The sequence below is a fragment of the Hemiscyllium ocellatum genome, chromosome 4 (assembly GCF_020745735.1).
Source record: "Hemiscyllium ocellatum isolate sHemOce1 chromosome 4, sHemOce1.pat.X.cur, whole genome shotgun sequence".
Classification (NCBI taxonomy): Eukaryota; Metazoa; Chordata; class Chondrichthyes; order Orectolobiformes; family Hemiscylliidae; genus Hemiscyllium; species Hemiscyllium ocellatum.
Genome location: NC_083404.1, coordinates 18,600,466 through 19,020,932, shown reverse-complemented (window position 1 = coordinate 19,020,932; position 420,467 = coordinate 18,600,466). Strand labels below are relative to the sequence as shown.

At 40.3% G+C, this 420,467-nt stretch overlaps 2 protein-coding genes and 1 long non-coding RNA gene across 4 annotated transcripts; 2 read left to right on the top strand and 1 right to left on the bottom strand.

Annotated features, from left to right (window-relative positions):
• The first annotated feature begins 77,387 nt into the window (after positions 1-77,387).
• LOC132815316 (lethal(3)malignant brain tumor-like protein 4) lies at positions 77,388-328,390 on the top strand. The gene is made up of 20 exons (XM_060824166.1): positions 77,388-77,401; positions 89,744-89,894; positions 99,854-99,986; positions 102,391-102,505; positions 105,873-105,967; positions 124,219-124,323; positions 126,666-126,801; positions 127,517-127,608; positions 141,358-141,509; positions 146,644-146,720; positions 163,131-163,216; positions 172,434-172,544; positions 185,061-185,175; positions 190,679-190,781; positions 216,437-216,607; positions 220,464-220,661; positions 233,495-233,568; positions 298,490-298,659; positions 321,665-321,727; positions 328,256-328,390. The coding sequence occupies exons 2-20, from the start codon at positions 89,785-89,787 to the stop codon at positions 328,388-328,390; spliced, it is 2,241 nt and encodes a 746-aa protein (XP_060680149.1). The 5' UTR covers positions 77,388-77,401; positions 89,744-89,784.
• A 7,010-nt stretch (positions 328,391-335,400) lies between these two features.
• On the bottom strand, positions 335,401-355,030 carry LOC132815315 (uncharacterized). The gene is made up of 3 exons (XR_009644638.1): positions 354,818-355,030; positions 347,213-347,322; positions 335,401-336,288 (listed from the first exon to the last, which is right to left on the bottom strand). It is a non-coding gene; the product is annotated as an uncharacterized LOC132815315 (long non-coding RNA).
• LOC132815314 (transmembrane protein 200A-like) lies at positions 354,604-401,505 on the top strand. Of its 2 annotated transcripts, XM_060824164.1 has the most exons (3): positions 354,604-355,000; positions 366,685-366,801; positions 399,519-401,505. In XM_060824164.1, the coding sequence occupies exon 3, from the start codon at positions 399,543-399,545 to the stop codon at positions 401,109-401,111; it is 1,569 nt and encodes a 522-aa protein (XP_060680147.1). In that variant the 5' UTR covers positions 354,604-355,000; positions 366,685-366,801; positions 399,519-399,542; the 3' UTR covers positions 401,112-401,505. The 2 variants fall into 2 exon arrangements, with proteins under 2 accessions (XP_060680147.1, XP_060680148.1); XM_060824165.1 differs by lacking the exon at positions 366,685-366,801.
• Positions 401,506-420,467: the final 18,962 nt, after the last annotated feature.

The following is a 420,467-nucleotide window of genomic DNA, read 5'->3' as shown; positions in this document are numbered from 1 at the left end:
TTCTTTTGCCCTTTTTTTGTACTTTCTTTGCTGTAAAATTCAATGTTGTGTTTGTTCCTTTGATTGCCCTTTTGGATAATTTCAGTGTATTTAAGGGTTGAGCACATGAAGACTCTTGTGTCTCTTTCAACTTCAGCTTTATCTCATTTCAACACCATTCAGAAAGTATAAATCTTGTCCATTTCTTCTTTTCACATATAATGTCTGTCAGTGTTGAATTCAATTTCCTCTTGGTGAAACATATTTTGTTGAAATAATTCTATAACTTCTAAGCTCTTTCCTTCAATTCCATGTATCTCTCGATTATCTGCAAACTTGACTTATTTCCATTGATTTCCAGAACATAAGGCTTTACGAATTTAGATTTATATCAGTGCTAGATCTAAAGACTTTAACAGCCCTCTGCTCCATTATTTTCTACATTTTATCTCATTTCTTTGACCAAGGTATGTGTTGAATCATCCCCACCTTTAAACTTAATCAGTAATCAAATGCCTTTTGCAAGTTTAAGCAAACAGTATCGTCAGGTTTATCACAATCAGGTTGGTTTGTCATTTCCTCAAATCAGACTTGTCACTTCAGATTATTCTCATCTAAAGCCTATTAAACTAGTCTTGATATTTTTTATTTCACATGGGATTGAAGTAAATTGAATAGGTCTGTAATTGCTGTGCCTACTTATCTATTCTTTCTTGGGTCATTTCACATGCTAATGATGATGATGATGCGAGTCTTCTCATGAATCTTTCTCAGCTGCAAATGTGTTGCTGGTCAAAGCACAGCAGGTTAGGCAGCATCTCAGGAATAGAGAATTCGACGTTTCGAGCATAAGCCCTTCATCTGATGAAGGGCTTATGCTCGAAACGTCGAATTCTCTATTCCTGAGATGCTGCCTAACCTGCTGTGCTTTGACCAGCAACACATTTGCAGCTGTGATCTCCAGCATCTGCAGACCTCATTTTTTACATGAATCTTTCTCATCAGTTTAGAATAAATATGACCTAATGCTGAGGATTTATTTGCTTTAAGCCTTCCACATCACACAACAGACAAAATGTGTTTCATTAGGGGCATTAGGGACACTTTAGGTCTTGCCTTGTGAATATTTAGAGAAAACAATCACTAAGTGTATCTAAAATTATTTTCAAGATACTTGCATCTTTTAATTTTCTCACTTTGCAGAAATAACAAATAAATTTGAAGGAAAATGGTAGACATTATCTCCATTGATTTTTAATAAAGTGTTTGACAAAGAAGAGGCTGATTAACGAATTTGAGGATCATTAAATAGGATAGTCACTGTTCAATTGAATTTTTAAAAATTGGCTCAAGGACAAAAAACATTGTGTGATAGTAAATAACTATATTTCAGACTGGAATAAGATGGCAATGGTGTTTCCCAAGGATGAGTTCTTGGACTACCTTTTTTTTCCATATATAAGTAACTTGGTTCTTGGAACACAGACTAGAACTTCAAAAGAATTGCTGATGATGCCAAACCTGAAGGAGTGGCAAATAATGAGGATGCTACATTTGAAACATCAAGAACAGACAGGCAATTGTTTTATGATCCCCATAAAGACCAATAACCTTTAAAAGAAAGTTGAACTTCCTGTTGGCAGCTGCAAGGAAGTCACAACAAAATGTTTTGTCTTGAAATGTTTACTGTTACAAAAGGTTATTGATTAAACATTATCATGATGTATTAAATATCACAAATGCATTACATTGTCCTTCATGCAAACATTCAATGAATCCAAACTGATTTTTAGCTCCCAAGGCTTAACCCTCTCCTTTTCTGTTCTCAACCTGGAAGTTTGACAATATTACTGAAGTTTCTCTCTTGAGCACAAGCTAGGCAAATCTTGCAGTCTTGTTTTAACTCCATATGAACTGAGCCTTTTCAATCTGAATGTGAGCGTTCACCTACATTCTGACTCCAGAATGACAGAAACCTTTAATCTCAAGCTACTCCTTCTTTCTCCCTGACACTGGCAAAGCCAGGAGAAAGTGAGGACTGCAGATGCTGGAGATCAGAGTCGAGAGTGGGGTGCTGGAATAGCACAGCAGGTCAGGCAGCATCTGAGGTGCAGGAGAATTGACGTTTCGGGCAAGAGCCCTTCATCTGGAAGGAAACTGGCAAAGTCTATTTAATCAGTGTGTTTTGAGGAAAAGCTGTAACTCTGATTGTTACAATGATTTCCTCTACACCCTTCTCATGCCAATGTAAATCATATCGGTCAGGTTTCAGGTGGAAGTACCCAATTCTATCCTAGCCTGGAACAAAATAGACTGTTCAAAGTATATGATTTTACAAGCTGACATTTTAACTGTTCTCACAATGTGACTACCAGCATCAAAGTAGACTAAATTGCCTTCACTAACTTCAAACAACATTTCACAAAAGTCAAAGAATCGATAAGTAATTGCTGAACTTCAATTCTACATCCAAACTGAGACCCCTATTTCCTCTCATCAATGTTCTGTTTCAATCATTTGCATCATTAACACCTTACTGACATTGTCAACCATGTGTTTATTATCTCCAGATTTGATTTCTATTTTAAAAAACTATTAAGAACGGCGGATCCTGAAATCAGAAACAGAATAGAAATTGCTGGAAAGGTCTGGCAGTATCTGTGGAGAGAAATCCGAGTTAGCATTTTGGGTCCAGTGACCTTTTTCAGAACTGATGGTAGTGAGGAAAATGTCAGCTTTTATGCAGAAGATGGGGTAGGGAGAGAGGGTAGGAAGTAAACAATAGGTGGAGATAGAATCCAAAGAGAGAGAAAAACAGTTAGTCAGACAAAGGAGAGGATAACGGTCAGACTAGGAGAATGAATAGCTGCCAATGGGTGTGTCAGTGGTTAATTATGGGTTGTGTCAATAGCAAACCATGTGATAACAAGGCCTGGTATGAGGGGATTAGGAAATATCACAAGCCCTAAAATTGTTGAACTTGATAGTGGAAACAAGCCCTTTGCCCAACAAGTTCACATTGACCCTCTGAAGAGTAACCCACCCAGACCCACTCCCCCTACCCTATACTTACTTCTGACTAATGCACCTAACCTACGCATCCCTGAACACTATGGGCAATTTAGCACAGCCAGTTCACTTAAGTGGCACATTTTTTGGATTGTGGGAGGAAACCCACGCACACATGGGGAGAATGCGTACGCTCCACACAGAGTTACCTGAGGCTGGACTCGAACCTGGGTCCCTGGCACTGTGAGGTAGCAGTGCTAATCATTGAGCCACCATACTCACTGAATCTATGAATCCCCACTCTCTCATCATTGTTTTCCTCTCCTCTTCCCCCTTTGCTACCCTTCTCCCCTGTTTTCCATTTTGCCTCTGCTTCACCCATCCCCCCATCCCCCACAAATTTTGTCACATCGCACTGGCTTCAGCCTTGGTCATTCACAGCTCCTCATCTCCCTATAATCTCTCTATGCACTGTCATTATCACCTCTTTATTGCTACCTTTGTTTCTGGAGCCATGACTCACCTTCTCTCAGCCGAGTATAAATATCTCCCTATTACTTCTTTTTTTTTAAGCTTTGACAAAGGGTCAGTTCGACTCAAAACGTCAGCTCTTTTCTCTACTTACAGATGCTGCCAGACCTGCTGAGATTTTCCAGCATTTTCTTTTTTGGTTTCAAATTCCAGCATCCGCAGTAATTTGCTTTTATCCAGAGTAGAGGGCACACATTGGCTCAGAACAAGATAATGAATTGAAGGTAAGACCATATAGTAATTTGTAAATCATTTGAGATTTGGAATTTCAAGTATTGATGGTTGAAACCAAAAAATATGGATGATAATACTGCTGATGTAAAAACAGAATAAATTAGACAGGAAATGACAACTGACTATTCTGGCCCCCAACCACAACTCCTTCTCTAATATATGAATCCCAATGTTTGTTTTTATAAAATACTAAAAAGAAATTATGTTTAGGAAGTGGATTTTATCAATTAGAATATTTTTTGGTAAATAATAAGTTCTTCAAAATAAAACATAAAAGTTTCATTTTATTTCTTCCCTGCATAAGTCCTAAAGTATCCGAATGTTAACTTGGCATGGTAGATGTAAGGGTGGTAGTTAAGGTGCATATGTTAACATGAAGTAATACTAAGTTGGTGTGGTGGTGGTTTAAAAGACCATGTATGTTGGATAGTGCCGTGATAGACATGGATTTTAAAATGTCAAAGAGATTGGGTACAGAGACACAGGTTATCATGGGGGACGTTAGCTGTGGGAGGGTGGGTGGGTGCACGAAGTGGAAGGAATAGGCATGGATGAGGCATGGAGAGTATGTGTGGTGAGGGGTGAGGATTAAAGAGCTAATTTGTATTTCAATGCAGTTAAAACATGGTGGCAGTAAGCTGAAGCATTAAGACAGGTCTTTGCTGGTGCCAATTGTCCACCTTAGGTTACTCAGACTACTGACTTGCATTAGTTTAAAGTCTGAATCAGTTTTTGGAATGGATCTTCTTTGTTTTGGATGTGACCGAGTATTTGAAAAAAAGATTTTTGTTGTGTTGGTCATACTTGGGCCAAATAATAAGTTCTGTAAAATGGCTGTCTTGCCAAAACTTGCTGTTTTGTTTTATAGTCGAGAGTGTGGTGCTGGAAAAGCATAGTCGGTCAGGCAGCATTCGAGGAGCAGAAGAATCGATGTTTTGGGCATAAGCCCTTCATCAGGAATTGTCTTGTTTTATATACCAGTTGCTCTCTGAACATTGATAATGTAGCAGTGGAAGGCAAGCAATGGAGACAGAAAAAGACTGAGGAAAGTGATCTCTCCACTTACTGTCCCACTGGATTGTGCATTTTGAAAAAAAATATTTGTAATAATAGTGGGCGGCACGGTGGCACAGTGGTTAGCACTGCTGCCTCACAGCACCTGAGACCCGGGTTCAATTCCAGACTCAGGCGACTGACTGTGTGGAGTTTGCACGTTCTCCCCGTGTCTGAGTGGGTTTCCTCCGGGTGCTCCGGTTTCCTCCCACAGTCCAAAGATGTGCGGGTCAGGTGAATTGGCCATGCTAAATTGCCCGTAGTGTTAGATAAGAGGTAAATGTAGGGGAAGGGTGGGTTGCACTTCGGCGGGTCGGTGTGGACTTGTTGGGCTGAAGGGCCTGTTTCCACACTGTAAGTAATCTAATCTAATCTAATCTAATCCCTGTATTAATGAGTTCCTATTACATAAATAAGACACCCACACAACGTTAGGATGCTGATGAGGTGTGTATTGCCCTCTCCCACAAGCCTGTTCCATTGATGTGTGACATTAGTTCTGCAGGTCATTCCTAAAAAGGCTTGAGTTTTAAAAAATAATCTTCTGAATATTTTCCAGCTTGCTGCCAAGCCTTCTACATACCCTATGCAGACCATTCTCCCTCCACCCACATACTGGGATACCACTCCTCCCCACCTGCCTCTCAGAAGAATTCTCCATCCACAATGAGAAAATGAATGCCTTTGATTTGCATCAGAAAAAATCTGAATATTTACCACTTCTTATCCACATTTGTAAATTCCCTATGAGTGGTGGAACTAAAATTTATAACAACTGGAAATATGGAAATGATGCACAGCCTCTAAAATGGCTTAAACCTCATCCAGTGGATACCAGGCTAACATTGCCTGATATCTGCCCAATGTTACAAATCATTCCATTGTCACAGTGTAATAAAATTGTATACAACTTAGTTGTGAAATATTGATGTTAGTCAATTTTATATAGCACTCAAACAGTGAATTTGCACACTACTTACATTTCAACCGATATGAAAGACAAAGCATGGTAATGGAATGCAGGTCTACACTCAGACCCGAGATCCATTGAGTGGTCTGCTGGATCAGATTCTGTATGAAATTCGTCAACTTTATGTTGGAGGGAGCCGTGCGTGTAAGGGACAGAGATATGACAATATTTATCACCTGAGTGCATTCTTCCATGATCCACATATCACCTCTGACACCTTTGCCAGATGTTCTCATATTTTTCACTACACCTATAGTTTCATTGTAGATAACCCCGTCATCATCCTGGAATTCAACATGGGCTAATCATTCCACAACCTGTAGTCAATGATCTCAGCTGTCACAACCTTGGTCAGTTGCTTGTGTGCCTCCATGATGTGCTCACCAGTTTGGGGACTTGAGTTTGACATCAAACACATGCCCACTGACCTGAGAGTCCTTGCACTGGTGGAAAGTGTGAAAGAATGAAGTGACATCACACTTTCAGAGGATCTCTCTTTCACCTCCTTGGCATTGTTCTGTTTCCAATCTGCTCATTCTCATGTTCACCTTTGATTGGTCCATAAGCTCCTGGTCTCCCCATGTCTATGATCCTCAATGTGACCCTGACCTGCATGAGACAACATATAATTTGAAGGATCCCTACTGTGAAGCTCTGTGTGTCCAATGAACATATTGGCACTCTGCCTTGTATGCACCAGAAGCACATCTTTTTTCCCTCCATTTGCTCATTCATTCACTTGTGTTGACACTATGGCTTCATCATTCAGAATGAAGTAACCACCTCTGTTCTCTGCCACTTCCACAACACCTCCCCTACATGAAGCTCAGGATGTGGATGCGTGCTATCTTCAATCCTTGTATTGCTTCTTTCTTTTACTAGATGTGACTTCTTCCCTTGCAAGCCACCAAAAAAGAAGTTAGTTTCCCCACATGAAAAACACAAACTGATGAGGACCCAAAAGTCAAGATTGGGATATATAAATATGGCTGCCCTCAACTGATGTTGTCTCGGTCAGAAATGACAATTGGGTGCCTCGCATTGAGATGCAGTCCTGTTTCAGGTGGTGTAAGCTAACACCCAATCATGGTGCTGGATCCAGGTTCATCGGGTAATACTATGGCTGCTGACTTCCTTGAAAAACTCAACTTAGGCTTCTTGCTTTGTCAAGCAGGTCAGTCTTATCCTCCCATTGAGGAGAACAGCACTTCTAGCCTTGTCCTAGAGCCCAGAGGAGAGTCTGCATGAAGGTATTACTGAACCATGGGGCTACCTGAAGTATTCCATATCCCTTTTGACTGCAGGCTTCAGTCAGGTCTCAGATTAGATTAAAAGTGCACAGGCTATAACTCCTGAGGGTACAATTCCTGAAATGAATATATAAAGTGCTGGAGAGATACAATAGGTCTGGCAGCATGTGTGAATAGAGAAATAAAGTTACTATTTCCAGTCTGTTATGACTCTTTTTAAAAAACAATGTTCTGGATCTTTGGTTATGAATAACTAGAACAATTATTTGTACAAAACTTGTTGGGAAAAACTTATTTGATTGAGATTAAAGAGCTCAATTATCTTTCAGAATGAAGGTTCATCATTGAGGGGACAAATAACAATTTCCACTACTAGTCCTTTACTCCGACACCATGTGAACAAACATAGCCCTTGTACATATTAAGAAAATTTGATGGAGAAATGTAATTTTTTCCAGCGTCTGTGAGGTCAGAGTTTTCAGTTACAGCATTCACTTCTCTTCATAAGAATTTCTGTCAGTTTATTTCTTATGCTTTCAGGACAGAAATAATTAGTAAAACATCCCATGATCTGGTGCAACTTTACCTTTTTGCTGTCCAACTGGACATGATTTGTTCAGGTAAGAGGTTTCATAATTCAAAGGGGACAGTTATCATTATTCACAAAATTTGTGATGACAGAGGAAGGGAATAATTTCAATAATTCCTTCATCTCATAGACTGGCCCCAGCATTCTAATTGTCAATTCCACTTTTATCCACAAATTTATCTCAGTTCTTACGGTTCAGGTTTTTTTTCTAAAACTAACTCTGTTATTCACATGTTTAAAGACAGCACCAGCACATCCAAAATATTACCATTGTTCATTTTTGTCCTTACATCATTGCAATCAAGAGGCAATCATTGATTCGATCTTGAAATATTTTGTGATTGTTGAACGTAGAGGGGGCAGAGGCCTCCCCAGCCAACTACAAGCTCTATAATAAGTTTTATTGATTCAGTGTCTTAAAAGCTTAAATAGGCTAAAGCCAAATTTACTTTCCTGAAGTGGAATTTGGGGGATGTTTTGATGGTTGTTTACAGTACAGCTAAACAATGTGACATGAACAAACGATCCAAAACTTAAGTTCCAGACTTCCTTGAATTTTTACATCTGTTTTTGTTCTACGTTCGCTCAAACATATGTCTATTCATCCATCAAGTGCTATTATTATCATGCAGCTGCTGCCAGACCTGCTGAGATTTTCCAGCAGTTTCTCTTTTGGTTTCAGATTCCAGCATCTGCAGTAATTTGCTTTTATCTATTATTATCATCTTCTGTGTAGTCTCACAAATAAAGGCATTATTACCTTTTAATACAAAGGAGACTTCCAGGAGAATGGCAGAAACATTTCAAGGATGTTCTCAAAGCATCCCTGAAGAGATCAAGGGTACCAGCTGACTTTTGAAAATAGAGAAGCTGCATCTGTGAAGGTGCCAAACATTCTGAGAGGATACAAAAACAGATATCGCTAGAGCAACTCAGCACACCTTGCAGCATTTGTGCAGAGAAAACAGAATTGGGAACTGAGACTGTTTTGTGGAGAGAAGTAGGTTGAGAGGGGACTTAATCAAGACTTATAAGATAATCAGACAATTAGATCTGGGGGACAGCAAGAGCATTTTTCCTCGAATAACAAAGGCTAATACTAGGGGACATAGCTTTACATTGAGGGGTGATAGATTTAGGACAGATACTAGGGATAGTTTCTTCACTCAGAGAGTAGTATGGGGTGTGGAACGGTCTGCAACAGTAGACTTGCCAACATTAAGGGCATTTAAATGCGTACTGGACATACATATAGATAATAATGGAATGGTGTAGGTTAGATGGGCATCAGATTATTTTCACTGGTCGCCGCAACATCGAGGGCTGAAGGACCTGTACTGTGCTGTAACGTTCTAAAGTGTAGGATCCAGTGACCCTTTTTCCGAACTTGTCGTGGCTAGGAAAAGATGGTATACATGCTGAAGACAAAGGGTGAAGGTGTTGAGGCATAAACAACAGGTAGAAATGGAGCCCAAAGGGATATAAAGCCAATTAAGCAGACAAAGAGGTGGATAATGGTAAGCTAGGAAGAAAGAGAAATTGCTAACGGTGACCATTAGAAGATGAAAATGGCTGGCTGTGCTGAAAGCAGCCCGTGCAATGACAGAGCCAGGGGTGTGGGGGTAGATAAGGGACATGAAAGGAGATGTTCAGATTCAAATATTATTGAACTTGATATTGACTCCTGAAGGCTGTAGGGTGGCCAATTGGAAAATGAGATGCTGTTCTTCCAGTTTGCACTGAGCTTCACTAGAGTGTTGGGCAGCATGATGGCACAGCAGTTAGCACTGCTGCCTCACAGTGCCAGAGACCCAAGTTCAATTCCCGTCTCAGGCAACTATCTGTGTGGAGTTTGCACATTCTTCCCCAAGTCTGCATGGGTTTTCTCTGGTTTCCTCCCACAGTCCAAAAACTGTGTAGGTTAGGTGAATTGGCCATGCAAAATTGCCCGTAGTGTTAGGTGATGGGGTAAATGTAGGGGAATGGGTCTGGGTGGGTTGCTCTTCGGAGGGTCGGTGTGGACTTGTTGGGCCGAAGGGCCTTTTTTCACACTGTAAGTAATCTAATCTAAAAGTGTTGCAGTGGACTTGAGACAGAAATGTTGACTAAGGTGGTGTGTTGAAATGGCCGACAACAGGGAAATTCAGGGTCATTCTACAAAGTGTCCAGTCTGCGTTTCACTTTCCCAGTGCAGAGGAGACCACATTGTGAGCAGTGAATACTGTAGATTAGATTGAGTGAAGTGCAGGTAAATGGCTGCCTCACCTGGAAGATGTGGTGGGAACCTTGAGCACTGAGAGACTTTGTTGGGAAAGGCAGAGATGAATTAGAGGTTTCAGAGGGTACGAACAAACATCCAAATGACCGTTTTACCCAACTGTTCAAACAGCCCACATGTGATAGAGTTTGCAAATCACACACTGAATGTATCAGTCATAACTGAATTAATCAAATTGGATTGGAAGCAAGTCATTTTTCATCCCAAGAAACTGTGGAAGAAGATCTGTTTATAGCAATTACTGAAATAATTTTTTAAAAATTATTTTCACATTTTAATTAATTTATAGATTGGTTTTGATACTTTTGGCCTTTGCTCATTAACTTGGCTTCTCAATTCAAAAGTCATTAAATTAAAACTTCAAACAATTAACGGAAGTAATTCTATTTAGTTGCTCTGGGGCATTACACTCGGGATTGTTGGATGTCTGCCTCATCACATCATCTCACTTTTTTTAAATGGCCAACATAAAAAATTTGATCTTGAAAGTGAAAATGGAATTCACAGATTTCAGCCTGTAACTTTGTGAATGGATAGATGATGAGTGAGTTAAGATGAGCTACTTCTTCATGGGCAGATGGAAACAAATGAGCAGCTTGTCTGTTTGCCTCTCTCCAGACAAGACCAGATGTTCACGTTCAGATGGTGTACGATGACTTGAAAACGAGAGAACAAGATTCCAAAACAGTCACTAAGATTTAACCAGTAAAATCCTGGTTACATCAAAGTGTCATTTGTATTCCTGCTGATGCTCTGATTCAGTTGCAACAACAAGTTTGCAATCTGTCCTTTATCTAAACCCGTACAAATCAACCACAAAATGCTTAATTTATCTGATCCAACCAGTGTTAATTTTTGAGTGAATATTTTTATTGAGAAGAAGATTTTGAATTTTTTACAAAAAATATAAAATTACTACAAAAGAATAGAACAATCTTGCAATATAACAACAATAACAGTAAATAAACTACTACTGTACTCCACAAACAATTTAGGAGAAAAAAACTCTACACCGACTACAAATCAATAAATAACTAAATCAAAGCAAAAAGAAACTAAATTAAACCAGGTAACAATCCAAGAAATACAAGAGGTGGTGAGGCAGTTCCAGAGCGGTAAAGCGTCCAGCCCAGATGGAGTTTGGAGTGAGTTTTATAAGGATTTTATAGACATGCTGGCCCGTCCAATGTTGGATAAGTACAATTACTCATACAATCAGGATTGCCTCCCATCCTCTCTGAGAGAAGCAAATATTTCTCTTATTCTCAAGAGAGGGAATACCCCAGAGGATTGCACTTCATATATGCCCATATCGTTATTAAACTTGGACTTTAAAACTTTGTCGAAAATGTTGGCGTTGAGGCTGGAGAATGTCTTGCCCTCCATCGTAAAGGAGGACTAGACAGGTTTTATTAGGGGTTGCAGGTCCTTGAATAATATTAGGAGAATGCTAAATATGGTCCAGATGTGCCAGTAAGGGTAAATGCTGGGCTTGGTATTCTCCCTGGATGCAGAGAAAGCATTTGACCAAGGAGAGTGGCCATATCTCTTCTTTGTCCTGGAATGGTTTGTCTTGGAGGGGTCTTTACCAGGTGGATGACAGTGTTATATAGTGACCCTAAAGCAATGGTTCCCACTCATGGTATAAGGTCTGACAATTTTAGTACTGACAGAGGCAGCCGACAAGGGTGCCCCCTCTCATCGCTGCTATTTACATTGGTGATTGAGCCATTGGCGGAGGATATCCGGAGGGACCCCAATATTATTGCCCCGGGAAGGGGTGGGGTCAGGCATAAGAACCCAGAAAGATTAACGTAAATATTCTGTCGACAGCCTCAAATTTTGAGGTCATTGACCTGCTTAACTAAGGCCCATACTTGCCATTCCAGGGCCTGGACCTGGATTCCACCGCAGTTTCGGAAGACATGGCCCGCTGCTCCACCTCCACAAAGCGCCGCCCGAGATGCTGGCTCTCCAGGTCATGCTTCTGCAGCATGGCCGAGATCGGTTCCAACCTGACCCGGGTCTCCTCCATTGCTGAATTGATCTCCTCTCGGAGTTTTACGAACTCTGAGACCAGGCTCTGCTCAACAGGTAAGTCCTCGGGAGCATTCGTGGAGACCGATGCCTCAGCCACATGGTGTGCCCTGTACTGCAGGGGAATGCTCTGCTTGTTGCAATCATCATGGTCCTTTGCCCTTAGTCATTTTTTTTTCCTTATGAAAAGAAAACTCCTGAAACTAATAAATAGCAGTTCTAGGGGTCTAGAATCAGCGAATTGCACCACAATGGGTCGAAAGGGAGGGTGAATGCATCACTTTGTCTGGGTTCTTGGGCAGACCTACTGGATCACTGCCATCTTGCATCTCCTTAGTGTTAAATTTTTGATGAACTTACATGGAACCTTTGTGGAGTTTAAACTTTATTTTTCGCAACATTTGTCTCCATAGACATCTCACAGCCAGAGGATTTCTTCCCCATTCTTTTTCACATTAAAGGGAATGGAATGGCTCAGAAAAAAAAGTGTTCACAGACACAATGGGTAATGGCTGTTTGTTCCTTAGTACTTGCTGCTTCCATTGAATTTTATCTTTAGAACAAAGGAAACCCCTTGAAGCAGGAAATGGTTAGACTCACTGGAGGGTGCACTGCTGAATCAAAGAAGTCAAGAATACAACACGTTACATCAGCAGCCACTCTATTTTTATTAACTGGATATGAATGATGCAGACAAGATTGAATAATTGTGCATCATTAGCTGTGAAGACGTTGGTCAGTCTTTTTACTTCAACTGTAACAGTTCTTGTGGTGATTCTCCTTCCAAAATGGTTTTCCAGAATTTTGACGAGCAACAACATGACATTGACCTGTATTCAAATAAAATAACATGTGAGTTGGTGAAGAATTAGGAGATGACGATGTGCCTCTGCATGTTCTCAGTGAGAGCTGCTTGATGGGTGAAAGTATACATCTGGGTTGAATTTCTACAGTTGTACTTCATCCACACTGAGCTGATGGTGAAGACTGAAGAGTATGACCAAATATTTTGGGTGCAATTTTCCATTCCCTCGATGTCATAGAGTCATAGAGATGTACAGCACGGAAACAGACCCTTCGGTCCAACTCGTCCATGCCGACCAGATATCCCAACACAATCTAGTCCCACCTGCCATCACCCGGCCCATATCCCTCCAAATCCTTCCTATTCATATACCCATCCAGATGCCTTTTTAATTTTGCAATGATACCAGTCCCCACCACTTCCTCTGGCAGCTCATTCCAGACACGTACCACCATCTAAGTAAAAGAATTACCCCTCATGTCTCTTTTCTATCTTGCCCCTCTCACCCTAAACCTATGCCCTCTAGGTCTGGACTCCCCCACACCAGGGAAAAGACTTTGTCTATTTATCCTATCCACACATCTCTATAAGGTCACCCCATAGCCTCTGACGCTCGAGGGAAAACAGTTCTAGCCTATTCAACCTCTCCCCATAGCTCAAACCCTCCAACCTTGGCAACATCCTTGTAAATCTTTTCTGAACCCTTTCAAGTTTCATATCTTCTTTCCAACAGGAATGAGACCAGAATTGAACGCAATATTCCAACAGTGGCCTCAGCAATGACCTGTACAGCCGCAACATGACCTCCCAACTCCTGTACTCAATACTCTGACCAATAAAGGAAAGTATACCAAAAGCCTTCTTCACTATCCTATCTACCTGCGACTCCACTTTCAAGAAGTTATGAATCTGCACTCCAAGGTTTCTTTGTTCAGCAACACTCTCTAGGACCTTAAGACCTGCATAAGTCCTGCTAGGTTTGCAAGAGAGTGTCTACTCTTCTTTATCTTTATGATCATTTATTTCATAATTACATTATTTATTGTATCATTGCTATACTATAATAATAGTGCATTTATAATATTATTATATTATTTTATAAATATATTCTGCTATTGAGCAGCAACTTTAACACATTATTAGCTAACTTCCCCTCATTCCTGTGCAGATCACAATTTGTCTCCTTTCCTAACAAACTAGATGGCCTCGATTCCCAAAATGCTGCTCCTGAAACAACTCACAAACAAGTTCACCTCTCACGTCTTCATATTGGAGCTCAGGGGCCTTTATGACTTGCATATCTTTGCCTAGTCACTTTGCATTCACGCATGCATCTTATGCACAAGATATTTCGCATGGATGTTCACTTATTTTCTTAGTAGTCACTCACTTTGTCTTTACTTGGAGGTTTCCAGCTTCTGTGGTCTACATTGCTTGCTAGTTCAGAGGGAGTGGCAGGCGGTTTGTTGTGGTTGGGAATATTGAATAGTCAAAGGTGGTGGCTGTGTTCTTGATAGCATCATAGTATGTCAGTCCAACAGCTCACAAGGCAAACACACTGCATGTTCTTCAACCACACAGCCATCTCTGAAAATCAAAGAGGGCCAGTCCTTGATGTGCCTACAGGGGACTATCATTACTCATAGGATGACTCCACTCTCAGTCAAGAGGATCAGCCAATTCCAGCCCAAAAGATTGACCACTAGCAGAGTCCAGAAATCCATGATCTTTCATTCCAGGAATTGGGCCACAGTCAGTCCTGCAGGTCAAGTCAAATAGTCCAGGGTTGAGAGTACATCAATCAGGGTGATAACCTTTAAACCCTCAGAGTGATGCAGAACAGAGGTACATCATTGACCATGTTTCCAACAAGACCATAATCGAATAGATCACACATCTCCCCAAGGTGAAGTTTCAATGACTGGACCACTCCAGTGGAGCATCACACTGTCACCTAAACAGGATGGGTCATCTTTCTGGCATGTTGTGCCCTTCACAACTGGAAGCAATGAAAGAGGGACATCCTGAATGTCAGGAAATTGGCAGATGAACAGAAATCTTCGAAAGATGAAGATGAGGATCAGGATCTGGATATTAAATGAGAAAGAACATCCAAGAGAGCATGATGGAGCAATGTATGGTTGAGCATGAGAAATCAGACGAACCTAACTGAAGATCTTCTTCACAGGTGAAAGATTTGAATTAAAACTTCCTTTCATTGCGTGATTTCCTGTTGGTTATAAGGCAAGGAGTTCATTGACAGTCACATATGTGAGGCACTTGGTTGTTTCTGCTCTCCTTAAAATCTTCTGTCATTGAATAAATGTGTTCTTATCCATATGGTTGTATGCATAGTACCAATAGTTGATCGCAACTTAAAGTATCGAGACTTGAATTTCTACTTGCCTTCAGGGAGAAAGCAGCAGTCAGTAACATTGGGCAGTAACATTGTATGGCACTGAGGTTAGATAGGTTTTAAAGCTTCAGTCATTGTATAGTGTTGTGAAGTGCAGCCTCTCATGACAGGCAACGGGCTGAGACAATCACAACTTCCTCCTTTACACCTTTCCATTATTAATTAGTTATCAACATTTCAGAGTTTGTGATGAGTGACTCCCAAACGATCTGGACATGCTCAAGCATTCTGAGCCCTCAACCTGAGAGGGCTAGCACTGTGTGTAGCTTCCCTCAGCGGGTCACTGGGGCTGCGAAGGAGAATGAAATGGAAATTCCCATTATGTATCTCCCAGCCTCGAATGGCAGTGCGTTCCCTTGAAAAGCTTGAAAGGAAGAATACAACTTGCTTGCAGAGACGTGTGGAATCATTACTGATCCCATACACTCACTGACAAGTTGGGTGTAAGTCATTGAGCCAGAGAGTCCTACAGCATTGAGACAGGCCTTTGGCCCAAACTGGTCTATGCCGACTAAAAATGTCCATCCACATTAACCCCATTTCGCTACACTTGTCCCATATCCTTCTAATCTTTTCCTACCCATGTATTTGTCCAAATGCCTTTTAAATGTTATTAATATACACCCCTCAACCACTTCTGCGGCAGCACATTCCACATGCGTACCACCCTCTGTGTAAAAACTGTTTCCCCTCAGGTTCCCTTTTATTCTTTCCCCTCTAATGTTAAACTGATACCCTCTCATCCTTGATTTCCCAATCCTGGGAAAAGACTGGGTGTATTCACCCTATCCATGCCGCTCAGGATCTTATACACCTCGATAAGATCCCCCCTCAGTCACCTACGCTCGAAAGAAAAAAGTCCTAGCTTGTCCAACCTCTCCCTATGCCTCAGACATTAAGACTAGGCAACATCCTTGTAAATTCCTTTTCCACTCTTTCCAGTTTAATAATATCCTTCTTATAACAAGGTGACCAAAACTAAACACAATACTCTCAATGCAGCCTCACCAATGTCCAGTATAACCTCAACATAACTTCCCAACGTCTATACTCAGTGCCTTGACTGATGAAGGCCAGTGTGCCAAAATCCTTCTTCACTGCCCTACCTGTGACTCCACTTTCAGAGAATTGTGAACCTGAACACCAAGATCCCTCTTTTCCACTACACTCCTTCAGGCCTTGCCGTTCACCATGGAACTCCTACCTTGATTTAACTTTCCAAAATGCAAAACCTCACACTTATCGATAGTAAACTTTGTTTGTTATTTCTCAGCCCACTTTTGGTAGGATGTTACTCTTGTCCGCTTACACATTAGCAGCACAGGGGTGGAATGAGTGGAGAGTGTCAAGCTCCTGGGAGTAGTCATTCATAACAAGCTTTCTTGGACTCTTCATGTGGACGCACTGGTTACAAAGGCCCAACAGCGTCTCTTCCTCAGGTAGCTGAGGAAATTTGGCATGATGAAGAAAACTCTTGCCAACTTTTATAGGTGTGCCATCAAGAGCATTCTGTCTGAATGTATAACTACCTGGTATGGCAACTGTACCAGTCAAGATCAGAGACAGTTACAAAGAGTGGTGAACTTGGCCCGGACAATCACAAAGACCAATCTCCCATCTATAGAATCCATCTATCAGGACCGCTGTCAAGGAAAGGCCGCCAGCATTCTCAAAGATCCATCCCACCCCTGGCAATGTTTTTCGACAACTTCTACCATCGGGGAGAAGGTACAGAAGCCTGAACATACACACCAGCCAGTTTTGAAACAATTTCTATCCTATTGTTGTTAGAATACTGAATGGACTCACAAGCTCTTAACATTCGCCTGTACCTGTATTTTTGCTTTTGCTGCTGTTTACTTATTATTTACTTATCTATGTTACTTATGTGATCTGTCTGTATTGCTTGCAAGACAAAGCTTTTCACTGTGCCTCGGTACACGTGACAATAAATTCAATTCAATTCCTTAGCTGATCAAGGACCTGCTACAATGTCTGATAACCTTTCTCACTGTCCACAATACTGCCCATTTTAGTGTCATCAGCAAACTTACTAATCAGCAACGACCCCTGAGAAATTCCACTAGTCACGTGTCTCCAGTCTGACAAGCATCCTTTCATATTACCCTCTGCTTCTAACCATCAAGCCAATTTTGTATCCAATTTGCAATATCCCCCTGGAGTCCATGCAATCTCACCTTCCAGATCAGCGCAGCACATTTTCAGCTCTGATCTCCAGCATCTGCAGTCCTCACATTCTCCACCTTCCAGATCAGCCTACTATGTGGAACCTTATCTAAGGCTTTACTGAAATCTATATAAACTACATCTACTGTCCTGCCCTAGTCAACCTTCCTGGTATCTTCAGCAAATGATTCTAACAAATTTGTGAGGCATGATCTCCCACTCACAAAGCCAGTACTAATCAAACCCTGTTTTCCAAATGTATGCGTATCTTATCTCTCAGAATCCTCTCAAGTAACTTAACCAACACAGATGTTAAGCTTACTGGCCTATAGTTCCTGGGCTTTTCTTTGCAGCCCTTCTTGAATAATGGCATAACATTCGTTACCCTCCAGTCTTCCAGGACCTCACCCGTGGCTAATGATGATGCAAAAATATCAGCCAGCGTCCCCTCAAGGTTCTTCGATATATAGCTTCTTGCAGGGTTCTTAGACATATCTGGTCAGGACCAGGAGATTTATCTATCTTCACACATTCTAATACATCCCTCAACACCTCTTCCACTGTGATATGGACTGTCCCTAAGATATCACCACTAACTTTCCCAAGTTCCCAAGTCTTCTTGTCTTCTTCTATGGTAAACACAGAGGAGAAATATTCATTGAGAACATCACCCATCTCCTGCAGTTCTGCACATACATGTCCTCTTTGGTTCTTGAGGGTGATTTGTGAAAATCAAGCCCTATCACATTCCCTGAATGTTTCTTTTAGCCTTAGTGTTGCCACATTAAAGAGTAAGGCCTAGGCTACAGTCATCAATGCCACGGTTCAAAATCTATGATATTAGCTGTTAAGGAGTTGGACTTGTGAGAGAAGAGCAATGCTGGCCATTAGAACTTCTTTCTTCCTTGGGATATCTGAAAGACTACTCAGCTCTCAAACGGGTATGATTTAGGTTGGTTTGTCAGCATCAGTGTCAATAGAGTAACTATTTTCAAAGTGCAAGTCTTCAGTTCTTCTGCTAGGCTGGAGGTTCTGTCCTGTAGATGGCCCATTCGCTTGGAAAACCTGGCTGGTTTTCCCTTGGGGCAAGAGGGCCCAGGCACACTGAGGGTGTCCTGCCCAGGTGAAGATGCATAATCCTTTGCCTGGATTTCTGCAAGCTTTAGGATGTCAGACAATAGGGAGTTGAGGAGGTGGACAGAATGTACAACACTAGAGCTTCCTTAGAAGAAGTTTTTAGGTGTCTTGCATTTGGTTGCTCTCCTCCTTAGGAGTCTGCTGGCATACGTGAGAGGAAGGAGCATCTGGAGTGAGGTCGATGTCCCTGTTCCCCTGCTGTTAATGCTGACAAACAATGGCGAGAGCAATGGAATACAGGTACATCCGCATATCGGCAGACACTACATTCCCAGGACTTGGAGGGCAGCCTGTCCTTTGAGGCAGCCAAATGCATGCATACCAGAGACTGCGCAGTACTGATAATGTTGGTGGACTCCTCCATCTTTCAATCCAGCTTATCAAGTGCTCTGGCAAACCTGCCTGTTTGACAAAGTCATTAATGGCTGAAATCATGGGATTGTCTGGTGTTGAGCAGGTGCCTGGCAGTCTGCTGAGTGCATTGCTTCCTGAACCAGCCTAACCTGGATGTAGTCCATCTTTTACTGTGAGCTGGCCTGCCTTGCTTCATTGTAACATGAGTTACAAACAAGCTGAACACTGGCATCCTCAGTAAACAGCCCCATGCTTCATCTGATGATGGGGTGAAGGGTGTTGATGAAATAGCTGAAAGACGTTGAGACCAAAAAATTTACCTTGAAGTTCTCCTGCAATAATGCAATAATGACCTGAGACTGTCAGACACCACCGAAATCATGAGCCGCTGTCTGTGCAATGAAAGCAATTCCGGTAACAGAAGATTTTCCTTATTCTTGACAGAATCTTGACTTAATATACGGGTTGGATAGTTGCTGGTCAGTTTATGTTTATTTTTGGAAATATTGAGCTTCCAGGCTTTTTCTTTGTAACTTATTATGTCACTTCTGGGATCAATATTAATCGAGATTTTCCACAGACTTCCGGGTGCCTTTGATTTTTGAATATTGCATTAATATAAGGGATGCTAAACTGGCCTTTCATCTGTCTCTCAGGTCTGGTGTGCACAATGGATCAAGGCTGCAGCAAGGATTAGAGTCCAATTCTTCATTTGGAATTTGTAATGAGCTGTAGTAAACATGTACTTAGGGAACACATTTTATTCTTGATTATCCTCTGCTATTTGGGAGAAAGCTGACAGTGAGGTTGCCATCACATCCCTATCAGGGATGTGGATATGTGCAAACTGGCTGCTGCGCTTCCTATGTTACAACCATATTACTATATATTACAAAAGTACTTGACTGCCAGTAAAGTTCTTTAGCATCCCTGAGGTCACAAATGTTGCTTATTTAAATTCAAGGTTTTAAAACATTTTTGCTATGTTACAATATCCCCAGTTCTGATGGAGCAGAGTATAATCAGGGTTAGTAATGGAGGACACTGAGGTGTTGGTTTATATACATTCCTCTGTGAGTACCAGATTGTTGCTTGGCTGATCCTTGGGTACCAGTCACCAGAAGTCAACAGGGATGACTTAATAGGGGTTACTTAACTAACTAAACAGAGTTTGGTCCAGCATAATGTTGCTGAAAAACCTGTTTGATTTTTCTTAGTTGAGAGTGTGGTGCTGGAAATGCCCAGCAGGTCAGGCAGCATTTGAGAAGCAGGAGAATTAACATTCCATCAGAAGCCCTTCATCAGAAATTAGGCTTGTGGGCTGAGAGAAAAATGGGAGGGGGGAGTGGGGTTGTGGGGGAGGTAGCTGAGAGTGCGATAGGTCGATGAAGATGGGGGAGAAGGTGATAGGTCGGAGAGGAGGGTGGAGCGGAAAGATGGGAAAAGTGATGGACAGATCAGGAAGACAGTGCCGAGTTGGAGGCTTGGGATTAGGATAATGTGTGGAGAGGGGAAATAAGGAAACTGGTGAAATTCACATTGATCCCGTGTTATTGCAGGGTCCCGTGGTAAGGGTTTGGGGATGGAGGAGGTCCAGGACCTGCATTTTTTTCTTATTTTTTCTTTGCATTGTACTTCATTGTCTTTGTTTACAACTGATTAATGCACTGGGCCATTTTAGAAAAATCTCACTTCTGGATATGGTTTGGTGATCCCAGCCAGGTCCCCTAGACTGGTGCCATGAAAATATAACCAAGATTTGAAGTGTCCACCCATGTTCTGCTATTCTGGATGATAATATTTATGTTAATGTGACCAGCCTTAGATGTGACACCCCATTCTACTGCAGTACTGAAGTAAGAAAAGCATCAAGTCACATCCAACAATTACAATCATTGCATGCTTTATTTTTATGCTGATTGGGAGCTGCTGGTATTCTCTGCATTGACTTGACCTCGATAAAGTAATTTTTCCATTGTTATTATGATCTGAGGACTCAGAGATATAGGTTGGCACATCAGAGAATGCCACCCATTGCTCAACCAAGTTTTTCCATGCATTTCCAATGATGGCATAACAAACATCTGGATTACATCAAGATGATATTCAAATTTGTTAATGATATCATTGTGCCTGCTATCTCATTTTCCTGGAAATAATGTCCCCACAATTGTCTGGAAAGCAGAGTCCCTTTCCACCCCAGTCTTAGCGGAAAAATCATTTTGCAGACATGATTTAGGGTAGTATACATTTTCCACTGCCAGCTTTCTCATGTAGTAATGTCACTCAGACAGTTGACAGCAGAAAAGAAGCTCTATTCTGCTCACACTCAGACTCCTTTATGCCACAATACTGTTTTTGAGATGTTGAAGGGAAAAGAGGTTTAAGATGCATCCAAATCACAAAGGCAGAGAATATTTTATGTTTCACAGCATGTGTTGTGCAATTTCCTCTGACTGGCATCTATTGTAGATCCTCCCATTCCTCATCCAGAAATTTCAGTTCGGCACTGATATTCATTTTGACTCAGATCAATTTTTAGTTCTGAGCTTAGTTTCCTTCCCACTTCCAACTCACGACCAAGATAATTTATTCCAGCTTTAAAAAATTGCTTGATTCTGGACCCAATCCTCCTGAGCCCAAATACTCTGAATTGATATACTTCAGGCTTATTTTCCCCAATACATTCCTTGTTGCTCTCCACAAACTATGATTAACCCATAATGTTGCCTGATTTCCCTCACAACATTCCACATTTCCCATTCCACTAAAGGATGAACTCATAGACGTTTATAAAATCATGAGGGACATGGCTAGGATCAGTGACCAAGATTTTTTTCCCTGAGGTGGGATAGATTTATGGTGAGAGGGGATAGATTTAAAAAAGACCCAAGGGCTAGCTTTTTCACGCAGAGAATGGTGCGTGTATGGAACAAGCTACCAGGGGAAGTGGTGGAGGCGGGTACAATTACAACATTTAAAAGACATCTGGATGGGTTTAAGAAGAGGAAGGGTTTAAAGGGATATGGGCCAAATACTGGCAAATGGGACTTCATCAGATTGGATGTCTGGTCAGCTCAGATAAGTTGGACCAAAGGGTCTGTTTCCATGCTGTATGACTCTATGACTATTTTATCATCTCAATGAATTTCAAAATGGAAACTCCATTCCCTTTTTGACATTTTTATATTTTTCATTAAAATTCCTAAACACTGTTAGATGTGATGTTGAGTATCTTGAAGAGCATTAAGGTAGATAAGTCTCCAGGACTCGATGAAATCTACACAAGTTACTGAGAGAGGCAACAAAGGAGATTGCTTGGGCCTTGACCAAGATCTTTGTATCCTCTCTAGCCACTGGAGAGGTCCTCTGGGGACTGGCGAGTAGGTCATGTTGCTCCTCTGTTCAAGAAGGGAAATAGGGATAATCTAGGAAACTATAGATTGGTGTTTGGGGAGTCAATCAATAGAATTCTATGGATAGGATTTTTGTGCATTTGGAAAAGCATGGCTTTGTGCAAGGCAGGTCATATCTTACTAACTCAATTGAATTTTTTGAGGAGGTGACAAAGGTGATCGATGAAGGTAGAGCAGTGGATGTTGTCCACATGGATTTTAGTAAGGCTTTCAACAAGGTACTTCATTGTTGGCACATCCAGGAGATTGAGATGCATGGGATCCACTGTGACTTGGCCGTGCTTATTCAGAATTGGCTTTCCCATGGAAGAAAGAGGTTAGTGGTGGAAGGTTGTTTTCAGGCTGGAGGTCCCTGACTTGTGGTGTTCTACAGGGATCTGTACTTGGACCTTTATGTTTCTGATATATAAAAATGACTTGGATGAAAATGTGTATGGGTGTGTTAGTAAACTTGCAGACGATACAAAGACTGGTGGAGTTTTGCATAGTGTAGAAAGTTGTTAAAGGATACAGCGGGATATAGATAGGTTGCAGATATGGGCAGCTGAAAATGTGTTGCTGGTTAAAGCACAGCAGGTCAGGCAGCATCCAAGGAATAGGAAATTCGACGCTTTGGGCATAAGCCCTTCATCAGGAACAACATCATGGGCAGAAAAATGGCAAATGGAGTTTAATCCATAAAAGTGTTAGGTACTGCACTTTGGGAGATCAAATGTTCAAAAAATGTATACAATTAATGGCAGGACCCTGCACAACATTGATGTACAGAGGGAGCTTGGGGTTCAAATCCATAGCTCCCTGAAAGTGGCCACGCAGGTAGATAGGGCGGTGAGGAAGGTATATGGCGTGCTTCAGTAAATTCAGTAGAACAGTCAGGATATCATGTTGCAGCTTTATAAGACGTTGGTCAGGCCACACTTAGAGTACTACATTCAATTCTGGTCACCACAGTACCAGAAGGATGTGAAGGCTTTGGACAGGATGCAGAAGAGGTTTACCAGGATGCTGCCTGGATTAGAGGCTATGATCCATAAGGAGAAGCTCGAAAAATTCTGGTTGTTTTCTCTGGAGTGGCGGAGTCTCAGAGGCGACTTGATCGAAGTTTACAAAATTATGAGATACATAGATAAGGATTAACGGTCAGAACCTTTTTCCCAAAGTTGAAATGTCTAAAACTAGGGTTCATGTATTTAAGGCGAGAGGGGGAAAGTTCATACAAGATGTGAGGGGCAGGTTTTTAACACAGAGACTGGCAGGACAATGGACACACTGCCATGGATGGTGGTGGAGGCAGATACGATAGGGTGTTTAAGAGACTTTTATATAAGCACATGAATATGGAAGGAATAGAGGGATATAGACCAAGGGCAGACAGAAGGGAGATTTGGCATTATGTTCGGTACAACATCATGGACCAAAGGGCCCATTCTGTGCTTTACAGTTCTACGTTATATATTCTATGTAGAAACAATTCTCTTATTCCTTTCTTCTTCTCTCTGAACTTCTATCTTACACCTGTCTTAATTTTGTTCAAGTTACTTAACTACTTTTTTAAGATTAACGCATTTTTAGGGCTGAATGACATTGAGGATGCTGTTTCAAACCAATTTACATAAAGTGAAAAAATCCTTCCTATGCATTCTTGTCATCCCATGCAATAAAATGGTTTCATAAAATTTACAATGTAACAATAATTGAAGGAACTGTTTGAATCAATTTGAGAAACAGAACATTGCGTCATGTGCGTTCAGTTGAGTATACTATTGAAATACAGTTCATCAAAGACAAATTTATCAGCTATATGGAATGTTTGATTTTAATACAATGTTAGAAGTATGAATGCTTTCTCAATAAACCTAATAATAAAGGATATTGCATTGTAAATAGGAACACAAAGATCAACAATTAAGGAAAAGAACCATAATATGCTGACACCAAAGAATGAGGAGTGACCCCAAGGGAGAACATGTTTGAATGACATAGTTTCTCTTATAAACAAAAGACTGTTGTGGTTGATTCGGACAACAAACTTATCTTGACCAGATGAGAACAAACATGAGTAAAGAATCAAATCTGTACTAGAGCCGTGAAGATGAAATAGTGCAAGCCATTGAAAGTTAACGTCATAAACAAACTAATACCTTGTGCCAGATGATTCTGAAGTGATAAATCCCCTCTTAGGTCAAGAGGGAGGACTGACATTTTCATAAATTTTGAACGTGACTGTTTTCTACAAAATTACTTTGATAACAAATCACTTCTGAGATGAGAAGGTACAATTTTGACTAATCAACAGGTAATCTGACACATAATGTTTTAAGACAGTGGCAACTTCACATAACACTGGCCCATTTGAAGCAGATACAGAACAGATTCTCCAAGCCGTTACACATTGGATGTCACCGACAACTTTGATAAAACTGATTAAATCAACCTTGACAGTACATAATTAAAAATTATATAAAAGTTAAAAAAAACGAGCAAATTCCTGCAGATGCTGGAATCTGTACTGAATGAGCTGCACTGATGAGGAGTCATCTAAACTTGAAAAGTTAGCTAGCTCTCTCTCCACGATTCTGCCTGACTGACTGTAATTTCCAGAATTTTATGATGTTGTAAATGAAAATAAGCCTTATAAGGTACTGATATTGTAAATTATCTTCTTTCCTAGATATTGAAATCCTGAAATCACTATATATAAATACAGGGGTATGAGAAAGACCTGCCTTCATTGCTTTTCTTGTTATCTGATTTATTTTATTAGTTGTAAGAAATTTGCAAATAGTGAGGACTGCAGATGCTGGAGAAGTCAGAGTCAATAAAGTGTGGCGTTGGAAAAAGCACAGCAGGTCTGGCAGCATCTGAGGAGCAAGAGATTCAACATTTTGGGTAGAATGCTTCATCAGTCCCAATGAAGGGTAATACCTGAAACGTCGACTCTCTTGCTCCTCAGATGCTGCCAGAGCTGTTGTGCTTTTTCCAGCATCACACTGTATTGACATCGCATTATCCAATACATGCGCTCATAAAAATGCATTCGGTTAGATGAGGAATATAGTTAACATTTTAATGTAAAAGCAAAAGATTGGAAACACAAATTTGAGAAAAAAATTGAAATTTATAGTTTTTAAAATATTTGGATAATTTTCTAAGATGTAACATTAAAATAATTACAAATTAACCTGACTTTATAAAAGAAGGTCAAGACAGAAATCTATTCATTAAAAAAAAAGCAGAAGTATATAATCTGGGTAGAAAAGATATGGTTGAACTTTAAAAATATATTTTATAAAGCTAGTTAGACGGTTTATGGCTTGAACTAAAACCCTGAACTTAAAGGAAGGATTTGAAGGTTGGATAAAAATTAGCTGGAGGTCAAAATGCACAAGATTGATGAACAACCAGCAAGATAAAGCGTCAAAATTGAGTCCCTGCTATTCAAATTACAGTTTAAAATGTTTGTGTTGAGTAAATTGTTTAAGTTTACAAATTAATCAATTTGTTGTAAGAAAAGGCATGGAAAGGGAAGATAATTTACAACTTGTGTTAAGTGTTAAGAAATTCAGAGCAGTACATGTTGATCTTAAAAAATATAAAATATTCGACAATGAAGAACATATCATCAATAAGGTGACTCAGTCCAGGTTCTAACAATTGGGAAGATAAAGAAAGTGATCACAAGAGGAAAGGTCTGGCATACAAAGGTTGACCATCAAATATATTCCTTCAATGAATCATGCACAACGTGGCTGGTCATGGATTGTGTCCAACTCAATAAATATTCCCAGCGAAGTTCTCAAATAATGTAATCTTATATACAGTAAAATTCTTAGAAAATGCCATCCTGCCTGAGGGGAATCAAGCAGAACTCCAGAGCATATAAGTTTACTAACTCCACTGGCCAACTTAGATGTATCACTTCTGCTGTGCCAGAGGCAAATGAACCACATGTTTCACACAGCATCTAATCATCTTTGGCATTCTTTATATATATGTATGCTGTATCTTAGCCAAATACTTACACAATTCTATTTTTATATACTTGATTAACGCTATTTTTTGGAATGCGTGACATATTCATTCTAAAAAATTTTATTTTTAGGCTTCCTGGTTTGCTCTTCTATTATTTAATCAAAGGATAAACTTAATCCTGTACCCTTCCTCATTGCAATTCAGAATTTAAAAACCTACACCAAGTCATCTTTTGATCTTCTCAGAAAAGAGGAAAGGTCATTACAAGATACAGTTATCCCATACAAAGAAAAGAGTTAAATAGGCATGTAAAGAAATAATAAGCTAAAAACAGAATAACAGAATCTTGGCACACGAGTTATCCAACAGAAAAAAAGCTCTGATTAGCCTTATCTGAAGAAGCAAAATTCTATATTTGGAATTCTTTGACTTTTGAATAAACTGCTACTTAGATTCATAGTAATGCATCAGTTAAATGTTTTGAAAGGAACTAAAGAGATTTCTGATTCACTGGAGAAGTGGATCATAGATACATGTCTGGAAAATTAATAACAAATGACTGGTCATTTTTGATTTCAAAGACGACACAAAGCCAGGGTATACTGTGCAGTTTGCTACATTGTTGTTTCTTAACGTTCTTTCATTTTATTATAAAACTCACATTCAGATTATTCTCAATCCCAAACATGAGTCAGAATGATAATAAAAACCTAATTCCATTATGTCTGCTTCTCTAATGTTCCTTTGCCAAATATTTTCATGTTGCACATTTGATTCCTTTTCCTCTTCTCCTGTTGGTCTTTTTCCCACATGGGAGGAATAATTTCATGTTAAATCCTCACATCTTTATTTTTTTTAGATTAGATTAGATTACTTACAGTGTGGAAACAGGCCCTTCGGCCCAACAAGTCTACACCGACCCGCCGAAGCGCAACCCACCCATACCCCTACATTTACCTCTCACCTAACACTACGGGCAATTTAGCATGGCCAATTCACCTGACCTGCAAATCTTTGGACTGTGGGAGGAAACTGGAGCACCCGGAGGAAACCCACGCAGACACGGGGAGAACGTGCAAACTCCACACAGTCAGTCGCCTGAGGCGGGAACTGAACCCGGGTCTCTGGCGCTGTGAGGCAGCAGTGCTAACCACTGTGCCACCGTGCCACCGTGTCTTCTGCTCATTTCCATACAGATTTTTTTTTTATTTTAAGGGCAGTTGGACATCACTTGCTAGTGGAGCAATGATTGCTCATGTGAAGGTGGTGGTGATCTGTCTTCTTGCTGTGTTCCTTGGGGTGTAGGCACATCCATAGTGTTGCCAAGAAGGGAGTTCCAGCATCGTGACAAAGCAACAATGCAGAATGGTTGTGTAGCTCCAAGTCAGAATAGTATATGGCTTGGAGGGAAATTTGCGGGTGATAGTGTTCCCAAGCATCTCTGCTGTTATATCTGTAGGTAGTTGAGGTCCTGGATTTAGAAATTGCTGTTGACGGAGACATGGTAAATGTCTGTAGTGCTTCATGTAGCTGGTACACTCTGCTGCCATTGTGCACTGGAGATAAAGGAAGTGAATGTTGAAAGTGATTAATGTGATGCCAATCAAATGGGCTAGTTTGTCCTGATCAGCATTGAGTTTCTTCAGAGTTGTTGGTGTTGCACTCATCCAACTAAGTGGGGAATAATCCCTCATAATCCTGACTTATGCTTTGTCGGGATATGAGTTGCTTTTCAAGGAACTCCCAGTGTCTGACCTGCTCTTGTAGCCCAGAATTGATGTGGCTAATCCAGTTCAGTTTTTCATCAATGGTAAAACTGAGATGTTGATCGTGAGGCAATGTCTTTCAATAATATTAAGAGGGTATGGTTGGATTTTCTCTTGCTGAAGGTGGTCATTTCCTGGCAACTGAATGTCATTAATGTTACTTGCTGCTTACCAATCCAACCTGAATGTCATCCAAGTCTTGCTGATGCCCAAGGACTTACAAGTGGTGCTGAACGTCATGCTATCATCACTGAACATCCCCACTTCTAATGTTTAATGGAGGGTAGGTCATTGAAGAAGCAGATGAAGAGTGAGGACATCTGCAATAATGTTTTGGGACACCAGTGATTGACTTTGAATGACCACAACCATGTTCAAAAAAAAACTATAGAGCCGCAGATGCGGAAACAAAAACAGGAATTGCTGGAAAAGCTCAGCAGATCTGGCAGCATCTGTGGAGAGAAAGCAGACTCAATGCTTTGAGTCCAGTGACCATTTTTAAGGATCTGACTCATATCCTGCTTCTGTCTCACAGCTGAAAAGTATCTGAAGAAGGGATACTGAACCCCAAATGTTCACTCTGCTTTCTCTCCAAGGATGCTGACACAAACACTTCCCTTTGGGCTAGGCGTAAATCCAATCAATGGAACACTTTCCCTGCTGCTTACCAATTCTGCTTAGGCTCCTTGATGCGATATCCAATCCAACCTTGTCAAGGGCATTCACATCATCTTCTACTTATAACTGTTCACCTCCCTTGCTTCTCCCCCTCTTGTACTGAGGGCCAGTGCTGATAACCTTGATGAATGCCTGGTAATTTCCAGCACCCAACCCCCTCTTTCTCAGCACAAGGTGAGTTCTCAGCTTTAGCGTTTTCCTGGAGATCCCACTCTTTCTGTCGCCCAGAGCCAGGTGGAGTTGTAGATTCGCTACATCCAGCAGTGGGTGCTGTCCGCGATTGAATTATCGCCCAGTCCGCCTCCTTCTCTCAGCTGAGGAAGGGCCGAGAGTCGCAGGTCCTAGTGATGACACTGAGTCTCACATTTCAGTTCTCTCCGTTTAGAAATGGGGAAGTTTTTTTAAAAAAAAACTGGACAGTGCCCTCTCAGCGCGGCTGGGCGCCCACCTGACAGAATAGAACAGACTTTGTTTCACACTTTTCTGATAGTTTCTGCACTATCAACATAGTCTTCATGACGTGCAATGCGGAATTGCTGTTGACTGGTTTACCAATGAAACAATTTCAACAGTTCATCTATTTTTTTTGCTGGGGGTGGGGAAATTCAGAAAACAAAATCTGTCAGATCCAGAAATGCAACATGCACCGTTTTCCTTCAGTCAAGACTGCCTCTCCACCCCTCCCTCTCTGTCCATGGCTTAGCTTGAAAGAAAACAAACCATTCCTGCAATAACATCTCACATTGAATTTCCAATGCACTTCCACATAAGCAAGAAAAAGTCAGCCGTTCGGCAGAACAGCTGCGCGTTTGCATGCTGATTCATTCGACAATGTTACTTTGCAAGTATTTGCCCGCTGAAGTTGCAGTATTTTGCAATCTTGCGGCAGTTTCCCCCGCTAATGTTTTCTCTCATCTATAATAATGCACTCAGTGCTGTAAATATTCTGCGCTCCGCCATTTTGATAAATATCCCTGTTCTGCAAAGGTTTTCTTTGGGAAAAAAAAACAAATCCTTCCTTGTTTGTCCAGGGTATATATTTTTTTTGTCTTTGGAGAAAGTCAATGAAGAGAAATTGCGAAGTCTTTGTTTTTGTCCAGCAGCAAGAGGATAGCAGTGCCTGGTTTGGGTTCGCTGTGGGAGAGGGAGGAGGAGGAGGTGAAGGGTTCGCTGCTGTGTTCAGTTGAGTTTCCACTTGTTTCCAGGTATTTGATGAATTTCCTAGTTCTGTCGCCCAGTTAAAGCCGCTTTCATTTGACACATTGTCTTTCTAAAGTGGCGTTGGATATTTCTTTTTGGTCGCTGCGTGTAGTTTCCTTCTGGAACAGGCGTTTCATTTCAGTGACAATTTTACACGCCTGCCTGAAAGATGTTGCTGCATTTCGGTCACACATATCCTGAGTGTGACATTTGTTGGAAAATGTTAAGGCTTTTTTTGTGTGTGTGCTTTTTCTTTTCCCGCAGTTGACTGAAACACGGAAGTAACACGTTGTAGAGGAACGGAAGCACTTGCACATATGTAGATTAAAGTTGAATTTATTTAGTTTTGTCTCCACCCTGAAAACCCTTTTTAAAAGCATTTTCAACTCAAGACAACGTTCAATTTGGTTAAGTCATGATATTGTGAAAACTGATCAGGTGGAGAAAATGCATGTGGAATGGAAATCGGCGGTGCTTTGAGTTTAACAACAGGGGGAACTATTACAATTGAGTCACAATTTAGCAGATTGTATCTATCATAACTGTGCATAGTAATTGTTAATCGAGGAGATCTGAATAGATGGCACAAAGCGCAGCGTCAGAATTGTAGTGAAAGCTTCACCCTGGTCGTCGCACAACACAGCGTAAAACCATTCGGAGGCATGTACGTGAGTGTTTTTAAACGAGCCAACTGGACTCTGAAACACCTGACTGTCAGTCACCACGAAGTGAACAACTTCTTATCATCAAATAATAACTTAAAGTCGTTAAACATGTCGGGCCAGAAAATCTCAAGGCGATGTGAGCGTGTGTTTAAGGGGAAAAATAGTTGGAAGTGTTGAAGCACAGTGATGAAACATTGATAAAACATTAATTAGTGAACACTGATTTAACTTGTGACATTGACGGTGTGGTACTTAATACACAAGATATCCATTTTGAAAGGAAATTTCCAAGTGCAGTAAAATTCAGTCAGGCAAGCACAACTTTACAGTTTGTAATGATTAGTTGTCATTTCCTTTTTCTCTTTCATTGGTCACTTTTTTCTGTTATTACGAATTTAACTTTCAGATTAAGCTAATATTTAATAATATGGACCGAGGACACAGGTCAGCAAACGTATTTGTCAGATATCATTTTGTCTTAACGTTTTGTTTGCTCGCTGTGTTATGAAAGGCTGAGGGATACTTCAACCGTCACTACTCACTGAACTGTGCAATCAACTTCATTTTTTTTAAAGTAAGCTGAACAATATCTGTTTAACATACAACTAAATGAACAGAAGGAAATACTTTAACGTGATTTCTGTAACAGCAAACCATCGTTGAAGAGGGAGCAGGATGAATGCTAGTGATGTGCTGGAGGGGCCTGTCAGGAGGAGGGTGACAGATGGAGGTCTTCTGATAGGATCCAGTACCATCCCTGCACAAGTAATGGCAGAAGTTAGCCAGCCCCTCAACCTGACAGGTGAGAGGAGTTTTTTTTCTTTTGTGTTGTTCAACCTCAAGAGTTTTTTTTTTAAACAATGCCTTGCATAGTAAGATCCTGAAAAAGTACTTTTTATTATGCATGGCTAAACAGATTGTGAAATATTACACATTTTTAATAACAAAAGATCTTCCTTTCAATGATAAGTTTATACTTCCTCTGTAAACTTTTTAAAAATATATAGTTGTGAATTAAAAAGCTGACTGAATATCACAAATGATTGTAATGAATTGAAAATGTAATTCCCTTTCATTAAGCCAATAACTTTTCACTTTAGTGCTGCTGTTTCTGAATGGAATGCATAAAAAAATCCTTCAAGCACAATGTAAGTTTGCACTTCCAGAAGGCGAGTGCTTTGCAGTTCGAATAGGCCTGGCATCAATGAAATCTAGCTTCAAAGGCCATCAATTATTTAATTGGATAATGAACAATGGATCTATTGATTGGAAATGATATAAGCCAAAGAAAATGAAGTATTTTTATAGAGGATAAATAGCTCATTTACTGTTTTAACAAGAATGTGTCAGACAATGTGGGCAAACTTTTACCAAATAGAATTAGCTACTTTAAAGTATATCAAGGTTAAAAAAAATGGTGTAGACTGAGTAAAGTTCCAACCTGAATGAACTGAAATGTTGAAGAATATGTCATAGCCTCTTTAATGTATTAAGGATCTTGATGTTCATAAATGTCTACTTTTAATCTATATTTTCCAGCTAAAAATAATTTTTCGCAGCAGCGTAAAAAATTTGGTGTATTAGAATGGCATAACCAGGAGCTTATCAACAAAAGTAAGCAGGAGGCTATTGTAGTTTGATTGAGAGTTTAAGTCCCATTTCAGAGCCGTGAGTACAAAATCAAGGCACATAAACAATGTAATGCAGCTAAGATGTTCAGGAAGCTCGGGCAGATGTTTTAAAAGAAAACAAGGGTACTATTTTGGAGAAAAGTTGGGAGATTTGTTCCCAGTATCCTGGCCAACATTTACCTCCCAATCAACATCTCTAAAAAACAGATTGTCTGGTCATTATCACATTGTTATTAGCAAGAAGTTGCTGCATGCAAATTGCTCGGCATATTTCCTCCACTATAACAGTAACTGCACTTCAAAAGTATTTAATTGATGCGGAGAATTTCAGGGATTACGAAAGGACTACCTAAGTGCATTTTTTCTTCATTTCACCATTTTAAATGCATTTTTGTTTTTTTTTCATTTTGCAACTCAGCGCACATTTTAATATTGTAATAAGAAAACATTGTGGCATTATCCACTGAATTGTTGCACACAGTGGTGTAAAGAGTAGTACTGATATCTCTGAACCTTTCTGTCTACTGCTGACACTTCTCATTCACAGTGTCACTTGATTTGTCATTCATCTTCCAAGATTGAGGCAAATATACACAAAGTACCCATGTTCAAACAAAACTACAGTCATCATAAGGAAAAAAGTGAGGACTGCAGGTGCAGGAGATTAGAGTCAATGATGTGGTGCTGATGAAGGGCTTATGCTCGAATCGTCGAACCTCCTGCTTCTCGGATGCTGCCTGACCGCCAGTGCTTTTCCAGCAACACACTCTTGACTACAATCATGATAAGCAGAGTAACATTGGTACTTTATGACCATTGTAAACTTCAGTTGACTGCATGTTGTAAACTTCTAATTAACTGTTATTTGAGACGTCGAACACTACCAGTTTTGATGAGGTTCATGTTTGCATCTAAGTGTCTTTTATTTTTGCATTAAATGTCAGAAGGCACTGCTGGCAGAATCAGTGCCTATCAAAAGACATGGTTCAGACACTGGGTTGAAATGCTTTTCAACACTGTAATTTCATAGCTGCTTAACTATATAGGTATTTTTACCAGATTGTGAGGGAATGACGATGTTACTGAAGAACACAGTTGTAAAGATTGATTTCAAAGCAACTGCACAATAAAAACTAAGAAATGAGAGACATTAGCAGGTATGCAGATTACTATTTCTGTGTGATAATTTAGTTGTACATATTTTACTTTTTGAAGCTTTGAAGTTATTTCAAAAGTCTAGTTCACACTTTAAGGATGAGAAGATTATTGTTGGTCTACATTGCATTGCTCTGAATTAAACTCCATCTTCCACTTCTCTGCCCATTGGCCCATCTGGTCAAGATCCTGTAGTAATCTGACGTAACCCTCTTCACTGTCCACGATACCTCCAGTTTTGGTGTCATCTGCAAACTTAGTAACTGTACCTCTTATGCTCATATCCAAATCATTTATATAAATGAGAAAAAGTAGAGGACTCAGCACTGATCCTTGTGGCAGTCCTCTGGTTACGGCCTCCAGTTTGAAAAACAACTCTCCACCACCACTTTCTGTCTTCTACCTTTGAGCCAGTTCTGTATCCAACTGGCTAGTTCTCCCTGTAATCTATGAGATCGAACCTTGCTAACCAGTCTCCCATGGGGAACCTTGTCGAACGTTTTACTGAAGTCTAGATAGATCACATGCTCTAACATGCTCAATTGCAGAATTTCAAATAGAGCCCTAGAAGGCGATATTTGGGTAGATGATCAAAAGATTGGTTACAGAGATAAGCTTTAATGAGCATTTTAAAGAAGAGTGATTCATGGAGGGAATTCCAGAGCCTTGAGACATGGCAACTGAAAGAGGTGTGAAACATTGTGCTCCAGAGACCAGAATTAAAGGAGTACAGATGTGTGTGTGATGGAACTAGAGATAGACTGAGAGGGAGGGACATGTTCATTGATATATTTGAGAACATGGACAAGCGTTTCAAAATGGGATCTGTACATGACTGGGATCTGACAGGATTGATGGGTGACCAAGGCCACAAGAGGGCCCTTTGCCTGAGGGACTTCCTTTTGCTGTTTTTTATTTCACCTATTTTTTTAATCAATCTGTTCATAGACATTATTACACACCTCTGGAGTAGGTGGGACCTGAACAGAGAAGAATTTTAGACCATCTCAAGGTTACAGGTGTTAGAATTTGGGAAACCAGAAAAGAGTGCTTTGTCCACCTCAGTCCAACACAGGCATCTCCAAATTTGTATTTTTGAGTTTTCTTCTCATCCCTGTCCTCTGACTCCCTATCCAGAGACTGTGCTCTTGCATGCTAGAGTTCCTGACCAGGGAACCCTTCAGAACCTTGGATTTTTCAATGGAATCACTCTGATTTCTTTAAAATCCAGAGTATAATGGCCAATTTATAAGTCTCGCAGTTAGGAGAACCCTCTTCTCTCAGGAACGAATCTAGTGAGACGTTGCTGCGCTGTCAAAGACAAGTATATCATTCCTTTTATGTGGAAACGAGAACTTCCACGAACACTCCAATGTGATCTCACCAAATCCCTTTATAATTGAGGCACGTATGACCTTGTTGTAGTCCACTGTCTTTGCAACAGAGGCCGACGTGCTTTTTTTTGCATCCCTCATTGCATGTATTATTTTAAAATACCTTTAGCAAATCTATGGCATCTCCATCTAATGGCTGGCCTGAATGACCCTATTCGTTACTTTCTCAACAAACTCAAAATTTTTACATCTGCATTTCTCTTGGAACAACCTACTCCAATTAGGAAGTCCCCTTCCCATCTCCCAACCTTGCCCTAAACATCTGTTCAAAGCACCTGACATGTCACTGCTGCCTCCTGGTCTTCATTGTACATCATTCTAACAACATTCCACTCCATATATGGACTTGTTTCCAATTGTGGCTTTTACTAAATTTTCACACAGATTAATTTATGGATCAGAAATGGTTCAATAATGTGATCTGAACTCAAAGCACCACTTCAAGCTCCAGAACCACAACTTCCACATCACTGCACCCTTACTTTGTTGATGATATGTTTATTATATTGTTAAGATACCATAAATGTAGGACATTATTTTAAGGGCATAAGTATCTAGGGCAAAGGACCCTCTTGTACGCTGTGGTAGTGTCATTACCTATGAAACAGAGGCGTGAGTTCAGGTCCCACCTACTCCAGAGGTGTGTAATAATGTCTATGAACAGATTGATTTAAAAAATAGGTGAAATAAAAAACAGCAAAAGGAAGTCCCTCAGGCAAAGGGCCCTCTTGTGGCACAATGGTGTCCCTGCCCATGGACAGGGAGGCCCGGGTTCAAGACCCACCTGCCCCTGGGTGTAATAACATCTCTTAACAGGTTGATTAGAAAAATAGGTTACTTTTTTCTATAAGTACCTAGGGTACTTTTAGATGACTGTCATATTCAAAAAGATTTGTAATCGGCCTGTTTGTGTATGTTGTGACATACCTCCAGAACCGTGGGACTTGAACCTTGAGGCAGGGACACCAGCACCTTGCCACAAGAACCCTTGTCACTTTTTAATGTGATTATGTTTTGGATTCAAAATAGTATAAAGAAATGCTACACTTTTCTGGTGCATTGTTAATATCTCTACCTCTGAGTCAGAAAGCTCCACATACCCCCAGACAAATACCATAACATGGACATGGGGGAGTAAGTTTGGAAGTAGAAATATTTAACTGCATTCTGTAAATAAACCTTCATCAAGAAATATATTACTGTCATAGAGATGTACAGCATGGAAACAGACCCTTCGGTCCAACCCGTCCATGCCAACCAGATATCCCAACCCAATCTAGTCCCACCTGCCAGCACCCAGCCCATATCCCTCCAAACCCTTCCTATTCATATACCCATCCAAATGCCTCTTAAATGTTGCAATTGTACCAGCCTCCACCACATCCTCTGGCAGCTCATTCCATACATGTACCATCCTCTGCGTGAAAAAGTTGCCCCTTAGGTGTCTCTTATATCTTTCTCCTCTCACCCTAAACCTATGCCCTGTTGTTTTGGACTCCCCAACCCCAGGGAAAAGACTTTGCCTGTTTACCCTCTCCATGCCCCTCATAATTTTGTGAACCTCTCTAAGGTCATCCCTCAGCCTCCAAAGCTCCAGGGAAAACATCCCCAGCCTGTTCAGCCTCTCCCTGTAGCTCAGATCCTCCAACCCTGTCAACATCCTTGTAAATCTTGTTTGAACCCTTTCAAGTTTCACAACATCTTTCCGATAGGAAGGAGACCAGAATTACATGCGATATTCCAACAGTGGCCTAACCAATGTCCTGTACAGCTGCAACATGACTTCCCAACTCTTGTACTCAATACTCTGACCAATAAAGGAAAGCATACCAAACGCTTTCTTCATTATCCTATCTATCTGCGACTCCAATTTCAAGGAGCTATGAACCTGTACTCCAAGGTCCCTTTGTTCAGCAACACTCCCTAGGACCTTACCATTAAATGTATAAGTCATGCTAAGATTTGCTTTCCCAAAATGCAGCACCTTGCATTTATCTGAATTAAACTCCATCTGCCATTTCTCAGCCCATTGGTCCATCCCGTTGTAATCTGAGGTAACCCTCTTTGCTGTCCACTGCACCTCCAATTTTGGTGTCATCTGCAAACCCTTTCACTCCGTCAACCAATTTGGGATCAACTTATCGTGGCAGCAAAGAATGGTTGCCAAATTGTGAGACTAAGGTTTTTTTTTCAAATGGAAGACTGTAATCGGATTTAGTTCTGTCAAACAACTGACTGAAGGCAGGTATAAAGCATCAAGGTATGCTCTCCCACTGCTGTTCTTTGAAACTGAACTTTAGACAAATGGAAAAAGAGAGTGAATGCATGAACGTGGGACACCGCTTTACCCAAGAGAGGAGAAGCAACGTTATTGTCACTTCCTGTCAAAAACCAAATAGCAGTGAAGTACATTGTGCCTGTCAGGTGGACACTGATGAAAATCTAGGTGCTCTATTAATGAGTCGTAGGTAAAATTTAAAATAAAGATTAATTACTAATTCTCATAAGTTCCATTTTTTTTAAAGGACTGTTTTTCCAGAGCCTATTGGATTCCACAATATATTCTATGTAAACAATTGCAGCAATTCAATTTGGGAATTTCTTGTTCAATGCTTGCTCTCAAGTTGTTGGATAGTGCGAATAAGTAGCATGTGGATAGTCTTCTGGTTTTATCTGATCTTAGATTTTCAGACAGAGGCATGTTTCTGGGTCAAATGTCTTTACTTTTTAAAACATTGCTGAGAAAGCAGCCGTTTCCAGTTGCCTTCCTGGCAAAAATAGGACGTTGAGTGGTTGACGGAAGATGGAGGACTCTATGATTATGGCCTTTCAAAATTGGACAGATACATGACGTGTGTCAATGCAACAGATAAATCACAGACGGGAGAAATAAGGATGGAGTGATCTTTTTGTAGATCTGGAGGACAACAGGTTTGGATTAATAATCGAAGAATGAACCCCAGAAATGCCTGCGAACAGTGAATTGATATTTCAGATATGATTCAAAATAGTATTATGAAGTAAATTGACCAAAGCAAAATGCAGGGTTTTTTGAAGTGATGCCTGACATGGACAGTTTGGAAGTTGAGGATAATGTTGAGGGCTTTGTGCTGGAGCTGAAAATGTGTTGCTGGAAAAGCACAACAGGTCAGGCAGCATCCAAAGAGCAGGAGAATTGACATTTCGGGCATGAGCCCTGCTTCAGGACTGAGGAGAGTGTCCCCAGCAGGCTAAGATAAAAGGTAGGGAGGAGGGACTTGGGGGAAGGGCGTTGGAGATGCGATAGGTGGAAGGAGGTCAAGGTGAGGGTGATAGGCCGGAGTGGGGGTGGGGGCGGAGAGGTCAGGAAGAAGATTGCAGGTTAGGAAGGCGGTGCTGAGTTCGAGGGTTGGGACTGAGACAAGGTGGGGGGAGGGGAAATGAGGAAACTGGAGAAATCTAGGTTCATCCCTTGTGGTTGGAGGGTTCCTAGGCGGGAGATGAGACGCTCTTCCTCTAGCTGTCGTGTTGTTATGGTCTGGCGATGGATGAGTCCAAGGACCTGCATGTCCTTGGCGGAGTGGGAGGGGGAGTTGAAGTGTTGAGCCACGGGGTGGTTGGGTTGGTTGGTCCGGATGTCCCAGAGGTGTTCCCTGAAACGTTCCGCAAGTAGGCGGCCTGTCTGCCCAATATAGAGGAGGCCACATCGGGTGCAGCGGATGCAGTAAATGATGTGTGTGGAGGTGCAGGTGAATTTGTGGCGGATATGGAAGGATCCCTTAGGGCCTTGGAGGGGAGTAAGGGGGGTGGTGTGGGCGCAAGTTTTGCATTTCTTGAGGTTGCAGGGGAAGGTGCCGGGAGTGGAGGTTGGGTTGGTAGGGGGTGTGGACTTGTGCTGGACACAAGTAGCTTTGTTCCAGTAGTGAATGTACCTTTCTTGGATTCATTTAATTGCACCATGTTGGACATGGCACATTGACAATAAGTGAATGGATTCAATCAACAGGATTAATTGAAAGTTAGGGAATAAGAAGCCCAACTTGCTCCTGGTTTAGGAATGACAATTCGTTGAGGTTACAACAAAAAGATGGGTGATCCCATATGGAATAATTAGAGTGAACCACTTAATCAATGCAGAAGTGTTACCAACAGTTTTCTCATTAAGTCCACAAGTAAAAACAGTAAAAAAAAGACATGGTCTTTGCACCTGGAGGAGTGCAGCTCTAACAACATTTCTGAAGCTTGACACCATCCCAGGACAAAGCAATCTGTTTGATTGGCACCCAACCAACATCTTCAACATTCACTCCATTCATCACCGCATTGCGGCCACACTGTGTACCATCCACAAGAGCCATTGCACCAACTTACAAAAGTTTCTTTGACAGACTGCCACAAGGATCGGTTCTTGGTCCACTACTTTTCATCTTTTATATAAATGATTTGGATGTGAGCATAAGAGGTATATTTAGTAAGTTTGCAGATGACACCAAAATTGGAGGTGTAGTGGACAGTGAAGAAGGTTACCTCGGATTACAATGGGATCTTGATCAGATGGGCTAATGGGCTGAAAAGTGGCAGATGGAGTTTAATTTAGATAAATGCGAGGTGCTGCATTTTGGGAAAGCAAATCTTAGCAGAACTTAAACGCTTAATGGTAAGGTCCTCGGGAGTGTTGCTGAACAAGGAGATCTTGGAATGCAGGTTCATAGCTCCTTGAAAATGGAGTTTCAGGTAGATGGGATAGTGAAGAAGGTGTTTGATATGCTTTCCTTTATTAGTCAGTGTATTGAGTACAGGAGTTCGGAGGTCGTGTTGCGGCTGTACAGGACATTGGTTAGGCCACTGTTGGAATGTTGCATGCAATTCAGGTCTCATTCCTATTGGAAAGATGTTGTGAAACTTGAAAGGGTTCAGAAAAGATTCACAAAGATGTTGCCAGGTTTGGAGGGTTTGAGCTATGGGGAGAGGTTGAATAGGCTAGGACTGTTTTCCCTAGAGCGTCGGAGGCTGAGGGGTGACCTTGTAGAGGTTTACAAAATTATGAGGGCATGGATAGCATAAGTAGACAAAGTCTTTTCCCTGGGGTCGGGGAGTCCAGAACTAGAGGTTTAGGGTGAGAGGGGAAAGATATAAAAGAGACCCAAGGGGCAGCCTTTTCACACAGAGAGTGGTACGTGTATGGAATGAGCTGCTAGAGGAAGTGGTGAAGGCTGGTACAATTGCAACATTTAAAAGGCACCTGGATGGTATATGAATAGGAAGGGTTTGGAGGGAATTGGGCCAGATGCTGGCAGGTGGGACTAGATTGGGTTGGGATATCTGGCCTGCATAGACGAGTTTGACCGAAGGGTTACTTTTCCGTGCTGTACATCTCTATGACTCTATGAATTGTAGCTTCCAAATGTGTGACAACTACCAGGTGGAAGGACAAGGGCGAGTGAATCCACTACCTCCAAATTTCCTTAAGCCACCTGCCATTGTGGAACTATATATTCCTTCTTTCAATAACATTCAGTCAAATTTTGGAACTCCTTCCCTAATAGTAGTATGGGTGTATTTTCGCCTTAAGGACTGTTGTGGTTTTCCCTGGGGTGGGGGAGTCCAGAACTAGAGGGCATACATTTAGGGTTTAGGGTGAGAGGGGAAAGATATAAAAGAGACCCAAGGGGCAACCTTTTCACACAGAGGGTGGTACATGTATGGAATGAGCTGCCAGAGGAAGTTGTGGTTTAAGACATTGGTTCATGGATTTGGGGAAGGAAGAAGTGGTGCAATTATGCTATGATCTGCAATTGAACAGGTTGGACTTGGAATTTTCAAAAACAAGAGATGATCTTATGGAGACATGTGAGACTTGGATGACTTTGCGGGTGGGTGCTGAAGGGATATTCCCCCCCTTGTCAGTCAGACGAAAATGATGAAGCAAGAGTTAAAATTACTTGCTCTTCCATTTCAGAGAGCGATGAGACTTTTTTTTATTTCCAAAAGATTGAGGGCCATTTGAACTCTATTCTCCAGAGAATGCTTCGTCATTGAATATTTTAATGGCTGCAATAGATTGATTTCCATTGTCAAAAGCCTACGTTGTTGGTTTAGGAGTCCATGTGGAACTGATCTCAAAAAATCATAGGGTTCAGCAGGTAATAAGGAAATCAAATGGAGTGCTGACCGCTTGTTGGAGTTGACAATGTGAAGCTTATTTTCCCTAGTGGGAGAGTTGAGGACCAGATAATCTCACTGTTAGGCATTGACCATTTTAAGAAGTGAGAAATTTCTCCCCTCAGTGGAGTGAATCTGTGAAATTCTTTACTCCAGAGGGCCATGGGGCTAGATCATTAAGCATATTTGAGACTGAGATAGACAAAGTTTTAATCAAGGATCATTGGGTCAAAGCTGGTTGGTGGAGTTGTGGATTAGCAGATAAGTCACAAACTGCTTGAAAGTTTGAGTAGACTTGATGGGCTGAATGGCCTATTTCAGTTCCTGTTTTATGATCTTACAATGTCATAGTCATATCAGCCACAAGCTTATTGAATGGCTTGAAGGAACCAAATTGCCTATGCCTCCAAAGTTGTATGTTTTAGTACCTCACCATCTGAATCCCAAAAACCTGATCACCACCTACAAGGTACAAGTCATGGAGTCATTGAGATGTACAGCACAGAAACACCCTTCGGTCCAACTCATCCATACCAAGTCAGGTATGCGATGGAATGCTTTCTACCTACCTGGTGAATGCTGGTCCACCAACATTTAAGAAGATCAATACCATCCAGACTCACTGAGCCCACTTGATTGACCTCCCATCCCCTTCACCATGTTCAACACTATCTTCCTCCATCACTGATGCAAGCGGACACCAGTGTCTACTAATGACAAGATGCACTGCAACAATTCACCAAGACTCCAATGACAGCACCTTCCAAACTCTTGACTTTTAGCAAATTGAAGGACAAGGGCATTAGATGGATGGGAATGCCATCACCTGCAAGTTCTTCTCTAAGCCGCAGAACAAACCAAACTTAGCACAACGTTATATTTTCCTCTTGTCTCTTGGTTAAGTCCTACAACGCTCTCCCAACAGGTTACCCGACACCACATGGACTGTAGCAGTGTAAAATGGTGTCTAGCTTCATCGTTTGACTGGCTTGAGATTGATTTAATGAACCAATAGGCTGACCGAGTTAAAATCGAGTCCATTATCATTGTATTTGTTGGAGGGATGTGGGGCCGGGTGCTGGCAGGTGGAACTAGATTGGGTTGGGGTATCTGGTTAGCATGGACGGGTTGGACCGAAGGGTCTGTTTCCATGCTGTACATCTCTATGACTCTATTTGTACTGAAAATACATTGGCAAACAGGTTCAAGTCTTCTGCTGGAGTCTGTGAAATGTAGCTATAGAAGTGGCATATGCATGTTATGGATGATAGATATTTTGATAGTGGCATCTCACTTCAGCTGTTTGAGAACAGCTGAGCCAAATCCATGTTTTTCAAGGGGTTGAACTTGCTTTTTCAGGTAAGCTTTTTTGGTTTTTAATTGAAAATGGAAACTTGGAGCTCAGTCAACTTTTCAGTTTGCCATCAAACTGAAAGTTGGGAGCAATGATTTGAATGCTTAGAGATTTGGCCAGGATTTCATTTGGCTTAGTTTTGACACTAAGCTGTTAACTCATGATTAACACAAGTACATCTGTGTTTTATGTATTTTATTAAATACAGATTTGATTGAAAATTAGTTGGACTGAAATTTCTATGCATGTACTTGTCTTAGGAATTAAGTAATAACGAGTATAATAATCTATGAGCGCATTGTGTAACAATATTATTCCTGTCAGAAATATCTTGGGCTGTACTTTGTTGCTGATTTGCTGACAAGAAATTAGATTGGCATCTCATTGCAATGATTTGCATATGTTCTTAAGGCCATGCATCATTTTCCTTTTTGTATTAAAAGAGTAAGTTGTGAGTAAGGTGTATGATTTCTATTAATATCATTTATTTTAGAGTTTAGATTCTGAACTGGTAACATATGGATTTTAGTCTGTGTGTATGAGGGGGGTTAGTCATTAATTTCGGTCTTTATTGGAACCATGATTTGTGTCTCTCAGAGAGTTGGTGACTGTATGGGCAATTCTGGAGTGCTAATGTGTGTTTGCTTATATTGAGAGATGTTTATGGTCATAGACAGCAACCACTGAAAGATATTTGTTTGCTTTTGGTTTAGAATAATCACAATTTTTTTGTTTCAGGGAAAAAACTCAGAGATTGGAAAGTTTGGGGAAGTTTGCAGAAGACTGGAGTGAGATGTAAGACCAGTTTCTCCTGGAGAATGGAGTTTGTTCAGAAATGTTAGGAAATTGGTTACCTCAGAGAGTAAGGTTTTCATTTGAACATTCCAGACCAGAGGTGTTTGGTTAAGAAACCTGAAAGGTTGATTTGAAGCTAAGGAAGGTTAAGTTCATTTGTGTGAATAATCAAGGAAAAGGCTAACAAGGTCTTGATTGGAAACTGAAATAGTTAAGTCAAACCTACAGATGTGATCGAAAAGGGAACTTTCGTGTCTGGCATTTGAGTATTGTAAAGTGATACTGTTGAGATTAGATGTAATTCAGTTTGCTACATGTTTTGAAACTTTGAAACATTTATCTGTAAAGAGTTTGGTTTGTTTTATTTCATCTTTGTTCCTTTTATGTAATAAACTTTGCCTTATTGTCCATTGTTTGCTTACATTTCAGTGAAAGACCACCATATTAAGTAAATAAGAACAAAATAATATCTATCATGCCAGATTTCAATTTCAGAATGGCCGTTTCCAGTAAAAACATCAGTAGGGATAAAGCAATAATATGATTTTAGTCATTACAAAAGATTACTTCCAATCATAGAAAAACAATGTGCAAATTTACTGCTATCTGGCAAGTCAGTCTAGCACATGGAAGTGACATAAAAAAGAAATTGAGATGAAAAGATTTTTTCATCCTGTTATCCATCATTACAATTAATCATTGAAACAGGGAGCTTACTTCAAAGGCATGCTTTATTGAGTTGGCAATGAATTTGTGTTTTACTTGCAATATATTTTAGGTTTTTTTTTAACCTCCACAACAGTGTTTGTATTAAGGAAGGCAGGTAAATGGTTTCTTTTACACAAATGGTTTTGAGTAGATTAACACAAATAAACCAGCTTACCTTGCATTTAGTATTTCCCCTCTCTGTAATAAGAAAAGACTTCTGGATCTCCTGAGTGTTTTGAGCCAGTGAAGTTCTTTTCCACAGTCGTCACTGTTGTGATGCAGGGGACAGTTGTTTTTCACTTTCCTCATCTCTCTATAATCTACTAATGCTGGATTTAGATATGCAAAAAGCTTCCACAAGCAGTTCTCTAAACTGACTTCCATATGCATAATTGTCAAAACCACACTTTTTTAGGTTGTATGAATAGAGGCTGCAAAGAAACAGTTACGTTGAAACTGCAAGCTGGTAATGACTGGAACCTACTCCAGTGACTGTGGAAAGCTCATGCAATTAGGTGGTTCAAATAATTCTGCTTGCCTAAAATGTAGGTGCATTAAATAGTAAAGTGCTAATTTGTTTAGCATTTATCTTGCTGTCAGTGGCAACACTGTCATTTCTAGTGTGGATTGAAAGCACCTGCTTGGCTGAAACACATTACTTTTGGCAGAAGATGCACTCCTATTGATATTCGTAAACTTGGAAAGGAGCTGCAGAAAGGCTGAATATCAAAGTACTGTAATTTCTTTTGTGAGGAATGGAGATGCGACCTTGTGTCCTTCTATTTAGAAGCAACAAAATAGAATTCTACATAATTGTTGGGACTCTTTTTCCATTGGCTACCATTGTTGCTAATTAGAGACATTGCAAGAAAATTCCTTGCCCATTTACATTGGTAAGATGGAATGCGTAAATTTGTTTTTTTTTTGTAGACCCCTACATTCTTATTCTTGCTTACTTAGAAATTGAATCATTTCATGTTTATGATAACTAAAGTGGGTTTTCTACAGGGAAACTGAATAAGTGCACAATGGAGTATAAACAGCCCTTTGGAGGGTGAGATAGTGAAGGCTGGGACAAGTGCTGAGCATAAACACAGCAGATGTTTGTCAGGATGAATGGCCTTTTTCAGTGTAATAAAATTCCATGTATTTTATGTAGAAAGGTCAGAATAACTTGATTTTTTTTTTGTTTGCAGACCTTTCTCAGAATATGGGGGTGAAATAGAAACATCGTCACTGAACTGCTGGTCTCTTTGAATTAGCTGATAAACATTGGCTGTGATTGGAAAGCATTTCAACCCAGTAATTACATGTTTATATTTCTGAATCAGTGATTGATAGGAGGTTGTACTTTTCCCACTGGTGGCAGTAACATCACTTAATTTTATTGTTCTAAAGCCAAAGTTTATGGTATGAAATCAATTTCAAGGAATACAATGAAGATCTTAATTTTTTAATACTGAATCCTCTTCTGATCAATATATGCATCAGTCTGGATTCTAAAGTGGTTATGATGCTTGTGAGTGGCACAGTGGTTAGCGCTGCTGCCTCACAGAGTGAGAGACCCGGGTTCAATTCCCGCCTCAGGCGACTCTCTGTGTGGAGTTTGCACATTCTCCCCATGTCTGCGTGGGTTTCCTCTGGGTGCTCCAGTTTTTTCCCACAATCCAAAAATGCGCAGCTTAGGTGAATTGGCCATGCTAAATTGCCCGTAATGTTAGGTGAATGGGTAAATGTAGGGGAATGGTCTGGGTGGGTTGCGCTTCGGCGGGTCGTTGTGGACTTGTTGGGCTGAAGGGCCTGATTCCACATTGGATGTTAAGTAATCTAATCTAATCTAAAACTGCCAGCAAAACATTGTCATTGTTCCACTGAAATTGACACAACTTAAGAGTCAAAACATGGGTAGAATACTGTGGAAATCGAAAAGCTGCTGTTCATTACTAGATGCTTCTTCAGTGGATCCACTCTTCACTACTTTAATGATGCAACCCAGTAAAATTGCTGTGAATTCATGAGAACTTGCAATGTTTACTTTTGTAACATTGGAAAAACCCTGGTTTTAAACACGATACCAATTTCATAACTACTGCTAAAACCCATCATTGCATTTGATCATACTTTTGTAAAAAACTAAATTTTTCTGCATTAAAAATCAATCCACTTTTGTTTACTCCTGGTAATTTATGGGCTAATAACATCTGATTAAGGACAGTATTTTGTGATACATTCTTGATACGAATTGACCTCTTTCATTTCTGCAGCTACAAGCTTCCTAATTAATCCCTGCTATTGCAGGATATTGTTAACACATCTTTTTAATTGCAAAATGCAACTGCATATTAACTTGTCTTTGATTAAACTTATCTTTGCCTGTGAAGTCAACTGGAGGTTTACGGAAGTGTTATTTATTGGCATACTTCATTAGTTTCTGTGATTCCCACCTCTGGCATGTTCGAAGGATTTTAGCATACATGAACATCTTAATTTGTGGTTGGTAGCAGCAGTGTGTATGATCTGCAAGATGCACTACAGAAATTCACCAAAAATTAGATTGAATTGAATTGAATTTATTGTCACGCGTACCGAGGCACAGTGAAAAGCTTTGTCTTGTGAGCAATACAGACAGATCACATAGTTAAGTAGCATAATAGTAAATAATAGGTAAACAGCGGCAAAAACAAAATCACAGGTACAGGCGAATGTTAAGGGTTTGTGAGTCCATTCAGTAATCTAACGACGGTATGGTAGAAACTGTTACGAAACCGGCTGGTGCGTGTGTTCAGGCTTCTGTACCTGGCTTTTGTACTTCCTTTGGCAGCACTTTCAAAACCCGGGAGAATTTCCATCTGGAAGGACAAGGACAGCAGATACGTGCGAATGCCACCACCTGAAAGTTCCCTTCTAAGCCACTAACAGAACCAACATGGAAATATTTCACCGTTTCTTCACTGTTGCTAGGTTCAAATCCTCAAATCCTCTCCCTAAGGGCATTGTGGGTAAGCCTGCAGAATGTGGACTGCAGAAGATCAAGATGGCAGCTCACCACCATCTCAAGGGCAACTCTGGATGGGCACTAAATGCCAGCAAATGCCATGTTCCATCAGTGGATTTTTAGAAAATCATGGCACATATATCTCAAAAGCAAATGTATTGAGGACTGTGAATAATTTGACTTGAATTGAAGATGTCAGATATGCAACAATCTAGGTCAGCTGATTTTTTTGGCTACTTTCCTTCATACCTCGGCTTGCTTAATTATTTGAGTGTTTATTGAGTTCCCTGATAAGGTTAAACTAAAAACAATATGCAGAATGTCTCATTTTGTTTATTCTTTGTTTATTTTGAACTTGGAGAAAGTGAGGACTGCAGATGCTGGAGATCAGAGTTGAGTGTGGTGCTGGAAAAGCACAGCAGGTCAGGCAAAGGGTTCCTGATGAAGTGCTTATGTCCGAAATGTCGATTCTCCTGCTTCTTGGATGCTGCCTGCCCTGTGCTTTTCTAACACCTTACTCTCGACTTTACTTTAAACTTGGTGTATATTTTCATCTCGAATTTTATTTGGTTCCAGTTAACGGAATGCTTTAAGTTACAGGAATGGTCATTGTATCATTTTTTACATACTCATATAGTCCTTTTATGGTATTGTTTCTATGTCAAAATAATTAAAATATTGAACATTTTATTTAAACAAATTGAACAGAATGAAAATAGCTTTGAGTAGTTTATAATGATTCCTCTCTTTTATTTCTCCATGGCCTTTTAAGTAAGTAATTCAGAAGGAGGGACGATGATGTCTGAAGAAAAAGGCTGGCAGGCTGTACCAATCAAAATTGAAAGAATGGATGAAGAAGCTGAATCAAGCAGTGCAGCTGATGTGCAGGACTTCGATATATATAGTGCCATGGAATGGAAAAATGGAGTGGGTATCTTGCCTGGCAGTGACCTAAAGGTATGTGTCTTTAACTTTGGCTTCTAAATTTTCTAATCTTTCATCTCCCCTTCAGATTCCTGGACAGAATAATTCTTGTGACAATAAGCTTTCACCTTGAAAATAAAAACCAAATATACAATGATTATTCGGCAAACAGATTGTATATGTAGCAAGTTAAAGTAATTAAAGAACCCACATTTTTGCATTTATTGTCAAGATTATCTAGTTAAAGTACCATGGTATTTAGTCAGGAAAGAGGCTTGTTCGGGTTTTATTACTGTTGAACATCTGTTGCATTTTCTGGAAGTTGTGGACATGGTGGCAGTAGCTACTGCTGCTGCTTGGAGATCTGTTCTTCTGAGATGTCACACTTGTCTATCGCATGCCATCATCATCATTTATCTAGCATAGCTTGTCTGCAATTGCTCTGAAACATCCTTCATCCAACTGTGCCATGGCTGCCTACTTACTTTCTATTTTAATCTCAAGAATCTGTAGTTTTTCAGCTCTGAACAAACAGCAAAGATACATTTTCCTTTTTGGATGTTACTTTTTAGAGTTCTTGCTCTTGAAATTTCATTTATCTTATTGTCTGCATGTGAATTTTTAAGCTGCTATCTTTGCATCCGAATTTTAAGTGACCCCATTTTCTTCCATAGATCTTCACTTGTTGTTCAGGTGGTGCCAGATTGTGGTGACAGAACACTTTTCACTACATTTCAATTGATATATCTGACAATAAATCCATTCATTCATTCATTTATTCATTCATTCATTCAGGTTTCAGAGGCATACAGGAAATGGAATGAATTTTGCACCTCATGTATTTTTTGCCTTGTTACCAGTTCAAGGTTACTTTTTAACACATCCTTCAACTTCACAAAATTACATAATTGTATCTTTAATCATCTTTTGACTCGAGTATTGCATCTATAATCTTCTGCTAATATTTGTGCTAAATTGACAAACTCATCTATTATTCCAGTGTAATCCCATTTGAATTTTCATTCTTTCTTCGAATGTATTCTATCATTGTTTTATCTAATTGATGCTCATTCTCAATCCATATTCAAAATGTTCAGGTTGTGTTTAATTCATGATAATTTGCCAGGGTTTAATGATTCAGCGAGGAATGCGCAGCTTTAAGCAGCTTGCAAGTTCACGTTCTTGCCTCCAACTCTATGTCCTGAAAGTGCACCTAATTATTTGAATATTTGCACTGTGTACGGATTAAACTAATTTGGTGACATAGACAGCCTTGTTATATGCGTCTCTTCGCTTGAAACAGCAACAACAGAGTAATCGCAGTCATCCATTCATTGAGCCTTCGCATTTTGCAATTCCTGACAAATAAACTTATTTATTATTTAAATTATTTATTAATTGTGCTCAAAAAGCTAGATGCTGACAACTCTGGGTCCGTAACCGAAGTTGATTCGGATCTACACATTTGCGTCAATATGGTTTAATCCTAAAGCTTGGCTTTTTGGCAATTAACTGTTCCTGTAAGTCAGAGCTAATTGTCATTCCATTCGACTATCATTGGGAAAATAATGTTAGTAGTTTTACCAAATTTTGGCTCTAAACCAATTGGAACTAACTTGGAGTCAAGGTGTTGAGGGAAGTATTTTGAAGGAAGCAAAGACGGAATAGCCAGAGACAGTATCCTGGGTGGGCCAAAGTGTAAATGTTGGTTTGAGTTTTAAAAAAAAAACAGGAGAGTATATTCTGTAGGTGACGAACAAATGAAATAAATACTTTGGAACAAATTTACAGGGAAATTGCAGAGAGGTGTGAGAAGCCTAGAGCAACTATAATTGGGGCAGCACGGTGGCACAGTGCTGCCTCACAGCACCAGAGATCCAGGTTCAATTCCCACCTTGGCAACTGTCTGTTGGGGTGTGCAGGTTAGGTGAACTGGCCATGTTAAATTGCCCGTAGTGTAAGGTGAACGGGTACATGTAGGGGTATGGGCGGGTTGCTCTTCAGAGGGCCTGTTTCCACACTGTAGGGAATCTAATCTAATCTAAAACATAATGGCTGATTTCAGATATCCTGGGGTGATAAGAGTATGGAGGGCAAAGAGAAATGTAGAACACAGAAGAGTACAGCACACATCTCGGCCCTTCAGCCCATCTGTGCCAACCATGATGCTTTCTAAACTAATCCCACCTGCCTGCATGTACTCCACATCCATTTATTCCCTGCCTATTCACATGTCTTTCTAAATGCCTCTAAAACAGTTATCATATCTGCTTCTACAGCCTTTGTTGGTTGCACCAATGCACTTACCACCTTCTACATAAAAAAACTCACCCTGCATCTCTTTCAAACTTTCCTCCCCTCTCCTTAACCTATTCCCCCAGTATCTGACATTTTCATTCTGGGGAAAAGACTCCAACTATCCATTGCAATCATAATTGTATATGCTTCTGTCAGAGCACCCCTCAGCCTCCGATGTACCAGTGAAAACAGTCCAACTTTGTCCAACCTCTCCTCCAAGCTAATATGCTCCAATCCAGTCCACATCCTCTTTCTGCACTCTTTCCAAGGCCTCCACATCCTTCCTATAGTGCTGTGACCAGATTTGCACACAGTGTTTCAAATGTGGTGTAATCAAAGTGCGGGGCTTATTTAAAAATAGGTTAAAAATTGCAATGTGATTTTTTTTTGCCTGCAGGTGTTTTTCTTTGTTGTTACTTGTTTTTTTTCTGAAGATAGGAAAATTCGTGTTTGCACAGATACAGAGGATTGACTGTATATTACAATTTTATTTACTCTCCACTGAGTCAAAGTTCTGGAGCTCCCTCCTGAAACAGTATTGTGGGTGTTCCCACACAAAAGACAGCAGCAGTTTGAGAAGGTGAAGGGAAACTCACAATGGGGAGTAAATGCTGGCATAACCTGTGATGCCCACGTTCCTTGAATGGATTTCTAAAAATTAGCTTTTTCTGTACTGTAATTTATAGAATAAAAGTGTTGTTCAGTTCATAGTGGTTGCACTTCTTGGATGATGCATTCAAGCTTCATTGCAGGATTTGAACTTGTAACTTAGTCTTCACTTCAGTGCTTTTCTGAGGAACTGCTGGTGCATCAATGATGCTGTCCTTCGAAATAGGTGCAGGCTGTATTTTTCAGCAAATGTTGAATGTCCAGTGGCAATTTCCATTGAAGAGAAAGGGCTTTTCTCAGGTTATTTGGCCAGCATTTTACCCCTCAACACCAATACCATACTAGAGCAACGTCAACCGGCTATTCATTGTTTTCTGGAAGTTCTTCCACGTAAATTAGCTGCTATAACATTATTTCTGAGTAAGTTGAAAAACTTGGACTATTTGTCAGAAATGCGACATAGTAGTCTTTAATATAAATCTGTCTTTTTTTCCTTAAGAGGCTAGCTCCTACCAGTGCCATAATTACTTCATGTTAGACTGCTCTTTTAAACTGAATTTCTGCTGTTTTGAGCAATGAACAATAAATGCTAAATATTTGCACCTTCTTTGTCTTCTTCCTCCAACTTATTTTCTGACTTAACCCTGTAGCTTCAGCAACCTTGGGTATATTACTTAGGTGCCATGTTTTAAAACCCTTGACCTAGATTGTAAGTGTCGGCCCAAGTTGCAACCTCTTAGTTGTAAAACAACTTTTCTAAAATGGAAGACCGCAGCAATTGCTGGGGAATGAATAACTTCACCACCTCCAGGCAAGTAGATATGGCCAGTAATTGAACCTTACCAGTAACAAATACTCTTCTTCTAACCAAGCTGTGCTGATGTTTCTGATATGTTGCATGATATTTTGAAATGCCTCTTGTTTCTGTTCACTTCTGAGGGTTGAGGAGATGATGATGACTACTAGTAGAAATGATTGAATTCACTGTGCACTCAGGATTTCTGGCTCAGTGATATTGTTAAACTAAAAGTGTATTCAAGGGGTCTCAACAATATACTTAGTGGACTGAGAAGCAGTGTGCAAATTATTTCACTGAGCTGGATAATACCACAAACTTTAGAAAAATGGTTCAGTTATCATATAAATTATTTGCTGCCATTGGTGACTGGTTTTTAATGATAGCTTTCTTTTTTGGTTCCTGAACAAGTGACGAGAAGCTGCATTCTCTGGCAGAATTGGGCATTTTTAAATATCTTGCTCCTGAGCCTCTCCTTACAATTTTCTTTTTTCTGGAAGGTTGTGATTCATACAAGGGTACCGTTAAAAAAGAGCCAGCAGCCATACAGTAATTTTCTATTGTTTCCAAGTACAAAGAATCTCAGGTTATTTGCCCCTCTGGTCAAGATAGATGCTTATGTTCAACACTGTCACTCTAAGGCGGGACAGTGGCTCAGTGGTTAACATTGCTGTCTCACAGCACCAGGAACCCGGGTTCGATTCTACCCTCAGCTGACTTGTGTAGAATTTACACATTCCCACCCCACACCTCTATTTCTGTGTGGGTTTCCTCCAGGTGTTATGGTTCCTTTCCACCATCCAGAGATGTGCAGGTTAGGTGAATTGATCATGCTAAATTGCCCATACTGTCCAGAGATGTGCAGGGTAGGTGGATTAGCCATAGAAAATGCAGGGTTACAGGGATAGGAGTGAGTGGGGTGGTGGAGCAGGGTGAGTCTGGATCAGATGCAGTTTGGAGGGTCGGTGTGAACTCGATGGGCTGAATGGTCTGCTTCAACCCCTTAGGGATTCTGTGATAATTACCTCCTCCAATTCAACTCCTCAATCCCTTTATTCCCTCTTCCTCGATGTACATTTCATGCTTTCCTTTACAGAGGAGATCAGATACTGGAGATCAGAGCTGAAAATGTGTTGCTGGAAAAGCGCAGCAGGTCAGGCAGCATCCAAGGAACAGGAGATTTGACATTTCGGGCATCAGCCCTTCTTCAGGAATCATTCCTGAAGAAAGGCTTATGCCCGAAACGTCGAATCTCCTGTTCCTTGGATGCTGCCTGACCTGCTGCGCTTTTCCAGCAACACATTTTCAGCTGCTTTCCTTTACATAAACATTATTGCTCCCTGTGAATTTTATAATGATCACTCCTCTCTGTATGATACTGTAATGTGTGGGATGGGAAGTCAATTCTGATGTGGATCAAGGAAGTGATTGGAATTGCAAATTTGCAAGAACATTTTACTTGTTCTGTACAAACAAGATTTTGGATTTATTGAGGTCAAACATAATGCCTGAACAGCTGAGATTACCCAACAGTGAACAAATCCGGGGAACCAGATATGAGGCTGGCAGCACTATGCCACTGGAAAGGGCAGCTGTCTAGGGTGCTGTACTTTTGGTCACGCAGAAGTCAAAATCGACAATCCCTGTTTTTTTTTCTCATGCCTTCCTTGTCTCTGTCTCAGGATAGTGATTAACCAGTCTAACCCCATATCAAGACTTGAAGATGGTCACAGGCCGTTTAGTGACATCTCAGAGCTGGGTTAGGGGCAGCAGGGGAGAGCATAGAGACCTCCGAGAGTTGATGATGGAGTGGGGAGGACAGCGAGCGTGGGGACCTGTTGACGAGAGAGTGCAATTGCTGTGTCTTGGTTAAATCATTACTACCTCGGAGTTGGAGAGTCCAAAAATTCCAGCACGCTTCGGTTTCCAACTCTCGATCTTGGAAGGGAATTGAATGTTTTTTGGAAAGGAATTTTTCCTCATTTTAATTTTGAGTCGAATATATCCAAAATATCACTACTTCTTTTCTCTTTAGGTATTAGTGATTTTGTTTAATCCCATAATTTTCTGCCTAACGCAGCATGAAATTTGCTTCTTTGTTCAGTTTGTGTACTTTCTGTATCACCACCTTGAACTTCCCTGAGATTCGTTTGTGATGTGACCAAACTGAATAAATTCAAATGTACTGAAATGAATTATACCTGCAAAAGAACATAAAACAAACATTTTTGACCCAGAGGAAGATTACTAAAACATAAGATATAGGAGCAAAGTTAAGCCGTTCAGCCTATTGAATCCACTCCGCCATGTTTCTCAACCCGTTCGCTGCCTTCACCCCTTAACCCTTGATCCTTTATCAATTAAGAACCTATCTATCATAAAACCATATGATATGGAAGCAGAAATGGGCTCCTCAGCCTGTGGAGTCTGCGATGCCAACAAGTCTGTGTCATGTTTCAAGATCAATCTCACCTACCTTTTCCTATTGAATTCTGCGTACAACTCTGTCCAAAAGCACATTGATTTGTTTTGAGCCTATTTATGTGACTTCTTTTAATAATTTATTCTACAAGTCATTTCAAATTTAGGGTAAGAGAACTTCTCACTTACTGACAGTTCTCTAATGTGCAACTTTCAGCTTTGTATTCCTGATATTTGAACTTATAACCAGAGAGAATAATCTGCCTAGCCTAGTTTTGTCAATTTCCTTCAGCATCTTTAAACTTTGCTTTCACTTGGTTTGAACTGTCCAGGTTTCTGAAATTACTGCCCTCTAATATTTAACCATTGTTTATACTTCAAAATTCCTAAAACAAAAGCATCATATTTGTAGCTCATCCACACCCTTTCAAGGGTCTGAAAACTCTTCTTCAAAAATCACTTCTCCACCATAAAAAATTATCAACACATGGAATGGACTGAGGGTTCAGTAGGTGTGAAAATTCAAAGTTTGTGAGAAGATTTGTAGCTCGGGTGCTCGTTGTTGTGGTTCTGTTCGCCGAGCTGGGAACTTGTGTTGCAGACGTTTTGTCCCCTGTCTAGGTTACATGTTCAGTGCTTGGGAGCCTCCTGTGAAGCGCTTCTGTGATCGTTCCTCCGGCATTTGTAGTGGTTTGAATCTGCTGCTTCCGCTTGTCAGTTTCAGCTGACCGTTGCAGTGGCCGGTATATTGGGTCCAGGTCAATGTGCTTATTGATTGAATCTGTGGATGAGTGCCATGCCTCTAGGAATTCCCTGGCTGTTCTCTGTTTGGCTTGTACTGTAATAGTAGTGTTGTCCCAGTCGAATACATGTTGCTTGTCATCTGCATGTGTGACATCACCCTTTATGCTGCATTAACACTTTGGTTTTGTGTTTTGTCGTACGCTGTTACAGTTTAATGTTAAATCCACCATAAATGGATTATCTGAATGCTATGGTCATTAGGTTGCTGTGGTTTTTCAATGCCATAGTCTTCATCCCTCTTCCCTTCATCTCTCTTTCCTTCAATGACCTAACTGACTAGTGTAAAACCAGTGTCTAGCATTCCATCTTCTCACAACTCTCTGTTTAGAATCATTTCTGCTCTTCTTTTTACCTTGCGTTTCTTTCATGTAGTCTTAATTTGTCTCCTTTTGTTCTAGAGTTCTTGTCTGATGAAAACAGTTTGTCCTCTCAACCTATCATGATTTAAAAAAAACAAATCACTCCTTAATCTCGCAATAGTTTATTGTTTGTATTTCCCAATATCAGTAGCATCTTTAGTGAACCTTAACCAACTGATATTTCTGAAATATTCTTCCCACAGTGTGATTGCAGGGTTCTAGCTGTGCTTTTAATTCAGGTTTTATGTACAAATCAGTTTGAATCTTCATTGAGAAATTGGTTTGTGCTAGTCTACTGACATAAATTGGGTGAAGGAATTGGGACTGGAATGAGTAGACTGTGAACCTCTGGCCTCGTGTACGTCAGTATGATGATTTCTAAGGAACACGCTGATGCAGATTACTTGAATTTTAGGCCACTGCTTGAAATCCAAGACAATCCACGTGGGAGAGGGAGGAGGGGAATGATTAGGAAATGGAATAGAGGAGGGTAATCTAACGAGGACAGGTGTCACAGTAAGAATGACGAGGACAGGTGTCACAGTCATCATGACAAGGGCTGAGGATGGAGGCATTGGGGATGATGGGTAAGCAGCTGACCCTTTCAGTGTAGTGCTGGGTAGAGCTCATGTTGCATCTCCTGACTCCACATTCAGGTAACTATTTCGAAAAAAGAACGTCGCTTCTTAGAAGCTGTGCTTGCTCAAGGGCAGCCAGTTTTCAGCTAGCGTGCAGTTTTTCATGTCAAACATGTTCAATACGGAGGGGCAGCAAGCAAACATCATAGTCCTGATTTGGATATGCAAAGAATTTAAAACTTGTTTTGGGTATAGTTCAGAACACTCTTTTTGATGTCCTGAGATGTGCTTCCAGCGTGATATTGGGTACCAATGCACCAAAGGCAGCCACCGCTTCCACACACTCTTTGGACTTGACTTTTATGTTCCGTACCATTTGCTCTTCTTTCTTTCAGTTTTTAAAAAAATAGTCCTATCCTCTCAAGGCATTGATTTTAGCGTGAGTGTAAATGAACAACTCCCCGTACTAGCTTTCCTAGTTTTCAGATTACTGTAATCTTGTTTCTGTTAAATTGAAACCCACTTAAAATGAATTCTATTTGCTTTAAAACATGCTCTTTCTGTTTCTTGTTTGCATACCATTTGTGCTATGCTTAGGCATATTGCATTGCTTCTGCCTTGTTATCTTAGCCCTTTCAAATATGGTTTGTTCTTTATTGGCATCATTTAAAAACTTGAAGATTTTCTTAGATGCCTGTAATGTTCCCATAGATGGTGATCCTGTGATTTTATTCATTCTTGTGATCTGTTTTCCTCAGATCCTTGAGTCAAAAGCAAATTAATTAGAAATGAACAGTGGAAAGGCTTTGTAAAGACTTGTATGAGGTATACCATGATAAATTACTTGCTGCAATGTTGCCATCAAATTGATTGAACCTTGCAAAGCATTCAATACTGTAAATGTTATTTTATACAATCATATAAAGTTGTGATTGCACTGAATACATTATTCATTTGCTTTATTGCAGGCTATTTCTGGATTTAGTAAGCTGCAGTGAGTGGTAATTTCCCGTTGTACTGATTCAGTTGGCCTGCTTTTGTTAAAATCGTAAAATGTTGCCAGTGTACTGTGTCAAACAGAAAGGATTGCAAGTTGATGCATTGAATAGTCATTGAATTTGCTAATTGAAGAATGGGATGATTTTCCGATGGAAAAAAACAGCAAGTTGAAGCTGTGAAAATACATAACCAGGTTGTTATTTTCATTTTGAAACTGTATTAACTATTTGCTATGGAACTCGAACTGTGATCTCTGACTTGATTGTCTTCTTAAATGGCTGTAGAAATATTGTCCATATCAGTCAGGTAGCAACCAAAATTTAAACTTAATTTGAAATTTGGAAATGATTTTAAGTGGCAAATTTCCACTGAATAGTTTCCTTTGTAAGAGAGAGAGCCATCCCTCAGTGAGCTATAAAAAGCCTCAGCATGAAATATCTCCTGGTGCTTTCCACCACAGCGATAAAGACTGAAGCGGTCTTGTACTGTCTTAAGTCTTCGATACATATGAGAAAATAAATAAGGACAAAAAAATTGACCCTGCAGACTCTGTTGTCATAAACAGAATGAGACAACAAGAAAGAAATTGTATTTATAGAGCATTGTTCCTGGCCAGTGAAGTATTTTGAAGTGTACTATCACTATAATTTTGGAAATTCAGCAACACAAGCATGTACACAAATCAGGAGGACACCATTCAAGTCTTGTGCTTGCTGTACTATCTGATTGTAACCTCAAACCCACAGTCCCACATTTCCACCTATCCCCAATGACCTTTAAACCAGTTACTTAACCCAAGAGTCTATCGACTGCTGGTGGTTAAGATTATATGACTTATATACATTTTTAGTTTTTTTTTATAATATGTTTGGATTTTTAGTTTTCTCTGAATTTGATAATTGTAATTTTTTTCTGTTGTCGCTGTGATTTCTTTCAAGCCATTTTTGAGACCTCAGACTTTAAATTAGCGGTTTTTGTGTACGTTGGTTGAAGATTACAACTGAATAGGACAAAGTAGCTCCACTTCAGAAAGTTGGGAAAGGATTGTTTTAAGTTTGAGGGAAGCATCCACAGCTTAAAGAAGGCTTTTCTTTGCTTTTTGAGCAGTGCTGCGAGGTCCTTCAGTGAAGATGCTTGCAGACAGGCTACTGCTAAGCGGAAAGAATAGTCGTTTTTTTTAATGCTCTCATGTGACATGGGGATTGCTGGCTGGTCAGCATTTATTGCCATTCACCAGTTGCTTGTGCCAAGCTGCCCTTGAGAAGGTGTTGGTGGTGACCTGGCTTCTTAAACTGCTGCGTTCTATGTGTTGTACATTGACCCACAATGCACTTGGGGAAGGAATGCCAGAATTTTAACTCCGCAACAGCGAAGGAATGGTGATATATTTCCAAGTCAGGACGGTTTGGAGAGGAACTTGCAAGTGGTGGTATTCCCACGTATCTACTGCCCTTGTCCTTCTTGATGGAAGTGGTTATGGGTTTTGAAGGTGCTGGCTGAGGACATTTGCTGAATTTCTGCAGTGCAGAAACAAGCCCTTCGGCCCAACAAATCCACACCGACCCTCCGAAGAGCAACCATCCCAGAACAATTCCCCTACACTTACCCCTTCACCTAACACTACGGGCAATTTAGCATGGCCAATTTGCCTAACCTGCATATCTTTGGACTGTGGGAGGAAACTGGAGCACCCTGAGAAAACCCACGCAGGCATGGGGAGAATGTGCAAACTCCACACAGACAGTTGCTGAGGCAGGAATTGAACCTGGGTCTCTGGCGCTGTGAGGCAGCCATGCTAACCACTTGTGCCGCCCTATCTTTTAGGTAGTGCACTGCTACTACTGAGCGTCATAGATGGAGGGAGTGGGTGCTTGTGGATGGCATGCCAATCAGGCTGGAGTTTTGTCCTGGATGGTGTCATCTTCATAAGTTTGCCCATTGTTCAGTTTAAAAACACCTCCCCTTTCCTGGTTATGCAGTTGATGGGAACACTGGCCCCAGCATCATCCATGGGATGGTCTCCACTGGGTTACAGATGTCACTTTCCCCTCTTTCAGTGTACCATGAACTGGAGTCTACTTCTTCCACTTCAGTCTTGAGCAACATACTTACCTCTCTAATCTGATTTGATCTGTGTCACTTTGCATGTGACTCAGGTGATAATGCAAAAGTTGTGATCTTTGAAGTACCATTTCTCAGTTTGGTATCTAGCTCCTTGTACTGACTTTACAAGACCTCTTTTATTCCTCTCAGTGTCATTGGTGCCTTCCTGGAACACGATGACAGGATCCTCCCTTCCCATTCTAAATTGCTCTCCAGCCTTCAGCAGATATTCCAAACTCTGCAGATCAATACCAACATCTGACATCAAACTCTTAGCTGCTGAGAATGGTGTCAATCCCCCTTGCTATGGTGTTACTTAATGCCATTATATTCTTTCTCAATCTGCCCTCTTGAGTGGCTTCCTGTACCTTGGTCAATTGAGAAAAAGCCAAATCTCACAAAAAGCATTGAGATAATGGCCAGATAGGCTATTTGGTAATGTTGGTTGAGTGTGGCTGAGGCATCAGACAAACACCAGAGCTGTTAGTTTGAATTTGTCTTTATAAATCCGTTGCATAGTCTAGATTCTTGGATACTCAAGAATTTTGTTCTTAAAAAGAAAAAAGTATTTATGTAGTATATGTACAGAGTACATAGTTTGGTTAAGCTTTCAACATGGTCTTCAAGGTGTGATGCCACCTTTCGAAGCCTCCCTGGGATTCAGGATGATACGCACTGGATTTAAAGTGCTGTATACATAAGCTATCCATAATCTCCTTAAACAGCTGAACAGTAAAGTTTGACCCTTGGTCAGACTGAATCTCTTTGGGTAACCCATACCATGTGAAGAAAGCTACTAATTCCTCTCCCACCCTTTTTGCCTTGACACTCTGTAATGGAATTGCTTCCAGAAATATGGTAGACACATCCGTTATGGTTATTAAGTACTGGTTCCCACTTTTAGTTCTCGGGAGGGAACCTATTCTATTAATTGTAACCTGCATGAAAGGTTCTTCAAATGTGGGATTTAGCAACAAAGGTGCTGGTTTTATTACTGCCTGTGGCTTACCTACCATTTGGCATGTATGACACATATGGTAAAAGTTAACCACATCCTTACGCAATTCAGGCCAATAAAAATGTTTTTGTACCTTTAGCCTGAGTCTTTCATACTCCTAGGTGGCCTCCTGCAGGTAGTTCATGTGCTACCCATAACACCACCTGTCCATATGCTACCGGCAACCCAACTTAATCCACTTTAGCCCATTTCTCCTCTGGACTATCCTGCCATGGTCTCCATTTCCATGTTAGGATTCTATCTTTCAGATAATACCCTCCAGAATATGCTCTGCCTCCTTTTCAGAGTATGCATCCACATATCTTTTATCGCCTTGTCTTGCTCTTGCAAATCCCTTAGCCTTTCAGCATTGAAAAAATCTGTCTGACCCTCTACCTGCTCGGGTTTTTCCTGCACCGTTACGCCAAGCAGAGTATCCACAAACTGAACCTCAACTCCTTCATGTCTTTCTCTAGTTTTTGCTTCATGCTGTGTCTTATGATAGTGGGCTCTGGTTACTACACAGTCTGGTAAAATAGCAGGATATTTCTGTCCTAATTCCTCCGTTTCTTGGTCTGTCTTGAGCTTCTCCACACCAAGGGATGTTACTCCCCCCTTGGACCCTGCCAAATCATTCCCAAGAACAACCTGGATTCCTGGAACTGACGCTCTGTCAATCACTCCCACTGTATCTTCCCCAGTCTTAAGTTGGAACTTCAACCTGATCTTAGATAGGGGAATGCTAAATTTCTGTCCATCTATCCCACAAATTACTACACTCTCGGGTAACAGATCAGAAAGAGTGCAAATTACTATCAGTGACTGGTAGTATCCTGTACCTCTCAAAATGATTACTTCTTGTCCTTTTCCCCTTGTTCGTTCTGAATGCATTTTACCCACAGAGGCAAATTCTTTATAGAGATCAGGTACTATCTCCATACCCTGTCCCTGCCAAGGCTGTGCACTCTCCTGCAGCTCCTCAGCTCTTCTTGGGATTTCCTTCACTACTTTCACTAATGCCGTTGGCTTAGCTTCTTTAACCACATCTCTTCCCACAGCGCCTTTATTTAACGACCAGCACTCTGGTGTCCCACCTCCTGGCAGTGAAAACACCTTTTCCCAGTGCCCTTCTGAAACACCGGCACTGTAATTGTCACTCCATTACAGTGTAAACACCTGAGGCCTTTCACCTCCTGTCCACTCTCTTGGGCTTCTTTAACCTGTGGTAAACTCTTACCAGTGTGCTCGACTCTTGGTTTAGTAGTGTAGGATCTCCCCTTCTCTCAACTTCTATCCCTCACAGGATGAAATTCTGGCTAGAAGCTTGTCTTATGCACCAACATGTACTCATCTGCTAATTCTGCTGCCTTCTCACTGTCTGAACTTTATGTTCCTCTGTGTCAATTCTTACCATCTCTGGAAGTGAGTTTTTAAATTCCTCCAGCAGAATAATCTCTCGTAGAACCTCAAAGGTCTGATCTATCTTTAGAGCACACACCCATCTATCAAATTGACTATGTTTAATTCTTTCGACTCAACATAAGTTTCACCTGATTCCTTCTTTATGTTTCTGACCCGCTGCCTATATGCTTCTGGTACCAATTCAAAAGTACTTAAAATAGCCTGTTTCACCTCTTCATAATCTCTTGACCCCTCATCTGATGGCGTGATAAATACCTCACTTGCTCTGCCTACCAGTTTAGTCTGAACTAGTAATACCCTCGGACCACTGCATTTGCCTAGTCAATTTTTCAACTGAAACAAAGAAGGCTTCAACATCTTTCTCGTCAAAATGTGGTAGAGTTTTGACGTATTTGTATATATTACTATCTTCTCTTTTAATCTTCATCCTGTACTCTTGACTTCGCTGACTAAGTCACAACTTCTCAAGTTAAAATACTCTTGTTTTTCTCAGCTAAGAACTTTCTCTCTCTTTCTTCTTTTTCTCTCTCTCTCTCTCTCTCTCTCTCTCTCACACACTTTGCTCAGCCAAGAACCTTCTCTCTCCTTGTCCTCTCTCTTTCTCTTTCTCTGTTTATCTTCTAACTCCATTTTTCTCAATTGTAAATTCAGTTTTTTAACCTCTACTGCACTTGTCTGTTTCTCTGACACACCTAAATGTTAGCATTATTTCCTTATAATATCAGCTCTACTCTTGTCCTTGGATAAACCCAAGTCTAATTTCTTTGCTAATTCTAAAAGTATGGCCCTTGTTTCATTCCAAACTTTCTTGGCAAATTTGAGAATCATTTTCAAATCCCAGAACCTCTTTAGTAATTTTAAGAGCCATTTCTGTTACATTTTTAATTTAATCAACCACAAGTCATCAACATTAAAGAAATAGTCTCACCTATGTTTTATTTAAATATCTAGGACACTAACCTGCAAGTGTTTAAATCTACTGGGCGTTTTTGTACCCTAAATCTATTCAAATCTGTCCAAAAGCTGTTCAAATCCACAAATCCGAGCCCCCATACTGTTGAAATCCTGGCGACAAACTCTTCAACTGTTACGACATGGAGTAAACCCCTCTGCTAATTTAAACCAGCAACATGGAAAAGATTCACCCTGTGCTTTAATCTGTTAAAATTCGAGAGCCAAAGAACTATCCCAGAGGTAAATATTTGAAGTAAAAATTAACAATTTTATTCTCCAAGACCAACAGAGAATATTGAAGCTAATAGCGATTTACACCTCCTTTCTCTTAAACCTATCTTTTACCTCATCCTCTTCAATACTACTCCAATGAAAAAAACCTAATTAGGCTTTACAGAAAAAAGTTTCAAAACCAGTCAGCTTTGCTGAGTTATTTCTGTAGATTTTCGTCTGTAGAATCTCTCCAGGTTGGTTTTGATGTTATGCGGCACAGACTCCACACAGACAGGTCCCTCTCAGAGAGCTCCTGACCAGCAGCCTACATCTGTCGGTCTATTGGCAGTTCTCTTTGCCACTCTGGCTAACTGTAGAGTAAAAAGTGAGGTCTGCAGATGCTGGAGATCAGAGCTGAAAATGTGTTGCTGTTTAAAGCGCAGCAGGTCAGGCAGCATCCAAGGAACAGGAGATTCAACGTTTTAGGCAAAAGCCCTTCATCAGGAAAGCCCTTCATCACTCCGGCTAACTGTTTGAAATGTCTAATATTTATACCCCAAAACATCAGATTGTTTCATTGGCTTTAACATTATCAAAATACTAAATTCAAACTTGGTTAGAGTTTGTTATCTTGGGGCATAATTTAAACTGATTGGCCAAATTTGAATTTGTTTTTGTCTCATGGCAACCCAGTAACTACTAGATATTTTGACCAAGTATTACATTGTTACCTTTTCCTGGACTCTCTATGCTTCTCTAAGTCCTTGCTAGCTTTTCAACTGTCTTAAAGGTACAGTACCTGTACACTTTTATAACAGGTTCCTGTGTTTCGTGATTTAAAGAGTTTACAATTGTGTTGGACAATTATAAGAAAGAATTTTTGATTATGTATGTCTGCAATCTGTTCAATAGTAAATTAGAGCATGTAAATTTTGTAACTCTCTTGGAAATCTTTTTGCAATGTGTTGCAAGTATCCCCCCCCTCCAAAAACGTGTGTGTGTGTGTGTATATATCAAGCTCTTACATTCTGTCTCTGGTTCCATCCTTCTGTATCTGTTGTTCTCACTCTCCAGTTGCTTTCTCTCTTGTGCCATCCTGCCGTTTTTTTCTTCCTTCAATTAGAGTCACCCACTTAAGGTTCCAATTTATCAGAGTTTTGTCCTGTTTCAAGCCCTTTATCATTGGATTCTTCCCCTGATGTGTATCTCTTCATCTGTCACTTGCATTGCAACCCATATATTGTCAAGAGCTGCATGTGGCATTTCCCTGTGTGATAGCAGAATGTGACATTTCTATATTGAACTGAAAGAATCACACAGAGAAGCTGTAGCCTGAGAAAGATTTAGTAATGTCATCGTTTCATCAATGTTTGCATCTCTGTTCACTGCTGCCCTAATTTATCAATATTTGAATGAAATATAGCATCATAAAGACCTGGCTTCAGTTTTGCCTTAAATAGTACAGCAAGTAAACCATTTTCTTTTAGGTGTCGCTAATACCTAATTATTATCATGGATTTATACAGCAAGTGAAACTAAATTGTGGTTTTGCATTTAATGAAAATAATATATTTAATTTGCTAATCCAATAGATATATTAGGCTGTCTTTATAAACTGACTGAAATTCCTCAGGTACCAAGAGTGCATTACTTGCAGTGCTATCAATCAGTGTCATTTGAAGAATCGATTTTCTTTTACCATTCCTGATCCTAATCAATTAGTTGATGAGGTTGTGTTGCACATTGTTCTTTTATATGCAACTCTTTTTTCATTTTAGATTTATTTTCCTTTATCCATTTCTTTTCCTTGCAATGGACATACCATGATATGGGGTCAGGGAAAAACAGCATCCTGGCATTTGAGAGTTGGGATTGTCCTTTGACCGAAGTCACCATCTGGGTAGTGCTCACACGTGATTGTGCACAAGCCATTGAACAGTGGCTGCCTTGTTCATTTTGAACAAAGAATGACCAAGGTGAATCTCCTGAAATATGTGGGGACATGATGGTTAGGGATAAAGTGGTTTTGAAATAAGCTCTAATTCCTCCGTGTGAGCTTGACTTCTTGACAGATATTTTTCCTCCCTCGTTTCTCTCAGCAGAACTGGGGGATTAGACTTCCATTCTTGGTGACTCATAAGTAAGCTGGAAGGTTCAAATCTGATCGTCCCGATGAGATTTTGCACCAAAGTCTTATCTGAGGTAGCTCTACCTTATCACTGCTTAGAATTACTGGCTTTGTTTATGCTTGTAACATGCTCAGGACTTTGCATAATTTGGATTCATATTCTGATGTTAGTTTGTTTTCTTGTATTAGGGAGATAGGATTTCTGTTTCTTCTTTAGGTATGAAGAAACATCCAAAGAAGATCATTTTTGGGTGCCAGTAGAGGATAAGGATAGTTTTATCTTAAATAATAGAAAAAAAAATACATTTGTAAATTGAGGGAATAATAACAGATCAAAAATCACATTATCACTGAGGTTTATGCTGCTACAGTTAGTAGAAATGTTATACACTTGTGTGAAACATGATAAAGCAGAATTTATTTCTTAAATTTACACTTCATGGGTCATCAAAACTTATCATTCATTTCATAATGCGAGGTCCTATTTTATGTGTTTAAATAGATATGACAAGTTTCACGTAGTCACTGAAAAGGTTTTCTGTGAACAATTGTGAATCGATTCTGATTAGTTTTGTTGCAAAAAAATACTAAGTGCAGCATGTTTTTATCTAGTCTGGGTACAGCTGCAGATTTACTGTTGAGTTATAATGGCATGAGGCCATTAAGAATTGACTGAATCTTTCTGGTGTGTGAGTACATGTTTGTTTATATATTTTCATGTTTTCTCATCTTTGTAATGATCTTATTCTATACTATCTTGGAATTTATGGAGCTTGGTTTCTGAAAGTACTCATTAACCATTTCACATGCAATAATTCTGTTTTAAGGTAATTTACCTTGACTTGTCTCCCCTACTGAATACTTTCTGTTAGAAGTAACTCAATGAATTTTATGAAATAGTAACGGAGTAGATGATTTGGCATCTCAAGCCTACTCCCCCATTCAGCAATATCATGACAAATCCAATCACTTCACATTCCCACCTATCCTTGATAATCTTATACCCCTTTACCGACCAAGAATCTCTCTACCCTTGCCTTGAAATGATTCACTCTCATTTCCTCAAAACTTGGTGGTAACAGAGTTCCAAAGAACTTCCACCCTCTGAGAGAAAAACAAGATTCTTCACTTTTCTGGTTTAAATGGGCAACCCTTTATTTTGAAACTCTGATCCCTAGTTTTAGATTATCCCAAAACAGGCAATATCCATTCCTCATTGATGCCATCAAGACCCCGAGGATCTTGTTGCACCTTTCTTTTCTAAAATCCAATGGATACATCCCAGTCACTTGCACCTTTCCTCAAAGAAAATTCACCTTTCTCGATAATGGTTTTTTTGTAAACCTCTGAACTACCTTGAACACAGTTACATCCCTTCTTAAGTCAGGAGCTCAAAATGTATGCAGTCCTCCAGATACGACCTCCCCAATGCTGTGTATAACTGAAGCATAGCCTCCCTACTTCTCTATCCAATTCCCTTCAGAATAAGCAATAACATTCCATTTGCCCTCCTAATTACTTTGTGTACCCACATGGTAACCTTCTGTTTTTTTTTGTGCAATAGGGCACCCAAACCCTTGGAGCTTTTTAATCTCTCAACATTTCGACAATAAGCTCATCTTCAATATACCTATTGATACACTGGAATATTATTTTCAAAATAAAAACATAGCTATGTTACCATCCAATATCACTGGCAACATCATGACAAATCTGGAACCTTTTTGTTGGCTCTAGCAAATTTGTAGGGTTAGGATGGAGGTTCTTATGTAAATGTCATCGAGGGGTACACTTGGGTAACTCCTTATCCTATGCTATGGAAGGAGATTTGACATTGTGCCAGTCAGGGGGATTCAATCAGTTTACTATCCACAGTGGCTTGTAAAAGTACCACATTTTTAAAGACGTTGTGCAATGTCTTTGGGAATCAAGCCACGAGTGAGCTCCCAGGTGAGATCCATGAAAGGACCACTGGGGACATGATACTCCCTCCCAGGTTTCTGTGATAGTGGTTCTGGCTGGCACAGAGCCTCTGATGGGAGCAATGTGAGTAAACCTGCAAATTAGTTTGAGATTCACATCCGCTGGATCAGAACTTCAAGTTGGATTTCCTAGAAACCTTGTTTTGTGAGGGTTGCTGCTTCTCTCTCTTGACCTTTTACATTATTCTTTTCTTGGTCTATAACCACATTATTAACCTTCCTATCATCACAATTCTGTAATTTCCCCTCTATAATTTCCTTGCTCTTTGGTTATTTTTCCCTTCAGTTGACAGTAGAAAGTTAATACCTCCAGGGTTTAGGTTGCACTGATAGTTTGTTCCAGGTTGTTGACTGGCTTCACAATGTATCAGTGAAACAGCATGAGTATATCCAATAATAAAGAACAACACCAAGCCCATGGTATAGGAGCCAGCAGAATGATTTGGTAGAAGCTGACTGGCTACCCTGGAAGCAGTTTGTATCGACAATGCTCCAGGAATTCTTCCTAATGCAGTACAGTGAAAGTTTATTTCCTTTCATCTCATGGAATGTGAATGGTATTGGCGAGATCAGCATTTATTGTCCACTCCCCCATTGCACAGTGGGGAGTTGAGTCAGCCACTTTGTTGTGGTCAGGAGAGACGTGGACAAAACTGATAAGACCAGCTGATTTCCTTTCCTAAAAGACGTTAGGAAACTAGATGTGGTTTTACAGCATTCCACAGTAGTAGACATTAGGCTAACTTTTCATTCCAAATTTATTTTAATTTAATTCAAATTTCCCCATGTGCCATGCCATGATTTTTCTTTGTTGTTTATTCATTTGTGGGATATCGGTGTTGCTGGCTGACCAGCATTTATTGCCCGTCCCTAGTTACCCTTGATAAGATGGTGGTGACACTATGCCCCCAGAGCATTAGCCTGGGGTCCTGGGTTACAAGGTATAAAGAGTACTTTATTATTGCAAAAATATGCTTTGTTCATCATAAACCCTTCTGTACACACACACAGTTACTGAAGCATTTTTGTACAGACTTTGCAATGTGAATATCAAGCAAACATTGGAATTCCGCATTCTCTGTAGTTCCAAAAGCCCAAGGCATTTCTTAAGTTATACAGGACTAAATTGACATATATTTGAGGCACCAAGAGGTTCCGATAACGGAACGGCGCCCTATTGTGCTTTGGCAGAAAGACCTTAGTCTTTCCCCACTGCGCCTTGGTGGCAGCTGCCTCAAGCTTTAGTGTGTCCCTCAGCATGTCATCCTGGATCTTGGAATGTGCCAGTCTGCAACACTCTGTTCAGGTCAGCTCTTGGCACTGGCAGACCAAGGTGTGTCTTTCACAGAATTAATGGTCTTCCAGGCACATACAATGTTTGTCTCGGTGTGTGTACCAGGGACCAGACCACAGAGAACAGACCAGCATCCAAGAGCTGCTCAGGGCGAACCTCAACAAAAAACACGGCATCTCTTCCCCCATCCAAACCTTGTTTGCAAAGGTACGTTCCAGATGGGGATGTGATGTGGTGGTGAGCCCTGTCCATAGTTCGGAATCAGGTGTGCACTGGTTTAGGTGGTACCAAGCATTGCCAGCATGGGAGCTGAACATTGCTGTCGATGCACACAATAATGGGCACTTTAACTCTGAAATGACTGAAAGCAAACTTATGCTGGATAGATAATGCTAGTGAGGACCAGACTGAATGTAGAAAGGCCACAGGGACAGTGAAAAAGGAAATGCAAAGAGATAATATGAAAGAAAAACATGCAGCTAACATAAAAGGGGATCCAAAAGTTTTCTATAAATCTGTAATTGTAAATAGATAATAAATGTAGAGGTTGGGGCTAATTTGGGATGGAAAATAGAATTTACAGATGAAGGCAGAGGTCATGATTAAGGGGCCTTTACCAAAGAAGAAGTTGCTGTCAGGATCATAATTGAATGAAGAGTCACTGGTTGAGTTAAACTATTGGAAAGGTTGGCTGAAATTCAAGGGGATGTTCACAAGGAATGGATGCATGCAATGAAGAATATGAACTGATATAAGGTAGACGTTGTTCCAACCTCCTCAGACCTATGAGTGAGGCCAGAGGGCCAGACCATTGCAGTGTTGCACCCTTTTTGAAGAACAAGCCTAGGAACTATGGGCCAGTCAGTTTAGTTATTTTCATCAACTTGTTTGGACATGCAAATGCACATTTCAAGGGCAGAAGGGTCTTGAATTCAGACCCCCCTAGCCTAGAGGCAGAGACACAACCATTGGTGTATATGAAGGACTTCAACATGGGTTGACAGGACATGATTTCAAAACTTGCAGGTGACACAAAATTTGGGAATATAGGTAGCCCCCTCTATCTGAAAGTAGAGCGTTTGCAGGAAACCTTTCACTAGCCAAAAATGGTGTAAAGCGAAGGTGTGTGATTTATATGTGAAAACGTATCGTCGTTTTTCAGAAAAGTGAAAATCCCCTTTGGATTCGCAAAAACAGGTACTAATGTAGGTCTTTTGTAAAAGCGAAACTGCGTAAAGCAAAGATTCGAAAATCAGGGGATACCTGTGTCATGATCTGTGGGAAGGACAGTGATAGTTTTCGCAAGGACATAGCGGTTATAATAGGCGGGTGTGTGGCAGCTGAAACTAAATGGGAGGGGCATGCGATGTGGCACGTTTTTTGATCTGCAGAATGAGAAACAATATAACATAAAGTGTGCAATTTCAGAGGGGATGCAGGGACAGGAAGCTCGAGATATGCACACAAGTTGAGGGTGACAAGGCAGATGGAGAGAGCAGTTTTAAAAAATTATGTAGCATTGTGTGTTTAAATAAGACATGACATGCAAAAACAAGAAAGTTCTGTTCTCACCTTCCAGATTGTGTCCAACACTCTGTACAATTTATGAAGGATTTGAAGAGCTTACAGAGTTCAAAGGTGAGGGGAATTCAAAATCAGGTGGGGTGTAGACAGCAGGGAATTGTTATTCTTGGTCGAAGGGTTGAGACTTTGCTACAAAATTCAGGTGATTAGCTAAGAACCAAAGACACCAAAGGGAGAATTTGTAAGGCCATGTGGCTCGTGTGAAGTCTGAAACGAGCTGAGTTCCTCTAGCCGCCTTGTGTGCTATAATTGTTCTGATTCAAAATACCAGCTCAGTGAGGCATTTTGTTGGAGACTGCTGAGTGGTGCTTAACAGTGTCAGGAACTGCATTTGAGTGGGTAATCTGTATCCGAGAGGAACCACCTGCTTATTCGTTTCCAGCCCAAAACAAATGAAAATTGTGGATACTTGGTGAAAAATGGGCATTGACCTGCCGAACTCTCAGAATACCTGCATAAATTCCTTTGTTAATGAGTTTCATTGTATGGTGCACATACACTCAACTGGCCACAAGAGTTCATTTGTGGGTGCCCTCATTCTACATTCCTTAGTGAAAAATGTTTTAAATGTTCCTGCGTCTGTTGTTTCATTGTGTGAAATTTAAGGCAGTGACAGTCTCGGCTGTGCAGTTGTGAAATGTAAACTGAGTCGATCCTGAATAATTCTCCATCGGGTGCTTTTATGATTATATGACAAAGAATATTTTAGTTTTGCTTTTTTTCACAATAATGTTCTTACGCAGGTGATTCTGCTATAATTGCGTTCCTCAGCAACCTCGTGCTATAGAAAATCGCGCTATGTAAAATCGCGATGGAAAATTACGCTGAAGAAGATTGCAATGGAGAATCGCTATATCTGTTCAGTAAAGTTGCGTTATCCAAACAGCATCCATTATTCTTCAATCACGTTATGGCCAATTCAACTTAACGAAGCGCACATTATACCAGAACTACCTGTACTGACCTTGACAACAGAAATCATGGAAACTTCATTGTTGATGCAGTGTAATTCTGTTTTGTGGAACTTGTCTGCATGATTGAGTTAATTTTGCTGATTGCTGTAGACAAGCTAATTGAAGTAGTATTGCTTATTTCCTACACTGACATCATGATGAGTCAAACCAGAAAACATGAAACTCTAGTTCAATCGTTTCTGTCAGCTATTCCTGTTTGCAGAATAAAAATCCATTAGAAGTCTGCTAGTGATTGGTTATTCCAGAGTTGCCAGTCTGGAATTTTGACCTATCTCGTGCAAGCTTGTTTTGTGACCATGCCAACCAGTTGGAATGGAGTTGATCCCTGCTACAGTAAGAAATCAGGCAGGCAGCCATCGCTTGATTTCAAGATCTCTGTGAAACTCTGCGTCACTTAATTTATGAGCAAGTTAAAAATGTTATCGATTGGGAACCGTAATACTCAAGTGGAAAACCGTGGCGTTAAGCAAAAAATGAGACGTTGCTAAGGAATGGAAGATTGCACAATCAAGTTTGTTCACCATTATTAAACATAACGTTGCAATGGTTTGAGAAGCAGGCATTAAAAGACAATGAGAACATGGAAAAAGGTCTGCTATTAAAATCCAAGGCAACTTCAGCTGAGAATATTTCTATCGTGTGTTCAATCCTGTAGAAAATGTGAATTACCTTGGTAAAGAGGCTGCGCCATGAGGAGTTCACCCTCAGCACTGAATGGCTATCTGAGTTGACACAAGGCACAAGCATCATCTTCAATGCAGTAAACAGTGAGGGTGCAGAAGTTGTGATAGCAATGACAGATGATTGGTTGCAAGATGGTCTCATCCACCTCTGGAACAAGACTGTGCAAAGGAACTCTTTTTAACACAACTGTTTTACTGGCTCAAGTGATGCTGCTGCTTTGTGAATGTCAAGAGGTTACTAATGACCTCCAGCAATTTTTGAAACATGGATCAGGACTGTTGTTAAAATATATCAACGGTAGAAAAGGAAGGTTTACAGTCTTTGTGGACAACTTCCTGCGCACCCTGACATCACTGGCTTCAAGAGGGTCAAGCTGGCCAGCCTTCCTCCAAACAGCATGCCAATGGTTCTGGCGGTAATCAGGAGCCAAAGAGCCAATTGCCATCAACAGCTGATACCTCGGGTTATTGAGGCCGTTAGTCAGAACCAGTACAGCCCAACTGTTCGAGAGGCGTGGTCATAACGAAGAAGACATGGAAGATGGTGGTGGAAGCCACAATCGCTGACGGCCCCTACTGGGTTCAAACTGGCTACATACGCACAAGGTGTTTAGAATGAGGGGGAGCAGAGTGAGGTTAGCTAGTCCAATAACGAGCTTCTTTTCTGCGGGAAGCTGTGTGGGAGTACTAGCAAAAGCAGCCATGAAAACCCTCACCTAAGGTGGGCAACAAACCCTGGGTGAGACTACATCTGGTGTGTGCAAACAGATATACATGCTAGTGAAGTAATGCAGAGCAGTAAAGGTTCACCAGACTAATTCCTGGGATGATAGGATTGCCATGTGAGGAGTGTTAGGGTCAACTGCACCTTTTGTTTATTGGTGTTTCAAAGGATGTAAGGGAATCCCATTGACCCCTATGAAATTCTGACAGGACTGGAGAGATTGGATGCTGGGATGATGATCCCTTAGCTGGATGGGCATCCGGAGTTCACAATATGGTTTACGATATGCGTTTTGGTCTGAGGTAAGGTACAGTTTCCTCATTCAGAGTTGAAGTCACTTAATAAATTTAAGAAAGAACTAAATTTTTCAAAGCTAAAGGTGCATCGCAGCATAAAAACACAGAGGATATTTCACAACGTTATGACATGATGGACTTGTTTTTTTGCAAAAGTATACTTTATTCATAAAAAATATTTATGTACATACACAGTGACTGAAGCAGTTCTGTGCAGTCTTTGCACATGTAGAATGAACAAATATTGGAACTTGGTACTCCTTGAGGTTTGAAAAAAAAAAGAAACCAATGCTTTTCTTGTTTGTGCAGGACAATATTTACATGTATTGAGGCACCTCCAGAGCCTGATAACTGAACAAACTTCCATTGTAAAAATGGGCCTGTTATTTTTATTTAAAGAATATACTTTATCCATAAAAAAAGTCTTTTTATCTGTACATAATAACAGTTGTATGTACAATAGCATTTGAAGAAAACAAGAAAACATTGGAATTTGACTCTATCCAACAAACAAACCAAAGGCATCTTTTCCTTGTACATGACTATACTCACGTGCATTTGAGGCATCGGGAGGATTCATAGAACATTACAGCGCAGTACAGGCCATTTGGCCTTCGATGTTGCACCGACCTGTGAAACAAATCTGAATCCCATCTAACCTACACTATTCCATTCTCCTCCATATGCTATCCAACGATCATTTAAATGCCCTTAGAGTTGGTGAGTCTACTACTGTTGCAGGTGGTGTGTTTCATGCTCCTCCTACGCTCTGAGTAAAGAAACTACCTCTGACATTTATCCTATGTAGTTAAGTGAATGGACCCTGCAGTTTTACTATGTTCTCCCATTTCTGTGAATGTCCATGGTTGTTTTCTGTCATTCCTTCTTTGTTTGTTGGATATCAGGGTAAGGTGCATTTTGTTGTTGCACCTGTGCCACTCTGTGGAATGAAGTAGCTCGTCATTGTATCTTCTGTTCTGTCCTGATGAACTACAGCCTTAATGTAATTTTTATAGCAAGCACAATTAATGTGATGAGGGTTTAAATGCAAATTTTCATTTTAATTGGTGGTTTGATATTAGTTCAGAAACTGAAACATTATTAGTATTATGCTTCTGCATTAGCTAATGATAAATTAGTTTCCCGTCCTGATGAATTTTAGAAAGGTGGATGAGATCAGTTACTGTTCATTGTGAAAAGGGAAGACTCACCAATCCTGTACTCCCACTGGAAGCTGTACTTAAATAAAATGCACATTAGAAATTCAGTAGTGTGATGTTATAGCTCTGTCAGTCTGTCTGCTCTTGGTTAGTTCTACTTGGGAATGCAGGATTCACCACAAAATTACTGCACATGATTGCTTCTGTACTTTAATTCTGAACGTTGAGGAATCATACTCCTGTAAGTTATGGAGACTTAATAGTGTAAATGAGTTTTGGAGTCTTGGCGGGTTCGTTGGCTTTTGTATGTGTTCTTATGACAAATTTATCCACAAAATAACTGTCGATCTTTACAGCTTGATATCAACTTTTGCCCATCATATATATCTGTTCAAGTTTGCAAGGGGTTGTGCTTATGTTAGGGGATTACTCTGTACAATCTGGTCACTGGGTCCTTGCATATTCAAATGTTTTCAGCAAGCTTTTCAGTTGGTCTTTTGTTCTCAACAGCAGTAATTGCTAAATAAAAGTTTATTCTATGTAAATAAATATATTACCAAAAAATCAATTGAAATGTAATTTGTGTTATTTAATACCTGGTTAATGTTTTTATATGAAAACCACAGCATTTTTCCAGAAACCTGGATTTCAGCTTGATATTTTCACTCAGGTCTGTGTGAACTGATGTGAAAAGAACCTTTTCTAGTTTAAGCAGATGTATTGTGGTTAATGTTGTCCAATTTATCAATCCAGATCGTTCAGCTCATTGCTTTAATTTGAATATTTTGTTTTGTTTCTGGCATTGTCCACTCTAGTTTTTTTCTAAAAATCGTTTTAAAAGAATGAAGACATTGAGGTAGTTTTTGGACGAAAACTTTTCATCGTACAAATAGGTATTGATGGGCCTTGCGTGAGAACAAGGAGATAGCAACAGTGTTCTCATTGCACACACACCTTTCGATTTTGTTTTCAATAATTTGGTGAAAATGTTTTAAACTGAGGAAGGCATTGAACAGACTTGGGTTAGAGAAAATGGAAGAAACAGAAATGGGAGAGTGGGTTTGCAATTTGTGGGCGGGTACATCATTTTCTTTCAGGAAAAGATCCCTCATTTGCCAAACAATGGCAGATACATCAAACCAGGGGCATGTTTACACTGACTGCAAGGCACAGGATCTCTCCATTTCAGCCAAAGCTCAAGGGCAACCATAAGGTGCTTCCTGTGGTTGTGTTTGTAATGGAGATTACAATTTGAGCCACTTGTTGGTGAGGTACAACTAATTTAACCAGGAAATATCATTGCTGAATCGGAACTGAGAATGGATGCCTCCTAGTATCTCCCTTTAGCCAATGTTCTTGTTTGGTTTCATGAGAACATCTGAGTCACTGCAAAGCAAAGCCAGGTGTATCTATTGTCTTAAGCTTGATATCATCTGTGCCATTGAACTCGCATTGTAATTGAAGAAATTAGGAAAGTGTATGGAGTTTATGGCTAGCACATCTTCATTTAATGTGTGGTTTGTAAAAACATTAACTAGTGAACTTAAAAGTCAACTATATATCTCATTTCTCTTTTGTTTAATGTTGGAAAATATCAATACTTAATTGCTGTCACTTGAGACTTGGATTCTAATATTTCTGAGGAGAGAGAGAAAGCTATAAATAACAAAATATTTCTTAATTATGATCAATTTTTGTTTTGAAAAGGATTGTATTTCAAAACAACAAAACCCTTTTGAGGTAAACACATAGGAAAGGAGGATATTTGAGGGTGATGGGACCCCTGGCTTTGGATTCACTGAATTTAGCAATTAAGGAATGGATATTGTGCAGGGGAATGGTTGGAGAATTAACGATGAGGAGAACAGCAGCAAACTAAGGAGAAAGTGGGCATCCCAGTATGTTGTTGAAAGTTTAAGAGGAATTATGGAATGACAGGAAAGAGATGGATGCAAGAAAGGCAAAGGGATACAAGGCAGAAGTGGAAATGTCGAAATAATGAGTAATAGGGAAGTAAACTTGAATTGGAGGCAACTGTGGACTATATTTTCAGTGCAAACCTCACTCCAAATGATTTGAACAGAGATTTTCCCATACCTCCCACCCAAAGGAGAGAACAGGAGCAGCAACAGGAAGACAATAGAATCAGAGATAGTGGTATCTTTCATTTCAATGTACAATGGGTGATTTACGAGACATGTTTTCCCGAGAGTGTCAGAGGCTTATAGAGGTTTATAAAATCATAGGGGCATGGGTATGATAAATAGACAAGGTATTTTCCCTGGAGTGGGAGAGTCCAGAACTACAAGGCATAGGTTTAGGGTGAGAGGGGAAAGATATAAAAGAGACCTAAGGAGCAGCCTCTTCACGCTGAGGGTGGTACGTGTCTGGAATGAGCTGCCAGAGGAAGAGCTAGTACATTTGCAAAATTTAAAAGACATCTGGATGGGTATATGAACAGGAAGGGATTGGAGGGATATGGGCAGGGTGCAGGCAGGTGGGACTAGATTGGGTTGGGCTATCTGGTCGGTATGGACGGGTTGGACTGAAGCGTCTGTTTCTGTGCTGTACATTTCTGACTCTGACTCTATGTATCAAATCCAATTTCTGAGTGATTACTTCAAATTTCTTCAATTCAATCAAAACAAATTGGTTGCTTCTGTTTGTGGGACCATGCTATGCACAGATCGACTGCTCAGGTTCCCATTATACACAGTGATTGCACTTGGAAAGTATTCCCATTGACTGTAAAGGTGAAGCCAGCACTGTTTTATCAGATGGTATGGCTGCTCACTCTCATTTGAGAGAGACGATTGCTTTACCATGTCTCGGGCGAGGGGAGTGGTTGAGAAGGAGGAATCTTCATGGTAACTACAGCTGATGTGGGAACTAAACCCACACTGTTGGTATCACTCTGCAATAAGTAGAGCCACCCCACCCTCAGTCAACTCAGTGAGCCACCCCACCCTCACCCTATCAACTGTAGATTGCTACAAAAATGTTGGTTTGTTTCTTTCGGTTGGTCTGCAGACTTCCATATGCATGCCTTTGCCACATATCCCTCACAACACTTGGATAATAAATACCTCTCAACTCCAAATTTAAAATGAATTATCTTTGCATTAATTGTTGCTAGTGGAAAAGAGTTCCAAACCATCTTCCTGTTTCAAGAATTCTCAGCCATTGGCTGCTCGTTTTTCTTCATCTTTCACCCTTTTATATCTTACAAAACACAGGATTTATTTGGTACCAATTATTCCTTTGGGACATGCACGCAAAACTTTGAGAATAGTATAGTCATTGAGAGCATTGAGAGCACAGCACTTGCAGGCAGTGGTGAACTAACAGTATTTCTCATTGACCTTGAAGAAAGAAGCTCCCAAAGAGATGAGGTGTGTGTGGTAGTTTTCTTCTGCACTGTTGTTAATATCAGCCCAAGTGGATCTTTAGGCAAAATTGATGTAGTCTCACAGCATAAATAGCCAATCACATGAAAGAATTCTCTTAGACCAGAAACCCAGAGGTAATATGTATTGATTGTCGTTCACAGCTCAATGTTTATTTGAAGCCAGTTGCCCTGATTTTTATTGGGGTTTCTCTGAATGGAACGTGTATCATTGCTACCTAATCATGTTTTCGCCAAAGCAGATGTTCTTGACTAGGTTATCCCTCATGCTTTGAGTTTCTTGATCATTCTAGTTAACACTTAAGTATGATAAGTTATACTTTTGGAGAGATGAGATGAAAATTGCAAGTTGAGGTCATCTGCGCTTCTTTCACATACAGGATATTATGACAGACATTTGAAGTAAATCACTACCTGTCTTAGTTCATCATCAGTATGGGATTGTGGATCGGACTTGCGTAACAGAGTAACATTAAAATCAGAATAAAACATTCTTGGTGTAAGTTGTAATTTATTTCCAAGGTTTTCAACAGTTATGTTACCTTTTTGAGAATGAGCATTAGTTTTGTGATCTACTCTTGGATAAAGAGATTCTTAAATGTAACCTAAGTATGGTAAATATGTGTTGCTGCCGACACAAGTCACAATGTACATTTCTTGTTTTGGAACGTTTTCTCCTGTTTGTTGTGAAATCAAATGCTGTCCATTCAGTGTTTGAACATTAATTTAAGTGAACTAATGCCAACACTTTCCCATCCCAAAGATTGTTTTGTTGCATTACTGTTCTTGTTTGTTAGATTGCCATCTGAGAAGTGTTGTTCTGATATAATAATACTATTAAATCTTTAATTTTCTTATTAGTTCCGAATGAATGAGTTTGGAGCCCTGGAAATTATTACGACTGAAGAACAGGATGGAGCTTCCAGTGCACGGATTGCTGAAGAGCCGACAAGTATAAGGAATAGTGCTTACAGTGAAGCATCTAATGTTCAAGGTAAGGAAACAACAAACACTGAATAATGGAGGGAAGCCCTTTTGATGTTTAAATATACAGGATATTATGACAGACATTTGAAGTAAATCACTACCTGTCTTAGTTCATCATCAGTATGGGATTGTGGATCGGACTTGCGTAACAGAGTAACATTAAAATCAGAATAAAACGTTTTTGGTGTAAGTTGTAATTTATTTCCAAGGTTTTCAATGGTTATGTTACCTTTTTTGAGAATGAGCATTCTTCTTTGAGGTTTACAAGTGTGTAGATCCCTTTTCTAACCATAATGGCTGTACTGCAATTTCCCAGAACAGGCGTTTGGTGTTATTTGGAGACTCTGGAATAAATCCTTACATGGCAGACAGGTGTAAGAGTGGTCACTGCCTATTATTTAATTTCATTATATGCTGTGAATAACATAGAATGAAAGAAAAAGAGAGTTGCCAAACTCAGTTGTGTTACTTGGAGGTATTTGAAGAGAGATATTTTGACTTAGCCAAAGAGATTTTCCAGCGGTTTTATTTTGTTTTATACTTAGAGAAGTTGTGCTAGGTGTCTTTTTGAATGCCAGGTGGGAATGAGAAAACATGGGCATAAAGCATCTTATGCAAGTAATTCTTGTTAAGGGAGGTGTAACATATGTTGTTAGATTCATAATTAGCCCCAGTGCAGTTTGATAAATTAGGTGTGCAGCAATTATTTTCAAGTTTTTATTGCTGGCTCACATGAAGGAAAAGTGAGTGGATATTGTTTACCTTCCCAATTTTTGTCAGGTCAGTTTTCTAGCCCTGGTCTGGAGTTCTGGGTGAGCGCATCACTGATCTTCCCTCCCTCAGTATATTTGTGCAGACAGTACAAAGCTGGGTGGCAATGTGTGCTGCGACGAGGATGCGAAGAGACTGCAGGGTGATGTGGACAGGCTGGTTGAGTGGGCACATAGTTGGCAAATGCAATTTAATGTGGATAAATGTGAGGTTATCTGCTTTGGTGGCTAAAAGACAGGAAGGCAGATTATTATCTGAATGATGTCAGTTTAGGAGAAGATGAAGTGCAACGAGACCTGGGAGACATGCAGGGAGCAGTCACTGAAGGTTGGTATGCAGGTGCAGAAAGCAGTGAGGAAAGCTCAGGGTTTGATGGCCTTCATAGTGAGAGGATTAGAGTATCGGAGTTATGCTGGGCCTTGGTGAGGCCACATGTTGAGTATCGTTTACAGTTTTGGTCTCCTCCTCTGAGGAAGGACATTCTTGCTATTGAGGCGGTCCAGTGAAGGTTCACCAGACTGTTTCCTGGGATGGCAGGACTGACATTTGAGGAAAGATAGGATCAGCTGGGCTTAGAAGAAGGAGGGGGCATGTCCTTAAATCTTCGTCATTGTGACTCTATTGATCCTCCAGCACCCCCCAACCACAGCATAGTGTATCAGTGCACTGACTACCTCATGTTTCATGCTTGTGGTTTAGGTTTAAAATGCTAATTTTACTCCCAGTTGCCTCACTTTCAAACTGGCTGTGGAATTCAATTGTATCCTGATCATCTAGGGGTACCATACCTCCAAGGAAAAAAAATAATCCGATGATATTACATAACATTGAGTCGAATATGGCCTCCATTCTAGCTGGTTTCAGAATATCAGATCAAAACCATTCCATGAGCTTCTCAGCCAGACTACTAGTGCCAAACTGATTTTTTTTCAGTTTCTTTCTAGGTCAACATGTGTCATGATTATCGCTGTCCCTTTATCATTAGGAAGCAGTATCCCTTGTGTGCTTTGTCCCACATTGTTTTTACTGTATGGGTGCCTGACCACCCCCACCCCACCCCCATCTTTCCCCTGCTGTTCCTCATCTCTATCCAAACCAACTCTACATTTTGATCTCTTGAACAGAAGTTATTTCTAGCTATTGCACAGATGCCATTCAATTGAGAGGATCAATCAAAAGTTTTGAATTCCTGGTTAGATATGTGGTCCAGTCCAGGAACCAATATGTTTCTCAAGTTTTACAGAATTGATTACATTTTTCAAAACAAGTACAAACAATGAGTTATTCGTACTTCAGTCGGTCCACTTCATGATGCCAGTTTATGACACTCATTTATTGGGCGCAGGTGTTTTGTTCCCTTCTGTTGTCTGAACATGTCGTTCTGTCTTCAGACATCCTCTATTGTATACTGAGTCACAAAGAATCATCACTAATTGACTCACTCACCACTGCCTGCTGCATGATCAAAGGCATCCCGAACTCTAATTGGCTTATTATTGCAGAAACAATTAATGTTCAATATTGGATTGATCAGGTAGTATCTGTCCAATTTCAAATTGATTGTTTTAAAAGTGATGGTCATCTCACTGAAATCCTTTCCGATTGTCGGGTTTGGAGGGAATTGGGCCTGCTGTTGGAAAGTGGGACTAGATTAGGTTGGGAGATCTGGTCGGCATGGACAAGTTGGAATGAAGGGTCTGTTTCCATGTTGTACTTCTCTATGACTCTATGATCTGCTCTTTGATGTGTCAATCATTAGTAAGATCATGCCTTTTGTTATAGTTTCTTTCTCTTAGCTTACTGACTACATAGGCATTTTCCATGATGTAATGGCAACAGAAAGTCCATGGATAGAAGTTTGGTGTTACCTTCTAGTGATTTAATATCATCCCAGTTGACACTTGTGAATGTTCTCCAGAATCTATCAATGTCCTTTAACTGAAAGAACCAACAACTGTTGATGCCCAAAGCAAGTTAAATCTCAAATTAACCAACAAAACTAATATACACATGTCTGTTATGTACTTTGAAGTTACAAAATGAGACCAATTAAAACTTTCAGAACTGTATTCTGATTAAAAGCTGCTTTGCCTTCAAAACTGTTTTCATACTTATAGCTCAGAGTTACATAAGCTTGAGCCATAAAAGCCATCAACCCATGACCTTCCTTTTGACCATGTGGCATTTTTCATAATCTAAATTTTTTTGACATTACTGACAATTAAACAAAATCTAATTTAATTGCTCACATGCTTAATCAGGTCAAAGTTATTAATTATTGAAAAATAACTCAATGCTTCACTTCTAGCTCTGAGTAAAAAGATTTTGGGACCACATCTTATTTGCCATATAATCTGATATTTCACTGCTGTCTCTTGGATAAAGCATTAACCTAATGTCCCATCTTGTTTTAAATCTGTATTCGATTCTGAGAAAGGATCACTGGGCCTGAAACGTTAACTCTGATTTCTCTCCACGGATGCTGCCAGACCTGCTGAGCTCAGTAATATCAGTTTTTGTTTCTGATTTCCAGCAACTGCAGTGCTTTCAGTTTTTATTTAGGTTGTAATCTCTATGGGTACAGAGAAGCAAGGTTTCGGAGGGAATCCTGAGGGACAGGATGTACATGTATTTGGAAAGGCAAGGACTGATTCGGGATAATCAACATGGCTTTGTGTGTGGGAAATCATGTCTCACAAACTTGATTGAGTTTTTTGAAAAAGTAACAAAGAAGATTGATGAGGGCAGAGCAGTAGATGTGATCTATATGGACTACAGTAAGGCGTTCGACAAGGTTCCCCATGGGAGACTGCTTAGCAAGGTTAGGTCTCACGGAATACAGGGAGAAATAGCCATTTGGATACAGAACTGGCTCAAAGGTAGAAGACAGAGGGTGGTGGTGGAGGGTTGTTTTTCAGACTGGAGGCTTGTGACCAGTGGAGTGCCACAAGGATCGGTGCTGGGCCCTCTACGTTTTGTCATTTACATAAATGATTGGATGCAAGCATAAGAGGGACAGTTAGTAAGTTTGCAGATGACACCAAAATTGGAGATGTAGTGGACAGCGAAGAGGGTTACCTCAGATTACAACAGGATCTGGACCAGATGGGCCAATGGGCTGAGGAGTGGCAGATGGAGTTTAATTCAGATAAATGCAAGGTGCTGCATTTTGGGAAAGCAAATCTTAGCAGAACTTATACACTTAATGTTAAGGTACTAGGGAGTGTTGCTGAACGAAGACACCTTGGAGTGCAGGTTCGTAACTCCTTGAAAGTGGAGTCGCAGGTAGATAGGATAGTGAAGAAGGCGTTTGGTATGCTTTCCTTTATTTGGTCAGAATATTGAGTACAGGAGTTGGGAGGTCATGTTGCGGCTGTACAGGACATTGGTTAGGCCACTGTTGGAATATTGCGTGCAATTCTGGTCTCCTTCCTATCGGAAAGCTGTTGTGAAACTTGAAAGGGTTCAGAAAATATTTACAAGGATGTTGCCAGGGCTGGAGGATCTGAGCTACAGGGAGAGGCTGAACAGTCTAGGGATGTTTTCCCTGGAGCGTCGGAGGCTGAGGGGTGACCTTATAGAGGTTTACCAAATTATGAGGGGCATAGATAGGATAAAAAGACAAAGTCTTTTCCCTGGGGTGGGGGAGTCCAGAACTAGAGGGTATAGGTTTAGGGTGAGAGGGGAAGATATAAAAGAGATCTAAGAGGCAACTTTTTCACAAAGAGGGTGGTACGTGTATGGAATGAGCTGCCAGAGGATGTGGTGGAGGCTGGTACAATTGCAACATTTAAGAGGCATTTGGATGGGTATATGAATAGGAAGGGTTTGGAGGGATATGGGCCGGGTGCTGGCAGGTGGGACTAGATTGGGTTGGGATATCTGGTCAGCATAGACGGGTTGGACCGAAGGGTCTGTTTCCATGCTGTACATCTCTATGACTCTAAGAGCAGATGAGCTCTCTACTGCTCCGACTGACATCTATCCCATAGACGGTGATTTAATAATAGTGAGACCTTATGCATAATTGCCTCCCATTTTTCCCAGTTAGCACAGCGTCAACTCTTAAATGAATTATTAGTTGTAAAATGGGATATCCTAAGATTTTAAAAATTACAAGACTTTTTTGTATATTCACAGTCATTAAAAATATTGGCGCAGGAGTCGGTCGTTTCAACCCCTCTATCTTGCTTTGCTACTCAGTAAGATCATGGCTGATCTTTGACATCAATTCACTTCCTTGCCTAATACCTTCACTTGGTTCCCCAAAAGTCTTATCTATCAATACATAGGAACCCATAGCTCTGTAAGATAAGAATTAGAAGGTGAGACCATAAGGGTCCATGTTTGCTGGAAGAGAATGCATTTGTTTGTTTTTTTAACAAACTAGAGCAAACTTTGTTCAAGCAGGGTAAATATGATTGATAGAATAGAAAACATGGGAAATTTACAATGAAATACAATGCAGTTTTAAATGATGTCTTCAAACATAAATAAAACATATAGAGATTTTCATTAGAAGAATTAGAATTCCTACGGTGTGGAACAGGCCCTTCGGCCCAACAAGTCAACACTGACCCTCCAAAGAGTAACCCACCCAGACCCATTCCCCTATCCTATATTTACCCCTGACTAATGCACCTAACCTGCACATCCCTAAGGGCAATTTAGCATGGCACACCTTTGGATTGTAGGAGGAAACCTGAGCACCCGGAGGAAACCCACACAGACACTGGGAGAATGTGCAAACTCCACACACAGTCACTTGAGGATGGAATCCAACCCGTGTTCCTGGTGCTGTGAGGCAGCAGTGCTAACCACCAAGCCGCCCCCCAATTAGTGATCAAAGCGTGTCAAATTTTTAAAAAGTAGGAAGCGTTTATCCCTCAGTTGTGTAAATTTTTATAAATTTCTTTGAAACGTACACAGTTGTTCAATACATAGCAATGCAAAACCATATTTGGGAAGTGAAAAATGATAAATCAGTAACAAAAGCATTTGGACACAAAAAATAGTAGGAAAATGGATTCACAGTTGAGATTTAGAGGCTAAAATAATGTGCTGACTGAGTAAGAAAAGGATACTGAAAGAGGTAACAGTGTATTCTGCAGTGGGTAAGGTAAGGCATCAGGAGAGATTGCTTTGGGAGTTACCCTGATTGTCGAAGGAGTTTGCAGTCTGGAAAAACAGTGCTGCTTCTTGAGGTTTCAGAAGCAGTTCTTATAATATTGCAGTAAGCAAAATGAAGAATCCCAGTGAAAATGCACAGGCCGTTGCTCTTGCAAGATTGAATGGGAGAGAAAGAAAGTGCAGACTTTGAGCCGAGGAAATTAAGAAGTAGCTAATAATAGAGCAGCCTCTAGGCTGAGAAAGCTTTCAGAAAAAGTTATCTGCTCTTAAGTTGTGAATAATGAAAGAGTTTTAAACTGAAAATTCAACAAATTAGTTTCGTTGATTGTACTTGTATTTCTATATAGTTAACATGAGAACATGCATTTTTGAAGTTCTTCATTGGTGGTGAATCCATGCTGTCTTTGCAATGTAGATAGTCATTCTTGGTATGCATTTGTCAAATGATTGATTGCTTTTCTAGTTGGAAAGTATTTTCTAATTTGACAATGGTAGTACATTCCGGATTGATTGGATGAGCTGGATGAACTGCTCAGAGTTTCTTGGTGATTCTGCAATATGGCATTCGTGTGCACCTTACAGGGTGTGAAATATCCAAAGAATCTGGAAGGCATGCAGTTTACTCTTATCTGTCAATTAATTTTTGAGTGAAAAATTGTGGTTTGTATGCTCCCAGTTTCCTAGTTGCGTTCTGCTGATGATAGTAACAAACAAAAATTACTGGAGAAACATGGCAGGTCTGACAGCATCTGTGGAGCGAAGACAGAGCCAAAGTTTCAAGCCCACTGACCATCCTACAGAACTCATTGCCCCTGCTGAGGATGTGTGATTGCAGAATCTCTGGACTAATCTCCACTTTAAGTAAAGTATATGTATGAATGCGCTTTTAGTATATCAAGCATTCTACTCTCAAAACAAGCATGCCTAATATTTGGTTGCTGGTGGTGTCTTTTGATTGCAATTCTGTACTGATTGTACAGAAGGCTGAATTGAGATTATCCCTCAAACCATAAATTTGTATGTGCTTATCTCAGTTAATGGAGCTTTTGAAAGATTTATTTGTGATGTCATAAAGTACTCAGCTATTACTTTGTGTACACAATAATCCTGAAACTGAAATGCTGTACACCTCTCATAAATTGACTGTTTCAATTCAGTTTTATCATGAAGATGCTGTGATTTGAATGTGGCTGTTTCCAAACCATTAAAATGAGATGCGATCATGTATTAGCAGTTTTATTCATTCATCTTAGAACATAGAACAATACAGCGCAGAACAGGCCCTTTGACCCTCGCTATTGCGCCCATCTATGAACTATTCTCAACTCGTCCCCCTACACTATCCCAAAATCATCTATGTGTTTTTCTAAGGATTGTTTAAATCTCCCTAATGTGGCTGAGTTGACTACATTAGCAGGTAGGGCATTCCATGCCCTTACCATACTCTGCATAAAGAACCTGCCTCTGACATCTGTCTTAAATTAAGACAGATTAATTGAGTAAACTGATTGAGTAAACCTGATTGATGAGGAATTATATAATGATCTACAGAATTCATCAAAAAGCGAAGTTGCTTATTTACATTTAGTAAGATGCTTACGCAGTCCTTTACAGACTCAAACATGCTTCAACACTTTGGTGTTTGAGTTGAAGCAGTATGTTAGAACTGCTGCTATTGAATATTTGTACACGTTTTCAAATGGAGCATCATCCAGAATTTCAATGAGATGGAGTCAACAGTCAAAATAAATATGAGAAATCTAATAGTTGCTGAGGATAGAATACCTGTCTTCTTCTTGACCTGAAGAGACTAATTCATCTTTAGTGAAACGACCAAGTGCCGTGTTTTTTTTCTCTGTTCAAATAGCAATCGTCATGTGAGATGGCAGGTTAAAGAATCCTTCTGACTGCCTTTCTATGGCCAATGGAAGCTTGGTGTGGGCAGGGCCTCACTTCACATATGATCAGGTGATGGTGGGGAAGAAGAACAATGTACACTGGCATCTCAAGATCACAACAGTAGGCTACTGGCTATTGTAGAGAGGGCTGGAGAAGGGATTGAGGGGTTGGCTAGGGTTTCATATGGCTGCAGTCACAAAAATCTGTTACCTTTGGACTTCACTTGGCTGAACAAGCTCATAATGCGTGCAATGTTGAGTCCTAAAATAGCATTACACTTTCTGTATCAGAGGAATTTCTTAATGATTTTTAGATTACTATAAACTGTTCTGATTGCTTGCTAAGGGGAGAGGTAGGATGTAGTTTTTGTTAAACACAATCCTGGTCCCCTCTTCAGCCATTAACTGCCAACATTGGTCACTGCACAAGCTGTTTTCCCACATTCTGACCCAATAATGAAGTCTTTGCTGCTGCTTTGACAGAGTCTAACCCACATAGATCATGGATCAAGTTTTAATACATAATTATATGCTCCTTAAATCCAAACTATGTGCGCTTATGGTCATCAGTACAACTCGCAAGATTTAATAACCTGAATCTCTTTGTTTGCTGTTAGCCTAGAGAATGCTGTCAGTGTTATAAATGATCGTGGCTTCCATTATTCAAACGTGATTTCTATGTAATGACAATATCCATTGTATGAGCAACTGGATGAATGCAAAAACAGTAGTTTGTATTTAATTCAGGTGTACATTTAAAGTTGCATTTTAGTGCCTTTTGTGAAGCTAAGGAGGGGAAGGAGAGGGCAACTCGATTTCTCTAAGGATATTATATTAGGGTGTTGTCATTACAGGTTTAGTAAATAATAATAAAAATACTATGGTTGAAATTATGATAAGTTTTGCTTATACTTTGGAAATGAAATGCACACCAACTTAGCTGTGAGAAAGTCTGCACCAAATCTGCAGACATGGGTCTGAATTGAGCTTCCTATGATTAACATGGGTGCACAGCTATGCAGAATTGGGAACGTGTGGGACAGGGAACAAATAGGCCAGACACAGGTATTTCATCCAAAATGTGGGAATGATGCCAATCTGAAAGAAATTGCACAATACAACAAGCTGATGTCTCTTAGCAAATGCATGTTATGTTTGGTGCCTCAGATATGTTAATTAGGGTATTGATGCCTGTTGGAGACTGAAATAACTCCAAGGAGCCAGGTATCTAGTTGCCAAGTCACCATTTATTTACATGTGCACAATACATAGACTCTACCTAGCTACCTGAGAGCCTAGTCCTGAGAGTGAGGAGACTCTCTGAGACTCCTGTTTAAATCTGTCAGTCCAGTGCTCCCTGATGAGGCCAGGTTAACAACCTCAATCAGGGATCTTATACTCAAGATCCGCCTGACTCTCGCTCCAATCACTACAAAGACCCTTTTTCCACAATTAGTCACCAAAGGTTTGGGTAGGCGCGAGATTTGTCCCCTATGCTTGAAAACTACAGGTAGGTTTATTCTTCCAGGAAGTGAGGCTAGGTGGATCTGGAGTGTACTGTCCCAGTGATTGCCATGCCCTCTGCCCTGGAACTTAGCTGAGGGACGTTTCCATTCCAAAATTTAATCTTAAAGCAGTTATCAGCGCTTCCTAAATCATTTTGGTGAGGGCCAAGCTCCAGTTTTAAGCTGGCCTTTGGCCTATGTTCTGAGGGGTATAATGTCCAGACTTAGATTATTTACAGGGCATTACCTGGACCACTTCCATTCCTGACCCTGAGATCCCTGTGATTCTGACCTCGGCCTCTTGTTTGCTTTGAGTTTAATGAAGCCCAATGCTCAATTTCTGGAGACCGTAGATTCTCGTTGTTCGTGGGCAGTGCAGTTACCCTGTGTGATGGGGAAAAAGGAATGTGTATTAAAAGCTTCAACTTCTACTTGAGCTCAGTGTTGGAATCAAGCACTTTTGAACCAGTTACACTGTGGCCAGGAAAAACAAGACAACACTCTTGGTCCCAATTCCATTGCTTATCCCCAGACCCTGACTAATTACCCACAGTCTGTCATGTTACCAGAGTGAATTATTCAGTATTCTTAAATATATCAGGCTTAATGTCAAAAATATGGGATACTTTGGGTGTGAATCTCCATGTTAATCAGTCTAGGATCTTGCAGTTAAACAGAGGAGTCTTGTTTCAATTAAGTCTCAACTGGATTCAGCCTTTAAGGCCTATGGAAAAAGATAATGCTTTAAATGTATTTCTTCTTGAGGATTTCATGCAGCAAAAAACAATTTCGGGCTTGGGTCCAGAATTTGAACTGGTTTAGACAGATTTGTATAGATTTGGAAATACGAAACGTCCCGGCAGATTTTAACATGTGTGGCACAGTGGTTAGCACTGCTGCCTCACAGCACCAGAGACCCAGGTTCAGTTCCCGCCTCAGGCGACTGTGTGGAGTTTGCACATTCTCCCCGTGTCTGCGTGGGTTTCCTCCGGGTGCTCTGGTTTCCTCCCACAGTCCAAACAAAATGTGCAGGTTAGGTGAATTGGCCATGCTAAATTGCCCGTAGTGTTAGGTGAAGGGGTTAATGTAGGTGAGTGGGTGGCGGGTCGGTGTGGACTTGTTGGGCCGAAGGGCCTGTTTGCACACTGTAACTAATCTAATCTAATCTAATCTAAATTACAAGTCTTGTCCATGATGTCAGGCACAGGTGATTGTCAAAGGAGGGAAGATAAACTAGAAGTAGGATTTTCTGGAGAATGATTGACCATAGTTCAGCTGTTGCAAAATTCTTAATATATTTTGATGACACGTACAGGTTGTTCTGCTATACCGTGCGTTTCTTCAACACTAATTCGCTATAATGCGATTGACGAATAGGGGATGCTGTTTCTAAAGCACGAACTTTTAAAATGTGTGTTGACTATAGCACGATTGCATCACCAACACTTTGTGTTATTTGTATTGCATGATTCTTTTTTAGTGCAGGGTTGCACAGGGATGTGACTATCATGATATAGAAGAAATCACTGAGGCTATAGTGACTTGTATGACTTTAATTCTGCAGTACAGAGGACCTTTGGGCTTCTATGTCATTAAAGATGGCAACTGGTAGTGGTTCAACCTGAGGGTTACCATGCCTGAGGGACGAGTTTGAGAAGGTTTGACCTTCATGGAGATCTGAGTCATGAGTGTGGTATTGGAAAAGCACAGCAGGTGGAGGAGCAGGAGAATCAATGTTTCAGGAATGATGAAGGGCTTACACGTGAAACGTCGATTCTCCTGCTCTTCGGATGTGACCTGACCTGCTGTGCTTTTCCAGCACTACAGTCTCCAGCATCTGCAGTCCTCCCTTTCTCCTCCTTCATGGAGATCTGCAGAATAGTGAAGAGAGAAAGGCACCGTAAGAAGCTTCCTCGTTTGTTTCTGTTGTGGGCAGTAAAGGATCGTCATAAACAGCATTCAAGAGCAATTTTGATTAAGGCCACCTGTCTACTATAAATAAAGACATATTTACAACCGAAAAGAATAGAAAATTAAATTTGTAGCAAATAAGAAGTATAACAGTATTTGATTGAGTATTCCAATGATAAATGTTTAAAGTAGTCCTTCACTTATTGTTGGAGAATTGAAAACTTTTCTAAACTTAACCTTTTTATAAATTTAAAGTTAGCATAACAACACAACATCAAAAGAAAACAACATCATAACCCCTACAAAAAATTTGGATTGAGTCTAGTTGATCCCGAGATGTGTTTAAAAACTTGCGAGGAAGGAAGAGCAGTTTTGAGGCACTGGGAAAGAACTGACATCAATCTGAAGAAAGAAGGAAACAACTTATTTATACGGTGTGTTTTACAATTTCAAGACATCCCAAAATACTTCACAAACAACAAAATATTTCTGAAGCGTTGCCATTGTTACACTGTAGAGAATTGCCATTGTTACACTGTGACCAATTTGGGAACATCAATGAAATAACTGATTTGATATTCTGTTTCAGTGATGTTAGTTTTCTGATGTTGGCCAAGATGCTATTTTTCCAATGTGTAACGGAAATTATCACAATGATTTATGGAATGATGGATAGACCGTTTCACTGTTCAAGATTGTATTTGGAAATGAAGGAGAAAAGTTTTACTTTCGCTTTTGAAGACTGTAAGAGAACTAAAGGAAATGTTTTCAGGAGGGCAGTACCTGAAGTAGCATTAGAGAAGAGTGGCTGAAAATGTGTTGCTGGTTAAAGCACAGCAGGTTAGGCAGCATCCAAGGAACAGGAAATTTGACGTTTCGGGCCAGAGCCCTTCATCAGGAATAGAGAAGAGTGGGCCAGTGTCAAAATATTGGACAGTGCATCCTGAATATATATACATGGCTGTAGGAGATTCAAAGGTATGGTGGGACAGGTCGATGAGGACTAAGATTTTAAAGCTAATTCACAGGAGCATTAGGAATTTAAGTTGATTGATGAGGGTAAATGAAGTAGGCTATTACATAATCGCCACTGAATTAAATTGGCCATTGTTTCCTTACTGTATGTCACAACAGAAGGCATTACTGAAGGTGGTGGTGCAAATGACGTGACACACATGGAAGGCATCTGCTGCTGTGAAAACTGTGGAAGGTATCGGATAATGGAGGAGTTCAATCAACAAGATTGTTTTTGCGGCACAAACTGTCAGCAACAATACACAGATCAGTAAGTAGGAACGAAACTTAAAGAGCTTTTTGTTTCAATTGTGGTTTCTGTGACTTGGGAACAGAATTTTAAACACCTAAACGGTCACCACATGTATGATGGTAGTTTCAAGCCAAGTTGAAGGGTAAGTATTGAATTTTGTCCGTAGAGTACAATTCTGAGAAGAAATAGACAGACTCTGAAACAGTGGTCTGACCATGTTTTTGAATATTGAGGTAAGTGTTGTGAATTTGTGTTTCTGGTGCAGAATATAGTGTGAGAAAAGTATATGTCAAAACTTCAAAGGTAGGAATTTGTGCATTTTGTATAGTTTTCAAAGGTATAAAATTTAAACCTGATTTGTTATGCTATACACATTCAATGCCTTTCTCACGAGGGGCTGTGAGACGGAGGTGGTGGGTAGGATGGGGGATCCTCAGGGCTTTTCCACCCATCTGTCATGACTTTGGCAGAGAAGCCACCTAAACCCCGCAAAAGTCGCTCAAATATGTGAAGCGTTGACTGCCAGGTCTCTGTGGGAGTTGTAAATAAATGCTGGAAATGCTCAGCAAATCTGGCAGCATCTGTAGAGAGTGAGAGGGAGAGAGAGATGAAGTGAACCTTGCAAATCTACAGAATTCTGTGGGAGTTTGTTAGATAAGGTGGCCCTCTGTTTATTTCAGTGGGACTATGAGGAGACTGTTCTGTTGCAGTCACCAAAACTGCAGGGCTGATTTGTCCTGTCCACTCAGTGTCACACCCATCTTTAAATTCGGGGGGCGGGGGGGTAGGGGGGAAATGTCGAGATCGAGGGTGCTTAAGAGGCCAAATGAACCTGATAGCTAGTGGGATTATAGTTGCTATGGTATACATGAATTTTGATAAATTTTAAATGACCGGTACTAGACAGAATTTAGGAATGTGGATCGGAAAATATCAGAGTAGAAAGAAATCAAGGATTATCTTGCAAGGAAACACATTGCAGGTGGAGTTCCGCTGCTGAGCCACTTATGTTCTTGTTTTACAGTTGATAATGTAGCTCTTGGTGATCTATTGTTTAAATTTACTCAAGATTAGAGTGGTGCTGGAAATAGACAGCAGGTCAGGTAGCATCCAAGGAACAGGAAAATCAACATTTCGGGCAAGAGTCCTTCAGGAATTCCTGATAGATTTTCCTGTTCCTCAGATACTGCCTGACCTGTGCGTTCTATTCTAATCCTGACTCTAATCTCCAGCATCTGCAGTCCTCACATTCGCCTGTTTAAATTTATTGTCAAATCCTACTGTTGTTGTTGATATTGGCAAACAATAAATATTACCATCTGGGATGGACCTTTTCATTCCTAAAAGCCCACTTCCTTCGTTACAAATATAGATTTCTTCATATCTGCTCAGAACTAATGTTCGACTAACTGTTTAATAGGAGAGAGTGAGGCAGCATCCGAGGAGCAGGAGAATCGATGTTTCGGGCACAAGCCCTTCATCAGGAATGAGGCTTGTGGACCAGGGGGCTGAGAGATAAATGGGGCTGGGGGGAAGGTAGCTGAGAATGCTATAGGTAGATAAAGATGGGAGAGAAGATGAGAGGTAGCAGAGGAGGGTGGAGCAGATAGATGGGAAGGACGATAGACAGGTTAGGAGGACAATACTGAGTTGCAAGGTTGGGAATGGGATAAGGTGGGATAAAACTCTTTAATATTTCATTAGTTCATCTTTTTCTTAGGAAAGAATGCGATTTTGACTCCCCTTTACTGCCATTTTGCTAGACTCAGTTGTGAAATGGTGCTGTCACTTGTGAGTATAAAGATTTTGACCTTCAAATCCTCATCTAGACTAATAAAAACCCAAAAGAACTGTGGATGCTGTACATCAGAGGCAAAAATAGAAATTTCTGGAAAAGCTCAGCAGGTCTGACAACATTTGTGGAGAGAAATTGGAGTTAACGTTTTAAGTCAAATACCTTTCCTCAGAACTGGTGGTAGGTTCCTATGAGTTCTGAGGAAGGGTCACTCGACCTGAAATATTAACTCCAATTTCTCTTCACAGATGCTGCTAGACCTGCTGAGCATTTCCAGAAATTTCTATTTTTGCATTCTCTAAACTTGGGGGGCATGAGCAGATAATCTTATTGACATTCTGTTGTACTATTCAATGTGCAATATTTCAGACGTGATATCCAACCCAACCCTGTGTTAGCTTAAAGACTCCAAATATTTCTCTCAATTATTAATCTCTTCTTGAATACTTCACATGAACATACATTTCAACTTATTAAGAACCTGCCTATCTCTACTTCGAGGATGAGTTTTCTTGAAGGCTCATTTTTTTTTGCATTCTGGCTGTGAATTGTGACGTTTTAACCTGAAGAGAGTTTGAGATAAGGAACTTGCGAGTGGAGATGGGTGGTTTGTAGATTTGCTGAAGGTTGTAGAAATAAAGAGGGACAAAGGTATGATCAGATTTCAATTTCAAGATGAAAACTTCTAAATCGAGGTGCTGGGTGACTAATTAAGATAAACTTTCAAGTTTTATAGACAGTAAGAGTAACCTTGAAATCTGTCACTCTTCTCCATTGTTTTTAATATCCACATATGTTTGCACTGACTTATTGTACAATAGTCCTACCTTCATCAGGTACCTTCAAATTTCGATTTCCATTCCCAAGGATTTCTGGAGTATTCAGGTTGGGAGCTGAGCTTGTATCTGCTGAGTGCCCAGACCCAGCCGCCCAATAGAGTGTGGATTACTCCTTTTCCTTGAAAAATGAGGACTGGGTGTCAGGGCAGGGCATTCACTAATTCCTGTTGCAGAGCATTACACCCTGTTTTGATCAGAGTAATTACTACCAGGTCAAGATATTGCAGGTTAGATCTTAGAGTCAGGGAATAAAGCAGGACAGAAACAGACCCTTCGGTCCAACTCATCCATGCTGACCAAGTTTCAGAAACTAAACTCGTCCCATTTGCCTATGTTTGCCCCGTATCCCTCTAAACCTTTCCTATTTGTGTACCTATCCTACACCCACCACTTCCTCTGGCAGTTCATTCCACATACAAACCACCAACCGTGTGAAAAAGGTATCCCTCAGGTCCCTTTAAGATCCTTCTGCTCTCACCTTAAAAATACACCCTCTAGTTTTAAACTTCCCTACCCTGGCAAAAAGACCTTTACTATTGACCTTATCAATGCCTGTCATGATTTTATAAACCGCTATAAGGTCACCCCTCAACCTCTTACACTCCAGTGAATGAAGACCCAGCCTATCCAATGCTCTTTCTAACTCAAAGTTCTTCCAGTCCTGGCAATGTCCTGGTAAATATTTTCTGAACCCTCTCCAATTTAATAATCTCATTCCTATAGTAGGGCAACCAGAACTGTACACACTACTCCAGAAGTGGCCTCATCAACATCTTGTGCAACCACAACATGATGTCCCAACTTGTGTACTCAAAGGTCTGAGCAATGAAGGCAACTGTGCTAAACACCTTCTTAACCACACTGTCGATCTGTAATGCAACTCTTCAAGAAGTATGTAATTTTAAACTGTTCCCAATCTTCAGGTCTATTCATTTTTCTTGCCAATTTGTTTAGCCTCTTCTTTGAATCTAATACTTTCTCCAGCTTCCCTGGTAAGCCATGGTTTGGCCACTGTTCTCTTTACATAACACATAGAATAGTACAGGCCCTTTGGCCCTCAATGTTGTGCTGACTTTTTATCTTACTCTAAGATCTAACTAACCTATACACCTTTTATTTTAATACCATCCATGTGCCTGTCCAAGAGTCACTTAAATGTCCCTAATGTATCTGACTCTACCACCACCACTGGCAGTGCATTCCATGCAACCACCACTCTCTGTGTAAAGAATCGACTTCTGGCACCTCCCCTAAATCTTCTTCCAATCATCTTCAAATTATGTCCCCTCGTGATAGCGATTTCTGCCATGGGAAAAAGTCTCTGACTATTCACTCTATCTGTGCCTCTCACCATCATGTACACCTCTATCTACTTCTCGCTTTTCTTTATTCCAATGAGAAAAGCCCTAGTTCCCTTAACCTTTCTTTATCAGACATGTCCTCCAGTCCAGGCAACATCCTGGTAAATCTCCTCTGCATCCTCTCTAAAGCTTCCACATCCTTCCTGTAATGAGGGGACCAGAACTGAACATAATATTCCAACTGTGGTCTAGCCAGGGCTTTATACAGCTGCAGCATAACCTCGCTGCTCTTAAACTCAGTCCCTCTGCTAATGAAAGCCAACATGCCACATGTCGTCTTAACAACCCTATCAACCTGGGTGGTAACTTTGAGGGATCTATGGACATGGACCCCAAGATCTCTCTGTTCCTCCACACTGCCAAGAATCCTGCCTTTAACCCTGTATTCTATTTTCAAATTCCTCCTTCCAACATGAATCACTTCACACTTTTCCAGGTTGACCTCCATCTGCCACTTCTCAGCCCAGTTCTGCATCCTGTCGATGTCCCGTTGCAACCTACAACATCCCATCCCACTATCCACAACTCAACCAACCTTTGTGTCATTGGCAAATCTACTAACTGACCCTTCTACTTGCTCATCCAAGTCATTTATAAAAATCACAAAGAGCAGAGGTCCCAGAACAGATCCCTGTGGAACACCACTGGTCACCGAGCTCCAGGCTGAATACTTCCATCAGCTACCACCCTCTGTCTTCTATGCATCAGCCAATTCTATATCCAGACAGGCAGACTTCCCAGTATCCCATGCCTCCTTACTTTCTGTCTGAGCCTACCATGGGGAAACTTATCAAACGCCTTGCTAAATCCATATACACCACATCCACTGCTCTACCTTCGTTAATGGGTTTTGCCAAATGGTCAAAGAATTCAAAAAGGCTTGGAAGGCATGACCTACTCCTCACAAAGCCATTTGACTACCTCCTGAAGAAGGGCTTATGCCCGAAATGTTGAATCTCCTGTTCCTTGGATGCTGCCTGACCTGCTGCGCTTTTCCAGCAACACATTTTCAGCTTTTGTCTCTAATCCAACTATGGTTTTCCAAGTAATCGTAATTCCTGTCTATCAGGATCCTCTCCAATAATTTGCCCACCACAGATGTGAGATTGACTGACTGGTCCGTTATTCCTATTTCCTTTCTTGAACAGAGAATAGCATTTGCCATTCTCCAATCACCTGGCACTAATCCAGTGGACAGTGAGGATGCAAAGATCATTGCCAAAAGTGCAGCAATCTTTTCCCTCGCTTCCCGTAGTAATCTTGGGTATGTCCCATCTGGCCCATGGGACTTATGTATCCTTATGTCTTTCAAAATTTTCAGCACATACTGCTCCTTAACATCAACCTGTTTGAGCATGTCAGCCTGTTTCATGTTGTCCTCACGAATGTCAAAGTCCCTCTCAGTAGTGAATGCTGAAGCAATATATTCATTAAGGACCTCTCCTACCTCCTGTAACTCCAGGCACAAGTTCCCTCCACTATCTCTAATTGGCCCTACCCTCACTCTGGCCATCCTGTTGTTCCTCACAAAAATCCAAAATGGTCTCCCTTCTCGTCGGACCTGTGTTGAGTCAGGAATCCTTCCTGGACAAAAACTGTTCTATCCAAACTATTTGAACTAAGGAGGTTCTGATCAGTATTAGGGAAGTTAAAGTCGTCCATGCCATCAACCCTGTTACTTCTGCACCTTTCCAAAATCACCTCCCAATGTGCTCCTCTGTGTCTCTGTTGCTAATGGGGGTTCTGTAGAAAACTCCCAATAAAGTGACTGCTCCTTTCCTGTTTCTGACGTCCAGCCATACTGACTCAGTAGACAAATCCTCCTTGGCGGCCTCCTTTTCTTCAGCTGTGATACTATCCCTGATTAGCAATGTCACTCCCCCACATCTTTTACTTGCACAATAAAAGCATAAACAATTTTTGTGGTTCACTCATTCACTCTTTGAATGTTTGCCATTGCCTATTCATTGTCTTTCCTATCAGCCACATTTCCTAGTCCATCATAGCTAACTCATGCTTTATGCGATCGCAGTTTACCAGCACCCAGGTCTCAGAATCAACCACATCTATCATATAATGATCATTCATCTCCAAGGGATCACTCACAATGACAATACCATTTATTCCTTTCTGATTGCGCAGAACTCAGTCTAAGATGGCCCGTTATCCAGTTAGTTTCTCAATGTGTTGGTCCAAATAACCATCTGGCATAGTCTAAGAATTCTTCTTCTATGGTAGTTATGATTTGGAGATGCTGGTGTTGGACCTGGGTGTACAAAATTAAAAACCACATGACACCAGGTTATAGTCTAACAGATTTAATTGGAAGCACTGGCTTTCGGAGCGCTGCTCCTTCATCAGGTGGTTATGGAGTACACCCAATTGTAAGACACAGAATTTCTAGCAAAAGTTTACAGTGTGATGTAACTGATATTATACATTGAAAAATACCTTGATTGTTTGTTAAGTCTCTCATCTGTTAGAATGACCATGTTAGTTTCCCTTCTTTCATACGTATATCATAAAACTTTTTTTAAAAAGTTATCTTCTCAGGTTAACTTTAACAATTGGAGTCAGCCAGCTAATATGTTGAAGATGTAGGCCCCCTATGTGCTGTTGTCTGTAACATAATGTTGAGATGGATTCTAATAAAAAAAAATTGAGTTAACGCAATCTTACATGGATTCATGCAATTTTTGAGCAAAGTACAATGCAACTCGGCAAGTACAAATTCACCTCACAAATGTATATGTGTATGTGTGTTTGTGTGTATGTCTGGGGTGGGGGAGTTGTGAGTGACTGTGAGAGAGAGTGTATATATGTGTGTGTGTGTGTGTGTGAGTGTAAAGGTGTCTACGTCTGTGAGCGGGTGCATGTGAGAGTGTGTGTGTGTGTGTGTGTGTATGTGTATGTGTGTGTGTGTGTGTGTGTGTGTGTGTGTGTTTGTATATACACACGCGCACAAGTTGGAATGTGTGTGTATAGTGCAATGGTGGTCACCTGTAGTGTGACATGAACTCATGGAGATAGACACGAACTGCAGCTGACAGGGTACCCTTCGTTGTCCAGTACTTCCCAGGAGCCGGAAAACTACGTCATGTTCTTTGCGGCCTGCAACACGTTATCAATGAGGATGAGCATCTCGCCAAGACCTTCCCCACACCTCCACTGATCGCCTTTAAACAACCATCAAACCTCAAACAGATCATTGTTCGTAGCAAACTGCCCTGCTTTCAGGACAACTCCATGTAGCCCTGTCACGGTAGGTGCTGCAAGACATGTCAGAGTGTAGACATAGATATCACCATTATGCGTGCGGACACCTCCCACCATGTACGGGGGGGGGGTACTCACGTGACTCAGCCAGCGTTGTCTATCTCATACGCTGTAGGGGAGGATGCCCTGAGGCATGGTACATTGGTGAAACCAAGCAGAGGCTACAGCAATGGATGAATGGGCACCGCACAACAATCAACAGACAGGAGTGTTCCCTCCCAGTTGGAGAGAACTTCAGTGGTCCAGGACATTCGACCCCAGACCTTCGGGTGACCATCCTCCAAGGCGGACTTCGGGACAGGCAGCAGTGAAAAGTGGCTGAGCAGAGGCTGATAGCTAAGTTCGGTACCCATAGGGATTGCCTCAACTGGGACCTTGGGTTCATGTCACACTACAGATGATCACCATTGCACTACACACACAGGCGCGCACACGCACACAGGTACTCCTATACACACATAGGTACTCCTATACACACATGTACACGCAGACACACCTATACATAGACACGCAATCAGACAACCTATACATAGATACGTGCACACTCGCACATCCACTCTCTCACAGACTTAGACCCCTTTACACACACACATACAATCTCTCTCACAGATACACACAGCTCCCTACCAAGAGACACACGGACACGCCTACAGACACACACACTCCCATATGCACCCTCTCACAGACCCCTTTGCACTCACATATGCACACATACACACACTCACTCACAACCACCCCCCCTCACCTCAGACGGACACACACACACAAAAAAACCACATGCACACATACGTTTGTGAGGTGAATTCATACTTGCAGAGTTACATTGTACTTCACTCAAAAATTGCATGAATCCATGTAAGACTCTATTAACTCATTTTTTTTAGATTAGAATCCGTCTCAACATTATGTTACAAACAACAGCACACAGGGGCCTACACCTTCAACACATTAGCTGGCTGACACCAATTGTTAAAGTTAACCTGAGAATGTAACTTTTTTAAAAAAAGTTTTGCGATTTACATATGAAAGAAGTGAAAATAACATGGTCATTCTAACAGATGAGACTTAACAAACAATCAAGGTATTTTTCAATGTATAATATCATTTACATCACACTGTAAACTTTTGCTAGAAATTCTGTGTCTTACAATTGGGTGTACTCCATAACCACCTGATGAAGGAGCAGCGCTCCGAAAGCTAGTGCTTCCAATTAAACTTGTTGGACTATAACCTGGTGTCGTGTGATTTTTAATCTTCTTTGGTATTGTGACTAATTTGATTCACTCAATTTATATGCTGATTAAAGACACCCATAATTACAAATGTTCATTCACCACATCCCTCTCTGATTTCCAGTTTAATGCCATTCCAACATCACTCCAATTTGAGTGGTCAGCATACAACCGCACTAATATTTTTTTAGTCCCTTAGAATTTCTCAATTCTAGATACTATATTGTTTGCGCTAACACTTTTTTCCTTAATATTATGTTTATATCCTCTTTAACCAGTAATGTAACTCCACCACTTTTTTCTTTTTGTCTGTCCTTCCCAAGTACTGAATACCCTGCAGGCTTAGTTCACATCCCCAGTCACCCTGCACTCACATTTCTGTTAGGCCAACAGTATTATACCATTTACATCCATTTGTGTGATTAATTCATCCACTTTATTTCGAATGCTCCATGTATTCAGGTACAAAGCCTTAAGGCTTGTCTTTTTAATGTTCTTTGCCCTATTCCCACTTTTTTTACTGTGGCCTTGTTCAATTCTGGTCTTTAATTCACATTTGCTACACAAATACCAGACAATGGCTATCTCTAACAAGAGAGTATTTTACCATTGCTGAATCCCTTACTCTTAGCATCCTGAGCTTTCCACACTGCAGAAACTGAACTTCACCAGTGCTATAAATACATTGGCTACAACAGCAGGTCAGAAGCTGGGAGTTCTATAATGAGTAACTCATCTTCTGTCTCCTCAGTACCTGTCCATCTCTGCAAAGCACAAGTCAGGAGTGTGGAATATTCACCCTAGACCTGGATGGGTACGATAGGGTCCAACAATAGTTGAGATGCTTAGTGCCAATGCGCCACCTTTAACATTAATTCCCTTAACCACTGCCGCTCAGTGGTCATGTGTGTATATCATCTACAAGATGTAGTGAAGTAATTCACCAACACCCTTCCAATAGTAACTTGCAAAATCAGGTCAAAGGTAGCAAATTCATAAGCCACCCACCATCATGACTTGGAGCTACATGATTGTTCCTTCAGTGTCTCTGGGTGAAAATCCGGAACTTACTTCCGAACTGCACTGTAGATGTCCATACACTCCAATGACTGCAGCAGTTCAAGAAGGCAGCTTGTTATTTTGATTTTGCACTCTTAATAACACACCAAGCATTATACAAACTTGTGAATGTGACATTTTGAAGGCAAAAAAGACAAATTTGGAAATATTACATCTCAAATTTTAATGCAGCATTTGACAGCTTTGGAACAGAGAGCAGTCTGCCTAATATTTCTGTAGCTTGTTAACTTATGCTTTCCATGGCGTCCTTACTAAAAGAAAGGTTAGCATAAAAATGGTGAAACTGATCAAAGATGACAATATTAAATAATTGTAATCTTAGTGATATACTTCTATGTGATTTTTTTAGAAATTGCGTATGTAAGTCATATTTCAATACGATATTCTCCAACAGACAGCCCATTGTGGATCTTGTACCCATCAAGCAAAATGCTGGAACATTATTGAAATGCATCAAAAAGCGAAACAGGAAAGTGAGTGTGAATGTAAAGGAAGATTCTGATGAAGATTTTGAAGATGGCCACATGGTTTGTGATAACTGTAGATATTTATTTTATTATGCGGTGGCACTTTTTAAGAAAGCAAAATTTCATCAAGCCTCAAGTTTTTACTTTGCATCCCAAGTTTTTGTGATAAATTTGATGTTGGCAGGATGTGGTAATTGATTTACACCTGCATAAAATTTGTCTTATAAATTGGGTCCTACCCCAGCCCAGTAGTCACAGAACCCTTTTGATTCAAGCCCCTTCATGTGAAAGTTAGTGGTGCCAGAAACACTTTATCTCATGCATCCTAGTAGTGGATCTGTGCCTACTGCAGAAGTAGGCACATTCCCAATAATTTTCAGGTTTCCAAAGATAGCAGGGCAGTGGGTGTAGAGGTCTGATGTAATAATTTTTCCCACTCCAATTGCTTCGCTGCACCTGGCAACTGAGTAATGAGGTGAAACGGAACATAAGATCCTGCTTAGCCAGATGGTGCAGAGTATACTTCTTGACTGGAACTAATATCACCTTTTCCATCTGTGATTGATAGCTGCAGTGAAAGCATCATTCACAGGTCAAGTGCACAAACTCAGTAGAGTTATTATGAAGCAATATTCAAGTCAAATAAGAAGAAAAACCTACATTGCGCATACGTTTCTGTATCCTCTCACTACAGAGAACCATTTTCTCCAAGTTTCCTGACCACAGTTATTTCGAATCCTTAGGCATTTTTTCAATTTGTTTTCCAACAACTAGAGTGTGCAATTAATTGGAATGTTCTCAGGAGAACTAGGAACTGATTAGTGATTTGGTTTGAAAATATATTCCTGTTGGTGAAGAGTGCATCTTTCGTTGGCTCAAGGTATTAATTGCAGCATTCCTTTGAAACAAAAGTAAATGTTTCCACTGTTGTTGCATCTGGAAAACAATTAGTGTTGTTTTGTTTTTATTACTCCTTTAGTAGTTCCATTGTGACACACTTCAGTATAGATTTGAGGGTTTTCTAAACCATCACAGCTTGCTTGTGTGCTTCATAATCTCAGATTATAAAAAGTTCCTGTTTTGTAGAGGCAGAGGGAGGTGAGTGGGGTGGGGGGGTGGAGGTGGCAGTGGAGAGGCCTAGCTACATGAAAAGTCTCAATACCACCCTGACTGAGACTTCTCTGATGTAGTTCATATTGAAGTTCTCATGCACTGCTGACATGTCCACCCCTGCATTTGCAGTGTATTCTACAATCTGAGTCAGTATCTATCAAATTTGGATGACTCATTGAGAGTATCATTTAGATCGTTTGTTGGTATTTTGTTTCTGGATGCTAGACCTCTGAGGTGCTGATAATATGGTTCCTTGGCCAAAGGCAGACTTTTTTTTCTCTCTCCTGTGAATAGCTATACCTGATTGCTCATCAGTAATCTCTTCACTAACCTCAGAAATTACAGCAATACCAATTTAGGCTCAGCCTCATATAAGATGTAAGCAATGGTGCAGCATCTTCACAATGTCGGGAAAGGGAGCGAGAGAGCCTTGTATCAAAAGTTGTATTAAAACATAACAAGAAATTAATGCATAAGAGGAACAAAGATGCTCTTTTTTTGACATCCAAAGTTTTTGACTGTTGCTCTACATATGTAAAGCAAAAGTTTGTATTTGGTTATTGTATGAAATTTTGTGATGCTGAAGAGATAGATAATTTCAGTGTATACACTTGAAGAATGGAATGTGTTATGCATTATAAGTAAAACCAAGGACTGCCAAAGAAGGAATACTTGAGTAAACAAAAACAGATTTACACGGGCGATAAAACTGTATAGTGCAAACAGGACTTTGAAAAACTCAGGTTGAATGTCAGACAAATGTGACAATAGTCTGGGTGCTTGTAATGGATGCTTTCAGGTGAAACGTAATATTTACTGATGCAAATGGTTGCTGTGAACTATAATGAGAATTATGCAGATAAAATGTCTGAGAGCTTTGTTGGAGAATTGACAGGCTTCAGATTGACCACATTTTCCCCATTTATTTGAGTTATATTATTTTGAAAGGCTTTGTGCTTAATGTTACAATGTCTACACATAATTTATGTCATATAGCATTAGCATTAGGTAGTAAAATGTAATCTTAGCATATTAAAATGATTGGTGGAACTGTAATATTAAAATCTAATCCTCTGGTGGGTCATTCTAATTTGGAAAAAACTACATTATTATGTGGTATCAAAAATACATTACTCTGAGCAAATTGCTGTTGCATCTGGTGTACCCAGGGTGTTGTTAACATTTGATTGACTGGAGAAGGGGTTATGTTTTGCAGTTATAGAAACTGAAGGTATGCCACATGTCATGTTATCAAACAAAGTGTAAAATTGAACTTTTCAAAATGCAGCCTGATGCTTTCTTTTGAGCTACTTCTCATGAGTGGAACATTTTTAACTTGATTGTGCTGCAGGAGGAAGTGCAAGATGATGGAAAAATGAAGATAAAAATGTCTGCAGTGCTGACTAACCACAGTAACTTCAAAAACAGTCGACTTTTTGACCCAGATTCCAAGTTCACAAAACAGGGTACTCAACATCTTTATTTGAAACATGCTTTATTATTGTTTTCCTGCCCAAGTATATAATATACACTTCAGTCAGATTTGCATGTGACATCTGCGATAAGCTTTGTAGAGACTTAAATAATCCTTATAAATTAGGAGAATTTCTATTGACTTGAGAACCACAAGATGCAATTTCAAGTTTTTCTTTAGAATTTTACCCAATTTCTCCACAGTTTCTTATTCTTATTTCTTTCCTAAAGCTCATCCACATGGGTGCATGAATTATATATAGGCCTTTGTATCCAGATAGAAATTCTAATTATCTATTCCCTCAACTCGCAATTGCATGATACATTCATAGTTTAAAGTGTAATCAATTGTAAAGTCTGATATTGTTCACAACTTTTTAAAGCGCTTGAAAACTAACTGTATATCCATAGTCATTGCAAATGTATTCCCTATTGTCTGCAGGTAAGAACATGTGCACCTTGTTCTCATTAATGCAAACTATTACCCTGCCCCAAGCCAGTCTTTAGTCTTTATCAACCAAACCACCTAAGCTTGGGTCAAGTTCAGTCTCACAATAGGTCAAATAACCAAGTTCATTTCTCAATTTTACCACAAATTAATGAGATAGTCCCAAAACATTACAAACGTAACATCTTCATAATACCTCTGGGGCATATGTATGAAAGTTACATTCAGAGATAGGAACACTGGTAGGTGGTCCTAATGGTTTTTTTTTGCTGTATAAAATATTAGATGGAAGCAATGTTCTGCAGCCCTCAGGCTTTGTGATCAGAATTTCAATTTTTTTGTATGGAACGGCTTTGCAATATTTGGGATCAATCCACTTTTGCTTATTTAATCTGGTTGCATTTGTAGAAACCATTTGAAATCAAAGAAATAAATTGGATGAAAACTTAGTTGAGTTCTGCAAAAGGTGGGAGGTTTGGCCAAATTACAACCTAAGTGATAAAGGTGAAAATTTACATCATGTCTTGCAATGGATAGAATAACATTGCAATGGATTGGTTTACTCTAAGCACAATAAAAGCATCAAGACATGAAGCCTTAAATTACACTGCCACAATGTGAAAGGAATGTTTGAGTCTTTACTAATTTGCTTCAAACAATCCAGTATAGGTTCAGAAGGTGTCAGATGAAATTCACCATAGTTAATTGTAATGTTTTGAAATGAGTCAGTCAAGGACAGAGTGTAAAGTACATGTTAAATAGTAATATGCATGAAATAAAAGCAAAAAGAAATGAGGATTTGATAGATGGATCATTAATATTAAATATTATTAGCTGGTAATCCAGAAAGCAAACCAGGAATGTAGATGTTGCCAGTCAGGATATTGCCCAATCAACAATTGAGTGTCAACCACATTTCTCCGGGCTTGGAGTCACATGTAGATCAGAACCAAATAAGAATGGCAGATTTCCTCCCCTTAAAGGACATAAGTGAATCTAATGGGTTTTCCTAACAATGGACAATAATTTCATAATCATCATTAAACTCTTAACACAGATTTTTATTAAATTTAAATTCCATTATCTGCCATAGTGGGATTTGAACTTGGATACACAGGACATTAATCGAAAAGTGTGTGCTGGGAAAGCACAGCCGGTAAGGCAGCATCTGAGGGGCAGGAGAGTCAACATTTTGAGCATAAGCCCTTCATCAGAGCTCATGCTCGAAATGTTGACTCTCCTGCTCCTCGGATGCTGCCTGACTCGCTGTGCTTTTCCAGCACCACACTTTTCGATTCTGATCTCCAGCCTCTGCCGTCCTCACTTCCTGCCAGGACATTACCCAGGTCTCTGGATTAATATTGTAGTGTTAATACCATGAGGCTGTCGCCTGTCCTTGTGTAACTGGGGTGTGAAAGAAGACAGTGTTGACGTTTATCTGACTTTGTTGAGATTCCATGGAGTATCAGTTTGATTCTGTCATCTGTGTCACAGTAACAAAATGTTGGGAGGGACTCCTGTGAAATGTTACGAGGCTAATTTTTAAAATTACATAGATTATGAAGAAAACTTATTGAGCTGATATAAAAACATAACGTCACTATTGTCTCACTGGACACAGGTCTGCTGTCTCATTAGAGAGAGAGACAACTGGTGGTGGTTTAACCGGAAGGTCACTATGCCTCAGGCGAAGGGGAAGATTGAGAATGGCAGTCCTTCGTTGTAACCTCAGCCATTGTGGAAATTGAGCCCCACAGTGTTGGTGTCACTCTGCACTGCACACCATTGTCCAGTCAACTGAGCTAACCAACACCGTTATTGAAAAGGAGTAAAGGAAATAAGTTGACAGAGATTTTTAAGTTATTCACTTGAATTTATGGCCAGCAAATGGATTAAGGACACTGATTCAATTTAAGGTTATCAAAGCAGGATAATACAGCATTTGTTTACTGGTTACTGATGAAGTTGGTTGAATGGAGAAGCTTGACACCTTTTACGAAAGTTAAATTTCTGTTGGCCAAGTAGGATACAGGAATGTTAGTTCTAAACCAGGGGTAGAAGCTGATGAGCGTGTGTGGCAGGGTAGCAGAGTCATCCAGGTGCCTTTTTTGCTTAAGCATATGGTCATTATATTTCCAAATGAGATGCTGATCTTTCATTAATTCATGACAACAAACCTGTGAAATTCTTGTTAAAAGCAAAATACTTCTTTTTAGCTATTTTTCAATTTTGTGTCCTTTTGGCTTAGTTGGATTTCTGGTGCCTGGAAAGATTTATCCATGATTCTAGCTTTATATTAGGCCCCAGTATTGATTATTACCAAGCTCCATGCAGTCTCCTGTGGGGCAGGTCTTTGTAGATGGGGTGAGAATAAATAATGGCAGATGGTCTTTGTCCTTCAAGCTAATGTTATAATATTACTTTTCTTAACACCCCCTTCCCAACCCAGAAGTTGGCCTGGATGTTAGTTCCACAGATTTTAACAATCAGTATGCCCTCACAATCCATAACAGCACTGAAAGGCATGACCTTGCTATCCCTTGGGTTTAGTGTTGCGATGCTATAAATGACAGAAATAAAGTTGCATGGCAAATTTCATTTCTATACATATCATTATAATATGCCAGCCAGTATTGACCAAACACCACCTATTTTGGTGAGAAAAGTGATACACTGAATGGATTCTTGGCATGTTCCTATGTCTTTGGGAAAACTCACGAGATGAAGGCCTCAAAACGTTGGCAGTTTGTTGAAGACCATCTAGAAAATATCAAGGGCCATTGTTGATTCAGGCAGGTACCAAATGAAATGTGTACATGCATCGATGAAACCTGATTCTTGTAGTGTCATGCAATATTTATTTAAATACCCTAATCCTCAATATTTACTTAGTATATTTTTTTTCATGTCAGCTGTGCCACTTCCTGGAAAGAAAAAGGCTTGGTCCTGGGTACAATATCTTGAAGAAGAAAAGGCATTAGCAGCACTTCCTAAACTGTTTAAAGAGGTACAGATATCTTGATTTCAGAATAATTAATTAACCCTTAATTTTTAAGCTGTTCACATCTGCCTGTTTATTGAAATTACATGTGTAAGCAGATCAAAAATATTATCAATTGATATCAAAAGGTTTGTGACTTTTGAGTTGTGGTTCTGAAATATAGCACGTCGTAAACGTGTTATGCATCTGCTGACCAAAACAATGTCCTATGATCCATTGAGCAACTGTCAGTCGAGTGAGTTTTGAGGCCCTGTTGAATTTATGTCTGTTTTGCAAAGCCCTTGACTTTCCAATGGAATATTTGAAGACCAAAAATTTTAGTTTCGTTTTTACATGTAATTGCAATGAGAAAATCTTTCATAGCAAATTTTAAGTCTTTTGGTGAGGTTCTACCCACGGCACAAGTATTGACATCTGGGAGTTCCAGACCTGATCAGCTCTGAAGCACCTCTCTGTATTTGTTAGTTTTGCAATCTTTGTTTACAGATTCATTTCCACTGGAATGATTTTCTTTTATTATTTGTGTCTGATGTTGGCATTTTGAGACTTAAGACATACTTTGTTTTTCATAAGCTCAGGATATCACAAAGCAGTTTGTGTTTAATGAAGAGTGAGTTCTGCTCTAATGTAAGAAGTTCAGTTTTGTATATAGCAAGGTCCGTACAGAACAATGTGATCCTGTCTTGCTTGTGTGATACGCAATGGCGTGGATGCTATTATGAATTCCTTCAGAGTCTTACTTGTATTGTGCCTTTATTGAACTAGATATAAGATAGATGCCTGAAATGAATGCCTCCTATTAAAGATCACATGACTACAGCAAGCTCGGCAACATTCATTTCATTTAATTTGATTTATTAGTAGAATAAAGAAAATTTACAGCCCAGGAACAGGCCCTTTGGCCCTCTGTGCCTGAGCCAATCCAAATCCACTGTCTAAACCTGTTGGTCAATTCTTAAACCTCTGTATCCCTCTGCTCCCCACCTACTCCTGCATCTGTCCAGACACACCTTAAATGAATTTACTGTGCCTGCCTCTGCTGGCAAAGCATTCCAGGCAGCTACGACCCTCTGTATAAAGTACTTGCCACATGTATCCCCCTTAAGCTTTTCACTTCTCACCTTGAAAGCGTGACCTCTTGTTATTGAATCCTTCACCTGGGAAAAAGCTTATCTCTATCCACTCTGTCTGTACTCTTCATGATTTTGTAAATCTCAATCAGGTTCCCCCCCCCATCTCCTTTTTTCTAATGAAAGCAATCCTAACCTACTTAACCTCTCTTCATAGCTAGCACCTTCCATACCAGGCAACATCCTCGTAAACCTTCTAAGCGCCCTGTCCAAAGCTTCCACGTCGTTTTGATAGTGTGGCGACCAGAACTGTACACATATTCCAAATGCGGCCGAGCCAATATCCTGTACAATTCTAGCATAACCTGCCAGCTCCTATACTCAATACCCCGTCTGATGAAGGCAAGCATACTATATGCCTTCTTGACCACTCTATCCACCTGAACTCCAGATCTCTCTGCTCGTCAACGTTTCCCAAGGTTCTTCTGTTTACTGTATAATTCGTTCTAGAATTAGACTTCCCAAAATGCATCACCTCACATTTGCCTGGATTGAACTCCATCTGCCACTTCTCCGCCCAACTCTCCAGTCTATCTATATTCTCCTGAATTCTTTGATAGTCCCCAATGCTTTCTGCTACTTCACCAATCTTCGTGTCATCTGCAAACTTGCTGATCATACCAACAATGCCCTCTTCCAGACCACTTACGTATATCACAAACAACAGTGGCCCCAACACTGATCCCTGTGGAACACCACTGTGTACCTTTCTCCATTTCAAGAAACTCTCTTCAACTACTACTCTCCGTTTCCTGTTGCTCAACCAGTTCTTTATCCACCTAGCCAGAACACCCTGCACACCATGTGACTTCACTTTCTCCATTAGTTTACCATGGAGAACCTTATCAAATGCCTTACTGAAGTCCATGTATATGACCCCTACAGCCCTTCCTTCATCTGTCAACTTGGTCACTTCCTCAAAGAACTTTGTTAAGTTGATATGGCACGATTTTCCCCGCACAAAACCATGTTGCCTATCACTGATAAGCCCATTCTTTTCCAACCATAAATAGATTTTATCCCTTAGTACCTTCTCCAGCAACTTTCCCTCCAACAATGTCAGGCTCACTGGTCTGTAGTTACCTGGAATATCCTTACTACCCTTCTTGTACAGGGGGATAACATGAGCAACCCTCCAGTCCTCCGGCACCTCACCTGTGTTTAAGGATGCTACAAAGATATCTGCCAGAGCCCCAGCTATTTCCTCTCTCGCCTCCCTCAGTAACTTAAGATAGATTGCAGCTGGTCTGGGGATTTGTCCAACTCCATAACCAATAGCCTACCCAACACATTAAGGATTCTCCTTAATTCTGCTCATTAAAGCTATTTCATGACCCCTTTTAGCCCGCTTGATTCCTAGTTTATGACTTGTCTTACTCTCCTGATATTCCTCCAGGGCCCGTTATTGTCACATGTACCTAGGTACAGCGAAAAGTTTTGTTTAGTGTGCCGTACAGGCAGATCATGCCATACAAAGTGCATTTGGGTAATAGAACAGAACGAATGTGATGGCTGAAGAGAAGGTGCATGAAGAATAAGATCAACATTAAATTTAAAAGTTGAATATCCATTCAGAAGTCTGATAACAGTGGGGAAGAAGCTGGTCTTGAACCTGATCGCACAAATATACAAACTTTTATATCTTCTGCCCAATGCAACAGGATGGAAGAGAGTATAATTGGTAGGCAAACAGGGGGCTGGAAGAACACAGGAAGCCAGTCAGTATCAGGAGATGGAGAAGTCAACCTTTTTAGGTATTAACCCTTCTTCAGGACTAGATGCGTCAGTAGGAGGAGCTACAGATAAGGAGGTGAGGAGAGTAGCAGAATAGCGAGACAGTGATAGGTGAGCACAGGTATTGGGTGTGGCCTGGTTGGTCGATGGGATAGATGAATCCATTTGATAGCTCAAAGGAAGGGTCAGTAATTTAAATGGGAGGGAGGAGGCGGGGCTGGAAAGGGAGCCAGGGCTAGGTGGGAAGATTATTTGAAAATGAAGAACTCAGTATTTCCAGGCTGCCCAGGCAGAAGACAAGGTTTATAGACTTATTCTTTCCAGCTACCAACCGGATTCATTCCTCCCATCGATCAACTAGGTTGTACCCACTACCTGTGTCTACCTATCACTACCTCACTATTCTGCTACACCCCACCCCCTTTATCTGTAGCTCCCCTTTCCCCCACATCCAGTTCTGAAGAAGGATTAATAGCCAAAACGTTGACTTCACTTCCTAATGCTGCTTGGCTTGCTGTGTTCTTCCAGGCTCCTGTTTGTGTACTTTGGATTCCAGCATCTGCAGTTTTTTTTTGTCTCTAACCAAGAATATAAGTGGGGTGGAAAGGGTCTTTGATTATGTTGGTTGCTGTCTTGAGGCAGCGGAAAGTATAGATGAAGTTCATGGATCGAAGGCTGGTTTGCTCTGGGCCATGTTCACGACCCTGTAGTTTAGATTAGACTTAGTGTGGAAACAGGCCCTTCGGCCCAACAAGTCCACACCGACCCGCCGAAGCGCAACCCACCCATACCCCTACATTTACCCCTTACCTAACACTACGGACAATTTAGCTTGGCCAATTCACCTGACCCGCACATCTTTGGACTGTGGGAGGAAACCGGAGCACCCGGAGGAAACCCACGCAGACACGGGGAGAACGTGCAAACTCCACACAGTCAGTCGCCTGAGTCGGGAATTGAACCCGGGTCTACAGGCGCTGTGAGGCAGCAGTGCTAACCACTGTGCCACCGTGCCGCCCATGTGGTCTTTGGCAGAGCAATTGCTAAACCACGCTGAAATGCATCTGGATTAAATGCTTTCTATGGTGCATCTATAAAAATTGATAAGTACCTTGTGAAATTGCCAAATTTCCTTAGCCTCCTGAGGAAGTAGAGATGTTGCTGTGCATTTGAGTACAATGTTGCATTTCTATCCCAAATATCCCCCTTTCCATACTCAAAATATATGCACTTCCTTGCATCTAGGTTAGCGACGATTTTACTTTTGGAAGTTGCAGCAGGATTCCTTGCATGGTTGACCCGGGACAGTGAGATCTCTTCGGAGTTTTGTTTAGATCCTTTGTATCAATGCAAAGGAGGATATTTCACTGCTAGCATGATGCAATTCTATTCTGTAGGAGTTGTTATTTTCTTGATTGTTCCCATCCTTTCCACCTGTCCCAAACAGACATCGAGGTGAACACTGTTGTTTTCAATTTGTTTATTTTATCCCTGTGTCGGACGGGTGTTGACCACAAGACCAGCACTTATTGCTCATTGGTTGATTGGCCTTATGAACCATCATCTTGATGTGTGTTACTGTCCATGTGGTGTACATTACATTCACACTGCTGTTTGGTTAAAAAAAAGGACCAGGATTTTGACTTGATGACTGTGAAGGACTAGTGATGCAGCTTTATGACAGAACAATTCATGTTCAGAGGACAACTTGCAGATAATGTGATCCCATGTATGTGCTGCACTTGCCCTTCTATGTTTGAGAGATTGGGGGTTTGAAACGTGCAATTGAAGCCTTAAAGAAGTTACAACTGTTTTGTCCTGTAAACGGTGTTTCCAGCAATCACTGTGTGTTGGTGGTGGAGTGAGTGAATTTCTAAGTTGGTGGATGGGATGCTGACCTTGTCCTGAAATGTGTTCAACTTCTTGATTGTTGTGCAACCTGTATTTATTCATGAAAATGGAGAGTGTTCCATCACTCTGAAGACTTCAGTCAAATCATCGAAGAGAGTATTAAAGTGCAGGGTTATTGGGAAAAGGCAGAGGTTGGCACAATACCATAATGCTGATTTGGAGACTGATCCAGAGACAAAGGGCCACCTGAGCTCCTTTGAAGATGAATTGACTTGTGTATTTTTCTCTGTCCTTGTAACCACAGTATATGTGACACCCATTTTGGTTTCTGGCCCTGGTGACCATTCAGTATGTTGATTGTGGATGATTCATTGATGCGAGTGCTTTTGAATGTCATGGGAAGATGTTCATTGTCTGGCACTTGCACAGTCCAGATGCTGCTTGCTACTTAGCAACCCAAGCTCATATGTTGTCCCAGGTCAGGCTCCATGTGAGCATATTCTTTTTCAGGGGCTAAGGAGAGTCTTTCTGAGAGAGTTTCTGTGAGAAAACTGACAGGGCTTTGGTTTAAAGACTCACCCAAAATACAATCTCGGTTACAGCGCCATACTGTCCGAGTGCTGCAAGAAATGACTGGCTTCCATTCAGTGCTCATGTCTCTGGGCTGTGACGGGAATCCACAACTTCAGCAAGTGTGCCATTGGTGTCTATCAAGTTCCTGTTGCATCCTGTAATGAGGGTGATAATTATTCAGGGAATGCCTTGCATCTTTGAAATGAGGAAGGCACACTTCTGAAGGACTAATAATTTCAAATGCCTTTTGCTCCAAACAATTTGGCCATCGCTCTGATTACCTTGGAGTCTGCATTAGGAGACCTCCGTGCATGTACCCAGGATGTGCCAAAAGGATCCTGTTCCTGCTTTTCCAAGGCATACTGCCATTGAGCGCCATCTGTAACCATCTGAGTTCATGTTCACTGGGCGAGAGATTAAATTCGTAGGAACACAGATGCCCAGGGTGAACTGCAGGAGATAGAGATGTGCAGAAGCAGACTTAAATTTAAAATCATGGATAAGACATTTTAAAAAGGAAGCATTGTTTATCTGAGAATCAGTGTGTCAACAAGCATAAATGTGAATGTAATTTAGTATGGATCAGGACACAGATAGCCAAGATTGTGTCAAATAACTCACTGCCTGATTCCCCAAAGCCTGTCTACCATCAGCAGAGCACCGATAGGAGTGTGATGGAATGCTGTCCTCTTGCCTGGATGAGTGCAGCTCCAACAACACTAAAAAAGCTTGGTTTGGAGATGCTGGTGTTGGACTGGGGTGTACAAAGTTTAAAAATCGCACAATACCAGGTTATAGTCCCAACAGGTTTATTCAGAAGCACTAGCTTTTGGAGTGCTGCTCCTTCATCAGGTGGTTGTGGAATTGGCATCACCTAGGACAAAGCAATTCACAAGCATCCACTCCCTCAACCACCAGCGCTCAGTAGCAGCATTGTGTACTATCTACAAGATACACAGCAGAAATTCACCTAAGATACTCAGACAGCACCTTCCAAACCCCACAACCACTTCCATCTAGAAGGACAATGGCAGCAGCTACACGAGAACAGCATCCACCATCAAGTTCCCATCCAAGGCACTCACCATCCTGACTTGGAAATATATCATTGTTGCTTCAATGTCGCTGGGTCAAATTCATGGAATTCTGTCCTGAATGGCACTGTGGGTCAACTCACAGCAGGTGGACTGCAACGGTGCAAAATGGCTGATCACCGCCACCTTCTCAAGGGCAACTAGGGATGAGCAATAAATGCTGGCTCAGCCAGTGACATTCACATCTCACAAGTGAGTAACTTCCAAAAAAAAGAGTTACGTCTTAGGTGGAGGATTTCAAATGTTAATGTTTCCACAAGCTGAGCATGATTTGAATAGTAATAATAAATTTAAGGACTTCGGAGAGGAACAGAAGGTTGAGATGGTCCGTAGTTTGCAATGTTGGAGGGGCTGAGTGTTTTTTTTTAACTTGATGGAGAACTGTTAGTGATGATAAATAATATGGGGGCCAGGATGTTTGGCTGTCTAGAATCACAGAATCCTTACAGGTGTGGGAGCAGGCCATTTGGCCCATTGAGTCCACACTGACCCTCTGAAAAGCATAGCATCCAGACCCAGCCCCCCCTAACCATAACCCTACATTTCTGATGAACTAATCCACCAAAGGTGCATACCCCAGGGCACGATGGGCAATTTAGCATGACAATTCCACTCCTCGTCTTGGATGGAGGTAAGGTTAAGGGATCACGAGGTGGATGAACTCACAGAGGAGATGGGGAGATTTGCGCGATAAATGAGAGACCGATGTGAGTTGAAGCCCATGGTTTGGGCTGAATGCAGGAGATGTGGTTGGGTTGTTTATTCAGTCGGAGCTGTACATTATTGCCAGTGACCAATTTTACTACCAGTTGTGACCAAAGAAAATATCGCTGTTTTTTTGAGGATATCATTATATTTTAAACACTAATGTAGCTCAGTCTTTTTCTTTTGCTTCAGTTGCTTTGAAAAGACAGGCTCTCTTAATAACACCACATAATCATTGTTTTATTTTAGCATAACATAAAAAGGATGATGATCATTTGTCATTTCACATTATTGTGACCTAAAACTCACAACTGAAACCCTTTCTGCTGTTTTGCATTCCCAGATGATTTTACAGTTAATCATTCTCTCAGTTTCCATAGCAACCAGCAGTCATGTACCAAATAAAGTCTGGGTGAGCATTGCTACATTCATTGAAATTCAAGCACAGGGAGGTAACGAGATTGTTTCTGTATCAGTAGCACTATCTGTGTTTGCCTCTTCAGTTTTCATGTAAATAAATATGATTTCCATGTATGCACAAGGTGCTGAAAATCAAAAAGCAATGTTATTTCCATATATACACACATCAGAGAAGAGCAGCGAAAATAACATTTGCCAATTCAAATGCAATAATACAGCATTTAGTCTTTTCGATAAGTAGCCAGGTGGTGCACAATTCACAATTTATTTTTAAGGCAGAATATTTCTTTTATGTTTTTAGCCTATGCAAAGTAGAAAAATCTCACAGTGGGATTGCAATCTTTCAAAGTTCTTGATTAAATATGGCAATGCTAATTTAACTGGAAGACAAATCCTGAGAAATTGTCCATTTAGAGTCATAGAGATGAAACAGACACTTCGGTTCAACCCATCCATGCCGACTGGATACCCTAAATAAACCTAGTCCCATTTGCCAACCATTGGCCCATATCCCTCCAAACCCTTCCTATTCATATACCCATCCAGATGCCTTTTAAATGTTCCAATTGTACTAGCCTCCTCCACTTCCTCTGGCAGCTCATTCCATACCACCCTCTGCGTGAAAAAGCTGCCCCTTAGGTCTCTTTTAGATCTTTCCCCTCTCACCCTAAACCTATGCCCTCTAATTCTGGACTCCCCCACTCCAGCGAAAAGACCTTGTCTATTTACCGTTTCCATGCCCTTTGTGAGTGCCACAAGGATCGATGCTGGGTCCACTACTTTTCATCATTTATATAAATGATTTGGATGTGAGCATAAGAAGATAGTTAGCAAATTTGCTGATGACACCAAAATTGGAGGTGTAGTGGACAGCGAAGAAGGTTACCTCAGATTACAATGGGATCTTAACCAGATGGGCCAATGGGCTGAGAAGTGGCAGATGGAGTTTAATTCAGTTAATTGCGGGTACTGCATTTTGGGAAAGCAAATCTTAGCAGGACTTATACACATAATGGTAAGGTCCTAAGGAGTGTTGCTGAACAAAGAGACCTTGGAGTGCAGGTTCATAGCTCCTTGAAAGTGGAGTCACAGATAGATAGGATAGTGAAGGCAGCGTTTGGTATGCTTTTCTTTATTGGTCAGAGTAGTAAGTACAGGAGTTGGGAGGTCATGTTGTGGCTATAAAGGTCATTGGTTAGGCCACTGTTGGAATATTGCACGCAATATTCTAACGGTTGTGAAACTTGAAAGTGTTCAGAAAAGATTTATAAGGATGTTGCTAGGGTTGGAGGATTTGAGCTATAGGGAGGGGTTGAATAGGCAAGGGCTGTTTTCTTTGGAGCGTCGGAGGCTGAGGGGTGACCTTATAGAGGTCTATAAAATCATGAGGGGTATGCATTGAATAAATAGGCAAAGTCTTTTCCCTGGGGTGGGGGAGTCCAGAACTAGAAGGCATAGGTTTAGGGTGAGGGGGAGAGATATAAAAGAGACCTAAGGGACAATGTTTTCACTCAGAGGGTGGTACGTGTATAGAATGAGCTGCCAGAGAAAGTGGTGGAGGCTAAAACAATTAAAACATTTAAAAGAAATCTGGATGGATATATGAATAGGAAAGGTTTGGAAGGATATGGGCTGGTGCTGGCAGGTGGGACTAGACTGGATTGGGATATCTAGTCGGTATGGAGGAGTTGGACCAAAGGGTTGGTTTCCATGCTGATCATCTCTATGACTCTATGATTTTATAAACCTATATAAGATCACCCCAACCTTGCTGCACTTTAGACTGTTTGTGCACTTTACGTGAAGTAATCTCTGATGTGCAATTAGCTGTGATGGGTTATCTACCCTCTGGCCAATCAATACAGAGAGTTCCTGAAAGAGAAATTGAATAGAAAGCATTTATGTCTGTCGCTGGCTCAAAATAGCAGCAATTGGCTTTTTGATGTTTAGTTTTTTAGCTGAGAATTAATAGGTGGCTGAATATGACCCAAAATGAAGGGACTTTTTAAAAACTAAAATGACATTTTTTAAAAATCTTTGGAAATAATTAAGTTGATAGTATAGAGTATAATGTGCAAAACAATTGACTGATAGCATTCAAACAGGATTATAGCGCTGCAGTAGTCTGACTTTAAATGCTTTGTTGCTCATTTTATTATAGGGAGATAAAGTGTGATTGATCCAAGGTTCTGTACAAAGTTGACCTGATTTCTTCATCGTGCACACTTGGTTGATGGGACTTGTAGGTGCAGCCATTTTCAAATTGTCTCATTTAAAGCTGTGACTGCTATGAGGCCACCACCTATTGAGCATTCCACACTATATTTCCTGAACAGGGAGCCACTTCTGTGCTTCAGGAATGTGTTTCAGGAATGTTACTCCTCCTCAGTCAGACATCATGAGTGCCATGACCTGCTATGTCTCCTCACTGTGTGTCACTGACCCTGCGTTGGAAATGTTTAGTCCACAACAGGGCATTTTACAATAAAGTTGCCACAAGCTTTTTGGTTTTGCAGCAGTACTAGTAATCTGGTTCTCAAAACAGTGTGCATCCAATCGCTGACAAACTACATGCCTGGTGCTCATGATCGGCAGGACACAGAGGAGCACAGTCAGGAGGGAGTTGTGCTGGAGGTCCTCCAATGTTGATTCCAAACATCATGATGTCTCATGGCGTCATGTCAAATGGGCAAGTGGACCTCCTGCTGATTATTACTCCCCATCCTCCCTCAACTGAGAGCTCTGTACTACTCCATGTTGATCAACCCTTGGAAGAAACACTGAGGTTGGCAAGAATGTATTCTGGGTGGGGCACATCAGTGTCCATCACCAAGACTGGCAGCACTGCAGGTAGGGCCAGTTGGATCTGAAACGGCATAGCTGCTAGACTGGGTCCGTGGCTGGTAGTGAAAGCACCAAGTGAAAGGGAAAACAAACTTGATATCGTCCTTACCAGTCTGCCTGCTGTAGATACATCTGCCCATGCTAGTGTTGATATGGGTTACCACCGCACATTAAAACCAAGTTCTGTCTTCACACTGATAATAGCATACACTATGTAGCTTGGCTCTATTACCAGGTTAGATGGAACAGACCTAGCAGCTCAAAAATGGGCATTCATCTGGCACTGTGGACCATCAGAAACAGACTCCAAAACAATTGTAACCTCATGGTCTGGCATCTGCCCCACACGACTGTTAGCATCAAGCCAGAGGATCAACCTGATTCAATGGAGAGTGCAGTGGAGCGCGGCAGGAGCAGCACCAGGCGGACCTAAAAATGAGGTATCAACCTGGAGAAACTACCGAACAGGACTACTTGCATGCCAAACGGCATAAGCAGCAAGTGATGCACAGAGCTATGCGTTCCTCATAGCCAAAGGATTAAAGCTCTGCAGTCCTGCCACCTTAAGTTCTGAATGGTGGTGGACAATCAAACAACTGTAGTGGTTCTTCGCACAAACTTTGAATCAAACAACTCACTGGAGAAGGAGCCTTCACAAATATCTGCACCCTCAATGGTGGGAGAGTTCAACACAAGCATTCGCAGCAATCCTCAGCCAGAGGTGCTGTGTGGATGACCCACTTTGGCCTTCTCCAGTGGTCCTCAGTGTTACATATACCAGTCTTTAACCAATTCAATTTGATTCTCTTCTCATGATATTAAAAAATGGTTGGAGACACTGAATACTGCAAAGGCTGTGTCCCCAATAACACTTCAGCAGTTGTACTGATGAGTTGTGCTCCAGAAATTACCACACCCCGACCCAAACCGATAGAAGCTTCAACTCTGGTATCCACCCACCAATGTGGGAAACTGCCGAGCTATGTTCTTTATACAAAAAGCAGGTCAAATCCAATCCAAACATTTACTGCCCTATGAGTCTATTCTCGATCATCAGTAAACTGATGGAAGGTGTCATCAGCAGTCCTAGCAAGCAGCACCTGCTCAGCAATGATCTCCTCAATAACACCCAATTTAGATTCCACAAGGGCCACTCAGTTCTGCTCCTCAACATTGAATTCTAGAGGTGAGGTGAGAGTGATGGCCATTCGCATCAAGTGCGCATTCCACCACATGTGCTATCAAAGAGCACTGGTAAAACTAAAATCAATGGGAATTGGGGGCAAACACTCTGCTGGTTGAAGTCATACCTGGCACATAAGAAGATGATTGTGGTTGTTGGAGTCAGACATCACAGCTGCAGGACATGTCTATCGGGGTTCCTCAGGATAGTGACTTAGGCCAACCATCTTCAGCTGCGTCAATGACCTTCCTTGTGTCATAACGTCAGAAATGGGGATGTTTGCTAATGATTGCATAGTGTTCATCACCATTCACAACTCCTCAGATACTGAAGCAGTCCATGTTCGACAATATCCAGGCTTGGGCTGGCAAGGAGCAAATAACACTTGCACCACTCAGTTGCCAAGCTATGACCATCTCCAATAAGTGACAATTTAGCCACTGCCCCTTAACATTCAATGGTGGTGTAATTACTGAATCAGTGATCTCACTATCAGCAATGCTAACAATTGTGTTACTATTGACCAGAAACTGAATTGGACTCGCCACGTAAAAACACAATGGCTACAAGGGCAGGGCAGAGGCTAGGAGCACTGTGGTAAGTAACTTGCCTTCTGAATCCCCAACGTCCGCTAACAACAAGGCTCACATCAGGAATACTCCCTAGAGTAGTGATAAACGGCTCCATTTTGGAATGGCAGGCAGTGACCAGTGGGGTACCGCAGGGATCAGTACTGGGACTGTAGCTTTTTACAATATATGTTAATGATATAGAAGAAGTAATAACATTAGCAAATTTGCTGATGATACTAAGCTGGGTGGCAGGGTGAAATGTGATGAGGATGTTAGGAGATTACACGGTGACCTGGGCAAGTTAGGTGAGTGGTCAGATGCATGGCAGATGCAGTTTAATGTGGATAAATGTATGGTTATCCACTTTGGTGGCAAGAACAGGAAGGCAGATTACTACCTAAATGGAGGAGAAAGTGAGGACTGCAGATGCTGGAGATCAGAGCTGAAAATGTGTTTCTGGAAAAGCGCAGCAGGTCAGGCAGCATCCAAGGAACAGGAGAATCAACGCTTCGGGCATAAGCCCTTCTTCAGGAATTCCTGAAGAAGGTCTTATGCCCGAAACGTCGATTCTCCTGTTCCTTGGATTCTGCCTGACCTGCTGCGCTTTTCCAGCAACACGTTTTCACTACCTAAATGGAATCATTTTAGGTAAAGGGACAGTACAGGGAGATCTGGGTGTTCTTGTACACCAGTCAATGAAGGTAAGCATGCAGGTACAGCAGGTAGTGAAAAAGGCCAACGGCATGCTGGCCTTCATAACAAGAGGGATTGAGTATAGAAGCAAAGAGGTGCTTCTGCAGCTGTACAGGGCCCTGGTGAGACCACACCTGGTGTACTGTGTGCAGTTCTGGTCTCCAAATTTGAGGAAAGACATTCTGGCTATTGAGGGAGTGCAGCGTAGGTTCATGAGGTTAATTCCTGGAATGGTGGGATTACCTTACACTGAAAGACTGGAGTGACTGGGCTTTTGTATACCCTTGAGTTTAGAAGACTGAGCAGGGATCTGATTGAGACATATAAGATTATGAAAGGATTGGACACTCTGGCAGCAGGAAACATGTTTCCGCTGATGGGTGAGTCCCAAACTAGAGGACACAGCTTAAAAATACGGGGTAGACCATTTAGGACAGAGATGAAGAGAAACTTCTTCACCCAGAGAGTGGTGGCTGTGTGGAGTGCTCTGCCCCAGAGGGCAGTGGAGGCCTAGTCTCTGGGTTCATTTAAGAAAGAGTTGGATTGAGCTCTCAAGGATAGTGGAATCAAGGGTTATGGAGATAAGGCAGGAACAGGATACTGATTAAGGATGATCAGCCATGATCATATTGAAAGGTGGTGCAGGCTTGAAGGGCAGAATGGCCTTCTCCTGCACCTATTGTCTATTGTCTAATTGCCTGGATGGGTGCAGCTCCAGCTCCAACTCCAGTCAAGAAGCTTGACACTATCCAGGACAAAGCAGCTGCTGAATTGGCAGCACATTCACAAACATTCAGTCACTCCACCACTGACGCTCAGTAGCAACAATGTGTACCATATACAAGATGCATTGGGGTGGCACTATGGCTCAGTGGTTAGCACTGCCCTCTCACAGCACCAAGGACCCAAGTTCAATTCCACCTCTGTCTGTATGGAGTTTGCACATTCTCTCCATGTCTGCATGGGTTTCCTCCAGATGCTCAGGTTTCCTCCCACGGTCTAAAGATGTACAGGTTAGGTCAATTGGCCATGCAACATTGCCAATAAGGATGTCTAGGTTAGGTGTATTTAGTCAGGGGCAAATGTAGGAGGGTTGGTGTGGACTTGTTGGGCCAAAGGGCCTGTTTCCACACTGTAGGGATTTGAATTTTTAAAAAAAGTCATCAAAGAATCTTGGACAGCACCTTTCAAGCCGATGACAACCACCATCTAGATAAACAAGGGCACTGGGTACATGGGAACGCTATCAGCTGCATGTTCCTCTCCAACACTTGGAAATATATATATGTTCCTTTAATACAACTGGGTGAGACTCCTGGAATTCCCTCCCTACAATGGCTCAGTCTACAGCACATTGACTGCAACTGTTTCCAAAGGCAGCTCACCACCACCTTTTCAAGGGCAACTGGGAACAGACATTAAATGGTGGTGCAGCCAATGACACCCATGTCCCCAAGTGAATAAAAAAAGGGTCTGACTTTGAATTGTCGGAGTTGCCAGTATGCAGGACATTTGGCTCATTAGAAGAGTTTTTTTTTAAACTTTTACCCAAAAGGATCTGAAATCAGTGGACCAACCAGCTTGCACGATTGAAGCTTCCACTGAGAGGCCCAAACTGTTTGAGATTTATATCTCTCTGAAGATTATATTGTTGTCACTGGTGCTATTATTTGTCTCTGATCAGTTATTTGCTCTTTTGAATTTCCTGGCTCTGAATCAAAGCAAGTCATTTTCCAGAAGTGTACTGATACAGAATGTACTGGGGTTATATTCCCAGCTCTCCTACAGAATTTATTTTAACCCAGACTGTCTCGGGATTTTTCCAGTTGCTAAATATGTACTATCTTATTTTTCTTGAGTATTTCTCTGCACTGCCTATCCCTCTGGTATTTAAGTCACAGTTTGATGTCTTGTAATATGCACCCAGAATTGTAGCATTACTTTTCTTAATGTAATTCAGTCTACATGGAGTTTATGTTTTTTCAGTTCCCTGGAACATTTTTATGTCCAGTGACAGAATCATGGACTAACAATGTCACTGCATCTGTTTTTTGCTTCAATTTCTACTGAACATGTTCAAACCGGGAACGTAAAACTCCTTAGACCGTATCTGCAGTAGTTATGTATCATGTCACTCAATAGCTATTAACGCTTCTAACGCAGCTATTTTGTTAAGATTAATTTGTACATTTGATTGTGACTCCAGTTTCTGTTACTTGGTCTCAACTTGAAGACACTGACCCCACTACTGTCACTGGCAAGACTTCTAATTGTTCTTATAAAGGTCTCAGGCTGCTTCCTTGACTATAACTGAGTTGCTTCCTTTGCCATTTCAGAGGCCAGTTAAGAGTCAACCATGTTGCTATGGGTCTGGAGTCACAAATTAGCCAGAGTCAGCAAGGGATTGCAGATTTTCTTCCCTAAAGAACGTTAGTGAATCAAATACCATTTAAAATATTCAGTTGTGTGTGTGGGCATCGCTGGCTGGGCCAGCGTTTATTGCCTTTTCCTAATTGCCTCTTGAACTTTTCTTTACTCAGAATAAATTGCCTTTTCTTTACTCAGCGAGCCGTGAGTTCATGGAATGCCCTGCCAGTAACAGTGGTGGACTCTCCCTCTTTATGGGCATTTAAACGGGCATAGGATAGGCATATGGAGCAAAGTGGGCTAGTGTAGGTTAGGTGGGCTTGGATCGGTGCAGCATCGAGGGCCGAAGGGCCTGTACTGCGCTGTATTTTTCTATGTTCTATGTTCTATGAACAGTTGGGCTACATGAGGCCGTTTGAGAGGAGGGTGCCACATTGTTGTGGGTCAGACCGGGTATGTCACGTTTTGTTCCTGAAATTTCATTAGTGAACTGAGTGGATTCTTGCAGCTGTAATTCCAAATTTTCATTGATTCAAATTTCACCATCTGCCAAGGTGGGATTTGTATGCATTGTCCTTAGAATATTCCATTACCTCAATCTCTGTGTCACAAATCCAGTGACCACACCATCGCACCATTGTTTTGCCAGTCTGGAATCTAATGGTTTTAATCACTGATGCTAATTTTTTTGAAATTCCAGATGTATTTCAGTAATTGCATTTAAATTTTTAAATCACTATGTTGGGATTTAAATTGATATCTTTTGGGTCATCAGTCCAGCTACTGGGATAGCTAATTCAGTCGAATCGTCACTGTTTTATGTTATCACCAAAAATATTGCACTGACAAATTGCTTGTGGTTAATGATTTGTTCGTATTTTCAAAGTGCAAACAGCATGAAACCTTCCAGAAAGTCACTCCACACTGCCACCTACTTAGCAGTGTCTGAAATCACACCATACTGGCCAGAAAGTTCCCTCAGGATAGAAAATTGTAATTTGCTTCAGCAGTTTCAGTATTAAGTGTTGGCATAGAAACATTGTGCAGAAAGTTCTGATAACAGGAAGTTGGACAGGAAGAATGCGTATACATAATATTTTCTAATGAACACACAAATCAAAGGGTTTTTTTGGCATAGTCATGTTTTTCAGATAGTAACTAGATCCTATGCAGCATTATACAAGAGGGAGAATTAAATCTGGTGAACATTTTAATTGACTTGAACATGAATGCCATATGTTTGCATTTTTAAATTGATGTGTTGTGTTCCACTTTTCTATTAGTTCAGACATGTATCATGGGGAATATGCAATTTCTTTCCACATTTCAGCTTAAGAAATTATCATGAAAGCCCACCAAATAAAATTCAACATACATCAAATGTGAACAGGAAAACTTTGAAATGCTCTTCGGCTCCCTCTTTCAAATGAAAATGAAGGTATATTTTCTGTTCTGCAACTGCCCTCAAGTGCTATGAATGCACAACGGAGAATCTTGCTTTCTGCACTATCTGTCACTCTGCATTCCTGACTCCTGTTTCACCCATTTGAGATAATATGATGTGACTTCAGTTACTTCTTCATTACGCCTTTTAAGTCTGAACAACTGTTAATGTGATGTTGTGAACTGTAATAACCTGTTTTAGTATAATATTTCAAATGAGAATGCGACAACTGCTAAGTGATTTAAAAAAATGAAAAACAACTGAAAATTTGTTCGAAGTTATGGAATAATTTGGCAGTCGTGGCTGGTTTGGACAGGGCAGCTGGTGGAAGGTACAACCAGATGGGGAGGTAATGATAAGGTTCAGGATGTCTGCATCTGAAAGCCAGCTTTAAGCCAAAGCCATATTGTCAACTCAGTGATTCAGAGAGACACGAACTGCAAATGCCATATCCAATTGTATAGGAACATAGCAACAAAAGAAGACGATTCCATCCATCGAGCATGCCCTAATATTCAGTGATCAATACTTCAACACCTTTCACTTACTCTATCCCTATAAGCCTGTATGCCACAGTTAATCAGCAATCCATCACTGTCCTGCTTAAACGTGTTTAAAGACTGAGCCTTCACAGCCTACTGTGGTAGAGAGTGCCTAAGGTTCGCAGCTGTCTGAGTAAATGCATTTCTCCTCATCTCAGACTCAAGTGGAAGCCCCCCCCCCCACCTTAATTCTTCAATTGTGTCCCTTAGCTTTCAACTCTCCAAAGAGAGTAACCATCTTATCTGCAAAATGCCATGACTTCCTCTATAAATATGTTATAGTTATCAATGAGATTCTTCAAAACTCTAGCAGGCCCCATTTTCCCAACCTCCCTTCATAGAACTGTGCTGTCAAATCTTCATTTGACTCCCTCTGTGACAATAGTGTTTTTGCTGAGCTAAGGGGCACAAAAACTGCACATAGTTCTCCAGGTGCTGCCTAACCAATTTTCCATTAAATTGAAGCAAGTCATCACTATTGCTGTCCTCAAATCCTCTTGCATTAAAGGCTGAGATTCCGTGACCTTTCCTCATTGCTTGGTGCACTTGCTTTCAATGACTAATCCACAAGGATACCTAGATCGGTTTGCACATTCACACTGTCCAACTTCATGCTATTTCAGGAAAACTCTGCACTCTGTTTTTCCCCCAAAGTGGTTAACCTCACATGGCGAGCAGTTACTCCACAGCTAAAGATAAAGTAATCAGTGAACTGCTGGAATTGGTGACTGAAATGTGACACATTTCTTGGGAAGGCCATCGAACAGGAGGTTTGGGCATTTTAGCATTGCAGATAATGAGCATGAAACAAAGGGTGCTGAGATGGTGCCTTTGGATAGTACCGGGAGAAGCACAGAGAGGCACCAAAGCAGGAATTTAATCCTTCAATCTCAGCGGAAATGTAGGGAGGCAGAAGAAGTGTGATGGTTTTGTAGTTATTGATGCAAAATATCTGACATTGAAAAGTCAGTGCTAGAGTTGGATAAAATTGTTTATATTGGCAGCAGAAACGGGCAGTTGGAGTTTTGTCGAAACTTTGTTCTGGTTCGGAGACAGTTATGGAGAGCGATCACTTATATTCCATTTTTTGTTTTTCTCTTTACAGTTTCAGTTAGTTCCTCAGATTAAAAATGGATTTAAAGTAGGCATGAGGTTGGAAGGGATTGACCCACGGCACCCCTCCATGTTCTGTGTGTTGTCAGTGGCAGAGGTAAGAAATATATGGGAAATGTGTTTGCATTGATTTTTAATTAGGTATTTATTTCCTGTAATAAAACCAAAAAATGTTTGGACACATTCAGGTCATATCGTTGAAGGTCTGTGAAGGTCCATGGTCCTGAAATTTCCAACTTTTTTTTTCTGTCTGGATTTTTCTGTTTTTACTTCAGATTTCCAGAGTTTGTGTTGATTTTTTGTGTGTTTAGGCATGGCATTGGCACTTCATATTCAATCCCCTTACTCAAGAAAGCATTAGAAGCATTCAGAGAAGCTACACAGAACTGATTTCGACAGTGTAGAGGTTACCTTAGGATGACATGTTAGACAGGCTCAGCCTGTACTTACTGGAGTTGACAAGAACAAGAGGTGATCCAAGCAGAAAGGATGCTGTGATGAATTGACGGGGTCAAAACTGAAAGGATCTATCCCTTTATCGGAGAGACTGGAGCGAGAGGACACAGTTTTAAAAATAAGGTGCTCTCATTTAAAACAGAGATGAGGATTTTTGTTTATTTCTGAGGGTCTTGGGTTATGAAATTCTCTTCCACAGAGAGCTGTTGAGTATTTTTAAATCTGGATGAGGAAGATTCTTTATTGACCAGAGTGTTCAAGTGTATCTGGGGTAGACAGAAAAGTGTAGTTGAAGTCACAATCAGATGAGTTATCAAAATGAATGGTAATGTAGGCCCTAGGGAGTCAAATGATCTCCTACTCTTAATTCATATGCTTGTATCTGTCCAGCATAATTTGCAGTGAGACCATGAGACTGCGTTGTTTAACAGGGTGTCAAGGATGTTTGCTAGGTTGATTCCGGAATTGACAGAGTTGGCTTATGAGTAGAGATTGTGATTAGGATTACATTCATTGAAATTTAGAAACATGAGGAAGCACCTTACAGAAACAAATAAAATTGTGAAGGAACTAAATAATATCGAAGCAACGGAAGTTTTTTCCACTGGCGGGTGAAACTAGTACTAGCCTCAAAATAAGGAGGCAGGCAGGAGGCTGGAAGAACACAGCAAGCCAAGGAGCATCAGAAGGTGGAGAAGTCGACACCCTTCTTCAGGGATGAGGGTGGGTGTAGGGGGAGCTACAAATAAAGGGGGTGGCGGGACAGGGTAGTGAGTGGGGATAGGTGAAGACAGATAGTGGGTATGACCTGGTTGTTGCAGAAGGGAGAGGAGGTGTCTGAGATGGACCAAGGGAATTTGAGGGCAGGCTGGGAGTTGTGGGCGAAGTTGATGAGCTGCTCCAGTTCAGCCTGGTGCAGGATGCTGCACTGATGCAGTCATCGATGTAACAGCGGAAGATTTGGGGTACAATGCCTGTGTAGGCACTGAAGATGGACTGTTCGATGTAGCCGACAAAGAAGCAGGCGTAGCTGGGGTCCATCTGGGTGCCCATGGCCACCTCCTGTATTTAGAATTAAGGAGGAACAAATTCAGGACTGAGTTAAGGAGGAACTTCTTAACCTGAAGGGTTGTTTATCTGCAAAAAGATCAGCCATGATCTTAACGAATGGCAGAGCAGTCTCGATGGGCTCAATGGCCTACTCCTGCTCCTATTCCCATGTTCTTAAGCTTGCTATTTGCACATAAAAGCAAAAGACAGGAAAAAAAGGCCAACTGATGTAGAACGCGATAAACTCCAGTCACTATCTGTAGGGAGATCTGTGCATCGGTAGGGTTAATGAACAAAAGAATCTGTATGCTACTAATTTGCATTTGCATACAAGGCTTTGAGTAATCATTTAGTAGAGTATTTAAAGGAAAATCAGATGACAAAAACTCTGCATTGTACTCCTCCGAATGTTCTCTCCTTCAAGCTCCATGCCATCTTCCCAGCCCATTATTTAACTCACAGCAAAATAAGTGGAATATCTGCCCTAGTTATTAGCCAATTTTATTTTAATGTTAGAGTATTTAAAATATATTTATGATAATATTTTAAATAACACTGCAATAATATGTAAGCCACTGCAAGCTCTTAACTGAGTAATTCACAGTTATAAACACTGTGATTCCTTCTGCTTAAAATAAATGTATAACATAATATTTGCTAAAGTCAGAAGTCACTCCAAACCAGTTTATAGTCCAACAGGTTTATTTAAAAAAAAATAAACATCACCTGATGAAGGACCAGTGTTTAAAAAACTTGTGATTTTAAATAAACCTGTTGGATTATAACCTGATGTCGTCTGACCTCTGTCCATCCCAGTCCAACACCGGCATTTCCACATTGTGGGTAATATGTGCGAAACATTGGTGCCTCTTAACAAAATGGTGCTGTAGTATTGTTGAAAATAACTTGAGTTTGATGATTTCCTCCTGTCAGGTATGTGGTGTCCGGCTGAGGCTCCATTTTGATGGATATTCGGAGTGTTTTGATTTCTGGACGAACATTGATTCACCTGATATCCATCCTGTAGGATGGTGTGAGAAGACCAATCGCAAATTGCATCTTCCTAAAGGTCTGAAAATTAAGCATTAATATTTATTAGAAAATCCATACGAGTGCACAATGTAGAATGTGCATCTATCACATTTGAAAACGAAACTAACTTTGTCTTAATGACAGCTGCCTTGTAGCAATTGCTTGTGTGCCAGAAATCATCATGTTTATTGAAGTTATAAAGACAAATTCAGCTCACAGTGGAATATGTGGAATATCTGCTCTAGTTATTATTTCAATTTTATTTTAATGTTTACAATATTTAAAATAAATTTATGATAGGTAATATTTAAAATATTACTTATCATAATGTATCGCGTTATCCTATGCAAGAATAAAATTAGTTTGGTCAGATCCTAAACTGGCTGAATGGTATTCTATTTAAATTTGTAACTTCTGTAGAGAAAATTTGCGCTATACAGTGTGTTCTGATATAATGCGGTAGCTTCCTTCCCGTGCGATCCTGCGTTATAAGAAAATCAAGTAATAGCCGCACCATTTAAACCAATGAGACCAGAATCGCAGTATAGCCAATACAGGTAAGGAAAGTTCATGTTCTACAAATAATGGTCTAAATTCTGCAAGCACGTTATAGCCAATTTGCATTGAAGAAACGCACGTTGTGGCAGAACTGAGTGTTTTGTTTTGTGATGATTTGAAGTAAACGTATGATGTAATCAAGTTGCTCTGTTTCAACTTTGCCATGAGAGTTAGTTTTCTGACTTCCTTTCTAGGCTATAAGGAAGAGGAGTTTAACTGGTCAAGCTACCTGAAGGCATGTAAGGGCCAACCAGCCCCAAGGAATCTCTTCAAAGTTCAGAATACAGTAAGTATCTTTTATGTAAAAGCACAATTATGTATTCTTTATTCTTTGTTTACTTTTCATTTCATAACATCGATTTTTTAAAAATGTTTACATCTAAATAAATTGAGATTTTAGTAATAGAATGTAGAGCTTAACACATGTAAGAATTCCAAGCAGAGAGCTTACAGGACTTGGATTTCAATTTGTCAGTTTATCCCAGGTGACATAGCACTGATCCTGATAAAGTCTCTGAACTAATCTCATTTTAAATTCTTTCAGTGAACATTGGTTGCCGCTTCTGACTGTGCTGGGGAACTGGTGACTGCAGTTGGATGTCTGAGCCAGTTTCAAAAGGGACTTGTTGAAAGAAAAAGTTTCTATCCATTTGCAGGAATGCATCTGCAGCAGTGGGTGAATATGGCATTGGCTCCATTGCATTGAGTGCTCTGAGATCGAAATATTTGAAAACAGTGTGCCTCTCCTCACAAATGTCAACAATCGTTGTTTTCCAGTTTTCTTAGCTACCAGCCTGAAATATGCCATGTATTTAATTCCATCTTTACTGAAATGCACTCAGTTATATTTGAACAGAAATGTCGTTAGAATATGGATTTGGGAAGTTGGAATCCAGAATAGTACAATGATTATATTCCTCAGGCACTGAAATGATTGGGCAAACATTAAACTATTCAGGTAAAACAGAGCAATATAGGGTGTAGGTTTGCTCGCTGAGCTGTAGGTTTGATATCCAGACATTTCATTACCTGGCTAGGTAACATCATCAGTGGCGACCTCCAAGTGAAGCGAAGCTGTTGTCTCCTGCTTTCTATTTATACGTTTGTCCTGGATGCAGTTCCTGGGGCTTGTGGTGATGTCATTTCCTGTTTGTTTTCTGAGGGGTTGATAGATGGCATCTAGATCTGTGTGTTTGTTTATGGCGTTGTGGTTGGAGTGCCAGGCCTCTAGGAATTCTTTGGCATGTCTTTGCTTAGCCTGTCCCAGGATAGATGTGTTGTCCCAGTCAAAATGGTGTTTTTTTTCATCCGTATGTGGGGCTACGAGGGAGAGAGGGTCGTGTCTTTTTGTGGCTAGCTGGTGTTCGTGTATCCTGGTGGCTGACTTTCTTCCTATTTGTCCTACGTAGTGTTTGTGGCAGTCCTTGCATGGAATTTTGTAGATGACGTTGGTTTTGTCCATGGGTTGTACTGGGTTTGTTAGTTTTTGTTTGAGAGTGTTGGTGGGTTTGTGTGCTACTAGGATTCCGAGGGGTCTTAGTAGTCTGGCTGTCATTTCTGAAACTTCTTTGACGTTTGGTAAGGTGGTTAGGTTTCTGGCTGTGTTTGGTCTGCTTGTCGTGGTTTGTTCATCATTTTGCAAATATCTACCACCAAGCTGTAATAAACATCTGTCATATCTTTCAACACCAAGTTATCCATGCCTGGTTTCATGTGTATTAGTTATAACATAAGCATTGCTGCACCTGCTAAAGATATCATGCTGTAGGTGATGTCCAGTTAGTAACTGGGCTGCCTATCGAGACAAAAACCCAAACTCTTGGTGGTAGATATTTGCAAAAGGAATTGAAGATTAACTGAATATCAGCACTGGACTGCAAAGAATTTGTACATTAGCAGCATCAGTTTACAGACAGCTGCAAAGCTCTGTAGATAGAGCATTGATGAGATAGAAGACAGTTAATTTCATGTTGCCTCTAATTTCCTTCAACCTAAATGGACTTTCTAAGATTGCCTAAACTGAAAGGTGAAATAAACAATTCTACTCCACTTCTGAACTGAGACAAAGTATGTTGCAGAGAGGTGAAAAGTGACAACACATCATTCTTGGCAGTGAAACAGAGTAACACGCTCTCAGCTACAGAGTTTGTTTTTGAAGGCACTGCTTTTAATTCACGCTTAAACTAAGTCAAGCACACACAGCTTAAAAGTACCATTCAACATCTTTAATACTAAACCATGGATATTAGACACCACCTTGTAGATTGGGCACACAATGAGATCTTTATGCAATTCCAACTATTCAAGCATCATTTGCAATTCTATTTTACAGATCAAATAATAGATTTAGGAGCAGCGCTCTGAAAGCTAGTGCTTCCAATTAAACCTATTGAACTATAACCTGGTGTGTTGTGTGATTTCTAACTTTGTACACCCCAGTCCAACACCGACATCTCCAAGTCACAAATAATAGATGATCCTGAGAAAACACAAAAATCTAACGTGCCTTAAGCAAGGAGGGGCTTCGCAGAATTAATACATTCATTCAGTCTTTGCACAGGCGATCAGAAAGTTCCAGAAAAGATTTGGGAAATGTTTCCAAGACCTGCTCAGGGCAAGGATTGCCTTCAGGATTAGCACTGTCCAGCTTGTGCCATACAGATAACAACTCAAAGGGTCTTTTGACTACTTTATCAGAAGAATCCTCAGCAGAAAGGTGTAAGACTTCCAAAGAGAAGTCTTAAGAGAGAGACGGTCATTTTGCCAGTCAGCACCTCTGCACAATTTTAAAGCGTTTAGAAAGCATCTTCTTGGCAAGAACGACAGGCCGTTTTATTGATGTATTGTTTGAAGCTGGGCTCAAGTATGAGATCATTGAGGCAGGTCAACACAACTGCATGCTTTAGTTACAGCTAATATTATTGCTCTAGTCAGCAAAGTGCATCCAATCAACAAAATCTCGAAAAGATGGGGTTTGTTGCACCTCCTCAAAAAGCTGTCCACCTTTTTCTCATATCGGCAAAGCATGGTAGCACAAGAGACGTGTACAGGAAATCTAGCTCCAGAGTGCAAGACAGGCACCAGAAGAAAACACTAATTCATTTTGGCCATCCAGGGGTGCAGGTGGTATATCACAAGTGATTTTCAAGGCAAACAAGTCCAGATAACAGAGGTATAACGCTATGTACAGTGTTACACCAAGACCACATGGGTATTGAACCAGAAGACAGCTTGGATATGCATTAGTAAGTAAAAAATGAGGTCTGCAGATGCTGGAGATCACAGCTGCAAATGTGTTGCTGGTCAAAGCACAGCAGGCCAGGCAGCATCTCAGGAATAGAGAATTCTTAAGGGCTTATGCTCGAAACGTCGAATTCTCTATTCCTGAGATGCTGCCTGGCCTGCTGTGCTTTGACCAGCAACACATTTGCAGTTGGATATGCAGTAGTCAGGGGTGAATCAGGATGATTGCTGACATGTGAGGAATGCTCAATATAACAATCTCAAGATCGGAGGTAGCTTCCACATCTACATGAAATTCCAAACCACAACAAGAGCAGCAAGGCAAGCATTCAGGAAGCACGCAAACACACATTGATGAAGTTCAGAGCCAACTGAGCAAAATGTGAAGTTCAAAGGATGGCCAGACTTTCCATACTATTGATGTCTCACAGCATGTCAAAGATAATCAGAAGCTTTTACAACCGTTGGCAACTTATGTCCTGAATTGACATGCATTAAAAGCAATGGGAGGGCAACCCGTTTGCACAGATCTCTGTTTTGCTTCACTTCATGAAATTCAAACCACCGCCACCACCCCATGGGGAACAGATCACATATGACACAGTTGAATCAACCAACAATCTCAATGGATATGACTTTGAAGTGAGATTTAAGCCTGGGTGATTGAATTTGACACACTGAGTAGATCACCCAACCCACAAGACCAAGATACGCCTCCTGATTTGCACGGGGCTGGCCTAGAGTTTGAATTTGAACATGTTCCTGTGCTACACTTTGGTCAGAGCTAGTGTGAACAGTTCCAAATCAGCAAGAAAAACTAATTCATTTTGGCCATCCAGGGGTGCAGGTGGTATATCACAAGTGATTTTCAAGGCAAACAAGTCCAGATAACAGAGGTATAACGCTATGTACAGTGTTACACCAAGACCACATGGGTATTGAACCAGAAGACAGCTTGGATATGCATTAGTAAGTAAAAAATGAGGTCTGCAGATGCTGGAGATCACAGCTGCAAATGTGTTGCTGGTCAAAGCACAGCAGGCCAGGCAGCATCTCAGGAATAGAGAATTCTTAAGGGCTTATGCTCGAAACGTCGAATTCTCTATTCCTGAGATGCTGCCTGGCCTGCTGTGCTTTGACCAGCAACACATTTGCAGTTGGATATGCAGTAGTCAGGGGTGAATCAGGATGATTGCTGACATGTGAGGAATGCTCAATATAACAATCTCAAGATCGGAGGTAGCTTCCACATCTACATGAAATTCCAACCAGCTCCTTGGACAAAATTAGCAGTATCTCTCTTCACAGTGCAAGGGGAAAATTTCATTCTGACAAATGCAAGCATCATTGACAGCATGAGCACTGTTTTTGAGTTTATCCAGTATACCAGAGCAATTATTATCTGACAATGGACTGTAATAGATTGACAGACAATTTCAAGGTTTATATTAAGCAGAGAGTAAACCACAGCATACCATCATCTCAACTATCCATGCTCAAGCTACCTCGCAAAACGTATGATCCAGAAAATCAAAGCTGTGATAATGAAGTGTTAAGCAACAAAGCAAGACTTTCACATTTCACTACTTCATTTTTGTGCTACACCAGTGGAAAACGAATTATCAGTCCCATTACAATCTGCTTGTAAGGATGTTTGAGGCACAGAATGCTGTGCGTCTTTCTTTCCCCTCTGTCTTTGGAGAACAATGATTGAGCAGATAAAGAATGAACGAAGCTGTGTACTGGGCAGAGAATGCAAGTCAGAAATCTAAATCCAAATGGTTTGATATCAGAAAGGTTTCTATAATTTGCAGCCAGCCCAGATCATACGAAGTAAGTCCTGACCATGGTGCAACATTGCAAAAGAGGATAAGTAGAATGTTGCCAGGGTTGGAGAATTTGAGCTATAGGGAGAGGCTGAATAGGCTTGGGCTGTTTTCCCTGGCATTGCAGGCTAAGGGGTGAATTTAGAGGTTTATAAAATCATGAGGGGCATGGATCAGATAAATAGATAAAGTCTTTTCTCTGGGGTGAGGGAGTCCAGAAGTAGTGGGCATAGGTTTAGGGTGAGAGGGGAAAGATATAAAAGAGACCAAAGGGACAACCTTTTCAAGCAGAGGGTGATGTGTGTATGGAATGAGGTGCCGGGGAAGTGGTGGAAACTGGTACAATTGCAGCATTTAAAAGGCATCTGGATGGGTATATGAATAGGAAGGTTTAGAGGGATATGGGCCAAGGGCTGGCAAATAGGATTAGGTTAGGTTAGGACATCTGGTTGGCATGGACAAGTTGGACCGAATGGTCTGTTTCCATGCTGTACTTCTCTATGACTCGAAGCCTACTTAGACAACTGTACTGAATGTCAGCCATCCACAGAGAGTAAGGAAGAATACACTGGTGATGGTGGTTGTGTAGTGTGGTGTAATGATAAAATGTAGCAGTAAGATAACCAAACTGTCAAGTAATGAGTGATTTATTGTCACATATATTGTTTAAATGCAGTGAAAAATGTTTTATCACCACAATCTGGCACCATTTTGAGTTGCAATAAAGATAAAAAGAAATTACTTAAATAAGAGCTCATCTTCTGTTCAAATCGGTGTCTCAAGCATGGTTGCCAAGCTTCTGTAAGGTCTCTGCAAGGTAGGCCTCAAGGAGTCCCATTCCGGGAATGGCAATGATGAAGCCGATGCCCCAAGAAACTCTCGCTCTGCTATTGCCACCTGGCTGCCACCGGACTCTGGGCAGAATGCTGCCAGGAGTCCATGCTTCAGACAACCCTGCAGCCAAGAGCCCAGACCCCATGCCTATTGCTGTGAGGAGTTCTTACTCTGGGCACCCCCGCAGCCAAGAGCCCAGGCTCCAGGTCTATTGCTGCAAGGAGTCCTAACTGTGGGCATCCATGCAGCCAAGAGCCCAGGCTCCATGCCTACTGCTGCCAGGAGTCCACACTTCAAACTCTGCCACCACTAGGAGTCCAGGCTCTGCCCTGTGGCCACTAGGAGTCCTCACTCTGGGCACCACTGCCGCCAAGGCTCTGGACCAGGTCACCAGCAGTTCCTCACCCAGTTCCATATTCCAAAATTCCAAGTATTCAAGTCTGAGTAAGTGTGACAGAGAAAAATGTGTACCTGTCAAGACTGGAATGTGATTCCCAGATCAGGATGAGTTGTCAAACCTCCAATGTAATAGTAAATTCTGAATTATTGATCTTGTAAACTCTGTTTTATCTGCTTGTATAATTATCAAATTGACACCGTGTGCTTGTGTCCATTCATGTATATCTGTTTGGGATATTTTTATGCTAGGAAATGGGAATCCATGGTGGAGAGCATGGTATTCAGAAGGATACCTGAGAAATTTGACTCTCACAATGGACTGAACCAAATTTATACAATCATAGATTCATAGAGATGTGTGGAAACTGACCCTTCGATCCAACTCGTCCATGCCAACTAGATATCCTAAGTTAATTCAGTACTATTTGTCAGGCCCAGGCCTATATCCCTCTAAACCCTTCCTATTCATATATTCATCCAGATGCCTTGTAAAGGTTGTAATTGTACCAGCTTCCACCACTTCCTCTGGCAGCTCATTCCATACAGGTACCACCCTCTGCTTGAAAACGTTGCCCCTTAGGTTTCTTTTAAATCTTTCTCCTCTCACCCTAAACTTATGCCCTCTAGTTCTGCACTTTCCCCACCACCCCAGGGAAAAAATCTTATCTCTTTACTCTATCCATGCTGATGATGGTCAAAGCAGGTTTTTTTTGTATATTTGATAATAAAACCCTGAGGACACTCCAAGGTGAAATGAAGAGCCAACTGAGTTTGTCACCTGCTTCATGGATAAGTTTTCTCTGTACATCTCTAACTATGAGTATTTATTTACATTGCATGAGAATTTTCTGCTTGGATTACCTTGTATCTATCCTTGTCTGCTCCAGGTGATAAGAACTTTTTGCAATTTCAAATGTGTATTTCCCTGCAGGAGATTTTTCACACAGTCAGTGATTAGGATGCTCTGTCTGAGACTTTGGTGGAGGCAGGTTCAATTACAGCATTCGGTAAGGCATGAGACTGTCAGTTAAAAGGATGAATGTGCAGTATTACAGGGAGAAGGCAGGAGAACTCCGTGTCAGTGCAGATTTGATGTACTGAGTGAGCCTCCTTCTGTAGCATAAACAATTCTGCAAGTGCTTGAGGATAAGTGAGCTTAATGCAATAAGCTTGGATATCCCTAACATCAGTATGGTTTTCATGTCACCATCTGTTCTGTGTCATTCCTTCCACTGTGCTGAAGGAAGAAAATGTATTGTTTAATTATTCAGAACTGATAGATGATTGCAACAGGGGGAATACAGCCACAAGATAGCTGCAAATGATGGAGGATCCATCGCTGCAAACACAAAGTTAAACTCTTTTTTTTACCATGAGGATTTTTGCTTCAATCAAACTATTCGCAAGTTATTCCATGTGTTGACTACTCTGTGTGCGGAGAGTTCTGTGCTTTTGGTTCCAGTTGTTTTTGTTTAAACTTGAGCACATTGCCCCATTGCAACAAAGGAACTGAAACAGACCATTTTAACTTTGTGATCCACTTCTGCTTTTTAAGGATATCGTAGCTGGCCTGTGACCTAATTTCTTCTATCTCCTATCCCTTAATACCATTGATTGACAAAAGCCTGATTAAAATTAATGATCAATCGCATGTTAATTGCTATTAATGAAAGAGAGTTCCAGATTTTTGCTACCATTTTCTACTTACGTTCCTTAAAGAGCTGGCCCTAATTTTTAGGCCATGTCCTAAGTTCTTTTTCTTTGCTCTAACCATTACCACTTTGCAGAAACCTGCAGAACAGAGGGATTCAGGGGTTCTCATCCATGAATCACAAATACTAGCATCCAAGTTCCATGAGCAATTGGGAAGGCAAATGGAATTCAGGTAATTCTTCTATAACGTGATGGTTGCACTCTTGTGCAACCTTGCATTATAGAAAAATTGCCCTTCAGAAACAGCGCTTACAATGTTGTAATCACGTTACAGCCATCACACGTTTCTGCTATAATGCAGTAGCCTCATTCTTATGCAATCCTGTGTTATCAGAAAGTCACATGATAGCAGCACGAATTAAACTAACTAACTATTGGCTTTTATTTCGAAGGGAATTGAATCTAATAGTCAGGTCACAGTGAAAATATTATGGACAATTTCAGACTCCTTAGAGATGTAATAATGGTATTGGAGCTAGACAAGAGCAGGTTTATTAAACTGATGTCAGGATGGAGGGATTGTCTTATAAGGAGAGGTTTAGTAGATTGGGTCTGTACCCATTGAGATTGTGAGGCAACCATTGTGAAACATACAAAATTCTCAGGAAACTTGACAGGGTAGATGTAAAAGGTAGTTTCTCCTTGTGGAAGAGTCTAGGACTTGGAGTGGCATTAGCTCAGAATAAGAGGTGGTCCATTTAAGACCTAGGAATTTCAACTCTAAGCTGCCTGCCTATGTGACTGCACAGGGCCAATCTTGACGATTAACATCACCATATAACATTTGGAGAGTATTTTGCTGCTCCACCCATCAATGTTTTATGAAGCTATGATATTACACATGACTGGATTTCCATTGGTGCTTGACACTGTTCGATGCACATGGTCAGGCCAGATGAGCACATCTAATTGGTTGTTAACTCAGTCAATGATAGGATAGGAAGAGAGAGCAAGTTTTACCAGTGACACACCGTAAAACCGTGAAACAGGAGCAGAAGTAAGCCAATCATCCTCCTTGACTAAATAGCTTCCCTTACTGCAAAAAAAAACCTATGTTTGGAAATTTATGATTTCTGCAGAAGATCAGGCTTGAACCCAGGACCTCCTGTTCCAGCACCACAAGAACCTGTTAAACATTGTGAATCAAATGTATTCTGACTCCGTTCTGCAGCAGATGGGACTTGAACCATAGTCTCCCGGCTCACATGCACAGAAAGCAGGGTTGTAGATATCTTCTGATCAGAAATGTGTGTACACACCTCTGGAGCAGTTAGGATTTGAATTCAGGTCTCCTGGCTCAGAGATAGAGACACTACCACACCCATACGCAATCCCCCAGGACTATGACACTTGTATCTGCTCCAATAAGCGTCAGCTGCTTTACATTATCTCTGGAACATATCCTGGTTCACTTTTAATGGGATTATTATTTAGAACATTGTCAGGCAGAACCTGTCACATCCAGCCAATTACAGCACATGCCGTTATCCCTAATTAATTATCGGTACAGGTCATTTCGCTATAATGTGTATTTCATTAACACAAATTAGCTATAATGTGATTGACAAATTGGGTTCTCTATTTCTAATGCACGGACTTTTAAAGTATGTATTGGTTATAATGAAATTCCAGCCCGTTAGTTTAAATGGTGCTGCTATTATGCGATTTTCTTATAACATGGTATTGCATAAGGATGGAACTACTGCATTAAAGCAGAACCAAGTGTTAATCATTTCCTGATGACAGAAACTGGGCGAATTGTTCAAATATTCTTGGTTCCCCCTGTAATCTTCCTGAAATAGCATGCGATTTCCAACTTGAAGCAGCAGCTCCTGTATGGAGAGATTTCGGGAAGGTTATTGGAGAGAGAAGCATTTTGAATGAGAAGGGAAAGTTTTAAAGGAACCTAAGGGACAACGTCTTCACAAAGAAGTTGGTGCATGTATGGAATGAGTTGCCAGAGGAAGTGGTGGAGGCTGGTACAATGAAAACATTGCAACATTTAACAGATACCTGGATAGATACATGAATATGATGGGTTAAAGGGATATGGGCCAAATGCTGGCTAATGGGGCTAGATTAATTTAGGATATCTGATCGGCATGGACAAATTAGACCAAAGAGTCTGTTTGCATGCTGTACATCTCTACAAGTCTGTGACTGTCAATCTGCTAGGCAGTTCTGAAGAAAAGCCATACTAGACTCAAAAGTGTTCACTCTGTTGCTGTCCCCACAGATGTTGGACCCACTGAGTTTCTCCAGCATTCTCTGTATTTGTTTCTGATTTCCAGCATTTTACTTTCATTTGGATCATCCTTGTTTTGCATCTGCGATGTCCCCACCTATTTCTCTTGGATCTCTGCCATTATTTTCTTAATTTGTGTTTTTTGCTTGTCCTTGCCACTGATTCAGCGTTATGTTCCTTGGGTCATCAGGAGTGGTATCCTCCTCCTCTTCTGTAAATAATCTAAGCTAAAGTCGAAATAGTCTTACTGACCGTAGGGCTGTTCTCTCATTGGAAAGAGATGACTGGGGGGTGGTTCAACCAGAAGGTCACCATACCATAGTCAAAGGGAGAGACTGAGAAGGAAAATGCTTCATTGTAACCATGGCCGGTGCAAGAATTGAATCCAGTGTTGGTGTCCCCACACTGCAAACCAGCCATCCAGCCAACTAAGTAAAACCAACCCCACTTATTTAATACATCACCGACTTCATCATTTTATTTACAAAGCCATAAATATCTGTTTCCAAGCTACCCACAATACTTCTGAAGAAGGGTTACACCCGTAACGTTGACTTCTTCATCTCCTGGTGCTGCCTGGCCTGCTGTGTTCTTCCAGCCTCCTGCATGTCTACTTTGGATTCCAGCATCTGCAGTTTTATTTGTCTCTGCCTACACTGCTTTTGACAACCCTCTTCAAATCACTTGATGAACAAATGCTGTTTGTGGTGCGTTGCATTTGAATTTTTTTTTAAATTTATAAGTTATTGTCAATTTTTTGACAAGCAGAGCTTTTGTCCCTCAAAGTTATGCTGTACCATACTGGATTACTTTGGACATCCTTTACAGGTTTTTTACAAAGCTTCTTCCAGACCTGTGCTGTCTGACTTTTTTCTCACCTTCAGTCGATTACTGTTTAACAAGAAACAAGTCCAAGTTTCTGTACTTTTTCCTCACAACCAAGTGTTGTGAAACTGAAAATCAGTCTCCTGGCTTTTGAGTAGTCTTCCTTGTGTCTTTGTAATTAAGACTAGGTCCCATGCTCAAATTGTGATCTGACTCAAGGGCTATGCAGTTTGAATAGGACCTTTCTGTGAGCCAGCTTTATTATTACTTAATATAAACCTCTCAACTATGGTTGATTTGTTCAGCGAAGGCTTTGCAGCAATTGCATGATGGTTAAATTAATTTAAGATGAGAAAGAACTGGATTGTCATGAGCTGATTTAAAAATAAGTCATTGGATACCAAAGTCAATCTTTGTTATTTGTGCATTGTTGATTGAGAGAATGAATCCAGTGAATTTTGACAATCCAATAGAAATAAAGAAACTTAATGTTTTGAAGTTGTTAAATGGTAAATCTGTCTTTCTACACAGCAATACAATGTACTGAAATTATTTCCTGTTTTTCCTGCCTTTTGTCTTGGTTGTAAGCTTTAGCATAATGGCACACAGTTTGTGTCTTTGAAAAGTGCATTTGAAGCAATTTTTGTCAGTATTTGGATCAAAAGGTTGTGAAGCTGAAAATCTGTGATCTTGTTCTGCTGCCATAATAATGGAGCAGCGGGATTTGCATGTCTCAGAAGTTTCTATGTGTGGATTTTTTAAAATGAAGGTGGATGCCAATCTGCATGCCTAAGATACTTGGTAAATTGGAAATTAAGTGCAGTTATGCAAATAGAAATGTGCTGAATAGGTGCCATCAGAAATGGGTATTAGCTAAAATATCACGGTCAGCAATAAGTGACTACACTTCTGATCTCAAGGAAATTTGTCCCTAGAGATCGAACAATCTCCTTGCCATCAAGTATGATTTTCATGGGGTAGGGTTTAATGATCCATATCGCTTCCCAGCTCATGGCCAGGGATACTGGAATTGAGGTGGAACAACAGAGAGGTAGGTTAGTCTCAAGCCCAAATCAGCTGTAGCTGCCATTTAGATGTGATGAGCATGGAAGTGGCCCAACCAGTCCTTACTGAACATAATCCCCAGCTAAGCTTGTCCCACCTACCTGCTCCTGACTCCTATCTCTCCAAATCTTTCCTATTCATGGGCTTAACTAAACATTGTAACTGTGCCCACATCCATCAGTCCCTTGGCAATTCATTCCATACATGAACCAACTTCTGTGTAAAGAATTTGCTCCTTGTGTCTTTGCTAAATCTCTCTCCTCTCCCCTTAAAAATATGCCCCTAGTCTTGAAATCCACCATCCTGACATTAACCGTATCTTTACCCCTCATGATATTATAAACCTCTGAATGTAGGTTTGCTCGCTGAGCTGGAAGGTTAGTTTTCATAAACCTCTATAATGTCACCTCTCAACCTCCTACGCACTAGTGAAAAAGATCCCAGCCATTCTTTATAACTCAAACCTTCCAAAAGCAGGCAACATCCTGGTAAATCTCCTCTGAACCCTCTCTAGTTTTCAATAATCTTCATCTTCCAAATAATTGTGGCAAATGCAGAGCTGGGATCTGGGATAAAGAAGTGTAAGGTTGATTATTCAAGTATTCAAGTTTTACAGGTGTTCAGGATTTCTTGTCCAAACTTTCACTTCTTTTTTCAACTAAATCAAACTGTTTCAAGATGGATGCCTTTATCCTGTCCAACTGTAGTTCTCAAAGTTCAGGGAGCTATGCAGGGTGGCTTAGTAGTTATCACTGCTGCCTCACTGTGCTAGAGACCTAGGTTCGATTTCAGCCTCAGATAACTGTCTGTGCAGAGTTTGCACATTCTCCCTGCGTCTGTGTGGGTTTCCCCTGGGTGTACCTGTTTCCTCGTACAATCAAAAGATGTGCAGGTTAGGTGGAGTGGGCATGCTAAATTGCCCTGTAATGTCCATGGATATGTAGAGTAGATGGATTAGCCATGGTAAATGTGATAGTAGTATGGGGAGTTGGGTCTGGGTGTGATACTCTTCATGCTGACTCAATGGGCTGAATGGCCTCCTTCTGGTCTGTATGAATAGCTGCCCACCCCATGGAAATTTCTACGAGTCTAAAAAGGTTCTAAATGAGCTCACTAATGATCTGAACCAATTAAGAGGCACTGTGCTTTGTCCCTGTCCTTGGGGACAGTTGTTAATGAGGAGTAGAACAGGCAGATTGACATGCTGCTCCTGCCATCATCTCATTTGCCACCCTCTCTGTGTTTCAGTTCAGTCCCTGACTTTTCGTCAGTCTCAGACGGTGATTGTTAATAGTTCCATCACAATATCCCCCTTGCTAAGTACTTACATCTAAAGGCAGTGGTTATTATTTGTTGCCCAGCATATTTTTCGCAAGATATGTCATCACTTTCATGTACAGTCAGCTCTGCTATAACGTGGTAGTTTCATTCTCGTACAATCCCAGTAATAAGAAAATCGCATAACAGTAGCACCATTTAAACTAATGGGGCCGGAATCGTGTTATGTCCGATACAAGCTGCAAAAAACTGTGCTGTATAAAGTGTCGAGGAGAAAGTGAGGACTGCAGATGCTGGAGATCAGAGCTGAAAATGTGTTGCTAGAAAAGCGCAGCAGGTCAGGCAGCATCCAAAGAGCAGGAGAATCGCCGTTTCAGGCATGAAGGAGGGCTCAAGCCCAAAATGTCGATTCTCCTGCTCTTTGGATGCTGCCTGACCTGCTGCGCTTTTCCAGCAACACATTTTCAGCTCTGTATAAAGTGTCCCCAATTCATCAATCATGTTATAGCGAATTCACATGAGCAATACATGCATCATAGCAGAATGACCTGTAGCTAATGTTGTCATGTTTATTTATTTTCTAAAATATTCATTATTTATCTTTCAGGCTGTTACTCCTTCAGGATTTCGAGTAGGTATGAAGCTGGAAGCAGTGGACAGAAAGAATCCCTCCCTGATCTGTGTTGCATCAGTCACAGATATTGTAGACAATCGCTTTTTGGTTCATTTTGATAACTGGGATGATACGTATGATTACTGGTGAGGGCTTGTTTATCATCATTCTCAGTGCTGGTTTACTGCGTAGGTCTTCTGATACAACTGTCGAGAAATATCAAAAATGTAATATATATCCTAGAATTTGAGTGAGGTGGATTTTCTTCTGCTGAAAGAGTCAACTCTAAGCCATGGAGTTAGTCAACTAAAACTAACAGAGGCATGCTGTGTGTGTGTGTGTGTGTGTGTGTCAGTTCAGTGTACATGGTTATTGGGGTGGAAATACCCCAGAAAATATGGTGGCGCCAACATGTGACAAAAGCAGGTGTAGGAAGAATGGGAGTTGTCTTGAGGGGCAATGGCGGAGGGAGTGTCATGATGCAGTATTAGGCTCTCAAACCCACTACTGCTTATAAAGGCAGTGACAAAAGCTGTGTGGTAAGGATGGCAGAAAGACCAAAGAAATGAGAGCACGTCTACACAAAGCTACCATTGTATGTCCTGACCAGTCTCAAAGTAGGTGTGCATGCATGCATGTATGGAGGCAGACCTGAATAGAAATATGGAATTAACAGGTGACTTTATTATTTGGGGGTGACGGTGGGTTGAAAAGGCAGGGTCCTCTGTGGCGAACAGTAAGAAGTCCCAAAGAGGGGGAGTTGCCTACACAGTGCCATGATAAGGGATAATTCATGCTAGCTAAGAAAGAACTGAGAAAGGAAATGGGGGTAAATTCCATCATCACAGTCCATGTTCAAACAAACAACATATATAAGGCCAGGAAGGGGATCCTGCTGTAATAATATCAAGAGTTGAATTCTCAATTAAAAACCAAAGCTGACCATAATCTTTGAGTTATTGCCCAGGAAAGAAAAGAACCTTTCCATGGAATGCAAGCTGAATACTATTTTGGGGCAGGAATGATCTGTACCAATGGAATAAGTTCCATTTGAAATGGACAGGGACCCAGGCCAGGCTTGAAGTGTACATAGGCAGGTGTCAAAGACTTTACACCAGTAAGTTGAGGAATGGGGTTAGGATTAACCCTCAAATATCAGCAAGGGGGCCTTTGTGTGGAGTCACAGGAAATGGGGGAGATACTAAACAAGTATTTCACATCAGTGTTTACTGTGGAGAAGGACATGGAAGATATAGAATGTAGGGAAATAGATGGTGACATCTTGAAAAATATTCATATTTCAGAGGAGGTGGTGCTGGATGTTGTGAAATGCATAAAAGTGATGAATCCTGAGGTCCTGATCAGGTGGACCCTAGAACTCTGTGGGGAGCTCGGGAAGTGATTTTTGGGTCTCTTGCTAAGATATTTGGATTATCAATAGTCACAGGTGAGGCGCTCGAAGACTGGAGGTTGGCTAACGTGGTGCCACTATTTTAGAAAAGTGGTAAGAAAAGCCAGGGAACTATAGACCGGGGTGAGCTTGACGTCAGTGGTGGGCAAGTTGTTGGATGGATTCCTGAGGGACAGGATTTACATGTAGAGAGGAGTCTTGATTATCCAAAGGACATGGGTGAGGAGTATTTCATTCAGTTGATCAAATTCCGGATAATCAAATGCAGGATAACATAGTTTAGCCATGCATTGGGACGTTGCGATCTTGCCAGATAAACTGATATTCGGATAATCAAGGTTCATCTAGATTTGGAAAGGCAAGAACTGATTAGGGATAGTCAGCATGACTTTGCTTAGGAAATCATGTCTCATGAACTTGATTGAGTTGTTTGAAGAAGTAACAAAGAAAATTGATGAGGACAGAGCGATAGACATGACCTAAATGGACATCAATAAGGCATTCAACAAGGTTCCTCATGGGATGCTGGTTAGCAAGGTTACATCTTATGAAATACAGGGAGAACTAGCCATTTGGATACAGAACTGGCTCCAAGGTAAAAGACAGAGGGTGGTGGTGGAGGGTTGCTTTTGAGACTGGAGGCCTGTGACCAGTGGAGTGCGACAAGGATCGGTGCTGCGTCCACTGCTTTTCATCTTTTATATAGATGATTTAGATGTGAATATAGGAGGTATAGTTGGTTGTTTGCAGATGACACCAAAATTGGAGGTGTAGTGGACAGCGAAGAAGGTTACTTTTAGAGACATACAAGATAATCAGAGGGTTAGATAGGGTGTAAAAAGTGAGGTCTGCAGATGCTGGAGATCAGAGCTGAAAATGTGTTGCTGGTTAAAGCACAGCAGCATCCAAGGAACAGGAAATTCGACGTTTCGGGCCAGAGCCCTTCATCAGGAATGGCTCTCTGGCCCGAAACGTCGAATTTCCTGTTCCTTGGATGCTGCCTGACCTGCTGTGCTTTAACCATCAACACATTTTCAGCTCAGGTTAGATAGGGTGGACAGGGAGAGCCTTTTTCCAAGTATGGGGACGGCAAACATGAGGGGACACAACTTTAAAGTGAGGTGAGGTAGGTATAAGACAGATGTCAAAGGTAGTTTCTTTACTCCGAGAGTAGTAAGGGTATGGAATGTTTTGCCTGCAACGGTAGGAGATTCGCCAAGTTTAAGTGCGTTTAAGTCGTCATTGGACAGTCATATGGACGTACATGGAATAGTGCAGGTGGCATGGGCTTCAGATTAATATGACGGCAGCGCAATATCGAGGGCCGAAGGCTGTAATGTTCTATGTTCCGAGTACAACAGAATCTTGACCAGATGGGCCAATGGACTGAGGAGTGGCAGATGAGTTTAATTTAGATAAATGTGAGCTGCTGTATTTTGGGAAAGCAAGTCAGAGCAGGACTTATACATGTAATGGTAAGGTCCTGGGGAGTGTTGCTGAACAAAGAGACTTTGGAGTGCAGGTTCTTGAAAGTGGAGTCAGAGGTAGATAGGATAGTGAAGCAAGTGTTTGGTATGCTTTCCTTTATTGATCAGGGTATTGAGTACAGGAGTTGGGAGGTCATGTTGGGGCAGGACATTGGTTGGGCCACTGTTGGATATTGCGTGCAGTTCTGGTCTCCTTCCTATTGGAAAGATGTTGTGAAACTTGAAAGGGTTCAGAAAAGATTCACAAGGATGTTGCCAGGGTTGGAGGATTTGAGCTATCGGGAGAGCCTGAATAGGGTGTTTTCCCTGGATCGTCGGAGGTTGCAGGGTGATCTTATACAAATTTACAAAATTATGAGGGGCATGGATAGGGTAAATAGGCAAAATCTTTTCTCTGGGGTCAGGGAATCCAGAACTAGAGGGCATAGGTTTAGAGTGAGAGGGGAAAGATTTAAAAGAAATCTAAGGGGCAACATTTTCATGCAGAGCATGTTACGTGTATGGAATGAGCTGCCAGAGGAAGTGGTGGAGGCTGGTACAATTACAGCATTTAAAAGGCATCTGGATGAGTATATGAATAGGAAGGGTTTAGAGGGTTATGGGCCAGGTGGTGGCAGGTGGGTCTAGATTGAGTTGGGATATCTGGTCGGAATGGATGAGTTGGACATACATCTCTATGACTCTATGATTGGGACAAGAGAGATTTTCAACCTAAATGTAAAGCAAACAAGTGAAGGAGGGCAAAAGAAAGAATAAATTCCAGGAAGACTTTGTTGGCAAGGGAATGAATAGAGAGATCGGATGTGAGGTTAAAAAGATGCTTAAGTGCAAAGTGGGTCAAAGCCTTGTTAAGATGTGGTTACAGCAATGCCCAAAATAAATATGGAGGAAATCGTGCAGGAGGACAAACCAGCAGGGGTAGGACAATACTGAGTTATGGCTGTTGAAAAATCAGGATGAAGGACTAAACAAGGACTATGTGGGGTATAGCATAGTTGTACTTATTCAAGACAGCATAATGGTAGTTGAGAAAAGGGATACCGCTATTAGCAAGACTAAAATAGAATCCAAATAGATAAAGAAGCATGAATCACATTCATAGATGTCATCTGTGGGGCACTGAATTGTGGAAGGGATTTGGAGGAGAAAGAGCAGAAATTTAAGGAATCGAGTGAAAAAACAAAAAAAAACGTCATGGAGGATTTTAACTGCCTGAATGTGATTTGGATAGAAGCAGTGGATAAAGTGAATAAGGGAGCGGAGTTCCTACAATGTGTTCATGGGTGCTTTCCAACAAAAGATATGAAAAACCCAACAAGGCAAGATCTGTTATTAGATACATTAATGTAGAATGAACCAGATCAGATAACAGAATAATGCAATACTAGGTATCATTTAGGCAACAATGACCATTCCGATGATGATAAGGAAGGATATCGTTTTGTTGAAAACCAAATCGGGGAAAACTGATTTTGAGGGGTTAGTGACAGAACTTGAAAAAGAAATGTCAAAATAATATTAGAAAATGACAATGCAGAACACCAATGGGTAGTATTTCAAAATTCAAAGAATAAAATATATTTCCCTGAAGGGAAAGTACAAACGTACATAAGTAACAGTTAATCAATGAATAAAGATAAGGGAATAGCTGAGTTTTCAGAGCGAGACCCTCTTTAAGAACATGGGCAGCAGAGTGTGCAGGTTAAGTTCAGAGAAGATCAACTTGACTGATTCCTGGGATGAAAGGGTTGCCTTCTGGGGAAAGGGCCTATACCTATTGGAATTCAGAAGAGTCAGAAGTGATTTTCTCAAAGCATGTAATGTTCTGAGGGATCATGACAGGGTAGATGGTCAGAGATGTTTTTCCACGTGGGGGAGTCCAGAACCGGAGGCAGGGGAATGCCGTTTCAAAATGGAGTTCTTTATTAAGATAGAGATCAGGAGAAATTGCTTCTTGAGGGTTGTAGTGTTTGGAAACTTATCCCCCAGTATGTGATGGCAGTTGAGTTAATGAATCAAATCAAGACTGATTTCCAGATTTTAGATTGATAAAGGAGCTGAGGGTAATTGCTGCAAGGCAAGAAATTTCGGCCATGCCTCATTAGCCATGCTGTTAACTTTCAGCCTATTTCCACAAGTTTAAGTAATATCCAAGCCAATCAAGTCATATGCATAAAAATGCAGTTTTTCAACAATGACAGCTTTACTGTCATTTGTACACATGTATCACTTTGACCTTCCAGAATTTTGTGTTTACTTTGGAACAGATCTGATTGAGCTACACACCAAATTCTGATGATCTCTGCTGTTTATGTTGGCTTGCTGTATTTAAAAATCATTTAATGTTTTTATTCAATAATGTGGTAATTTGTTGTTTGGCAGGTGTGATGCGAGTAGCCCATACATCCATCCAGTGGGCTGGTGTCAGGAACAAGGCAAGACCCTCACACCTCCCCAAGGTGGGTGAGTTAATATGCTTCAGTACAGTTCTCTGAAATCAGGGTAATAATAGACTATAAGAAATGTATAAGCATGTCGGTTGTTCAAACCTTCAAATGTTGTTATCAATGAGGTAATTCCTATAATAGCTACACGCGTAGTTATCCACTAAGGATGACTGCGATGTCTGCAATTGTTTGGAAATTTCCTCTTCATTGAGAAAAGAATGTTCTGTACCACGAATGCTCACAAAAGCAACAGAACAAATCAAAATCTCAGTTGCTACTTGGGTGTGAAATGATACCCATTTTCCAGACTTTGATAATATTTGATGCAATTCTTGCATCAAAATGAAAATTAAGCAGTTTTCTCATTGATGTCTGTATACCTGCCCCCTCATCATAGCCGAAAGAAGTGGAAAGTGAGCTGCTCTCTATGGTTTCCCCATCGCTGACTCTAATTTTGTAAAACCCCACAGTTGTACCAGCAGACAATTCATACGGAGCAACAATTATAATAGTAACTTGGTGCAATCAGTTCAACTTCTGTTCACATATAAATAAGGAGCGATATAAATACTCTCTCAAAGAATGTTACAAAATGCAGAAAGGCAGTCTCACTCAATTGTCCAACCAGCAATGCACAGGCATTGTTTCTTCTTCACCATTTTCTTGTTGTGTGGAATAACATTTCAATATTATGATTTAAAGGGAAATCTGTAAATTGAGACAAGAACTTTAAGCTATCAATTAGTAACTGAAAGACTTATATCACAAATTATACAATCAAAGATTTTTTGTATGAAAACTATTACTTTATCAGCATTATGCAAAGCAAGCGCTCAACCTTCCATGTTTCATAAACACTGGAATTTTAAACTCAAAACCTTCAACGAATCATTTCACATATGACTTTTATTTCCATTAAGGAGCTCCCCTATACCATACACAATCTTGAAGTTTCTTCACTTCTGGAAACAGTTCAAGTGGTGTCACCAGCTTTTAAAAATTCGCTTTGACCCTCCTCAGTGTTTCTGTTGCTGTCTGTGATATGAAGTTTCCTTGCCTTGTTCCACCAGCATCCAGCAAGAGAACACTTCTGAAGTATCTCCTGATTGTAGACAGCTCAGCTCAAGAGTGGGCTTCAATGGTCTATTCCTGAGATGCTGCCTAACCTGCTGTGCTTTGACCAGCAACACATTTGCAGCTGTGATCTCCAGCATCTGCAGACCTCATTTTTTATTCAATGGCTTCTTACTCAGTGGCTCCAACACTGAGAAGCTCCCTTGGACAGTTTTTCTTTTCTCCTGTACAGATCGTGGCAGACACATTCACTGCTTTGTTCAAAGCTGCTGCCCAGTTGATCCAAACCCAACTGTTTGTCTCTGTGAGAAATCACACAAATAACTCAAATGAATAAATACTATCCCTGCAACCTATCTCCATGGCAATGTGACACATTTAAGGTGTGCCAAATAGAGATTTAAACTAGCAATCTTCAATTCTGTAATCTGGCTTTTTTTCCCCCAGGAAATGTCAGGATAATTTAAATCCATTATGAAAAAGATAACAGTTAACATGCTTTTTCCATTAGGAAAATCAGAAAAAGGTCAACCATTTAAAGTTTTCTTCCTTTCAACTCTGACTTTATCATGTAAATGTAGGCCATTGTTTGAATGGTAATTACGTTAGCTCTGTTTATTAGCCCCTCAAAACACATATGTCCATTAACGTAACACTTAAAAATGTCAATTCCCAAGCATTTTACTTAAGGTTGCTTTAATTTTGTAAAAGAAAATTAAATGTTTTTGTCTTATTTAAGTTTCATATGTGTATCTCTCGGCACGGTGGCTCAGTGGTTAACACTGAAGCCTTACATCGCCAGGGACCTGGGTTTGATTCCAGCCTTGGATGACTGTCTGTGTGGAGTTTGCACATTTTCCCCATGTCTCTCTGGGTTTCCTCCCACAGTTCAAAGATGTGCAGTTCAGGTGGATTGGCCATGCTAAATTGCACATAAAGTTAGGTGCATTAGTTAGAGGGAAATGGGTCTGGGTGGGTAATTCTTTGGAGGGTCGGTGTAGACCTGTTGAGCCGAAGGGCCTGTTTCCACACTATAAGGAGTCTAATTTAATCTCAACTTTCTTTTCCTCTATTTATTTTGCTTTCTGTCCACATTTCAGCTTTCTAACTTATACTTCTTGCGTTAGACTGTGGTTCTCAGTAAAGAGCCTTAAAACTGATCAGTTAAGGGGACATACCACTACCAATCTTGTTCATACACGGGTTTTCGATTCTCACAGCCAAATATAATATCATTTTTGACTTTAAGAGTCATATCGGTACAATTGATCAGCCCCTGCGGAAGGGCAGAAACTAGACTGGTAACATTGAGAACTGCAGTTCTGGGAAGGATAGACATGGTTTGGGAGGCGACAACATCTTGAAAGACTTTAGGGTGGAAAAGGAGTTGGAAATGGGTCACTGGCTTACAAAGATTTTAGAGCAAGGTTTTCAAGGATTTATGTGGCTTCTTTAGATCTGGTAAAGGATGGTGAACTCACGTCCTTACAAGTCATACCCTTGCAAATCTGCATCCTTTGGAGTGAAGAGAATACAAATGAGGCCCAGTTCAGAGTGAATGACCAGCGTGCCAAAGGCAGATTTAAGGTGAAGAAAGCAACATCTGAGGAGAGTGGACCATTAAAAATATTGTCTAACATGAAAAGAGAGTTGGTAAAAGCTTTGGATTTAAAAAGGTACAGATCAGGCCCTTATCAGAAAAAAAAAGGCCAGGGTGAGAGTGTATTAGTTTGACTGGGATCAAAGACATCAGAGGTAGAGTTGACAGTGCCATTGAGTAAATCTGTAGTGGAAAATGGATACCAAAGGCCTGTTGGTTGGGATTTTGCAATTTAGCAGGAATGGGCTTGAGGGAGTAAGGTTTTCTTCTTGTGGACAACTTGAGCATGGAGAGAGCATGAGGGAAAATAGAGTGAAAACAGAGAAAAATAAGAGTGCAGGGCTCTGGTATGAGAACATCAGAGGAAATTTGGTCCAATGAGTTAGTGGAAGAGAGGGAAGTGGCAGCTGATCAGCTGGTCTCAGTCTTAGTGACAATGTAGTAAATAATGTTGGAGGTGAGGGTGAAGATGATAGGTTTCGGGAGATGGTCTGCTTTAGAAAAAAGAAGCAGTAGGTCATGTTTGCACTCCAAGCCGATCCTTGAATAGAGAGCTGTTTTTAACAGACTGTCGGAGAGTGGGAACTGGCCATGACTCATGCAGTTGATGGCTATGGTTGGCTAACTCGAGTCTACCATATCTTTAAGTATCTGCACCCTTTGGATTTAAAAGGGCATAGATCAAGCCCTTAACAGAATAATGACTGGGTGCAAGTGTATTACCTTTACTGGGATTGAGGGCATCAGAGGTAGAGTTGAGAGTCCCATTGAGTAAATCAGTAGTGGAACAGCAGCAGAAATGTTGTGGAAAATGGAGACCAGTCAGTTGTGATTTTACAATAATATAACTGCTAAGTTCATGGCCCAAACAAGAAATTATGTTTGGTTAAATTTGGCATTGTAATAAAAATGTTAAATTATAATTTCATGTAGCAATGTTCTCCAGTCATGCCAAATGCAATGTCTTAATTTTATGATTTTGTGCTGGAAAATGTCCTGGAATATGCTTAGCTGCTAAAACATATTACCTTCCAAGCTATTTAAGTGAATACTTCTGAATTCATTCTTTAAATTGATTTTTATTTATTCTATTTGTGTATGTATGAGTGGCTATCAATATTTCATCATCAATTTGGAAATGCATGAAAATGTGCACTTAAAATATGCTAACACTGAATCATGGAAAATAAAGCATCTGTGAAAGATGGGCACTGTTAGCAATGGAATGGTCAGGCTGATACAGTAATATGTATTTCTGAGATTGCAACAGTATAAAAGGGTTGTTTGGGGTGTACCTGATTTCATATGGTTTAATCAAAATGTAACCAATTTTAATGCACTTTGTGAAAACTTAACACAGTTTCATGTACAAATGGCTGTCAGTGCATTTTGATGTTTGACCATAAATGCCACCTCTAGTGTTGCTTCAGTTTTGACAGCTTTGGCATAAATTTAATTTTGAAATTTTCCGATCCCACACTGTATTTGAAACTTAAAGTTCTCAGTGCTTTTACTTTGTAATGGAAGAAGAAGATTCTTATCCTTACTATTCTTTACCTGATACCCAATAGGCACCTGAAATATTAACTTAGTTTCTCTCTCCATATTTGTTGCCTGAGTTGCTGAGTACTCAGGCAGCTCTTTTTTAATGGTAACATACCATATAAATTTGATATTTGATCAAGATTTATTAGCCTTACACAAGATGTCGTGTTAACATTTTAACCAGATGTAAATGATTTGTTTCAAAAGTTATTTGTTTGAGATCTTGTTTAAAAAGTGAATTAAAAGTCTGATCAATCTTGTTTTAACCATAAATAACATTTAAGCAATGAAAAACTTTAAAGCAAATTTTAAAAAAACAGATATTCATCAATTCCATTTACCTGAATCAATTTTAACATTTAAAATTTGTTGAGAGTAATTGTCAAATGCTAAGAAATATTAACCCTAATTTTCTTATCTGTGGATAGATCAGGGTTAGAGGACAAATGGTTCACATTTTTGCTTCTTTGGTCCCTGCCATTTTAAATCCGCAAATTGATGATTGAAGTTGAAAGACCTCAGGAGTAATATCGATTAACCGAACCCAAGATCTGGAATGTGTCACTGATGTTTACGTTTACCTAATTTAAAATGGCCTCAAACTGCAAGCAATCAGAGTGTATCTCTGGAACATTTAATGATAATGCAAGGAGAAGCTTTTGGTGCTTGTTTTTCCTTTGTATGCATGCATAATAGTAATGGCACAAATTAAATATTTATTGTATTATTGCTGTGTTATATTTGTAAGGATAATTCAAATAGAGTTGAACTAGTTCCTTGTGAAAGGCATGCTTGCTTTTATACGCAATTAGCTATAGACCGTGTTTAGACTCAAGTTAAACTTAGAAAACAGTATACCTGACCACGCTTAATTGCAAACAAAGGAGAACCATTTCCCTGTCCATGACACATTTTGTTTTCAAGTAAACTTATTGTTTACTTCAGGTATAGGAATGGGCTTCATCTGAAATGAAAAGTGTGTAGAATGCCTTGATTTTCAAACGTAGATTGTCAGTCAGTGTTGTCAGTGCCTGAACCTCATTCAAAACTTCTTGTGATATATTGCTGCAGACAGAAATGACCAAAAATAAACATTTGTCACATAGCTGTAATGTTTAAAATATCAAAATATCAGAAATGTAAATATTTCACAATAGCATCAAGCTGTATGCTTGAATCTTTGGGAAAGTTATTTCTTGAATGCCATAGAGTCATGTACATGAAGTAATCATGTTGCCCAGAGCTCGAGTCTGTGAGCTGAAGGCAGATTCTGCAGTCAGGGGACCTGTAATTATTTTTATTCGTTCATGGGATGCGGGTGTCACTGGCTGGGCCAGCGTTTATTGCCCATCTCTAATTGCCCAGAGGGCAGTTAAGAGTTAACACATTACTGTGAATGTGGAGACACACACAGGCCATCCAGGTGGGGATGACAGTTCCCTTCCCTAAAGGACATTAGTGAACCTGATGTTTTCCGACAATCAACAATAGATTCATGGTTATCATTAGACTCTTAAGGCTAGACTTTTCTTGAATTCAAATGATGCCATCTGCAATGGCAGGATTTGAACCCAGGTACCCAGAATATTACTTGGGTCTCTTGATTCACAAGTCAGCAATAATAACAAGTGATTATCACCTCCCCTATATTAGATTAGACTTACAGTGTGGAAACAGGCCCTTCGGCCCAACAAGTCCACACCGACCCGCCGAAGCGAAACCCACCCATACCCCTACATTACCCCTTACCTAACACTACGGGCAATTTAGCATGGCCAATTCACCTGACCCGCACATCTTTGGACTGTGGGAGGAAACCGGAGCACCCGGAGGAAACCCACGCAGACACGGGGAGAACGTGCAAACTCCACACAGTCAGTCGCCTGAGTCGGGAAATGAAATATCTTTGTACAATATACACGAGTAATTTAGTTAACCAAACTAATATAATGCTTTTCTTTGGTTTTCTCTGTCAGTTTTGCTATTCTTTTTGATTATTTTAAAAAATCCGATTTTAGTAAAACTGAGAGTTTTGTGGAGAAAATGGGAGAACACAAAGGTTTTAAAAATGTACTGATGTGCACTCCTATTGGGATTTATGTCTGTACAAATTAGAAATTTTCCATTAATTACTTCAATATTATTTTGTATCTATGCATATGAAATTTCAGTTATGAATTATTGTAGGTTTTCATTTAAAATTTTAAATAAAAGCAATTGTTCCCCTACTTCAACATATGAAGCTGGGTGGCAGAGAGAGAATAGTTGACAAAGAGAGAAGCAGTGTTCAGACTGATGCTAATTTGGGTTCTTAATTCATTTCCAGAATATAAAAAGTTAATTAACTGAAACTTGAAAAGTTCTCAAACAGGCATTAGCCAATATGTAAATTTAATTGATATGTAAAACGAAAATTCTCTTCAGCAGTGGCTATAAGATACAGGCACATACCTCAGAACTCATTAGAAAAAGTTGAAATCCCTGTGCACAAATATATGTTTGTGAAATAACTCCACAGAAGCCAGTATCCAGTCACCAAGTCACCGCTTATTTACATGTGGAAAGTCCTTGACTCTGACACCACTTCATCAGAGTCAGCACCCTGGGTGTCGGAATCTCGAACATTCCTCTTATTATCTGTCAGCCAGGGCTCCCTGATTGGACCAAGTTAACAGCCCCTATCAGGGGAACTCATATTCTTTGAAGTCCACCAAGTTGATCTTGTTATAATCACAACATTTTGAAGTGTCCAAGAACCAGGGACCTTTCCTCTCTTGTTGAATCCATAGCTTTCAGGTCAGACCACATTTGGAGCATTGTGCACAGTTTTGGGCACCATACCTCAGGAAGGATGTACTGGCCCTGCTGCGTATTCAGAGGAGATTCACGAGAATGGTCCCAGGAATGAAAAGCTTAACATATGAGGAACATTTGAAGACTCTGTGTCAATGCTCTTAGAAGGATGAAGGTGGATATAATTCAAACTTAGAGAATACTGAATGGCCTGGACAGAATGGATGTTGGGAAGATGTTTCCATTGGTAGGAGAAACTAGGGCCCGAGGACACAGCCTGAGAGTAAAGGGAAGACTGTTTAGAACAGAGATAAGGAGAAACTTCTTCAGCCAGAGAGTGGTGAATCTGTGGAATTCACTGTCACAGAAGGCTGTGGAGACCACATCATTGAGTATATTGAAGACTGAGATAGATAGCCAGAAAAGATCTAAAGAGAAGGCTGAGAAGAGCCAGGAGGGAACATGAGAAGTTGTTGGCAGACAGGATTGAGGAAAACACTAAGGCCTCTATAGGTCTATCAGGACAAAAAGAATGACTAGAGTAAGATTAGGGCCAATCAAAGATAGTAGTGGAAAGTTGTGTGTGGAACCTGAGGACATAGGGAAAACACTTAATTAATACTTTTCATCAGTACTCACAGTGGAAAAGGGCAATGTTAGTGAGAAGATGGAAATACAGGCCACTAGATTAGTTGGGATTGCGGTTGACAAAGAGTTTTTAGCAATTTTGGAAGATCTGAAAGTAGATAAGACCCTTGGGGTGGAAGGGATTTATCCTTGGAAGCCAGGGAGGAGATAGCAGAGCCTTTGGCTTTGATCTTTATGTTGTCATTGTGGACAGGAGTAGCGCCAGAAGACTGGAGGACAGCAAATGTTGTTCCCTTGTTTAAGAAGGGGAATCGGTAATTATGCACCAGTGAGCCTTACTTCGGTTTTGGGTAAGGTGTTGGAAAAGGTTCTACGAGATAGGATTTATAATCATCTGGAAAGGAATAATTTGATTAGGGATAGTCAACACAGTTTATGAAGGGTATGTCGTGTCTCACTAACCTTATTGAGTTCTTCGAGAAGGTGACAAAACAGGTGGATGAAGGTAAAGCGGTTGATATGGACTTCAGTAAGCTGTTTGATAAGGTTCCACGTGGTAGGTTCTTACACAAAATATGGAGTTTTGGGATTTAAGGTGATTAGCAATTTGGATCAGAAATTGGCTAGCTGAAAGAAGACAGTGGGCGGGTGGTTGATGGGAAATTCATCCTAGAGCTCAGTTACCAGTGGTATGCCGCAAGGATCTGTTTTGAGGCCACTGCTGTTGTCACTTCTATAAATGAACCCCATTCACCAATCCACCACAACGGGAAATAACAAGTTGCTACGTCTAGTTGTTTTATTTGATGTGCCAGCTTGCTGTGTACCTTCAGCATGAAAAATACTAAGGGATTTTCTTTTTTAAGGTAAATTGGTGATGGATAATGGATAAAATAACAAGCAGGCACTAAATAGTTTTTTCAGAGTTTTAACAGTCAAATTCTGATAGCAGTCAGAGAATACCATGCAACGTACCATTAGGCAGGGGTGTAGTGGTAACACTACAGAGCTGGTAATTTGGAAACTAATGTTCTGGGGTCATAATTTCGAATCCCAGGGTACCAGATGGCGAGATTTGAATTTGTTCAAGAAAAACATGAATTAAAAATTCACAATGTGGTTTCATCTACATTGGGGAAATGAAATGCAGACTGGGTGACCACTCTGCCGAGCACCTGCATTGTGTGTGCCAAAATGACCCTGAGTTCCCATTTGCATGTCACGCCAAAAGGCCATCGTGCTTCCACACCGACATTGCTGTTCCTGGCCTGATTCCATCCTTCCATGTTTTTCACCCATCCCACACTCTGTCTTCTGTTGTTAGGGGTTGTTCTTAGCACAGTCACATATTCTCACCTAATCCTTGTCCTACTATCACATTATATAGTTTGCATTTGGTACAGCTCACTCATTTTCTTCTATCCTGACCTCTTTTTATCACTTATTTGGCTTTTCCTCTGTCCTGGCCTGCTATCCATAATCTCTGTGTTTACCTAACCCTTTCATATCTTGCTCTCTCTGGACTCCATTTCCACCAATCCTCTTACCTCTCCCCTTCCTCCCAGCCCCTAAATTCAAATTCAGCATAAATGTCACTTTTTCCTCACTGCTAACAGCTCTGGTGAAGAGTTACCAAACTCGAAACATTAACTCTGCTTTCTCCCCATGGAAGTTGCCAGACCTGTTGAGTTTCTCCAGCAATTCCTGTACTTGTTTTAGCCTAATGGCAACTGTGTAACTACTCTAAGTTGTTGTAAAACCCATCTGGTCCACTAATGTCCTTTAGGGAAAGAAACCTACTGTCCTACATGTGACTCCATATCAACAGCAATGTATTAGATTCTCAACTGCATTCAGGACAGTATGAGATGGGAAATAAATTTTGGCCTGGTCTGTGATGGCCACAGACCCTGGAATAATTTTTAAAAATGTAGTTAGTGAACCTAATATCAAGACTTGCATGAAGAACTGTTTAGAGCATCTCAGTTCTAAGCAATACATCCTTCAGTTTAATAGCACTGCAACAGTTGCTTTGCTATAAATTAAAAAAAAATTCAATTCAAAATTCAAATTATGGTTCTTTGGGCCGAATTTTATTTTTTTTTGGGCTAAGTCCAAGTTGCGTCACATTTTTGGAGGGATTCTGTTTCTAGGTCCAGTGAGTGGTGTTGCCATAGCTTGCCATACTCACCTCTTGAACTACCTGGCCTTTCCGTTACCCTGTCATGTCCCATTTTGAAACCATACATTATTCCCAGAATAGCTTATTCCAATAGTGGTTATTCTAGAATTGACCAGGACCCTTGCACCCATGCCATCTTTAAAAGCCTATTGTGTACCTGGACAGATGGGTGGGAAAGCAAGTGGTGAGGATGACACAATGGGACTGCAGAGGGTTATGAATAGGTTAAGTGAGTAGTCAAAATGTTGACAAATGGAATACAACATGGGGAAATATGAGTTTTTGCACTTTGGCTGGAAGAATAGAGGAGTTGTTATTTAAATGGTGAAAGACTGCAGAAAGCTATGGAACAGAGGCAGTACCTATCCTTGAATCACAAAAAAAACTCCACTTCCAAGCTCAGCAATAATTGGGAAGGCAAATGAAATGTTGGCTGTTATTTCAAATGAAATGGAGGATGAAAGCAGTGAGTTCAAAATAAAAATGTACCAGGAACTAGCCAGACTAGAGCTGGAACAATTCTGTGCTCTATATCTAAGGAAAGATAAGCTGGCATCGGAGACAGTCCAGAGAAGGTTCACTCGGCTGATACCAAGTAGGAAGGGTCTGTCTTATGAGCAGAGGTTGAGTAGGTTGGTCCTGTACTCATTGGAAGATAGAAGAGTAACAGGTGACCTTAGTGAAGCATAAATGATTATGAGAGGACTGGATATGGTGAGGTTGTTTTTCATGGATCTGGAGTCACATGCAGAGAGGTTTTTTTTAGTTTAGATTAGATTAGACTTACAGTGTGGAAACAGGCCCTTCGGCCCAACAAGTCCACACCGACCCGCCGAAGCGCAACCCACCCATACCCCTACATTTACCCCTTACCTAACACTACGGGCAATTTAGCTTGGCCAATTCACCTGACCCGCACATCTTTGGACTGTGGGAGGAAACCGGAGCACCCGGAGGAAACCCACGCAGACACGAGGAGAACGTGCAAACTCCACACAGTCAGTCGCCTGAGTCGGGAATTGAACTCGGGTCTACAGGCGCTGTGAGGCAGCAATGCTAACCACTGTGCCACCGTGCCGCAGGGGTTGTTTTCCCCTGTGGGAGAGTCTGGGACCAGATGGCATAATCACAGAATGAGGGATCACACATTGAGGACATCAATGAGGAATAATGTATTCTCTGAGAGTTGCAATTCTTTGCCACAGAGAAGTGTTGGAGTTACACCATTAAGTATATTCAAGGCTGAAATAGGCAGGTTTTTGATTGATAATGGAATTGAGGATTATTGTGGGAAGAGACAGGAAGGTAGAGTTCAGAGTTATCAGATCAGTCATGATCTCTTTGAAAGGCAGAGCTGGATGAGCTGACTGGCCTCCTTCTGCTCTTGTGTCTTATGGTCAGTCTGGAGTTGACCTGCATGGTCCCTGACTTTTGCGCCAGAAAAGGGGAAAACATTTCCCTGCTTTGCAGCAGGGACCTGGAGGTCCTACTGAATGCCGTTACCTCCAAAGTTTAAGGAAAGATCTGGGCACAGGATGAAAAAGGCACTTCGTTCATGTAAAAATTTGGAGACAGCAAAGAAAACACAGAATTAAATGAAAGTTCTGAAATCAATAAGTATGAGACGCACCACATCAGGAAGAGAATCAGAATTCGCAGTTGTGGGGCCATCTTATCTGTAATTTAAAAATTACTGCAAAATAGATGCTTTGTGTTCCCCGTGTTCTACATGGCACAGAGGTTATGGATTCTAAAAAATAAAATTCTGCATTTTTCTGTATGTAGTAACCATGGATTTCAATAATTCATTGCTTTTTAAGTAAACTCAGGCAGATCAGCAGAAGGTGCTCTTGCAGCTTTTAAAAGCTATCTTTTATATAAATCCTTTGACTGCATCATTGATACATTACAGAGATAATCGGAAGTGACTCTTCTACAACCTTGCTCTACATCTGTGTGATATTACTCTTGTGGTTCTGTCTACTGTTTTGAATCTGAAGGGAGCTATTTTTTTGATAGAAACCTGTTAATATGAAGTTCAGAAAAATGCATTTGATGTATTGTATCCTGTAGAATATTCAGTTAGAATTTCCACTGCAGTTGCTGTGGTCCAAACTTTAGAATGTCAGTTGCTTCAAAAATATATTGCTTTAAATATATTATGCAAATTTTATGTCCAAAATGACGGACCTAAGTTTAATTGGCACTGTGTGTATTTTCCAGGTACAAATTTGGTAGATAATCATCCAATTCTGCTCCTCTTGACTCCACCACTGTGTCAAAGGACTGAATTGAACTTTACTGAGCCTCTGCCCTTCAGATTTGATCCATGCAACACAAACCCCACACTCCCTCCTCTGTCTCAAGAGTGCCTTGAAGGCAAAGCATGTTGTATAGGGGATGAAATTTGGAGCTGAAATTTTTAGGCCACCCAAAGAGTCAACGGGATAAACGATCTCATTGCTGCTGTTTAGTGCTGAGTATGCTGTTACTTTACTCAAGGCAAGTGTTCCAGCCCATCTCGGGAGAAAGTCCAACCTTCAAGAGCTGATGGCCAATCCAATTGCTCGACAGCTCTTTGGCATGGCAGCACTAAGTCCAAGTGGTGGTTGCTGCTGGGACTGCAGATAGTCACAAAGGAAAAGGAGCTGATGGACACAGGGGACTACCAAAATAGACCCCTCGCTTTGCTCAACCCCAGTTCAGTAAAAGCTGTTGGGTTGTCCCACTGGTATCAGCCTCAATTTGCTGTGGTAAATTATTGGTGGATCAGGATCAGGCCCTTAATTTGCTATAGGTTTCCAGTTAGCAGTCTAAGTAGACCAAAGACAGACTGGTTGTGTGATACCTCCCCCACCTCCCATCTTAAAATATTTTGACCTTGAAAGTAGTGGTTCTGAGAATTACAGCATTTTGAGCTCAAACCTCTTGTTGCTAGAAACATCCCTGCTCAAACCAGATTTGCTCCTGAGTTAACTTAAGCCTGCAGAAAAATGGGTATCTTATCAATATGACCTATAAAACTTGAAGCTTAATTGACATGAAATAAAACCAAGAAAATGTGTCATAAATCACTGGTCGGAGATTATACACTGTTAAGGAAATTAAATAGAATTGTTAAAATGTTCTTTTTAGTTGTGCAATGAAGGTACAACTTTTAAATATGTGAATTATTTATTATTCCTGAACTTATATATGGCAAAGCCATAAGATTAAGTAGAGAAGGGATAAAATATTGCAAATTCCAAAATGATGGAACCAGAATGAGGTGAAATAATTTCATTAAAATGACAACATCTGTGGAGTGACTGACTTTGATGATTGATAATAAAGAGAACATGCAATCAATCTCTAGATATTAGAAAGTGAATTTGATGAAATATGTAATTTAAGTTGATGAGTCTATTTTAATACGTATTCAGAGAATGTTCTGTTCATATCATTGTAAGCAAATATATTAATTGCTTTTGCTTTGAGGACATTGCAGTATTTAATATTTGCCATTTCAAAGAGAGCTTGGTAATGTACCATAAAACTGTTAGATTCAGAAAGTAGATTAATTGGAAATTTCTGCATGTATATTTCTGCGGAGAACGGAAAATATACTACTTCAAGATGATAAGGGAAAATAACCATTTGAGACCCCCAATTAGTTACTGTAAATTTGTGGTCACGAGTGATCTAAATAGGCATGAATGAGTAATCAAGGAATTGAGAGTTCAACCTCCACCATTTCACGACATTTTGAACTCAGTTTTTTAAAACTTAAAAATGAGATGCTGTCTGGTCATGTGGGCATGAAGTCTTCTGAAGAAGGAAGATTGCTATAGTTGTCCGGTTTGATTTATATGTGAGTTTAATCCCATTTTACAATGTTTATTGATTTATTGACTCATTTATTGTCACATTTATTCAATGCAAACTATGATTGCCATGAATTGGCACCATTCTCATTAACTTAAAATTAAAAATAAAGAAAGAAAACTTAGGGAGAATCTAACTTTTCCTTCTCCTCTGCTACTGTCCCACTCTGGGTTTCACCAGCCCACACCATGCTGCTGCCAGATATGTCAAGTTGTTTTAGTCAGCTCTAACCAAATTTCTCCTAATACTGGTTTTAATTATTTAATGAAAAATCATGAATGCAATTCATCAGTAAATACGAAGAATATTGTATTTCATATTCATGTTTAAAATGGTGAAATAAAATCTAATTGTGGGTTTTCATATTTTATTAAGTCCATTGCCATTTGTAGTAGCTTCATAAGTAGACTTTTACCTCAATTCACTAAACTGACTGAACTCTTGCAAGACTTGCTTGTAACTTCTTCAAATATTGCATTATACACACTATAATACATTTGATCAGTTTTATGGAATGGGGCGGCACGGTGGCACAGTGGTTAGCACTGCTGCCTCACAGCGCCAGAGACCCAAGTTCAATTCCTGCCTCTGGCAACTGTCTGTGCGGAGTTTGCACATTCTCCCCGTGTCTGCGTGGGTTTCCTCCGGGTGCTCTGGTTTCCTCCCACAGTCCAAAGATGTGCAGGTTAGGTGAATTGGCTATGCTAAATTGCCCGTAGTATTAGGTAAAGGGGTAAAAATAGGGGAATGGGTCTGGGTGGGTTGCTCTTCGGCGGGTCGGTGTGGACTTGTTGGGCCAAAGGGCCTGTTTCCACACTGTAAGTAATCTAATCTAATCTAAGCACCTTCTCTGTGTTGTGCATGTTTATCTTAATATAACACTAATGTTTCAGCACAACTTCTTGGGCTGAACTCTGATATGAGCCTTGGCTCAGGGGTAACACTTTCACTTCAAAGCCTCACAACAGAGACCTGGGCACACAATCCAGGCTGAAACGTCAGTGTAATATTGAGTGAGGCTGTATTGTCAAACATGATGTCTTTCAGATGCACTGTTAAAATAAAGCTCTGTCTGCCCCTCCCATGGACACAAAAAAAATCCACAGTACTAATCCAAGGAGAGCAGGAAATACACCTTTACTGCTGGCCAACAATTATTCCTAAAATCAGGAAGAATAGCTTGGAAAAGAAAGAGGCGTAAAGTTGCCTTGTGAGGAGAGGAGGTGCCCTTTTGCTCCCTCTGACCCACAAAGTGAATTTGAGTTTGGTTCACATGTGCATCCCAGTTAAAATGGCATTGCAGTGCTAATGATTTTATCCTTTCACAACGTGGAATCAGAAGCAAAATGCAAGAAATGTGAGCAGGTCAGGCAATGTCCATTTAGCTGGTTATATGTCCAACTTTAGAGAGGCACGATCATGTTCGGTGCACCAATTGTGTCCAATTCTCAACATGCACACATTCATAAGAGTGAAATTTAGAATCTAGTGATATCCTCTCAACCTTGTACACTCAAGCAGCTTGTGTAGTGGTCCACACCTGTTACCTCACTTCAGAATAGTTTGTGATTCCTTCCAAATTAGAATATTTTGTCAAATGGAGGTAATTGGGATCAGCAGAAACCTATATCTAGGTAGCCCACTTTCTTTAAAATGTGTTGCTGGAAAAGTGCAGCAGGTCAGGCAGGATCAAAGGAACAGGAAAATTGACGTTTTGGGCATAAGCCCTTTTTCAGATTCCTGAAGAAGGGCTTATGCCCAAAACATCGATTCTCCTGTTCTTTTGATGCTGTCTGACCTGCTGTGCTTTTCCAGCAACACATTTTTAAGCTCTGATCTCCAGCATCTGCAGTCCCCACTTTCTCCTAGCCCACTTTCTTTCTTCAGTGTTGTTAATTTTATTTATAAATGACCAATTTGTATATTGTTTCCATCAGCTGAACAGCTTCTGGTATATTTGGTGTCAGCAACTGCACAGAAGTGAAGGACTTTGGCAATAAATTTGTACCTTTTTTGTGTTAAAGGAATAATGCAGAATTATCTTTCCTTAATTAAAAAAAACAACATACAGGAGCATGTTTTTCTGAAAAATTAGTCATTAGTTTAGTCAGAACTGTAAAGATAAAAGGAATGTGGCAGATGTTGTAAATGTACATTTTCAAAGGGGTTATGAAAATATGTGTTAAGAGAAGTGAAGCTCAATGCATATAATAGATATAGAAACCCTAGAGCAATCTGGTATTTATCACAGCCTTGTTTGTGGGATATTGGTGCATGGAAATTGATTAAAATCAGTGATAACATTTAGAAATAATTAATTGAGTGTGTTAATCTGGCATCTTCAAAAACCATTTCAAAATGCATATCCTCTTTGATGTCTTTGGTTACTTTTCTATAGTTTCCATTGCTCTCATATGAAGCATCATACAATGGTTTGTTATGTGAAGTGCGCTCTCAACGAGAGGAACATGGCTTAGAAAATATGTTTTGCTTTACTTGACCTACTTTAAATAATAAGCTAAATTTCATTGCAGAAATGTAATGGTTTTATGCACAGAAATATAGCTTTTCTCTTTCTCTCTCTCAAGCTGATATGCTAAACACTTGGATGATGTAAACTCGTGAATTTATCAATTTAACATGTTGTATAATGTTTGAAATGCAAGACTGAGTTTGACCGTTTAGTAATCTGTGTAGAGACAGTTACATTTTCTACGTGTTTTGACCTTGAATATGTTATTCCAGATCAGTATAATTGGCAAACCTTTTATTCCAGGATATTCTGATGCAGAAAATTTTTCCTGGAAGAAATATTTGGAGGAGATGGGTGCTACCTCTGCTCCAGCTCGTGCTTTCAAAGTGGTACGTCGTTGTTCTTGCAATTATCCACTCCTGATAATGTAAGGCCGCATTAAATAACAAGTTGTATTGTTTTTATGAACTAATGCAAATGATTTCAAATCATTGCAAATAATCTAAAACATAAGTTATAAACATGTTCTGATTATTCAAGTTTGACATTTGCCCCATTATGACAATTCTTTTTGATGTTTATAAAGTCATCCATTGTAATAGTTGCTTTGTGATTCATTGCATAATTGAAGTATATATCACTGGCAATAATTATGCTACCTGAAGTAACACAGACCAAGGCTATGATCTATCAGGATGTTTTGTTCACTGTAATTTAAAATGTTCCCAATTTACTAGTCATAGGCAGACAATTCTGAAGTGCTTTGTAACTAAGAGCTAAATACGTATTAGCACACCTCTCCATTTTTGTAAATAGTACAAATATTCCTGTGATTGTTTCTGCATTTAACAATGGGTAATTTTGCAGCAATGAATACGGGTGTTCCAGAAGTAATTCTAGAGAGAGTTCAGGTAATATACCTCAAAATGCATAATGCTTCAAGTTGTGGCTCTCTTAGAGACTACAAGAGAATTATAGAAGCACAGACTGTTTTCTTTGACAGATGAATGAAGACAATGTGTTCTTTCTCCAAATCATCATACTCAGTCTTAATTGTTCAGAAAAGTTTTGACTCTGCTTGCAGATCACCTTTATGTATTTCTGACTCTGTGTGGCAATGTTCTTCATATCAGTTGTTCCCCTCATCAGTCCAACCTGTGTTTCTTGTTGTAGTAACTTCAATCATAGAAGAGCAACAGTGTTTGCCAGCTCTTTTGAAGAGCAAACCAGTTAATCCAATCTTCCCTCTTTCATTATATCTGTGTCTTATTTTTGATCCTTTAAGTATTTCTCCAATACCCTTTTTGAAGTTTACAACCAAATCTGTTTACAGCATCTTTTAAGCCAGCACATTTGAGATCTTATGTAATTGTAAAAGTAGATTCCATCATTTGGCCCATGTTTCTTTTGGATTAGTGGTGCTGGAAGAGCACAGCAGTTCAGACAGCATCTAAAGTGCAGCGAAATCGATGTTTCGGGCAAAAGCCCTCCATCAGGAATAAAGGCAGTGAGCCTGAAGCGTGGAGAGATAAGCTAGAGGAGGGTGGGGGTGGGGAGAAAGTAGCATAGAATATAATGGGTGAGTGGGGGAGGGGATGAAGGTGATAGGTCAGGGAGGAGAGGGTGGAGTGGATAGGAAGAAAAGGAGCTAGGCAGGTAGGACACAAGTCATGGGGACAGTGCTGAGCTGGAAGTTTAGAACTAGGATGAGGTGGGGGAAGGGGAAATGAGGAAACTGTTGAAGTCCACATTGATGCCCTAGGGTTGAAGTGTTCAGAGGCGGAAGATGAGGCGTTCTTCCTCCAGGCGTCTGGTGGTGAGAGAGCGGCGGTGAAGGAGGCCCAGGACCTCCATGTCCTCAGCAGAGTGGGAGGGGGAGTTGAAATGTTGGGCCACAGGGCGGTGCGGTTGATTGGTGCGGGTGTCCCGGAGATGTTCCCTAAAGCGCTCTGCTAGGAGGCGCCCTACATAGGACAGTTGAAACCCACTTCCTCCAGACCAAAGGGGTAGCCATGGGCACACGTATGGGCCTTAGCTATGCCTGTCTCTTTGCTGGCTACGTAGAACAGTTGATGGGCGCCTCCTAGCAGAGCGCTTTAGGGAACATCTGCGGGACACCCGCGCCAATCAACCACACCACCCCGTGGGCCAACACTTCAACACCCCCTCCCACTCTGCCGAGGACATGGAGGTCCTGGGCTTCCTTCGTCGCCCTCCCTCACCACCAGATGCCTGGAGGAAGAACACCTCATCTTCCACCTCAGAACACTTCAACCCCAGGGCATCTGTGGGCATCAACAGTTTCCTCATTTCCCCTTCCCCCACTCACCCTAGTTCCAAACTTTCAGCTCAGCACTGTCCCCATGATTTGTCCAGACTTGTCCTAACTGCCTATCTTCTTTTCCACCTATCCATTCCACCCTCTCCTCCCTGACCTATCACCTTCATCCCCTCCCCCACTCACCCATTGTACTCTATGCTACTTTCTCCCCACCCCCACCTTCCTCTAACTTATCTCTCCACTCTTCATGCTCAGTGCCTTTATTCCTGATGAAGGGCTTTTGCCTGAAACATCGATTTCGCTGCACTTTGGATGCTGCCTGAACTTCTGTGCTCTTCCAACGCCACTGATCCAAAATCTGGTTTCCAGCATCTGCAGTCATTGTTTTTACCTCCATGTTTCTTTTGCCAATCATCTTAAAACTCATCTTTTCAGACAAGATCAATCCCAGTGTCTCCCATCTAGTCATACAAACTGTAATCCCCCATTCACAAAGTAAATCTTTACTTGACCCTATCCACGATTTTCTGAAAGTGTGGTACATAGAATTGCACACAGTACTCTCGTTGGTTATGAAAGAGTGTTTTCTGCTTGTTTAGCATAAGTAGTCACCTTTTTGTGCTTTATATCTCCGTGAATATAACATCACCAACTTACGTTGTCTTAAACTTGCACTGTAGTTCAGCCTGTTGCTAGTTTATTTTTCCTGACTCATTGATTTTAGCTATTTTATGCTGCATGTACCCTTGCATGTCCTTTAACTTCACCTTTTATAATTTTCATAATAATCATCATATGTATGGAACTAATTCTTTCCTTCTCTTATGTAGAGTCTCTCCTTTATTGCCATTTATTACTCAATCCTCTGTTCATTTACACATTTATTTTAATCATTACTGTTATTGCTTTCTGCCTATTACTTCCAGATTAGCTAGTCCCTTTTTTAATATCAAATTTTACTGAGTTTACTGAAGCTGAAATTAGGAAAAAGAGTTTGTCCAACACCTTGGTTACACCACTCAGATTAGAGGGAGAATATTGGACCTTCTTTCACTAGGAGTAAATATTGTAGCCAACAGACCATATGAGCACCAAAGTAAGTTTGCACACAATGTTTTAAATGGAAAGTTTCCCTTCAATTCAGACCGAGCAAATGGCATCTTTACGTGATGTTGTTCTGTGTTTGCTATTTTCCTGTGGACGTTGAATGATGGAAATCTCGTGAAACTCCTGGAATCATGGTTGAGGCCAATTTTTTTTTTTCTTTTTGTGGCTGAACCAAGTAATTGCGCAAAATGTATGCTCCTGCTATCTTTTAAAGGAGTGCAAATTATCCCATTTTAAACCTAAGGAAACCTAAGCGTCTTATTTCCAGATTTCCAGTGGAAATCCTTGAGAAACAGTGTTAGTGTTGTTTTTCCCTGATTCCTACTACAGAAATGTAGTTGGAAGTCTTTGGTATAAGATGATGGAGTAACTAATAAAACCTGGTATTTAGAACATAGAACATAGAACATTACAGCGCAGTACAGGCCCTTCGGCCCTCGATGTTCCGCCGACCTGTCATACCAATCTGAAGCCCATCTAACCTACACTATTCCATGTATGTCCATATGTTTGTCCAATGACGACTTAAATGCACTTAAAGTCAGCGAATCTACTACCGTTGCAGGCAAAGCATTCCATTCTCTGAGTAAAGAAACTACCTCTGACTATATCTATCACCCCTCAATTTAAAGCTATGCCCCCTCATGCTCGCTGTCTACATTCTTGGAAAAAGGCTCTCCCTGTCCCCCCATCTTATGTCTCTATTAAGTCACCTCTCAAACCTTCTTCCAACGAAAACAGCCTCAAGTCCCTCAGCCTTTTCTCATAAGACCTTCCCTCCATACCAGGCAACATCCTAGTAAATCCCTTCTGCACCCTTTCCAAAGCTTCCACATCCTTCTTATAATGTGGTGACCAGAATTGTACACAATACTCCAAGTGCGGCCACACCAGAGTTTTGTACAGCTGTAGCATAACGTCATGGTTCCGGAACTCGATCCCTCTATTAATAAAAGTAAAACATTGTTTGCCTTCTTAACAACCCTGTCAACCTGGGTGGCAACTTTCAAGGATCTGTGTACCTGGACACCAAAGTCTCTCTGCTCATTGACACTACCAAGAATCTTACCATTAGCCCAGTACTTTGCATTCCGGTTACTCCGACCAAAGTGAATCACCTCATACTTGTCCGCATTAAACTCCATTTTCCACCTCTCAGCCCAGTTCTGCAGCTTATCTATGTCTCTCTCTAACCTACAACATCCTTCGTCACTATCCACAACTTCACTGACTTTAGAGTCGTCTGCGAATTTACTAACTCACCCTTCTACGCCCTCATCCAGGTCATTTATAACCAGTGGACCCAACACTGACCCTTGCGGTACACCACTCGTAACTGGATTCCAGGATGAACATTTCTCATCAACCACCACCCTCTGTCTTCTTTCAGCAAGCCAATTACTGATCCAAACTGCTATACCTCCCACAATCCCATTCCTCTGCATTTTGTACAATAGCCTACTGTGGGGAACCTTATCAAACGCTTTGCTGAAATCCATATTCACCAAATCAACCGGTTTACCCTCATCTACCTGTTTGGTCACCTTTTCAAAGAACTCGGTGAGATTTGTGAGGCATGATCTACCCTTCACAAAACCGTGCTGACTATCCCTAATCAAACTATTATTTTCTAGATGATTATAAATCCTATCTCTTATAATCTTTTCCAACACTTTATCAACAACTGAAGTAAGGCTCACTGGTCTATAATTACCAGGGTTGTCTCTACTCCCCTTCTTGAACAGGGGAAACACATTTGTTATCCTCCCGTCTTCTGGCACTATTCCTGTAGACAATGACAATTTAAAGATCAATGCCAAAGCCTCGGCAATCTCCTCCCTGGCTTCCCAGAGGATCCTAGGATAAATCCCATCCGGCCCAGGGGACTTATCTATTTTCCAACTCTGCAGGATTTCTAGTACCTCTTCCTTGTGCACCTCAATCACAACTAGTCTAGTAGCCTGTATCTCAGTATTCTCCTCAACAACATTGTCATTTTCCAGAGTGAATACTGTAATACTTTAAAATTGCTTCAAACTCGGTGACTTTGAAATTCTCATTGAATTCTGTAAAAACCTGTCTTGTTCATTCATGTCCCTGAAAGAAAGAAATGTACCAATCTTACCTGTTGTGGCCTGGATGTGACTCCAAGCCCACAACAGTATTGCTGAGTCTTAACCACACTCTGAAATGGTCAAGTAAGCCACTCAGTGATACTAAAGCCCCTGAGTGTTTGGTAGGGTTCCACCCGATATGTAATAGGCTGCGTAGGCCGGCTAATCAGTGCCCAGCAGATCTATAAAATAGGACAAGATATTGCAGATTGCTGAGTTTGGGTGCGTGGCTGGTTCAAGATTTTCTCAACTGTATTTTGTCTTTGCCTCCGATATGCATTTTCTTTCGCAGGCCGCTGCACTGGTTTTATTTGGTGAGACCAGGTGCAGTGATCCTGGATGAGTTTCCTCCAGGTCTCTGGATCAATGTCAAGAATCCGAAAGCAAAGATTTCCAGTGTCTTTAATGTTTTTCATAGAAGATGAGAAGTAGAAGACCCTAACCCATTCAACCCTTCGAGCCTGCTCCTCCATTCGATGTGATCATGGCTGATCATCCAACTTTGTACTCTGTTCCGGCTTTCTCCCTATTCCCTTTGATCCCTTTAACCCAGAGAACTAAAACTAATTCTTCTTGAAAACATGGAATGCTTTGGCCTCTTTGGCAGAGAATTCCACAGGCTCACCACTCTCTGAGTGAAGAAATTTCACCTTTACTCAGTTTCCTTTGTCATCAGTCAGAGCAGACCTGAGATTCAACCCTCCACAGGGAATGAACTTTGGTGAGTGAATGTCAGATGTTGTAATTCCATGACAAACCCAACTCGCTGACTGTCTCAGTACTGGGTATATGTTCAGCAAGCCAGGTCAGGTGAGCACCTCAGTGTATGGTAATTTTCCTGCCATCTCATCTTCAGAACTTTCTGAAGTATGTGTAAGTGAAAGTAATTTGGCTTCTTAGAATGACTTTGGTACACAGTCCAAGTCGTACGTACATAGAATGGAGTGGGCAGGATTATTTCTATGCAGACAAGATAGATGAAGTTATCTACCGTTGATAAGTCCTGGTCATGAATTAAGACATTGCACTTCAGATTGGATTTCCCTGGAACAGGCTGATTATGATGCCTCAGTTTTGTGCCAATTGACACATTGGGGAATGAAGTTGGTACTGCAGATACTGGAGATTAAAGTCAAGATTAGAGTGGTGCTGAAAAGCATAGCAGGTCAAGCAGCACCCAAGGAACAGGAAAATCGATGTTTCAGGCAAAAGCCATTCCTAATAAAAGTCGATTTTCCTGCTCCTCAGATGCTGCCTGACCTTCTGTGCTTTTCGAGAACCACTCTAACCTTTTACATTGGGGAATGAGCCCATCTAACATTGCATATTCAGTTCTGAACGACACCTAGTGAACAATTATCAGCAAACAGAGACTGTAAAGTATGGCCGTGGAGACTTCAATTTTTGTCAGGAGTCATCTGCAAATGAACAGCTGCCCAACCATTCAGTTTCTGATTTTGATGCCAAGATTGCAATTGGAAGACACTGGAGAGCGTTATCACTCACACACTGCCCTGTTTAATTCCATTAATGTCAGGAAATAGGTCAGAAAACTTGTCATCATCCAGGATACGTGAATATGTCATAGTGATGAATTTCCATTACAGTTCCAAAGCTCTTAACAGTTGATTCTATCAAAGGCCTTGATCCGATCAAAAACACAATAGAGAAATCGATGTTCTTTCCTTCGCATTTTTCTGGATGCTGTCTGATTGCATATTTTTCATTGTTCATTTCCGAAACAACACTCTGACAGCAGACCCGAGTTGAAATGTTGCACTAAGCAGTTTTGGGAGAATTTGTAATGAACCAGTAGACCCTCAGCACTTTACAGACTCTTGTGTGGTTTGCAAATGACTGGAGTTGCCCTGTTTTCTGATTCAGCCAAATTTCTATGAACATGAAGCAGACTTGTGGATGTTTCAGTAAGCATCATGCTTAGTGATGACCTGTCATTGAGGTAATTCAATGAATGATCATCCTTCTGGGATCATCATCTTGTTTTTGCAGGATCAACCTCGGTGCTTGTTAGAGCTGGGACCAAGGGACATCAGAGCAGTAGAGTGTGCTGGATCCTGAACGGTCACTCAATCAAACTTGATGTAGTGTTTTTTTTTCTGTACGCTAGTGTCTCTTAAGTTCCTCTGAGTGAAATTCCTTCTTAACTGCTTGTTTGAGTCTTGAGATATGAATTTCTGGTGGGCTGTCATGCCCTGAGGGATTCCCGGGGGAGAGGCGTTATTGTTTAACTTTGAGATGCTAAGGTAGTCAGCACAACTCATGGCTTTTGTTACAGGTATATCCCCCCTGATGACATAGTCTATTTGATGCAAGCCCATCGAACAAAGGCACATGTTGTCATCAGGGAAGTGTAAAACCATGTTTATCAATTTAGAGCTCATTCTCAGGACACTTATCCAGCAAGAGCAGGACATTGCAATTATGTTACATGATTAGCTTGTCTGACGTTAACACAGCAGCAAGGAGAAAATGAGGACTGCAGATGCTGGAGATCAGAGTCAAAGAGTGTGATGCTGGAAAAGAACAGCTGGTCAGGCAGCATCCGAGGAACAGGACAATCGATGTTTCAGGCATAAGCCTGATTCCTGATGGAGGGTTTATGCCCAAAACATCGATTCTCCTGCTCCTCAGATACTGCCTGACCTGCTGCGCTTTTCCAGCACCACACTCTCGACTCTGATCTCCAGCATCTGCAGACCTCACATTCTCCTGGTGCTATAGAGGCATTACTGCCTCAGACATGTCTGCCCAGACTGACCATTATTGATCTCACCAAAGTTGTCTCCTGGCTCTTTTAACATCAAGCATCAGGCTAATGAGACATAGTGAGGGTGTCTGCTTCAGATGCTGTCCTGCATCTTTGCAGCACTGTACTTAGAGTACCAGAACCCCACAATGACAGTCATCATTCCTTCAATCTCTGTATACCTTCTTTTCAAACCATGAAATCGTGAGGTCAAAGTCACGATCCTTTTTTTGATCCCCCAGCTTGACGCTGATATTCAGTTATATAGATTACTTACAGTGTGGAAACAGGCCCTTCGGCCCAACAAGTCCACACCAACCTGCCAAAGCGCAATACCCCTACATCTACCCCTTATCTAACACAACGGGCACTTTTTAGGATAGCCAGTTCACCTGACCTGCACACCTTTGGACTGTGTTTGGTTTTGTGGACCAGTTTGCCAACACTGTTGCGCTAAGTCAACAGGAGACTGCTGATGGAAGAAATCCTGGAATTAGGCATCCCTACCCTTGTCCATACCAATCTACTGTGAGTGAGCGAAGGCTCTGGCTATAGCTGTGCCTCTGGAATTCTCGAGATGAGATCCCAGATACTCAAATACAAAATACCATGGATGCTGGAACTTTGAAATAAAAATAAGAAATGCTCAAAATTCTCAGTTTGTCTGGGGCCTGTGAAGAGAAGAGCAGAGGTAATGTTTCAGCTCATTGATCTGTCATCTCAACTGATCATTTGATTTGAGTCATTCACTCTGCTTTCCTCTCACCTGCTGTTTCCTGCTGGGTGTTCCAGTTCTCTGCCTCGCTGTTCAGCTTCCCACCGAATTACCTGCTGTGAAAATATTATTATATCATAATGTATATGTTGAGTATCATGTTTGTGAAGATATATTATCAGCCACAATTGTATATATTATCTTTTTGTTAGATCAATATTATTTTGGATGCAGATAAAATCAAATTTCTGGTTAATTTCCCATTTCAGGTTTCCAGTTTATTCCCAAAGTGTCAAAAATCAGTGGTTTTCCTAATCAGCACTTGGATTTTGTTTATTGCCTCTGATTTGTATATATTTCTATCTGGCCTTAAATCCCTGGTAAAATCTCGTTTGTGTAAATTTTAGATTTATTTATTCTATATTGTGGTTTGAAAAAGTTGTTATAAAGTTGATGTTTTTCATGCCATCAGTTCGTGTCTTTATTCATATCACAGTCGAAAATACTTCGTATTGGTCAATGATTGTTTACCCCACATATCTGCATGGAATCTTGGTCATCAAGTTTTAACAATAGGTGTTTAGCAGTAAATTACCATCACTCTTGAATTTCCATCCCACAGAGGCCCCCGCATGGTTTCCAGTTAAATATGAAGCTTGAAGCTGTTGACAGACGAAACCCAATGTTGATTCGAGTTGCCACAGTTGTAGATGTCGATGATCAAAGGATAAAGGTATTCATTTCTGGAGATTCTCATTGCTGTTTTTAGCTATTCAAAATGTCTTGCTGAGGTTTCTAATTCCTTTGACACAACCAAGCTAGATGTGGAGGTGCTGGTGTTGGACTGGAGTGGACCAAGTCAGAAGTCACACATCATCAGGTTATAGTCCAAAAGGTTTATTGGAAATCACAAGCTTTCTGAGCGCTGCTCCTTGGTCAGGTGACTACTGGACTATAACCTGGTGTCATGTAACAGCATACCTACACAGGTTTTCTGGCTTCACCCAATCTCTGGATCGTATTATCACAACTAAGTTTAATTTAAATCTTGCTGATTACTGATTAGCGATTACTGTTAACTTTGCTAGCTTGCTAATTATCCTTCAAACTAGATGGGAATGTCTTCTCCTAAATTCAGATTGTCCATATTGTACTCGAGTATAGCTGGTCAATCAAAAATTCCTGATTTCATATTGCATTTTTCACAAACATCTCAAAGCTTTTTTTAACAACAAATGATGTACTTTAGAAATGTAGTCACTATGGCAGTGCAGGAAATACAGCAAAGTAAGAAATGATGTACTTTAGAAATGTAGTCACTATGGCAGTGCAGGAAATACAGCAAAGTAAGTTTCCATAAACAGCCATGTGTTAATGACCACATTATTTGTTTTTACGATGTTGGTGGAGGCATAAGGGTTGGCAGTGACGCTGGGGTTAACTCACTCACTCTTCAAAATGTTAGTGATGTGCATACCCCATGATCAAATCATTGCAAAGGCACCACCGTGAGTCTGTCCAAATAATCTGGGCAAAGCTCTCAGAATTTCATTGTCTCACATCGCTAACTGCCTGTGTGCTGTAGTTCACAAGATTCAGTAATTTGTTTCTTTATGATGTAATGAACATTATGTTTTCCATGCATGCAGTTTACCAAAATATCATTTAATGACTGACAGAGCAACCATGTATTCACAGGATATGGCTGACTAGAAGCATTCTTACTTACCATCAGGAGTGTTAAAGCCCCAACAAATATTTCACTAAAATATGTTGCTGTTTGAGCCATTGCACTATTAGCAATTAAATTTTCAACATTTTAAAAACGACGGACTTCTTAAACAGAAAACTGAATGAATTTTAGATATATTTGTGTCAGCTTGCTGTTCCCGTGCCTGTCTTTCGCGCTGGGTTGTATGTTCTGCTACATAACCCTTGCATTCTACATCTAACCATGTTTGCCTCTCCTCCATCATTTGATACATTTAAAGCTGAGATACATTTCTCAGGGAACATGGCGATCAGGTAAAAAAGTGGATCAAAGACCAATGATCAGCCTTGATTATACTGAGTGGTGGAACAGGCTCGATGGAATGTATGCTTTACTTCTAATTTGTATGTTTTTTTGTGTCATTATGTACACATGGACTTGTTCTGTCTTGTTTCTGCATCAAGCCTTCAGTTTGGAGTGTCATTGACTAGTTCAAGGCTCAGGTCATTTGCCTCTTGATGGCAATTCCTCCACCAAAGATTCCACTGTATTCAAAATCATGGTCACTTTCTGGAGGTGGTCAGATTCATACAGTCTCCCATCACTTGGTGCTGACAATTCATGAGCACTACTGTCTTCTGTTATTACAATAGCAGGTTCATTGTGTGGCCTGGTGTATTGTGAATCATAAATGTTGGAATTGTAGAGCTGTAGTCAATATACTCTGGACCTAAGGTTCCCTTGTTAAACCAAAGAGAGGTGTATGTAACAAATAAGAGAGATGTAGCAAGTAATTCATTTTGATAGGCTGTCATGATTAGGAGCACATTGTGGATGGCTGTGAGGCCATTCATTGAAAGGCAGAACCTGCCATAAATACTGAACCTGAAGCTGCCATGTATGATTGTAGCTTACTGTTTTCTATGTAGGAGGCTGTTGCCAAGCTACTATTGTGACATCAACCGTAGGAGATGTCGTCATTCTCCCTTTAAGAATCGCAGAATAGTTAAGGTGTAAAAGAAGCCCATCATGTCTGCACCAACTCTCTCAGCATCTTGATTTGGGCTGAGGAGTGGCAGATGGAGTTTAATTTGGAATAATGCAAGGTATTTCACTTTTGTCATGACGTGCACAGTCAATGGTAGGATCCTGAGTAGTGTTGTCAAACAGAGAGGTTCAGATACATAATTCTTTGAACATTGCGTCACTGATAGACAAGATGGTTAAGAAGACGTTTGGCATGCTTGCCCTCATTACTCATACCCTTGAGTATTGGGAGTTGGGGCGTCAGGTTGAGGTTGTACAGGATGTTGGTGAGGCCACAATTGGAGTACTGTGTACAGTACTAGTTGCCCTGTGTTAGCAAAGATATTGTTAAATTGGAGGGGTACAGAAAAGAATTGCCAGAATGGTGCCAGGACTAGACGGTTCTGAGTTGTAAGGAGATGCTGAATACACTGGGACTTCATTCACTGGAGTGTAGGAGCTTGAGGGGTGACATTATATTGGTTGATAAAATCATGAGGGCCATACAGAAAGTGAATAACAAAAGTCTTTTCCCTGTGGTGGGTGAGTTCAAAACTAGAGGGCATATTTTTCTGGTGAGAGGGAAAAGATTTAAAAGGGACCCACAGGGCAACATTTTCAGACGGAGGATGGTTTGTATCTTCCATGAAGTCTCAGAGGAATAGGTGGGTGCAGGTACTGTTACAAGACATTTGGACAGGTTCATGAATAGGAAAGGTTTAGAGGAATATAGGTCCATTGCAGTCAAGTGGGTCTACTTTAGTTTGGGAAACTTGGTCACTGTAGTCGACTTGGAGTGAAGTGACTGCTTCCTTGCTGTATAAGTCTGTAACTCCATGACTGTATGATATATGTGCAAAAGCTCTTGCTTTATCCCGATAACCCTGCACTTCATTCTGATTTAAATAATAATTCAGTGTTCTCTCAAATATTTCAGTTCACACATCTAGGCAGTTCATTCCAAATCCAGACAATTTGCTCCATGAAAAATAAATTCACCAGTTAGAACACACAAGTACTTAATAGATAGAGACTTCATTGCACACTTGCATGCATCCTTGGTATGTAGCCTTGGGCTACCCTCCAGCTACTTCACTATAGGGAAAATATTGGGTGTGCAACCTGTTTTCAATCCTGTGGATGTGCCTGGCCTATCAAAGTTACCAATCTTCAATTAAAAGACATACATACAGCAGACCTAGTTATATGGAATGAAAAGCGCAGCTTTTGTAGGAATGTTTATGTAGCCTTTTGTTTCTACATTGAGAGGCCAATTTGGCATAACCTCAATGTGTAAAGTATTGCAAATTAATTAATACATTTAATGATAGCTATAAACATGAGCAAAGAATGACATCAATATGTATTAAAGAATTATGTCTGCACTTAATGTCAGTTGTTACAACACACACCATTAATAGATGTTTGGTTCAGCTATGATTTGGAGCTCTGAGTTGAATTAGAACATGAACCACAGTTAATCAATTAAATCAAGATACAATTCTGTTCACTTTACACACAAAATTGTTGCCATCATGTGTTGGCATGTGCATTGCTGTACTCATTTCCCCTTCCCCCACCTCACCCTAGTTCCAAACTTTCAGCTCAGCACTGTCCCCATGACTTGTCCAACCCGCCTATTTCCTTTTCCACCTATCCACTCCACCCCTCCTCCCTGACCTATCACCTTCATCCCCTCCCCCACTCACCTATTGTACTCTATGCTACTTTCTCCCCACCCCCACCCTCCTCTAGTTTATCTCTACACGCTTCATTCTCAGTGCCTTTATTACTGATGAAGGGCTTTTGCCCAAAACTTCGATTTTGCTGCTCCTTGGATGCTCCCTGAACTGCTGTGCTCTTCCAGCACCACTAATCCAGAACCAAGATGAAATGCTGTGGTTAGCCTGGTTAAAACTAAATATAATGTTTCACTTTATTTACCTTTTGTTACGTATTGATTGCAAGAGTTTATTGGCAAGAAAAGATTATCCTTGAATGCTTAACCATTCAATTTTCCTCTTCTTTGCATATGGTAAATACTCTTGCATTAGATACCTCATGAGGTATTTACTAATCAAAATCAAATAAAACAAAGGAACTTAGAATTCCTTCCACTTTTTCTAAGAATGTGGTAGGAGGACCTTGTTCTAATCTCCATCCGTATTGTTCTAAACTGTTTTCAGGGGTTTGGACCACATTGTCAAATTGTATCAATCTCATTGTGAAGAATATGTACAAACCTCTGCAAGTCTGACCTTGCCCATTGCTGAGTTTTAAGAGCAAATTGCAATTCAATTGCATAAAAAAGGAAGAGAAAGCTAAAGTAAATGTTGTTCCCTTAAAGGCAGAATCATGAAAAATGATGGGAATGAGGAAATACCAGAAACTTTGAATGGCATTCTGTCTGTTTTCACAGTAGAAGATGTGATGAGTTTAATATGGCATGGTTGGCAGAGACATGGTGGGCTGAAGGGTGTTGAGCTGTTCTTTGGTCTATGTTTTAATTTCGAATTATAAATCTGAATTGGAGGTTAACCAAAGGACTAAATCTGCTCCTCGGATGCTGCCTGAACTGCTGTGCTCTTCCAGCACCACGAATCCAGAATCTGGTTTCCAGCATCTGCAGTCATTGTTTTTACCTAATAAGAGTAGGCAGCTTAACGTAATTTGTATCAAAGAAAAGCATTCTGAGAGAAACTTAAACGATGATGATCCAACAAATTCCCTGGACTTGATGGCCAGCATTCTAGGATCCTGCAAGAGAAAGCTGCAGTACGAGTGAAAGGTTTGTCATGCTGAGAAGTTACACTTTGCCATTGGATATAATTTTGCTGCTGCAGATGCCATAATGTCTGCTGGATGTCCATTGCTGAGCTAGTAAATTTGTTCCATTCTATTCCACCTAAAAAGGTATTGTTGCCTCTCACCACAAGAATCCAAAGTGGGAAGACTTAATGTCCATAAGGCCTAAGCCATGGTCATTCCTACCAGTACTGTCATGGACAGATCCATCTATAAAGAATACTAAGGGGGACATCAGTTAGCTTTTTTCCTCAAGTTGACTTTTTCAACATCTTGTGTGAGAACCTACTTTAGCAGCTTTGTCCTCTGTCAAAACAGTTTCATCACTTATCCACTCTTGATGATAGAATCTGAACTCCCTGATCCAGAGAACATTTGTTGTCCTTGCTACCCTCAATGCTACTTCCAAATGGCACTTAGCATGGATGAATATTGATTCAACAGCTGAGAGTGACAACAATTAACAGGGTGTTTCCTTGCCCATGATTAATCCAATGCCATGAGACACCATTATGTTCAGAATCGATGTTGAGGATTACCAAGACCACTCCATCATGACTATTGGTGTTTTGCTTCCACTTTTGAGGCAATCCTGCCATTGGACATGACATGCCTGGAGATGGTGATGGAGCATTTGTGACATGGGCTGAGAGGTATGATTCTGTGTATATGACCATTACTTTTTTGACTTGCCTGTAGTATAGCTCTTCAAATTTTCGTATTTATACTCAGGAATGTGATGGAATACACTCCCACTTGCCTAGATATAGAACATAGAACATTACAGCGCAGTACAGGCCCTTCGGCCCTCGATGTTGCGCCGCCCTGTCATACTAATCTGAAGTCCATCCCACCTACACTATTCCCTGTACATCCATTTGCCTGTCCAATGACGACTTAAATGCACTTAAACTTGGTGAATCTACTACCGATGCAGGCAAAGCATTCCATACCCTTACTACTCTCTGAGTAAAGAAACTACCTCTGGCATCTGTCTTATACCTATCTCCCCTCACTTTAAAGTTGTGTCCCCTCATGTTTGCTGTCCTCATACTTGGAAATAGGCTCTCCCTGTCCACCCTATCTAACCCTCTGATTATCTTGTATGTCTTGATGAGTGCAGCCCCAACAATACTCAAGCTTGACACCATCCAGGACAAAGCAGCCCGCTCCATTGGCACTGCCTCCACAAGCATCCACTCCCTCTGCCACCGATGTTCAGTAGCAGTAGTGTGTACTCTCTACAAGGTGCACTGCAGAAAGTCACCAAAGATCCTCAGACAGCACCTTCCATACCATGGTCACTTCCATCCGAAAGGACAGGAGCAGCAGATATATGGGGTTATCACTAACCTAGAAATTTCTCTCGAAGCTTCTCACCACCCTGACTTGGAACTTATCACCATTCCATCATGGTCACTAGGTCAATATTGTGGAATTCCCTCCCTCATGACATTGTGAGTTAACCCAGAGCAGGTGGACAGCAGCGGTTCAAGGAGGCAGCTCACCACCAACATCTCAAGGACAACTAGGGACGGGCAATAAATGCTGGCCACTGATGCCCATGTCTCAAAAATGAATAAATAAGAAATAAATTAGAAATCTGGGACACATGCACCCAATCATGTTTGAGGTCCACTGCTTGGTTCTAGTTCTAATCCGGTTTGTGAGCTGTTGACAGTAGTGGATGTGTGTGGAGATAGTGCTGCCCCTTGCTGTCTGGAGTTTTGACAAAATCAATCAACGTGGGCATTGACAAAACCGATAGGTCCTGGAAGGTGTGAGTAAGCAAACAATAATATTATGATTCCAGGTTAGCAGCAGCCATGCTATGACACCAGATGAAGCACTCCTGACATGCTAGCCTGAAGTTGAGAGCTCTTTTCAAAAAAATTGTAGGCTTTCTTTTGTTGGTGACCTTTTGGGGTCTGTATAAATGTATGTTCTCTGCCATGTTTGGAAGCTTGACCATATAGCAGGCCTGAGAACACTGCTTTGTTAGCTGAAGACACCCAATGCGTGTTTCTCATGGACACCAGGAAATTTGACAGCTTCCATTTACACCTTCGGCATGTTTCCAGGGTTCGGAATGTGGAATACCCCTGGAACACCACTGCCCGAAAGGCACCCTCTGGACACTAAATGGCATTCAGAAATCAGACACAGACCAGATTTTCCCCATTGTTTAGAAATCTCAGGATATTTTTCTGACGTTTCTTTTGTCTGAGCATCGCACTGATTAACTAAGCCTCAGTTTCTTGATGCTATGGTTGCCACTTGCCAAGAATTCTGTTGATTTGTTTTAATGAGTTTATACGTGACAGTTGAGTAGGATCTTGGAATGTCATATATTTAAACAAAACTTATGAAAATCCGCCAAGGAATACAAACGGACTTTGTTTTTACAATTAATTACATTTGCAAATTTTCACCTTCCAAAGATGGTGAATTATGTGTTGCTTTGAGAATCTGCTGACACCTGATCATGAGTAGATTTTTTTTTCTCAGTTGTTTTAACAAGTTCCATCATGTTGTACCTTGTGTAGATAATAGTTCGCCTGAAATAGCAACCTTAAAAATAAAGCCATGAAAATTGATTGCATCCTAATATAACGGCCTGGATTTAGGAGTCATTGGTAAAGGAATGCTGCCCATCATTCATTGGGCTTACAAGTGTATCCAGGTCAGTAGAGGATCAACTTGTGATCTCTCTCAGAGATCATTTTTCCGACTACTCAAAGGATTGAAGTACCCTCATTTAAGACAGACAGGATTGGATTTTACATGCCCAAAACAGGGCCAAGCTGATGAAGGATGACAAAAAATAAATAAACTGAGCGGTGCAGACAGAAGTTCAACTTCCTATTTCCCCCAGCAGCCATTTTGCAGGATGTAAGAACGAGGGCCAGCAAGGAAACAGCCCTACTCCTGTCCCAAGCTAAATCCTGTGGGACTTTTACCAAGAAGTCGGACAGCAAAGTCCCAGTTTTTGCATTTACTTATGCATGCATGGAAACTGGTAGTTCCAGTCCGGTTTAGTTCTCAATAACCGTGAGCACTGGCAGCTCCCACTTAACTCTTGATGCAAAATCTGAGTAAATACCGACTTTTTGCGGATTGATCCCTTAATAGCTTCTAATTTGTGAGATTAGTGGAGCACTTTTTTGGGTGGACACTTTAATGATGTGATAGCTCACTGGCCCACTTTCATTCTTAATCTGGCTAAGGCCATATTCAGAAGGAATGGCCAACCTGCTAATTCAACTGATGCCATACAAATGCACATTCTATAATGCGTACGAGATACTTATTCTCATTTTGGAATAGAATTGAATGAAGCCTGCTCTGTGTCCTGTCTATCTACATTTACCTTTCAGTTTGTAAGGGAATGAAAAACAAGTTACTGATTGTCAGGAGGAGAAGGGCCTCCCAATTGGCGTACGGACTTCTCTCCCTCGTCTGGATTTCCCCTTGCACTTTCCTCCAGCCAGGTGGATCATGAACAAATTGCTAAAGTGCTGTCTGAATTTCAGTTACTGGCACAATGTCTGTCAGCATATGTCCCAAAGACTGGCAGATCAAATCAGCCTTTGGCTGTCTGTAACAAGTAAGGTACTAATCCTACTCAACCAGCCCACACTTGGAAACCTCAAAGCACCATCCGACATGCAACGTGATGTGCTGAATTAGGCTGACAACCAGTGTTCCCTGTAAGGTTAGCAGTCTTGCAACCGTGGGGCTGTAGGTAGCCAAGTGACATACTGATGTGGTCCCCAGCATTGACTTTGGGTTCCCAAAGCTGCGACTGTGCACAGACAGTGCAAAGTTCATGCAGTAAGAGGAAAAACTAGTGGCATTGTAACTAATAACCAATTTAGATTGTCAGTGAAGCATTATGCACACTGGAAATTACATTTGTTTTTCTGTTTTCACATATGCACATACTGCACCTGTTTCAACTCAACAAGCTAGGTGATGTCAATTCTCTGGTTAATTTCTAAAGGCAATAGATTACTCAGAGTTAGCTGAGTTAACTGGGGCATTCTCTAGCAACATCCCCATCAATCAATGTCCACTTGCGAACCGACTAGCACTGTCCTCTCTCACAATATACATGTTGTTTTCCCTTTTCATTGGTATTTTTGTCTTAATGAGTGTACAACAGAAAGCTTCAACAAAGCATTTCATCAATACATCAAAAGTTCTGTTCCACTAAACTACTCAAGGTAATCTTCTGAATTTGGGGTGTTAACGATGAACAAATGAAACTTTGTTGGATAACAAAAATATGTTGAAAGATTTGCTTGCAGACAGGTAATGGCTATTATTTGAACAAAGGTTACATGATCATAATAAATCTATTCCTCAAATATGCAAACAATCAATAGAAAAGCGAAATCAACTGTGGCTAACCAAAGAAGTTAATGATTGCAAGCCAAAGGAAATAGTTGATAAGGATACTGGAAAAAATAGTAAGCTGGAGAATTGGGAGCAATTTAGAATTCAGCAGGGGTGACCATGAAACTGATATAGGAATGAAATCTAGCAAGAACCAAACACAAACTGAAACCTTTAGGTATTTGAAAAGGAAAAGATTAGCTCAGACAAACATGCACCCATTGCATGTGGAAATAGTAGAACTTGTAGTGGAAAACAAGGAAATGGCAGAGAAACTGAACAATGACTTTGTGCCTGCCATCACAGAAGAAGATATAGCCAATCTCCCAGAAGTACCGGACAGCCACAGGACTGAAGAATGAAAAGTAATTAGCATCAAAAAACGAGTTAGTACTTGAAAAATCAACTGAATCGAAGGTTGATAAATCCCCTGGAGCAGATGAGTTTCATCTCACAGTATTGAAGAAGCTGGCTAGGGAGATAATGGATGTATTGTTGGTTATATTCCAAGATTTTATAATTATGGCAAGGTTCCTAAAGACTAGAAAATAGCAAATACAATACCACTATTTAATAAAAGAGGAAGGGGGGAGAATGGAAAACTACAGACTTGTTAATTTGATTTCCACATAGGAAGATGTTTGAATCCCTTAAAGTCTGAGATAACTAGGCACCTAGGAACAAAATATAAAACTGGACCATCAGCATGGATTTAGACAAGGGAGATTATGTTTAACAAATAAATGTTTGAAGGTGCTGCTCGTCTTATAGATAAAGGAAAATCAGTGAATCTTGTGTGTTGGGATTTTAGAAGAATTTTGATAAGATTCAATGCCGGAAGCTCATAAACAAAATTAGAGTACATAGGATTGAAGGTAATGTACAGGTTTGGGTTAAGAATCAATTAACAAGAAAGCAGTGTTGGAATAAAAGGGTCATTCTCAGGCAACAGGCTGCTACTAGGGGGTAGGACAAGGATTGGTGATAGGTCTACAGCTGCTCACAACACATTCAATGACTTGGCTATTGGCAGCAGTTGTACTTGCAATTTTTTTGACGATACAAAACTCAGTGGGAATGTACATTGTGAGAAAGATGCAAGGAGGCTGCAAGAGGATTTAAACAGGTGAAACAAATAGGCTAGAACATGCCAAATGGAATGTAATGTGAATGAATTATCTCTTTTGGTAGAAAAGGCAAAAGTTGGAATATTTCTTAAATGATGACAGGTAGACGATGTTACTAGTCAGAGATATTTAAGTGTCATTGTTTGGGAGTCACTATATATACACTAGAAATGTATATATACAGAGAAAAGATGTCATGCTGAGTTGTATGGAGACTTGTTGAGAGCACAACTGAAATGTTGGTGTCCTTTCCTAAGGAAGGATGTGCTTGCCAAAGGAGGAATGCAGTGGAGGTTCACTAGGCTAATTTCTGGGGTGATGGGATTATATTATGAGGAAAAAATTGACCCATTTTTGTGTGTCTGCCATATCCAAAATTTCAAAGAATAATGTCATTGAAATGTGCAAAATTCTTAGAGCACGTGACAAGCTGAATGTGGATGGAATGTTTCCCCTGTCTGGTCAGTCAAGAACCAGTGAACATAAACCTAGAATAAGGGGTATGGTGCTTGAGACCAACATGAGAGGAAACTTTTTTTCACAATGTGTGTGTATTGAAGCTTTAGAATTCTCTTCCCAACACGGCTGTGGAAGCTCAGTCAATCAGAACATTCAACAGAGAAATTAACAGATTTCTGAATATAAGTGAAATTGGGATACAGAGATGATGCAGGAAAGATGCATAGAGGAGAGGACGAACCATGATTTAATTGAATGGTGGAGCAGGTCTACAGGCTGAAAATGGGTTGGCATCTGGAAGATGTTTCAACTGCTATTTTTTTACTTGTTATAAGTTCGTGCCTTGCTCAGCCAAGTGCTGGAGAGCCATCCATGGCACATGATAATTGCTTCAGGTCAACAGTGGTCTTGACATTATCGGAATTCTTAGGAGTGCGTGACTCTCATTGGATGAATGTTGTGCATGGGTTGGGAATTGGGTTCATGAGTCATTTCAGAGAGTAGCATGATTGCCCAGTGGCCACTTCTTATGTTGATTTAGCCACTGAAATAAAACCACAGAGAGTTCCTGTGGAACAAATGCATTACTACTGCTAATAATCTGTGTGTACATTGAAGAAATCAAATCTGCTTTGAATGAGATGTATGGCAGTGTTCATTGCTTCGTTGTGTATTGCTGCACCATGGCGAACCCTACATTCCTTGCAGACTTTTGAGTGTGCTTTAAATTTTGAGTGACTCTGAAACTGGGACAATTAATGTGTAAATCTGTCTTGAGCACAGAACTGAGAATCTGGAAGGAAGGACTTAGGAGATGGAAAGAAGGAGCGCTTCATCAAAACCTAATGCTATTGAACTGTTTCCCTAGCTTTTTCCCCTCCACCCATTACACCCATACTTTTTTGTCAGTGTGTATATATCCAGGGAAGTTTTAAAGGAGGTTAGAGATTTAAATAGTAGAGCATGTTGTTATTTCATAGTTAATTGCCTGTGGTTGGAATTCACTTGTAATAAATAGTTGTTCTTGGTGAGTACAGAAACTTACAGAGCATTATTTGTTAATCTGAGTCAATCAAACAATTAACTTGAAGGCTTTGATTAAATCTTTAACTTTTGACGTGACCCTGGAATATGTTGAGCTCAAGTATGAGCACATTTTTCCAAGTGGATCATGCCACGACTGTGAAATAGCCAATATTCTCGACAATGGAAAGTGATAGACAGCAGTGAAGGCTGTGTGCCAGACTCCAAATGGGTGAATGTGGGGTCCCATGGCCAGGATAGTGACATTGAACTAGTTTCACGAAAAAGTTAAGGAACTTTATTTTCCTGATTATTGAACGTTGCTGCTCAGGGATTGAGATGGACAGTGCCAGAGGAAGGGTGCTGTTGGGACAGACAGATGTCCTGCATGCCCCACAATGACGGACAAATATCAGAGGTACACTCTCTTTTTTGCATTGCTCACCTGTCCTATAGTAATTGGATCTGATGGACGTACACGACTGGTGGAGGAGAGGGGAATGGTAGTACCAATGGAATTTAGCCCCAGTAAGTAGAATTGCCACTGTTTTCCATTGTTGATTTGTAAATGTCTTAGCAGATGGTTGTCTGCTTAATGTTATTAAGATTTTAACACACTTCTATGTCTCTCAAAATCCCATTTTTCTCAAAAATGCAGTAGAAGTTAAAGATTGAACGTATTTTTCTTGTTTTCTTCCAGGTCCATTTTGATGGGTGGAGCCATAATTATGATCTTTGGTTTGATGCAGATCACCATGATATTCACCCTGCTGGGTGGTGTGCCAAGACAGGTCACCCATTGCAACCACCACTTTGTAAGAGCTTAAAAAAAATACTTTAAATTACATTTCCCTTCATATTTAGAGGTAAAACTATGTTTTGAACAATGCAAAAGAAACAAATCTTTTTGTAAAATAATTCTTAATGTTTTATTGAAGATGATAGAGTACCAGGTTATTAAACCTCACATATCAGTTATGGGAACTGACTACCCATGACTGTCTAGCTTGGCTTCCCAGCTGTGGAAGTGTAGAAAGGTTACTAGAAATGGGTGTGATACGTTGATTTCAATTGCATTTTATTCAAATACTTCACCTGCATGCTATCCTCTTCAAAATATTACAGACCTCTTGGGTTTGAGGTGACTGCCTTCAAAAGATCTGGTGTCCTGGATATCCTGATTCTGTAAAGATGAAGAATTTTGCAGGAACTTTTGCTTTTACTTGCAGCTGGTCTGAGGAGGAAGCATCCTTGGGTGCACGCATACCAAATTCTCTATTTTTTCTAGTTACACGTTTCTGGTTCCTCGTGATCAGTGCAGATGCAGACCCGACCCAAACAGGGTTATCATTAAACACACGAGAGACAGTCTGCCAAGTTTCCTCTAGTCTCTTGGTGATTCCATTTGTACACATTGCCATCGAGTTAAGTTTGTCAGATTTCAGATGTTCCTTTTGTGACATGGAGTCTATTATTCAATGCCTTCACATGGAATTTACTTACTTGCTTCAATTTGTGTTGAAAATCTGTAGATGTTCAGTTATCTCTTTCTTTAAGACTGTCCTGCAATGAATAGAATTTGAGCTCCTGAGTGCAGTCACGATCTCAGCATTTAGCCCTATATTTTAAGTAAGTACATTGAAAATTTCCATTAATGTTTAATATTCTGCAAGCACTGTTTTCTTCATGGCGAGACTCCTCTTGGATCATGAAATGTATGTATTCTTATAAATGTGCAATTTTCTGCCACTTTTTGGGTTCCATGACATGTGTAGCTCCTCTGAAGAAGACTCACCCGAATCACATCATTCAAAATGGTTCATCTTAGTATTCATTTTCAGTGTTTGTTCTCTCTGACTTAAAAACAGAATCCGGCCTCTTTACCCTTTGAGGAGCACCATTCAGATGTGGTTGTGGTTTCGCTCTATTTTCCTGTCTGTATACCATAACCCTTCTCTGTCAAACATTTATCTAACTCAGGCTTGAATACATTTAAGAACCCAGACTCCGTTATATTCAGCAGAAGTGAATTCCATACTTTGGCAACACTGACAGGGAAAAAAAATCAATTTTGTCTTGAAAGGGAGACCTCTTAGTTTTCAGCTATGTCCCCTAGTTTTAGCTCCCCCTGCAACCCTGCCCACAGGAAATTGTTTTCAGGTGTGCCCACAATCCAATTCCTTTGCGATCTTACATTCTTCAATAAAATTACCCCTCATTCTTCTTGCAACAGTGGGAGGCCTAACCTGTTTAACCTTTACTCTCAAGGTAAGTCCTTCATGCTGGAGATGAGTCATGTAAAACTTCTCTGGACTGCTTTTGAAGCAATTTTTATTTCAAATCAAGCGACCGAAACAGGTCTTGTTCCATCAATACCTTGCACAGCTGCAGTAAAATCGCCCTTTCTTTTATATTCCATTTCGTTTGCAATAAACTACAAAGTTCCGTGTACCTTCCTAATGTTTCTTGTGTCTACATGCCAACCTTTTAATGATGAATATTGTATGATACCCAGTTCCCTCTCAACCACCAAGCCATGGAAGAACTCTATATTTAAATAGTGCACTGCTAGCAGGAAGAACAGAAAAGATGGTTAGGTTTGCACTTATCCATGTGATACAATAATGGAGTGTAAATGATGGAGGACCCAGCACTGATCCCTGTGGCACCCCACTAGTTGCAGCTTGCCAACCTGAAAAAGACAGATTTATTCTGTTAGCTAATGTCTTTTTTTTTATCTATAATATTACATGTGTTCTTGTCTTTTACATTCAAACACCTTTTACACACACACACACACACACACACACACACACACACACACACACACACACACACACACGTATATACATATTTGGTTCCCGTCAACTAGGAGACAGTGACGTCTGCAGATGCTGGAGATCACAATTGAGTGTGTGTGTTGCTGGAAAAGCACAGCAGATCAGGCAGCATCCAAGGACCAGGAAAATTGATATTTTGCTCCGGACCACAACATCGATTTTCCTGGTTCTCGGATGCTGCCTGACCTGCTGTGCTTTTCCAGCAACACACACACACTCATGTATATTTGGTTCCCCCCTGCCTACTCTGAATGTGACAGCAGTTTAAAAAAAATCCAGTAGACTGGTTAAACATGATTTCCTCATCACAAAGCCATCTTAGCTTTGTTTGATTACGTCTTGATTTTTGATTTCCTGAATAATGGATTCTAGAGCCTTCCGCAATGACCGATATTAGGCCAAGTGACCAATCGTGACCTGGTTTTTGCCTTCATCAGTTTTTGAATAAAAGTTGTTCGGTTGCTATTTTCCATTCAGCTGGGACTCTTCCAGAATTCAAGGATATTTGGAAGATTGAAGTGAATGCATTTTCTATTTGTGCCACCACGTTTTTTTCTAAACCCTTTCTTGGAAACTTGGTCTTAGCACTTGATAATCTTTAGGTCCAGGAATTTTCTTCTGGCAATTGTCATTGTTTTACTGCGATTGCATCCATAATGGTCACTAATCTCATTTCGTCTGATGATCTCCTTCAACAGTCACCAAAGCTCATAGCCTCCTGACCCTGCAGAGTCCATGTTTCTACCTCCTTCCCAAAATCCACAAACAGGAATACCCAACAGAACTCATCCCTTCCTACCTTCACTTGATTTTTTTCATCTCTTGTCCACTCCCTTCCCACTTTCATTCATTTTTTTTAGATTAGATTTAGTTTTATGGATGGCACGGTGGCACAGTGGTTAGCACTGCTGCCTCACAGCGCCAGGGACCTGGGTTCAATTCCCACCTCAGGCGACTGACTGTGTGGAGTTTGCACGTTCTCCCCGTGTCTGCGTGGGTTTCCTCCGGGTGCTCCGGTTTCCTCCCACAGTCCAAAGATGTGCGGGTCAGGTGAATTGGCCATGCTAAATTGCCCATAGTGTTAGGTAAGGGGTATATGTAGGGGTAGGGGTATGGGTGGGTTGCGCTTCGGCGGGTCGGTGTGGACTTGTTGGGCCGAAGGGCCTGTTTCCACACTAAGTAATCTAAAAATCTAGATTCCCTACAGTGTGGAAAAAGGCCCTTCGGCCCAACCAGTCCACACTGATCCTCCGAACAGGAACCCACCACACCCATTTCCCTCTGACAAATGCACCTAACACTATGAGCAATTTAACATGGCCAATTCACCTGACCTGCACATCTTTGGACTGTGGGAGGAAACCGGAGCATCCGGAGGAAATCCACGCAGACACAGGGAGAATGTGCAAACTCCTTACAGACAGTCGCCCGAGGCTGGTATCAAACCTGGGACCCTGGTGCTGTGAGGCAGCATTGCTAACCACCGAGTCACCATGCCATCCATAAAACAGTACCTGAATCCGGATTTGAACCTGGGACTCTCACATTGAAAGTCAGATGGTTAACTACCCAGGCTATTCTTCTGACCCTTGACATCAGTTCCAGAATTTCCAGTTTGCAGGCTCCAGTTGCCTCCTACTCACCATGGACGTGGTCTCACCAGGATCTCCACTATCTCCTGGAATAAACGCCGGAACCGTCCCCACCCACCACCAACCTCCTCTGCCTGGCTGAGCTGATCCTCACTCCAAACAACTTTTAGCTTCTCCCACTTTCTTCAGGTCAAAGGGGTGACCATGGGTGCCTGCATGGTGCGCAGTTATTCTCATCTCTTTGTCGGATATGTGGATTATTCCATGTTCCATTCCTATTCCAGCCCCCATCCACAAGTCTTTCTCTGTTATATCGATGATCTCACCATAAACCCACTGACTCCCCCATTCCAACTGTTTCTGTCTGTCTTCACCTCTTGTTTCCTCATCCCACCTCCCCAACCTCCCCCCCCCCCCCCTCCAAATTCCCCTTTAGCATGCATATCAACCTTTTCTGAATTACTATCAGTTCTGAAGAAGGGTCACTGGACCTGAAATGTTAACTCTGCTTTCTCTCCACAGTTACAGCCAGACCCGCTGAGTTTCTCCAGTGATTTCTGTTTTTGCTTCTGCACCTGCCGTTCTTTGGGTTTGTTTCTCCCTGTCACTTCTTGGTTTTGAGTTATGTGCCCCGAGAGTACCTGTTTAAAGCCACAACCCTTTATTTGTTTTCCTTTATCAATTCTTCAGCTTTGCTCTGTTAGGGACTAGCATTAGCCTTAGTTACCTTTATAGATTATATTCCCTACAGTATGGAAACAGGCCCTTTGGCCCAACAAGTCCACAACGACCCTCCAAAGAGTAACTCAGCTCGCCCCATTCCCCTACTCTATATTTATCCCTGACTAATGCACCTAACATTATGGGCAATTTAGCATGGCTAATTCACCAAACCCACACATCTTGGAATTGTTTTTGGATTTTATTTTTCCTTGTCAAAGACTTTTAAAAACCCTTACAACCTGTTTTATGTTACTCGATAGTTTTTTTTCTCATACGCTGCTTTCTGCCTTTTTATTATGTTTTTAACTTTTTGCCGGTTCTGAAAGGTGTCCATTCCTCTGACCAATCACCAGTCTTTGTGGGTTTGTTCAATATTTTTAATCATTATCTACCTCGTTTGTCCATGGATGATGCATCCTTCTGAAAGAGTCTTTCATTCTACTGGAATAATTGTTTTGCTGAGAGTTAGTCAAGATCTCCTCAAAAGTCTATCAATGCAGCTCTACTGAGCTACCATTTAACCTGGTTTCTCAATTCATTTTAGCCAGCTCTGATTTCACACCCACACAGCTACCTATATTTCGGTTTAAAAGAATAGCAATGAACCTTCTTTTCTGTCTTTCAACTGAACATTTGCATAGTTGGATCAGGGTTTCCCAGGATGCAGTCACAATAGTTAAATGTTTGTTGTGGATAGCTCAATGTGTGTTGATTCAACTAACCGTCTCTGTCTATCATGACATCCAAAATGGAAAATAAACAAAAATGCAACAAAGTTCCCATTAAAAGCAACAATATAATATTCCAGGTAATAACCCCAAATTTCTGATATTGTCAATTAATAATCTTTTATTATACCATTAGAGGCCTTGTTGTGATTGCTATCTTGCACCTGAGATATGTCATTATACTTCACTTTTACTTTGCAAACGTTCAAAGTGAATCGAACAAAATTCTAAGTTCACAGTTGATCCCCAACAGCAAGTTAAAATTACTTTTCTTTTAAAGAATTACAAAATATCAAGTTGAAGTTACAGTTCAATCTAGACAGATTCAACTCATCCAAAACTTAGTCTTTTGATTTCCTCTGTTACCTAAATTTCCAGATGATTACTATTACACAATTTAGCATTAGCATTTTTTTTGTCTTTTTTGCTTTGCAGCTTCACAAGACCTTGTCGCAGTTCCAACTCCTGGAGGATGTCCAACACCTGGATGCAAAGGTGTTGGGCACATCAAAGGTGCCCGGTATACAGGTCATCATAGGTGAGTGGGAAATGCCTTCACCTGTTTCAGACGCAGGATTGTATTTTCAATGCTCCAGCATGTTTTCAGAATTGAGTGCAGAGCAGCAATGTGCTGTCTTTTACATCTAATGCATGTTTGCGGACGCTGTGTAGCTGTTTGCAGTCTGCATTCGAACAAGACCCTGTGCCAGATGAACTGGAGTAAAACCCAGTGTGCAAATGTAAGCAGTCTGAATTAGGCCAATGAGCTACAATTGGAAAATTGTTCACAAGGCGGAAGTGCCTCTCTCCTGTGTGATCCCACCCCCCACTACAGTGTGCATGTGGTAACTGAACACTACCCTAGTTCTCTTTTATCCAGCATTACTTAGCTGGGAGCAGTGGACGGAGGGGCAGTGGTTTCCTGTTCTAGCCCAAATGGAAGTGGACCTCTAGAAGCTTGGGGCAGTCCATTGTCTCCAGTTGTAGAAGCAATTAAACTGGAGATTGTGCGTAGGACAAAGAGAAGCCGAAAAGCTCTCGGGCTGAGGTTATAGAAAGGCATGGCAGGCAGAGGGAGGGGCCTGAAGAGCGGATGTGGCGGGAGTTAATTTCCGAGGCTGGTCTTGCCCAGCTCTCAGTCATGTGATGCTGTGAGGTACAGTCCCATCAGCCTGACAAATGCATATTGATAACCCAAAGCTCGTGGGCAAACTGAGTCAATCACAAAGAATCCCTATGATATGGAAGCTGGCCATTTGGCCCATCGAGTTCACACCAATCCTCCAAAGAGCATCCCACCCAGACCCAGCCCGTCCCCATAACCCTGCATTTCCCATGTCTAACCCATCTAACCTACACATCCTAAAAAAACAAAATGAACAAAGAAAATTTACAGCCCAGGAACTGGCCCTTCAGCCCTCCAAGCCTGTGACGATCCAAATCTACTATGTAAACCTATCGCCCAATTCTTAAGCATCTGTATCCCTCTGCTCCCCACCTACTGCTGCATCTGTCCAGATGCACCTTAAATGAATCTACCATGCCTGTCTCTACTACCTCTGCTGGCAACGCGTTCCAGGCACCTACCACCCTCTGTGTAAAGTACTTTCCACGTGTATTCCCCCTTAAACTTTTCACCTTTCACCTTGAACGTGTGACCTCTCGTTATTGAATCCCTCACCCTGGGAAAAAGCTTGTCTCTATCCACCCTGTCTATACCCTTCATGATTTTGTAGACCACAGTCAGGACACTATGGCCAATCTCCAACAGCCAATCCACCTAACCTACATATTTTTGCGCCGTGGGAGGAAACCGGAGCACCTGGAGGAAACTCACACTGACGTGGAGACAATGTGCAAACTCCGCACAGGGTGGAATCAAACTTGGGTCCCTGGTGCTGTGCGGCAGCAGTACTAACCACTGAGCCACTGTGCTGCCCTAAGACTAAGAAGTAACAAAGCTTTGATATGACAGGCATGTTTAACGAAAAGCTTGCAACTTTAAAGTTTGAAATACTGTTGTAATGTAACAACTGCAGTAACTAATCTGTGCAAGACCAACTCCCACAAACAACAATATGACATTAACTCAGTAATCTGCTTTTAATTGATTGATGGGCAAATATTAGCCAGGACGCCAGGAATTAATCCCCTGTCCTCCTTACAATAGGATTATGGGATCCAACACACCTGCACAGGCCAGAGGTCTTACTTTAACACCTTATGTGATAGACAGCACTTCTGACAGTGAAGCTCTCTTTTAGATTAGATTACTTTTTTTTAGATTACTTAGTGTGGAAACAGGCCCTTCGGCCCAACAAGTCCACACCGACCCGCCGAAGCGCAACCCACCCATACCCCTACATTTACCCCTTGCCTAACACTACGGGCAATTTAGCATGGCCAATTCACCTGACCTGCACATTTTTGGACTGTGGGAGGAAACCGGAGCACCCGGAGGAAACCCATGCAGACACGGGGAGAACGTGCAAACTCCACACAGTCAGTCGCCTGAGTCGGGAATTGAACCCGGGTCTCAAGCGCTGTGAGGCAGCAGTGCTAACCACTGTGCCACCGTGCCGCCCAGTGGAGTAATATTGGAGTAGAGTGTTAGACCTGTTTGCTTTTGCTCAAGACCTGTAGAAGGATTCGAACACGGAGTCTTGTGTCTTGGGCAAGAACTGAACAAACACTGACGTGGTAGGCAATGAGTTAGAAAATTTGCTTATTTGTAATAAGATTCATATCTTGGTTTGCCCTGTCACATTATCAAGGCCACTGCTCATGTTGACAAATGAAGTCAAATTTTGTCTTGAAAGACTAATACTCTTGACAGAACTGCTGTTACAAGAAATTAGTGAGAGTCTTATGGGACGTGTGCCTTTCACAAAGACATTTAATAATGACGAGTGAATGAATGACTGGTGCCATGATGGCATTAGCGTAAGATTGAGTGTATGTGGGCGAGTTAAGACTAGGAGAAATAGAAAGGGTATTAAAATGTTGGCTATAACTCACCAATTCTGCTCTTAACTCATGCATTAGGTTGCCTCCATGCAATCACCTTTTGAGAGTCATAGATTTCCTAGCTGTTTAATTTGAGCCATATTTCAACAGGCTTGCGATTTAACAAGCCATTCACAAGGTTCCTGGACTTGCTGAAATTTACCACTGAAATGAAGGAAGGACACAATGGCAGCTGGAGCAGTCTGGTTCCATCTCCTGAAAGTACTGCTCTAAATACACAGTACATAAAAACTTTTTTCTTATTTGCTAGTCGGGCATAATTTGTTCATAGGAGAAAGTGAGGACTGCAGATGCTGGAGATCAGAGCTGAATTTGTTCATAGCAATTTTGCTGTTGAACATTTACTTTCTAGACTTGGCTATCATCTGCATTGCATGGGTGGTACTTTAGCTGCCATAGGTTGGACCTTGGATGATTGCACCATGACCAGCAGCATGCTGCTGAGCTGTTTGTCACTGGATAGCTTGTTGTTCTGAGAGCTGTAGCTAGGGAGCAGCAAGAGGTTGCAAGTCTGGTAGTAGCTTCTCCAAAATGCAGAGGCTGCATTCCACTGACATATGGTGTGCTTTGAAGGCTCATGTCAGTAGGTCGCAGTTAAACCCCACCTAGTGGAAGAAGACGTGTTGACCACTGCATCAGGTGGCCATGTTTTACCATTTGCGACAGAAGTGACAGCATTCTTAACATTTTTGCCTTCAGATTTTTCCAGGACTGTGCCAGAGAAATTTCAGGATCTTGTAATCAATTCACAAATGCATAAAACACGTCAGTGAAGTATTCGTGATTATATAAACTGCACCAAGATGATGGCATTCAGGATGAGAGTGTGTTTGGATTTGCATTTCCAATGGGCTCCCTGCAATATGTACAGTTCACATGTCCCCAGATCACCAGGGGAGCAATTGTTGACCAGTTGGTGCACAACTAAGAAAAGGTTCATCATGAGCTGTGACGTCCTTGTCCTGTGGCACTTAACGCTGCCTCAAATCTTTGGACCTGGTTGCATACTGAGGAGGAATTGTTAAATGGCCAGTGATGTCCTTTTCAAATGGAGCTGATGATGCTTCTCAAAAACCTGACCAGTAAAACCCATTAGTGCTGCGACAAAATTAAACAGTGCTGGAGAGACTGAGCAGGTCTGACGGCATCTGTTGGGAGTGGGGGGGTAGGGGTGTGAGAGTGACAGAATTAGTATTTCAAGTCCAGTATGATTGTTCTTCAGAAATCTTAGCTCTCAGAATAACTTGTGTTCCTGCGAGTTAATTTTTTTCATGTAACATGCAGAGAACACCAAAATCTCTCCATTGCAGCATTTTGTGCTTTCTCTATTTGTCTATCTCCATTTAAGCAATGTTTTGCTTTTTTCTTCTTCCCACTAAAGTGAATAGTGTCAAATCTTCCCATATTGTACTCCATCTGCCAAATTTTTGCCCGCTCATGCCACTTATCTGCATTCCATTACAGACTCTTTGCTCCAGATTTTCAGTCAGAGTCATTGGCAAACAGACACAGGGCAGATCGTGAGGTAGCCATGGAGCAAGGTGGCCAGAGGTACTGCCTCTGTTCCTGCCTTTGGCCATTTTTATGAAGGTGATGGAGCACAGGCCCCCACCACCTGCCCCTTCCTCTGAAGGAAGTTTTGAACAGTGTTGTGGTCTTACTGAGAGCCTGTCTTAGGTAAGTTGATCTAATTTTCGGAGGGGGCTTGATTTTAGAGTCTGCTGGGCTGGACATCAGCTGTGTGAACCAGGAAAGAAGATGGTATTGGTTTAATACATGAATAAAATGGTTTTGCTTCTTCTTTGAATACTTTAACACAGATACTTTATATCCATGCTCAATAAGTCAAGTTACGACAGTGCTTTGATTGCAAGATGTAAACAATACGTTTCCCAGATTTTACTTTTGCCAACTGTCAAGTGAAAGATCAATATTTTAAATGTGGAAAAAATTCATCAGATAAGCTACAGCAGTTTGTCTGACGGATATGAAGGGCGATTATACTTCACGCTCTTGAAAGTGTGACCGAGTTGAATACTTGACTGTAAACATTTCATCTTTTATCAATGCCTTTATATATTCCATCTAGAAGTTTCTTGAGACAGCAATTCTTATGACTGTTTACTCAAGGTTTTATGGCTACTTGACTGCAATCCAACAGCCTGTTCTTTATCAGAGCTTCCCATTGTTTATGCAGATGCTTTGAAGATCCATTTTGTATTCTTGGAGTTTATGGACTATTTGGTGGCTTCCAGTTATAGAGTCATAGTCATAGATTTATATAACACAGAAACAGACTCTTTGGTTCAACTCGTCCATGCTGACCATAATCCCAAACTAAACTAGTCCTACCTGCCCACGCCTGGCCCATGTTCCTCCAAACTTTTCCCATTCATGTACTTATCCGAATGTCTTTTAAACATTGTAAATGTACCTATATCCACCACTTCCTCAAAGTTGGTTCCACATGCAAACCACCCTCTGTGTAAAAAAAAATTGCCTCATACATACGTCTTTTTTCAATGTCTCTCCTGTCACCTTAAAAATATGCGCTCAGTCTTGAAAACCGACTTCCTAAGGAAAAGATACCTACCATTAACTCTATCTATGCTCCCCATGGTTTTATAAACTTGCATCAGGTCACCTCTCAACCTCCTATGCTCCAGTGCAGTTTGAATTCTGCTCATAAAATAAACAATGAATAAGGGGATAGGGTGAGGGTGGTTTAAAATGGACCTGTAAATAGCAGATTGAGAAGCTCTGGATTGCTTTGGAAGCACAGGCTCAGGAAGTTTGGGAAAGGCAGCCAGCCTTGCCACCAACCCATTCCGGACTCTGCCTGCCTCCACTCCAATTAAACCAGGATCCTAACAACATCCTGCATACCGGCAACCTCAAGACCGAGACAAAATTGCAAATGCTGGATTAATCCCACCTCCCGATTTCTGCCTCAGAGGTTAAAGCTCTGGCCGCTTGTGATCGCCACACAAGTTGCTTTCCCATTTTGTGTTATCGGCAAATTTGGCTACAATACCATCAGAATCTCCATCCATGTTATTACCAGATATTGCAAATAGTTGAGACCCTTTTGCTGAATCCTGTAGCACTTTTCTTGTTACTGTTTGCCAGAAATTAATTTATTTATCTCGATCCTCGTTTTACTATGCATTAGGCCTTATCCATGCTTATTTGTCACCCAAAATACCATAAGTTATTATCTTGTGCAATAAACGTTTGGAAATTCTAATGTAAGACTGATTTCCCTTTCTCCACCCTGTTTATTGCAACTTCAAAGCCCCCGACTAAACAGGTTTTCCTTTTTCATAAAGCCATATTAATCCTTTCTAATGATTCTGGTTTTCTATATGTCCTGCCAATACTTCCTTGATAATAGATTCTAGTATTTTGCCAATGCTGGGAGTTTAATTCACTGGCCTATAAGTTCCCACTTTCTGTTCTCCCATCTGTCTTGAATGGAATTATACTTGCAATTTCCCAATCCACTGGGACCTTTACAGAATCAAAAGAATTTTGGAAGATTATAGCAAATGCATCCACAATACTTATAGATGAATAGATTATATAAACCTAGGGCAAAAGTGAGGACTACAGATGCTGGAGATTAGAGTCGAGAGCATGGTGCTGGAAAAGCACAGCAGGTCAGGCAACAGCCAAGGAGCAGGTGAATCGATGCTTTGGGCAAAAGCTCTTCATCAGGGATCCAAGGGACCGAGTACCCAAAGCCTTGTAATTTTTTTTAAAAATTAAGCTATATTTGTAATCAAGCTGTTCAGAGATGTTATTGCACACTTCTGGAGCAGGTAGCACTTGACAGGCCTCTCTGTCCAGAGGTAAGGACACTACCCCTGTGCCACGAGAGGACCCACGCAAAACCCTTTAAAACATGATTGGAAACCGCTTTCCAGTTGCACAAACAAGTGTTAACCATTATCCGTTCCTTTCTGCCAATGTGCCAGTTTTGGATCCAGCTGGCCAATTTCCTTTTCAACATGAGATATTTATTTTTCTAATCGGTCTTCCATGTCGAGGCATGTTAGAAGTTTGCTGAACACTTTGTGAACTACACTGACCCATCTCTCCATTGGCCCTTGTTACCACCTCAGAAAAAGAATCAAATCAAGTTAGTCAGACACAGAAACAAAAGGAAAGAACTGCAGATATTGGAAATCTGAAACGCAAAGAGAAAACGTTGGCAAACCTCAGCAGGTCTGATGGGGCATGTAGAGAGAGAAGCAGAGTTAATGTTTCAAATCCCATGACCCCCCTCAAAGGTGAGGGAACCTGTGGGATTCTTCACCACAGAAGGCTTTGGAAGCATAGCGATTGAGATGAAGAGAAATTTCCTCACTCAAAAGGTAGTGAGCCTATGGAATTTTATAATGGCCAGAGCTGTAAAATACCACTGATTTCCGATACTGCCTCCTCTGGGTTGTGAATTGCAAGATCTGCGGAGATCCATTTTTGGTCCTGTCCCTCCACTTCATGCTTGCCTTTCTGTAAAGGTGATAAGAACTGCTCAAATTGATTGTAATGACGTGTTCATCTGATGGATGTAATGCATCTGGTGAGGATAATAATAATAATTTATTAAAGAAGGAATGATAAACAGAGTGAGTGACACTGGTTGATGGATTGGGAATGCGAGGAAGTTCATTGAAAGATAAGGCTGAGTGCATATGTAGTGAATGTAGCTGTGAGAATGATGAAGACCATAATACATAGGAATGGAAATTGGCCATTCATCCCTTCTAGTCTGCTCTACTATTCAATGAGATCATGACTGATTTGATCATCCTCCACTCCACTTTCTGTTTTTCTTTCTCTCCCATAACCTTTGATTCCATATTACTAAATACCTGTCTGGCTCAGTCTGAATGTTCTTAATAGCTTAGTCTCAAGAGCCTTCTGTGTAAAGAGTGACTACCCAGAAGATTGAGTCAAAGGACTCTGTTTCTTACTGTTTGCTACTGGAGATTCTCCAAATAAATTTATTGGGTTTCATACAGCGAATTGACAACAACATGAGATGAGAGATTCGGTAGAATTGACTAAGGAAATGTTTTAATTCAGAAGCACAGATTTTAATATGGTGTATGGTGTACATGTTTTTTCAAAGTTTGGAAACAGCATGTAAAGTGGAACAACACTAAAAGATTTCACAGGTGAAAATGAAAGAATGAACAAATATGTTAAAATGCGAATGTGACAAGCAGGAGGCAAATTATTGGTATTATTGCCTTTACAGGATTTTGAAAGCAAATTTTAGTGGTCCATACAAGGTAGTTAGGAGGGTTATTAAAGTGACTTAATTAATAAATACTACTGATCACAGGAAGAGGCATTGGTACACCACATGAAGATGATGAAACAATATAATTGTATGAAAGAGGATAAGGAAGAACAAGTGTACCAGGAGCTTAGAGTATCACAGGTTGTCAGAATTAGAAGGAGAAGCAGACAGTTCTCAAAGCAAACCTACTACAATTCGAGTAGCCAATATGGAAATATTGGGATAATTAGACACTGTCTCGTATTTGGAGGGAGGATAATAGGAGGCTCCATTAAGACTATGCAAGAAGTACAAGGAAATCTGTTGAGATATGCCTGGATGTATTAAGTTAGCTCTGCATGACTTGGACACATGAGTCAATGCAAATAAAAGTGGTAGTGAAATCTGAAGGACAGGATTAATTAATACATGAAAGTGCAGGCACTGGTCAGGGATGGTCTGCATGGATCTGTTGAAGGGGAATCTTGTCTGACTAACTGAGGTTTTTGAAAAGGTGACTAAATATATCGATAATGTGCAATGCAGTTGTTGTGGTTTACGTGGACTTCAGTAAGGCCTTTCACAAGGTCCCACATAAAGGCTGGTCTAAAAGCGAACAGTCCATGGGATCCAAGGCAAGTTAGCAAATTGGATCCGAAGTGGATTTACAAATGGAAGGCAAAGGGTGATGGTGGAGGAATGCTTTTCTGTTTGGAAGCCTGTGACCAGTGGTGTACCACAGGGATTGGTGCTGGGACCCCTGCTGTTAGTTATGTACATTAAATACTTGGATGTGAATGTAGAAGGTATAATTAGTAATTTTGTAGATGACACAAAATTGGTGGTGTTGACAGTGAGAGGATGGTCTCAGGCTACACTCTGATATTGATCAGCTGGTTAACTTGACAGAGCAGTGGTAGATAGAATTTAATCCTGATAAGTGTAAAGTGATGTATTTTGAGAGGTGGAACAAGGAACGATGAATGGTAGGTCCCTTGGGAATATCGAGGAATTGAAGAGACCTTGGTGTGCAAGTCCATAGATCCCTGAGGGTGTCAACACAGGTAAACAGAGTGGTGAAGAAGGTATATGGAATGCTTGCTTCATTCGTCATGGTGTAAAATATAGGAACAAAGAAATCTTTTCACAACTTTGTAAAACATAGGTTAAGCCACAGATTGAGTACTAAGCGCAGTTCTGGTTGCCACACTATGGGAAGGAAGTGGAGATGGTGCAGAGGGAATTCACCAGAATAACGCCTAGGATAAAAAGTGTCAGTCATGAGGAGAGACAGGCTAGGCTGGGTTTGTTTTCTTGCAGTAGATGAGGCTGATGGGAGATCTGATTGAGGTATACAGAGTTATGAGGCAGAGTCAAACGGTCAGGGCAGGCAGGGACAAGGTAGGACTAATAAATTAAACTGCATTTATTTCAATGCATGGTGCCTAACAGGGAAAGCCGATGAACTCAGGGCATGGTTACGAACATGGGACTGGGATATCATAGCAATTACTGAAATGTGGCTCAGGAATGGGCAGCTTAATGTTCAGGATACAAATGCTACAGGAAGGATAGAAAGGGAGGCAAGAGAGGAGGAGGAGTGGCATTTTTGATAAGGGATAGCATTACAGCTGTACTTAGGGAGGATATTCCCAGAAATACATTCAGGCTAGTTATTTGGGTGGAACTAAGAAATAAGAAAGGGATGATCACCTTATTGGGATTGTATTATAGACCCCCTAATAGGCAGAGAGAAATTAAGAAACAAACTTGTAAGGAGATCTCAGCTATCTGTAAGAATAATAGGGTGGTTATGGTAGGGGATTTTAACTTTCCAAACATCGACTGGGACTGCCATAGTGTTAAAGGTTTAGATGGAGAGGAATTTAAGTGCATACAAGACAATTTTCTGATTCAGTATATGAATGTACCTACTAGAGAATGTGCAAAACTTGACCTACTCTTGGGAAATAAGGCAGGGCAGGTGACTGAGGTGTCAGTGGGGGAGCACTTTGGGGCCACTGACCATAATTCTATTAGATTTAAAATCATAATGGAAAAGGATAGACCAGATCTAAAAGTTGAAATTCTAAATTGGAGAAAGGCCAATTTTGATTGTATTAGGCAAGAACATTTGAAAGCTAATTGGGGGCAGATGTTCGCAGGTAAAGGGACGGCTGGAAAATGGGAAGCGTTCAGAAATGAGATAATGAGAATCCAGTAAAAGTATAGTCCTGTCAGGGTGAAAGGGAAGGCTGGTAGGCATAGGGAATGCTGGATGACTAAAGAAATTGAGGATTTGGTTATGAAAAAGAAGGAAGCATATGTCAGGTATAGACAGGATAAATCGAGTGAATCCTTAGAAGAGTATAAAGGAAGTAGGAGTATACTTAAGAGGGAAATCAGGAGGGCAAAAAAGGACATGAGATATCTTTGGCAAATAGAATCAAGGAGAATACAAAGGGTTTTTACAAATACATTAAGGACAAAAGGGTAACTAGGGAGAGAATAGGGCCCCTCAAGGATCAGCAAGGCGGCCTTTGTGTGGAGCCGCAGAAAATGGGGAAGGTACTAAATGAGTATTTTGCATCAGTATTTACTGTAGAAAAGATATGGAAGATATAGACTGTAGGGAAATAGATGGTGACATCTTGCAAAATGTCCATATTACAGAGGAGGAAGTGCTGGATGTCTTGAAATGGGTAAAGGTGGATAAATCCCCAGGACCTGATCAGGTGTACCTGAGAACTCTGTGGGAAGCTAGAGAAGTAATTGCTGGGTCTCTTGCTGAGATATTTGTACTATCGATAGTCACAGGTGCCAGAAGACTGGAGGTTGGCTAACGTGGTGCCGCTATTTAAGAAGGGTGGTAAGGACAAGCCAGGGAACTATAGACCAGTGAGCCTGACCTCGGTGGTAGGCAAGTTGTTGGAGGAAATCCTGAGGGACAGGGTGTACATGTATTTGGAAAGACAAAGACTGATCAGGGATAGTCAACATGGCTTTGTGCGTGGAAATCATATCTCACAAACTTGATTGAGTTTTTTGAAGAAGTAACAAAGAGGATTGATGAGGGCAGAGCGGTAGATGTGATCTATATGGACTTCAGTAAGGTGTTTGACAAGGTTTCCCATGGGAGACTGATTAACAAGGTTGGATCTCATGGAATAAAGGAATAACTAGCCATTTGGATACAGAACTGGCTCAAAGGTAGAAGACAGAGGGTAGTGGTGGAGGGTTGTTTTTCAGACTGGAGGCTTGTGACCAGTGGAGTGCCACAAGGATCGGTGCTAGGTCCTCTACTTTTTGTCATTTCCATAAATGATTTGGATGCTAGCATAAGAGGTACAGTTAGTGAGTTTGCAGATGACACCAAAATTGGAGGTGTAGTGGACAGCGAAGAGGGTTACCTCAGATTACAACAGGATCTGGACCAGATGGGCCAATGGGCTGAGAAGTGGCAGATGGAGTTTAATTCAGATAAATGCGAGATGCTGCATTTTGGGAAAGCAAATCTTAGCAGGACTTATACATTAAATGGTAAGGTCCTAGGGAGTGTTGCTGAACAAAGAGACCTTGGAGTGCAGGTTCATAGCTCCTGAAAGTAAAGTCGCAGGTAGATAGGGTAGTGAAGGAGGTGTTTGGTATGCTTTCCTTTATTGTTCAGAGTACTAAGTACAGGAGTTGGAAGGTCATGTTACAGCTGTACAGGACATTGGTTAGGCCACTGTTGGAATATTGCATGCAATTCTGGTCTCCTTCCTATTGTTGTGAAACTTGAAAGGGTTCAGAACAGATTTACAAGGATGAAGATTTGAGCTACAGGGAGAGGCTGAACAGGCTGGGGCTGTTTTCCCTGGAGCATCGGAGGCTGAGGGGGTGACCTTAGAGATTTACAAAATTATGAAGGGCATGGATAGGGTAAGTAGGCAAAGTTTTTTCCCTGGGGTCGGGGAGTCCAGAACTAGAGGGCATCGGTTTAGGGTAAGACGGGGAAGATATAAAAGAGATCTAAGGCACAACGTTTTCACGCACAGAGTAGTATGGGTATGGAATGAGCTGCCAGAGGAAGTGGTGGAGGCTGGTACAATTGCAACATTTAAGAAGCATTTGGATGGCTATATGAATAGGAAGGGTTTGAAGGGATATGGGCTGGGTGCTGGCAGATGGGACTAGATTGGGTTGGGATATCTGGTCGGCATGGACGGGTTGGACCGAAGGGTCAGTTTCCATGCTGTACATCTCTATGGCTCTATGTCCACATTAACTGAATTGGGCAAACTAAATTGCCCATATGTTCATGTAGGTTAGGCGCATTAATCAGGGGTAAATATAGAGTATAGGGTAAGGGAATGGGTCCGGGTGGGTTACTCTTCGGAGGGTCAGTGTGGACTTGTTGGGCCAAATGGCCTGTTTCCACACTGTAGGGATTCTATGATTCTATGATATTGTAAATGTTTGTGACCCCAGCATTGATCCCTGTGCATACCACTAGTTAGAGGTTGCCATCCTGATAATGCGTCCATTATCCCAGCTCTGTCTTCTATCAGTTAGTCATTCCTCTGTCCAGGCTAATATAATACCTCCAACTCAAGGGGCTCTTTAATTATTAAGTAGCCTACCATGTGGTACCTTTTCAAAAACCGTCTGAAAAACCAAATATGTTCCATTCACTGCTTCCCCTTTAACTGTCCTGCTTGTTCCAGCCTGAAAGAATTCTAATAAATCTGTCAGGCACGATTTCTTAATGTCTTGGAGTCTTAATGTCTTGGACAAGAGGTTGTATAGTGATGTATATTCTAAGGTTGAGGTAAATACTCATGTCTGCTGACCTGTTTAGGGCATTAGCAAGCATGCTGCATTGAAACTGAGAGTAATAATTTGTTGGAGTACTTTCAGCCACACCTCCTTTCTCTTAACAGCAGGGGTTTTCCTCCCATTATTGGGTGTAGAGAATTACCCTCTATCATCATACTACCATAGTTGTACACAAAGGAAGGTGTTATTGGATGCGTTGTGATGTTGGAATTCCTGATTCAAGGAAAGCCCTTCATATACTGCTTCAGACATCAGGCTCCTACCTTGGGTTAGTGCTTCACACACTTGAGTTAAGATGTAGTCAAGTAGTACTGTGTCCCACCTGCTGCCGTAGAGCAGACAAGACTTAGAAGTAAAATGTTAGTGAGGACGCTGTGTTTAAAAAACAACAGTCACATTAAAGTTATTTACAAGTTTCACATGCAATGTCAAACCCCTGCACTCCTAACTTATGGCCATGAAGCATGAATTAATTTCTTATCTGCAGCTTATTAATCACTTAATTGTGTTTCATTGTGCATAGATCTGCAATATAATGAGTTTTTAGTGAAGATTTCATTTAGTTCTATTATTAAATCCTGATGTCAACAAGTCAACAAATTAAAAGTAACAGCTTTGACTCATTCATTAGCATGCTTTTTAAATATTCATGAGAATTTTTGCCTGATGAAACGTCTAGATAATTCCAAGCAATTTTCTTTGACATGCTGCACTTGTCAGCCAAATTATGCCTCATAGAATATTGATTTTCTATCAGTGCTTATACGGTTTGCTACTATTACCTTAGTTGTGTTAATCTTTGGTAAGATAAGCTATTGGGAGAACATTAGGAATTCTCTTTCATATCTGTGCTAATGCAAATATGTTTTCTAGAATAAGTTAATATCTTGCTGTTGGCATGCAACAAGGGATACTAAAGCTACACAGGAGCATACTTTTCCCCTTACACAGTAGCTGTTAATTTGTATTCACATGAAGTAAGCACAGTTCATTTGTAGACTTACTACTGGTTTAACACTCAAATAGGAAACGATTTAAGAATTCAATGTTTCAGTTGCTACTTGGATCATGAAATCACCCAACTTTGGATTGATTTCGCTACTGGCGTTTACCTGTTCAAGCTGTGCAAGAATGTGCCACACTAAGATTCCATTAGTGGCCGAAGGTGAGGACGGGGAGGTCATATTGAATCACAGCAATATTGAGAATTCTTTTGATTTTATTGAAGAACCTAATTGTTTTGGAGCTGGAGGATGCTCTGCAGGAATTTTAAATGATTGCTTTGCAGCCTTTGATCAGTGTGTTTTTTTAACTTTCTTGGAATCTGCGAAGTTTAAAATGATTTGCATCTTGGTTTGAGCACCATTCCAGTGAACAATGCAACTTGGCACTTTGGAGACTCTGGTAATCCCAGAAGCCCAAATCGAATATCCTGGAAATAGGCTTTGGCTTCCTCCCCATTAACAATTCCAGTAGATCTGTCCCATTTCCCTTTGGGAGCAATTAGCCAAATTATTTTGTAGAGTTTGATTCCGATTTATTGCAGCAATCTCCTTTTAGGGCAGTCTGCAATCAATCTTCTTTGCCAAATATCATCACTCAAGGGTATTTGTGAAATGTTTCACCTTCATTAATTACAAAGGAACAAGACTGGTAATATTTCTACTCGAAATCCAACCTGGGATTTCCATTTACAATGATATTCAACATCAGACCTTCTGGTTGAGGTTCGAATTATTCACCATGAGAACCATAGAACTATGAACCACAAGGTATTTTAACACAGATGTTAACAGTGTATTGAAAGAATTGAAGGTTTGAAATGTCCTTTTAAAAGCGGGGTGAATATATCAGGCAAGAATAAAATGTATAAGGTCGAGTGTTGTGATCTATTTCATAATTCATGTTTTTAGAACATAATTTGTAGTTATTAGGCATTAGAGTTTCGACTTGATAAAGAGGAAACAAAAGCACTTTACTGTAGATGCTTCAAATCTGAAGTAAAAACTAAGAATGTTGGAAATTCTCAGCAGAACAGGAGAAACACTACATTAACATTTTAGGTCAAGATGACCTGTTATTGGGCCATTATTGTCCGTTCTTCAATTTGCAGCTGCTTACGAGATTCCTACTGCAGGTCATAGCGTTCCCCAGTGCCAGTGTGATAAAGTGTATGCACACTACCCACGGAGAATTGTCCACTGGATAATTTTGCAATTTACATGGAACAGTAAAAAAAAAGTTTGTAACCAGGTGGAAAATTTAAACCTTATAAATTCTCAACCTTGCTTCAATAAACAATTTATTTTCAAGTTGCAAATCATCTTTTATTCTTTGACACAGTTCATGTATGTTTTCCCATGGTATGATTGAATTCCTATTATTTTTCAAAAATTTATACTTTTAAAACTGGCATCACTCAGGTATAGTGAGGAAGTGAATTAGCCAGAAAATGGCGTGTTTACTGAAACCTGTACATGATGCTGATTTTTGGTGGTTGTCTTAGTACGTGAGTCAACTAATGCGTCACAATCTGTAGTCAAGAGTATTTCCTTGCGCCTCTGTATCAAATTGATCGGTAAATTACCTTGTTGCATTACAATTTTATTTTGCTATGCAGCAAAATGTTTATCTTTGTCCCGTTTGGCAGAGCAGATTGTCCATTACAGGGCCCACTTCATTTTGATTCTGTTAATTTTGATGTATCTTTGGATGTTACTGACATCCCTGCCAAGTTGTAATAGAGAGCTTGGCTGGTGCTCATTAGTTAATCAATAATAGGTGGATTAAAGACCATGAAAATAGAACTAAAGTCATACAACCCAAATTTTAAATAAACAAACAACAGAAGTTGTTGGAGAAATTCAGTCTGGCAGCATTGAGAGAGAGAAAACAGAAGACTTTGTTTCGACTGGGACAACACATCTATCCTGGGACAGGGTAAGTGAAGACATGCCAGAGAATATCTAGAGGCCTGGCACTCCAACCACAATGCCATAAACAAACACATAGATCCAGATACCATCTATCAACCCCTCAGAAAACGAACAGGAAATGACATCACCACAAACCCCAGGAACCCCATCCAGGACAAACATATAAATAGAAAGCAGGAGACAACAGCTTTGCTTCAATTGGAGGTCGCCACTGATGATGTTACCTAGCCAGGTAATGAAACATCTGGATATCAAACCTATCGCCCAGCAAGCACACCTACACCCTAAACCTCAACCTGAATAACAAACCTTCACAAATCTTGCAAGAAGACTTTCTTTCCATGGATCTTGTTTTGATTAATTTCAGATCTTCAGCACCTGCAGTTCTTTGTTATATATCATACATATCAATCTGTTCTGCTCACACAGAGGATCCTGCAGTGTGACACATCCTTCAGTTTAATGAGTAAATTGTATTCCAAGAATGAACCTTTCACAACTTAAAGCACCTGTCTCTTGCCTCCAGCATTGCCAAGTCTTACCCTTTCAACTATCTGTCTGCTTACACGTGGACATGAGTTAAATTTGGCTCAAGTAGTTTGGCAAAATAAAAGCAAATCAGAGCCTACTTTTGGACATACTGATGGTTTTGCTTTTCCATTAACTTTAATGTTGAACAATGCTGAGACTGTTTAACGTTTTAGTCAGGCTGCATCTAGAGTGCTGTCTTCACTTTTCATCATCAAAGGCACAAGCGAAACATTGAAGTAAAGTAAAGACACATGGTTTATTCCTAATATCAAAGAACAGAATTAGGGGGAAATCTTCATTAGATGAAGCTTTATGCAAGTCTATGATATTTAAAAACCAAAGTGAATTTGCTGTTCTGCCAGTATGACAACTCCAGTTTGCAAACTGATAGAAAGTAATGCTCCTTTCCAAATGGCCTTCGAATAAAACTGAAATTATTACTGAAGCAGTTAGATGCTATGTTGGAACTGTAGGTTTCTGTCGGAACGTGAGCTCAATCAACCGATCGGCTCCCTGCATTTGTCAGTATTGTGAGCAAAAGTAAATTGATACACTGTAGTGTGAATCAGGATCATTTCTTTGTGACCCACTGAAAGAAAAGTCAAAATCGGGAGAGTTTAAAAATATTCAAATGGAACAGATTTCCTTTGTGACTGAGACACAGGAAAGAATTAGTATCATCTTCAGGGAATGTGCAAATTTAGGAAACAGAACAGATGGCCTGTAAGAGACATTCATCATTTTCAAGTGAGGTAATGATATCACTAATTAGTTAGAATTATTGCAACTCAGCTGTATCGTCACATAATTATAAAAATTATCTACCATGACAGTTTATTGTGACTTCTAAAAACATGTGGTCTTCCTCCGATCTGATGATGGTCACCTGTTTGGTAATGTAGTCTGTGAAGGAAACTGGCAAATGTTTGGTGGATGGGAGTTGATTAGAATATTTTCTGTAGGCTCCATGGTAGCTCAATGAATTCTCCTGACTTGCCGAGGTGAAGGCAACTCCAACAACGCCCAACAACTTGACACCATCCAGGACAATGCAACCATTGATTGGCACTCCAACTGTTCACTTTCTTCACTACCAGTGAACATTGGCAGTAGAATTTAACATCTACAGGATATACTGCTGCAGCTCATCAAGGTGTCTTTTACTGCAACCACTCCAAATCCACCTAGAAATACAAAAGCGGCAGAAACACAGGTGTAACACCACATGCACATTCCTCTCCAAGTCTCACACTTTTCTGGCATGGAATTATGTTTCTGTTAATTTACTGTTGTTTAGGTAGAAAGCTGGAATCCCCTCGTTACAAAACGCTGTCAGTCTATCTGTACCAGATCAGTTGTAACTGTTCAAGAAGGTGGCTTATCGCTAATTTTTCCAGGGGTTATTAGTGATTGGAACTAAATGCTGGCTTTGCCAGTGATGTTCACGTTCCATGAACGAATTAAAACATAATTTGGGAATAATGTAATTTGTGTTCCTGTGTTACGAAAGAGAGAAACAAGCAAAATGGTTCCTCCAATTTACTAACTGGCGTCCTGACTGAAATGTCATCTGCATTTTCAGCTCAGGATGAAACCTGAACTTAGCCTTTAATTATGGTCAACTTCTAAAATGAGGTGTTACATGTAAATTAATTGTTTGAGAAGTGTAAGAGGAGGCGGCAACTTTTTGAAATTTGGTAACAAATTTCAACAGATTGGGAAAGTGTTGCCCATTTCTGATCATGCATGGGAAATGAGAGCATTGCTGAGGGGACCCCCATTTGTTGATCATCCCAAATTGTGTTTGCTCGATCATTTCAGAGCTAACGGTATTACTATGGGTCTGGAGTCACATGTAGACCAGACCATGTAGCGAACACAGATTTCCTTCCTTGATGGGCATTCATCTATTTTTAAAACAAGTAGTTTTCTGTCATCATTACTGAGATTATTTCTGATTTATGAATTGAATGCAATGGTGTAATTTGAAGTATCTCCCCACAGCGCACCAGCCTGGGTCTCTGATTACCAGTCCAGTCTATGCCATTGCCTCTGCCACTTTTAATATCGCTAATGTGATTTCCAAAGTGATATCTCTGCTTCATGTGATAGATTATGTAAATGTCAACACCTATTAGCCCAAGGACTAATTTTTTGGAAACCATGGACCTCCAGAAAGTGAAGGTACTTTTCACAAGCTTCTTATTAAACAGATTATAAGTGATTTCCACCTCACTCTGCCAACATATCCAATTTTGAATGCGTTTTCCCAAAATTCCAAGAAGATAAAGGTATTCTGTTTGTGCTGTCAAATATAATAAGATTGAAACTTGATCTTTAAATATTTGACAGTATTGTCTCCTGTTGGTTATAGGCATCATGATAATGTCATAAAGTTCTCATTGGCAATTCTTTTTCCCCATTTTCAGAAAACTGTACAATTTTCATGCAGATTCTAAGACTTGCATCTGTGAATAAATGATAGTGGATTGCAATTAAGTCATCACTGATATAATTTCTCAGCCTATTCATGATTGTAACATAAGTAAGTATTATAAATTATATCCCATCAGTAGTATGGTGTGTAACCCTCCAACAAAGTTGGATCACAACGAAGGTTTTTCTTTTCTGGGATATGGTACTTTGTTGCTTACTGGAATGTCTAGCTAATTGGTATTTTTAGTAGTTGCGTTATCACGTTTCTGAAAACTCATGGTGCTCTTTATTATAATATAACATTGACAGCTTTTTCTCTGAAATTCAGTTTATGTCATCTCACAATAATATAATTTTACAGCAACAGTGGAAATTAGTTGTTACCCATTCTGGGTGTGTCAGGTTGGAATCATTGATTAGATGCTCCAATCTTCCTGGACAGAAGATAATAATCAGGTGGGAAGGGGCTGAAGACTACTTCATGAGGATCAAGGGCCCAATGCTCTCATCTCCGTGCTCTTTTGAGACTATTCTCCTGTTCAATTTAATTTTGATATTTCAAATACCAGAGTATGTACACATCAGATGTTAAAATCACAGAATAATGTCTTTGAAGAGCTCATCTTACCTGTTATAATATTAATATGCACTCAAACCATGCCGTATGATTCTTGCACAATGAGAACATTTTATATTATTCACTGTAATGCATATAGTACTTATAATTTCACCAGAATTATTACATACAGTGGTTTACTCAAAACTTTTCAAATTCCTTTGATCTCAGAAGCTCATACATACTATGAATAAATGATCATGGAAGAAAAGATGTAAAAGTGATGCTAATTAACATAGAGCCAAAAAGTGATAGTCAGTCTCAACCACTCCCAACCTGTTACCATGGTGATATGATCCACTTAAGTCTTCAATAATTTTATTAATACAAACATAATGATCAGAACAGCATCTCTCGATTGTCAACACATTTGACCTTCACATATTCCTCCAGGTCTTCATCCTTGCATTAAGCTTCACAAAGCATCCCTGTTCAGCCAAGCCAAATGCTGTTTTAACCCATTGTGTGCTGATCCTACAAACATTGAGCTTCGCGAGTAGTTCAAAACTGTATTCCACAAAATCCATATCTCAACTACTGTCTCCTTTAGAATATTCCTTCAAACTTATTTGCGGTGTGACTGGACATAATGTCAGCATTTTGCTCAATGTCAACCTGAAAAAACGCCTTTTGCAGAATACCTTGCAATGTTTGACTATGTTAGAAATTAGCTTTGGCAATGCAAACCATTTTAAGGTAGAACACAATGAATTTGAATGTTTCTGGATTGTTACCATTGAAAGAAAGGTAGAATCATGTAAAAAAAAAAGCTCAGCAATGGGGCTGTAGATTAAATACTGGTTTTCCCTTAACTGTGTATCTTTAACTCTGCTGCAACTGTTGCTATCCTTTCAATCCAATATGAAATGGATTTCATGTTACAGTTTAATCTTCTGAAGGTTTGAATGAGCCTTTGAAATATAGATTGTGATCATTTCTTTGAGCTATACCATTGTCAATTTATGTTGTGCATGATAGGTTAGATCTTTCAGCTTTAGTGATAATGATTAAAGTAGGCCATGGCAGATTTTTCCTCATACAATTAAATCTTTGATGCACAAAGTTGAAAAGACATTGATCATATTTTAACATTTACTTAACTGTTTCACAGCGAAATTTTGTTACATTTAAATTGAAGAACTGTTCATATGAAGTCATATTATTGTATTGTCTGAATGACTTAAAATTAAATAGATTGTTGTTTTGAAGACAAAAAAAAGTCAGCTGTTTCTGAATGTAGCTGCTGCAAACTGATCTCTTAAATGGTTGGTTATGTTGCTTTATAGCAAATGTGATGACATGGATCTAAATGCAGTTTCTGGAGTTTTATGATATACAAAACTCCTGACATCTGCAGAAGGTAATTTGAAATAACTAATGCTGGTAGGAAAATTCCTTTGAGTTATCCTGATCTGCAACTAACCAGCAAAAATCATCTTCCGTAAAACAATAATCTTAATGACAAAGTACAGATAAGAAAAGCTAGGTACATGCACCTGTTACAATTTCAAAACAATAAGATTGATTCTTTTTGTTATACTTGGGATATTTTTATTTTGAATAAATTTGAAAAGTATCTGAAAAGCAAAGACACTGGCTTGCATACATGATGCATGCTGGAAATACTATAATGTTGATGGCAGTGGTGTGCATGATCGTCATTAAGTGGGTCTCGGAGCTAGCTGCATTCATGTCTTTTGTGACATGTCTCGGCTTCCATTATTAGACCGTGCTTCAACATGAAATTTTGGCCTGCCTTACTTCTATGGCTAAGTCTAGTTCTTGGCCACTGTCTAGAACAGTCTTCATGGCAGATTGTACATTCCCATTATGCCTTCAGATCTTCCAAACTTCCCTCTCCTCACACTGTCTATGATGGATCAGTGTGTCTCTTTGACAAACTTACTTCAGAGTGCAGTTTATTTCCATAAGTACTTTAAAAATTCAAACTAGCTGACACCAGCTTGATCTGAGGTTAAATGAATGTGAATCTCTCAATGTAGCTTTGCAAGATCTTTTCCTGATTTGTTTTTTGTGTTTGATCTTGGGCATTTAGTATCACAGACATGAACAAATTGTTCGGTGCTTTCTACTTGTTTCTTTTTTCATGTAAACTGAATCTGACTAAATACAGTGACATACCATGAGCATTTTCTCTGACTGTCTGGTTATTGAAAGTACAAAAGGGATGATCTTCAACCTTCGCACTTCAAGTTGGAAACATTTCCAAACAGAAGTACATTATCAGAAATTTGGCTCTGCTTCACAAGAATTCCTCACGAGAGAAAATAAATAGTTGGAAAGTCATGCAGAGTACTTGCCTGAATTTCCAATGTGCGCAGATACAGGTAATGATGTACGAACAAGGTGGACAAAAACAGAGATTGCTGGGATGAAACTCCGTGGGTTTAGCAGCGCCTGTGGAGAGAAAGCAGTGGTAGCATTTCAAGTCTCATGACATTTCTTCAAAATGTCTCGAACTTTTAAGCTAAACTCCTTATGATGGTGGATGAGAGCAGTGCAATAATGAAGGAGGCTCTCTGAGCCACAGTTCAGGAAATAGATTCTGGGTGGAGCGAGAAAAAAGCAGCAAGGGACAACTGTTATTGTTGAGTATGGGTTATAAACTGCCAACCAGATGTAATAAAGTAGGACGTGGCATTAATCAAGAAATTAGATGAGTATGTACCAAGACTGCAGTAATTATGGATGACTTCAATGTGTATATAGACTGAAATAATAACCACCCATGTTTTGGAGAGAAATTTTCCTGGAGATTTATTTTGAGGAATCTATTGATGTACAGGCTATTTTATTTAGATCTATTATGAAGCAGTGACAAAGGGCTCATTAAGCCATAAAATAATGTTTAGAGCAAAAGTACCATAAAATGATAAACTTTTCCATTAAGATTGTAAAAGATGGAGTTCATTCTGAATCTAGTGTTGTACCTTCATAATTGTCATTGTTTAGGTTTATGAGTAAGAGGCTTGCTGTTGTGGAATGAGAAAGTATGTTGTGGTTTGACAGTGAATAGTCAATGGCTGGGATTTAAAGAATTAATGCTTGGTTTTCAAAAGAACTTGCATTCCTTCAAGGCAAAACTACTGAACAGGGAAAATGTGAGAGCTGTGACTAACAAGGGCAGTTAAAGATAGTGTTAGATCAAAGGAAGAGGCATATAAAGTTTACAAAAACATTGTAAGCCCAAGGGTTGGGAGATTTTTAGCAAAAGATGACAAAGAAATTGACTTAAAAAAAGTGAGAATAGAAAATAAATGTGAACTAAAAAGAAACAAAATGGGTTGTAAATTTTTCTACAGATATGAAAAAAGAAAAGGTTAGCAAATAAAATCTGGATCCATTGCAGGCAGGACCAAGAGAATTCATGATGGAAATTAGAGAATTTGCAGAGGAGCTAAGTATTTTATGTCTGTGTTTATGGAGGAAAGGTATCTCCGAAATCATTGAGATAAGTCTCTGGAGAGAGTGAAGAACTGATAGAAATCAGTATTTATTCAAAGTATGAACTAATTTGGGACTAAGAGTTGACAAATTCTTAGGACCTGGTGATCTTCATCCGAGTGTGTTGAAAGGGATAGGTACAGAGATCATTGATGTATTGGTTACCATCATCAAAGTTCTGTTAGTTCTGTAACAGTGTCTGCAAATACAAAGGTAATGCAAATGTAACCCCATTGTTTAAGAAAACATGGAGAAATAATTCTAGTTATGAATGGCATCAGGGATATGGAGATGGCGTAAGTATGGCTTTCAGGTAGATTGTCGGCCTTGATTTTGAACGGTGGAGCAGTCATGAAAAGCTTTTCCTATGTTTCTTTAACAGTGGTTATTCACCTCATCAACTATACCCTGGTGTCAGTATTACATGTTAGCAAGATGGAAAACTTGACTGCCTCCTTGCTTAAAATAAAACTGATCACAATAGAGATACATAAACTATACTCTGCAGATAATATTGTTGCCCACTCTACATCACATTTTCCAGCAATGCATTTTCAGTCTGACCTTCAGTGTTGCTAAACTCAAATTAATCTGCTCAGCCAAATGTTTCACCTTCCATACAAGATCAAGGAGAGACACTGAAACAAGCTCTACGCTTCCTATACCTTAGTAGCCACCTCTCACAAAATGCCATCATTGATAAATAGATCTAACATGCATCACCTATATCAGTTCAGCCTTTGCAAACAATGGGAGTAAGTGTTTGTCACCAAAGTCTCCTCAAGTCAATAAAAATCCTAATGTTTTGCTTGCTGTCAGACCTTGACTGTGTATTAACAACACATAACGAATGTGAGAAGCGTTCTGTCAGTGATACGCCCATAGCATTCCCTGGATTCTATGCAAGAAGTGTGAGTAAATGCTTGTGTCCTTTTTTAAAACCAATTTGGAGGCATTTCGGCATAACTTCTGAAAAATCAACTTTGGTGGATGGACTGCTGAGTGTGTTCAGGTGGCTGAAAAGTATTTCCCCCCACCTTCCCTTGTTTTTGTTTTCAAATTTAAAACCTACGTTTGTTTTGTTTTTCTTAAGTTTTGGATTTTGGACCAAAAGGGAAAAAGGATGAATCTTTAAACCGAGTAAGTTCTGGAAGATGTTGCAGGTTTAAAACAAGTCACTGAAATTTGTGGGTTATGTTTACATTGTTGTCCTGTTTAGCAGTGGTGGAGAATTACTGGACGACTCTTCACATTTTGGGCAATTACTGCGCAGTTGCTGTCCAGTTACTGCCCGTCAGTTGGTTTTTCAGTCTGGAGGGTTGTGTGGATCAGGAGTGCTTAGCATGGCAACAATTCTTTGATTGACTCCTGGGCAGGTGGACTGCCAGTGTGTGAAGAAAGAAAAGGCATCAGGAGTCTTTCTCCTTGCTGAGAAACAAAGAATTGGGAGATTACTAGCTTTCTTACACACCACCTACCTATAAGCTGCTGCCTCTAGACAGTGACTGATAGACTGAACAATTCATGTACCAATCACTCTGTATTCAGCGGAGAATTGAGGGCAATTATAACAAAGAAGATCAGAAGGATTTGGAAGAATCAAAAGGACACGTCATTGAATCCTGTGGACAAGTGCTTTTGAGCTGGATTCCCTTGATTTTTTTTGTACACCCATAACAACTGTCCTTTTTGGTTTGTCTCTGTCTCTCTGCATGTATGTGTATTGGTTGAAGGAAGAGAGAGCTTTAAGTGTATAATTCCTAGCCTCTGACCTGCTCTTGTAGTCACTGTATTTATGTAGCAAATCTGGCTGAGTATCTGGTCAATGGTAACCCCACAAATGTTGATAGTGGGTGGTATGGTAATGGGACAGAAGTTGGATAAAGTTGAGGGCTGGAGTATTGGCAGTATACCAAAGGATGTGGATGGTGAAGGAGACAATATATTATCCGACATATTTTTGAGACTGATTTAAAAATAAAATCTCAAAGCCTTATAATATCAGGATTGAGAGGTAGCTCCAGGTGGAATTTTGAGGCCACTGTGAAGTTGACTCGAGGAAAGAAATTTGAGAAGATGGTGACCATCCAGGTTTTAAAAGCTTTCAAAAAAGATTTAAGTACCAAAACAAATTTTCAGAATTTATCATTTGTTTGGTCATTCTGTTGCCAAGAGTAATGAGAGGAAATAATAATGAGAAAATGAATGCTGAGAATTGTCAACAAAAATGCTCAGATAAGATTGATGAGTACACAGATAATCTATTAGTTCATTGAAAAACCTTTTATCTTTTGGTTTGGACTTAGATAATTGAAAGCAATAAGTTTCAGATCAGTCTTGGCCTGATTAGACCCGATTCAATTGATGATTTGGTTTGATTGATAAACTGTTTCTCCTGTTATGGATTTTGTTGTAATAGTCTGTTCATGTGCATCATGCCATAGGAATTGTTTTTCACTTTTGAAAGAGGTGAAAGGTTAAGGTATCTGATGTCTTTTAAAACTTCAAATTCCAGGTGAAGAACAGAATACACAATCTTACTCCTGACTGAGTTACACATTATTATTTTTAAAGATTCACACTTTCAGCATGAGAACTTCTGTGAATATTCTCTATCTGAATGCAAATTATTATCCAGTTGATCTCTGAGTCAGGAGAGCACTTTGTGGTTCAGTGGTAGTGTCCCTACCTTTGAGCCAGGAGACCCAGGTTCAAGTCCCATCTACTCCAGTGGAGTGTACTGACTCACTCACAGGCTGATTGGGAAAAATATCAGAGTCTTTGTGCATTCTGTTCAATTCATCCTACATTTTCTGTCACCTCAAAATAAAATATACAATTATCAGACAGTTCTTTGACACAGTGGTAGTGTCCCTACCCCTGAGCCAGGGGTGTCCACGTTCAAGTCTCATCTGCTCCAGAATTGTGTCATAACACCTCTGATCAGGTAGATTAGGAAAGATATGCAATTATCAGTGAAGGTGCTTCCTCAGTGATGTTAGGCAGGGAGACTATTAACCATTTTAAATTTTTTAAAAAGTAACACAATATTTTCTGTTCTCTCATGAAATTAGTGCTTTTGGCTGCCCCTATTCAGAACTCAACCTGAAGAAAGAGTCGATTCAAGACAGACTTGGAGGAGAGAAACAGATGACCCTGGTGCCAATACCTCTTGTTTCAAGAACTAAACGTATGGATAGTAATCATTCAAGTGGCAAGCCAGAGGAGTGTGTAAATGAAGCAAGGTAAATGATCTTTTCAGGTTATTCCAAACAAATTGGACAGTGTTCTGGACATACATATTTTCATGTAACTTTCTGTAAAAAGATCCAGTATTTCCTTTGGAGTTACATGTTGCAAAAACAACATGAGTCAGATGTTTGTTTTGTGTCATTGTAAAGGCAGTAATAATTAACTGTTGTGTCTTTATGTTCCATCTTCTGACGGATGTATTTGTGTGTTATTTTTGCAGTAAGGATAATACATGATAAATCACCTGTCACTTCATTGCTGTAGTTAAGGCTTTTGAAAGCTGCTTACATAGATTAACAGAAGCGTGTGCAGTTGTGTAATCCTGACATCTGAGGTTCTTAGCAAGACTCAAACTTGCTTATTTTAGAAAAAAAAAGGTCATTCACAGGATGTAAGTGTTACTGACAAAGGCAACATTTATTCCTGGCTGTACTTATCCTTCAGAAGATGGTGGTTATCGTCCTGTGTGTGACGAAGATGTTTCCTCAGTGATGTTAGGTAGGGAGCTCTAAGATGTTGACCTTTTGCTAGTGATGACATAACTCATTGTGATGTGTGACATTGGAAGAGAACTTCAAAGTGGAGATATTCCCATTTATCTACTACCAATGTTCTTCTACGTGATACAACCTTCCAATTTTCATGATCTGTGAACTTGCCAATCAATTCTCCTACATTCAAGTCTAAGTCATTTTTATGTGTATATATATTTATACATATATCACAACCAATATGGCCCCTGACACTAATCCCTGTGAAACCCCATTGGACATAGACATCTAGTCACAAAAGCATCTCTTGACCATTGTCCTCTGCTCCCTGACACTCAGCCAATTCTGGATCCAATGAGACAAATTTCTTTGGATTCCATGGTCCCTTAAGTTCACTATGTTGTCATGAAAAGCTTTGCTAAAATCCAAGATGACTATGTCAAATGCATTGGCATTGTCTACACACCTGGTTATCTCTTCAATAACTTCAATCAAATTGGTCAGAAATGGTGTTCTTTTAACACAGCTATGCATGCTGACTATTGATTAATCCCTTTTCCAATTGCAGATTAATTGTAACCCTCAGCATTGCTTCCAGTTGTCTCCTAACAATGAGCTTCGATTGACCAAACCTGTAGTTCCATTGATCATCTCCTCCTGCTTTCTAGAATAATGGTACAGGCAATCCCTGGTTACAAATAGGTTTCCATTCTTGAGTCCATTCACAAGTCAGTTTATACATAAACCGGTTCATTGTGCAGCACAAGCTTAAATAGCCATTCGTACATGTGAGGAAATGGCATTTGAACCTTGAAAATTAATGTTAATGTACTGCTACGTTCATAAGTCAAATATTTGGGATTGCCTGTATCACTTTGGCTGTTTTGCAACTCCTTGTTTGACCAGAGAGGAATTGAAAGTTATTTCCAGCACCACTGCTATTTCCTTCCTTGCTTCGTTCAACAGCCTGGGATACATTTTATCTGGCCCTGGAGATTCATCTACTTTATTGCCTGTCAGACCAATCAGACCTTTCTCTCCGTCTATGCTAACTTCAGACATATCAAGGTGCTTCAGTCTGATTTCTGTGTGCACAGCATTCATCTCACTCACGAACACTGACACAAAGTATTCATTTAGGACCTGACCCATGTCTTCTGGTTCCATGCCCAAATGATCACTGTGGTCCTTAATGGACGCTACTGTTTCTCTTGTAATTATTTCACCTTTAAGATACTTATAAAATAATTGAGCATTTTCCTTTCTTTTATTCACCATTATTCTTTCATGCCCCACATTTTGGTCTCTGAAATTCCTTGAGTAAAAAATGAGGTCTGCAGATGCTGGAGATCACAGCTGAAAATGTGTTGCTGGTCAAAGCACAGCAGGTCAGGCAGCATCTCCTGATGAACAGCTCTGAAATTCCTTTCCAATTTTCCCCTAGCATGTTTTGTACTCTAGGGCTTCTGCTGTTTTCAGCCTTCAATGTTTGTCATAAGTCTCCTTTTTTCTCTTTATTCAATCCTGTATATCCCACGATATCTAGGGTTCACTGGGTTTATTGGTCCCACCCTCTATCTTTATTGGAACATGTTTGTTCTATGCTTTCTTGAGTACATTCCATTGTTCTGACACAGATCTACTTCAAAGTGCCTGCGGTCAGAGCACTTTAGCCAAATAGTATCTGATGTATTAAAATCAGCCACCCACTCCATTTAGAACTTTGATCTACCAAGACCCATCCTTGTTATTTTCCATAACAATCTTGAATCGCTGTCTGCAAAATCCTCCCCCAGTGATATTTCAAACACTTGCCTGACTTCATTACCTAAAATTAAGTCCATCTCCAACATCCCCTTTTTGAACAGCCTTCCATCTGGCATTCCAGTGTGCATCTTAAGAATTCTACGCTCTCTAAACCTTTCAGACTGTGACTGGCTGAGTTAATGTTGGGGAAGATGAAACATCCGTTATCTCTCCCACTATCAATACCTGATTAACGAGACTGATGGAATACACTCTGCTTTTGTTGATGGACTACAATGCTACATGAATGTCCATTTTTCATCTGTCGAATCTGCTGAATTTTATCTCATTTAGCTGAAAGGTAATGCTGTACAACATGATTGAAGGTGCCTCGCCTAGGAGACAGATGATGAATGCTGCATGTTTGTAGATTGCACTGTCAGAAGTGATTGGGACTGATTTTTATGAAGATAAGTTGTATTATGTAAATAACTTGTACTCACTGCACATTGCTCGTGAAGGGAGGTTTTGTTTGGAGTTTTGGTCATGAGTTTGATTCATTGAAGATTAAATGTATTGATTTTGAGTAAACCGATTACTGACGGTGTGTTCTGGTTTAAGCCCACGTGTTCATTTAGACCGGTGCCTTTTGAAAACTTGACACAAAAAGTATCAACACAGGAAATCACATGTTTTGGACAGGAAGTGTATGCAAACAAAATGATTTTTTTTTGCTTTATGGAGTCTGATACTCTTTAACCAAGAAAACATAAAAGCAAAGGGGATTTTATATGGTGATATGATATATTTGAAGATCTCTGTACAGACTTAAAAATCACACAACACCAGGTTATAGTCCAACAGGTTTATGTGGAAGCACTAGCTTTTGGAGCACTGCTCCTTCAGAAGGAAGGAAGCTAGTGCTTCCACATAAACCTGTTGGACTATAACCTGGTGTTGTGAGATTTTTAACTTTGTACAGCTGTTCCAACACTGAATCATGCCTGTGCAGACTGGTTGTTCCATGATCTATTAGTTTAGGTGAAATCACCAACCAGGCTCCAATATAATTTCCTACAAATATCACTGCTCTACCTGTTTTATTGTTTTAAACTAAAGAACATTAGTGAGTTTTGAGAAGATTTGTAGCTCAGGTTGAGGTTCTGGATGTAGTTTACTCACTGAGCTGGAAACGAACCTTCCAGCTCAGTGAGCAAACCTACATCCAAAACTAAAGGGCATGTTCAGTGATCTTACATTCCCAGTGAAAATATGGGTGTTGTTTTGATCTAAAACAGCAAAGTGACATTTACTGACTCGTTGTCCCTTCATGAAAGGCTGCACACTGAACTTCACCCTTCTGAGCAAGATATTCTAATATTTTAGGATAAAACTATTCTGTGCCAAAGAGACAGTAGGTTCAGTAGCAACTTATGAGATTAAATTGGGTAAATACTTGAGGGAGGAGGTAAAATTGCAGGGCTGTTGAGAAAGAATGGGATAGTCTGACCAATTTGTTGGCATTTTCAAGGAGCTTACTTCCTGTCCTGTAAGACACTTCCTCCATTCTGTTGGAAATCTCTTTTAATTCTTCTTGTATCCAATGTTCCAGAAAATGTCCCACTCCTGGTTGTGATGGATCAGGTCACATAACTGGCAAGTACACAGCACACCATCGAGTCTCAGGGTGCCCGCTTGCTGATCAAAAACAGATCAAGATCAAAATTGAACCACAGGATGAAGAAGGGCCATCCGAAAATAAGCCAGTATTTTCATTTGTTCAGCGGAAAAGGACAAAACATCAAGGCCGGTGAGCAAATGGATGAACAATTTATTAGATAGCAAGGTCTTGTTAACAGGAATCAGATAGTATACTTAATGCATGTTGTACTTGTGTGGTTTTTGATTGCCTGTTTGGAACAGAAATCAAGCAGCAGTACTCCTTTTGGATCACCAGAATTTTGTTGTATTCCATAGACTTACTAGACCATAGAGGCTGCTCTCTTATTGGAGAGAAGTGACTGGTGATGATTTGACCTGAGGCCCACCAGACCTCAGGCAAGGAAAGAGGTTGCTAAGGAGAGTGCTTCATGGTAACCTCAAACCGGTGATGGGAATTGAACACACAGTGTTGGCGTAACACCACTCTGTAAACCTACAGTCTAGCCAACTGAGCTAAACTGATTATCACCAGAATAATGTCTGTGTTTATCAAAGAGAACCCACCATCAAAGATAGCCACAGGTAGGATTTGCAGTACAATATTTGATGAATATTGAGGAACACATGAATAAATGGCTCCAGAAATTTTCCTGAGCTGTCTTTTCAAATTACTGTTCTGCATATTCTATCAGTAACTTTAAAATAATTCTTCATAGGCTTTGAATATAATTAAAATATTAATGTTAAACGACATTTTAATTCCACTTACATCAAGGCTTCTCAGAATAATTACAGCCACTCTGATGTACGTGAGGAAAATATGATATTGATGTGTTAAAATCAGTTGTTCATTGACGTGAACTCAAGAAAAAACATGTTTTTTAAGAAATTAATTTACTTAGAAGCATAAGCAAATATAGTTTCTGGAAGCTAAAGCAATTATGTTAATGGTGCAACGTTATTTTTGATTTGGAAACTAGTTTATTTAAACTCCACACAGAGTTAGCGATGGGTGTCTTGAGTGGCTACATTTCAGATATTCTGGGAAAGTGCACTTACTTTATCTTGTCAGCAGCATTGTTGCTCTTGGTGTTTGACATCAGAAAATGTTTCCAATCCCTGTTTGTAGCCATCCAAACTTTTTTCTTCTTCTGATGGAAGGCATTTTCTTTGAATAGTTGTCAGATTTCTTCAGTTTTGTTCAGAAATTAATCTGCACATTTCGCAAGTCTTCCTTTAAATAATGCCACAGTGGTCCAAGTGTCATTTGAACTGACCGTAGTTGACTAGACCTAAGTCATTAGCCCAAATGACTAATTCCTTCTTCCAAGCCTCAGTATTATATTTCATTTGTGCAATTCTGTTAGAAATTCACAAGCTACTTAAGGGTTAACATAATGGTGTGATGAGTAATGGCAAAAACTTCGATTTGCAACAGTGACTTTAGCACAAAAAAAATCCCAAGGCCATTCACAGGTACATGATTACCCAGGTGAAACCAAATTGGATATGGGCTGTAAAGACAATATCAGGACAGATGACCAAAAGCTTAGTCCTTGAGGTAGGTTTTAAGGTTTTAAAGGAAGAGAGATGAATAGAGTGTAGGACAGATTGAAGGAGAAAATTCCAGAGCTTATGGTCTAAGCACCTGAATCCACAGCCACCAAACAAGCAGCGATTTAAATTACAGATAATCGGGGGCTAAAATAGAGCCCAATATCTTGCAGCATTGTGGGACTGGAGAATGTTACAAAGACTAGAAGGAACAAAACCATAGATGGATTTTAAAATCAGAGTGGTTATTTTTAAAATCAAGGCATTGTTTAAACCAGGTTTTAAGTTTAGCTCAATGATGTCAGCGAGAAAACAGGCAGCAGAATTTCAAAAAGCTTACATTTCTAGAAAGTGAACGACAAAAGATTGATCAGGGGAGTGTTGGAACAGTCAACTTTAACGATGAACAATCCATTGACAAGCTTTGCAGCAGCAGGTGAGTAGCGACAGTGATTATGCTAATGTGTGATCAGGACATTGTCTCATTCAGATGCAGCACCAGCCAAGGTTGTACATCGTCTGTTTCACTGTCAGACAGTTGCCTGGTGCGGGAATGGTGTTAGTAGCTGAATATATGATGGGACTAAAAGTAATGGCTTTAGTCCTCTAATTATTTATTTGGAGGCAATTATTATTCATCCTGTCCTGGACCTTGGATAAATGCTCTGACATTTTGGAGTGAGTGCAACGATTGAAACAAGTGGGGACAATGTAAAGCTGTGTGTTGACAGCTTACCGGTGCAGACCAACACGTTTTCAGATATTAAAAAAAACAAAGTCTGAAATTGCTGGAAAAACTCAGCATCTGTGCAGAGAAAGCAGAGTTAGCACTCCTGAAATAGCAACTCTGCTTTCTCTGAACAGATGCTGCCAGACCCGCTGAGATTTCCCACCAATTTCTGATTTTGTTTCTGATCTCCTACATCTGCAGTTTGTTGGTTTTCCAGATGTTGATGCTGAGTGCCAGCCTACAGGTGAGAAGGGGGCTCGCATTAGATTTTGAGAACACCAGAGGTGTAGGTGCGTGCACAAAGAACAGCTGTTTTTGTTGTGGCTGTCTAACTATAATTAGATGAGAGTTGCACTAGGCAGGGGCCATCCCCATTCAGTTGGATGACAGTGTTGGAGAGGAATGATGAGATCAACTTTAGCAAAAGCTCGGGCAATCGAGAAAGAAAATAATATTTACTTTCATTTAGGTTACATTGAATGTCATTTGTGATTTTGGTAAGAGCAGTTTAGGCATCGTGGCAAGGAAATGATCGGATGTTTGATGCAAACATGGAGTTAGGGGGATACAAACATGGATTTGGGAAGTGATGGAATCAATGACTTGCAAAGGCAGAGAGAAGTTGGAGTGGGGAGTTTGCATGGATTAATGGTCTATTTTGGAGGAATAAGTCATAATAATAGGATTCAAGATGGTGGGACAGTACTTGAGCAGGAACTGTTTACAATATCAGCAGATATCAGGACCCAGGATAGGAAATTGGTCACCAACAGTTCAGTGGGAACAGGTTCAAGGGTAAAAGTGGTTGGATCTCATGCACAAGATATGAGTTTGTCTGGGCTTATTTTTCAGGGAGAGGATTCAAACAGGCTACAATAATGGAGAACGCTGAGGAGCCAGTGACCAGTACTTGTCCAAAAAGGACACGGTCCATCCCCTGTTATATTGTCCTGCATTTCTGACCATTTTTCTCCAAGTATGGGTCCACTAAGTTGTAATTTCTGCCCTTTTTATCTTGCAAAGGTATTGCCAGGTCTTTGCGGTTGTGCTTCATGACTAATTTTTAATCCATGGTCCTCTGCTGTTGAAAATCTTTGAGATTGTTGCACTAAATCATCAACAACAACCCAATTGCAGAGTCCCAATTCCACTGACAGCACAGGGACTGCTAGATCAAATGCAGCCTTCCATGTCACTCAGCTATCCCATGACAGTAGTAAATAACTCAAGGTAAATAGTTGGCAGAAGGCAGCTTTCAAACAGCCTTCACCATCTTCTCTGGGAGGGAAGAAGAGAAAAAGTGATGCTGAGGCAGATGTGGAGTGAAATGCCTTCCCTCAGCAGAACAGCATCCATCCAGACCTCAACTCCTACTTCTGTTCATCTGGTTCTTTCTAATCCTGTGTTAGAAATATTTGAATTGCTGCTGGCATCCTCATTGAATCAAGACTAAAATTCTCAATGCAACATTCAAAGAGATATGCATTACATTGCTTTTTTTTCTTGTGACATGACTATTGATAGAAGGAAGGTGAGAAGGCCCTGAGCTTAGAGTTCCACTGCCACTGTCTTTAATTACGACTCAGCAAGTCTATCTGGTTGGTTACATCTGCTTTGCTAATAGGCAGATGAAGCATCCACTGTTTGGTTAGGGAAAATACCAAAAGACCACTTTTCAGAACTTTGGCAAATGCCAAAATTATGATATTGCAAATAGACCTTATTATTCTCAACACTTTTAAGGAGATAGATAATTGCACCTGCTCCACAATAACTCTCAACACTGGAGCCCCCCAAGGATCTGTCATCAGCCCCCTAGTACTCCATGTCCACCCAGGACTGTGTTGTCATATTCTAAATGAACGCAATCTACAAGTTCGCTGATGACACCACCATAGCAGGGTGGATATCTAGCAATGACAAGTGCAGAAGGAAGATAGAAGCCTTGGTGTCATGTTGCAATAAGAACAACTTCCCTCTCAGCATAGGCAAAACTAAACAACTAATCATTGACTTCAGAAAGAAAGGTGGAGAGTATGGCATCATCTACATCAATAGAGCGGAGGTTGAGAGGGTGGAGAGCATCAAGTTCCTCGGAGTGATGATAACCGACAACCTGTCTGCACTTCCCCTGTAGATGTGACGGTCAAAATGGCACAACACCTCTTCTTCCTCAGGCAGCTCAGAAAATTTGCCATATCCACAAGGACCCTCACCAACTTCTCCAGATGCACCATTGAAAGCATACTGTCCAAGTGCATAATGGCCTAGTCTGGCAACTGCTCTGCTGAGGACAAGTAAGAAACTACAGAAGGTGTGCACAGCCCAAATCAACCTGGAAGCCAACCTTCGATCCATGGACTCCATGTACGTGGCTTGCTGCCGCAGAAAGACTGCCAACATTATCAAAGACCCAGAACACACCAGTAATGATCTCCTACAACCTCTTCCATCAGGCAGGAGATACAGGAGCTTGAACACATGCACCAGCAGGTTCAGGAGTAGCTTCTTCCTGGCTGTTATTAGACTGATGAATGGATGGGATGTAGGTTTGGTTATTGAGCTAGAAGGTTAGTTTTCAAACGTTTCATCACCATACTAGGTAACATCTTCAGTGAGCGTCCAAATGAAGCACTGGTGCTATAGCCCGCTTTCCATTTATGATGAACGGACTGGTTAGCCTCAAGTAATGCTGATCTTGCTAACATTGATCTCGCCTAGTGCACACCCTGTGCAATATAACCTGCATGCCTCTGTCGAAGCCTCTTTGATTTGCATATCTTTGCTTATTATTATCTGCCTGTACTGATCGTAAACAAAGCTCTTCACTGTATCTCAGTACACATGACAATAAATCAATTAACCAACCCACAGTTTGCCATATCAATCATCATTTCAAATCAGTAGTGACATTGTAAACTATCAGTTGAATTTCAAGATTTTTTTATTGTTGTCTTCTGCAGTTCCCAAATTTATAGCAGACTTTTACAATTCCTTTGCATTATTGGTGAAGCTTGATGGTAATCATTTGCACAAAGTTGAAGAATGTGGTGCTGGAAAAACGCAGACTGTCAGGCAGTATCGAAGGAGCAGGATAGTCAACGTTTCAAGCATAAGCTCTTCATCAGCTTATGCTTGAAGTGTCGATTCTCCTGCTCCTCAGATGCTGCCTGACCTGCTGTGCTTTTCCAGTACCACACTCTTGATCTCCAGCATCTGTAGTGCTTACTTTCTCCATCATTTGCACAAACGCCACCTCAAATTATTGAAACCACTAAAAGTATTTTTTTCAATCTGTGCAATAAGCTCAATGCATTCATAAGCAAACTCTTATCCCTCATAAGAGAATGTTTCCACCTTTTGAAGAAGTATCTTGCCTCCCGCTTTTCCTTTTTCAAACACCATCAGTGAAGCAAATGATCATGTGGTCTTGCTGTAGCAGTAGAAATTGTCCCTCAATCAAAACAGCTCAGTGGAGTTGGGAGAATTACATCTTCATAATCCACTTTTTGTGACAAAAAATGACACTAAAGTGTATCGCTACTATGCTGTAAAATTCATTTAATTTTCTTCTGAGAAAAAATGTTTCCTTCAAAATTCTTTTGACTTAAAATTCAAATGCTTCTGAAAATGCAATATAATCTCCACTTCAGGATAATAAGCATAAGATAAACTTGTGTAGGCACTTGATCACGGCACATTGGTATAAGAGTTAAGTGACCTACTTTCTGTGGTACCGACCTAAATAAAATTTGATCATTGTTACACTCCAGCACTGGTTATCATTAACATTAATCTAAGGTTCTACTGCTGGAGAAGCCACTGTGAATACCACAAGAAATTGCCATAGACAAAAAAAAGTCATTTGACATTTAAACCTGATTCTGACTTAATATCTTGTGATCAATGTTATGTGCATATATTTGTTTTGTTCTGTAGTTCCAGTGTGTGTCTTTATTGAAATATATGATTTTGAGATATAATATCATGATAGATCCTCAATAATTAGAACTTGTTTGAAGGTCCAACTTTAATAGTGTCATGCAGTTTTTGCAGATTTGACAAATCATTGTATTTGACTACCTCCTGGCATTCATCGCCTTGACTTAAAGAAGGATTACCTGTACAATGTGGCATGGGAATTTGGGTATATTTGAAAACTATACCACATCATGGGATTTCGTTTTCAGGGAGGAATGGAGGCAGGGTGAAGAAACAGACATTTTGGGAAGAATGTGTTTTGGTGTTCAGTTTAGGAACCAAATAAAGATGATGCTGCCAATAAGGCCTGCATTACCACTAGGGGGGGCCTGCATGTGCATAATTGGGAGTGTCACTGTCAAGCAGCTGCTACCTGTCCAAACACTATGTGGGACCTCAGCAGTTTTACACAGTTGCTCAGCTGAAAACCTTTAACTAACCCTTTAATAATTGGAGTATAGGCTGAAATGGGATATTCAACCCTAGAATGTTTATATTGGGCAAAAGTTTTGGCTGTAAATGTTAAGATATGAACACCTGAAAGGTCTCCTTTCCATGTTCCTAGCGCCTGCTGGGGCTCTGCACCCTAAGGGTTGCTGCCACAGGACTACCTTCCTCCTGTCCAGCATGCTACACCTACATTCATCAGCCTGACCTTGTTGAGATCCCAGACTTAGCTGAAGATGCATGGCATCTGTGGCTAGTCTTTCCATCCTGTCAGCCCTTGCCTAGCGTGTAATGCAGTCCAATCCTGTGACTCTCGGACACACACGTCTTGGCTCCTCTGCCCGACACTGAATATATTGCTTCTGTTGCTATTTTGAATATGATGTTATCGACTCTAGCTGTGCGAGCATAGCCAGAAATAGTTGCAAAACCCAAGAGTGATTGAGAATAATAATACAGATTTGAAGGTCTCAACTGGCTGGAGTGAATATAGAACTTGGGCCACAAATATGGGGAGGGAGTGACTGCATTTCATAAACCACTCCACCGAGCTCTTGTGCTAATCCCAGCTCCGGATAATCTGAGCCAGTCAGATCCTAGTCTGAAAATGGCTTGATAGATCTTTTTGTTTTAGTTTTAATACGGTTGTCTTTCACCAAAGCACAAAGGCGCAATGCTGCATGATTGGTTTTCACATTAAAAAAGAAGTTCATTGCACAAAAGGAATGAAGCTAAAATAGAACAAACCAAATTCTTCGAATATAATACAAATTTAAAGATTTTGAAACACACGATAAAACACTTTCCCATGAATTCTAATTACACTCCTTTATGATACTCGTACCAGAGAGAGAATGCCCTTCTTTTCTACATCTGTACGGCTTAATTTCCCAGTGCTTTCAATTCCGCATATTGAGATTCTGATAGTCTTTTCATGTTAATTAAGCATAGATTTTAACAGCTTGAAATAACTCTTTCAGGACTGGAACCAAACATTTCTGGTCTGGCTCTTTTCTAACTAAACAGCTTATCCGGAGGTAACCTATTTCTTAGCAATTCTAACTCATCTCTGTTTGTCGGGAGCAACTGTTTTAATATCCATATAAATTACATATTTATATTTGCATACCCAAGTTGCTGTAAAACTATCTAACGGCTAATTTTTCTTCAAGCTTTGGGTGTTTCCCTAACCAAGCGAGAAAGAAATCAATCTCTTACCACCTAAATGGAAAGCATCTCACCATGACTACAGAAATACTTAGGAGTTAATCATTAAACCTCTTCAGACACAGACCAAATCCCACATGACATGCTGCTACCTCAAGTCCAAACTCTAAAGTAAAAGATAACAAAATATATATAAAGCATCCATCTTGCATCGCTGTAGCCATCTGTCCACTTGCTACAGTGACACCTCAGAGGCAACCCTATCACAATTAAATTCCTTTTTTACAGTCACACATCCTACTTCGCAAAGCCACAATGAAATGGAGCATGAACAGGGAACAGGTACAGCACTGGGCTTAAAGGCAGGAGCTCCCCAACATCTAGTGGAATTAGGTGGCACATTAGAACTTAGATTTCCTACAGTGTGGAAACATGCCATTTGGCCCAACAAGTCCATGCTGACCCTCCGAAGAGCAACCCACTCAAACCCATTTCCCCCTACCCTATTACTCTACACTTACCCCTGACAAATGCATCTGACCTACAAATTTCTGAACGCCATGGTCAGTTTAACATGACCAATTCACCTAACCTGCACATCTTTGAACTGTGGGAGGAAACTGGAAACCCACGTAGCCATGTGCAAACACCACACCGACAGTTGCTCAAGGCTGGGACCAACCCCGGGTCCTTGGTGCTGTGAGGCAGCAGTGCTAACCACTGAGCCACCATGTCACCGTAACGTTTGGAGATCAGAGAAGAAAATTATCTTTAATCAGTGCTAGAAGTTACACCCGAACACAAAATGTTCCACTTCTCAGTTAAAAACATTAGGGTGTGGTGTGCTTTAAGCACTTCTAACGCAATTTTACAATTTTTAGCCACTAAGAACCTGGCAGTTGGTTGCCCTCCAATCAGCGATGGTGTTGGGGCAGGAGTGCTCCTGAATCAGGTGGACCAATGGGAGGGGGGAGCTCCTCCAGCACCTCGTGATCACCTAGGAAACTGAAGGAGTTTATTTTTACATTTTGTGAAAGCCACTCTGCCTAGTCATGGTCCTGCTGGCACAAATCATCCAGGGAATGGTCAGCAACGGCATCTGCACCCGGCTAGGCATATCTCACATAAAGACTCAGTCCTCCAACCCCCTTGTGTCCCTGACCCCTGACCCCAAGATGTTAGCCTGCACATGATACCAGTAAATGTTGGCCTGCCACACATCCCCTTAATAGCTATTTATTTATAATAATAATTAGCTTTGATCCACATCAAAGCTGAACTAATTTGAAATGGTTCAGGAACTTGGCAAGGAGGTCAGTGGTGACAGGGAGGTCAGTGGTGACATGTTGTGAACCTTGACCATTTTAACAATTACACCCACTAAATCTTTGCTGTTATCATACCTACCAATGTTTGACTTATGTTTTCCTCTGCGAACCCTCTCCAAAATACAACACATCATGAGGTAGATGAAGGAAGATTTCTGCACTGAGGCCTACTGCTCCCTCACAAACCAAGTTTTCCCCTTCTTTACCTATTAGGAATGTTGCTTTCCCTTTCTGCACTTGTCCAGTCCAAACAACTAGTAGGAGAGGGTCAGAGTCCTCAAAGCATTGCCCTTCCTATAAGTGATAAAGACTTTAGCCTACCAGCCCCATCATTGGGAGGATGACAGTCAGTCCAAGCTGCAGGAGAAACCTCGATGTTGCCTGTGGACGATGAAGATCCTGTGGTAGCCTTACCTCTGCAAATCCTGATGATGTATATTTGCACTGAGATAAGTTCCACAAAACAGGCAAACAAGCTTGGGTGTTTGCACTATCAGGTGCTACCAAGAGCTGCAGCATTCTAGCACAACTAGGATTTTGTAGCCAAGTATTACAAGCTGACAGTGAAAACCCAGCGGGATTCCTGAGATGTACAGTTCACTAACTCCAAAATGATAAAACCCGGTTATGGTTCTGTGACATCAGAGAGAGAGAGAGAGAGACATACTTCCCCAAGGCAAATAATTCTGATTAATTTGCCACTTCAACACTCCGCTCTGTTCCCTGGACAACATCTCTGTCTCTGGTTTGCTGCAGTGCTCCAGCTAAGCTCAGTGCAAGCTGGAAAAGCAGCACCTCAAATTCGCGTGGGAATTCTACAGCCTTCTGGACTCAATATCGAGTTCAACAGTTTTGGGTCTTCATCACCTTCTCCCACACATTTACCCTAACCCTCACACACCAGGCCTTGCCATCACAGGAGCTGCTATGACACACCACCTTTGTCATGTACTCATAGTCCCCTTTAGCAGCTCCTCCTTCTCTCAACCTGATTTTTACCCAATGCTGCTTCCAACTGTTTTGTCTCTGCTTAGGGTCTATCATTTATTTCTCCTTCCTCCCTCCACCCCATCTTTCGCACAAGTACCAACCCTTTTCCTCGCAACAATCAGTTCTGAAAAAGGGTTACTGGACCAGAAACGTTAACTCTGCTTTCTCTGCACAGATACCGCCAGACCTGCTGGGTTTTTCCAGCACGTTTTGCTGTTGATGAATTTGTATGTGATTCAGAGCTTGGAAGGAGGGCATAGTATCCAATACCTTAAAAAAAATTACCTTTAATTCTCTCGAGTATGTGGAAAACACGATAAACCCTGTATATTAATGCACATTTAAAATGGGCTTTTAAGTAAATTATTAAAGGGAAGGGATTGATTTCTGAATCATGAATCCTAATTCCATACACGCACTGTCTCAACCATAAATCTAATTAAATCGTATCTAATTGGTTATTATTTATTTGTGTGAATTGCCTTTAATCTCTAATCTAGCTGCAGAATGCTGCAGGCTTCAGCATGTAGAGTGAACTGATCTGACTAATCTATGACAATGCATTTTTTCATCATTTTTGTGCTAGTTTGGGCACCAAACAAAATAAAACATTTTCTGATTTATTATGCAGCTACAAGGTTAATTACTTATGGTACTTTTATAAGGTTTGTTTGTCACATAAGGTTTTCATTTTGAACAAATTCAAAGACTCCAAACTCTCTCATGGTCTCAGACCATTAATTCATAGGATGTTACAGTGCTGAAGCAGGGTTTTGATCTTTCAAAACTTCCAAATGTTGATCTCCGCAAGTGTCATCAATGTCACTTTCATTTTCCTGCACATTCCTTCTTAGTATCCGCAGAACATTAGCCTCAGGCTCTGAAATACTAGTCCAGCGATATCTCCTCACCCCTGCTAATATGTTGGTAAAATGATGCTGTCCCTCAGCCGTCAGCTGTGTTTTTTTCTCATCCTTCTTATGAAAAAGCATGCCCGGAACTGCACACAATACTTCACCTATGGCCTAACAAAAACCTTCTCCAAATGCAACGTCTTCAGAGATGAATCTGACAGAGACCAATTTACAGTTTACCAACTGAAAAATCAATAGTGTGCTGATTTGCTGCTATTCATTGTCACTGAAAGAAAGAAAAGTAAATAAATGCTTTTATCTTGAAGAAACAAACTCCACTGCTTCACATAAAACACTTTGCAGTTCTATTATGCATGTGAACAGAGCAACCATTTTGCACACATAAAGACAGATCAGAGAAATATCTCCACAGTGTATCTACACTCCCATTTACTACGGCTTTGTTCAAGAAGCATGACTGACTTTTCCCCTAACAAACAAAAACAGAAATTGCTGGAAAAATTCAACAGGTCTGGCAGCACCTGTGAAAAACATCACAGCACCTTTTTAGGGTGGTCCACCGAACTCAACCATTAATTCTCTTTTCTCTCCACACATGCTGCCAGACCTGCTGAGTTTCTCCAGCAAATTTTGTTTGTTTCAGATCTGTCCATCTATAGTTCTTCATTTTAGTCACAGAGATGTACAGCAAAGAATTGGTCCAACTCATCCATGCCAACCAGATATCCTAACCTCATCTAGTCCCATTTGCCAGAATTTGGCCCATATCCCTCTAAATACTACCTATTCATATACCCATCCAGATCCCTTTTAAATGCTGTAATTGTACCAGCCTTCACCACTTCCTCTGGCAGCTCATTCCATACGTACACCACCCCCTTCGTGAAAAAGTTGCCCCTTAGGTCCCTTTTAAATCTTTTGCCTCTCACCTTGAACCAACACCCTGAGGTTGAGGACTCCTCTACCTTGGAGAAAAGATCTTGGCTATTCACCCTATCCATGCTTCTCATGATTTTACAAACTTCTGTCAGGTCACTCCTCAGCATCTGACGCTCCAGGGAAAATAGCCCCAACCTGTTCAGCATCTCTCTCAAGCTCAAACCCTCCAACCCTGGCAACAGCTTTGAAAATCTTTTTCTGGACTTTTTCAAGTTTAACATCTTTCCTGTAACAGGGGAGATCAGAATTGAATGCAGTATTCCAAAAGTGGCCTCGCCAGTGTCTTGGGCAAAAGTGAGGACTGCAGATGCTGGAGTTTAGAGTCAAGAGTGTGGTGATGGAAAATTACAGCAGGACAGGCAGCATCTGAGGAGCAGGAGAGTCGACTTTTTGAGCAAAAGCCCTGCATCAGGAATCATTCCGGATGAAGGGCTATTGCCCGAAACATCGACTCTCCTGCACCTCCGATGCGACCTTCCCTGCCGTGCTTTTCCAGCACCACACTCTTAACTAATGTCCTGTTTGGCCGCAACATGACATCCCAATTCCTATACTCAATGCACTGACCAATAAAGGCAGGTGTACCAAATGCTGCCTTCACTACCCTGTCTACCTGGGCTCTACTTTTGAGGAACTATGAATCTGCATTCCAAGGTTCCTTCATTCGGCAACACTCCCCAGGACTGTACCATTAAATGTTGAAACCCTGCCCTGATTTACCTGTTTTAATTATTTATTCTGTCTCATAAGTAGAGCTGCACCTTTGAAAATACCTTGGTACAGCACTGAAATGTGCACCTAGATAATGTGCTATTGTCTTCAACTTGTGAGCTTTTGCACCGAGAGTCAGGCTATCACCTGGACCTTAGTGAATGATACCTGTGGTCATTGTAGTATTCAATCATAAGCTTAAGGCTGTAGTGATTGAGTTTCATTATACAGACTGAACTTTACTCTGCTTTCCTGCTAGACTCACTCGACCGGCAAAATACATGAAAATGAAAGAGGAAACAGATGATGTTGACCTGCATAGTCTCCTCAAAGGTAATAAGTTTTTTTGGAACTAATTTGCTTGCAAGCTGTTAGATGTGTATGTAACATTTTAGTCATGGTGTAGTGGGTAGTACACTCTCTCCTCAGCTAAATGGTTGTGGATTCAAATCTTACCCAGGATTGAGCACAAAGGTAAGAGCTCCAATTTAGTCATGACAGATGATGTTTGAAGGGGTTTTGTTTTGACTAAATGTCAAACTGAGACCCTGACTTGGTTCTCAAATATAACTGTCTTGAAGAAAAGCCAGTATTTACTCCTCGGTTAACATCACATAAATCAGATTATTTTGTCATTATCCCAGTGTTATTTGTAAGAGCTTGCTGTCTGTAGATTGACTTCCTACAGTAGTGATTATAGGCAAAAACCACATCATTAGCTGTGCTTTCCAATATCCAGTGGTTGTCAAAATTGTCATTATATGTGCAAATGGACCCGGCAATTCAAACTAACAACTGGTAGTGATCTGAAAAACATATTAAACGAGTGAAACAAAGCAACAAGATGATAATGATACAGGTCCCATTCTTATAGCCTTCAGTTTCTTTCCTCATCAAATATTTGTGAGCAGTTTTTTTTTAAAGACATACCTACTCTGTATTTACTGCCTGGCTGGAGAATGCATATCCCAAATGTCTTCCTAGTTCCACTTTTATCAGCAGCCCAGATTACTTTTACATATCTCTGTTGTCCTGATTTTGTGCTGTTATGAACAAGCTTATCTTTTGAAAGCCTTTATCGTGAAAGTTCACTCTGGTTTGGATTTCTTACACCTTATTCCAAGACTTCTACTCTTAAAAGAAGCTGACAGGAGGTGTGCTAGAGTGATGTGCTTGATCGAATCGCTGAATGTCTCTGATGGAATAAGTCAGAAAATTGAGGTTGTACAGGATAAAGTACATTTCTGAAGATCAGCTGTGGTGAGGCACCTTGTACATCTCAATCATACGTTGAAATTGACATAATTTTCTTGTGTGTGGGACACGTCTCACTATATTTTGAAAATTAACCCTTTCCTTTGTTTTATTGGTTGAAAAATCTGTTTTAAAGCTAGTTATTGGACAATATTAGTGATTTAAAAACAAAACTAACTATCTTCACTTGGTTTTCTTTTAGTCAAAAAAGATGTTACAGTAGTTTGTCTAGGTGCTAAACCCTGTCATTTCTTGGCAGATTGTGTCACAAACACAGGACAACACCTCAGCAGAAGTTTTGACCCATATTCAGTCAGCAAGGACTCACCCACATGCTCCAACCTTTTAAGTGAATAAGATATTGCTGTAAACCAAAGGCAGGCTGTGCCAGTCACAACGATTTGAAGAGATGAGAATCGTGAAAGAAACAGCTCAATATAATGTAGTGTTTAGAATGAGGTTTGCCAGCTGGATCACATTGAGTCTGTTAACTGGGGCTATTAACCTGGGCCCACCCAGGAGCCTTGGCTGACTCGCGTAAACAGGAGACTCCTGATTCTTCTCACTCTGTGGACTGGCTCTGAGCTAGCTGGTCAGACTCCATGGACTGTGCACCTGTAAATAAAGGGTGACAGTGACAGGATACTGGCCTTTGTGAAGTTATTTCACTTGTGTTGTGGGGGGAGATAATAGAGCATGCGAGGGACAAGAGTAATGTTGGGATGGTGGTATGGTTATTGTCAGCAGCACCCTGGGGGTGGGGGGGGGGGGGGGGGGGGGGGGTGGGTAATGCAGTACTCTGTTTGGCATGACAACTTGATATGTCTAGAGCTCTCAGTGGGTTATGTGGGGAGATGCACAGTTAAATAAACAAATCGGGTGTGAATGTGGGCAAGACAAAAGTTATTTGGGAAGACTATCAAGAAGGGACTATGAAGATTTGGGGTATCCTGGACTGAAAGGCTAACTTTGTGTCTCATTGTGTGAATCAGTTATTTTTTCCTTCCATCGTGATGCAGTTAGCAAGTGCATAGTGGCTGCGACCACATTCGGAGTGGGTAGCGTGAGTGCTTCATTCTGTGAAGGAGGCCATTCCACTTCCATGCGATGTGAGGCCTTTCAAAGGAAAATAGTATTGAGCAGATGATCTCACAGTTCAAGGGAAAGGCACCTGCCAACACTTAATATTTTATGTGAACTTCAGGTGAATTTAGCAGTTTTTCACTATTAGTGTATGAGTGTTAAATTTTTCAGTTAAGGTTTAAAACGTATTTCTAACTGTTCAGTAATGTCATACTGCTTTCAAGATTTTAAATTCTGCTTTTTTAATCCTGTTTCTCTGTACTGTTTCCTGGATTTCCCACCTTTTTAATGAACCAAATGGTGATTGCTTTTGTAGTCAAGGTGGCATTTTCCCACTTCTCCATGTGGAAAATAAGATGTCTTCCCATATTTCATGTTCTAAACCCCAAAGGACTACTTTGAGCACAGTTTTTAAATTAAGTTCCTGGTCACATCACTGTGAATGTGAGCACAACTAAAGCCTTTCTTATAGAACTTTGTCGGGTGCCGTCAGGAAGCCTGATTACAACACATTCTACGGCATGCTGCTTTTGGTTTAGGATGTTGCTTCCTCAAAAAAGTAAAGATGTGCTGTCAGATTCAGCTTCCCTTTTTATGTCCACAAGTTGCTTTTTGTTTAGATTATTTTTATTTAGTGTATTGATTTTCAAGTTTACACCTGATACTTCCTTGACTTTGTAAAATAATTGATGCATGAGTCTCATTACGAGGTCTCATTTTTGAATATGAGCACTGTATTGGCCTGCTTCGAATCCCCGGGCACTTACCCAGTTTCAGTGACACCCACATTGCATTATAAATATTATTTCTAATGAACTTTAGCATTCTGGAATGATACAACTTATTCAAGGAGACACTTGATTTAAATTTCCAATGTTATCACATGGGTAATAATTTGATACAAGAGCTTTGCTACCTGTCATAGAACCCGACAATTTTCTTTTTAATATTGCACTGGGCTGAATTTCCTCAGTGCTGAACAGTGTGGAAAATGGCAAGTCATTTAGGGAAATGGAGCTAGATTGGAAAGATGAACTTCTTGACGTCTAAAAAAATGTCGAGGTGAGAATCCCACAAGTCAGCAATGAGAAGCCTGTTTGCATGCTTTTATAAATCATTAGTACCATGATAAAAGGTGGTACATATAAATTTTTTGAGAATTTGAAATTCAAACTAGTGGCATATGGGTGTGGTTTATTTTGTGAAGGGTTTACCAATTAACCAAAGTGTTGGTCTTTGCAGAACAATGATTTAAACCAGTGTGTGTTAACCCTGTAGGCTTCCTGGAGGGTGAATAGAAATATGTTTGTACCATGATGTTGACTATAAATCTGTTGGTGTTCAAAAGGCAAGCAGCTCTCATTTGTTCCATTAGGGAAACATAGCATTTTTATCTTTGTTTTTCATGTTCAGTAAAAGTTTTCATTTGAAGGCTTTCCAGCGTGTAATTCTATCACAGTGAACAATGACAAGATGTCATGCCAGTCAGGGCATTAGAGAAAGAGAGGCGCTCCCTTTATTGATTTTGTAGCTATGTGATTGCAGTTATCTAAGACAGGCAGTCAACTACTCGTAGCAATTTTCAGATCGTTTATTGAATTTGTTAGGTAGCAGTAGTTTAGGTATGATGCATTAGTTAATTAGGCAAAGAAATTATATGACCACGACAGATGAGAACTCTTCATCAATCCCATTACTTTCCAGGAGGATGGAGGATCAAAGTGGTTGTTTTAAAGTGGTGTTTAAGTCTGGTGTCTTCCCTCGGACTGATGTAAGAGAACTCCTGGTCTACTTGCAAGAAGATGGTGGCTGTTTCCCTGGATACTCTCAGTTGTAACTGTCTCTGACCAACTATCCCCATTGACGTACCTCATTTTGGGAGCTGACCATTCACAATGTATCAAACAACTGTTTGAACCCTCTCAGACAATGACCATGGCCAGCTGCTCGTGATGCCAAGGCGACCATTGTCTCATTCCCATTTGATGATTAGTTTTTACTCTTTAAAAGAACAAAATCTTTTTCCAAAACATCACATTGGTAATAAGATAGTATAGTAAATCTTTGACATGAGTAATGTTCATAATTTTTGGCTGTTTTCATAGACAACTCTTTATATTTGGAAAAATCTAGATACTGTTGTAACATTCAGACTACATAAAAGATATTAAATATGAAACACTGAAAGAGTTCCAGTTTTAAAGAATACCCCAATTCCAGTACCATGGACAGGGTTCTGGGATGGGAAAACACTTTGGACAGGTAACCTGTCTCAGTTAATCCTTGTAGCTACAGTGACAATGACTTGCGGTAAAACAGCTTATGATATATAGAGGCAATATATTTTTGAATCTGATATTCAGTTTTCAGCAAAGTGTCACTCACACCACATACATGTTGTCAGAAGCTTTTCATTTTCATTTCCCTCCCACTGTCTGTATTGTAAACGTCTATTCATGGCTAACAGCACCTTTGATCTGGTGCACGTCTGGGCTTTAAAGATAGCACTGGGTCCCAGTAGTGTACTGCTTGAGAGTCCAAAATAGTACGAGCACGGTATGTGGATACTGAGTTGAGCAGTATAAAATTATATGAGAAATCTTGTTAGAGGGCTCTGAGAAGAATGTTTCATACAACTCTCTGATATTGAAAATTAGCTGATTTCTGGCAATCCTCAGTTGAGTGAATGTAAAATTGATGCCACCTGGTCACCATCCATGTTATCTGTATGAAACTTGTCCAGTTGCTTCTTATCCATTTTAAGATGGTTAACTCAATAATATTAGTGTAAAATATTTTTTAAAAATGTCAAAAGAGTTTAATTTTCCCTGAGTTAGTCCTCATTGAAAGGTGAATAACAATCTGGACAGAATAAAGAAATGCAAGTTCATAGACAAATATTTCCATTCAGTGTTCCTTTGAAATAGTTCTGAAATCGAACATCAACATGTTATTTACTATCAAGATACTCTGAGACTGCGGATGTTTATATGCTACGTTAACCCTCCCTACTGTAATTACATATTAGTTTTGCTTGTTTGTATTAAAATCATATGTGAATGGAGACTGATGTTGCTAATAAATTACTACCTTTCTCCAAAATAATTTTAAAAGCACATTGGTGATCTTATGCAGTGTATTATAATCCCTTGGGAATTGCAATAGTTGACTAATATTTCTTGCAAAATGAGCTGTTGTTCTCAACTGTACCTCAGGGAACAGTAGTAAGCAAAGACAATAACCTTGAAATTGCTATTGGAGATATTACCTGATGAATACTTAGCCTTTTCTTATTAATCTCAACTAGGTTAATGTCCCTGCTCCAGTAACAGTCAAAACAATGTTTTATAAACAAGTTGAACATTCATCTGCTAACATTGCCAAGAGTTATTTCATTACAGAAGTCAGAAGAAAATTTAATGTAGGTGATTACCCGAAATGATTCTTTCGCAATGGTTGCCAGCAGTGTGTGGTAACACAAATACTCAAGCAGCATGTTTTGAACTAACTGCTGAGCTGGGGGGACATTCAGAAAGGAAAATGTGACAGAGAATCAAATGCAATACAATAAAGAGGAAAAAGTCAATATGAAACATAGCAAATAGCAACCTTACCAATGTGTACAGTTAATGGCAGGATCCTGAATAACATTGATGTGTAGAGGGAGTTTGGGGTTCAAGTCCATAGTTCCTTGAAAATGGCCACGTAGGTAGTTATGGTGATAAAGAAGGCATGCGGCATGCTTCTCTTTATTGGTCAGGAAATTGAGTGCAAGAGTCAGGATATCATTTGCAGCTTTATAAGACTCTTATTTGGCCACACTTAGAGTATTGTTTTCAATTCTGATTGCTACATTATAGAAAGGATGCAGAAGAGGTTTACCAGGATTCTGCCTGGATTGGAGGGTATGAGCTATAAGGAGAGACTACAAAAACTCAGGCTGTTTTATCTGGAGTGGCAGAGGCTAAAGGGAGACTCGTGAGAAGTCTATAAAATTATAAGATGCACAGTTAGGGTTGACGGTTAGAATCTTTTTCCCAGTCTTGAAATGCCTAATACAAGGGAGCATGCATTTAAGGTGAGGGAGAAAGTTCAAAAGATATGTGAGGGGCAAGTTTTTTGCACATAGTCGCAGGAGTCTGGAATGCACTGCCAGGGGTAATGGTGGAGATAGATACGATAGGGACATTTAAGGGACTTGTGATAAGTACATGAATATGGAAAAGGATATGGACCAAGGGCAGGCAGAAGGGATTAGTTTAATTTTGTGTCGTGTTCGGTACAACATCATGGGCTGAAGGGCCTGACCCTGTGCTGTACTATCCTATCTTTTATATTCCGTGTGGTTTTCTCAATAGTTTACCTCTGTCATCCCGATCCTCCCCAGTTCCACAACCTTACGTGATCTCTACACTTCTCTAATTCTGTCTATTCTTTGCATATCCCCAGTTTAATCTCTCTATCATTGGCAACAGCATTCATTTTCTCCAGCACTAAGTTCTGAAATGGCCTGTTTGAAATTCTCTGCCTCGTTCTTATCTCTCTTCCTGCATGACTCAACTTTAAGGCTAAATCGCTTTTGATCAACTTCGTAAAGTCTCTATATTTGATTCAGTGCCTCCTTTTGCTTTGTGATATTCCTGTGAAGTATCTTGAGCTGTTTTACTGAAAATACTATGTAAATACAATTCGCTATATTGCTGGAGACTATTAATCACCGTAGGAATTTTTCACAAAAGAGATTGTTTAAAATTCACTCATGGAATGTGGGCATCGCTGGCTGGGTCAGTATTCATTGCCTGTCCTGAGGTGCCCTCAAGAAAGCATTTGTGAACTGCCTTCTTAACCCATTTGCTGTAGGTATACCCACAATGCCATTAGGAATTTGGCACAGTGACAAAAATATTACAACTTTACAGCTAACCAGATATTACTGTTTTACAAATGCATGATCGCATCATAATTATCTGACCATCGCAGTTATGAGGATAGATTGAAGGGTTTGGGGCGTTTCCTGGGCAGAAAATGGCTGACGGGCTTTTGGAAAGAAGGTTCGAAAGCTGTGATCAGACTGGATAGAGTAGACAGAAGGAAGCTGTTTCCATTGATGAAAGAAACCACAGAGGGCATAAATTTAAAAGTGATGAGCAAAAGTGAAGCAAGAGTAACACAACGTTTTCACTCTGCGAGTCGTTAGGATATGGAAACCACTTCCTGGAAATGTAGTGGAGACAGGTTAAATTGAGACGTTCAAGAGAGCTTTGGAAGATCATTGGGATAGAAATGGTGTTCAGGAAAATGGGAAAAAGGCAGGAGATTGGCACCAGAGAATAGAAACAGTGTTAGCATGATGGGCCAAATGGCATACTCCTGTCCCTATTGCTTATTGTCTTAGAGTCTTATCATGCTATTCATTCAGAGGAAACTGCAACAGTACACAATGACTGGGCAAGTTGCTTTTGGATGGATTGGATTACGTTTACTTGCTAATGTGACTCTTGTTGGACAGGCACTTTCACGCTGTATTATAGTGCTGTAGTGAGACCCAATCTCAGTGCAAGGGTTCATAATGTCTCTGGTTATTAAGGAACGATTACACCCCTGCCCATTCGGTGATTCTTAACCAGTTATCTCTCCTAATGTTGAACAGTCAGAACAGAATTCTTTTGTTCTTTGATAGCTTATACTAAATTATTGTTACATTAGACCACAATCTTAAATATTTCATTCTTGATGGCAACATCCTCTGGTTTATAAAGAGGTTAAACATAACTCATTGTCCACCCATGGAAATTTTGGAGGTGACAATTTTGTTGCATTCCCACAAGAACTTTTTTTCCACCAAGCTATTACTAGATATAACAAACTGTTTACCTAAGGTCTAGAATGGGACATTACATTAACATGGGATGTTTAGTTAAAGCCTATTATGGAGCTCAACATTTGTAGAATAAAAATTTAAAATGTCTTTAAATACAAGCAAAAATTTTGTTTTGTTAGATGGTTACACTGAATAATAAATGCAAGAAAGCAGGCTGATTAATTCACTTAATGATTAGGCTTAATAATTTCAACATAATGAACTCAAATCCGTTAGTTCAAATTAAAGCACTAATTATAAATATAGATCTGCCACTACATATTTAGCTTAAAGATCCTAAACTGATCACACTACCACTGCTGTTGCTATGGTAATGGTTCCCATGCTGAAAAAGGAGCCCGACTTGTGTAGTACTTGTTATTTATATTCATTAATTGCTGTGTTTTGCGTTGTCAGTCATCAAGAAAGCCCATCATTACAGACTAATATTTTTTAGAAAGGAATGTAAAATTCATCAAACAGTTGCAGTTGAGTTTTAGTCAGATTTGAAGTGAAAGATGATGTCATTCTTATCAAACATTGACTGCTGAAAGTTATTTCTCATCATTAAATAACAGTTTTCTTTTAAAAATTGAAAAGAATGGAAAATCTACAGGACCATAGATATTGATAAAATGCTCGGATAACAAATACATGGTCATTTTTTTCCAGACAGACTGAGATCCCATAACTTCCAGGATAGCCAAAAGCATATAAGTCTTGAACCTGCTGGAAATATGTTGTTTCTAACATTGGGAGCTTAAAAAATCAAAACTGAAGAAACATTAAATGGACCCAACCACTTATCCTTAAAATGCAATACACACATCCAAAAAAAGGTTCTGACTGTTTATTTTAACTTTCCAAAGTTTACACATAACATGTAATAATATACATGTAGAGAACAGAAAGGATTTCAATAAATATTTTATGATCTTATTAAATCAAATATTTCTATCATATGGATATGGTGCTCATCAAAACTATCTAGACATACCCTTTCAAGTAAACTGTCGAGTCACACTTCAGCAACAAAGTACAGTGTAATCTACTTGGTAACAAAAAAGAAAGTTGAGGGAGATTTTTTTTAATTTCAAAAATATACTTTATTCGTAAAATAATCATAAAATAATTTGATGGACTGTACATTAGGTAATGCCATACATATGTCAACATTTACATACACAGCTCAGAATTATTGTTATATACAGGTCTGTGCATTTCTCGCTCATATGCCCATATATTGAGCTGAGGCGTCAGCAGAGCCCAAATGACTGCATGGACCCCCTGTTCTTCTTTAGACAGGCAGATGTTAAACGATGGTCTTTCCCCACCACGCCTTGGCGGCAGCTGCCCCAAGCTTCAGCGTGTCCCTCAACACGTAGTCCTGTACCTTGGAATGTGCCAGTCTGCAACACTCAGTCGGGGTCAACTCCTTCAGCTGGAAGATCAACAGGTTTCGGACCACCCAGAGAGCGTCCTTCACCGAGTTGATGATCCTCAAGGCGCAGTTGATGTTCGCCTCGGTGTGCATCCCGGGGAACAGGCCGTAGAGCACGGAGTCTCGCTTCACAACGCTGCACGGGACGAACCTCGACAAATACCACTGCATTCCTCTCCAGACTTCCTCTGCATAGGTACATTCCAGAAGGAGGTGTGTGACAGTCTCGTCCCCCCCGCAGCCGCTTCGAGGGCAGCGTGCGGTGCGGCAGAGAGTCCGGGCGTGCATAAATGAACTCACAGGTAGAGCCCTTCTCACCACCAGCCAAGCCATGTCTTGGTGCTTGTTGGAAAGTTCTGGCGATGAGGCATTTTGCCAAATGGCTTTGACAGTCTGCTCAGGGAACCACTCAACAGGATCCGCCCTCTCCTTTTCCCGAAGGGTCTCAAGGACACTACGTGCTGACCACTTCCTGATGGACTTGTGGTCAAAGGTATTTTTCTTCAAAGGTTTCTCCACAAAGGACAGGTGGTACGGAACGGTCCAACTACTCGGAGCGTTCCGCGGCAGCGAGGCCAGGCCCATCCTTCGCAACACCGGGTCAGGTAGAACCTCAGTTGGTGTTTGCATACCGGGGATCCATGCACAGCTTGATGCAGCCACACACAAAGGTGGCCATCTGGGTGAGGGTGGCATTGGGAGTGTTTTTTTCCCCCATTGCACCGGTCTTTGTACATGGTGTCTCTTCGGACCTGGTCCATCTTTGATCTCCACATGAAGTGGAAGAAAGTTGAGGGAGATGGTAAGCTTTAATGTACCATAGCTTTTATAGCACAAGTTGGCATTTGCATGTGCCTTTGCAGCAGGGCTCAAGGATCTGCCAGTAACTTCATGTTTACTTCAAGTAAATAAATGGTCGGTGCGGTAGAGCCTGAAGATACAATTGGTTCTGCGCACACAGCCTGGCTCTGGTACCCACTAATCTCTTTGACAGATTTTCTTCATCTTGTGATACTTCAACCATAAATTGACATATTTCAAATGCAAATGAGCAACAGAAGAATAATTTCAGCTACAGCAGGTATCGCAAAACAGCAAGGCACTCTGCATATCCTTTCAGAAAGATGACCAGTGCCACCAAAGTTTTTTTTCTTTGGGTGAGAGAATATCTGGTGGACCAATCAAATGGTGCCTGATTCCCTTTTTGTTCCATCCTTTGCTGCTGCTGCTTCTTTATGACGGTAGGTGCTACTGTCCTCATTGTCATGCCTACTCCTGATTAGCCCAAACAAGTGGGCGGCACGGTGGCACAGCGGTTAGCACTGCTGCTTCACAGCGCCAGGGACCTGGGTTCAATTCCCGACTCAGGCGACTGACTGTGTGGAGTTTGCACGTTCTCCCGTGTCTGCATGGGTTTCCTCCGGGTGCTCCGGTTTCCTCCCACAGTCCAAAGATGTGCTGGTCAGGTGAATTGGCCATGCTAAATTGCCTGTAGTGTTAGGTAAGTGGTAAATATAGGGGGTCTGGGTGGGTTGCGCTTCGGCGGGTCGGTGTGGACTTGTTGGGCCGAAGGGCCTGTTTCCACATTGGAAGTAATCTAATCTAAAAAAGTGGTCAACAATCCAAAATCTTCTGGTCGGCTGACTCTGGGAGTTGTAGTCAGAACCAAGTTTAGTTGTTGATGGGCATAAATCAAAAATAACACTTGAAATTTTTTGATCACAACGTGTAAACCAGCGTGTAAATTAGTTGATTTTAACCCAGTACTGATAAAGCATGCAGGGAGTGAAACTCAAAGCAGCATCCTGTCCCCAGTTTAAAGTTTTGAGAGGCGTGTGAGGCCCATGCTGCCTCTTGAATACATTCACTGTTTTGGCATCAACCACTTCCTATGGTAAAGAATTCATAACATTCTATGACTAAACTGGGCTCACTCAGAGGCTAGTGGTTTGCAGAAGGCTTGCTCTCAGGAACAACACATTTGCATGTTTGAATCTGGTTTGGCAGCAAGTTACCAGCCAGAACTAAGAAATATAAAACTTCCACATGCAAAATGGCAAACAAATAGGCCATCAAATACTTGACAATTGATAATCAGTCTCAGTCGCAGTCACTAAATCTAAGGTATTACACATTGCAAAAAAATGTCAAGTATGCTTACATAATGAAGGTAAATTGTCAAATAAAATGGAACTGGCAAAAGATTTGAGCTATGATACTCCAATCTATAACAAACACTGTAAAATTACTGTGAGATTACTGAAGCAAAATTTAAAAAATTATGTTATTTGGAACCACATAATATAAATTTAATAAATTCCGCTAACAGTTTCTGAAGGAGTTGAAGTGAAAATTCACACAAAATCAATGTCCACTTGTAGTCTCTGTTTGTAAGATGCATTGGAAAGAGCACAGAAAACATCAACTTGATTGCCTACATCATATACCAATAAAGCAAAAACCTGCAAGGTTAGTGTTTGCTGAGTGGGATTAAAAAATGGAAGAAATAGGGATAAGAGAAGTATAAGATCGTGAGGAAAACCAGGGAAAAAGAATATAATTATTCTCCAATATACTTTTCAACAGTTTCAGTCAATTATTTTTAAATGCATTTAGCTTTTTTCCCCCTTCAGCATCTTTGAAACAACTTCAAGTGGATCAATGTGCAATGCCAGCAGCTTTTGTGAAATAATTCTTTGTAGTACTGAAATGAATCCAAATGTTTAAATCTGTATTGTACTGCTCAAGTTTGTTTGGTTTGCAGCCAAGTTCTTAAAATACTACTGCCTAGGCAGTCCCTTAGAGTCAAGGATGACTTGTTTGCACTTTGGTTTTGTGGTTTTTGAAATGCTGATAAGGCCAGTGCAGTATATGGATTCTGCCACAAGTGAAGCAGGTGATGTAGATGGGCTGTTTGGACGTTTGTGTGCTTTCTGTGATGTCTTGACTTTGCCTCTGCATGTTCTAATTAAGTCTCTCAAAGTGGTCACTGTCTCCTGGAATGATTCTTATCCATGAGCCAGGATTTTCCATGAGTCAACAGGTATGTTTGATCTCTTCAGAGATGCAATGAAGATATCCCTCAGGTGTATCCCTGACTATGAAGGTATCCCTCAGTAAACAAGCAGAAAATGGCAAAATTATGAACAAATTGCTTTTCATCACATTAATACTTTGGGAAATAGGCCATTTAAATTTGCCAGCTAAGAGACTGAACATACATTTGTTATGGTGCATATGTAAATCATAAGAATAACTAGCAGCAGAATGATAATGATTATAGAATCAAAGAACACGGAAACAGAGCCTTCGGTCCAACCAATCCTTGCTGACCATAACCCCAAACTGGTCCCACCTGCCTATGTTTGGCCCATATCCCTCCAAAAATTTGTTATTCGTATACTTATCTAAATGTCTTTTAAAAGTTGTAACTGTACCAGCATCCATCATTTCTTCTGGAAGTTCATTCCACAAACGAGCTACTCTGTGCAAAAAATTGCCCATCATGTTTTTTTTAAATCTTTCTCTTCTCACCTTAACAAAATGCCCTCTCATCTTGAAATCCTCACCCTAAGGAAAAGACACCTGCCATTCACTTTATCTGTACCCCTCATTATTTTATAAACTTCTACAATATCACCTCTCAATCTCCTATGCTCTAGCGAAGAAAGACCCAGACTAGTTCTTTGGAGAAATGGCAAAAAAATAGGCCTTCTAAGAAATGTCATCTCTGAAGTGACTGCATTAATCATGGTATTAGATATTTTTCTACTTTTGGTCAGTTATGAAGATGGAGAGGATGGAATGAAGGACACATCAGAATGGTTTTTAGGCCTAGCAAATACGGAAAAACATGGGAATTTGCAAATGTTTAAGATCGTTTCACTGAGTCAATATTTTCCCAAATATCTGAATAGATAGTCTTTTTCTTAAATCATTCATGGCGTGTGGGCATCACTTTCTAGGTCAGCATTTATTGCTTATCCCCAGTTTCCCCAGAGAAGATGGTAGTGAGCTGCTTTCTGGAACTGCTTCAGTCTTTGGGTCTAGGGGCATCCACGTTGCTGGAAAGAAGAGAATTCTGGGATTATTATTAAGCAACAGTGAAGGACCGATAATATAGTTCTGAGTCTATAGAATGTGGCTTGATAGGGAACTTGCAAGTGGTAGTGTTCCGATGAATCTGTAGTCCTTTTCCTTAGTGCTGGTAGAGGTTGCAGGATTGGAAAGTTCTATCAGAGGAGCTTTAGCAAATTATTGCAGTGCATTTGGGGGCAGCACGGTGGCTCAGTGGTTAGCACTGCTGTCTCATAGCACCAGGGACCCAGGTTCAATTCTCACCATTCTCTCCATGTCTGCGTGGGTTTCCTCCGGGTAGTCCGGTTCCTCCCACAGTTCAAAAATGTGCAGGTCAGGTGAATTGGCCATGCTAAATTGCCCACAATGTTAGGTGCATTAGTCAGGGGTAAATATAGAGTAGAGGAATGGGTCTGGGTGGGTTACTCTTCAGAGGGTCAGTGTGGACTTGTTGGGCCGAAGGGCCTGTTTCCATACTATTGGGAATCTAATCCAATCTAATCATCTTGAGATGGTACACCACTGTCTGCTGGTGATAGACTGAGTAAATATTGAATGCAAATAGATGAGGTGCCATTCAAATGGGGTGCTTTGTCCTGGATGGCATGAGGTCAGAAGTCAGACAACATCAGGTTATAGTCCAACAGGTTTATTCGAAATCATAGATTTTCAAAGTGTTACCCCTTCATCACCTGAAAGCTTGTGATTTCAAATAAACCTAATGGACTATAACCTGATGTCGTTTGAATTCTGATCTTGTCCACCTCAGTCTAACACTAGCACCTCCACATCCTGAATGGCATGAAGCTGCTTGAATGGTATTGGAGCTGCACATATTCAGGCAAATGAGGAGTATTCCATCATACCCATAACTTGTGTCCTACAGATAGACAGATGAATTACTCTCTGCATTCTAAGCTTTTTTTTTATAAATTAGGATGAGAAAGTGGAAGGTTGGGTTAGTAAGTTTGCCAATGACACTAAGGTTGATGGAGTGATGGATAGTGTGGAGGGCTGTTATCATTTGCAACAGGACATTAACAGAATGCAGAACTGGACTGATAAGTGGCAGCTGGAGTTCAACCTGGAAAAGTATGACGTGATTCATTTTGGTAGGTCGAATTTGAATGCAGAATATAGGGTTAAAAGCAGGATTCTTGGCAGTGTGGAGGAACAGACAGATCTTGGGGTCCACGTCCATAGATCCCTCTAAGTTGCCACCCAAGTTAATAGAGTTGATAAGAAGGCATATGATGTGTTTGCTTTCATTAGCAGGGGGATTGAGTTTAAGAGCCGCGAGGTTATGCTGTAATTCTATAGAGTTTAGATGACACTTGGAATGTTGTGTTCAGTTCTGGTCACCTCATTATAGAAAGGATGTGAAAGCTTTAGAGAGGGTGCAGAGGAAATTTACCAGGATGCTGCCTGGACTGGAGTGCATGCCTTATGAAGAAAGGTTGAGGGAGCAAGGGCTTTTCTCTTTGGAGTAAAGAAGGGTGAGAGGCGACTTGATAGAGGTGTACAAGATGGTGAAAAGCATGGATGGAGTGAATAGTTAGAGGGTTTTTCCCAAGGGCAGAAGTGTCTATCACGAGGGGGCATAATTTTAAGGTGATTGGAGGAAGGATTAGGGAAGATGTCAAAGGTCGGTTCTTCACACAGAGTGGTGGGTGTGGAATGCATTGCCAGCAGTGCTAATAGAGTCAGATACATTAGGGACGTTTAAGCGACTCTTGGATAGGCACAGGGATGATAGTAAAATGAAGGGTATGTGGCTAGCTTGATCGTAGAGTACGATAAAAGGTTGGCACAACATCAAGGGCCAAACGGCCTGTACAGTGCTGTACTGTTCTATGTTCTAAGTTCTGACCAGCTCTTGCAATCATGGTGTTTATATGACTAGTTCAGTTCCTTTTCTTGCCAATGGTATCCCCAGGATGTTATTAGGTGGGGATTCAGTGATTGTAATTCAATTCAATTCCAAGAGTGATGGTTAGATTCTCTCTTCATGGAGATTGTCATTGCCTGGTACTTGAATGTGTGGGTATTACTTGCCACTTATCGGCTCAAGATTGGATGTCTTGCTGCTATGGACATTGAGTAAGTCCTCCTCCTTTTCAGATAGGCAGACAGTGGTTAGACATTGATTCACAGCAATACTGTTGGCAATGAAAGATATAGCACACAATGATTCATGGAGATCATGTATGATAGAAGAATCATTAGCAAAATTATGACCAAATATAGTCAAATAAAATTTTAAATAGCATTTTAATGACACTTGTGTTGTATTAAATAAATGTCGTTTAAATAAATTTCTCATTTGCTTCCAAGTACATGGTAACACTGACATAGTTGTAATTATGAATAAATGGTGTACATCCATGTTGTTATATTTAAATGGAGCTTCTGATAAGGCTGTGTGCTTCAAACTTTCAATAGCCATAAATTTAATAGTCATGTGGGTGAAGATCTATTATTTCTCCACATACTTTTCCCATTAGTTTAACTCAGTTATAAGATATTTCTTAGAGTAATTTGCAGCTAGGGAGATCTTGATATAAATTATTTAAACAACTTCAGGAATGACTCCAGAATTCTGTAGCAATGAGGCACAAGTCTTGCTACTTAATCATTTATGCCACAAAAACTTGCATTAAATTGTGGGGAAGTCCAATAATTGGTGTGACAAGGCTAATTCTGAACAAAGGGACTAGGAATAGAACTTCCTTCAAGCCTGCCCCACTAATCAATCTAATCATTCTGTTCTGTTTACTTCTGTCTTTAAAATGTTCAAAGTCTCTGCTACCACTCTTTTTTTAAGAAGAGGGTTCCAAACACTTATAAACTTCTGTGAGCAAAATATCCTCATCAGTTTTAAATGGGCAACACCTTATTTTTAAACAATGACCCTTAATTATTGATTCTTCCACAAGGGAAATGTACTTTTCACATGCACCCCATTAAGATCACTCCATAGTTTCTGTGTATCAATCAAGTCACCTCTTAATCTTCTGAACTTAATTGGATACAAGCCTAACCTGTCCACCCTCATAACCTCGTAACCCATCTATTCTGGGTATCAGTCTAATAACCTTCCTTTGAGCTGCTTTCAATGCTGTTACATGTTTCCATTAATAAGGGACCAATACTATTCACTACTCTAACTGTGATCTCAACAATACCTGTATACTTGATGCATAATCACACTATGTTTATAATGAGCTCCCTCCACAATAACATGCTATTTTTCTTCATAATTATTGGTGTATCTGCATAGCAAATCTCTGTGATTCACATACTAGTACAGATCCATCTGCAACTCAGACATATGCATCTTTTTCACTATTCATATAATTTTTTTCATAATCTCTCATTTTCCATATTATACTCCATTACGCCAAAGGGTCACCCACTCAATTATACCTCTTTACAACTGCTTTATGTGCTCTTCACTACTTACTTTCCTATCTACCTTTGTCCCACTCATAAATTTAACAACTATGCCTTTGATTCCTTTATCCAAATCATTTACGTAAGTTGTAAAATATTGAGAACCCTGCATTTATTCTAATGTTGTGCCATATGTTACATCTTGCCAACAAGAAAATGAACCACTTATGCTGACCCTATTTCCTGTTAGCTTTCCAATTTTCTATCCATGCTAATATGTTACTCACTCTCTCCTAATTCCTTGGGATTTTATTTTCTATAAAAAGTTTTGAAATAGTTTTTCCAACTGGAACATCCACCTGTTTCTCTTCACCCATAGCACACGCTTGTTCCTCAAAAAACTCCTATAAATTGATTAAACATGATTTCCCTTTCACAAAATCAGCTCCCCCGGTTGCCTAAACATTTCTATGTGCTCTGCCATAACAACTTTGATAATAGCTTCAAATATCTTCCTTATGACAAATGTTAGGCTAAATGGTCAGTAGTTTCCTACTTTCAGTCTCACTCCCCTGTTTTGAATATATTTGACACATTTGCTACTTTCCACATGAGTGAGACTTGAAGTCCATCAAGACCTAGCATCTTGTCTGCCCACAAGTCTAACACTTTACTTTGTATCACTTCTTTGGGGTGATTGCTGATTTATCCTCTCTTCCAATTCCTGATTTAGTTATTTTGGGGTTGTTACTTGTATTGTCTGCATTGAAAATTGACCCAATTCTTATTAATTTGCTGTTTCCTTTTCTTTTGTAATTATTAATTCCCTAGACTCACTTGCTAGAGGATAAAAAAAATGCTCACTTTGTTATTGCTAACCTTTTTTGAATACCTGTAGAAACTCTTGCTCCCTGTCATTATATTTCTAGCTACCTTTCTCACTGCACAAACTATTCACTTCTTATTCATTGGCTCATCATTCTTTTTGTATTCTGTACAATCTTCTGACTTCCCACCTATCTTAGTACAATTACATGCTCTTCCTTCATTTTTCATACTGTCTTCAACTTGCTTTAGAGTAAAAAATGAGGTCTGCAGATGCTGGAGATCACAGCTGCAAATGTGTTGCTGGTCAAAGCACAGCAGGCCAGGCAGCATCTCAGGAATAGAGAATTCAACTTGCTTTAGTCAACCACAACTGGTAGGTCCTTTTCTTGGAATTCTTTCTCCTTGTCGGAATGCCTCTATTCTGTGTATTCTGAACTATTCCCTTCAATGTCTGCTATTACAGCTCTCCTTTAACCTAATTTGCGAGTTACCTTCAATTAGCTCTGCTTTCATGTCCTTTTAAATGCCCTTGTTTAAGTTTAAAATGTTTAAGTTTGTACCTCAAACTCAATGTAGAATTCCAATATATTATGATTGCTGGTACCAAGAGATGCCTTTCATATGAAGGCGTTAACTAGTCCTAACTTATTGTGCAGTACCAGGTCTAGGATAGGTTGCTGACTGGTCAGCTCCAGAATGTGCTGGAGCATTGTATCATGAATAAGAGACTATCGCGAAACATCTATGGGCTCCTTTTCTAAGCTAGCAACCATTTTCTCCAATATATATGTACATAAAAATCCTGTGTGATTATCACTATCTGACACGCTCATGTTTTCTTTCCTTGACATGCCATCCCACCACATTAAGGGGTGTGTACACAGCTCTCAAAGTGACTTTTTGCATTATTATTTCCAATTTCTACCCAAACTGCTTTGCATCATTATTTCCTGAACATGGATCATCACTCTTTATTTTGCTAATACCATGAATGAAAAATAGAGCCACATCAGTACCTTTTCCTAATTTTATTTTCTTTTCAGCAGAGACAGAAAACATTTGTTGGTTCCCAATAGTATTTTTATTCAATAGTATTTTATTTGAGTCATAGATTTCAAAGACTTTGAGCATTTCACTTTCTGACTTTTTATTTCATTTTTATGAATTAGCTTATGCATGAAATGAAAGATGACTTATTTTGTTACTCATTGTTACTGAGAAACATTATTCATGAATTCATAAGGACGCCTTTGTATCCTGTAATATTAACAGTGGCATTTTAGATACGTAGTACTTTTTTCAGCATTTCTACTCTTTCAGATCCAATTGCATTACAAAGAATGCAATTGTTAAGGAACATAAGGTTGAGGCAGTCAAATTTTGTATTGTGGTCTCAACTGATTTAATTATAGTCATAGATTCTGCCTCAAGAGGTCAGGGCAGATACAGCTGAAGAAATAAAAATTGATGCTGCAGACTTATTACAGGCAAGTCGTTTCATGAGATATTTGGAATTCATGAGTTTGCCCTCACTGGTTTCATGCTGATGGTAGTATGGATTTCGACTTTACAGGAATTGAAAGCATAGAATATTTGGGGATTTGCTATGTTACTTTAAACTCTCATCTCGAAGCCTGACACGTGTATTTCTCTAGTTTGCCCTATCTATTTATTCTCTTTTCAAATGCATTATAATGGAAATTGTTATTTTCATAACTTTTTTTGTTTGTGAAGGGTGCATGCTTTGTCTGATGTTTAATGGCTTACATTTAAACACAAGCCAAGGAAGGTATTTTAGCTCTATTAGGAAAAGAAATGTTTTGACCCAAGGTAAATATTGACATTTCAAAACAAAGCTTGCCTGCATTTATTTCAAGTTTATGCATTTTCTTCTGAATATTTATCAAATATTTTTATGAAAAGATTAAAATGACCAAAATTAAATTAAATGATCCAAATGATATTGCAGACAAGCTATTTATAAGGTCTCTTACTCAAAGAACGCCTACTCATTTCCTTAAAATTTTAAAAATACAATTACTGATCTCAAGGAACAAAATACAGATCACTCAGAGCAGTAGGTTCAGGGTTCACCACATTATAGTTGTTTGTGATTTTTGGTTAAAAATAGGGCACAAATGAAGTTGTATTCCTGAGGGGTTACCTTAATTATTTACTGGGTTTGTGCAACATTTACTCAGCCAGGAGTCGGAACATGTATGTAAAAGGTGTCTAAACAGTGAAGATTTCAAAAACAGAATATTTTCAAATGCAACAAGATTTGGCCAATATCCAGTCTTGGGCTTACAAGTGACAAGTAACATTCATACTACACAAATGCCAGGCAATGACTCTTGCCAATAAGAGGCAACCTAACCACAGTCCCTTGACATTCAAAGTTGATACCATCACTGAATCCATTGCTTTAAACATCCTGGGAATTACCATTGACTACATACTGAACTGGACTTGCCATATAAATTCAGTAACTGTAAAAACAGGTCAGAGACTAGGAATACTGTGTGTGATTCATCTCCTGACTCCTCAAAGCCTGTTCACCACCTACAAGACACAAGGCAGGAGTGTGATGGAATAACCCCCCTTGCCTGGATGGATGCAGCTCCAACAACACTCTAGAAGCTTGACACCTTCTGGGACAAAACAACCCGCTTGATTGGCACCGTGTCTGCAAGCATTCACTGCCTGCACCACTGATGCTCAGCAGTGCGTACTTTTTACAAGATGCACTTTGGAAATTTACCAAAGAACCTCAGACAGCACTTTCGAAATCCCATGAGCACTTTCATTTAGAAGGACTTGGAAAGCCATCCTGATATGGAAACCTATCACTGTTCCTTAACTGTCACTGGGTCAAAATCCTCAAATTCCCTCTCTGAGGGCACACCTAAAGCTTGTAACTTGCAGGATTCAAGAATGCAACTTATCACCACCTTCTCAAGGAGCAGTTAAAGACTGGCAACAGATGTTGGCCAGCCAGCAATGTCCACACCCCACAGGTGGTTTCATGCTAATGATGGTTTGGAATTCGACTTTACAGGAATTGAAAGCATAGGATAGTTGGAGATTTGCTATGTTAATTTAAATTCTCATCTTGAAAAGTTAAAGTTTGTGCTCTGGAGGCAAATTGAAGTGAACCATGTTTCTGATCCAATTTGCATAACCGCAAATGAAAAATGTGTCATAAGCCAAAATAATTGGGCAGTGTTTTAGTTTTAAAAATGTTCTAAAATTCATTTTTGTTTTTCTTACATTCAAATATTTCCTTCCTATATTTAAGAATGGTAATTAAAGCAGTTTTATTAAGGCACTGAAAGTGAGTTTATCACAAGAAATAATATTATTTTAATCTTGATTTAACCCTAATTTAACCCTAATTTTAAATAACCGAAGAGAAGATACTTTAATCAACAATCCCAGAACTATTTGCTGAGCTCATTAGTATATGCTAATCAGTTTAATTGCAAACATAATATTTTACATATTAAATGTTGTTTAGAAGTACCTATTAGTGCCGTTGCACCTAAACATCCTCAACTTCTTGGAAAGGCCATAAATGAGCATAACTGTTAGAAAATCACCAAACTTGCCATAGAGCTGTGAGTTGAAGGGCTTGTTTCTAGGCTGTATGCCTCTCTATGACCTTTAATTCAGCCTCGTGGCCTGACCATTTTGTGGATAGGCCCAGCATAATACTTTTCAGCTTAGTGTAAAAGATCTTCACCAGGCACAATTTCGAAATCTTTTGCCCTGGTTTAGCTGAATTCAGACAATTTAAAACTTACCTGAAACTCGCTCTCATGACATTTTGATATAACCAATACAAGATTTAACTGCAATCTTTTCAAGTCCATTTGTGGTAATATGTTTGGATTAATGGACCAGTATTTACCAAGTCAGCATGTGGTAAACAAGTCTTCAGATATTCCTGAAACTTGCTTGCGTTCAGCGCAATAATTATTGTTTCAACACAGCTTCGAGATGCATCGTAAGTGTATGATTTGGGAAATGGGAATCACCCAATTGGAAGTGATAACAATGTTATTACAGCAGATCTGCACTCCACATGTTCTTCAAGCAATGAAGCTTTTGTAAGTTGCTAGGCCTAATTAACAAGGATTCATCAGTCCTTTTTGTCATCTTGGGCATGTCAAATAGTCATGGAATTTTAATCTTTCTTCTTTGTATCCCTTTAGTATCTTTGTTTACTAAATATCTAGCAATCTCAGATTAAAATTAATAATTGGTCTAACATCAATTCCCATTTGTGGAAGAGCTCTAAACTTCAACCACCCTTTCTGTGTTAAAATGTTCTTTAATTTTACTCCAGAGAGACCTGACTCTAACTATTAGATAATGCCACTTAGCCCTGGGCTCACCAACCAAGAGAAACAGCTTTTCTGCCTAATCAATCTATAGCCCTTAATATCTTGAAAGCTGTGTTTAAATCACTCCCTAACCGACTAAATTCTAAGGAATGTAAATCTAGTTTGTATAATAAAAACAGAACACTGGAGAAACTCAGCAGGTCTGGCAGCATCTATGGAAAACCAAACACATTTTAAGTCCAGTATGACACCTTCAGATGTTTTCCAGCATTTGTTCCTTTTATTTCCGATCTCCAGCCTCTGCAATGCATCATTTTTATTGTGAGATTGTGTAATCCTTCCACTGGTTGGGGTCATAGCTAGTACAAAGATGGTTGTTCGAGGTCAGTCACTTCAGATCCAGAACTACAGATATTTCTCGTGCCCTAGGCCCAACTATCTTCAACTGTTTTATCAATGAACTTCCCTACATCGAAAGGTCAGAAATGGTGATGTTCACCGATGATTGCATCATGTTCAGCTCCATTTGTGACTCCTTGGGTATTGAAACAATTGACCTCCAGTCTTGGACTGATAAGTGGCAAATAATGTTTGCACTGCACAAGTGCAAGGCAATGAGCGTATCCACAAAGGGGAAATCTAACTATCACCTCTTGATGCTCAGCGGCATTATGATGCCTAAATACGCCTTGATCAATATTCTGGGAGTTATCATTGACCAGAAACTGGACCTACTGCCTGTGTCCCCAGATCCTGTCCAGTATCTACAAGGCACAAGTCAGGAGCATGATGGAATACTTTCCACTTGACTGAATGAATGCAGCTCCAATAACATTGGTAAAGGTTAACATCATCTTGGACAAAGCAGCCCACTTGATTGGCTACCCATCCACCACCTTCACTATTCACTCCATTTGCCACCAATAGTGTGTAGCATCTAAAATGCACGGTAGCAATTCACAGAGACTCCTTCCTCAGCACCTTACAAACCCACAATCTCTACCATCTCAAGGGCCAAGGGCAGCAGATGCATAGGGATACCACCACTTTCAAGTATTCTTCAAGTAATGCACCATTGTTACTTGAAACTATATCACTGTTCCTTTAGTGTTGATGGATCAAAATACTGAAACTCCCTTCCTAACAGTGTTGTCACGTCCCTATACCCCAGGACCACAGCAGTTCAAGTAGGCTGCTCACCACCACCTCACAGGCAATTCAGGGCTGGATGGTAAAGTACTGGCCTGGTCAGTAATGCCCACATCCATATGAATGCCCACATGAATGAGCTGCCAGAGGATGTGGTGGAGGCTGATACGATTGCAACATTAAAGAGGCATTTGGGTGGCTTTATATGAATAAGAAGGGTTTGGAGGGATGTGGGCTGGGTGCTGGCAGGTGGGACTAGATTGGGTTGGGATATCTGGTCGGCATGGACGGGTTGCACTGAAGGATCTGTTTCCTTGCTGTACATCTCTATGACTCTAAGTGCTGCAACGTCAATTTCCATATCGGTGCTAAGTGAGCCGACTGAGACTTCTCTGGACAGGTGATGAACATCTTACTAAAGAAGTAGGTGCGAAGCAGATCCTCAAGGACAGGGGAGAAAGAAAGCTGGATAGATACAAGCAAAATGCAGAAGGCAAAATGCAGTTAATTTCAGAGCATAGTGCCAAAACGACAACAACGTGAAGGAATGGGTGGAAGTGGTGTGATGGAAAGCAGGTCAGAATTAGAGAAACACAACATTCTGGAGCACAGTGTGTGGCTGGAGGAGGTTAGAGGCAGAGAAGTATAAATCAGTCCCAGACTGTCTTGTGAAGCCAGTGATTGGGGAGGGCATATGAAAATTTGACAGAGCAAGCTGAATTTTTCTTATTACAGCTAATAAGTTCCAGCAACAAAAGAATAATGATGCCTTTCTGTAACTGCTCAATAGGAACACTAATCCAACACTTTTTAAAAAAAATTATTGATAACTGGGGGAACACTAAGCGAGGAGCAGCTTTTGGAGCTTTAATCTTTTGGAGATTAATATAATTTCTCAGAATGATTTAATATTAATGAATCTGCGATGTTAAAGCAATTCCATTTTATTAACAGAAAATTTCAAACCTCTAGGCTTGCAGTTGAACAAATTAGATTGTACATATATTATAATTTGTTAAATAAATAATCCATTAAAATTAAATTCTGCAATTTTACAATTTAGAGAATCATACTAATTTGTTCTAGATTGATTTCATTGTGAGATTTTATGCTAAGATATGTCATCATATTGCATTACAAATTGTAAAGTCATCTGTCAAATAAAGTGAGTCCATGTTAATGTGTTATGAATAATCCAATGGACTAATATATCACTTTTGTTGTGAGGCCTCTGAACCAATTTGTAAAATATTTACAGTTGCACAAAGAAATAATAATGTTTAGTTGATGGAATAGGTGACAATCTATTGGCTGCAGTAAGAAAAATTAGCTTGCTCTGCCAAATTTTCATACACTCTGCCCAATCACAGGCTTCCACAAGATAGTCTGGGACTGATTTTAAACTTTTCTGCCTCTCACCTCCTCCAGCCACATATCGTGCTTCAGAACATGATGTTCCTCCAACTTTGGCCTCCAGTACATCATGCCTTTTCCACCCATTCCTTCACCCTGTTGTTGTCTTGGCACTATGTTCTGGAATTAACTGCATTTTATCTCCTGGATTACTTGTGTCCATCCACCTTTCTTTCTCCCCTCTCCTTGAAGATCTTTGCACCTACCTCTTTAGTAAGATGTTCAATATCTGTCTGAAGATGTTCTCCTTCAACTGGAATGCATTTTCTTTTCCTGATTACACCTTTGTGAAGTGTCTAAAAACATTATTCTTTTTCAGTGGAACTTTATAAATGCAAGTTGTTCAAGTTTGATTAGTTTTTTTTAACTTGGTAAACCTTTCAAAATATATCCTGTCGATACCTGTCGTAAGTTCTGCCTTTGTCTAACCTTTTAGAGACTCATGGAGTCATAGAGCTATACAGTACAACACAGAAATAGACCCTTCGATTCAACTCATCCATAAAGACCAGCAATCCTAAATTAATCTAGTCACATTTGTCACCATTTGGCTCATATCCTGCTAAACCCTTCCTATTCATTTACTCATCCAGAGGTCTTTTAAACATTGTAATTGTACCATCCCCCACCACTTCCCTGGGCAGCTCATTCCATACACGCACCACCCTCTGCATGAAAAAGTTGCCCCTTATATCACTTTTAAATCATTTCCCTCTCACCCTAAACCTGCGCCCTCTAGTTCATGACTTGCAGAGATTAAAAGCATAGGATATCAAATTTAAAAGTTCTCTTTCATTTGCTAGCTATGTCGTTTCCTGACCCATAGATATCTTTACTGTGTTGATACACTCAATACACAGTAGACAGTTGGTTGGAAGAAACTCCTGTTTCACAGCTAGAGAAACACAAATTGATCTTTAGCATCGTCCAAGAAAGGGGTTAGCTGCTGCCTCTGAAGATTCTGATGTATTAAATAAAGAACATAAAGGCTGAGCTGTACACTTTTTTTTTAAATGTCTTTCCCATGGGCTTCAATGTATTAAAATTTCTTTGCTGGAGTCATTATCATTCTCTTGGTATTCAGCAGTGCTGGCTGATATATACCTAGCTGTCAGCCCTTACCATCAGTCTAGATTTTCCATGGAGAAAAAAGATCTTTGAACGAGTTGTGTGCCTGTGAGCTGTACAATATTAGTGCTGACAGAGTCTCCTCCTTGGGGGTTTATTGTCAGGCCCTGTTCAGTTCACCAACTGACAAGTTGTCACTGTATTATAATTCTAACCAATCTGAAGAATGCGTAGTAAATGTTTTTTTTTACTAAATTAGTTTTTGACCACATTGTACAACTGTTATGTCATGTTCTGGCCAGCAGCTCTTAACATATGCATAATTTGAGAATAATATGAGTATAAATAAAGCTGCCAGTATGACAGAGTTGTGCTTACATATGCCTTTCAATGCTAATTCCTGTTTGTCATTGCAATATAACCTCACCACTGCCATCTGATAAATTTGTTTTCTATCACAATTGAATTACGAAGCCTAGAATAAATCTAATGAGAGCGCAATGCAAAGCTATTTTATCAACAGCAGAGTAAAATGTAGGGCCTGGGGATATATGCATATGTTCATATTCTGTTAATCAGGGAAGATAATTAAAAGCTGCCTTGTAGCCTGTTGCCAGACCTGCAGAAGCAGGAAGAAATTCAAAATAGGACTAAGGCTTTAAATTCAGTGAACAATAAAATTGATAGATACCAATGTACCGTGAGATGAAAATAGCAGTCCTTGACAGCAGAGCAGTATTTTCAGTGGGAATCAGAGGTAAGATTCCACTACAACCATTCCCAACACCCATTTCTCAGAAGATGTTTTTAGTTTTTGGAAATCAATTATCTCAGTTTCAGAATATCACTGCAGGATTTACTTGGGGTAGTGTCCTAGGCTCTACTATCTTTAGCTGCTTCATCCATAACCTTGCTTCCATTATAAAGACAGAAGTAAGGATGTTTCCTGATGATTGTGCCATGTTCAGCAACATTCTGTATTCTTCGGATTCTGAAGCAGTCCATGTCCATTTGCAGAATGGCTTCTGAAAAGTTTTTAAGCAGAAAGGTTTTAGCTCAATTGGGATTAGGAAATAGGAAGAGAAAAGCCTTTCAGAACATTTTTTCAGAAAAAGATTACAAACAGGTTGAGAATGCTCCACCATTCATTCAGATCATTGCTGATTTGACGATCCTCAGCCACACTTTCCTGCCTTTCCTCAGAGTCCTTGGTTCCTTTTCTTCTTAAAAATCTGTCTGTCTCAGCTTTGAATCTAGTTAACAGTGCAGCCTCTACAGCCCTCTGTGGTAACGGATTCCATAGACTCACTACCTGCTAAGAGAAAATATTTCCTTCGCTTCTCTGTCTGAAATGAACAACCTCTTGTTCTGAGATTTTGCTCTGTGTTCCTAAACTTTCCTCTCAAAGATAAGCAACCTTTCTGCAACCACACTGTCAAGTGTCTTAAGAACCTGATACATTTCGATAAGGTCCCTTCTAAATTCCAGGTCCAACCTACTCCACTTTTACTCAAGACAGCTCCTCCATACCCAGGATCATGCTGGTGAGTGTTCTCTGGGTTCCTTTCAATGCCAGTATATCTTTCCTTAGAGGGATTCCAAAACTGTGCACTATCCTAGAAGTGGTCTGGTGGGCCTTGTCTAATTCTAGCAAGACTTCTTTATTCGTGTTTTCCATTCCCTTTGAAATAAAAGACACATTTTCTTGTCTACCTCATTACTTGCTGAACTTCTTGTGATTTATGCACGAGGGCTCCCAAATCTCTTAGTGTTGTAACTTTCTGCAGTATTTCTGCATTTCAGAAATATTCAGATATGAGGAGTAACTATTTAAGCAATAACTTGTTTTATTCTGTAAACAAAATTCAACATTAACTTCCAGAAGGGAATTGGATAAATTTACATGCAAATAATAAATCTACAATTCTCTTTTAGAAAGAGAAATGCAAACGTGGAATTTGAAAGAGCTGGCAACAAGAGGTTGGGTTAAATAGCCTGCCTCCATGCTGCATGTTTCTGTCAGCTGTCTAGAGTGCTTGTTGAATGATTATTATAGAAAGAAGACAGCTTCAAATCGGCCTACAATGTAAGCCTGTAGTTAATGTAAAAAATGCATCTTCTCAGTCGAGTATCCTGTCATATTCATATTTTTCATGAAGTCAGTAAAAAAAATGCTAAAAGTTGCACAACACCACATTATAGTCCAATAAGTTTATTTGGAAGCACTAGTTTTCAGAGCACTGTTCCTTCATCAGGTGGTTGACCTAATGAAGGAGCAGCACTCCAAAAGCTAGTGCTTCCAACCAATATCGGCACCTCCAAATTTTGTCCACAAATGTTAGATGTCTAAAACAAGAAGAAAATGATGGAAATTCTCTATAGCTAATCAGCATCTGTGAAGAGAAATGACAGGTTTCAATGGCTCGAATGTCTGCCCCTTGCTAGAACAAACTAATCAAAGGTAACAAGAAAATTTTAGTGAGGTTAGAAGAAATAAAAAGGAGAATCAGTATGAACACCAGGCACTTGTTTCGCTGTTGCTGGGGTCTTTAATGGGATCTGAGAGCAGGGATATGGCATTGGTTCAGTATTTCATTTAACAGATGGTATCTCCAACAGTGTCACACTCTCTCAGTATAGTATTGAACTTTCTACTTATATTGTATACTTCAGGCTCCGGAAGAGGAGTTGAGTTCATAACATTTTGATTCAGGAGCCACTGGCCCAACCTGACACTGATCGACATTCATCATTCTATAGTGAAATATATAGAATTGAATTGAATGATTTATTGCCACTTGTATTTAACACATAAATACAGGGAAAAGTGTAAAATGTCAATATGCTCCTCTGCCATCTTGGGTTGCAGAGCATATTAAGATATGATTAGAATATAATTAAAAACAGAGTTCTTCCTCCCTTGACATGGGGGTGGGGCATGTCCTTACAACGGCTTCTGTGCCCACCAATGCCACCTGCATCCCAAGTCCATCCCAGGAGTTTCCAGTCTGGGGCCTCTGCTGCTGGGAGCACCTCACCAGGCCTACTACTTTGCCACCAGCATAGCTGCCGCTCCCGTTGCTGTGCCAGGAATACCGAATCAGGCTTACTGTAGCTGGCCAAAGCTGGGCACAAGTGCCACCTTCACCAACCACAAAGGCTGCCCTGCCATCGCTGCCAACTCAAAAACTGGTGCCGACACCACCACCTCAAATGGGCGCACCATTGTTAAAGTCCCCATGTTCTCCAGCACTGTTCCTCACCGCTGGGCCCATGCCCATTGTCCATGTGTAAGGCTCACTCTCCCTGAGGACCCGACTCCTGCTATCTGACAGTAACACCAATGTTTGTTTTTGATAGCGCTAGGAATTTCTTTGTGTCTCAGGATTGTTTTGTACTCAGAAAGACGATGAATGCTAGCCACAAAATGGTGTTCATTTTTCTGAATTTATTCTTGCTTGGCATCAAACACTCAGAGGGTGTGTATTGTTTTTTACTCATTCACAGGATGGGGACTGGCTTAATGTCATATAATAGTTCGGAAAAAAATCCTATTAATATGAAGTGTGTGCTCAATCTCACAAACACCTGTCCTTGTTGCTGCTTGAATTAAACAATTTACTTCCATCAGTTGCTGCAGAATTCCATGGATATCTTTGCATCCGAAGTTTCTATTGATTCTAAACCAGCTTGGTGACCTCTTTATTAATTACAGTAGTCCCCCTGTATCCGCGGGTGATATGTTCCGAGAGTGGAGTTGCAGGTCGATGGGATAGTGAAGAAGGCGTTTGGTATGCTTTCCTTTATTGGTCAGAGTATTGAGTACAGCAGTTGGGAGGCCATGTTGTGGCTGTACAGGACATTGGTTAGGCCACTGTTGGAATATTGCTATCAGAAAGATGTTGTGAAACTTGAAAGGGTTCAGAAAAGATTTACAAGGATGTTGTCAGAGTTGGAGGATTTGAGCTGTAAGGAGAGGTTGAATAGGCTAGGGCTGTTTTCCCTTGAGTGTCGGAGATTGAGGAGTGACCTCATAGAGATTTATAAAGTCATGAGGGGCATGGATAGGGTAAATAGACAAAGATTTTTCCCTGGGGTTGGGGGGGTGGGGGAAGAGTCCAGAGCTAGAGGGCACAGGTTTAGGGTGAGAGGGGAAAGATATAAAAGAGACCTAAGGGGCAACGTTTTCATGCAAAGGGTGGTTCATGTATGGAATGAGCTGCCAGAGGAAGTGGTGGAGGCTGGTACAATTGCAATATTTAAAAGGCATCTGGATGGGTATATGAATAGGAAGGGTATGGAAGGATATGGGCCAGGTGCTGGTAGGTGGGACTAGATTGACATTGGGATATCTGGTTGGAATGAACGAGTTGGACTGAAGGGTCTGTTTCCGTGCTGTACATCTCTATGACCTACCGTGGATGCCCAAAATCACGGATAGTAGCGAACCCTATCATTTAAATGGGAAATTCCCCTCCCCGACAGCCCCTGGTCCTCGTTCTGGAATGTTCCCTGTAATAATTTCAGGCCACGGTAAACTGTGGATAACTGAAACTGTGAAAACTGATTCTGCAGATACAGGGTTTCTACTGTACAATGAATATTGGAAATGCATTCGTTATAAAAGTTCATTGTATGTTGAGGAGTTCTTATTGATTTATAGCTCATAACCTGTTAATTGATAACTTATTTGGATTGTGCTACATATATAGAATAATAGTCTAATCAAGAATAGAATGTATTTATCATTATGTTCTTCTGCAATGAGATGACAATTTATATTGCTTTATGAAGGGAATATATTGATTATCCTGCTAGACAATATTCTTCTGTGTGTGTGTGTGTGTGTGTGTATTTTATAAGTGACAGTAACCCACAAAACAGTGTGAGAATGGCACCACGAAGTGGTTTGAATTCCTCTCACATTCTGCTTCTCTCTTTACCAAAAAAGAGTTAGATATCGTTAGGTCTCATTGTTCTGAAAACATTAGTGGGCTGCCTTGTGTAACAGTAGACATGCAATTGCGAAATGTTGCTCATATCTCTAGCCCAGAAGGAGCTGGACTCATGAAAGTTCTTCGTCACAGAAATCTTCGAGTGACTGGCAATATCGCTGTGTCCCTGCGCTGAGGACACAGTTGTGGCTGGGGCAGTTGGCTGATTCCATTGTGGGAATCCTTCATTGGACCATTTTATTCCAATCCTCACTGAAGCTTCCCTGGACAGCTATGACCTCCTACTGAGAAGCCTTCACCGTAATGTCCTCTGTTTTAGTAGCGTGCCCCGTTCTGAATGGCCCCTCTTCATTCCAGGCATGCTATAAACCGAGGGGAAAGCCAAGTAAAGCATATTGCCGATAAGTTGTGGTTTGTGCAGAAGGCTTGAAGACAGTAAAATAAAAACCTCACCACCTGCTACCAGCAATTTCAAAAAGCACCAAACACGTGTTGTGCAAAACAATGGCCAAAAGCAACCAACCACTTTGAAAATAGTTCATAATTTTAATTAGCACCAGCAGACAGCTGCTGAATGTCAGCTGCGCTGTGCCAGGTTAACTGAGGATTTTCGCTGTCAGCAATTAAGTCATGCATCATGATCATGTGCCATTTCTTCCTGCTTTGTTTCTAGAGGATGTTCATTTTTTGTTTTTACAAGCCAATACCTCCACCAATATAGCATCCAGTTGGACTCTCATGAAGTGTGCATGTGTTAGGATTGCAGTTCCAATTTGGAGGTCTGTGGTCCCTTAAAACAACCAAACATCTGGGCAGATAAGCTCTCAATTTCTCATCAGGAGCATTCCTGCTGCTAGTTTTGCTGTTCGATATTTTTTTCTCAATAGCAACTCAGATAATATTTACAAACATTGAATTGGCTGGAGGAAAGGGGCGGTGGTGGATTTAAAATTTTGATTATTTCTTATTCTGCAAGCTCATCTGTTTTGTACCTCATGCATGAGTTATCCTGTGTTAATGAAGGTGTTTGTTGAAATTTTGTGCAAAGGCATAAAAAGAGGATGCTGGATTGTGCCTCCAAAGTCCACACATTGATGTCAATGAAATCTTGAAATCTATAAGATTTGAATTCATTCTGATTTTAATTTGTACTCCATTGATTCTGACTTAAAGTCAGAAAATTATTGAATTAGATTGAAGGTAACAGGAAACGCTTGATTTTCCTTAACATGCCTACAAAAGCTAACATTTAAGCTGGCTTCTGTACTGGTCTAGCTGATGGGATGTTACACCCGATGGAGCCCATTTTTCCACCGTACAAAATTATCTGTAGGTATTTCTACCTTCTGTGTAACTCTGTGTGTTGCTATTATTTCACCCAGCATCATGCTTATGATCATACGAATTAGGAGCAAGATTAGGCCATTCGGGCCTTCAAGCCTTCTGTCCCATTTGATAAGATCCTGAGTTTCTAATACTGTACACCCAGTCCTTCCTCAACATGCCCTCTACTTTTCCAGAAGTTTCCCCTGCAATATTGCCAACGCAAGACTCTCAACCCTATCTGTTCCACTGGGCGTACCTTCTCTCTTTCACTTAAGCTAAAAGCCCTAGAGATGCTGGGACTCTGATTTTCCTGAAGATAATTAACTGATTCTTCACTCTCTTCACTTAATTATAATGACACTTCACCAGAGCCACATTTCAAAAGCTGTAATCCACTGAATATCTGTCTAAGGAGGGAAGCAGTCAATGCACCCTTTCAGTGTGACCCTGTTTCGAATGTCTGATGGAGTGAAGGATGGAAAGAGGACACAGGCAGCATCGTTTGGACTAACATGACCTCTGGGAGAAATAAAAAGTTAATACCAGCCTGTTATATCCAGAGTTCTGTCATGTATTTAATGACCTTCACTCCCTCTGAAGCTCGGCTTCATTTTTAGAATGTGGGAGACCGTGGATTGTATTAAGTTTTCTTTTAGCTCTGTTTGTTATTTTATAAATTGCCATACATTGACCAAGCCAATGATACCCACATGCCATGAATGACTAAATCAAATTGTAAGAGATCATCAAATTTTGCAAAAGCTTGATTAGATGTCAGTTATACAGTGTTTTTGGTGAATCAGTGGTATTTTCTTGGTGTTTCCTGTTGTGGTCGATACTGTAGAAACGTTACAAAAGTAGTTTATTTAAACATCACTGATCCTCCAATCATTCTACTCCTGTTTCCTCCTTAGATTTGAAAGCTATATTTCATTTCATTTCACGATAAAACAATATGTCAAATAATTTATACAGAATTTGGCAATATCACAGAGACAAAACCTGCTAGATGCATAAAACTTTTGTCAATAGTGTATAAATGTCAAATGATTAAATGTTATGTGATTAGTTACTGCATTGGCACTACTGCCATTGTACGCAGCACAATGGCTCAGTGGTTAGCACTGCTGTCTCACAGTGCCAGGGACCCAGGTTCGATTCTAGCAGAGTTTGCACATTCTCCCTGAGTTTGCGTGGGTTTCCTCCTGGTGCTCCGGTTTCCTCCCAAAGTCCAAAGATGTGCAGGCTAGGTGAATTGCCGTGCTAAATTGCCTGTAGTGTTCAGGGGTGTGTAGGTTAGGTGCATTAGTGATTGTAGAGTAATATGGTAAGGGAATGCATTTGGGAGGGTTACTCCTTGGAGGATTGGTGTGGGCTTGTTGGACCGAAGGGCCTGATTCCACATTGTAGGGATTCTAATTCTAATTCTAATTAGCATTGTCATATGATCAAGTGTTTTGCTCAACTCTCTGGAAATGTGTCAAACTGGAGTTAACAGCTTTATCCCTTCCTGCAGAGGTTTTCCCAAGAATTCAGAAAAATTTTGAAAATTTTTATTCTTGAGCATTGGTTTTAATCTTTCAATGTCCCCTGGATTCGACAGGGGTCCCTGTGGCCTAAGAACTGCTCACGTAAACTATTAAAGAAAGCAGGAAATTAATCTAATGTCAGTCAATGGGAGGAAGTAGCAGGACAGTTAGAAGACCTTTATACAAGATTGTTCTCTCCATTGTGCGTAGTATTCTAGTTGTAGGCTAAATAGTGTCCTGTCTTATTTCTAGAATAACCTCGCAGCCCTTTTACACAGCCCTATGTCACAGGTAATTAAAGAAGGCATCGCAAGCCTTTTAAACCAACTTCTCTTTCTATCCTTCAGGGCTCTTCAGCATGCAATGCCAGGTCTCTCTCTTTTGCATCTCTCAGAATTCTTACCTTTTACGTCCTCTTGGCTTGTCAACCCCGACCCCATCCCAATGCACTACAAAATATTTCTCCAGTTGACTTCCATTGATATTTTTCAGCCCACCTTGCCAGTCCATTAATATCTTTCTGCAGTTGACAGCATTCTTCCTTACAGTTGTTCAGTCCCATCAAATAATTGCCCCTTTTTTGCCCTGCCAATAAGCATATTTTGTATCTAAGTTGCAACTTGCATTTCAGTCCACGCCAGCCTCTTTCTCACTTGTAGTATGACCATCAGTTACAGGAAGACAAAATGTCATGGTCCAGGATGTTGCCTTACTGCTATCTATCAGCACTGACAATGCAATTTTGGAAATGGTTGTTAGCTTCATATTTCTAAGCTCCACAATGATTGGAAATCTGTCACTTGATGCCAAAATCAACAAATACATTGCACAAGGTACAACTGTTAAATCCAAGCTGTGTAAAAGGGTGTGGATCAATCATAATCTGACTGAAAACACCAAACTGCAAGTTTACTAAGTTGTATTTTCAGTACAGTGCTCTACACTGATGAGACTAGCCAGGATTTACTAGGAGGGAAAACAAGATGAATAATTTTTAACAAAACAGAAGCTGATAGAAAAGCTCAGCAGGTCTGAAAGAATCTGTGAAGAGAAATCAGAGTTAACATTTTGGGTCCAGTGACCCTTCCTCAGAACTGAATCATTTCTGTCTCTTGCTGTCTCAGGTGTACCTTCAGCATGTCTGAGGAGATCAAGATCACCAACTTAGAGTTCCTGGAACACGTTTATTCCATCAGTATATACTCATTGCTGAGGCAGCATTTGAACTGGCTCTTCTGTCAGGCATTCATTTCTGTGCTAGAAATACATTTGCAAGTCAGATACGAAGATGGCCGATATTGACACTGGCAACTGTGAGACAGTTGTTGACAGCTGTGACCTTCTGAGTCTAACTGGTTGGAAAGGTGTTGCAAGAGGTGAATGGAAACAAATATCTCAGTTGGCCAAGAAGACAGTCCTGAATGAACAGAGGCCAGCAAATCATGCATCTTCTCCATTGTCTTCCTCTGCAGCAAATGCAGCCGTTATGTCTCTGACACACTAACCTCTGCTTAATACAGAGATGACCAGCATGGCACAAATGATTGTGTTAGGAAATGAAAGGCCATCATTATGGGATAACACTGTCATTCCAGGACACAATCTGATATGTGCACTAAGTAAACCATGTACAGTAATGAACGTATGGTCTCACCAAACCACTATATAACTGTAGCAAAATTTGTTGTTTTGTGTACCTCAGTCCTCCTTGTTTTGTTTGTGACCTTGCAATTTTCCTTCCTAATTGCTTTCCATGCTTGTCTGCTAACTTTGCATTCCTCGCACAAGTATAACCAAGTCTGTCTGAAGAGCAACATGTAAAAGTTTCACATATTTAAAAAAAAGCATTCTACTATTTTGTCACCAAAAAGATACCCTCACACTCTCTGACCGAGTATTCTACATGCTACCTCGATGCCAACTCCCTCAACCTGTGTATATCTTTGTGTTCTCACAACTCGTATTCTTAATTAGCTCTGTACTATAAGCAAATGTGCATTTTTCTCAGTGTCTGTCTAAGTCAGCGATATAGATTATAAATAGCTGTGGCCTCAGCTTTGATCCTTGGGAAACTCTAAATCACATGCCAACTCAATTCTGCACGCATAAAGTTTTGGTCTTAACGCCAAAGTCACCAATGTTCAGAACTGAGTATTGGTAATAAGTTGTTGATGTACCAAGCTTCACTCTATACATTTCCTGCACTAATCTACACTCCCTGTGTTTTTAGCAGAGGTAGAGGTGAGCTGCTCCAATCTCTGCTTTGACTGTTGAGATGCTTTTGGCTTGCAGCCTCTGGTTAATAGATCACATATTGGCTTCAGTAAAGACAATCCCACAGAGGATTGAAGAGGTAAATGTGGTATGGTTACTGTCAGTGTAATAAAGATGCTACTGAGTACAGTTAAGCTGAAAATAATTATAACATTGCTGACTGAACTCAAATCCACATCTGAGTTTTGTATGAGATGTTGGTCAGAGATATTTAATTCTGTCAGCGGGTGGCTGAAAAAATCCATTTTCAATGTTCAGTGATACTGACACACAATCTATCTCTGAGGCCAATGTGACAGTACAAAATAAAGGTATTTTTCTAAAGGGTGTACAGGAGCAGAGAGACTTCGGTGTCTGTGTACAGAAGTCATCTAAGGCGGAGGACAGGTCGAGAGAACTGTTAATAAAGATTACAGTATTCAAAGCTTCATAAATAGAAGTATAAAGTACAAAAGCGTGGAGGTCATGATGAACTTTTAAAAGATTCCGGTTAGTCCTCAGCTGGAGTATTACATACAGTTCTAGGTGCCACACAATAGGAAGGATGTGAATACATTGGAGAGAATACATTGTGAGTATCTAGGGATGAGACAGGACAGTTATGAGGAATAATTGGAGAAGTTGGGACTGTTTTTCTTGGAGAAGGAAAGGCTAAGAGGAGATTTGATAGAAGTTCTCAAAATTATGAGGGGTTTGGACAATTTAGATAGGGAGAAACTGTTCCCACTCATAAACAGATTGAGAACCGGTTTCAAAGTGTCTGCAAAAGAAGTTAAAGTGAGGCAAGGAAAATCTTTAGGGCATATTGCCTCAAAGTGAGGTGGAAGCAGGTTCCGTTGAGGAATTCAGGAAGGCGTTGGATGATGATTTACATGGAGACAATGTGCAAAGTTGCAAGGGAAAAGAGAGGAATCTGGCAATAAGTTAAATTACGTAGAGAGCCAGTGCAGACACTATGGATCAAATAGCCTCCTTCTGCTGCATAAGAATTCTGTGATGACGTTTCCTATACGTTGTGTCATGGCCCATCTCCAGTCCTTTCCCCTGTGTTCTGTTCTTGATTCTTCTGAAATGGGAGAACGATGGGCCACTCAGCTTCTGGAAGATATGTTCATCTGGTGTTTGCAGTGGCTCTAATGAAGGCCATTATCCTGCAGTTGCATCACATGGAAAAAGGATTGGAGTGAGTGGCAGGGGTTGATGGAAAATAGGGAAGTGACAAAGAATGTGAAAAATAAATGACAATTTCCCTCAAACTGGAATGACTGCAGAGTGATGTGATGGAGTATGCCTGACAAGACAGGATGGTGCACTACAGGAAGCAGTAAATGTATAAATGCATTCATTCCTTGTGTGCTTCCTGCACTGGATCTAGTCACTTGACCAGAACTGCATCACCTTTAACCACACATTCATCATTATAGTTGTATGGACTTCCTTCCTGTTGCTGGGAACAAGGACGACAAACCTTGAGGAGGTTCTCTTATCTTGATTCTAGAATTTTACTCTTATTTTCTAACCATCACCACCCTAACTCTACAGTTGAGGCAGAGGAGTATTTTAAATATATCACCCTACAAACATTTTAAAATGTACACAGTGTGACTCTGAGTTTATGAACTCACCAACAGACTTGTCATTGATTCAGGCAGATGGGTATATATGTGCTTCCATGAGTCATTCCCAATCCCAAATGATTTGCTATAATCTCACCATCTTCATTTTGAATGCTCTGGTTCATGCATCCCCTTTACTTTGAACTAGAATAAAAGTATAAATGCAGCACACACTGTACATAGTAAGCAGTACTGACACGAATGTCAACACTAGTTTCAGGGTTCACTGCAATGTGTTTACTATCACAGAAACAGCTATTTTGTATGGATGTAGAGAATTACATAGAATGCACTTGATTACCATCTTTGAGACAGAGTAGTCCACCAGGACCATATCTCTGCCTGTGTGTCTTAAAGTGACCAGGCACAATAGAGTCAGAGAGTCATGGAGATGTATAGCATGGAAACAGACCCTTCAGTCCAACCCGTCCATGCCGACCAGATATCCCAACCCAATCTAGTCCCACCTGCCAGCACCCGGCCCATATCCCTCCAAACCCTTCCTATTCATATACCCATCCAAATGCCTCTTAAATGTTACAGTTGTACCAGCCTCCACCACATCCTCTGGCTATCCTGGAGAGTCCCTGGGAATTTGACATTCCTAATCCATTTTCACTCCTCCCATGCATTCAGGGTCAGGTAAGACGTGCATCCCACTGTCTGCACCTTTCAAACATGCAGAGGCTTTTTTTTGATATTAGCGTTGTTTTAAGACTTTGGGTCAGCATTGAGTGTGAATTAGTCCCCATTTCAATTCCATTAGTCCGTGCCATGCCCTAGAAATAGGCTAAGATATTATTTTCAAAATGTGCAACACTGGTATCAGCTTGAGTGTCTTTCACTCTAATGTCAGGACTGCTTGGCTTTGCTCTGACTCCTAGATTTTATGATGATGTAACATGCAAGGTATGTTCCAAGAAGATAACAAGCCAAATAGTTACTTTTGAGGGATTTCAGCTATCCTTTTTAATCTTGGGTAAAGGGGAGTGTCAGGGACTATGGATTTATATAGTAGACGCATGACAAAATTAGATTAGATTACTTACAGTGTGGAAACAGGCCCTTCAACCCAACAAGTCCACACCGACCCGCCAAAGCACAACCCACCCATTCCCCTACCTAACATTTACCCCTTTACCTAACACTACGGGCAATTCACCTGACCTGCACATCTTTGGAGTGTGGGAGGAAACCAGAGCACCCAGAGGAAACCCACGCAGACACGGGGAGAATGACTGTGTGGAGTTTGCACAGTCGCCTAAGTCGGGAATTGAACCCGAGTCTCTGGCACTGTGAGGCAGCAGTGCTAACCACTGTGCCACCGTGCCGCCCATGGGACCCTGAGCAGTGAGGGAGGCAAGTTGCAAAGTACCACAGTTATAATAGTGAACATATATTGCTATTCTACTACAAGAAAAGGCAGGAACATGCAGATTGATCAAGAACAACTTTCAGTAATTGGAAATAATGAATGACTGAACAATGTAGCTGATATGCATGAGATAGTAGCATTGGCTGATTGGTATCACAATCATCAACTGAGCTCCAGTTGTCAAGATTGGAATGTCATGAGGACAGTAGTATTGATGTACGATTTATGACAATGTATTTAGTTCCTCACTCCATAGCTGCCAGCTGTTTACTACCTATTGATGGCCCTGTCCCCCCAGAATGGCACTGATTGCATTGTTTCTTCATTGCTTGAAATATGAAGGGTAACATTTGCCTGGATGTAAAGATGTACTGGCCCTGGAGCAGGTCCAGATGAAGTTCATGAGGATGATCTCAAGAATGAAGGCTTAACATGTGTGAGGAACGTTTGCGGTCTCTGGGTCAAAACTCGATGGAATTTAGAAGGTTGGGGAAGGGGGGGGGGGTTGCCTCATTGAAACATACAGAATACCGAGAGGCCGGGATAGAGCGGATGTTGAGAAGATGTTTCTATTAGCAGGAAAGACTAGGACCCAAGGGCACAGTTATAGAGTGAAGGCTAGACCCTTTAGAACAGAGATGAGGAGAAACCTCTTCAGCTACAGCCACAGAAGGCTGTGGAGGCCAGGTCATTGTGTACATTTAAGACAGAGATAGAGAGATTCTTGATTGTTAAGGGGATCAATGGTTACAGGGAGAAAGTGGGATAATGGGGTTGAGAAGCTTGTCAGTCATGATTGAATGGCGAAGCAGACTCAATGGGCTGAATGGCCTCATTTATGCTCCTGTGTCTTACGGTCTTGCCTGTCTTTTCCATCAATAAAACTCTGACAAATCATAGACAGTGACCCCATGAATTGCCAAGGTATATTATTGTAGAAATTAGCCCTACAGTTCATTTTTTTTTCTCAATAGCTATTGAAATGTGCTCAGCCTTGTTGATGGTAAATATTAAAGCTGTCAGTAGATCATGTTTTAGTCTGCATATTGAATCAGCCTTTTATTTGTTCAAACTGGATGATGCATGGATTTCAATTATCCACCAGAGTTCAAACCAATTCTGAATTATGCTTTTGGTTGCTAGATATACATGTTGTCAGTAGCATTAGCAGCATGTGTTCCAACAGTGAAATAAAAGTTCTGACTCTCGAGTTCAAGTAATTAAGTATCTGCACTGAAATCCAAGCTAATGGGGATTATATTTAAAGATTGAAAGGAAAAAAAAAGAAAAACTGTTAGAAAAGAACATAATGTTAGAAAATATGCACAGGACCAGTTGGTATTGTAGAGGTAATGACAAGTAAATATTATAGTTGGACATTTTATGAAACTTTCAACAGGGTCACGTATTTTGTCATTCGATGCTGTAGAAAACCTGCTCAAATCGTATGAAATGAGTGAACCTGGTTTTGCAGATGTTTATTAGAATAACTGTTTGCCCTTAATTTTGCAGTGCGACAGGTAATTGCTGATTTTGATATTGTTTAATCTTGTGGTATTAAAAGCAATTTTAGCAGAGAATCAGGCAGTCTATGATCAATTAACCTTATATTAATTTCTTTCCAATGATATGATTAGTAGTATTGTTGGCAGAAGCACTTGATGTAATAAGGGTTTGATCTCTAGCATGAAATATTATGAGTTAAGTCTCACACATGAATAGTGTTACTTTTACTGAAAATGCAACTGATTCAATGAATAAATCAGTATAAGTGTTAGCTGGTGTGCATTTATTTCCACATTGAGATGTCAGTATGAATACAGCAACTTATCAGAAATCTTAGGCAAATGAGCAGAAAGGCCTAATCAAAGCTGAGGATAATTACTAAATGTGTTTCTCCATGGTTTTCTATTCTGTCTCTGTCAGCTACTGAAATTCTTTCAGGAAATTGCTGTGTTTAAGTGCAATCAGTCTCCCAGCTGAAAGGGACATGCTGAATGTTATTTGAGTGTAGCTGATTCAACCATATCATGTGACATGCAATACATTTAACACAAAGCTTCTGCAATTCAGTTTCACAATAAATATATGATTAAATGGACTGGTTTTCTAAACAATTTACTTCATTTCTGCAATTTGTAAGACTACCTTTCTCCATCCAATCCAATCTATTTTAATGTATGTTTATTGAGAAGTGATGGCAAGAAATTTGTTAAGTATCTGAAATTTTTTTACTGTCCTTAGTGAAGTGAAGGATAAGATTCAGAGTGATATGTCACCATACGTGAAAGGAATTGCAGAAAAGACAGACTTTTTTTTAGTTTTAACAGCTTATAGGTTGCAGGAGAAAGCAAAGAATACTGGAGATAAGAGCCTGGAATCTTCCAGTAACCTATACCGCATTGACACACAGGCACTCCCACCAGTGTTAGAATGGATGCTGTGCCCATCAATCACCACATATTAATGACAATGTCATGGTCCCAGTCCTGAGCAGATTTTCCTGGAATTTAGCCCACTTACCATTGTTTCCTGAGGTTGTATAAAAGAAACAAATCTGATCTTAAGATCAGGAAAATTAGAGGAACCTAACAGAGAGAATTTGGCAAGGATGGGTCTCCCGAATTCCGCTATACATGTTAATTTTATGCAGACTCCCTATCCAAAGACCACCGTTACTGATAGAAAGACTTTGAAACAGTCAACAGCTCAGAAGCAGCCTAGTTGGGGAAAGAGAATGTGGAATAGAGAAAGAGGAGGTTGCTGGATGCAGCATTTTTAGGAGGTTAATGAAGATCACTGGTAGTGGAAAAAGATCAAGGATAGTATGGGATAGAAAGGTGATTATGAGAATTAGTGATGCATGTGGTGTCAGACATTACGGTGGTGGGGAGATGTTTTGCAGGTTATCTTGATGGACCTGGAGGAAACATTCCTTTTTTTGTGTCAATTCCTTCTCAGACATGGACTTTGCTGGCAAGGCTTGCATTTATTGCTCATCCCTAATTGTCCCAATGAAGTTGGTGGTGAGCCCCCTTCTTGAACCACTGGGGTCCTTGGGGTGTATGTGCACTCAATGCTGCTAGGCAGGGAGTTCCAGGATTTGACTCTGAATCATGAAGGAACAGCAATCTAGTTCCAAGTCAAGATGGTGTGCAGCTTGGAAGGAAACTTGCAGGTGGTGGTGTTCTGGCCCCGAACTCACTTTATTGATGGATCAGATGATACCAGATTGTAGTCAAACAGGTTTATTTGAAATCACAAGCTTTCAGTGTGTTGCCTCTTCATCACCTGACAAAGGAGCAGTGCTCCAAAAGCTTGTGATTTCAAAGAAACCTGTTAGACTGTAAGCTGGTGTTGTCTGACTTCTGACCTTGTCCACCCCAGTGCAACACCAGCATCTCCACATCCGGGTTTAAATTGGGTTAGGTTCTTAGTTTTTACACTTTTTTTAAGCATCGAGTATTATGATTACTGTAGCAAACAAGACATTTGGGTGGAATTTGACATTATGCCATGCTATACTATGGTTGATTATCTTAAGTGGAACTAAAAATTGATAGGCGATGTAAAGTGGATTGCCATTTCACTACCAGTCTTTACGCAGTGCCACACATCACATCTATCTCAATGATTTTGAATTTCAGGGAGCAAATTATATTTAGATAAACATGCCTTAAAGAACAATACTTTGCTTCTTAATCTTAAGGAAAAGGTTATGTTGAGTATATAGTCAAGGAAAAATATCACAAATAACTCATCAAGTGGTGACTTTATTGTCAAAACAGTACTGTACTTGTTTAATTGTATGACCGTGACTGATATTTGATAGGCCGTGCAGAATTCAAGATAACCCTTTATATTTTTACAATCATGTAATAATGTTATTAATTTTAGTGATTAAGTTTTAACTTCACTACATGGACAGAAATCTGGAGCTAGCCCATTGTTGGATATATTAACTGAAGTAAAGGGAATTAAAATCCGGTACGTTCCGTACCTCTGCAAGATTACTGATCAAAAGGTGAAGTCAAAATTCACCGCAATTTCGGGACTTTATCCCAGTAAGCATATGCCCAAATAGTAATAGTGTGTCCAGGAAGTAGCTGCCAGCACTGTATCCAGAGCTACAGTTTCAAATGGTGCGGTCCTGGCAGATGTCTAAGTTGGACAGTATTACAAGAGCCTACAATCTCCAAACAGATGAGATGTTATGACCCCTGACTTCATATGGTCCAATGTAATCAGCACAGAAGGGTTCAACGGGAACATTTTCCAGTGGAATTGCCCAAAGGCGTATAGGCCCATAGTCCCTATGTATTCACATAATGTGTACTGTTCCTGTAAAATGGTTTGTTTGATGTGTAAGTGTGACTAAGAGTCATTTTTGGGCAATTGGCAGACTGGTTGCCCTGTTAAAGTCAGAATGTCACCTTTATTCAGTATTGTAAGCATATTGAATATGAACAGATGACCTTCGGAGCAAGAATAGGCTATTCGGCCCTTCTAACCTGCTCTGCCATTCAATAAGGTCATAACTGATCTGATTGCTGACTCTATTCCACATTTTTGCCTACTTCCTATAATATTTGACTCCTTTGGTAATCCAGAATTTGTCTACCTTTGTCTGGAAAGTATTCAATGACACTGGTCTCAAGGGACGAAAACTCTGAAGACTCTTGCCCCCAGCGAAAATATTGTTCCTAATCTCTTCTGTAAATGGATGACCACTTACTTTTAAAGTGTGACCCTTAGTTGTAATCTTCCCAGAGGAAAAATATCCTCTCAGCACTCCCCTTCTCAATTCCCCACAGTATCTTATATTTCAAGTTAAATGTTGTTTACAATTAACCACTGCATTGGCTTTTACTTAACTTATCATTTAAAACTTCCAAATAATTTAGAATTATAAACCTGTACCTACTCATTTTATGACTTTCTCAATTACACTTGCTTCTGAACATATTGTGTGTTAATGTTTTATTCCAATACAAGATAAGAAATTGAAAAGCCCTTGAGCTTGCTCTGCCATTCAGTAAGATTTCCTGTTTCAGCTATAACTTCATGCCATGTCCTCATGTTCCATTTGAACTGAGCATCTAAAGTTTGAGAGAGCAGTGATTCCAAAGGTTGATTACCTTTTGAAGAATGAAATTTGTCTTTATTCCAGTCTCAAATGGCTGACCCCTTACTCTGAGACTCTGACCTCTCATTCCAGACTCCCTGGCTTGGGAAAATATGTTCCCAGTATCGACCTGGAAGCTCTTAAGAAAGATATGTTTCACTAAACTGTAGGAAATATAGAGTTAGGATAGAATCTTCAGCAGTCAAAAGTGGTGAGCCTGGAGGCATACCCAAACCCCATTGTGTTCCCAACTCCACCAGCATTAACCCCTACTTCTTTAAGGGACCGGGTGGGAAGTAGGCCCTTGGTAGACCTTCTTCCTGTCCCCCCTCCCCATCTTCTCACAAGATGTGCTGTAGTCAGACCCTACCACCACCAACAGAGTGTGCAGTCCTTCTCCACCAAACTCACCCTCTCAGCTTGCCTCATGCAAGAGAAGTGAGATATGCAACAAACAAGGTACCCTCTTGATGCTCTATAGGCAGGTAGTCCCAGCCGCTGCTGATGTCCTCTGTGATCTCTATCCAGGAGTGTTTCCACTTATGGTGTGCAATCTGGACCTGAACCGGCAACAATTCATTAGTGAATGAGTGGATACCTAGGTGCTTTTCTTTCTGTCATGTCAACAGTGCCTTATTTCTTAGACTTTCTGATTGCCTGCTTCAGTCAGCAGTAAGAATTCTGTTACTGATAGGCACTGAGTTTCACAGCCTCAAATAGCACAGCAACAAGAAACAGGGCTCATGCAAGAAACAGGCCCGAGGTGAGAGACAGGGTGGTGACTGAAACCAGCCGAGTAGTTCCACATAGGAGAGCAGCTATAACCAGAGCTGCAACTGTATGCACTGAGTGTGGGCAATGCTTTTAAATGGTATCAGCACCTCCACCCTTAGCTCCTGATTCAGACATCACTACCTCACTGCCTACCTTTATTCTAGAATTGACTTCTTCCTGCTCGCTATCAATAACTGGCCAGCCAAAATGAGGTTGCTTTCCCTTGGTGTTTTGACTTACAAGCAGCAGCGGTGCTTACTTTGCTTCTAGTAGTGGAGGCTCAGTCCTACTCAGAACATTTAGGCTTTGTCTCTGGACTTTAGCCCCCTCTGAAGTACAAGTCCTATAACATTATCACTGTAATCCTCCTGTAAATCAGATAAAAGACAATATACAGATGGAGCATCAAATGTCCAGATGAAAGCTGATTTGAAGAATACTATCATTTTATGGATTGCATCATTTCTGCACCACTTCAATGCCATGACATTTCTTATTGGTTAGTTTTTGTTTTCATGGTAATTTTCTAAACCTCTGGGGATACCTGAGTCAAAGTTCAAGTGCAAATTTGTTAATGCAATCTCCTTGCAATCTCCATCAAGGATTGTACAGTCAAGATCACCAACAGTACTATGAGTGAGACTGTCATATTTACATTCATCAGGAATCAGAAATGATGGGAACAGTTTGTGATGATTGACTCTACTTTTCAATTGGATGTGTCAGAGAATCCGTATTTGGCTGGACTAAATGTCTGTAATACACAATACTGTGGTAATTACATACAACGGCTAATTATATCAAATTGTACAAGCTGTTGACCATGATGTATAACAAATTCAGACAAACCCGAATACAAGGTTGATGAATGAATGTTATGAAACACACACATTGAGAATCCTGAAGAAACTCAGTAGGTCTGGCAGCAGTTTTGGAGAGAGAAAAATAGAGGTAACGTTTTGAATCTGGTATGATTCTTCATACATAACTCTGATTTTCTCTCCATCAATGCTGCCAGACTTGCTGAGTTTCTCCAACATTCTCCGTTTGTTTCAGATTTCCAACATCTGCATTTTGTCTTTATTTGGATGAATATTATGTTCTGCCCTTTACTTGTTCCACCCTGAATCATGTTGCCCATTTACTATTTTGTTATTATGTCAATGCTAATGACAAGCAAAGAGAACTCCTGAATGTAATTACAATAGCCTGGGAGGAGGGAGCCGGTTAGTTTAGTTGGTTGGTCTGCTGATGAAAATAATGCGAACAGCGTGAGTTTGATTCCACTTTGGTACAAGGTAGACTGGGACCTGCCTCAGAGTGGAAGGTAATAGCAAACCACCACTGATAGAAACTACTGAGAAAACAATGCAGCATGAAGCATCAGCTGAAATAATCCAATGGCCTGACTTGAGCAGAGGGCAAATGATTGAATAAATGAATGAAAGAATTGCAATGGACATTGTGATAAATTTCTGACAAAATTGGACTTCTCGGACAACTCTTCTAATTGTAATTTTGGGTTTCCAGCTTCCATTACCTTGCTGGAGGCCATTTGCCAAAGGAAGCAATAGACATTAAATACCCTCAGTAATCCAGTAGCCATTTTCACTTGCCTGATTTGGAAACACAACCGTGCTGGTTCTGCTGGGAAGTCAGAATTGAAATGAGCTTGAATTGGGTCAACATTCATCCAGATGGATGACTGTGAAATCTGTTTTTGCCATTGTTCCAGCAGGATTTCCATGAAATAATTGATTTTATTTAAAATAATGACAGGAAAATGGTGGACAGTGTGTATCAAATCTTTTAACAAACACCCCTGGCAGTTGGGGCTCCTGGTCAGAAGCAGGGACCTGTAAAATTAGGCAGTATTTTGTTCAAATACGAGTTTCATCCAAAACACACACGACCAAAGAATTTTGAGTTTTAAACATTATAAATGATCAATGTCAGTTTTGTACAATTACAGTAATTAATTTTCAGTTAACTGAAGGGCATATTCACAAATTACTACCTCCACTTGAGAAATGAAAATAAGTAATTAAAAAAGAGGAATCATAATATTACATGTTTCCTATGAAACCAGTGTACTGTGTTTGAAATCAGAATCTCTTACTTAAAAGTTGTAGCTTACTATCCTACAATGTAGTGCTGCATCATATAATTGTAACATATCTGTGGAGCAAATAATCACACAGGTTTGTAATATTTAAAATAAGGTAACAGGCTGACATATTGTTGTTAGAAAAATCAGTGGGGTGTCAGAAACCATTGAAAATGAGCACTTTGTGTTAAATGAGACGTTTCATGACCATATAATCAGTAACCTCACTGAAATTTCTACTTGGATACTTGGCAGCAAAGAGCAATCATGCGATTGTGGGTCATAATAATCAGTCAGCAAGAAAGAAAACATTTCTTTGACAGACCATATGATTTAGACCTGAAGTAGTTCACAGTCAACTCCTCTGGAATCAAAGCTGATGGAGTCCCATTTTTTTAATTGTGATTGGCTTTTCAGAGTATTGAATGTTAAGATTAATGTGGGAATAGTCTCTTGTTTATCCTCGGATTACTTATGTCATGTACACTGGATATAAAGTTTCTTCAGTCACCTTTTCTGAATAAACCTAAAGTAATTACACCAGTCTTTAACCTGTCAGTGTAGACATAATTTCATTTCAATGTAAACATTGTGGCAACTACTATATAGTGAAATCTCATATGAAACTGCGTAAAAACTGACGAACACAAATAGAAATAACATATATTGGGATGATTTCATTTCACTCACCTCTGTAGATCTTTGCTCATTTCACTTCTTCTAAAAACCTACATAAGGTTACTTCTTTATCAATGTTCCTCATAATGAAACATCATCTCCTTCATTTTCTTATTAATTTTATGTATCCAGATTTGCATTGAATAATGTACAGATACTTTGGAAACTCGTTGATGCAATGAGTAAAAACATTGCTGTTTCACCTAGTGCAGCTTTATGGAGTTATAGTGTCCTCTCCGTGAAGATTATATAGTCCTGCTTTTCTTGCCCTTTCTCCCACTTCAAATCACCCCAGCCCACAGCCCCATAAGACACTTGATATGAGACATCAAACATTCATTCCTATACAGATCAAGGCTCATCTTAATTTGAGGGGGCAGGTCATTGCTTTTACACAGAGCAGGTGTAACTCCTGTTGATGTCTTACACTAGAAATTGAGGGAAAGTAAAGAGAGCTTGTGCATCTGATGGACTTGGAGGAGATTGAGGGGCCTTTTTGTTCTCACGTGAGTACAGTAATCACATAAAACATTCAGTGCTCAAACACTCATTCAGACTCAGCAGTCTGTGCCTTCCTATGAAGCCTTCTCCTTGTTTTCCTCATCCAACTCTGTTACTATACCCCTCTGTTTGCTTCTCCTTCATATGCTAAGCAGCTCTCCTTAAATGCATCTAAATATTCACTTCAGCTAATCCCTGTTAGTGGGGAAGGGAGGGAGAATCTTCCTGATCCTGTAACGGTGGATGAAAGGCAGGACCGAAGTTTGAGGTTAGGGTGCCGTGTTTCTGCTTCAAGCCAAATGTGCCAAAGCTGGATGAAAGGCAGAAGGAACTATTTGTCCATTAGCAACAGTTACCACAAGCTCTGCATAATGGAAGGTGCAGTGAATACTTCCTATGATCTTCATAGTGCAAGAGCAGACTCTGTGAAAGCAGCTTCCAAGCAGCAGCCAGAAGGACAAATTGGAATTAGGGGCCTCTAAATTCCAGTGGTGTTACAATTGAGGTTAAAATCCATACTTGAGACTAAAACAATCCTCCAAAAGTGGTTTTCCTTTTCACTGTGGTGACCCTTATGAATTCTGGCTTCAATACCTATGAAGAAGGGTCCATTTTGAATCACCCACATAGTCTCAACTAAATGCTCATGAATGCCTTAGGGCTGCTGGTCATTTGTAACTACCAGTCCTCTGATTGGGTCTGCAGCCTCAGGGGCCAGCACTCACCCTGAATAGGACCAATGGACACAGAGGCGACCAGTTTGAAAGCTGCCTTCCAGATGCTTGGGCCAAAGGGTACACTGCAGATGCAAACACAGTCGCGACCCAGAAAAGGCCCCAGTGGTTGAAATTAATCCCAGACCTTGAACGACATGGGCATTGGTGAGAAAGTTGGAAAAATTGGGTAAGATTGGGATTGGCAGTAATTAGTAGTGAAGATCTCACTACCAAGTGGCAAACTGAGAGGTGTAGATAGAGCTGATGGTAGTTGTCTTATCCCCAAGATAGGGAATTTCATTTTATAGGACACAAGAATGGGAAAGATTTGGAGGGATGTGGGCCAGGAGCAGGCAGGTGGGACTAGTTTAGTTTGGGATTATTCCAGCAAAGACTGGTTGGACAGTAGGATCTGCTTCAGTGCTCCATGACTCTATGACTAAGAATCTCGCTAATCAATAACAAGAGGAGCAATTGCATCTATTTGCATCTGATTTTATGTAGCTCCCACCCAACCAGATAGGAAATAAACAGTGACAATTCCAGACACAAAAGGAAGAGCAGGTACTTGGTGACTCCAGCTCATCATCTGCTCATCCAGTCCTCCAACGTAGACAGTGGTCATCAACATCCCAGAGTACACTTGATGGGCAGAGACTGTATGCACCCCAATCCCCATCAGACAGATACCAGCCATGTTGAATCCTCACGGCATATCTCCAATCCGTTTGCTCGATTGTTCTGCACCTCAGTGCTACACTTTGGAGTGCACTAGCACTTTTGATTGGAATGATGCTGCTGGGACATTTTGAGCGCAGGGATATGCACCCATCTCATGAATCGGATGAGGCTGTGTCTCATATTTCTTCACTTGCTCACTTAGCACTCACTCACTTTGCAACTGCTTGGATACATAGAGCATCCTTCATTTGCATTGAGTTGGTGAGCAGGGTGAGGACTAGATTCAATAAACATATAGTTCTTACAGTCTACGACTGTATTTATACTGCATGGTGTGCTGCACTCATTGGAATAATGTCTATTGTCAGAGGTCCATGTAGAGGCAATCCATGGCCCTCCTTGTCAAAGTGCACCATGCCCCACTGTCGGGAGGTATATGCTAATCCGTCAAAGGCCTGATGCCTTACAAAAATGGTTTCTGGGAGGCATGACCATGGCTGACGTTCTTTTATGTGACCCTCTGACTGAGGCATCTAAGGAGCATGAGATAGGTTATTGAGGTAGGTTTCAGAAAATAGTGTGAGAAAATTTTGTTGGGAATATATAGAGTAACCCTCCTTGAAATTGGCCAAAACCAGCTCTTGTCCAATTTCCAGTTAAACACAAGCCCCGTGTCCACTCCATCACAATCTATCACAAGTGCTTGGTTTGCTCTTGGTATTGACCTATGACACGCATTGAATGATTTTTATATTTATTCTTCCAGGTTCTTTTGCTCCTCTATCCCCATATGCTTAGTTTCCAAGTAATATGTGATTTTGTTTTTATTTCTCTTATGGGAAATACATCAAATAGGAGTCAGTTAACTCAGTTGCCTGGATGGCAGTTTTGTGATTCAAAGTGACATCAGCAATGTGGGTTCAGTTCCCCATCAGTGACCTTATCACAAAGGATTCTCCTTCTCAACCTCTTCCCTTCACCTGAGGCATGATGACTCTTGGATTAAACCACCACCAGCCATTTCTCTCTGTCTTTCTCTCTCAAGCTGCAGAACAGCCCTATCACTATGGTGACTTTTTAATATGTCACACATAAATGTTGAGATTTATTTGTCAATTTGTGTTCATTCCAGAAGTTTATTAATGTCTTGTTATTTGTTGTTGCCCTCTTTAATGATGACTATTATTTCTAATTTGGTGTCATCTGCAAAGTTAGGAATTGTGCTTTTAATGCCATAGTCTAAATCATCAATATATATTGTGAACAATACTGGTCCAAGCACTGATACTTGTAGGATCCCACTCCCTACCTTCTGCCACTTTGAATAGTTACTCCTTATCCCTGTTTTGAAGCTTTCAGCCAGAAGGCCATCCATTTTGTTAATTGGCCCCATACTCCAATCTTATCACGTCCACATAATGTGTTTCTCTTGTGTATACTGAAACAAAATGACTGCAGCTGACATCCATTATAATGTACTTTAATCGACCATAAACTGCATATACCACGGAGGTCCCATGGTTCCCAAAAAAATGTCAATCTTACTTTAGTTCTTCAGTTTGCTTGTGAAGAATAGGCAAATATGAGTTTTCTTGTTAACATAATCCAGCTATTATGCAGTAATACTTTTCAATCCCAAATTCAAATTATGACATGACTTCCACTCTGTTCCAGATTTCTGCCATTTCACTACTGCTACGTATTGCTTTCTGTTATCCTGGCCATCCATTAGTTGGCTATTCCCATTCCAGCTTTCTTTCATTCAGTGCACCTGTAAAATATTTTACTTTTTTAATGCGCCTTGATGATTTAATTTCATTGTTCCATCCTGCCTTGCTAATTTTTTTAAAAATCCCTCCCTGTCTCTGCATTTTTTCTTGTCATATTCACTCCTCTGCTATCTATGTATTTGAGTACACCTTTCTTTTGTTCTGATCTCAGCTGATTTTTAAAATCCATTTGTTGGACTTGAGCATGGCTGGCCAGCATTGATAACCCATCCCTATTTGCCCTTGAGAAGGTGTTGGTGAGCTGCCTTCTTGAATCGCAGCAGTCCACTTGCTATGAGTTGACCCACAATGCCGGTAGGGAGGGAATTCTAGGATTTTGGAGGAACGGTGATATATTTCCAAGTCAGAGCGGTGAATGGCTTGGAGGGGTAGTTGCAGGTGCTGGTGTTCCCAAGTACCTGCTGCCCTTGTTCTCCTAGGTGCAAGTGGTCGTGGGTTTGGAAGGTGCTATCTAAGGATCTTTGGTGAATTTCTGCAGTGCATCTTGTAGATAGTACACACTGCTGCTACTGAGTGCCAGTGGTGGAGGGATTGAACGTTTGTAGATATCATGCCAATCAAGTGGGTTGCTTTATTCTGGATGGTGTCAAGCTTCTGGAGTGTTGATGGAGCTGCACCCATCCAGGCAAGTGGGGATTATTCCATCACACTCCAGACTGGTGCCTTGCAGGCGATGGATTGACCTTGTGGGGTCAGGAGATGAATTACTCGCCTCAGTATCCCTAGTCTTTGACCTGCTGTTGTAGTCACTATGTTTATGTGGTGAGTCCAGTTGAGTTTCTGGTCAATGGTAACCCCAAGGATGTTGACAGTGGGAGATACGGTAACGGTAATACCATTGAATGTCAAGGGGCAGTGGTTAGAGTGTCTTTTATTGGTGATGGTTATTGTCTGGCATTTGTGTGGCATGAATGTTACTTGCCACTTGTTGACCCAAGATTGGATATTGTCCAGATCTTGTTGCATTTGAGCACGAACTGCTTCAGTATCTGAGGAGTCACGAATGGTGCTGAACACGGTGCAATCATGGGTGAATCTCTGACCTGATGACAGAGGGAAGATAATTGATAAAGCAGCAGAAGATTGCTGGGCTTAGGACACTGCCCTGAGGGACTCCTGCAGTATGGCCTGAAGCTGAGATGACCAACTCTGCACTAGGAGGATGCTGGGTAATCTAAGATGGAGGTTGAGAAAAATTTTTGGCTGTAACAGGCTACTCATTTTTTGAGGTATTTTAGGTGTTGGAGGTGATTTATTTGAATTCCAGCAGCAGCAATTACTGTTTTATGTGCTGTTGCAATTGTTTTGGAACTTTGGAGAAAAAAAAGTCAAAACAACACTTTTAAAAGGGAGGGAAAGATAGACAAAGGCAGCAAGCATGTGGTCTGTAAGGGAGAGAGAAAAAGAAACCCACACTGCTAACTGACACAGTAACCAATCTGCACAGTTACTGCCTTTGCTGTTTGAATTCATGTATCGCTGAACATCAGTGTGCACCTAGGAAAACTTAACAAATGGCGAAATTCACAACTAATCGTGGAGGAATCTGTTGGGAGAGGTCACAGCACAGAAACAGATCAGTAAATAGTTTTAAGTATAGCCTTGGTGTAAACCTACATTAGTGGGTAGAGTGGGTTTTTTTCTTGCTTATATGTTTTTATTGAGATCTGTCCCTGGATTACATTTTAAAACTGTAAGCCATAAGTATTAAGTAAGCCTGGAGGCATGGTTTGTAGAGCAATAAGACAATGTTATTTTCTGGATCTATAGATTGGAAGAGCAAAATGGCCTTTAGTAGAGTGATATGCTTTTCTATCAGATGTGGGAGTTTCGGGAGAGTTTAAGATTTGCTGAGGCTTGGTTGTGAATCCTGTCAGAACAAATGTATCGTTTGGAGCAACAGTTAGAGACAATGAGGAATTTACAAGAGCAAGGGGGTGGAGGGATGGCAGTTATTGGATGGGAGAAAAGCCACAGGTTAGTCAGGTAGACAGGTTAACTCCAAGAAAGGTAGGAGAGGTAAGTGGGTAATACGGGATTCTTCTGTGGCTTTCCCCATTTCAACCAAGTATGCTGTTTTGGAAAATGTAGGGGGTGATTGAGTTTCAGGGGAATGAACAGCCAAGTTTCTGGTATCACGATTGGCTCTAATGTAATGAAGAGTAAATCAGGTTACAAGTGATTGATTGTGTTAGGGGACTCTCTAGTCAGGGGCATGGACAGACGCTTCTGTGCCCAGCAGCGAAAAATCAGAATGGTGTGTTGCCTCCCAGGTGCCAGGATCAAGGATGTCTCAGAGAGGGTGCAGAATGTTCTCAAAGAGGAGAGCGATCAGCAAGAGGTCATTGTACACAGTGGTACTAATGATATAGGAATTGAAAAAGATGAGATTCTGAAGGGAGATTACAGAGAGTTTGGCAGGAATTTAAAAAGGAGGTCCTCAAGGGTAGTAATATCTGGATTACTCCCGGTGCTACATGCCAGTGAGGGTAGGAAGTGGAGGATAGAGCAGATGAATACTTGGCTGAAGAGCTGGTGTATGGGAGAAGGATTCACATTTTTGGATCATTGGAATCTCTTCTGGGGTAGAAGTGATGGGTTGCACCTGAATTGGAATGGTACCAATATCCTGGCAGGGAGATTTGCTAGAGCTGCTTGGGAGGAGGCGGTGTGGGACCCAGGGAGTTAGTGAGGAAAGAGATCAATCTGAGACTGGTACAGTTGATAAAAGTAGTGAGTCAAACAGTCAGGGCAGGCAGGAACAAAACAGAGAACAAGGTAGGACTGATCAATTAAACTGCATTTATTTCAATGCAAGTGGCCTGACAGGGAAGGCAGATGAACTCAAGGCATGGTTAGGAACATGGGACTGGGATATCATAGCAATTACAGAAACGTGGCTCAAGGATGGACAGGACTAGCAGCTTAGTGTTCCAGGATACAAGTGCTACAGGAAGGATAGAAAGGGAGGCAAAGAGGAGGGGAGTGGTGTTTTTGATAAGGGATAGCATTACAGCTGGACTGAGGGAGGATATTCTGGAAATACATCTAAGGAAGTTATTTGGGTGGAACTGAGAAATAAGAATGGGATGATCACCTTATTGAGATTGTATTATAGACCCCCTAATAGCCAGCAGGAAATTGAGAAACAAACTTGTAAGGAGATCTCAGCTATCTAAGAATAATAGGGTGGTTATGGTTGGGGATTTTAACTTTCCAAACATCAACTGGGACTGCCATAGGGTTTAACTCGTTAAGAGCATACAGAACATTTTCTGATTCAGTGTATGGATGTACAACATGAGAAGGTGCAAAACTTGACCTACTCTTAGGAAGTAAGGCAGGGCAGGTGACTGAGGTGTCAGTGAGGGAGCACTTTGGGGATAGCAAACATAATTCTATTACTTTCAAAATAGTGATGGAAAAGGATAGACCAGATCTAACACTTGAAGTTCTGAATTGGAGGAAGGCTCATTTTGACGGTATTGGGCAACAACTTTCAAAAGCTGATTGGATGCAGATGTTCGCAGGTAAAGGGACGGCTGGAAAATGGGAAGCTTTCATAAATGAGATAACAAGAATCCAGAGTAAGTATATTCCTGTCAGGGTGAAAGGAAAGGCTGGTAGGTATAGGGAATGCTGGATGACTAAAGAAATTGAGGGTTTGGTTAAGAAAAAGAAGGAAGCATATGTCAGGTATAGACAGGATAGATCGAGTGAATCCTTCGAAAAGTATAAAGGCAGTAGGAATATACTTAAGAGGGAAATAAGGAGGCCAAAAAGGGGTCATGAGTAGCTTTGGCAAGTAGGGTTAAGGAGAATCCAAAGTGTTTTTATAAATACGTTAAGGACAAAAGGGTAACAAGGGAGAGAATAGGCCCCTCAAAGATCAGCAAGGCGGCCTTTGTGTGGAACTGCAGGAGATGGGGGCGATACTAAATGAGTATTTTGCATCAGTGTTTTCTGTGGAGGAGGACATGAAAGATATAGAATGTGGGGAAATAGATGGTGACATCTTGCAAAATGTCCATATTACAGAAGAGAAGAGCTGGATGTCTTAAAATGCATAAAGGTGTATAAATCCTCAGGACCTGATTAGGTGTACCCTTGAATTCTGTGGAAAGCTAGGGAAGTGATTTCTGGGCCTCTTGCTGAGATACTTGTATCATTGATAGTCATAGATGAGGTGCCAGAAGACAGGAGGTTGACTAACATGGTACCATTATTTAAGAAAGTTGGTAAGAACAAGCCAGGAAACTATAGACCACTGAGCCTGACGTTGGTGGTGGGCAAGTTGTTGGAGGAATCCTGAGGGAACAGTATTTACATCTATTTGGAAAGGTGAGGACTGATTAGGAATAGTCCCAATAGCTTTGTGCATGGGAAATCAATTCTCACAAGCTTGATTAAGTTTTTTGAAAAAGTAACAAAGAGAATTGATGAGGTCAGAGCAGTAGACGTAATCTATATGGACTTTAATAAGACTTTTGACAAGGTTCCCTATGGGAGATTGGTTAGCAAGGTTAGATCTCATGGAATACAGAGAGATCTAGCCATTTGGATACAGAACTGGCTCAAAGGTAGCAGACAGAGGGTTGTAGTGGAGGGTATTTGTTTTCAGACTGGAGGCCTGTGACCAGTGGAGTGCCACAAGAATCAGGTGCTGGGTCCACTACCTTTTGTCATTATATAAATGATTTGGGTATGAACATAAGGAGGTGTAGTTGGTAAGTGTGCAGATGACACCATAATTGGACAGCGAAGAGGGTTACCTCAGATTAGAACTTGATCTTGATCAGATGGGCCAATGGGCTAAGGAGTGGCAGATGGAGTTTATGATAAATTTTGAGGTGCTGCATTTTGGGAAAGCAAATTTCAACAGGACTTGTATACTTAATGATAAGGTCCCAGGGAGTGTTGCTGAACAAAGAGACCTTGGAATGCAGGTTCATAGCTCCTTGAAAGTGGAGTCACAGGTAAATAGGATAATGAAGAAGGTGTTTGGTATGTTTTCCTTCATTGGTCAGAGTATTGGAGGTCATGTTGCGGCTGTACAGGACGTTGTTTAGGCCACTTTTGGAATATTGCGTGCAATTCTGGTCTCCTTCCTGTTGGAAGGATGTTGTGAAGCTTGTAAGGGTTCAGGAAAGATTTACAAGAATGTTGCCAGGGTTAGAGAATTTGAGCTACAGGGAGAGGCTGAACAGGCTGAGGCTGTTTTTCTGAAGTGTCGGTGGCTGAGGGGTGACCTTATACAGCTTTATAAAATCATGAGGGGCATGGATAGGATAAATAGACAAAGTCTTTTCCCCGGGGTGGGGGAGTCCAGAACTAGGGGGCATAGTTTTCGGATGAGAGGGGAAAGATATAAAAGAGACCTAAGGGGCAACTTTTCGCTCAGAGGATGGTACGTGTATGGAATGAGCTGCCAGAGGAAGTGGTGGAGGCTGGTACAATTGCAACATTTAAAAGGCATTTGGATGGGTATATGAACAGGAAGGGTTTAGAGGGATATGGGCCAAGTGCTGGCAAAAGGGACAAGTTTGTGTTGGGATATCTGGTCAGCATGGACAAGTTGGACCGAAGGGTCTGTTTCAGTGCTGTACAACTCTGTGATTCTATAACCAGAACCATCTTCCTTTGTGCCAGATAGGTCTCTAACCTGCGGAGTGTTTGCCCCCTGACACCCATTGATTCCAGTTTTCTCAGGGCCCCTTGATGCTGTGCTTGGTCAAATGCAGCCTTGATGTCAAGGGCTGTCACACTTGCCTCACCTCTGGAATTCAGCTCTTTTGTCTGTGTTTGAACCAAGGCTGTAAGGAGATCAGGAACTGAGTGACCCTGGAGAAACCCAAATGGGGCATCACTGAGTAGGTTATTGCTGAGCAGGTGCTGCTTGATAGCACTGTTGATGATCCCTTCCATCACTTTCCTGATGATCGAGAGTAGACTAATGGGACGGTAATTGTCAGATTGGATTTGTCCTGCTTTTAGTGTACAGGACATACCTGAGCAGTTTGCCACATTGTCGGGCAGATGCCCAGTGTTGTAACAGTACTGGAAGAACTTGCTATGGGAGCAGCACATTCTAGAGCACACATCTTCAGTACTATTGCCACAATGTTATCCGGGCCCATTGCCTTTGCAGTATCCAGTGCCTCCAGTCATCTCTTGATATCACGTGGACTGAATCGAATTGGCTGATGACTGGTATCTGTGATGCCAGTTCATGAACGCATCAGCCTTATCTTTTGCCCTAATGTGCTGGGCTCTTCTGTCATTGAGGATGGAAATATTTGTGGAGTGGCCTCGTCCAGTGAGTTTTTAATTGCCCACCACCATTCACGACTGGATGTGGAAGTACTGCAGAGTTTAAGATCTAATCCGTTGGTTGTGGAATCACTTAGCTCTGTGCATCACTTGCTGTTCATGCCATTTGGCATGCAAGTAGAATGTTTGGTAGCTTCCCCAGGTTGACACCTCATTTTTAGGTATGCCCTATGCTGATGGCAAGTCAGATTTCACCGTGAAACCTGATTTGACAGTTCAGAGATTTCATTTTTGCAGTTTGTTTATCATAGTGGTCAGTCACTGAATATATTCACATGAGGCTACCAGTGTTCTTTTACCAAAAGAACACATGTTTATCACACAAAAGATCAAAATGATTGAGATCATTTATTCAGTCATCAAGATGTTCGGCACAGAAAAAGGCCCTTCAAGTCTGGGCCAGTCAAAAACAATCAGTCAATTATTCTAATCTCATTGTCCAGCACTTGGCGCAGAGCCTTAAATGCCATAGTAATGTTAACATAAAATAAAAATACTTTTTCCAGTTACCAAGGTGGTAAATTAAATACTTTATCTATACGGATAAAAAGATGTCTTAATGAATACAACTTGGTATTTGTTATCAAACTGAAAATTATTCAATAAAAATGCAAGGCAGTCAGCAATATAGACGTTACAGTGATTAGCTGTCTAAATATCCTCTTGACACACGCACGCGCGCGCACACACACACACACACACACACACACACACACACACATACGTGCGCATACACACATATACAAAAACAAACTCGAGGAAAAGAGAGAAAAAATAGATTTCTTTGCACAGATTGGCTTATGGATAAAGACATTGATAAATGAGTTATTCTTGAAGGCAAAATTATAAAGTAAAGGATATTCTGGTGTCTGTTGCTCGAATAATCTTGCATATGTTGTCAAATCACTAATCATACACAGACATTCCTGATTAAGGGTTTATGCCCGAGACATTGATTCTTCTGCTGCTTGGATACTGCCTGGCCTACTGTGCTTTTTCAGTGCCACACTTTTCGACTCTGACATCTTGTAGACACAGCCTCCTTAGGAAATACAATCTTGCAACGTTTCTTCAATCATTTTTTCAAAAGAACAAATATGGTTCACCCTGAATGCAACAAGAGGGGTTTCTTTTCTGAAATTGAAGAGATCAGCTAGGCAACCTGTCCTTAGCAAACTTTCCTCCAAGTCAGCTCATTCTTAGAGACTTCCCTCCAACTGATCCAGATAAAACAAGTACCTGTCTGTACCAGACATAATTCAAAGTAGTCCCAGAAGGGATTTACAGCAAAGCACGCTGTCATCACCATTCACATGATTTACAGGAAGCCTTGTTTTTATATATCTCTAAAGTAAGCTTTCAATTACTTTTTGAAAAAAGAAACACTCACCAGGTATTTCCACAAAAACATTAATCAATTTTTTCAAAATCATTCAACATTTAAGTCCTTCAAGCAATATTAAATGTAAAGTGTCTTTGTATCATTGTTTGCCAAAATTGTTGATCAATTTATTTCCTCAAATTCTAATCTGATTCACTCAACATCGACTTGTCTGCACCCTGCTACTCTGGTTTTTACATCCTTGTTAATTATAATTCTAAATGTATTACATAATGATCACTATTGCCTCAACACCCCTCTACTTTTAATTTTTATCGATCAATTCTGGTTCATTTCCTGTTAAGAGGTTAGTCTCTTGTTGGTTTCCTTCAATACTGGTTTATAAAAAGGCCCCAAATACATCATGTAATACCACTCCCTTATTGTCTTCATCTAGCTTTCTTGACGAATTCATTTCAGGGTAATTGAGATGATTATTCTGTGTCTGATGCTGCCGATGTGCTGCTGGTTAGGGGGTGCCAGACATGTGTTCAGTGGACCCCCAGAATGAACAAGAGCCATGGTGACCTTTATTGGCACCAACATCAGGTAACCAGCACAATCTATGGAGCTCAGCCACCTAGCTCATGGTTTCAAGATCTTTTACAGCATCTCAGGAGAAGCATATCCTCCAAAAACAATGCTATCCTCATATCTGAAGGTAACTCATGTTCTGTCTATATATCCTCACTATAGAGAGGATATGTCTTTCCTGAGCTGAGCACAAGGATAACTCCCCTTTCTATACCACATGGGAAATTACAACCCCAGAAAATGGGATGGGTGTGATGTTAAAATATATCCTGGCTTTAACACATGCCCAACACACTCACTTCTGGTTTTAACAGCAATGGGACAGTGAGATAGGAAACCAGCCTGTTCCTATTTTCTGTGGCTCCACACAAAGGCTGCCTTGCTGAACTTTGAAGGGCCTTATTCTCTCCCTAGTTACCCTTTTGTCCTTAATATATTTGTAAAGACCCTTTGGATTCTCCTTAATTATATTTACCAAGGCTATCTCATGTCCCCTTTTTTGCCCTCCTGATTTCCTTCTTAAGTATACTCCTACTTCCTTTATACTCTTCCAAAGATTCACTCGATCTATCCTGTCTATACCTGACATATGCTTCCTTTTATTTCTTAACCAAATCCTCAATTTCTTTAGTCATCCAGCATTCCCTATACCTACCAGCCTTCTCTTTCACCCTGACAGGAATATACTTTCTCTGGATTCTTGTTATCTCATTTGTGAAGGCTTACCATTTTCCAGCCATCCTTTTACCTGCGAACATCTACCTCGAATCAGCTTTCGAAAGTTCTTGCCTAATACCATCAAAATTGGCCTTTCTCCAATTTAGAACTTCAACTTTTAGATCTGCTCTATCCTTTTCCATCATGATTTTAAAACCAATAGAACTGTGGTCAGTTGCCCCAATCACCTGCCCTGCCTTATTTCCCAAGAGTAGATCAAATTTTGCACCTTCTCTAGTAGGTACATCCACATACTGAATCAGAAAATTGTCTTGTACACATTTAAGAAATTCCTCCGATGTTTGGAAAGTTAAAATCCCCTACCATAACTACCCTATTATTCTTACAGATAGCTGAGATCTCCTTACAAGTTTGTTTCTCAATTTCCCTCTGACTATTAGAGGGTTTATAATACAATCCCAATAAGGTGATCATTCCTTTCTTATTTCTCAGTTCCACCCAAATAACTTCCCTGGATATATTTCGGGGAGTATCCTCCCTCAGCACAGCTATAATGCTATTCCTTATCAAAAATGCCACTCCCCCTCCTCTCTTGCCTCCCTTTCTATCCTTCCTGTAGCATTTGTATCCTGGAACATTAAGCTGCCAGTCCTGCCCATCCCTGAGCCATGTTTCTGTAATTGCTATGATATCCCAGTCCCATGTTCCCATGTTCCTAACTATGCCCTGAGTTCATCTGCCTTCCCTGTTAGGCCCCTTGCATTGAAATAAATGCAGTTTAATTTATTCGTCCTACCTTGTCCCTGCCTGCCCTGACTGTTTGATTCACTTCTGTTCTCAGCTGTACCTGTCTCAGATTGATCTCTTTCCTCACCATCTCCCTGGGTCTCCCCCCCCCAACCCCCCACCTCCCACCTTACTAGTTTAAATCCTCCCAAGCAGTTCTAGCAAATTTCCCTGCCAGTATATTAGTCCCCTTCCAATTTAGGTGCAATCCGTCCTTCTTGTACAGGTCACTTCTACCCCAAAAGAGATTCCAATGACACACATACCAGCTCCTCAGCCATGCATTCATTTGCTCTATCCTCCTATTCCTGCCCTCACTGGCTCGTAGCACTGTGAGTAATCCAGATATTACTACCCTTGAGGACCTCTCTTTTTTTAAATTTCTGCCGAGCTCTCTGTAATCTCCCTTCAGAATCTCAACCTTTTCCATTCCTATATCGTTAGTTCCAACGTGGACAGTGACCTCTTGCTGGCCCCTCTCCCCCATGCGAACATTCTTCACCCTCTCTGAGACATCCTTGATCCTGGCACCAGGGAAACAACACACCATTCTGCTTTTTCTCTGCTGGCCACAGAAATGTCTGTCTGTACCTCAGACTACAGAATCCCCTAACACAATTGATCTCTTGGAAGCCGATGTACCCCTCGTTGCATTAGAGCCAGTCTCAATACCAGAAACTTGGCTGTTCGTGCTACGCTCCCCTGAGAATCCATCACCCCCTACATTTTCCAAGACAGCATACCTGTTTGAAATGGGTATATCCATAAAAGACTCCAGCTCTAGGTGCTGACCTCTCTTACCCTTCCTGGAGTTAACCCATCTATGTGACTGTATCTGAGACTTTCCCCCCTTCCTATAACTGTCAGCCATCACATATTGTTGCTGTTGCAAATTCCTCAACGCTTCTATCTGTCTCTCCAACCGATCCACTCGATCTGATAAGATTCGCATCCAACAGCATTTGTGGCAGATATAATCCGCAGTAACCCTTAAACTCTCTTTAAACTCCCACATCTGACAAGAAGTACATATCACTGCAAAGGCCATTTTTGTTCCTTCACAATCTACAGACCCAGAAAATAACACCGTCTTATTCCTCTATAAAACACTGCACCATGTTAAGTTTAATCAAGAGACTCATCTCCAAAAACATATAATCAAGAAAGAACCCACAGTTGAAAATGTGTTGCTGGAAAAGCGCAGCAGGTCAGGCAGCATCCAAAGAGCAGGGGGATCGACATTTCGGGCATGAGTCCTTCTTCAGGAATTCTTCCTGAAGAAGGGCTCATGCCCGAAACGTCGATTCTCTTGCTCTTTGGATGCTGCCTGACCTGCTGCGCTTTTCTAGCAACACATTTTCAGCTCTGATCTGCAGTCCTCACTTTCTCCTCAAAGAACCCAATGTACTCACTAATACAGACTTAAAACAACAATTAACTTATCTGATTCTGCTTTGTCAACTTCGCCCAAACCGGTTCTTCCAAGATTAGTTGTGAAATTCACGGTTTGTTAATTTTTCCAGATGCACTCCAATGTCCTGGGACACATGAATTCAAAAACAGCAAAGGCAGTAACTGTGCAGGTTCTACCCACATTTCAGATATTTCTATGGTATTAAAATCTTGCTTTTTCACAATGTACCAAAACATTCTAGTAGATATCCAACAATCAGTATAGAAGGAACTGGAACATGCAAAATAATTTAAAAGCCATGGCATACTCTGCTTTCTTTCATCAAGGCACAAAAATGTTAAAGAATGTGCATATATCATGCAAATATGAACATTGAGATCAGACACTTAACATTGCTATGTAATGTAGGGAGGTGATGGCCCAGTGGTATTATTACTAGAATCTTAATTGAGAGACTTAGCTAATTTTCTGGGGACCTGGGTTTGAATCCTGCCATGATAGATGGTGGAATTTGAATTCAATAAAAAAAAATTGGAGTTAAGAGTCTAATGATGATCATGAAACTGTTGTTTGATTGTTGGAGAAACCCATCTGGTTCACTAATGTCCTTAGGTGGTCTGGCTGACATGTAATTTCAGACCTACAGCTCTGTGGTTTTCTCTTAAATGCCCTCTCGGTAATAAGGGGAGGGTAATAAATGCTGGCTCAGTGTTGCCCACATCCTGTGAATGAATTTTTAAAATTTATGAGTACAAAATGCAATTAGTGACATCTGGCTAGGTTTAGCAATTTTATTACAAATTTGGGATGTTTTATGTCCTCATTATGTCGCATTTTACTTTAAGAACCATGCTTGTCATTTTAGGGAGAAATGAGATGGCAGCCAAAAATAATTTTCAATATTTCTATTAAGTTTCAATTCTTTTTCATTCCCTTTACATTGGTACTTGTTTGCAGCGGCCCATATTTCATCCACTGATATTGAATTTCATTATTTGTTACATTTTGTTGCTGCTTACTTATTGTATTTTGCCACTTCATGCCAATGTGCTTTGTTATTGTTTATGAGTGCATCGTTTCAATCAGTTTGGTGCAACTGTGAGGCAAGGGATGTTGTAGAGTAGGCTGGTAGAAGAATGAGCTGTTGCAGGATGAAGAAAGGAAGGTTAATGAACAATCACATGTTTTAGAAAGTGAAGAAGTGTCAATTTATTGTGATGTTGCATGTGGGGAGCAAAGATCGGGAACAATGTTCAGGTCAAACAGGGTTGGAGGATAACTGGTTACAGGCTGAAGAAGAGAGTGTGAGAAGAAGTAGGAGACAAAATGAAATAATGGAGTGAGGAAGAGACTGGGAAAAACATACCTATGATAAGCCTGGAGTGGCTTAGTTATTTCTGGCTGTAACTCCAGTGCTTTTAAAGAAAGGATAAGGCAAGATGAAATATTACGTGAAAGTGAGGACTGCAGATGTTGGAGCTCAGAGTCAAGACTGTGGTGCTGGAAAAGCACAGCAGGTCAGACAGCATCTAAGGAGCAGGAGAATCAACATTTTGAACAAAAGCCCTTTATCAGGAACTTAGTGACACTTCTCCTGATGAAGGGCTTATGCCCGAAACATTGATTCTTCTGCTTCTTGGATGTTGCCTGACAAGATGAAATAGGAACCAAACATATAAAAATAATTAAGGTCATTAATACATTATTTGCAAGAAAATATGAACACGATTGTGCAGGTTTGGAACTGTGCCTTCCAAAATATTATGCAAAGACATTAGCTTGTTATTTTCGATGTAAATTAGAAGCCTGTTGATACACCATTCATTAATTAGCCTAAAACAGCTCCTAGCTTACCCAAGTAACACAACAGAACATCTGCTCTGTGTATAGAAGGCAAAATAATGCTGATGCTAGAAATAAAACTCTGGAACTATTCAGCAGGTCAAGGAGCATTTCTGAATTGTTAACTCTGTTTTGCTAAGGTTTATTTTGAAAATCAACACAATATATTCTATCAATTAAGCCCAGATGCCCATGTGACTGATTTCCACAAATATATTACATTTTTAAATTGTTTTCAGGAGCAGCTCAATTGTTAGCACTGCTGCCTCACAGTGCAGTGGGGACTTGGGTTCAATTCCACCCTTGAGTGACTGTATAGAATTTGCATTTCTTCCCATGTCTGCGTAGGTTTCCTCCAGGTGCTCTGCTTTCCTCCCACAATCCAACAATGTGCAGATTGGGTGGATTGACCATGCTGAATTGCTCATGGTCCCCAGGGAAATGTCGGTTAGGTGGATTAGCCACTGGATATGCAGGGTTACAGCAGTGGGTAGGGGAGGGAAGTGTGGATCTGGGTAGGATGCTCTTTGGAGAGTTGGTGTGGTGGAATGGTCTGCTTCCACATTGCATGGGTTCGATGATTCTTTGTCGTTTTCACTCAGGCATGTGGAAACAATATTACTCAGCTGATCAGCATCTAATGAGTTTTCTTTCCTTCCAGGCAGTTGATCATAAAAATTCACTGCTTCATTATTACATCCAATGACCCATTCTCTAAATTATTTCTCTTCAGTTAATGAGAGGTCAAAGATTTGAAACGAATTCTTGCCAATGATGTGGCAAGCTCCAACATGATTACAAAAACAAGCCTAGAACTAAACTAATTTTTTTCTCAAAATAATGTCGCAGCAAAAAAGTCATGTTCAAAGTCAAATGGGAAAGAAGTGCTTCTGGAAAAGTAAGTAACTCCTTCTTGCTTTTCTTTTCTAGATCTTTCAGTTGACAGCATGCAACAAGCTCTCCACCAGTCTGTCTTCATGTCAGCCATGTCTGCTCACCCAGTTCGTGACCTCCCACTTTGCTGGGAGCAGCATTGCAAACTACTGCCTGGAGTGGTGAATTTCCAAGCCAGCAAGGTGTCCAAATGGAGCATTGATGAGGTACGGAGCTTTGCAAATGAAGGTGGTGGAAAAATCATGCATTATTTCCTCACTCTCATCAAAAATATGCAAGCATGTGAAAGAGGAGCAGGAGTGGACCATTTGGTCTCTTGAACCTGTTCAACCATTCAATAATATTATGGCTTATCTATTTGTGTTTCAGATTTTAACTTCCCATATACTCTAATAATTGAGGAAAAATCAATCTACCTCTTCTTTAAAAATATTTAATGGCCCCACCTCTAAGACAGTGAGTACTAAAATTGCACAGTCCTCTGAGAGAAAAGATTTCTCCTCCTCTTAGTCCTGAAAGGGCAGCCCTTAACTTTTAAACCATGCCCCTGGTTCTGAACTGACCCCAAAGGGTAACATCCTTTCTACATCCATCTTGTGAAGACTATTCAGAATCTTATACACTTCAATCAAGTCACTCCTCATTTTTCAAACTTCATTATAGAAAAACCCAGCTTGCTTAACCTATCATCCTGAAGCAACAGACTTCTTCCAGGTATCACTCAAGTAAACCTCCTCTGAAATGCCTCCATTATATTCACATCCATCATTAAACAAGGAGGCCAAAAGTGCACATAGTATTTGAGATGTCTTTTCACCAATTATTAGAGTGTTTTGGACTGAAAATGTTAGGGACATAGGAACAGGAGTAGGCCAATCAGTCCCTCAAGCCTCAATGAGGTCATGCTGATCTGTGGCCTAACTCCATTTGCCTGATTTAGGCCATTATCCCTTTGAAACCCTTGCTTAGTGAAAAATTGTCTATCTCAGATTTAAACATAACAATTGAATTAGCAACAATTGCTGTTTGAGAGAGTGAGAGTTCCAAACCTCCACTACATTTTGCATGCAGAAATATTTTCTAACATCTCTCCTGAATAGCATGGACCTAATTCTTCAACAATGTCTCATGGAAGCCAATCGAAATAGTTTATCTTTCTCTACCCATACTTTCCTGCTAATGTCCTGAAGAGTTTGATCACCCCTTAACCTTCTAAGTTCGAGAGAATAAAACCTAATTTGAATGATCCTTCCTCATAACGCAACGTAAAAAGCTGAGATCACAGACCCTTACAGGATTCCAACAATCAGATCTTGCCAATCATACAAAGACTCATTTCTTCATTCTTTTGGGCAGCACGGTGGCTCAGCGGTTAGCACTGCTACCTCACAGCACCAGGGACCCGGGTTCAATTTCTACCTTGTGCGCCTGTCTGTGTGGAGTTTGCACATTCTCCCTGTGTTTGTGTGGTTTTCCTCCGGGTGCTCTGGTTTCCTCCCACATTCCAAAGATGTGCAGGTTAGGTGAATTGACAATGATAAATTGCCCATAGTGTTAGGTACATTAGTCAAAGGTAAATGTAGGAGAAGGGGTCTGGGTGGGTTACTCTTTGGAGGGTTGGTGTGGACTTGTTAGATCGAAGGGCCTGTTTCCATACTGTAGGGAATTGAATCTAATCTAATACAGTCTGTTTTCTGCTATCCAGACAATCTTCTATACATGTTACTCTGTTGCCATAGGTTTTTATTTTTTGCAATAACCTTTGATGTGGTGCTTTCTCAAATCCCTTCTGGAAGTCCAAGGACAGTACATCTACAGTCTGTCTTTTAGCTATTATTTATTACTCCTTCAAAGAAATACAGTCAATTGGTCAAACATGGTTTTCCTTTTAAAAAATCCCAGGCTGACTCTTTCCGATTCCCTTGGGTTTTCCGAAGTACATAGATGTAGCCTCTTTAATAATCAATTGCAACACCTTCCCTTTGAAGGGCATGGAGATTGTAAGTAGACAAGGTCATTTCCCTGGGGTAGGGGACTCCAGAACTAGAGGGCAGAGGTTCAGGGTGAGAGGGGAAGAATTTAAAAGGGACCTAAGGGGCAACTTTTTCATGCAGAGGATGGTGTATGTATGGAATGAGTTGCCAGAGGAAGTGGTGGAGGCTGGTACAATTACAATATTTAAAAGGCATCAGGATGGGTATATGAATAGGAAAGGCTTAAAAGGATATGGGCCGGGTGCTGGCAAATGGGACTAGATTAGTTTCGGATATCTGGTCAGCAAGGATGAGTTAGACCGAAGGTCTGTTTCCATGCTGTACATATCTATGACAGACATCAAGCTAACTAGTTCCTGTTAGTGGACAGGAGTTCTAAGTTCACAGCAGCAGCTGCAGGCACTTTTAAATCATTTAAGCTGAAAAAAGAATTATATGTTGCTATAAGAAAAATGCAACTGAGGATCCAATGTATATTATTTTTGTCACTTCCTGACCTTGTTCATGGCTAAGAACAGGAGTGGTAATTAAGGTTGTAAAGCAAAGCAATATAAGGCCAACATGTTGTCACTTGAGCCTACTTATATGTTTCTAGCAGGAGCTCTAGCTGCTAAGATTCATATCCATCTTGAAGTATCGACTATGAATAACAGCAACATTATCTGATGGAGGCTACAATTTCAATTTTTGAACTGGTATTAGCCCTTCCCATTTCTGAATGTCGATTGGGTAATAACTAGATGTACATTTCTTCCAGATTGTTCGTAGTGCTGGAAAATGTCAGAGCTTATATATATGACCGATATTTTGTCTTTTAATCATCTTTGTCCCAGTTATATTTATCTGGCAAGTTTTAGGTTGGTAACACTAACACTTCTCAAGTTTAATTGCTAAGACTCACAAGAATGTTCTAATGCCCAAGACTGGGGAGATAAGGTTGTGTGCCAGATCACCGAGCTTTGCTAATTAGCACTGTATTGGTCATTCAGCTTGGCATCTCATTCAGTGACAATGAAGCTGGACTTTGACTGTTATATAACACCAGAAGAAATAAGAACAGGAGTTGACCATTCGGCCCCTCAAGCCTACTGTGCCATTCATTAGGATCACAGCTGATCTGGCAGTCCTCATATTGGCATGTGATGAAGTTTATCATCTACTGTTTCTCTCCTAAAACACCAAAGTGATGGACCTCACGTTAGGGTAATTCCACATTGAAAAAAAAAAGTTGAATCAGATGAAAGTCATCATGTAATGCCAAGCTGAATTTCAATTGCCTGTAAGTTGTTTCAGGATGGAAAAGATTGCAGTGGGTTATGTTGTTTCATGGAATAAGTTAGACAGCAATCCGTTTGAGTGCACCATAAAATAGACGAAGGGAGGAGGAGCAAGCAGCAGGACTGATGATATGCAAAGTGCCATTTTTGTAACTTAAAAATATCTGTGCAGGAGTTGACTTGACAATCAAAGCACAAGGCAAAATAAAGGGTACTGACTGAGAGGTGAGTGTTGGGCATAAGACAGAAGTGGAAGCACTTTAATCAGAGTGCCAATTCCATATCCCCTTTCATTGTCAACCCTTTCACAACCCAGCCACACTTTCTTCCTAGGTATCATCAGTTCTATTTAAAGTGGAGTTTATAGGATACAAACCATTTTTCAATGGCCACTAGTATGATTGTCATGTTCAATGTTCCATACAGGTGGCAACTCTTTGATGAATGAAGGTGTCAACACACAATGCCGTTAAGATTGTGTCACTCATGCTTTAGTTTAACTCTTCCAGTTTCTGAATCCATGCACATTATGGCTGCAATGCTTGCCAATCTATTGCACATTCATTGCTGCAGTAAGCTCTGTTCGTCAACGAACTGCATCCTCCATCTCCTGCCAGAGGTACAGGATCTGTATCCTGTTGTGACCTTTCAGCCTCCTGTGCCTTCTGATGCAGACTTTCCATTGCCATTTTCTCTGTTATCTGGTCTTCCTCACTGGTGATTTGTGAGCCATCAGTTCAAAACCCAGCTATCTACCTTACTGGTATATTTAATTTGATTTATCGTTGTAACGTATACTGAGGTACAGTGAAAAGTGTTGTTTTGTGTGCTTTACAGACAGATCGTATGATACATAGTGCATCAGGTAACAGAACAGAATGCAGAATACAGTGTTACAGCCACAGAGAAGGTGCGAAGAGAGAAAGATCAACCTTAATATTTGAGAGGTCTGTTCAAAAGTGTGATAACAACAGGGAGAAGCTATTCTTGAATCAATTCATACGTGTATTCAAACTAGCTGGAGTGGGAGGCGTCTTTGATTATGTTGGTTGCTTTCCTGAGGCAATGGGAAGTATAGACCAGGTCAATGGATGGAAGGCTGGTTTGCAGGATGATCTGGGCTGTGTTCACGACTGTCTACAGTTTCTTGTTGTCTTTAGAAGACCAGTTGCCATACTATGCTGTGATGCACCCAGATAAGATTCTTTCTATGGTGCACCTATAAAAATTGGCAAGAGTCTTTATTGACAAGTTGAATTTTGTTAGCCTGCGGATGTAGAGGTACTGTTGTGCTTTATTGACCAGCATGACCACATGAGTAAGCCGGGACAGATTGTTGGTGATCATCACTCCCAAGAACTTGAAGCTCTCGATCATCTCCACCTCAACTCTGTTGACACTTTCAGGGGTGTGCTCTACACTTCACTTTCTGAAGTCAATGACCAGCTCCTTCATTTTGCTGACATTGATGGAGAGATTGCTGTCTTTACATCATGTTGCTAAGTTCTCGATCTCTTTGCTGTACTCTGTCTCAACGATGTTGGAGTCAGCAAACTTGTAAATAGAGTTGGGTGGAAATTTGCCACACAGTCTTCAGCATAAAAGGAGTAGAGGGGGCTGAGTACACAGTGTTGCGAGGTACTGGTGTTGAGGATTGCCATGGAGGAGTCTTGGGGTTAAGTATAATAAAACTATCAGTAAGACAAGTCTAAGGGTATTCTATCCAAATACATACTACGTTTTCAGTAGGATAGATAGATTAATGGTAGAAATACTTATGTATAAGTACGATATCGTTGCAATTACAGAAGCATGTTTGTGGGACAATCAGCTCTAGAAACTGTATCCAAGGGAAGGAGAGGGAATATAGTAAAGACAGTGCGGTAGTTTTGTTAGTGAAAGAGGCGATCAATCCTACAGTGAAAAATGACATTAGTACAGGAAATCCAGATGTGGAATTATTCTGAATGGAGATAAGAAGCATCATTGAATTGAACTGAACTTATTGTCACATGTACTGAGGCACAGTGAAAAGCTTTGTCTTGCGAGCAATACAGACAGATCACATAGCAGCATAGATAACTAAATACAGAGGAACCTTGATTATCCGAATACCAATTATCCGAAAATCCGGATTATCCGAAGGAGATCTCGAGGTCCCGATAGAAACATCACATCAAAGAAGTGATTCCAACAGTGAATCATGTCTTTTGTTTACAGTGATTAAATAAGCACCGTCTCCAAATGACTGACCTCCCGCCCTCTCTCACTCCCTGGAGTTCCAAGCAGGGGTGCACCCTAACCCCCACCTTCCCCAGATAATCTCTCCAATATTGTCCTGTACAAGGCAAACATGGAACATCTCAAAACGTTGCAGTAAAAAGTTGTATGTGCGGCTGTGTGTGTGTGATATTTAGAGACTTACCCCACAAAGGCAGCTGCAGCAGCAGTCTTGTTGTTGGTGTACAGTCTGGCTGCCCAGGAGAGGGGGCGGGGGCGTGAGGGTGGACAGGTTTGGGGAGCAGGTGGCAGTGTTAGATGGGATTGGGGGACAGGGTATGGGGCAGTGTTGGATGAGGTTGGGGCACAAGGGGCGGAGTTAGATGGGCGTAGGAGTGGGGTAGAGTTGGACAGGGGCGGCAGGGGGTCGTAATGGGATGGGAGTGGGATGTGGGGACTGTTGGACGGGGTTGGGGGTGGGGGTGATGTTGAATGGGGGCAGGGCAGGGGCGCGGTATTGGGGGCAGGGGCTCGCATGCTGTAAACTGCTGCAGGCTCCTGAACGGGGAGCAGACTTTAAAAACTCCAAGCCCCAGAGGAAAGCATTTAATCAATTAACCGAATAATCAGTTATCTGAACGAAATAGTGCCTGCCCATCATGTTTGGATAATTCTAATAGGTAAACAGCAGCAAATCAAAAACACAGACACAGGCGAATACTAAGAGTTTGTGAGTCCATTCAGTATTCTAACAACTGTAAGGTAGAAGCTGTTTTGAAACCGGCTGATGCAAATGTAGAAGTTGTGGTAAAGCATTACCAGGGTGGGATAGTTCTTTAAGAATGCTGACAGCCTTTCCTTGACAGCAGGCCTGGTAGATGGATTCCATAGATGGGAGGTTGGCCTTTGTGATTATCTGGGCCAAGTTCACCACTCTCTGTAACCGTCTCTGATCTTGAATGGTACAGTTGCCATACCAGGTAGTGACACATCTAAACAGAGTGCTCTCGATAGCGCACCTATAGACGTTGGCAAGGGTATTTGCCATCATGCCAAATTTTCTCAGCTGCCTGAGGAAGAAGAGCATTTGGATGGGTATATGAATAGGAAGGGTTTGGAGGGATATGGGCGGGGTGCTGACAGGTGGGACTAGATTGGATTGGGATATCTGGTCAGCGTGGATAGGTTGGAACGAAGGGTCTGTTTCCATGCTGCACATCCCTATGACTCTAAGAGACGTTGTTGTGCCTTTGTAACCAATGTGTCCACATGAAGAGTCCAAGAAAGCTTGTTGTGGATGACTACTCCCAGGGGCTTGACACTCGTTCCACCTCCCGGCTGTTCATGTGCAGGGGGCTTGAATAGCATCCTGCCGAAGTCAACAATGAGTTCCTTGGTTGTGCCAGCATTGAGAGCTAGGTTGTTCTCAGTGCACCATTTTACCAGGTCTTCCACTTTCCATCTGTTGTCTGTTACATCGCCATCTGAGATTTAACCGATATAGTGGTGTCATCAATGAACTTATAAACGGATTAGTCTGATATTTGGCGACACAATCATGGGGGTACAGTGAATACAGTAGGCAGCTGAAAACGCACCCCTGGGGGGCTCCAGTGTTGAGTGTTAGTGAGGATGAAATATTGTCCCCAGTCTTCACTGATTGTGGCCTGTAGGTCAGGAAACTGAGGATCCAGGTGCAGAGAGTGGGCTTAGTCCAAGATCACTAAGTTTAGTAATCAGTCTCGAGGGGATAATAGTGTTGAAGGCTGAACTGTAGTCAATGAGTAGGATTCTTACATAGCTGTACGTGGTGTCAAGATGTTCCAAGGAGGATTGAAGGGCAAGTGCTATGGCATCTGAATTGAATTTTTTGATCTGATTGGCAAATTGGAGTGGGTCAAGAGTAGTGGGGAGGCTGGAGTTGAATAATGCTATGACCAACCTTTCAAAGCACTTCATGACCACCAAAGTTAGGGCCACTGGGCTTAGTCATTGAGACATGCTGCATGAACCTTCTTAGGCACAGGGATGATGTTGGCCCTCTTGAAACAGGCAGGGACAGTGGCCTGCTGCAGGGAGAGGTTGAAGATGTCCGAGAGGACCTCTGCCAGTTGATCTGCACATACTCTGAATGCACGGCCTGGTACTCCATCTGCTCCCATCGCTTTCTTGGATTCACAGAAAGGAAAACTGATCTGACCTCTGATGCAGTGACCGCTGGGATAGGTTAGTCAGGACTTGTCAGAATAGGTGTTACCTCTTCGCTGAAATTCTGCTCAAAGTGAGCATAGAAGACGCTGAGATGATCTGGGAGGAATGTGATGTCATTCAGTCCTTGCCATAGTAACTGGGTGTCTGTCTGGGTCTCTAGTTTGGACTGATATTGGTCCTTGGCTGTCTTAATGGCTCTGCGATGGTCATACTTGGATTCCTTATATTTGGGTGGGTCTCCTGATCTGAAGGCCTCACGCGTGGTTTTTAGCCATTCTGTATGTCCTGATTCATCCAGGCTTTCCTGTTGGGGAACACCCCGATTGACTTCCTCAGTATGCAATCCTCCACACACTTGCTAATAAAGTCTGTGGCGGTGGTGGCATACTCCTCCAAGGTACCCGCGGACTGTTTGAACATGGCCCACTCAGCCGATTCCGGGTTGAAAACCATGACTGGGAATTGCCTTTAGCCTTCAAGCAGTAGTGATGAGGTAGAAAATACCTTAAAAATCTTGTGAGAGGACATTGAGCATAAAAATGGCCATAATATGATGGAACTCATCATTAGGATAGTAAGTGATGAGGTCTAATCCAAACATAGGATCCTAAATCCAAACAAGAGAAATTATGAAGGTATGTGGCATGTGTTAGCTGCGATAGAAATGTTAACTTCATGAAAAAGCATAATAGTGGATCATAATGACTGTGTGCAGAGAATGAATGTGTGTATTTCAGCAGTTTGTGATTCATTTGGGTGAAAGAGCACTCCACGAAAAATGGCCCGACTGTGGCTACAACAAAGTTAAAGATAGTATTAAATCCAGTAAGGAGTCAGAGAAACATAGAAAATAGGTACAAAAGTAGGCCATTTGGCCCTTCAGGCTTACTGTGCCATTCAATATGATTATAGTTTATCATTCTACTCAGCACCATATTCCACTTCCCATATCCTTTAGTCCATTTAATCCTAAGAACAATATCTTCTTGAAAACTTCCAATATTTTCGCCTCAATGACTTTCTGTGGCAGAGAATCCCATAGGCTGAACACATTCTGGATACTAAATGGCCGACGCTGTACTCTTAGACTCTGATCCTTGGCCTGGACTCCCCAGGCATCAGGAACATTATTCCTGCATTTAACCTGTCTAGTTCTGTTGGAATTTTATAGGTTTTTATGAGATTCTCCTCATTCTTCTAAACTCCAGTGAATATAGTCCTAACCAATCCAACCTCTCTCTTCATACATCAGTCCATCCATTCCAGGAATCACTCTGGTAAACCCTCATTACACTTCCTCCGTAATCAGAACATGCTTCCTCAGATAGCGAGACCAAAACTGCATATAGTACTTTATATATTGTCTCACCAAGGCCCAGTACAGCCACTGCAAGGCATCCTTGTTCCTGTACTCAAATCCTCTTGCATTGAAGGCCAACATACCATTTTCCTCCTTCACCACCTGATGCACCTACCTGCTTACTTCCAGCAACTGACGTACAACGACACCCAGGTTTTGTTGCACCACCCCCTTTCCCAATCTATTGTCATTCAGATAATAGTCTGACTTTTGGTTTGTGTTGTCAAATTGGATAACGTCACACTTATCCATGACTTGGAGGTGTCTCTGTTGGACTGGGGTGGACAAATTAAAAATCAACAGGTTTATTTGGAAGCACTAGCTTTCGGAGCACCGCTCCTTCATCCACCTAGTGCTTCCAAATAAACCTGTTGGACTATAACCTGATGTTGTGTGATTTCTAACTACACTTATCCATGTTATATTTCATCTGCCAGCATTTGCCCACTCGCTTAACTTGTCCATATCACACTGAATCATCTCTGCATTCTCTTGACAGTACCTACAAGTGTTAGTCATAAAGAAAGTAGCCAGCCTGCAGACTGAGAACAGTTTAAAACTCAGCATAGGAGGACCAAGATGTTGATTAAGAGGAGGAAAATGTGTATGAGAGTAAACTTGCAAAAAACATAAACGTGGACTGTAAACGCTTCTAAAAAGAAAATGATAATTGAAGATAAATGCAGGCCCCTTACCATCTGAAATGGAGTAATTATAATGAAGAACATGGCAATGGCAGAGCAATAAAACAGTGACTTTTGTCCTGTCTCTACAGAAGAAAACACAATCACTTTGCAGAAATGCTCGGGAGACTATGGTCTACTAGGAAATTATTTTTAGTAAAATAAACAGTGCTAGTGAAAATATTGGGTCTGAAAATTGATAAAATGTATAAAACTCTGACCAAGTTGGGTAGACTCAGAGCAGCAATGATGACTCCCCCGCCCTGAACAAGACTACTGAGATGAGAAGAAATGTCTTCATTGAGAAGGTAGCAAATTCTCCACCACAGATGGCTGAACAGTTGAAGTCACTGAATATATTTATGAAAGAAATGGATATCTAGAATCTAAAGGGAGAGGGTGGGAGTGTGGCACTGCGATAAAGGTTCAGCTATGATCATGTTGAATGGCGGAACAGGTTAAGTGGGCCAATGGTCCGCTCCTGCTCCTATTGTCTATGGCCCTGCCGCCTCTTAAATGTGAGTATCTAAGCTGGTGCATGGATTACGTGGATCCCATGATGGTTCACCCTAAGAGGGAGTGGCTTGCTGTAAGGAAACAATAGCAGCAGCAGCAGTTGTGTGTGCATGAAGATTCTGTGGGTAAGATGATAGATAAATACCCACACTCAAGACAAGAAAGTTTGAAACCATCATCATCATCAACTTGCATGATCACTGTTCAGTGACTTTTTAAAAAATCATTCATGAGATGTGGGTGTCACTCATGATTGTTGACTGCTGCGTGACTCTCTGATACGTAATTCTAACATCAAGCCACCCCATCTGAGAGCAGGCATCCTGTAACTCCAATGGTTTCTCATACCCTTACCTCTGCACTCAGTATCTGGTTGAAGCTCACCTGCAGTTCTCTCGCTCACCATAGTATTCTGTGGCTTCCTATTCTGCAAGGGAAGAGATAAGAGACTTACCAAGTGAGAGTAATCTGCGATGGTGAAATATGGGACTGCCAGCATTTATTGGAGTGATTTGTGGGAGATTGTCATGAAGTTGCATAAAGATGAAAGTGAGTATCTGTGACATAATAAGTTGACTGTCCATAGACACTCAGTATGTACTTGCAAAGTAATTTGGTGTGTGGAGTAACATTGTGAACTAGGCTTGAGAACAGAGTGAGGCATTTGGAATGATACACACATACAAAATGCAAGGAATACACCATCCCAGTCCTGCTTAGAAACTATGTCATGCACATTATTCAGGAGTCATGCTGATGCTTCTGCTGTTGACCTGTTGTGCCACCTCCAATTTCTTGTTGTCTCAGCCTGCTCTTCCTATCACTATTAGATAACAGCAAATCCTTCTGAATTTTCTCAGTCACCAGCACCACATCCAGGTAGGGATCACCAAAGAGGGATGCAACCTTTGGCCTGCTACCTTACAAGGCAACACTGCTCGTGTCTTTTTCCATGTTACTTAATTTTGTTTTAAGGGTGTCCCTCTAAATAGTGGAGTTGCAATTGCATTATGTCATTGATACGAATTGCTCAGCAAACCTGGAAATTGTGTGTTAACGCGCTGGCTGGATTATAAGAAAAAACACTGATAGATGTGCTGATCTTAATTCTGGTTTCCCAAAAACTCCTGACCCAATGCTTCCAGCACATTGATAACTTAAAAATCCAGCCTATGATGCCTGTTATTTTCTGAAACATTTGCAATATTAACAAATGAGACAAAAGTCTGAGATATTAGGTTGACATTTTGATGAGATATGAGGGATATATCAATTGCTACATGATATCGTTGGCTGATGGCAATTTCAGTAGAAGGCACTGTTGTCAATTTCATTAATGTCACACTGGGAATCTTTGTACAAACGTTGTCAAGTTACGTTAATATCTTAGTGGTTATACCAGAGATAACAGCCTAAGACTCGGTCACACTGAGTTATAGGCCAATTATCTCCACTCTTTCAAAAAAAACTGTTCTGTGTATGTTCTACTCTCTGGGTGACAAATGCATAATATTATGAATAAAGAAAACTTACTTTTTCATAACGTCAGAAAGCTGGATAAAACAAGTTTATCAAATCCCTAGAAGGGCTACTTTGCAGCAAACTAAAATATAGTGACAAAGTGCAAATGACAGTCTAGTTTGAAATTGCATAAGGTGTCACATGGGATAGTGTCTTCTTTAAAATAGCAAGTGAAACAATAAAGTCTGAGGAAACTAATACATGTTCTGTGCAAATCAAAGTACATACTGCAGAGAGATTCTGTAAAATATTCAAACACGTAGCGCTACTGTAAATATTTGGTAGGGAGGAGGGACTTGGGGGAGGGGCGTTGGAAATGCGATAGGTAGAAGGAGGTTAAGGTGAGGGTGATAGGCCAGAGTGGGGGTGGGGGCGGAGAGGTCAGGAAGAAGATTGCAGGTTACGAAGGTGGTGCTGAGTTAGAGGGTTGGGACTGAGACAAGGTGAGAGGAGGGGAAATGAGGAAACTGGAGAAATTTGAGTTCATCCCTTGTGGTTGGAGGGTTCCTAGGCGGAAGATGAGGCGCTCTTCCTCCAGCCGTCCTGTTGCTATGGTCTGGCGATGGAGGAGTCCAAGGACCTGCATGTCCTTGGTGGAGTGGGAGGGGGAGTTAAAGTGTTGAGCATGGGAGATCCAAGATGGCGGCGACTCAGCAAGTCTGAGTCTACAGAGCCCTTCCCAAAACCTGGGAAAAGTGGGTTTCCTGCCCCCACCACACTTGCCAAACCACCCAAAAAATTTCTTTAATCTTAATTAGCTGCTGAATATTATATTTAAACAGTCTAATACTGAGTGGATAATGAGTAAATCAAAGGGACCCCGCAGCTCTCAGAAAACAAAGACCCCTCCCCCACCCTCCTCTCCTCCGGCTGCAGCTGATGTAAAAACAGGCCTTGTAGAGATGATTGCTAGATTGGAATCGACACTCGTCAATTTCATCGCAGAATCCCGACAGAGATGGAATGCATTCGAAGAAAAGCTGCAGAAACAGAATCACTCTATCGGAGAATTGCAGGGCCGAGTGGAGGGGGCGGAACTAAAGGCCACAACCTCCGAGGCTGCAGAACAGGTGCGAGCTCTGGAGCAGAGAATCAGGGCCTTTGAAATCTACATGGATGATATTGACAACAGAAATCGGAGAAAGAATATTCAGTTGCTGGGCCTTCAAGAACAAGAAGGGAAAGGACAGTTAGCAGCATTTCTGGAGCGATGGCTGCCCCAGCTTTTAAACCTGGGGGCTGAAACTGATCGGGTAAGGGTGGAGTGGGCCTACCGGGTCGCAGTACGTGGATCTGGCCCAAACCAGCGCCCACGCCCGGTCCTGTTCCGGCTGCAGAGTTATAGGGAGAGGCAGATACTCCTGGATGCCTCCAGAAAGCTTGGAAAGGATCCTAAAGCTATGATTCATGAAGGATCCAAGATTATGTTATTTCAGGACTTCTCCCCGGCTTTGGCACGAAGAAGGAAGGCGTTTGATGAGGTGAAGAAATGTTTAAGGGACTTAAATATTCAATACACCTTACGCTACCCAGCGACGTTATGCTTTACCCACGAAGGATCCGAGTATAATTTTAGATCATCGGAAGAGGCCAAGAAACTTTTAGACTCGGTTAAATAAATCGTAAGAGACAATTTATGTTGGCTTGCCTCTCCCACACTCCGTGGGGAGAAATGGATACTTTATTCTACCTTACTTTTGCCTCTGGGAGTGGGGTTGTCTTCTTTGCTATGTTATTATACTTAACTGTAATCTGTTGGAGTTGTAATCTTATAGTTATGTGTGTTTGTACGTGGCATTGATGCTAGCAGATATACTCAGGTATGGGTGGGGAGGGGTGGGGGTGCGGCGCTCACTGTTAACTCTAGCTCGGTATTATATCTAAATCCTATTAAGGAGCGCCCGGGTTGAGGGTGGGACACTGTTTGGGAGAGGATATGGTGGAACGTTGGAAAGGTAGTAAGGCCCCCTGAGAACAAGGGGGAAGATCTCCATTCAAACATGTTTAATTTTTTTTTGTTCTTATTGTTTGGAAATAACTTCCTTTTTATCATACTGTTATGAGTGTATTAGAGAACATTTTCTCTTATTTGAAGGATGTAAGCGACTCAACTATACACTCTGGATGATTGTGGATTAGTTGAATTTTGATGATTATATATTTAAGATCTATTTTTATATTAATGTTTGTGCTTGAAAATTCTGCTTATTTTTGTAAATTTGTCAAAATGTTAAATTCCCAATAAAAATATCTATAAAAAAAAAGTGTTGAGCATGGGGTGGTTGGGTTGGTTGGTCCGGGTGCCCCAGAGGTGTTCACTGAAACATTCCGCAAGTAGGCAGCCTGTCTCCCCAATATAGAGGAGGCCACATCGGGTGCAGCGGATGCAGTAAATTATGTGTGTGGAGGTGCAGGTGAGTTTGTGGTGGATATGGAAGGATCCCTTTGGGCCTTGGAGGGAAGTAAGGGGGGAGGTGTGGGCACAAGTTTTGCATTTCTTGCGATTACAGGAGAAGGTGCCAGGAGTGGAGGTTGGGTTGGTGGGGAGTGTGGACCTGACGAGGGAGTCACGGAGGGAGTGGTCTTTTCGGAATGCTGATAGGGGAGGGGAGGGAAATATATCCTTGGTGGTGGGGTCCGTTTGGAGGTGGCAGAAATGACGAAGGATGATACGATGTATATGGAGGTTGGTGGGGTGGTAGGTGAGGACCAGTGGGGTTCTGTCCTGGTGACGATTGGAGGGGCAGGGCTTAAGGACGGAGGAGCGGGAAGTGGAGGAGATGCAGTGAAGGGCATTGTCGACCACGTCTAGGGGGAAATTGCAGTCTTTGAAGAAGGAGGCCATCTGGGTTGTTCGTTATGTGGAACAGTCCATCTTCCACAGCTACAATGGCACCATCCCCCAACTTTTCCTCCGCTCCATCGATGACTGTATCAGCGCTGCCTCGTGCTCCCACGAGGAAGTTGAACAGTTCATCCACTTAACTAACACCTTCCACCCTGACCTCAAATTTATTTGGACCGTCTCAGACTCCTCCCTCCCCTTCCTAGACTTCTCCATTTCTATCTCGGGCGACCGAATCAACACGGACATTTACCAAAAACCGACCGACTCCCACAGCTACCGAGACTACACCTCCTCCCACCCTGCCCCCTGTAAAAACGCCATCCCATATTCCCAATTCCTTCGTCTCTGCCGCATCTGATCCTAGGAGGACCAATTCCAATACCGAATAACCCAGATGGCCTCCTTCTTCAAGGACCGCAGAATTCCCCCAGACGTAGTCGAAAATGCTCTCCACCGCATCTCCTCCACTTCCCGCTCCTCCGCCCTTGAGCCCCGCCCCTTCAATCGCCACCAGGACAGAACCCCACTGGTCCTCACCTACCACCCCACCAACCTCCATATACATCGTATCATCTGTCGTCATTTCTGCCACCTCCAAACAGACCCCACCACCAGAGATATATTTCCCTCCCCTCCCCTATCAGCGTTCCGAAAAGACCACTCCCTCTGTGACTCCCTCGTCAGGTCCACACCCCCCACCAACCCAACATCCACTCCCGGCACCTTCCCCTGCAACCGCAAAAAATGCTAAACTTGCGCCCATACCTCCCCCCTCACTTCCCTCCAAGGCCCCAAGGGATCCTTCCATATCCGCCACAAATTCACCTGCACCTCCACACACATCATTTACTGCATCCGCTGCACCGGATGTGGCCTCCTCTATATTGGTGAGACAGGGCGCCTTCTTGCGGAATGTTTCAGGGAACACCTCTGGGACACCCGGACCAACCAACCCAACCACCCCATGGCTCAACACTTCAACTCCCCCTCCCACTCCACCAAGGACATGCAGGTCCTTGGACTCCTCCATCGCCAGACTATAGCAACACAACGGCTGGAGGAAGAGTACCTCATCTTCCGCCTAGGAACCCTCCAACCACAAGGGATGAACTCAGATTTCTCCAGTTTCCTAATTTCCCCTCCCCCCACCTTGTCTCAGTCCCAACCCTCTAACTCAGCACCGCCTTCCTAACCTGCAATCATCTTCCTGTCCTCTCTGCCCCCATCCCACTCTGGCCTATCACCCTCACCTTATCACCGTCATCTTAACCTCCTTCCACCTATTGCATTTCCAACACCCCTTCTCCCTACCTTTTATCTTAGCCCGCTTGGCACACTTTCCTCATTCCTGAAGAAGGGCTCATGCCTGAAACATCGATTCTCCTGCTCCTTGGATGCTGCCCAACCTGCTGTGCTTTTCCAGTAACACATTTTCAGCTCTGATCTCCAGCATCTGCAGTCCTCACTTTCTCCTACTGTAAATATTTGCCATATATACATGCAAGGACCAGGAATGACAGTTAAGGCAGATATGTTACTGAATATATCAGAAGACAGTGACATCCTCTCAAACATATCTTTGGCCAATAGAAACTCTATATAAGATTTCTGATGCTACAAGTTATACTCCTGGATATAATTGCAGAGGAAATGCATGGACATTTTGGACGATGAGAATTATGATTTCCCTTGGGATTCTCCCTTACTTGGACTGCCAGCGCTTGCTTGTTCTTCACCTGCCACAGGCAAATGATGCCTGAAGTCCTGGTGGATTTGCTACTATCCGTCACTTGCTGAGCCAGCACATGGTAGGTGGTAATACGGAAGGAAAACAGTGGTAAATATTGAAATGAAAATTGTCTTAGAATGAATTCCTCATCCTCCAGTTGTCCCCAGTGACTTGGATGAGATTATTAATATGGAGGAGTACTGAGATTAGCTGTGGGTAAGATGTTCTGGTTTGCAAAATGCAAATACTTTTGAAAACCTTCTCTCACCCAGCAAAGTAGTTGATCAATTCAAGAGGGTTAAACTGATTGCCTGCAATCCCTGCAAAGTAAATGGCGTTTCCAGTGGATTTCCTGAGCTTCATGAAACTCATCATTGAAGTCAAACTGAGCATACAAAGACAATTAACAAAGTTGCCTAAAAATCTTTCAGATACCAATAGGCACTCAGTGTTCATAGCTGCTTTCTAACTTACTCATGAAAGAGGGTTTGTTCCGAGTTCTTTTGCTGAAAGTTTACTTACCACTCTTTGTGAATCAGGTCACGCTGGACAATGCTTTATGTGCCTTGGGTTGGACCTCAGATGAAAAGCAATCCAATCAGTACTGACAGTAACAGCTTACTGTTGACATTGGGGTAGGGGGCGGCACCTGTAAATCAGGGTATACAGGCAGAGCACAGGGATCATAAAGTTGCTTCCATTGGTGACAGCGATCTGCAGCTTCTTAGACAGTCAGGTGAAAGATGTATCATTGACCAAGTGTTTGGCATACTCAAGGTACTTATCAGATTCCTAGATAGATCAAAGATACCATTCAGCACATACTAACCAAGATGACCAAGATGTCCAGGAAGGTCACATCGTGATGTGCTATGAGGACTGAAGCTACAGTAGGGACAAGGTGCAGAGCAGACATAATCTGTGGATGAACCTGAGGAGCAGAACGATGGTGACAATATCAAGGCTACTCCCACTGCTGCCTGGAATCTTTTAATTAATATTAACTATTGTTAATATTAGTTCATGGATGTGAGGGTCACATTTTCCAATACTTTCTTTGACTACAACTCTTATATGACTGGTCACATTAAATTTCAGGTAATTAGTAACACTAGAATGCTGATGGTGGTGGGGGCGGGGGGGGGAGGTGGTGGTGGTGGTGGTTTAAGAAATGCTTGTGTTGTTGAATGTTAAGGAAAGAGATTATTAGATTCTTTGTTACTGCAGATAGTTCTTCCCTTGCCACTTGTGATGGGCAAACATTATTTTCTGCTGTCCAGGGAGAAAGTAAGAACTGCAGATGCTGGAGATCAGAGTCGAAGAGTGTGGAATTCCTGCTGAAGGGCATATGCCTGAAACATTGATTCTCCTGCTGCTTGGGTGCTGCCTGACTGGCTGTGCCTTTCCAGCACCACACTCTTCAACTCTGAAAGTTGTCCAGGTTTTACTGCATACGAACATAGATTGCTTCAGTATCTGATGAGCATCTGTAACTTGTATCTGATCGTATGATGGAGGAAGGATTTTGACGAAACAGCTGTTTGCCCAAGACACTATTCTGACGAATTCCTGCAGAAATATCCTGGGATTGAAATAAGTGGCCAAGCACACCATCCTTCATTATAGGAGGCATGGTCTAAAGAGTGGAGACTTATCTATGATTCTCTTTGACTCCAATTTTGCTAGGACACCTTGGTTTTATTCTCAACTCACCTCTTGAATCAAGCTGTTTTGTCCATTCTTAGCCCAAGGCTGTCATAAGGCAGGAGTTGAGTGACCCAGTGGAACCCAAACCCAGCATCAGTGAGCAACTTATTGCTGTTTAAAATGTTAACAACATCTTCCATCATTGATGATTGAGTGTAAATTGATGGGACAATATTAAAGTGGAGTTGCGGGCAGACAGGGTGAAAAAGGCATTTGACATGCTTGCCTCCGTTGGTCAGAACATTGAGTATGGGATGTTAGGATGTCATATTGCTGCTGCCCAGGGCATTGGTGAAGCCACATTTAGAATACTGCATACAATTCTGGTTGCCCTTCTATAGAAAGGATTCAAAATGTGTGGTGCTGGAAAAGCACAGCCAGTCTGGTAGTATCCGAAAGGAGGAGAGTCGACGTTTCAAGCATACGCTCTTTATCAGGAATGTCTCTTCATCAGGAAAAGCTTATGCTCAAAATGTTGATTCTCCTGCTCCTTGGATGCTGCCTTACCTGCTGTGTTTTTCTAGCGCCACACTTTTTGACTCTCTCCAGCATCTGCAGTCGTCATTTTCTCCAGGAAGGATGCTGTTAAATTTGAGAAGGTGCAGAAAAGATTTATAAGGATGCTACTTGGATTGGAGGGTTTGAGTTAAAGGGAAAGTTTGAATAGACTGGGGTTTTTTACCCTGGAACATCGGAGGTTGAGGAATGACTTTATAGAGGTTTATAAAAACATGAGGGGCATGGATAGGATGAGATAGTCAAGGGCTTTTTCTTAGGGTGGGGGAGTCCAAAACTAGAGGACAGAGGTTGAAGGTGAGAGGGGAAAGATTTATAGAGTCATGTAGCACAGCAATAGATGCTTCGGTCAGACTTACCCCTCAAATACCTCTCCACCATCATTCACTGGGCAGGGCAGCAGTCACCTGGTTCCATTCTTGTCTGTCTAATTGTATCCAGAGTATAACTTCCTTCCCAGTGCTGTTTACTGTACTGTCCCACAAGAATCCAATCTACATCTTAGCTTCAGTAGCATGATCCAAAGTTAGACATTAACCTTCTTACAGGCAGTGATAATGGTCAGCTTTACATCCCACTGCCGCTGCTGTTGTTGTTAAATTACCAGGCTGCTTATCTTTGGCATCCAATATCTGTTGAACAGCCATTACCTCCAACTAAATATCAGGAAAATGAAATCCATTTTCAATACTTCTTCCAAATTCCATTTCCTAGCCACCGATGACATCCCTCTTTCTGGGAATTTATTAAGTTTCACAATTCTGGTGTCACAGTTGATCCCAGATAAATGACTGATCTCACACTCAAGCCATCACTAAACCCACTTATTTCCACCATCATAACATTACCCACCTTCACCTTTAGGTCATTTGCTGATAAAACTCTCAATTATGCATTTATTAACTCTCAACACAACTAATCTAATCCACTCCTAGTTAGTCTTCCATAAACTATTGTCTGTAAACTGGAAGTCATCCAAAACTTCTGGCCGTGTTTTAACTCTTAGCAATTCCCATCCCCTGTCATCTCTGATTTTGTTGACCTCTACGACAGGATGCTGGTGAACACGTGTCTTAATTTTAAAATCCACATTCTTGTTTAGAAATCCCTCCAGGAGCACACTATTCAACTTCAGTTACAGCCTACAGTCCCAGAACATTGTTGAAGTATCTGCTGTCATCCGATTCTGTCCCCTGGAGTATCTCCAGTTTGAATTACTAAAACGATTTGTGGTTGTGCTTTTAGTTTCCTGATCTCAAAGCCCTGGAAGACCCTCCGATACATCATCACCTGTTCCTCCTTTAAGACAGCTCTTTGATCAACCTGACTGTAATCTGACCTAATATCATCTTCTGTGGCTTTGTTTTATAATACTCATTGCAAAATGTGTTGCGACATTTCATTACATTAAAGGATAAATTTAAGTTGTTATTGATTCAAACATTGACGCCTGAAGGTTAAAAACTTGAGTGAACCGGCTACTAATATCAAATGCCAAACTGCTATCAGTAGACAACCAGATGCTTTAGTTTTTAAAAATTGAAAAGATACTTGGACTGGAATTCCTTGGACTCTGCTGATCTGCTATAAAAAAAGAACTGGTAGAAAATTGCCAAGAGGCCATTGCAATGTGGGGCATGCTGGTTCTTTGCTTTTTACAGACTTTTCTTTCTTGGCTTGAAAATGGCAAAAATTTTAGCTCAGCCTCCAAATGAAATTAACATCATGGCCTGACTGAAACATTCTGACATTGCAAAGCAGATCCTATAATTGTAGGAGGCTAGTAATAAAGCACTTTAGATTTATGTTGTTCGTATGTGAATTTAAAAGATATAGGCAGAGGTTTCTAAGTATTTTAATAGTTAACATTTTTGAACTAACATGAATCACCTTTGGCAGGTCCACAACTGGAGCCATGCTTTTAGGGAAGGCAAATATCCTTAGTAAGCTTGTGTTATGACCAAAATGAGGGAGGGTTGAATAGTTCCTTTCTTTCCCCATCCCTCAGTTGACCACGACAGGCTTTTTGCTAAGGGTATACCTACCATGAGGACAAAAGTCAAACAGCCAGGTTTTCTTGAGCTTTAAATGGGTTTTTTTTTAATTGTACTTAAACTGGTCTGAGACAAATAATAAAAAAACTCCAATTTTTTTCCACACAGATAAAGATGATTTTCACTCTCCCACGTCGGTTTAAAGATCTAGCTGGGCAATTTGTCTACTTTGATGAAAACAGCTGTTGGTGCTGAGTTTTTTTGAAAAATTGGGTCCGATGTACTCTGATTCATTCTTATCTAGACGTTATAGCCAGAGGAGCAGTTGCAATGACTTCTCTTTCCATTATTCCATACCATCATCCCAGATGTTAGAATTTCCCAGCCTCCAGCTGGTGAATTGGGTATCAATACTCCAGTTAAATAGCAGAAGGATTCATTGATGCAGCCCTGCCACACTAATGTTTTCCCAAATATTCACTACAACCTGGATTGGCTGACTGCCAAGTCACTGCAGCTATTTTGGACAATTAAAGGCCCAACTAAGAGCCAGGTCTTACAGCCAGTTCCCGACCGTGACAGGTCATTGAGCTGATATTCTCTGCCTTCATTTGGATAGCAATAGATGGGTTCAGCAGCTTCAGAAGTCTGCCTACTGTCTTTAATCGAACAGTAAGCAATTAAGTAGGCAGTTAGGAGATCACTACAGTAAAATAACAAAACTTGGTCCTGCTGATGTCAAGTATGACCTTGGAACTTACTTTTCTTGCCCAGTGTCAGGGTCCCGAAGCACACAGGAGGATCAGTTAAAATCGGACAACTCGAAACTTATTTGCCTTTGGTGTTTTCCAAACTAGTAGGGGTTATCAGCAACATTAGTCAACCTGCAGTTCACAAGTACATTAGGACAGAGACTGATGCCATGTTTAGCACATTCTCTATGAAACAATGGGAACTGTGGGGGTAGCACAATATTCAAGGCCATATCTATTTAACTGCACACATTGCCAAGCTGGCTTTTTGGCACCAGGATAGACAAAGGCTGACATATCTCCTATCTTCCTGAGAGTGTTTGCTGTTGTTCTTTGGTGTCAGCTTTGCCTCTGAACCAGAAGGTTTGTCAGTTCGTTCCACTATAAACACTTGAGCATAAAATTTAGAGTGACACACCAGTGAGAAAATCCTGCACTTACATTGCGTATATCTTTTGGATGAGGTAGTAAATCAAGCCTGCCTTCTTTGTTGGGTTTAAGTGATCTTTGGCATGACTTTGAGAAAGAAGAGCACTTTCTTTTTCTTCCCAGAGTTCAGAAATGACAGATTATATGCCCCTTGTCAATGTGGGTCTTTGTTGCATATATATTGGCCGCCACATTTTCTAGATTGCAACAGTGACTACACTTTAAATGTACTTATCGTCATAGAGCCGTACAACACTAGAAACAAGCCCTTCGGTCTAACTCCTCCATGCAGGTCAGATATCCTAAATTAATCCAGTCCCATTTGCCAGTATTTGGCCCATATCCCTCTAAACCATTCCTATTCATATACTCATCCAGATGCCTTTTAAATTTTGTAATTGTATCCACCTCCACCACTTCCTCTGGCAGCTCATTCCATACATGCACCATCCTCTCCATGAAAAAGTCACCCCTTTACGCCCCTTTTATATCTTTCCCCTCTCACCCTAAACCTATGCCCTCAAGTTTTGGATTCCCATATCCTGGAGAAAAGATCTTGTCTATTTACCCTATCCTTGCCCCTCATGATTTCATAATCCTCTATAAGGTCACCCCTCAGCATCTGATGCTCCAGGGAAAATAGCCCCAGCCTGTTCAGCCTCTCCCTATAGCTCAAAAACTCCAACCCTGGTAACATCCTTGTAAATCTTTTCTGAACATTTTTAAGTTTCACAACATCCTTCCTAGAGCAGGGAGACCAGAATTGCACACAATATTCCAATAGTGGCCTAACCAATGTCCTGTTCAACTGCAACATGACCTCCCAACTCCTATACTCAATGCACTGACCAATAAAGGCAAGCATACCAAATGCCGCCTTTACTATCTTGTCTGCCTGCGACTCCACTTCAAAGGAAGTATGAAGTCACACTCCAGGGCCTCTTTGTTCAGTAACATTCCCTAGGACCTTACCATTAAGTGTACAGATCCTGTCCTGATTTGCCTTTCCAAAATGTAGCACCTCACACTTATCAAAATTAAACTCCATCTGCTACTCCTCAGCCCATTGGCCCATCTGATCAAGATCCCGTTGTACTCACAGGTAACGTTCTTCACTACACCTCCAATTTTGGTGACATCTGCAAACTTACTAACCATTCCTCTTACGTTCACATCCAAATCATTTATTTAAATGACTAAAAGCAGTGGTCCCAGCGCCAATCCTTGTGGATTGGTCTCCAGTATGAAAAGCAACCCTCCATCACCACCCTCTGTCTTCTACCTCTGAGCCAATTCCGTATCCAAATGTCTATTTCTTCCTGTATTCCATGTGATCTAATCTTGCTAACCAGTCTACCAAACTGACTCTAAGTCTTCTGTGGCACATTGAACGGTGCTATATAAAACCAATCTCTATCATGTATCTCAAAATTGGTTCTTTATTGTTATTTCAGGTCGCAAACTTTGTTCAGACACTCCCTGGTTGTGAGGAACAGGCAAAAATCTTTAAGGAAGAGGTAAGAAACAAAGTAACCCCCATCTCTTGGAGTATCACTAAATATAAATCATCTAACAATTATTGGATCAGAATATAGTACATTGAGCAGGCATAGCTATTGTAACATTCTGAAGCAAAGTTCCAGCATGGGCCAGGATGATACCTTTTTGTTTAACTTTCTAATGTAAGGAATTAATTATAAAAAAAAAATGGTGTTAACCTTATGACCACAGGATATAGGAGCAGAATTAAGCCATTCAAGCCCATCAAGTCTGCTCCACTGATATGTTTCTCAACCCCATTCTCCTGCCTTCTCCCCATAATTCTTCATCCCCTTGTAAATCAAGAACCTAGCTATCTATGTATTAAGTACACTCAAATATTTGGCCTCCATAGCCCTCTGTGGCAATGTGATCCACAAATTAACTACCTTTGGCTGAAGAAATTCCTCTTCATCTCAGTTCTGAAGCGTCATCCCTTTGTTCTGAGGCTGTGCCCCTTGATCTTAGTCTCTCCTACTAGTGCAAACATCTTCTCCACATATGGTCTATTCAATCTCTCAGTATTCTATTATTTCAATCAGGTTCCCAATCCCCGCCTCAGTATCTAAGAAAGAATGCGCTAGCCTTGGAGGGGGTCCAGAGGAGATTTACAAGAATTATTTCAGGGGTGAAGGGATCCTCTTATGAATAGACCTTTATTCCCAGAATCATTCTTGTAAACCTTCTCTGGACCCCCCACCAAAGCCAGCACATCCTTCCTTCAATACGAGGCTCAAAACTGCTTGCAATTTTCCAAATGCGGTCTGACCAGACCCTTAAACAGCTTTAGGAGTACATTTCTGCACTTGTATTCTAGTCCTCTTGAAATGCAAACATTGTATTTTCTTTCCTAACTGCCAACTGAACCTGTATGATAACCTGAAGAGAATCCTAAACCAGGACTCTCAAGTCCCCTTGTGTTTCATATTTCCAAAACCTTTCCCCGTTTTGAAAATAGTCTGCACCTCTATCCTTCCTACCAAAGTGCATAATCTCACATTTTCCCAAGTTATTTTAAATCTGCTGCTTTGCCCACTATCCTAGCCATTCTAAGTCTCTGGCTTCTCAACACTGCCAGTCCCTCCATCTATCTCTGTGTCATCTGCAAACTTAGCAATATTGCTTTCAGTTCCTTCTTACAGATCATTAACATTTAATGTGAATAGTTATGGTCCCAAAAAGACCCAGCAGAATTCAACAAGTCACTGAAAAAGAACCTTTTATTCCCACTCTCTCCCTTTTGCCAATCAGCCAATCCTCTTTGCATGCCAGTATCTTGCCCCCAACACCATGGGCTCTTATTTAGTAGCTTCCTTTGTGGCACCTTGTCAAATGCCTTCTGGAAATCCAAATCGATCCTGTCCACTGGCACTCCTTTGTCTAACTTGCTCTTTCCTTCATCATCAAATTCAAAGAGATCTATCAGGCATGACCTCCCCTTGACAAACCCATGCTGAGTCAGCCCTATTTTACCATGCACTTGCAAGTACTCCACAATCTTGCCTTAATAATGAACTCTCAAATCTTACCAACAATAGAGGTCAGGCTAACCAGCCTATAGTTTTCTGTCTTCTGCTTTATTAGTCGACAGACAGGAGGCTGGAAGAATAGAGCAAGCCAGGCAGGAACAGGAGGTGGAGAAGTCGATGTTTCGGGTGTAACCCTTCTTCAGGACTGGGGTTGGGTATAGGGGGAAGCTGCAGATAAAGGGAGGTGTGGCGAGGGCAAGGTGGTGAAGTCAATAGGTGATGGTTGGTCAATGGGAGGAATGAATTTCCAATTTGAAATTGGAGAACTTAATGTTTTTGACCTCCCAATTTCAAATAACCTCCCCTCCCAGCCCCTCCCCCTCCCACTCCCTTCCACTGCTCCCTGCCACCAACCGGATTCATTCTACCCATTGGCCAACCAGGTCATACCTTCTACCTGTCTTTGCCTATCCCCATTTCACTACCCTGCTCCCACCACTCCCTTTATCTGCAGCTCCCCCTACACTCACCCTCAATCCTGAAGAAGGGTTACACCCGAAACGTCAACTTCTCCACCCCCTGATGCTGCCTGGCTTGCTGTGTTCTTCCAGCCCCTGTCTGCCTACTTTGGATTCCAGCATCTGTGGTTTTTTTTTGTCTCCCTCCTTTCTTAAACAGGGGTGTTTTCCACTTTCCATTTTCCATTCCTCTGGGACTCTTTGTGATTCATGAAAGATCAGGAAGTTAAAAAAGAGTATGTCTTTTTAATATGTGACTGTTTTTCTAATTGCACTTTCACTTTAAGCAGTGTTTGCAATTGGTAATCAAATTACATCACATCACTATAATACTGAGGCTTAAACCAGTGGAAACAACATTTGGAAATCTAAATGAAGGAACTAAAAAAGTTCTCAGTGCTCAAAAATTTAAATGTATGATTACAAAATAGAGAAAGTCTCTGATCTTTTAATTAAGAAATAGATAGATTTTACAAATCACCACATGCCGCAATTAATATCAGAAGCGAATATCAGAAAATCATGGCAGCATTTGATACTTTGTCAAAGTGACCTTCAGTTACCTGACTTCTATCCAGTTGAGACAATGACAATCTGCTTCCTAAGTACAAGTTTGGACTGGGATGTATATGTTCTAACATGGATTTTCTGAGTCAGTATACTTTGAGCTGTTATGATGCCACATGTTCAGAAGTTATTCAGAATGTATTAACAGTGGTTTAGTGCACTCATTTATGGAAGGAAATATAGAAGCTTTTGGAAAGAAAGCAAAAAGACAGAACTGAAATGAATAGAAAGAGGTGTGTTAATATACAAATGCCTCGTGCAATTAAGATCACCGGATTTAGCATGTGATTTAACTTTAAGTCCATTATGGTTTGTGGCATTAGACATGGCAATGGATTAGGAATTTGGTAAACAGAAGTAGACTTTCCAAATACCAAAAAGTTAATATTGTTTTTTGCCCAAAATTTCTCATTTCAAAGCAATTTTCTTCTTCTTCTAAAATGTAACTACATTTCATGCCTGTATAGTAAGATAACTAATATAGTATTCAGTAGAACATGATAGCCATCCAACAATCATTCTATATCCCATTAAAAATACTGAAGTCACCTTCAGTGACCAATTAATTTCACTTCCCTTTATACAGTAAGCTGGCATCTGGCAGATTGTCCACCAGTGGTTGAAACTCCAGATTTTCTTCTATTAGAATTCTCTAATGGATGGTCAGTATATTCTGCAGAGTTGTTGTACAAAGGGTAATGGTAATAGTTACTTCCGGTAATGGTAATATAACTTATATTAACACACCTCCTCCTATTCATTTCAGTTCTGTCTTTCTGCTTTCTTTCCTAAAGCTTCTATATTTAGAAGCTTGGAATGCTTTTATTTTCTTGGACAGAACAGAAAATGAGTCATGCGCAGTTATCAGGCTTGAATCTGTGGCCTATTTGTTTTAACCATGTTACTATGTAGTCTACAAGACAAAATTACTTCAGTGTGTTTAAGCAACCATACAGATTAGGAACAGATCCAAGTTCAGTCCATGGTCCCTACTGAACATAATCAAGACCTTGGTAGAAGTTAGCCTGACCACAGTGAAAGGACATTAGTTGGACATTGGTTACCATTCTTTATTGTGAGATAGTTGCTGAATGGCCTCAGTAATCAAGTGAGTGCCATTACTCACTAGAAAGGTGCACATACGAATGATCCCCATTTAAGCAACATACCGAAGAGCACCCACTAGAACTGTGCCCTTCCATGCCTTTACAAAAGTAAATAAAAATGCAAATGAAACTAAAATCACCACAGGCTGCTTCCCACTTACCTTAATTATTTGTAAAAACAATTATGTATTGCTCAAAGTAATTCAGTGTGTTTTCATGATAATATGATGGTTAACTGTTTAATGTGCATAATATAAAATGGAAATTTTTGAGAGATGATTAGACTTCAGTTATACGTTTGGTTTTACTTAAGAAATGATTGAGTCTGGAAAGTTCATTGACTTCTGCATCCATGATGATAAAAACCCAATGAAGAATAATTTTAGTATATGGGTTTAATTACCCAGCAATACATTGAATAGGAAAAACGAGACCTAATCGAATTCTTTTTGTAGTCTGTAAACTTCTTAAATTAATTTAGAGGAATTTCTTCTCAGAGGGTAGTAATTCTATGGAATTCTTTACCACAGAAGGCTGTTGAGGCTGCGTCAATAAGTAGATTCAAGGTTGATAGAAAACGGTTTTTAATTAGGAAAGAAATCGAGGGCTATCAAGGAAAGTGGAGTTGAGGATTAGCAGATCAACCATAATTTCTCTGAATGGCAGAGACCTAATGGATTAGTTCCGTTCTAATGTCATATGGTCACATGAAATGACTTATTAGCACTTCTCCGAGAAAGGATACACACCTTTAGCAAATATCTCTCAAAGCTAACAGGAAAATTACCATCAATATCTGCACAAGTAAAGGTCACTTTGGTGACTTTCTGATGGACCTCACGAGTAACACAGAAAAGACTAAGTGAAGAATGAAGGGGGGGGGGGATCTGTGGACCTCCAATAATATGCTAAAGTAAATGGCCTGTATAAACACATTGAACTCAGTGCCTATACAACTTACAAAAAACAGGAAAATTGATGTTTCGGGCAAAAGCCCTTCATCAGGAAGTCTGATGGAGGGCTTTTGCCTGAAACATCAGTTTTCCTGCTCCTCGGATGGTGCCTGACCTGTTGTGCTTTTCCAGCATCACTCTGATCTAAACTCTGGTTTCCAGCATCTGCAGTCCTCACTTTTGCCTTTACAACTTACTCCAATAATAGGAAGATTTTTCCAAGTATGCTACAATGGAGGTAAAGATCAGAAATTGCAACACACTCCATTGGAAAGTTGTTTCTCATGTCGGTGAAATAGTATCATCTAAAGCGGGATGGAATTTTGCAGATGGGATACAGTGGCAGGCAAGTGTTTACCCTCCAGTTCAACTTGTGAAAGTTAATGAGATGCCTTTTTTTTGGACACATGCTCTGTGAACATACTTTGCAGGATTTCTGTGCAACAGGAATTGTAGAACTCAGTAGTGTTTGCAAAGTCTGTTCTATGACAATGCTTGTGACTTTGTAAAAGCCCTGAAAGCTTCCAGAGGTTTTTACATGTGGTGTTAGTGAAATTGTACTTAAATTGGGAATAAAGTTTGTGACATGCTTGCTTGGCACAGGCAAATGCTAGATCTTTACATCTTGGAGTTATTCCTGACATTTTTAAACTTACGCAGGTTTGTTCTTAAAAATTCTGGAGATTGCACACATACTGTCACCTTCCAAACACACTGTGGGCAGATCTTAGGAGTGGCTTCAGCTCCAAGTAAGGCAGCTTTCTTACTGATTATTCACAAGTAATCTCTTAAAAGTGTCCTATCCTATGATATTATTTATTTTCTGCATTGCAACAGGGCTGATTTTCAAGTTCCACATTGCATAGTGTTCTATTTTAGGTGGCATAAATAGCCCTTTAAGAATTCCTGCACTTGATATTCCAGCTTGCAAGACCTGGTCATATCTGCACAGGAGGCTCATAATCACACTTAAGTTGGCTGACCTTGAGAAATCGTGGGATGCAAGTGTGCTAGTGACGCAAGTTAGTATTATTGAAATCCTATTGAGGGAAATTTGCCTAACCAAAAGAAAGTCTGGAAGAGTCAGCAGCAGATGCTTCTAGAGAGCTTAGAGCATGGCAGGAGATAATCTGCAAACAAAGCACAATAATTTAACCACCACTTTGGAGAACGAATATTTTGAAAAAAGCTACAATTTCATCAAAGTTTTAATTCCAGCTGTAAGCATACTTCAGATATGTTTAAGTAATAAAATTTGCTTTTGCAAATATGGTTGATTATTGATTCCATAATTTGAATATTTAGATAATTTTTGCACATCTTACTATTCCATACGATTATGACCAACATTTCAGAAATGTGCCATTAGATGAGTAAATTTATGCTTACTGTTGATAGTAAGCATTACAAAGAGCATCTCCTCTTTCTGGTAATAGAATTCCAATGCACATAACCAAGGCACAGCTATGCTAGCAGAATACTACCAACATTCTTCCATCATGTTTTTCCACACATGTAGTTCACAAACAATGTTTATTTGCTTCAATCCAGTGACACAAGCATAGGGTTCAGAAATTGACCTATCATGCAACTAATAATGCACAAGTCTTGAACATGACTGCACTGGGAATATCTGCTGCTGACTCTTCCAGACTTGTATTAGTTAGGAAAATTGCCCTTCAGCAGGATTTCAATAGTACAAACTCACATCACATAACAGGAGACCAAAAATGTCCCTCTATAAGTAATTTATTTGTAGTTATTAGATGTGGCTTTTAAAGATATATTTACAAATAATAGTTCAAACATTGTCAAGATAGATAATGAATTTATCTTTCTTTTAGTTAAAGTACATAAATTGTTTTCACCAGGACCATTTGTTTTGTTTTACAGCAGATTGATGGAGAAGCATTTCTTTTGCTGACACAGGTGGACATAGTTAAGATCATGAGCATCAAGTTGGGTCCAGCCCTGAAGATTTACAATTCCATTCTGATGTTTAAAAATTCTGAAGATAATTTGGAATAAACTTTGCGGATTAAAAAGGGCAGTAGTTAAGTGATGCTATTCATTTCTGCCAATGAATAATACAATGATTCACCTCGTAATGAGTGGCACATTAAACTGTATATAATTTATCAGCAAGATTAACAGGGTATATGCAGATATTCGAAGACATTGTTGAATTAAAAGACTTTTTAGTTACAAGTGCTTGCCAATAAGATATGGTGAAATCATTAAGCCGTAGTAGTAGAAGATACATTTGCAAGTTTCATTTGTACAGTAGATGTGTAGACATTTCACATACAATTCAGATTAAATTACAATCTTAAACATAAATAATTTTAAAATACAGTTGGGCAAAAGTAGTTGTCTACCTGTGAGAAAGCAGGTTTAAAATATAAAATGAAATTATGCACTTTAACAGTGTTAACATATGGATGTTACCCAGAGCTTAAAACAAGGCAGGACATAATCTGCAAACAGAGCACAATGTTAATCATTTTAGAATATGTATTGAAATATGATACAACTCCTATAGGTTTTTCAATTACCTTTATTACCTTCATCTTTGGATATGTTTAGGTGGTGAAATACATTTGCAAATATAATGGATTATTCCACAGTTCATATTTTGAGGTCAAATCTTTTTGCAGTGTGCTGCTACATATGATCAAATGAGGAAGGATACAGAAATTTGCTGTTAGATGAGCACATTAGCCTTCCATATTAACAATGGGCCAGTTTACACAGTGACATGTCTTTCTAGTAGAAAACAAGGAGCAGTCACGTTAACAGAATAGTGCAAAAAAATCTTGCAACCTCTTCTGCAATATATATGCAAGCCATTCTTTTCCACATACACAAACACAATTTAAAATCTTGACTTCAAACATAACTGTGAATTATGCACAAACCAAAAATACAGCAAAATGCTGTTGAATGCATTGTCTAATAAATCAACCTGACAAGATAATGCAAGAATTAACTGCTTAATCACACATATTGTCTGTGTGATACAAATAATTTTCAGTAGAACAGCAGCTTGCATCCTCCTTACACCTCCAATTCATATCTGTAGAAGAAAGCAATATTGCAGAGACTCTGTGTATATACCACAACATTCATATATTCTGAACCTCTGCTGTTCTCTACTGTTGCATGGAGCTTTATCATTGTTTTCATAATCTTTCTGTGAAGAATTCCTAAAGTATTGAAAGCTTGTCCTCAAGGAACAAAGTGCACCAGTTTTGTAAATAATAGGTGCTCCAAATAAGCCGTGAATCAATAAAAAGTGGATTTTGTTTTAGGGACTTGTATTTTGAAGGTATGGAAACATACTACACTAGCATGTTGCTTGCTTTTTTGCAGTGGTTACATTTTGATTTGTATTATCAAGTTGTAGAGCTTTGCTACTTGTATACTGTTTTTAGTGTAATTAAGAGTACATTGCAGTTGATGTTTGTTACTTATGTTTGCACAATCTGATCCAAAATGTTGTACTTTACCTTTAAAAAGGTTTTCTTATGTACATGGTGTTTTATTATGTATTGTATAAGTAATGTACACATTGTCTATATGGGTTAGGGTCTGTTTATTATTAAAATTAATGGTATTATAAACTGAAAATTATCTTACCAAGATGGAACAGTAATTTAAAACAAAAAATCTTAGAGCAGGAATGCAATATGGTGCATACAAAACTCTGGTATATTTGTGGTTTTCTAGATCACAAATCAACTACACAACCTCTCCTTCAGCTAGCCTCAGTTTTTATTTGTTAATAGCTCATGATGTATAACACAACCAACATTGTCATTTTTGTTTAAATTACCCAGAACTAAGTAGGACTTCATGAAAGAGCTGAGGTAAAAGAAGCTTAATGGATAGGTTTGATTTTGTACTTTTTCAAAATAAGAAGTTGGAATAAGTAAAAAAGAATAGACCAGTTTGAACAGTAGCATCTATTTTTGTGGAAAATTCATTTTTAATGTTTTTCTTTTTTTTTAAAAAAAGGGTGTGATTCTTAATAAAAAGGTTTTGTAAGTTTTCTGCTGTTGCATCATCTAGAACAGAAAGTTATTTCTCTAACTCAGAATTTGTGCCTTGACATTTGTTGTGGAATTTGGCAACTTGAAGAATAATTTTTAAAAGTTTGTGGGATTTGAGACAATTCTTACTTTTTAGCTACATCAGGAAATGGGATGAATATAGAAGTCAAATAATAGATCTGCTACTTAAATCAATAAACACCACTTACAAATACAAAGTAATTGTTGCTAGAGTTTACACCTGTGGAGTTTTTTTGTTAGTGACAGAGAACATCTTTGAAAAGTTTATTTAATATATAGTTGATGTAATAACATTAGAATACTTCTGCTTTAACATCACCAGTCACTATATATTACCCTTCAGTATTGGTGCTGACAATAAAGGCTTCAACAAAGAAACCTCAAATGTTTCAAATTCATGGTTAGTAGGAGATGGAAAAATGGCATTGAATGCCTTTTATACTGTTGTTGAATAAAATTGCTATTAATAAATCAAATTTTTCCCAGTGAACACAGAGCCATACATTTTAATACGTGTAGTGTACGAGTAAGTCCAAAACTTCTCAGTTCATGGAAAGAGTTTGTTATATTTGTAATACAGTGTTTGTAAATTACACTTAAATGTTGACAATACATTATTGATGAAGATAACTGTGTTACAGGGAATGCTTAAAAATAATTTATTATATTCTGGCATGCTGTACGTTACCTTCAATTGGATACTATTTTTAACTGTGATGTTTTCTCAAAGTGAGCTTGCAAATTTTTAAAATAAAGTTCTGTTATGTTCAGACTTGCTACGATGCTCTTATCTCCTTTCATCATTTACTAGCTTCAACTGATCATCAAAACACAAGGATAGTTCAATGGAATCAATATGCAATGTATCGGAGTTCAGTTCATGTATCTACGCAAACAAAGATTTCAACCCCAGATTCCACTGAGTTGTTCTAGTCTTCTTCCATTACTTTGAGAGGTCACCAGGGAAATCATCAGTGAAATGACAAACAGCTGTTGAAGCTGTTCCGCCTGAGATTCTACTGAGAAACCTCGAGAAGATAGGTGGTATTTAAATCTTTTCTTGCATATCTTCTCCTCAAAGTGCTGACTCATGCTAGAGCACCACCATTTGGCACTTCAACCAAGTGTCCATGCTTTATGTTGTGAAACAATGAATAACTCCCTTGTCAGGTCCACACCCCCCAGCTCAGGACAACACACTCACAGACCTGCAAAGGACCTCTACTGTTTTTCATCTACAGAAGAATCCACACACTAAACAAACAGTTCTTCCTAGCCATATCAGAAATTAAAGACAGTAAGTACCGAAAACTTTCATGTACTTACCCCCACACTTGTGGTTCCTCAACTGTTCCAGAATCTTCTATCGGCCTGTCGGACGCCATTCCACATGTGGCCGCTACAGCGCCCGTGGCACCAACGGCCGCCGTCGACCGTGACGTCACTTTCGCCCCCACCGACTTCGGAGCCTCCGCGATCGCCGCCCAAACAACCGCCCCGGCGATCGCCGCACAGACAACCGCTTCCACGATCGCCGACGGACTCGCGACCCCCATGGCTACCGGGAATGACAACGGTTCTTTCGTCGCCACAACCATTTCCGCCCCTTCGGTTGCCGTCGCCGCAGCCACTTCCACCCCCACTGACATCACTAACCTGCACGACCACGCCTCAGGTGTCTCCGCCCCCACGCCGTCTTTCGTCACTACACGTAACCCCACCCTCACGCAAACCTTCGTCACCACACATAACCCCGCCCCCACGCCGACTTTCGCCACCACACGTAACCCCGCCCCCACACTTCCGTCACGACGCATGACCCCGCCCCCACACCGCACGTCACCACGTCTAACCCTGCCCCTACATCGATCTCTGTCCCCGCCCCTAACCCCGCCCCCACCCCCAGCTCCAGTCCCACACCAGGTCCTAGCTCCCAACCTTGCCGGATTTTCACCATCCCTCCAGACCTCCCCCTCTCTGAGGATGAAAGATCAGTCCTCAGCAGAGGCCTCACCTTCATTCCCCTACGCCCTCGGATCAATGAGTTCAACACGCGGCGAGATATTGAACAATTCTTCCGCCGCCTTCGCCTCTGTGCCTACCTTTACAACCAAGACTCCCGCCCACCCTCTGATGACCCCTTCTCCCGCCTCCAACACACCCCATCCACCTGGACACCCCATGCTGGCCTCTTACCCGCCCTCGATCTATTTATAGCCAACTGCCGCCGTGACATCAACCGACTCAACCTGTCCACCCCTCTCACCCACTCCAACCTCTCACCCTCAGAACGTGCAGCCCTCCACTCCCTCCACTCCAACCCCAACCTCACCATCAAACCGGCAGACAAGGGAGGCGTGGTAGTAGTTTGGCACACCGACTTTATACCGCCGAGGCCAAACGCCAGCTCGCGGACGCCTCCTCTTATCGCCCCCTTGACCATGACCCCACCTCACACCACCAAACCATCATCTCCCAGACCATCAATAACCTCATCACCTCAGGGGATCTCCCATCCACCGCCTCCAACCTCATAGTCCCACAACCCCGCACCACCCATTTCTACCTCCTGCCCAAAATCCACAAACCTGAATGCCCCGGCCGACCCATTGTCTCAGCCTGCTCCTGCCCCACCGAACTCATCTCCGCGTACCTCGACACGGTTCTGTCCCCTTTAGTCCAAGAACTCCCCACCTACGTTCGGGACACCACCCACGCCCTCCACCTCCTCCATGATTTTCGCTTCCCCGGTCCCCAACGCCTTATCTTCACGATGGACTTCCAGTCCCTGTACACCTCCACCCCCATCACGAAGGACTCAAAGCCCTCCGCTTCTTCCTTTCCCGCCGCACCAACCAGTACCCTTCCACTGACACCCTCCTTCGACTGACTGAACTGGTTCTCACCCTGAATAACTTCTCTTTTCAATCCTCCCGCTTCCTCCAAACTAAAGGAGTTGCCATGGGCACCCGCATGGGCCCCAGCTATGCCTGTCTCTTCGTAGGATATGTGGAACAGTCCATCTTCCGCAACTACACTGGCACCACCCCCCACCTTTCCTCCGCTACATCGATGACTGTATTGGCGCTGCCTCGTGCTCCCACGAGGAGGTTGAACAGTTCATCAACTTTACCAACACCTTCCATCCCGACCTCAAATTCACCTGGACTGTCTCAGACTCCTCCCTCCCCTTCCTAGACCTTTCCATTTCTATCTCGGGCGACCGACTCAACACAGACATCTACTATAAACCGACTGACTCCCACAGCTACCTGGACTACACCTCCTCCCACCCTGCCCCCTGTAAAAACTCCACCCCATATTCCCAATTCCTTCGTCTCCGCCGCATCTGCTCCCAGGAGGACCAGTTCCAATACCGTACAGCCCAGATGGCCTCCTTCTTCAAGGACCGCAGATTCCCCCCAGATGTGATCGACGATGCCCTCCACCGCATCTCCTCCACTTCCCGCTCCTCCGCCCTTGAGCCCCGCTCCTCCAACCGCCACCAAGACAGAACCCCACTGGTTCTCACCTACCACCCCACCAACCTCCGCATACAGCGTATCATCCACTGTCATTTCCGCCACCTCCAAACGGACCCCACCATCAGGGATATATTTCCCTCCCCTCCCCTATCAGCGTTCCGCAAAGACCACTCCCTTCGTGACTCCCTCGTCAGGTCCACACCCCCCACCAACCCAACCTCCACTCCCGGCACCTTCCCCTGCAACCGCAGGAAATGTAAAACTTGCGCCCACACCTCCTCCCTCACTTCCCTCCAAGGCCCCAAGGGATCCTTCCATATCCGCCACAAGTTTACCTGCACCTCCACACACATCATCTATTGCATCCGCTGCACCCGATGTGGCCTCCTCTACATTGGGGAGACGGGCCGCCTTCTTGCGGAACGCTTCAGAGAACACCTCTGGGACGCCCGGACCAACCAACCCAACCATCCCGTGGCTCAACACTTTAACTCTCCCTCCCACTCCACAGAGGACATGCAGGTCCTTGGACTCCTCCATCGGCAGAACATAACAACACGATGGCTGGAGGAGGAGCGCCTCATCTTCCACCTGGGAACCCTCCAACCACAAGGAATGAACTCAGATTTCTCCAGTTTCCTCATTTCCCCTCCCCCCACCTTGTCTCAGTCGGTTCCCTCAACTCAGCACCGCCCTCCTAACCTGCAATCTTCTTCCTGACCTCTCCGCCCCCACCCCACTCCAGCCTATCACCCTCACCTTGACCTCCTTCCACCTATCACATCTCCATCACCCCTCCCCCAAGTCCCTCCTCCCTACCTTTTATCTTAGCCTGCCTGGCACATTCTCCTCATTCCTGATGAAGGGCTCTGGCCCGAAACGTCGAATTTCCTGTTCCTTGGATGCTGCCTAACCTGCTGTGCTTTAACCAGCAACACATTTTCAGCTCTGATCTCCAGCATCTGCAGACCTCACTTTTTAAACAATGAATATCACCAAGTTACTTTATCCAAAAAGTTATCACAAGCGGATCTCATGCTTTTTTCCCACCCAGGGTCTGGACAAAATTCTTCGTTGAATTTCTTTGTTTCAATAGAAAATAAAAAGGGAAAAATAGCTGATTTCCTATCTGTCCAGAGTCACTGACACCATTTATAAAACCCTACCACAACACCAAATCAGCTAGCTTAGGCCAGTACTGGATCCATATAGTTTCTATGTCTCACTACACAGTTCTCTAAACAACTCAGCCATCTTATTTAAATATGCTTGTCCTGGTGCTAAATCAGACTTAAAGATTTGATCACAAATGGTCTTCCAGAGTTTGATGGGGCAGAATGTCAATCTATCCTCATTACAAAGCAGTCTCAAATCATTATCATCTATTCTTCTTGTATTGGTAGTTGCATATATGTTGTTCTGATCAAATATTTGAGTCCCCCAAACATGCATTACTGGAACCCCATTAAAACAGCTGGCAATCTCTGAAGAAATTAACACTTTAATACATAGCAATAAACCTAGCAAACAATTGTGTCCTGTGTATATACCTTACAGATATACCTACTTCTACTGGTGGGATTTCTGCATGATGTTTAGGATTCCACCAGCTATGCGCTAGTGTAAAAGTAAGATAGAAGTGGAACAATCGATAAAAACTTTCCTGATGAAGGGCTCTGGCCCGAAACGTCGAATTTCCTGTTCCTTGGATGTTGCCTGACCTGCTGTGCTTTAACCAGCAACACATTTTCAGCTCTGATCTCCAGCATCTGCAGACCTCACTTTTTACTCGATAAAATCTTTATCCCAAGTAAACGTTACTGTGGGATCTAGCAAAGGCGTCATTTCCTGGGAAATTTGTTGAGCTGTATCAAAAACATTTTGCTTGATTATTCATATGAATTCAATGGCTAAAGTATCAATTAGAAATAATCCATATATTGAAACTAAAGGTGATACAACTGAACTAGAATGAAAAAACAAAAGAAAACAAGATTATTTGGAGCTGTTTGGAATTGATGTTCATTCTACTACACAGAAAAGAGCTAGCTGATTGTTGAGTCTCTGGTAAGTGGTTACAGTCTTTTAACTTTTAACAAAGTATATAAATTGGTAGTAAAGTTAATAAATATATAGAAATAAATGAGTAACAGACTGAAGTTATTAAATCTTAGTGATGATAGTACAGGTGGTGTGTCAAAGCTGCAGCATGTGAGAGTTCCTGGATACCATTATGATTCAAGACAAACATGTTTACAACAAGTGACTTATGATCCAAGCTGATGTTATTACTGGATAAATCAGGTCCTGGACTGAAATCTTGCTTGATAGATCATCTTGTTTTTGGTTTCATTGAGGTAGTTGTTCACTGAAATGTAAATAACGTGATGTTACAGATTTGGTTTTAAAATCTGAAACCAGTCTATTACGCAAAAGAAGATGAAGCAGAATATTCCAAACTCTAAATAACACAAATTTAAAGATTTTAAAGCACTCTTTTACCACACTCAAACACCAGAGAGAATTCCCTTCTTTATCCCACATAGAGTTTTACTTAGCTTTAGCTTCAATTCCCTGCTGTTAAGAATCTGATGGCCTCTTCCTTGAGCCTTCACACAGCAAAACTGAGATTTGTTCAGATTCAAAATACCCCTTCAGGGTGTTAACTAAACTATGGCTTGGAAATTTATTGCTAAACTGCTTTAAAACCTAATACTAACTGTTGTAAACAATCTCCTTTCTCATTAGCTACTATTTTACACATCCAGGTTCATCCAAGACTCCCATCCTGCCAAACAAAATCAAAAGCTTTTTCCAAGTTGTGTGTGTTCTCCCAAATCAAAAGAATAAAAAAATCTAACCTCCTAAAGTGAAAACAGTACAATACCTATTATTTTATTCATCCTTTATGTACTTTATTCAAAGAATTTGTTTTAAATTTCATACCAGGAACACGCTGTATTTTGTTTTTAAGAAGTCACCAATGTTAACAATTGTATCTAAAAGTTAAATCATTAAAACCTTTCAGACATATGGACCAAAACCTGCATTACACAAATTATATTTTTAAAAAAACTATGTTACATCACAATTTGAAGTTCAACAGCTTCAGTTCAGAGTTTATGAGCTGGAAGTTAAACTATAGACATGGCAATGCATCAGGGAGGGGGGAAGACACCTGGTTTCTTTGTATAGGATAGCATTTTTTTTTTATTTTTGACAAGCAGTGCTCTTACACTTTTTTTTTCTTTTTTCCCCAGCACCCATAGTGTGTGCGTGCAGGTGTGAGACGCAGTGAGAGACACAAAGTGCACAAATCTTTATTTAATTTCCACCACCAGAAAAATAGGAAAACACCCGAGTGGCCAGTGTCAAGCAGTGTCCTTCACATCAAAGGGCAATGCTGTGTGATCAAAACAGTGAAGGGAAGGGCAGAGACTAAATCAAAATAGAGTTGGAGGGGGAAATGATGCACTCCACTCCCTGCCGCAAAGATAGCATTTTTTTTTTCCCTTTTCCCCCACACTACCGCCTAACTGCGGTAGTGCTTATTTTCCCCAGCACCCATGGTGTGTGTGTGCAGGTGTGAGACACAGTGAGAGACAAGGTGTACAAATCTTTATTCAATTTCCACCACCAGAAAAATAGGAAAACACCCGAGTGGCCAGTGTCAAGCAGTGTCCTTCACATCAAAGGGCAATGCTGTGTGATCAAAACAGTGAAGGGAAGGGCAGAGACTAAATCAAAATAGAGTTGGAGGGGGAAATGATGCACTCCACTCCCTGCCGCAAAGATAGCATTATTTAATGTGGGGTCTTCTCATTTGGTTGGTGGTCAGGAACAAGAGGGTGTGCTTCTTAGGGAAGCTAATTGGGGACTCAGTGAAGTCGTGTCAACCTCTATAGTTGTCCAAGAGGTTTGAGGTTCTCCCAGCCTATTTGGATGAGGGGGTGACTGCAGCAACCTGACCATGGTACAGGAAGCTATTCACGTTGGAGGTGCAATGAGGAATGTTGCAGTCATACTACATGATAGTAAAGTGAGGGGGATTTGTTCTCAGCAATAAAAGAGTGAAAGTATGTATGCTTGTGTTGTCTGTCTTGTGCCAGGTTTTAGGATACTTGATCAAGGCTAAAGAGGACCGTGTTATGAGAATAGGAGGAGCGAGAGGAACTTTCCATCAATGTGTGCTATCAGATAGCCATTATGGAGACGTGGCAACAGAATAACATGGATTGAATCCTGAATATTGTGGAGAATATGACATTCAGGAAAAATAGGAAGCTAGCTAAAGGTGGAAGAGGGCCATTATTAATCAAAGATGGAATTTGTGCAGTAGTTAAAGTTGGCCGTGGTTCAGGAGATTAGAATGTGGAATGAATTTGGGTGAAGATGATCAACAGTAGGAGAAAGAAACCATGTGCGAGTATGATCTGCAGCCACCCAAACTATAACCAAAATGTTGGACTAAGTATAAAAGAACTATAGATGATTGTCATAAAGAGACAGCAATAATTATGGGTGACTATAAAAAGATCAGATTGGCAACAGTAGTCTAGATAAGGATGCTTTTGAGATAGTTCTTTTTGGAGCTGCTCATTTTGGAACTGACTAGAGGTCAGGTTATGTTAAACTTGTTATTGTGGAATGTGACAGAGTTAATGACCTCACAATAAAAGCATTCCAAGGTATCAGTGACCACATTATGATTGAATTTTATATTTAATGTGAAAGGAAGAAGATTGGATCTAAGACGAGTACTTCAAACCTAAATAAAAGCAACTATGTCACAAAAGCAAATCAGAAAATGCAGGTACAGCACTTGCTCAAGGAGGCTAATGGGATGTAATCTTTTGCTTCAGTTATTCAAGGCATTGGTGAGATCGCATCTCAAATATAGCATACCCAGCTTTTGTCTTATTTGAGGAAGGATGCAAGTGCATTGAAGATAGTTCAGAGGAGCATTACCAAATTGCATCGGAAATACATATGTTATCTTACGAAGAGAGGTTGGGCAGGCTGGAGTTGTTTCTGTGGGGCTGAGAAGACTAATCGGTGACTTGACTGGAATTTAATATCTTGAGTGCTCTTGACAAAGTGAACGTGGAAAGGATGTTTCCTCTTATGGGGCAAGTTCAGAATGAGGGGACACTGTAAAAATTGGGCATTGGTCTTTCAGGAGAGACAGGATGAGAATTTGTTTTTTTTCTCAGCTGGGTCCACTACTTTTCATCATTTATATAAATGATTTGGATGTGAGCATACCAGATATACTTAGTAAGTTTGCTGATAGCACCAAAATTGGAGGTGTAGTGGACAGCGAAGAAGGTCACCTGAGATTACAACGGGATCTTGATCAGATGAGCCAATGGGCTGAGAAGTGGCAGATGGAGTTTAATCTAGATAAATGTGAGGTGCTGCATTTTGGGAGAGTAAAGTGGAGTTGCAGGTAAATAGGATAGTGAATAATGTGTTTGGTATGCTTTCCTTTATTGGTCAGTGTATTGAGTACAGGAGTTGGGAGGTCATGTTGTGGCCGTATAGGACACTGGTTAGGCCACTTTCAGAATATTGTATGCAATTCTGGTCTCCTTCCTATCGGAAAGATATTGTGAAACTTGAAAGGGTTCAGAAAAGATTTACAAGGATGTTGCCAGGGTTGGAGGATTTGAGCTATAGGGAGAGGCTGTACAGGCTGGGGCTGTTTTCCCTGAAGCGCTGGAGGCTGAGGTGTGACCTTATAGAGGTTTATAAAATCATGAGGGGCTAGGATAGGATAAATAGACAAAGTCTTTCCCCTGGGGTGGGGGAGTCTAGAACTACAGGACATAGATTTAGGGTGAGAGGGGAAAGATGGGTCTAAAAGAGACCTAAGAGGCAACGTTTTCACTCAGAGGGTGGTACATGTAAGGAATGAGTTGCCAAAGGAAGTGGTAGAGACTAGTACAATTGCAACATTTAAAAATCATCAGAATGGATATATGAATAGGAAGGGTTTGGAGGCATATGGGCCGGGTGCTGGCAGGTGGGACTAGATTGGGTTGGGATATCTGGTCAGCATGGACGAGTTGGACTAAAGGGTCTGTTTCCATGCTGTACATCTCTATGGTTGCACAACTTTGAAACTGTATGCCATAAAGACTGGGAGGAGGAGTCATTGAATACTTTTAAGACAGAGGTGGATAAATTCTCATTAGGCAAAGAATCAAAACATTGAGGCTGTGGGATGTGGTTTGGGGGATGTGGAATTCAAAACAAGAGCAGATCAGCTGTGATTTTACTGAATGGCAGAGCAGACTTGCGGGGCCGAATTGCCTACTTCTGCTCCTATTTCATGTGTGTGTTTGAACTACATGCATTAATTTGTAACTATGGACTCAGGAAGAAAATATAAAAGACTGAAGTCAAGCATTTTTTTAAACATTCAAACAAACAATCTACAAGTTTATAGTCAGTATACAAAATTAAATATGATATTATGAAGTGACATGACGAATTAGATATAGAATAAGAAAATACTTTTTTAAAATAAATTGATTCTGTTCTAAAATTCCAACCATCTATTTGACTGTTCTTTGGTCTATCTGGAATACTTAGTTTGATTTGAAAATGGAGTAAACATACTTTTTTCTATTTTTCAAATATTTGGTAGCAATTGGTGTTCAGCTTATCCAATTTATTCTGTGTTCAAATTTTGATTAACTTTTCACTTTTCATTTTTATATAAATCACTACCCAGCTATCCTTGGGTATGTTCTGCACCACTGGCAGTACAGTTCCTATAAAAAAAAAGGTGTTCATATAGTGTGGAGGATGATATGACCCAGGGAGTGCTCAATATTGACACAAGATTGCATGAGATATATGGCATCAGATCAAACAGAAGCAAAATCATCTGTTCTTCGTCTGCTGTTGAATTAGTACTCCTCCTCTGGGGAGCAACACAGGGTAACATGGGCAATGTACATACTCTGAGGTGGTGTCTTCAGTGTCCATCAACAAGTGTGGATTACTAACATCTCTGCTGACCAAACTGGCTTATTATTGAAAGACATAGCTGCCTAATAGCCTGTGCAGCCAATACAGGGAAGAAATTTGGCCTTTACAATCTACCTGTTGCAAATGTTCATGACAACATTGGAGGAAGGGCCACTGAACAGTACTTTTGGAAAAGAAGCTCCACCTTCACATCAAGGACATGCTCTACTTTGATGTCTGGCACTACACTGTGCTCAATAGGATACATTCAAAATGGATTGAAGAGCTCAAACACTGACCACTCATGAGGAACTCTGGGCTGTCAGCAGCAATAGAATTGTATTCCACTGCAAGATATAACCTCATGCCGCTAAATAGCCCTCATTCTACCATTACAATCGAGTCAGATAACAAACAATGGTTCAGCAAGGTGTTTGCAAGAACATACTAGGAACTGCCCCAGGTAAGCAAAAGAATGAGGAACCAGCCTGCTAAAGCTATAACACAAGACTAAAAGCAAGTTTAGTTACATTAAACCATAGAGCTAAGCAATCCCTGCTTAGCAATATGGAGTCCTGCTACATCCAACAATGAATAATGATAGGCAATTAAACAAGTAATGGGAGGGACATTATTTCTCTAATATCCCACCTACAATGATGGCAGAGGCAACATGCAAGTACAAAAGATAAAATTGAAACATTTTTAACAATATTCATCCTGATTTCTGGAGCAGATGATCCACCCTGACCTCAACGTGAAAACCCTAGCATCATAGATGTTAGTCATAGAGATGTACAGCGTGCAAACAGACCCTTCAGTCCAGCTCGTCCATACCAATCAGATATCCCAACCCAATCTAGTCCCACCTGCCAGCACCTGGCCCATATCCCTCCAAACCCTTCCTACTCATATATCCATCCAGGTGCCTTTTAAACGCTCCAATTGGACTAGCCTGCATCACTTCCTCAGCAGCTCATTCCATACACACACCACCCCTGTATGAAAAAGTCGCCTCTTAGGTCTCTTATATCTTTCCGCTCTCACCTTAAACCTATGCCCTCTACTTCTGGACTCCCCCACCCCAGGGAAACTCACTCAAGGTGTTAACAAGAAGCAGTCAAGTGCATGGGATAGCTATGAAGAAAGCTATGGGCCCCATCAATCTCCCAGTATCCTGCTGAAGGTGTGCTCTGGAACTAACTGGCTCATTCAACCAAACTGTCTCAGTAAAGCTGTACAGTTATCTACCAACAATATGAAAAATTGACCAGATATGTCCTATCCACAAAATGCGGAACAATCCAACCTGGTCAAGTACTGCCCCATTAGTTTATTCTTAATAAAAATGATGCAAGGTATCATTGACAGTGCTTTTATTCAGAACTTTATCCCAAATAACTGTGAATTGCCATTCAGTTTCGGTTCTGCCAGGAGTGCATATCTCCAGGCCTCACTATAGCCTTGGTCCCAAATACGAACAAAGAAGTTCTTGTACCAGAGGAGAAGAGAGATTGACTGTTCTTGACATCGATGTAGAATTCAACCATAAAGTAGCCATTGCAAACAGAAGTCAACAGAAATTGAGGTTAAACTTTCCACTGGTTGAAGTCATACCAAGCATAAATCAAAATTACTGCATTTTTGAAGGTCAATCAGTGCAGCCCAAAGACATCATTGCAATCCTGCTGCTGGTATATCTCAGGCCAACCTCCTGGGGGTCAACTATCTTCAGCTGCTTCAATTGCTTTGCCTCCATCCTAAAGTCAGAAGTGGTGATATTTGCTGATGATTGTACATTGTTCAATGCCTTTCATGACTCCTCCAATACTGAAACAGTTTGTGTCTACAGGGAGCAAAATCCTGTCAGCACTCGAGCTTGAGCTCATTAAGTGGCAGACAACAGTTGTGCCAATGTGAGGCAATGCTCATCTCAAACAAGAAATAAGCTATCCACATTGCTTTGACATTCAATGTAGCCATTGTTGTTTGCCAAACTATTCATTGGAGTCACTAAAGTCCTCTAAGGAAGGAAATATGGTATCCTTACCTGTTTTGGCCTACATGTGACTCCAGACTCACAGTAAAGCAGTTGACTCTTAAGTGCCCTCTAAATTGGAGTAGTAAGCAACTCTGTTCAAGGATAATTAGAGATGGGTAATCAATGTTGGTCCTGCCAGTGACGTCACATTCCATGAATGAATAAAAATCAAACTGTGTCACCAGCAAGACATATTTGTACCATCCACAAGACATGTTGCAGCAAATTACCAGAGCTTCTGCAGAAGCACCTTCCAAACTGGTAACCACTACTTCTAGAAGGAAAAGGGCAGTTGGCGCAAAGAAACACTGCCAATTCCAAGTTCCCCTCCAGTGCTCACAGCATCCTGACCTGGAATATTTTTCTTTTATTCCTTGTTTTTAAAATTCACCATTCTTTCTTTATCGCTGGGTCAAAATACTGTAACTCTCAACCAGAACAATGCAATTATCTTCATCAAACTGATTGCAGCTGTTCAAGAAACCAGCTTGCCATCAGCTAATCAAGTGTAAATAGTGAGTGTAATAAATATTGCCACTGCCAGCGATATCTAGATCACATGAATGAATAATGTATCTTTAAGATGAATAATTTATGAAATGTTGAAAGAATTTCAAACATGGAAAAATACAAGTGGACTAAACTTTAAACTGTGGAAGAATTTTAGAACAGTAGGTTGTTTTGCATTCAATGTTTCCCCATCATACAAAGTTATGAATGACAAGAGTTTCAGTCGTACAAAGAATCATTTGCATTACTCCTGAAATTCTATTTGTTTTTCAAAACTTGCATGCTATAAAACTTTGGCCAGGAAAGTGGCAGTATTCAAAAGAAACTGTCACTTTCAGCCAAACTTACGGCAGAGTCCAAAAAAGTTACAAATTGTCAGGGGTAGTGGTACTTCTTTGAAATGGAAATATTCTGAAAATGAAATGGCTTTTCAAACAATGTATTTGAGTTTCCTTCTTGTGGGGTGCTGAGACTCTTGCACCAAAGAACAGTGACACACAGAGGTATATCAGCAATTTCCTGTCAAGTACAATCTCAATTCTGCTTAAGCAACTGAATGGATTAGAAAATATGGACTGTACATCCTTCTGCAGAAGCAAGTTACCCTGTAGCAATGTGCAAGACATTTTTTTTCAGATTTGCCACATCTACCATCAATTTTATAGTTTGAACACTTGATACAAATGCTAACAGTTAATCAGCTTATCCAGAGTTCAGAGATAGTAAGTGGCAGTTTCAGTAAAAATAAAGAGTGAGGTATTTGCATTCGCTTTCAGAACGCTGCTATACATAGGCCCTGACAAACAAAAAGTTACATTTACATTTTTTTAAAAAATGGTTGCTCAGGAAATGAGCTCTTTGCTTCCAGTCTTATTTGGGGGTTATTACACTACATTCATACCTACAAATCGACAAACACCCAGGCAAAAGGTCAGATAGCCTTCTTCACAAACAGTACCGATCCTAGGGACAAAAGTATGAATGGGACCAGGAAGACACTACTAGGTACAGCAGGCGTGCAGTTTACAAAAGGTAAAGCATCTTAAAAGGATTTATTGTTCAATTCCATTTATTAATGCCAATAACACGATGTATGTCATTGGACTCTGCCACAGAATAATCAGCAAACTGCCAAGATACTTACAGTGAGTAAAAAGGCATGGATTAAAGTACTGCTGTTGGCCAAGATGTGCACATCACTCCCCAAATGCAGTACCCAACATTAGAATTATTCTTCTGATCTATTTTGCTTGTCACTTAACACAAATCAATATGTTTAGATGGCAAATGAAATTGTGAACTCAGCCACTCTTGCTGTAATGAATGTCACTACTGTACTGATTTCCTAGTGTTGAGGGCATTGATGGCTAGTCTGTGTCTGGATTTTAAGGCTCTGATGAAGTGCTTCTCCACAAAAAATTATTAAAGTATTCTTCACAAAAACATGGCCTGCTTGTGGACAGGTACAAAGATTTCAAAGGGAGAAAAAAGGAGGAATGACATAAGATAAAAATATGTATATTTTCTCATTTTTTGTGGCTCACCACACCATATGATGTCTTGGCTCTAATGTTCTAATATTCAACTCTGTTTTTCACCATTTCCTAATTTTATCCATATGCGCTTATAAACTTAAAAATGGAGACACGTACTGTATATAGATATTTTTCTGATTTATTAACAATTTACATGCATTTGAAGTGTCTTTTTGATACTAAAAAAGCATCTATTTTTAAAACGATTAGTACAAATTAAAGTTCCCTCCAACCTACCCAACAACTTGCCTTTGCCCCAAAATTGAAGCCACAATACCCATTGCAGGTGTTTCCTACATCAAACATCCTTTGTTCTGACAGAGATGTTTGGTCGCCACAGACTTTCTGAATGCAACACAGCTCATTGCTTCATAGAATTATTACTGCACAAAAGGGGCCATTCAGTCCCCATTGTCGCCACTGTCTCTATGAATTAGCACATCAATTAGTGTCATTGTCCTACCTTCTCCCTATAACCGTACACCATCTTCCGCTTCAAATAACAGTCTAATTGCCTTTGGAATGCTTAAATTGAACCTGCCTCCTCCGTAGTCACAGGCAGTGTCTCAAATTCAAGGTTATTCTACGAAATTATATTGAATTATAATTATAATATAATACATCTACCAGATGTGGACAACTGCTAGCTTATTTGCAATATGATATTTGTTTTTTCTATTTCTTCTATGAAGTAATACTTAGCTTTTTAGCTCGGTTTCTCTTTTTCAGAGAATTTTCAGAATATTTCCATTTCAAAGAAGTACCATTATCCCTGACAATTTGCAACTTTTTTGTACTCTGCCATAAGTTTTTTATACCTTGGTACCCAAGATGGCACCTTGTGTGGCGACATTATACACTTTGCTGTATACCTGTACATCTGTACTTGAGTACACTTGACAAATAAGATCCAAATCTAAATCTAAATCTCTCATGGTGTTATTTGGTAAAAGCTCCATGGTGTATATCATCTACAAGATGCAGTGTAGAAATTAACCACGGCTCCATAGATAGTACCATCCAAACCCACACCCATTACCACCCAGAAGGACAAAGGCAGCAGTTACATGGAAACACCACACCTGCAAGTTTGTCTCTAGGCTGCACAATGTTCTGACTTGGAAATACAGCACAATTTCTTCATTGCTACTGGGTCAAAATCTTTGAACTCCCAGCTTAACAGCATTGTGGGTCTACCTACAACAAATGAACTGCAGTAATTCAAGAAGACAGCTCCCTACTACTTTCCCAAGGACATCTAGGATGGGCAGGTAAGGCAGGCTCAATGATACTCACAATATGTGAATGAATCTAAAGGAAGGTTCAAAAACAAGAGCATACACATGGATTGATTTCCAAAGGAAGTAAGTGCAAGGTGAGAGAAAGCTTTACCACACGGCGCATGTTTGGGTGGGGAATGCACTGCCTGGAAATGTGGTGGTAGCATTACAATTGATACATTCAAAAGGGCATTGACTGATTCTTGAAAAAGAAACAATGTGTAAGATTTTGGGGAAAAAAGCAGGAGAATGGCATTAAATCATGGAACTCATTTGGAAAGCTGGTGCAGAAACAATGGGCCAAACAGCCTCCTTCTGCACCATAACATCTGTGACTCTTGAGTGGCTATACTTGAGAGGTAAAACGGCCTGGAATATTTACCATTCGCAGTCTGCCACTGGGCAAGTGCCTAAATTCATCAAGCACATTGTGGACTCAGCAGCCTCAGACGTGTACTGGAAAATACCAGCCAATGTCATGACAGCAGGTTTAATAGGTTCTTTAATTGACTTAAATGACAATCTGCCATTTGTAGGTGAGTAGCATCACCTGCACCCCTGCAGTATCCAAAGCATTTCCAACCTGACTTTTGACACAGGTAAATGTCCGCACAACCGGTACAATAGTTGGTAATGTGAAATTGCCAGCCTACCCAACTCAGTTTCTGTTCCTCAGCCAAATGAAAATTTGACCCATTAACTCTGTTTCTCTCCTTTGAGATTCTGCTTGCAGAGTATTTCCAGCATTTTCTTTATTTTTAATTTTAATACTTGCAGTATTTCTGTAAATACTTTTACAAACTGATATTAGATTTATCTCATTATGTAAAAAAAAAAATCTAAAAAGGCACACTGAGCAGAAATGTTCCAAAAAAATGTAAAATAAAATTACAGAAACATATTCTGTGAGTGTTGGATTTTATGTTATTACAGACACAAATTGCTCACCTGAAATCAAACTGCTGCTGCACAACCAGAACGCTGCTGTACTCATCCAGTTCTTGGTATATTTCACATTCACTGGACCTTGCTGACTACTGTATATGGAATCCATGTAGCTTTGAAACAACAATGGTCAGGTGAATTAGACAAGAGCATCATAACTGCTTATACATTTGTCACTTAATTGGCAATTATATTTACAATCTCAATAAAAATAGAATTTAAAGACTGAATAATTAGGAAAAGTATTTTCTAATTATCTTGATTCACTATGTCCAGATACCATTATGTATTATTATATTGCTAAAAATTCTAATAGCATGTGCTTAATTGGAAATCTGAATACCATCTGCCATTTTAAACCTATTCTATGTTTAAATCTGCTGCATATGCTGGCAAGTATAGTCTAAACGTGTTCCTTTGAGATGCTAATTGCATAACTTTCTTAATCTCTCTGTAGATAGTACACAGATGCAGCCTTGTACAATAAACCAGATTTTATGAGCTACTGTTAAAATGTGCCTTCTGTCTTTATTTTTAAAAATAAAACTCACATTCCAGTCACCCCAATGTCAAACACTATCAGGAAGGCAAAAATCTTATTTTCAGCCAGATATTGTTTACAATGATTTAGCCATTTGAGGTTTTAGAGTTTAGCTATTAATTATCTCAAGAAAAGCGGAGCAAGGTTAGAACACAAAAAAAAACAAGAATACTGAAATAAGAACATGCCACTAAAGTCCTACATAGCCCAGATCTCAGAATAAGAACAGCACTAATAAATCTGAATTTATTACATGTGTAAGCAAAAAAAAGATTCAGAACTGTGCATGGTCTGCATTTTTTTTTAAACTTTACCATTTCTGTGCTTTTTTAAACCAGCTCAATTGGAGTTAAAATTATTATGAAGAGACAAATGGTAAAAGTGATGAAAAAAAAGGTTGTGAATTACCCTATTCTAAAATCCAAAAATTCGGTGTGGCAAATTTATTTTTTCTGTCCAGTGCAAATTTGAATAGATTATCAATGGAAATTGGGATGAAATTAAGCAGTGAGATCTAGTGTCATCTCTCCCTCCCCGTGGCCCAACATTTCAACTCCCCCTCCCACTCTGCCGAGGACATGGAGGTCCTGGGCCTCCTTCACCGCCGCTCTCTCACCACCAGACGCCTGGAGGAAGAACGTCTCATCTTCTACCTCGGAACACTTCAACCCCAGGGCATCAATGTGGACTTCAACAGTTTCCTCATTTCCCCTTTCCCCACTTCACCCTAGTTCCAAACTTCCAGCTCAGCACTGTCCCCATGACTTGTCCAGACTTGTCCTACCTACCTAGCTCCTTTTCCACCGATCCACTCCACCCTCTCCTCCCTGACCTATCACCTTCATCCCCTCCCCCACTCACCCATTGTACTCTATGCTACTTTCTCCCCACCCCCACCCTCCTCTAGCTTATCTCTCCACACTTCAGGCTCACTGCCTTTATTCCTGATGAAGGGCTTTTGCCCGAAACATCAATTTCACTGCCTTTGGATGCTGCCTGAACTGCTGTGCTCTTCCAGCACCACTAATCCAGAATGATGTGAATTTGAAATGAGTCCACCAATGAATTCTTCTTCTCTAACTCAGTTAGAACAGGATGTCAGTTTGACTCAGGGCAATTCTCTTATATTTGGGTCAGAAGAACATAGATTAAAATGACACAGAAGGTCCTGTGTATGCAACCTAGACTGACATTTCAGTTGAGTCCAGAGGGAATGCTACAATGTCGAAGGTGCCATCTTTCGCTCAAGATACTAACCTATTCCACAAGCTTTACTATGAAACAGGACAAGAGCAGCAAGATTATGCAAATACTGACAATTTCAAGCTCCTCTCCAAGTTATACACCATTCTGACTTGCTTGGACATTTATTACCATTTGCTTGCATACTGATTTCAAATTCTGGTAATTCCTACATAATATAATTGTGGGAGCATTATCAGTGTATATAATGCCACAGTTCGGAAAGAAATAGGCCCAGTGCCACTTTAGTAAAAAATGAGGTCTGCAGATGCTGGAGATCACAGCTGCAAATGTGTTGCTGGTCAAAGCACAGCAGGCCAGGCAGCATCTCAGGAATAGAGAATTCGACGTTTCGAGCATAAGCCCTTCATCTGGAATAAGAGGACAACTATGGATTGAAAGAAAACGTGAGTTTGCTAGCATTGTTCATATCCTAATACAACTAATCACAAATTCTACACTTCTGCTTTTAAAAATCTGACTTTTATTTTTCTTTATGTTGTTTTGGTTATAGTTAAACAGATGACTCATCTAAATATGCTTTTTTTTGTTTCATATTGATAGCTCTTATGAACTGAGTTCTGGAATACGGATATTTGAAAGACCAGGCAAAATAAAAGGAAAAAATAATTAATCAATTTATAGATGGCCTTCACCAGTAAAATAAACTGGAATTAGAGAAGATAAAATTAGGATTTTTCTTCAAAGAAATCTGAAACATTTGGCAGAAGTGGATGATCCATGTCTGTTTCCTCCTGCTGTCCCCAATATCACAAATCAGTCTTCAAAAAATTTAATTCACTCCAGCTGATATCAAGAAACACTGGATATAGCAAAGGAAATGGACCTTGACAGCATTCCAACTATAGTACAAAAGACTAGTGCTTCAGATTTAACAGCGTCATTAGCGAAGCTATCTCAGTGCAGCTAAACTGCCATTAACCCAACAATATGAAAAATTGTCCAGCTCCACAAAAGCAGGACAAATCTAATCCCACCAATTATTCTCTCTTCAGTCAACTCTTGAGATTCAGCAAATTTATGGGAGTGTCATCTATCATCTATCATGGTTAATACCTGCTCACTAGTTACTTAGTTTGGGTTCCATTAGAAGATGAAGGTGATGACATCGTGATAATGCAACTGCACTCCAGATTAGTGTTCTGGAGGCAGAGGTTCAAAGCATACAGCAGATGGTAAAACTTGAATTCAACAAAAATCGGGAATAAAAACCCTATTAGTGACCATATCCTTTAGGGAAGGAAATCTGCCATCTTTACCTAGGCTGGGCTACACCTGTCTGCAGACCACTGCAAATTGGTTAACTTTGAAAAACCCTCTGGGCAATTAGGGATGGGCAATAAATAGTGGCATTGCTGTGAACACCCACATCCCTTGAAAGAATAAAGAAGGAATTCTTCTTTTTTAAAATCAAGGCTACTTGGCTTCAAACCTCATTGCAGCCTCTGTCTAGAAAAAGGACAAATAAGTTAACATTTTAGAGGTGAGGCAAGTGTGACTGCTGTTGACATCAAGATGGCATTTGTTTGACTGAGCATCAAGAAGTCCTAACAAAACAGAATTCAGCAAGTTTTGAGAAGATTTGTAGCTCAGGTTGAGGTTCTGGATGTAAATTTGCTCACTGAGCTGGAAGATTTGTTTTCAGATGTTTCGTTATCATACTAGGTAGCATCATCAGTGAACCTCCAGTGAAGCACAGGTGGTATTGCCCACTTTTTAATTATGTGCTTAGGTTTCTTTGGGTTGATGTCATTTCCTGTTTGTCCAATGTAGTGTTTGTTACAGTTCTTGTAAGATATTTTGTAAATTACATTTTTTTTTGCTTGTCTGTGTAGGGTCTTTCAAGTTCATTAGCTGCCATTTTAGTGTGTTGGTGGGTTTGTGGGCTGCCAAGGTGTCTGAGTAGCTGACAGTCATTTCCAGGATGTCTTTGATGTCAGGGAGAGTGGCTAGGGTTTCTAGACAAACAGGCAGAAAACTAGCCACCAGGATGCATGAACATCAACTAACCACAAAACGACATGCCCCACTCTCACTAGTATCTTTGCATTCAGAGGAGAAAGGACACCACTTCGAGTGGGACATCCATCCTAGGACAAGCCAAACAGAGACACGCGTGAGAATTCCTAAAAGCATGGCATTCTAACTAGAAGTCTATCAACAAGCATATTGATTTGGATCCCATTTACCGCCACCTGTGAAAAAGAACCAGAAATGACATCACTAAGGAAACCTAAACACATAAATAAAAAGTGGACCATACCACCAGTACTTCCCTGGAGGCTCACTGATAAGACCATAAGACATAGAAGTTGAAGTAAGGCCATTCAGCCAATCGAGTCCACTCCACCATTCAATCATGGCTGATGGGTATCTCAACACCTCTCCCCATATTCCATAATTCCTTGCGAGATTAAGAATTTATCCATCTCTGCCTTGAAGACATTTAACATTCTAGCCTCTACTGCGCTCCATGGCAATGAATTCCACAAGCCCAGCACTCTCTGGCTGAAGAAATGTATCCTCATTTCCATTTTAAATTGACCCCCTCTACTTCTAAGGCTGTGTCCACGAGTCCTAGTATCTCCACCTGCCGGAAACAAATTCCCAGCGTCCACCCTTTCTAAACCATGCATTATCTTCTAAGTTTCTATTATATCTCCCCTCAACCTTCTAACCTCTAATGAATACAATCCCTGGATCCTCAGCCATTCATTGTATGTTAGGCCTACCATTCCAGGGATCACCAATGCCAGCATGTCCTTCCTGAGGTGTGGGGCCCAAAACTGGACACAGTATTCTAAATGAGGCCTAACTAGAGCTTCATAAAGTCTCAGTAACACATTGATGCTTTTACATTCCAAACCCCTTGAGATGAATGACAACATCACATTTGCTTTCTTAACCACGACCTCAACCTGCAAGTCAACCTTTAGAGAATCCTGGACTAGCACTCCCAGATCCCTTGTACTTCAGCTTTATGAATTTTCTCACCGTTTAGCAAATAGTTTAAGCCTGTATTCTTTGTTCCAAATTGCAAGACCTCACATTTGCTCACATTGAATTTCATCAGCCATTTCTTGGACCACTTTCCTAAACAGTCTAAATCTTTCTGCAACCTCCCCACCTCCTCAGAGCTACCTGCCTATCCAACTAACTTTGTATCATTGGCAAACTTTGCCAGAATGCCCCCAGTCCCTTCCTCCAGATCATTAAGATATAAAGTGAACAGCTACAGCCCCAACACCAAACCCTGTGGGACACTAGTTGCCATTCTGAAAAAGAACCTTTTATCCCAACTCGCTGCCTTCTGTCAGACAGCCAATCCTCAATCCATGCCAGTAGCTCACCTCAAACACCAGCGTTCCTAACCTTACTCAGCAGCCTCCCGTGAGGTACTTTATCAAAGGCCTTTTGAAGTCTAGGTAGATAACATCCACAGGGTTTCCCTGGTCTAACCAACTTGTTACCTGATGATGTTACCTAGTATAGTGACAAATGTCTAAAACAAACCTTCCAGCTCAGTGAGCAAACATACATTCAAAACAGAATTCAATCAGAATCAATAGAAAAACCTCTCTACTGGTTGGAATTATACCTCACACAAAGGAAGAGAGGATTGTGGTTGTTGAAAGCCAAGCATCTCAGGACTAAGAGTCACTACAACAATTCTTCGGTGTAGATATTTTCTAACTGATCTGTTCAGAGATATTAGTACACACTTCTGAAGCAGATGCGCTTTAAATCCAGGCCATCTGGTCCAAGGATGGCCACTACCACTGTACCACAAGAGCTCCAAAGTTCCTCCCTGTGGTGTCTAAGGCCCAAACATCTTCAGTTGCTCCATCAGCAATCTTCCCTGCATTGTAAGGACAATGGCAAATATATTCACTGATAATTTCATAGTACAAGATGCCATTTGCAACTTTATGGATCTTGAAGCATTCTATGTCCATATGCAACAAGACATTAACATCACAAGGCTTAACCCTTAAGTGGCAAGTAACGATTTTACCACAGAGTGCTTGGCTATAAGCATCACCAAAAAGACAGAATGTCATCTGCTCATGACATTCAGTAACGTTACAATAACAAAATCAGAATTACTGGTGAAATTTAGCAGGTCTGGCAACATCCATGGGAAAGAAGCAAAGTTAACATTTCAAATCCTACAGATGCTACCAAGCTGCCAGTTTTGCCTGATATTTCTGTTTTTGTTTCAAATTTCCAGCATCTTCAATTCTTTGTTTTATTCGAGCAGTGTTACCATCCCTGAATTTGCCATCGTTAGCATCGTTAACACTGTCCAGAAACACTGTCAGCACTAAGATGCACTGCAGAAATGTGTCAGCCCTTGTTCAATAGCATCTCCCAAACCTGAAGCCTCAAACACCTCAAAAAATAAAGGAATCAGACACGCCTGAACACCACCACCTGCATATTTTCCTTCAAGACACACACAGTTATGAGTTGGAGCTATATTACTATTACTCATTGTATACCTACACCAAGATGGACCACAACAGTTTAAAAACTAAGCTCACTCTCATTTTCACGAGGGAAATGAGGGACAGACAACAAATATTTGCCTTGCTGGCAATGCTTGCATCCCATAAAAGAATAAAAAAAGACAAAAAGCCCTAATTGGAAGTTAAAATCTTTGATGAACGACTTTGTATGTGATGCGATGCTCAACAGTTAGTTTCCAAATGACACTTTTACTGTACCCACAGCATCTGAAGCGTATTTTGATAGATGGTACTAGAAATTATTTCAACCACAGTACAAAATTAATTGATAACAGGAATTTTTCTTAGGTAACAATTTTCACTTGGAAGTTCAAATGACAGTGGAAGTAAAAGCGCAAACCGATGATGTAGCTGGAATAAACAGATCAGTGAAGAACTTAATGCATTTGGGTGTCACTTAGTTTGCTGATTATGGTTTTTTAATGCAATGGGAAGATAACGATCATATTCCCTTACACAGCGTGATGACTAAGCACACACACACAAAAAAACCCTGCGGTCGCAGCTGTACATAGGACTTTGCAAAGATAAAATGCACTAGTGGGTAAGAACACAAGCTACGAAAAATGAATAGTTAAAAGGATGGTTTTAACTCAGTGATAAAAGTAGATAAGGTAGGGCATAAAATTCTAACATTTGTTTCTACATTGACTAAGAATATTGTCACTAATGGTATATCTCACAGTACCAGCTTCCAGGGGCACAGTTTGCTGTGTGAAGTTCTTTTTCTGCTAGGGGATAAATTTTTCAATCAGTGGGATGCATGTTTTGCTTTGCTTGGGGGGTGTTGCACATAGATCTGGCTGGATGTCTGCTACTTTCTCAAAGAAAGAAACAATATTAAATCAGAATAAAAAAAGAAACAGTATTAAGTCAGAATCAAAAAGAGAAACAGTATTAAATGAGAATCAAAAAGAGAAACAGCATTAAATTAGAATAAAAAAAAAATAGTAAATCAGAATGCCAGTGATTTTCCTCAGCTCGGCTGGCCAGTGCTACACTTTGTTTTTCAGGCGATGAAGAACGAGGTTTTAAATGAGCAGTTAGACAGACAGGTTTTGTTGTTGGAAGAGCAGAGTTTAAATGGCAGTTACTCCCTCAGAAGCTGCAGCGACGGTATCCTAGCAACGGCGAAGTCAGGGAGCTTCTCATCAGATGAGCAGCCGCAAGGAGATAAACAGCGACAAAACACAATCGGAGACTTTTCGGCTTGTGTGTGTGGTTTTTTTTGGGGGGTGTCAGGAGGCAGAGTGGGTGGAAAATGTAAAAACTTACCCAAATGGTTACCGTCTCCCCTCGGACAAGATGGGCAGCGGCCTACAGGGTTTCTCCGGGCGATGCCTCGCCTTCCCCCGAGCCGGCCGTGAAGCCGAGAGCGGCTGGAAAGGCCAAACCTCATCCCTGACAAGATCCCACCGAGGACCAGACTCCCGGACTAAGCCAAGCCGTCAGACTCTGGTAAGTGAAGCCCCTTGAAGCCGTCTCTTGCCGGCCTCCATTTTGAAGTGGGCGAGTCAAGCTGTCAGCAGCAACCTCTGCTCAATGTTCTTTTTAAAAATCTCTAAACAAACCTCTTCCAAAGTTAATCAGTTCGCGATTTCTGGACGCGACTTTTTTTTGTTTGTTAATGCAATAGTGTTATTTCCTGAGATCTCGGTGAGCACTAAGCCTATTTCATTTACTCTTAAGTGATAAAAGACTTGGAAGATGCAATGCCATTTATTTATTGTCTAAAAAGTGTGAAGTGGGCACTTACAGTTTTTCATTTTCTAGGAAACTTTGCATCATCAAATCTTTGTTTGATTGTCATTAATCCATTCTAAAGTTGTTGTTGTTTTCGTATGCTTTCAAACAAAATAACTAAAAAGTCAACAAATGTGAGATGACATATACATCTGTTAATTCCCAGTAGGGCACAACAGATAAAAACATAAACAAACCTGAATCTAAAATTTAACAAAGAAAGTTTTTTGGGAGGAAATAAATTCTATCAATTAGCAATCTGTATGCTGTATATAATCATAGTAAAATTGCTTTACTAGATAGAATGGAGCTGGATTTGATTTCCTGAACACCGATTTCTAACTTGGTTGGCATGTCTTCGTTAGGCTCAGCAATGTTTATTTTAAAACACAGTAATTACTTTCTGTTTATTATCATCTTTACTCAACATTCATTTGAAAATTGATATTCTCCAAATGATCTGTAACGAGTAGAAGAAGCTAAAACATGTTCAATTCTTTCTTTGCCAAGTCATAGGCTTTCTTTTCATTCAAAGAGAATTATATTGTCAGTGTTGTTTAATTATGACGATACTGCATATATATATTTTAATCAACAGTGATTTGGGTATTAGCATTTGTTCTTTTTCCTCAGTCATCTAAACTCAAACATCCTTGGCCTTTGGAAAATAAAGCAATCTTGCTCCCAAATGTGTAACTTTTTGCTGAGTGTACTGTGAACGTACCATTTCTAACTGTATGGTCTGTGTATATGCTTGTATGAAGGTCCATACGTCTAATATGTGCATGTATGCATAAATACTTAGAAACACATGGTGTTTTCCCCAGAAGGAATGGTAATTAGTTGTGAATATGTGAGCGATTTAAAATTCTTGTAACCACCGCTTCTCAGCTTTAGGAAAACAAGGGGTAAAGTTTATCAATTCACTGCAAATTCACTGCCATATGTTTATTGAAGCTACATGGATATGCACATCATAGAGACAGATTATAAATTGGATGTAAAGGAAGGACAGTTGACTGAAGCAACATTGCTGAATCTTAGTACTAAAAAGTGTTCTATGTTATTAGTAATTTCCTGCGATTCAGGCTTAAAAAGGCTTTTGCATGCAGGTTTGTACTTGTGCTTTTTCATTGATTAAAACAAGTAAGGACCAGAGGCAAGAAAATAAAAGGATGTAGAAATGGCAAAATGTAAACAGCAAGTGAAACTGATACCAAAGCATTTGTTGGTTGTGTATAAAGTCTGATTACTCTTCCTTTTCTTACTTTTCCATCTTGCTCGTCATCCTTTGAGATTATCATCAAAGCAGCTGCTGCTCCTCTAAATTTTATTTTGCTCTATTAACATAATTTTACAATCACGTAAGCCAGCCTGGAACTTATTTTCCATTATATTTCCTGAAGGTTTTAAGCATTTTTGATGTTTATTTACAATTATTGTAGATACAGTGATCCAAGACTGGAGAGGTTTAGCTAGCTGTAATATCAGTGACATGAGTGAACAAAGGGAGCTGCTGCAATTTCAACACTAGAACAGTACATGATAATTGTTTTGCTAGTCTGCATCTTGTGTAAACCTTTTTATCTTTGATAAAAATGTAAGCTAGGCATCATAGGATTGCAAATGTAGAAATATTTTAAGTGTCGTACATGTTCACAAGTATCTAATTTAGGATTTACAGCCTCAAGTTGCATTTAATCAATCAGGCTTTATTTTTGTAATTTTTATTTTTAAGTGTGTCAAGTTATTGCTCTAAATTGAAGTGAACTACTTTCACTAAAATAGCAATTTGTATATTGCATGTATCCAATAACTTTATCTCTTTGTGATTTTTGTAAACCTTTGTCAACGACATATTTACAAATCAGAATTTGTAAAACTTGTGTTAACTCTTGGACATCCATCATCACCTTGTATCTGTAACATCACACATTACTATTTTTCTTCTTAAGACCTCCTGACTATTTTGATTAATTTGTGAAATAAATAGGAGATTTAAAAAAAAAACACTTGTACTTGCATTGCAAAATAATAGGTCAGAAATGAGTTACAACTGCATGGGTATCACCAATGTATTAACCTATGATAAGCTTGGACCAATATACAAATATAGAATTCTGTCCAGTGTAAGATAAATCTATTTGCTTCCATTCATCTACAGTTCTGTGACTTAATTCAAAATCAATTAGATTTGTATTAATGTAAAATAAAACTATTGCATCCATTCTGCTGGCTAATTGTGAACCACAATATACATTCCTCCTCTATGTCATTAAAATAATAAAATTGTTGCCTTAAATTGAGTCTTTTGGTGTGATCATTTTGTTGGCATGTAAATCTATTGAAACCTTTAATGTATAGGGTCTTTCATATGAGATATATTTACTGATCAAGAATTAAAGAAAAATTACATGATTATCATAATGATTTTTTTAGGAATTGTTACCATACCAATAGAATAGTCCAACTAGGAAATTCTGCTACTTGCTGTAGAAGTTAACAGTTAATGGACAGTTCTGTGACTTATGGTAAAGTGAAAAGACTATCATGTACTCTCTTAACTGAAAGAGATAACTCCCCAGCCTATGAGATAATGATTTTTTTCTCTTTGCTGCTCCTCCTGTGGCTGTTGTACTTGGATAAGGATATGGTTCTTTACTTTAATTGTGTTATGTTAAAGGGAAGGGGTTCACTCAGACTTTGCTACAATTATTGTATAGATTTGAGTCAACAACTCTACACAGGTTTAAAATAATGTTGAATACTGAAACAAGCAGAAATAATCTTTTTTCACCTCCAAATAATATTAGTGAGTGTAGCCCATGGGCATGTTATACTGCAGATTACTGTACCTAAGCCTTTTTCTGCAGGATCCCTTCAATACGCAGTTGAACAAAGACATTTGAATCTAGTGATTACTCCTGTTTCCCTGTAATTTGAGACAAAAATGCTGCTGATTAGTCAGAAGCAAACTGTGAGTTACTATTTTACCTAAACAATTTCTAAACAGAGCTTGTGTCATTTCAATTAAGGTACTCATTATTTGGCCAATTTGTTTATATTTTCACAATTGGAGATTTTAATTTCACAAGGGTAGTGATCACACTTGAATCCATTTTTCATTCTGGCAAATTTAAAAACTGGTAATATGAATTAAGATGGAATTCTTTAGCGAGAGGTAGGCACTAGTGTGGAGATAAGAAGCTGTGTCTCTGTGCTGTTTCTCATCTCTTCCATGCACTTTGATTTCTAATTATTTGTTATGTTATCTTTCTCGATCTTGATATTAAGTTATGATGCTTGATGACAAAATATATGTAAATAATTTTCGGAGTTAAAAAATGATAAAATATATTCATAGCTAGATTCTGCAATATGCCTAAATAGTCTTTTTTTTAGAATTATCAAGGTGATAAGTGAGATATTGACATCTCTACTGCCTCCAATCTGCTGAATCACACTTTCGCGATAAATTTTGATGCCCTCGTCATCATTAAAACCATCCCCGTCTCACCTTGATCTTTCTTCTGATATGGCCACAAACTGTTTCCTTTAAAATCAAGAGATAATGATTTCAATGCCAATGGCGGACAACTAATTGAACCATTCATTGCTTGATCTGAGTGGACCACATAAATTATTCGCAGGTATTGCTGTCCTCTGGCAAACTGTTCGCTATTCTAGCACCACATTTGCCAAAATAATCCCTGCATTACCAGTATATATTTCTTATTAATTTCTTCTCTCTTAACTTATTCACACTCACCTCCAACAACAAGTGTGACATAAAAATTGTCACGTTGGATTGGAAGATAAAAAATGTATGCCATAATCAAGAAAGGAGGGAGAAGGAAAGCAGGGTACTACAGGCCAGTTAGTCTCACATAATTCATTGTAGAAATACTGGAATCCATTACTAAGAAAATATGGCTAATGTTTAACAAATTTGTTAACTATTTGTGGATATAACTAGTAGGAAAGATACAGGGAATAATTTCAACAGTATTCAATAACATGCCACCCTAAATAGTTGGTAAACACAGCAAGGGATCACAGAGCTGGGTGTAACAGCATGGATAGAGGAATGGCTAAAGGTAGGTAGCAGAGAGTATAAATAAATTATTCTTTTTTTCAGTTTGGCAAGTTGTTATCAGTGAGGTACCACTCAAATCAATGTTGGCACCTTAACTACTGTATTTCTAGTCTTTGTTATAAGAGTGACATATTTTATTTGAGGAAATAAAGAAATGGAAATTTGGACACTGCTGTGCTGTAAATAATAAACAAGTTATTTTGTTGACAACCTAACGGTCAAATCAAGAACTATATGGTGTTTATTTATTGGTTGCACAAGGTCACCAACTTTTGCCAAATCTGGATTTGAACTGTGTGAGATAAGCAAGTACCTGGTGACATTGGATCAAGGAAAAAGTGTCTATCAACAGCTTTTGGATCGTTAAGTTGCAGATTGTCACAGAACTAAGAGCAGGCATTACAGTCAAGTTTTCAGAAAGCCTGCAAAAGACAGATCTTGCACTCTCACTCACTCTCACTCATTCTCTCTCTTCCTTCCTCTGTGAGTGGAATAAAACAGCACATAATAACTCTGAAGATAAGAACGTCGAACTCAAATAACCAGCTGCCTACTAAATAGAAGATGTTCTGCGGTTAACAATGATATGAATTCATCAAAAACCAAAAGATCAGTGAGAAAGTTACTTCATTCTAGCCTTGTGGCTTGGAGCCTTGCTTCACAGAGTTTGTTGTTTTTGCTTATATTTTCCATCCATGATATTTCTGTGGAACGATTTAGCTTGATTGTCCTATCTGTGAATTACTGTCTTCATGTTTAAGACTTAAAGTGAATGTAGTTTAAGGTAACAGAATAGTTAACCTGTTTTCCACTTTTTAAAGTACAAGTTTCCTCTAAATTAAGTTTTTGTTTTCTTGCTCGTTAATGAAATGGCTTCATCCGGAGGCTCACTGAAGATGTTACTTAGTATGGTGATAAAACATCTGAAAATGAACCTTCCAGCTCAGCAAGCAAACCTACATCCAGAATGAAACCTGTTTTTTTTTAAATCTTAGTGTTTGAAGTCAGGCAAAGTAACCATCTTAGTGATTTCAGTTTAGTCATTTTTATGCTTATTCCTGTTCATGGAATAGCCAGGCTTGATTATGGGTGCAATCTTCCTATCAGGGCCATAACAAAACCATGGAGGTGGTTGATAAAGGATGTTTGAACATTGTCAACGTGTGATTGGACATGGAGCCAGAATGAATCTCAAAAGAGGGCAGATAATAAGTTTCTCATCTTATAAAATAAGACTGATTTGGAAGTAGTTATAATTATTCAGCAGATGGCTGAGGTGTCTCTGACTGATTTATAAGACTCAGGATAGGTGAAAGAATTGGAATTAATGATGGAACTTCCTATAAAAGCTAAGATGGCAGAGATTATTAATCAATTGGCACAGCATTTGGAAATGCACGAGACACAGTGGGTAGCATTTGAGTTCATGAAAATTTGATTGCAACTGAAATTACTTGAACAAGAGAAAGAACTAAAGCAGCTTAAAATGGAAAGAGAAATAAAACTTAAACGAATTAGGAAAGAGAGAGTTTGAGAGGCTGGGACCAGAGTTTCAGCAGAGTGAAAAGGAATAAGACAGGAAATTTAAAAAAGAATACCAGCCTAGAAGGTTAGAAATGTAAAGAGATCTTCTATGTGGAAGAAGGCTCTGTCTAGGAAAACCCAGCCATAATATGAAGATCAGTACTAAAATGTTGAAAGTTGTACAAGCCCTATCAAAATTTGAAAAAGTGGTTTTGGTGTGTTTTCTTTGTTGTGGTTTGAAAAGATAGCAAAGCAAATGAAATAGCTAAGGGAAAACAGCTAGGAAAGAGCCATGCAGAGCACGTTGAGTTCATAAAATTTATGCATCACTGTTAGAAGAGGTCTCAATAGATAATGACAGTAAAAGAGGCTATTTTTGGGTCAGGAAATTCCCATTCCTGAGCACATAGGAGAAGTTTTGAAACTTATGGAAGCAGTCTGCACAAACCAACATTGTGTTACCCATTCAAATCCAAAGTAATTTGGATCAATATATATGGCCATTAGGAGTAAATACCATGGATGAAGCTCTATTTGAAATTATTCTGTTAGAATTTTAAAAATCACTACATTTAGGTTGTAATTACTATGTTGAAGATGTAGGTTACAACTACAACATACAGGAAAAAAAGCTGACAATTTTGAGCTGATTTTTGTTTTTGTTAACCATTGTTTCATAAATCCACAAAGGACAGAAAACTGGAGAATGAAAGAAAGGCAAGTAGCCAGGATAAACAAAAGGCAGCTGTGAATGCACCAGAAATTTCTTTTAAACTGGAAAGGAAGGTGCGGAGCATGAAAATGTGTAAAGAAAATTCAAATACCTTCAATGTAACAAAGTAGGACACTTTCAGATTGCTTGAAGTTGCATAGGAAGCCCATGTGACTTATTTGTGGTCCATGAGAGTGAATCTGGAAGAGGCATTTGGAAGGACAGTACCACTAATCAAATGTATTCTTCAACCACAACTATGAAATTAAAGGTAAACACTATTCTATGTGCAGGAGAGGTGAATAAAGTATATGAGAGATATAAGGTATATTTATCAAAAAGAAAGGTAACCCCTTTTTGTTTACACCGTAACTGCATTAAGGTATGCAACAGATATTGAAATCCTTTCGGTGGAGAAGAATGTAGTTTTTCTTTCAGAGCATGCATTGAAAGCCTAAGTTTTTAGTAAATGTGAAAGGTAGAGCATGCATGCCTGTTCATTAGTACAAAGAGCATTTGGAATGTGACTTGATTTCTAGACCAAGATTTTAACTTTGTCTAGTTCTTTTCAGGACATATTAAGTAATTTGTTTATGAAACAATTGAAGTGCACCACATAACCACAAACAGCTTTGGAGAGAGAGCTTCAAATTATCAAGACTATGATTAAGAGATATTGTCATGAATACCATCAGGATTGGGATACAGGATTGGATTTTGTTTGTTATCTATGATCATGACATTTGAGATCCATTATAATTGATCAAGGAAAAAGATTTTTAAGACAAATCCTAAGTCATGGATTATGCATCCATATTTCTAGGAACATGCAAAGTGGTACAGAAGCGTTTAAGAATATCACTGGTAAGGATGAAAGAATGGGCAGACAAACAAGCTGCAATTAGAACATTTCAAACAAGAGGTGGTGTAAATTTAATAACATTTACAAGACCAGTTTCAGAAAGTGAGATTTATTGATATATGTACAACATAGTTAACAAGTTAATAAAATTACTTATCTGATAGGTACTACCAATCACAGGAACAAGAGTCAGTTATGTCACAACATGTGTTAAAAGTGATGTCACCGTAGAGAGGAAGATAAGAAAAAGTATTTCAAGTGGTAAGAATAGTGAAGTTTGGCAGAAAGAGTGATTTGGGAGGAGAGATAGACAGACAATTCACAAACTGAGCCACCTGCAATCCAATTAGCCGACCCTGAAAAACTGTGACAATTAGACATCCTCTAATTGTCCCTGGAGGAAGCCATTGGATATATTCAGTAAGGTTACTTAAATTCAGAAAGCTTTGTAGGAACACACCAAAGTGTGTTAGCCAGGCATGATGTGGATGTAGGGGAATCTATGCCATTGAACAACATCCTTACTATTTAAGCCCTGAAAGAGAAACAGGTGCAGATGGATTCAATGTATCCTGGAAAATCACTTGATTGAACTTAGTAAAAGCAGCTAAAATTCACTGGTGGTGTTGATTCCTAAACTGGATGGGATGCCTAGATTTCTGCATAGAGCATAGAAAAGAAAGTTAAGTAACAAAACCAATTCCTTAGTTAGGTTATATTGATTAGGTTTGGTAGTGCTTCACTTCTTACTAAGGTTGAACTATTGAAGAGATCCTGACAAATTCCATTAGCATTAATAACTAGAGTGATATGTTTTCTCCAACTGTGTTGTATTGATGTCTAGTCATCCTGTTCTGGTTTAAAACACCTCAGCTACATTCTAAAGACTTGTGAATCAAATTGTAGCCAGTGTGAGTAATTATGTAGTTTATTTGGACAATGTCTGTGATAAAGCCACATTTGGGAAGATCATCTAAAGCAATTAGAAGACATTGTTTAAGAAGTTACAATTAGCTGGCTTAGTAATAAATCTTACCAGGTGTGAACTCAGCATTTTCCATCAGGATCATGACAATGTTAATGAATTAAATGAAAGTAGTATAGTGCATTTGTGTTAATAACTGTAAAGTTGTACAGAAGATAAAATGCGAGACAGACATCAAAGAGTGTACAAACATATCCAATAGGTTAAATGGGGAGGCAAGAAGATAACAGATGGAGTATAATGTGGAGAAATGCGATGTTATTCACTTTGATATTAAGAATAAGAAAATAATTCTTAAGTGGTGAGAAACTACTAACTGTTAGTGTCCTTGTAGATGAAAAACAGCAAGTTAACAAAAGAAAGCTTCATAAAGCAGCCAGAAAGAAAATTGTTGTTGTTTGGCCTTTAATTACAAGGGGATTGGTGTAAACCAGTAAGCAATTTTTTCTGCAATTGTACACGACTTTGGTCAGACCATTCCTGGAGTACTGTGAATATTTGTAGGCTTCATTCCTAAGAAATACTTAGGTAAAGGTGAATTCTGCAATTTTAGACTGGAAGAAAGTAATTTTTCATTTCTCATGTTAGAGGCAATTCCGGTTTTTCAGGGATCAAACCATCATTGTGATTAATTACTTAATGGGTTGCTGAAGTTCCTTTAATATAAAGACATGTGTAAGAAACTTAAGATTTTCTGTCTTCTAATTGGAACTCACCCAGATAATTGGGAAGATGAATGTATACCACATGATCTTTCACAATGCCTTTGAGAATGACTAACAATCAGTTCTTTCTTCTAAGCCAGCAGCCTTTTAAATGGTTGACCACTCCAAATTTGTCACTATTGAAGTTTCAAGAAAAAGAATAGAGCATAACACTGCCCACATTCTTCACAAATTCCCCATGCTCCATCTATGTCAACTATTTTTCTCCCCTTCCAGCCGATGATACCTTCGATGCCAACTGATACACTTCTGTCAACTTTCTTTATAAAGTTATGCTAACATATATCCCCAACCCACCACCCTTTTCACTTACACTACTATACCAACTGAGCCAGTATCCACCATGGGCAGAATTAAGGGCCCATTCAGCATTGAAACAAAATAATGTGAATTGTCTATTACAAATTTCACTACATTTAAAAAAAAAACACAAATTCGTACTGACCCACTTGCATTCCTTCAATTACAAAATTTCTCATAGCAGTAAGCATTTCATTCATATGTTTCATAGCTTACAGCAGCAACCATTCAAATTCATACACCCATTTCAATTTCTGTAAGTACTTGGACCTGCCAATCAGTGAAATTGTAGACATCCATAAACAATAATTGATGGTGTGAAATCAGTCATGCAATACTAATGCAATTAGGGAAACCCTCTGACCTTCGAGAACAGACAGAACCATGTAGAAAACAGTGAACTTTTTTGAAAATTAGAGACTTGTAAAAAAAATTTGAAGAGCGGGACATTTAAATATATTAACATTTGACATCTCCTTTTGCAAGTTCCTGTTGATATTTTTGAGCTTTGACAGCTAGTCTTGATAGGTCTGATGAGCTTGACAGTTAATGAGTTAATTCACTTCTTACGTAATTACACGCCTAATTTTAAATTTAAAGAAGGAACCTGACTTACCTATAAGAATCCCAGGACCATATCCAAATGCGTACCATGCCTTCTCAAAAGAGTATGAGCTGTTCAAAGTTCAGACCTGCTCCTACCAAGTCTAATCTGTGCACCTCCTCATGTTTTAACCATCCAGATTACCAAGATAACATCAGAATGGAGGCAGTTGCTGTTTTCTATGGGAAACTGCTTCCGCAAAATGGGTACCAAAACAGGTGCTGTGTTTGGGGCCAGGATTTTGGGAACAGGATTTTTCAGCCACATCTATTATTTGTGCTATGATGGAAAAGCTTTCTGTTAATATAAAATCCAGAGCTAAGTATCAAAATTTCTAAATTTCATGTGGTTTACCTTAAAGTATGCTTGAAATCAATTTTGTCAAGTGGTAATGTATCTTTTTCGCACTTATATAAATTAACTAGAAGCTAGTGAGATAGAAAGTGAACATTTTGGTTTCAATTCTCCAAATTTCCCTACATTTGGGGAAGGTTTCATTAGATTTGCTATTTTCCAATGTAATTTCTTTATTCAAAAATGGAGGGAGACAGAAAGAAGGAAACACAGGCCAGATAGCTTAACATCTGTCATATGGATAATATTCGGCAATATTAAAGACCTTGCAGAGGTTACTTAGAGAAGTTCAAAGTAATAGGCAGAGTCATCATGGTTTTGTGAAAGAGAGGATCATGTTTAACCAATATGTTGAACTGCTTTGAGGAACTAACATGTTGTGAATAAAGCGAACCAGTGGAAGTACTGTACTTGGATTTTCAGAAGACATTTAATAAGATAGCGCATCAAAGATTATTGTGAAAATAAATTGAAAGCTCATAATATAAGTGGTAAGATGTTGACATGGATGGAGGATTGGCTGGCAAACAAGAAACAGTGCAGTCATAAATGGGTCGTTTTCTGGGTGGCAAAGTTAGTTGAGTAGTATGCTACAGGAATCAATGCTGGAACCTTGGCATTTTATACAAACTACTTAAGTGACGGTAACAAAGGTGTGACTGTTAAATTTACTGATGAGATAAAGATAGTTAGGCAAGTAAGCTGAGGAAGGAAGCTAGGTGAAGCTGGAGATCAGAGTCCAAAAGTGTGGCGCTGGAAAAGTATGGCAGGTCAGACTGCATCCATGGAGCAGGAGAAGCGGCATTTTGGACATAAGCCCTCCTGATGAAGGCTTATGCTTGAAACATCGATTCTCCTGCTCCTTGGATGCTGCCTGACCTGCTGTGCTTTTCCAGCACCACACTTTTTGACTGAAGAAGGAAGCTACAAAGGAATATGGATATTTAAATAACTGGGCAAACATGTTGCAAATGGTGTGTAATTTGGGAAAATGTGAGATTGTTCATAAAGGCCTTCAGAATCTGCAAAGTTAACTAAATTGACAAGAAGTTGGTTCATGGAGTATAATGAGCCAAAATGCAAGGCAATTCAAACATAGAAACAATATAGTATTGCATTTTATTTATATGGTGAAACGTTGCTATATGATGGTCTTCAGATGGATTTTTGACCTTATGCAAGAAACATTAAGATGGAGAAATGTATTCTTTTGTACTACTTATATTTTCCTTTACAGACTGCATAGAGTTCTGAAAGGTCGGCAACACTGCAAATCACTGCTACGCACTATGATTTTCAACTACATGGATGAGGAATGCCTTGCAGGGAGCCCCCACCTTCACCAGCACTTAAGGTAAGTCTTCATAGCGCTACTTGAGATAAACTAAAAACTAGTTTATGCCTGATGTTTAGGTGAAGGTTTTTAACCCTTGAACAGCAAGTAATTAGGAAAGCACATGATAAATTGCCTTTCTTGCAAGTGGGCAGGTGTAAGGAAGTTTTGTTGCAGTTATATAGGAGCTTGCTGAGACCAGATATGAAGCACTGTATCTTGGAGAGAGATTTAGGAGAGTTTGAATAAAATTACCTATACCTTTACAAGTTGGTTTATTTTTTTTAGAAGAATGAGAAACAATTTTGTTGAAACGTAATATTCCTGAGAGGCCTTCATACGCTAATGTTTGAAGGCTAGCTGCAAATGTAAAACAAATCACAGTCTCAAGGCAAAGAGTCAACCATTTCTGAGAGAGATACAACTTTTTTTCACACAGTTATAAAACTTTGGATTTCGCTAGCCCATGGGACTGTGGGTGCTCAGTCAATCACGTTTTCAAGTTTGCATTTTTAAGAGATTTGAAGAGAGTGATGATTGGGCAGTAAAGGCGAGTTGAAGTACACGATCAGTTATGATCTTATTATGTGATAGAACAGGCTTAAAAGGCTAGCCTTTTGTTGCTTCTATTTCTTGCCAGGTTTTTTAAAGGTTGAATACAAGCAGTGGAGATCTGGATGTGTTGGAATTATTTTAGAGCCTGGTAAGGAAATAATTTGATAAATTCAACTTGGAGGCAACAAAAGCATGAATAGGAGTTTTGGGGATGGCTAACCTTGAGGTCAGAGATTTTCTGAATATGGAAGTTGGTGGTCTTGATGGTAGACTAAATGTGAAGTTTGAAGCTTAATTCAGCATTGAACAGAACATCTAGATTGCTTTTATATGTATCTAGCAAAGGGCTGGGGAAATCCAAAATTAACTGTTTTTATGCATTTCCATGATGAGATCATTGATAGAGGCTTTGAAAAGCTGTCATCATCACCGCACAACCTAATTATGAGATAAAGTAACAATGACAATTTAAAACTTTATTGACATTCAGAACATGTTAAGGTAAAGACTCTATCAGGACCATATCAGACTATAGCGATGCTCTCCTATTTGAGAGTGAGAGATGACTGATTGATTGTTGATGGTTTACCCTGTGGGTCACCAAATCTCAGGAGGGATTGAGAAGGAGAGTCCTTCATGGTAACCTCAGTTTTTAGAGGAATTGAACCTGCTCTGTTGGTCCCACTTTGTATCACAAACCAGCTATCCAGCCAGCTGAGCCAACCGACTAGTAAGAAATCTCCTGATTGCCAGCTATTGTTCTCCCCCACCAACTCTCTGACCCTTGGCCCATGAATCTGAACTTTTATACTCCTACATTTTGGACACTACGTGGAGGAAGGGCTGAGGATAATAGGGACACAGAATGTACTTTGCTGGGGCTCTCCAATGTTCATCATCAAACATAACTTGATAGTATCACTACCATCTGAACTGGCTGAGTGCTAAACAACATAATTTCCATACTGTACTGCAGCAGACATTGAGGGAGCGAACAAGATGGAAAACTCTACTTAATCCTTATCAATCTACCTGTTAACTGATGTGTCTGTCCAGGACCGTATTGGTAAGAGTGACCAGTACACAGTCTTTGTGGAGGTGAAGTTCTGTCTTCACATTTGTCTGTGCCCTCTGTCATGGCACTACCACCATGCAAAATAGGACACACTTTGAAAAAATCGAGAGCCTCTAAACATCAGCGTCCATGAGACATTGTGGATCATCAGAAACAACAGATCCACAGTTTAGTCACAATCTGTAATCTTATGACCTGGCATTTGCCCAGTTTACTTTTCACCATCAAGCCAAGAGATAAACACTGATTCAAAAATGCAGGTGGAGATGTTAAGATCAGTATCAACCATGCATAAAAATGAGGTGTCAACCTAGTGAAACTACAGCATGAAACCACTTGCATGCCAAGCAGCTTGCAATTGACAGGTCCAAGCAGTCCCACAACCTGGTAAAGCTCCGCAGTCCTACTACATCCAATCCAATGTTGTTTAATTGTCCACAACCAAACAGGAAGTGGGGGTCTACAGATATCCCGACCTCAATGACAGGGAAGCCAAATACATCAGTGCAAAGGACCAGGATGAAGCATCAACCAGGAGTGCCTAGTGGATGATCCATCCCAGCCTCGTCTTGAGGTCCCCAACATCACGGATGTCAGTCTTTAACCAATGCAATTCAATGCACATAATAGTAAGAAACAGCTGAAGCTACTGGATTCTGCATGGGCCCTGAAAACATGGCAATATTATTGAAGTCTTGTGCCCCTGAAATAGCTGTGCCTCAAACTAAACTTCCAGAACAGCCAAAATGTTCCCAGGTATGTCCTGTACAGAAAAGCAGAACAAGTCCAACCCAGTTAGCATCCTATCAGCTTACTCTCAATCATCCGCAATGTGATGGAAGGGGTCACGGATGCTGCTATCTGATGCAAAGGAATAACTTGTTCATTGACGCTCAGTTTGTGTTCTGCCAGAACTACTCAGTTTCTCAATTCATTTCAGCATTTGGTAAAACATGATCGAAAGAGCTGAACTCCAGAGATGAGATGAGAGAAACTGCCTTTGATATCAGTGCAGCATTTGACCAAGTATGGCATCAACATCAAGACATTCCAGCAAAGCTAGAATTGATTAAAAACTGGAAAGCCCTTTACCACCTCGAATCCTATCTAACAAAAAAAAAGAAGACAATTATGGAAATCAATCATCTCAGCCCTAGGAGTTCCTCAGAGTAGTGTACAAGGCACTACCATCTTCAGTTGCTTCATCAAAGAACTTCCTTCAATCATAATATCAGAAGTTGGATCTTCCGCTGATTATACAAATGTTCAGCATGAATCATAATAGCATCTGTCGTTACTCCTTTGAGACTGAAGCAGCCCATGTCCATTTATAGCAAGACCTGGACAAAAATAGGCTTCTGGTAATAAGTGGTAAGTAACATTGCCTAGTATTTCTGTGGCATGAATGACCACCTCCAACAAGAGAGAACCTGACCATTTTCTCTTAAATGTTGGATGGCAGTAGCATTACTGAATGCTTTACTACCTACATTCTGGTAGTTACTATTGACCAGAAGCTTTTACATGGATATTGCCAGGAATAGTATGCCTGAGTAATATGGCGAGGTTGGCCAGATTAAGACTTCATTCCTTGGAATGTAGAAGAATGAGGGGTGACCTTTTATTGAGGTGCATAAAATCATGTGAGGCATAGATAGGATGAATGGGGTGGGGAATTGAAAACTAAGTGGCATTGGTTTAAGGTGAGAGGGGAAAGATTTAAGAAGGACCTGAGGGGCAACTTCTTCATACAGAGAGTAGTGCGTATATGGAATTGGCTGCCAGAGAAAGTGGTTAAGGCAGGTACAGTAGCAACATTTAACAAACATATGGATAGGCATATAGATAAGAAGGGTTTAGAGGGATATGGACCAAATGTGGACAGTTGGAACTAGCTGAGTGAGCATCATGGTCAGCATGGACCAGTTTGGGCTGAAGGGCCTATTTCCATGCTGTATTACTCTATGACTCTAATGGACCAGCCAGTGGCGAAAGGAATAAATCAGAGGCTAGGAATTCTGTTGCAAGTAACTCATCTCCCGCCTCCCCAGTTTCTAGTAAAGCACAGGTTTATTGAGTCATACAGCACAGAAGCAGACTCTTCAGTCCAACAATCCATATCGAACATAATCCCAAATTAAACTGGTCCTACCTGCCTGCTCCAGGCCCATATCCCTCCAAACCCTTTCTATTCATATACTTGTCGGTGTCTTTTAAACATTCTAATTTTCCCCACATTCACCATTAGGTAAATGTGAGGTATTACATTTTGATAAAACAAACAAAAAGGCAGGACTTATACAACTAATTGTAGGGCCCTGGGTAGAACAGAGAGAGACCTAGGTGTACATCATTCTTTGAAATTTACATCACATGTAGATAGAATGGTTAAGAAGGTGTTTAGCATACTTGGCTTTGTTCCTCAGACCTTTGAGTATAGGAACTAGGACATCATATTGAGGTTGTGCAGGACATTGATGAGGCCTCTTCTGGAGTTCTGTATGCAGTTCAGTTCATCCTGCTGTAGGACGAATAACATTAAATTGGATACGGTTCAAGGAAGATTTACCTGAACATTGCTGGAATTGGAGGGTCTGAGTTATATTGAGGGTCTGACATTATAGAGGTTTATAAATTCATGAGGGACATAGACAACGTGAACAACAAGTGTCTTTTCCCTCAAGTTGGCGAATTCAAAATTAGGAAACATATTTTTAAGGTGAGAAGAGAAATTTTCAAAAGGCCATGAGGGGCAGTTTTTTTATACAGCGTAGTTTGTGAGCGGAATGATCTGCCAAAGGAAGTGGTGGATGCAGGTACAGTTACAACATTTAAAAATAACATTTGGGTCAGTGAATAGGAATAGGAAAGATTTGGAGGGAAATGGGTCAAATGCAGGCAGTGGGCCTAGTTTAGTTTGGGAACATGTGTGGACTAGTTAAACCAAAGAGTTTGTTTTCACGCTATATATCTGCCTGACTCTTCTAAGTCAGGAGTGTGATTGGATACTCTCTCCTTTGCTGGATGAGTACAGGCCAACCATATTCAAGAAGTTTGACTCCATCCAGGACAAAGCATCCCATCCATCACCTTCAACATTCATTCCATTCACCATTGACGCACCATGGCAGATGTTTATATTATCTGCAAGATGCACTGCAGTAACTCATTGAGTCTTCTGCCAGCACCTTTTAAACACATTTCTTCTACCACTTACAATGGCAAGTGCAACAGATGCAAGGGAATGACATCATGTGCAAGTCTCCCTCCAAGTCACTCACTTCCTGATTTGGAACTGTATCATTAGTGCAGTGTCGTTGGGTCAAAATTCTGGAACTAATGCACTGCTAACATTCCAAGGCGAAGGTTTAAGAAGGGGGTTTGAGTTATAAGAAGAGGCTGGATAAGCTGGGACTGTTTCCCCTGGAATGTAAGAGCTGAGAGGGGAAAGATGAAAACGGACCTGTGGGACAACCTTTTTGCACACCAGCTGATGCATATATGGAATGAACTGCCAAAGGAAATGGTAGAGCCAGGTACAGGTACAGTTACAGCTCCATGAAGAGACATGGTTTAGAGTGATATGCAGTCAAATGGGGCTAGTTTAGTTTGGGAAATTGGTCAGCATGGACGAATTGGACTGAAGGGTTGGTTCCATACTACATGACTCTATGACACTAATAGCGTTCCCCTTCTTCCGTCAATACCCAGCTCCACCTTTTCTGAGGCAATTAGGGATGGGCAAGAAATGCCTCCAGCCTGCATTACCCATGTCCCTCAAATGAATCGAAAGAAACCTTTGTTTGTCAGTCACAAATCTTTTGCTCATAAGTGTGGTCATTACTATCCATAATTTTTGTGTCCTTTTATAGAATGCCTGTCGTGCAGAAAGAGGCCACCGGCCCATCGAGTCTGCACCGACCCTCTGAAGAGCATCCCACACAGATCCTAATACCTTAGCCTATCCCAGTAAGCCCACATTTACCATGGCTAATTTATGCACATCCCGATACACAACAGATAATGTTGCATAGCCAATCCACCTAACCTGCACCTCTTTGGACTGGAAGGAAACCAAGCATCTGGCAGAAACCCACGCAGAGTTCCAAGAATATGCAAATTCCATTTTAGATGGTCACCTAAGGCTGGAATCAAACTCCAGTCCCTGGCGCCGTGAGAGAAGCATTCTGAGCCACCATGCCATCCTAAAGTCTCAGTTGGAAGTTGGTGATGTTGGACAGTACCATGGGCTGAACCTATGGCATTAACGTTATTGCCACCACATTCTAACCATCTGAGCTAGCTGGCCACCAGTTTGTTTATACATCATAAGTAAATAACAAAATGCATACCTAATGAGCAGAAAAATAAAAATAGGGAATACAAATGATTTTAAAATATACAAAAATGAATAGATTACATTTAAATGATAGATCTTTACAGCACAGGAAGTCTGTGTTCGTCAAAGACTACCCTCAAGCTATCCTTCCCATCTTCCAGCACTTAACCAAAGCCTGTATGCCTTGACATCACAAGTGTATATCTGAATACTTCTTAAATGTTATAAGGGCTCCTGCCTCTACCACCCATAAACACAGTGAGTTCCAGTGCTCTAAATGCATGTGTAAGAGTCAAGATTTTGAGACCAACTTTTTTTTCGCAAAATTAGAGGTGGACGTTTAGTTTCGTGGTATTGAAATCCATGCCAGAATTGTGAAACTGCTGAGTGATGCTGACACTGACTGGTTGCTGACCGTGGTTCTGAATTCACAATGCAATAGCTGTCACCAAGTACTCCTGTCATTGAAATGAGAAAAGTGCATGTGTGAAAAAGATTCATTGTACGGTTCCCACCAGGATTGTACCAAGGTACATGAAAAACTGAGGACATTTGGGCTAAAAGCCAGGGGTTAACTTATGCATGCAATATATGAGAAACTAGGATTTTGTGCCCAAAAACTGGGGTCAGCTATAGCTTAAGATTGACTGTTATTTGAAGATATATGGTCAATTTTGATGAATAACAAACTGTTAACTGGTCATTATGTCCTCTCTGAAATCTCAATCTCTCTAATATTCACTGTATTTTCCTGGGACCATTGTGATTCAAGGGACCTTTTAAAATGACAGGTGAGGCACAGATCCAGAAGTCTTCCATCTATTTCTAATATCTCATTTGCACCAGTAGGGGAAGAACTGTTCTGAAGAAGGGTCACTGGTCTTGAAACATTAACTGTTTTCTCTCCACAGATACTGCTAGACCTGCTGAGTTTCTCCAACATTTTTCTGTTTTGTTTTAGATTTCTAGCATCTGCAGTTCTTTGTTTTATTTTAAATGAATGGGATATAATTATGTAGTGAAAACTAATAGATATTTAGATCTTGATTTTCTTTTCTATCAACAAGGCTTCAGAGGTATGTCTACAGTGGATACTGGGTGAGTTGACGTGGTGAGAAGGTGATGGCTGGGGGGGTGCTTGAGTTGGTGTCGATGCTATAAGGAGTCTTGTGGCTGAGTGGGGAGATCATAAGTCAACATTAGGGCGATAACAGGACATGGAGACAGGTAGTGGCTGTCAATTTGCATGGAGGATACAAAGAGCTTTTTAGGATGCTTAGGGGTCATGAGTTGGTATGGAGCATCTGAGAGGCCATTCAGGTTTGGTCAAAGCATGATTCGGTGAAATAAGATGATGGGCATAGAGAGAGGCTGAGAGGATATGAATAGTGAGTGCTGAGTGCCCTAAAGGAAACTATTTTTAAATAACGCCCCTATGGTTGCCACTAATCCATATTGAGGATGCGCAAGCTTGAATCCTGCATGGATCATGTCATTTGGATATTACCTCCCAAGGCAGGTGCACTAATCGAGGAAATATCCTGACTCACTACCGGCCTCACGAGAAATTAATTGTCCCAATGTATCCCACAACCACTGCTTTTCTATCAATCTTCAAAACAGTTTGCCTAATCTACTGTCAATATAACTTGTTGTCCTGTCACTTCATTTGCACAATCAGTTTCTACTTAAGTTAATTAACTGTTTGGATCTTGCTTAGATTCTTTTCAATGACTGCAGCCTTCAATACCTTACAGATGTCCTGCACTGTAATCTGCACTCCACCAAAGGTGCCTTCTAGTTCTTATGGGCAGACTGCTTTTTTTTGTTTTGAGAAGATTTTAGAAATTATTTTAGATGGTTATTTTGTTTAGGGTCCACATGTACATATTGCAGTGTATAATTTTATTTTGCACTTGCATTGTAATCATATTTGGCAATAATTCACTCATTGCTTGTACATTGTCCGTGTGATGCAGAAAAACATGTGCTCAGGTTTTGTGGATCTTCATGCACCCATGTATAAACCAATGTATTGCACTGTGCTTTTAATTTAAGCTGTTCTTATATTGTTTTATTCCAAAATGCTGTTGCTATTTTAATTTTTTGATCATTTTAATTTTCTGAATCCTTGTTTTATTATAAGGTGTCTTATTATGAACTGTGATTATTTTGAAACTACTCTTGAATCCTTCCCTTCTTTCCCTTGAAACTGACATTAATAATTTATTTCAGAGATTGAAATTTGTCCAGAATATTGATCTGAAAGTGAATAATTTGGACTACAGGCCAAAGTGGGGAAAAGATCGTTCACTTTCAGATCATGATCTCAATTCAAGAAGCCAAGGTATAGAAGTGGTGTGGTCAGAGATGAGGAATAGTAAAGACACGAGGTCATTTGTGGGAGTTGTGTTCAGTAACTGCTTGGTAGGAGATGATCTCAGGAAGAAATAATCAAACCATGTCAAAGGGTACAGTAATTATCACTGGAGCTTTTAAACTATATATATACTGGAAAAATCAGATGTGGAGGAAAGTAGTCCAGATGAGAGACTCTTTGAATGTTTTTGGGACAGCTTCTTAGACAAGTATGTTATGGCACCAACCAGAGAGGGGGCTATACAAGACCTGGTTTTGATCAATGAGATGGCAGTAATTCCTGACCTCACGGTGAAAGCACCCCTAGGTAGTAGTGGCCATAATATGAATGAATTTTATCTCCGTTTAAGGGAGAGAAGTGTGTTTGAATTCAAACAAGGGCAATTATGAAGGCATGAAAACAAAGCTAGCAAAAGTGAACTGATAACTTAAGGGATAAATCAGTAGAACTGCAGTGATAAGTATTTAAAGGAAAAGTGCAGAACAGATACGTTCCAACAAAGAAGAATTCAAAGGCACACCATTCACCGATAACTAAAAAAGTAGTGAAAGATAGTGTCAAACTCAAAAGCCATATAATTATGTGAAGATAGGTGCAAGGTCAGAAGATTGGACAGAATATAAAAAAACAAAAATTAAAAGTTTGGCAAGGAAGGGAAAATGTAGTGTACAAGAGAAAGTTATCCAAAAATATAAAAACAGGAATTATTTCTTCAGCTATTTTAAACAAAAAGAATTTTAAAACTAAGCACTGATCCGAAAGAAAATGAGTCTGGTGAATTAATATTGGAGGAATAAAAGGATGCCAGATGAATTGAACATATATTTTGCATTAGCCTTCACCTAGAGAGAATACAAGTAACATCCTGGAAAAGCTATAAATCAGGAGTTGAAAGGGAGGAAGGAACTTGAGACATTTCCAATTATCAGTGAAGAAGTATTGAGTAAAATAATGGAACCACGAGTTGACAGATCCTGATGGATTTCATCATAGAGGCTTAGAAGTAGATTGTGAGATAATTGATGCTTGTTCTGAAGAAGGGTAACTGGACTCGAAGCATTAACTCTACTTTCTCTGCACAGATAAGATGGGAGAACTTGCAGCATGTGTTAGTACCTGGAATTTTGAAGTTGTGGCCATTTCAGAGACATGGCTAGAGGAAGGATTTTTACAGATTTAGGAATTTCGATGTTTCAGCAAGAAAGGGGATGCTGGTTTAAAAAAAGGGTGGGATTGAAGGGGGTGTGGGGTGGATGTGGCATTGTTAATCAAGGGTAGTATTAACAGCAGCTGATAGAACGCTTGATAATTCATCCACTGAGGTAGTTTGGGCTGGGGCTAGAAACAGAAATACAGAGGTCACTCTGTTGGGAGTTTTCTATAGGCCTCCAAATTGTTCCGGGAATGTAGAGGAAAGGATAGCAAAAATGATTCTCGATAGGAGCGAGAGTTACAAGGTAGTTGTTATGGGGGACTTTAACTTCCCCAATATTTACTGGGAATATAATAGTTCAAGTAATTTAGATGGGTCAGTTTTTGTTCAATATGTGCAGGAGGGTTTTCTGACACATTATGTCAACAGGCCAACAAGGGGAGATGCCATATTGGACTTGGTATTGGGGAATTAACCTGGCCAGATGTTGGATTTGGAGATAGGTGAGCATTTTGGCGATAGTGACTATAATTCGGTTATGTTTACAATAGCAATGGGCAGGGATAGTATATATGGCAGGGAAAGTATAACTTGGGGAAAAGTCAGTTATGATGTGATTAGGCAAGATTTAGGATGCATAGGATGGGGACGGAACCTCAGGGTATGGACACACTGGAAATGTGGTGCTTATTAAGGAACAGCATTTGTGGGTCCTTGATAAGTATATACCTATCAGATAGGGAAGTAGTTGTCGAGAGAGGGAGACGTGGTTTACTAAAGAAGTTGAAACTCTTGTCAAAAGGAAGAAGAAGGCTTATGTGAGGATGATGCATGACGGCTCAGTTAGGGGGCTTGAGAGTTTTATAAGTTAGCTTGAAAAGATCTAAAGAGAGGGCCAAGAAGAGTCGGGAGGGGACATGAGAAGTTGTGGGTGGATAGAATTAAGGAAAAACCCTAAGGACTTCTGTAGGTATATCAGGAATAAAAGAATGACTAGAGTAAGATTAGGGCCAATCAAAGATAGTAGTGGAAAGTTGTGTGTGGGATCTGAGGACATGGGGGAAGCGCTTAATGAATACTTTTCGTCAGTATTCATGTTGGAAAAGGACAATGTTAGTGAGAATATGGTGATACAGGCTACATGATTGGATGGGATTGAGGATGGCAAAGAGGAGGTTTTAGCAATTTTGGAAGATCTGAAAATAGAGTGGACCCCTTGGGCCAGATGGAATTTATCCTCAGATTCTCTGGGAAGCCAGGGAGTAGGTTGTAGAGCGTTCAGCTTCGATCTTTGTCATTGCTGACAGCAGTGCCAGAAGACTGGAGGACAGCAAATGTTCCCTTGTTTAAGAAGGAGAGTCCAGACAATCCTGGTAATTATAGACCAGTGAGCCTTACTTCAGTTGTGGGTAAAGTGTTGGAAAAGGCTATAAGAGATAGGATTTATAATCATCTGGAAAGGAATAATTTGATTAGGGATCGTCAACACTGTTTTGTGAAGGGTAAGTCATTCCTCATTAACCTTATTGAGTTCTTTGAGAAGATGACAAAACAAGTGGATGAAGGTAAAGCGGTTGATGTGATGTGCATGGACTTCAGTAAGGCATTTGATAAGGTTCCACATGGTAGGCTATTGCACAAAATATGGAGTTTTGGGATTGAAGGTGATTTAACGGTTTCAATCAGAAATTGGCTAGCTGAAAGAAGACAGAGGGTGGTGGTTGATGGGAAATGTTCATCCTAGAGCTCAGTTACCAGTGGTGTGCCATAAGGATCCATTTTGGGGCCACTGCTGTTTGTCATTTTTATAAATGATCTGGATAGTACCAGATGATGTTGTGGTTACAGAGGGACACAAATAAGATGCAGAGCTGAGCTGATAAGTGGCAAATGGAATTTAATGCGGCAAAGTGTGAGGTAGTTCACTTCGGAAGAAGAAACAGGAATGCAGAGTACTGGGCCAATGGTAAAATTCTTGGCAGTATAGATGAACCGAGAGATCTCAGTGTCCAGGTGCATAACACTCTGAAAGTTGCTACTCAGGTTGATAGGGTTGTTAAGAAGGCATATGGTGTGTTGGTGTTTAATGGCAGGGGGATTGATTTATGATTTAGCTGTACAAGACACTGGTGTAGCTGCACTTAGAGTATTGCGTGTAGATCTGGTCACCGCATTATAGGAAGGATGTAGAAGCTTTGGAAAGGGTTCAGAGGAGATTTACTAGGGTGTTGCTTGGTATGGAGGGAGGGTCTTGCAAGGAAAGGCTGAGGGAACTGAGGCTGTTTTGTTGGAGAGAAGAAGGTTGAGAGGTGACTTAATCGAGACTTAATCAGACAATTAGATCTGATGGACAGTGAGAGCCTTTTTCCTCTAATAGTCTGTGTGTGTGTGTGTCTGTCTGGGTTGAAGGTTGTGAGTGTGAGAAAGTGAGATATCAGGGGTAGTTTCTTCACTCCAGAGAGTAGTAGGGGCATGGAACGGCCTGCCTGCAACAGTAGTAGACTCGCCAACATTATGGGCATTTAAATGCGCATTGGACATACATTTTGATAATAATGGAATGGTGCAGGTTAGATGGGCATTGGATTATTTTCACTGGTCGGTGCAATATCAAAGACTGAAGGGCCTGTACTGTTATGTTCTATATTCTATGCTGCTAGACATATTGAGTTTGTCCAGCAGTTTCTATGTGTTTAAGATTTACAGCATTGACAGTTCTTTGTTTTAGTTTTGAGATAATTGATGGGTTGTCTTTAATTTTCTAAAACGCAGGAGATTCTGGAAAGGTTCCCTTAGATTGGAAAATAGCTAATATAACTTCTTTATTCGAAAAGGGAGGGAGGCAGAAACCAGGGGACTACAGGCCAATTGGCTTAACATCTGTCATAGGGAAAGTGTTAAAAGCTGTTATTGAAGAACTTGGATAAGTTCAAGGTCATCAGGCAGAGCCAACAATATTTAACTAGTTTATTGGAGATCATTGAAGAAGTATCTTGTGCTTGGATGAAGGGGAACCAGTGGATATATTATATTTATATTTCCAGAAGGCATTTGATGAGATGTCACATCAGAAATTATTGTGGAAAATAAAAGTTCATGATATTGTATGTAACATATTAGCTTGAATAGGATATTTTTAACTGGAGTGTAGGATATTGAGGGATGACCTTAGAGGTTTATAAAATCATGGGAGGTATAGATAAGGTGAATGGCAGGTGTCTTTTCCCTAGAGTGGGAGTTTTCAAGACTAGGAGCTCTATCTTTAAGGTGAGAGAAGAAATATTTTATAAAGACATAATGGGCAACTTTTTAACACACCAGAATGGTTTTATTTGGAATGAACAGTTACAATGTTTAAAAGACATTTGGACAAGTGCATGAATAAGAATTGTTTAGAGGGATATGGGCCAAGTGCAAGCAAGTAGAACTAGTTTATTTTGGAATTATGGTCGGCATTGTTTGGTTGGACTGAGAGGTCTGTTTCTGTGCTAACTCCGTGACTCTGGCTCTAAGATTGCCTCGTTAACAGGATGCAGAGAATAGAAGTAAACGTGTCTTTTTCAGGCTGGCAGAATGTCATGTGTAGTATACCACAGGGGTCAGTGCTGAGACCTCAATTCTTTGTAATGTATATAAATTATTTGGATGAAGGGATTGAAGGCAAGGTAGCTAAGTTTGCTGATGACACAAAGGCAGGTAGAAAGTGAGTTGTGAAGAGGACCTAAGAAGCTTACAAATGGATATAGATTAAATTAGTGGGCAAAGATCTTACAAATGGAGAATAATGTCTGAAAATGTTAAATTGTCTATTTTGGCATAAAGAATAAAAAGGCATATGATCTAAATGATGAGAGGTTGCAGAACTCTGAGATGTAGAGTGATCATAATGCATGTATTATGGAAGGTTAGTATGCAGGTAGAGCAAGTAATAGAAAAGCTAAAAGAATGAATTATTGTTAAGGAAATTGCATGCAAGTTTAGAGTTTTTTAAAATTCCTTTATTGGATGAGGGCCTCAGTAGTTGGCCAGCATTTATTGCTCATCCCTAATTACCAAGAGGGCAGTTAAGAGTCACTGATATTCCTGTGGGTCTGGAGTCACAAGTATCCGGACCGGGTAGGGTTGGCAGGTTCCTTCCCCAAAGGACGTTAGTGAACCAAGTGGGTTTTTTCCAACAATCAACAGTGGATTTATAGTCATCATTAGAATGTGAATTCTAGATTTTTATTGAATTCAAATTCCAGGATCTGCCATGAGAGGATTCGAACACTGGTCCCCAGAACATTATTTGGGTCTCTGGATTAATAGTCCAACAATAACACCACTAGGCCATTGCCCTGCCCTTAACAGGGCATTATACAAGGCATTGGTGAGATCACAATGGGAATACTATATGTTGTATACATATATAGTGTGTATATCTAGAATATTATTATATGTGCTTGTCAATGTGTTGGAAGCAGTTCAGAGAAGATTTCCTAGACTAAAACCTGGAATGAGCAGATTGTCTTATGAGGAAAGGCTGGACAGGGTAGGGCTGTATCCTCTGGAGTTAGAAGAGTCAGAGTTGGTTTAATTGAAATTTAATCCTGAGGATACTTGACTGGGTGGATGTGGGAAGGATGTTTCCTGTTATGGGAGGATCTGCATCTAAGAGTCAGAGTTTAAAAATAAGGAGTCAAAAAGCAGTGAATGTAGAATGTTCATATGACTGAAGGCTGATTCTTGATTTACCAAAAGGATGAAAGATTTTCAGGAGTATGTCAGAATATGGAATTAAAATTAAGATCAGATCAGCCATGATGTTATCAAATAACGGAGCAGGCTCAAAGGGCTAAATGGCCTTCTGTTGTTGCTTCTTTGCATGTTCATTAATTGTTGAAAATGTGTTGCTGGAAAAGCGCAGTAGGTCAGGCAGCATCCAAAGAGCAGGAAAATCGACGTTTCGGGCATGAGTCCTTCTTCAGGAAGAAGGGGCTCATGCCCGAAACGTCGATTCTCCTACTCTTTGGATGCTGCCTGACCTGCTGCGCTTTTCCAGCAACACATTTTCAACTCTGATCTCCAGCATCTGCAGTCCTCACTTTCTCCTGTTCATTAATTGTGCCTTGTACCAAATTGATCCTTAACTCGACACTACAGAAGTGATGTGTGCATAAAAAAGGCATTAAATATTTGATATGAAATAATGACATAAGTTTGCACCAAAATTGCATAATCTCTAAAATAACGTGAAGTATACTTTTTATTTTGGTTTGAATATTAATGTCACATATACTGGGATACAGTGAAAATATTGTTTTGCATACTGACTAGACAAATCATACCTTACAAGTATATCAGGGTGAACAGAATGTGCAATGTAGTGTTAGAGTTACAGAGAAGGTGCAGAGAAAGCTTAGCTGTAAGATGAGAGATCTGTTCATAAGTCTGACAGCAGAGAAGAAGCTATTCTTAAATCTGTTAGTACGAGTTTTCAAATTTTTGTATCTCTTGTATAATGAGGGGTCGGTGGGTTTGTGTTGGTTGTTTTCCCAAGACCGTGCAAAGTATAGACAGTCACTGGAAGGAAGACTGATTTTCATGATTGTCTTGGCTGTACTGATAAGTCTATATACTTTCTTGCAATCTTTGCCATACCAAGCTGATCCAGATTGGATGCTTTCTCTGGTGCATCTATAAATATTTGTAGAAGTCATTGTGTATATGCCAAATTTCCTTAATCTTTGAGAAAGTAGATGTACTGTTATATTTTCTTGACTATAAGATGGACCAGGACAGATTGGTGATGTTTACCCCTAGCAACTTGAAGTTCTCAGCCACCTCAGCCTCATCTAGCATTTGTTTTTTGCATAATTTGAACAAAGGCGTCAATAGAATTGGCATGTCTTCCTTATATACAGATTATACATCACCATCAATTGCTATTCTGTTGTTAATGCATGAGTGTGGATTTTGGCCTCCAACACTTTGTTTTGCCAGGCCTACTGTTACTGTATTTTTGAGCACTGCTATTGAACACCTGTTTTCAGATATCATCCATAATTCTTTGAAAGTAAGGTTTTTCTCTGCCAGTTATCCTGCCAAATTGCTTTGTAGACAACCATCACTTCCTTAAATCCTGAAGTGTGGATAACTGTTAATGTGTGTGATGTAGTAAAAAGTAAAAGTTTCCATAAAGAGAGACAACTGGTGGTGTTTTAACATGAGGATCACCACTTCTTAGATGAGAGTGGAGGTTGAAAAGGAAAGTCCATCATGATAATCTCTGCCAGTGCAAGAATTGAACCAGTGCTGTTGGTGTCATTCTGCATCACAAACCAGCCATCCAGCCAACTGAGCTAACTATACCCATGATGTAATAAGAATTAATTTTGATTGCTTGGTCAACAGATGTGAAACAGTCTAAAGGTAATCATTGGAACTGCAAATTCCTCGGGTACAGTTTGAAGTAGAGCTGTAGGTTACAGCTATAGTCAGCAAAATGAGGATAGAAACTTGCAGGAGATGGAAATCTGATGTTAGAGAACAGTGGCAATTTCATGAAAACACACATGCTTGGAAAATGAAGACAAATTTTCAAGACATAAGCTTGATGTCATTCTAGCTAAAATACAATTTTTATTTTCTTAGATAAATCTCCATATGAGTCTTTAAAAACAGAATTTATTTCAATTTAACAGAGAGCAATTTCCTACAAAATAGATTGTTTCTGTGGAAATACTCTTGGCGGTACAGATTTTCATCTTTTGAAAGGTCTGGAGGAGATGAATAGTAAGTAGAATAAAAGGTCAAGAAAAAACTAAGAATAGAGACTAGAGAAATCATAAAAATATCACAAAGGCTATTCAGATTGGAGAGATCAGAGAAAAAGGAAACATAAATAGTTATTGCACAATAGCAGAGTAGCCACCAAAACACAGAAGGAGAATAATAAGCAGTTACTACAGAAAAATCATCGAATCCCTACAGTGTGGAAACAGGCCTTTGGTCCAACAAGTCCACACTGACCGTCCAAAGAGTAACCCATTCCCCTACCCTATTGCTCTACATTTCCCCTGATTAATGTACCTAACCTGCACATCCCAGAACACTACGGGCAATTTAGCACTGCCAATTCACCTAAACTGCACATCTTGGATTGTAGGAAGAAACTGGAGCATCCACAGGAACCTCAAGCAAACATGGGGGGGAAATGTGCAAACTCCACTCTGACAGTACCCCTGGAATCAAACCCGGGTCCCTTGCGCTGTGAGGCAGCAATGCTAACCACTGAGCATTGTGTCACCCAAAAAGATGAAAGGATAAAAATTAAACATTTCATAACTAACCTAATGAATGTTACTGGATTGTTGAAAATAGAACAGTTAACAAAAATTGTGAAGCATTTCACAAAATAATTAACTTTCCGGGTTGGTATTTTTATCTAGTGGATTATGGCTGTAAGAATTCTGTGTGCAATGCATTCCAGAGGGGTTAATATTTTGTTGCTGTGTTTGTGGTTTTAATAATTCAGTCCTCCAATGCTTCCTAATTCTTTGTAAAGGTGAGGAGGGCACAAGAAGGCGGGATTTCACCCTCTCTCATGGGTCTCTGGGGGTGGGAGATGAGTAGGAAAGTGGCAGCTCTGCAGTAGAAAGCAGACCATAGGCAGCCAGAGTAAAAAGAGCACTGCAGAGAAATGAGAACTGCAAAATTCTAGGAGATTTTGGTGAGACGGAATGCAATTTGAGTGAGTAGAAGGAGAATAAACAGCTGTTTCACTTGAACTGGCTGGAAGCTCGTTACAGAGCAGAATAGTGTAGTTTGTAAGAATATGAGGTACGCATTCACTTATTCACAAGAAAATAGGTAATTAAATTGGACAGCGCCTCAGACTGCTGAAAATATGTTAAAAAAAATCTAACTGGAAAAGATTTTTAATTGCTTAAGAAATAATTGTTTGTCAACCTTATTATATGATGCCATTGTAAAATTGCAGTTCTTTTATGCTTTTCTGTTTATTGTGTTTTATCAATTTTTAGTTTTGGAAGAAAGTTTGTTTTACTAGATTATTTGATATGGATTATACTTGTACTCTTGAGTCTAAAATAAATATTGGTATCATTAATAACTTGCATTAATAAATGTTTATTAATAATCTGTATTTATCGCCAGTCTCAAGATGAAATGCGGATTCTAATTCTCTTATGAATAAAAAAAAAGCCTTTAAAATTTAGCTGATTCTGGCAGTAGTATTAGTTGTATGTAAGGCACTTCTTCATTATTTTTTAAACCTTGTTAATTCATTATTTCAGATCAAGAATTCAGCACTTTTGAATTTTAAGCAGCCACAGTTTATGTCGTTGAATATGCTGATTCTAATGTTGTAGTTCATGCACATTTATATTCCAGTTAGTGAATGTGAAACTAAATGTAATTCTTAACAATTTTATTAAACATTTTAGAAAAAAGTTAGTACAAGACGTTGCCAATTTCTCATCATTCTATGGGGATTATGAACCATTCACAAATTGTTTGATTGAAGTTAAAAGCAGACAGGTTCCCTTTTCTGAAAAACATCAGTATAGACAGTAAATACTTACAATGGGTAGTTTGGTAGCTATGCTTGGATATTTCCTAGCACTGTACCAGCTTTCCAAATCTCAGCCAAGCTATAGGGAAGAGCCTGATGGTAGTCAGGCCTGTCAGCAGATGGAGAGTTTCCATGGGGACTGCTCGCATTAACATCTGAGAGACTGGCCAAGAGTGGTAATGGTATGAAAGCAAATTGTGACCGGTGTTAGGATTAGAGGATAGAAGTAAAAAAGATGTTAATTTCATAAACAGATGCAGATTGTGTCTCCATTAAATTGCAGTGTTACTGATCATTTACTTGTATTTAAAAAAAAATTAGTAATCTTTTAAGAGCATTTTTAAATTAAAGTTTATGAAATAAATATAAAATGTAATATTTTTAGAGGGTTCTGTGAAAAACCTCACTGAATCATTCCATTTATTTAATGAAATTTTGATCCAGTAATTGTTACAGTGCTTGTGTTGTGTTAAGAAATCACAACCGTATTTCTCAATTTCAAGTGAAGTATGTTAGCAATTATAGTTGAGAAACAATGGTGTTGATTTTCATTGGCTTTGCTTGCAGTTAAATAAGTCATAATGATCTCAAGATGGGATCACCAGTTATCATGTCCCAGTTACGTGACCAGTTCTATGTTGAAAGGGGTTAACCACTGAGTGTTCAAAACATTGGCCTGTTTCAGAATGAGCTTTTTTGTCTCAGTGGAGATCAGGGTGCTATGTTGAAAATATGATTCTGATTGCCATTTTAAATCTGAATTGCTTGGAGCTTGTTTTGTGTAAGTCTCCAGATCAGTTCAACAGGCTATGGAACTGAAGAGTCTTTCCACAAATAAATATCAAATTACCTTAATTTGTAATCACTAATCCTAGAATTTAAAAAAATCTGGGCTGCTGCCCAGAATCCCACACTCACAATTATGACTGCTCTTACCCAATCCCTGCAGTTTACTTTTCTGGTAGCTGTTCCAACCCATTCTTGAAGGCCTCAATTTGGCACACTGCACCAGGAGCTGCAGCTGCCTAATTTAAAATAAATTTTACCTTCACAATTCTGGAATGTAGGGGGTCTGCTTCTGTGTTATCAGCACACCCAAAATTCTGATTCATTCCCTATTTCATACATACAAGACAGTTCATACTTTGCAAATTTCTATCACAATTATATGTTATCATTGCAGGGTGAGAATACTGTAAACAAACAGGAATGATCCATTTTTCCCTAAATGCAATATTGTACAATAGATAGATTTTTGCTGTTAAATTGATGCTAAAGATTATTTTTGTACTTTTTTTTGAAAGTAGGTTTTCAAGAATTTGAAAATATACCTAATATTTTATAGAATATCATAAGACATTTTTGCATTTGAACCAATTTACAAAAGCCACTTAGAAGTTGATGTTATCATTGTAGTAACCAAAGGAAATTGACATTGCAGGTCTTGGAAGCAACCTAGATAATACAATAAGTGGGCGAATACAATAAGTAACTAAAGAAAAAGACACCTTTTGTAAAATCTTGGATCAAAATTATATATTTTCAAAGAACTTACTGATTTTTGAAAATCCTTAAAAATCAAATGTTCTTATTAATGTCTAAAATGGACTCTATATATTAAACTTGCAGGCTGAAAAATTGTTACTTTCCATTTTATTTCAAATTGAACCATACAAAGCATTATCAGCTGCTGCTTTTGTCTGCAATATCTACATGCTATATTAATCATCCTGGAATACAAAAATATCTCCCAAAAATTTTTCGTCTGCACCTTCACATCCAAAATAAATGCAAGGAGCTCTCAGCTCTTGTATAATTTGAAGACTATCTGATCAATTGCCCCGATCAATATCCTCTCTCCCACTAACCCATCCTCGAAACATCCCTGCTGTCCTAACTGTGAACTTGTATCTTTTAAAAATTTTGCTTGTGTCTTTGCCATGTCCTCTCTAAGCTCATTTTGGCCGTCAGATCCACATCCTGTCCCCCCAAACCTATTTCCCCACTAAACTGCTAACCAACAAACTTTCCCTTCTAGTCCCTCATGTTAGCCAAAATTTTTAATGGTTCCTGTCTCAAGATGTTTTTCCTCTATCCTTCAAATCTGCCTTCCTCTCCAATAAGCTGCCAGAGGTCGTGGTAGAGGCTGGTATGATTACAAGACACCTGGATTGGTATACGAATAGAAATTCCGGCAAATGAGACTAGATTTATATTGGATGTCTGGTCAGCTTGGATGAGTTGGTCTGAAGGGTCTGTTTCTGTACTGTAAAACTCTATGAATATGGCTATGACTGTAACCCATTGATTTTAAAAAAAAAGCTGGATTCCCAATGTCCTTGAAAGTAACTGCCCCATTTCTGACCTCCCAATCCTCTCCAAATTATTATGGTGTCACCTCCTGAATCGGTATCTATTTTTTCCAATAATTCTTTGTTTGAATCCCTCCAATCAAGTATTCTACCCTGCCACGCCCTCAAACAGTCCTTATCAAAGTCACAAATGATGTCCAAGATGACTGTGATAAGCTGGAGATATAAAGGGGATACAAGAGTTTTCTGAAGAAGGAAATCAGAAGGTCAAAAAGGGGGCATGAAGTAGCCTTGGTTAAGAAGATTCTTTAGAAATTCAGAAAGATTCTTTAAGTATATTAAAGGAAAAAAGAATAACTAGAGAGGGAATAGAACTTGGGGTGGGTGGGGGGGGGGGGGAGGTAAACGACACTGTGGCTCAGTGATTTGCACTGCTGCCTCACAGCACTAGGGATTTGGGTTCGATTCCAGCTTCGGGTGACTGTCAGTGTGAAGTTTGTACTTTCTCCCAATGTCTGTGTGGGTTTCCTCCAGGTGCTCGGGTTTCCTCCCATGGTCCAAGAATGTGCGGGTTAGGTAAATTGGCCATGCTAAATTGTCCATAGTGTTCGTGGATGTGTAGGTTAGGTGCAATTATCAGGGGTAAATATAGGATAATAAGGGAGGGGAATGGGCCTCAGTGGGCTACCCTTCGGAGGGTCAGTGTGGACTTGTTAGGCCAAATGGCCTATTTCCACACTGTGGGGATTCTATGAAGCTGTCAATCTTCAAGCTATTGCAGCTTTTGACGTGGTTGATCACATCATTCTTCTTGTAACACCTTTCCAATGTCATCCATGTGCTTGACTGCACTCTCCTGGTTCCATTCTTATTTAATTGTAGTCAGAGTATCACTTGCACTGGTATCTCTTCTCACCGCTACACCTGTATTTGTCATTACCCCACAAGGATCGAAAAGGGTGGTGCAGGAAAAGCACAGCGGGTCAGGCAGCATCCGAGGGGCGGGAGAGTTGACATTTTGGGCATAAGCTCTTTGTCAGGAATGTGGAGGGGGAAAGGGACTGGGAGATAAATGTGGGCGTGAGGCTGGGGGAAGGTAGCTGAGAAGGCAATAAGTGAATGCAGGTTGGGGTATGGTGATAGTTAGGTGGAGAGGAGAGTTGGCAAGGAAGATGGACATGGCAAGTTGGAGGGTTGGATCTGGGATGAGGTGGGAAACTAGTGAAGTTGATGTTGATGCTGTGTGTTTGAAGAGTCCCGAAGTGGAAGATGAGGTGCTATTCCTCCAGTTGTCAGGTGGCTTAGATTTGGCGGTGGAGGAGGCCCTGGACTTGAATGTCCCTGGGGGAGTAGGGAGGGGATTTGAAGTGGTTGGCTGTAGGGCAGTGGGATTGTTTGGTGCATGTGTCCTAGAGAGGTTTCCTGAAACACTCTGAGAGTTGACGTCCTGTCTCCCCGAAGATTCTTGTGGGTTAGCAATCATTGGTTCCTTACTATTTCTCACTTAAAACATTTGAAAAATTTGAAATTGAAAGCATGGAGGAGGACTGTATGGAACTCCAAAAGGACCTAGACAAGTTTGTAGAGTGGGCGGATAGGTGGCAGATGAGGTTCAATGCAGAGGAGTGTGAAGTAATGCACTTTGATCAGCAGAATATTGAAAAACAATATAAATTAGGGGGTACAGTTCTGAAGGGAGGGGGGTGTGGAACAGAGGGACATAGATATATGCATGCACAGACCTGGAAGGTGGCAGGACAGGTGGAGAGAACAGTTGACAAAGCATACAGTTCTCTCAGCTTTATAAATATGGGCACAGTTTATAAGAGTGAGGAGATGCCATTTGCTTATACAAGACACTTGTTAGACCTCAGCTGAATACGTTGAAGACAGTGCTAATGGGGTTTCCAAAAAAATGATTCCAGCAATGACAAATTTCAGTTGTGAGAATAGAAGGAAGCAATTGGGACAGTTCTCCTTGAAGAGATGGTGGCTGAGGAGAGACTTATTAGAGGTTTTCAAAATTATGAGTGGGCTGGGTAGTATCAATAGGGAGAAGTTGTTCCATTTGTGAAAGTAAAAAGAATAGATTAAAGTGATGCGTAAGTGAAGCATGGGTGATGCTTCATACATGAAGTAGTTACGGTATGGAATACACTGCCTGGCACTAGGTAATAGTACCAGTGCAGGAACTATGGGCCAGAAGGCCTTCTTCTTCACTGTAACAATTCTGAGAAACACAAAGCATTAGTTCGCACATACATTGACAACACCCAGTTCAGCTTCCTCTCCACCTCCTTTAAATCCACCTCTATTGCTAAATTGTCACACTACTTATTGAACATTCCTTCAGTATTGGGTGAGCTAGGATATTTCCAATTAAATATTCAAAAGACTGAAGCTATTGTTTTGAATCCTGATCCAATCTGTTTTCTACCAAGTTATGATTCTATCCCTTTACAGTGGCAGCAATCTGAAATTAAAACAGCCTGTTTGGTGTCCTCTTGCTGTCACATTTAACTGCAAAATGACCTTCAGATAGCATATGTTTGTCATTGCTTTGATAACTTATTTCCACCTTTTGTCACATTGCCCAACTTCACAATTGTCTTTAATAAATGAATGAGCAGGAAATAAACTAATTATCACTGGAATTGACAGCTGCAGTGCATTCCTGGGTGACCTCTCACAGTCTACTGTCGAAACTTGAGGTCACTCCAAAACTCTGCTGTCTGTAGTTTAAATCATACTCCCCTTGCTTCACAGTGGCTTCTGGTCAAGCAACCTTTTGATTTTAAAGTTCTCATCCTTCTTTTCAGATCCCTGAATGTTCTCCTATCCCCCCCATCTGCCCCAGCCCCCAAACCTTTTATAATATCTGTTCTAATAATTCTATACACTTGAGTATCCTCATTTATCACAAGTTTATCATTGGTGCTTCAGCCTTTAGATCCTACAATTCAAGCTTTAGAATCCCTCCTTCTGCCTCTCTACTTGGCTTTCCTCTTTAAGTGCACTCCTTACGCCTTTAAAACCTATTGCTTGAGAACACTTTTGGTTAACTAGCCTAATATTTTCTTTTGTGGCTAGCTGTCACTTTTTGTATTGTAACATTTCTGTAAAGTGCCTCAGAACATTTTACATTTAAAGCCTAGTACGTATGTTGTTCTTTCTTTACATGTGCTTTTAGGTCTCTTATGCTATTTTCTATAAAGGTATTAGACTCTTGTGTATTGTGCAAGGACATAAAGATTTCTGTGCAGAGAGATTGGATGTGTCTTTGAACATCTAAATAACCCTTTATCTGTCCTTCTAACAGTGATGAGGAAAGCTTGAGTAAATCTTAATAGTTTTACATCCTAAATTTCAAAATTCTCATTCTTGTTTGCAAATCAGTCCATGGCTTCTAACTCTAACCTCCTGTAACCCTATAACCTTCAGATAATTTGCACTCCAATTTGGAATTCTTGAGTGTCCTTATTTGCAAAGCACAGCAACCATTGCCAGTTGTGCGTTCAACTGCCAAAGCCCTAACCTAAATATTACCACTTCTCTAACTTTCTTTCCTCCTTTTGAACCCTCCTTAAGATCTATACTGCTTTAACTGAAATTTTGGTTGTCTGCCTAATGTTACTTGATGTGGCTCACTGTCACATTTTGTTTGATAATGCTTCTGTATAAGAATCTGGAACATTTTACTATGTTAAAGATCCTATTTAAGTAAAAGTTGTTGTTGTGAATCACTTATGTCATGGTGCCAGCTCATTTTACTACTGAAGAAATCAGATTCCCCGAATGAAATCAGGCTTGATAAGTTATTTTATTTGACATGGTGTTCACTCACTGAAATTTAGGTGTACAATGCTGCAGGTTTTATTCACCAATAAAACAGAAGTTATAACAGCCCTTTCATAATCTTTCTAGAATCTTCCTTAAGAAAAAGACTCCCAACCTGTTAAACTTTTCCTGATTTGATATTTTCCACAAATTGTAGTTCCAGTTCCCAAGTCCAAACTGCTTATGTAAATTCTGAGTAATGGTGGCATTAATCAATAAGAAAGAACACTTTCCACCTTTTGCGAGTTTGCTTAACTACATTTTAACTCCTACCATAGGTTTTCTGTTGTGTAGCTAGCTTACTTGTTATTCATTATTCTGTTTCCTGTCTTCTGATTCTACACGTTTTGGCCTTACTCACATGACTTGATCACCATTGGGCTGTCTGACCATCCTTACCTGGTTTGGCTTATATGTGACTCCAGTCCCACACCAATGTGGTTGCTACATAAATGCCCTTTGATAAAATACCACTTAGTGGACAATTGCAAAGGCCTTTTGAGAATTCAAATGTATTATGCCTACAAAATTACAATTGTCTACTGTTTTCAAAGAAGGTTGGCCACACATGTTTTACTAACTACTCTGTAATACATTTTCAGTTTCAAGAATTTTTTTCTATAACATCTTTGAGTAAAGGAATCTTGTGTACCACAAAGAGTAAGCTAATTTGTCTTTAGTTCCTTGGTCTTATTCTATCTCTGTTTTCAAATGCAGAAGGGTAATAACATTAAATCTCTACCCATTTTCTGGCAAGTTTTACTTTTCTAGTGTGCATTTATAGATACATAATAATAATGTTTTTATTATCTGTTTCCCAGCTTCTAGTTTGCATTCAATTTGTTTCTTTCAACAAATTATTTCCCCTTCATACTTCATGTTTTTATGTTTTTTTTTATATCTTTCTGATATATTCTAACACCATATCCATCATGCTAGTCTCTCTGGTTACCAGGAACAATAGCATAGTGCTTACTTTACTGAACTAGTCCTTGACTAATTATTCAGAAATAATAAGTCTGGAAACCAATAAGGAAGCTTCAAATTCAGTTGAATAAATCTCCAATAAAAAGCAGTAGTATCTATAATATGATTACAAGACTAAAGGATTGTTGTAAATCCTTTTCTGGTTGTCTTCCTTTGGAATATAAAATCATGCTTAACTGTCTGGCATAAATTTGACTCCATACCCACAACAGTAGCCTCGTAAGACACTCAGTTATATGAATAGCCATGAATAAATGCAATAAAAATAAAACTGGATGAATTATCTACCATTAATCTAGCCATCAAACAAGGCAAACACATATTCAACATGGATGATTTTCAAAAAGCCTCTTTCATGAATATCTAGGGGATTGTGCCAAAATTGGGGCAGTTGTCCCACAGACTAATCAAACAGTAGTCTGGCATTGTCATACCCACAAAATCATGGTTTTAAGACAATATCCCAGACACCTCCATCAACACGCCGTCTACATCTCTCTAAAGTCAGAGCCACCAGAGGCGATTGAACATTGGGAGGAATTGGCCCCGGAATTCTTCAACATTAACTTTGGATCTCATGAAGTCTAATGTCACCAGATTAAACTGCCTGCTTCATAACACCTATCACCCTCTTTCAGCTGCTGAATTTGTACTTCCCTATGTTAGACCCTGCTTGGAAGAAGCACTGAGGATAGCTAAAGCACATACTCTAAATAAGTCTTCAGTTTCCAGCTCCAAGAATGTCTCAGTAGCATCTTGCCATTGATTGGGCTGGCAAGCAGTTCTGAGGAACATAGCTGCCAGATATAGCTTGCAGCAGGTGGTGAGAGAAACAACACAAGGGAAAAACATATTTGACCTCCTCCTTTCCAATCTATTTTTCTCAAAATGCACCAATCCATGGCCTGTATTATCAAGAGTTACCAAGTTACATTTTCACAATAAGGATACAATTACAGACCAAGGACAGATGGTAGCTTTTTGACTAACTGTAACAAGATCCGAAGACGTGTTTAACCCTGAATGCTATTACTTTCAGTAATACATATGACAAATTCTGATATGTTGAAATTTAAAAATAAACATTTATTTTCTCAATAGCCAAAATGTAATCACGACAGCTTGCACTTATACGCGACTCACATACAAGTAAGAAAAATTATTGCAAAAGGTGAACATATTTTAGAGTGTACAATTGGTTCTCAAGATGGTAGCTGTAAGTGCCCTATTAATTTCCTCTCCTTTTACTGAAGGGGGATTAGTAGTTTTTTGGTGATGAATGTAGAGTAGCTTCGTCCATGCAATGGGAGCTTTCTGGCTTTGCTCCAGCCAAAGTTGTAGTTGTGCCACCATAGTGAAGATATAAGCAATAAAAATGTTAAAAATGCCCAACTTTGTTCCTTTGGTAAATTCCTGAGTAGAATTATTCCTTTTCAGAACAGAATATTTTTTTCTGGATTGCTAAGTGCCACTTGATAAGGTGTTTCTTATCCTAAATTGGTTTTTGGTAAGTGAACCCTGTATCCATTCCCATTGCCCACACAATGAGTTCTGATGGCTTTAGCATGCACATAAAATGATTTGTTTCTCAGCTATTAGCATCTCATTGTGAATGAATTTTCTTCACACACATTTTGTGGAGTTCCAATTTGCAGATACAATGCCTATCTGATTCTGGATTTTGTATTTCTGTTTTTATTAACATTTAAAGTCTAATGTTAACTCCACACGCTAGAATTCTAATGTCTTTCTTCAAATGCAATCCAAAAAAAAGTATATATTCTAATATCCAGATCATTCAAAACATCTACTTACAGCCTCTGACAGTTTCATATATTTGCAGACAAGGCAAAGTGGGATGTCACTCCTCCACCAGTAAAGTTGAGTCCATTTCCATTGTGTTTTTTTAAAGTACTGTGGATTTTCTTTCCAAAAATTCACAGTCATAACTATGTAGGCATAAAAATGCCTTCCATCATGTTGTTTAGCACTAACTTCATGCTAAATGGGATAGATTCAGGACAAGTCAAAATTGGATATCTCTGAAATGCTATTTTGGATTGATAGCAGTCAAATGTGTTCAACCATGATCTGTGACCCTATGGTCCAGCTTATCCCTCTCGCTATCATTGGAGGGTCCCAAGGTGGAAGATGAGGCATTCTTCCTCCAGGTGTCGAATGACTAGGACTTGGTGGTGGAGGTGGCCCAGGACTTGCATGTCCTTGGCTCTCCAATCTACCACTATCACCTCCACCACCCTCCCCACACCTGCATCTACCTATTGCTTTCGAGCTACCCTCCCCTAGCCCCAAACCCCTCCTATTAATCTCTCAGCCCCCTTTCCACGCCCACATTTCTGATGAAGGGCTTATGCCCGAAACGTTGACTGTCCTGTTCCTCGGATGCTGCCTGACCTGCTGTGCTTTTCCAGCATCACGCTTTTGGACTCCGGTATGTCATGTCCACAAAAGCAAGACAAATCCAATATAGAGCCAATTAAGCCCATCAGTCTAATCTTAATCATCAGCATTATTGATATAATCAACAAGGCAATCAGCAACAGTTATTCTCAAATAACGTGCCTCGCTAATGCCCAGATCAACTTGGCTGCCTGTCTAATTATAGTTATTTTTAATCAACCTGTTTAGATATGTAATGAGACCTCTGGAGCAGATGGAACTTGAATCTAGCTCTTCTGGCTCAGAGCTAGGAATACAGTCACCACATCACAAGAACCCTCTCATCTCCATATAGACTGGGTTCAAACATGGGAACCAAGTTTATCTGGTCCACACCCCTGCCCCACTCTTTCCAAAAATATATAATCTAGGCCTGATGGTGAAAGCAGCGAGTTTGAACATTATGCAATCATCAGCATGGTAGATGATACTTTGCTCAGTACCATTCAAAACCCTTGGGTACTGAAGTATGTGTTCCTGCCTGCAGCGAGACCTGGGTGATATACTAACATAGACCAAGGATTAGTGACCTTACTGTCACATAAGTGCCAGTCAAACACCATCTCTAGAAGAAACCATCTAACCATTCTCCCTTCAATTCCATTCATAGAAACCACACTAATAATATATTGGGGAAGTCAGCATTGTCCTCAAACTTTACAATTTAGCCTTTTAATCACCATAACTGCATTAGCAGGACAAAAGCAGTAGTGGTAAGTGACATGCATAACTCCCCAAAGCTTTTCCACCATATCTATTCTATTCCACTTTCAGGGAGGCAATAGTATCCTCTTCGCATTTTTTGGATTAGTACAGTTCCTGCAACAGTCAAGAGACTTTACAACTATCCAAAACAAGCCAGTCAGTTTTATTGGCAACTTTCACATTTACTCCCGTAACCATAGGTATACTTTAACTGCAGTATGCATCATTTCTAAGATACACCGCTTGCAAAGGCTTCCTTGACAGCAACTTGCAAACTTGCAACTTCCACCACTGACACAGAGAAGAATAAACTCATATGGGGACATAACCAACTGGAAGCTTTTCAATTAAGTCATATGTCAATTTGTTATTGAAATTATATTGCCATTCCTTCATTGTCACCGGGTGAAAACCTTGGAATATGCTGTTGGAAATACCTAAATTATGTAACTAATTCACAAAGTTGTCCTAGCACCAATTTTTCAAGGGTAATTAGGTATGGGCAATATTGCTGGACTCACCAGTGACTTTCATACACCATGAATACATAATGACAAATAGAGAGGCAGATTAATTATTTACTATTTATGCTCATTACCTCGCTGTTGGTCTGTGGCATAGTAGGTTATCGCACCTCAAGTGTACGTTCAAATCTGTTTTAAATATGTTTGGGATTACAGGCAGTTCTTCGAAAACATTGTAGTTGTATTCCTGTGCAACCCCGCACTATACAGAAGTTGTGCAACACAAACAACACTTGAAGTGTTACCGATTTAATCGCATTATAACCAACACACACTTTAAAAGTTTGTGTTTTAGAAATAGCGTTCCCTATTCACCCAATCACATTATAGCCAATAACACATCTTTCATTAATCCCAGCACCTGTATTTCCTCCTGTAATCCACCTACCAATTATCTGCAAATTGAAAGAAGTGCTTTTGGTCTTTCTAGCCTTCCCACCCCCAACCATAATTTTATATGCTGTAATTACGTCTCTCTTTGTTACTTTTGTCCTAAAGAAAATAGCCTCATCCTACCTTATAGGCCCTCATTTTCTCTTTTCAGAACTAATATGTTACTGCACTCTCCTTAGCTCTTCATCACATGTCTCCACTGATCTGACACTGTGTTACCCTCAAATGGCTGTTTCCAGTCTCCTTATTTTCAAATCGCAAATCAGTTTAGTAAAATTGACATAGCCGCAGTTTAAAACTTTTCCTCTGGATTTGTCTTCATCTTTTTCCATATTTATTCAAATCTAACTGATTTATGATTACTCCCTCTAAATTGTTCTCCCACTGGTACCTGTTCCACCTGTGCAGATTCATTTTCTAAAACTTTGTCCAGAGATGCTCCTTCTCCAACTGTGGCTTCCTGCTTAGGCCATCTAGTTAAAAGTACAATTCCTTCTCTATGCCATTCAGAAATGTAACCTGGAAAGAACAGTGTTGCTGGCTTCGAATGTATCCATGCTACCTTCTCGTAGAGTAGATTAAAATCTGAAAAGTAATGCTCAGTGAGTTTAGGGTGGACCGTTACGCCAGCAACCAGTGGGAACTCGTGTAAGGTAGTCCAAATTTACTCAATACTGATTTTATCATCATCCAACTTAACCAACTTAAGAGAAATTCAACTTTTGTGTCAGAGGTGAATTGGCAGTGCGTTAACCACAGTGTCACCTCGTGATTCGCAAAATGTACTGTTTATCTTTATAATAAACATTCCGGATAGATGTTTTTATTAAGACTGTTTAAATTGGGAGAGGACATACTACAATTTAAATAAAATAAACAAATCTAATAAGTACTTCGTAGAGAAATCTTAGCCTAAATAAGAATTGTTGAAAATGTTTAACTAAATGACTGGTAAATAACAACTATATAGAACTGTATAATGCAAACAGTGATAATACTGGTTAAATGCATGCCGGCTGAATGATTTCAAACCTAATATTTATATGAAATTGTGTATGTTAGACTCAATTATTCACATTTGAATAATTTGAATAATGGCATAGAAGATCATATATTCAGATTTGATGATGACACACAGTGAGGTGGCATCGTAGACACTGTAGATTATTGCATAAAATTACAAAGGGATATTGATAATTCCAGGTGAATGGGCAAAACTGTGGCGGATGGAGTACAGTGTTCGAAAGAGTGAGGTTATCCATTTTGGACCGAGAAAGGATAGATCAGGATAATTTCTAGATGTCTTGAGATGTAGGGTTCAGGTGCATAATTCGTTAATATACCATGAACAAGTCCAGAAAATAACCAAGAAGGCTAATGGAATGCTGGGCTGAAAATGTGTTGCTGGTTAAAGCACAGCAGGTTAGGCAGCACCCAAGGAACAGGAAATTCGACGTTTCGGGCCAGAGCCTCCTGATGAAGGGCTCTGGCCCGAAACGTCGAATTTCCTGTTCCTTGGATGCTGCCTAACCTGCTGTGCTTTAACCAGCAACACATTTTCAGCTCTGATCTCCAGCATCTGCAGACCTCACTTTTTACTAATGGAATGCTGGTCCTTATATAGCGGACTGGCATATAAGGATGCAAAAGTTACACTGCAGCTATGCAAACCCTTGGTTAGACCCCACTTGGAGTACTGAGCTGAAAAATGTGTTGCTGGAAAAGCGCAGCAAGTCAAGCAGGAGAAATCGACGTTTCGGGCATAAGCCCTTCTTCAGGCTTATGCCCGAAACGTCGATTCTCCTGCTCCTCGTATGCTGCCTGACCTGCTGTGCTTTTCCATCAACACATTTTTCAGCTCTGATTTCCAGCATCTGTAGTCCTCACTTTCTCCCACTTGGAATTCTGTGAACACCACACCTGAGGAAGGATATATTAGCCTTGAAAGGAATGCAACTTAGATTTACAAAAATGATACTGGACTTCAGGGGCTAAGTTATGAGGTGAGGTTATACAAATTTCTCTAGAATTTAGAAGGTTATGGGGTAATTTCATCTAAGTCTTCAAGATATTGACAGGAAAAGATTAGGAGAAACTATCTTTACTGGTTGAGGATTCTAGAACTATGGAGCATAGTTTGAAAATTAAGACCAGACTATTCAGGAGAGATGTTAGGAAGCACTCGACATACAAACAGTGGTGGAGATTTGGAACTCTCTTCCACAAATGTCGGTTGATACTGAATGAGTTGTTAATTTTAAATACGAGGTAAATTTTTATTTGTTAAGCAAAGGTATTAAAGGGATATCGGTCAAAGGAACGTGGAGTAAGGCCACAGATCAGCCATGATTCGTTAATGATGGATCAGGCTCAAAGGACTGAATGGCTTATTCTAGTTCTTATGAAACAGAAGAGAAATTAAGTATGTTGAACAATCCTTACTCTGTTAGCCGATTTCTCCATAAAATGCTGATACCTAATAACTTGACTGTGCTGCACATATCTTCTGAAAACTAGGAGTGAACAAGGTAATGGAAGCAGTGGGGCTTGATGCAAATGCCTCATTTTATAACTTCTCACGTATTCTTTTTGTAAGATACAGGATATTCAAATAAGGATGTAAGTCTACAATTTATATATAATTTTTAACTACTTTGGAATTTTATTTGCTAAAGGTTTGTAACACAGAAGAAGTTTATTGTTTCGACAATCGCTATTTACTACTTAATGTGACCTGAAGTAACAAAGTTATCGAAATATTTTGATTATCTACTTTTAAAAATAAAAATATATAAGCATGTTGCCTGTGCTCAATTGTGTAAGCTGTCTATCTACAAATATGATATTTAATGCACTTGAAGTCAAAATTTTAAAATACTTTGACTTTCTGGAGTGTTTTCAGGTACAGTTGAAGCCATTTTCTGCTATAAGTGATGGACTTATGATGTTTCTGCTTAATTACTAATCATGAACTCCCATTCCCAACAACTAAGTAAATTGTCACTAATTTAATTAAGATCATCTTGTCTTTTCCAATTACTGAAAAATTCCCTCAAATTCTGACAACTGACTGAATTTTCCCAATGTTCATGAAGTGATGGTAAATGCTGCACAAGCTGTCCAAATACTGTGTGCATCAGTCACTGCTTGGATGAAGAGTCATCTAGACTCGAAACGTTAGCTTGCTGTCTCTCATTGGATGCCGTCTGACTGGCTGTAATCTCCAGCATTTGTTGTTTTCAGTTCAGATTCCAGTATCTGCAGTAATTTGCTCCTGCATCAGTCACTGTTGGTTATTGGAAATTCCTTTGAACTGGTTGCAGTAAGTGAAATTCCAATTTACCAACCATGAATCAGATACATAGATAAAAACTTCTAAGTAATTAGATATGTTGTTTCATCTTTTCTCATTTCTTGTTTCTTCTTCTGCTTTTCTTTTTCAGACATAGCTGATAAGTGGATTTATCATGATTGCAACTGGAGGGCTTCTTCGTATTTCAGCCAGAAGACAAGATTCCTTTCGATCACGTAATCGTGTTAGTAAACGCAAAAAGAAAGCAAAAAAGAAATGCAAGAGTGATGTAGTAGTGGTTAAAGGCAAACTGAAGCTGTTCTCCATTTCTGGACTGATTGCTGCTTTTGGAATCCTAGTACTATTAGTGGGAATAGCAATGACAGTGATGGGCTACTGGCCTAAAGGCACTGACATTTTTGAAACTATTAAGGTCCAGTCTAACAATACTACCAATAGCACCGTTTTAGAGATGACAACACTGGAGATTATTTCTAAATTTTTAGCAAGCTATTTGCATTCTGAGAAACTGAAGGTTTTAGGACCCCTCATAATGGGAATCGGTATTTTTTTGTTCATCTGTGCCAATACAGTTCTTCACGAAAATAGAGACAAGAAAACCAAAATAATTAATATACGAGACATCTATTCTACAGTTATAGATGTACACAATTTGAGGACAAAAGATTGTGGGCCACTTAATGGTTTTGTCAACTATGTACAATCTAAAAGCATGGATAATCTCAAATCTCCTGATTCTTTCTGTGCAGCAATGTTGGCCAAAAGTACTTTGCGGACACCTATTGGTAATGCTGTAAAGCCTATAGATCCAAAAGAAAATGTTGGTAAAAAGAACTGCGATTTTGTAGCAAACTTGCAGCAACAAATCCCCAAAGATAGAAAGACATTCTCTGATACTGTGTACAGTATTTGCAGAGACCAAATCAGAGTAAATGATAGAACCCAAATGCCCCAAATGTGTGGGACTAAGTCAATTGTTACTTCTTCCATTAGTGCATTCACACTGCCCATCATCAAACTGAACAACTGTGTCCTGGAAGAGGGAGCAGCCAGACATGGAAGCAATGAGAATGAAGCACAAATTTCAGAAAAATGTAAGGAAACTCAACAAGCATTTGAACATTTTGCTTCTGATCAAATGGGAAGTGTTGAATCCATTTCAGAGGATATAACCATAGGAAGTGATCACCTTGGAGATGATAACCAGGACATAGATGCAGAAGCTTCAAATACCTCTTGGTTAAATGATAACCAGTTGGTATCCAGCAAAAATTCCCAAAAACCCTCTTCCCAAGTTTCCCAGGTTTCTCCTGTTCCATTCCAGAGAACAGAATCCAGTCTTTCTCTCCATGCTTTGTCAGTTCATTCTAAACATATGAATCTTGATGACTGTCCTTCCACATCCACAAGAGAGGATGAGGAGAAAGATCCAAACTGCACACATTTAGATTGCAGCAACAGTAAGGGCTACATAACGTTCAGTAATGAGGACTCTTTTCACTCTACTCCTGTGCTACCAGAAGCCATAGCTATAACTGGTGATTGTACAGAGAATCTTCACAGCGATATCATACAAGAAAGTACAATATCAAGCAATGAACAAAAGGTGGACAAACCTCAAAGATCTGTGCAAAGACAGTACACAAAGAGAGAGAAATTGCTCATGATTTCTGGTTCCCACAGTAGTCTTAGGATGGACAATGTTGAAATTGATAGTAATTAGTAATCATACACTATAATATAATCATATATAGTTGGGTTCAGAGACTCAAAAGTGCAGTAAAAGCTATGACAGATGACAATAATATGTTGCTTTTCTGTAATTATTGATGATTACTGAATGTCAGTCAGGCTCCACAGACTTCTAGAATATTGTTGTGGAACTAATTATCCAATTTCTTTAGTTGCTTCCAAACGTAAATGCATCAGCTACTGGGTGTTCATCTTGGTTAAACACCAGTTTAAAAATTTTAATATGATCAGTTATTTGTTAACAGCTTGTGAAAATTAAATATTCAGACATTCTAGGTTTGTAAGGTTACAGTTTGGAACCATCAAAATAAGCCGATTAATATACTGAATTCAATATTCCTATAAATCAAAGGATGTATAGATATCTTGTATAAGCACATAATGCACTAAAACACACAAATGTGATATTGAGAAGTGTCCAGTGTATCATTTCATAATTAAATGAAAGAAATAATTTGCATACGTGGTCACTAATAGAGATCTAATTAAATAATAATTATTTCTGTAATCCTGGATTCTGTATTATACCTCATGAGCTGTGTTTTCTAAATTGTTACTTAATATTCTAGAATTGCATTGTTTTCTCACTTGAGTTTCCCTCCAGAGCAACCTTCATGCATTTTTATCATCACAGTTGTCTGTTTTTCCAAAGGATTTATCTTAAATTCAGGTAAGTGTCTGAATCCTATGCCTCATTATATACATTTGACTTCATAGCTTGTGTTACTGCAGTCAGTTTATGTAAGGAAAAATGAAATTTTTAAAAATGTTCATTAAGTGCACTTTTATAAACGAAGTGTAATAAGGTCATCATGTATTTCCCTGGAGTTAAGTTGAAATATATTATTTACGAATGAATTTATGTATGATTTATTTATTTTCACTTGCATTATGCAGTGAGTAATACAGTAAAATACAGAGAAAGACTTCAACGGTCACCAAATCTGGCACCACTTTGAATAGTTTAAGAATAAAAAGGATAAAAGATATAAATGAAAGAGTGGCCTGAGCCCTAAGCTGGCTCACCAACGACACATGCGATGCCACCCCTTGTCCACCATCTGCACCTGATCCACCAATGTAGGTGTTGCCACTCTTTAGGCATCATCTCTTTGCCAGTGGGCCTACCTTACCAATGCCGGGTCCACTCACCCCACAACCAGGAGTCTCTCGTTCTACTGCTGCCTCAATGACACCAGGAGTCCCAGCTGCAGGCATCCCACGCTACCACTGCTGCAACCGCCACCTCGCCAATGCCAGGTATCCCTGCTCTGGGTCTACAAGCAGGAGTTTGTAGCTCCGTTGCCAGACCAGGCCGCCACTGCCATCTCACCAAGAGTCCCACTCTGGCCACTCTCTGAGATGTAGCCTTGCCAGCATCGCCACCTTGAAAGGTCCATTGCCTCTAATCATTGGAGGAGCTTTGCTGCTGCCATCCCCGAATGCTGGGAAGACAGCCCTGCTGTTGCTGCCATTGCCTCCAGTCGTCATGTACCCGGCCATCTCTGAATGCCATGAGAAGCCACCATTCCGCACACTGCCTGCTGTAGCTGTCACACCAATTTCACTGACTAACCTGCTGCAAAGGAAAGAAAAACTAAAGAGGAAAAAGAGCAGAAGTAAAAAGAAAATAGATGAAAGCATGTGAGGGCAGCTGAGCCCCGGGCAACAGCCTGCACACAGCCCTACTACTTCACCACCACCTTGAATTAAATGGTCTCTTGAATAGAAGAATAAAACATTTATAGCTGTGTGATATACAGAGATGTTGGCTTTTAAAAAATAAAGGAAAAAAGAAATTAGATCCTTTGAACTATCAGCTCATGATTAGCAAGCTTAATTGAAGGGAAGATATTGGAAAGCATTCTGTAAAACTATATAAAACAAGGGCTTATATTGAGGCAAAAAATGAGGTCTGCAGATGCTGGAGATCACAGCTGCAAATGTGTTGCTGGTCAAAGCACAGCAGGCCAGGCAGCATCTCAGGAATAGAGAATTCGACGTTTCGAGCATAAGCCCTTCATCAGGAATAAGAGAGAGAGAGAGCCAAGCAGGCTAAGATAAAGGGTAGGGAGGAGGGACTAGGGGGAGGGGCGATGGAGGTGGGATAGGTGGAAGGAGGTCAAGGTGAGGGTGATAGGCCGGAGTGGGGTGGGGGTGGAGAGGTCAGGAAGAGGATTGCAGGTTAGGAGGGCGGTGCTGAGTTGAGGGAACCGACTGAGACAAGGTGGGGGGAGGGGAAATGAGGAAACTGGAGAAATCTGAATTCATACCTTGTGGTTGGAGGGTTCCCAGGCGGAAGATGAGGCGCTCCTCCTCTCAACAACACGACGCCTCCCTACCTTTTATCTTAGCCTGCTTGGCTCTCTCTCTCTTATTCCTGATGAAGGGCTTATGCTCGAAACGTCGAATTCTCTATTCCTGAGATGCTGCCTGGCCTGCTGTGCTTTGACCAGCAACACATTTGCAGCTTATATTGAGGCAGCCTAATACATCTTTAGAAGGAAATGATAGTCCACTAGCATAATTTTACTTAAAAATAAATGCACCCCATGGATGCAAAAAGTCCGAAAGGGTTATTGTTTAATAGAAACAAAAATGCAGAAATACTTAAAATTGGCAGCATCTTTGGAGTGTGAAACAAAGTCAAGGTTTTGGGATGATGACCTTTCATTAGAGCACGTATGTTGTTGAAGAGGTGAATGCTAAACAAAGTGTTACAGGAAAGGGCACAAAATCCAAACAGAAGAGTGCAACAGAAATTTGAACCAGAATAAATATAATGATCAAAGTATATAGCATTTATAACAAGTTGATTGAGTTGATGACACAAGTGAATTGAATTTATTCTCGCGTGTACCGAGGCACAGTGAAAAGCTTTGTCTTGCGAGCAATACGAGCAAATAATATAATTAAGTAGCATAGATAGTAAATAATTGGTAAACACAGGCTAAAACAAAAACACAGGTACAGGCAAATGCTAAGAGTTTGTGAGTCCATTCAGTATTTTAACAACAGTAGGGTAGAAACTGTTGCAAAACTGGCTGGTGCATGTGTTAACGTTTCTACTATCAGGGAGAAGGTACAGAGGTTGTAGAAAACATTGCCAGGCTGGGATGTATCTTTAAGAATGCTAGCGGCCTTTCCTTGACAGCAGGCCTGATATATGGAGTCGGTAGATGGGAGGTTGGCCTTTGTGATTGTCCGGGCCGAGTTTACCGTCTCTGATCTTGAATGGTACAGTTGCCATACCAGGTAGTGATACATCCAGACAGAATGCTCTCGATGGTGCACCTATAAAAGTTGGTAAGGGTATTCGCCGTTGTGCCAAATTTCCTCAGCTGCCTGAGGAAGAAGAGATGTTGTGCCTTTGTAACCAATGCGTCCACACGAAGAGTCCAAGAAAGCTTGTTGTGGATGACCACTCCCAGGAGCTTAACACTCTCTACTCATTCCACCTCTGTGCTATTAATGTGTAAGGGGACATGAGTAACATCTGCCAAAGTCAATAATGAGTTCCTTAGTTTTGCTGGCGTTGAGATCTAGATTGTTCTCAGTGCACCATTTTTCCAGGCCTTCCACTTCCCGTCTGTAGTCTATTTCATCGCCATTTGAGATTCAACCCACAATGATGTCATCAGTGATCTTGTAAATGGCATTGGTCTGGTATTTGGCGACACAATCATGGATATACAGTAAGAGGCTGAGGGTGGGGTGGGGTAGGCTGCAGTGGTGAGTGTTAGTAAGGATGAAATATTGTCCCTAATCTTCAGTGACTGTGGCCTATGGGTTAGGAAACTGAGGATCCAGTTGCAGAGAGTGGGGCTTAGTCCGAGATCATTAAGTTTAGTAATCAGTCTCAAAGGGATAATCATGTTGAAGGCTGAACTGTAGTCAATGAATAGGATTCTTACATAGCTGTTCTTGGTGTCAAGCTGTTCTAGGAAGGAGTGAAAGGCAAATGACTATGTCTTGATAACTATTACAGGAATGTATTTGCACAGTGACCAGGACTAGGAAGTGAATATTCAAGGGTTTTTAACATTACAGAAAATGAAAACGATGCAGGGTAACTTCCTTAACTAAAAGCATCAGCACAATGGTGCGTAGTGATGTAGGTGCAACACATCACGATGGAGAATTAGTTTGAGTAGAAATAAGTAATAGGAAGGGAAAGAAGTATTGAGTGGGAGCCATCTACAGGTCCCCAAAAAATCAGCTCACTGTGGGACAAAATGTAAATCAGGAAATAATGAAGGCAATGTAGGAAGGACACCACCATTGTCATGGGTGATATTAATTTTCATATTGTGTGGACAAATTAGGTGGGTAAAGTGACACGGAAGATGAATTTCTCGAGTGCATCTGTAATTGTTTCTTAGACCAATACATTGTAGAACCTATGTAAGAATAGGCTGTTAGCCTCGAACCTTCAGCTTAAATAAGGGCGACTACAGAGCTATGAAGAAAGAGTTGTCTAAAGTGAACTGGTAAAATAGAGTAAGGGGAAGGTCAGTTGATAAATAGTGGCAGACATTTAAGCAGATATGTCATAAAGCTCAGCAAAAAATTATTCCAGTTGAAAGAAGGACTTTTTGAGAAAGCTGAACCACTTGTGGTTTAAAAACATGGTCAAAGAGAGTATCCAATCAAGAATAAAGGCATGCAAAGTGGCAGCCCAGAGGATTGGGTTTTTTTTTTAAGGAATCAGAGAGGATGACTAAAAGGCTAATAAAGAGGGACAAAACTGTTTATGAAAAATAATAGAAAAAAAAACCAAGAGTAGCTCAAGTGAGTATGGTATCCTTGGAAGCATACGCCTGGAGAATGGATAATGGGAAACTGGCAGATAAACCATTATTTGGACTTCACAGTGGAGTGCACTAAAGACATCTTAAAGATATCACATAAGCAGTGTTCTAGTTGGAAGAAAGGTCTTGTAACAATTGCTATCATGAGAGACAAAGTGTTTGACAAACTATGTACATAAGGGCAGACTAGTCACCAGGACCTGCGAGACTGCATCCAAGGATTTCAAAGGAAGTGACAGAGATGGTGGAGGCATTGTTTGAAAAATTCCAGAACTCACTGGATACCAACAGGGTTCCAGAAGATTGACAGCGCTGTTCAAGAAGTACATCTAACTTTTCTTAAAACTTTTTTGGTGTCAACCACTTCCTGTTTCAGAGAATTTCGCAGGCTCACCACTCACTGAGTAAAGATATTTCTCCCCAGCTCAATCCTCAATAGCTTATCCCATATCTTAATATATGAGCCCTGGTTCTGACTTTCCAGTATTAGAAACATCCCTACTTGCATTTACTCTGTCTAGTCCTGTTAGGATTCTATAGATTTTAATGAGAATCACCCTCCTTTCTTCTTAAATCCAGTTAGTATAGTTCTTGCCTATCTAGTTGCTCTTCCTACATTATTCCTGCTATCTCAGGAAACAGTCTGGTAAACCTTTATTGCACTCCTCCCAATGCCAGAACATCATCTTATAAGGAGACAAAATCTCAAAATACTCCAGGTGTAGTCTCACCAAGGCCTTATGCAATTGCAGCATGACATTTCTGTTCCTGTACTGCAATCTTCTCACTGTGAAGGCCAACATACCATTTGCCTTCCTCACCTGCTGCATTGGCATACAATTTCAGTGAATGCTGAACAAGGATACTCCAAGTTTAGTTGCACCTCCCTCTTTCTCAATCTATCCCCATTCAGATAATAATCTACCTTCCTGTTTTTGCTGCCAGTGTGAATAACTTCACATTTATCTTCAGTATACTTCATCTGCCATGCAACACTCAGCTTGTCTAAATCATACTGAAGCATGTCTCACAGTTCATCCTCCCAGCCAACTTGGCATCATCTGCAAACTTGGAGATATTACATTAAGTTTCTTCATCTAATTCATTAATATAACCACTAGACTATCAATCCAGAAACTCAGCTAATGTTCTGAGGGCCTGGGTTTAAATCCCGCCAGAGCAGATAGAGAAATTTTAAATCCCGCCAGAGCAGATAGAGAAATTTTAAATCAATAAAAATATATCTGGAATTTAAGTATCTGCTAATGATCATGAAACCATTGCTGCTTGCCAGAAAAAAACCCATTTGACTCACTAATGTCCTTCAGAGAAGCAAATCTGCCATCCTTATCTGGTCCGGCCTATAAGTGACTCCAAAACCCCAGAAATATGGTTATATCTTAACTTTCCCCTGGGCAATTAGGGATGGCAATGTAGGTGTCACTTGTCTAGATAGTGGCACCCACATCCTAAGGTTGTAACTAAAAAGCAGTACCGCATGAGTCACTGACCGCCACTTAGAAAAAGATCTGTTTATTCCCACTGTTCCTTTTCTATCTGCCAGCCAGTTTTCTATCCATGTCAGTACACAAATCTAATCCCATATGCTTTAATTTTACATGCTAATCACTTCGAAACACTTCTCAAAATTAAAGTAAATCATATCCATTTATTTCCCTCTTAAAAACTCTACTCGTTATATCCTTGAAATATTCTATGTTTATTTCCAAAGTATGTTTGGTTTATATCTCCAACATTTACTTTGGATTGTTACTTGTGATAGATAATACCCTGAATACTCAGCAGCATACAGATCATGTTAGTTTGGAGAATCTGTCACTGTATATGTCTGTCCAATAATTTTAATGTTCTGTTTTCAATTCTACCACCTTTTGAAGAAGTCAATCAAGAGCTTCATTTGTTGGAGCTGCAAATGGATTCACAAATCCAATTTTCGTTGACTGTCTTCTCTGAAGTCTGCTTTTCCTTAGCTTCTCATTCAGCTGTAATCCTTCTCCATTGCTGTCCTAATAGCTTGATTTTGTCAAAATTTAATGTTAACTTTAACAAAAATGAAAAGATGTTCAACTTTTTAGTTTTATTTTGCTTTAACTCCAGTTTCCATTGAACAGAGGATCAAAAGCAATTAGCATGAATACAATTTAAATTCTTAATCCATGTTCAATAATATATTAAATGATAAATAGGGAATGGTGTTGTACTGGAACACCTAAATATCAATACTGCACAGATTAATGCTTTAAGTATGTACTTCTCATGCAAATTCTTGATTATGTGTGATATTCTTGCTGTGTATTTCAAGCAATTCATTACACTCCGGAAAACTAAAGTTCCTTGATATGTTTGAAGAAAACTTGGAACATTATTCAAAGTGATTAAGTGACATCCAAAAACTTTTTTTTTCTGACTCATTTACAATATGATTTCTGTGTGAATTTTCAGTATTGGTCAACTTTTTTATCATACAAAAACACAAATCCAGATCAGGAGTAGGCCATTCATCACCTCAAGATTCATCTGGTATACATTCAAATCACGTTTGATTGATTCTAACCTCAAATTAGACCATAAGAGAGGCGAAGAATTGGGCCATTCGGTCCATCGAGTCTGTTGCACATTTGATCATGGCTGATATGTTTGTCAAATCATTCTCCTGCCCTTCTTCCTGTAACTTTTGATCCCCTTACTAATCAAGAACCTATTTATCTCTTGTCTTAAATACATTCAATGACTTGGCCTCCACAGTCATCTATGGCAAAGACTTCCACAAATTAGCTACCCTCTGGCTGAAGACATTCCTCCTCCTCTCAGTCCTAGTGAGTCATCCCTTCATTCTGAAGTTGTATCTTTGGGTCCTAGTCTCTCCTCCTAGTGGAAAAATCTTCTCCACATCCACTCTATCCAGACCTCTGACTATTCCATAAGCTTTAATCAGATTCCTCCTCATCCTTCTAAACTCCAAGGACAGACCCAGAGGCCTCAAGCACTGCTCATTTGAGATCATTCTAATACAGTTCCTCTGGACCCCCTCCAAAGCCAAGACATCCTTCCTTCAGTTTGGGGCCCAGAACTGCACACCATATTCCAAATGCGCATTTCCCACCTAATTGTTTTCAGGAAGAAAGTTCCAAAGACTCATGACCCTCTACAAGAAAAAAAAATCACCAAATCTCACAAAGGCCAACCCCTGGATTTTTAAACTGTGACCCCCAATTCTAGATTTTCCCATTTGAGAACACATGCTCTCCACATTTACCTTGTCAAGACACCTCAAGACTAATACTTTTCAATCAAGTTATCACTTATTCTTCTGAACTCCAGCAGATACAAGTTTAACCTGACTGATCTTTCTTCATAAAATAATCTCGGGTATTAGTCTAGTAAACTTCCCCTGAACTACCTCCAATACATTTGCATCCTTTCTTAAATAAAATGACCAATACCGTGGACAATACATAATGAGCTATTGTTATAAACAATTTCTCTAGTTTTCTTGCAAAGCATGCTTTGTAATTGACATTTCACACTTTTAATGAATCCACAATTTTGAATTGATAGCATTTTATGCATAAAATGTTCATGTACATATACATGTTCCTACAATTATCACACTAAACAAGTGTTCTGCATGTGTTTAACATCACTAAATCAATACAAGAATACAATTTTAATTTTTTAAAAAAATAAATTGCATTTTTGAATCAAAGGTAGAATTAGCCTTAGCATGTTGCACCATTCAATCTCTATGAAATTGCAGCATAGTGTCATACAGTACCAAAACAGACCTTTTAGTCTAACTCGTCCACCGACCAGACATCCCAATCAGACCTCGTCCCATTTGTCAGCATTTGGCCCATATCCCTCTAAACCTTTCCTATTGATATACACATCCAGATGCCTTTTAAATGTTATAATTGTATCCTCCCACACCACTTCCTCTGGCAGCTTGTTCCATACACACACTACACTCTGCATGAAAAAGTTACCCGTCAGGTCCTTTTTAAATCTTGCCCCTCTCACTTTAAACCTATGCCCTCTAGTTTGGGACTTCCCAGCCCTAGGGAAAAGACCTTGGCTATTCATCCTATGGTGTTATAAACATCCACAAGCTCACCATACATCTCATGGTGTTATAAACATCCACAAGCTCACCTCTCAGCCTCTAACACTCCAGGGGAAAATAGCCCAAGGCTATTTAACCTATTTAATCTAAATAATGACAGGGGAATAAATATTTACCTAGATCAGTGAAACAGATGTCTTTACAGTAACAAATATTTAAAAATATCTTGAGACTGAAGGACATGGGAAATCAACATTACCTGCATCAATGGTCTCATTGGGCATGAAATTCTGACCAACTGTTTGCTTTGCTTCACAATGTCTAATTCAGTTAATAAAATCAAATTCAAAATAGAATGGATTAACATCAATAACTTTATTAGAAGTTGAGAGATAAGGGTGAAATTATGTAAAGTTTTGAAAGTCAATATTTGATTTATATTATTGACAGCACCTTTTGTTGAGGAGCAGTGCTACAATGGTACTGACATAGCATACACAGCATAGTTACTTGTACATTTCAAAAATTCCAAAATGTTTTTCATCACTTGTCCTCTTCATTTATTCAACCTATAAAGATATTGAAGAGGTTGCTGAATTTTTTTTGGACCTAGATGACTGTCTTGAGGAATTCTGCAGTGAGGTCCTGGTGCTAGGAAGATTGGCTTCCAACAACCACGGTCATTTTCCTATGTGCAAGTTATTACTCCCAGCTGGTAAAATCCATTCACTTTAAGTTTGCAAACATTCAAGGCCAATGATCTAGTCTTGTTCCTTGTTTGTATGTTTGTCTGTTTAAGAATCTATCTACCTATGTCTTAAAGATTCTGGATCCATTGCCTTTTGAAGAAAGGAATTCCAATGCCTCTCAAACCTTGGAGAGAAAAAAAGTTCCTCATCTCTGTTTTAAATGGATAGGCAAATAAGTTTAGACATTGACCACTAATTCTAGATTTCTCCCACAAGAGGAAACATGCTTTCAACATCAACTGGTCAAGTCCCCTCAGAATCTTATATATTTCAATTAGGTTACTTCTAACTCTTTTGAACTCCAGAGGATACAGGCCCAGCTTGACATACATCTCCACATAGGACAATCTGTTCTCAGTCTAGTAAACCTTCTCTGAACTGCATCCAATGCATTAACATTCTTCTGTAAGTATGGTGACTAGTACTGTACACAGTACTCCAGATACAATCTCACCAATACATTAATTTGTCTTTGCACTTCTGTGATTCATGCTGTAGGATGCCAAGATTTCCCTGTATCTCAGGCATCTGCAACCTTTCAACATTTAGGTAATATGCTGCTTTTTTATTCTATCTGCTGAAATGGACAATTTCCCATATTGTTCACCATTTGCCAAATCTTTGCCCATTCACTTAATCTACGTATATCCTTTGTAGGCTATTTACATCCTCTTCACAACCCAATTTCTACATATTTTTGTGTCATCAGCCAATCCAATTACCAAACATTCAATCCACATCAATTATTTATTTTTATTTATATATATATTTGAGAAGGCAGGAGGAAGGTGCGAAATATATCAGGCACGATAGAATGGTCAAGCAGACTCAATAGGCTGAATGGCCTAATTCTGCTCATGTATCTTATGGTCTTATATCCCTGAGTATTGTTGGAGCTACTGAGTATTGTTGCGGGGTAATGTAGGTACATTCAGAGTGTTGTTAGGGAGAGAGTTCAGGGATTTTGACTGATTATATGTCAGGATGATGCTTGGCTAGTCTATGGTACAGCTCTTTGAATTTCGCTGGCCAGATGTTAGGAGGCTGTTGCGTCCAGTGCTTAGGTCAGCACAACATGGGCCATATGTTTTTGTTTTAATCTTATTTCTTTATAGTGGTATAATAGAATTTAGAAGGTAGTTAAGGTTTATTTATATTGATACAGTTATATAGACCCAACAGATTTCTGTATTGAAAGGGTGCTAATTAGCCAAATGGGTTTTAATATAATAATCCAGTAAGTATATTGTTGCAGCTATTTTGTTTTAAAATTATAATGTACATATTTGACTGAATTTAAATGTTCTAGATATTATTGTGGGATTTGAACTTCAGGATCTGCGTTACTGGCCTGGTAATATAACCACTGTCTACTAGTCCTGACTTTTCTCATGTGAATTCCAGTCTTTGTTGTGGTATTGTCCAATAATTGGTGAGGTCAATTTCAAACTACTCTGTCTTATGCTCTGCCATCCTAGTGTTTTCATTTTCGGATTATCAGGATTGTCAGGGTGGAGGGATTTGTACATTTGAACAACAACCTTTTATTTACATATTATACGACATACATTCCACCACCTCAGAATGTCTCCTTCATAAGTGTGGTCAGGTTTCATTCCACAGTCCAAAATGTGCAGGTTAGATGGATTGGCCATAGTAAATTGCCCCCAGTATTCAGGAAGGTGCAGGCTAAGTGTGTTAGCCATGGTAAATGTGGTCTTACAGGGATGGGGTGGAGGCTTGAGTCTGGGTGGCTTGCTCTTCAGAGGATCGGTGCAGGTTTGTTAGACCAAATGGCTTCTTTCTACGCTGTAGGGATTTGTGATTCTAATAAATCTTTGTCCAGCTGTTTCTCTTTGTACTGTCATGTTACATCATGATACCCAAGGATTATGCTGTTAAACCATTATTCCTTCACTTCAGTAATATTTCTGGAGTGGCACACAATTAGATAGTGTTTATTAGGCTGGTTTTACTGTGGGGCAGAACGGATGCTGTGCTGAATAGCCTTCTGTATATTAACCAGAGCCTAGTTTGATTTTAGTCCTGATGGCAGCTCTACATTCACTCTTCCAACAGGAATTTGGAAACTGAATTCTGGTCATTTTCTCTCTATTCTCTCATCCAGCACTAGATTAATGTTGCCATGTGGGTACACCAGGCAAGATCAAATATTTCAGAAGGTTGGACTTGAACATTGAAAAGAATTAATTTTCCCTGGGAGTTATGTTAACGGTATATGATGTTTGTGGTCACTAATGGAACATATTTCTTTTTAGGCTCTTGGTGTCACTGTTAAGTGTTCTCAAATCTGCAACCACATATTTTCCCCAAGCACTAACTCGAACTTATATTACACTTATTCCATTTCCTATTATATGTTCTGTGTAAATAGTAATTATTATGTTGTTTGTACCCCTTCTGATCCAATCTAATCTAATCTAATGCTTTAAACATGGTGTAACAATTACTTTTTGAGGAAGATTATCTCAATGTCGAAAGAGCTTTTCTTTGATTGTTATATCAGGTGGTTACTTTTACTGTGCTATAATAATGAGCTTTAGTGTCAGTAATTTTCCACTAATTTCATAGAACTACAATAGAAGGGGACCACTTTACATTCAGGAAGCATTGCTGTTCATCATAACATTTTCATCGGTGAGTATTGGTATGGACCAGGGGCAACCACTCAAAACATTTCAAGAAGGTAACCCAGACCCTAACTTTGCTAGTTATTTTAAGCAGGTGTGATGTGGACATTCCAAGAGAAATGCTGCTGGCCAAACCATTTCGGTTTAAATAAAACAATTCATTTACAAGGTTACCAAATGAAACACAAACAAAAGAGAGGACAGAATACAGAATAATTTAACCCATCCAAAAACCCAACAGATTATCCCAACTTAATGATGCTGTTCCCAATACTTGCAACAATCCCCATATACACCTCTTGGCACAAAAGCTAAAATCAAACACAGGATCTTACAGGAGAGAAGTCAGAGAAAGAATACCAGCCTGGACCTGCTTCTGAGAGTCCAGCAGCTTTTCTTCCCACTCTACTCTTAAAAACAAAACAAAACCAGACAAAAGCTGAGCAGGGAGGACTAGCCCTTTCATTGTACAAGTATTTTCTTTTTAAAACTTGAAAGCCTTCTGCCTGAGGCTTGAAGGCAGAAGTAATTGTGCAGCTGAAATTGTGTGCATTATGAGAACTATATCACAGCCAGCTACTGTAAGAAACAGCAAGAAATAATTAAAAACAAACTACAACTTTGTACTGCTGTCAGTATGGCGTTGAAGTTTCCAGTTACTGCTTTTGTAGAAATACAAGTGGAGTTTTTTTCAGCCTTAATGCCAACGTATGAAATAGTCACAGAGATAAACAGAAAACCCAGACAAGTTGAAGTGGCAGTCTTGCTATGACTGGGGAAAAGGTGCTACAATCCGAATTGCACTCTAGATCTCACTTGGAAGCAGGAAAGTCACACTGCTTGAATGTTAAAGTTCCCGAAGACCAAATTTGAATCATCTTCTATTATTACTTAAAAACAGTTTGCATGTGCAATATTTGCAGAAGATACAGCAGAAAGATCAAGATCAGTGTGCAGGATGTAAATATTTTAGAGGGCACCAGGCAAAAAGAAAAGGAAACACATCCAGCAAGGGAAAAACAATACACTAACTACAAGTATCAGAATTATTTTGCATGCAAATGTTTCTTTTTCTTGGAAAGAAGAAAAGCAAACCGATAAATGTGTTCACTGGAGAGATTTGGGCATTGATTCTGATCAATCAATCTACATCAATTAATAGTTTGGTATGATCCAATCTCAAGATGATAAATGAGGTTTGAGACTTCTGAAATGATCTCTGTACAAGAAGAATATTATGTGAGTGTATAATTTCACATCTACACTGGTACTGTGTTCAATGTCATGAGCTTTGCAGACCTGTGTACAGGGGTTCAACACTGTAACCCAAAAATGAAGCCACTGTAAAGTTGAGGATGGAACAGTGCACTTCTTAAGAGGACAAATTAAGCTGAAACTTTAACAAAATGAGCAGAGAGAAGACCTGCAATAGCAGATTGGTGTCATTAAGAAAGATCCACTGATCCCAGCTGAAACAAGTCTAAACTCTTAGACTAGTAACCTGAGAGATGCACAATGTTTCAAACAGCAAAGCATTGACTGCTGAATAGATCCCAACAAATTAGAAGGATGCAATCACATATGCAGCATGTCTTCAGCTTGAAGTAGATGCATCTGCCATGGAGAGTTTCAGCTGCCTACAAATCCATCCTGAAAGACCAGATGAAAGAGCTGAAAAGCAAGTAGTAATTATACAAGTGTCAACTCCTACAAATTGAATTACTGCCCATCATTCTCCTCCGTCTAAACTGAATGCTTGTGTGGATGTGTTAAGCATTTCTCATCTCATTTTTGTAGGGATAAGGATTTTAGATCATCACTTCATCTTTATTTGCCTATTACTGTCTTCTCGCAACAGGTTTATCAATGATGTATTAAGACTATCACCTCTACTTCCTGCAGCACTTGGAAAGGTCTATCTTTTTTATGTAGTTTGATCTGAACTGTAGCTCCATCATCCTGTTCCTAAATGAAATTGATTTCCTCCTTGGATCATGTTCATGCGATGGAGCAAATGATCATTTTGTTAAAAAGCAGGTACTCTCCATTCTTCAAAAGTCTTTTTGCCAGGACAGTACGTGGAATCCGAGTCAATATTGAGAATTCCAGGGACAACTTCCTCCTAACTCTTTGTATAGCTGTTGGCACCTCTGCTTGGTCTGTCCTGCCTGTGAAACAGGATATATACAAGGACGGTAATGGGTGGTCTCTGATTAAGGTACATGTCCATGGGAATGTCTGTCAGCTGTTTCTTGAAAATCCTCATCTCTGAAATAAATCTCATGAATTGTTTCTGTCCCCTCCTTAAAGCCTCATACACGCCTCCTATAGTATGGGTCCCAGAACACCAGACAAGGCTAGCCAAAGGGATTTATCCTAAAGTCCTTGCTTTTGTTCTCCATTCCCTCTTGATAGGGCACAGGAATTTATACACTGCTTCAACTGCTTTCTGAACTTGTCCTCCCATTTTGAATGAGGTTAGAATGTATAATTTCTCTTCTCATGAACTTCTTGGTGGCTAGTTTTCTGCCTGTTTGTCCAATGTAGTGTTTTATACAGTTCTTGTACAATATTTTGTAAATGATATTAGTTTTGCTTATTGTCTGCATAGGGTCTTTCAAGTTCATTAGCTGCTGTTCAACTGTGTTGGTGAGTTTGTGGGTTACCATGATGCCAAGGGATCGGAGTAGTCTGGCAGCCATTTCCGAGATGTCTTTGATGTAGTGGTTTGTCTCTTGTTTGGGTTTGTTGCTGAGAAATCAGCAGACTGTGTTCATTGGGTAGGCATTATTTTTGAATACATTGTATAGGTGATTTTCCTCTGCTCTGCAATGTTCCTCTGTGCTGCAGTGTGTGGTGGCGCATTAAAATAATGTTCTAATGCAGCTTCGTTTGTGGATATTAGGGTGATTGCTTCAATATTTGGTCGGTGTGTGTTGTTTTCCTGTAGATGCTGGTTTGAAGTTCCACGTTGGCTGTTCACTCTACTGTGACATCTAGGAATGGCAGTTTGATGTTGCTTTCCTCCTTTTTAATGAGTTTTATGCCAGTAAGGGTTTTATTCATGGACTTGAAGATTTCCTCTAATTTGTTTCATTTAGTGATGACAAAGGTGTCATCCACATAGCAGACCCAAAGTTTGGGTTGGATGGTTGGCAGAGCTGTTTGTTCGAGTCTCTGCATTACTGTCTCTGCTAAGAACCCTGATATCAGAGATCCCATGGATGCTCCGTTGATTTGTCTGTAGGTTTTGTCGTTGAAGGTGAAGTGCGTGGTAAGGCATAGGTCCAATAGCTTGACGATACCGTCCTTGCTGATAAAGTTGGTGTATGTCTTTTGGTTCTTCTAATAATGTAGTCAGTGTTTCCTTGGCCAGGTTGATTGATGTGAACTGAACTGTTACATCAAAGGAGACCATTATTTCATCCTCTTCTCGGTATATTTGGTCTTCAGGAATTCTTGGGTGGAATGGATGGAGTGGCATAAGTCTTCTGCTAAGTGTTTTAGTCTTTGGTGTAGCTACTTGGCCAATCTATAAGTTGGTATATTCCAGTTAGTATGACTATAGGACTGAGGGGGGCTCCTGGTTTGTGAATGTTGGGTAATCCATTGAAGCATGGTGTGTTGATTCCGTCTGGTTTCATTTTTTGGACGTTCACCTTATTTATTTCTGCACATTGCTGAAGGATTTTTGAGTAGGGCTGTGATTCAGTCCTCTAGTTGTGGGGTCGGGTCTATCGCCACTTGTTGCTAAGTGTTGGTATCTGCAAGAAGTGTGATCGCTTTTTTAGTGTAGGCTCTTTGATTTAAAATGACTGTCAAGTGTCCTTTGTCTGCAGGTAGGATAACAATGCATTTTCTTTGAGTCTTTCTAGTGCTTTTCTTTCTTGTGTATTGCATTCCTTTCTTGTGTATTGCATTCCTTTCTTTTTTCTGCTTAATGTCGGTGCAACTACCTGTCTGATAGTTTGCTGGGTTTCTTCTGTGAGTTGGTTGTCTTAGTGTTGTTTCTAATGCTGCCAAGAAATCTTTCTCGTCCACATCCTAAAAGTTGTATTTTAATCCTCTTACCTGACCGACCATTAACAGACAGCTTTTTCACTGTCTGAGTAAGTTTTTTTTTTAAATCCATGCTTCTGTGTTGTCAGTGTTGTTACTATGTGGAAGTTTGTCTAGTTTTTTTCTGCAGGTCTAGTTTTTCTTTTCATTTTCTGCGTTTATCACTATCTAATGGCTGTGGCTTATTGTGCTGAGTCTGTCCATTCATGGTCTGTTGCATTAGTGAGTAAAGAAATTTTGGTGCAAAATTTCCCGGTTGTATTTAGAGAGTCTGTTGTGGGCATCATTAATCATTTCTCTAAGCATTCTGCGCCTGTTTTGCTCTGCTAGGGGAAGATTTGTATTTAAGACATTTAGGTAGTACCTGTTTTCTTAGGCATTCGTGCAGGAAGTACAGCTGTTCGCAGATGGCACGTTTTTCTTATTTTCAGACCAGTTTTAGTGGATCACGACCATAGGTGTTAGTGAGTTTTGAGAAGGTTTGTAGCTCAGGTTGAGGGTTTGCTCACTGGGTACTCTTTCTGTTTGAAAAGACTCAATGAACACAGTCTGCCAATTTCTCAGCAACAAACCCAAATAAGCAAACAAATCGCGTCCAGAAACTCTAGCCCCTCTCCCCAAATCAAAGACATCTCAGAAACGACTGCCAGACTATTCAGGCCCCTTGGCGTCATGGTAACCCACAAACCCATCAATACAGTAAAACAGCAGCTAATGAACTTGAAAGACCCTTTACAGACAACAAGCAAAACTAATGTCATCTGCAAAATACCATGCAAGAACTGTAACTAACAGTACATTGGACAAACAGGCAGAAAACTAGCCACCAAGATACATGAACATCAACTAGCCACAAAATGACATGACTTTCTCTCACTAGTATCCTTACATACAAATAAGGAACTACACCACTTCGACTGGGACAACACATCCATCCTAGAACAAGCCAAACAGAGACACGCACGAGAATTCCTAGGAGCATAGCATTTCAACTGGAACTCTATCAACAAACTTATTGATTGGGATCAGATTTACCACCCCCTGATAAAAAGAACAGGAAATGACATCACTAACCCAAAGAAACTCAAACATATAAATAGAAAACAGGAATCATCAGCAGTGCTTCATCCAGATGCTAACTGAAGATGTTACCTAGTATGGTGACAAAACATCTGAAAATGAACCTTTCAGTTCAACCAACGAGAAAACCTGTATCCAGAACCTCAACCTGAGCTACAAATCTTCACAAATATCACTAAGAGATAACAGTAGTTGTCTTTTCCCTTGGATGGGAGATTTCATGACTGGGGGGTACTTTTTAAAGCTAACAGTAGAGAGAGACTTAAGACAACATGGGCAATTTGTTTTTTCTTAAAGAATAGTTCACATGTGGACTGAAGTTCCTGAGGAAGTGGTGGATGTGAGTACAATTACAATAAGACATTTGGATACAGGAATAGGAAAGGTTTGGAGGGATACAGGCCAGGAGTAGGCAGGTTGGACTAGCTTAGTTTGGATTATGTTCAGCGTGGACTGATTGAACTGAAGGGTCCATTTCCCTGCTATAGAACTGACTGTACGACTGCCATTTAAGAAATCTGGCCAATTTTATCTTTTATTCAAACAGGGGTTTGAAAACACTTTAGGATTTAGAGTACAGATGTTAATCAGCTTATTGTGTTGTTTAATTTTTTCTCTATTAGATGTATGATAACTGATAAACAGTTAAACAAAAGACTTAATATGCAAAACCAGTGTCTGGAAGTTACTTGGGATTAGTTATTCAAAAGTCTTGTTAGGAGCCATTGGGGATGACTGTTTGGAAGATGGGGTGGGGGGTGGGTCTTCAACAACTTATTTGTTGTGTTGTCAATACAGAGGTAGAAAAGCTGCTAATTTCTCAACTGTGTCTGTCTGTCTGTCTCCATGTCGCAAGTGAGCTTTGTCTTGCCCAGCTTCATTCTTCCTGCCAACGTGAATTACATCACTGCTCTGCATTCAATTACAATGTCTCTTGCCTTCATTCCATCAACTTGCCACTATCCTTTTTGAAATTCTACACTATCCTTTTCTCAGTACACAATACAATTAGTTTGTTATTGCTTATTCCAAGTATCTTACTGAATATTTTCTTGAGCTCAGCTATAAACCTATCCATGCTGAACAACTCATTGTGCTCAAATCTCCACCAACACCTAGTGTATCAATAAAACGTGTTGAGAACTATTGCCTTGAAATATATAAAATGTGACTAATAATATAAAATGGTTGACGATGCATAATGTCACTTGTGATAAAGGGCAGTAATTACAGCCCAAGTTTGGAATCAATAGCCATTAGACCTGTGACTAAAATAAAGTAAATGTAGAGCTGGTGTGAGATCTACTTTTAGCAGGGTAGTGATTAGGAGTTTCAACATGGCCACATTGTCCTCCAGATCTCACAATAATTTATTGGCCAGGATCTGAAATAGTAATGTTACTACAGGTGATGGTGCATTTAGGTATCAATGACTCCTGATACCCCTGAACTAGATGGGACTTCTGGCTTTAAAAAATGAACTAACAACCTTTTGTTTTAAGACAATAGACAACTGGTATTGTCACTAGACCATTAATCCGGAAACTCAACTAACAATCTGGGTTCTAATTCCACTGTGGCAGAATGTGGAATTTGAAATCAATTTTTAAACAAGTTTAGAATTAAGAATCTACTGCTGACCATGAAACCATTGTCACAAATCCCATCTGGTTCATAAATGTCCTTCAGGGACTTTAGAAAAGAAACAAAAAATCAGTCCAGACTCCAAATCTAAATGGTTGACTCTCAATTGCCCTTTAATACATCTGAATGGCTTGTAAGGTCATTTCAATTGCTACAAGCTGTCAAAGAAATGAAACCAGATGGATCACTTGACATTGACCTAGTCATTGGAAAAGACAACAACAGAAACAACACTGTTGACATTGTGGA

Bases quoted from the DNA above. Each gene is read 5' to 3' on its own strand.
- LOC132815314 (XM_060824165.1), top strand. From the start codon at position 399,543: ATGATTGCAACTGGAGGGCTTCTTCGTATTTCAGCCAGAAGACAAGAT.
- LOC132815316 (XM_060824166.1), top strand. From the start codon at position 89,785: ATGGAAGGCATCTGCTGCTGTGAAAACTGTGGAAGGTATCGGATAATG. The intron at 102,506-105,872 runs GTACTCAACATC...TTTTCATGTCAG, and splicing joins TTCCAAGTTCACAAAACAGG to CTGTGCCACTTCCTGGAAAG. The intron at 190,782-216,436 runs GTGAGTGGGAAA...TCATGAAATTAG, and splicing joins CGGTATACAGGTCATCATAG to TGCTTTTGGCTGCCCCTATT.